This window comes from Camellia sinensis, unplaced genomic scaffold (genome assembly GCF_055761805.1).
Source record: "Camellia sinensis isolate YWXY unplaced genomic scaffold, ASM5576180v1 Unanchor1, whole genome shotgun sequence".
Lineage (NCBI taxonomy): Eukaryota > Viridiplantae > Streptophyta > Magnoliopsida > Ericales > Theaceae > Camellia > Camellia sinensis.
In genome coordinates, this window is record NW_028128987.1 from 233,551 (window position 1) to 810,266 (window position 576,716).

At 41.3% G+C, this 576,716-nt stretch overlaps 5 protein-coding genes across 9 annotated transcripts in view; all 5 read right to left on the bottom strand.

Annotated features, from left to right (window-relative positions):
• Nucleotides 1-40,993: 40,993 nt before the first annotated feature.
• On the bottom strand, nt 40,994-44,002 carry LOC114265093 (phosphatidylinositol 3,4,5-trisphosphate 3-phosphatase and protein-tyrosine-phosphatase PTEN1). Of its 2 annotated transcripts, none has more exons than XM_082910776.1 (4): nt 43,191-44,002; nt 42,093-42,281; nt 41,337-41,573; nt 40,994-41,190 (listed from the first exon to the last, which is right to left on the bottom strand). In XM_082910776.1, the coding sequence occupies exons 1-3, from the start codon at nt 43,203-43,205 to the stop codon at nt 41,517-41,519; spliced, it is 261 nt and encodes an 86-aa protein (XP_082766902.1). In that variant the 5' UTR covers nt 43,206-44,002; the 3' UTR covers nt 40,994-41,190; nt 41,337-41,516. The 2 variants fall into 2 exon arrangements, with proteins under 2 accessions (XP_082766902.1, XP_082766901.1); XM_082910775.1 differs by lacking the exon at nt 43,191-44,002 and adding an exon at nt 42,610-42,825.
• Nucleotides 44,003-354,087: 310,085 nt separating this feature from the next.
• LOC145814311 (uncharacterized) lies at nt 354,088-354,549 on the bottom strand. The gene has a single exon (XM_082910978.1). It carries the CDS (start codon nt 354,547-354,549, stop codon nt 354,088-354,090), a length of 462 nt encoding a protein of 153 aa, XP_082767104.1.
• Nucleotides 354,550-489,180: 134,631 nt separating this feature from the next.
• On the bottom strand, nt 489,181-489,642 carry LOC145814312 (uncharacterized). Its single transcript, XM_082910979.1, has one exon. The coding sequence runs from the start codon at nt 489,640-489,642 to the stop codon at nt 489,181-489,183; it is 462 nt and encodes a 153-aa protein (XP_082767105.1).
• An 83,022-nt stretch (nt 489,643-572,664) lies between these two features.
• Nucleotides 572,665-573,637, bottom strand: LOC145814211 (protein NLP7-like). Its single transcript, XM_082910760.1, has 2 exons — nt 573,341-573,637; nt 572,665-573,223 (listed from the first exon to the last, which is right to left on the bottom strand). The coding sequence occupies exons 1-2, from the start codon at nt 573,372-573,374 to the stop codon at nt 572,757-572,759; spliced, it is 501 nt and encodes a 166-aa protein (XP_082766886.1). The 5' UTR covers nt 573,375-573,637; the 3' UTR covers nt 572,665-572,756.
• A 1,156-nt stretch (nt 573,638-574,793) lies between these two features.
• Nucleotides 574,794-576,716, bottom strand: part of LOC114322505 (protein NLP7-like) — a 3,310-nt gene continuing 1,387 nt past the window's right edge. For 3 of the 4 annotated variants that reach the window (XR_014357550.1, XR_014357551.1, XR_014357549.1), the window contains 2 exons: nt 575,695-576,643; nt 574,794-575,504 (listed from right to left, as the gene is read on the bottom strand). Coding sequence is in view for 1 of the 4 variants with exons in the window: in XM_028269826.2 (XP_028125627.1) it covers nt 576,548-576,643 (96 nt within the window). In the remaining 3 variants the exon portion in view is untranslated. Of the gene's footprint in view, nt 575,505-575,610; nt 576,644-576,716 lie in introns of those variants that run through there. The other variant, XM_028269826.2, reaches the window with a different exon arrangement.

Consider the following 576,716-nt stretch of genomic DNA (forward strand, 5'->3'; position numbering starts at 1 on the left):
ATCTACAGCACTGGTCGGTGTCATGACCATGCTATTGGTGAAATGCGCAGTATTTAGTTGGGTTGTGGGAGGAGGGATGTTTTTCTGGCAATGGCCGCGGCTCTAGGGGCTTCAAGTGCCCTTTCCTGATCAAAACCCCCAAAGCCTTAGACAAAGACATGTATAGTGGGGTAAAGGTTCTTTGGCCTCTGGATGGAAACTTTGTTGTTTGTGAGCTACTTCTGGACGCACTAGTGAATGGTGTAGCTGAAAAGGTTCTTAGGTGGTGGTGGTGGTGACTATACTCACATCTGAAGCTCTGGCAACTGTAGCACTGCTTGTGCTTGCATTCGTACTGCGGTTGAATGCCCTCTTGGGCTGTTCTCTCTCATAATCAATGAGGCCTTGCTTCATAGCGTCCTCGATCTGCACCCCCATCTCATGTAAATCTGCAAAGGTGGGGAGGGGGATAACGATCATCTTCTGCATAAGCTTGGGCTGGAGGTTGCGCACAACCATCCAAATCTGATCTTTGTCGACAGGCCTGATGGTCATCATCGAGGCCTTGGCCCTCCATCGGGTCACGAAATTGGAGAAGCTCTCCTTTGGCTCTTGCCTAGTTGTCTCGTGATCACGAGTTGTGACCTCGGTCTGAGTATTATAGGAGTATTCAGCCACAAAGGCCTCAGCCATCTCATCCCAGTTCCCCTTAACAGAGTCTTCCAGTTTTGCATACCAAATAACAGCTACACCTAATAGGGTCTGGCCAAACAGAGAAAGTTTCTACAATCTAGAGAGGCCCATTTTCCTTAGTATGTCCGAGAACATTCACAAATGCAACATAGGATCTCCAGACCCGTTGAAACGGTCTATGTGCGGCATTTTAAACCGGTCCGGCAGCGTCACGGCCGAGTCGATGTATCCGTCCTCAATATCTGGAATGGACTTCACACCCTGAGATTTCTTGAATAGCTTTTCAAGCTTGCTCACTTTCAATGCTGTGGGGCCCACCTCAAACTCAAAGGGAGAATCCGGTAGGTTGGTAGGTGTTTTGGATAGTTGGGGTAGGATTGGGGGCGGAGTCGGCCCTGTCGGAACGTCCGTATCTTCCTGGACATTTGGTGTCTCCCCGGGTGTTGGAACTCTTGGTGGGGGAGGAACTTGGTGTGAAGCAGATGCTCCGGTTTGCTGCTGTAACCTGGCGATTAACTCTGCTTGTTGGGCCATGACCGTGGCCTGTTGTTTGGCAAATTCTGCTCGACGGGCAGCGTCCTGCTACATAGTTCTCATACTTTCCTGGAGCTGACGCATCATCTCCTCTATACCTGCCATATCGCACTGATCTATCTGCACAACTGGTATATCTGTCCCTATAGTAGAAACTAAGACCTCAGCCTGACTGTCCACTGATGGGGTAGACCACTAATCTGACGACCGCTGTACTGATACACTGCGCCTTTTTGACATTCGCCTGGTAACCGGGGGTAAAGAAAGGAACACTGCTTGTCCGTCTATCTGATCCCTAGATCGATTAAGTCTACGACCTCTAACCCAGAGTGCTTGGGGGATATCTGCCTAGTCGGAATCAATGGTGCTAAACTACCTTGCAAAAAGATAAATAAAGCAATAATAAGGAAACAATGAACAGAAAAATAGACAGCACAACAGCTTAAATAAAGACAGCACACAGTCAGAAAACACAAGCTAAATGAACCATTCTCAACCACTGATCACTATTCCCAAAATCACTGGTCCCAAATCTGAATCTAATACCCGCAGATATAACTGATTTTCAAAGTGCTGATGCTGATGCCCGCAAGCCTGATACCCAAACTTGCAGACTGATACGTGCATACCCTGTAGAGGCCAACTTTAAAAGCACATAACAAGCAAATGAGAGCCAAAACAACCCTATGTTGGGGTAGGGTTTCCCTGTCCTGTTCTCAGGAGCTAGGGTTTCACTACGCACACAACGGTTTTTCAAACAACCTACAATCGGGTAAGCAACTTGTCCTAGTTTGGAATAGTCACTATGGATTCCGATATGCATTAGGTTGAATGGTCAAAGAGGGTGCCTCGGTGAAAATCGAGATTTGTGTTCCCGTCGTGGCAGAGCCCGCAACCGGTCAGCCTTATGGCACGCTTCTCGAAGCATGTCTCCGGCAAACCATTCAGGAATAACATACGGAAAACACGGTATCCTAAGCGCACCAAGGCACATGTAATGAAAAGAAACACATAAGTGTAGTCAAAACAAGATATCATGAGTTCGAGTCAAGTTCTCAAAATCCCTAGTAGAGTCGCTAGAAACTGTAGACGCTGAGGGCTTTATGCTGTGCAACAGTTCGGACTCAAAGTGTCACGGTTCCTAATCTGATATCACAATGTGCGATGTGAGATTGATAAATCACTAAAGAGTCCAAATCTGAAAAATCATTTTAGAAAACTGATTTTTAAGAAAGAAGTGCCAAACATGGACTGCTTTGACAGATACAGAGTCGCCACCTAAATATTTATTTTGGGGAAATTTAGGAAACCCTGACTCGTGCCTAAGGCCACGTGTCCATTATCACCAAAGTTGCCTCGGCTCGGGAGCTTGGGTACGATTGGGGAAGGTCATCTATGAGCACCCCTGTTCGCCCGATCAAAGATCGGCCTTTACTAACATGATATCTTATTTTTGAAAACACATGCGTTCTTATTCCGGTTATTAGCCTAGAATTACTATGTGATGCGCACAACACACAAGTATAGACTAGATCGCCTAAGTTGGAACAAATCATCTCATGTTTGTTTGTTTGAAAATGGTTTGAAGGTGCTACTCACAAGTAGGCTAAGACGTGAATTTTGCCACCCTCGAGTGGGCTTAGAAAACATGATTTTGCCACAATCAAGTGGGCTAAAAACTCGCATTTCAATGAATTGTTCCAATTCAAGTAATCTAACCTTCACCCACAGGCATTTAGGTAGTTGTATCATATAAGCAGTTAGCCTCATGGCAAGCATGCGGTCATGTTAACACTCACACTCATGTAAGATGCTAAAGCATAACAACTTACCAGTACTCCGAGCCAAAACAATAGCTAGTTAGTAATCAATGCATGATCCTAGCTATGCTAAGATGGCTAATGCAACACATGCAAAATGCAACTAGAAATAGGCTTGGCTATTCTAAAATGGCATATGAAATGCGATAACTCGATACACGTATTCAAGTTAGAATTGAAATACGATGCAGTTAGTATGATGCACCGAGCCCGGTGCATGCAATACGAATGAATGTATGCAAACATGCTATCATAAGTATGCTAATCGAAATATGACCTAGAACTAACCATCGAAAGTAGGTAAATAAAAGGGAGAAAGACGTGGGGTTGGAAGACATTCACACACTCACGCACACTTATTACAAAATTCGCCCTCTCGACGGAGGGTCCGAATAAATAATACAAATCAACTAATTAATTAACTACCCTAGCTAATTAATTATTACATAACTCTTAACTAATTAAGAAAATCAATTAAGTTACAAAATAGACTAAGTATGAAAGCTAAAGAGGCTGCCACAGCTCTGCCTTGGAATGATTGAATGATGCATGCTCGATCGCCTCGCTCGGAAACCCGTTGCCATGCCATTTGTTGCCTCTGTGTGCACTGTTTTGCACCTCTAAAAACTGCACAAGTCCCAAGGATGCTTCTGAACCACTCCCTGAGCACTGTGAGATGTCACTGGCCAAGGTATAGGAACACCGGCCATGTGAAATTGGTCACCGACCATTTGTGAGGATATCGGCCAACAATGTTTAGTTGATCGGCACTGAAGATGGCCGGCCGGCCATATATTCCTGCAGAATGCTGTTTTGCTGCAGCAGAGGACAAACAGAGCATGGCAATGCATTTTCAAGGCAATGTGTGCACAAGCACCCTCCATATCATATCATGAACTCAAGGGAGTGTAGTGCTCGACCCTCGGGCCATCAATCACGCATATCGATGCATGGTGGCCAAAGGAGCCAAGAGTGTGATTCAATATGGAATGAATGAACAAAAACACATGAATGCCTAGAACTCTATCATGTTGGATCAAGAGTGTCGGCGACCGAGGATTGAGGCACGTTTCATCACTTCAAGTACGAACGTCCCTTGGTCCTCGTGTTTGGTCTGACACCCCAAACCAAACATAATGCAATGTATGTAACAATGGAAAATGTATGTAATGCATCATAAGCATCCCAAATGCAATATGACTCAAACATGTACACAAGGCTAAAGTAACAAGCATGCCAAATGCAATGTGACCTAAACAAGCATGTGAGAAAATGCGAGCTAGCAACCATGCAAAATGCAACCATAATCCTACGAACATGTCTGGCATGCAAAGATGGACAAACATGCATGCATGATGTAGAGTAACAACTTTGAACAACATGCCAAATGGACTTAAACTAAAGACGGACAGACCTCAGCCATGCCCAAAATCAGTGGCCAAAATGCAAGAAATGATGGAAATAAAGCATGAAAAAGGCATGGCAAACATGCATGCCAATTGGCCCAAGGACTAAAGCATAAAGATGTAACTCTTAAGCACACCTAAAGAGTGACAAGCAAGGATGTATGACAATACTAGATGCTCTGAAATGATGTGAGGAGTGATGCCAAATCAACCAATCAAAGCAAGTATGACATGCAAGAAAGCTCAAAGCTTAAAGCTAACCAAGGAGCTTGTACTAAGGCCACATGAAACAAGCTCCAAAGAGCCAAGGACAACCAAAACAATCATAGATCATGCTAAATGGAGTCTAAAACATGCAAGGGCCAAAGCTAAAACAAGCCAAAATGAAGGGCCGAAGGCAAGAAGGCCAACAAAGGGGATTACACTACACCCATTATAACCAAACATGGCATGACTAAACCAATGAAAAGTAGAGATATGGCATGTCAAAATAAGCTCAAATACCCACTGAGATGGCATCCCAAAGGCTTAAGCATGGTGGCATGCATAAAGACCTATTCTTAAGGCATAAAACACAAACTATCCAAAGCATGGAATAGGTGATAAATGCAAGTGTGTGACCATGAAACATTGACTGAAATCACATTTCACATGATGCCAAATCATGAAAATACTTCAAGTAACACATGTTAATGAACTCAAGGCACAAAGCTTATAAGTTAGAATGAACCAAGGCTATGCAAAACAATGCATGCATGACCAAGACAACACCAAAAAGAGCTTAAACATGGTAAAACATGACTAAAAGCTCCTTTGAGTTGAGCCAAAATATGTAAGCATGATGGTCCAAATGCATGATGCATGTTAAGACAAATGAGAGGATTGCAAGGCAAGTGTATGATGCATGCAAGAGACCACTAAACCAACTTAAAATAGAGGTATTGCATGCCAAGATTACACTGAATACTTGCTGAAATGGGGCCAAAACATGCTATGCAAACATGCTACCAATGTGAACCAATAACACAAGGATATGAGACATAAGGAGAGAGGGGTGTCCCTCTCCTATTCAAGACTTCAAAACCACTTCTCCACCACTGAAAATCCTCTAGATTTCAGTGGTGAGAAGGCCAAGACAAGATGGTTCCAAAGCTCAAAAGTAAAAGCACAAAACAAGGCCAAACAAGGCCTAAGAGGGAGTGGACAACCCCCAACCAAAAAATGACCTTAAACAAACATCTTAAGCATACAAAATCAGAACTTTTTACAGTTTATAGCTAATCTTAAAACAATATGCAAGTAGGTCTAAAAGCTTAAGCAAGAAAGGGGGATCTAAAGTAAGAATGCTCACCCTTGAAGAACACCTTTAAGAACAAAGCTCCAGCACTTTTCTCTAATCAAAACCACCTCAAGAACTATAACATCAACTCCCTAGCACCTTAGCAACCAAGGATAGTGTAATGCTAGGTGTTTGTGTGCAATAGTAAGAACAAAACACCCTTTTTAGTTCAAACACACACCCAAATCTAGAGAGAGGGAGATATAGAGAGAGATATATATATAACTTGTATATCAGATTTCTGGAACCCCTGGAAAGGGAGAGAAGCCTCTCCTTTTATAGAAATCCAATTTCGTAAAGTTTCTTGGAGAAGCTAAGCAAGGCTCAAATCCCTCCATACACGTGTATGGAGGGGGGGGGGAATTGTGCATGCTAGCTTTTCCAGTTGGCACAAAATATCTGCATAAAGCAGATGAACAGGGTTCGACCACCAAATATGGCCGATTGACCAACATGAGGGGCCGACCGACCAAAATAAGTGTCGACCGGCCAACATTTTTGGCCGATGGCAAGAAAACAAGGCCGATGGCTTCAAGCCTTGGCCGGTGGGTTGAGGGGATAGAAAACAAGCCACCCTTTTCCCTCAGAAGCAAAACCACAAGTCGTTGGTCCACAACCAAGCAGAAAACAGACAAGTTGAGAGATCCTAAGGCAAGGCGTGCAACCGAGACCTTCGGGAACTCAAAATGAATACAAGCATGGATGATCATCGAGTGTTCAAAGAATGACGTCCAAGTCTTGAGGACGGTCAAAAATGGGGTGTCTACAGGTGGCTTCATTAATTCTTCAAGTAACTCTTTGATCTTCGAAAAATAATTGTGAGTGCAAAACCAACTTTCATTGATTTATGTTTAATTCGTTGTTTTTATTTATTTATTTTTATTTATTTGATGTTGATTTGATATTGTATTTGCATGAAGATAATGGATTGATTTTAATTTTTTTGATTAGTTGTGTATGTAAGGTTTATGGTGTTTATATGTATTTATTTTATGGTTGTAATCACACTCATGGATATGTGAAATTAAAATAAACTTGGAACTCATAGATAAATTCCAAATACTCCACCATGACTTCATAGATTGTTGTTTTATTTGAGTGCTGGTGAGAAAGAGTGTTTAAAAAAAAAAGAAAAAAAATAGAAGTGAGGATTATGAGATATATTTGAATGCCTTAGGTTCGGCATTGTAGTGTTTGTTCTCATGAGTAGATGAAGTGTTGTGTATATATATATTGTTGTCTCGTTCATTGGAGTAGACGAGTGCTTTGAGTTATGCGTGTACGTATATGCTAACCATTTGGGCTTTCGGAGAGGTGTTAGGTATACGGGAGGCACATGGGATATATGTGTAGACCGGAAGTGAAGGGCCAAAGTGGTGGAATTAAGGTACAAAGAATTAAATATGAATTTATTGGTATAGTTTGAATTGTATTGATTTGTACATCTTGAAAAATAGTAAGCTACCTTGATAAATCATGAAATTTGGGCAGAGGCATGTACACATAATTTTAAACAACTTTTTGTATTTTAACTTTTTAATAAAAAGATCGATTAGAACGTGTAATCGGATGATCTTGGTTACAATAGTTTTTATTCATTTTAGCAATGCAGGTTTTGGATGCTGTTTTAACCCACAAAACATGCTCATTTTTATTGATTTTGACGTAAACTGAAGTAAAACATTATTTTGAACACTTTTCATGTTTTGAACTTTTCTGAAAAAAATCATCTTATGACAGTTTCTTTTCATTTTCAGGTTCAAATTTTTCAGTCGAATTCCATATAGGTCCTTCTATCTAGTTTTTCTCTCAACCTGTTCAATTTCTGTTAAATTCGTTCCCATTGCCTTTTAAGAAATTTGATTCTGCATAACTTTTGTTCTTTGAGTTTTGGTCAATTCGAATGATTTAGGCATGAAATAGTGTTTTTTAATTTTTTTTATACTCCTTCAGTAATTTACAATTTACTAATGATTAAATTATACTAACTTTATTTTTTGCAGAATTGTAGGTCTTACTAACTTTTTATGCAGTACTGACTCCCCATATTTATTTTTATTTTCATTATTTTTTTTTATATACTCAATTTATATTTAGTTGTGTACGGGTAAGAAACTAAATGCCACCGTATCTCGGGAAACTACCCATTCGTCTCGGTGCGGGTGGAACTACTTGTCTTGTCCCGTAACAAGAATTAAATGTACTTTTGTTTGTGTCTGGTGGATGCGTGGGTGTCAAATCTTGTACTCATACCAGTATACTTGTATACTGACCCATTTTGTCTCTTGACATATTGGGTGCGTTCTGTTTGAGCGCAGCCGAGCTTTCTTTACAGATTTATTTGGGACTACGCTGGTGACGAGAAATAATTATAGTTGTTGGACATGTCTCTTGGACTTCTTTTGTTTTCATGAGCTTAAGGTTGATATTAGTTTATGTATTTATTATTTTTTTTATGACCTTAGTATTTTGATAATTTGGCATGGTGGGTTATTTTGTAATTTTACATTATTTAAGTTGTTTTGACTATTTGTTGCTACTTTAATGTTGGAGGTATTGGGTAGTTATGAAATTATGATAAATGGTTTGGTTGACGTTTTGTTAGTTTTTTTATTTTTTTTTATTTTTATCCCTTGTAATATTTTGATCATGGAAATTTACTTAAACTCTATGGAGACGAGAATATTTAGATTTTGTTTCACCATTAGGATTTGGATGATGGAATTTTGATTGGGGTTTAGTTCTAATTTAATATTTAATTTTCCAAATTTTGGGGCATGACAGTACATGTTTTACTCTATCTCACTGCAAATGCATAGAGAAACTAACCATCGTAGAGAAACTAACCATCCACCATGTTACTCCAGGGGGAGGTTTCTTTCTCTAGAATCTAGAGAGAGAGAAGCTCCTACTTTCTTTACCCCAAACAAACTCAACTTTCTCCCAAACATTGCAAAGAAACCCATCCATGTAGTGTTGGCCGAGGTAGTTGTCGTCGTCAAGCCAATTGGGTATGAGGATTCCGACCTCGACATGCAACACTTGGCATTCTAGGTCTGAATCATCCAAGGTGTAGACATAGGAAGTGCTGTTATTCCATTCAAGGTCCTAGGTGAGTTTGCATCTTTATTTTGAAATTTAGGGTCAAAATGTAATTTTTTTAACTTTTTCTATTTCAAATGTGACGGTAAGTAGGGTTGGGCATAGGGTTATCCGAACCGTCCGAACCGTCCAAACCGTCCTACTCGATTCGACCCGCATACGTATGGGCAGTTTCGCAAATACATTTGGGTTGGGTGCAGTTTGGATTTTGGTTGATTTTCGGGTTGCGGGCGGATTGCAGGTTTGAACCACACCAACACAACCCGCCTGCATGAATTTCTTTTTTTTTTTCTTTTTTTTTCCCTCCCTTTCAAATCTGGACCGTTCATCTTCACTTCATCTATAACAAACAAAACTAAAAAAACCCTAGTCTAATCTTTCAAACTCAACGCAGCTCTTTATTTCCTCTCATCTCATCTCATTAGTCTCTCACTCTCTCATTTTTCATCTACACCGATCGACCTTGCAAGATCGATAGATCGACTTCGCAAGATCGACTCTCTCTTATCGCAAGATCGACCGATCGACCTCACTTTCCCATCGTATCGATCGATCTCACAAGTAAGCCTCTGTTTCTGTTTATGTCTCTCTCTCTTTCCTCTTATCTCATCAGTCTCTCACTCTCTCGTTTTTCATCTGCACCGATCAACCTCGCAAGATCGACTCTCTCTCATTGCAAGATCGACCGTTCGACCTCACTCTCTCATCGCACCGATCGACCTCACAAGTAAGCCTCTGTCTCTATCTTTGTTTCTATCTCTGTCTCTCTTTTCGATCTTTGATTTTTGTTTTATGTAATCAGATCTGTCTATTTCTCTCTCTCTTCCCGATCTCTGAATTTGTTTTATGTATCAGATCTGTTATTTGTTTATGCAATCAGATCTGTTATTTGTTTATGCAAACAGATCTGTTATTTTTATGCAATCATATATGTTATTTGTTAGGCAATCAGATCTGTTTATGCAATTAGATCTGTTTTTTTTTTTGTAGCAACAGATCTCTGAGTTTGTTTGTTCATTTATATTTGTGTGACCAAGATTCTATTTCAATGGTGATTGGAATTAAATCTGTTCATTTCTAATTGGAGTTTATCCGTTCATTTTTGTTTGGAATTAAATTTGTTATTGAATATATGTTATTGGAATTAAATCTGTGATTGAATCTTTGTTAGAAATGGAAATTAAATCTGTTACTATAATTTTAAATTGAATCTGTGATTAAATCTGTTATTAAACTGAATCTGCATTGAATCTGTTATTAAATTGACTATGTTATTGAATCTGTGATTGAATCTGTTATTAAATTGAAAATGTTATTGAATCTGTTACTAAATCTGTTATTAAATCTATAATTATGTTATTGAAATTGAATCTGTAATCTGTTATGTTATTGAAATTGAATTTGCAATTTTTGTAATTTAGTTTAAATGGAGGATAGTGTTCAATCTCCCGCAATCAATATTTTACATCTAGAATCTTCTAATTCTCTAATGAATCCCCCCTTAGTCGAACTCGAGCCTAAGCCTCCTAGACCCCCCCCCCCCAAAGAGAAAAAGTGAGGGTGGAGGGGGGGAGCACTATCCATAGTTTGGGATCATTTTGATATGGTTATAGGGATCGATGGGAAGTGTAGAGCCGTATGCAAATATTGCAAGAAAGAGTAGTTGCCTGACTCTAGACTTTGTGGGACTAGCAATTTGAGGAGTCATACACCCAGTTGTAAAGAATATCCAAATAGGGATAGAGATGGTCAACAAACATTAAATCTTAAACCGAAACAAAATGAAGAGGGTGTTGAGGTTGTAGCAACAACTTTTAATTTTGATGTTTGTAAAAGGTCTCTTGGGAGATGGTTGTCATTGATGAGTTGTCATTTAGATTTGTGGAGGGAGTTGGGTTTAGAAGATTTTGTAATGTCATGCAACCGAAATTCACACTAATTCCCTCTTGTCATACCATATGTAGAGAAGTGCTTAACATATTCAAGAATGAAAGAGATAAGTTAAAGAAGGCCATGAAGGGTCATAGAATTTGCTTTACTATGGACACTTGGACATTTATTCAGAATTTGTGCTACATGTGTTTGACTGCTTATTTCATTGATGATAACTGGAAATTTCAAAAAAAAAAAAAAAAATCATAAATTTTCAACAAGTTGAAGATCACAAAGGAGAAACACTGGGTAGGAAAATTGAGTCGTGTTTGATTGAGTGGAACATTGATAGCATATTCACTTTAATAGTTGATAATGTTAGTTCTAATAATCTTACCATTCAATATTTGAAAACAATAACGAAAGATTGGAAAATTTTGCAACATGAATTTATTCACATGCGTTGTTGTGCACATATTCTTAATCTCGTTATGAGTGATGGGTTGAAAGAAATTGACGATTCTATAGCCAACATTAGACTTGCAACGAGATATGTGAGGTCTTCTCCTCATAGACATGATGCTTTTAAGAAGTGTGCAGCCACACTCAAACTTGATTCAAAAGCTCTAATATGCCTAGATGTACCAACTAGGTGGAACTCTACCTATTTGATGTTGGAGGCCGCCGAAAAGTACGAGAAGGCTTTTAACCGCTTGAAGTTTGTGGATTCCAATTTTGAACCTTATTTCAATGATGTTGATGGTGGCATAAGGAGAAGTCCTAATGAGTTGGATTGGAAAAAATGTAGATTATCTTTGAGGTTTCTAAAATTATTTTATCTTACAACTAAGAAGTTTTTGGGGTCTCTTTTTGTTACTTGCAATGCTTTTTACAGAGAAATGTTTGTTATTGAAAGCAAAATTAACCAATTAATTTTGGAGGATGATGATACTTTGAGCACAATGGCAAAGACTATGAAACAAAAGTTTAGCAAGTATTGGGGGGATGGAAGTAAGATCAATTTGTTATTGTATGTTGCGATTGTTCTTGATCCTACCAAAAAAATGGCATACTTAGAGTTTTGCTTTTCAAATTTATTTCTTGGAGATAATAAGAAGGTGGAAGATATGGCAGACAAGGTTAAAGGTTGTTTGAGTCATTTGTATAGCCATTATGTCACACTTTATCCTTCAAATGAGAAACTTCCAAGTGTGAGTGAAGTTGTGAATATGGTGGAAGATGATGATGATGATCCTTATTCTTTGGTTGACTCCCAATTTAATTCCTATTTGGAGGGGCGATGCACTAGTGGATCTAAGTCGAAATTAGAACAATATTTGTCCGAGATTGAACATTTTGCAAAGAATCAAACATTTGAGATTTTTGATTATTGGAAGGTGAATGCAACCAAATATAGAGTCCTATCGCAACTTGCAAGGGATGTGTTGGCCATGCCTATTTCTACTGCTGCGTCGAAGTCAGATTTTAGTACTGAGGGGATATTCTTGACCCGTTTCATAGTTCACGCTCGCTTTCTATGGTTGAATCTCTTGTATGTACTCTGTACGAGCACGAAATAATTCTTCTCGTATAATCCTATTGATCAAGTTTGCACTCCTCCAAACGTCATCGTTTTGTCACCTGAAAAGACAAATGTGAGCTAGCTGGCGGGTGTGTGCTGGAAACCCCTCCGATGCCTAAGTCAGCAACTAGACAATGGACAATAAGCTCTGTGTATTCTAGAGTGAGAATGGAGATACCTGTTCATAGGTCCTGCTATGAGCTTTTACAGTGGCACAATCCTAGTAGGACTTTTTTTATCCAATGTAGAGTCCTCCTAGGAATCACACACCGTATGCACTACTAACCAAGTGAGATGGTTTTGCACAATCCTGGTAGGACTCTACTCTACTAAGCAGAGCCCTCCTAGGAGTCTCAAGCTCAAACGTAGAATCTCTATTATAACTCTCTACTTTCCGCCAACCAACCAAGATGGTTACCCCCTCTATTTGGGCTGCCACGGCCTAACCGAGCTATATTACCTCGGTTTTACACAAAAGCAATAACGCGGATAGCATTCGGCCGAGCTATACCAAGCCCGGCATCCTCTCTCGTCAATACCTCGGCTAACCACTAAGCTCACTTATTTAGGTAGCTCGGTTTAAAGTACCTCTACCCAGCCTTCATACCACATGGGACCATGCTACGCGAAGCCCATACCTCGGTTCAGAATACATAAACTGAGCGAATTGCCACCACTTTGGACCAAGCTCACAGAAGCAAGGTCCAGTTGAGAAGCCCATTTCACTACGGCCCACAGATCGGTCTATTACAATGTCTGGGCCTAGCTCGGCCCTAGTTCACATTAAATCTCCCTCTCAATTGCCCCTTAATCCCATCTGCAACACATGATTTGGGATTACCTGCTACCAGCCGAGCTAAAGGTCTAAAACTGACAGAGCTAAGGCGAGTACTCCCACCGAGCTTATGTTTCACCGGCTACTGGTTTGCCCAGTTAAGAAAACATATTGTTAGTTGCTTGGCACGCCTTTCTGCTTCAAGTACATCTGAATCATTACTTATTCCCATGGACATGTGGCTGGCCTCTACTGGCTATGTACAACTGTCACAACCATCTCCGTACTTCGAGGTTTTTGAATAGTCCTGCCCATTTCCTTTGTTTTATACAAAAAACCTTTTTCTTGAATCAAACACACTACTGTTCATCTCTGTTCCTTGCCTTCTGAGTCTCCCTCACAGTTCTTACAAAGCTTTGCGTTTTTGTCGGTAACCTTACAGTCTCGACCTTCGTCCCTTTATTTCGAAGCTGTAAGTAACCCAATCTTTTCTCCTTCTTTTGTTTTTACTCTATGAATATGCATAGTATAAGAATACATACACATGTTTCTCGAAACAAACTCTTATAGTTTTCACACAAATCAGTAAGAACCACTTAAAACCCAAAAACCACACCATAGGTCTTTACTCACACTCTTAACTGGATTAACCAACTAACTGTAATGTGATGCTTTTGATCCAAAATAATGCTACGACCGTGATAGGAACTTGTTTGCCATAGGTGCATATTAGACCGAACTAGAAGCCTCACCCGAGGACCGAGCTAAAACTTGTAGCCATCCCTTGCGTCACGACCGAACTAAAAACCATCCTATCAATGACCGAGCCAAAAAACTTGGAGCCTCTTCTTGAGTCATAACCAAACTAGGAACGGGCTGCACCCCATTGAACCATACTAGGTTTTACTTTTATTTACGATTCTTTTTTCTTTTTTTTAGCCCGGCTCAATGATCTGGGCATAACACTTTTTATCTCCACTTTGCAGACTTTGACTAGGTTGGCCAGGCACACCTTTGCACGCTCAACCGAGATATTCAACATCATCTCACCATCGTGATAACTTATAAACACATTTAGTTAAATGGGTAAATACCGGTTCTTAGTAAACTTCCTTGGGGCCATCGCCGAATTTCACAAGGACTACAACATTCCTGACGACATCCATCTTTCACTCGCCGAACTAGATACCACGCCCTGGGGAAAACCGGGCTTTGTTCCCTTTACCGTAATATCCATTGTTGAAGCTGGTCTTCGATTTCCTGTTCAGCCACTCCTTTGCGAATTCCTTAGGCAGACAAGACTCTGCCCCACTCAACTCTCCACAAACTCATATAGAATAATAAATGGCATCGCCGAGCTAAACCGTCGGCTTGGCCTTAGCCTCGGTTTAGTCGAGCTATTTCATCAATACTCACTTGGCCTAAATAAAGATGACTAGGTATATTATTTAAGAATAAGAAGACGCCGAGAGAAAATAATTAAAAATACACCGGACAAAGATGTGAACGACGACGATTTTTTTTGGGTTTCTGGTAATTTTGAAGACCAGGAAGCCTAGATACCGAGATACGGTATTAACTGGAATAAACGAATAGCCAGTATGAATACCTCGGCTTAGTTTGTCCATTTTTTGCTCTTGCTGTTTATAAGTTTTACACTGTGCTAACCGTTGCCTTTTTCTTTATGCAGACTTGAACCAGTTAAAGTCACAGTACCAATACCACAACTTAGACGCTCTCTGCATCGCCCTTCGATACCGTGATCGAGGTTGGGTTGAGCTACTTAATTTCAAACCGACATATAGATATAGCGGTAGGAGGAAGACCAGGGTGACTGACTTCCTTCTCGAACCATCACCAAAACCAGATCCGACCCTTCCCCAAATCAACCTTATCCCTTCAACCGAAGAACAAGAGATGGCAAAGCGCCAAGCTATCCGAGCCTTGATCACCGAAACAACAACTTCAACCATCGGGGATCAAACTGAGACATCACAAGCCGGTCAAACACGCGAGGTTGTAGTGGCCCTTTCAACAGCCCGGGCCTCGTCATCCCGCCCAGGCAAGCACGCTCGTACTTCTTCGACGGAGCCACAATACCTTGTTGATGAAGATGATACCGTGCTCCCTTGAACTGCGCTACCAAGCCTGGAACCCGCGTGTTCTGACCGGGCTAGTCCTTCCGAGTGGGCACCAAAAATAACTTATAAGAATTGAGCCATATCGAACACTGACTCCGTGGTAGCAGACAAGGACCACACTCTTCCCTTTAACCTTACCAAGAGCGTGTGTCTGCCAGCCGACATGGAACACCATGATCATCTGACCGAGCTTAAGGCCATCCGTTCGGAAACTAAGTCGATGGTGCTGGTAAGTGCTCCCTTTGCTTTTTTTCAACTCACAACTGTTTGCTCGATTTTAATCATACTTATCATCTTTCCTTTTGCAGGCCATGTAGAAGAACCACGTTGTTTATAAGTGCGTGCTAAAACTGCGCAAAACAGCGCGGCTGGCCATGGTAGGTGCCAACGCCAAAACGACCGAGCTAAACGAAGTGAAGCAAAAAATGACCAAACTAGAATCTGACAATGCCCGACTTACCGAGCTAGTCAAAGCGGCGGAAGGGGATAGGCAAAAAGCTCTGGCCGCGCTAAAAGACCGCTATTTGCGCGAACTGGCCAAGCTTAAAAAGAAAAAAGATGTTGAGATCGCCAAACTGAAAAAGAGTGCGGACGATGTTGAAAACCGCGACTACAAAGAAGGGGAGGCCACCTACATCCTGCAATGTGAAGCTGCTAAGGACATATTTTTCAAATGTGGATGCAAGACAGCTTTGTCTAAGCTCGATTATAGCCAAGAAACCGAGGTCTTCTAGAATCCTTCTCCCCACTTCATTACGAGTTACATGGCGGACTATGCCAATGCCATTCAGCAAAAAATTTTTCAAGTAGGGGAGGAAGAGGAGGCATCCCCAGAGCCCAACAACGCCCCAGCTGCTACCAATGATCCTAGTCCCCAAACCGCTCAGTCAGCTCGCGTGGAGCCCCCGGTGCTCAGTATGGTTGAAGATGTGATCGACCTTCCTGCTGGAACCATGCTACTGAGTGGTGAAGCTCGAGTTGACTTGGATGCAAATCTGGATGATCTATTTGCCTAATCTTGTATTTTCTTCTTTTGATACCAATTTCTGAAGGCATTTGTAACCGGGCTGAAGCCCCACCTCTTGTAATACAGTTTTTAAACTTGAATGAAATCCATTGTTTTGCCCGTCTTTTTGTTTAGTTTACTCCATACTTGCATTTATTTTTCAACTTTTAATTGTATGAGAGCTCAACTCTTTGCTTGGTTTCTATGTTTTAACTTTTTCAAACTGTGATACCCATCTCAGTTCAATGAGCCCAGTAATCTCTTACTTCTTTAGCCCAGATCCTTATCTCGGCTGAAGAGGGCTAAGTGTTGGTTATTCCTGCCAACCTTTCTTCAGCCCAGATCCTTATCTCGACTGAAGAGGGCTAAGTGTTGGTTATTCCTGCCAACCTTTCTTCAGCCCAGATCCTTATCTCGGCTGAAGAGAGCTAAGTGTCGGTTATTCCTGCCAACCTTCTTCAGTCCAGATCCTTATCTCGGCTGAAGAGAGCTAAGTGTTGGTTATTCCTGCCAACCTTCTTCAGTCTAGATCTTGATCTCGGCTGAAGAGAGCTTAATGTTGGTTATTCCTGCCAACCTCTTCAGCCGAGATAGCCTAGATCCTGATCTCGGCTGAAGAGAGCTAAATGTTGGTTATTTCTGCCAACCTCTTCAGCCTAGATCCTGATATCGGCTGAAGAGAGCTAAATGTTGGTTATTCCAGCCAACGTCTTCAACCTAGATCTTGATCTTGGCTGAAGAGAACTACATGTTTGGTTTATCCTTGACAAACTTCCTAATTGCCCCTTACTGACAATGGCTGCGAACAATTTTTACAATAAAAAGAATTGTGCTAAAAACTACTTCTTTTATTTAAAAGAGGGAAGATTACAAGTATTCTAAGAAAAAGGCTAAAAATAAAATAACTTGAGATTGGCGGTATTCCATGGCCTAGGAATAGCCTTGCTGTCTCCATCTTCCAAGTGATATGCCCATTTTCCTGCTAAACCGACCACGCTGTGAGATCCTTCCCAGTTAGGCCCTAGCTTGCCGTCTCCTGGTACCAAAGTGTTGCCCATTACTTTGCGTAATACCCAATCCCCAATTTTAAATTGCCTGGGATGCACTGTTTTGTTATATTTTCTGGATAACTCCTGCTGGTATGAGGCAATGTGAACTAGAGCTCTTTCCCTTCTCTCTTTTACAAGGTCGAGTTCCAAGGCTATGGCCTCTTTATTCAAGTTTGGGTCAAAATTTTCACTTCTAATAGTGGGGAGGCCTACTTCCAGTGGGATTACAGCCTCCATGCCATAGGCCAAGAAAAATGGTGTTTCTCCAGTTGACCGTCGAGGTGTGGTGAGGTAAGCCCATAAAACATGAGAAAGTTCTTCAGCCCACTTTCCCTTTGCTTTCTTCAACATTTTCTTCAAAACCATCTAAGACAACTTTGTTTGATGTTTTCGCTTGGCCATTTGCTTGAGGGTATGCTGGTGTGGAGTTGTAGAATTCTATCTTGGATTCCTCGCAAAAGCCCCTAAAGATTTTGTCGTCGAACTAAGTACCATTGTCAAATATTATGGCTTTGGGTATGCCGAATCGATTAATGATATTCTACTAGAAGAATTTCTTAACATCTTTCTCCTTTATTGATGCAAGTGCTTCGACCTCTACCCACTTTGTGAAGTGGTCTATTGCTGCGAGAAAGAACTTTCTGTTGCCTGGTGTTGTTGGAAGTGGTCCCACTATATCTAGGCCCCACATTGCGAAGGGCCATAGTCTAGTTAATGGTAGAAGCTCTCTGGCTGGTTGGTGTATCTGGTGTGCGAACTTCTGACATTTCTCGCATCTCTTGACATACTTCTCAAAATCTACTTGCATGTATGGCCACCAATATCCTTGTGAGATTGCTCTGTAAACCAATGATCTTCTCCCTTGGTGGCTTCTGCATGCACCTTCGTGTATCTCGAACAAAAATGCCTCGACCTTGCTGGGATGGACACATTTCAAGTAAGGTCCTGTGAAGGATTTCTTGTATAACACTAAGGATGGAGAGAGCCAAAATCGCTGTGATTTTGCTTTAATTTTGTTGGCCTCTTTATTTTCTTCAAGCAGGATGCCATCTTTTAAGAACAGTATGATGGGGTTTATCTATGAAGGGCCTAGTTCGGCACAACATGCCTTAGCTACTTCGGGTTCTTCAATGCTTGGTCTAGGTAGGAAGTCGATCAATAATGGACGTGGGATAGATGTATCTGCCATTGAAGCAAAACCTGCCAACTCGTCTGCTCTACTGTTTTCTTCTCGATGGATTTGCTCTATCCGAACTACTTCAAACTTCATGATCTCTTTTCTGACCAACTCTTGGTACTTAGCCATCCTTTTATCTTTTTCCTCGTAGTCGCCTGAAATTTGGTTTACTACCAGCTGGGAGTCACTGCAAACCATTAGCTCGGTGGCCTTCATGAAAAGTGTTGATTTTAGGCCTGCTAACAGTGCTTTATACTCCACCTCATTGTTTGATGCTGGGAAACCAAGGTTGACTGCTTGTTCCACTATTAAGCCATCTGGTGAGATGAGGACTATGCCAAGTTCTGCACCGTGCCTATTGGATGCTCCATCCACGAAGAGCTTCCACATCTTTTCGACGAATAGTTTCCAGCAAGTAGAGGGGTCAGATGATGTCTTGGGGTCATGTGTGTTGCTGATATTTTCTTCCAAGTCCATGCTTGCTGTTGGGGTTTGCTCTTCACTATCTGACTACCCTAATTTTTTACTTGTTGATGTGTCCTTGCTAGGTGTAGCACGGTTTGCCCCTTCCTCTTTGTCTTTAATTCTGTATGGTTTGGAATGTAGATGGGCATCTTGTTTTGGGGGCTGCGCAGTTCCTACGGCACTTTCCATCTCGATTTCGGTTGTATCAGTCAAGTCAACTGGGCAGATTTGATGGCTTCCTGGTGTGAACTCAGCCACAAAGTCTGCCAAAGCCTGGGCTTTTATTGTTGTTCTGGGTTGAAACTTGATATCGAACTGTCCCAGCTCTACTGTCCATTTCAAGATTCGTCCAAAAAAGTCTGCCCTCTCGAACAAGGCCTTTAATAGGAAAGTTGTTAGGATGATTATGGTGTGGGCATGGAAATAATGCGCCAATTTCCTTGAGGCCATCATCAATGCTAAGGCCAGCTTTTCTAATGGTAGGTACCTTGTTTCAGTGTCCAGCAAGGTTTTACTAACATAAAAGATAGGCAAGTGTTGGATTTCTTCCGCTCTGACCAACACCGCATTGACTGCATGCTGTGAAACCGCCAAGTACAAGAAGAGCTCTTCTCCTGGTACTAGTGTGGCTAATAATGGACGAGAGGTCATGTACTCCTTCAGGCTCTCTAGGGTACGGTCGTATTCTTCATCCCACTCAAATTTGGCTTTCAAAGCTTGGAAGAATGGTCGACATCTGTCTGACGATCGACTTATGAACCGGTTCAGTGTAGCTGCTAGGCCAGTGAGATGCTGTACCTCTTTGATTGTGTTAGGCCTCTCACGTTCATGGATTGCTTTGATCTGAGAAGGGTCAGCTTCTATACCTCGGTTGGTTACCAGGAAGCCTAGGAATTTGCCTGATCTTACATCGAATGCATACTTGGATGCGTTTAGGCGTAACTTGTTATGTTTCAGGATTTGGAACATTTCATCTAGGTCCTTGAGGTGGTCCTTCTCATCCTTGCTTTTGACCACCATGTCATCTATGTAAGCCTCTATCATTCTGCCTAACAATGGTTTAAACATTTTGGTGATCATCCGTTGAAATGTTGCCCCTGCGTTCTTTAGGTCAAAAGGCATGACCTTGTAACAGTACAGTCCTCTAGGCGTCATAAAAGATGTGACCTCCTGGTCTGGCTCAAACATAGCGATCTGATGGTAACCTCTATACGCATCACGAAAGCTAAGTCGGCTATGTCCTGTCGTTAGGTCCACCAGTTGGTCTATCCGTGGTAGGGGAAACTGTCCCTTGGGTATGCCTTGTTGGCTGTTTTGTAGTCCATGTAAACACGCCATTTTTCATTTTTCTTTGGCACTACCACAGTATTAGAGATCCACCTAGGATACTGCACTTCTCTAATGGCTCCTGCCTCCAGCAGGTTTCCCACTTCCTCCGTCACTATCTCCACGTGGTGTAGTGCTGACCTGCGAGTGTGCTATATCATTGGCCTGGCATTTGGGTGGACATTAAATTGGTGGCAGATGAACTTAGGGTCAATGCCAGGCATGTCATATGGCGTCCAGGCGAACACTTCGATGTTTGAGATTAAGAATTCCATAATCTCAGTTCTCTCAGTGCTGGATAAAGATAAGCTGAGAAAAAAGACTTTTTCTGGGTCTCTTTCATCTATCCTTACCTCAACCAAGTCCTCCACTGCCTTCTGCTCTGCTGCTTTGCCGACATCTGCAAACAATTCGTTGTTTTCTGGCTCTTCCACCATCTAGACGAACCCTTTCGCGGCATGGCTGCAGTTTACTGTGACGAAACATTGCTTCGACATGATTTGGTCTCCTAAGACTTCTTCAATCACGCCGGTTTCGTTAGGGAATCGTACTATCTGATGGTAGGTTGACGCTACTGAGTGCATGGCACGCAACCATGCCCTTCCCAAGATTATGTTGTAGGTGTATGGGACCTTCAATACCCAGAATTTCACTTGTTTCGTCACGGTTCCTACCTTGACTGGAAGGATTATTTTGCCTGCTGGCCATTCTGGCATTGAGTTGAAATCGACGAGTGGAGATGTCGCAGGAGCCAAGTCTTTGTCCTCCAATTTCAGCTGTTTGAAGGTCTCGTAGTACATTATCTCGCACGAGCTTCCCTGGTCGATCAGGATCCGCTTGATATCGAAATTTTTGACGCGCAATGTCACCACCAGTGCGTTGTTGTGAGGTCAATGCAACCTTGCCAAGTCACTGTCTGAAAAGGATATGACATTCGTGGCTTCTGTTTTGCCCTTTTTCACGGTTGGTTGTGCACTTAGTACCTCCCTCAAGTGCTTAGCTTTTTTGATCATCCCTCTGAGCTCACATACCCACTCAGGTTCAACGACTCCATGAATGACGTTGATTACGCCTTGGGGTGGTCCGTCGACCGGCATCCCATTTGGTTTGTTGGGGTCCTGTGGGGCTGGCTATGTTCTCCCTTCTATATACTGGTCCACGTGTCCAGTGGCCACTAACTCTTCCAGATGTTGCCTTAGTGGTGTGCAATTCTCAATTGGTGCCCCTTTTCATCATGGAAGGTGCAGCGTGACCTCTCATCGTAGCCTCTTTGTGCTTCTCCCCACTTGGCTGGCCACCGGATGAAGGGTTCATTACGTATTTCGCTAAGAATCCGGTAGATAGGTTTATTGAACACAGTGTTGATGGCAGTGCGGACTCTTAACTTCCTTTTTTCTAGGTCCTCTCTGTTGGCTCGCCTACCTCGCCCATTTCTTCTTGGTTGCTCCACCGTGTTGACTTTCGCCGTAGTCTTTTTATCTGGTGATGTTGTTGTGCTAGATTTTGCTTTAGCACGGGCACTATCTTCCTCTACTCAGATGTGTTGATGCACCCTCTCCATTAGAGCCTCTATCGTATGGGGCGGCATCATAGTAATTGAGTCCCTCAGTTTGTTTCCGACTGGTAGACCCCTTTTGTATTGTGCGATGACGAGATTTGTAGGGCAATCCCCAATCTGGTTGAAGGTCTCCCAATAGCGACTGTTGTAAGACCTCAATGTCTCCTTTTCGCCGATGCCAATGGAGAGTAACTGATCCATCTCCACTGGTGTTTTGGTATTCGTTCTAAATCTTGTCACAAACGCTTCTGCCAACTGTGCCCATGAGGTTATACTACCCTTCGACAGCCTTTCGAACCAGGTCAGACCTAGGTCACCAAGGCAGGATGGGAACAGGATGCACATTAGAGCTTCGTTTCACCAGTATATTGCCATGACCTGGCGAAAGTGGCTTAAGTGCATGTAGGGGTCTGTCTTCCCTTCATAAATAGTAAATTTGGGCTGATGGATGCTTGAAGGTAATGGTGCGTCCTCTATTGCCGGAACGAACGACGAGCTTTGTAACCTTGCTAATACTTTATCTGCTGGTTCGTAAGCAAGGTGCGTCATTGGCGTCCCTACCTCGACACTCCCGTGTGTCCTAGGGGCCAATCGCTGTAGAGCTAAAACCCTGCGAAGGTCGCGAGCCCTAGTGTCTTCCTTCCAACGGGCTCTCTCCTCCAGCACTGTCCATAAGTCTGCTGACCTAGGTAACTCTGTGTGCCTAAAAGTCGTCTGGTGCGTGTGTGAGGGGTAATAGCTACTTCCCTCTGTATGCAACTTTTCAGTCCTCGTTCTCTCAAACTTGGAGTGACGAGTCCTGGAAGTCCTTGATTGGGTGTCGCCTGTTCTAAGGCTCCTACTTTCTGCTTGTGATGGTGTGGTATGCCTGTCACGATCTTTCGAGTGGCGAGGGGGCGTGTTGCCTTTGCGCCCTTCTCTTGTCGCCACCCCATTTTCTTTTATCTGGCGCTTCATTGTTTCTAGGTCTTGTGCCATCCTCCTTATTAACTCATCTTGCTCCCTCATGCAATCCTCCAGAACTTGAGGATCCAGCCTCCGCCGCTATCTTTTAGGACTTTGAGAGCAACGAGGACTAGTGCCCCATCTCTCCCTTGTGTCCCTTCGGGAGTTTCGTCGTTGGGGTTCTAAATCCGCCATGGGTGGGATAGATGGTAAACCTTCGCGCCTTCCACGCTGCTCCAGGGTTTGCCCATCAATAGCAGATTGCGGCAAATCTTGATTATGCGCCATTGCTTTTAATTAGAGGGGAAAACTCGATCAAAAGGTTTTGTTCTTTGTGAAATTCCCACAGACGACACCAATTGTATGAGCACGGAATAATTCTTCTCGTATAATCCTGTTGATCAAGTTTGCACTCCTCCAAACGTCATCGCTTTGTCACCTGAAAACACAAACGTGAGCTAGTCGGTGGGTGTGTGCCGGAAACCCCTCCAATGCCTAAGTCAGCAACAAGACAATAGAGAATAAGCTATGTGTATTCTAGAGTGAGAATGGGGATATCTGTTCATAGGACCTGCTATGAGCTTTTGTAGATTCCGCGTGGCACAATCCTAGTAGGACTCTTTTTCTCCAATGTAGAGTCCTCTTAGGAATCACACACTCAACGCACTACTAACCAAGTGAGATGGTTTTGCACAATCCTAGTAGGACTCTACTCTCCTAAGCAGAGCCCTCCTAGGAGTCTCAAGCTCAAACGTAGAATGTCTATTCTAACTCTCTACTTTCCGCCAACCAACGAAGATGGTTACCTCCTCTGTTTGGGTTACCACGGCCTAACCGAGCTATATTACCTCGATCTTACACACAAGCAATAATGCGGATAGCATTCGGCCGAGCTATACCAAGCCCGGCATCCTCTCTCATCAATACCTTAGCTAACCACTAATCCCACTTATTTAGGTAGCTCGGTTTAAAGTACCTCTGCCCAGCCTTCATACCACATGGGACCATGCTACGCGAAGCCCATACCTCAATTCAGAATACATAAACTGAGCGAATTGCCACCACTTTGGACGGAGCTCACAGAAGCAAGGTCCAGCTGAGAAGCCCTTTTCACTACGGCCCACAGATCGATCTATTACAATATGACTCGGGTAATAAAATTGGCTTCGAAGCAACCTTCAAATTTCTCTTTGAAATACTGTAGATGATGTGGAGGAATTTAAGCAATATGACTCGAGTAATATGAGAATTTATTTATCTTCATTTTTATTTGTATTATTCATTTTCTAATGTAAGTTTTATAGATCTTCTCTTGTTGACTCTTAATTAAGTACTTTGGAGTCAAGCTCATTTTCAAGTTCAACCTATAATATTGATGCTGATACTATAATTGAACTCTAATCCATTTGCTCATTGGTAATTTTTTCATATACTCAACACATTTTCTTACTATATTGAGATGCAATATATAGACATTTGTTTATCTTTTCATTACTTTATTCTTTTACACTTTTTTTGTCAAAGGAATTCTGAAGATTGAAGATTAAATTTTTTATTTTTTAGTTTGTTTTTGTGTAGGGTTCATCAATCAAATACATGGAATTGAAATTTTTGGAACTTGGATGTGATTCATGATGATGGAGTTTTGAGATATTGTGTTGCAAATGTTTTTATTTTATTTGACAACAAATTTTTTATTTTTATTTTTTTATTGCATTTTGGATGAATGTAATAGTTAATGAAGTTTGTTTGACAACAATTTTATTTTATTATTTTTATTTTATTATTACATTTTGGATGAATGTAATAGTTAATGAAAAATTACTTTTAGGTAAGCTCGGGATTTTGAATGATTTTATTTTAATTTTGTATTATTGGGTAGTTGTAGTAGATGAAGAATGTTGAGAAAGTAGTTGGAGAATGAGATTTATGATTTACCTTAGGATTGTGAATGATTTTACTTTAATTGTATTGTTGGGTAGTAGATTAATTTTGAATGATTTTAGGATTTTGAATGATTTTAGGATTCTAAATGATTTGTTTGAGTTAGAAATTGATTTTGTTATGTTTTTAATTTTATAAGTTTTAATTCATTAATTATTAATGTTGAAGCATTTTAGAAAATTAGAAGCAAATGACCCAAAATAAATATTTACAAAATGGGAAAAAAAACTCAAAAATTAATTTTTAAAGGGAAAATGCAAACTGCAAACCACCCGCAACCGCTCGCACATCTGCAAAACCTCTCCGCACAAACCGCAAATCATGCTGCGAGCGGTTACGGTTTGACTTTTCCCCAAATTGCATAGGTGCAGGTGGGTCAAAACTGGACTGCAAACCACACAAATCCGATTCGCAAGCATCCTTAACGATAAGGGAAAAATTGATACGATTTCAAAAATTTTAAAAGTAAAATTTAAATTATTCAAAGTCTAGGGATGTACTTGAAAATCGTGTAAAAGTATAGAAGTAAAAATAAAATTTGTTCTAAATTGAATAACCAACTTGGAAAATCCGAACCCCATTTTTTTCATTCCATATTAAAAAATAAAAAAAAAATAAAAAAGTATCTAAAAAAAAAGTGACTTACCCAACAGTAATTTTGGCTTTTTCCCTTATTTGAGACCCTTTAAATAATGACGAGGAGGTTGGGCAATGGGTGCCTCTATTTACACACCACATTACATCTCAAGGCACACTATTACTCAAGACATACCTTTAGTAATTTGATAAATAAGAAATTTGCTCAATATACACCACAATCTTTCATCTTTACCCTTACTCACACACCCCACCTACAATTTTCCATGTTTACTCTTACTCACTCACACACCCCACCCACGATCATCAATCTTCAATTTCCTTAAAATTTTTTTATTACATCTTTATTCTTCGACTGCTTAATCCCAGTCACTCAATTGCTTGAGTAAATAACTCATCCCACTCAACTCTATTTAAAGCTATACCCTCCTTGAGACCAAGGCAATCATATCATGTCTCATAGCATCAACAAACATTTTTTTTTGCCTTCCTCTTGAATCTATTTTAGTGCAGGATCCAGTCATCTCATTCACACCAACATAGTTGGATCATATTTCATAAAACCAAACCAACTAAAATCATATTCAGTCAATGCAACTTCTAATTTCCGAAAGACATTCACTTCTTATTCTATCTTTCATTATAACACCCGTGCTATGTGAGTTATATGTTAACATTCCACCACCAATCGAAGGTCCCCGGGGGGGAGGGGAAGGGGATGCTTAAAAATAAGTATTTATTTGCTATCTCAAATCAATATCAATACCTGTTATGCTTTCATTTGTTTTTTATACAATCACATGTAAAACTCACATAAATAAACCCACATATCCAATTACTTGGAATGGGCTTCACGAATCATTTTTTTCTTTATCATCTTTCTTTATGATCGTATTCTCTATCAAATTAATGGTAAGGTTTGCAACTAGGCTTAACACCCTCAATTAACAAGGACCAATTGCCAATGCGTAATGTCACTTGGAAAAATTGAAAATAGGTTGACGGCTGCAGGGTAAAGTTAGGGTTAGGGTTATGGTTAAAGAAGAAGAAGATATTTTGGGAATATTTAAAAATTAATAGTGTGCATTGAGTGAAAAATGAAAAAAATAAAATTGAGTGTGAGTGTGGTGTGCAATGAGTAATTGGTATGTATTACGTAAGATATGTATCATAACCCTTTATTCTTTATGATCATTTTATATTAGGTTAATATTATAATAAAAAATAAATTAATTAATGGTGTGCGTTGAAATGAAAGGTTGGGCAATACTTAATAATTTCCCCTTAAGAGGTCAGGCCGTCATCAGACATGCAAGATTTTCTGAATCATTAAAAACGAAGGCAAAAAAAAAAAAAAAAAAACCAAGAGGGGTGACGCTCCTGCGACTGTGATTCTCCGGTCTGGTAATAAGCGAGTGCTGCTACTGGTAATTTTTTGTTTTCACCCTCCGTTTGGTTGCGTAGAAAACCAAAAGAAAAGAAGCGAACTTTTCAATTATATTATATGATGTGTTTCTGAATAAGCACTGTCTAGAATCAGGGAAATGTGTTTCTGCATCTTCTTATACGTGTTGTGATTGATGCATGCATATATACACACACACACACACATTTATGTTGTGATTGTGCCTTAATTTAAAATACATAACCTCGACAATTAAAACAAATTTTTTTATTCTAATTTTTATTTCTTTGATTGAAATACCGTCACAAATACAATACCGACATGTTAATTTTCAAAAAATGCAGGACACGGCACGTGGGGACACACAAGAAATATATAATTTTATGTATTTATTATATGTTATATATATATGAATATGTCATTTAAAGATAATAAAAAATTGAATATGATACTAATTCCTATAAATTTATATGATTTTTGTTTTATTATTGTATCTTAAGTTGTTTTGTTTAAACTTATAATTAGTTTCACATGTGTCTAATCGATAGGCACATGGGCTTAAGCGATTGACACGTGTGTCCTCCAAGTGTCCAACGAGTGTCCGGGTCTTTAAAAAAATTTAAAAAATAGGACACGTTTTGAAGAGTGTCGAACACGTGTCTTAAGAGTGTCCAAAGAGTGTCAGTGTCTGACACGGACATGACACGGATACGTCACCTTCTTAGTGTACTTGTTATAATTTGATAACCAAGGACGATTACTTTTTGTAGACAAGATGTTATTTTTTTCACTGCAAAGGAAGAAAAGGGAGAGGGATGCAATCAAATGAGTTGTTTTGTTTTGATCTGCTTGATATACTGACAGAGTGAAGTGCACATTGCTTGTGATTTATTTTGACGCGAAACAGAAAAAAAAAAGAAATTATATAAAGAGAACTTTTTTTTGTTTGTTGATATGACTAAGACATTTTTGATGAGCTTTTATTTAATGGTAGGGGCACTTTCTGAGTATAACATAGAGAGCTAGAAAGAGAGTTTTATATAATGAGAGAGTTTTTATTTTTGTTGTAATGTAGAGAGAGAACCAAAGCTGAAGAGAGATTCAAAAAGTAATGTAGAGAGATTCAAAAAGTACAAAAATACCCCTACTACTGCTACTCGTATCCATACAACCAACCCCTTGGCCTCACGATTTTTTTAAACAAAAAAAGTTTAGAAAGGCTTAACTAGAAAATAAAATACATGAATCCCCACAAAATCAACCCACCAAATCACCCAAGCTGCACTTGCAACCCTCTTATCAACAAACTGAAATTTTCTTTTCCAACACCCAAGTTGCTGTACACCTCTAATCAACCCAATTATTTTATTTACCTTTTTTGCTGCCCTCCCAATGCCCACACCACCCAAACTAAAATCTTTTCAACAACCCACACTGCCAAGACCCACGCCTATGCTGCTACAACTCCCAATGCCCACACCACCCACGCCTATGCTGCGGCCCACACCACGCCTATGTTGCTGCAACTCCCAATGCCCACACCACCCACGCCTAAGCTACTGCCCACACCACGTCTATGCTGCTGCAACTCCCAATACCCACACCTATGCTACTAATCTGACCGAGAAAACTCCATAGCCAACACCAAAAAACTCCAACGCCTATGCTGCTGCAACTCCCTTGTTGAACTTGACATTGTAGCTCCAACATTAGCTGCAGTAGACAGATCATCTCTCTGATTAATTACCTCCTTGGAAGAGTAACTCCCACTGCCACCGCTATCTCTTCCGCTAATAGGCTCGCTGATTCCTTCTCTAGTGGTGGTGGCGGTGGATCCAGTACTCCTCTCCGACCATTTACATTGCCTCGGCTGAGTCTGATAGAATATCTTTGAACCACAAGTTCTTCTTCTTTCTCACACCCACTGCAGATCCAAACACTGACTAAACACCAACCCACCGCTGGGACACCTCCATACATTTGGAAGAAGTTCACCCCTCAAACTCTTACTCGAAGAGGAGCGCACGAATGAAAACCTGACAGATCTGGATCGACTTCGACACCCATGTTTCCGCCCAAACAAAGCATCGATACTTTTCCAAAAATTTGAACCAGAGTTCACCCCTTAAGCTCCTACTCGCAAAAGAGTGCTCGAATAAAGATCCTGGATGGCCCCTGATGAAAACAACACACCACTACCTCCAATGAATCAGCTATAACGGGCCCCGAATCACCAAAAAATAAAGTCTACCGTAGCACACAAAACACACCTAGGTGGGAAAATAATGTGGGAATCAAGTTTCTCAAAGGAAAAAACTAACAAACAAACACCGGAAAGAGCTAGGCCAGCTGACCGCCATAGCCAAAGGCGGCGGCCGGCCGGCCCAAATATAGGCCTGGGGAGGAGTTTTTTAGAGAGAGAGAGAGAGAAAATAAGAATGACAAAGATTGGATGTGTGTGTGATCTTAATCTTGTCACTATGCATTTTGTTTTTTTCCTTATCCTTTCAGCGATGAAAAAGAGAACCCTTCATATAATTCTTTGATCGTGTTGTTTAAAATTGCGGGCATTTATGTTAGTGGTTAAGGTGCTACATCATTCTAAATTTTTATTCTCCCTCATGGTACTTCATTTCTGGATATATGCAATGCAGAATTCCTAATATATTACGGTTTATGAGTTGTTAAGATATTTAAATTTATTGTTTTTCTAATTATATATGTTTCAAATAGGTATGTTATTTTAAGCATGAGTTTCATGGGAATATTGATGAAAGTTTATTTTTTCCTTTTTCTCAGTGATTAAATCAATTTTCAAGAATGTATAGGATTCTGAAACAAAAAGTTTCTCCTGGAGCTTTGGGAGTTTCTTCTTTTACGGTACTGCCATGTGGACTTAAACTAGTACATTCTACATAGTTGGTGAACATATTTCATTTTATTTGATCTCTCTCAACCTTTCATATGATTATTTCAGATTTTGGCCAAGTCGCTGAAATGGATTCGAGCTGTGGTACCTAACCTACGAGTTATATGACTAATGTAACCAATAGAAGAGGGGTATTGAATTAATTTGCTTTTATTCTGGCTGTATTTCTCTTTTGTTCTTTAAAGTGTGTACATATTTTTCGTCATTGTCATAATCATATCTTATTCAATGTGTTTTAGTGTTGAGTTGTTGTCCTATCACCTATGCAGATTTGTTGATTAATTTTGCTTCCATGTTTTTTGACTGCTTGGTCCTTGGACAATGGGTTTACATATGAGTAACTATGTCTTTCTATTTTGATGTATAGAAACATCGCAATAGGTGAAGCATTTTTTGGACATAACATGATGTGGATATGGTTGCCAATAAAAAAAGAAAAAGAAAGAATAAGCGCATAATACGGATGTGGTGTGGTGTGCGACATATCTATTGTAAATTAAGTATTTGCAAGGCTTGTTAGACAAAAGAAGAGAGAATCATATTCGTATATTACAAAGCTTTCTACTTTGGCACATGTACCCCTAATGCATGAATATTTTAATATGAGTGGAGAATTCACATTGGATACAATCTCTTTCACATTAAGAAATCTTAACAGGGTACCTAATCATGATAACAAATGAAATTCCATTGTGTTTGGGTGGTTTTAACAAGGGATAGTCAACCCCATGGTTTCTATGTGAAGCTCAATGACTGGAAAGTGGATCATTGTGAGATCTTGAGTAAGATCAACTATAATGCCTATCAAGTGCACTTGCCTCATATGAATACTTCCAATACCTTAAACATTCAACATTGAGTTCCCTATGTAATGGATTAGCTGGTGGTGTTGTTGCTTTTATTGATTGTTTCTAGTAGTTGCTTCTTTGTTTCGTCCCTTACTTGAGGACAAGTTCTTTTAAGAGTGGTGTTCTGATGTAAGTAAAATGTGCAAGGCATATGAGTGGGAGTTAATGTTAGTTGGTAGTAAGAACAGTAAATTTGAATAACAAAAACTACCCTAGATTGTTATACTATTATTACAATATTGATAAAAACTATATAACATAAAGTAGGATTTTAATTGACTGGAGCTACTTACTAGTTTAATTACACTATATACATAGATGCTTAGAAATTTGAGTACTTTGTCCTTTCTTTTTTTATGACGTATATGTTAGCTTCGTTTATCAGTTTGCGGTGGATTTAGTGTGATTAGCTGTGCGATGCGATTGAGCTTGCTTTTAACAATTGTAAATTGAGAATCAACTTTCGCTTCTCTCTTCTCTCTCTATTATTATTATTATCATATATAATATATGTCACCCTAATGTCTTTCTTTTTGAGATAATGGATGAAGAATTGTTGAAAACCAGCTTTCTATTCCCCCCACAAGAGAAGAGAGAGGGAAAGAACCTTGCCCTAATTAGCAAGAAAAGTAGTGTTATGAAGTTCTCTTCCCAAGATCATTTAGAAACATGTGTTTTATATGTCTTTGTTTTTTTGTTTTTTTCTTATATATTTTTTAGAGTCAACAAAGCCTTAGTTACTGAAGGAAATAAATTTAATTTTGATGCCCCAAATACATTCATTTCTCAACTTCTTGATGCCCCTCGTCCACATGCAATTCCTATGTTTTTCTTCTTTTTGTTTTTGATAATTACACATGCAATTCCTATGTTGTAAGTAGGTAATTGAATCATGGCTTGATTTTCAGTTATAACAGCCTTTGGACAAGATGTTGTCACTTGTTACCTTTATGGTTCCACACATAATTGTTAGACTCAAGCTATATGTTATTCTAATCAGTTGCTTTGTTTCTAAAAAAAATTGTTGAGAGATCAAGAATAAAAGGTAGTATACGTGTTGGAGGAGGATATTATAAGGGCTATTACGGGTTTTTATGAGCAGCATTATGTATAGTCTGGTAGTTGGAGACCAACATGTGATCTACAAACAACTAAAATAATGAAAATAATTATTAGGGTTTAGGGTTGTTACTATAAGAGTTTTAATATTCGTTTATATGTAAGGGTAATTTAGCGTTTGTTTCGTTATAGTTTCCTAATTAGGATTTAGCTTTTGTTAGATATACTAGTGTTTGTAATCTTATTAGATTAGTGCAAAATATTGTTTCTCTTCTTTCCGGTGTATCCCCCTAGAAAAATTATACGGTCAGGTTCCTAATTACTAATTGTTATACATCTTTCTTGGTGACTCCCTCATCTCTTGGTGTAGTAAGAAATAGTTTGTTGTGGCCCAGTCCACTACCAAGGCCAAATATCATGCTGTGGCGCATACAATTGTTGAGATAGTCTGGCTTCATTAACTTCGTTTTGATTTAGGTGTTCTCACTACTTCTTCTCTATGAAGCATGGGTGCTAGTACAAATATGGGTACAGGTACGATACAGGTACGCCGATATGTTAAAATCTAAAAAAAGTAAGGTACGGATACGGGTACGGGTACGGTACATCAAATTTATTTTTATTTTTTTTTTAAATTTAAAGCTAAACATCCCACCTACAAATCAAAGTTCAAAACAATAGTAATAAAGAGAAATTATAAAACCCAAAATAAATTAATATTCAACAATACAAATACAATACTACACAATAATAAGTGGAAGAGGGCAAAGTTACTCAATAACCAAATAAAGAGTTGGTGGTTCCAAATTACATAAATTTTTTGAAGATGATTAAGGAGAAATAAGGCTATAGACTTGCATCAAATTCCAACTTCTGGGAAAAAATAAAATAAACTGTTGTGGAGTACCCATAGAGTACCCACCCCACACCCATAGAGTACCTACCGCGTACCTATGGTGCACCCGGTTCGCATGTAGCCATATCGGTATGCGTACCCGCAAGCGGTAAGTATCCGATACTTGTACGACAACATTTTTGGAGTACCTGTGCTTCATAGCTTCTCCTACTCCCCTCTACTGTGACTACATGAGTGCCATTTAGATAGCATACAATTCAGTTTTCCTTGAGCACTGAGTGGACGAAGTATGTTGATTGTTACTTTGTTCGTGAACACTTTCGGTTGGGAATGATTGCTCTTCCTTTTGTTCCCTCTACCTTGCAGCTTGCTGACTTTTTCTCCAAAACTCACATTTCTGCTCGCTTTTGGTTCTTATTGGACAAACTCTCGAGGCTCTCGGGGCTCTCATCACGAGTTTGATTGAAGGTGTGTGTGTGAGAGAGTTGTAATATTAGTTTATATATGAGTGTAATTTAGCGTTTGTTTCGTTATAGTTTCCTAACTAGGATTTGGCTTTTTGTATATATACTAGTGCTTGTAATCTTATTAGATTAATGCAAAATATTATTCCTCTTTTCTAGTAGTTGCATCTACATACAAACAACTAAAACAATGAAAATAATTATTTTGGGACAAAAATAATAAAAAAATGTGACATCGTGGCATGACTGATATGTATCCCAACGTGTCCAAGGTGTCTCACACGTGTCGGATATGGCTACAAAAACTAAGTTGACATATCCGTACTTCATAGGTGATGAGTCATACTAGAATAATGTTCTCGTTCTTAGTCTTATTACACTTTTTTTACCACGATTTTTCTAGTAGTTTTAGTTACATCTACATACAAACAACTAAATAATGAAAATAATTGTTTTGGGACAAAAATAATAATAATAAAAAAATGTGACATCGTGGCATGATTGATACGTATCCCATTGTGTCCAAGGTATCTCACATGTGTCGGATATGGGTACAAAAACTAAGTTGACATGTCTGTACTTCATAGGTGATGAGTCATACTACAATGTTATCATTCTTAGTCTTATTACACCTTTTTTACCACGATTTTGCATAATAAGATCGTTTTTTTTACTTGTTGAATTGTGTTATTCTTGCAGGCTTAATTCTTGTGTCGATATCTTTTGAGCAGGCATTGGCTTTTCAAAGAGAACTCACACCCTTATGGGGCATCGGTGATAATTTTCTTTTAGGTAATATTGCATTGGTCTATGTCTTCTTTGCTACTTGTTAAGAGGGTGTGTACAGTATCTTTGTTTTGTGACCAATGCTGTCAAATTTTTACAGGTGCTCCAGCTAGATCGAATATGAGAAGGTCAATTATACATCTTTTGTACTTGTGACATTGCATTTGCTATGCTAATGCTAGTTTTTTTTCCCCTTTCTTCTTCTTCTTCTTCTTCTTCTTCTTCTTTTGATAAGTAATTCACTATGCAAGTTTCTGAAAAATGTTTTCTTTGCAGGGGAGAGGCTTTGAACTATAAATTTAGTAGACAATTTTCTTTGTCCCATGGTGTGTTACTTATTTATTATTATTATTATTATTTTTTGTTTGGCTATTTTTACTTTGGAGAAATACTAATTATTATTTTCTGAAATTTTAAACTTACCGGTGGAAGAAAATTTCCTACTTAAGAATGGCTTGGAAATTGGAAACAAGCATGATCTTCCTTCCCCACCCGCAGTAGAGCTTACTTCATCCGAAGGAGAGGTGAAATCCTTATTTTCTTGCATTTCTTAATGCATCGTTTTTAACTAATTCTTTCTAGTTTGGGTATAAAAATCAAATTATTCTAGTTGAATTTATGCAGGATTAGAATATCATTTTTGTTGTGTTCTTAGCTAGATTGGAAGGTTCCTGTTTTCTTATGTTTATTTGATTGGCAAGAGTCTAAATAAGTAGCGTAGTATCTATTTCTAGGCTCAAATTGGAATAAGATTGAGGTTGGTATTGGAACAAAAGATATCATTAGACTCTTTTCAGTAAGAAATTTATTTTAATGGCTTGTGGGTGGGTTTGTTACGATTTAGTTGTCAGTAGTTTTTATTGCTCATTTCTAATTTTTGTACAAAACATATTTGCTTTGATGTGATGAAGAAAGCTTTGGTTTTTCCCTAACTTACTTGATCTAAAGATGAAATCTTTGGGGATGGTTTTTTTCTTTGTATCGCTTATGTACGTGATGCAGTCCGTGAATGGCTTAATGAATCTAATTCAAAGGAGAAACTTCAGAAATTGGATTGATTTTAAGTTGGAACCATGTTTTGATCCCTTAGTGCTAGTTTGGCAATTGCTTTTTTCTTTTTTAAGATAAAGATGTTACTAAAAAAGTTGAGGCCTTTGACAAATGCTCAAAAAGTTGCCTTTTGGTATTGAGAAAGTTCAGGTAGGGTTTGAATTTTTTTTTCCCTTTGATAAACTTTTTTTTATTTTTTTTGGACTTGAAGGACTTGGAATATAAATTTTTTTACCACCTTATATTTTTTTACTACTGACAAAGTTTTTGAGAAGTAAGCAATGGTGGTCAGATCTGGTGCAGATGTTGAGTACATGGTTATGACTTCAGATGTTAATGAAAGACTTGGATTCATGAAGCTATATTATGATAATAAAGTGACCATTAATATAGCTTGCAACTTCAACCAAACAGAATCAAGAACATTGAGATTGACAAACAATTTATCAAGGAAAACTTGAATAAGGGTGTGATTTGTATGCCCTTTGTAACATCATACGATCAATTGGCTGTACAGTTTTCAATTCCATTGTTTTTACGTTGCGCATCAGAGATGTGTATTCACCAATTTAAGGGGGAGTGTTACTATTATGAGGGTACTTTTCTATTTTGCACATTATTGAATAAAAATACATGCTATAAGGGAGAGAACCCTAATTTTGGTCTTTTCCATTCAGCTATACAATAGATTTGTCTTCTCTTCTCTCATTTTTATTGTTCTTTCATTTCTTTTTCTACCTATTATATCTCTTGTATACTCCAAAGAGAAATGATTGCTTTTGTAGAATTACCTGAAGGTAAGAAGTTGGTTGGATGTAGGTGGGTTGTCATTGTGAAACATAAAGTAGATGGTTCTATTGAGGGATATAACTTATGAGGCTAGATTGGTGGCCAAAGGATTTATTGAGACCTATAGAATTGATTATCAAGAGACCTTACCACTAGCAAAGATGAATGCCATCGGAGTCGTTCTTTTCTTGGCCTCTTCAGTAGCTTGATGTAAAAAATGCTTTTCTTTACAGTGACTTGGAAGATGAAATATATATGGATATTTTACTTAAATTTCCTCTTCCCAATGGTAGTGGAAAGGTTTGTAGGATAAAGAAGTCATTATATGATTTGAAATAGATATTGAGAGCCTTGTTTGATAGATTTGCGAAAGCTACACAAAGATTTGAGTATCACCAATGTTGAGTTGATGACATTCTTTCTCAAACATTCCTCACATGAGAAGATAACTATGCAGATAGTGTATGTTGATGATATTGTATTGATTGGGAATTATGTAGAGGAGATGAACAATTTGAAAAATTCCTTGTCCAAGGAATACAAAAGAAAATATTTTGGGGATTTGAAGTACTCCTTGGGTATTGAAGTTGCTTGATCCAGATATGGTATTTTCATCTTGTAACACATGTGCTTGATCCTCTGAAGGAGACTAGGATGTTGGGATGTAAACTTGTGGACACTCCCATTGAACACAATCATAAACTAGCTAATAGTGAAAGTAACACTTAGGTTGACAGGGGTTGTTGTTGTTAAGTTACCAATTTTTTCAAAAGCTTAAGCGGTTATGAAATGGGCCAAGCAATGTATATTAACTTATCTAACACCCTTCCTCACGTGCAATCCCGTCTTGCATGTGGAGAGACAAACATAGAGCAAACAGATGAGAAGCAAACAACCAAATAGAGAGATGAAACCAAACGGGGACATGATATCAAATCCTAATGTTGAGACTTGAACCCAATACCATGTTAAGTTAAAATGCTTAAGCTGTTAGGACCTGGGTCCAACAATGTATATCAAGCTATCTAATAGTTATTAGTGACTTGTGGGTAGACTTAGTTGCCTTTCACCTGCCTTGATTTAGCATATGCAAGTAGAATGGTTAGCCAGTTTATGTGCTCATCTCATGGGGTTCATTTAGAGGTTGTGTACAGGACATTGTGGTATTTGAAGTCAACACGTGGTAGAGAAATATTGTTTCCCAAACATAATGACCTGCAGATAGAAGTCAGTGCTGATGCAAATGTGGTGTAATTTGTTACATACTTGAAATCTACTTTTCGACAGCACCTTGGGTAGGGGTAACTTGTGATATAGCGTAACAAGAAGCAATCTGTGGTTGTCAGGTTAGGTGTGGAAGCAGATTTTGGAGTTATGGCTCATTAAAAGTCGCTTTTGAAGGAACTAAGTTTGATTAGGAAAGTTCTCTGAAGCTGTTATCAATATTGCTTATCAACTTAACATAATCAAAATGTGGAAGTAAAAATAAAGGCTCTTCTAATTATATAAAGACAAGAACACAAATTTAGAAGCTAAGAAAATTTGGCAATTACTAATATTCTAGACCAACTATGACTATGACTGTCGATTCCTTTTCAATCATATTAGGAAACTTTGATGACTTCTAATTCTGCTCTCAATATCAAAATAGGAAACTTATCTTTTTTACCATTAAGATTATTGTAGACATAATAAAACTGGTATATATATTACCTATTTAATAAATAGACCCAAAATAAAACCCATGGGCAACCCTACAACCTATGTCCAATAATTAGTGAAATTATTATAATACTCTTAGTACTTAAACCATAATAAATACAAATAAAGTCTCAAAATTATTCCAAAACTTTCCATTACCATCATCAGGATACTTTAAGGTGGAAGGTCACTGGGTTTGTTGCTGGAAATGGTGAGAGGTGTGCTTTTGGAGTCATCTTTGCCATTCCACATACAGGGAAGGACATGATACTTTAAGGTGGAAGGTCATGTCGTGAAATCTTTTTATTAAGCTTTGGTGAGTCATAGAGGATTTCTTTCCATGGAAAGATATTTGAGCCTCCAAGGAGGCAACGAAGGTTGAAAAATTCTTAACATCGACAGTTTGATTAATAGGTCACAAATTCATGTTAATTGGTGTTCTTGTGTAAGCGAGATAGTGAATCATCCAACCACTTTCTTGTGTAACCAATTTGAAGGGAAGGAAGAGCATTTCTAATATTATTAGAATTTTGTCCTTTTTGTATGATTGGTTCTCAGGCAGTGTTGCACCATCCTTGAACAATTTTTTTTTGAACTTTGTAATGGCTTTTGAGTGTATAGAAATTTTAGGTTTTTTTTTTTGGAATTAAATATAGTGTAGAAGAGTGGCACTGTCACCCAGTTGATGCCTCTTCTTTTACATGTTCACTACAAGAATTAACACTTTTGGCAACAAAAAAATTGGTTGCTAAAAGTCAATTTTTGGTCAACAAAAGTTATCCACGACCAAATTTTTTGGTCGCTACTTTAGTCGCCAATTGAGGGTCGGCAAAAGTAATTCGCGACCAAAATTTTGGTTGGTCGGCAAAAGTTGGATTTGCCGACTAAATTTTTGGTTGCTAAATATTTAATTACCGCGACTAATTTATTTTGTCGCTAAAACACTTTGGTCGCGAAAAGTGATATTTTCCCGACCAAATTTCTTAGTCGCCAATTGTCACATTTCGCGACCAAAAAGTTTGCTCACCAATTATCACATTTCGCGACCAAAAAATTTGGTCGCCATTTGTTACTTTTCGTGACCAAAACTTTTGGTCGGCAAAAGTGAGATTCCACGACCAAGAGCTATAGCGATCCCGGTTTCCCCTTTCCTTTAACTGTTGTATCCGGACTTAGGTTCCGCGGAGTTGGTTGTCGTGTATATCTTGTTTACATCCTTTACTCCTTGCATTCGAGTCTTGGGTTGTGTTGGGCGAGTTTGTTACAGGTTGGTTGGACTTAGAAACCAAGGGTAGTTGCCCAGATTTTGGCCTTCACGCTCGAGCGGGGATTTTGACGCTCGAGCGGGCCCTTCATTGTCGTCTGTCCGCTCGAGCGGGGTTTTCGACGCTCGAGCGTAGTTTTCCATCTTCCAGTATCTCCTTTGCAGTGTTGTGCGCTCGAGCGGGAGTTTTGACGCTCGAGCGGGTTGTTGTTTGTGACGCTCGAGCGGAGACCTGGTTCTGTAAAATTTCTGGGAGTGTGTATCCATCGCTCGAGCGGGATTGTTGACGCTCGAGCGGGAGTCTGTGAGTGACGCTCGAGCGGGGGTTTGGACGCTCGAGCTGGGAGACTTTTATATAAAGCCGAGATCCGACCTTTTTGTTCACTTTTCAACATCCTTTCTCTCTCCTACTTTTCCAAAAAGCTATTTTGAGAGTTCCTCTCACTAAAACCCTAACTTCTCTCTTAGGATTGATCTAGTAGGAGTTGTTTTCTCACCTTGGGCCTTTACAAAAGTTGTGTTGATCGTCGAGGGTTATCTTCTAATCTGAAAATTTCGGGATTTGGAGCATTTCCGTTTCTTCACCTTCTTCGTTGGGTCCCATCAATCGAGGTAGGGATAACCTACTCCATCTTATGAGCTTTGTCTTTAAATTTTAGCATTTTGATATGTTGGGGGTTGTTGGGTAATTTTGGGAATGTTTGGGCCTTTGTGTAATTTTACAAAAGTTGGGGTTTTAAATATATAAACCTATATGCATGTTAGGCATAGAGAAATGAGATTAATGTTGGGACATTGATGGAAATGGAACCTTGGGGTCGTTTTGTGAATTATGGTAATTTGCCCTAATTGGTTTAATTAATTAATGCATATAATTAATTGAAGAAAACGAGGAATTGAATTGAGAATGTTGAAATTGGGAATGTATGAGATTAAGGAGTGTAGACGAATCTTTTATTGCTCATCTAGTTGAAATGTTGATATATTATCCATTTGTGCATTTATTTCCCTGCTTAGAAATAATTGCTTTGGGGCTACCGGTGGAGGGTAGTGTTGATTGTTGTAGACAATGCATGATGATTAGGCAAACTAAAACTAATCAATCGGATGTGTCATAGAGTATGACGGTTGATAGAATACATTAACGTTATGTATTGAGTGATTGTGTATATGACCAATGTGTTTATATGCATTATGTGTAGACGGTTGGTAGAATACATTAACTTTATGTATTGATCGATTGTGTATTTGATTCTGTGTTTATATGCATTGCTTTGTATAGAGGAGGAGATGGAGGATGTACTCCGCGGTTTAAGGGAAGATGGGGGATGTACCTCTAAACCGGATAGGATTGGGAGGAGATGGGGGATGAACTTCGTAGATACAGCTCATATGCTTGTCTAGAGAAGTGAAGATACAGCTCATATGCTTATCTTTGTGAAGTGTAGATATAGCTCATATGCTTGTCTAGTGAAGTGTGGATACAGCTTATATGCTTATCTGTTGATGTGTAACATGCTTATCTGTTGTGGTATTGATATAGCTCATATGCTTATCTGTTGTAGTAGTGATATAGTTCATATGCTTATCTATTGAAAAGTTTGTTTGACTGATATAGCACTAAAATGTATATCATCGTCGTTTGTGAAGTATGGAAGTAGTTTATGTGTTATTGATACAACACCAAAATGTGTATCCATCGTGAATTTTGAAAATGTTCTAATGATGAACTATAATCTCATCAAAATGTTTTGGCCAGAGTACTGAGCCCTGTTTCAAATCCAAAGTTGAACGAGAAATGAAAAGTGAATTGTAACGTAGACTTGGTTGCCATGGAATTGAAATAAGATGTAAATGGAAGTGTAAGTGTCGACCATCTATCAGTTGCTAATCTTTTAATCATTGTTCATAGTTGGTTTAGTATATCTCTGCTGGGCTGTGGCTCACCCTTTATGGGAACATCATTTTCAGGTACAGGTAGCATGCCACCTCTGAGGACATAGCTTGGGGGGGCTAAGGGCAAACATACTTTTGTTGCCTTATTTTCCTTTGATGTATTACATGTAAATTCAAGCCAAGGGCTTAATGTGTAACCGAGTCAATACTCTCTTTTGTAACCAAGTGTTAACTTGGAAAGCTGTAAGCCTGTAGGGCATTTACTTTGTTGTTAACGTGTAATACTTTTGTAATGAGGTACTCTAATAATTTGAGGAAATGTGGATCTTTTGTATATAAATGTATGTTTATATTGATGGGTTTAATCTTATTATTTTGAGGGCATGACAAGAGCTGTTTTGGTCGGCAATAGATGTATTGTTTGCGACCAAAACTCTTGGTCGGCAATTGTCATTTTTTGCGAAAAAAAATTATTTATTTGTCGTGACTAATAAATTGGTCGCCAAAGCAGGAAAACAATACACCTGTAATTCTAATAATTCATTCAATCCATAATAAACCTATAATTTTAAAGCATCATTCAAATTAACTGAATCATTAACATTCGACACAATACATAATTCATTAACATTCGACACAATATTACTATTCTAAGTTTTCATTCACAAGTCACATCCATCTCGCATAACAATTTGAAACAATACATAATTCAGATTTACAGCATTAGGAAAATTGCTTAATCCACTAAGTTGCCTTGATAGCCAATCAAAAAGATCCTTGCGGCCTTTCGTGCCAAGCTTCGCATCCATCAAAGCAGTAGTGATGTAAGGCACCTAATAAAGAAATAGAATTGGAAAATTTATCAGAGAAGCATGATAAATATATAAAATTAATTAAAAAATAACCAAAATAGAGAAATTGGAACCCAATAGTCGAGGCAATGCTCTTTACGTATGTGAATGTATTATAAATTTCTCACCTTTATTGGTTTTTCAAAACAATAGTCGAGGCAGGTTTTCTGGTACAGTACAGAACTCTCTGTGTCCATTTGGACTACCAGATGAGGTTCTACTAGTTTTGATCAATTCCCCTCTCCACCTTGATCAACAAAAAAGAGATAATACCGGGAGCTGTTTGGTCTCACACAACCTTTTTTAACTTATTTGCAGCAACTCTTAAAGACTTCCACGGGTGGACAATACCGCTGACCAGGAACCTGTTTAAAATGAATGTGAGGAAACTCCAATCAAATTACATAAACCAAAGCAGATAATCAAGCTTAAATTCAAAAATATTATGATTGACTCATGAACACTATTAAATGATCTCAGGTATCACACGTCAATTCAAGCTATCCCACTTGAAATTAACAAGAAAATGGCAAGAGCACAAAAGTTGTGCCACTTTCAGTATAATGCATTCTCCAAGTCAATTTTTACAATATAGAAAACCATCAATAAAGAGCTGAAAACCCAAGCCATGGTTAACTCTCAATAAAAAATTAGAAAATCTAGAGAATCAAGATTTTTTTTTATAAGCATTACCAGTAGCATTTTAACATATATACATACATATATAAACAACAAACCCAAGGAACATGGTGAAGTCTTTATGTTGACCATCTTCATTGAGTTATTTTTGGGATTTCCAGCATCCTATATTTTGGGATTTCTAGCTAGATGCACTTCTAATTTAGTATATCATTTACTATCTCAAAAGTGTGGAATGCACTTACCTCTTGTAACTCTAAGACCACAAAGAAGACAGAGCCAGTGTTAACCGTGTCATAAAGTCGAATTCGAACCAATTCTCTGCTACATGGTTCAGGCGAGTTCACAGATGAAGGGCCATGATCAACTCCCCTAGGAATAGAAAGTGTATTCTCCCAGTACCCTACATAACGCCGTTGGCTTGGTATTGAGACCTGTCCAATACATGCAGATCAATGAACTTCTAAATAAAATACTCATAACTACCGAAAGTCAAGACTGGCTAATGAATCCAATACCATCCTTTAACATGTTCAGTTTATTAACATATAGATAGTTCAATACTAAGTAGCCCTAACCAACCCAAGGTTTCTTGGTTTGATTCTGCTAGTTGCCCACCCAAACCAAACCGACCCATACACGTCCCTGTTCCTTTGTGAACCAATTTGGAAACTAAAAATGTGCAAACTGCTAAATTGCATTTCGTTGTCATTTACTTCACAAAGTCCTACATGATAGCCTTTTATACATAATATGACTTACTCCTTCATTATTGGTAGTCTGTTTATGTGCATACACTTGAAGAGCCTCCTCTGCTGACATGCCACTATAAATAAGGTAAGCAGATACCATCAAGCCTGTCCGACCTTTGCTAGCCTGCAAAATTTAAAATATGATACAAATGAATAAGAGGCATGTTAAAATCAATCTTCTATAAGGGCAAATCAATCCTCTACAAGGGCGAAACAGAACATGATTGAGCATAGTGAAATACGTTTTTACACAGTGGGAATATGTCCACTAAAAACACTCGTGGGCAATGATTATTGCCTATGAATGCCAAAGATACATGTTTTAAGGTTGTTCTACGGCAGCCAAAGTCTGATGCTGAGTGGCTATCAGCACCAGTGTTGCATAAGAAATCTTATACATGGAAAATTTATGTTCTAAATTTGTTATGCGAGAAACCCAACAACCATTAAATGTAACGACTAATTTAAGAAACCCTACCCTTACCCCTTAGAAAAAGAAATATCACAAAAACAGTAAGAAAAAAAGCATACCTGTGATGTGTAGGGAAATGGAAAAAATAAATAAAATAAACAATTTGAGCAGTAGAAAACCTTTAAGAGAACCATGATCGTTCAGCCTCTGTAATTGATGTTGGAGAATAGTAGAATCAAGACAGGAACGAACAGTTTTCTATATGTTCCATTAACAAGCAATAGGGGAACAGCTGCAGCTCTCCGTGCAACTGAAAATGCCATCGCCAAAGCAGGATCCTCTGAAAGTGTTAACCTACAAAGTTTACATCATTGATCTATAAAACAAGTTCCAAGGGAAACTTCCCTTCTAACTAATCAGCAAGGATCAACATTCCAACCCAGTGTCATGTCAGTATGCATGGAAACATTAATGTTTCAAAAAGACTATAGAAAGAAACGAAAAAAGGAACTTGGAAATAGATGGAAACATTCGGAAACCGTGACTAAAATCTATCCATACATATAAAAGCCCAATAATTGATTGATTGAAGATATTTAAGTCATGGGGATCAGCCTCTCTATTAAGAAAAAAATAGTAATAAAGTGGAGGGAAAAAAATAGTAAAAAATTTCAGATCGCTTTGGATCACTAAATTTACTGTTTTAGAGCATAAGTGTACCAAGTTTCGGAACGTGCATTCCGAAAAGGTAATTCGCTAGGGTTTTAGCATTTTCTAATAACACTAACTTGAGAAAAAAAGAAGAAGAAAAAGAAGAAGAAAGGTTAGGAATACCACCATCTTCACCACATGCTGCTCAAGCTTCTTTATCCGATCCTGCAAGGAGTATACAACAGTCTCAGACTCTGATTTAGCCTTGCAACTTTCAGATGCATCATTTGGTTGTGCTACATCTCTTGAAGGTTCTGGTGCAAGAATACAGTCTTCATTGGCCAAATTAGTTGCATCGCAAGTTGCCTTGCCTCGCTGATTTCTTTCTCTACAAAATTGTAGCAAACCATATGAAATATAAAAATATTCATACCTGGGTGCTTAAAATGAATGTAGTAGCTTCATCAAAAATAAAAAAAATAAAAAAAAAGAAAGTAGCAGGATAAGTTTACCTGCTTGGTGATTTTTGTTTTTTGTGGTTTGGAAGTGAATACCCTTTATAAGACCCATTCATTACCACTGATGGAACCGAGTCTGTGGAACATGTCGATGAACTATCATCCACTACAGACGAACTATTTGTTTGTCTAATTCCATTTTGTCCAGTTGAAAGCCCACTTACTACACTACTACTGGCCTCTGTGGGGGGATGAACTTCTAATGTGTCCGTATCTCTGTCTTCTGAATCAGACTGCATTTCAGGAAGACAATCTACTGAATCAGACACATCAGAATTTTCAAGCACGAGTTCTGCATCCTCGATCGTGAAATCTTTTCTTTCATCAGCAAGGCTTTCTTCTTGGAGTATGTCTTGGATTGCAACACCTGACTTGTCATCCCTTCCTTTATCCTTCACCTTGCGATTATTTCATTTTTGCTTGCCTTGAATTGTAGAATAAATCAAAGATGTAGTGCAGCTGAATTCAAATGAAAGAAAGATTTACAAAATCTCTCCCTCCAACAAAATAGAAGTTTCATGCGTAAGCAGCATACCAAGGATTAGTTAGTGTTAATTAAAGAGACAAGCCCAACCATACAACCAACAAAAAAATAAAGGCATAAAAAACCACAATGCAAGAAGACGATAATTTTAAATACCAATAACAAATTGGACTCCTAATGGCCTGCAACTTGACATTTATCAGGAATATCAGCAGCTCTTGAATGAGGTGATATGACTCCCAAAAAACTCCAAAAATATTTCGAAATGCATCATTTTTCAGGCCCCTTTTATCATAATTTTTTTTCTAATTTTAATAAACTGAATAATCAATAATACAGGATCCTGCCCATTTTCTAGGCTAATCAAGATAGGAAAGAAACTTGAGCATCCGAGCCCCGAAACATCAAGGTTGGGAGAACACGCAGGTACCACTTGGCCTATAAGGCCAATGGTGAGAATATTTTTTGTTGTAAATGTGAGGCAAAACCAACCATATATAAATTTCCCATTTCTCCTAATTCTGCTCTTATTTTTGTGATGTAATATTTGACATACATGCTTATTCAATGTTACAGAACAATTTTTATAAAAAGAAAAAGGACGACACTTACCACCTTATAAATATACCATATGATACCAAGCATACATGCACCAAAGACTAGAAAATTGTCAACCATCAACTACGTAACATCACAAGCCACGATAAACTAGAAATTGTCAACCATAGACCATATATTTTTTCTATTCTCTTTTTATTTCATATATTTTTACCATTTTGCCATTGGTCCATTAGCTTTCCATCATGGTAATTGTAGGTTTCTCAAACCTTAGGGGTTTTTTGCCCAATTGCCAAACCACAGACGAGGTAGGTGAAAGTCTCCTCTTTTTCTATCTGACTCACATAAAAATTCAACAAGTACTAGACAGAGAGATGAACTACACAGCCTCAGCCATTACTTATTAGGCATTACCCCAGGATTAAACAACACAAAAACTCTAAAAGACAATAAAAGATCAACAAATAAAAAACCCTACCACAAGGGGATCAAAAGAAAATTTGAGCTGTAACTATAAAACCTTCTAGCTCTACTGATTCTTCTATTCCATCTAATAAATCCATTTAATAAAAAACTACAATTAAAGCTAACCATGCAAATTACTCAACATTCTTTCTCACCCCAAAAAAATAAAATAAAAAATACATAAATAGACAATTTTATCCTTTCGTGGTTTGATTCACAACCTATAACAGTCTAATCCCAAATTCATATATCCTTTCATGCCATCTGTATATACTCAAATCAGTTAAAAACTCTAAAAAAACCAAACTCAACTGAAACTACTTAAATAGCTAAACAACTTACCACAAGTGCCTTCGCTGAAACACCTTCTGTCAAAATCAAGGTACATTTATCAGAGCTCTTCCCTCTGGCATCATTAGCATCGTCTAGTTTGGTATTCCCAGTTATCCTCTGTCTCTTTGTCCCATCAGTTTTCTTAAGATCCTTGCTCTACTTAAAATTTGCCCATGACAAGTGACTTTCCACTATTCCAGACTTGGACACTGCAGGAGAATTGACCACAGAAGCATCAAAATTACGCTCACAAAAGGAGTAAACAGCTTTTCTTTTTTAAAATTTATAATAATAATAATAATAAAGATTTCAAAATAATAGAACAAACCTTTCTTCAGGAACTCCTGTGAAATTTCACATTTTGACCCAAAACTGCTTTGGCGAATTGTCAAAGTCTCTTTGGTTTAAGAATCAAAAGCAGGGTTGTCAATAAGAGCATTGACAAAAACCCATAGATGGTTCTTCATTGCGTGGGCTTTGAGATTAGCAGTCATATTCTTTTTATTAACAATACTCATTACATAGTTTGTAATCTGGTTGGTAACATAATCAACACGAGTCCCACCCTTAATTATCTTTCTACTTATGACCAAATCAACATTTCTGCTTATGACCATAGCAAATATTTTGTATAAGCGGACAATCCATCATACATGTTACCACTGCATCACTCTGCAGAATGCAGAATGCATGAAAGACAAATCAACATGTTCTTAATTTAGTAACCATTTAACATGAGGCTAGCTTGAGTTAGGCTTTTGCAGATCATATTAGAAGAGTTCATGAGGAAGTGAGGAAATCAATCACTATTAGTATTGAATCCTATGCAACAACCAATCAACATCTGCCATCAGTAGGTCGAGGAAAGCTACGGGCACCCCAAGGTGAAGGCAACCAAGGCCAAAGCCAAAGGAAAGACAATGAGAAAAGGGTATCAATAGCTATTATTATGTTTTGAAGGATATTTTATGATATCCACACACAAAGGGTCAGAATCTGTCCAAGTTTAGTAAAAAGGGAATTTCTCCCTTGATGTTATGTTAGAAATGGCACACCTTATTTCAAAATAAAGATAACACATGAGATGATTTTGCTCATCTATTTTAAAGTTGATCTTGCTTCTAATGTCCATTATCAAACCAAAAACTATCTTAAATATTTTGTTAAGTAAACATATTTTCAAGAAAATTTTAATAAATGTTTTCTAGAATGGTGCATCAAAATTGGCTATCATGTCATTTATTTTCCACTGTTTCACACAATAAAAATAATTCCAAATTGTGTTACTTTATTTTTTATGCAATCCCAACCACCAAATAGATTTCATTGTCATCACCAAAGAAACATAAATTCTGATAGAGGGATGGAGTGTGAATTTGCAAAAATTTGACACAGAAGATTTATACTTTTGTTTAAAAAGAAACATGCATGAAAAATATTCATGTAGTTCAATCATATTCTCTCTTTTTTGCTGTAATAATGGTTACCTCATCCTCACATAAACACATGTGAAAATTAAAGGGAACCTTGGAAGCTTGAGGAGTTGTTAAACAGATGGAGAAACCATAAATATTCATAAGAGTTCAAATCCAATGAAGGAAAGACAAGGTAAAACCACCTAAAATTTCATTAAAAAAACAAATTGAATTATCTTCTATCTACTTATCTTCCTAACATGTTTTGAGGTTGGTTGGAATCCTCCTCTTTCTAGTTCTTTGCTAACTTGTTCTTTTCAAGGCCCAATACATACACATATACAACTATAATTATAGAACTGGTTCAGTTAGCAATTTAGATAAACTAAATACAAACAAATAATCTTCTTTATATGGACCAGTCAGCTGGAGTTGAGCTTGAACACAACTGGACAAACTTCAGAGTTCCAAAACAGGACCTAGAATAGGAATATCAATGTAAAATGTAAAGTTAACACACATTCATAGTGCAACGAACAATCACTAATTCATGTGGAAGGTTGAGAATCACTAATTCATGTAAAGTTAACACACATGAAAGGTTCGATCAATTCAATATGAAAACTAGTTTTTCATGAAAGGTTGACAATATGAAGACTAATTCATGTGAAAGGTTGACAATATTTCATGAAAGGTTGACAATATGAATTGATCCATAGTCTTCAATTGATCCATAGTTTTCTTTCAGACATCCAGTCTTCAACATTGAATTAGTCTTCAATTTTTTTCCCCTTTTTTAAGACATAGAGATATTGAAAATAGAAGAAGAAAGCATCTCTGATCTAATGTTTCCTCTCGAATTATAGTAATGGTTTAAAAATTAACAAGAAATACTAACCAACCAGCCCTCTTGGAGTGCCAGCTGCTTTGCAGTTTCTACAGCTTCGTCACTGGATATCTGAAAGAATTAGCATACCATGATAAATAACACACGGTAAACAGAAAAACATGGCAACCTATTGCAAGTATGACAAATATAGAAAAGAATTTGAACAAGATTGTGGGATATTCATACATAGACAAGCAAATTCATATTCTTGAAAAAACTCGTTCAATATCAATTCGTTAAAAACTCGTTCAATATTAGCTCTTCATATAAACAAGTCAAGCTAAGTTTAAACAAATTATTAATCGCCTCAATAAACTTATACCATAGTGTTAAATTGCTAGGTGTAGACACTTCATATTCAAATGGTAGCCATAGTGTTAAATTGATGCCAATTTGGCATGCTATAGCTTCATTGGACAAATCATGATTATATTACATGAAAAGTCATGTCGTAACCTTTAAAAAAAGTGGTGGCCAAGGCATCGTAATGATCAACTACTTTGCCACCAAGTTACGCTATGTAGACAACACCACCAAAAAAACACCTTCAGATTATAGGAAACATTGGCAATTCTACCCATGAGGTGGACACAAAAATGATTGATGTCTGTAATAACTGCGCAACAAAAAAGCTAGACACAAAAATCTTGACTAATAATTAGTAGGTAAACACTTCCATCATAATTCACTGCATTCACAGAACCTTGTTGTTTAATAAGTAAGAAATTAGCGCTCTTTATCATACATGTTCATACCTTATGTTGGGGACATCTCACATGATCAGTGATCATAGAGGTTTACATAAAATCACATGCAATATATCTAAAATTAGAATTAGTAAGCATCCCACTACTTCAAATCTTGCTTCTAGAAAAATTTGAGAAACATCTTCATTTGACAGAAAAATGATAGATATTGAACTACAACCAGTAATACATGTTGTACATATAATGAAACCACTCAAGTATATGAATATTTTAATTTAAATGTCAATGAATGGATCAAATATTGAAATATCCATTTAATGGTATCAAGTATCAACATTACATTTAATCTTCTGGAGCATGCAAAGGTTTCTCTACATTGAAAAAACTATTAACATACTATAATAAATTTCTAATGAATAGTGGGAAAGGAAGATAATGTCCAACTTTGCCTTCAATAATATATCATGATGACAATTGTTTGCTTTTACTCCAAACCAGCCTTGGAAAAAAATTCCAAGAGCACTTAAATTCATAACCTAGATGACATTTCATATAAAATACATTCCAAATTTCAACCATATAAACTCATCTCAGACATTAGTAAACCTATACATAGACCAAATGTAAAGCTTCTACTTCATACTATTCTCAGATGAAGATCAATACCATGGAGCTTCCCAGTGGGAAGAGCACAGCTCTCAACAGCTCCAAAATGGCTATCCTACCAATGCTAACCCTAATTCTTCTCACCACAATCCCTTTCTATCTATATAACAACTCACCCTTCATTACACGGTCAGTAGAGATTAAGATCAATAGCTCAGTCCCTCTCTTTTAGAAAAACAATTTGTCCTTGGCTTTGCATTCTCCCCAGAATACAACCAATGATTCAACAAATGTTAAGTTGGATCAGAAGTGTGACATATTTAATGGAAACTGGGTTCCATATCCCAAGGAACCTTACCACACAAATGAGACTAAATGTGTGATTGATGATCGACAAAACTGCATGAAGTTTGGAAGACCAGACACAGAATTTATGAAATGGAGGTGGCAACCAGATGAATGTGAGTTACCTCTCTTCAACAAAGTTTAGTTCTTGGAGCTTGTTAGAGGTAAGACTTTGGCCTTTGTCGGGGACTTAGTGCGAAGAAACCAAATGCAATCATTGGCATGCCTCTTGGCTAGTGTAAGTGCTCAGTAACTCATTATAGCATTATGTATAGATAGATATACCAAGGAATATTTCAACTTCAAGTCTAACAACCACCCTTTTCAGTTTTTGATATTATGTAGTTGCTATGTTACACAAGATCTAGCATAATCAATGGCTTTATTACAGTGTATATGTAAGCATAATATAATAAGATACATTTACACCACTGCCTTCCCGTCATGAAATCTTAATGCAAATGGTATACAAATAGAACCCATCAACTGATAAGAAGATTAAGGTACATCTTGTGAGCCCAACAAAATCCCCTGCTTTCATTTGAACATTTCTAGAGCTCACAAGTCCCATAATGAATAGCTGATAGTAGATTTAAAAATATAGTTAAGGTGTGTTGTATGGATCAGAAAGTATTCATATTAGTTGCTAATCTTTTCATCTGTACCTTTTTCAGGCAGCCTATCCAGTAGATGCTTCTGAAGTGCAAGATACAAAATTTAGACGTTGGCTCTACACTGACTACGACTTTACTATGAAAGCACTTTGGTCCCCACTCTTGGTTAGAACCCGTGATGCTGACCCCAATGGATATTCCCTCAATAGCCACATGAACCTATACTTAGATAAGACTGATGAAGCCTGGGCAACTCAAATAAAAGCCTACGACAATCAAAATCATCTGATTAAAAAAAATGAACACAAACCCTAGAAGACAAATTGACAATCAAACAAGAAACAAAGTGAGACCAACAATGTCAAAATTTTACACATAAAAAAAATGACACTGAATAATGGAGCACTATTGCTACAACACAAAACATAAAATATATATATATATACATAAACCCTAAAACCATCGTAAAACCCCAAATCAATGACACTAAACAACACAGTCATACAAAATCAACTCATATGTCGTCGATGTAGATGTGGCCTAGAAGATGAATCGAGTAGGGCCATTTGTCCTGGAATGTAATCCCCTGCGTTGAAACTTAGAGCGAGAGAGAGAGAGAGACAAAGAGAGACAGAGATAGAGAGTAAATTAGGGTTTGATAAGAAGAGAGATCAATAATAGAATAGAATGATGGGTAGTGTATGTGCCTGGAGGATGAGGTCGTTGCAGATATTGGTGATCTTGTCGTAGGATTTGGAAGCCATTGCGTCGTTGTGAATCACTCACGACGATTAGATCTCGGCCTAGGATTCAAATCTGATTTAGATTTCGACGATCTTCTCGGATCCGGCAGAGGCACTAGTGGAGGAGGAGGAGAAGGAGGAGGATCATCGACGGTGGTGGGTGTTTAGGGGGGAGAGAGAGAGAGAGAGAGGGAGAGAGAAAGAGAGACAGAGAGAGGCACCAGAGGAGGATGGAGGAGGATCATCGACGGCAGTGGGGATCTGCGGTGGTGGCCGCGGCGATCTGTGCCGGTGGTGGTGGTCTACAGTGAGGTGAGGCTTGGTGGTGAAAAAGAATCTGTGTGAGAGGTTTGAACAAATGGTTGTAAACAGAGAACAGGGGCGGTGATATATATCCCACGAAAAAAACATTTCACCTTTAGCAACTAAATTTGTTTTTTGTCGCAGAATCTTAACATATAACGACCAAAATTTGGTCGGCCATTGTCTACCAGTGCATTTAGATATCAAAACGACGTTGTTTTGATATCTGCGACTAAATTGTGTTGGTCGCTAAAAGATTTTACTGTTCCCGCCCAATTTTTCACCTCGTGACATCATTTTTAGCGACTAATATTTTAAATTGGTCGCAAAAAATCATCTGTTTGCAACAAAATTACTTTAGTCGGTAATAGTATCAAGGTTTAGCTACGAAATGTTTTTTGGTCAGTAAATGTCATTTTTTTGCGACCAAAATTTTTTTGGTCGACAAAAGTGGTCGGCAAATATGTAAATTCTTGTAGTGGTTATAGAATATTACTTAAAAAATATAAATATTCAACTACATTCTGTTGTCCTTAAGACAGTTTTTAGAAGAACATGACACTTAGTGGTTTAGAAACAAAGAAGAGAAAGGGAGAAGGGAGCATAAGGAGAAGGGAGAAAATTTGGAGAGGAAGAGAATAGAGGTAACCAAATTCTGTTTGTAATCAATAATGCGAAAAATAATGTAATAGTCAATGAATTCCATCCATATATACCTAAGTGCTGCGTAATTAGGAAATAAAAAGGAAAATAATAATAAATTTGTTGTAAAACTAAAATATTCCTAAATAAAGCTAAATTCTAAAGCTAATAATCTTGATCTCTATCACTTACACACAATCAGTGAAGAATTTCTTTTCTTTTTCCTTCTTCTTCTTGTTTTTTGTTTGTGTGTATGTGTGTGTGGCTAAGATCTATGTATCTTTAAATTTACGTTAATGTATGTGCATGAATGTATCATTCCCACAATTTCATTTTTGATCTGATTAAATTAGCATTATGTTCTCTTTTGTTAAATGCAGCAACTTTTGTTAGAAGCTTTTCGAGAGGGAAGTGCAAAAGGTTTTGTTCATGTGTTTGGCTCATATGCAGCATTGTTAGAGCCTGGATTGTATGGACTGGCCAACATCTCCACTGTCTTGAATGCCCTTCAACCTACGTCAGGAAAGAAATTCAATTCCGACCTTATTATGTTTATTGTGTTCTCATAGGATAGAAGTGTATGACTTGTGTAATGTTGTTTGCATCTCTATGTGGTTGTATGCACTTTTCAGATTAGCTGCAATGTACCATGTGAAATTTGTGTGTGGCACTTCTAATTATATGTACACATGTATTTTTCTATTTGTAGATGATTTTTGATTTTTTTCACTTTAACTTTGCTTGGATGGTTGTTAGCCCATCCCACAATCAATACCCATTTACATGTAACATTTTTTGTTGTTTATTAAAATTAAGAGATTGTATGAGGTTCTCTTCTTTGTTATTTGCATTTGAATGACACTACGGGAGGTTCAGAAATATGCATATGTAATGTAGTAACACCTTGGGTGTTACAGGTTTCTTCTTGCCTAATTGGTGTTGTATCTGCAAACAGGTGGAGGATTCAGTTGATCACTTATTCTGTGATGTAGCTAGAGGCTTATAGAGCTTACTGTTATGATATTTGGTGTGTGTTGATTGATGTCTAGGGTTGTTAAGAATATTATATGCCCTGCCAAAACCGACCAACCCATCCTGACCCATATACATGCGGCTGATTTTGAACATTCATTTGGTTGGAAGTGGGTGTGAGAATAGCAAAAATTCAGTGATCTATAACAACATTGCATTATTAAGTTTTTTGGAAAAAAGTCTCAATTTTTATGTTCTTTTTTTAAGTTAATAAGCTGTTGGGTGGGTTTTGTTTATTTTATGTTATATTATGTTATAGAAGTCAAATCTATATTGATAATTCTGAAATTGCTGGGTGTAAACTAAATTTTATGGCCAGTTGACGCAGTATAGGTCATGTTATTAGGTCATTTTAGTAGTCGATGTCTTTGTTAGAATAAGAATTGTTGTGGCATTATGCATTGTGATTCTTATAATTCATTAGAGAACAAGTTTTAGTGAATGATTTTGGAGATTTTTATGCCCTTTAGAAATTTTGTATCTAACTGTAAGCCCTAGATATGTTGCCTAAGAGACCCTGAGTGATTCGTTTTTGTTGTATTTTTTTTCCAATTTCTTTTCTTTGTTCTTCTACCCCTTAAGTTCTTTGCTGTGGATCCAGTTTAATCACTATCTTAATTCTCTGACCCAGAGGCATACCTTTGTAACCTAACCCAATTTGACGTTGTTTGGGAAGTGCTAAATAAGTGTATTTTTTGACATTTTACGAAAATATATGCAGAAAAATAGAGTGGTGATGTGATTTAAAAAAGATAAAAAGATAAAAATGTGCACTTTTTTAGTATATGCCAAAAGGATTAATACTGCCACTCCATATCCTAAAAAATGTTGCTGTTTCCATCACTGTTTTACCTGAATTTCATGTTGTTAAACAGGATTGGAACTGGTACTATCAACTGTTTACAGGGGTTGTTTACAGCACCCTGACCAGCTTCATATTTCTTTCTTGCTTCAATATAACCACACAACTTTTCTTATTGTTATTCTCTACAAACCTTAGTAGCAGGAAGCTGCCATATGTAAATTCTTGTGGGAGAGTGTTTCATCACACTTATCCTGCATCACTCCCATGTCTTGTTCTCCTTAGGACAATTGGATAAAGATTTTGTTTGGCCTAGCCACAGAATAAACAGACCATAATTTATGGACTCTTCCTCCCCATCCTAAATCAACTGCTTCCACTTTTGCTAGTGTGCTCCTCCCTCTTTTGGATACCACCTTATTCAGATTTCCACTTTGTGCTTGGCTGTGTTTGGTCTATTTTATCTCCTTGTTTGAGTTGTCAACTTGGAGTACTAAAAGCTGTACCTTTCCCTGTAGTAATAAGTGTCCTACCTCTCTGTTCTATTTTTTGCATTTTAGTATGAGGGGTTAGTGCTTGCCATGGTCTTAATTGATATCTATATATATTATTTTATTTTCATTGCCAGATTATTGCTGTTATACTACGATCTACTAATATGTTTAGCACTCAATCCTTCGACATTGTTGTCTTTTGGCCTGATTGTGGACGTTGAGTACATAAACCGCTCATATTTGAACAAATTTACCCATAACTTTTATGTGTAGATCCATCAGCTGGCTGTATGCTTTATGTAAACATTGCTATCCTTCACATGTTGCAATTGCTATTTACAAATCCAGACTCTTGTTATCGTTAATTGAATTTTTAGAAGATTAATCCCTTCTCTGATTTATCATGCATTATTCACTAGGTTTTAAGCTCGCATATCCCTTTGCCTATGTGACTGACTCTCTCTCTCTGTCTCTTTTGCTGGGTTTGGGTTGTGATGCAGGCAGTTGGAGATGTTTTGAATTTTTGTTGAATTCTTGTGACACTTTTGAAAAGGTCATAGCTGAAGGACTTGGATTCGGTAAACTTGCTTTTTTGGCTCATTGCAATGGAGCTAAAGTTAAAGGTTTTCAAACGAATCTATGCACTATTGATGACTTTCGCAATTATGTCTTGAAATGTGCAACTTCAACGGATTATTATATGGTCTCATACTTTGATAGATCCCATTTTAACCAGGTATGCATCTTTAATTTGTTAAAATCTATTTTTAATTTTGAATAGTTTTCTTTTCATTCATTTTTTTTTTCACTACCCAAATTGCTACTTACAATAAGATTTAAAAATCTACTTCAAATACTTTTGGGCTAAGTTTCTTCATGACCAACAATATTCAATGTACACAGGAGTTATCCCATAGTATGACACTAATTTACAATCATGTTTGTTTACCTGTTTCTTTTTCTTCTACTTTTGATAAGTGAAAAGTGTTTCAAGTGAAAATTATGTCTTATAATGGCAGATTGGTGGCAGTCATATTTCTCCATTTGGTGCATATCATGGTGGACGGGATTTGGTACTTGTTATGGATGTTTCTCGATTCGAGTATCCTCCTTTCTGGATTCCACTGACACTTCTTTGGCAAGCCATGACTTCAATTGACAAAGCAACTGGAAATCACATGGGGTATGGACAATGTTTACCAAACCCTATTGACATTAAACATTAATCTCATTGTTCCATTTATCTTCTATATTTGATTAAAAAAAAAGTGAAATATTGTTGTTAAGAGTATGGAGTATAGACAGAGTGAACCGACATAGCGATTACTTTCTGCATGATCCCCGTCATTCATAGCTTAAAGCACAAGCATTGATGTAGATCAATAACTTACCTGGGCAATGGCCACCAATTGTGAAATGTGTTAAAGATGACCTACAATGTATTGAAAATAAGGTACTGATGATCATATTGTTCAAATAATTTAAGGTATTGTTAAAACAGTGGTCAACTTCCAAATTTACATTTGATGAACTAATACAGTTAAAGAAACTATGACTAGTTTGCTTGGCAGAAACTATGCTAAGTTGAGGAGCAACTTCGATGGGAATTGTCGGTCTTATTTTTATTGCTTTTAATGAAAATAATGTGCCGTATGAAAGAAGGAGCTTTTGTGAGGATTATTTTTGGGGTTATTCCTGCTAATTATTAATTAACAGACATTGGTGTGAATACAAATGATAACAAACATGCGCCTAGAAGTTGGCATCTTAGGTTTGAATGGTGAAGTTTAGCTTACCTTTTAAGTATGAGTCACTTAAAGAGGAGGTGGAAGAATAACTATGGGCCAAATTTTGGTTTGTAATTTCTTTCTGGTTTGGATAGCCGGTTTTAGATATCTTAGTTATGTCTATTTGTTTGTTTCTTTTTTTTTTTTTTTTGGATAAATATCTTAGTTATGTCTATTCAAAAATATTTTGATGAGATAATTTTGGATGTAGCCCATAAGATCTGATTACATCAGTTTTGGGAATCTATCTACTTGTACCCACATCTGTCGAACGTCAGTCTGGAAGTAGAGTGAAATATTGTCTATCTTGAGGTGTTAAAGATCCTTGCTTATGGTGTTAAAACATCTATAACATCATATCCTTACTCAAAAGACTAATATTCCAAAACTTATTTCAAGGATGGATCACCTCTACCTGCATACCAACTATACAAAAGAGACAAAATTCTACCCTACAGTATAAAATTAGGTTCATCCACCCTATCTAAAGTCCTCTGATTGCACTCTCCCCAAATAATTCATATCAAAGCTAAATGCACCAAAAACCAATCTTTTTTTCCTTCTCTTCCCCAATCTAGCCCCCTTCCAAATTCGAAAAATCCAACACACTCCTAGGGAATTCCCACACTAAACCATAGCCAATAAATAAGGAGACAATTGAAAATTCCCCATCTTGCTTGCACATATAACATCACAACATGAATTGGCCACCTCCTAATCAAGTAATGAATGGCAGCTATTTTTATACACACTTCCATCCATACAAGACGGAGCTTTGGAAACCCAAACTCCTTTCTAAGGAAAGGACAAACCTCTATGAACTCAAAGCCTTTGGAGTTAAATCTTGTTCACCACAGAACATCCTTTCCCTCTTCTATATATGGAATAGCATACAAACTACCATGAAGATTCCCAAACTCCTTCACCTCCCAATCATTCAACTCTCAATGAAAAGCAATATCCTCAAAAACTAGAGTGCCTTCCTCTTAAAGATATTCTCTAACTACTCCCCTCTTTATGAAGCATGGACACGGGACGCGGCAGTTTCTAAAAAATGGGGACACGGACATGGCAGGGGACACGGCAAATTTTTTAATTTTTTTTATACATATTTATATTTTAATACACTTTAATTAATTAATTTATTTATTAATATGTATAAGTGTATATTATTTGTAGACACGCTTGCGAGGGGCCCCGCTGCTACAGTTCGGACTCGATTTGTGTCACGGTTCTTAATCTGAACCAAAGAGTCCAAATCCGGCAAATCGTTTTGAGAAACAGATTTTTTGAAAAGAAGTGCCAAACATGGATTGCTTTTCCAGATACAGAGTCGCCACCTAAATATTTTTTTATGAGGGAAACCCTGACTCAGTGCCAAAGGCCACATGTCCGTCATCACCAGAGTTGCCTCGGCTCGGGAGCTAGGGTACGATTAGGGAAGGTCAGCTATGAGCACCCCATTTCGCCCGATCCGAAGATCGGCCTCTACTAACCGTGATATCCGCTTTTGAAAAAGTTATGTGTTCTTATTCCATTCATTAGCCTAGAATTACTATGTTGTGCGCACAGCAAACAAGTATAGACTAGATTGCCTAATTTGGACATAAGCATTGCATATCCGTTTGTTTTGGAAAAATGTTTTGGAATTTGCTACCCGCAAGTAGGCTAAAACACGGATTTCAACGAGTATTTCCAACTCAGACAATCCAACCTTCACCCACAGGCATTCAAACAGTTTATCATATAAGCATCTAGCCACATGGTAAGCATGCTGTCATGATAGCATTCACACGCATGAGATATGCTAAAGCATAAATGCTTACCGAGTACTCCGAGCCAAAACAATAAACTAGTTAGCCAACATACATGGTCCTAGTTCATGTAAAATTGACTAATGCAACACATACAGGATGCAATTAGAATAGGCTCGGCTAACCTATAATGACATGTGAAATGCTACAACTAATCACGTATTCAATTTGGAATCGAAATACAAATGCAGTTAGAGTGATGTGCCGAGCCTGATGCATGCAATACGAATACATGAATGCACGCATGCATAGCATAAGGTATGCTAAATTAAACATGTCCTATTACTAACCATCAAAGCAGGTAAATAAAAGGGAAGAAAGACGTGGGATTGGGAGACATACACACACTCACGCACACTTATTACATAATTGCCCTCACTCGGAGGGTCCAAATAAATATTACAGTCCGCATAATAAACGCATAAATTATTACAGAATTTCTAATTTACTTAGCAGAATGAATGTAAAAGGAAGAAAGGTGGCCACAGCCCCCGCCTCGGGATGCGCGAGTGATACATGCCCGAACCCGTCTTGTCCGGAAAGCCCGTACCATACCATTACTGCCTCTGTTTTCACTGCCTTGCTTCTCTGAACAATGCCACAGTTCCAGGAAAGGTTCCTTGCATACTATAGAATACTATCGGCTGGAGGAAATTCCCACCGGCCATGTATAGTTTCCATCGGCTGCTGTTGGAGTTATCAGCCATTCACCAATGGCTGGTCGGTATTGAATTCTGTCGGTCGGCAGAAACTTCCTGCAGAAGACAGTTTTGACAGCAACAGAAGACAGACAGTATATGGCATGGGATTTCAGGCACATGTGAGCATGGTCATGTTTCCCATCATGTGTTGAACTCAGGGAAGCATGGCCCTCGATCCTCGAGCCCAATTGTGCATGAATAGCCTAAGAGATCAAGGTTGCCACTTGATGTAAAAATGCATGCAACACACAAATGAGGACCAAGACCCTATCATGTCAAAGTCAAGGGCTCCGGTGACCGAGAGTTAAGACGCGTTACACCACTTATAGTATGAACGCTCCTTAACCCTCACACTTGGTTTGACACCCCAAACCAAGTAATGCAATTCATGTTATGCAAACATGGCTCAAAATGCAACATGATACTAATTATGCAAGGCATGCCAAATGCCATGCAACTACTATGGCAAACATACAATGCTAGGCATGCAAGATGCAAATGTGATGCAAATATGGACCAATATGCCATAAGGCTAGCATGGGACAACACCTTAATGAACCAAATAAGTAACAAGCATATGATAAGCATGCAATGGTGGACTTAAACCATAAAGGGGCAGACCTCAATCCACCCCAAAACAGTGGCCAAAAGTGCCCAAAATGATGGACAAACACTCATGCCAACACACAAGCCAATGGACCTAAGGCTAAGGCACAAAAAGAGGCACTTTACTTCCACCAATATGACCATTCATGGCATGAATTAGACAAGTAAAAAAAGAATTTTAGCATGCAAAAATGGACTCCAAAACGTACTAATATGGCAGCTTAAGTGGCTCCAATGAGATGCATGCACCAAAACTCATTTCTAGGCATAAAAGGGCCCACCCTCAAAGCATGAAAGAGGTCACATATGCAGGCATACAAACATGATTTATGGACTGAAATACGACCCTAAATGATGCCAAATCATGAGGATGGTCTAAGCTACACATGTTAGAGGCCAATATACTCAAGGCTTACAAGCCAAAACACAAAAGGATGACACCAAACATGGCAAGCATGACTGAAACAGATGGCCAACAGGCCTTAAACATGGTAGAATAATGCCAATACCTTCATGAAATTAGGCTAACACATGCAAGAATCATGGCTTAAACACAAGACGCATTTCTAGGCCAAATAGAGAAATGTAAAGCAAGTATGTTAAGCATGCAAAAGGGCACAAATCCAACCAAAAACAGAGATGACATATGACCTAGAGACACCCAAAAACCCCTGAAATAGGGCCAAAATCAATCAAGTATGCATGTTACCCTTTAAGCCAAAAGACAAGGAAATAAGGCAATGAAGGGAGAGGGGTGTCCCTCCCCTATACAAGACTTCAAACCACCCTCCTCACCACTGAAAATCCACTGGTTTTTAGTGGTGAGAAGACCAAGATACTTAAGCAAACAAGGCCTCACAAAGGAGGCACCAAAAAGGCCAAATAAGGCCTAAGAGGGTGAGTTTGAACTCAAACCACAAAACAACCTTAATGAAAGTTCTTAAGAATGAAAATATAAGCCTTTTTTATGTTATGCACAAAGCTTAAATCAGCAAGCAAGACAGGTAAAAAACTAGTGCAAGTTTGGGGAAACTAAAGTAAAGTGATTACCTTTGAAGAACACTTCAAGAACAGCCAATGCAGCCCTCTTCTTTTGATCAAAATCAGTCCAAAAACTCAAGAATCAACCCTCCAAGCCTCTCAATCTCGGAGCAAGGTGTAATGGTGTGTGTTTTAGTGCAAAAGTAAGGCCAAAATGCACTTTTGGGCTACCAAACACACACTAAGGGAGGAGAGAGAGGGAAATATAGAGAGAGATGATATATCTAGCAAATATATGTATATAAGCTCTGGTTTTTTAGGTTTAAAACTCCAACCTTTAACAAAGGAGGAGGAGGGCTCTATATATAGCCTAAGCAAATGGTTCTTGGCTTCTCCATGAAGCCAAGTGAAAGGGGCAAAGGGTGCAAAGGAGTCTAGGCTTCTTGGAGAAGCTAAAACAGCTGGCCAAGCTTCTCCAAGAAGCTTAGCCAAGGGTTCATCCTTCTAGAAGGATCCAAAGGGGTTCAAAGGCTCATACCAGCCAGAAACTGCACGGGGAGAAGTGATGGTGCATTCCAACTGGCACAGCTGGCATGCACCATGCCTCAAGGGTGCAAAGGAGTCACACCGGCCAGCAAAAGATGTCACCGGCAAAGAAAAGTGCCGATCGGCAGTATATTATGCCGACCGGCCATTGATTTTAAGAAACCAAGGCCGGCAGCACCCCTGAACAGCCGATGATGTGTGGGGATGCCTCACAAGGCATTCCCTGCCCCTCCAAGGCAAAACACAAGTGTTTGGTATAAAACCAGACACTAAACAAGCGAGTTCGGAGATCCCGAGGCAAGGCGCGTAGCCGAGACCTCCGGGAACTCCAAACGAACACAAACATGGATGATCACTGGGTGTTCAAATGGCGACGTCCAAGTCTTGAGGACGGTCAAAAATGGGGTGTCCACATTATCTTATAAGTATATTTATGTTATATAATAACTATTATATAATATATAATAATAATTGTGACATATATTATATATGAATCAAGGATAAAGATGGGAGATAGAAGAGAGAGAGAGAGAGAGAGGGAGACAGAAGCGATCGCGAGGGAGAGAGAGAGAAGGCGAGAGAGAGAGAGAGAGCTCTGAGTCGAAGTGGATTGGATCATCGAAATGGACTGGATGGAGGTCAATTGGCTCGAGATCGAAGTCTGAGAAGTCGCCAACCCGGTGTGTACTCCTTTTCTCTTTCATTTACTCTTCTCGCCGTGTCCCATGGCATGTCTAGATTTGGACACGCGTGTCTCCGCCGTGTCCCTTGCAAAAAAATAAATTAAATTAAGGGGACACGCCAGATGCTGTGTCCCCGGCATGTCCCCGTATCCGACACCTCCACGGCTTCCATTTTTGGCATGTCCATGCTTCATAGTCTCCTATTAACCAAAATATGAGCAAGAATAGAGAAATGCTCTTCCAGCTTGTCCTTTTTCATGCCAAAGACGCAAACTCTTCACCATTCCCAACAACAAATATGACTTGGAAAATATTTTTGAAGTGCCTTTCCATATGACATAGCCAAAAAGTATGGACACAAACATGGACACGTGACCTGACACAAACACACCAACATGGAAATTTTAAAAAAATGTCAGAGATGATACATGAGCGACACATACAAAATATATAATTTTATGTATTACTTACATGTCATATATAGGGATAGATGATTATTATATGTCATATATGAATATTTAATTCAAAGATAATAAATATTGAAATTTGAAGGAGGAAAATAGGTATAAATTTAAATTATTTTTCTTTTCTCATTTGATACCAAGTTAGTTTATTCAAACTTGTAAATGTGTGAAGTGTTGGGAAGTGTCCAATGAGTGTCTTGTCAATGTGAGACACGGTGTTGGACCTGACACATTACCTTCTTAGAATGTCCATGGTTTTTTGGGACATAGAAATCTCCATTGAAGACCAATCCCCTTCACACTTCCATATTTTGATTTCATCACCAATTAAAACTGATACAGTAAAAGAGCAGAACAAGAGAATGAGAAGATAGAATGTATGGCTATTGAGAGAGACCCAAAAAGTAGGGTTGCCTCTCATTAACACTTGTATTTATATTAAAAGGATTAATTGCACGTACCTTGCTTGAGGTTTCTGGCAATTACAAGGTTGTCCCCTAAACCCAATTGTAGAGGTCAACCCACTAGTGAGGGAAAAATAGAGGGAGAGAAGGGCAGAGAGAGAAAGAGAAACATCCCCATTGGCTACCCACTGGAACACACTGCAACTCACTATTGCTACCACCCAATAACCAAACCACCATATTCCATCATCACTGCAATCTATCACCATAACCTCCACTACAAACCCCCATAACCACTAACTACGACCCGTAATGCCCAATCTTCCAAACATAAAAATAATTCGAAGCATAGTGAAAGCTATATGTATTCATACATACATACATACATACATACATACATTCAACTACAAAGATCCATTCCCAATCCAATAGGGAAAACAACTTTCAAGCAAGATGAATTGATGAAGAAAGAGCAAAATCTACTTGTAGAAATCAACCTAAGGACAAAAACCAGAGAAGATGGAGACTGGGGGGTGGAACCCATTGTTCAGACGAAGAAGAGCAAGAAGAGTGGGCATTCAAAGTAACCGATTGAAGGATATAGATGGATTGCTTACTATCTTTATAGATGAGTTACCCGACTCTATGGACCCAAAAAGGTTATTCACTTTATTCAGTAAGTTTAGAGTAGTTAAGGATGTTTTCATCCCAGCAAAAAGAAGACAAGTATCAGTTTCCCGGTTCGGTTCTGTAAGGTATGGCTGTGAGGTTGCAGCAGACATGGCGGTGCAAAAAGCCGATGGGATTTGGTGTGACAACAAAGCTCTGAAGGTGAAGAACGCAGAATATAAAAAAGGGGATCAGAAACAACCCACAAGAAGGTACTTAGGAGGCCAGAAGATGGGGCAGCATGATCAGGGAGTGCAAAACCACCACACAATCAGAAGCAGAGGAGGTGGGATGATGAGTCAGTATCAACACAGGAACTCGACACTGTATTAACTGAAGCCTGTAGATAGATCCTACGCTGAAGCTATTCAAAATGGAGGCCTTCAGGAGAAGATGGAAGCAGTTGTAAAGGCTTATGAGTCCGGAAATGGTTGGCTATACGAAAGTCTGATTGTGAAGCTGAAGAACTTTTTTTCCTTCAATGATTTTAAGTAAGAGTTTGAAAGAAGAGAAATGAAGGAGATAAGAGTGAGAGATGGAGATGGAAAGGTAGCACTGTTATCATTTAAATCAGTACAACATATGAAGAAAGCAAGACTATCTATTGAAGAATGGATTTTTGATTGGTGTGAATCCATAACGGATTGGGAAAAAAGGCTGTATGTTGCTCATGAAAGGTGTATGTGGATTACCTGTGTGGGTGTTCCATTTAACTTGTGGAATGTCCACACTTTCTCAGATATTGGTAAACTATGGGGAGAAGTTGTTCAGTTGGATGACAATATTCTTAATCACAACTCTTTCCAACATGGTAAGGTCTTAATTATTACGAACAAATTTGAGCTCATAAACACAGTGATCAAGGTTGAATGCAATGGTAAGTTTTTCCCAGTTCGTGTGTGTGAAGATTTATCAGTGTTTGTCAATCCTTGTGTTTGTCAATAACAAAGCTAAGGGAGTGAGGAGGTAGCTTCCAAATCTCAGGAACAGGTTGATCAAATGTCAAACCATGATAATGGAGATGAGGATGATAAGAACGCAAAGGCAAGGAAGGAGGAAATGTCAAAGAAAGATGATGTTGCAAGCAAAGAGCAGGGCATGGTAGTCATAGATGCAGAGGAAAAGGAAAGAAGTAATAAATGGGTGTCTGTATCAACCGTAAAAGAGACTGGGTGTGATATGGAAAATCCAAATGATGGAGGTGTCTATATGGAGGTAGGTCTGCAACATGTGGGTAGCTCAAGAAAAGAGGTGGCAAATGAAATTCAAAAAGTTACAAGTCAGATATGCTCCATGGGATTCATTAGGAGTTTTAGTGGGCCAGAAAATTTAAGGCCCAATATCAATTTAGAGGTTGTATTAAATAAGGCCTAGATTGGGGAATTGGCAGATGGGCCTATCATAGAGGCTTCTAACCTTAGTGATTCTACAGAACATACTCAGCCAAGCCCACTGGTTACTACATCCGCCCAGCTGGGTGTGAACAGTAGGGGCATTTCAGCAAGAAGGGGAAAGACCAGTGAAAAAACCATCAATCGTAGTTTGAGAAAAAACACTGAGATGAAGAATAGGGGAAAGTCAAACCGTAAGCAGCTGAAGAACAAAGGTGTGCTGCTCAGCAATGGTCTGCAAAAATGAGCTATATTTCGGGCAGCAGCTGCTGCAATCTCATTATCAGTCTCCTAGAGTTCAGAATCAAGGAGAAAGAGAAAGATGTTGACTGAAGCACAAGCCACAGTCCAAGTCGGGAAGATGTTAGGGCTGAATTGTGAAGGCAAGGAGGAGGAGGTGATAAACAAAATAGTTGAGTTAGAAGAAAAAGATCTTGAAAGAATGGAAGGCTTAGATGCAACCTCCTAAGTTAATTGGTTGTTACTAGGAGGTTGGTGCATGTTAGTAGTTTTATTACGAAGATATTATCTTGGAATGTTAGAGGGCTAAGAAGGCCTGAAAAGAGGAGCCATATAAAGAATTTGGTTTGGGAGAGAAAGATTGATGTCCTATTGTTACAAGAAACAAAGAGGTGCAGTGTTGATGCAAACTTTGTTAGGTCATTATGGTCTTGGGAGGAGATGGACTTCATGGAGGCTGGTGCAGAGGGTAGTGCTGGAGGTATGTTATGCTTGTGGAATCCAGATATATTTGTTCTATTGGAATGCTGCAGTAATAGAAACTTTGTTCTGTTGTCAGGTACTTCAAATCACTCTTTTGATTGTGTTATAGTAAATATTTATGCTCCAAATGAAATACTGAAAACGAGGCAGCTATGGGAAACTCTGCTGAGACTTAAATATACTTTTGTAAGGCCTTGGTGTATAGGAGGTGATTTCAATGAAGTTAGAGTTATGAGTGAAATGAAAAGATGTTTGAGGAGGGATAGAGGAATGAAGGATTTCAACGAGTTAATTGATAACTTGGAGTTGATTGATATCCCAATGATTGGAAGAATCTTTACATGGTGCAATGCTTTCGATGGGGATAGGTGGAGCAGGATTGATAGATTCCTAATTGACCACAAATGGTTGGAAAAGTTATCATTTAAGCAGTGGGGGCTACCTAGAAGTATTTCTGACCACTGCCCTATATTGTTAATGGAAGATGAGAGGGATTGGGGTCTAAGGCCTTTCAGGTTTATAAATGCTTGGAGATTACATCCTAATTTTAAATCTGAAGTGAGAAAATCTTGGGATAATAGTCAGGTTAGCAGTTGGGCTAGTTATAGGTTTATGAAAAAGCTAGGGAATCTCAGAGCACATCTCAAAAGATGGAATAGTGAAGTGTTTGGAAACATTGATGAGCAATTGAAACAAGCTGAGGCAAAACACCATGATTGGGATATTAAGGCTGAAGGTAGGAACTTGCTGGAACATGAGGTCAAAAGGAGAAGGGAGGTTAGGAAGCTAGTATGGGATCTGAACAAAAATAAGGAGTGCTTATGGCATCAAAAATCCAGACTGACATGGTCAGCCAATGGGGACAAAAATACAAGGTTTTTTCATATCTTGGCTAGTAATAGGCAGACGAAAAATTTGCTAGATTCTGTCAAAGAGAATGGTGTCATCTATGATCAGCTAGATGTTATGAAACAGGCAGTGGTGAGATATTTTAGCCAATTATTTTCTGAGGAGTGGAAGATTATTCCCAAACTGTCAGGAGTATTTGTCTCAATTGGTCTTGAAGCCTCAGAGTTGTTAGAGGCAGAGTTTTCAGAGGGGGAAATTTGGGAAGCAATCAATGATTGTGATGGTAACAAAGCCCCAAGGCCTGATGGATTTAATTTATCTTGCATCCAGATATGTTGGAAGATAATGAAAAGGGAGATAGTGCAACTTATGTCCGAATTCCATTCTAATGGTAAGTTGGCTCGAGGTTGTAGACACCATATTTTTGACCGTCCTCAAGACTTGGTAGTGCTTGCAGGTACATCCAGCCACAAGTTCGATCGCTCGTCGAGTGCTCGACTTTCGCGGCAGAACGTCACAGGTGTGAGTCAAACCCTGTATCCTTTCTGCCCCATTTTTGGACCAGGTGTTGGTCCTTTCTTCTTGATTTTCATGGGGCACTGCCGGCCACTGTTTGGCACTGCCGGCCATGCACTTTCCCCTGCCTGCTACTGATGATGGCTGCCGGCCATCAGTGAGCCACTGTCGGCCACAGCTGATGGCCGGCAGAACACTTGTCTCAGCAGGTTTCACGCCAGATCTTTTGAGCCAACTAGTTTTCACTCATCTCCCCTCCATACACGTGTATGGAGGGATGAAGCTCTTGCCAAACTTCTTGAACAAGATTTGCATTGCCTCTCTTTTATAAAAGGAGAGGCTCCTCCATTTCAAAGGTTCAGAAAATAGAGGTATGAGTGATAGATATAGTCTTGTATCTATATCTCTCTTTTGCTTTGATTTTGTGCCTTAAAAGTGTAGTTTTGTCTCACTTTTGTACACAAACACACACTCAAACACCTTGCTTGTGTTACTGAGGCTTCTTGAGGTTGTTTTTGGTGTTCTTGGGCTGGTTTGAGCGCAAACGAGTGGCTGGAGTTGCAGTGGTAAAGAAGGTCTTCAAGGGTGAGTCTTTAACCTTTAGATCTCCCATTTTTGCTTAAGCTTTTAGCCCTTCTTGCATACGTTTTTAAGCTTAACTCTTAACTGAAAAAATTTCTATTTTTGCATGCTTGAGAAGTTTGTTTAAGGTCACTTTTTCGTTTGGGTTGATCTCCCCCCCTCTTAGGCCTTGTTAGGCCTTCTTTCGAGCCATCCCTTTAGGCTCTTGTTGAAGCCTTTGCATGACCTTTCTACCACTGAAATCCAGAGGATTTTCAATAGGTAGTTTTGGAATCCTAAATAGGAGAGAGTCATCCTCTCTCCTTGTATTATGTTCACTAGCTTCATATGCCTTATGTTTGAGCACCTTTGTTAGGCTTGTGTTGGCCATATATTAGCTAGTATTTGTGGTTATTTTGCTGAGGCATGTCACTGTTTTTACTTCCCTTGGCCACTCCATGTATGGTTTATACACTTGTAGTGTAAATCTCACAAACTAGTCTTGTATGCTTCATGAAGTAGGATGTCATTCTACCTTGTTTTCTTTCAATTTCAGTAGGTTTTTGGTGTTGTTTCAGCATACCATGACTCTGTTTTGGGTGGGTTTGGTTGGCCCTTGCATGCTCCATGCACTTGTAGTGCATTTCCATGAATTAGCCTAACATGCATCATGGTTTAATATGTCATTCTAGCAGACTTTTGGCTTAACTTTAAGAAGCTTTTGTCCATGTTGTAAGATGATTTAGCTCTGATTTTGGTTGTTTTGGCCATGCATGACTTGGTTTGTATAGCCATAGTACAATCTAGCTTGTTAGCTTCATGTTCCAAGTCCACTAGCATGCATTACTTGGACTGTCTGAATGATTTGACATCATCTCATATGTGATTTCAGTTCATGTTTCATGCTCATGCACTTGCATTTATCACTCATTCAATGCGTTGGAGGGTTGGCCCCTTTATGCCTTAACATGAACCATTGTATATGCCTTCATGCCTTAGCTTGTGAGCCATCATTTCAGAGCTTATTTGGGGTTATTTTGCCATGATATGACTCTAATTTTTGTCGGTTAAGTCATCCCATGCTTGGTCTTAATAGGTGTAGTGTAATCCACCTTATTTGCCTTGTATGCACCATGCCTTATGCCCTCCATAATAGGTTGTTTTGGCTTCCTTTCATGCATGTTTTAGACTCATTTTAACATGTTTTAGGACTGTTTTGGGTTGGCTTTGCCATATACTTCATGCTTTGTATAGCTGTAGTGCAATTGGCCTTGCTAGCTTTGTGATTTGTTGACTCATGCATGCTATCTTTGAGCTATTTAGATGATTTGGCATCACTTTATACTCATTTTAGAGCATGTAGCATTTCCATATTCCCACTTCATTCACTCTTTAAGTGCATTTGAGTGTTGTGCATTGTTGCCTAGTTTATGGCCTAGCATGTATGCCATCTTGCCTAGGTATTTGAGCCTCCATCTTGGCATGTTATGGTCTTTGTCTTGACCTATTTCAGCTCTGTCCATGGTTGTTTCATGCATTTGTGCCATGTATTGCATGCCCCCTTTGTAGTCCTCTTTGTTAGCTTTAATGCTTAAGGACCTTTGCATGCCATGCTTGCTTTGTTTGAATGATTTGGCATCATTTCTTACCTCATGTCAGTGCATTTAGTGTTGTTACACTTCCACATTTGTCACTCTTTGAGCTCTCTTGAGAGTTGTGCTCTTAGGCCTCTTTGATGGGCCATTGCATGTGCATGTTCGTATATGCTTCATGTGCCTTTATTTTATCACCAATGGCCGCTAATTTAGACATGACTGAGGTCCATCCATTTTGGTTTAAGTCCATTAAACATTGTGCATGCCATGTAGTTCATAGCATTGAGTATGCCATGTTGTTTGCATGTTGATTCATTGCATTATGAATGCCATGTTGTTTGCATGCTTAGGTCACATTACATTGAGTATGCCACCATTTGCATTGTGTATGCTAGTTGTGTATACCATTAGCCTTGTTAGGTTATTCATGTTACATTGCATGTTTGCATGCTTAAGTCATATTGCATGTTTGCCATGCTTGTGTTGCATTGTTGTTTGGATTAAGTATTAATCCGAGCATGAGAAACAAGGGACGTTTCATACTTTAAGTGATGAAACGTGCCTCAATTCTTGGTCGCCAACGCTCTTGATGACGCATGATAGAGTTTTAGGCTTTATATGTTTATTCATTCATTTATTGAATTTGCACGTGTTGGATCTTTGGCCATCATGCATCGAGATGCATGATTGATGGTCTTGGATCCGATTATGCCTCTCCCTTTTTGTTTTAAGGTGATATGGGGTGGCATTGTGTGTACATATCCTTAGGAGACCCTCCATTTCCTCTGTTTTGTGCTCTGTTGCAGCTTGGTGTCATAGCACACCAGTGGCTGGCACCCCATTCATCCTTGGCTGGCACCCTCCTCATCCTTGGCCGGTTGGGTGGTCGGCAGCAGCCCCTCATGGCCGGCAGGCCACTGGTGCACTCCTCAGCACTGTTTTGGTAAGATCCAATAGGTAGTTCTCAAGGACACCCTGAAGACAGAGCCTCTAGAGGGCATTCGGAGAGCTTTTGGGATGGGAACCGAGCATGCATTTTCAACTTCTTCAAGGCAGAGCTGAGGCAGCCTAGTTTACATATTTAATGCTTACTTGTTAGTTAGTATTCGAATTTGTAATTAATTAATTAATTTCAATTAATTAAGTGTTGTAATAATGAGTTGTAGCTACTTATTCAATTTGGTTATGTAATAATTAGTTTAATTAGCGTAGCTAGTTAGCTCAATTCATTCGGACCCTCCGTCGAGAGGGCATATGTTGTAATAAGGGTGCGTGTGTGTGTGCATGTCTTCCAACCCCACGTCTTTCTCCTTTTACTTACCCATTTTCGATGGTTAGTTTAGGGTATTTTTCAATTAGCATACTTATGCTTCACATGTTTGCATCCATTCATTTGTCTTGCATGCACCGGGTTCGGCGCATCATACTAACTGCATTGTATTTCAATTCCAATTTGAATACATGTATCGAACTATTGCATTTCACATGCCATCTTAGAATAACCGAGCCTATTTTAGATGCATTTTCGCTTGCGTTGCATTAGCCATCTTAACATGAACTAGGGTCATGCATGATTTCTAACTAGTTCTCTGTTTTGGCTCGGAGTACACTGTGAGTGTGTACGTTTTAGCATACTGCATGTGTGTTATTGATTGCCATGAAAGCATGCTTGCCATGAGGCTAATTGCTTGTGTGATATAACTGTCTGAATGCCTGTGGGTGAAGGTTGGATTACTTGAATTGGAACAATTCATTGAAATCCTCGATTTAGCCTACTTGTGAGTAGCAAACTTCAAACTGTTTTCAAACAAACAAATATGCAATGCTTTGTTCCAAGTTAGGTGATCTAGTCTATACTTGTATGTTGTGCGCATCACGTAGTAAGATTAGGTAATTAACCGGAATAAGAGCACATGTGTTTTCAAAAATAAGATATCATGCTTATAGGCCGATCCTTTGATCGGGCGAGCGGGGGTTCTCATTGCATGACCTTCCCCTCTCGTACCAAAGTTCCCGAGCCGAGGCAACTTTGGTGATGACGGACACATGACCTTAGGCATGAGTCAAGGTTTCCTAAATTTCCCCCAAAACAAAATATTTAGATGGCGACTCTATATCTGGCAAAGTAGTCCATGTTTGGCACTTCTTTATAAAAATCAGTTTTCCAAAACGATTTGCTGGATTTGGACTCTTTGGTGATTTATTGGTCTTGCATTGCACTTTGCGAGATCAGATTCAGAACCATGACATTTGAGTCCGAACTGTAGTAGTAAGCCTAAATGAACAGAACGGGATTTTCCCGAGACGTTCGGGCGCGTCTACAGTTTCTGGCGACTCTGCTGGGGAGTTAGAGAACTTGACTCGAACTCATGATATATTGTTTTGATTACACTTATGTGTCTCTTTGCATTGCATTTGCATTGGTGCGCCTAGGACACCGTGTTTGCCGTATGCTATTCCTAAACGATTTGCCGGAGGCATGCTTTGAGAAGCGTGCCATAAGGCTGACCAGTTGCGGGCTCTACCACGACAGGATCACAAACCTCGATTTTTACCGAGGCACCCTGTTTGACCATTCGACCTAGTGCATATCGGAATCCATAGTTACCATTTCAAACTAGGACATGTTGCTTACCCGATTGTAGGTTGTTTGAAACCGCTGCGTGCGTAGTGAAACCCTAGCTCCTGACAAAATTGGACAGGGAAACCCTACCCCACCATAGGGGTGTTTTGGCTCTTACTTGCTTGATATGTGCTATTAGTGTGTGTCTCTACAGGATGGTCTGTATCAGTTTGTAAGTCTGGGTATCAGGCCTGAGGGCATCAGTATTTGGGAATCAGTTTTACCTAAGGGTATCAGTTTGCAGGCAGAATTTTGGGCAGAATTCAGTAATGAGTATAGTGATTCAGCTATGTTCATGTCTGTATTGGTGAAATTAGGTTGAGATGCTGCCGATTTTCTCTTTTGTAAGGTAGTCTTGGGAACCGTAGCTTCAGAAGGCTCCAATATCCCCCGAGGTTCATTAGATTTGTGCTGATAGACTTTGTCTGGTCAGAGATTCAGTTCAAGAGCAGCCGGTATTTTCCTTCGCTGAGGCAAGGCAGAGAAGGGCCAATCAAGGCTCACTGGTTCATCAGATCCGTTAGTCACCAGGCACATCACCTCTGTTCAGTTCAGCAGACTTGTGATGACGCAAAATTCAAAAGAAATTATGGTCATGGCAACAGCACGAAACCAGGGAATCGCCATACAGAGTGAGACCGATGTTGAAATGAAATGCCTGCCCAGGTCCCCTTCCGCACATCCAATCTGGGAACCTCAATTATTCCAAACCTGTGAGCCCACCACTTTTGAGCTAATGGGAATGATTGGCGATCTTCAGAGGTCTGTGGCTGATCTAGCCTTCGGAATATCGGCTCCGCCATCGATCATATCGCATACCGGGAACTTCATGCCGGGGGAGGCTCCACTATTGGGGCGAATTGTAATTGAACTCAGTCAAGCGGAAACCATCCCAAATTTGGGCAATGACATGTCGACAACAACAGGACTTCGCACTGATGTAGCAACCCAAACCATCGACTAAGCTGAGGCGAGTGGTAAGAACAAGGTGGAGGTGGACACTGATCCCTATGAACAACTTCTGTAGGCTGTTGAGGCTTTGAAAGCCGGGGGACTGAACAAACAGCAAGTGCTCGCAGTTACAACAAAAACTGTGGATGACACTTTCATTACTCAGAATGAGGGCAGTTTGAGCCAAGGAAAATATCGGGAGAAGGGCCGTCGTACTAGAACTCTTCTTCCCAACCCTAATTCTACACCCGGGAAAGATCAGCAGACCAAACCAGCGCCTGCTGACCCCTTTGCTAGTGCATCCAGCAAAAATTCACAAACCTCGAAGTATTTACCCCGAGGTCGCAGGGTCTTTCATGCCCTCTATATGCCTTTGTCCAAGGCTCTTCAAATCCTTGCTGAAAAGGGCCATCTCAAACCCCTTGAGCCTCGGCCTCTCCTTGGTCGTCTTTCACCTAGTCATGACGCTACCCAGTACCGTGCGTACCATAAACAAACTGGTCATAACACCTACAATTGCTTCTGTCTTCGCCACGAAGTATAGGATTTGTTTGACAACGGGGTTGTCCTCCCACCAAGCTCAGCAAAGTCTATCGTCGCTGGATCAGTGAACCTGGAGGATAATGCGATGTGATCAGGGGATGAACCACCTGCGGGCGGCGCTCAGTTTACTTTTTATGTGGCGTATGGCACACATTATTTTGAGCATTTGCGAATGCTAGTTTTTATACTTTCTGACTTGGGTATTCAGTCAGTTTTGTTGTCTTGTATATAGTCAGTCTTTTTGTACTAAGTCAGTCGGGACTGTCTTGATGTATCGAGTCAGTCCTGTTTTGTTAGAGTCAGGTGATTTCGGGGGTGTTACCTCAAACATCACTTGCTTGTTTTGTGTTTGTCTTTTCACTTTCTTTTAAGTCTGTTTCTGCCTTGGAGCCAACAGTTTTTGAATGAAACAGCAGTGATTTTCACACTCTTGTGTTTGCTTCTACCTTGCGCCAGTTGCGCCAGAAGTTTGAATGAAACGGCAATCCATTTCACCTGCTCTTCTGTGCCTTGAAATTATTGCATTGACCTAAGTTTTTCAAAACTTTTTTAGCATTGTGATGAAAACGAAGAGGAAGGAATTCCTCGGGTTTTACAAAATTTGATCAATTGAGAGAAAGAGAGGCATGCTAAGCCCATTAATGAATGAGATCATGTTTGTTAACGTAAGTACTAAGAAGGGTCCTGGCTTGATCCAGATTGGTTCTACATTGTCTTCAGCGCGAGCGGCTAGTCACTTTCTTAAAAGATTTCAAAAAATATTTTACGCGATCCTGTGAAGACCTGTGTGGTATCGCCCTTGAGATTATGCAGCCTAGGATCGCTCTTAGCCTCGAGACTCGACCCCCATTTGCCTTCAAACCTTGAACTGTAATTCAAAATATTCAACGGTCAACCACAATGTGAGGCTTGTGTAGCTAGATTCGAAGTAGCCCTCAAACTAGAGGCAAGAAGGTCAGATATGATCAAAAGGAAGCTTGCAAGGCTAGATTAGAAGCAGCCCTTGAACTAGGGGCACAACAAATGTCAGATGTGCTTGAAGAGTAAAAAATTGGGACATTTCTCAAGTTAACGAAGATTGGCAAGAATGCCATATCCCAGAAGGGAAGAACGAAGAAAGTATTGCTGACGGACAATTGAGTTCCTATCCACAACACTGGGGGCAATTCAGCCCCCTATTAGGTGGACTCCTGCATCATTAGCGAACAGCAACCACTCTCCCGGATTCAGATGGCTTCGAGATCTTAAAAATCATTTGACATGGACAAAGCTACACTTTTACCCTTGAGAGGCTCGCTGGGCCGAAAACCCGGAAGGGCGACCCAGGCAAAAGTTAGAGCAAAGAAAAGAACAAATGCAAAAGAACAAAAAAGGAAAAAATTTAAAGAATGAAAAGAAAAGATGAAAAAAGAATTAAAAGAAGAAAAGAAACGAAAAGAAAATATGAACAAAGCTCGTAAGGTTGAAAACCCGGAAAGGCGGCCTTGGCAAAAGTTAGAGCATAAAAGGAGAGGTTAAATACCCTAGTGTACCTTAAACCTGAACTACGTTAGGCTTGATTCCCATGTTTGGGATACATAGGCAACTTCATTTCGAAGTCAGCAGTAAACACTTCCAAATCGATTGTGTCTATGTAACGGTTCCGATCATCTTTGTCATTTCTGTATCTGAGCGTTCGGTTGTGATCATCGCTGTGAGAACTGGTTATAGTGTGCTGCGGTGCTATTCAAACAATGGGGCAACTTTACGTTGCCGTGCAGTGCCATTTAAGCAAGGGGCAGTTTTCCTTTGTTTTGGATCTGAGGTTATGTGTAATAACCCGACCCTCATATCTGTTTCTAGTATATTTTCGATCTGTTATTCTGTGTATTTACTTGCTTTCTGTGAAAAGTGATTTATATCTGTGGCATTTTTATTAGTGTATTTGGAACCTCCCTATTTTATTTTGGGGTATTGATTGTGGTGGTAATATGATGGTGAGGTAAGATTGGACCAAAAACTTTAATTCGACAAAATCGCCCACGATCAGCTGTTACTCTTTTGCCCTTTTCTTTTTCCACATTTAGAATTTGGATGTAAGGTTAGAACCATTGGAAAGCTTATTTTCGGGACTACAATTTGGACACAAGAATGACCTTAAACAGAGTCCGGATGAGAGAGTTACGCCTATTTGAAGTTTTCATATCTGTGCTGGAAGCAGGACCGCACATGCGGGAAATGCGGTGCACGTGCGGCGATGTGCGGGGCAGCAGCTCAAAAACGTGATTTTTGAGTCATTTCTTAGATTTTCTTTTCCTCTCTTCTTCTTCCCTCTTCCATGTCCGAAACCCTAGCTCCCAAAACCTTGATTTCCTCCACTTTTCTCAACAAATCAACCATGGATCTTGCATCAAGGATGGAGAGTAAGAGGAGATCACCACTTTCTACCGAATGGAATTTTGAAATTTTTGAGGTATGTTGGGATTCTATTATGGGGTTTAGAGTATGGTTTATGGGTTATGGACCTAGGGTGCCTAATAAATGGGTAGATTTGAAATAAAAAATAATGGGTTAAGAAGATTTAAAATTTTATTTGAAATTTGTGGATATCTTAGAAACCCTAGGTTGATTTTTGATGATAATCCATGATTTGGCCCAAATTGATAGTTGAATCATGAAAGTGGTAGGTTGAATTAGATGTGTTCAAATTTAATTGGAATTTGGTTATGTTTGAAAATTATGTTTAAACTTTGCGATTGAGCTTTGTTAAATGCATTGTGAATTATGTTTTAATAAAGGGGAAATTTGGGGGAAAAGATTTATTGATAATGTGGATGATATAAATTCGATTATGGAATGTTGAAATGGAATTTAAGAATTCCTTTTGAGATATGTTGAATTGTGATGATTATGTGGGATGGTATTGACTATGTTGATATTAATTTTTGTGGCCTAAAATGTGAAGTTTTCAAGAATGGGTTTAATCTCAAATCATTTTACCAAATATTTGTGGGTTTGCTTAATTATTAAATCAAGAGAATGATTTAATAGGATTTCTTATGGGGATGGGGAAATGTTTGGTTTTTAGTGGAAACACTAGAAATTTAAGGAGTTTTGGGGAACATGGAAATGTTCATAAAAATCCTTTCTTTCTTTGAATAGAAGAGGAATGGGTATAAATTCCATAATGTATTTTGTAAGACTAGTAATCTTTTATATATATATATATATATATATTGAGTTGGAGAAGTAGGTGTGAAACTTCATGCTGCAAAATATTGTTTGCTCTGTTTTACGTGCTTAACCCTCTAGTATTTCTGGAATTTGTGTTTGATGCCCTTAATGTATAAGTTGTTTACATGTGTAGGGCATAACCTAAGAAGGACAAGCACTCCGTTATAGCACTGTGAGTAGTAGTACCATTATCTGCTTTATATATATAGCTAATGATTGTCATTAACACCTTGTTTATACACGATATGTAATTACGTTATGTTTTGATGTGTGTATATAAAGAAAGGAGGAAAATGAAGTGTTTTCATTCTTTAAGATTATGGGCCTTTGGCCATACGATGGAAGTAACTACGTTATGAAACAAAGTGCTACACGGGACTAAGTGCTACATTGTGAGTCACCGCTAGAACCCGTGTGAGACACCTCTTGAGTTCATACAAGAATTTACAAGGGCATTCTTAATGCCAATTTACAAGGGCTTAACGCCAATTTACAAGGGCATTCTTAATGCCAATTTGCAAGGGCTTTATGCCAATGTTTAAGGGCTTTATGCCACCTTTCAAGGGCTTTAGGCCACCTTCCAAGGGCTTTATGCCAATGTTTAAGGGCTTTATGCCACCTTTCAAGGGCTTTATGCCACCTTCCAAGGGCTTTATGCCAATGTTTAAGGGCATTATGCCAATGTTCAAGGGCTTTATGCCACCTTCCGAGGGCTTTATGCCAATGTTTAAGGGCTTATGCCACACCATTCAAGGGCTTTAAGACAACCATTATGTTCAAGTTGATATGTTTCAAGAAAGGGCCTATAAAGTGAAACAGACTCAAACAAATCATGTGGACTTTGCATTGTATGCTTAAGTATATGTTTTAAAGTTTGATAAGCATATGTTTTAAAGATTGATAAGTATATGTTTTAAAGTTTGGTAAGCATATGTTTAAAGATTGATAGGTATATGTTCTGAAGCTTAGTAAGTATGTGTTTTGAAGCTTAGTAAGTATATGTTTTGAAGCTTGGTAAGTATCTAAGGGCCTTGCGCCACTATGTTAATGGGCTTCATGCCACCATGATTAAGGGTTTGTGCCACATTATACAAGGATATTAATCCAAACCATTGTATTCAAGCCAATATGTTTCATGATAAGATCTAAGTCTATAATGAATAAGAACAGATTCAGACTCGCATTGTGAATGTTGCATTAGTATACGAAAGTACATGTTTGAAGCTTTGAATACCAGGTTGGAACTTTACTTGGCATTGTAGAATTTTAGAAATTGCATGGTCCGCTCGAGCGTAGACCCATTTTCAGGAACATTTGAAAAGTTGCATTTAGTTCGTATGTCTATCCTCACTTATTTCCAAAGCATATTAGACACAATTTATGGTTCAATAAATATTGAGATGTTACGAATCCATGTGTGTTTCTATTATACAATGTTTCAAGTTAAGCAGTATTTTATTTATGTATTACTATTCACTGAGCTTGGCTCACCCTCCGTATGTCTGTTCCTGTAGGTAACCAACCAGGACGTTCGTCCCCTTTTGTCAATCTTTACGAGTCCAGGCACTAAGCGAGATCACTCAGTTTTGTGAAGCTTTGTTAAGACATTGTCTTGTTTTTTTTTTTGATTACTCATTTAAGGTTAAATGTACATGACTTCAATGTTTTTGCATATGCCCAATCTTAGGGCTGGGGCTGTATATGTATATCTATATGACTGATGCTCACAGTATAATTTTGGCCTGTGACTGGTTATTATAACGTATATGATGCATGTGATCCTGGCATATTAGAGGTAGCTCAATGGAGTTTGTTATTATGTTAAATTTTAGTGCTTCCGCCAAGGCCCCATATATTACGTATAGCAGGTTAAGTGTCCGTTTCTGTATGGGTCATGCCCGAACTTTTAGGGGCGAGTTTGGGGCATGACAGGTGGTATCAGAGCACGAGTTGCTATCTCACACACGGATCCATTGAGCTTTAGGATGTCTAGAAAAGACTTAGGCATCATGCATGACATCCTTAGTGCATATGAAAGGAATTGATAGCAACGATAATGGTATATGTAATGACGCTAACCGCAATGGTTATTCTTCATGTCTGTTATACATTTCTTGTATATATTGTGATTGATTGCTCTGCAGAACATGGTAAGACCTGCAGATGGGATTAAATCAAGCAAGTTGCACAGCGGAAGCGTGGTGAGGATTCGAGCTAGTTGGTAAGACAATGTATATGCAAATGATTAGATGAAATGTGAGTTATCATGGGAATAATGATAATATGAATGGGCTTTTAGCATTTGCTTAAGTGACTTGATTAAATTCTAAGTACCGAATATTCCTAAGATCAAAGGAAATGCTATATGTATGATACTCTTAGTTATGTTTTTCTTGCCATAACCATGTCGAGATTCGTGATTTTAAGAATTTATTGTGTTTGAATATTTTCATAAGATGTGTTTTGTGTAAGGATTGAAATTGTGTTAAGTACGACCGATTCTAAGAAAAAGTCAGGCATGTAGTGACCCCCTAAAGTTGTGGAAAGGATCAAGTAATTGTGACCTTGTTTCTTGCTAATGATTTAAATAAATAAGTCCTATTGACGAGTTAGTTAAGGATCTTGAAAGAGTATGTAAGTAATATGATTTCGTGAATTAAGGAAGGAGTAGTGTTTGTGTGTAACTGGAATTTGATTATGGGAATCTGTAACCATAATTCTGTCTGTACTCTGCCCTCTGTAATCTGTAATCTGAAACCTGAAATCTGAAATTTGTAATCTGTTTTGTTTACGTTACGTCTGTAATCTGTAATCAGGATTTCTTATAAGAAATGCCTGAAGAACATGAAGAGCCCCACCTATCTTATATGTTTGCATATATAACACCTATAAAGGGGTAGTTAAGGACTACCGTGAAACTAAATTCAATGAGTGGGATTTGATAATTTGCTGCAAGAACGAAAACCCTACCTATGGGTATTAATGATTGAGAAATCATCTCTGTAATATATTTCTGTGAAGATATGTAAAGGTTAGATATTGCAATTTGATCCTTTATTGCCTATTGGAAGACCATAATGTAAATTATTCTGTATGACACTGGGCATTTCGACAGAAACAAATAGTTATGGGGGGGATAATCCATAATGATGAAGGGCCAGCGATAAGTACGGGGTATCCACTTCCTCTTGCATGTTATACAAATTTGTACAATACGCACTACATGATTAAAGCACTTTACCGTTATACTGTTGAATTTCTAGATATTATGGAACCCTAATGGATGTGATTATGGTATATTTACTGGAATTATGACCCTATAAATGGACTTAACCAGACTTACGTATGTGGGATATTGAAATGATTAAAGGAGAGGCCAACTTAAGAAGAATGTTTCTAAGAGAAGACGTTACGCCTTAAAGTTATGACTGATTAACTGACCGTGATTTTGAATTTGATTCTGGTTTTATTTTCGGATGGCTCCCCACGCTTGAAAAGATAGTTACCTTATATGTTTTTATTGCTCATACCCAAACTTAGGATATTCTGATTAAGTGTCTCTCATGGCATACTTACAGGAAATTGTGCAAATGTATGATGCTAAGTTATGATATTATTGTTACTGTTGGATTTGGACTATGGTTCTCCTTGCGTTACGGTATTTCTTTCCATTATTCTGACTTTGCCCAAATTTGTATGTGTGGTTTTCAGTCCATATAACATTATGAATTTGATATGTTTACGGAAATAGAGAATACTAAGAACAAATGTGAAACTAGTGACTATATGCTTACGCAACTTATTATGCCTGTTGGAATGATGCATACCTTGTTAAATGGACTGAACCTTGTGGATGGCTTTGGTATTTAATTTCATGATGCATTATATGATATGAATCTAATTACATAATTGATTTTTGTGACGATGATAGACAGTTTGGGTTACCAGCTTATCCCTAAGTGACTTATAATATGGGACTTATCAAGTAATGGGATTTGCATATGAACATAGCAAAGAACATATGGTGATTGGAATTAATGCATACTGTGGAATGTATGAATTCTGTGCCTAGGAAAACAAAATCTATTATACTTTTGTATTTAAGAATTGTATGTTCTGTATTTGGGCATTAACACTGTGGAACTTATTGATGTGGAAATATTGTAATGATAGACCCTACCTGCTGAGGATTTTCTGTCTTACATATTCTGCAATGGACTCGTGTAATCTTATCTTCCTTATCGCAATAAGTGTAGGATTACCCTGTGAATTGTTCGAACCAAAGTATGTAAATATTTATGAAAGAATTGAACAATAATGTGAGACTGAGATTTCTACTTTATCATATGGTAAAACAAGTTTGGAGGACCAAACTTATTTAAGGGGGGGAGAGTGTAATAACCCGACCCTCATATCTGTTTCTAGTATATTTTCGATCTGTTATTCTGTGTATTTACTTGCTTTCTGTGAAAAGTGATTTATATCTATGGCATTTTTATTAGTGTATTTGGAACCTCCCTATTTTATTTTGGGGTATTGATTGTGGTGGTAATATGATGGTGAGGTAAGATTGGACCAAAAACTTTAATTCGACCAAATCGCCCACGATCAGCTGTTACTCTTTTGCCCTTTTCTTTACCCACATTTAGTATTTGGATGTGAGGTTAGAACCATTGGAAAGTTTATTTTCGGGACTACAATTTGGACACAAGAATGACCTTAAACGGAGTTCGGATGAGAGAGTTACGCCTGTTTGAAGTTTTCATATCTGTGCTGGAACCAGGACCGCACGTGCGGGAAATGCGGCGATGTGCGGGGCAGCAGCTCAAAAACGTGATTTTTGAGTCATTTCTTAGATTTTCTTTTCCTCTCTTCTTCTTCCCTCTTCCATGTCTGAAACCCTAGCTCCCAAAACCTTGATTTCCTCCACTTTTCTCAACAAATCAACCATGGATCTTGCATCAAGGATGGAGAGTAAGAGGAGATCACCACTTTCTACCGAATGGAATTTTGAAATTTTTGAGGTATGTTGGGATTCTATTATGGGGTTTAGAGTATGGTTTATGGGTTATGGACCTAGGGTGCCTAATAAATGGGTAGATTTGAAATAAAAAATAATGGGTTAAGAAGATTTAAAATTTTATTTGAAATTTGTGGATTTCTTAGAAACCCTAGGTTGATTTTTGATGATAATCCATGATTTGGCCCAAATTGATAGTTGAATCATGAAAGTGGTAGGTTGAATTAGATGTGTTCAAATTTAATTGGAATTTGGTTATGTTTGAAAATTATGTTTAAACTTTGCGATTGAGCTTTGTTAAATGCATTCTGAATTATGTTTTAATAAAGGGGAAATTTGGGGGAAAAGATTTATTGATAATGTGGATGATATAAATTTGATTATGGAATGTTGAAATGGAATTTAAGAATTCCTTTTGAGATATGTTGAATTGTGATGATTATGTGGGATGGTATTGACTATGTTTATATTAATTTTTGTGGCCTAAAATGTGAAGTTTTCAAGAATGGGTTTAATCTCAAATCATTTTACCAAATATTTGTGGGTTTGCTTAATTATTAAATCAAGAGAATGATTTAATAGGATTTCTTATGGGGATGGGGAAATGTTTGGTTTTTAGTGGAAACACTAGAAATTTAAGGAGTTTTGGGGAACATGGAAATGTTCATAAAAATCCTTTCTTTCTTTGAATAGAAGAGGAATGGGTATAAATTCCATAATGTATTTTGTAAGACTAGTAATTTATATATATATATATATATATATATATTGAATTGGAGAAGTAGGTGTGAAACTTCATGCTGTAAAATATTGTTTGCTCTGTTTTACGTGCTTAACCCTCTAGTATTTCTGGAATTTGTGTTTGATGCTCTTAATGTATAAGTTGTTTACATGTGTAGGGCATAACCTATGAAGGACAAGCACTCCGTTATAGCACTGTGAGTAGTAGTACCATTATCTGCTTTATATATATAGCTAATGATTGTCATTAACACCTTGTTTATACACGATATGTAATTACGTTATGTTTTGATGTGTGTATATAAAGAAAGGAGGAAAATGAAGTGTTTTCATTCTTTAAGATTATGGGCCTTTGGCCATACGATGGAAGTAACTACGTTATGAAACAAAGTGCTACACGGGACTAAGTGCTACATTGTGAGTCACCGCTAGAACCCGTGTGAGACACCTCTTGAGTTCATACAAGAATTTACAAGGGCATTCTTAATGCCAATTTACAAGGGCATTCTTAATGCCAATTTGCAAGGGCTTTATGCCACCTTTCAAGGGCTTTATGCCACCTTCCAAGGGCTTTATGCCAATGTTTAAGGGCTTTATGCCACCTTCCAAGGGCTTTATGCCAATGTTTAAGGGCTTTATGCCACCTTTCAAGGGCTTTATGCCACCTTCCAAGGGCTTTATGCCAATGTTTAAGGGCATTATACCAATGTTCAAGGGCTTTATGCCAATGTTTAAGGGCTTATGCCACACCATTCAAGGGCTTTAAAACAACCATTATGTTTAGGCTGATATGTTTCAAGAAAGGGCCTATAAAGTGAAACAGACTCAGACAAATCATGTGGACTTTGCATTGTATGCTTAAGTATATGTTTTAAAGTTTGATAAGCATATGTTTTAAAGATTGATAAGTATATGTTTTAAAGTTTGGTAAGCATATGTTTAAAGATTGATAGGTATATGTTCTGAAGCTTAGTAAGTATGTGTTTTGAAGCTTAGTAAGTATATGTTTTGAAGCTTGGTAAGTATCTAAGGGCCTTGCGCCACTATGTTAATGGGCTTCGTGCCACCATGATTAAGGGTTTGTGCCACATTATACAAGGATATTAATCCAAACCATTGTATTCAAGCCAATATGTTTCATGATAAGATCTAAGTCTATAATGAATAAGAACAGATTCAGACTCGCATTGTGAATGCTGCATTAGTATACGAAAGTACATGTTTGAAGCTTTGAATACCAGGTTGGAACTTGGCATTGTAGAATTTTAGAAATTGCATGGTCCGCTCGAGCGGAGACCCATTTTCAGGAACATTTGAAAAGTTGCATTTAGTTCGTATGTCTATCCTCACTTATTTCCAAAGCATATTAGACACAATTTATGGTTCAATAAATATTGAGATGTTACGAATTCATGTGTGTTTCTATTATACAATGTTTCAAGTTAAGCAGTATTTTATTTATGTATTACTATTCACTGAGCTTGGCTCACCCTCCGTATGTCTATTCCTGTAGGTAACCAACCAGGACGTTCGTCCCCTTTTGTCAACCTTTACGAGTCCAGGCACTAAGCGAGATCACTCAGTTTTGTGAAGCTTTGTTAAGACATTGTCTTGTTTTTTTTTGATTACTCATTTAAGGTTAAATGTACATGACTTCAATGTTTTTGCATATGCCCAATCTTAGGGCTGGGGCTATATATGTATATCTATATGACTGATGCTCATAGTATAATTTTGGCCTGTGACTGGTTATTATAACGTATATGATGCATGTGATCCTGGCATATTAGAGGTAGCTTAATGGAGTTTGTTATTATGTTAAATTTTAGTGCTTCCGCCAAGGCCGCATATATTACGTATAGCAGGTTAAGTGTCCGTTTCTGTATGGGTCATGCCCGAACTTTTAAGGGCGAGTTTGGGGCGTGACATTATGCATCTCGAAAGTAAATTCTGTGTTGGTCGAGCAGTGGTCATTTCCAAAAAAAAGTTTTTGAGAATTTTTAATGAAGTTGACTAATTTTCTTGAAAATTATTCCATTCTTCCAAAACTAGACCATCTCTTGGACCAAAAAAAGGAAAATTTTCAGTGCTCATAGCCTGATTTGCATGATTAGTATGTTAATCTAACTCTCATATTGGTCAAAATTGTTTTAGTTGAAAGCCAAAACAAAAAAATGGTCAAAATGATGAATTAGGGGCACAGTTGAGCCAAGTGTTCTGTCTTTTCCCCTATTGTCAACATACTTGCAAGAAAGGGCACTCTACCTGCCAGAAAAGGGCACAACTGAAGCTAACAGCAAAATGCCGAAAGCTATTTCATCCTTCGAGCAACGAGGTATCAAGCTAACTGTGAAGCACGAACTACAATGGATCTAGATATTCCACTCCCTCGTCTAGACACATCTTATCACGTCCAAACTCCCCTGCAGACGTCATCAACCAATGTCAGTTGCAGATTTGATACACACCCAGTTGTGGCACAACCCCTCTGTGGGAAAATTCACTGTTGTGAGCAGAAGAAGAAGACTCTAGAAGAATGTTAGGGGCAAGAGCCCTCAACTTCTCGTTCATCCATCAACCACCCAGAGGAGGGATGAAAAATAAGAGATTGAAGAATAGAGAGATGTGCGATAAGAGAAAAAGTGAGAAAAGGGTTTTTTTAGAAAAATAGAGATTGAGTGCCAGAGTGATGTGAGAATCACAAATGAGAAAGGGTGGGAAACAATACCCAGAGAAACAGGCCCCCTGTGCACGTCTGAGTGTCGTGTCTTTTGTTTTGTCTCGATTCTTGTTTTGAGTCGATCGAGTGTCAATAGATGTGTTTAGGTTGTTTATCTTGTCTTTCCCCTTGTTGAGTTGTGGTGCGCTGTGTTTAGTCGTGGGCTCAATACCCGGTTAAGAACTCATTTCTCAATTTCAAAAAATCGTTTTGTGCTCAGAGTGCCGTGTCGTTCTCCACATTTGTGCAAAACAGGATTTGTTCTTTCATAACATCGTAGGGTTCAACCCAGGTCATGTGAGAACAATAAAACCAGGACCTATCTGAAGCTATATAGGTTGTAGACTGCAAAGCAAAAGAAAAGAGGGAAAATCGAAGCATCTGAGTTTGTTTTAGTTTCTAAGATTGCATTCCGAATGTGCCTCTTTAAGCCTTGTCAATGCTCCGAAGTATGAGTGTCCCCCTACCTCAAGCTCAAGCTCAAGTCTACTTTAAGCCAGAATGGCAATCAGAAGTGCTCTCCCTGAGTACCAATCCCTGCTGGAGGCATCTTGGCTGTGTTTGCAATGAGTTCCTAGGAGATCAACTGCGACGGTGAAAACTAGAGTTCGAATGGCTGATGCCTAGAGCACAAAGGTTTGGAATTTCCAAGACTAAAGTCTAGTTTAAATACCCAGGGGTGTAAGCCCAGCTTGAAATCTGTATGGAAGCCCCACAGGTTGAGGTAGCGGCTATGCGACTCGGTTCTGGATACTGAACCAACCTAGTATGTCACCCCGTTAGAGAGTAGGGAAAGTTGTGACCATGATCAGGAAGAAAAGCGGCATCCGTGGCTTCCCAGCTGACGTTGCTCCTCGTCAGCATTTCAAAACCTTTGTACTGTGAGTTGAAGGTAAGAGTTCAGGGAACACAAGGGGAGATTCCCCATCCGAGTAGAGCGGTTCATTGCCACTCATCCCATGAGGTGCTTTCTAAAGCGCCGCTTTGTTTGTTTATTGCATTCTCTAGACATCATGCTCTACATTGCTTGTAACATGTATCATATCATCACACATATTGCATAAAGGCATCTTGTACTGTACTTATTCTTGTTGTCGCATAGAATATACACGTTACATTGGATGTACATTGTTGATCTTTTTGCATAGAGTATGTACATTGCATGGAGCACGTTTTAACCTTACTTGCATTGTTATGCACATTTTACTTGCGTTGTCACACACTTTACTTGCATTGCTATGCACACTTTACTTGCGTTGTCACGCACCTTCATTTGCATTGTTATGCATATTACACTTGCATTGTTATGCATGTTTCAGTTGCATTGTTATGCACGCTCCAGTTGAATTGTTATGCACGCTCCACCTGCATTGTTATGCACCGTTCTACCTGCATTGTTATGCACCCTCTTCATTTGCATTGTTATGCACACCTTACTTGCGTTGTTACGCACACTCGTTGCATTATCATGCACACTCCAGTTGCATTGTTATACACACTCTAGTTGCATTGTTATGCACCTTTTCAGTTGCATTGTTTTGCATATCTATCTTGCGCTGTCACGCACGTTACTTGCATTGTCATGCACATCTATCTTGCGCTGTCACGCACGCTTTACTTGCATTGTTTTCCATATCTATCTTGCGCTGTCACGCACATTACTTGCATTGTTTTGCCCATCTATCTTGTGCTGTCACGCACGTTACTTGCATTGTTTTGCACACTCTTTACTTACGTTGTCACGCACGTTTACTTGCATTGTTATGCATCGTTCCACCTGCATTGTTATGCACGTTTCACTTGCATTATTGTGCGCTCTCCACTTGCATTGTTATGCACACTTCACTTGCGCTGTCACGCACGTTATTTGCATTGTATTGCATTGTACCTATCAAGTTTGTTTCTCATACATGCACCATATTGTATGTACAGTTCATTCAAAGAAGTTCCATTTAAGAGCATTCACTTAGTGTGTCCTTTACACTTCATTTGCTTTAGTGTATCCATCACACTTCATTCACTTAGTGTATCAATCACACTTCATTTGCTTTAGTGTATCCATCACACTTCATTCACTTTAGTGTATCCATCACACTTCATTCACTTAGTGTATCAATCATACTTCATTTGCTTTAGTGTATCCATCACACTTCATTCACTTTAGTGTATCAATCACACTTCATTCACTTAGTGTATCAATCACACTTCATTCTCTTAGTGTATCCATCACACTTCATTCACTTAGTGTATCTATCACACTTCATTTACTTTAGTGTATCAATCACACTTCATTCACTTTAGTGTATCAATCACACTTCATTCACTTAGTGTATCAATCACACTTCATTCACTTAGTGTATCAATCACACTTCATTCACTTAGTGTATCAATCACACTTCATTCACTTAGTATATCCATCACACTTCATTTACTTTAGTGTATCCATCATACTTTGTTCACTTAGAGCATCTATCACACTTCGTGTTCACCTTTAGTGTATCTATCATACTTTGTTCACTTAGTGCATCTATCACACTTTGTGTTTACTTTTAGTGTATCTATTATACTTTGTTCACTTAGTGCATCTATCACACTTCGTGTTCACCTTTAGTGTATCTATCATACTTGTTCACTTAGTGCATCTATCACACTTCGTGTTCACCTTTAATGTATCTATCATACTTGTTCACTTAGTGCATCTATCAAACTTTGTGTTCACCTTTTATGTATCCATCACACTTTGTTCACTAAGTGCATCTATCACACTTTGTGTTCACCTTTAGTGTATCTATCATACTTTGTTCACTTAGTGCATCTATCACACTTTGTGTTCACCCTTTGTGTATCTATCACACACTCACTTTGTGTATCCATCGCACTCGCTTCGCTTTGTGTATCTATCACACGCTCGCTTTTTGTATCTATCACACTACGCTCACCTACTGTATCTATCACACTTTGCTTCATATAGTGTATCTATCACACGCTCGCTTTGTATCTATCGCACTATGCTCACTTTGTGTATCTATCACACGTTTACGTTGTGTATCTATCACGCTATGCCCACTTAGTGTATCTATCACACGCTCACTTTGTATCTATCACACTTCGTTCACTTTGTGTATCTATCGCACATGTTCGCTAAGATTGCATGATTCTCTTACATCCTTTCGGCATGAGATGTAATTTGGATCGTGCTTACTTGCTTGTGTACGAGTTTGCTGTAGTATTTCTTCGCACAACATTCACTTAAAATGTTGCATTTATTTTGTATAATTGCTTCATCACGGCTCTCTTTGCATGATCATAAGTCATGTTCGGCATTGTGCATATCATTTGCATCTTGTCCCTGCTTGTGGGCCCATCTCTTTATTATCTTGCCTGTTTGTCTAAGTCTTCGGTCTTGTCAAAAATGGGTCATCTCTAGGCTTTGACATTTACTCCCGTCACTTCTTGACCTTCGAGTTCTGTCAAAGAGGGGCAACTGTAGACACCCCATTTTTGACCGTCCTCAAGACTTGGTAATGCTTCCAGGTACATCCAGCCACAAGTTCGATCGCTCGTCGAGTGCTCGACTTTCGCAGCGGAACGTCACAGGTTTGAGCTTTCCAAACCCTGTATCCTTTTTGCCCCATTTTTGGACCAGGTGTTGGTCCTTTCTTCTTTATTTTCATGGGCACTGCCGGCCACTGTTTGGCACTGCCGGCCATGCACTTTCCCCTGCCTGCTACTGATGATGGCTGCCGGCCATCAGTGAGCCATTGTCGGCCACAATTGATGGCCGGCAGAACACTTGTCTCAGCAGGTTTCATGCCAGATCTTTTGGGCCAGTTGGTTTTCACTCATCTCCCCTCCATATACGTGTATGGAGGGATGAAGCTCTTGCCAAGCTTCTTGAACAAGTTTTGCATTGCCTCTCTTCTATAAAAGGAGAGGCTCCTCCTCTATTTCAGAGGTTCAAAAAATAGAGGTTTGAGTGATAGATATAGTCTTGTATCTATATCTCTCTTTTGCTTTGGTTTTGTGCCTTAAAAGTGCAGTTTTTTCTCACTTTGTACACAAACACATACTCAAACACCTTGCTTGTGTTGTTGAGGCTTCTTGAGGTTGTTTTTGGTGTTCTTGGGCTGGTTTGAGCTCAAACAAGTGGCTGGAGTTGTAGTGGTAAAGAAGGTCTTCAAGAGTGAGTGTAGACGTCCCCGAACGCCCCGGGAGGGTAAGTCCCCCGTTCTGTTCGTATTGGGTTCACTACAGTTCAGGACTCTCAAATCGTCACGGTTCTTAATCTAATCCAAAGAGTCCAAATCCAGCAAGTCATTTTAAGAAAAAAGAATTTTTTGAAAGAAGTGCCAAACATGGACTGCTTTGCCAGATACAGAGTCGCCACCTAAATATTTTATTTTGGAAAATTTAGGAAACCCTGACTCGTTGCCTAAGGCCACGTGTCCGTCGTCACCAAAGTTGCCTCGGCTCGGGAACTTGAGTACGATTGGGGAAGGTCACTTCGTGAGCACCCCCGTTCGCCCGATCAAAGATTGGCCTCTACTAACCATGATATCTAGTTTTGAAAACATTATGCGTCCTTATTTCGGTTATTAACCTAGACTTACTATGTGATGCGCACAACACAAAAATATAGACTAGATCGCCTAATTTGGAACAAAGCATTGCATATCCGCTTATTTGAATGACAATTTGAAATTTGCTACTCGCAAGTAGGCTAAAACACAGATTTCAACGAGTTGTTCCAACTCAAACAATCCAACCTTCACCCACAGGCATTCAGGCAGTTATATCAATTAAGCACATAGCCACATGGTAAGCATGCTATCATATTAACATTCACATTCATGCGAGATGCTAAAGCACAAATACTTACAGAGTACTCCGAGCCAAAACAAAGAACTTGTTAGTAATCAAATGTATGATCCAAGTCCATGTTAGAATGGCTTATTCATCGCAGGCAAAATGCAACTAGAATAGGCTCGGCTAATCTATGGACGGCATGTGAAATGCATCAGATAACATGTATTCAAATTGGAATTTAAATACTATGCAGTTAGTATGGTGCGCCGAGCTCGGTGCATGCAATACTGATGAATGATGCACGCATGCATAGCATGAGGTATGCTGAATTAAATATGCCCTAATACTAACCATCAAAGCAAGTAAGTAAAAGGGAGAAAGAAGTGGGGGTTGGAAGACATGCACACACGCACCCACACTTATTACAAATTTGCCCTCGCTCGGAGGGACTAAAAGAATAATACAATTAACTAACCTACAAGCTAATTCATTATTACAGACAAATTAAACTAGTTAAACTAGTTAAGCAAATTAACTAATCTAAGAAAGTAGTAAACAGCCTCGGGAAAAGGGCCCAATGCCATGCATGTTCGACTCCGCTCAGAAAGCCATTGCCATGCATAAGTTGCATCTGCTTTGACTGTTATCCTCCTCTGAAGACGGCACAAGTCCCAGAGTTGCTTCTCTGAGTGTTGTGGAACACCACCGGCTAAGAGGAATGGCCACCGGCCAAGGGGAATGGTCACCGGCCACTAATTAAGCTATCGGCTATTGATGGATGGCCGGTCGGCACTGGAGATGGCCGGCCGGCCAAGGCTTCCTGCAGAATTTGTTTTTGACAGCAGCAGAGGGAAAAACATAGCATGGCAATGCATTTCAAGCGATGTATGCACCAACCACACTCCTTATCATATTCATGACTCAAAGGAGGATGGGTCTCGATTCTCGGACCACCAATCGCGCATTTCAATGCGTGATGGCCCAAGGAACCAAGTTGTGCATTTTCAATGTGGAGTGAAATGCACATAAACAAACAATGGGGCTCAACCTCCATCATAATCAATTGAAGAGGTTAAGCATGCGTGCCCATGTGATGCAACCTAGGCATGTGAGCTAGCATGCAATCATGGAAATGCAAAGAAGCATACAAGGCATACAACAATCATGCAAGGCATGCAAGGCATGAAGCAATGCAACCAACAAGTATGCAAGATACAATGTGGGTGTTCAAGCATGCAAGCAAGCATGTGACTTCATTCAATCATGCAACTTCAATCATGCAACTTCAATCATGCAACAACACACAAATATGCAACAACATACAAGGTGAGCATGCAACGACCATGCAAAGGAGGGACTTACACTAGTTAGGCAGCTCTATACTAAGCCCAAAACAGTGGCCAACATGCTAAAAAATGAAGTCAAAATGACATACAAACATGCATGCACGCAAGGACCAACACTTAGGCATATAGAGACAACTCTCAAGCGCACTTAAGAGGATGCAAACGTGGATGGATGGCATGCATATAAAGCTCTGAAAATCATGTTGTAAAGGTACCAAACCAAGTAAACAAGATAAGCTAAACATGCAACAATGGTCCAAGATTCAAGGCAAGCCCAAAGAGGCTTAAACCATGGCTAAGTCAACCAAGCCTTACAAGGCTAAGAGGACTTAAAACAGGTCCAAGGCAGGCCTAAGCAAGGCTAAGGATACACCTAGATGGCATCTAAGTGACCTAAACATGCAAGCATGCACAAGGGCCTAAACAAAGGGCGTAAGACAACAACCTTTTAACACATTAGAGGGGCATCAAATGCAAGCATACAATCATGCTAAGTGGATTGAAATGGCATGGTAAGTGGTTCCAAACCATTGAAATAATGCAAGTAATGCATGCTCATGGTTCATGCACTTAAGGCTCACAAGCTAAGAATGCAAGAGGCTATGCAATGCATGTCATGGTTGACCAAAACAACTAAAACAGAACTTTAGCACCCTAAAACAAGCACAAAAGCTTCACAAAGCTTGGCCAAAAAACATGCTAGAACAAGGGTAAAAAACCTAAAGCATATTAAGGCTAAAACATGGCATTACAAGACATGTATGCAAAGCATGCAAGGTGTGTCTAAACCAACTTAACACAATGATATATCGTGGAAATTTAAGCACAAAAATCAGTTAATGCATGATCAACATGAACCTAAACTAGATGCTCCCTCAAGAGGCAAAAATAGCCCTTTTCAAGGACAACAAGGAGAGAGGATGGTCCTCTCCTTCTTAGGACCTCAAGGCACCATTCTCACCACTGAAATCCCTCAAAATTTTAGTGGTGAGGAGGCCCAAACACAATTGTCTCGGAGCTCACCAAAAATGCACAAAAATGGACCTAACAAGGTTTAAGAGGGGTCAAACAACCTCAAAGCTCAAAACACCCTTAAACAACTATCTAGAGTAGAAAAAAAAAAAGACTTTTATATGTTATATACCAAGTCTAAAAATAGTTGCTAGGCAGACTAAAGAGCTATGCAAAAATGGGGAATAAAAAGGATAAGTTCTTACCCTTGTTGACCCTCTTCAAGAATGATGGACCAACAGCTTCTTTGGCTCAAACCAGCTCCAAAACTTCAAGAACAGCCTCTTAGTACCTCAGTAGCTAAAGGAAGGTGTAATGGTGGGTGTTTGTGCACAAAAGTAAGACAAAACACACATAAAACACAAGAGAGAGGGAGATATAGATATAGGATAGATACACAACTCAAACCCTAAAACCAGAGCCCTCTGAAAAATGTTGTCTCCCTTAAAAGAGGGAGAAAAGGTCTCTTCTTATAGAAGATTCAACCTTGTAAAGCTTTCAAGGCAAGCTAACAAGGTTGAAATCCCTCCATACACGTGTATGGAGGGGAGCAAAGGTGGGTGCCAGCTATCATAGCTGGCACAAAAATATCTGCAAAAGCAGATGAATAGTGGTCGGCCAGCCAAAAATGCAATTTGGCCAAAATAGATGACCGATCGACCATCTATAGTGTCGACCGGCCAAACATTTGGCCGGTGGAAACAAAACACATCCGGTGGCCTCAAGCCACGGCCGGTGGAGTGCGGGGATGGCCAATATGCCATTCCCTGCCCTCCAAAGCAAAAACACAAGTGTTTGGTGCAAAACCAAATACAAAACAGTCGAGTCGAGAGGTCCTGAGGCAAGGCGCGTAGCCGAGACCTTCGGGAACTCAAGACGAACACAAACAAGGATGATCTCCGAGTGTTCAAACGGTGACGCCCAAGTCTTGAGGACGGTCAAAAATGGGGTGTCTACAGTTGCCCCTCTTTGACAGAACTCAAAAGTCATAAGAATGACGGGAGTGATTGTCAAAGCCCAGAGACGACCCATTTTTGGCAAGGCCGAAGACTTAGACAAAGCATGCAAGATAATAAAGATATGCGCCCGAGGGCAGGGGCAAAATGCAACTGCAAATGCAAGAAGCCGAGCATAACTTATGATCATGCAAAGAAAGCTGTAACGAAGCATAACATGCAACAGATTTAAGCTAGGAAACACAAATCCAACTACATTACAATGCAGAAAGGATGTAAGAGAATTATGCAATTCTCGATACGTCTCACTCGGAGAATACAATACCTGCGCGGTTCATCTGCTTGCACCAGCTTCAAATGAACCGTACATACAACATCGTGCCTGAAAGAGAAAGAAAACTCAATAGGTACAATATCGTTAGCAACATGCATAACATGCAAAATGAATGTTGCACAGTAACACGAATGTAGGATTTAAAGTCTCCTTAGACTAAGGGGTGCATAAACAGTGCGATGATATGCGATTGAATCTAATGTAATGCAAATGATATGCAAATTACAAAACAATGCAAATAATATGCAAAACATATAAAACTATGTATAAACAATGCAAACGATATGCAATACAATTTAATCATGACCTAATAATAAGCAGTCCAAAACCACACAAATGTCAAATAGATTGATGGAGATGCAAAGTCCGTCTACCATAGAAAAGGCAAAGTCCGTCTACAATGTATATGTGCAATGGATATGGCATGCCGCCAAACCAAATCTTGCCTAGGAAAGGCATGGACACATACAAATCACGTCTAACATAGAACGGTCATACAGAACTATGAGTGTATAGACGTGAAAAGTATGGGCACATACCAGACCAAGCTCAACAAGGAAAGGCGCAAACCCTAGACGGAAGTGATGCAATAAATGCATGGAAGCTACAATACAATATATACAATATGCAATGGAATGGACACAGTGGATTAAGGCCTACGGCCAAACCGTATCTTGCCTAGGAAAAGCATGGACACAAACAAACCACGTCTAACATAAAACGGTCATACAGAACTACGAGTGTATAGATGTGAAAAGTATGGGCACATACCAGACCAAGCTCAACAAGGAAAGGCGCAAACCCTAGATGAAAGTGATGCAATGAATGCATGCAAGCTACAATGCAACATCTACAATATGCAATGGAATGGACACAGTGAAATGCATGACATATGCAGTTTATACAATGGGATGCATGACATATGCAATACTTAAAATGATGCATGACATATGCACTATTTACAATGATGCGTAACATATGCACTATTTACAATGGATGTATGACAAATGCATGATAATGCATGCTATTTACAGTGCATGACATATGCATGTTTTTTTTTTTGTTTTTTGAAATGCAAATGATGCATGTTGTTTTTGGATTTTTCTTTCAAAATGCAAATGATGCATGTTTTTTTGTTTTGTTTTTTTTTTCGAAATGCAAATGATGCATGTTTTTTTTTTTTTGTTTGAAATGCATGTTGTCTGGAATGCGCGACAACGCAAGTTGCTTGAAATGCATGACAATGCAACCGAGCGGATTTAAGGTCTCGCCAGACCGCAGATGCATGACATATGCATGTGAACTAATGCAAATAAAAGATGCATATCAATGTAAATGAAACTACGTATAACCAACGCATGTTCACGACGAAGCATTGTGAAGCAACGCATGCGGGGTAACTTTCGAATCTTGAAAGAGACAAAAGGATACAAGAAGGATACACCTTGCACATATTCGAGTGCCGCACACAGAAGACACGGTCTGAGGTCAAAACAGGGGCCGGTTGAGCTTCGGAAATGCACTATCTTGCACTGTCTTGAGCAATGAAGGTCCCAAACCACATATCTGACCCAAACAAAGGCGTAGGAGGCTCACTGGCCATCAGAGGAGGTCATCGGCTGTTCACCGGCCATAGAAACATCACACCGGCCAAATATTTAGTCGACCGGCCAAATCTTGCTGAGTCGGGACAGTTTGGTCATTTCGGCATGGGCTTTATAAAATAGGGCCTCTAGCCCTATTCTTTTCACTTTCTCATGGCCGAAATTCCTTCCCCCCTCTCTCTAGAGTATTTTCCTCTCTCTCATTCGCCGCTTTCCTCGGTTTTAGGGCCCATTTCGTTGTTTAATTCGCGAAGCCTTTCGCGTTTCGAACATTTTCATCCGATCAAAACTTTGTTTCGGTGTTTCCTTTTCGATTTTCACCACTCGGGACTTGTTTCCCTCGGGTTTTTCTTGATTTTCGTGCCTTTTCCACACTTCGGCTTTTCCGGCCATCTTCTGCCCTCTCAGGGTTGACCTTCCGTTGACCCTTCACATTCTAGCCTGATTTTCTCTATTCCGGCCATCTTCACACCACTTTTGACATGGCGGATGATATTCCACGGGGCAGGACTCCCCCTGATCACGAGGTGGACCCAGAGGCCGAGCTTCTCCCCTTGAGCGTCCGCCCGTTCGACCTGGCGACCTACAGGCCAGCGGTTCATGTGCTTCCTCCCGATGGACTTCTTCAGTTCCGGAGTTTTGCGAGAGGTGTGCCACCAGAGCTTCTCCTGCGCGAGCCGGAGTCACACCTATCATACGGCGCTTCCGAGGCATATTCTTCCCTGTTTCATTTTTCGCAATGTAGAACACTTAACTGCCATAGTTGATATTGTTCTTTAACTACTTAACCCAGATACATCGATACACTGTATGTTTGTAGTTGACTGTGAACACACTTGCACTTGATGTCTGTTTGAATCTAAACACGGGCACACACATTGCATTGTCACTGAACCACCCAAACACACTGGCACATCGCATGTTGTAGTTCACTGTAAGCACACCGGCACCCGATGTTGGTTTGAACTTGAAAACGTGCACTCACGCTGTATCTGTATTGAACCACTTGGAAACACTGACACGTCATATGCCGTAATTCACTTCGAGTACACCGACACCCGATATCTGTTCGAATCTGAAAACGTGCACACACACTGTATTGTCACCAATCCTGAATGTTCTTCAAAACTGTACATTGAATATTGCTTCGCAACTGTTGTTTTTGAATACAGGGAGATTCCCATACTTGTCGGGGGTATGGGAATGCCGCCGCTCAAGACTGGTATCTGGAGCTGCCGGACGCAGTCCGTCACATTGTCGATCAGGCCGGCTTCGGTGCCTTCTGTAGAGGACTTTCTCGACTCACCGTGAGCAGGCCTCTTCTCGCCACTCTGGTGGAGAGGTGGTGGGACACCACCGACTCATTCCATTTCTCTGCCACGGGAGACATGACGATGACTCCCTATGATTTCTTGATGCTCACCGGCATCGGGGTAGGGGGTGATCCGATCCCCTTCGACACCGACATGGACGAGTGGGAGGCCGCTTAGATTTACCTGCTCAGTGAGGTGCCGCCTCTCACGCGTCCCGGCTTCATCAGATGTTCGTGGTTTGAGGTCCAGTTTAGGGTTCAGCCAGCCTTGACCGAGGAGGCTCCGATGACTCAGGAGGGGGTGGAGCAGTACGCGCGCGACTTTCTCATGTTTCTGTTGGGGACTACTATCTTCGCCGACCGGGCGAACACCGTGCCCCTCTGTTTGTTGAGCGCACTGGTGGACGTCACACGGATTCTGCGCTTCGATTGGGGTGGCGTTGCTCTAGCCACTCTATATGGATACATGAGCTCCGCCTCCTGTTGCAGCGGGCAGTTACTCAGGGGTTACTGGTGAGCTTGGGAGGTACACCTCTTTCTCTGTTTTACATTTCTTCCTTTATATTTTCTGTACTTTGTACACTCCACACACTTTGGTTTGCTTCACACCGACTATATACTGCACACACGGCACACATATACTCTACTTTACACCGACTGTACACTGCACACACTGTACACTCTGCTTTTATTCTGCATTCTGCTTTATCTGATAAGCATACTGGTATTTGCTCTGTAGTTATGGGTCTATGCCTATTTTCCGAGACTCGTCCCAGTGCCAGACGTGGAGACCCCTCTCGTCATTCCGTTCTCGTGCCGCTTTGACGCGAGGTGCATGCGGAGGCCCCGGGAGACGCTTATCTTCTTCCGCCGCTACTTCGACACCATCACCCCCGCAGAGGTATGTTTAGAACTTGTAGTTCATTTAAGCTTCGCTTTGCACTGTATTTTCAATATCAGTAGATAACAAACTGCATGTCATTTACAGATCACTTGGCAGCCTTGGGCTCCGTTGCCTGCGATGATTCGAGATCAATTTGCTGGTGCAGAGGAGACTGCACGTTTCAGGATTTTGCTGGAGGGCTCGGTCTGTCGGGCTTGGTATCTGGGTGAGCGCTTCTTGCGTCAAACCCTGGGTTTGCCGGAGCAGATAGTCCCGGTTCACCCTCCTGACCATATGAGGGAGACTGAGAGGTTCACTCCCGAGCTGATGGCCGACTATATGATCAGCTGTGATGCGACCCGCTTTAGAGGCATAGGCAACTATTCAGAGTATGTGAGGATGTATATGATGCGGCCTTTGAGCAGTGGTTGCCGAGCTGAGAGAGGGGGACCTGCAGCACCGGTAGCTGCAGCAGGAGCAGGAGCGCCGAGGGTGGCTCGGAGCCGTAGCAAGAGTGGAGCTCGGAGGGGACAGGGGGCTAGTTGGCTAGCACTGCCCGTGACGATGACCTGTCGAGGGCGGGGTGGGGCGACTTACCAGATCCCCATTGCTCCCCCTCCGGTGGACCACGAGCTAGTCGGGTCTTATGGCTTGCCTCCAGGATGTACTACTGCATTTTGCATTCTGCACAGTCATTTCATTTCATTTCGTTTGATGTTCCGCAGAATACTGATGCTTCTAACGCTTTTGCCGGCCTCTTCTGAGTACACTCGCCAGTCCCTAGAGCTGACCGCCTCCGTGATGGGGATGCTCCAGCAGAGCCTCGACCTTCTGGCAATTTACAGCTTACTTTCCATTTCTCATGCATTAGGGTTTTAACACTCGGACAGTTATTCGGACAATCTTCCACAATGGCAGATAGGTAATTATGGTGTTCACTTTCCATTTATCATGCATTAGGGTTCGATCACTCGGACACTTACTCGGACCTTTCGCATGATGGCAGATATGTAATTATGGGGTTTATTTGCCATTTCTCATGCATTAAGGTTTAAACACTCGGACACTTATTCGGACCCTCTTGCATGATGGCAGATATGTAATTATGGTGTTTACTTGCCATTTCTCATGCATTAGGATTCGAACACTCGGACACCTACTCGGACCCTCTTGCATGATGGCAGATATGTAATTATGGTGTTTACTTTCCATTTCTCATGCATTAGGGTTTAAATGCTCGGACGCTCACTCAGACCCTATTGTATGATAGCAGATTTGTAATTATGGTGTTTACTTGCCACTTCTCATGCATTTCGTTTTAAACATTTGGACACTTATTCGGACCCTCTTACATGATGGAAGATATGTAATTATGGTGTTTGCTTGCCATTTCTCATGCATTAGAGTTTAAACACTAGGACACTTGTTCGGACACTCTTGCATGATGGCATATATGTAATTATGGTGTTTACCTGCCATTTCTCATGCATTAGGGTTTAAACACTCGGACACTTGTTCGGACACTCTTACATGATGGCAGATATGTAATTATGGTGTTTACTTTCCATTTCTCATGCATTAGGGTTTAAATGCTCGGACGCATACTCAGACCCTATTGTATGATGGCAGATATGTAATTCTGGTGTTTACTTGCCACTTCTCATGCATTTCAGTTTAAACATTCGGAAACTTATTCGGACCCTCTTACATGATGGCAGATATGTAATTTTGGTGTTTACTTGCCATTTTCTCATGCATTAGGGTTTAATCACTCGGACACTTGTTCGGACCCTCTTGCATGATGGCAGATATGTAATTTTGGTGTTTACTTGCCATTTCTCATGCATTAGGGTTTAAATACTCGGACGCTTACTCAGACCCTCTTGCATGATGGCAGATATGTAATTATGGTATTTACTTGCCATTTCTCATTCATTTGGATTTAAACACTCGGACACTTATTCGGACCCTCTTGCATGATGGAAAATATGTAATTATGGTGTTTACTTTACATTTCTCATTCATTAGGATTCCGGTACTAGGACACTTACTCAGACCCTCTTGAATGATGGCAGATATGTAATTATGTTGTTTACTTGCCATTTCTCATGAATTAGGGTCCGAACACTGGGACACTTACTCGGGCCCTCTTGCATGATGGCAGATTTGTAATTATGGTGTTTATTTTCCATTTCTCATTCATCGAGGTTTAAACACTCGGACACTTATTCGTACACTCTTGTATGATGGCAGATATGTAATTACGGTGTTTACTTGCCATTTCTCATGCATTAGGATTCGAACACTTGGACACTTACACGGACCCTCTTGCATGATGGAAGATATGTAAGTATGATGTTTACTTGCCATTTCTCATGAATTAGGGTTCGAACACTCGGACACTTACTTGGAACCTTGCATGAAGGAAGATATGTAATTATGGTGTTTACTTTCAATTTCTCATGCATTACGGTTTTAACACTCGCACAGTTATTCGGACACTCTTCCATGATGGTAGATAGGTAATTATGGTGTTTACTTTCCATTTATCATGCATTAGGGTTCGATCACTCGGACACTTACTCGGACCCTCTCGCATGATGTCAGATATGTAATTATCGGGTTTATTTGCCATTTCTCATGCATTAAGGTTTAAACACTCGGACACTTAATCGGACCCTCTTGCATGATGGCAGATATGTAATTATGGTGTTTACTTGCCATTTCTCATGCATTAGGATTCGAACACTCGGACACCTACTCGGACCCTCTTGCACGATGGCAAATATGTAATTATGGTGTTTACTTTCCATTTCTTATGCATTAGGTTTTAAACGCTCGGACGCTTACTCAGACCCTATTGTATGATGGCAGATATGTAATTATGGTGTTTACTTGCCAGTTCTCATGCATTTCGTTTTAAACATTCGGACACTCATTCGGACCCTCTTAGATGACGGAAGATATGTAATTATGGTGTTTGCTTGCCATTTCTCATGCATTAGAGTTTAAACACTCGGACACTTGTTCGGACACTCTTGCATGATGGCATATATGTAATTATGGGGTTTACTTGCCATTTCTCATGCATTAGGGTTTAAACACTCGGACACTTGTTTGGACACTCTTGCATGATGGCATCTATGTAATTAAGGTGTTTACTTTCCATTTCTCATGCATTAGGGTTTAAATGCCCGGACACTTACTCAGACCCTATTGTATGATGGCAAATATGTAATTGTGGTGTTTACTTGCCACTTCTCATGCATTTCGGTTTAAACATTCGGACACTTATTCGGACCCTCTTACATGATGGCAGATATGTAATTATGGTGTTTACTTGCCATTTCTCATGCGTTAGGGTTTAAACACTCGGATACTTGTTCGGACCCTCTTGCATGATGGCAGATATGTAATTATGGTGTTTACTTTCCATTTCTCATGCATTAGGGTTTAAATACTCGGACGCTTACTCAGACCCTCTTGCATGATGGCAGATATGTAATTATGGTATTTACTTGCCATTTCTCATTCATTTGGATTTAAACACTCGGACACTTATTCAGACCCTCTTGCATGATGGCAGATATGTAATTATGGTGTTTGCTTGCCATTTCTCATTCATTAGGATTCCGGTACTAGGACACTTACTCGAACCCTCTTGAATGATGGCAGATATGTAATTATGTTGTTTACTTGCCATTTCTCGTGAATTAGGGTTTGAACACTCGGACACATACTCGGGCCCTTTTGGATGGTGGCAGATTTGTAATTATGGTGTTTATTTTCTATTTCTCATTCATCAGGGTTTAAACACTCAGACACTTATTCGTACACTCTTGTATGATGGCAGATATATAATTACGGTGTTTACTTGCCATTTCTCATGCATTAGGATTCGAACACTCGGACACTTAAACGGACCCTCTTGCATGATGACAGATATGTAGGTATGAGGTTTACTTGCCATTTCTCATGAATTAGGGTTCGAACACTCGGACACTTACTTGGAACCTTTCATGAAGGAAGATATGTAATTATCGTGTTTACTTTCCATTTCTCATGCATTAGGGTTATACCACTCGGACAGTTATTCGGACACTCTTCCATGATGGCAGATAAGTAATTATGGTGTTTACTTTCCATTTATCATGCATTAGGGTTCGATCACTCGGACACTTACTCGGACCCTCTCGCATGATGGCAGATATGTAATTATGGGATTTATTTGCCATTTCCCATGCATTAAGGTTTAAACACTCGGACACTTATTCAGACGCTCTTGCATGATGGCAGACATGTAATTATGGTGTTTACTTGCCATTTCTCATGCATTAGGATTCGAACACTCGGACACCTACTCGGACCCTCTTGCATGATGGCAGATATGTAATTGTAGTGTTTACTTTCCATTTCTCATGCATTAGGGTTTAAATGCTCGGACGCTTACTCAGACCCTATTGTATGATGGCAGATATGTAAATATGGTGTTTACTTGCCACTTCTCATGCATTTCATTTTAAACATTCGGACACTTATTCGGACCCTCTTACATGACGGAAGATATGTAATTATGGTGTTTCCTTGCCATTTCTCATGCATTAGAGTTTAAACACTCGGACACTTGTTCAGACACTCTTGCAGGATGACATATATGTAATTATGGTGTTTACTTGCCATTTCTCATGAATTAGGGTTCGAACACTCGGACACTTGCTTGGAACCTTGCATGAAGGAAGATATGTAATTATGGTGTTCACTTTCCTTTTCTCATGCATTGGGGTTTTAACACTCGGACAGTTATTCGGACACTCTTCCATGATGGCAGATAGGTAACTATGGTGTTTACTTTCCATTTATCATGCATTAGGGTTCGATCACTCGGACACTTACTCGGACCCTCTCGCATGATGACAGATATGTAATTATGGGGTTTATTTTCCATTTCTCATGCATTAAGGTTTAAACACTCGGACACTTATTCGGACCCTCTTGCATGATGGCAGATATGTAATTATGGTTTTTACTTGCCATTTCTTATGCATTAGGATTCGAACACTCGGATACCTACTCGGACCCACTTGCATGATGAAAGATATGTAATTATGGTTTTTACTTGCTGTAGACACCCCATTTTTGACCGACCTTGAGACTTAGACGTCACCAGTTGAGCACTTGGTGATATTGCGTAATGTGCTTGTTCAGAAGTTTCAGAGTCACGGCCGTGAGCCCTACCTCCGGACTTCCGAACCCTCTTCTGTGCCTTGTCTCGGTTTGCGAACCAGACTCGGTTTTCTCTGTTTCTTTTCCTAAGGGAAGGGAGAGGTCCCGTAGACCATCTCTCAATGTCCGTAGGCTACATTTGGTGGCCGTAGGCCATTTTTCCCATTTCGGAGTCCGGTTTCCGGTTTCGGGGCCGTCAGGCCGTGTGCCTCGGTTCGGGACCGCTTAACCATCTCCTATCGCTCTAATTTTTGGCATACATCTTATTTAATCCCTTTTGAGGGACACTGGGGTCTGAGAAAGCCACTTCGTGGCCGAATGCCACTTTCGGTGCTTAACAGCCCATTTTCGGGACCCCGAACTGCGTGTTTTGGTCCCCGAACGTTCGTTTTGCAACGGTTTTCGTTCATTTTTGGCAGGTACCTCTGTTTTATCACCAGAGAGGTCACTGAAGGGTGGGAGGCCAGCAATTGTTGCAGCAACCAGTTATGCATCCTCCGACGCCCTCCGGCGCCCGTTTTTCGAACTTCCGGGCTAATGTTGAACACCCTAGGGTTTGTGTTGCCAACTTTCAACCACATATTTGTGATGTACACACATGAGAGGACCCTAAAAGTTCATGGCCGGCCATTAATTCAAATTGACCCTTTTGAACCCCTCTTTCCGAGCTAATGTTGAACCCCTTGGACCCACTTTCTTGGACTTTTAACCACATGGTTGTGTTGTACACACATAGGAGTACCTCACCAGTTGGTGGCCGGCCAGAAAATATTATTGAACCTTTTGACCCCTAGCCGGCCGGCTAGGGGGTGTGGCCGGCCGGCCACCTGCAACAAAAGTACCAGGCCGGCCTGCTTCCTTACACTGTACACTTTACAACTGTGGAGCTATTTCCCCCAGACAAGATCTTTATCTGGGGGATATTTCGTGGGGGAATTTTGCTCTCCTTTTCCCCCACCTTTACACCCCTTCTTTGGCCTATATAGCAAGCAAGCCTTGTAGTATTTTGGGGTTAGAAAAATTCTCCTTCAAGCCTCCATACACAACTCCATCTCCATCCTTCTCAATTCTTTGAAAAACCTTAAGTCCTTAAGCACCATTCCTTCTACACCACCAAGCTCTACCACCACCACCTCATTTCCAGCAACAAGGAAGGTTTCTCAGAGGCAAAAGAAGCTGCAAATTGGTCCAAGAAGCAACAAAAGTCTTAGTCTTCAAGGGTGAGTAACCTTTTCCTCACTTTGACCCTTTTTCTTGATCCATTGGTAAGCCCCACTTGCTTTTTGTTTCAAGCTCCGGCCCTAACTGAAAAGGGCCCTCTTTTGAGCTCATCTTCACTTTTTATTAAGGGCTCAACCCTGTTTGAGCCCTCCATGACACACTTGCTTCATTGATCCTCTTGTATGTCATAGTTTTGCATGCTATTTTTGACCCATGAGAAATTTATTTTCGAGCATGTTGTAAACTGATATTAGGCTTATTTTGAGCCCCTATTCAACATTGAAGAAGGGCTCAACACCATTTGGGACTTCCATGTTGTACCTACCTTTATACTCTTCTTTTCTTCCCCATTCTTGCATGCAATGGCAGCCTACCATGCTTTTATTTTTGGCCATTTTACAGTTCTGAAAAAGTTCTTATTTTGGTCCATACTTCATGTTTCATTTAGGTCCTTTCATGGTTTGGGGCTTCCATAGGTCACTTCATGTTATATCCCTCTTTTATTCCCCATTCTTGCATGTTTAGTTAGCCTACCATGCTTTTGTTTTTGGCCATTTTACAGTTCTATAAAAGTGCTTATTTTGGTCCATTATACATGTTTTATTAAGGGTCTTTGGCTGTTTGGTGATTATTTTGTATACCTCATGTTATAGCCACTTTTGAGCCTTATTTTGCATCACATTTCTACCATGTTTGTATACTGATTTTGAGGCTTCCATATACTGTAAATATTCATATTTTTGGTCCCTCTTCAGTGTTGTAGAAGGAAATTTTTCAGTTTGGGTTTTGCTTATATCACTTGCTTCATTACCCCTCTCTTGGCCTCTATTCTTGCATGCCATTTTTGCCATACCTATGCTTGCTGTTTGGCCATGTTTATAACTGCGAAAGTGCCTTTCTTGGGACTGTCTAGCTTCTGTCTTTGCATTGCATGTCCATATTGTGCATGTTTGGCATAGCTATAGGCCATTCCGGGTGCCTAATGTTGCATTTCGGGACAATTCCATGCATTTGGTATCATTTCGCTTCATTTCGGGACTGTTTTCCCCCATATTTTGTTGCTGAAATTCTGTTAGAATGATTGCCATCCATTTCATGTCATTTCATCACATTTTATCATCGCCTCGGTTTGCGTGCCTGTGTGCACGCATTTCGAGGCACTTCATTTTTATCCGCCGGCATCCTATGTGAGTGTGGCTGAGGCTCACCCATGTTGGTATAAGCCCATATCATGTTTCCATGTCATTTGCATTGCGTATGCCATTGCCTCGGTTTGCGTGCCCGTGTGCACGCATTTCGAGGCACTTCATTTTCATCCGCAGGCATCCTATGTGAGTGTGGCTGAGGCTCACTCATGTTGGTATAAGCCCATTTGTCATTTCCATGTCATTGTATCACATTCTATCATCGCCTCAGTTTACGTGCCCGTGTGCACGCATTTCGAGGCAATTCATTTTCATCCACCGGCATCCTATGTGAGTATGGCTGAGGCTCACCCATGTTGGTATAAGCCCATATCATGTTTCCATGTCATTTGCATTGGGTATGCCATTGCCTCGGTTTGCGTGCCCGTGTGCACGCATTTCGAGGCACTTCATTTTCATCCGCCGGCATCCTATGTGAGTGTGGCTGAGACTCACTCATGTTGGTATAAGCCCATATCATGTTTCCATGTCATTTGCATTGCGTATGCCATTGCCTCGGTTTACGTGCCCGTGTGCACGCATTTCGAGGCACTTCATTTTCATCAAACGGCATCCTATGTGAGTGTGGCTGAGGCTCACTCATGTTGGTATAAGCCCATATCATGTTTTCATGTCATTACATCGCATTTTGCCATTGCCTCGGTTTGCGTGCCCGTGTGCACGCATTTCGAGGCACCTCATTTTCATAGCATTTTGTCATTGCCTCGGTTTGCGTGCCCGTGTGCATGCATTTCGAGGCACCTCATTTTCATAGCATTCCGTCATCGCCTCGGTTTGTGTGCCCGTGTGCACGCATTTCGAGGCACCTCATTTTCATAGCATTTTGCCATTGCCTCGGTTTGCATGCCCGTGTGCACGCATTTCGAGACACCTCATTTTCATAGCATTCTGCCATTGCCTTGATTTGCGTGCCCGTGTGCACGCATTTCAAGGCATCTCATTTTCATCGTATTCTGCCATTTTCTCGGTTTGCGTGCCCGTGTGCACGTATTTCGAGGCATATCATTTTCATAACATAGTGCATACTAGGTTGTATCTTAGATTGCATTCTGCCATTTTCTCGGTTTGCGTGCCTGCATGCACGTATTTCGAGGCATGTCATTCCATAGCATTGAGTATGTTAGGATTATATCTTAGTTGCATTTCATGCATACCATGCATATTGCATCATGTCCGGAATAGGAGTTAGCCCTGGCACGGAAAACGAGGTACATTTCGTACTCCGAGTGACGGAATGTGTCTCAATTCCCCAATCACCGACACTCCGGATTATCCATGATGTAGTTAGGTTTTAGCTGTAGTTTCATGTGCATTCATTCTATATTGAGTTGTGCATTTCGACTCCTCGGCCATCACGCCTCGGTATGCGTGATTGGTGGTACGAGGATCGAGACATGCATATATCTGTGCAAATACATTGCTATGCCCCTTTCCTGCTCTCTGTTGCAGCAAAACGCAGAATCAGCAACTTTTTGGGACTTGGCACGCATTTCAAGAACAAGTATAAACAGAGGCTAATTGGGGCATTCCGGTGGATTTCCGCGCAAGACAATCCGGTCATGCATCATCCATCAGAAGCAAGGCAGTCCCTGGCTTGCATGCCAGTTTTATTTGCTTTCTTAGTTAATTCTTTAATTAATTAGGATTTTGTAATATTTTGGACTGTAATATTCTTTTATTTGGGACTGTAATATTTGTACTGTATATTCGGACCCTCCGAGTGAGGGCACAACTGTAATAAGTGTGCGTGTGTGTGTTGTATGTCTTCCAACCCCACGTCTTTCTTCCCTTTTATTTATCCGCTTATGATGGTTAGATTAGGGCATGTTTTAAATTAGCATACAGTATGACAGCATGTTTGCATTCATTCATCTGTATTGCATGCACCGGGCTCGGCGCACCATACTAACTGCATTGTATTTTCAATTTCAAAGTTGAATACATGATAGTTGTAACATTTCATATGCCATGTTTAGAATAGCCGAGCCTGTTATAGTTGCATTTTGCATGTGTTGCATTAAGCATTCTTGTATACTTAGGATCATGCATGATTTCTAATATAGTTTCTATTTTGGCTTGGAGTACTCGGTAAGTTTTTATGCTTTAGCATCCTTGCATGCGTGTGAGTGTTGCCATGAATAGCATGCTTACCATGGGGCTATGTGCTTATGTGATATAACTGCCTGAATGCCTGTGGGTGAAGGTTGGGTTATCTGAATTGGAGTAAATCATCAAATGTTTCAAGCCTACCTGCGGGTAGCAAAACCTCTTTCAAAAAAAGGCAAACATGAAATGTTTTGTTCCAATTCGGGTGACCTGGTCTATACTTGTATGCTGTGCGCATCACATAGTAACCTAGGCTAATAACCGGAATAAGAATTCGCAATGTTTTCAAAAATTGATATCATGGTTAGTAGAGGCCGGTCTATGACCGGGCGAGCGGGGGTGCTCACGAAGTGACCTTCCCCAATCGTACCCAAGTTCCCGAGCCGAGGCAACTTTGGTGATGACGGACACGTGGCCTCTTGGCACCGAGTCAGGGTTTCCTAAATTTCCCAAAATAAAATATTTAGGTGGCGACTCTGTATCTGGCAAAGCAGTCCATGTTTGGCACTACTTTTTCAAAAAATCAGTTTCTCAAAACGATTTGCCGGATTTGGACTCTTTGGTTCAGATTAGGAACCGTGACATTTTAAGAGTCCGAACTGTAGTGACCCCAAATGAACAGAACGGGACTAACCCTCCCGGGGCGTTCGGGGGACGTCTACAGTTTCTGGCGACTCTGCTGGCGATTTAGAGAACTTGACTCGAACTCATGATATCTGTTTTTGACTACACTTGTGTGATTCTTTGCATTGCATTTGCATTGGTGCGCCTAGGACACCGTGTTTGCCATCTTCTATTCCTGAACGGTTTGCCAGAGGCTTGTCTTGTCAAGGCATGACCATAAGGCTGACCGGTTGTGGGCTCTGCCAGTATGGGAACACAAACCCCGGTTTTACCGGGGCACCCTCTTTGGGATTCCGGTACTAGGACATTTACTCGGACCCTCTTGAATGATGGCAGATATGTAATTATGTTGTTTACATGCCATTTCTCATGAATTTGGGTTCGAACACTAGGACACTTACTCGGGCCCTCTTGCATGATGGCAGATTTGTAATTATGGTGTTTTTTTTCCATTTCTCATTCATCAAGGTTTAAACACTCGGACACTTATTCGTACACTCTTGTATGATGGCAGATATGTAATTACGGTGTTTATTTGCCATTTCTCATGCATTAGGATTCTAAGACTCGGACACTTACACGGACCCTCTTGCATGATGGCAGATATGTAAGTATGATGTTTACTTGCCATTTCTCATGAATTAGGGTTCGAACACTCGGACACTTACTTGGAACCTTGCATTAAGGAAGATATGTAATTATGGTTTTTACTTTCCATTTCTCATGCATTAGGGTTATAACACTCGGACAGTTATTCGGACACTCTTCCATGATGGCAGATAGGTAATTATGGTGTTTACTTTCCATTTATCATGCATTAGGGTTCGATCACTCGGACACTTACTCGGACCCTCTCGCGTGATGGCAGATATGTAATTATGGGGTTTATTTGCCATTTCTCATGCATTAAGGTTTAAACACTCGGACACTTATTCGGACCCTCTTGCATGATGGCAGATATGTAATTATGGTGTTTACTTGCCATTTCTCATGCATTAGGATTCGAACACTCGGATACCTACTCGGACCCTCTTGCATGATGAAAGATATGTAATTATGGTATTTACTTGCCATTTCTCATTCATTTGGATTTAAACACTCGGACACTTATTCGGACCCTCTTGCATGATGGCATATATGTAATTATGGTGTTTACTTGCCATTTCTCATTCATTAGGATTTCGGTACTAGGACACTTACTCCCACCCTCTTGAATGATGGCAGATCTATAATTATGTTGTTTACTTGCCATTTCTAATGAATTAGGGTTCGAGGACTGGGACACTTACTCGGGCCCTCTTGCATGATGGCAGATTTGTATTTATGGTGTTTATTTTCCATTTCTCATTCATCAGGGTTTAAACACTCGGACACTTATTCGTACACTCTTGTATGATGGCAGATATGTAATTACAGTGTTTACTTGCCATTTCTCATGCATTAGGATTCGAACACTCGGACACTTACACGGACCCTCTTGCATGATGGCAGATGTGTAAGTATGATGTTTACTTGCCATTTCTCATGAATTAGGGTTCGAACACTCGGACACTTGCTTGGAACCTTGCATGAAGGAAGATATGTAATTACGGTGTTTACTTTCCATTTCTCATGCATTAGGGTTTTAACACTCGGACAGTTATTCGGACACTCTTCCATGATGGCAGATAGGTAATTATGGTGTTTACTTTCCATTTATCATGCATTAGGGTTCGATCACTCGGACACTTACTCGGACCCTTTGCATGACGGCAGATATGTAATTATGGGGTTTATTTGCCATTTCTCATGCATTAAGGTTTAAACACTCGGACACTTATTCGGACCCTCTTGCATGATGGCAGATATGTAATTATGGTGTTTACTTGCCATTTCTCATGCATTAGGATTCGAACACTCGGATACCTACTCGGACCCTCTTGCATGAGGAAAGATATGTAATTATGGTATTTACTTGCCATTTCTCATTCATTTGGATTTAAACACTCGGACACTTATTCGAACCCTCTTGCATGATGGCAGATATGTAATTATGGTGTTCACTTTCCATTTCTCATTCATTAGGATTTCGGTACTAGGACACTTACTCGGACCCTCTTGAATGATGGCAGATATGTAATTATGTTGTTTACTTGCCATTTCTAATGAATTAGGGTTCAAGGACTGGGACACTTACTCGGGCCCTCTTGCATGATGGCAGATTTGTATTTATGGTGTTTATTTTTCATTTCTCATTCATCAGGGTTTAAACACTCGGACACTTATTCGTACACTCTTGTATGATGGCAGATATGTAATTACAGTGTTTACTTGCCATTTCTCATGCATTAGGATTCGAACACTCGGACACTTACACGGACCCTCTTGCATGATGGCAGATGTGTAAGTATGATGTTTACTTGCAATTTCTCATGAATTAGGGTTTGAACACTCGGACACTTGCTTGGAACCTTGCATGAAGGAAGATATGTAATTACGGTGTTTACTTTCCATTTCTCATGCATTAGGGTTTTAACACTCGGACAGTTATTCGGACACTCTTCCATGATGGCAGATAGGTAATTATGGTGTTTACTTTCCATTTATCATGCATTAGGGTTCGATCACTCGGACACTTACTCGGACCCTTTGCATGACGGCAGATATGTAATTATGGGGTTTATTTGCCATTTCTCATGCATTAAGGTTTAAACACTCGGACACTTATTCGGACCCTCTTGCATGATGGCAGATGTGTAATTATAGTGTTTACTTGCCATTTCTCATGCATTAGGATTCGAACACTCGGACACCTACTCGGACCCTCTTGCATGATGGCAGATATGTAATTATGGTGTTTACTTTCCATTTCTCATGCATTAGGGTTTAAATGCTCGGACGCTTACTCAGACCCTATTGTATGATGGCAGATTTGTAATTATGGTGTTTACTTGCCACTTCTCATGCATTTCGTTTTAAACATTCGGAGACTTATTCGGACCCTCTTACATGATGGAAGATATGTAATTATGGTGTTTGCTTGCCATTTCTCATGCATTAGAATTTAAACACTCGGACAGTTGTTCGGACACTCTTGCATGATGACATATATGTAATTATGGTGTTTACTTGCCATTTCTCATGCATTAGGGTTTAAACATTCGGACACTTGTTCGGACACTCTTACATGATGGCAGATATGTAATTATGGTGTTTACTTTCCATTTCTCATGCATTAGGGTTTAAATGCTCGGACGCTTACTCAGACCATATTGTATGATGGCAGATATGTAATTCTGGTGTTTACTTGCCACTTCTCATGCATTTCGGTTTAAACATTCGGAAACTTATTCGGACCCTCTTACATGATGGCAGATATGTAATTTTGGTGTTTAGTTGCCATTTCTCATGCATTAGGGTTTAAACACTCGGACACTTGTTCGGACCCTCTTGCATGATGGCAGATATGTAATTATGGTGTTTACTTGCCGTTTCTCATACATTAGGGTTTAAATACTCGGACGGCTACTCAGACCCTCTTGCATGATGGCAGATATGTAATTATGGTATTTACTTGCCATTTCTCATTCATTTGGATTTAAACACTCGGACACTTATTCGGACCCTCTTGCATGATGGCAGATATGTAATTATGGTGTTTACTTGCCATTTCTCATTCATTAGGATTCCGGTGCTAGGACACTTACTCGGACCCTCTTGAATGATGGTAGATATGTAATTATGTTGTTTACTTGCCATGTCTCATGAATTGGGGTTCGAACACTGGGATACTTACTCAGACCCACTTGCATGATGGCAGATTTGTAATTGTGGTGTTTATTTTCCATTTCTCATTCATCAGGGTTTAAACACTCGGACACTTATTCGTACACTCTTGTATGATGGCAGATATGTAATTACGGTGTTTACTTGCCATTTCTCATGCATTAGGATTCGAACACTCGGACACTTACACGGACCCTCTTGCATGATGGCAGATATGTAAGTATGTTGTTTACTTGCCATTTGTCATGAATTAGGGTTCGAACACTCGGACACTTACTTGGAACCTTGCATGAAGGAAGATATGTAATTATGGTGTTTACTTTCGATTTCTCATGCATTGGGGTTTTGACACTCGGACAGTTATTCAGACACTCTTCCGTGATGGCAGATAGGCAATTATGGTGTTTACTTTCCATTTATCATGCATTAGGGTTCGATCACTCGGAAACTTACTCGGACCCTCTCGCATGATGGCAGATATGTAATTATGGGGTTTATTTGCCATTTCTCATGCATTAAGGTTTAAACACTCGGACAGTTATTCGGACCCTCTTGCATGATGGCAGATATGTAATTATGGTGTTTACCTGCCATTTCTCATGCATTAGGAATCGAACATTCGGACACCTACTCGGACTGTCTTGCATGATGAAAGATATGTAATTATGGTGTTTATGTGCCATTTCTCATGCATTAGGGTTTAAACACTAAGACACTTGTTCGGACACTCTTGCATGATGGTAGATATGTAATTACGGTGTTTACTTTCCATTTCTCATGCATTAGGGTTTAAATGCTCGGACGCTTACTCAGACCCTCTTGTATGATGGCAGATATGTAATTATGGTATTTACTTGCCATTTCCCATTCATTTGGGTTTAAACACTCGGACACTCATTCGGACCCTCTTGCATGATGGCAGGTATGTAATTCTGGTGTTTACTTGCCATTTCTCATTCATTAGGATTCCAGTACTAGGACACTTACTCGGACCCTCTTGAATGATCACAGATATGTAATTATGTTGTTTACTTGCCATTTCTCATGAATTAGGGTTCGAACACTGGGACACTTACTCGTACCCTCTTGCATGATGGCATATTTGTAATTATGGTATTTATTTTCCATTTCTCATTCATCAGGGTTTAAACACTCGGACACTTATTCGGACACTCTTGCGTGATTGCAGATAGGTAATTATCGTGTATACTTGTCATTTATCATGCATTAGGATTCGAACACTCGGATACTTACTCGGACCCTCTCGCCTGATGGCAGATATGTAATTATGGGGTTTATTTGCCATTTCTCATGCATTAAGGTTTAAACACTCGGACACTTATTCGGAACCTCTTGCATGATGGCAGATATGTAATTATGGTGTTTACTTTCCATTTCTCATGCATTAGGGTTTAAATGCTCGGACGCTTACTCAGACCCTATTGTAAGATGACAGATATGTAATTGTGGTGTTTACTCGCCACTTCTCACGCATTTCGGTTTAAACATTCGGAAACTTATTCGGACCCTCTTACATGATGGCAGATATGTAATTATGGTGTTTACTTGCCAATTCTCATGCATTAGGGTTTATACACTCGGACACTTGTTTGGACCCTCTTGCATTATGGCAGATATGTAATTATGGTGTTTACTTGCCAACCGACCGTCTTGCATGATGGCAGATATGTAATTATGGTATTTACTTGCCATTTCTCAATCATTTGGATTTAAACACTCGGACACGTATTCAGACCCTCTTGCATGATGGCAGATAAGTAATTATGGTGTTTACTTGCCATTTCTCATTCATTAGGATTCTGGTACTAGGACATTTACTCGGACACTCTTGAATGATGGCAGATATGTAATTATGTTGTTTACATGCCATTTCTCATGAATTTCGGTTCGAACACTGGGACACTTACTCGGGCCCTCTTGCATGATGGCAGATTTGTAATTATGGTGTTTGTTTTCCATTTCTCATTCATCAAGGTTTAAACAGTCGGACACTTATTCGTACACTCTTGTATGATGGCAGATTTGTAATTACGGTGTTTACTTGCCATTTCTCATGCATTAGGATTCTAACACTCGGACACTTACGCGGACCTTCTTGCATGATGGCAGATATGTAAGTATGATGTTTACTTGCTATTTCTCATGAATTTGGGTTCGAACACTCGGACACTTACTTGGAACCTTGCATTAAGGAAGATATGTAATTATGGTGTTTACTTTCCATTTCTCATGCATTAGGGTTATAACCCTCGGACAGTTATTCGGACACTCTTCCATGATGGCAGATAGGTAATTATGGTGTTTACTTTCCATTTATCATGCATTAGGGTTCGATCACTCGGACACTTACTCGGACCCTCTCGCGTGATGGCAGATATGTAATTATGGGGTTTATTTGCCATTTCTCATGCATTAAGGTTTAAACACTCGGACACGTATTCGGACCCTCTTGCATGATGGCACATATGTAATTATGGTGTTTACTTGCCATTTCTCATGCATTAGGATTCGAACACTCGGATACCTACTCGGACCCTCTTGCATGATAAAAGATATGTAATTATGGTATTTACTTGCCATTTCTCATTCATTTGGATTTAAACACTCGGACACTTATTCGGACCCTCTTGCATGATGGCATATATGTAATTATGGTGTTTACTTGCCATTTCTCATTCATTAGGATTTCGGTACTAGGACACTTACTCGGACCCTCTTGAATGATGGCAGATATGTAATTATGTTGTTTACTTGCCATTTCTAATGAATTAGGGTTCGATCACTCGGACACTTACTCGGACCCTCTCGCGTGATGGTAGATATGTAATTATGGGGTTTATTTGCCATTTCTCATGCATTAAGGTTTAAACACTCGGACACTTATTCGGACCCTCTTGCATGATGGCAGATATGTAATTATGGTGTTTACTTGCCATTTCTCATGCATTAGGATTCGAACACTCGGACACTTACACGGACCCTCTTGCATGATGGCAGATGTGTAAGTATGATGTTTACTTGCCATTTCTCATGAATTAGGGTTCGAACACTCGGACACTTGCTTGGAACCTTGCATGAAGGAAGATATGTAATTACGGTGTTTACTTTCCATTTCTCATGCATTAGGGTTTTAACACTCGGACAGTTATTCGGACACTCTTCCATGATGGCAGATAGGTAATTATGGTGTATACTTTCCATTTATCATGCATTAGGGTTCGATCACTCGGACACTTACTCGGACCCTTTGCATGACGGCAGATATGTAATTATGGGGTTTATTTGCCATTTCTCATGCATTAAGGTTTAAACACTCGGACACTTATTCGGACCCTCTTGCATGATGGCAGTTGTGTAATTATAGTGTTTACTTGCCATTTCTCATGCATTAGGATTCGAACACTCGGACACCTACTCGGACCCTCTTGCATGATGGCAGATATGTAATTTTGGTGTTTACTTTCCATTTCTCATGCATTAGGGTTTAAATGCTCGGACGCTTACTCAGACCCTATTGTATGATGGCAGATTTGTAATTATGGTGTTTACTTGGCACTTCTCATGCATTTCGTTTTAAACATTCGGACACTTATTCGGACCCTCTTACATGATGGAAGATATGTAATTATGGTCTTTGCTTGCCATTTCTCATGCATTAGAGTTTAAACACTCGGACAGTTGTTCGGACACTCTTGCAGGATGACATATATGTAATTATGGTGTTTACTTGCCATTTCTCATGCATTAGGGTTTAAACATTCGGACACTTGTTCGGACACTCTTACATGATGGCGGATATGTAATTATGGTGTTTACTTTCCATTTCTCATGCATTAGGGTTTAAATGCTCGGACGCTTACTCAGACCATATTGTATGATGGCAGATATGTAATTCTGGTGTTTACTTGCCACTTCTCATGCATTTCGGTTTAAACATTCGGAAACTTATTCGGACCCTCTTACATGATGGCAGATATGTAATTTTGGTGTTTAGTTGCCATTTCTCATGCATTAGGGTTTAAACACTCGGACACTTGTTCGGACCCTCTTGCATGATGGCAGATATGTAATTATGGTGTTTACTTGCCGTTTCTCATACATTAGGGTTTAAATACTCGGACGGCTACTCAGACCCTCTTGCATGATGGCAGATATGTAATTATGGTATTTACTTGCCATTTCTCATTCATTTGGATTTAAACACTCGGACACTTATTCGGACCCTCTTGCATGATGGCAGATATGTAATTATGGTGTTTACTTGCCATTTCTCATTCATTAGGATTCCGGTGCTAGGACACTTACTCGGACCCTCTTGAATGATGGTAGATATGTAATTATGTTGTTTACTTGCCATGTCTCATGAATTGGGGTTCGAACACTGGGACACTTACTCGGACCCACTTGCATGATGGCAGATTTGTAATTGTGGTGTTTATTTTCCATTTCTCATTCATCAGGGTTTAAACACTCGGACACTTATTCGTACACCCTTGTATGATGGCAGATATGTAATTACGGTGTTTACTTGCCATTTCTCATGCATTAGGATTCGAACACTCGGACACTTACACGGACCCTCTTGCATGATGGCAGATATGTAAGTATGTTGTTTACTTGCCATTTGTCATGAATTAGGGTTCGAACACTCGGACACTTACTTGGAACCTTGCATGAAGGAAGATATGTAATTATGGTGTTTACTTTCGATTTCTCATGCATTGGGGTTTTGACACTCGGACAGTTATTCAGACACTCTTTCGTGATGGCAGATAGGCAATTATGGTGTTTACTTTCCATTTATCATGCATTAGGGTTCGATCACTCGGAAACTTACTCGGACCCTCTCGCATGATGGCAGATATGTAATTATGGGGTTTATTTGCCATTTCTCATGCATTAAGGTTTAAACACTCGGACAGTTATTCGGACCCTCTTGCATGATGGCAGATATGTAATTATGGTGTTTACCTGCCATTTCTCATGCATTAGGAATCGAACACTCGGACACCTACTCGGACCGTCTTGCATGATGAAAGATATGTAATTATGGTGTTTATGTGCCATTTCTCATGCATTAGGGTTTAAACACTCAGACACTTGTTCGGACACTCTTTCATGATGGTAGATATGTAATTACGGTGTTTACTTTCCATTTCTCATGCATTAGGGTTTAAATGCTCAGACGCTTACTCAGACCCTCTTGTATGATGGCAGATATGTAATTATGGTATTTACTTGCCATTTCCCATTCATTTGGGTTTAAACACTCGGACACTCATTCGGACCCTCTTGCATGATGGCAGGTATGTAATTCTGGTGTTTACTTGCCATTTCTCATTCATTAGGATTCCAGTACTAGGACACTTACTCGGACCCTCTTGAATGATCGCAGATATGTAATTATGTTGTTTACTTGCCATTTCTCATGAATTAGGGTTCGAACACTGGGACACTCACTCGGACCCTCTTGCATGATGGCATATTTGTAATTATGGTATTTATTTTCCATTTCTCATTCATCAGGGTTTAAACACTCGTACACTTATTCGGACACTCTTGCATGATTGCAGATAGGTAATTATCGTGTATATTTGTCATTTATCATGCATTAGGATTTGAACACTCGGATACTTACTCGGACCCTCTCGCCTGATGGCAGATATGTAATTATGGGGTTTATTTGCCATTTCTCATGCATTAAGGTTTAAACACTCGGACACTTATTCGGAACCTCTTGCATGATGGCAGATATGTAATTATGGTGTTTACTTGCGATTTCTCATGCATCAGGATTCAAACACTCGGACACTTACTTGGACCCCCTTGCATGATGGAAGATATGTAATTATGGTGCTTACTTGCCATTTCTCATGCATTAGGGTTTAAACACTCGGACACTTGTTCAGACACTCTTGCATGATGGCATATATGTAATTATGGTGTTTACTTGCCATTTCTCACGCATTAGGGTTTAAACACTCGGACACTTGTTCGGACCCTCTTGCATGATGACAGATATGTAATTATGGTGTTTACTTTTCATTTCTCATGCATTAGGGTTTAAATGCTCGGACGCTTACTCAGACCCTATTGTATGATGGCAGATATGTAATTGTGGTGTTTACTTGCCACTTCTCACGCATTTCGGTTTAAACATTCGGACACTTATTCGGACACTCTTATATGATGGCAGATAGGACCAATCTGGATGAAGCCAAGATCCTTCTCAGTACTCATACTAACAAGCATGATCTCGATCATTAAGGGCTTAACACGCCTCTCTTTCTCTCAATTGATCAAGTTTTGCAAAACCCGAGGAATTCCTTCCTCTTTGTTTTTCTCACAATGTTTCGAAAAAAAGTTTTCAAAAACTTAGGTCATTACAATGACTTCAAGGGCACAGAAAAGGCAGGCGAAGAGCACCGTCATTTCATTGAAACTTCTGGCACAACTGGCATACGTCAGAAGCAAACACAAGAGTGTGAAAACCACTGCTGTTCCATTCAAATCTGTTGGCATAATTGGCTCCAAGGCAGAAACAGACTCAAAAGAAAGCAAAAAAGACAAACACCAAAACAAGCAAGTGGTGTCCGAGGTAACATCCCCGAAATCACTCGACTCTTAACAAAACAGGACTGACTCGATACAACGAGACAGACTCAACAGGACTGACTCGATATGAAAAGACTGACTCAAAACAAAGAGACAGACTCAAAACAACAGAACTGGCTCAATACCCAAGCCAGAACGTACAAAACCCAGCATTCACAAATGCTCAAAACAGTGCATGCCATACGCCACATCCGGAGTAGACTGAGCGCCGCCCGCAGGTAGTTCATCCCTCGATCACATCACATTATCCCCCACAAGTTCACTGATCAAGTGTCGAAAGACTTTGTAGGACCTAGTGCGGGGATGACCCCGTTGTCAATCAAATTTTGTATCTCGTGGCGGAGACGGACGCAACTGTCGGTGTCATGACCGGTTTGTTGATGAAAAGCACAGTACTTAGTCAGGTCATGCTTTGGAGGGAGAGGATCGGGTAGAGGCCGTTGTTCTAACGGTTTCAGATGTCGTTTCCTGAGTAGGACCCCCAGGGCTTTAGACAAAGGCATAAAAAGTGGGATGAAAACCCTCTTGCCTCGGGATAGATAGTCTGAAGTTCGGGGGTTTGAAGTGGATGCACCAACAAAGAGGGTGGCTGCTCTTGGTGTGGTGGTGGCGACCATGCCCACTTCGGAAGATCTTGCAGCTGCATCACTGCTAGTGGTCGCACTTGAATTGCGAGAAAACACCCTCCTAGGCTGTTCCTTTTCTTGGTCAATAAGGCCCTGCTTCATAGCGTCCTCGATCTGTACCCCCATCTCATGCAGATCTGAAAAGGTAGGGAAGGGGAGCACGATCATTTTCTGCATCAGTCTGGGTTGGAGGTTGCGCACAACCATCCTTATCTAGTCTTTGTCGGAAGGCCTTGTAGCCATCATCGAGGCCTTTGCTCTCCACCTCGCCACAAACTCTGAAAAACCCTCCTTTGGCTCTTGGCGGGTGACTTCAAGATCACGAGTTGTGACCTCAATCTGTGTGTTGTAGGAGTATTGATCACTGAAGGCCTCAGCCATCCCTTCCCAATTCTGTTTCACAGAGTTCTCCAATTTTGCATACCAGAATGCGGCTATCCCAGACAGGGTCCGGCCAAACAATGATAGCTTCTGTAATCTAGTGAGGCCCATCGGCCTTAGAATGTCTGAAAACAGCCGCAAGTGCACCATAGGATCCCCGGACCCATCGAAACGGTCAATATGTGGCATCTTGAATCTGTCTGGCAGCGTCACAGCTGCATTGGTATAACCATCCTCGATGTCCGGGACGGATTTCATGCCTTGAGCCTTCTTGAACAACATTTCAAGCTTGCTCATCTTTAGCGCCGTTGGATCCTTCTCTAACTCAAAAGGGGAGTCCGGTAGGTTGATGGGTGTCTTGGATAGCTGGCGTAGAACTGGGGGTGGAGCTGGCCCGACTGGAATGTCCGTATCATCCTGGACGTGGGTTGCCTCCCCGAGTATGGGAACTCTTGGTAGGGGAGGAGCCTGTTGCGAAGTAGATACTCCAGTTTGCTGCTCCAATCTGGCAATTGTCTCTGCCTGTTGGGCTATGACCACAACCTGTTGCTTGGCGAATTCTGCTTGACGGGCAGTGTCTTGCTGCATGGCTTTCATACTATCCTGGAGTTGGCACACCATCTCTTCTAGACTCGACATACTGTTCTAATCTAACTGAGCAACTGGTATATCTGTGTCGGTAATAGGCTCGGAAATGTCAACCCGACTACTCAAAGATCACTAATCTGGTAGCTGTTGTACTGGTGGTCTGTGCCTGACTAGCCTTCTCTGGCCCTGATTACCCTTGAACTGAGTATATTACCTGACAAAGTCTATCAGTACAAGTCCAATGAACCTCAGGGGATATTGGAGCCTTCTGAAGCTATGGTTCCAGGACTACCTAGCAAAAGGGAAAACAGAGAGCATCTCAACCTAATTTCACTGGAACGTATTTGAGCATACTAGGATGAATGTACTCAATACTGATCACTGTTTCCCAAATATCTGCCTGTAAACTGATACCCTCGGGTAAAACTGATTCCCCAAATACTGATGCTGATGCCCACAGGCCTGATGCCCAGACTTGCAAACTGGTATATGCATTCCTGTAGAGATACACTCTAAAAGCATATAGCAAGTAAGAGAGAGCCAAAACACCCCTACGTTGGGGTAGGGTTTCCCTGTCCTATTTTGTCAGGAACTAAGGTTTCACTACGCACACAGCGGTTTCAAACAACCTAACATCAGGTGAGCAACCTGTCCTAGTTTGGAATGGTCACTATGGATTTCAATATGCACTAGGTCGAATGGTCAAGAAGGGTGCCTCGGTAAAACCGGGGTTTGTGTTCCTATATTGTCAGAGCCCATAACCGGTCAGCCTTATGGTCATGCCTTGACAAGACAAGCCTCCGGCAAACCGTTCAGGAATGGCAGATGGCAAAAACGGTGTCCTAGGCGCACCAATGCACATGCAATGCAAAGAGACACATAAATGAAATCAAAACAGGATATCATGAGTTCGAGTCCAGCTCTCTAAAGTCCCCAGCAGAGTCGCCAGAAACTGTAGACGCGCCCGCGTGGGGCCCTCGCTACTACAGTTCGGACTCGATTTGTTGTCACGGTTCTTAATCTTGAACCAAAGAGTCCAAATCCGGCAAATCGTTTTGAGAAACAGATTTTTGAAAAGAAGTGCCAAACATGGACTGCTTTGCCAGATATAGAGTCGCCACCTAAATATTTTTTATGGTGGAATTTAGGAAACCCTGACTCGGTGCCGAAGGCGACATGTCCGTCATCACCGGAGTTGTCTCGGCTCGGGAGCTAGGGTACGATTGGGGAAGGTCAGCTATGAGCACCCCCTCTCGCCCGATCCGAAGATCGGCCTCTACTAATCGTGATATCTGTTTTTTAAAACTTTATGTGTTCTTATTCCAATTGTTAGCCTAGAATTACTATGTTATGCGCACAGCAAACAAATATAGGCTAAACCGCCTAATTTGGAAAGAAACATTGCATATCCGTTTGTTTTGGGAAAATGTTTTGGAATTTGCTACTCACAAGTAGGCTAAAATACGGATTTCAACGAGTTTTTCCAACTCAAACAATCCAACCTTCACCCACAGGCATTCAAACAGTTTATCACATAAGCATCTAGCCGCATGGCAAACATACTGTCATGGTAACACTCACACGCATGCGGTATGCTAAAGCATAAATACTTACATTGTACTCCGTGCCAAAACAACAAACTAGTTAGCAAACATGCGTGTCCTAGTCCATGTCAGGTTGGCTAATGCAACACATGCAAGATGCAATTAAAGTAGGCTCGGCTAAGCTAAATATGGCATGTGAAATGCAACCAATTGATTCACGTATTCAATTTGGAATTTGAAATACAAATGCAGTTAGCATGATGTACCGAGCCCGGTGCATGCAGGACAAATGTATGAATGCACGCATGCACTGCATAAGGTATGCTAACTTTAAATAATGCCCTAATCTACCATCATAAGCAGGTAAATAAAAGGGAAGAAAGACGTGGGATTGGAAGACATACACCCCACTCACACACACTTATTACAGATTTGCCCTCGCTCGGAGGGTACAAATGAATATTACAGTCCGAATAACAAATAAATTAATTATTACAGAATTTCTACTTAATTAATATAAAGAATGCGAAATGAAGGAGAGAGATGGCCACAGCCTCCACCTCGAGATACGCGAATGATGCATGCTCGAATCCGCCTTGCCCGGAAAGTCCGTACCATACCAAGGCTGTCTCTGTTTACACTGCCTTATCCCTCTGAAAAATTCCAAAGTGCTGGGACAAGCTTATTGCATACTGCAGAGGACCACCGGCTGAGGGAAAGCCTCACCGGCAGTGCATAATTTCCGCCGGCCGCTTCTGGACTTATCGGCCCTTCAACAATTGCTGGTCGGCACTGAATTGTGCCGGTCGGCAGAAAATTCCTGCAGGAGACAGTTTTGACAGCAACAGAGAACAGAAAGCATATGGCATGGGATTTCAGGCACATGTGAGCATGGTCATGTTTCCCATCATGTGTTGAACTCAGGGGAACATGGCCCTCGATTCTCAAGCCATCAATGGTGCATGATAGCCCAAGAAATCGAGCTTGCCATTTGATGAAAAGATGCATGCAACACACAAATGAGGGCCGAGGCCTTATCATGTTGAAGCCAAAGGCCCCGGTGACCGAGAGTTAAGGCACGTTGCATCACTTATGGTATGAACGCCCCTTGACCCTCACACTTGGTTTGACACCCCAAACCAAGTAATGCAATGCATGTTATGCTAACATGGCTCAAAATGCAACATGATATCAAGATGCAAGGCATGCGAAGTGTCATGTAACTAGTATGGCAAGCATGCAATGTTAAGCACACAAGATGCAAATGCAATGTAAATATGGACAATTTAAGCAATAGGGTCAACATAATACATCACTTAATGGAGCAATCATGCAACAAACATGAGGCAAGCATGCAATGGTTGCCTAAAATGGTAAAGGGGCAGACCTTAACCCTCCTCAAAACAGTGGCCAAAGTGTCTAAAAAGGTAGGCAAACATTCATGCCAACATGCAAACCAAAGGGCCTAAGGTTATGGGACAAAAAGAGGCACTTCACTCCCACCAATCATGACCACTCATGGCATGACTTGGACAAACCAAAACAGAATTTAATCATGCAAAAAAGGACTCCAAAACCTCCTAATATGACAGCTTAGGTGGCTCCCACGGAATGCATCCATCAAGACTCATTTCTAGGCATAAAAGGGCACACCCTCAAGGCATGGAAGAGGTCACAAATGCAAGCATACAAGCATGATTTATGGACTGAAATATGGTCCTAAATGATGCCAAATCATGAGGATGATCATAGTTATGCATGCTAGAGGTCAATATGCTCAAGGCTTACAAGCCAAAACACAAAGAGATGACACCAAACAAGGCAAGCATGACTGAAATGGACGGCCAACAGACCTTAAACATGGTAAAATAATGTCAACATCCTCATGGAACCAAGCCAACACATGCAAGAATCATGGCCTAAACACAAGATACAATTCTAGGCCAAATGGAGGAATGTAAAGCAAGTATATTAAGCATGCAAATGGGTATAAATCTGGCCAAAAACAGAGATCACACATGACCCAAAACACCCAAAAAACTTCTGAAATGAGGCCAAAAATGATCAAGCATACATGTTACCCTTTTAAGCCAAAATGCAAGGAAACAAGTCAATGAAGGGAGAGGGGTGTCCCTCCCCTATGCAAGGCTTCAAACCCCCTTCCTCAGCACTGGAAATCCACTGGTTTTCAGTGGTGAGAAGACCAAAACACTTAAGCAAACAAAGCCTTACCAAAGAGGCAACAAAAAGGCCAAATAAGGCCTAAGAGGGTGAGTTTGAACTCAAACCATGAAAGACTCTTAATGGAAGTTCTTAAGCATGAAAATACAAGCTTTTTTTATGTTATGCACAAAAACTAAATCAGCAAGTAAGATAGGTAAAAAGCTAGTGCAAGTTTGGGGAAACTAAAGTAAAATGCTCACCCTTGAAGCACACTTCAAAAACAGCCAAGGCAGCCTCCTTCTTTTGATCAAAAACAGCCCCAAAACTCAAGAATCAACCCTCAAAGTCCCTCAATCTCGGAGCAAGGTGTAATAGTGTGTGTAATGGTGCAAAAGTAAGGTAAAATCACACTTTTAGGCTAAGAAACACACACAAAGGAGGAGAGAGAGGGAGATATAGAGATAGGGTGTATCTACATATGGAAGCTCTGGTTTTGCCTTCAAAAATTCTAAGCTAGAGCAAAGAGAAGGCTTCCCCTCTTATAGAACTCCCTCTTGCAAAGCTTATACAACAAGCTTGCTTAGAGGGAGATCCCTCCATACACGTGTATGGAAGGAGGCAGAGTTGGTGCCAGCTATCACAGCTGGCACAAAATATCTACATAAAGTAGATGAACAGTGGTCGGCTGCCCAAAAATGTCATTTTGACAAAAAAGAGTGCCGACCGGCAACAAAAATTGCCGACCGGCAGAAAAGGTTGCCGATGGCATCAAAAACCAGCCGGTGGCCTCTAGACACTGTCGATGGTGTGTGGGGATGCCTCACAAGGCATTCCCTGCCCCTCCAAGGCAAAACACAAGTGTTTGGTGCGAAACCAGACACAAAACGGTCAAGTTCGGAGATCCTGAGGCAGGGCGCGTAGCCGAGACCCCCGGGAACTCCAAACGAACACAAACAAGGGGTAATCACCAAGTGTTCCAATGGTGACGTCAAAGTCTTGAGGACGGTCAAAAATGGGGTGTCTACAATCATCTTTCCAAGTACAGAGCTTTGAAGAAAATAAAAACCTGCCTGCGGCAGTACAAGGTACTCAAGCTACCAGCAAAAAGAAAAAGTAAAACAAAAAGAAGAAAAGCAACAAAAGTCTAGATCAACGTCAAGTGGTCGCAGGCCTGAGGGTCTGTCCTCATCCTCTTCCTGGACGAAGGTCCAGGAGCATCATTGTCAGCACCATCATCTGAGCCTGAGCCCGAGTCATCTCCGGTCTCCTCCTCGGATGGCTATGCCTTCGTCTCTACCACTGCCTCAAACTCATCATCGTCTGGGATCGGTGCCCGAGAACTGCTCCCAATATGAGTGCACCTCGCTTTGGTGCGGGGATATACTGTGCCTCCTCGCCCTCCTCCTCGAGCAGAAACAGAAGGCCCAGCTGGAGCACCTCCTGCAGTAGGAATCTGGAATGGACGCTGAAAAGCACAAATGGCAAACGCATTAGTATGTTACACAAAGCAGAGTATGAATACTGTGAGTAGTGTATCAGTACAAAATGCAGTGTATGAGTACAGTGTATGAATGTTATGAGCAGTATGTCTATACAGAATGCAGTGACTGTGTGCAGTGTATGAATGCCGTGAGTAATGCTGTGAACAGTCTATGGATTACAGTGTATCGAATGCCGTGAGGGCCGTATATCAAGTGTTGTGTTGATAGTGCGATGCATCAGATTATGTGAAACATTTTATGTAGAGTTTGAGACTGTGGTCAGAAAAGCTTACCAGGATACTGTAAATAGCCAGTAGGTGTAGGCTCCGCTGTAACATCCCCATTACCGAAGCAGTCAACTCTAGGGACTGGCGAGTGTACTCGGAGGATGCCTGCAAAAGTGTTAGAAGTATTAGTATTCTGCGGAATATCAAATGAATTGAAATGAAATGACTGTGCAGAGTGAAAAATGTAGAAAGTATATACCTGGGGCAAGCTATGGAATCCGACTAACTCATGATCAGCCGAAGGAGGAGCGATGGGGATCTGGTAAGTCTTGCCACCTTGCCCTCGGCATGTCATCATAGTAGGCAGCTCGGGCCACCTAACTCCCGGCCCTCTCCGGGACCCAGCTCCCTACTCTCACCGAGACCCCCGGGACCCACTCCCGCCTCGGGTCTGAGGTGCCTGTGACGCTCCTGCCATCGCAGCTGGTGCCGCTGGTCTCTTCCCCTCAACTCGGCCAACACCCGTCAGTGGCCGCATGATGTAAGTCTGGATGAACTCTGTGTGGTCGCCTTCTTCTATAAACCGCTCATAACCCCGACCAACCGTGTGGCGGGTCAGCTCCGCCAAGGTGTACCTCTCGGTGTACCTCGCGTAGGTAGGAGGAGGTGCTGGAACCCGTTGCTCGGGCACGCCCAAGGTCTGCTGCATGAAGCGCTCTCCAAAGTACCAAGCCCGGCAGACCGGACCCTCCAACAGAATCCTGGATCGAGCGATCTCCTGAGCGCCCTCATAGCGCTCCCGAACCGCGATAGGCAATGAGGCCCACGGCTGCCAGGTGATATGCAAATAAAGTACAGTTTGTTATCTATTGTTGCTGAAAATGGAATGCAAAGGGAACCTTGAATGAACTCTAAGTTAAGCATACCTCTGCGGCGGTGATGGTGTCGAAGTAGCGACGGAAGAACATGAAAGAATCCCGAGGCCTCCGCTCGCACCTCACGTCAAAGCAGTGGAAAAATGTGATCATAGGGGGCATCTCCTCCTCCGGTACTAGGGCAAGCCTAGGAAAGTAGGCATACACCCACAACTGTATAGTGTGACAGAACAGATATGAGTAGTGTATAGATAAAACAGTATGCAGATAAAGCAGAAAGCAGTGTATTATGCAGTGTGTGCAGTGTACAGCCAGTATAAAGCAGATTGCGCGTGCGCAGTGTATGTGGTGTACAGATAATGAAAAGTAGAAATGAAAAGAGAGAAAGAGAATGTGTACCCCCCAGGCTCACCAATAGCCTCCAAGTAACTGCCCGCTGCGGCGGGACGATGAACTCATATAGCCGTAGAGAGTGGCCAAGCAGGCGCCACCCCAGTCATAGCGGTAGATCTGTGTCACGTCCACCAGTGCACTCAACAAGTAGAGGGCGACGGTGTTCACCCAGTCGGCGAAGAGTGTAGTCCCTAGCAAGAACATAATGAAGCCACGTGCGTACTGCTCCTCTTTCTCCCGGTAGTAGGCTCTTGGATCCGTAAATGAGCCTCGAACCAAGAGTATCGCACAAACCCTGCTCGAGCGAGGGGTGGCTGAGTACCGAGAAAATAAAGCTGAGCGGCGTCCCACTCATCCATGTCAGTATCAAAGGGGATCGGATCACCCCTCACTCTGATGCCTGTAAGCATGGAGAAGTCGAAGGGAGTCATCGTCATCTCCCCGGTGGCAGAAAGGTGGAAAGAGTCAGTGGTGTCCCACCACCTCTCCACTAGAGCGGCAAGAAGGGGCCTGCTCGCAGTAAGGCGCAAGAGTCCCATGCAGAAGGTCCCGAAACCGGCCTGATCAACGATCTGACGAACTGCGTCAGGTAGCTCCATGTACCATCCCCAGGCCTCGACATTTCCATATCCTCGGAAGGCATAGGAATCTCCCTGTGATTAAAAGTAGGCAGTCGCGAAGCAATATCAGATATACAATGTTTTTGAAAGCATACAGAATGGATACAATACAGCGTGTGTGCACGTGTTCAAATTCAAACAAACATGGGGTGCTGGTGTGCTTGCAGAGAACTACAGCATATGATGTGTCAGTGTGCTTGAATGGTTCAGTGGAAAGACAGCTTATGTGCACGTCTTCAGATTTAAGCAGGTATCGTGTGCGGGTGTGCTCGCAGTGAACTACAGCATCTGATGTATCGGTGTGTTTAAGGGGTCAATTACAATACAGCGTGTGTGCACGTGTTCAGATTCAAGCAGGTATCATGTGCGGGTGTGCTCGGAGTGAACTACAACATCTGATGTATCGGTGTGTTTAAGTGGTTCAGTGAGAAGACGGCATGCACGTTTGTGTTCAAAGATCAAACAGATATCGAGTGTAGGTGTGTTCACAGTGGACCACAGCATACGATATGCCAGTGTATCTGAGTTAAGTAGTTAAAGAACAGTATCGACTAGCACAGTTATATGTTCTACATTACAAAAAATGAAACGGGAAAGAGCGTACCTCAGAAGTGCCGTATGACAGATGTGACTCTGGCTCGCGCAGTAGAAGCTCCAATGGCGCGCCTTGCGCGTAGCTCCGAAAATGGCAGAGGCTGTCAGGAGGGAGCACATGCACCGCCGGCCTGTAGGTCGCCGGATCAAACAGTCGGATGCAGAGAGGGAGGAGCTCAACCTCGGGGTCAACGTCCATCTCCAAGGAAGCCCCGCCTTGTGGAAGATCGTCTGCTATGTCGAGTAGGGTGCGAAAATGGCTGAAAAGGTGTAAACTGAGCGAGAATGTGAAAAGTCAACTAAAACGTCAATCCCGAGAGGGCAAAAAATGGGTGAAAAAGCCAGAGCGTGAAAAAGGCACGAGAATCAAGGTAAACTTGAGGGAAACAAACCCTGAGTGGTGGAAATCGAGAAAGAGACACCGAATTTGAGATTTGTTCGGCTCAAAATGTTCGAAACGCGAAGGAGTTTGCGAATCGAATGATGAAATGGGCCCGAAAACCAAGGAAAGACGGGGATCGGAAGGAGGAAAATAGCCTAGAGAGAGAGGGGAGGGATTTTTGACCAAGAGGCAAGTGAGAAATAAGGGCTTGAAGCCCTATATTTAAAGACCCGTGGCCAATTGACAAAACTGCCCCAACACAGGCATTTTTGGCCCGTCGGCCAAATTGTTGGCCGGTGACCTTGTTTAGTGGCCGGTGGATGGCCGGTGACCTCCCCCGGTGGCCAGTGAATCTCCTACACCCTTGTTTGGGTCAGATATGTGGTTTGGGATCTTATTTACTCAAGACAGTGCAAGGAACTGCATTTTTGAAGCTTAACTGGTCTCTGTGCCGTCTCTTCTGTGCATAGCACTCGAATACGTGCAAGGTGTATCATTTTCGTATCCTTTTTGTATCTTGCAAAGGTTTGGAAATCACTTCATCATCCCTTGCATTGTTATGCATGTCTACACGCGTTGTAACGCGTAGAACTTGCATTGATATGCACTGTTAATTTGCAATGTCATGCATTCCAAAAGATGTGCGTTGTCACGCATTCGAGTTAGTTTGCATTGTCATGCATCTCAACAGACGCGCATTGTCACGCATTCGAGTTCATTTGCATTGTCATGCATCTCAAAAGACGTGCGTTGTCACGCATTCGTTTCATTTGCATTATCATGCATTTCAAAAACAAAAAAAAACATGCATTATCATGCATTTTTCATTTGCATTTCAAAAAAACAAAAAACAAAAAAAAAAAAAATGCATTATCATGCACTTATCATGCATTTCAAAAAAAAAAAATAACAAACATGCATTATCATGCACTTTTCATTTGCATATCAAAAAACAAAAAAACAAAATAAATAAAAAAAAAAAACGTGCATTGTTATGCATGTTTCATTTGCATTGTCATGCATCTTTACATTCACTGTAAATATTGCACTTACATACATTCCATTGTAAATACTGCATTTACATGCATCCACTGTAAATATTGCATTTATATACATTCCACTGTAAATATTGCATTTACACGCATTCATTGTAAATATTGCATTTACATACATTCCACTGTAAATATTGCATTGTCATGCATCCATTGTATATATTGCATTGTCATGCATTCACTGTAAATATTGCATTTACACGCATTCATTGTAAATATTGCATTTACATACATTCCACTGTAAATATGCCATTTACATGCATCCATTGTATATATTGCATTGTCATGCATTCACTGTAAATATTGCATTTACAAGCATTCATTGTAAATATTGCATTTACATACATTCCACTGTAAATATGGCATTTACATGCATCCATTGTATATATTGCATTGTCATGCATTCATTGTATATATTGCATTGTCATGCATCCATTGTATATATTGCATTGTCATGCATTCATTGTATATATGGCATTTACATGCATTCATTGTATATATTGCATTGTCATACATTCATTGTATATATTGCATTGTCATGCATATTATATATATTGCATTGTATCTTGCAAGCATTTGCTGCATTATCCATCTATGGCTTGTGCCTTTCTATGTTGAGCTTGGTCTGGTATGTGCCCGTACTTTTCACGTTGAAGCGCGGTTATGATATTATGTGTACGCACCTAGTGTTGTGGGTGACGGCACCATTTCCGTGTTAAACATGGTTTGTATGTGTCCATGCCTTTCCTAGGCAAGATACGGTTTGGCTGCATGCCTTATCCGCTCAATTCCATTGCATTTGGCTATTACACTGCATTGTATATACATTAATTGCATTCATTGTATATAGTGCATTGTACATAGTTTACGTGCATTCATTGTAATTATTGCATTGTGAATATTGTACATTACATGCATATTGTATATATTGCATTGTAGTTTGCATGCATTCACTGCATCACCTCCATCTATCACTTGCGCCTTTCCATGTTGAGCTTGGTGTGGTATGTGCCCGTACTTTTCACGTTGAAGCACGGTTATACTATTATGTGTACGCACCTAGTGTTGTGGGTGACGGCACCGTTTCCGTGTTAAATGTGGTTTGTTTGTGTTCATGCCTTTCCTAGGCATGATATGTTTTGGCCACGCGCCTTATCCACTGCATCCATTGCATTTTAGCTAATATGCCTATCGCATTGTACATAGCATACATTACATGCATCCATTGCATTTTAGCTAATATGCCTATCACATTGTACATAGCATACATTTACATGCATCCATTGCATTTTAGGTAGTGTGAATATTGCATTGTACATAGTTTGTATTGCATGCATTCACTACATCACCTCCATCTGTCACTTGCGCTTTTCCATGTTCAGCTTGGTCTGGTATGTGCCCACATTTTTCACGTTGAAGCACGGTTGTGATATTATGTGTATGCACCTAGTGTTGTGGGTGACGACATTGTTTCCGTGTTAAACGTGATTTGTTTGTGTCCATGCCTTGCCTAGGCAAGATATGTTTTGGCCACGTGCCTTATCCACTGCATTCATTACATTGTAGTGTAGTGTATTGCATCCAACATTTAGAATCATGGTCTTTCCTGAGCAGAGCATGCCTCACTTATATCATCCCACCCAATTACTTGTATCTTGTGTTCCGTCTACGCACACATAGTTCTGCATGTGTACACGCCTATTCCACTATTCGGATTGTGGTTTGAGGGTGTCAGCACCTTTTCTATGGTAGACGGATTTTGAATCGCCATCATCTTTATGATATTTGTGTGGTTTTGTACTGCTCATGGTTTGATCATCTCAAATGCATTGCATATCATTTGCATTGTTTATGCATAGTTTTGTAAATATTGCATTATCATTTTGCATCCATCCCGCATTGTTATGCGTCTCGTATGGGTCGCATTGTCATGCACCCCTTCACTTGCGTTGTCACGCAGCTTTCAATTGCATTGTTATGCATGTTGCTAACAATATCGTACCTATTAAGTTTTCTTTCTCTTTCAGGAACGATATTGTATGTACGGTTCATTTGAAGCTGGCGCGACCAGACGAACCACGCAGGTATTGTATTCTCCGCGTGAAACGTGGCCAGAATTACATAATTCTCTTACATCCTTTCTACATTGTAATGTAGTTGGATTTGTGCTTGATTGCTTAAGCTGTTGGATTTATTGTATGTATATGCTTCTTTACAACTTTCTTTGCATGATCATAAGTTATGCTCGGTTTGATGCATTGTCTTACATTTTGCCCTTGCCCTCGGGTGCATATCTTTGTCTGTGGCTTGTATGCGTTGTCTAAGTCTTCAACCTTGTCAAAAATGGGCCATCTCTGGGCTTTGACACTCACTCCGTCATTGTTGTGACTTTCGAGTTCTGACAAAGAGGGGCAACTGTAGACACCCCATTTTTTACCGTCCTCAAGACTTGGACGTCATCGTTTGAACACTCGGTGATCATCCATGTTTGTGTTCGATTTGAGTTCCCAGAGGTCTCGGCTACGCGCCTTGCCTTAGGATCTCTCAACTTGACTGTTTTGTGCTTGGTCATGGACCAAACACTTGTTGGTTTTTGCTTCTAAGGGTAGGGAATAGCTTGTTGGCCATCCCCACACCTCACCGGCCATGGCTTGAGGCCACCGGCCCTGTTTTGTTGCCACTGGCCATTGGTGATGGCCGATCGGCACCTTTGGTGGTCGGCCAGCCACCTTTTTTTGTTCAAATGGCCATTTTGGCTGGTCGACCACTGTTCATCTGCTTTTGGCAGATATTTTGTTGCACCCCCTCCATACACGTGTATGGAGGGATTTCCTTCTTGCTTAGCTTGTTTTGTAAGCTTTGCAAGAGTTGGAATTCTATAAGAGGAGGGCTTCTCCTTCCTCTTCAAGGGTTCCAAGAAGTTCCAGAGGGGTCTGAGATTAGGGTTTAGAGGGTTGTACCTATCTATCTCTATATCTCCTTCTCCTTTCATATTGTGTGTGTATAAGTGTATTTTGTTCTTAGTTTTGCACTAAGGCACCTAGTGTTACGCCATACCTTGGTTGCTGAGGTGCCAAAAGGGTTGTTCTTGGGCTTTTTTGAGCTAGTTTTGATCTAAGGAAAGTGCTGGAGTGGTCTTCTTGAAGAAGGTCTACAAGGGTGAGAAACTTACCCCTTTATTCCCCATTTTTGCTTAGGCTTTTAGCCATCCTTGCATCATTTTTTAAGCTTAGTGTATAACTAGTAAAAGTTCTGATTTTACTTGCTTTTGATAGTTGTTTAAGGTCACTTTTGTATTTGGGGTTGTTTGACCCCTCTTAGGCCTTGTTTGGCCTCATTTTCCTGCTATTTTTGTAAGCTCCGGGACCACCTTGTATCGGCCTCCTTTTCATATTGTGTGGTGGGGATGATGTTTTGAGGTTCTAAGAAGGAGAGGGTCATCCCCTCTCCATGTTGTCTTCAAAACTTGTCATTTAGCCCCATGTGCGAGCACCTTGATTAAGTTCATGTTGGCCATGTCTTAGCTGGTATTTAGTGTTATTTTGCCATGATATTGCACTGTTTTAAGTTGGTTTAGACGCACCATGCATGCTTTGCATACTTGTCTTGTAATGCCATGAAATTGCCTTAACATGCTTTGTGCTTTGAGCCTTGTTTCTAGCATGATTTTGGCTTAGCTTTGTGAAGATTTCATGCATGTTTTGATATGCTTGAGGTCTGATTTTGGTTGTTTAGGTCATCCATGACTTGCTTTGTATAGCTACCATGCAACCTAGCTTGTAGGCTTTGAGTATTGGATCCTCTAGCATGCTCTACTTCTATCATTTCAGTAGTTTGGCACCATTAGTTATGTCATTTCAGTCCTTGTGGCATGCTTGTATGCTTGCATTTGATACTCCTTTAATGCTTTAAAAGGTTGATGTCTTATGCTCCTTGTTTGGACCATTGTGTATGCTTCCATGTGTAGGCCATTTAGATGCCATCTAAGTGTGTTTTGGGCTTTGTCTCGACCTACATTTCGACTGTTTTGAGTCCCCTCGACCCTTTGAGGCTTGGTTGGCATGGTCATGGTTTGATCCCTTAGGTTAGCCTTAGGCCTTAGGCTTGCTTGCATGCTTTGCTTGCTTGATTTCGCATCATCTTTTACATGTTTTTAGAGCTTAACATGTTGATTTAATGTCCGTGATTATCTTCTTTTAAGTGTGCTTAAAAGTTACCTCTTTTATGCCTAAGTGTTCGACCATGTTTGCATGCATGTTTGTATGTAAATTTGCCTTTATTTCCATAGCATTTTGGCTACTTATTTGGACATGGTTGAGGCTTGTCCATATTAGTCTAAGTCCATCTTTTGCATGTTGCTCAAATGTTGTTACATTGCTTCATGTTTGCATGCTTTGGTTGCATCATGTCTTGCATGCTCATTTGTTTGAATATTGTCACATGCTTGCATGTTTGCATGCGTGTTTGCATTTCATGTTGCATACTTAGCTCCCATGCTTAGGTTGCATTTGGCATGCATGCCTTGCCTCTTGAATTGATTATGATAGAGGTTGGGCCCATTGTGTGTTTATGTGCATTACATTTGACATCAAAATGCATACTTGACTTCTTGGACCATCACGCATTGAAATGCGCGATTGGTGGTCCGAGGGTCGAGTACCAAACTCCCTTGAGTCCACAACATGATGGGGAGATTGGTTGTGCAAACATTTGCTTAAAATGCATTGACATGCCTTGTTTGCCCTCTGCTGCTGTCAAAATAGGGTTCTGCAGGAAGAGATGGCCAATCGGCCATCTTCAGTGCCGGCCGGCCATACATTTGTGGTCGATATCTATATCCATGGTCGATGACCAATTCCACATGGCCGGTGGTTTTTCCTCCAGGCCGGCGGTCTCCCACAACCCTCAGGGAGTATTTCAGAAGCAACTTTGAGACTTGTGCAGTCTTCAGAGGAGAAAAACAATACAAACAGAGGCAACTTGTGCATGGTGGTGGATTTCCGAGCGAAGCCGAGTACGCATCCATTGGACCCTCTTCCCGCTGAGGCTGTTTTACCGCTTTATAAGCTTAGTTAATTCGCTTAACTAGTTAATTGGTCTGCAACTATTCAATTATCTTGTTAGTTAGTTAAATTTGTATTATTCTTTCGGTCCCTCCGATAGACGGCGAACTTGTAATAAGCGTGCGTCTGTGTGATGCATGTTTTCCAACCCCCAATTCTTTCTTCCTTTTACTTACCTGCTTTTGATGGTTAGTATTAGGGCATGTTTAATTTAGCATACCTTATGCTATGCATGCGTGCATCCATTCATCTGTATTGCATGCACCGGGCTCGGCGCACCATACAAACTGCATCGTACTTCAATTCCAATTTGAATACGTGTATTGAGTTGTCGCATTTCACATGCCATCCTTAGATTATCCAAGCCTATTCTAGCTGTATTTTGCCTGCGATGCATTAGCCATCTTAACATGGACTTGGATCATATATTTGATTACTAACATGTTCCTTGTTTTGGCTTGGAGTACTAGGTGAGTGTTTATGCTTTAGCGTCTCGCATGAGTGTGAATGTTAACATGAAAGCGTGCTTGCCATGAGGCTAACCGCTTAGTTGATTTATTGCCTGAATGCCTGTGGGTGAAGGTTGGATTGTTTGAATTGGGATAATTCATTGAAATCTGTGTTTTAACCTACTTGCAAGTAGCAAACCTCAAATCTTTTAAAAAACAACGGATATGCGCTGCTCTGTTCCAAATTAGGCGATCTAGTCTATACTTTTGTGTTGTGCGCATCACATAATAAGATTAGCTAATTAATCGGAAAAAGAACACATAACATTTTCAAAACTAGATATCATGGTTAGTAGAGGCCGATCTTTGATCGGGCGAGCGGGGGTGCTCATAGCTGACCTTTCCCAATCGTTCCCAAGTTCCCGAGCCGACACGACTTTGGTAATGACGGACACGTGGCCTTAGGCAAACGAGTCAGGGTTTCCTAAATTTCTCCAAAAATAAAACATTTACGTGGCGACTCTGTATATCTGGCAAAGCAGTCCATGTTTGGCACTTCTTTCCAAAAATCAATTTTTAAAAACGATTTGCCGGATTTTGACCCTTTGGTGATTTATCAATCTCACATTGCACAATGTGAGATCAGATTAAGAACCGTGACAATTTGAGTCCGAACTGTAGCAAGAGGCCCAAGGGCACATCTACACCTGCCATTTCTCGTGCATTAGGATTCGAACACTTGGACACTTATTCGGACCCTCTTGCATGATGGCAGATATGTAATTATGGTGTTTACTTGTCATTTGTCCTGAATTAGAGTTCGAACACTCGAACACTTACTGGGAGCCGTTTGCATGATGACAGATATGTAATTCTGGTGTTTACTTGCCATTTCTCATGCTTTAGGGTTTAACTACTCGGACACTTACTCAGACCCTCTTGCATGACGGCAGATATGTAATTATGGTGTTTACTTGCCATTTCGAATGCATTAGGGTTTAAACATTCGGACACTTATTCAAACCCTCTTGCATGATGGCAGATATGTAATTATGGTATTCACTTGTCATTTCTCATGCATTAGGATTTGAACACTCAGACACCTACTCGGACCCTCTTGAATGATGGCAAATATGTAATTATGGTGTTTACTTGCCATTTCTCATGAATTAGTGTTCGAACACTCGGACACTTACTCGGAACCTCTTGCATGATGGCAGATATGTAATTATGGTGTTTAGTTTCTATTTCTCATGCATTAGGGTTTAAACACTCGAACACTCATTCGGACACTCTTGCATGATGAAAGATATGTAATTATAGTGTTTACTTGCCATTTGTCAGGCATTAGGGTTCGAACACTCTGACACTTACTCGGACCCTCTTGCATGATGGCAGACATGTAATTATGGTGTATACTTGCCATTTCCCATGCATTAGGATTTAAACACTCGGACACTTATTCGGACCGTCTCCCATGATGACAGTTATGTAATTATGGTGCTTACTTGCCATTTCTCATGCATTAGGAATCGAACGCTGGGACACTTACTCGGACTCTCTTGCATGAAGACAGATATGTAATTATGGTGTTTGCTCGCCATTTCTCATGCATTAGGGTTTAAACACTCGGACATTTATTCGGACCCTCTTGCACGTTGGAAGATATGTAATTATAGTGTTTACTTGCCATTTCTCATGCATTAGGGTTTAAACACTGGGTTACTTATTCGGACCCTTTTGCATTATGGTAGATATGTAATTATGGTGTTTACTTGCCATTTCTCAAGCATTAGGGTTTAAACACTCGAACACTTATTTGGACCCTCTTGCATGATGGCAGATATGTAATTATGGTGTTTACTTGCCATTTCTCATGCATTGGGGTTTAAAAACTCGGGCACTTTATCGGACCAACTTGCGTGATGGCCGATATGTAATTATGGTGTTTATTGCCATTTCTCATGCATTAGGATTTAAACACTCAGACACTTATTCAGACCCTCTTGTGTGTTGGCAGATATGTAATTATGGTGTTTCTTTGCCATTTCTCATGAATTACGGTTCGAACAGTCGGACACTTACTCGGACCCTCTTGCTTGATGACAGATATGTAATTATGGTGTTAACCTGCCATTTCTCATGCATTAGGGGTTAAACACTCGGACACTTCTTCGGGCCCCCTTGCGTGATAGCAGATATGTAATTATGGTGTTTACTCTCCATTTATCATGCATTAGGGTTTAAACACTCGGACACTTATTCAGACCCTCTCGCATGATGGCAGATATGTGATTGTGGTGTTTGGTTGCCATTTCAGATGAATTAGGGTTCGAGCACTCGGACACTTGCTCGGAGCCTTTTGCATGATCGCAGATATGCAATTATGGTGTTTGCATGCCATTTCTCATGCATTAGGGTTTAAACACTCGGACACTTATTTCGACCCTCTTACATCATGGCAGATATGTAATTGCGGTATTTGCTTGCCATTTCTGATGAATTAGCGTTCGAACAGTCAGACACTTACTCAGAGCCTCTTGCATGATAACAGATATGTAATTGTGGTGTTTACTTGCGATTTCTCATGCATTAGGGTTTAAACGCACGGACACTTATTCGGACCCTCTTGCACGATGGCAGATATCTAATTATGGTGTTTACTTGCCATTTCTCATGCGTTAGGGTTTAAACACTCCGACACTTATTCGGACCCTCTTGCATGTGGCAGGTATGTAATTATGTTGTTTGGTTGCCATTTCTCATGAATTAGGGGTCGAACACTCGGACATTTACTCGGACCCTATGGCATGATGGTTGATATGTAATTATGGTGTTTGCTCGCCATTTCTCATGCGTTAGTTTTTAAACACTCGGACACTTATTTGGACCCTCTTGCACGTTGACAGATATTTAATTATAGTGTTTACTTGTCATTTCTCATGCATTAGGGTTTGAACACTCGGACACTTATTTGGACCCTGTTGCACGATGGCAGATATGTAATTATGGTCTTTACTTGTCATTTCCCTTGCATTAGGGTTTAAACACTCGAACACTTATTCGGACCCTCTTGCATGACGGCAGATATGTAATTATGGTATTTACTTGCCATTTCTCATGCATTAGGGTTTAAACACTTGGACACTTATTCGGACCCACTTGCATGATGGTAGATATGTAATTATGGTGTTTACATGACATTTCTCTGGAATTAGTGTTCGAACACTCGGAAACTTACTCAGTCCCTCATGCATGATGGTAGATATGTAATTATGGTGTTTAATTGCCATTTCAAATGCATTAGGATTTAAACACTCGGACATTTATTCGGACCCTCTTGCATGTTGGCAGATATGTAATGATGGTGATTGCTTGCGATTTCTCATGAATTACGGTTCGAACTGTCGGACTATTACTCGGACCTTCTTGCATGATGACAGATATGTAATTATGGTGTTTAGTTGCCATTTCTCATGCATTAGGTTTTAAACACGCGGACACTTCTTTGGACTCTCTTACATGATGGCCGATATGTAATTATGGCGTTTCCTTGCCATTTCTGGTGAATTAGGGTTCGACCACTCGGACACTTACTCGGACCCTTTTGCATGATTGCAGATATGTAATTATGGTGTTTGCATGCCATTTCTCTTGCATTAGGGTTTAAACACTCAGACAATTATTCGGACTCTCTTGCATGATGGCAGATATGTAATTATGGTGTTTACCTGACATTTCTCACGAATTAGGATTTAAACACTCTGATATTTATTCGGATCCTTTTGCAGTATGGCAGATATGTAATTATGGTGTTTACTTGGCATTTCTCATGCACTAGGGTTTAAACACTCGAACACTTATTCAGACCCTCTTGCACGATGGCAGATTAGAAATTATGGTGTTTACTTGCCATTTCACATGAATTAGCGTTCGAACACTCGGACACTTACTCGGACCGTCTTACATGACGGAAGATATGTAATTATGGTGTTTACTTCCCATTTCTGATGCATTAGGGTTTAAACACTCGAACACTTATTCGGACACTCTTGCATGATGGCAGATATGTAATTATGGTGTTTAGTTGCCGTTTCTCATGAATTAGGGTTCGAACATTCGGACACTTACTCGGACCGTCTTGCATCATGACAGATATGTAATTATGGTGTTTACTTTCCCTTTCTCATGCATTAGGATTTAAACAGTAGGACACTGATTCGGACCCTCTCACATGATGGTAGATATGTAATTATGGTGTTACTTTCCATTTATCATGCATTAGGGTTTAAACACTTGGACATTTATTGGGACCCTCTTGCGTGATGCCAGATATGTAATTATGGTGTTTACTTGCCATTTCTCGTGCATTAGAGATCGAACAGTCGAAAACTTACTCGGACCCTCTTGCATGATGGCAGATACGTAATTATGGTGTTTACTTGCCATTTATCATGCATAAGGTTTAAACACTCAGAAACTTATTCGGACCTTCAAGCGTGATGGTAGTTATGTATATATGGTGTTTACTTGCCATTTCTCGTGCATTAGGGATCGAACAGTCGAACACTTACTCGGACCCTCTTGCATGATGGCAGATATATAATTATGATGCTTACTTGCCATTTCTCGTGCGTTAGGATTCGAACACTCGGGCAGTTAGTCGGACTCTCTTATGTGATGGCAAATATGTAATTATGGTGTTTAGTTTCTATTTCTCATTCATTAGGGTTTAAACACTCGGACACTTATTCGGACCCTCTCCCATGATGGCTGTTATGTAATTATGGTGCTTACTTGCCATTTCTCATGCATTAGCATTAGAACACTGGAACACTTACTCGGACCCTCTTACAAGATGACAGATATGTAAATATGGTGTTTACTTGCCATTTCTCAAGAATTATGGTTCGAACACTCGGACACTTACTCGGACACTCTTGGATGATGGCAGATATGTAACTATGGCGTTTGCTCGCCATTTCTCATGCAGTTGGGTTTAAACACTCGGACACTTATTTGGACCCTCTTGCACGACGGAAGATATGTAATTACAGTGTTTACTTGCCATATCTCATGCATTAGGGTTTAAACACTGGGTTACTTATTCGGACCCTTTTGCATTAAGGTAGATATGTAATTATTGTGTTTACTTGCCATTTCCCATGACCAACTTGCGTGATGGCAGATAGGTAATTATGGTGTTTATTGCCATTTCTGATGCATTAGGATTTAAACACTCAGACACATATTCAGACCCTCTTGTGTGTTGGCAGATATGTAATTATGGGGTTTGTTTGCCATTTCTCATGAATTACGGTTCGAACAGTCGGACACTTACTCGGACCCTCTTGCTTGATGACAGATATGTAATTATGGTGTTAACCTGCCATTTCTCATGCATTAGGGGTTAAACACTCGGACACTTTTTCGGGCCCTCTTGCATGATGGCAGATATGTAATTATGGTGTTTACATGCCATTTATCATGTATTAGGGTTTAAACACTCGGACACTTATTCGGACCATCTTGCACGATGGCAGATATGTAATTGTGGTGTTTGCTTGCCATTTTCGATGAATTAGGGTTCGAGCACTCGGACACGTACTCAGAGCCTTTTGCATGATCGCAGATATGTAATTATGGTGTTTGCATGCCATTTCTCATGCATTAGGGTGTAAACACTCAAACACTTATTTGGACCCTCTTACATGATGGCAGGTATGTAATTGCGGTATTCGCTTGCCATTTCTGATGAATTAGGGTTCGAACAGTCGGACACTTACTCGGAGCCTCTTGCATGATGACAGATATGTAATTATGGTGTTTACTTGAGATTTCTCAAGCATTAGGATTTAAACACTCGGACACTTATTCGGACCTTCTTGCACGATGGCAGATTTGTAATTATGGTGTTTACTTGCCTTTTCTCATGCATTAGGGTTTAAACACTCTGACACTTATTCGGACCCTCTTGCATGATGGCAGGTATGTAATTATGTTGTTTGGTTGCCATTTCTCATGAATTAGGGGTTGAACACTCAGACACTTACTCGGACCTATTGCATGATGGCTGATATGTAATTATGGTGTTTGCTCACCATTTCTCATGTGCTAGGGTTTAAACACTCGGACACTTATTCGGACCCTCTTGCCCAATGGCAGATATGTAATTATAGTGTTTACTGGCCATTTCTCATGCATTAGGGTTTAAACAATCGGACACTTATTCGGACCCTGTTGCATGACGGCCGATATGTAATTATGGTGTTTACTTGTCATTTCTCTTGCATTTGGGTTTAAACACTCGAACACTTATTCGGACCCTCTTGCATGATGGCAGACATGTAATTATGGTGTTTACATGCCATTTCTCATGCATTAGGGTTTAAACACTCGGACACTTATTCGGACCCACTTGCATGATGGCAGATATGTAATTATGGTGTTTACTTGACATTTCTCAGGAATTAGGGTTCGAACACTCGGACACTTATTCGGACCCTCTCGCATGATGGCAGATATGTAATTATGGTGTTACTTTCCATTTATCATGCGTTAGGGTTTAAACACTTGGACATTTGTTGGGACCCTCTTGCGTGATGGCAGATATGTAATTATGGTGTTTACTTGCCATTTCTCGTGCATTAGGGATCGAACAGTCGAGCACTTACTCGAACCCTCTTGCATGATAGCAGATACGTAATTATGGTGTTTACTTGACATTTATCATGCATTAAGGTTTAAACACTCGGACACTTATTCGGACCCTCTAGTGTGATGGTAGATATGTAATTATGGTGTTTACTTGCCATTTCTCGTGCATTAGGGATCGAACAGTCGAACACTTACTCGGACCCTCTTGCATGAAGGCAGATATATAATTATGATGTTTACTTGCCATTTCTCGTGCATTAGGATTCGAACACTCGGGCAGTAATTCGGACTCTCTTACGTGATGGCAGATATGTAATTATGGCGTTTAGTTTCTATTTCTCATGCATTTGGGTTTAAACACTTGGACACTTATTCGGACACTCTTGCATGATGGAATATATGTAATTATGGTGTTTACTTGCCATTTATCATGCATTAGGGTTCGAACACTGGGACATACTCGGACCCTCTTGGATGGTGGCAGATATGTAATTATGGTGTATACTTGCCATTTCTCATGCATTAGGGTTTAAACACTCGGACACTTATTCGGGCCCTCTCCCATGATAGCAGTTATGTAATTATGGTGCTTACTTGCCATTTCTCATGCATTAGGATTCGAACGCTGGGACACTTACTCGGACCCTCTTGCATGATGGCAGATATGTAAATATGGTGTTTACTTGCCATTTCTCAGGAATTGTGGTTCGAACACTCGGATACTTACTCGGACACTCTTGCATGATGGCCGATATGTAATTATGGTGTTTGCTCGCCATTTCTCATGCATTAGTGTTTAAACACTCGGACACTTATTCAGACCCTCTTGCAAAATGGAAGATATGTAATTATAGTGTTTACTTGTCATTTCTTATGCATTAGGGTTTAAACACTGGGTTACTTATTCGGACCCTTTTGCATTATGGTAGATATGTAATTATGGTGTTTACTTGCCATTTCTCATGCATTAGGGTTTAAACTCTCGAACACTTATTCGGACCCTCTTGCATGATGGCAGATATGTAACTATGGTGTTTACTTGCCATTTCTCATGCATTGGGGTTTAATAACTCGGAAACTTTATCGGACCAACTTGCGTGATGGCAGATATGTAATTATGGCGTTTATTGCCATTTCTCATGCATTAGGATTTAAACACTCAGACACATATTCAAACCCTCTTGCGTGTTGGCAAATATGTAATTATGGTGTTTGCTTGCCATTTCTCACGAATTACGGTTCGAACAGTGGACACTTACTCGGACACTCTTGCTTGATGACAGATATGTAATTATGGTGTTAACCTTTCCATTTCTCATGCACTAGGGGTTAAACACTCAGACACTTCTTCGGGCCCTCTTGCATGTTGGCAGATATGTAATTATGGTGTTTACTTGCCATTTATCATGCAGTTGGGTTTAAACACTCGCACACTTATTCGGACCCTCTTGCACGATGGCAGATATGTAATTGTGGTGTTTACTTGCCATTTCTCAGGAATTGTGGTTCGAACACTCGGATACTTACTCGGACACTCTTGCATGATGGCCGATATGTAATTATGGTGTTTGCTCGCCATTTCTCATGCATTAGCGTTTAAACACTCGGACACTTATTCAGACCCTCTTGCAAGATGGAAGATATGTAATTATAGTGTTTACTTGTCATTTCTCATGCATTAGGGTTTAAACACTGGGTTACTTATTCGGACCCTTTTGCATTATGGTAGATATGTAATTATGGTGTTTACTTGCCATTTCTCATGCATTAGGGTTTAAACTCTCGAACACTTATTCGGACCCTCTTGCATGATGGCAGATATGTAACTATGGTGTTTACTTGCCATTCCTCATGCATTGGGGTTTAATAACTCGGACACTTTATCGGACCAACTTGCGTGATGGCAGATATGTAATTATGGCGTTTATTGCCATTTCTCATGCATTAGGATTTAAACATTCAGACACATATTCAGACCCTCTTGCGTGTTGGCAGATATGTAATTATGGTGTTTGCTTGCCATTTCTCACGAATTACGGTTCGAACAGTGGACACTTACTCGGACCCTCTTGCTTGATTACAGATATGTAATTATGGTGTTAACCTTTCCATTTCTCATGCATTAGGGGTTAAACACTCGGACACTTCTTCGGGCCCTCTTGCATGATGGCAGATATGTAATTATGGTGTTTACTTGCCATTTATCATGCAGTAGGGTTTAAACACTCGCACACTTATTCGGACCCTCTTGCACGATGGTAGATATGTAATTGTGGTGTTTGCTTGCCATTTCTGATGAATTAGGGTTCGAGCACTCGGACACTTACTCGGAGCCTTTTGCATGATCACAGATATGTAATTATGGTGTTTGCATGCCATTTCTCATGCATTAGGGTTTAAACACTCGAACACTTATTTGGACCCCTTACATGATGGCAGATATGTAATTGCGGTATTTGCTTGCCATTTCTGATGAATTAGGGTTCGAACAGTCGGACACTTACTCGGAGCCTCTTGCATGATGATAGATATGTAATTATGATGTTTACTTGCGATTTCTTATGCATTAGGGTTTAAATACTCGGACACTTATTCGATCCCTTTTGCACGATGGCAGATATGTAATTTTGGTGTTTACTTGCCATTTCTCATGCATTAGGGTTTAAACACTCCGACACTTATTCGGACCCTCTTACACGATGGCAGATATGTAATTATAGTGTTTAATTTTCATTTCTCATGCATTAGGGTTTAAACAATCGGACACTTATTCGGACCCTGTTGCATGATGGCAGATATGTAATTATGGTGCTTACATGTCATTTCTCTTGCATTAGGGTTTAAACACTCGAACAGTTATTCGGACCCTCTTGCATGACGGCAGACATGTAATTAAGGTGTTTACTTGCCATTTCTCATGCATTAGGGTTTAAACAGTTGGACACTTATTCGGACCCACTTGCATGATGGTAGATATGTAATTATGGTGTTTACTTGACATTTCTCAGGAATTAGTGTTTGAACATTCGGACACTTACTCAATCCCTCATGCATGATGGTAGATATGTAATTATGGTGTTACTTGCCATTTCTCATGCATTAGGATTTAAACACTCGGACATTTATTCGTACCCTCTTGCATGTTGGCAGATATGTAATTATGGAGTTTGCTTGCGATTTCTCATGAATTACGGTTCGAACTGTCGGACTATTACTCAGACCTTCTTGCGTGATGACAGATATGTAATTATGGTGTTTACTTGCCATTTCTCAGGCATTACGGTTTAAACACTCGGACACTTCTTCGGACTCTCTTGCATGATGGCAGATATGTAATTATGGTGTTTCCTTGCCATTTCTAGTGAATTAGGGTTCGAACACTCGCACACACTTACTTGAACCCTTTTGCATGATCACAGATATGTAATTATGGTGTTTGCATGCCCTTTCTCATGCATTAGGGTTTAAACACACAGAAAATTGTTCGGACCCTCTTGCATGATGGCAGATATGTAATTATGGTCTTGACCTGCCATTTCTCACGAATTAGGGTTTAAACACTCTGACATTTATTCAGATCCTTTTGCATGATGGCAAATATGTAATTATGGTGTTTACTTGGCATTTCTCATGCATTAGGGTTTAAACGCTCGAACACTTATTCAGACCCTCTTGCATGATGGAAGATAAGAAATTATGGTGTTTACTTGCCATTTCTCATGAATTAGCGTTCGAACACTCGGGCACTTACTCGGAGACTTACTCGGACCATCTTGCATGATGGTAGATATGTAATTATGGTGTTTACTTCCCATTTCTCTTCCATTAGTGTTTAAACACCCGAACACTTATTCGAACCCTCTTGCTTGATGGCAGATATGTAATTATGGTGTTTACTTGCCATTTCTCCTGAATTAGGGTTTGAACATTCGGACACTTACACGGACCGTCTTGCATGATGGCAGATATGTAATTATCTTGTTTACTTTCCATTTCTCATGCATTAGGATTTAAACACTAGGACACTTATTCGGACCCTCTCGCATGATGGTAGATATGTAATTGTGGTGTTACTTTCCATTTATCAGGCATTAGGGTTTAAACACTTGGACATTTGTTGGGACCCTCTTGCGCGATGGCAGATATGTAATTATGGTGTTTACTTGCCATTTCTCGGGCATTAGGGATCGAACAGTCGAACACTTACTCGGATCCTCTTGCATGATGGCAGATACGTAATTATGGTGTTTACTTGCCATTTATCATGCATTAAGGTTTAAACACTCGGACACTTATTCGCACCCTCCAGCGTGATGGTAGATATGTAATTATGGTGTTAAGTTGCCATTTCTCGTGCATTAGGGATTGTAGACGCGCCCGCGTGGGGACCTTGCTACTACAGTTCGGACTCGATTTTGTGTCACAGTTCTAAATCTGAACCAAAGAGTCCAAATCTGGCAAATCGTTTTGAGAAAATAGATTTTGAAAGAAGTGCCAAACATGGACTGCTTTGCCAGATACAGAGTCGCCACCTAAATATTTTATTAAGGGGGAATTTAGGAAACCCTGACTCGGTGCCAAAGGCCACGTGTCCGTCATCACCAAAGTTGCCTCGGCTCGGGAACTTGGGTACGATCGGGGAAGGTCAGCTATGAGCAGCCCCTCTCGCCCGGTCCGAAGACCGGCCTCTACTTGCCGTGATATTCTGTTTTGAAAACGTTTATGTGTTCTTATTCTGGTTATTAGCCTAGAATTACTATGTTATGCGCACAGCAAACAAGTATAGACCAAATCGCCTAAATTGGAACAAAACATTTCATGTTTGTTTTGAAAATGGTTTGCTACTCGCAAGTAGGCTAAAATGCAGGTTTTGCCACCCTCAAGTGGGCTTTTAGAAAAGACGGTTTTGCCACTATCTAGTGGGCTTTAAAATTCACAGTTTTAATGTGTTATCCCAATTTAAGCAATTCGACCTCCATCCTCAAGCATTCAAGCAATAATATCACGTAAGCAACTAGCCTCATGGTAATCATACTATCATGGCAACACTCACACGCATGCAAGGATGCTAAAGCATAAATACTTACATCGTACTCCGTGCCAAAACAAAGAACTCGTTAGCAATCAATGCGTGATCCAAGTCCATGTTTAAATGCCTAATGCAACGCACACAGAATGTCACTAGAGTAGGCTCGGCTAGTCTATGAATGACATGTGAAAATGCGCAGGTAGCATGTATTCAAGTTAGATTTGAAATGCTAATGCTGTTAGCATGATGCGCCAAGCCTGGTACATGTAAGACAAATGCATGGATGCACGCATGCTATCATACTGTTATGCTAATTTAAATATGCCCTAGTCTACCATCATAGGCAGGTAAATAAAAGGGAGAAAGAAGTGGGGGTTGGAAGACATACACACACGCACTCACACTTATTACAAATATGCCCTCACTCAGAGGGACCGAATAAATATTACAGTCTGAATAAATAACTAACTACTTAATTAATTATTACAGAATTCCTATTTAATCAATAAATTAAATGCAAAGGGAAGGTGGCCACGGCCCCCGCATCGGGATGCGCGAATGATGCATGCTTGACCCATATCGCCCGGAAACTCGCTGCCATAGCACTACTGCCTCTGTTTTCACTGCCTTTTCTTCTCTGAAAACTTGTCAAAGTCCCAGAGAACCTTCTATGAGCATTGCAGAACATCATCGGCTGGGAGGGATGGCCACCGGCCGTGTACAATATCCATCGGCTGGAGATAAAGCTATCGGCACTGAATAAATGGCCGGTTGGCACTGAGTGTTGCCGGTCGGCAGAAACTTCCTACAAAAGACAGTTTTGACAGCAACAAAGGACAGACAGTGTATGGCATGAAATTCCAAGCAAATGTGTGCACCAACACATCCCTTATCATGCTTTTGACTCAAAGGGGGATGTTCCTTGATTCTCGGACCACCAATTGCGCATTTCGATGCGTGATGGTCCAAGAAACCAAGTATGCACTTCAATTTCAAATGTCATGCAATCCAAACAAACACATAAAGCCCAACCTCTATCACATGATCAAGAGGCAAGGCATGCATGCCAATGCAATGCAACCTAGGTATGCAAACAAGAATACAAGCATGCTATGCAACTACATGGCATACACAATGCTAACAACATAACATGCGCAACGCTTTGAAACATGGCATACACAATGCAAGATGGGCTTACACCAATACAAGTGGACCTCAGCCACACTTACATAGGAGGCCATAAGAAGAAAATGAAGTGCCTCGAAATGCGTGCACACGGGCACGCAAACCGAGGCAATGGCATACGCAATGCAATGGCATGGAAAATGATATGAAAACATGCTAATGGAATTTCAGCACTGAAATGTGGGGGAAAACAGCCCCGAGATGAGGCGAAAGTGCACCCGATGCATGGAATCTCTCCCGAAATGCAAAATTAGGCACCCGAAATGGCCTATAGCTATACAAAGCATGCATAATTGGTACATGGAATGAAAAGACCGAAGCAAGAAAGCCCCAAAATAAGCATTTTACCAGTACAAATCATGGCCAAACAGCAAGCAAAGATAGGGCAACAATGGCATGCAAAAATGGCCCTAAACATGAGGTTATGAAGCAACTCACAGCTGCTAACTCCAAACAGGTTAGGGCCCTTCAACAACATTGAAGAAGGGACAAAAATATGCACATTTACAGAACTTTAAAAACCCCAAAAATAAACATAGATATGGCTAAGCTCTTATGCAAGAAAATGGGCCAAAAGGTAGCCAAAGAGGCAAGTGGTATATGCACAGCCCAAACTGAAAAATTCCCTTCTACAACATTGAAGAGGGACCAAAAATAAGCATATTTACAGAACTGTAAAAACCCCAAAACAGTATACAAACATGCTAGAAATGCAATGCAAAATGAGGCTCAAAAGAGGCTATAACATGAGGTATGCAAAGCATTCACCAAACGGGAAAAGACCCTTAATAAAACATGTTAAGAAGGTCAAAATAAGGCCATTTCTAGGCCTGTAAAAACACCAAAAACAGAAGCATGATAGGCTGCCAAAGCATGCAAAAATGGGGACCAAAGAGAGGATATAACATGAAGTGGCACATGGAGGTCCCAAACAGTGTTGATCCCTTCTTCAATGTTTAATAGGGGCTCAAAATAAGCCTATTTAAAGTTTACATCATGCTCCAAAACAGATCACACGCAAGCCAAAAATTCTATGCAAGATTATGGCATTCAAGGAGGATATTGAAGCAAGTGCAAGATGGGGGCTCAAACAGTGTTGAGCCCTTAAGAAAAAGTGAAAAAGAGTTTAAAATAAGGCCACTTTCAGTTAGGGCCGGAGCTCAAAACAGTAAGCATAAGGAGCTAAGATATAGGCCAAAAAAATGCACAAAAGAGGGAAAATGGGACTCACCCTTGTAGAACCAATCTTTTGCAACCTTTGGACTGAGTTTGGGAGCTTTTAACCTCTGGAGGACAGCCTCAAGCTGCTGGAATGGGCGTTGGAGGTATTGTGCTATGGCTTGGTGTGTAAATGGCCAAGGATGAGCCCCTTTTGGACCCTTTAACCCACCCAAATGTAGAGAGAGAGGGAGATATATAGAGAGAGTGATATATATCTCTCCTATATCAGATTTTTCTAACCTCCTAAAGGGGAGGAGAGGCTCTCTTTATATAGAGAAACCAAAGGGGCAAAGCTTCTCTTGGAAGCTTTGACCAAAAAGGCCAAGCTTCTCTTAGAAGCTTGGATCAAAAGGGCCAAGCTTCTTGGAGAAGCTAGGCAAAGGGGTCAAGAGGTTCAAGCTTCTTCAAGAAGCTTTAAAAAAAGGGTCAAGCTTCTTGGAGAAGCTAAAAAATGGTTCAAAAAGGTCAAGCTTCTTGGAGAAGCTAAAAAAAGGGTCAAAAGGTTCAAGCTTCTTGGAGAAGCTAAAAAAAGGTCAAGCTTCTTGGAGAAGCTAAAAAGGGTCAAGCTTCTTGGAGAAGCTAAAAAAAAAGGTTCAAAAGGGTCAACCCCCCCCCCCCAAAAAAAAGGTCTCGGTCAGGAAGAGTGGCCGATTGATCAAAACAGTGGCCGGCCGACCAAACATAACGCCGACCGGCTATAAATAGTGCCGACCGGCAATATATATTGCCGGTGGCAACAAAACACTAGCCGGTGGCTCCTGGCCATGGCCGGTGATGAGTGGGGATGCCTCACAAGGCATTCCCTGCCCCTCCAAGGCAAAACACAAGTGTTTGGTGCAAAACCAGACACTAAACAGTCGAGTTCGGAGATTCTGAGGCAAAGCGCGCAGCCGAGACCTCCGGGAACTCCAAACGAACACAAACATGGATGATCACCGGGTGTTCAAACGGTGACGTCCAAGTCTTGAGGACGGTCAAAAATGGGGTGTCTACAGTTGCCCCTCTTTGACAGAACTCGAAAGTCATAACAATGACGGGAGTGAATGTCAAAGCCCAGAGACGACCCATTTTTGACAAGGCCGAAGACTTAGACAAAACATACAAGCTACAAATAAAGGTATGCGCCCGAGGGCAGGGCAAGATGCAAGACAATGCACAAAGCCGAGCATAACATACGATCATGCAAGAAACATAGGGACGTATCCGGGTGTTTCAGAAATGTACAAGCATTGGAACGTATTCCAAATGCTCTTAACCAAAGGGGGAGAAACATAGGGACATATCCCGGTGTTTCGAAACGAATGAGAAACATAGGGACGTATCCCGGTGTTTCAGAAAAAGAAGGAGAAACATAGGGACGTATCCCAGTGTTTTGGAAAGAAGGGAGAAAAAAACATAGGGACGTATCCCAGTATTTCGGAAAAGAAGAGAGAAACGTAGGGACGTATCCCGGTGTTTCGGAAAAAGAGAAACATAGGGACGTATCCCGGTGTTTCGGAAAAGGGAAAGAAACATAGGGACGTATCCCGGAGTTTCGGAAGGAGAGAGAAACATAGGGACGTGTCCCGGTGTTTCGGAAAAAGAGAAACATAGGGATGTGTCCCGGTGTTTCGGAAAAAGAGAAACATCGGGACGTATCCCGGAGTTTCAGAAGGAGAGAGAAACATAGGGACGTATCCCGGTGTTTCGGAAAAAGAGAAACATAGGGACGTATCCCGGAGTTTCAGAAGGAGAGAGAAACATAGGGACGCATCCCGGCGTTTTGGAAAAAGAGAAACATAGGGACGTATCCCGGTGTTTTGAAAAGAAGAGAGAAACGTAGGGACGTATCCCGGTGTTTCGGAAAGGTATAGAAACATAGGGACGTATCCCGGTGTTTCGGAAGGAAGGAGAAACATAGGGACGTATCCCGGTATTTCGAAAAGAAAGAAACATAGGGACGTATCCCGGTATTTCGAAAAGAAAGAAACATAGGGACGTATCCCGGTGTTTCGAAATGGTGTGAGCATTGGAATGTATTCCGAACGCTTTTAACCGAAGAGGGAGAAACAAAGGGACGTATCCCAAAGGTTAGGGACGTATCCCAAAGGTTAGGGACGTATCCCAAGGATTAGGGACGTATCCCAGAGATTAGGGACGTATCCCAAGGATTAGGGACGTATCCCAAGGATTAGGGACGTATCCCAAGGATTAGGGACGTATCCCAAAGGTTAGGGACGTATCCCAAGAATTAGGGACGTATCCCAAGGGTTAGGGACGTATCCCAAAGATTAGGGACGTATCCCAAGGATTAGGGACGTATCCCAAAGGTTAGGGACGTATCCCAAGAATTAGGGACGTATCCCAAGGATTAGGGACGTATCCCAAGGATTAGGGACGTATCCCAAAGGTTAGGGACGTATCCCAAGAATTAGGGACGTATCTCAAAGGTTAGGGACGTATCCCAAGGATTAGGGACGTATCCCAAAGGTTAGGGACGTATCCCAAGAATTAGGGATGTATCCCAAGGATTAGGGACGTATCCCAAGAATTAGGGACGTATCCCATTGCTTCGGAATGAAAAGAAAAACACAAGGACGTATCCCGGCGCTTCGGAAAAGGGAGAGAAACATAAGGACGTATCCTAGTGTCTCGGAAAAGGAGAAGTGAAACGTAGGGACGTATCCCGGTGTTTCGAAAGGAGAGAAAAGCATAGGGATGTATCCCGGTGTTTCGAAAAGAGATAAAAACATAGGGACGTATCCCGGTGTTTCGAAAAGAGAGAGAAACATAGGGACGTATCCCGGTGTTTCGAAAAGAGAGAGAAACATAGGGACGTATCCCGGTGTTTCGAAAAGAGAAAGAAACATAGGGACGTATCCCGGTGTTTTAGAAAGAGAGAGAAACATAGGGATGTATCCCGGTGTTTCAGAATGAGAGAGAAACATAGGGACGTATCCCGGTGTTTCAAAAAGAGAGAGAAACATAGGGACGTATCCCGGTGTTTCGAAAAGAGAGAGAAACATAGGGACGTATCCCGGTGTTTCAGAATGAGAGAGAAACATAGGGACGTATCCCGGTGTTTCAAAAAAAGAGAGAAACATAGGGACGTATCCCGGTGTTTCGAAAAGAGAGAAACATAGGGACGTATCCCGGTGTTTCAGTGTCACGCCCCCAAACCGCCCCTAGTAGTTTGGTGCCGTGATGGCCAGTAATCCGAGATTACCGAAGGCCGACTTAAAAGAATCACACACAATCAGAGTATAAAATATGGGGCTTACAAGTGCGGAAGCAACATATATATATACAGAATCTAAATAGTCCATGAGAGTCGTGCTTAAGTCCAATGAAATGACATGCATTTTTACAAAGTCTTACAACTTAGATACAATAAGGGAATGAGATACAAAATACATCTTGACCAAAAGGCTTCTCAAGCCGACATATACAAGTACACATGAAATATAGGCTAAGAAGCATAATCTTCAAGATGGTACAAAATGCTAATCCAAAACACGTCGGCAATGCACCCAAAAACACATCGGCTACACGTCTAGGCCTCATTGCCTTCTTGCTCATCACCTACATATATATAGAGAGGGTGAGCTTGGGTACTCAGTGAATGATATTGGAAATAAAGGTTTTACATGATTGATATCCAAGATTTCTTTCAAAACAATACATAGCATACTTTACAATCAAGGGGAAAATCAAGTTCATTGCCGGCCTTTCAAGTTCTTTGGATGTTATTACATCTACTTAATACAAGGGGGTGATGACAATTTCAAGACAAGAGTGCAGTTGCATTATAGTCCCCTGCAGCTAAGGACTTTCAAGACAAGAGTGCAGTTGCATTATAGTCCCCTGCAGCTAAGGACTTTCAAGACAAGAGTGCAGTTGCATTATAGTCCCCTGCAACTAAGGACTTTCAAGACAAGAGTGCAGTTGCATTATAGTCCCCTGCAGCTAAGGACTTTCAAGACAAGAGTGCAGTTGCATTATAGTCCCCTGCAACTAAGGACTTTCAAGAAATGTCATCAAAACAAGATAGTGCTTAATATACAAGTAGGGATAGTCATTCATGCTAGATCAAGTACTTTTCAAAACAAGGCAAGACGAGATTTATGAAAGCAAGTGTAACATAGCTTTATTAAAAATACCACTCACATAGTTCTTCAAACGTCGGGGTCGAGACAAGCCCAAGTCCTACAAACACATGGCAAAGCCTATTGAATGCACCTTCAACAAGTTTCGTATGTACACAAATGATTTCGGAAAACATGCTGGGCACCAACCAGGTCTAGGCCGAGGTTCCACACCTCCTCGCCGAGGTGTGTTCCCGAGGGCCACATGCAAGGAAAAGAGGTCGGGAAACTCTGGGTTTCCCTCTGCTGATGAACATGAAGAACATGAGCGTGAAAACATGAAAAATATGAATGTTCAATCATAATCTGTCATCACAAATCTGGGATTTTCATGCTATGAGTTTGAAAACATGGACCTGGGTACCCGTACTTGGAATTCTTGCGGAAATAAACACAAAAACATGATTCTTTATGCAAGCTTTCGGATCAAAACAAGACTTTCTTGAAGAACACATGAATGTCATTTTCTCTTTCTAAAATCGAGCCTCAAAACAATTCATGGCTTTCAAATCATATCCGATCATGCAATGCAATAACATGAACATAAAGAACATCATGAGCAGATCAAGAATCTAACCTTAGAACACGGATCTAACGGTTCGATCTCTAGGAATCAAGCTTGAAGATCTACTTCCTCACTCTAAAACTCCTTCTTCCTCCTAGAGTTTCTCTCTCTACAAGGCAAGGTTATGATACTAAATGATAGTTTTCTTTACCCGGTTCTGGGGTTAACCCTCTACTGAGACACGTGGCGACGACTGGTTGGGTTTTCCCTGAAAAGGTGGCTGACAGACCAGACAAAGCATGGTGGAAGGGTGTTCAACAAGTAAAGCGGTATGGGCTCTCTGACGAGGCAATGACATCGGTTAATAACAAGGCGTATTTAACAAGCTACACGGAATGGCACTCCGGCAAGGGGTGACATCGGCTAACAAAAGGACTTCGGCAACTAAGGTGACAATGACCCCGGCTAGGAAGGACAACACTTGACTAAGCTGTGCCACACCTTGGCCTAGATGCGCCACACCTCGGTCTAGGTCATACCACTCCAGGACGAGATCACTTTGGTGCAAGGTAACATCTCGGCTAATGTGTCAAGGCGAGGACGGGGGTCAACAAGGGGTTCCAAGATACTTCTAGACTGAGGATGACCTCGGCTTGGAATGATCTAGGCGTAACGTAACCTAGGCTTGGAATAACATCGGCTAGCATAACTCAGGCAAGGCGTGACCTAAGTTTCACATCAAGGAAGGAACAAGACAAGCACACTACACTTAGACAAATCACAAGGCTTCAAAACAAGGCATGGATCACATTCGCTCAAGCGAAACAAGTCACAAACATACACATGCAAGCTTAACAAGTCATAATCATACAGATGCTCATGAACATGACGAAGACATAAAATGTGGGTTCCTACATTCAGAATGAGAGAGAAACATAGGGAAGTATCCCGGTGTTTCAGAATGGTGCGAGCATCGAAACGTCTTCCAAATGCTCGTAACTAGAGAAGGTCTAACCCGTCGCACGTGCGAGGAGAAAGAATGATAATTGCAAGTGAAAAGGTGCATAACAATGCAAGTAATGAGCATGACAATGCTACATAGATGTGCAAAATCAATGCAATGAATGAGCATAATAATGCTAGTGAAGTGGGTGCATAACAATGCAATTGGAACGTGCATCACAATGCAAGTGGAACGGGCGTGACAACGCATATTTGGAACAAAATGCCGGATAAAGGAATACAAGCCTTAACAAGACCAATTCAAACACAACCTCTGATTTACCTCTCAGAAGGGTCACAATATATATTTCAAAAGGATACACCTCGTGCATGCCGACTGATGATGAGCTACGCATCGAAGACATGAATTGAAAAATTCCGCAGAAACAATTTGAGCTGAAAGTGGGTTACTCTTGCTTATAGTTCCAAAACGCAGTTACTACCTTTCCTTCCTGGCAAGGACTGGTTTTCTGAGGGAGCACTCTGATTGCCATTCTGGCTTGAAGCAGACCTGATCTTGAGCTTGAGGTAGGGGCACACCCATACTTCGGAGTAGTGACAAGGCCTGAAGAGGTACATCCAGAGTATAATCACGGAATTTGCTGAAGGTGAAACACACTCAGATGCTTCGATTTTCCCTCTTTTCTTTTGCTTTACAGTCCGGAACCCATATAGCTTCAAATAGGTCCTGGTTCTACTGTTCTGACATGACTTAGGTTGAACCCTGCGGTTTTAAGAAAGAACAAATACTGTTTTGCACAAATGTGGAGAATGGCACAGCACTCTGAGCACAAGATGATTTTTTTGGAAATTTAGAAATGGTTCATAACCGGGTATTGAGCCGACGACTGGCCACAGCCAAAACGACTCGACAAGGAAAAAACAAAGGTAAACAACCTAAACACATCGAGACATGCTCGGAATAACTCAAGACAAGAATCGAGACAAAACAAAAGACACGACACACAGACGTGCACAGGGAGCCTGTTTCACCGGGTATTGTTTCCCACCCTCTCTCATTTGTGATCCTCACATCGCTCAGCCCTCAAGCTCTATTTTTCTGAAAAAGCCCTTTTCTCACTTTTTCTCTCATCGCACATCTCTCTATTCTTCAATCTCTCATTTTTCAATCCCTCCCCTGGGTGGTTGATGGATAAACTAGAAATTGTGGGCTCTTGCCGCTGGTATTCTACCAGATTCTCAATCTTGTTCACAACAGTGAGCTTCCCTCATAGAGGGGTTGCGCTACAACTGGGCGTGTAGCAAATTTGCGGCTGACATCGGTTGACGATGCTCTGTTGGGGAGTTTGGACGTGAACAGATTTGTCCAGATGAGGATGTGGAATATCATGATCCATTCCAACTCGTGCTTCGCACTTGGCTCGATACTTTGTTGCTTGGAGGATAAGAGAGCTTTCTGCCCTTTTGCGCTCAGCTTCAGTGGTGCTCATTTTCTGGCGAATACGGTGCCCTTTCGGCAAAGACAGAACACCTAACTCAACTGTGCCCCTAGTTCATCATTTTGACCATTTTTGTTTTTCGTTTTCTACTAAAACAATTTTGACCAACATGAGAGTTAGATTAACACACTTGTTCGATTTTTGATTTGAAATCATGCAAGTCAGGCTATGAGCATTGAAAATTTTCCTTTTTTGGGTCCAAGAAATGGTCCAGTTTTGGAAAAGATGGAATAATTTTTGAGGGATCAGTCAACCTCAGTAAAAATTCTCAAAAATTGTTTTTTTGCAAACGGCCACTGTTCAACGAGGACAGAACCTACTCTTGAGATGCACGACCTCGGATCGGAGGCAATGGAAAATTGCCCCTTGTCTGAAGGACACTGCATGGCAACGGAAAGTTGCCCCTTGTTTGAACGGCACCGCAGCGCATTGAATGGCAACGGAAAGTTGCCCCTTGTTTGGATGATGTCGCAGCGTGTTGTAGTCAGTCCTCAGAGTGACGAACACAGCCAAATTCTCGGATACAGAGAAAGCGAAGATGATCAAAACCATTACATGGGCACAATTGATTTGGAGTGTTTTACGGATGGACTTCAGAATGAAGTTGCCTACGTATCCCAAACATGGGAATCAAGCCATACGTAGTTCTCGCCCGATCGAAGATCGGCCGCTACTAAGCATGATATCGAGTTTTTGAAAACACATGTGCTCTTATTCCGGTTTATTAGCCTAGAATTTCTATGTGATGCACATAGCATGCAAGTATAGACTGGATTGCCTAAGTTGGAACAAAGCATCGCATATCGTTTGTTTTGAAAATGGATTGAAGTTTGCTACTCGCAAGTAGGCTAAAACACGGGTTTCGACGAATTATTCCAACTCAAGCAACCCAACCTTCATCCACAGGCATTCAGGCAGTTATATCACATAAGCACATAGTCTCATGGTAAGCATGCTATCATGGCAGTCACTCACACGCATGCAAGGATGCTAAAGCATAAACACTTACCGAGTACTCCGAGCCAAAGAAAGAAGCTAATTAGAAATCATGCATGAATCCTAACTATGCTAAGAATGCCTAATGCAACACATGCAAAAATGTAACTACAATAGGCTCGGCTATTCTAAGATGGCATATGAGGTGCAACAATCGATACATGTATTCAACTTGGAATTGAAATACAATGCAGTTAGCATGATGCGCCGAGCCCGGTGCATGCAATACAGATGAAGAATGCAAACATGTGAACATATAGATGCTAATTGAAACATGCCCTAAAACTAACCATCATAAGCTGGTAAATAAAAGGGAGAAAGACGTGGGGTTGGAAGACATGCATCACACACACGCACACTTATTACAAAGTTCGCCCTCTCGCGGAGGGTCCAAATAAATAATACAGAACCAACTAACTAATCTAAACTAATTAAACTAATTATTACACAACCGAAATGAATAACGAATTACAGCTAAATATTACACAACATTAATTAATTAACAAATTAAACTAAGGAAGCAATAAATTAGCATGCAAGCTACATGAAATGGACTGCCTCAGCTTTGTTCCGAATGATAAGGATGCATGCATGCTCGAGTCGCCTTGTCGGGAAATCCATCGCGATGTCACAACTCGCCTTTGTTTGCAATTGAACTTAGAAACTTGCACAATGCTCCAAGGAGATGAAACTCCACCCTGGGAATCTAGGGGAAGGCTACCGACCAGCTATAGGCATTGGAGACCACCTACCGAGCACCCTTGGTGGTGTAAACCAGAAAAGGTGGTCGGCCTGCCAGAAAACCTGGTCGGCCGGCCAGTTTCTTTTCCTGGTTTCTGTATTTTCTACAACAAAGGCAAGAGAGAGAGAGAGAAGACAAAGTATTTTCAAAATATGTGTGCCCGACCACTCTCCCATCATTGCAGGAGCTCCAGGGAGAGTAGTCCTCAATCCTCGTGCCATCAATCACGCATCCCGATGTATGTTGACCGAGGAGTCGAATTGCACGACTCAATGTGAAATGAATGCACATGTAAACACCTAAAGCCAAGAACTCTATCATGCATAGTCAAGAGTGTCAGTGACCAAGAATCGAGGCACGTTTCGTCACTTCGAGTACAAAACGCCTCTCATTTCCCGTGTTTGGACTAAACCCTACTGCAAACACAATGCAACAAACAATGTATGGACAAATGCAACTTTAGCATGCGATCTAAATGCAATGCAACTAAGTGATGCAAAGATGCACAGAATGACATGCAAGGATGCAAATGGCATACACAATGCTATGAACTAATCAATGGCATACTCAATGCACATGGATTATATGGCATGCATACACAATGCACTAACATACGCAATGTTATGAACGAGGCATACACAATGCAATGATCAAACATGCGATAACATGGACTATAGGGCACATACAATGCAAGATGGACTTAAACCAAGATGGATGGGCCTCGACCACACCCAAATCAGTGGCCAATATGATGAAAATGAGGCAACAAGGTACATGCAAACATGCACAAATGCAAGGGACCAAACCTAAGGAACAAAGTGCAATTGTACCAAAGCATGACAAGGATGAAATATGGCATACAATGACACATGTTCCAGCTCTAAAATGACATACAAGATGGTCCCAGATCAAGCAAACAACTCATCTGATGCACGTTGGATGGCACAATTACCAAAACTAGTGAAGTGGATTACACTAGAGGTATGCAAAGCGATGCCCAAATGACCAAACCAACCCCAAATAGTCCCTATGCAGACCCAAAATAATGGCAAAATGGACTAAAATGATGGCTTGCAATGCACAAAAATGAAGCTCATGCAATAGCCCAAAAATGAGGCATACAAGCGAACTCTCAAACGCATTTAAAGAGTGGAAAACATGGGAATATGGTACAAGTATAAGCTCTGAAATAACATGTTCAATGATGCCAAAACATGAAAACAACTCAAGTTAAGCATGCAAGAGGCTTCAAAACTCGAAGCTAGGCTAGGGTATTACACTACAAGCATGCATGGCAAGCATCATTCGACCATGGAACCTCAAAACAGAGATAAGGCAGCCCAAATCATGAATAAAATTAGTTTAGAACATGGCCAAAATATGCTAGAATCAAGGGCCAAAATAACATGCAATGTGAGCTAGTGAACGTGGATTACACTACAAGCATATGAAGCATTCCAGAGGCCACTAAACCAGAAAAATTCAGAGGCATGACATGCCAAATAAAGCCCAAAAACCCACTGAAACATGGTCAATGCGTGCAAGAATGTCATGCTCCTTTGATAGTCTATAAGAGGGGTTACTCTACACATGCAAGAGACACACCCAAGGTGACAAAACCAACTCTAGACAGAGCCTACGCAGGCCCTAAAAGTCACTGAAAAGGGCCTCAGACAAGGCTTGGAGGTACGCAAATGAAGGTCCCTTTGTAAGGCCAAAAATGCTAGTAAACAAGACAAGAAGAGAGAGGGCCACCCCTCTTTGATTTAGGACCTCAAAACCACATAATAACCACTGAAAATCCACCGGATTTCAGTGGTTAAAAGACCAAGTAAGAACTAGCTTGAAGGCTTTATGGCATGGCACAAAACAAGGCTAAAACAAGCATGCAAGAGTGTACATGACCTCCAACAGGAAAATGACCTTAAACAAACATGAAAAGAACCTGAAAACAAGAATTTTTTCATTTGACAACCAAGCTCAAATATGCATGCAAATAAGGCTAAGAGATGGATCAAAATAAAGCTTAAAAGAGGCAAAAATGAGTTACCCTTGTAGCTCAGCAAAACGGCAACATCTGGTGCCCAAAACCAACTCTTTGAGACCTCTCAAGACCCTCCAAGAACCTCGAAGCAATGGTGGAAGGGTTAGGCTATGAGGTGGTGTGCAAAGGTGCAAGAACCAAGCACTTTTGGAGCCAAAATAGAGATATAGAGTAAGATATATCTTTTGTGCTTTAGACTAATTTTTAGAACCTGGTATAAGGAGTGGAAGGCTCTCTCTTATAGACATACAAGGCCAAAGCTTCTTCAAGAAGCTAAAAATCAAGGCTCAAGATCCTCCATACACGTGTATTGAGGTTACAGTCTGTGCCTTCCAGTTGGCACAACTGGCACACACTCACAGAGACAAGACTGGGGGAGGCAGGCCGACCAGTTCAGGTGGTCGGCCAGCCACTTTAGGTGGCCAGCCGACCAATTCAAAAGGGTCAAATCAAAGAAAGGTGGTCGGCCAGCTCATTTGATGGTCTCCACATTGAATGCAAACTAGTGGTATGGTGGGAGACCAGTAAATGTGGCTCAAAGACCAAGGAGACCAGCTTCCTGACAAGAAAACTTGCTGGCGGGAGAAAAGTGGTCCCCAAGGAGAAAAGGTGGTCTCCCACCCTTGTACCACCTTCCAAATAATGAAAACAAGGTCCATGCCAAAAATGAACCAAGACAGATGCAAAACGAAGGTTCAGGTGTCAAAACGCACAACCAGGTGCCCCGAAAACAGGCTGTTAAGCATAGAAAGTGGTGTGTGACCACAAAGATAGTCTCCCGGCCCACAGTGTCCCTCTAGAGAGAGGAAACAGGATGTGTTCCAAAAAACCATGCCAAACGGAGAATGTTAAGCGGTCCCGAACCGAGGCGTGCGGCCGACGACTTCGAAAACTGAAAATTATCCTCCAAACAGGAACAATGGCCTACGACCACAAAACGTAGCCTACGACCACTGAGAGATGGTCTACAAGACCTCTCCCTCCCTCTAGGAAGAGAAAACAAGACCTGGTTCACAAATCGAGGCAAAGCACAAAAGGGTCCCGAGGTCCGGGGGTAAGGCTCTCAGTCGAAACTCCGAAACCTCAAAACGAGCACAACATGCACAATCACCGAGCACTCAATCGATGACGTCTGAGTCTTAAGGCCGGTCAAAAAATGGGGTGTCTACAGTAGGAAAAGATCGAAGATTTGAAAAGGGCTAGAAAGGCCAAAGCCCTTGCACGAATAGAACGTGTAGTGCGCACTGAATATGCTATGAGCACAGGAGCAGTTGCAACGAAACTGAACAAGTGTCTGTCTGTTGCCGATGGCATGTGGTATGAAGACGATGACTTATGTCTTGCCCACAAGGACGAAGATTGGGGACAGAACCAACCAGATGATACCTAGTATATCGGAGAGGTGGACCACATGACCAGGAGTGGGCGGTATTTTATGCCGCCACATTTGGATCAGCTAGAGGCGTCCGGAAAGGACAAGGAGGCAGAGAAGTAGAAAAAAAAACTACTCGAGGAGGAGGCTGTGCTGAAACAGCTTAAGAAAATCCAAGTGGACATCTCCATTTGGGGACTGCCCATGGCCTCAAGAGTTCATAGACAGGCTGCCGTTTCTACGATGGACAAGGCCAAGCTATCAATCGACACCACGCCTGAACAGTTGGTGGGGCTAGTCTTTCTGGGAGGAGCTTCCCCGACATTGACCTTCACTGACAAGGAACTATCGCCTGAGGGCTCAAACCATAACAAACCACCCTACATCTCTGTCGAGTGAAGAGAAAAATGGATACCGGTGGTCTTTGTTGAAACAGGATCTCCTATCAACGTGTGTCCGTCAAGAACAGCACATGCCATCGGGTTGAAGCTCACGGGTTTTGTGCCAACTGCCCAGGTGATACGGGCATACGATAATGCCGGTGGAGAGGTGATGGAGACTGTACAGATTCAGACTCAGGTTGGTCCAGAACAACAGGATAATGATATTCATGTCTTAGACGTTCCCACAACCTTCAATTTACTCCTGGGGCGGCCGTGGCTGCACCAAGTGAAGACGGTCTCTTCCATCCTGCACCAGATGTTGAAGTGCCTCCATGGGAAGGGGGTGGCTATAGTTTTTGGAAATTCATCAATTCATCTGCCGCCAGAGGTTTCTACGCTATTTCTAGATATTGAGCATGGCGCGGAAGATGTGTTTTTGTCAGGATTCACCCTAGTCGAGGCCCGAGTTGTACAGAACATTCTAGCTGCTAATGAGAGGCTATATGTAAGCACACAATCAGTCTACCTTATGAACAAGCTTCAGCACATCCCCGAGATGGGATTAGGGCGAAGTGGTCGGAAAGGCGTTGCAGTATCGGCCGAAGTGCCACATAACCCACATACCTTTGGTTTAGGTTATCTGCCTACCAAGGAGGACTGGGTGAGGAAAGGAAAAGAGATGGCTGAAAGGGCCAGAGCAAAGCAGGCTAGGAAACATTATGAGTTGATGCACCGACTTATCCAGGGCGCACTGAACGGACGCTTTGTCCGGGAGGGGAAGACTTCCCATTCTGCGACTTTCCAAAGCCATGGCTAAATGTAGAGAGGCGGCGCTTGCCGGGATTTGAGATTTTCTTTGACTTGCAATTGTCCGGGGATGATGTTGTCGAAGAGCAGGCAGACCCACCAGCTGAGGCTGAACAGTGCAAGGAAGAGGATTCTTAGAGCACAGAGATTGAAATGGGGGTAGCACTAGCTTGTCTACTCTCAAATCCTCAGATCGTATAAGAGTGCTTGGGGGATGACTTCTCAGTGTCCATGATTGGGAATGAAGCGGCTGTGAGCCCATCTTCAAACATTCGGGATGCATCCATCGCACCCTCCCTTGTCGGGCAATACGAGGAGGGGTTTTTATCGAGCAGCACCGGGTCAGGTAGTGAGTCAGAATCGGATTCCATCGAGTCTGTGGAGTCGGAATCAGGTTCCAGCTCATCTGAGTCTGAATCCAGTATTCTTGGGGGTGACAACCCAGATGCCACTGTCCTGTCTAGGTCGTCTTTTTCTTTTTCCTTTGAGTCTGTTGTAACAGAGGAATCAGGCGATTTGGAAGTAATTAATGAGAATGGAATGGCTATGGCTTCCGAGTACTTTTTTGTGCCCTTAATTTATTGCATTAATCAAGACTTTCAAAATTTCGATGAAAACGACGAGGAAGAAATTCCTCCGATTTTGCAATATTCGCTTGATCAAGAGCAGGAGAGGTTTTTTAAACCCTTGGTTGATGAAATCACCACAATTAATGTGGGTACTGAGAAGGACCCACGGCTGGTCCAGATCGGGTCCACGTTGTCTTCGGAGGAGTGCGAGTGCTTAATTGCTTTATTAAAAGATTTCAATGATGTTTTCGCGTGGGCCTATGAAGACATGCCTGGAATCGATCCTGAGATTGTATGGCACCGGATCCCTCTTGACCTAGAGGCCTGACCTGTTAAGTAGAAGCTCCAAAGGATCCGCCCGGACTGGGCTCTCAGGATCAAAGAAGAGGTCACCAGGAAAATTGACGCAGGGTTCCTGCTGGTATCTGAATACCCAACTTGGTTGGCCAATACAGTTCCACTGCCGAAGAAGGACGACAGAATTCGGATATGTGTGGATCTCAGGGATTTGAACAAAGCGAGTCCGAAGGACGACTTTCCTCTGCTGCATATCGATGAATTAGTGGACTTCACTGCTGGACATACACTGCTCTCGTTCATGGATGGGTTTTCAGGCTACAATCAGATTTTGATGGCACCCAAAGACCGGGAGAAGACTACTTTCACCACCCCGTGGGGAACCTATTGTTATAGGGTGATGCCGTTTGGGTTGAAGAATGCTGGAGCTAGAAATCAACGGGCTGCGATCACAATTTTGCATGATATGATCCATAAAGAGGTTGAGGTGTACGTGGACGACATGATTGTCAAGTCCAAGGAAAGAGAGGGCCACTACACTGCCTTGCAGAAATTCTTCCAACGGATCAGAGAGTATCGGTTGCAGTTGAATCCACAGAAATGTACATTTGGTGTTACAGCAGGGAAAATGCTAGGGTTCTAGATCACACAGAGAGGTATCGAGGTTGATCCTTCCAAAATCAAGGCCATCTTAAAAATGCCACCACCGAGGACTGAAAATGAGGGTGCGAGGTTTTCTGGGTAAAGTGCAATTCATAAGAGGATTTATTACAAAATTAACCTTGCTTGTGAACCACTCTTTGGTCTCCTAAAGAAAGGAAAGAAATTCCAATGGGACGACTGTAGGCACCCCATTTTTGACCGTCCTTAAGACTTGGACATCATCGTTTGAACACTCGATTATCATCTATGCTCATGTTCGTTTGGAGTTCCCGAAGGTCTCGGCTATGCGCCTTGCCTTAGGATCTCTTAACTTGACTGTTTTGTGCTTGGTTATGGACCAAGGACTTGTGGTTTTTGCACCTGAGGGTAGGAAGTAGCTTGTTGGCCATCCCCTTAACGCACCGGCCATGGCCTGAGGCCACCGGCCTTGTTTTCTTGCTCTCGACTAAGAATGTTGGCCGATCTGCACTCTATTTGGTCGACTGCCCATTGTTTTGGTCGATCGGACACTTTTTCTGGCCGAGGCCTTTTCTTTGCCTTTTTCAAGCATTGTTCATGCCAGCTGTGCCAGCTGGTGAGCACAGACTCTGGCCTCCATACACGTGTATGGAGGGATTTGAACCAACACGTAGCTTCTCTTGGAAGCTTTGTATTGGACTTCCTACAAGAGGGGAGCCTCCCCTCCCTTTCTAGGGGTTCAACCAACTGATATAGAAGATATATATCACTCTCTCCCTATATCTCCTCTCTCTCTATAGTTGTGTGTGTAATAGTGTTCTAAAGGGTGTTTTTGTTCATATTTTTGCACTCAAGCACCTAGTGGTACACTATCCCTTAGCTACTGAGGTGCTAAGGAGTTGATTTCAGAGTTTTTGAGTTGGTTTTGATCAGAAGGAGGTGCTGGAGTTGGTGTTCTTGAAGTGTTCTTCAAGGGTGAGAAACTACTCTTTTATTCCCTATTTTTGGTTAAGCTTTTAGAAATACTTGCATACTGTTTCAAGCTTAGTTTCCAACTAAAAAAAGTTCTATTTTTGTAGGCTAAATATGTTTGTTTAAGGTTACTTTTGGGTTGGGGGTTGTCTACCCCCTCTTCGGCTTTGTTTGGCCTTATTTTATGACCTTCTTTTTGAGGTTTGAAAGCTTTTTGTTTTGACGTTCTCACCACTAAAATCCAATGGATTTTCAGTGGTGGAGAAGTGTTTTTGAAGTTTTGAATAGGGGAGGGACACCTCCCTCCCTTTGTGTCTCATTTGCTTGCATTATTGGCTTACCATAATAGCATGTTTGCTTAGCATGTTTTGGCCCCATTTCAGCACGTATTTGGTGTTATCTTGGCATGATATACCTCTGTTTTAAGTTGGTTTGTTGGTCTCTTGCATGCACCATGTACTTGCCTTGTAATCCCTTCTATTGCCTTAACATGTATCTTGCATTTTGACCATCATGCTTGCATATTTCGGCTTAACTCCAAGGAACTTTTAGTCATGTTTCACCAAGTTTAAGCTCTGTTTGGTGTTGATTTGATCATATATTCATTGCTTTGTATAGCCTTAGTTCATCCAAGCTTGTTAAGCGCTGTGCACCAAATTGCTAGCGTGCATTATTTTGACAATTCTCATGATTTCGAATTATTTGAAATCACATTTCAGTCCATGTAGTTTAGCCACACACTTATGTTTTCCATCTTTTCAATGCTTTGAAGAATTGTTGTTTTGTGCCTTAAGATTGTGTCATTGTGTATGTTTCCATGATTAGATCTTTGAAATGTCATCTTATTGGGTTTTGGGGCTTATTTTGACATATTATAACACTGTTTTTCATTGCATAATTCATGCCGTGTTTGGTTGTGATAGGTGTAGTGTAATGCTCCCTTTGTTGCCTTGCATGCCCCTTGTTTGTGCCCACCTTTTTAGCATGTTTTGGCCTCATTGCATGCATGTTCTAGCCTTGTTTTGGCCTGCCCTAGGACTGTCTTAGGTCACTTTGGCCCTTTGGGGCTTGGTTGATATGGCCGTGGTGAGAGCCCCTTGACTAGCTTTGGGCATTGAGCCCATTAGCATGCTATGCTTCACTTTTCTATATGATCTGGCATCATTCTCCACAAGATTTCAGAGCTCATTGCATTGTCATGTTCTCATGTTTATCCCATTTTGCTCATGGTTGAGGATTGTGCATTGTTGCCTAGCTCACGGATCCATGTATGTGCATGCATGTTTCCCTTTTTGGTACCTTGATTTGGGTGTTTTGGCTATTGGTTTTGATATGGCTGAGGTCTATCCATCTTTAGTGCAAGTCCATGGATCATGCATTTGTGTATTGTTGTATGCTTATCGCATTACATGTTGTTGCATCCTTATGGTTGGTGTCATTGTTGCATGCCTATTACTTTGTGTATTTCCATATCTAGGTTGCATTGTGGTATTGCATACATGTTGCATTGCCATGCTATTTGCATGTTAGGTTGCATCACTTTGCACTTGGCATGTTCATGTTACATTGCCTTACATTCCCATGTTGCATTGTACTTGGTTGCATGCATTGCATTGTGTTTGGTTTGGGGTGTCAAACCAAACATGAGGGCCGAGGGACGTTTCGTACTTGAAGTGATGAAACGTGCCTCGACCCTTGGTTTCCAACGCTCTTGATCAAGCATGATAGAGTTCTAGGCATTCATATGTTTTGTTGCATTCATTCCACATTAATTCTCACACTTGGCACCTTTGGCCATCATGCATTGAAATGCGTGATTGATGGCCCGAGAGTCGAGAACCATACTCCCTGGAGTTTGTAACATGATAGGGAGCGTGGTTGTGCAAACATTGCCTTGAAAATGCATTGCCATGCTCTGTTTGTCCTCTGTTGCAGCAAAATAGCATTCTGCAGGAAGAGATAGCCGATCGGCCATCTTCAGTGCCGGCCGGTTATGCACTGTTGGCCGAGATCTTCATTCATGGTCGATGGCACCTTTCCATTAGTCGATGGCCTTACCACTTGGTCGATGACCTCTCAGCATGTCTATGAAGTGGTTCAGAAGAGTTCTGGAGACTTGTGTAGTTTTCAGAACTGTAAAACAGTGCAAACATAGGCAACATGTGACATGGCGATGGATTTCCGAGTGAAGCCAAGCATGCATGGATTTGACCCTCTTCCCGAGGTTGCTTTACTGTTTTCTTAGCTTAATTAATTGGTTTAATTAGTTAAGTATTGTGTAATAATTAATTAGATTGTTAAGTAGTTGATTTGTATTATTCTTGCGGTCCCTCTATCGAGAGGGCACAATTGTGTAATAAGTGTGCGTGTGTGTGATGCATGTCTTCCAACCTCCATTTTTTTCTCCCTTTTATTTAACCGCTTACGATGGTTAGATTTCGAGCATATTTCCATTAGCATACCTTATGCTATGCATGTTTGCATCATTCATTTGTATTGCATGCACCGCGCTCGGCGCATCATACTAACTGCATTGTATTTCAATTCCTATTTGAATACATGTATCGAATTGTCACATTTCATATGCCATCTTAGATTAGCCGAGCCTATTCTAGTTGCATTTTGCATGGGTTGCATTAGCCATTGCTAACATGAACTAGGGTCATGCATTGATTACTAACATGTTCTTTGTTTTGGCTTGGAGTATAGTGTGACTGTTTATGCTTTAGCATCTCGCATGTATGTGAATGTTAACATAACAATATGCTTGCCATGAGACTAATTGCTTATGTGATATAACTGCCTGAATGCCTGTGGGTGAAGGTTGGATTGCTGGAATTGAAACAATTCATTAAATCCGCATTTTAGCCTACTTACGAGTAGCAAACTTCAAACCAATTTCCAAACAAACGGACATGCAATGATTTGTTCCAAATTTGGGGATCAAGTCTATACTTATTTTGCTGTGCGCATCACATAATAATTCTAGCTAATTAACCGGAATAAGAACACATGTGTTTTCAAAAATAAGATATCATGTTTAGTACAGGCCGATCTTTGATCGGGCGAGTAGGGGTGCTCATAGATGACCTTTCCCAATCGTACCCAAGTTCTCGAGCCGAGGCAACTTTGGTGATGACGGACACGTGGCCTTAGGCAAAGAGTTAGGGTTTTCTAAATTCCCCCAAAACAAAATATTTAGGTGGCGACTCTGTATTTGGCAAAACAGTCCATGTTTGGCATTTCTTTCTTAAAAATTAGTTTTCCAAAACGATTTGCCGGATTTGGACTCTTTGGTGATTTTTCAATGTCGTATTGCACTTTGCAGGATAAGATTCAGAACCGTGACATTTGAGTCTGAATTGTAGCATGAAGCTCTCGGGCGCGTCTACTGTTTCTGGCGACTCGGTTGGGGAATTTGAGAAGTTGACTCGAACTCATGATATCTCGTTTTGATTACACTTATGTGTTTCTTTGCATTACATTTGCATTGGTGCGCCTAGGACACCGTGTTTGCCGTATGCTATTCCTGAACGGTTTGCCAGAGGCTCACTTCGAGAAGCGTGCAATAAGGCTGACCGGTTGCGGGCTCTACCACGACGGGAACACAAACCCCAGTTTTTACCGGGGCACCCTTTTTGACCATTTGTCGTAGTGCATATTCGGAATCCATAGTGACTATTCCAAACTAGGACAGGTTGCTACCCGATTATAGGTTGTTTGAAATCGCTGTGTGCATAATGAAACCCTAACTCCTGACAAAATAGGACAGCGAAACCCTGCCCCAACATAGGGGTGTTTTGGCTCTTGTTTGCTTGATTATGTGCTTTTAGAGTTGGCCTCTACAGGAATGCATGTATCAGTTTGCAAGTCTGGGTATCAAGCCTGAGGGCACCAATATTTGGGAATCAGTTTTACCTGAGGGTATCAGTTTACAGGCTGAATTTGGGGCTGAATTTAGTGGAGAGCACAGTCATTTAGCTTTGCTCATTTCTGTTCTGGTGAAATTGGGCTGAGATACTGCTTGTTTTCTCTTTTGCTAGGTAGTCTTAGGAACCATAGCTTCAGAAGGCTCCGATATCCCGTAGGTACATTGGACTAGTGCTGATAGACTTTGTCAGGTCAGAGATTCAGTTCAAGGGCAATCAGTGTTCCTTTGCCAGAGGCAGGGTAAAAAGGCCAGTCAGGCACAGATCACCAGTTCAATAGTCCCCAGCTCAGCGGTCATTATCCACCTCGTTTGTGCGCAGTTGGGTTGAGATATCTGCTTCCACCTTAGAAAGGGGATACACACTTGTTCAGCCAAATCCACACTTTATAGTAGAAATGGAGGAGATGATGCATCAGCTCCAGGAGACTATGCAAGGCATGCATCAGGATGCTGCCCGCCAGGCAGAAGTGGCTGCACGTCAAGCAAAAGTAGTGGCCCAATAGGCAGAGTTAATTGCTAAGCTACAACAGCAAATCGGAGCATCTGCTTCACATCCACCCCCACCCCCACCTAGAGTTCTACCACTCGGGGAGACTACAAATGTCCAAGAAGATACGGATGCCCCAACAGGACCAGTTCCGCCACCAGTTCTACCGTAGATTTCAAAGGCACCGGCCTTTTCAACAGATACACCATTTGAATATGAGATGGACCCAACCGCCCTAAAGGTCAGTAAGCTTGAGAAGCTATTCAAGAGGGCTCAAGGTGTGAATTCCATTCCAGAATAGAGGATGGTTATATCGACTCAGCGGTGACATTACCAAACCGGTTTAAAATGCCACATATCGACCCCTTCGATGGCTCTAGAGATCTAATGGTGCACCTCTACCTATTTTCTGATATCCTGAGGCCAATGGGCTCGACCACGGCCCAGAAGCTATCACTATTCGACCGAACCATGTCTGGGATGACCGCAATCTGGTGCAAAATTGGGGAACTCTATGAAACAGAATTGGGAAGAGATGACTGAGGCCTTCATAGCTCAACACTCCTATAACAATCAGATTGAGGTCACAACCCGTGATCTCGAGACAACCCGGCAAGAGCCAAAAGAGAGCTTCTCCGATTTTGTGGCCCGCTGGAGGGCTAAAGCCTCGATGATAACCATCAGGCCCGTTGACAAAGATCAGATTCTGATGGTTATGCGCAACCTCCAGCCCAAACTCATGCAGAAGATGATCGTCCCCCCCTCCCCACCTTCGCAGATTTACATGAGATCAGGGTGCAGATCGAGGATGCAATGAAACAAGGCCTGATTGACTAGGAGAAGGAACAGCCCATGAAGGCGTTTTCCCGCAGTTCGAATGCGACCACCAGTGGTGATGCAGCTGCAACATTTTCTGAAGTGGGCATGGTCACCACCACCTCATCAAAACCAGTCACTCCATTCACCGGTGTGTCTGGAAGTAGCTCTCAAACAACCAAATACCCACCCCAAGTCAAGAGGGTTTTTACCCCACTTTATATGCCTTTGTCAAAGGCTCTGGAGGTCTTACTCAAGAAGGGACACCTGAAACCATTGGAACAACGGCCTTTACCCGATCCTCTTCCTCCAAAGCATGACCAGACTAAGTACTGTGCCTACCATCAGCAAACCGGTCATGACACTGACAGTTGCTTTTGTTTGTGCCATGATATACAAGATCTGTTCGACAACAGGGTCATCGCTGCACCAGTCTTGCAAAGTCTATCGGTACTAGATCAATGAACTTGTAGGGGGATAATGCGATGAGATCGGGGGAATGAACCACCTACGGATGGCGCTCGATTTACTCTGGATGTGGCGTATGGAACACACTGTTTTCAGGACTTGCAAATGCTAGTTTTATACTTTCTAACTTAGGTATTGAGTCAGTCTTGTTGTTGTGTATTGAGTCAGTCTTTTTGTACTGAGTCGATTGAGTCTGTCTTGTTGTGTCGAGTCAGTCCTGTTTTGTTGAGAGTCAGGTGATTTCGGGGTGTTACCTCGGACATCACTTACTTGTTTTTGTGTTTGTCTTTTCTTTTTCTTTTGAGTCTGTTTCTGCCTTGGAGTCGGTTGTGCCAATAGATTTGAAAGAAACAACAGTGATTTTCACACTCTTGTGTTTGCTTCTGCCTTGCGCCGGTTGTGCCAGAAGTTTGAATGAAACGACAGGACATTTTCACTAACTTCTTCTGTGCCTTTAAGTCATTGCATTGACCTAAGTTTTTTCAAAACTTTGTGAACACTGTGGTGAAACACAAAGAGGAAGAAATTCCTTGGGTTTTGCAAAATTTGATCAACTGAGAGAAAGAGAGGCATGCTAAGCCCTTAATGAATGAAATCATGTTTGTTAATGTGAGTATTGAGAAGGATCCTGGCTTGATCCAGATTGGTTCTACTTTGTCTTCAGTGCGAGCGACTAGTCATTTTCTTAAAAGTTTTCAAAAAATGTTTTGCACGGTCCTGCGAAGACCTGTGTGGAATCCCTCTTGAGATTGTGCACTCTAGGATCACTCTCAGCCTCGAGACTCGACCCCTGGTTTTCAAACCTTGAACTTAGATTCAGAATGTTCAACGGTCAACCACAATGTGAGGCCCGTGTGGCTTGATTTGAAGCAAACCGCCGAACCAGAGGCAAGTAGATCAGATGTGATCAAAAGAAGCTTGCAATGCTAGATCAGGAACACCCCTCGAGCTAGGGGCAAAAGATGTCTGATTATGCTCAAAGAGCCAAAGATAGATCATTCCACAAATCATTGAAGACTGGCAAGACTGTCAAATCCCAGAAGGGAGGAAAGAAGAAAGTATTGCTGAAGGACAACTAAGTTCCTATCCACAACACTAGGGGCAAATTCAGCACCCATTGGATGGACTTCTACATCATCAGCGAACAACAGCCATTCTTTTGGATACAGATGGCCTCGAGATCCTAAAACCATTTGACATGGACAAAACTACACTTTTTACGCTTGAGAGGCTCGTTCGACCGAAAATCCAGAAGGGCGACCCAGGCAAAAGTTAGAGCAAGAAAAAGAACGAAAAGAATAAAAAAGAAAAAATGCAAAAAATGAAAAGAGGAAAAGAAAAAAAATAAAAAAGAAATGAAAAAAAAAGAGAAAAAAAAAAGAAAAGAAAAGAAAAATAGAGCTCGCAAGGTTGAAAACCCGGAAGGGCGGCCTTGGCAAAAGTTAGAGCGTAAAAGGAGAGGTTAATACCCGAGTGTACCTTACCCCGAACTACATCAGGCTTGATTCCCATGTTTGGGATACGTAGGCAACTTCATTTTGAATTCCAGCCATACACACTTCCAAATCGACTGTGTCCATGTAATGGTTCTGATCATCTTTGTCTTCTCTATATCTGAGAGTTTGGTTGTGATCGCACTATGAGAACTGGTTACAGTGTGCTGCGGTGGTATTCAAACAAGGGGCAACTTTCCGTTGCCATACAGTGCACCGTGGTGCCATTCAGACAAGGGGCAATTTTCCATTGTTCTGGATCTGAGGTTGTGCATCGCAAGAGTAAATTCCATGCTCGTTGAGCAAGGCCCATTTTGCAAAAACAATTTTTGAGAATTTTTAATGAGGTTGACTAATTCTCTCGAAAATTATTCCATCTTTTCCAAAACTGGACCATTTCTTGGACCCAAAAAAGGAAAATTTTCAGTGCTCACAACCTGATTTGCATGATTTTGAATCAAAAAGTTGAACAAGTATGTTAATCTAACTCTCATATTGCTCAAAATTGTTTTAGTAGAAAATCAAAACAAAAAAATGGTCACAATGATGAACTAGGGGCACAATTGAGTCAGGTGTTCTGCCTTTTCCCCATTGTCAACATACTTGCCGAGGAGGGCACCCTACATGCCAGAAAAGGGCACAACTGAAGCTAACAGCAAAATGCTGAAAGCTATCTCATCCTCCGAGCAATGATGTATCAAGCCAAGTGCGAAGCGCGAACTGGAATGGATCAAGATATTCCACTCCCTCATCTGGACACATCTGATCATGTCCTAACTCCGCAGTAGAGCATCGTCAACTGATGTCAGCTGCAGATTAGCTACACACCCAGTTGTAGCGCAACCCCTCTATGGAAAAGTTCACTGTTGTGAGCAGAAGAGGAAGAATCTAGTAGAATGCTAGGGGTAAGAGCCCGCAACTTCTTGTTTATCCACCAGCCACCCAAGGGAGGGATAAAAAATGAGAGATTGAAGAATAGAAAAGTGTGCGCTAAGAGAAAAAGTGAGGAAAGGGCTTTTTCAGAAAAACAGAGCCTGAGGGCTGAGTGATGTGAGAATCACAAATGAGAAAGGGTAGGAAACAATACCAGGAGAAATAGGCTCCCTGTGCAAATTTGAGTCTTGTGTTTTGTTTTGTCTGTCTTGATTCTTGTTTTGAGTCGCTTCGATTGTCAATAGACGTGCTTAGGTTGTTTTACCTTTGTTTTCCGTTGTTCAGTCGTTTTGTCTGTAGTCAGTTGTAGGCTCAATACCTGGTTAAAAACTCATCTCTTAATTTCAACATGAATTGTTTTGTGCTCAGAGTGCTGTGTCATTCTCCATATTTGTGCAAAAAAGGATTTGTTCTTTCATAAAACTGCAGGGTTCAACCCAGGTCGTATGAGAACAGTAGAACAAGGACCTATTTGAAGCTATATAGGTTCTAGACTGCAAAGAAAAAGAAAAGAGGGAAAATCAGAGCATCTGAGTTTGTTTCAAATTCTGGGATTGTACTCCGAATGTAGCCCTTCAGGCCTGGTTAATGCTCCGAAGTATGAGTTTGCCTCTACTCCAAGCTCAAGCCTGCCTCAAAGCCAAAATGGTGATCAGAAGTGCTCTCCTTGAGTACCATCCCCTGCCAAAGGTATCTTGGCTGTGTTCGCAATGAGTTTCTAGGAGACCAACCGCGACGGCAGAAACTAGAGATCGAATGGTTGTTGCCTAGAACACAAAGGTTTGGGAATTTTGAGACTAAAGTCTGGTTTAAATACCCAGTGGTGTATCCCCGACTTGATATCTGTATGGAAGCCCCATAGGTTGAGATAGCGTGTGCGCACCTCAATTCTGGATACTGAACTAACCTAGTCTGTCACCCCATTGGGGAATAGGGAAAGTTGTGAATATGATCAGGAAGAAAAACGGCATCTGTAGCTTCTACATGCAGATGTTGCTACTTGTCAGCATTTCAGGACCTTCGTACTGTGAGTTGAAGGTAAGTGTTCGAAGAACATAAGGGAAAATCCCCGTCAGAGTTGAGCGGTTCATCGCCACTCATCCCGTGAGGTGCTTTCTAAAGTGCCGCAGTGTTTGTTTATTGCGTTCTTTAAACATCATGCATTGTATTACATTATACCTATCAAGTTTCTTTCTCATTCATGCACGATATTGTATGTTCGGTTCATTCAAAGAAGTTCCATTTAAGATCACTTACGTTAGTGTATCCATCACACTTCATTTACTTTAGTGTATCCATCACACTTCATTTGCTTTGGTGTATCCACCACACTTCATTTGCTTTAGTGTATCCATCACACTTCATTTACTTTAGTGTATCCATCACACTTCATTTGCTTTAGTGTATCCCTCACACTTCATTTACTTTAATGTATCCATCACACTTCATTCGCTTTAGTGTATCCATCACACTTCATTTGCTTCAGTTTATCAATCACCCTTCTTTTACTTAGTGTATCAATCACATTTCATTCACTTAGTGTATCAATCACACTTCTTTTACTTTGGTGTATCCATCACTTTTCATTCACTTAGTGTAACAATCACACTTCTTTCACTTAGTGTATCAACCAAACTTCATTCACTTAGTGTATCAACCGCACTTCATTCACTTAGTGTATCAACCACACTTCATTCATTAAGTGTATCTATCATACTTTGTTCACTTAGTGCATCTATCACACTTTGTGTTCACCTTTAGTGCATCTATCATACTTTGTTCGCTTAGTGCATCTATCACACTTTGTGTTCACCTTTTATGTATCCATCATACTTTGTTCACTTAGTGCATCTATCACACTTCGTGTTCACCTTTAGTGTATCTATCATACTTTGTTCGCTTAGTGCATCTATCACACTTCGTGTTCACCTTTAGTGTATCTATCATACTTTGTTCCCTTAGTGCATCTGTCACACTTTGTGTTCACCTTTTGTGTATCCATCACACTTTGTTCACTTAGTGCATCTCTCACACTTTGTGTTCACCTTTTGTGTATCCATCACACCTTGTTCACTTAGTGCATCTATCACACTTTGTGTTCACCTTTTGTGTATCCATCACACCTTGTTCACTTAGTGCATCTATCACACTTTGTGTTTACCTTTTGTGTATCCATCACACTTTGTTCACTTAGTGCATCTATCACACTTTGTGTTCACCTTTTGTGCATCCATCACACTTTGTTCACTTAGTGCATCTATCGCACTTTGTGTTCACCTTTTGTGTATCCATCACACTTTGTTCACTTAGTGCATCTATCCCACTTTGTGTTCACCTTTTGTGTATCCATCATACTTTGTTCACTTAGTGCATCTATCACACTTTGTGTTCACCTTTTGTGTATCCATCACACTTTGTTCACTAAGTGCATCTATCACACTTTGTGTTCACCTTTTGTGTATCCATCACACTTTGTTCACTTAGGGCATCTATGACACTTTGTGTTCACCTTTTGTGTATCCAACATACTTTGTTCACTTAGTGCATCTATCATATTTTGTGTTCACTCTTTGTATATCTATCACGCTTTACTTCATTCACTTTAGTGTACCTATCACACTTTATTCACCTACCACATGTTTGCTTAGTGTATCTATCACACTTTGTTGGCTTAGTGCATCTATCTATCACACTCTCATTTTGTGTATCTATCACACACGTTCACTTTGTGTATCTATCACATGTTCACTTTGCGTAACTACCACACGCTCATTTTGTGTATCTATCACACATGTTCACTTTGTGTATCAGTCACACGTTCACTTTGTGTGTCTACCACATGCTCACTTTGTGTATCTATCACACGTTTGCTTTGTGTATCTACCACACACTCACTTTGTGTATCTATCACACGTTCGCTTTGTGTATCTATCACACGTTCACTTTGTGTATCTACCACACGCTCCCTTTGTGTATCTATCACACGTTCGCTTTGTGTATCTATCACACGCTCGCTTTGTGTATCTATCGCACATGCTCGCTAAGATTGAATAATTTTCTTACATCCTTTCTACATGAGATGTAGTTTGGCTCGTGTTTATTTGCTTGTGTTGCATTCGCTTAAAATGTTGCATTTATTTTGCATAATTGCTTCATCACAACTCTCTTGGCATGATCATAAGTTATGCTCGGCATTGTGCTTGTCATTTGCATTTTGCCCCTGCCTACGGGCGCATATCTTTGTTGTCCTGTACGCTTGTCTAAGTCTTAGGCCTCGTCAAAAATGGGTCGTCTCTGGGCTTTGACATTCACTCCCATCATTGTTATGACTTTCGAGTTCTGTCAAAGAGGGGCAACTGTAGAAACCCCATTTTTGACCGTCCTTAAGACTTGGATGTCATCGTTCAAACACTTGATGATCATCCATGCTCGTGTTCGTTTGGAGTTCCTGAAGGTCTCGGCTACGCGCCTTACCTTAGGATCTCTCAACTTGACTATTTTGTGCTTGGTTGTGGACCACGGACTTGTGGTTTTTTCACCTGAGGGTAGGAAGTGGCTTGTTGGCCATCCCCTTAACCCACCGGCAATTGCCTGCGGCCACCGGCCCTGTTTTCTTGCTATCGGCTAATAGTGTTTGCCGATCAGCACTGTATTTGGTCGGCCGACCATTGTTTTGGTCGATCGGACACTTTTTCTGGCCCAGGCCTTTTCTTTGCCTTTTTAAGGAATTGTGCATGCCAGCTGTGCCAGCTGGTGAGCACAAACTCTGCCCTCCATGCACATGAGTGGAGGGATTTGAACCAACACTTAGCTTCTCTTGGAAGCTTTGAATTGGACTTCCTATAAGAGGGGAGCCTCCCCTCCCTTTCCAGGGGTTCAGCCAACTGATATAGATGATATATATCACTCTCTCTCTATATCTCCTCTCTCTCTATAGTTGTGTGTGTAATAGTGTTCTAAAGGGTGTTTTTGTTCATATTTTTGCACTCAAGCACCTAGTGGTAGACTATCCCTCAGTTACTGAGGTGCTAAGGAGTTGATTTTCATGTTTTTGATTTGGTTTTTATCAGAAGTAGGTGCTGGAGTTGGTGTTCTTGAAGTGTTCTTCAAGGGTGAGAAACTACTCTTTTATTCCCCATTTTTGCTTAAGCTTTTAGCAATACTTGCATACTGTTTCAAGCTTAGTGTCCAACTAAAAAAAGTTCTATTTTTGTATGCTAAATATGTTTGTTTAAGGGTACTTTTGGGTTGGGGGTTGTCTACCCCCTCTTAGGCTTTGTTTGGCCTTATTTTATGACCTTCTTTTTGAGGTTTGAAACGTTTTTGTTTTGACCTTCTCACCACTGAAATACAGAGAATTTTCAGTGGTGGAGTAGTGTTTTTGAAGTCTTGAATAGAGGAGGGACACCCCGCTCCCTTTGTGTCTCATTTGCTTGCATTGTTGGCTCACCATAATAGAATGTTTGCTTAGCATGTTTTGGCCCCATTTCAACAATTATTTTCCGTTATCTTGGCATGATATACCTCCATTTTAAGTTGGTTTGTTGGTCTTTTGCATGCACCATGTACTTGCCTTGTAATCCCTTTTATTGCCTTGACATGTATCTTGCATTTGGACCATCACGCTTGCATATTTCGGCCCAACTCCAAGGAACTTTTAGCCATGTTTCACCATGTTTAAGCTTTGTTTGGTGTTGATTTGATCATATATGCATTGTTTTGTATAGCCTTAGTTCATCCTAGCTTGTTAAGCGTTGTACACCAAATTGCTAGCATGCATTATTTTGACTATTATCATGATTTGGCATTATTTGAAATCACATTTCCATCCATGTAGTGTAGCCACACACTTATGTTTGCCATCTTTTCAATGCTTTGAAGAATTGTTGTTTTGTGCCTTAAGATTGGGTCATTGTGTATGTTTCCATGATTAGGTCTTTGGGATGCCATCTCATTGGGTTTCGGTGCTTATTTTGACATATTATAACTCTGTTTTTCATTGCATAATTCATGCCGTGTTTGGTTGTGATAGGCGTAGTGTAATGCTCCCTTTGTAGCCTTGCATGCCCCTTGTTTGTGCCCACCTTTTTAGCATGTTTTGGTCTCATTCCGTGCATGTTCTACCCTTGTTTTGGCCTGCCCTAGGACTGTCTTAGGTCACTTTGGCCCTTTGGGGCTTGGTTGATATGGCTGTAGTGAGAGCCCCTTGACTAGCTTTGGGCATTGAGCCCGTTAGCATGCTATGCGTCACTTGTGTATATGATTTGGCATCATTCTCCACATGATTTCAGAGCTCATTGCATTGTCATGTTCTCATGTTTATTCCATTTTGTGCATCGTTTCCTAGCTCACGGATCCATGTATGTGCATGCATGTCTCCCTTTTTGGTACCTTGATTTGGGTGTTTTGGCTACTGTTTTTCGTATGGCTGAGGTCTATCCATCTTTAGTGTAAGTCCATGGATCATGCATTTGTGTATTGTTGTATGCTTATCGCATTACATGTTGTTGCATTCTTATGGTTGGTGTCATTGTTGCATGCCTATCACTTTGTGTATTTCCATATCTAGGTTGCATTGTGGTATTGCATACTTGTTGCATTGCCATGCTATTTGCATGTTAGGTTGCATCACTTTGTACTTGGCATGTTCATGTTACATTGCCATGCATTCCCAGGTTGCATTGTACTTGGTTGCATGCATTGCATTGTGTTTGGTTTGGGGTGTCAAACCATACATAAGTGCCAAGGGACATTTCATACTTGAAGTGACGAAACGTGCCTCAACCCTTGGTAGCCGACGCTCTTGATGAAGCATGATTGAGTTCTAGGCATTCATATGTTTTGTTGCATTCATTCCACATTGATTCGCACACATGGCACCTTTGGCCATCATGCACTGAAATGCGTGATTGATGGCCCGAGGGACGAGAACCATACTCCCTTGAGTTTGTAACATGATAGGGAGGGTGGTTGTGCAAACATTGCCTTGAAAATGCATTGCTATGCTCTGTTTGTCCTCTACTGCAGGAAAACAGCATTCTGCAGGAAGAGATAGCTGGTCGGCCATCTTCAGTGCCGACCGGCTATGCATTGTTGGCCGAGATCTTCATTCATGGTCGATGGCACCTTTCCATTGGCCGATGGCCTTACCCCTTGGTCAATGACCTCTCAGCATGTCTATGAAGTGGTTCAGAAGAGTTCTGGAGACTTGTGCAGTTTTCAGAAGTGTAAAACAGTGCAAACAGAGGCAACGTGTGATGTGGTGATGGATTTCCGAGTGAAGCCGAGCATGCATGGATTTGACCCTCTTCCCGAAGCTGCTTTACTGTTTTCTTAGCTTAATTAATTGGTTTAATTAGTTAAGTATTGTGTAATAATTAATTAGCTTGTTAGTTAGTTGATTTGTACTATTCTTCTAGTCTCTCCGTCGAGAGGGCACAATTGTGTAATAAGCGTGCGTGTGTGTGATGCATGTCTTCCAACCTCCATTTCTTTCTCCCTTTTATTTAACCGCTTACGATGGTTAGATTTAGGGCATATTTCCATTTTCATACCTTTTGCTATGTATGTTTGCATCATTCATCTGTATTGTATGCACCGAACTCGGCTTATCATGTTAACTGCATTGTATTTCAATTCCTATTTGAATACTTGTATCGAATTGTCGCATTTCATATCCCATCTTAGATTAGCCGAGCCTATTCTAGTTGCATTTTGCATGCGTTGCATTAGCCATTGCTAACATGAACTAGGGTCATGCATTGATTACTAACATGTTCTTTGTTTTGGCTTGGAGTACACTGTGAGTGTTTATGCTTTAGCATCTCGCATGTATGTGAATGTTAACATGACAGCATGCTTGCCATGAGACTAATTGCTTATGTGATATAACTGCCTGAATGGCTGTGGGTGAAGGTTGGATTGCTTGAACTGGAACAATTCATTAAATCCGCATTTTAGCCTACTTACGAGTAGTAAACTTCAAACCATTTTCCAAACAAACAGATATGCAATGCTTTGTTCCAAATTAGGCGATCTAGTCTATACTTGTTTTGCTGTCCGCATCACATAGTAATTCTAGCTAATTAACCAGAATAAGAATACATGTGTTTTCAAAAATAAGATTTCATGTTTAGTACAGGCCGATCTTTGATCGAGTGAGTGGGGGTGCTCAGAGATGACCTTCCCCAATCATACCCAAGTTCTTGAGCCGAGGCAACTTTGGTGATGACGGACACGTGGCCTTAGGCAAAGAGTCAGGGTTTCCTAAATTCCCCCAAAACAAAATATTTAGGTGGCGACTCTGTATCTGGCAAAGAAGTCCATGTTTGGCACTTCTTTCTTAAAAATCAGCTTTCCAAAACGATTTGCCAGATTTAGACTCTTTGGTGATTTATCAGTTTCGCATTGCATTTTGCGGGATTAGATTCAGAACCGTAACATTTGAGTCCGAACTGTAGCATGAAGCCCTCGGGCGTGTCTACAATGACCGATGCCAAATTGCTTTGATCAAGCAATATTTATAGAACCCACCTGTGTTGTCACCGCTTGAGCCGGGGAAACCGTTGATTCTGTATCTTTTAGTGACTGAAACTACAACGGGCTGCATGCTTGCACAGGAGTCTGAGGACAAAGTGGAGAAGGCTATCTACTACCTGAGCAAGAAAATGTTGGATTACAAGACCCGCTACACTCTGCTGGAGATGGCTTGTCTGGCCTTGGTATGGGCTACTAGGAAGCTACGGCACTACCTATTAGCTCACTCCGTCATACTGGTTTCTAGATTGGATCCCATCAAATATCTCTTCGAGAAACCAGAACTTACGGGTAGGCTAACCCGTTGGTTGCTTCTACTTTCCGAATTCGATCTGAAGTACATGACGCGCAAGTCAGTGAAAGGGAGAGCGGTAAGGGGATGAAGTAGTTGAGTATCTGTTCCCAGACGAGACGATTTTGCATGTCAAAGAAGAAACTTAGACGATATACTTTGACGGAGCGTCAAACCAATATGGGTATGGGATAGGGTGTTGCTGATAGCACTCGACAATTCTCGCATACCTTTAGCATTCAAACTCCGGTTCAGAGTGTCAAACAATGAGGTAGAGTATGAGGCATGTATTGCTGGACTAGAAGCCGCCCAAGAACTAAGGGCAAAACGGTTAGATGTCATCGGGGACTCGAACCTTGTTGTATCTCAAGCTAAAGGAGATTGGAAAGTTAAAGAAAAAAGATGAAAATCAATGACCAGGCCTTAGACGTTCGGATTCCTCGGTTTGAGAAACTGAATTTCGCCCATCTATTAAGGGAGAACAACAGGTTCGCTGATTCATTAGCAACACTATCTTCTATGATAGACATCCCTTTCGAAGTCCGAATGCGTCCGATCATCTTTGAACAGAAATTCGTGTCGGATAATGAGCTGATTGCTGCCATAGATGAGGTACAAGATAAGAGTCCCTAGTATTACGACATCTAGAACTTCTTGGAAAAGGAAGCATACCCACCAGGGGCAAATGCCAAAGATAAGAGGACAATTCGAAGAATGGCTACTCAGTTCATCGTCTGCGGGGGAAAACTGTACGAGAGGAGTCATCTTGGGATGCATAAACTGTGTGTTGATGCTGAAGAATCCAAGAGCCTGATGGAGGCCATCCATGGAGGAGAGTGCGGAGCGCACATGAACGGGGAGATGCTAGCCCGGAAGATCCTTAGACAGGGTTATTACTGGTCCACCATGGAGGAGGATTGTATTGGCTTTGTCCGGCAATGCAACAAATGTCAGATCCATGCAAACCGCATGAACATTCCGCCGTCGAAGCTATACAACATGACTTCGCCATGGTCGTTTTCAGTCTGGGGGATTGATGTGATTGAGGCTGTCACTCCGATGGTGTCCAACGGGCATGAGTACATTCTGGTAGCGATAGACTACTTTACGAAGTGGGTTGAGGCCCAATCTTACGCGGTGTTGAAGGCGTCGCACGTTGCTAAGTTCATCAGGAACAACATCATCTGTCGCTATGGGGTCCCGAATGAGATTATTTCGGATAATGGTTCCCACTTCAAGAAGGAGGTGATCGACTTGTTGGAGAAGTACAATGTGGCTTTTCATAAGTCGTCTACATATCGGCCGCAAACCAACGGAGCTGTTGAGGCCGCCAACAAGAACATTAAGCACATTTTGCAGAAGATGGTGGAAACCTATAGGGATTGGCCAGATAAGCTGCCATTTGCTCTTTGGGGCTACCGGACTTCAATTCGAACTTCTACTGGGGCGACTCCGTGTTCCTTAGTCTATGGGATGGAGACTGTTCTGCCTATCGAAGTTGAGGTTCTGTCATTATGGGTATTAGCTGAGTGTCAGATAGCTGAGGCAGATCGGCAATAAAGCAACTTATGCTCTTTGATGAAAGAATGCTGAAAGCACTGTATCATATCCAGGGTTATCAACGGAGAATTTCCAGGGCTTTCAACAAGAAGGTTAAGCTCAGGAATTTGAAGGAAGGGGATCCAGTGCTCAAAGACAACCGAGCTCCCATTCAGGACCCTAGGGGCAAGTTCAGACCCAATTGGACTGGCCCTTATATCATCAAGTCTATCTGGTCGAGCGGAGCTGTCGTTCTGATGGACCTAGATGGCCTAGAGTTCTCCAAGCCGATCAATATGGGCAAGTTGAAGAAATGCTATCCCTGAGTTGGTCAGTAGGCCGAAAATCCAAAAGGGCGACCTAGGCAAAAGTTAAAGCATGGAAAATTTGAAATTATAAAAACTGAGCTCGCAAGGTTGAAAACCCAGAAAGGTCGGCCTTGGCAAAAGTTAGAGCGCAAAAGGAGAGGGTTAATACACGAGTGAACCTGAACCGAACTACGTAAGGCTTGATTCCCATCTTTGGATTGATTCCCATCTTGTGCAACCTTTCTCCACTCTCGTGCCGTATTTGGATGTACCCGCACTGTTATGTGCATCGCGCTTTCTTGCGCAACCTTTCTCCATTCACGTGCCGCGTTTGGACGTACCCACATTAATATGTGCATCGCGCTTTCTTGCGCAACCTTTTTTCACTCGCGTGTCGCGTTTGGACGTACCCATACTGTTATGTGCATCGCACTTTCTTACGCAACCTTACTCCACACGCGTGCCGCGTTTGGACGTACCCGCACTGTTATGTGCATCGCGCTTTCTTGCGCAACCTTTCTCCACTAGCATGCCGCATTTGGACGTACTCGCACTGTCATGTGCATCGCACTTTCTTGCGCAATCTTTCTCCACTCGCGTGCCGCGTTTGGACGCACCCGCACTGTCATGTGCATTGCACTTTCTTGTTCAACCTTTCTCCACTCGCATGCCACGTTTGGACACACTCGCACTGTCATGTGCATCACGCTTTCTTGCGCAACCCTTCTCCATTCGTGTTGGACATGCGTCTGGACGTACCCTTATCCTCTTGCACTTGACACGTGTTTGGAGGCCTTTCTCCTTTTGCCTTTGATACGCTAGGAAATGTTGTGTTTGAGAATCCGGGTTTTCTCGGTAGTCGCTTTTATCCCTCTCAGTGTGAGACGCGGAGAGAATTGTATAATTTTCTTACATCATTTTTGCTGGAATGTGTGAGACTATTGTTTCTTATTCGCTTGCTTAAAATGTTTTATTTATTTTGCATGAATGCTTTATTACAGCTCACTTTGAATGATCATAAGTTATGTTCCGCATCGTGCATGTCATTTGCATTTTGCCCCTGCCTGCGGGTGCATCTTATCGTCCTCTTATATGTTTGTCTAAGTCTTCGGCCTTGTCAAAAAATGGGTCGTCTTTGGGCTTTGACATTCACTTCCGTCATCTTATGACTTTCGAGTTCTGTAAAAGAGGGGCAACTGTAGACACCCATTTTTGACAGTCCTCAAGACTTGGACGTCATCGTTTGAACACTCGATGATCAACCATGCTCATGTTTGTTTTGAGTTCCTGAAGGTCTCAGCTACGTTCCTTGCCTTAGAACCTCTCAACTTATCTGTGTTTGTGCTTGGTTGTGGACCAAAAGCTTGTGGTTTTGTTTCTAAGGGAAGGGAGTGGCTTGTTGGCCAGCCCTACAACCCATCGCCCAGCCCTCATGCCTACCGGCCTTGTCTTCTCTCCATCGACCATCAATGTTGGCCGGTCGGCACTCTTTTTGGTCGATCGGCCATATTTTTTGCCGAGACCCCTTTTTCTGCTTTTGCAGATATTTTCCTTCCAGCTGGTGCCAGTTGTTGGTCACTTGGTGTATCCTCCATAAACGTCTATGGATGGATTCAAACAAGCCCCTAGCTTGTTCAACAAGCTTGGGACTTGATTTTCTAGAAGAAGTGAGGCCCCTCACCCTTTCCAGAGGTTCTGAAATCTAAGATATAAGATATATATATCTCTCTATATATTTCTTCCTCTCTCTCTATATTGGTGTGAGTTTGTGCCTTAAAGTGTGTTTTGTCTTCACTTTTGCACCACAACACCTAGTAAAGCACCATTGCTTTGTTGCTGAGGTGCTAGAGGACCTTGTTTGGACTCTCAAAGTCTGTTTCTTTGGCTCATAAGTTGCTGTTCTAAAGAGGTTCTTCAAGGGTGAGTCGCTTTTCTCTTTAAGGCTTTGTTTTCAAAGCTTGTTTAGCTAATGTTGCATGTTTCCTTTGGCTTAGCTTTCAACTGAAAATAGTCTTGTTTTGAAGGGCTTAACATGTTTGTTCAAGGCCTCTTTGGGATTTGGGGGTGGTCTACCCCCTTTGTGCCTTATTTGGCCTTATTTTGAGCCATCTCATTTAGGCCGTTGGATCACCTTTGTTTGGCCTATTCACCACTGAATTCCAAAGGAATTTTAGTGGTGGGAATGTGGTTTTGAGGCCTCAAATAGGAGGGGGTTGTCCCCCCTCTCCTTCTCTTGTATGATTGTGTTGATGGCTCACCAAGTTGGCATGTTTTTATACCTCTTTGTGGCTCCATTTCAGCATGTCTTAGGCCTTGTTTTGCCATGATATAACACTGTTTTGGCTTGGTTTGATCACATCATCCATGCTCCTTGCACTTGTAGTGCAAATCCTCTCACTGGCCTAATAAGCATCATGCTTTTGACCATCATTCTAGCATGCTTTTTGCTCTACTCAAAGAAGCTTTTACTCATGTTTTATCATGCTTAAGCTCTGATTCATGTTGTCTTGGTCGTGCATGCATTGCTTTGTATAGCCGTAATGCATTCTTGCTTACTAGCTTTGTGTATTGAGTCCACTAGCATGCATTGCTTGGGCTATTTGCATGATTTTCCGTCATTTGTTATGTGATTTCAATATGTGTAGTGTGGCTACACTCTCTCATTTGTCACTCTTTCCATGCTTTGAAAGGTTGTTTCTTTATGCCTTAAACATGAGCCTATATGCATGCCTTTTTGCCTAAGCTTTCGAGCTGCCATATCAGTGCATTTTCGGTGTTATTTTGATATGCCATAACTCTGATTTTTGTTGGCAAAGTCATCTCATGCTTGGTATATATAGGTGTAGTGTAATCCACTTGCTTGGCCTAGTATGCTCCATGTTTTGTGCCTTCCATTCTAGCATGAGTTAGCCCCGTTCAAGCATGTTTCTAGCCTTGTTTTGGCCTTCCTTGGGACTATCTTGAGTCACCTTGGCCCTTTGGGGCTTGCTTGTTATGGCCATGGTGTGAGTCCCTTGGCTAGTTTTGAGCTTTGAGCCCACTAGCATGCTTTGTTTGTCACATGTGCATGATTTAGCATCCTTTGGAATGTAATTTCAGAGCTTACTTCATTGCTACATTCTCACATTTGTCACTTCTTTATCATGTTTGAGAGTTGTGCTATTATACTTAGTTCATGGGCCAATGCATGACCATGCATTTTTCTTGATTTTCATGCCATCATTTCAGCATTTTGGTCACTGTTTTGGACCCTCTTAGATATGTCCATATGCGGTTTAAGTCCAACAAGTGTTGCATTACATAGCCCTTGCCATTGCATTATTGTTTGCATGTTGTTGCATGCTCATGTTGCTAGTATATTGTTGCATGTTCATGTTGTTTGCATATTGCATGATTGCATTGTGTTTGCATCTTTGTTGCATTGCATTGTGTTCGGGTTAGACGTGAATCCAAACACGAGGAACGAGGGGCATTTCATACTTGAAGTGATGAAACGCACCTCATTCCTTGAGTCACCAACACCTTTGGTCATGTATGATAAGGTGGCGGTTCATCAAGTCTTATGTGGTATTTGCATGCATTCATTAACATTGAGCCTTGCTGGCCACCTGCCAGGTCTTTTCATGCATAGGTCTTTAAGTATAGGTATCTACAATTCATTTCCTCACAACCACATATCCGAAATTGCACTCCCTCTCTCTTTAGGTGCTTCTTCTCTCTAGATTTGTGCTTTCTACATGTTTTCCAACGCCCCACGCAAATTTTCTTTGCTAAACCCTCTTGATTCTCTTCACTTTGAACTAATTGGAATTTGATTTTGACAGTTTTTCCCTCATTTTCACCCTTCTAGGCTTGTTCCCCTTGAGTTTCTCTCGAGTTTGGCGCACTTTTCCTGGCTTTGACTTTTCTTTCATTTTCTCTCTCCTAGGGTTGACTTTTTCCAAGTTTACCCTCTTTTCTCCATTTTTCTTCATTTTTCACCCACTTTTCACCCATTTTCTAGATGGCGGATGATTCACCAGATGGCGGGGCTGGCAAAGTTTTTCCCTCATTTTCACCCACTTTCCCTCCAAAGGTTCCCCTCATATTTTCACCTGTCGTTGAGGCGAATGAGCTGATCGCTGCCGAGGCTGGCAAAATGACTAGAGGTATTGAGGCCGATCTCGAGGTAGAGTTTGAGCCTGAGTTTGAGCCAGAGCCACTACCGTTGAGGGTACGCCCTTTTGATCCAGCGAGGTACTATCCTCACATACCCATCTTGCCAGCCTGTGGCATTAGGCGCTTTAGCGACTTCGTTCTCAGTGTACCGGAGGACCTCCTGCTGAGGGAGCTGGCTTCTCACCTTTCATCCATCGTCGTGGAGGTACAAGCTCTGTTTTCACACATTCCTGCCTTTCTTTACTTGCATTTCTTTCACTACCGTTATCTAACTGTACTTTTATTACTGCCTTTCATTTGACTATACTTTCATTACTACCTTATCTGATTCATCTATTATTTGCCACAAGGCGAATCTCGTGCCATCGGAGGGTACGGAGCCACAACTGTGCAAGACTCGTATGATGAGCTCCCTACTAGAGTTCACGACATTGTGGACAAGAGTAGCTTCGGCCTCTTCTAATCTAGCCTGACGCGGGTCATCGCGAGTCGTCCCCTTCTGGAAGCACTTGTGGAGAGATGGTGGGACACCACCAACTCCTTCCATTTCTTCACTGCCAGGGAGATGACGATGACTCCCTACGACTTCACCATGATTAGGGGCTTAGGAGTAGGGGTGATCCGATCCCATTCAACACCAACATGGGGGAGTGGGAGGCCACCTGGATAAAGCTGCTAAGAGCATGCCCACCTTTGTATCAGACAACTATGGTCAGATATAGATGGTTCGCTGAGCAGTTCAGAGGGAGCGAGCCAGGGACACTTGAGGAGATGGAGCAGTACGCCAGAGGCTTTCTAATGTTCGTCCTCGCTACCACCTTATTTTCGAATAGGTGGAACACCGTGGGCTTATATCTGCTGAGTGCCCTGGTGATCCTTTCCCAAGTGCGTTTCTATTATTGGGGCAGAGCTGGTCTCGCCACTCTGTATGGCTACATGAGCTCTACCTCTCGCATGAGGGGAGAGCTGATCAGAGGGTACTAGCGAGCCTAGGAAGTATACATTTTAGTTCCCTCTCTGCACTTTACATTTTTTGCTCTGTATTTTCTGCTTCATATCTGTTCATTACTTGTGCTTTTTTCTTTGCACTTTCTGCATCTATTCATACACTGTGTTTTCTATTTTTCACTTTATGCGCCTGTTCATACATTGTACTCACACATTACTGCACTTTCCTCACATCTGTGGGTTTATGCCTATTTTCCAACTCTCGCCCCAGAGCCCATGGAGGAGCTCCCGCTAGCAATCCCTTATTCGAGGCGATATGATGGTAGGTGCCAGCGTCGGAGCCGTGAGTCATTCACAATCTTCCAGCACTATTTTGAAACAGTGGCTACCCACAGGGTAACCCAAAACACAGTCATTTTTGCTTTAACACTGTTCTGGTTCATACTTTCAGCAACTGACAGCAACTAACAATCTGTACACTCTCTGTTTACAGATCATGTGACATCCTTGGGCCACGATGCCCGCTGTGATACGGGACTAGTATGCTGGGGCCTGTGCCACTGCTTACTTCCGCATTCTACTTGAGGGCCCAGTTAGTCGGGCCTGGTTCCTAGGTGAATGGTTCGTCAGACAGACCATGGGCTTACCAGATCTGATCATTCTGATGGCGCCTCCAGAGTCCATGAGATCAACAGACAGCCTATCCATAGATGCTGTCACTCAGTTTATGGTGGGCTTGGATGCCGATTATTTCAGAGTAGAGGGCAACTACGCAACCTTCATTCAGACCCATCTCATGCCACATGTGACAGGTGCTCACAGAGGTGAAAGGGCGAGGCCTCCTGCAGAGAGAGAGGCACGTAGGGCGACCAGGATCCGTGCTAAAGGGGCTCCTCGTGAGGGGCAGAGGACCCGTTGGCTAGAGTTTCCTACCACACTTACATGCTAGCGGCATACCGAGGCTGCTTACCAGGTTTTGATTGAGCCTGCAGCGGCTGAGCATGAGCTTGTCGGGGTTTGAGGCCCAACTAAGGTATGGACCATACTTTACACTTTGCACCCCATATTTCATTTCAAATATATTTATTGCAGACACTGATCATCAAAATGCATTTGTAAGCATTGATAGAGTACACAGGAAGAGCTATCAAGTTGATAGCCTCATTGATGGGCATGGTACAGAGGAGGGAGACGCTGCTCAGTCTCCACGGCATCCTGGTAATTTCTTCAGTTTACACTTCATGCTATCATCTTTCTACTGGTATACTAGCATTTCAACTGTAGTCTTTCCCATACTGCACTGATACACTGCATAGGCACACTGCATTCACAAACTGTACTCACACACCGTACCTGACTTCTGCATACGATCATTCTGTATACTATGCTTGTATCTAATACACATACTGAAAATGATATGTGACAATTGTCCTTTTAGATCCTAGCTACACTGATTGCACCAGCGGCGACAGCAGCACCAGCACTGGCGGTACCTCCTCCAACAGCAGGGAGAAGAGGTAGAGCGAGGGGTATCTTTTATGATAACGATGCTGAGACCAACGACTCTGAGGGGGCAGCGTGTCATGACCCGAACCCACCCCCATGGGTTAAGGACATAACCGGCCAGTAATCACGAGATTACCTACGGCCTCAAACCAAATAAGACATAACTCATCAGAGTAAAGGGGCCAAACGGAAGCAAATTTAAAACTTTGTCCTTAGAATTGTGCTTATATGGCACGTCATAACAAACCATACATATACATGTTAATAACTCACATCAGAATATGTAATAACATAAAGCTCTGTATAGACAGGATCATTCAAGTCTAAGTCAACCAGTCAAAGCAATATACAACCGTAAACCAAAGTGCTCGCCAACATGACAAAATATAGCAACTAGCAAAAGGGCGAAAACAGGTCTTGTGCGTGAGACGGTTGGGCTGACTCTTCAAACCTTGACTGTTCCTCACAAACTTCACTAAGGTTGGGTTTGGACCTCCCTTGGCTCACCTACAGACACATGAATGAGCGTGAGCGAAAGCCCAATGAATAATATCAAATAAGGAAGATACACAAACAGTATTTAGAATGACATGCACCAAACGGCCTTGGGCCCAATTCATATTTCTATCTAGTACATATATGTATATATATTTAGGTCAAGTAAATGCGGTTCCAAACACATCAGACGGGCTCGGGCCCAATCCATTCATGTCAAATGGCCTTTGGCCCATTTATCTTTCCTTCATGTCAGACTGGCCTTTGGCCCACTCATTCTCTCATTTATGTCAAACTGGCCTCTGGCCCTTTCATTCCATCATTCATGTCAGACTGGCCTCTGGCCCATTCATTCTATCATTTAGGTCATACTGGCCTTTGGCCCATTCATTCTATCATTTATGTCAAACTGGCCTCTGGCTCATTCTTTCATTCATGTCAAACTGGCCTTTGGCCCCACCATTCTTTCATCCATGTCAGACTGGCCTCTGGCCCATTCATTTGGCGTAGCAAACATTTGTCCGCCATTCAAATTAACGAACTTATAAGACTTACATAGAAGTAAGCAATTTGACAAACAACATACTTCAGGTATCTTTATTAAGATATTACTCACAGTGATCGGCTGGATGATTTGCCTTAGAGCTTGACCCTATACATTACATAACACAATGGGTCACAAACAATTCAATCTATTCTTAATTCACATATTCCTCTTTAGGCTTCATTCTTATCCTTTTAACTCATTTACAATGCTTATTGCATGCCTAAGAGTACTTAGAAGTGAAAGAGAACGGAAAACAAAACACAGAATACATTTTCAAAATTTCAGAAACAGAGGTCCCCGCTTGAGCGTGGACTTGCCCGCTCGAGCGGACCCATTAAGTCTGCAAAAGTACCAGATGCCTCGATTCTATGCTCGAGCGTGAATTCGGACGCTCGAGCTGAAGGTCAGTCTACATAGCTCCCCACTCGAGCGGACATCAATGTTTGCAAAAAGTTCTGGGAGCTCGTATTTCCCGCTCGAGCGGACATCCCAAATTCTAGAAAATCCAGAATTGTTCTTGAGCTTCAAACTTGCCTTTAAATCAACATATCTTGCACATTATGACTCAAACTTCACATATACATATACTAACATGGTAAAAACACCAAATTACAACATTATGAAGCTCAATTCCATGAATTACTTACATGCATGTTCCAAATTACACCAAACTTGTTTTCATCATAACAATTCCATGTATTTCAACCCATTTTCTTATGGGTGGTACATGCATGTGGAACACAACTTTTATTCTCAACTTAGATGATGAAGAGATGGTCAAAAATATGAGCTTCAACTAAAATCTCACATGGATTATACATTTTGTGCTCAAACATGCAATTTCAAAGCAATTTCTCACATGGATGTGCATATTGACATCCAATTCAACAAAATCAACTCAATTCCATCACTTATAACACAATTCTTGTTCTTGATCATCAATCGACTTTGAATTCACAAAATTACAATATTAACTCATGAATTTACTTACCTAGAGGCTCAAATCTTTCAAATTATGGTTAACTCTTGAGTGTAGCTTCAAGATTACCAAGTTCCCTAGCCAAATCTCTTCCTTAAGCTTCCTCTCTCACTAAATTCAGCTCACCCTCTCTCTAGAGCATAATTTCAGATGTTGAGCTCAAATGAAACAAAATGAGCATGTATAGTGGCCCTTTAAAAGCCCCCTCTCAAATACATTTCTTTAATATTAAATAATTGGGCACCATTTCATTAATTTAATCTAATTAATTTGATCCGAATCAATTTTCAATTAAATTTCACCATAGGCTCTAAAAATTACGCCAATCACAATGCCGCAGTCAATTTCGGTTTCTGTGGCCAATAGGGCCTTTAATTTAATTCCAAAGCAGAAAGTCAAACAGATTTTCCTACGGTGAACAGATAGAGATTCAAAACCACACATATTCATATAAATGGCACACCAAATCATATCAAACACATAATCACAATCACAATTAAGACTAATTAGCATAGTACGGAACAAGGTTATCACACAACGAGTTAGCATTCTGAGTCATCCGAGAGTGGAGACGATGCCTGCTCTGGTTTTGAGAGCGGAGGTGATAATGCCGAGGCAAGTTCTGGGGTAGGGAGCGGAGACAATTCCGACTTAGGTTCTGGCTCAGAGACTAATTCAAACAACAGCGCTGATAGAGATAGTGCCCCAAAGTCCTCTCCTCCGAGGAAGAGGACGAAGAGGGTCTCTCGGGCCTGAGGCGACTGGCACTAATTTTTTTTGATTTTTTGCTTAGTTTCTTTTCTATTTGGTAGCACTAGCACATATATAGCTTCAGATAAGTTTATTTTGCTTTGAAAACTTGTACTCATTTTTTGTAAAAAACCATGATCGAAATAAAACTTTGCAGTTTTTTTATTTAGGGGCTCCGAATCTGGAGACTTATTCGGCCCTAAGGTGTCATGCACCAAAGGGGGCTCTGAATCCGGAGACTTAATTTGGCCAATCGTCATATCCACGAAGGGCGCTCCAAATCCAGAGGCTTATTCGGCCCTAAGGTGTCATGCACCAAAAGGGGCTCCGAATCCGGAGACTTATTCGGCCCTAAGGTGTCATGCACCAATGGGGGCTCCGAATCTGGAGACTTAATTTGGCCAATCGTGATATCTACGAAGGGCGCTCCGAATCCGGAGGCTTGTTCTGCCCTAAGGTGTCATGCACCAAAGGGGTTCGGCCTTAAGAGGCACAGATGAATTGAACGATGAAGAAAAATTATTTTCATTGCAGAAGTTGTTTATATACAAGCATCAAAGCCCACAGGTCGGGTCCGTGATGGGGTTCTCATAAAATCTCTGTTTGCGCCGATTGCGGGGAGCCACGGATCTCTTCAATGCCATGGGCTGTTGGGAAGCACACAAGCTGATGGTAGGTGCTTGGAACGGCCTTCATGACGTGTAACCAGGTGCGCCCCATGATGGCATTATATGGCGAAGGAAGCTTTACAACCAGGAATTCCACGTCCAACGTCCTAGAGCTCGCTCGAACAGGCAGCATGACCTTCCCCAACAGGTATTCAGGATTCGTATTAAAGCTGAACAATGGGTGAGGCGACGGAGACAGGTCTGACTCGTTGAGGCCGAGTTCGATGAAAGTTTTATAATACAAAACCTCTTAAGCACTCCCTGGGTCTATGAGAATGCGCTCAACGGTGAACCGATGTACTCGTAATTTGATGAGCAAAGGATCGATGTGGTAGGCTGTTGTTCTGCTGAGGTCGGAGTCATTGAACTTAATTGTCGGAGCTTCTCTGGGACTGTCGTTCGAAATATGATGTTTTTGGGGAATTGGGTGCGATTGAATTGTGTGCTCGGTTGGGGATGCCGGCAGGCTGTAGACCATGTGGATCACGCCAAGTGGAGGTGAGTCCTGCCTCAAGGCTAGCGCCTTGATTGGTTTTCCCTTGCTCACATACTGTTACAGTCGGCCGTCTTGTACCAGTTCTTCCAGGTGATCCTTTAGTGCGTAACAGCTCTCAGTTTCGTGGCCGTGATCCTTGTGGTACTTGCACCGCCAGTCCCTTCTCCGTGTGTCAGGTGGCCCCACCATCTTTGACGGCCATTTGAAGAATGGAAGGTGTTGGACTTTGGTCATTATTGCAGCGATTGGTTCTGTCAACTCTGTGTACTTCTTGTTGGCACGCCTCGAGCGCCTGCTATTGACTTGCAGTTGTTCATTAGTCCGGTGGGAGCATTGATCGCTTGATCGACGAGAGTCCTGTCTTTTGTCTCACTTAGCGCGTTGCCGTGGCTCAGGGCTTGGAGGTGGCATGGACCTTATTGGTTGAGCAATTTCAGGGAGGGCCGTTTTGTTGGACATTTTTCTGGCTTTTATCCTCAAGGCATCATCTTCTACTTTGCAATACTCTTCAACTTTCTTCATCAATGCCCAAACTATTTTGGGGGGTCTTCTGGTAAGGGAACCGTGAAGAGCACTGTTGGATGTAATCCCATTTTGAAGGCGGTGATGGCCATGGAGTCGTTGCAAGCGTTGTCAACGAGGTTGAAACACTCCCAATATCGCGCCGAATATGCTCTAGGCGTTTCTCCCGACTGGATCTGCATAGCCCAGAGAGAGTTGGCCTGTTTCGGTTGTACCTCGTTAGTGATGAACCTGGCCCTGAAGGATTTCTGTAATTGGTGGAAGCTTTTGATTGAGGCCGGCTCCAGCTTGTAATACCACCTGACTGCTAATGGCCCCAGTCTGCTGGGGAATATTCGACACATGAGGGCTTCGTTGTCTGCGTGAAGTGTCATGGCCTGCTTGTAATGACGAATATGATCAGTGGGGTCTGATTTTCCATCGTAAAGTGTGAATGACGGAGCTTTGAACTACTTGGGCAGGGCCACTCTTGCAATCCGTCGGACAAAAGGATCGTGCTAGTCCTCTTCGTCTGAACTGCTTCTCCTGCGTGTGTTCCTTGTATGTAGACTCTTTTCGGAGGAGCTGGAAGTTTCGGATCTTCCCTTCTTGTCGAGCGCCGTGGATAATGAGTTGGAGTCGCTATCGGTATCCTTTGGTTGGGCTCGAGGTCGTTGTCCACCTTCGCTCGGAGGTCGTTTGGGATCCTGGCGCACGGCTTCTCTACATTTTGCTACTTCCAGGGCCAAATCTTGACAAAGCTGTTCGTTTTCAGCGATCATGTTCTCGAGCCTTTGTTCAATCTGCTTTGCTTGTTCCATGATTGCTTGCCGCGATGGTTTCTTTTCTGAGCATATTTGCTGGAGTGAGGTCATCTCTATGTGTGATCTCGTCAGTGGCTATTGGAGGATCTTCAGTCACGCCTTCCATGGATGTGTTTGAGTATTCCCACAGACGGCGCTAATTGTGGAGAAGTGGTTTGGAAATACTCTTCGAATCTTGGGAGACACTAATGATCCTCAGCTAGCCACCTACAAAGACACAAACACTCCAGTCGGGGGTGCCGGAATTAGCACTCCGACGAACAAGTCAGTCCAGATCCTCGAGATAACTTATTTACTAAGTTTAGTGAAGTGATTCTTACATACCTTTCCAAGTCCACTGTTCCTGTATTTATACCTATTCCTTTTGGTCCTCGGGGCCAGGGCCTACTTTTCAATCATTACCCTTTCTTTTATTCGGCTCTAAGGATCTTTCCTTATTCGGCCTACGCATTGAATTCGGCCCCCCTACTCTTGCAGAATGCAGCCAGTTAATGTCTGCCTTCCAAAATATGCCCCTTCTGAATTTGTCATATATTCGGCTCCCACAACCTTTATGACAATTCTCAAAAAATTGAAAGGCATTACATGTATTATACTAACTTTTGGCTCAATACATGAAAACTTATACCCACATTGAGTTCGTAGGGCACATCAAAAGTGAATATTGTTTACATGGCTTACGCAAAAATAAGAAGGTTATTGCAAAAATCCTCAAGTCGGATGAAGTATTTCATAGGTCGAACAAACATCTCCATTCTCCAAAATAATTCATGAAAAATCTCAAAGGATGTATTAAAGAAAGCAAAGAGTATAAATCAAGTAAGAAAGTTTGGCCTATAATAAATTTCATTATCCAAATAAAAAAAATTGCAAGTTATCTCATGTTTCAAGAACCTATTTGGAGTCTTGGCCCTTCAGAAGTTTTGAAAAGACATAACATCACTCAAACCTAAAAATTACTTTAAACATTCTAGCCTAATGAATAGGCCTTATAATGGAATAGGGCTTTCATGTAGGAGTCTTGGCCTTTCAAAATGTTTGAAAAGGCCTAATGGTAGTTTCAAACGTGATCTACATTTCAGGCCTTCTAACACATTAAAAAGGCTTCCTTAATAGTATGCCAAGAGTTTTACATAGAAGAATTAGTTTTCCACTTCAACCTTCTATTGTAAATAATTCACCCAATTGTAAATAATTCACCCAAGACTGGATGAGAGAAAAAATGTCAAAGTTCATATGCTAGGTCATGAATACTTGAGCTTGTGCAATGAGGTCTAAGATCTTAGTGTATACTTGAGAGGCATTTAGGATTTAGAAGTTCTTAATGAAGCTATGTTAGGCCTACAAAAGATAGTTCAGAAAGTCTTAATGAAGGCCTATCAAGTTTGCAAGAACTAATTTAAAAGGTCTCGTATCAAGCCTAGAGTAAATGAAAAATGGTAATTTGTGAATCTATAGAAATATGATGAGTGTTAACAAGTGTATGGTTCAAACTTATTACACTACAACAAAAAATAGTTTTTACGGCGCGCAATGCACGCCGTAAAAACCCTTCTACTACGTGTAAACGCACGTCATATTATGACCAGTCATGGAAAGTCATTCACTTTCAACAACATGCTTCATACGCCGTTAAAAACTATTTAATGACAGATTTTGTGCATCGTTGTTACTTTTTCTATGACTACTTTTGCACGCCGTTAATTGGTAAGAGAAACAGTAACGCCGATTGTGCGCTGTAAAATATATAATACAATGACTTGCTCAGCCTGCCGTAGATAAGTAGAACATATCACGGTGTACGCGAAATGCTTTGGAATATTTCATATAATGACCTAATTTGCTTGCTGTAGAATGTGCATTTTTTTTTTTAAATTCAGCAAATTCAATATTTGACCTATTTTGTACAATCTAATTTTATAATCAAATTCAGTAGGTTTTATTTGAGCAATTTTGTACAATCTAACAAATATTACAAACAAGCATCACAAAATATCAATCAATCACTAAAATATTATTTGAAACATCAAAAAGAAACTATATTATTAAATTATAAACATTCAACAATTGTCTATACATTCCAAGCATTTAAAAACTATATCCTTAAGTTCTAAACTATACAAAAAGTTTAAACCATCCAAAACTATGCATATCTAACTTTCTAAACATATTGACAACTATTAAGAGATTATCAAAAACTACTGACAACAGTTCCTATAGCAGTTGCAGCTTCAGCTGTAGCTGTAGCAAATCCACTTGCTCCTATCACATAGATGAGAGTGCCCAATGTATGTGCTAAGACACATAAACCCACGACAATAGCTGAAGCAACTAACCCCGTTGCATTTCTTGTCTGTATGAAAATCCAACCAAATTAACTATGCACTCAGTTTAGTTTACAAGTAAAGTTTTTTGTGTCTAATAACAAGTTCACCCTTTCATGCATGAAATTGTTTTCTGCAGTTCATTAAGCATGTCAAATACTAACAAAATGTGATGAAGTGTTTACTTTCCATTGAGAAAGAGTGAGACTTACTTGTACAGACAAGCAACAATCCCAAGAATTACGCACAACAGTATAATATCAATAAAGAAATTTCGACTGGACCTTAGCTGGAACGAAAGGAAAACTCTCCATCAAATCTAGTAAAGGGATCTACAACAAAGCACAACTGAATATAGATAGAAATTTCCTACCCCCCACCCCATCCCTGGAACACAAATAGATTCAAATCTGTAGAAAATACTGGCTCAATCACCTGATTAACAGTGTCTTTAAGTCTCACATTGGTATTCTTAAGCACACTAGATGTTACCGCAACTCGTGCCCTTCTTCCTTGGATCAAAGCTTAAGCCTGACCAGAGTGCATATCATACTGAGTCTGTAGTTGCCTAAGTTGTCTCTGCAATTCCAAAGCCTCAGCTTTTTATGTTAAAGTAGCATCCCTAGAGTCAAAGTTAATCCATCAATAGCAGAAGCAAAGAATAGCAATGCATCATCATCACTTGCTTACCAATATAGAAATATCATAAACAAAATAGCAAAATTTTTTGAACTCTGCATATCAAGGAAATTTAGAGGCACTAGAGTGTTTGAGTGATAAAAAAAATCCTATGCTTAAGATATAATCTTAATCAAGATTTACATATTTAACAAATAATAGATTAAAACGCATATGATAAAGATCTCAATCCAAGCCAAATAAACTTTCAAGAATGTTAATTATTTTCTTATGTTGTCATTAAAGAAAAATGTAATAAGTTCCATCCATAAGTAAATAGGTAATTTTACCTGAAAGAATCCTATATATTACATTGAAGGTAAATTCATTGCTAACATCAAGTGGCTGCTAACAATCCTTTGACGGCTATCAGATATATAGATATCCTTTTGCATTCTTGAATATATGACTTTTGCAAAGACGACTCCATATATCACATACTCCACCAAAAAGAAAAAAATGAAAAAAACAAAATGAGAGCAAAATCTAATCTCATATCATTAAGAACTAATATCAATAGAAACAGCAAATTGGATTTTTATTTTTATTTTTATTTTTTATTTTTTAATTTTTTTATTTTGAGGGCGGGGAAAGAGAGAGAATCCTGGGAATGGAAATAAACACAGAAGGAATGAAGGCATAGAAAGATAGATAGGTCGTAGTATAACAACTTCCATTTACCTTGAATGGGCCCAATTTCTCCCAAGGCCAAGCAGACAAGGTTGCAACCATGATACCTATACTCTTACTGTCTCTGTTTGTGTCTCTTTCTCTCCTCTACTTCTAGCCTTTCTTTCTTTATAGATATATTCTTGCAACCAAGTGAACTTCAATAGAATTGCTGCACTTGATGTCAACTTCTATTTTTCATAGTTCAGCAACTCATTTGTTTTTTATTATTTCACCCATTTCTTAGCAACCAAGTGAAGGGTTTTAGCAAGTTAACTGCAATCACCCCAAAAAAAAAAAACTACAAATTTACTCATAAATCGTTTGGTACCCGAAAAAATGTAAGTCCTAAAATTTGGGAAAACAATTTGTATTTGAAAGCATTGACTTCTCGATTGCATTCTTTCTATTATCTACATAGCATTCATTCGAAATTAAGCTTCCTTAAGTTTTCCCTATTTTCTCAGCAGCCCAACAAGGGATGCATTTACAGGTTTTTCAGTTCCAAAATAAGCTAAGTACTTAAGTTTGATAGAACAGTTCCACTTATAATCAAGTTCGTGTTTTCATATTTCAGCCCATTTTCTCATAACCCAAACAAAGGTATATATATCTATTACTACTATAATAAGCATAATTCAAAAGAATTTGGCCAATTTTCTGAGCAACCAAACATGGGTAAACCCTTATCATATACTATGATATGTTTTTTATTTTCTTTTTTGAATTTCAACACCAAATGTAGCTTACTAAGATATTATGATTTTGATTTACATCACTGACACACAATTCAGCACTTGCCTCTTAATATAAATTTAAAAAAAAAAACAAAAAACAAAAAATAGAATAACATTAAGAAATTAGTTGACTTAGCTAGGTGTTGTTGTGATGGTGAATCAAGAAAATGTTGGTTCCATCAACAGCAAAATAGAAGTTTTCTAGGAAGAGAATAGAATCATATCAACTAGAAGAGTTGAGAGACAGCTTCCAACAACACCTCAAGAGGATAATCTGGAAAAACAAATGGCAGTGATATTGTTTTTCAACTAAAATTCAACACTCACTCTAATATAATATAGAGAAATAAAAGTAAGTTGTCTCCTCAAAAGAGTAGTATCACAGATTCAAAGCAAATATAAATTTACATGTTAGTTCGATTATCTATACAAGAACAAAACATGTGTGCATGAGCATAACCCTCCCTTATGAAATTCATTCAGTTCCTAGTATATGCTTGGCAATGGAAATTAAATTACATTACTAGCATTTTTTCATTTACTTATCGAAAAAAAAAAAACACAAAAGAAAGAAAGAGAAAAGAAACGATTACTAGTCTTACACGGCAATTCCGGAAGATAGCATATTGATAAAACAAATTATTTTAAAAAAAAGCCAAATAAATCTCGCAGTATATAAAACAAGAAGTATGAAATGGGAGTCATTGATGAAGGGAATAGAAGAAGAGCAACAGATGAAATGCTAGTGTGTTGACCCCATATCCAGTCAACAACATCACAACACAAAAGTATTTTTAAATAATGAGCTTGAGCTCCCCGCGTTCCTCTCAATGGTACATTCAAGAAAGCAGATTTTCTGGCCCAATATTATTTGCCGACTCCCAAGAAAGGTCAGCAAGTGGGCCGAGCAGAAAAAACATTAAGGCAACATGCAATCAAGACCCTACTACCAAACTAAATATTCAAAGTGCTTAAGGCCATCACCTTGCATTGTTCATTCATGGCCAACAATTGGGCCTCTTTTTTGTCAAGTAGAGCGGTCAACCTTACATTTAGGAGCCAATTCCTGGTCTCTGGTGCAACTACCAAGAGACATTGCCTGCATTCATTGTGTGTGCTAAGAGTCGAGTACTCCTCTAAGTTAAAGTTCACTAAAACCTTAAAGAGTAATTGCAAATTTACAATTGATGTAGAATGAGTGAGGCACACTGGCTGAATTTGATTGGCTTTTGTGGCTGAGAACACAAGGTTGTAGTGGCTGTTTGAGGGTTGTTATGGGCAATGTGATCAGTACCCATGAACAGTGACCTTGTGCCCATTTGTGCTACATGCACAGAACAGAATTTTTGCATAGAACAAAAGAGAGACAAAGTATAGGATCCACATGTGGGCCCACTCTTCATGTCTCTTCTATGAAAAATTTTTGTGCATTTATCCTTTTTCCCTTGTGCCTTTGTGATCTTTTGTAAGCTAGGGTACTGGGGTTGAGGAACTATGATGCTTAAAAGTTGAATCAAGGACAAAAAAAATATGGTTTTGGAGATGTATTGAACCACTATTGAGCAGTGATCAGCTTTTGTATTAATAGGTAGCCAGATTCTTGTGTCTAAGAAATTAAGAGTGATGCTGTTAACATTCCACATTTAGCCTCTCACACTCCCCTTGTGAAAGGCTAAAAGACTAAAATTGGAGTGTGAGAAGTTTAAAGTAGAGTGAATATCAATTCTCAAAAATTATCCTCAGGCCATATGGACAAATCTACATCCTCTCAAGCAATGCTAGACACATTGCACATATCCTATAAAGAATGAACTTACTACATCTAGTTGCTCTAGATTACGTGCCACATAGCTAAGTATGTAATGATGTCCGAAAAAATGTCTACAGACTTCACAGACAGCATGACAGACAGCAAAAAGCAAAAAAGGACATAACAGATTTTTTTTTTCATTGTAAAGCCTACAGGAAGAGGCAGATCAAGTTAAGTGTTACTGATCATAAGAAAAAGATCAAATTAAACACAACCCAACACAGCACTTCTCAACTATTTAGAATTTTCTATGGATAGTGAACTAAATAGAAAAATAGTTCTTAGGAAGAACATCCAGTGTTGTGAATGACCCATAAGTTTCTCCATAATCTACCCCACAAAATTTCACAATGAGATGACAAAAAAAAAAAAAAAAACAGGAATTTGGACGTCATACTGTAACAAGCCCGCGGGGAACCTCGCTACAGCTCGGACTCGATTTGTAGTCACGGTTCTAAATCTGAACCAAAGAGTCCAAATCCGGCAAATCATTTTGAGAAAACAGATTTTTGAAAGAAGTGCCAAACATGGACTGCTTTGCCAGATACAGAGTCGCCACCTAAATATTTTATTTTGAGAAATTTAGGAAACCCTGACTCGTTGCCAAAGGCCACGTGTCCGTCATCACCAAAGTTGCCTCGGCTCGGGAACTTGGGTACGATTGGGGAAGGTCACTTCGTGAGCACCCCCGCTCGCCCGATCAAAGATCGGCCTCTACTAACCATGATATCTATTTTTGAAAACATTGTATGTTCTTATTCCGGTTATTAGCCTAGGTTACTATGTGATGCGCACAGCATACAAGTATAGACTGGGTCACCTGAATTGGAACAAAACATTTCATGCTTATTTTTGAAAGGTGGTTTGCTACTCGCAAGTAGGCTTAAAATGCAGATTTTGCCACCCTCGGGTGGGCTTAGAAAAGATGGTTTTGCCACTATCTAGTGGGCTTAAAACAAACAGTTGATGATTTATTCCAATCCAGATAACCCAACCTTCACCCACAGGCATTCAGGCAGATATATCATGTAAGCACATAGCCTCATGGTAAGCATGCTATTCATGGCAATGACTCACACGCATGCAAGGATGCTAAAGCATAAAACTCACCGAGTACTCCAAGCCAAAACAAAAACTCATTAGAAATCATGCATGAATCCTAAGTATACAGAAATGCCTAATGCAACACATGCAAAAATGCAACTATGGCAGGCTCGGCTATTCTAAACATGGCATATGGAATGCGGCAACTAACATGTATTCAATTTAGAATTGAAAGTACAATGCAGTTAGTATGATGCGCCGAGCCCGATGCATGCAAAAACAGATGAATGATGCAAACATGCTATCATACTGTATGCTAATTGAAATATGCCCTAATCTAACCATCATAAGCGGATAAATAAAAGGGAGAAAGACGTGGGGTTGGAAGACATACATCACACTCACCCACACTTATTACAATTGTGCCCTCGCGTAGAGGGTCCGAATAAATAATACAGTCCCAGATAAAAGAATATTACAGTCCGAATATTACAGTCCAAATAATATACAAATTCCTCATTAATTAATGGATTAACTAAGAAAACAAGTAAAACTGGCGTGCAAGCCCGGGATTGCCTTGCTTCTGATGAATGATGTATGTTTGGGCTGCCTTGCGCGGAAATCCACCGGGATGCCCCAATTAGCCTCTGTTTAGCAGTTATTCTTGAAAAGCGTGCCAAGCTCCGAAAAGTTGTTGATTCTTCATTTTGCTGCAACAGAGAGCAGGAAAGGGGCATAGCAATGTATTTTCACAAATATATGCATGCCTCGATCCTCGTGCCACCAATCACGCATACCGAGGCATGATGGCCGAGGAGTCGAATTGCACAATTCAATGTAGGATGAATGCACATGAAAACACAACAAAACCTAACTCCATCATGGATGATCCGGAGTGTCGGTGACTGGGGAATTGAGACACATTCTGTCACACGGAGTACGAAATGCACCTCGTTTCCCGTGCCCGGGCTAACTCCTATCCCGAACACGATGCAATATGCATGACATGCATGAATGCAACTAAGATACAGCCTAGCATGCACAATGTTATGAAAATGAGATGCCTCGAAGTGCGTGCACACGGGCACGCAAACCGAGAAAATGACATACGCAATGCAAATGACATGGAAATGGCATATGGGCTTACACTAACATGAGAGAGCCTCAGCCACACTCACATAAGAGGCCGATGAATGAAATGGAAGTGCCTCGAAATGCGTGCACGCGGGCACGCAAACCGAGGCAATGACATACGCAATGTAAATGACATGAAAATATGATATGGGCTTATACCAACATGAGAGAGCCTCAGCCACACTCACATAGGATGCCGGTGGGTGAAAATGAAGTGCCTCGAAATGCGTGCGCACGGGCACGCAAACCGAGGCAATGGCATACGCAATGCAATATGACAAAAATGGCATATAGAATGCAACATGGACTTATACTAACATGAGAGAGCCTCAGCCACACTCACATAAGAGGCTGATGAATGAAATGGAAGTGCCTCGAAATGCGTGCGCACGGGCACGCAAACCGAGACAATGCAAAAATGCGAACTATGGCATGGGAAATGATATGCAAACATGGTAATAGAATTTAAGCACTGAAATGTGGGGGAAAAACAGCCCCGAAATGAGGCGAAAACACACCCGATGCGAGAAATGGTCTCGAAACATGAATTTTGGGACCCGAAATGGCCTATGGCTATACCAAACATGCACAATATGGATATGCAATGAATAGACAGTAGCAAGGTAGCCCCAAAATTAGCATTTTACCAGCACAAATCATGGCCAAACAGCAAGCAAAGATAGGGCAACAATGGCATGCAAAAATGGCCTTAAACATGAGGTTATGAAGCAACTCACAGCTGCTAATTCCAAACAGGTTAGGGCCCTTCAACAACATTGAATAGGGGCCAAAAATAAGCATATTTTCAGAACTGTAAAAACCCTAAAAACAATCATAGACAAGGCTAAGTTCTTATGCAAGAAAAAGGGCCAAAAGGTGGCCAAAGAGGCAAGTGGTATATGCAATGCCCAAACGGAAATATTCCCTTCTACAACATTGAAGAGGGACCCAAAATAAGCATATTTCCAGAACTGTGAAAACCCAAAAACAGTATACAAACATGCTAGAAATGCAATGCAAAATGAGGCTCAAAAGTGGCTACAACACAAAGTATGCAAAATATTCCACAAACAGCCAAATACCCTTAATGAAACATGTTAAGAAGGTCAAAAAAAGGCCATCTCTAGGCCTGTAAATCGTCCAAAAATGGAAGCATAATGGGCTTCCAAAGCATGCAAGAAAATGGCATTCAAGGAGGATATTGAAGCAAGTGCAATATGGAGGGCTCAAACAGGGTTGAGCCCTTAATGAAACAAGAAAATGAGCTTAAAATAAGGCCATTTTCAGTTTTGGTCGGAGCTCAAATCAATAAGCATGTATGGCTTAGAAACGTTACAAAAATAAGCTCAAAAAGAGGGAAAGTGGACTTACCTTTGAAGGCTTGACTTTGGTTGCCTCTTGGCTTGAGTTTGTGGCTCCTTAGGCCTTGGAGAACACCTTCACACTTCTGGAATGGAGGATGTAAGGGTGGGGGGTGGTGGTGTAGAAGAAATGGTGGTGTTGGACTTGGAGGTTTTCAAGGAAATGAGAGAGATAGAGGATGAACTTTGCATCAAGGCTTGAAGATGATTTTCTCCAACCCCTTAATAAAACATGGCCTGCTGGTTATATGGACCAAAAGGAGAGGGAGTATGGAAGGAAAGGGTGGGGGAAAAGGATCAAGACTTTCCCCCACAAAATATCCCCCGGATACAGATATTTTCTAGGGGAAAGGGCTACACAGCTGTAAAGTGGAAGGAGAGAGGAATATGGCCGGCCACCTATTGGGCTTGGAAGTGGCCGGCCGGCCACCCCCCCTAGCCGGCCGGCTAGGGGTCAAAAGGGTCAACTTGAAATAGTGGCCGGCCACCACATATTGGTGGCCTCCCAGGTCTCCTCTTCACAACCCTGTGGTTCGAATTTGGAAACTCTAAAACAGGAGAGAGAACAAGCCATTTTGAGGAGGGGTTCAAAAGGTTCAAATGGAATTAATGGCCGGCCATAAACTTTTAGGGTCCTCCCATTTGTGTACAACACAAATATGTGGTTCAAAGTTCAAGAAAGTGGCCCAAGGGTGTTCAACATTGGCTCGGAAGGAGGGGTTCAAAAGGGTCAAGAAACATTAGTGGCCGGCCATGAACATTTAGGGTCCTCCCATGTGTGTACATCACAAATATGTGGTTTGGGTTTGAAGAAAATGGCTCCAAGGTGTTCAACATTGGCCCGGAAGTGCGAAAAACGGGCGTCGGAGGGCGAAAATGGAATATAACTGGTTGCCAAGATAATTGCTGGCCTCCCATCCTCCTACGGCCTTCCCGGTGATAAAACAGAGGTACCTGCCAAAAATGAACGAAAACCGTTGCAAAACGAATGTTCGGGGGCCAAAACGCGCAGTTCGAGGTCCCGAAAATGGGCTGTTAAGCACCGAAAGTGGCATTCGGCCACAAAGTGGGTTTCTCAGACCCCAGTGTCCCTCAAAAGGGAGAAAATAAGATGTACGCCAAAAATCAGAGCAAACGGAGATGGTTAGGCGGTCTCGAATCGAGGCACATGGCCAACGATTCCGAAAACCGGAAACCGGGCTCCGAAATGGGCAAAATGGCCTACGGCCACCAAACGTAGCCCACGGCCACTGAGAGATGGTCTACGGGACCTCTCCCTCCCCTCAGGAAAAGAAACAGAGAAAACCGAGTCTGGTTCACAGACCGAGACAAGGCACAGAAGAGGGTTCGGAAATCCGGAGGCAGGGCTCACGGCCGCGACTCTGAAACTTCTGAACGAGCACAATATGCAAAATCACCGAGTGCTCAACTGCTGACGTCTGAGTCTTAAGGTCGGTCAAAAAAATGGGGTGTCTACACATACGTACCTACCTCAGAAGGAACCTTCTTTAAACACGGAAACAAATTCTTTCATAGGATGAGTGCTACTCCAACTACACAAGAAAAATTAAATAACACTAGACTGGTAAAAGACCAGCGCATTCCTCCAACATGTGAATAACAGCAGACTGTGTGATGATAATATCAATCTTCCTTTGTCCTAGATCGACCAGAGGAACACTCTTCATTCTATACTTAGTAGCAAAAGCATAGTCAAATAGGAGTTAGATTTCAAACTCCATTAATTTAAAAAGATTGTTATTCCTAATATATGAAACTAAACATAGACAGAAGCATCTTCCCTATTACACCCATGTCCATCATTTAAAAGAAGCAATTCATTTATTTATAGTGTATCTTTAATATCTATATGTTTAGATATATTTTTATGTATCAAAAATTAAAACAGAATCTTTACGGTTTGCAACCCAAATCGATTCACAATTCAACAAAAAGGAAATTTCAATTCATAATTTGACAACTATGATTCAAATCACTTTGTAACTCGGATGATAAAATAAATTAATTAAACAAAAGCAGGAACTAACATAAAGAACAGAGAGTACCTAATCACAAACTATTACTGTGTGTAGACCAAATCCATATTTTCTAAACTGATAACCTCTGCATAAAACAAGTTGAAAAACATCAACCTCTAGATAAACCAACAAATGAAGAACATTTAAAAAAAAAAAAAAAAAAAAAAGAAGAAGAAGAAGAAGAAAAAGAAGAAAAAGAAAAGAAAGAAAAAAAGATGATATTAGCTAAAGGTAAAGTTCTATATAAGCACAATGTCAGACTCAGAATGAACAACAATAAAAATCATGAAGAAAATCTAAGGATTGATAATTAATCTTGCATAGCATAACCAGTAGCTGCACAAAACACATGCAATGACCTCAGCATATTCTGGATTTTTGACAATTCGAATGAAGCGCTTGGTTATCTGTTCAATAAGATCAACTCCTAAAACTCTTCCAGCTGCTACAACATTAGCATTATGCTCCACAAACTTCTCCCTTTGGAACATGTTCTAGCAATATTTACAATACCATTTACCATGAGGAATGATCGACAGTGATGCACATTCTGCATAGGTCAGTAAGAATGTACATCAAAATCACTCACGTTGACCACCACCATGGAACCAATTCAGAAAGGCAACTAGTACGACACAGGAAAACAGTCTAAAAATCAAGTAAAAGAAGCAAACAGGAATGGCATTTTATTGCACAATTCTTAAATTCAGGTACAAAATGTTAGAAGTCAGGCATTTTCTACAGAGTACCTTCAGAGTGTTACTATTTACATGAATCCCACTACTCTGATTTGTGATTTTAGAAGATAGTTTATTTGCTTCTCTTAATTCTAACTTGAGGCTTCACAGATATCAATTAATGAACAAAATTTAAATTTAATAATTTTAAAAAAGGCTCAGTTTGCTCCACTAGTTATGTACTTCAGAAAACTCATATCATTCATTTCAACAAAGAATCCCAAAAATGAACATCAAAACATTAAGTAGAGAGTGCACCTTCACTTCACAAAAATAACAAAATATCTAATTAATCAACATTGGAATACAAACCTTCGAATTCAAAGAAAACATTGGGTAGAGAATGCAATATCGAGAGAGATTGAAACCCTTCTCCTGCGGTTTTGCTCATTCGAATCCTCTCTCTTCTCCATCTCTTCTCGGTTTTGTTCCCTTCATCTCTTCAGTCAAGAAAGTTATTAGAGATTGAATCTTTGAGATCCACAAAGGAAAAAGGAAAAAAAAAAGGAATGTAAGCAAAGCAAAGGTTTGATGATGAAGAAGAACAAGAAGAAGATGAAGAATTAGGGATGTATAGGAATCAAAAAATTAGAGATTAATTGAAAGGAATGATAAAGAATGAAGACGAGAAGGCCAGTAATGATGCGGCTGAGATTGGAAGAGCAACGCAGCTTGTCAAACTAGCTCATAATAAGAAAGTCGATTTGATTTCGATCTTATACTGAATCGGTGGTGTGCAATCTTCAACAATAACAATCAATCTACTCCAGAGAACAATCAATGACATTTACGTCGATTGCATAGATAGATCGAACCCCCTTCTCTTTATACTCTCTCCTCTTTCTTTCTCCTTTGTTTCACCCTTTTTCTCTCTAAAAAAAACTGAGAACCAAAGATCCATTGTATAATTTTTTTATTTTTTTTAATATTTTGGTGTTTGGCGCTCAAAATTTTTATTTTGGCGCTATATATATATTTTTAATGGTACCGTTCATGATAGCAATTGCGTGTCGTGGAAAGTATAATATTTTATACGGCTGCCTTTTTGTGCGTCATGAAAAGTGTAATTTTTAACGGCTGGTTTTTTGTGCATCGTGAAATGTTCAATATTTTTAACAGTTGGTGTCCGCTTGTCGTGTATAGTTAATGTATTAACGGCATGCCATATGCACGTCGTAGAAAGTTTTATTATCTACGGCTAACATTGCAAACCGTAAAAAAATCTTTGTTATTAGCATTCACAGCCTATGCAATAGACACGTCGTGGTTAGGAAATTATTCACGACAAGCAAAAAAAGTAAGTCGTAAAAGTTAGAAACCATGGCTTGTATTTACTGTATTTCGTTAATGTGGAGCTGTAAAAACTCAGTTTTGTTGTAGTGTTAAGAAAAAACTAGCACTATTTATTATGACTCGAAACATTGTTGGACTAGCATGATCAAACCTTTGATGTCACAATAATGCAAGAGTGGTGCTATTGAGTTGGGTTTAGTGATATTGTGCATGATTAGAAAAAATAAAGAAAAGGCAAAGGCTTTGTTTGTAGAAACCTCTATGAATAATTTGATTGATAAACTTTTCTTGAACTACAAAGCTAGTGGAATCAAATATAAGCCTACAATATTATCTAGTAAATTGTTGAACAACTTATAAATTATAAGAGATAAAGGTTTATTGGATCAAGAAAAGGTTAGGGGGACATACGTATATGTCCTACTAAGTGGACTTATTGTCTAATAGATCCTATGATAATTAATGACATTTTTCATCATACACTATTAAAAAGAGTCACTAATTTTTAATTTTTAGCGACAGTTTGAAAATTGTCACAAAAAAAGTCACTAATTGTAAGTTTTAGCAACAGTTTAAAAAAATGGACACAAAAAAAGTCACTAATTTTTAACTTTTAGCGATAGTTTAAAAAATTCGTCACAGAAAAACATCACTAATTGTAAGTTTTAGTGACAATTTATAATATTCGTGATAAAAAAAGTCACTAATTGTTAATTTTTAACGACGTGTAAAAAATCATCATAAAAAATTATTTTTAGTGACGATTATATTATAATTTATTTTTAATAGGACTTGATGGGAATTAAGTCTAACTATTAGGACCTATTGGTAGTTTACCCATAGGGGGGTTATGCTAGAAATCTGTTAAATACCTTTACCAAAGTGAGAAATGGGAAGAGAGTTCATGTTACCAGCCTAAACAGAATCTAAGCCATTGTATGGAAATATGATCCACACCATTTGTAAAATGGAAAATAGCCCTAGAATCAAATAACCAAGGTGCAAGATCAGTTGGCACATGAGAAGAGTTGGGAGGATTAGAAACAATGTAAGAAGATGAAGAGAAAACACTAGACACGAGTTATGCTACATATACTTAAAGTTATAATAGAGGACTCGGTAAATTAGAACCACCTCTAAATAATGAAAATGACTGAAGTACGTGAGGTTGATAATTCAAAATGAGACTATGACAACAATTGATGACTAAAATTATATATATATATAAAGGTCATGTGATGACAAACCTAAGGGCTATCAATAAAAGCATTAAATTCTAAAATATTTAAAATCTCGATACACTCTTCACATATTCCAAAATATTTTTATACATTTCAATATACTTTTTGCACAATTTTTTCAACAATAACAACGGCCCTAAGGGCTACTTTTAGCATTTTCCTATATATAAATACCAAAAATCTTAGCCTACATCATCTTTACAAAATCCATTGGATGAAATAAGCCTGCTGCGATCATTACTGTAATGCTACTAAATCTCATATAAGTGCCAAGCATTGAAATGAAGTACCCACCAGAGGAGGCCCCCAAAGCCACAAGTGGGAGTTTTTCAAGCTTGTATTTCTCAACCCACCACTCGATAATTCCTTTTACAATCATTCTTTCCCCCTCAACTAACCAGCGTGTTCTCGCACTTCAAATGGTAAGGACTGCAAACTTGCAAGCAAGAGTGTGAAGGACAATTAGCCTTTCTTCAGTCAAACCAACACAGTTTGGGCATTCAGAAGATTTGTCCCAAAAATCATTAGCTTGGCCACTATATCCATGAGCTAAAAATAGAACTGCCTTCGGTGAATCGGGTATTTTCCACATAACATCTGTTCCATTCCTGAACTCCACATTCGAGTTGAATTGAACCAATGATTCAAAACTATTCCACTTTTGCTTTACTAGCCCAACTGAAGAATTGGGTTTCTCTCCGCCATTTCGAAACAAAAGTATCAAAGCCATGAGAAATAGAATCAGAACTGTAAACAATACAGGCACCCAAAAACCCCCAGTACCGTTCATTAACCTTGATAATTTGTTTCCACGCATAAACATTGCTGAAAATTTGTAAAAAAAATATATATATTATATTTCTTCCCAAATCCCTTTCCATGAAGCTGATAAAAGTTACAAATTCCATTAAGAAAACCATGAACACGAAAGCATTTGATTAGAGTTGAATTTATCCACCATTTGATTACTCAATCCAGTTAAGTGATCAAAGAAAATCATCCCATTATCATCATTGTCTACATAAGGAAAAAAACATATATATGATAAGCTTCTAGAAATTAATCTCAAAATTAGAAAGGAAGCTCAGCTTCTGTTATTCAATTCTCATCAAACGAAAGGAAGAACTCTTCATGGAGTTTTACAATAAGAGAGAAAAAAAAAAAGAAGAATAACAAAAGAAGATATAACCTCCCCTATCTGTAACTCCCTCCCCCCTTATAATCCCTTTCCCCTAACAGATCCTGTAACAAAATAACTACCCCACACTCAAAACTGCCTAACAGAGTAACTACACACAACAGTCTAACAGAACAGTTCCTATCATTTCCCACCCCCTTAAAAGGAAACTTGATCTCAAGGCTGGAAATGAGAAAAATGTTGCTGGAAGGAGTACCAAGTCTCCCAGGTGGCATCCTCAGGAGTAGAATTGGACCAGTCGACCAAAACCATGGTAAGAGGCCGACCATGTTTCTTGATCAGTTTTCTATCCAAAATCGCAATGGGTTCCAATTGTAGCTGGCCATCAAGACTGGTAGGTGGAAGGGAAGGTTGCACAACAATACATTGACCCAGTTTAGGCTTCAATAAGGAGACATGGAAAACTGGATGCAACTTGGAGGAAGATGGCAAATCGAGTTTGTAGGTAACAGGTCCTAGCTTCTGCAGGATTTGGAAAGGACCAAAATACTTGGGAGCTAGTTTACCATTCCTCCGTAATGCCAGAGAAACTTGCTTGAAAGGCTGAAGTTTAAGGAAAACCCAATCGCCAGCTGAAAAAACTCGCTTAGACCTGTGCTTATTTGCTTGTTGTTTCATTCGATGCTGGGACTTTCAATAACTTCAAAATAGCAGCTCTATCCTGTAACAAAGTATCAGTAGCTGCCACAGCAGTATTCCCGGGAATATAATGGTTCAAGCTGTGAGGGGTTTGACCATAAAAGGCCTCATATGGTGTGACTCCCGAAGTGACATGGTAGGTAGTGTTATACCACCATTCAGCAAGAGATAGCCATTTGGTCCATACAATAGGTCTGCCTCCTGCTAAGCATCGCAAGTACCCCTCAAGGAATCTATTAACTACTTCAGTTTGGCCATCCGTTTGGGGGTGATAAGAAGAACCCATACACAAACTAGTACCCTGCAATCGAAATAATTCCTTCCAGAATTTACTAGTAAACACCGGGTCCCGGTCTAAAATAATAGAAAGAGGCATCCCATGAAGTTTAAACACATTATCTAAGAATGCTTGAGCTACTGCAGTAGCGGTGTATGGATCGGTTAAGGAAATGAAATGAGCATATTTACTAAGCCTATCCATAACCACATAGATCACAGTTTTATGGGAAGAGCTGGGTAACCCTTCAATGAAATCCATTGAAATATCACTCCAAAGCTTAGTACGAATGGGAAGGGGCTGTAACAACCCAGGCGCTACCACTGTTTCATACTTATTCCGCTAACATACATCACGTTCAGCCACAAACTGAAGTACATCAGATTTTAGGCCTTTCCAATAAAAACCTTGTTTGATTCTTCTATAAGTTCTCTCTCCTCCTGAATGCCCACCGGTGGGAGTAGCATGATGTTCCTTGATGAGTGTGGTCTTTAGTTGGGGTGAATTACCCACTACCAACCTGGTTTTGTAATAGAGCATTTCATGCTGCCAAAGAAAATGAGGATGACTGGTTGGATTCTGAGTCAAATCTGCGATAAGTTGTTGGATAGAAGGGTCTTGTTCCCAACTAGTTTAAAGATCCTTAACCAATGGCAGAGGACAACGGAGAGAGAGAACATACTGCTCATATCTTCCTCTCCTTTTTTGGACAAGGCATCTGCAGCGTAGTTAGATTTACCACTCCGGTATACAATTTTGTAATCAAAACCCATGAGTTTGGGAAGCCATTTTTGTTGCACGAGAGTGGTAATTCTCTGCTCCAGCAAAAATTTGAGGATTTGGTGATCTGTCCTAATGTGGAAATGTCTACCCAAGAGATAATGCCTTCATTTGGTAACAGCTAGAACTATAGCCAAGAATTCCTTCTCATATGTAGATAACCCAAAGCTGCGGCCAGACAATGACTTACTAAAATAGGCTATGGGCTGTCCCTCTTGCATCAATACAGCTCCCAACCCTTTAGAAGCATCACATTCCAGCACAAAGGTTTTATCATAATTGGGTAAAGCCAATACAGAAGCAGTAGTCATAGTTCTTTTCAATAGAACGAAAGCTTGTTCAGCATCCTCTGACCATTTAAAGGCATCCTTTTTAAGCAATATAGTAAAGGGTTGGCTGACCTTGCCATAGTCTTTTATGAACCTTCGGTAATAGCCAGTCAAACCCAAAAATCCTCGAAGAGCTTTCAAAGATTGAGGTCTAGGCCAAGTAGACATAGCGTCTATTTTAACGGGGTCTGCAGCCACACCAGAACCAGAAATAATATGCCCTAAATGCTCCACTTGCTGCTTCCCAAAAGCACACTTGGACATCTTAGCATATAGTTGATGAACTCTCAATTTTTCCAAGGTCAAAGTCACATGAAACATATATTCGGCCCAGTTCTTATTGTACACGAGGATATCATCAAAAAATACCAACACAAACTTCCTCAAAAATGGCCTAAACACATCATTCATCAGGCTTTGAAAGGTGGATGGAGGATTGGTCAAGCCAAATGGGATGACCAAAAATTCATAGTGGCCTTCATGCGTTTGAAAAGATGTTTTTTCAATGTCAGAAGCATGCATCTGAATTTGATGGTACCCAGATCTTAAATCCAACTTAGAGTAGAATTGAGCTCCATGCAACTCATCAAGTAATTCATCAATCATGGGAATAGGGTATTTGTCCTTAATAGTGTCCTTATTTAAAGCTTTGTAGTCAATACACATTTGCCAGGTATTGTCCTTCTTTTTGACCAAAAGGACTGGTGAAGAAAAAGGAGACACACTCTGCCTTATAACCTTTGAGTTCAACATCTCTTTTACTATTTTCTCAATCTCATTTTTCTGAATATAAGGATATCGATAAGGCCTGATATTTGGGGGATGACTACCATCCTTGAGAGGTATTTTGTGATCATGTGATCTACTTGGAGGTAAGTCACTGGGTTCCTGAAACACATCAGTATAATCATGTAAGATTCTATCAAGATCCGAATGAACCTCATGGTCAACTTCCACAGAATTGGAATGTAGGCTGCAAAGATGAGTTATGAGCCCTTGTGGTTTTTTCTGCATCAACTTCTCCATTGCCTTAACTTTAATTTGTTGTATCTCCACTGTTGCACCACCTCGCAGCGCATGTTCTTTGCCAAATGCAGTGAATTCCATCTTCAAATTCTGAAAATCCCATAGCACCGGTCCCCAAGTAGATTACCACTGGACTCCCAATACCATGTCACAACCCCCCAAAGGTAATAATCTCATGTCAGCTGTAAAAATTGTACCCTGCATAACCCACTGGAAATCCTTCACCATAGCATTGCTTTGTAACTTGGTACCATCAGCTACCACCACTGTTAAAGGATTGGTGAATTGGATTGATGCTCCAGTTCATTTTGCCATTACTGGGTCCAAAAAATTGTGGGTACTACCTGAATCAATTAATATAGTGACCATATTCTTCTTAACCTTTCCTTTAATTCTCATAGTCTTATAACAAAAAGAACCCGATAGGGCATGAACTGAGATTTGCAATTCTTCTTGCACATTTTCTTTGTCCATGTCTTGCACCACCTCCTCAAAGGCATCTTCCTCATCTTCAGCTTCAAGCATAAAGAGTTGCTTCTTCTTGCAAACATGGCCTCTAAAATAACTCTCGTCACATCCATAACATAATCCTTTCATTCTTCTCTCCTCCAATTCCTTATGTGCCAGTTTCTTTACAGCAGTTACTGACTCCACAGGTTTTGAAGCTGGCTCCATTGATTTGCTACTTGTAGGAAAACTAATATTGTAGCTTTTGGAATAAACTCTATTCTTCTTAGCTAAGGCCTCAATTTTGTCTTCTTGTAACCTTGCTAAACCCATGGCTTGTGACACATTTCTTGGCCTAAACATCTGTACTCCTGTCTTGATTTCATCCTTCAAGCCACTTATAAAACAACTAACAAAGAATTCTTTTGATAACCCATTTGGTTTATTTGCCAATTCTTCGAATTTTCCTTGGTAGATTTGGACTGTTGATATCTGTCTCAATTTCGATAGCTGTCCCATGGCATCATCAAATAGGCTATCTCCAAATCTATCAACCAGGGCCCCAACAAATTTCCTTCAAGATCTGAGAAGATAGGTCTTTTCATACCATCGAAACCAATGAATAGCCCTATCCTCCATGTGTATTGAAGCCAATCGCATTTTTTGTGTTTCATCGATCGGATTAAATTCAAAAAACTTCTCACATTTGTATACCCAAGCCTCAGGGTCTTCACCGAAAATTTTCGGGAAATCCAATTTGGCAAATCTAGTGTGCCACTGATTTGGATTATTAGTGCGTTCTTGTGTAGGAATGATCGGAGGAACCGAAGAAGAAGAACTCACCTTTTCTGCAATTTGCTCGTACTTCATGTTCAAAGCTAAAACTAGATCCTTGATTCCAGCCATGGCTTCGGCCTGTTTATCTGAACTTTCTTTTAGATGTCGAATAGCATCCTCGATTCGTTTGGTATCCTGAGATCGTGTACCGTCCACCATTACCGAAGTGATTTTCCCAAGTCCGAAGAACGGTGGCTCTAATACCACTAATAAGCTTCTAGCAATTAATCTCAAAATTAGAAAGGAAACTCAGCTTCTGTTATTCAATTATCACCAAACGAAAGGAAGAACTCTTCCATGGAGTTTTACAGTAAGAGAGAAAAAGAAAAAGAAAAAGAAGATACAACCTCCCCTATCTGTAACTCCCCCCCCCCCCTTATAATCCCTTTCCCGTAACAGATCCTGTAACAAAATAACTACCCCACACTCACAACTGCCTAACAGAGTAACTACCCACAACTGTCTAACAGAACAGTTCCTATCATTTATACATTTATATAGATGTCTGTGCATAAATATAGATTAATGATTGTATCTATGTGTGTACAAATTAGTTGAGAATCCAGAGAAAATACTTGAGAAAATTGATCAGAAAGAGATAGTTGCGAAAACCCTAGATTCAGATCAGGTAGTAGTTTGGGTGTTTTTGTTTGATTTTCCGAAGTTATTTCGCTTTACATACGCATACGATTACGTGGATTCCACGCGACTACATTAATCTCTTTATACATTTTGATATAAAATATATTATAATATAAAATATAAAAAAAATTCAATCATACGAGTAATGAATTAGGGATAAAAATGAATTCAGGTGTTATATACAAATTAAAATTGGGTACTTTTTCATAAATATCTTTTTATTTACTTATGTTCTATTTAGTTTATATTATTTTCTTATATTTCAATAAGTCCTATAAGTGACACAGTAATTAAAATACCCTAATAATATTTACATTTACAATGTGAATGTTCTGTAATGTGAATGTTACAGAGTTAATGTGAATGTTTACACCATCAATGAGAATGTTAGCATGTCAATGTGAATATTCACATTGTCAATATGAATGTTTACGCTGTCAATGTGAACATTCACACGTCAATGTGAATATTCACATTGTAAAATATAAATGTTCACATTACTAAATTGCTAACAGTTCAAAAAATATTTGTAAGTGTAGAAATATTCATAAAATACCTTAAATATGAGAATTAAGATTTGATAGATAAAATATTCAAATAACAGGATTTATTAGAATACAAGAATATCTTATGGACTAACTGGAGTATAAACACTTGAAAATGAATTTTCTAATAAATCTCTCATTAAAATTTTAAAGAAAATCATTATTTTCATATTTTTTTTAAACTTAAAAAAGGAAGTAAGTGTAATTTATTCATTTCTTTTATGGTATGGGAAACTCAATTTTGAATATTATTCTCTGGTTACAAAAAATAAAAATAACCCTCCATTTTTGGATGGGGTGATGATATAAAAGAGAAAAATTTTAATCTTTTATTTTAAAATAAAATATTTATAAATATAATTTATATTTATAAAAATATCATTGTCACAAAATTTTAAAGATATTTTTTGTATTAATTTTTACTGTGGATAGAAAATTCCTTTTGGGGGTTAAGTTTGTAGATTATTCTCAACCTTCTATCATCCCCTCGGTGCGTCATGCTACTGGAAATTATTGGGGAAATAACAACATACTGTAGTTTTAGAAAGAAAAAGAATATATAAATAAAATAGTGAGAAAATTTATAAATTTTAATAATTAAAATGTTATACTTTTCTATGACTCTGTATTTTTTTTATTGTTATCACTAAATTTTAATTTCCCGAAATTATTTTATAATCTTGGAACAAGTCCACGAGACACCCTAACTTGATTTTTATTAGTCAATATAATGGCATTTAGCCTCTGTTTGGCAAGTTAGTTTTCAGGCTTTTTTGGCTATTTAAGCCACAAAAAACAAAATAGGCTATTTTAGCCATAACAAACAAAACATCACATCCAACCTATAATCATTACATTCTTCTCTCACAAAAAAAGTCAAAAAAGCCAAAAAGCCAAAAAGCTCTTCCCAAACCAAGCTTTTTAGCCCAGGCTAAAATAGCCAAAAAAGCCAAAAAGCCAAAAAGCCAAAAAGCCAACCTACTTCTTAGTATTTTTTTTGTTTGATTTATGAGGGACAATAGGATAAATGTCATATGTTGATCGATGTAAAGAATTGTTTCAAAAATATCAAATAATCATTCTATTCTAAGAGGGAAAGCATTGCATGGTAGAGAATCCCCAAAATTTAGTTCCATAAAATTTAAGTGGCACCTAGAATTGCTTATATAATCCCCAAACAAGTATAGTATTAACTAGCGTACACATGTGATTAAATAACGATGGATAAATTAATTTTTTAATAAATTAAAAATAATTTTAATAAATAAATAAGTAAATTTTAACATTTTAATTAAGTGGTTATTTGAAATTAACATTTTAAATTGATTTTTGACTATTTTAAAAAATAAGAAAAATTATTGTGTTTGGAAATAAATTTTTTAATTGTACAAGAAAATGTGAAAAAATTCATAAAGAAAATTTTTGAGTTTAGCAAAGAATATGAAATTAACCTGATTCGATGACTTGAATCAATAAAATCTTAAAGTCAATTTAAAAAATCATGTTTGTTTTGAAATTAAATAATTCAAAAAATATTGGTGTATCTTGATTATATTTTCTTATCTCTATCTTATATGACCATGTATATAAAAAAAATAAATTTACAATATTTAGGTTGAGTATGTCAGTCGAATTGTGTCTATGATTTTGTGAGGTTACATGCCATTTGTGAGTCCACCATATTAGTTAGAGATTTGGAAAAATTATGAGAGTTTTTTTTCTTTTAAATGGAAAAAAATAACTTTATTGATGAAAACAAAGTACATACATATTGAATCAAACATTAATATACGTACATTTGTAAGTCCTTCATATTAGTAAAAAAAATTTAAAAAAATTATCATTCTAGTTAAAAATTTAAAACAATTATGAGCGAATTATATGAGCATCAAGTTTGTTTATGCCACAAAAAAATAAAAGTTAAATGAAAGTTAGGCAATCGAAATTTTCTTAATTATTTAAAATTTAAAAAAAAAATTAGTATGAGATATTAATCATAACGCTTCTTACTAAAAATTTCCTTTTGCTTATATAAATGGGAGCATAAGATTTACTTTATGTAAATGAAATGATTCTCTATTTCCTTCTTTCTCGATATAAGATTATAAAATAAAAGTTAAATGGAAGCTAACCAATAAGAATTTTCTTACTTGTTAAAAATTAAGAAAATTTAATAATTTATATAAATGGGAGCATAAGATTCACTTTATGTAAATTAAACAATTTACTTTTAATTCACTTTTTCCTTCCTTTTTCGAAGTGAAATTGTAAAATAAAAATTAAATGGAAACTAACCAATGAGATTTTTCTTAATTGTTTAAAATTAAGAAAACTCAATAATTTTAGAATAAGGGCTTGGAGCTCCCACAAAGCTTCTCTCCAAAAACCTCATTTTCCTTATATAATATAAGTGAAATAACTCACTTTTTCATTCTTTTTCCATTGTGGGATTGTGTAAAATAAAAGTTCACAATTGTTTGGGAGTTTATTTCGAATCAAGCAATCTCAACCGTTTCATTTTTAATTAGGTCAATCTTTAATTTATTTCAAATCAAACAAATTTAACTAATATATTTTGATAAAACTGCTAAAATCGAGGTTAAACTAGCGAATCAGTCAAACCGAAAACGATTCAGCCTAATCAGCTAAGTTAAAAGACCAACCAATTTACAATGGGAATATTAAATTTAAACCATCTTGAACTGAAATATATACAATACTACAATATTAAATGGGAATATAAGATTCACTTTATATAAGTGAAACAACTCATTTTTTCTTTCTTTTTCAATGTAGGATTGTAATTATTTTAAAGTTAAATATTATGAGAGTTTCAAAATCTCATACCAAATTATTTTTAAAATCAAAACCTCTATGTGGAATTGTAAAATAAAAGTTAAATGAAAGTTAGTCAATGTGGATTTTCTTAACTGTTTAAAATTAATAAATAAATAAAAATTGGTATGAGATATTGATCATAAAACTTCTCATTAAAAATCTCCTTTTACTTATATAAATTGGAGCATATGATTCACTTTATGTAAGTGAAGCAATTCACATTTTTCTTGTTTTTCCGATGTGCGATTGTAAAATAAAAGTTAAATGTAAGCTAGTTAATGAAGATTCTCTTAATTGCTTAAAATTAAGAAAATTTAATAATTTATATAAATGAGAGTATAAGATTCACTTTATATAAGTGAAATAATTTACTTTTTTCCTTTTCTTTTTTTATGTGGGATTGTAAAATAAAAGGAAAATAGAAGCTAGCCAATGAGAATTTTCTTAATTGTTTAAACTTAAGAAAATTCAATAGTTTTAGAATCAGGGTTTGAAACTTCTAAAAGGTTTCTTCTTCAAAACCCCATTTATAAGATTCACTTTATATAAGTGAAACAACTCACCTTTTTTTTTTTTTTTTTTTCCTTCTTTTCCTGATATGAGATTGTAAAATAAAAATTAACAGTTGTTTGGTGCAAGAAATTTATTTCTAATCAAGTAATCTCAGTATTTCAATCTTTATTTAGGTTACTCTTTAGTTTATTTCAAATCAAATAAATCTAACCAATATATTTTGATAAAACCGCTAAAATCAAGGTTAACCCAACAAATCATTCAAACAAAAAATAATTTAGCTTAATCAGTTAGGTTAAACAACTAACCAACTTACACAAAAATTAATTAATTAAAATTTTTAAATTTTATTTTATTAAAATTTAAAATGTCACTAAATATGGAAAGCAATTTATTAATTTAAAATTAAAATTGTGTAGACGTACCCGAACGTCCCGGGAGGAAATCCCCCGTTTTGTTCATTGGGCTCACTACAGTTCAGGACTCAATGTCACGGTCCTGTTTCTAATCTCGCAGTGTGCAATGCAAGACCAATGAATCATCAAAAAGTCCAAATCCGGCAAATCGTTTTTGAAAACAGATTTTTTGAAAGAAGTGCCAAACATGGACTGCTTTGCCAGATACAGAGTCGCCACCTAAATATTTTATTTTGGGAGAATTTAGGAAACCCTGACTCGTGCCTAAGGCCACGTGTCCGTCATCACCGAAGTTGCCTCGGCTCAGGAACTTGGGTACGATTGGGGAAGGTCACTTCGTGAGCACCCCCACTCGCCCGATCAAAAATCAGCCTCTACTAACCATGATATCGAGTTTTCAGAACATTATGCGTTCTTATTCCTGTTATTCGTCTAGATTTACTATGTGATGCGCACAGCATACAAGAATAGACTGGATCGCCTGAATTGGAACAAAACATTTCATGTTTGTTTTTTAAAGCGGTTTGCTACTCGCAAGTAGGCTTAAAATGCAGATTTTGCCACCCTCGGGTGGGCTTAGAAAACATGGTTTTGCCACTATCTAGTGGGCTTAAAACTCACAGTCGATGAATCGTTCCAATCCAAATAACCCAACCTTCACCCACAGGCATTCAGGCAGTTATATCATATAAGCACATAGCCTCATGTTAAGCATGCTATCATGGCAATCACTCACACGCATGCAAGGATGCTAACGCATAAACGCTTACCGAGTACTCCAAGCCAAAACAGAAACTAGTTAGTAATCATATGCATGGTCCTAGTTCATGTTAAGATGGCTAATGCAACACATGGAAGATGTAACTACAATAGGCTCGGCTATTCTAAGATGGCATATGATGATGCTATAGCTAACACGTATTCAACTTGGAATTGAAATACAATGCAGTTAGTATGATGCGCCAAGCTCGGTGCATGCAAGACAAATGTATGGATGCAAACAGGCGAGCATAAATATGCTAATTGAAACATGTCCTAATCTAACCATCATAAGCTGGTAAATAAAAGGGAGAAAGACGTGGGGTTGGAAGACATACATCACACGCACACACACTTATTACAACATTGCCCTCCTCGGAGGGTCCGAAAGAATAATACAAAACCGAATTAACTGCTTATTACACAACTCTAATTAATCAATGAATTAATTAAGTAAGCGAGTAATCTAGTATGCAAATGGACTGCCCTAGCTCTGTTTTGGATGATAAAGGATGCACGCATGCTCAAATCGCCTTGTCGGGAAATTCCATCGCGATGCCTCATCTCACCTTTGTTTGCAACTGATTTCAGAAACTTGCGCAAAGCTCCAAAAGGCTGAAACTCCACCTTGGGAAGGCTGCCGACCAGTTATTGGCTTGGGAAACACCTGCCGACCACCCTTTGTGGTGGAAACCAAAAAAGGTGGTCGGCCTGCCAGAAAACCTGGTCGACCGACCCCTTTCTGCCCCTGGATTTTGGTTTTTTTGCAACAAAGGCAAGAAGGAGAGAAAGCAAGGTGTTTTCAACATATGTGTGCATGACCACTCTCCCTGTCCTTGCACGAGCTCTAGGGAGTGTAGTCCTCGGCCCTGGGGCCACCAATCACGCATCTCGATGCATGATGGCCAAGGGACCGAATTGCACGACTTGATATGGAATGAATGCACAAATGAACATGTAAAGCCAACAACTCCATCATGTGTGGTCAAGAGTGTCGGCGACCGGGAATCGAGGCACGTTTCGTCACTTTGAGTACGAAACGTCCCTCGTTTCCCGTGTTTGGACTAACTCCTACTCCAAACACAATGTAACAAGTAGGATGGCATGCACCAATGCAAAACTATCATGCAACCCTAATGCGATGCGACTAAGGGATGCAAACGCGACTAGCATGCACAATGCAATGAACTACATGACATGCACAACGCTCATGAACTACGGCATACTCAATGCAACTAACAACCTAGCATACACAATGCAAGGAATGACATGGCATACACAATGCACATGACATAACATGGCATGCACAATGCACCTAACAACCTAGCATACGCAAATGCAAAGGCCAAACATGCAACAACATGAACTAAATGGCATGCTCAATGCAAGATGGACTTACACCAATATGAGTGGACCTCAGCCACACCCACATCAGTGGCCATATGATGGAAACAAGACAACTGAAATACATGCAAACATGCACGAATGCAACGGACCGAACCTAAGGCATCAAATGCCACTCTACCAAAGCATGGCAAGGGATGAAAGATGGCATACAAACATGCAATTTCCAGCTCTGAAACATGATGCACAATGGTCCCGAATCATGGAAATATGTCACCCAATGCATGCAATAGGCCCCGTAACTTAAAGCTAGGCAAGTGCATTGAACTATAACCATGCATAGCAAGCATTATTTGACCTTGAGGCATAAAAACATTGCTAATTCAGTCTAAAACATGCACAAAATCAGTTCAAAGCATAGCCAAAAGGTGCTAGAATCAAGGGTCAACAAAGCATGCAACACAAGCTAGTAAAGAGAGTTTGCACTACAAGCATGTGAGGAAATCAAGAGGTCACCAAACCAGCCAAATACAGAAACATGGTATGCCAAAATATGACCAAAAACCCATGGAAACAAAGTCCATGCATGCAAGAATGATGTGTTCCTTTGAAAGGCCAATAAGAGGGTTACTCTACACATGCAAGAAGGACACTCAATATGAAAAAACCAGCTTTGGAAATGACTTATAGAGGTCCTAAAAGTCACTGAAAAGGCCTGGAACAAAGCTCAAGAAGTGTGTAACTGTGGACTCCTTTGTAAGGCCAAAAGGGCCAACAAACAAGACAATGAGAGAGGGGGTCACCCCCCTCTGATTTTGGCTCTCAAAATAGTATTCTAGCCACTAAAAATCCACTGGATTTCAGTGGCAAGAAGGCCAAACAAAGCACAATACCAAGGCCTAGATGCAAGGCTCAAAACAAGATGCAAACAAGCATGCAAGGGGGTAGATGACCCCCAACAGAAAAATGACCTTAAACAATCTTCAAGAGGAGCTCAAAATAAGACTTTTTTCAGTTTATGTCAAAGCTCGAAAATGCTTTCAAGTAAGGCTAAGATATGAAGCAAAATAAGCCTTAAAAGAGAGATGGAGCATACAAGGGGGTAGATGACCTCTAACAGAAAAATTTCCTTAAACAAACTTCAAGATGGACTCAAAATAAGACTCTCAATTTGTGTCAAAGCTCGAAAATGCTTGCAAATGGAGCTAAGATATGAAGCAAAATAATGCTATAAAGAGGGAAATAGAGAGTTACCCATGTTGAGAAGAGAACCAGCAGCTTCTAGAGCAATGTAGCAAGCCTTCAACCTCTAAAAATCAGCTCCAAGGTGCTTAGAGTGGTAGCGGAGGTGTTGTGCTTGGAGGTGTAGTTAAAATGGCCAAGAACTATGGAGTTTTGAAGCTTGGATGTAGAGAGATAGAGAGAGGTGTATGCAATGCCTTAACCAAATTTTTCAACCTTGGCTAATGAGGGAGAGCTTCCCCTTTATAGAAGAGGAGGTCCATAGCTTCTCTAAGAACCTTGGAGCAAAGAGGCCAAGCTTCTAAAAGAAGCTAAACCAAAAGGGTCAAGCTTCTTGAGGAAGTTAGACCAAAGGGATCAAGCTTCCTCAAGAAGCTCAACAAAAGGTCAAGCTTCTCTTAGAAGCTAAGCAAAAAGGACCAAACTTCCTTAAGAAGCCAAAACAAAAGGTTCAAACCTCGGAGAATGGGGCAAATGCTTCCCAGTTGGTACAGTTGGATTGCACTCAAAAGGACAAAAAAGCAGAAGGCTGGCAGACCAGTGCAAGTGGTCGGCCGACCACTTGCCCTGGTCGACCGACCAGGGGTCAAAAGGTTCAAGATGAAAAGGTGGTCGGCCATGCCATATTGGTGGCCTCCCAAATGAATGCAACACAGTGGTGGTATGGGAGACCAGAAAATGTGGTTCAACAGTGAGGGAGACCAAGGGGTCAAAAAGGTCAAACACAAAAGTTGGTCGGTGTACCCATATTGGTGGCATCCCAGGTGAATGCAACTCAATGGTGGTATGGGAGACCAGAAATTGTGGCCCAAAAGTGAGGGAGACCAGCTCTCTAACAAGAAAATCGGGCGGCAAAAAGAAAGGTGGTCTCCAAGAATAAAAGGTGGTCTTCCACTATAGTACCACCTTCCTAACAATGAAATTAGGGTCCATGCCAAAAAAGAACCCACACAGATGCAAAACGAAGGTTCGAGGGCCAAAACGCGCAGCCGGGTGCCCCGAAAACAGGCTGTTAGGCATCGAAAGTGGCGTGCGACCATGAAGGTGGTCCCCCGGGCCATAGTGTCCCTCAAGAGAGAGGAAACAAGGTGTGTGCCAAAAATCGGAGCAAACGGAGGTAGTTAAGCAGTCCCGAACCGAGGCGCGCGGCTGACGGCTCCGAAAATCGGAAAATGGTCTCTAAACGGGAAGAGTGGTCTACGACCACGAAATGCAGCCTACGGCCATTGAGAGATGGTCTACGAGACCTCTCCCTCCCTTCAAGAAGAGAAAATGAAGAAAACAAGGCTTGGTTCGCAAACCGAGGCAAAGCACAAAAGAGTCCTGAAGCCTAGAGGCAAGGCTCTCAGCCAAGACTCCGCAACCTCAGAGCGAGCACGACATGCGTCATCACCGAGCGCTCAATCAATGACATCTAAGACTTAAGATCGGTCAAAAATGGGGTGTCTACAGTTGCCCCTCTTTGACAGAACTCGAAAGTCATAAGTGACGGGAGTGAATGTCAAAGCCCAGAGACGACCCATTTTTGACAAGGCCGAAGATTTAGACAAACAGGCGAGATAAACAAAGATGTGCCCACAAGCATGCCCGCAGGCAGGGGTAAAATGCAAAATGAAATGGACAAAGTCAAACGTAACACATGATCATGCAAAGCAGCAAGCTGTAATGAAGCAAATATTCACAATAGATGCAACAGTTTTAAGCAAGAATGCAAAGCAAAACTCCATTTGATGCAGTTTAAGAATGCGGAGAATTATTCAATTCTCCGCATTCTTAAGTGCGACTTTACAAGCATGTTTAAAACAAAACAATGGGTAAAGAAATGCAAGCTTCGACGAGGACAACTCAATCGCGTCCTCTGGTTTACCTCCCGGAGGGGTCGCAACGTACTCAGAAGGGATACATCTAGTTCTTGACGAGTAACGATGAAACACGCATCGAAGGTTGGAGTTGAAGTTCCTGCGGAGAGATTTCGAGCTGAAAACCACACTTTCCTTGTACTTTCTCGAGAGCCAGGGACTCTGATTACCACCAAAATTTGCAGGGAGCTCAAACAAGCATTGGAGAACAACCAAGAGGGTCACCGACCAGGTAAGGAGGCCACCGACCAGGTTTGTTGAAAGGGGGTGGTCGGCCTACCAGAAAAGGTGGTCGGCCGACCACCTAGCCAAAAACCGGGGCAGTTTTGTCCTTTTGCCCTTGTTTCTTTAAATACACATGGCCAAACACTTTTTGCTCATAACTCCAAGTCTGAAATCAGTGCTCCTCTCTTCCTAGACCATTTTCTTTCTCAGATCTGTGCTCTATACGCGTTTTCCAACGCCCTACGCAAAGTTGTTTTGCAAAATCTTTCAGTTTTCTTCACTTTGGACCGATTAAATTTTGATTTTAGAGCTTCTTTCACCATTTTCACCACTTGAGCTAAGTTTGTCTCAACATTTGGAACATTTTCTCGGGAGTTGACTTTTGTTGACATTTTCAATTCCCGAGAGTTGACTTTTGTTGACTTTTTCCAATTTTGGCTCATTTCGCTCATTTTTGCTCATTTTTGCAGATTTCTCGAAATGGCAGGTGATTTCCCTCATGGCGGAGGTCCTCCAGGTGCCAGAGGCGAGCCAGACATTATGTCTTTGCCTCCGAGGATTCGGCCATTTGTTCCCAAGAAGTATGACCCTTCGGCACACATCCTCCCTCGGGCCGTTTTCTACCACTTCACCAACTTCGACGAGCGAGCACCTGTAGATCTATTACTGCGGGAGCCAGTGCTCTACCTCTCCCATCAGGCACGAGAGGTATGTACTTCACTTTTACATTTTCTGCAATGTACTCTGCATTTTTCGTGCATTTGCTGCTTTCGCTATGCATGCTTATCTGCTCGTTCTGAACACACTTGCACACCATACTTTTGCTCATTCCAGCACACAGCTTGTTTTGAATACTTATTCTATAACATAGCATTATGTTTGCATGTTGAACACACAGCTCAATTACTTTAAATTTCTGAACCCGCAGCCCATATTTGACTGTGAACACGCAACATAAACTTATTGAGAGTTGAACACACTGCCCAAACTTTGAATTTCTGAACACGCCAGCCCATATTTGATTGTGAACACGCAGCACACACTTGTTGAGAGTTGAACATGCAGCCCAAACTTTGAATTTCTAAACACGCTACCCATATTTTGAATCTGAACACGCAACACACACTATTTTTGAAATCTGAACACACAGCCCAAACTTGTTGATTATGAACACGCAGCCCACTGTTTTTGAAAGTTGAACACGCAGCCCGAACTTTGAGATGAACACACAGCCCGAACTTCAAGATGAACACACAGCCCACTCTTTTTGAAGTCTGAACACACAACTTAAACACTTGATGCTGAACACACAACTCGCACTTTGAAAGTTGAACACGTAGCCTACTGTTTTTGAAGTCTGAACACACAGCTCAAACACTTGATGTTGAACACACAGCTCGAATTTTGAGGTTGAACACACAGCTCTTACTTTGAAATCTGAACACGCAGCCCAAACACTTCCATCCTGAACACACAACTCATATACTTCATGTTGAACACGCAGCTCACACACTTCGATTCTGAACACACAGCTCATACATTTCATGTTGAACACGCAGCTCACACATTTCAATTCTGAACACACAGCTCATATACTTCATGTTGAACACACAGCTCACACATTGCATTTGTACGCAGCTCATACTGAACACGCAGTCCACAGCATTGTATCTGATTTGATTTGCACACAGCTCATACACTTCATTTTGAAATTGAATACATGTGTTCATTCTGAATGCAGGTATCTTCCCGTATTACCCGAGGCTATGGATCGATCATCGCCAAGGAGTGGTATACAGAGCTCCCTGACGCCGTTCTCGATCTGGTTGACCAGGCAGGGTTCGGACTCTTCTGCATGGGGATATCACGTTATCCAGGGAGCAGGACCCTGATGGGCACCCTTGTAGAGAGATGGTGGGTCACCATCAACTCCTTCCATTTCTCAACTATCGGGGACATGACTATAACCCCGTTTGATTTTGCCGTGCTGACAGGCCTTGACATGGGAGGTTGGTCGATCCCCTACGATGAGGACATGGGCAAGTGGGAGGCTGCTTGGATCTATCTGTTGGGAGCTCGCCCACCGGTTGACAGATCTTCAGACAGAGTCCGGTATACTTGGTTTTCTACACAATTCAGAGAGATGGTGCCTGAGACTCCCGAGGAGATAGCGCAGTACACTCGAGGTTTTTTGATGTTCCTTCTCAGGACCACTCTGTTCTCTGATAGGGGGAACACCGTTGGACTTTATCTGCTGAGTGCTCCGGTGGATCTATCACAGGTCAGCCAGTATGACTAGGGTGGCGCCGGCTTCGCTACCCTCTACTGCTACATGAGCGCGACCTCCCGCGGACGGGGGAACATAGTCGGCGGCTATTGGAGAGCCTGGGAGGTACTTTTTGCCCTTTTGATTTACATTTTTGCTTTTCATTATCGGTACACTGCACACACGGCACACTTTACATTCTGTACTTTGCATTCTGCTCTCAGCATTCTGCATTCTCCATATATTCTGTATTCACATTCTGCACTCAGCATTCTGTATTCTAATGGCTATTGCCCTATTTTCCACAGCTATAGATTTTTGCGTACTTTTCGACACTAGCCCCGGAGCTTGAGGTGGAGGCGCCTCTTATGATTCCTTACTCGCTCGTATTTGAGGGCCAGTACCGGCCGAGGGCTCGAGATACTCTGCCCTACCTGCGACAATTTTTTGACACAGTGCGGACGACCGAGGTGATTCAGAACTCTCAGTTCTCCATGTTTTCATCTTTGATTCATCTTGCACATTTATGATTTCTAATCGGCCTATGCATTGGTTATCCGCAGATCACAAGGCAGCCCTGGGCGCCCTTGGGTGGAGACATTCAATTTCAGTTTGCTGGGGGTTGGGGCGCTTCTCGGTACAGGATCATGTTTGAAGGGCTCGTTGGTAAGGCCTGGTTTCTGGGGGACCGCTTCATGCGCCAGACGATGGGCTACCCCGAGCAGAGTGTCCCCTCAGCGCCTCCAGACAATATGCGGTCCACTGGGAGGCTCACTCCCCAGGAGGTCGATAGCGCGATGTTGTGTACCGAAGTACTTCTACATTTGGAGGACGGAGAGTGCGCGACCTACCGCCATACATACTTGATGCCTCCATTGACAGGTGTCCGTACTTCCACGAGGAGATCTCCTGGCATGCCATCATCGAGTCGAGCCTGGGCTACAGAAGTCCCTTCTACCAGTAGGGCCGGTACATCGAGAGGTGGGGCTGGACTGGTCCCCCCGATCCCCCGACTTATCATCACACCAGATGGCCAGATATCCCGACCGAGTTGACGGGATGGCCACACGGGACTTCCTACCCGATTCTGATAGAGCCTCATGTGCCTGATCACCCATATGTCAGAGACCCCGACTCGCCACCGGTATACTTTACAGCTTTAATTTATCACTCAGATACTTGGACATTCATTCATTTACTGATAACTTGCACTTGCCTCTACAGCCTCCCAGCGAGTATACTGTGGGATTGCTCGGGTTGGTGGCCTCACTCGAGGGCATGGTCCTGCGGAGAGAGATGCAACTGTCCATCATCGGTTTCTTGGTACTCTTTAGTTTTCTTGCATTTATCATACTTCTGATGACATGCTGAACTTGAACATTTCACTGCATTGATTGGCTGTATGTGTAGAGCACATCTGACACACACCACATTCATGTACTATATCTGCATACATCCTTTCCTTGTAGCTTTCTTCCATCTGTATCTGCTATACATATTGGCTAATGTATTCAAATTGCGCTCTTTCTTTTCAGATACCTCCACTACAGACTAAGCCACAGGCCAGGCCATCTAGGCCTTCTTGTGAGCTAGGAGAGGAGGTTCGACTCATGGCCGAGGCGGACGCAGATCGCCTGTCATAGAGGAGGAGTCCAGCGAGGAGGAGGACACTGCGCATCCCCAGTCAGAGACATCCGCTGACAGAGAGGGTGGCTCTGGTTCCGGTTCCGGTAGTGGATATGAGGCCGAGGAGGGTTCCGAGGATGGCAGCCCCGATTCAGATGATGATGGTGGTGCAGAGGCTGTTCCGCAGAAGAGGACGAAGAGGGCCTCTTATTCCTGTTGTTGATAGCACTTTGCCTTTTTTACTAGTAGTTGTAGCACATTGTACATTATTAGGCAGTTTTATTTTCTGTAAAACTTGTACCCTTGTTGTAAAATGTTGTAACAAAGGAAGCATGATGGAATGAAACAGCATTTGAAAAAGTGTTGTATTTTATGTTCTTAGCATCGCATCGTATCATTTTGCACAAAAATGGGATTGAATGGAATTGTGCATTGAAAATTTGCCAAGTCAGGTAGTGAACCGACACAACAAACTAAACAACTGACTTACTAAGAAACAACAAAACCTTAGCAAATTTACAACTCGATAAGAAAATCTTAGAAATGTTGATAAATAGAGAACAATCAATTTCGATGGACAAAACTCGACAACTCGATAAAACTTAACAACTCGATAAACTTAACAACTCGACTTGATTAGCAAAACTCAACAACAACCACGATTAAACAAAACTCAACAACAACTCAATAATCAAAACTCAACAACAACTCGATAAGCAAGACTTAACAACAACTCGATAAATAGACGTATCTCGGACGATTGGAGTGACGGAACGCATCCGAAACAGAGGAAAACTCGCACCTTGAACACTCCCAATGCATGAAAATGCTAGGAACTTTCTTCTAGAGGCTAGGACGAGACCAAACCCCCACTTTTCTTCATGGCCGAGCATCAGAGGGAGCTGGCCGACTAGCTTTTTCTATTGGAGACTAGAGGGGTGGTCGGCCTACCAGAAAAGGTAGTTGGCCAACCACCTAGCTTAGCAACCATCAGATTGTTGACACGTGTCCCCCGAACAGTGTCTTATCCTCTATAAAAGTCCCAGCTTCGTGGTTCATTCATTTCATCTCAGTTTTGCATCAAAATGAAGGCGTTCCTCATCCAAAATCTCACAGCTTGGATTACTTCTCTTGATGGCTCGGAAAAGTTGAAGTTCCGGGGCTTCGGCTTGAATGTACTATTCACGCTGGGCCGTATTCCACTGCATCTTCCTTTCCTCCATGCCGTGGCAAGGTTTTGGGATCCGGTAACACACGTCTTTAGCTTTAGCGGGCAAGAGATGTGTCCCACTTTTGAAGATTTCCAAGCTTTGATGGAATTCGAGCGCAATAAGGAAATCTTGCCTCAACTCCGATTCGGTCACGTCCAAGCCTTAGGACGAATGTGCGGCCTCACTTTGCACGACACTCGATCATTGATTCATGACAGGGAGCTAGACATCCCAAGCTTGGTTTGCTGGTTTTCTGATGCTGGTGACTGCGGCAACCATCATTGGTAGGGCTATCGGCGACACGCGCTTTGCCTATCCTTGCTATCTCATTTCTTGCTTGCCTCAGGTTCTGGAGGATTCAGTGTCCGGTTGGTCGAGGTTGCCCAAGGTTTGAAGGAGGGCAAGAGCTGCGTTGCCATGCCACTGGCTGAGACGTTGATGGGCCTGGATGCTTTCCATCGCCTGGAAACGACCAGATTCGCGGGGAGTCCACTACTGCTGCCGGTAATGCTTCCCACCCAATTTCACATATGTATTGCTCACATCACTCGGCCCTCAGGCTCGGTTTTTCTCACAAAACCCCTTTCTCACTTTTCTCTCAACGTACACCTCTCTATTCTTTAATCTCTCATTTTTCATCCCTCCCTAGGCGTGGTTGATGGATAAATTGCAGATTGTGGACTCGTGCCCAACATACTCAGCTCACGGCTATTTCTTCCGACAACGTCTAGTCGATTCCCTTGATGAGGGATGGTGGTACAACTGGATGTGCAATTTGTCTACAAACCACATCGCTTGATGCTGCCCTTGGCTCAATCTGCCGGCAATGAGTTACAACATGACCCGTCAACCTGGGATTCAATTGATTGGCATGACACACTGTGTCTTCTATTTTCCATTTCGGTTCCGGCGCCAGTTCGGCCATGATCAAATTTGCCCGCCAGAGGGGATAGAGTACCCTGCTGCATTTCCGATCTGAGGCGCACAGCTTGCCTGGTATGCCACAGCATGGAGGACTAGAGAGCTCCTGGCCCCCACTCCCACTTTCAGTTGCACCTTGTCTGATAAGTACATAGATTGGCTCAATGAAGAGGCACAGATTGGGCCCAACTTGGCATTAGAGGCTTCGACTAGCTCTGGGAGGGGGTGTAGGAACACCTGACTTATCTATGCCCTAGATTTATTGCTTTATCAGTACTTTCAAGTTTTCTTTATAATGTAATAAAAAGCAACTTCAATTTGTATGCAAGAGCAGGAGAACTCTATATTGAAAACAATGAAATTGAAGGTTGTGGGTACTGAAAATTTTCTGCTTTGGTCCAAAAATGGTCTAAGTTGTAAAAAGATTAATTTGAGCAAAATCAACCTTTGTTAAAACTTTTCAAAACCATTTTCGATATGGATCAGAACTGGACACGCCTGAGATCTGTCACTGAGATGCACAACCCCGGATCCTAGCAACAGGAAAGTTGCCCCTAGTCTGAATAGTACCGCGGCACTGCATGGCAATGGAAAGTTGCCCCTAGTCTGAACAACACTGCATCGGAGATTACAACCCATCTCTTAAACGCGGGATAGACAAAGATGACTGAGATGATCAAATAGACAAAGTTGATCGGGGAAAAGTTTATGGCTGAACTTCAGGATGAAGTTGCCTACGTATCCCAAAGATGGGAATCAAGCTTTACGTAGTTCAGTCTCAGGTTCACTCGAGTATTTTCACTTTCCTTTTACACTCTAACTTTTGCCAAGGCCGCCCTTTGCGGGTTTTCAACCTTGCGAGCTCAGTTTTTATAATTTCAATTTTTTTGTGCTCTAACTTTTGCCTAGGTCGTCCTTTCGGGTTTTCGGTCTAGCGAGCCTTTCAGGGGTAATATTTCTTCAACTTGTCCATGTTGATCGGTTGGGAGAACTCTAGGCCATCTAGATCCATTAGAACCGCAGCTCCACCCAACCAGATAGCTTTGATGATGTAAGGGCCAGTCCAATTGGGTCTGAACTTGCCCCTAGGGTCATGAATGGGAGCTCGGTTGTCCTTGAGCACCAAATCTCCTTCTTTCAAATTCCTGGACTTAACTTTCTTATTGAAAGCCCGGGCAATTCTGCGCTGATAACCTTGAACATGGCACAGTGCTTTCAGTCTTCTCTCGTCAAAGAGCATGAGTTCTTCAAACCTGTTCTGCTACCAATCCGCTTCGGCTATTTGACACTCAGCCAACACTCACAATGACGGAACCTCAATTTCAATAGGTAGAACGGCCTCTATCCCATAAACCAATGAATACGGAGTCACCCCAGTAGAAGTTCTAATTGAAGTCCGGTTGCCCCACAGAGCGAATGGCAGCTTATCTGGCAGTCCCGGTAGGTTTCCACCATCTTTTGTAAAATGTGTTTGATGTTCTTGTTGGCAGCCTCAACTGCTCCATTGGTCTGCGACCGATATGTGGACGACTTATGAAAAGCCACATTATATTTTTCCAACAAGTCAATCACTTCCGTCTTGAAGTGGGAACCGTTATCTGAAACAATCTCGTTTAGGACCCCATAGCAACAGATGATGTTGTTTCTGATGAACTTTGCAATGTGCGAAGCCTTCAACACCGCATATGATTGGGCCACAACCCACTTTCTAAAATAATCTATCGCGACCAGGATGAATTCATGCCCATTCGACCCCTTCGGAGTGACTGCCCTGATCACGTCAATTCCCCAAACTGAAAATGGCCATGGCGAATTCATGTTGTATAGCTTCGACGGCGGGATATTCATGCGGTTTGCATGGATCTGACATTTGTGGCATCGCCGAACAAAGCCGATACAATCCTCCTCCATGGTGGACCAATAGTAACCCTATCTAAGGATCTTCTGAGCTAACATTACCCCGTTCATGTGCGCTCCACATTCTCCTCCATGGATGGCCTCCATTAGGAGCTTTGATTCTTCAGCATCAACACACAACTTATGCATTCCCAGATGACCTCTCTTATACAGCTTACCCCCGCAGATGATGAACTGAACGACCGTTCTTCTGATTGCCCTTTTATCCTTGGAATTTACCCCTGGTGGATATGCTTCCTTGTCCAAGAAATTCCAAATATCGTGATACCAAGGATTCTCGTCTTGAACCTCTTCTATAGTGACAATCGACTCGTAAGCCGGCACAAACTTCTGGTCAATAATGATCGGACGCATCCAGATTCCGAAAGGGATGTCTATCATGGAAGATAGAGTTGCTACTGAATCTACGAACCTGTTGTTCTCTCTTAGTAGATGAGCAAAGTTCAGCTTCTCAAACCGAGAAATCGGTAAGTCCAAGGTTTGATGGTACATTATCATCTTTTCTTCTTTGACTTTCCAGTCTCCTTTTGCTTGAGACACAACAAGGTTCGATTCCCCAATGACGTCCAACCGTTTTGCCCCTAGTTCCAAGGCTGCTTCTAGACCGGCAATGCACGCCTCATATTCTACTTCGTTGTTCGAGGCTTTGAACCAGAGTTTGAATGCTAGAGGGATACGGGAATTGTCGGGTGCTATCAGCAACACCCATATCCTATACCCGTATCAGCTTGACGCTCCGTCAAAGTACATCGTCCAAGTTTCGTCTTCGATATGCAAAATGGCCTCATCTGGGAATAAGTACTCAACTGTTTCACCCCCTTCCACTGGATGATCGGTTAAGAATTCTGCTACTGCTCTTCCCTTGACTGACTTGCGCGTCACATATTTCAGATCAAATTCAGAAAGCAGCAGCAACCAACGAGCCAGCCTACCCGTAAGTGCCGATTTCTCGAAGAGATATTTGATGGGATCTAATCTTGAAACCAACATTACAGAGTGAGCTAACAGGTAGTGCCACAGCTTCCTGGTAGCCCATACCAAGGCTAAGCAAGCCTTTTTCCAATGGTGTATAGCGAGTCTCATATTCTAGCATCTTCTTGCTCAAATAATAGATGGCTCTCTCCATATTGTCTTCAGATTCTTGCGCGAGCAAGCAGCCCATTGTAGTTTCAGTCACTGAAAGGTACTGTAGACACCCCATTTTTGACCGTCCTCAAGACTAGGACGTCACCAATTGAACACTCGGTGATCATCCTTGTTCGTGTTCGTCCTGAGTTCTCAGAGGTCTCGGCCATGCGCTTTGCCTCAAGATCTCTCGACTTGCTTGTTTTGTGTTTGGTTTTGCACCAAACACTTGTGTTTTGCTTTTGAGGGACAGAGAATGGCTTGTTGGCCATCCCCACACCTCACCGGCCATGGCTTGAGGCCACCAGCCATTGTTTTGTTGCCATCGGCCAAATGTTTGGCCGGCCGGCACTTTTTGTGGTAGGCCGACCATTGTTTTGGCCAATTTGTCATTTTTGGCTGGCCGATCACTGTGCATCTGCTTTTGGCAAATATTTTGTGCTAGTTGTGATAGCTGGCACCCACTTTGCATCCCCTCCATATACGTGTATGGAGGGATTTCACTCTTGCTTAGCTTGTTTTGTAAGCTTTGCAAGAGTGAATCTCTATAAAGGGAGGCCTTTTCCTCCCTCCTCAGGGGTTACAAAAAAAGTCCAGAGCTCTGAGATTAAGGTTAGAGGGTGTATATCTATTCTATCTCTATATCTCTCTCTCTCTTTGTGTGTTTGTGTGTGTTTAAGGTGTTTTGTTCATAGTTTTGCATACAAACACCTAGTGTTACACTTTCCTTTGGTTACTGAGGTACTAAGGAGTGATTTTTAGAGTTCTTGAGTTGATCTAAGCCTGGAAAGGCAGCTAGAGCATTGTTCTTGAAGAGGGTCTTCAATGGTAAGAACTTTACCCCTTTATTTCCCATTTTTGCATAGTCTTTTGACCTATCTTGCATCTATTTTTAGACTTTGTGCATAACTAATAAAAGTATTGTTTTTAAGTGCTTAAAATAGTTGTTTAAGGTTGCTTTGGTGTTTGGGGTTGTTTGACCCCTCTTAGGCCTTGTTTGGCCCCCATTTTGTGTTATTTTTGGTGAGCTCCGAGACCACCTTGTCGTGGCCTCCTCACCACTGAAATCCGGATTTCAGTGGTGGGGATGGTGTTTTAAGGTCCTAACAAGGAGAGGGTCATCCCCTCTCCTTGTTGCCTTCAAACTTGTCATATTTAGCCTCATGTGTGAGCACCTTCCTTGAGTTCATATTGGCCATGTCTTAAGTAGTATTTGTACATATTTTTCCATGATATAGCACTACTTTTAATTGGTTTAGACACACCATGCTTGCTTTGCATACTTGTCTTGTAATGCCATCATTTGCCTTAACATGTACTTAGCATTGAGACTACTATGCTTACTTGTTTTGGCTAAGATTTGTGAAGCTTTTATGCATGTTTTGATGTGCTTGAGGTCTGATTTTGGTTATTTGGGTCACCCATGACTTGCTTTGTATAGCTACCATGTAATCTCCCTTGTAGGCTTTGAATATTGGACCCTCTAGCATGCTTCACTTGCACTATTTCAGTGGTTTGGAACCACTTACCATGTCATTTCAGTCCTTGTGGCATGCTCACATGCTTGCATTTGATTTTCCTTTAAGGCCTTAAAGAGTTTGTGTTTCATGCTCCATGAATGTGTCATCGCGTATGCCATCTTGTTTAGGCCTCTAGGATGCCATGTCAATGTGTCTTTGGCTTTGTTTTAACATGCCTAAACTCTAATTTTGGTTGTTCAAATCATGTCATGTTTGGTTTTGCTAAGTGTAGTTCTATACCTCTTTGGTGAGCCTTAGGCCTTGGACCATAGTTGCATGCCTTGTTTGTCTTGTTTAGTTTGTTTGGCACCATCCTTAACATGATTTTCAGAGCTTAGTATGCTTGCCATATGACCATGTTTGTCCCTTTTAAGTGTGCTTAAAAGTTACTTCTTTATGCTTAAGTTTTGGACCATGTTTGCATGCATGTTTGTATGTAAATTTGCCTTCATTTCCATAGCATTTGGCCACTGTTTTGGGCTTGTTTGAGAGCTGCCTAAATTAGTTTAAGAGCATCCTCGCATGTTGTTGCATACACGTCTTGCATGTTGTCGCATGCTTGCTTCATTTCGCCTATTGTTGTGTGCCATGTGTGGTTGCATTGTTTAGGTTGCAAGTCTATTGAAATGTTGCTGCATGTTCACCCGTCTTTCATATTTGTTAGGCCATATGTTGCATGTGTGTTATGGGTGTTGATTGCTTCATGCCTTGCATGCTTGTTTGCTTAGGTTGTGTGCCTAGTGTACATTACTTGCTTGCATGCTCATATTGCATATTTAGCTCATATGCTTAGGTTGTATTTGGCATGCATGCCTTGCCTCTTGAAATCACCATGATAGAGGTTGGGCCATATATGTTTATTTGGTTTGCAATTCATTTGACATCAAAATGCACAACTTGACTCATTTGGCCATCACGTATTGAAATGCGCGACTGGTGGCCCGAGGGTCGAGGACCATCCTCCTTTGAGTCGTGAACATGATAAGGAGGGTGTTGGTGCACACATTTGCTTGAAATGCATTGCCATGCCATGTTTGCCCTCTGCTGCTGTCAAAACAGGATTCTGCAGGCATAGATGGCCGACCGACCACATTGAGTGTCGGCCGGCCATGCATTGGTGGCCGAGAGCTCAATAGATGGTCGATGATCACTTCTCCATGGCCGGTGACCCTCCACAGTGTTCAGAGAGCGTTCCTTGGGACTTGTGCAGTCTTCAGAGGAGGAAAACAGTGCAAACAAAGGCAGCTTGTGCATGGCGGTGGATTTCCGAGCGAAGCCAATCCGAGCATGCGTGCATCCCTCTTCCTGAGGCCTTTTACTGCTTTCAGTAGCTTAATTGATTCATTAATTAGTTAAGTGTTGTATAAATTAATTAATTAGCTTGTAGGTTAATTAATTTGTATTATTCATTCGGTCTCTCCGAGAGAGAGCATAACTGTGTAATAAGTGTGGGTGCGTGTGTGCATGTCTTCCAACCCCCACTTCTTTCTCCCTTTTACTTACTTTCTTTTGATGGTTAGTATTGGGGCATATTTAATTTAGCATACCTTATGCTATGCATGCGTGCATCCATTCATTTGTATTGCATGCACCAAGCTTGGCACATCATACTAACCGCATCGTATTTCAAATCTAACTTGAATACGTGTTATCTGTGTATTTCACATGCCATCCATAGATTAGCCGAGCCTATTCTAGTGACATTTTGCATGCGTTGCATTAGCAATTTTTAACATGAACTAGGATCATGCATGATTACTAGCTAGTTTCTTGTTTTGGCTCAAAGTACACTGTGAGTGTTTTATGCTTTAGCATCTTGCATGTATGTGAGCGTTAACATGACAGCATGCTCGCCATGAGGCTAAATGATTAGTTGATTTACTACCTGAATGCTTGTGGGTGAAGGTTGGATTGTTTGAGTTGGAACAACTCATTGAAATCCGTGTTTTAGCCTACTCGCGAGTAGCAAATTTTAAACCATTTTCCAAACGAGCGGATATGCGATGCTTTGTTCCAAATTAGGAGATCTAGTCTATACTTTTGTGTTATGCGGATCACATAGTAAGATTAGCTAATTAATCAGAATAAGAACACAACATTTTCAAAACTAGATATCATGGTTAGTAGAGGCTGATCTTCGGATCGGGTGAGAGGGGGTGCTCATAGCTGACATTCCCCAATCGTACCCAAGTTCTCGAGCCGAGGCAACTTTGGTGATGGCGGACACATGGCTTTAGGCAAACGAGTCAAGGTTTCCTAAATCCCCCCATAAAAAAAATATTTAGGTGGCGACTATGTATCTGGCAAAGCAGTCCATGTTTGGCACTTCTTTCTAAAAATCAATTTTTCAAAACGATTTGCCGGATTTGGACTCTTTGGTGATTTATCAATCTCACATTGCACATTGTGAGGTCAGATTAAGAACCGACACAAATCGAGTCCAAACTGTGGAAGAGCACAGAGCCCGAGGGGCACATCCACAGGTACAATATCAACGGTCTCCCCGGCTCTGGCAATGACAACACGGGCGGATTCTGTAAATATTCCTTGATCTATTCAAAAGCAGCTTGGCATCAGCCGTCTGACTGGAATTTCTTTCCATTCTTCAGGAGGCCAAAAAGTGATTCACAAGTCAAGGTTAATTTTGAGATAAACCGTCTTATGAATTTCACTTTACCCAGAAAGCCTCGCACCTCCTTTTCAGTCCTTGGTGGTGGCATTTCTAAGATGGCCTTGATTTTGGAAGGGTCGACTTCGATGCCTCTCTGTGTAATCAGAAACCCCAGCATTTTTCCCGCTGTAACACCGAATGTACACTTCTGAGGATTCAGCCGCAACTGGAATTCTCTGATCCTTTGGAAAAACTTTTGCAAGGCGGTGTAGTGGCCCTCTCTTTCTTTGGACTTGACAATTACGTCATCCACGTACACCTCAACGTCTTTGTGGATCATGTCATGTAATATCATGGTCGCGGCCCGTTGATATGTAGCTCCAGCATTCTTTAACCCAAACGGCATCACTTTGTAGCAGTATGTCCCCCATGGGGTGGTGAAAGCAGTCTTTTCCTGGTCTTCAGGTGCCATCACAATCTGATTATAGCCCGAAAAGCCATCCATGAACGAAAGCAAAGCATGCCCTACTGTGAAGTCCACTAACTCATCAATATGCGACAAGGGAAAGTCGTCCTTCAGACTGGCTCTGTTCAAATCCCTGAAGTTCACGCATACTCAGATCCTGCCATCCTTATTTGGCACCGGAACGATGTTGGCCAACCAAGTCGGGTATTCGGATACTAGTAGGAACCCTGCATCGATTTGCTTAGTGACCTTTTCCTTAATCTTGAGAGCCCAGTCCGGGCGGATCCTTCTAAGTTTCTGTTTAACGGGTCGGGCCTCGGGGTTGAGAGGGATCCGGTGCTGTACAATCTCAGGATCGATTCCAGGCATGTCTTCGTAGGACCACGTGAAAACATCTTTCAAATTTTTTAATAAAGCGACTAAGCGCTCGCGTTCCTTCGAAGACAACGTGGACCCGATCTGGACCAGCCGCGGGTCCTCCTCAGTACCCACATTCACAGTAGTGATTTCATCAACTAAAGGTTTAACAAATCTTTCCTGCTATTGATCAATTAATCGTTGCAGAACCAGAGGAATTTCTTCCTCGTCATTTTTATCAAAATTTTAAAAGTCCTGATTCAAGCAACAAATCAAAGGCACAGAAAAGTACTCAGAAACCACGGCCACGTCATTCTCATTAAGCACATCCAAATCGTCCGATTCTTCGGTTACAACAGACTCAAAAGAGAAAGAAAAAGACGGCCTGGATAGGATTGTGGCATTCGGGTTATCACCCCCAGGATTACCAGACTCAAACTCAATTGAGCTGGAACCTAATTCCGACTCCACAGACTCGGTGGAATCAGATTCCGGCTCACTACCTGACCCAGTGCTGCTTGACAAAAATCCATCTTCATACTGCCAAATGAGAGAGGGTACGATAGATGCATCCAAAATGTTTGCTGGTAGGCCCGCAACCGTTTCATTCCTGATCATGCATACTGAGAAGTTATCCCCCAAGCACTTCTGTTCAATCGGAGGATCTGAAAGTAGACACGCCAGCGCTACCCCCATTTTACTTTCGGCATCCTCAGACTCCACTTTCTTGCCTTGCTCGGCCTCAGCCAATGGGTCTGTCTACTCTTCGGCAACGTCATTCCCGGATAACTGTAGGTCAAAGAAGATCTCAAACCCTGGCACGCGCTTCCTCTCGGCATTCAGCCATGGCTCTGGGAAGCCACAAAACGAAAAGTCCTCCCCCTCCTGGACGAAGCATCCGTTTAGGGTACCCTGGATGGGTCGGTGCATTAGCTTAAAAGGCTTCCCCGCCTGCTTCGCTCTAGCTCTCCCAGCCATCTCCTTACCTCTCCTTACTCAATCCTCTTTGGTGGGCAGATAACCCAAGCCAAAGGTATGTGGGTTGTGTGGCACTTCGGCTAACGCTGCGACGCCCTTCCGGCCGCTCTTTCCCAATCCCATCTCGGGGATGTGTTGAAGCTTGTTCATGAGGTATACTGATTGCACACTAACATACACCCCCTCATTAATAGCTAAGATGTTCTGCACGACCCGAGCCTTAGCCAGGGTATAACCAGATAATAACACATCTTTCATACCGTGCTCAATTTCCAAAACTGGCATAGATACTTCCGGTGGTGGATGGATCGACGAATTTCCAAAAATAATGGCTACTCTCTTTCCATGGGGGTATTTCACCATCTGATGCAAGGTGGACAAAACTACCTTCACCTGGTGCAGCCACGGCCACCCAAGAATAGATTGAAAGTTGCAGGAACTTCTAAGACGTGGAAGTCTATCTCATGCTGTCCCGGCCCAACCTTGGTCTGAATTTTCACTGTCCCCATGACTTCTCTGCTCGTGTTGTCATATGCCCGAATCACCTGGGTTGTCGGCACAAAGTCCGTGGTCTTTAAACCGATTGCATATGTAGTTCTTGCCGGGCACACATTGATGGCGGACCCTGTGTCGACAAGTACCACAGGTATCCATTTGTTTCTACACTCCACAGAGATGTAGAGTGGCTTGTTATGGTTCGTACCCTCAGGTGGTAATTCCTTGTCGGAGAAAGTCAACATTGGAAGAGCTCCTCCCGGAAAAACTAGTCCCACCAGCTGTTCAGGCATGGTGTCAATTGAGAGCTTGGCCTTGTCCATGGCCGATAAGACAGCTTGTCGATGCACTCGCGATGCCATAAGCAGTCCCCAGATGGAGATGTCTGCCTGTATCTTTTTCAACTGCTTCAGTACAGCCTCTTCTTCGATTTGCTTCTCCACCTCCTTATCTTTCCTAGACGCCTCTGGCTAATCTAGATGTCGAGGCTTGAAATACCATCCACTCCTAGTCATATGGTCGACTTCACCAATGTACCAGGTATCGTCTGGTTGATTGCTCTCCCAATCCTAATTCGTGTGGGCAAGACATAAATCATCATCTTCCCACCACATCCCGTCGGTAGCCGACAGACACCTGTCTGGCTCTGGTACAATTGTACTTGCAGTACTTTCTGCCCACATGCTCGCAGCATTCGCTGCCCTCGTGCACACAGCACCTTCAGTCCCTACGGGGGCCTTAGCTTTCCTAATTCTCTCAGAATCCCCAAACCTTTCCTGTTCCAACTGTGTCAATATCGCTGGCTGTTCAATAATTCCTACATTCACGATGCCCAGGTCCTGAGCAAAATTCGTAGCACCGGTGCTCTCCGGTGGTGTATTCTGGTCTTCGGCCCTTCCGGCCACAACTGATGTTCTTGCCCCTGCTGGGCCCCATTCCAACTGAGATTCTTCGACAACATCTGGTAGGTCATCAAGCCACCCGGTGGTCTCTGTTGACTCCTCAAAATCAGACCAGTTGACTGCCATATCCCCTGGATCTTGTTCGTTGAAAAATTGGAAGTTATCAAAGTCCTCTTTCACAACCGCTAAGTCATCTATGCTCTAACCAAATTCATCCCCCTTTATCACACAAAGCTCTGCCCCTGCCGGCAATTCCACATTTGACCCAACTTGGCCTACTGACAGAATGTAGTCACTCGAACTGTATACCTTCTCAGCAAAACTCCCAAATTCCTCAGATCCTGACTCAACAATCCCATTCTCCTCTGAAATCTCCCCTGTTCTGTCTTCGATAGTCACCATTATTGGTTTGGGTTGGGTTCTGGAGATATCCAACATGCACAAGTCAGTGCAGTCAGGAAGGAGCACCTCCGGTATTGGTTGGTGGGATGGGGTGATATATATGCTAGGATCGTAAGACACGACCCCAGTTTGGATAAAGTTGATTCGTTTGGGAGGTGGAGCTTGGTTATGCGGTGGGAGAGGGTTTGTTGTGACATTGGGTTTTTGGGGAGGCACAATCACTTGCTTGTCAACGAGATCTTGAATCTCATGATGCAATCTAAAACATTGGTCAGTATCGTGACCATGTTGTTGGTGATATGCGCAGTATTTTGCCGGGTTATAAGAGGGTGGGAGTCGATTTGGCAATGGCCTTGGCTGTAGGGGCCTCAGGTGCCCTTTCCGAATTAAAACCCCTAGAGCCTTGGACAAGGGCATATATAATGGAGCGAAGGTTCTCTGGCCTCGAGGTTGGTATTTGGTTGTTTGTGTGTTGCTTCCAGACGTGCCGGAGAAAGGTGTAGCTGCCATGGGTCTTGAAGGGGGAATGGTGGTGACCATGCTTACTTCTGAAGCTCTTGTAGTTCCGCCGCTCGGGCCTGCATTGGCATTGCGGTTAAAGGTTTTTCTGGGTTGCTCTCTGTCATTATCAATTAAGCCCTGCTTCAAGGCATCCTCGATCTGTACTCCCATCTCATGTAGGTTTGAAAAGGTAGGGAAGGGGAGTACGACCATTTTCTGCATCAACTTAAGCTAGAGATTGCACACAATCATCCGGATTTGATCTTTATCAGTAGGCCTTAGAGTCATCATTGAGGCCTTCGCCCTCCATCGGGCTACGAATTCAAAGAAGCTTTCCTTAGGCTCCTACCTTGTCGTCTCGAGATCATGGGTTGTAATCTCGATTTGAGTGTTATAGGAGTACTCTGCAATGAATGCCTCGGCCATCTCATCCCGGTTCCGTTTGACATCGTCTTCTAATTTCGCATACCAGATAGTGGCCACACCCGACAGGGTCCGGCTGAATAATGAAAGCTTCTGTCGTCTGGTGAGACCCATCGGCCGTACTATATCTGAGAACAACTGGAGATGCACCATGGGATCCCCAGATCCGTCAAAGCGGTCAATTTGTGGCATTTTGAACCTATTTGGCAGCATCACAGCCACGTCGGTATACCCGTCCTCAATGTCGGGGATGGACTTTACCCCTTGGGATTTCTTGAACAACTTCTCAAGCTTGCTCAACTTCAACGCTGTAGGGTCGACCTTGAACTCGAAGGGAGAGTCCGGTAAATTGACAGGAGTGCGTGTCTTGGACAGTTGAGGTAAAATCAGGGGTAGAGCTGGCCCCGTTGGGATGTCTGTACCCTCCTCGGTATTCTGAACATTCGCCGTCTCCCCGGGTGTTGGAACTCCTGGTGGGAGAGGAGCTGGGTGTGAAGCTGATGCTCCAGCTTGCTGCTGTAGTCGGGTAATTAGCTATGCCTGTTGGGCCATGATTGCAGCCTGTTGCTTGGCAAATTCCGCTTGACGGACAGAGTCCTGTTGCACGGTTTTCATGGTCTCATGCATCTGACCCATCATTGCCTCCATCCCTGATGTATTCTGCTGATCCATTTGACTGACTGGTATATCTGTCTCTATGGCAACAATTAAGACCTCAGCCCGATTGTCCACTGATGGGGTAGACCACTGCTCTGGCAACCTCTGCTCGAATATACTGCGCCTTCTCGACCTCCGTCTGATAACTTGGGGTAGAGAATGGAACACTGGCTGTCCGTCGACCAGATCCTCAGATCGATTGAGTCGGCGATCTCTAGTCCAGAGTGCTCGGGGAATATCTTCTTAGTCTGAAGCAATTGTGCTAAACTACCTAGCAAAAAGATAAATAAAGCAATAATAAGGAAATAAGAAACTATACAAACGGACAGCATAACGGCTTAAATAAACACACAACACATAGTTGGGCATCACAACACACAGTTGGTAAGCTGAAAATACTGTTCTCAAACACTGATCATTATTCCCAAATCACTGTCCCCGAAGCTGAATCTGATACCCGCAGATAACTGATTCCCAACATACTGAACTGGTGCCCGCAGTCCTGATGCCCAAACTTGCAAACTTATACATGCATTCCCGGTAGAGACGCACTCTAAAGCACATAGCACACAAGTGAGAGCCAAAACACCCCTATGTTGGGGTAGGATTTCCCTGTCCTATTTTGTCAGGAACTAGGGTTTCACTACGCACGCAGCGGTTTCAAACAACCTATGATCGGGTAAGCAACCTGTCCTAGCTTGGAACGGTCACTATGCATTCCGAATATGCACTAGGTCGAATGGTCAAAAAGGGTGCCCCGGTAAAACCGGGGTTTGTGTTCCCGTCGTGGCAGAGCCCGCAACTGGTCAGCCTTATGGCGCGCTTCTCAAAGAAAGCCTCTGGCAAACCGTTCAGGAATAACATACGACAAACGCGGTGTCCTAGGCGCACCAATGCAAATATAATGCAAAGAAACATATAAGTGTAGTCAAAACAAGATATCATGAGTTCAAGTCAAGTTCTCTAAATCCCCAATAGAGTCGCCAGAAAATGTAGACATCCCCGAATGTCCAGGGAGGAAATCCCCCGTTTTGTTCATTGGGCTCACTACAGTTTAGGACTCAATGTCACAGTCCTGTATCTAATCTCGCAGAGTGCAATGCAAGACCGATGAATCATCAATGAGTCCAAATCCGGCAAATTGTTTTTGAAAATAGATTTTTTTGAAAGAAGTGCCAAACATGGACTGCTTTGCCAGATACAAAGTCGCCACCTAAATATTTTATTTTTGGGGAATTTAGAAAAGCCTGACTCATGCCTAAGGCCACGTGTCCGTCATCACCAAAGTTACCTCAGCTCGGGAACTTGGGTACGATTGGGGAAGGTCACTTCGTGAGCACCCCCGCTCGCCCGATCAAAGATCGGCCACTACTAACCATGATATCAAGTTTTGAGAACATTATGTGTTCTTATTCCGGTTATTAGCCTGGATTTACTATGTGATGCGCACAGCATACAAGTATAGACCTGATCGCCTGAATTGGAACAAAACATTTCATGTTTGTTTTTTAAAGCGGTTTGATACTCGCAAGTAGTCTTAAAATGCAAATTTTGCCACCCTCAGGTGGGCTTAGAAAACATGGTTTTGCCACTATCTAGTGGGCTTAAAACTCACAGTCGATGAATCATTCCAATCCAAATAACCCAACCTTCATCCACAGGCATTCAAGCAGTTATATCATATAAGCACATAGCCTCATGTTAAGCATGCTATCATGGCAATCACTCACACGCATGCAAGGATGCTAATGCATAAACGCTTACCGAGTACTCCAAGCCAAAACAAAAACTAGTTAGTAATCATATGCATGATCCTAGTTCATGTTAAGATGGCTAATGCAACACATGCAAGATGCAACTACAATAAGCTCGTCTATTCTAAGATGCCATATGATGATGCTACAGCTAACACGTATTCAACTTGGAATTGAAATACAATGCAGTTAGTATGATGCGCTGAGCCCGGTGTATGCAAGACAAATGTATGGATGCAAACATGCGAGCATAAGTATGCTAATTGAAACATGCCCTAATCTAACCATCATAAGCTGGTAAATAAAAGGGAGAAAGACATGGGGTTGGAAGACATACATCACACACACACACACTTATTACAACATTGCCCTCCTCGGAGGGTCCGAAAGAATAATACAAAACCGAATTAACTCTTATTATACAACTCTAATTAATCAATGAATTAATTAAGTAAGCGAGTAAACTAGTATGCAAATGGACTACCCCAGCTCTGTTTTGGATGATGAGGGATGCACGCATGCTCAAATCGCCTTGTCGGGAAATTCCATCGCGATGCCTCGTCTCGCCTTTGTTTGCAACTGATTTCAGAAACTTGCACAAAGCTCCAAGAGGCTGAAACTCCACCTTGGGAAGGCTGCCGACCAGTTATTGGCTTGGGAAACACCTGCAGACCACCCTTTGTGGTGGAGACCAAAAAAGGTGGTCAACCTGCCAGAAAACCTGGTCGGCCGACCCCTTTCTGCCCCTGGATTTTGGTTTTTCTTCAACAAAGGCAAGAAGGAGAGAAAGCAAGGTATTTTCAACATATGTGTTCATGACCACTCTCCCCATCCTTGCACGAGCTCTAAGGAGTGTAGTCCTCAGTCCTCGGGCCACCAATCACGCATCTCGATGTATGATGGCCAAGGGACCGAATTGCACGACTTGATATGGAATGAATGCACAAATGAACACGTAAAGCCAACAACTCCATCATGTGTGGTCAAGAGTGTCGGCGACTGGGAATCGAGGCACGTTTCGTCACTTTGAGTACGAAACATCCCTCGTTTCCCGTGTTTGGACTAACTCCTACTCCAAGCACAATGCAACAAGTAGGATGGCATGCACCAATGCAAAACTATCATGCAACCCTAATGCGATGCGACTAAGTGATGCAAACGCGACGAGCATGCACAGTGCTATGAACTACATGACATGCACAACGCTCAAGAACTATGGCATACTCAATGAAACTAACAACCTAGCATACACAATGCGAGGAATGACATGGAATACACAATGCACGTGACATAACATTGCATGCGCAATGCACCTAACAACCTAGCATACGCAATGCAAAGGCCAAACATGCAACAACATGAACTAAATGGCATGCTCAACGCAAGATGGACTTACACCAATATGAGTGGACCTCAGCCACACCCACATCAGTGGCCATATGATGGAAACAAGACAACTGAAATACATGCAAACATGCACGAATGCAAAGGACCGAACCTAAGGCATCAAATGCCACTCTACCAAAGCATGGCAAGGGATGAAAGATGGCATACAAACATGCAATTTCCAGCTCTGAAACATGATGAACAATGGTCCCGAATCACGGAAATATGTCACCCAATGCATGCAATAGGCCCCGAAACTTAAAGCTAGGCAAGTGCATTGAACTATAACCATGCATAGCAAGAATTATTTGACCATGAGACATAAAAACAGAGCTAAGGCAGTCTAAAACATGCACAAAATCAGTTCAAAGCATAGCCAAAAGGTGCTACAATAAAGGGTCAACAAAGCATGCAACACAAGCTAGTAAAGAGAGTTTGCACTACAAGCATGTGTGGCAATCAAGAGGTCACCAAACCAGCCAAATACAGAAACATGGTATGCCAAAATATGACCAAAAACCCATGGAAACAGAGTCCATGCATGCAAGAATGATGTGTTCCTTTGAAAGGCCAGTAAGAGGGTTACTCTACACATGCAAGAAGGACACTCAATATGAAAAAACCATCTTTGGAAATGACTTATAGAGGTCCTAAAAGTCACTGAAAAGGACTGGAACAAAGCTCAAGAAGTGTGCAACTGTGGACTCCTTTGTAAGGCCAAAAGGGCCAACAAATAAGACAAGGAGAGAGGGGGTCACCCCCCTCTTATTTTGGCTCTCAAAGTAGTATGCTAGCCACTGAAAATCCACTAGATTTCAGTGGCCAAAAGGCCAAACAAAGCACAATACCATGGCCTAGATGCACGGCTCAAAACAAGATGCAAACAAGCATGCAAGGGGGTAGATGACCCCCAACAGAAAAATGACCTTAAACAATATTCAAGAGGAGCTCAAAATAATACGTTTTTCAGTTTATGTCAAAGCTCGAAAATGCTTGCAAGTAAGGCTAAGATATGAAGCAAAATAAGCCTTAAAAGAGAGATGGAGCATACAAGGGGGTAGATGACCTCTAACAGAAAAATATCCTTAAACAAACTTCAAGAGGGACTGAAAATAAGACTCTTTTCCGTTTGTGTCAATGCCCAAAAATGCTTGAAAATGGAGCTAAGATATGAAGCAAAATAATGCTATAAAGTGGGAAATAGAGAGTTACCCTTTTACAGAAGAGAACCAGCAGCTTCTGGAGCAATGTAGCAAGCCTTCAACCTCTGAAAAATCAACTCCAAGGTGCTTAGAGTGGTAGTGGAGGTGTTCTGCTTGGAGGTGTAGTTCAAATGGCCAAGAACTATGGAGTTTTGAAGCTTAGTGTAGAGAGATAGAGAGAGGTGTATGCAATGCCTTAGCCAAATTTTTCAACCTTGGCTAATGAGGGAGAGCTTCCCTCTTGTAAAAGAGGAGGTCCATAGCTTCTCTAAGAAGCTTGGAGCGAAGAGGCCAAGCTTCTAAAAGAAGCTAAACCAAAAGGGTCAAGCTTCTTGAGGAAGCTAGACCAAAGAGGTCAAGCTTCCTCAAGAAGCTCAACAAAAGGTCAAGCTTCTCTTAGAAGCTAAGAAAAAAGGACCAAACTTCCTTAAGAAGACAAAACAAAAGGCTCAAACCTCGGAGAATGGGGCAAATGCCTCCCAGCTGGCACAGCTTGATTGCACTCAAAAGGACAAAAAAGAAGAAGGCTGGCCGACCAGTTCAAGTGGTTGGCCGACCACTTGCCCTGGTCGGCCGACCAGGGGTCAAAAGGTTCAAGCTGAAAAGGTGGTCGGCCATGCCATATTGGTGGCCTCCCAGACGAATGCAACATAGTGGTGGTATCGGAGACCAGAAAATGTGGTTCAAAAGTGAGGGAGACCAAGGGGTCAAAAGGGTCAAACACAAAAGGTGGTCGGCCTACCCATATTGGTGGCCTCCTAGGTGAATGCAACTCAATGGTGGTATGGGAGACCAGAAATTGTGGCCCAAAAGTGAGAGAGACCAGTTCTCTAACAAGAAAATTGGGCAGCGAAAAGAAAGGTGGTCTCCAAGAAGAAAAGGTGATCTCCCACTATAGTACCACCTTCCTAACAATGAAATTAGGGTCCATGCCAAAAATGAACCCACACCGATGCAAAACGAAGGTTCGAGGGCCAAAACGCGCAGCCGGGTGCCCCGAAAATAGGCTGTTAGGCATCGAAAGTGGCGTTCGACCATGAAGGTGGTCTCCCGGGCCACAATGTCCCTCAAGAGAGAGGAAACAAGGTGTATGCCAAAAACTGGAGCAAACGGAGGTAGTTAAGCGGTCCCGAACCGAGGCGCACGGCTGACGACTTCGAAAACCAAAAACTGGTCTCCAAATGGGAAAAGTGGCCTACGACCACGAAACGTAGCCTACGGCCACTGAGAGATGATCTACGAGACCTCTCCCTCCCTTCAGGAAGAGAAAACGGAGAAAACAGGGCCTAGTTCGTAAACCGAGACAAAGCACAAAAGAGTCCCGAAGCCTGGAGGCAAGGCTCTCAGCCGAGACTCCGCAACCTCAGAGCGAGCACGACATGCGTCATCACCGAGCGCTCAATCGATGACATCTGAGTCTTAAGGTCGGTCAAAAATGGGGTGTCTACAAATTGACACATTATAAATTTAAAATTATAATAATATATCTCATGATTTATAAGTTTTAAATACAAATTTAAAATTATCAATTATCTTGTAATTTTTATATTAAGGAGCAATAAGAGTGATGTTGAGATTATCACTATATCTATATATTTTACAGAAGAATACTTTTAAGGAGAGATATTATGAGAGTTTCAAAACCTCATATAAAATTATTTTTAAAATAAAAACCTCTATGTGAGATTATAAAATAAAAGTTAAATGGAAGATAATCAATTAGGATTTTCTTAATTGTTTGAAATTAAGAAAATCAAAAAAATTAGTATGAGGTATTGATCATAAGGCTTTTTACTACAAACCTCCTTTTGCTTATATAAATGGTAGTGTAAGATTCACCTTATGCAAGTGAAACAATTCCGTTTTTCTTTATTTTTTTGATGTGGGATTGTAAAATAAAAGATAAATGGAAACTAACCAATGAATTTTTTTTTAATTGTTTAAAATTAAGAAAATTCAACAAGTTCAGAATGAGGGTTTGAAACTCGTAGGAGGTTTCTTCTTAAAAATTCTCTTTTTCTTATATAATTTATAGATAGATAGATGCCACATTTATAAAAGCCGTTCAATAAATTAGGGTTTTTAAATTAAGGTTTAGAGAGTGTTTTGAGCGAGCGAGAGAAGCGTTCTATTGGTAAAACGGTGCCATTTTAGTTTAAAAAAACAATGCCACATTTATAAAAGCCGTTCAGTATAGAATAAATTACAAATACACCCCCTGAGATTTGATTAAAATACGAATCGCTCCCTATAATTTTGAAAATTACATTCTACCCCCTGAGGTTTCTAATTTTATAATAAATTGTCTCTTTTACTAATAAATCATCAAGTAAATTAACAGTTTTTAATAATGTTAAAAATATATTTCAATTAATAATTTGGGTAATTTTATTATTGTATAAGAGAGTAATTATGAATTTTATTTTTTTAGTTATTTCTGTTAAATAAAAAATTATAATAAGGGGGTATTTTTAATTTTTCAAATTATAGGAGGCAATCTGTATTTTAAACAAATCTGAGAGGGTGTATTTGCAATTTGTCCTTAAATTAGGGTTTTATAGAGTTCGGTGGTCCGAGTTCACGACTGAGTCCAAATCGTCCAATTTTCAGGCCGTTCACGCGAAAGAGAAGGGGATCAGTCGAAATCGTCCAAGAATAGGATCAAATGATTCCGAATCCATCGCCAAATATTTTCATTAGCAAACTGCTATCAATCTTTCCGTATCAGAAACAAGAGCTGAAAATCGATCCTTTTTTAGTACAATATTGGAAGAGAGCTTTCAAATCCCTCAAAGCGGTCTATCAGCCTGCGATGACGCCTGTGACTTTCGCAGGCTGATAGACCGCTTTGAGGGATTTGAAAGCTCTCTTCCAATATTGTACTCGAAAAGGATCAATTTTCGGCTCTTGTTTCTGATATGGAAAGATTGATAGCAGTTTGCTAATGAAAACGTTTGGCGATGGATTCAGAATCATTTGATCCTATTCTTGGACGATTTCGACTCATCCCCTTCTCTTTCGCGTGAACAGCCTGAAAATTGGACGATTTGGACTCAGTCGTGAACTCGGACCACCGAACTCTATAAAACCCTAATTTAAGGACAAATTACAAATACACCCTCTCAGATTTGTTTAAAATACAGATTGCCCCCTATAATTTATATAATTTGTTTATTTAGTCAATTTTATTTAATTCAATTTATGGGCATGGTTTCATCTCTCTGATCAAGTCTTTGCTATGTTTCAGTGCCTGAATGTGAGGGACATATACCCTGTAAGTTATTGTGCTGACTTCATCCTCGGGTTAAGTTATAGTGCTGGCCGTTCCGTTGTGCTTTTTATTTTTCCCTTTTCCCTTTTTCTGTCTTTTTGTAATGTGCTAAAAAAAGAAACTATCTTGTTAATTTATTGAGAATTTTGATTTCAATGTGCTTGTAGGGATTTCTTTTTTCAAAAGGAATGGTAAAGGGAGTGACAAATTTTATGTATAAGAAATATATGAATTATAGCAATTGTTTGCTGATCTCCTCAAAACATTTTTATCACACTGAAATACAGAATGTTCCATTCTAGTTATAATGGATACTTGAATTCAATTGATCTTTATCTTAGGTTGTCTTTAGTAATTGTAGTATTACCCTGCTCAATTGCAAAGGTAGTTTTCTCATGTATATATATAGTAAGCATTTGAGAATTGAGAATTACTACTCACAATTTTCAACCCACAATGATAGTGTGGCAAGGAAGTTGGGCCCTATATACCACTGTCCTCAATACTCTTTTATATTTTATTTTGTAGGCCCCATTCTAAGCCCACAACTATGATTTGAACCATTTATCTCGTAAACCTCGCAGTGAAGACTATCTATGCTAAAAATTAGTTTTATAAGATATCGATGAATAGATGAACAAATTGTATTTTATTTTATAAAATAAATGGTTGAAGTTTAAACTCACATTCACTATCTTTTTTAATAAAGAAAAGAAAATGTAATTTGATCACAAGTCTATTGATGTTTGATGAAATTTTTTGCATAGATAGCCTTCACTGAGATGAACAGTTCAGATAATCATTGTGGACTTAGAATAGGATCTATAAAATATAGCATGGAGAAGTATGGAGGATAGTAGTATGGAGGGCAGTTATTCCCTACTATATTATTGTTATTGGAGAGTTTGGTTTAGTTAGGAATTTATAATAATGATAATAAAATTTTATATATTTTGAACTTTTTGTTTTTGGTACTCTTAAATGGTTCATGTTGGTGAAAATACCAAAAAAAAATTATATTTTATTGATAAATGATGCAAATAAAATGAGATACAAATGCATCAAGCTAAGGCACAGATACCTCGTTTTTTTTAAGGAGATCAAGCCCACTGCAGTAGGAAGAACCCCAATACCGATGCAGCAGTCACAAAACTATGACTTGTCCCCTCCAGGATACAACAGCCCGACCACTTGTCGTATGGTTCAGGCCAACTCTGCACAAGATGGTGAACCCAAAGCTCCACCAATAAAAACACCCTTCTTTGGTAGTAATCTCTCTTGTATAGAAAATAGTTGATGATATATAGATAGAAAAGAGTAGCCTATTTATAGGTCATTAGGACCTTACAGTTACACCAAAATAATGACCATTAACCAAGATGAGAGGTTACCAAAAATGATGACCATTAACCAAGTTCATGAATTATATTTGACCTGCATTCATGACCAAGAGGTTACCAAAGTAATGAAACCCCATTTATGACCAAGATATATAAATAAAAATATAAATAAATAAATAAATAAAAGATATTAAAATGGTCCAACAATCCCTCACTCATTTTAATATCAACAAGGACAAAAGAGATTACCAAACAAAGATAGATTAGTATGCATCATGAAGGTGTGCTCTGCATTGAACCTTCATTAGTGAAACAACAACCTCTACTCCAGAGTCAGTAGTGGTCTCAGACTTGAACTATGACTACTTAGGGGAAATAAAGAATTACTGCTCACACATAATAATCCAGGTGTTGACATGAGCTTTAATAGCTAGCACATTACGGCCTTGTGCTTATCCCGATTTTCATGAGCATATTTGAGAATAAGCCTTGTTCTCATAGAAAGCAACCCCACTTTCATGCTCACATAGGTGAAATCTGTCAAGGATGTTCCTGTAATTTACACACCCCACTCAACAAGAGCGACAGAATTTCATTAAGAGTATAAAAACTCAACCCTCCAACATTACAGGACAAATGCACTTACATCATAGGAATGGATAACAAAATATTAAAGAGTGCATTTTTTACAACCACCATATGATTCGTTCTTCTCATTGAACCTAGTTACAGGATCTCTAGTCCCTAGGTTGGGTATCCTATACATGGTTTATGATTTTATAGGCTTTAACCCATCCCCCTCGATGTATTCCAGACCCTATCTCTCGCCAAGGCCTTGGTTAACGGATCCGCAAGATTATCACATGATCATACATAATTCACAGTTATGATGCCATTACTCAAATAGGATCTCACATTACTATGTTTCCTTCAAATAGGTCTGGATTTACCATTATAAAAATGATTGTTCACTCTACCAATAGCAGCAGTGCTATCACAACGAATTAACACAGGAGGAATTGGTTTTTCCCAAAAAGAAATTTCATGTAACAAATCTTTCAACCAATTCGCTTCCTCACATGCTGAAGCTAACGCTATAAGCTCAGCTTCCATTGTAGAATTAGCAATTATCGTCTATTTTTTAGACTTCCAACATATAGCACCACCACCCAAGGTAAAAATAAAACCCGAGGTAGAGAGAGAATCCCCTGACAAAGTGTTCCAATCGGCATCACTATATCCCTCAAGTACCGCAGGATACTTGTTATAAAACAAACCATAATTTTTGGTTCCAGATAAATATCTCATAATTCTTCCCAAGGCTAGCCAATGATCTCGACTTGGTTTGCTAGTAAACCTGCTAAGTACTCCAACAACATATGCAATGTCAGGTCTAGTACAGTCAGTAGCATATCTCAAACTACCAATCATGCTTGCATATTCCTTTTGATTAATTACTTCTTTTTCATTTGTTACAACAGACAAATGTATGCTTGCATCAAAAGGAGTAGCAACATGTTTACAGTTTAGAAAATTATATTTCTTTAACATTTTCTCAATATAATGCGACTGATCGAGAAAAATACCATAATTAGTCTTGGTAATTTTAATTCCCAAAATAAAATTTGCTTCACCAAGATCATTCATATCAAAATGGCTATTAAGCATATTTTTAGTCTCATTTATAATATGCAAATTAGAGCCAAAGATAAGTAGATCATCCACATATAGGCTAATAATCACATGTGCATTTTCACAAGTTTTATAATATATGCACTTATCTCATTCATTCGTCTTATAGCCATTCTCAAGCATGCAGGAATCAAATATCTCATGCCACTATTTAGGAGCTTGTTTTAAACCACAAAAGGATTTAGTTAGCTTACACACCTTGCTTTCTTGGCCAGGCTCCACAAAGCCTTAGGGTTGGTCCATGTAAATCTCCTCATCTAGATCTCCATTTGAAAATGCTGTTTTTACATTCATTTGATGAATTTTTAAACCATGAATTGCAGCCACTGCAATCAACAGTCTAATGGATGTAACTCTAGTAACCGGAGAAAAAGTATCAAAGAAATCAAGATCAACTTGTTGCTTAAAACCTTTAGCGACAAGCCGCGCTTTATATTTATCTATAGTTCCATCCGGTTTAAGTTTTTTACGAAGGACCCATTTACACCCAACAGTTTTACAACTTGGAGGTAAATCCACTAGCATCCATGTTTTATTTGAAAGTAGTGAGTCTATCTCATCATTTACAGCCTCTCTCCAGAAAATAGCATCAGGTGATGATAAAGCTTCTTGCACCGTAAGAGGAATTTCTTCCACATTGTAAAGATAATAGTCAGGGCCAAAATCTTTTTCAACTCTAGCTCGTTTACTTCTTCTTGGTTGGATTTGAAAATTTTCTTTTTCTTGAAAAACTTGAGAAGGAGTAGAAGAGCTAGGCATAGACAAAATATTTTCAGAAATTATTTGACCCCTACTATTTCTAGATTTGAAAGGAAATTTATTTTCATGAAAAATAGCATCACCTGATTCAAAAATAATATTATTTTTCATATCAAAAAATCTATAAGTTGTACTATGCAACGCATACCCAAGAAAAGCACAGGTGATAGCTCATTCACCCAATTTAGGTCGTTTAGGATCTGGAAGCCTCACAAAAGCTAAACAACCCCAAACCCTCAAATAACCTAGATTTGGTTTATGCCCCCGCCACAACTCATAAGGTACAATTTTAGTCTTTTTGTCTGGCACTCTATTTATCACATGGCAAGCTGCCAAAATAGCCTCGCCCCAGAGATTTGAGGGAGCACCTGAATCAATAAGCATAGCATTCGTCAAGTCAATTAACGTTCTATTTTTTCTTTCAGCTATGGCATTAGATGAAGGTGAATATGGTGGAGTAGTCTCATGAATAATTCGCAAAGACTGAACAAAAGAGTTGAATCCAAAAGATTCATACTCTCGACCTCAATCACTTCTAATTCTTTTAATCTTTTTACCGAATTAATTTTCCACTTCGAGAAGGAATTCTTTAAATTTCTCAAAAGCATCACTTTTATTTTTTAATAAATATACGTTAGTGTATTTTGAAAAATCATCAATAAAAGTGATAAAATATCGGTTACCACCCCGAGTTAAAATTCCTTCAAACTCACACAAATCAGTATGAAATAATTCTAGCAATTCGGTATTTTTTTCAACACTTTTATGAGGCCTCTTGGTAATTTTTGCTTTACTGCAAACTTCACATTTTTCAAAATTTTTTGTCACTTTAGAAATTAATCCTAACCTACTTATGATTCCCACATATTTACAGTTAATATAACACAAGCGAGCATGCCAAAAATTAATAGAAGACAACATGTAAGTGGTGTCATAGTAATAATCATAAAATTAATCAGCAAATAAATTTAAGAGATAAAAGTGACGTTTATACTCATCTATATTATAGGAAGCCACTTTTGCTTCAAGTGCCTCATAGTCTTCATCATTCATCTCCTCGGTTGGGATTTTGTTTGGATTCTTCTCGGTAAGAACATATGCAACTTTCAATATAGCGATCCCGGTTGTCCCTTTACTGCTCTGTTGTATTCCGGACTCGGTTTCGTGGAGTTGGTAGTTGTATCTATCTTGTTGTCGTCCTTTAATTTCATTTGTTTGAGTTTTAGGATGTGTTGGGCATGTTTTGAACAGGTGGGTTGAACCTTGGTCTAAAATCTTGTTGCCAGGTTTTTGGTCATTCTGCTCAAGCGGGCCTTGTTGCGTTCGAGCGGAGATTGCACACTTCCAGTTTTTCGTGTCCCTGCAAAACTTCTGCAGGTGTGATTTTTACGCTCGAGCGGTAGCGCTCGAGCGGGTGCTGTGGCGCTCGAGCGGGTAGTACTTTTTGGTGTAAGTTCTGGGAAGGGAAAATCTACACTCGAGCGGACTGGTTTTCGTGCTCGAGCGGGTGTACTTTATTCTTGTGTCTTGGCGCTCTAGCGGGCCTTCTTGCACTCGAGCGTACCTAGTTTTTTGTTCTTGACGCTCGAGCGTTGTGTTCTCTGCTCGAGCGGGAATGTCGTATATCAGTTGGCAGCTGGGCATTTTAAAATCACTTTTTACATTCTCTCTCTCTCTCTCTTCCTTTCTAAAAAGACATTTTGAGAGCTCCTCTCTTTAGAAACTCCCTTCTCTCTAGGGTTTGATCTAGTTAGAGTGTCTCACTATCCTCTGGCCTTTGTAAACAGTGTGTGGATCGTCGAGGGCTCCATTTTGATCCGTGGATCTTTGAGTTTGGAGCATTTTGGTTTTCTTCTCCTTCTCCATTTGAGCTCTAACTTCGAGGTAGGGATATCCTACTCCTTCTCATAAGTTTTTCCTTTGAATTTTAGCATTTTGATGAGTTGGGGGTTGTTGGGTAATTTTGAGAAAGTTTGGGCCTTTGTGTAATTTTACAAAAGTTGGGGTTTTGTTTATATAAACTTATATGCATGCTTGGCATAGAGAAATGATGTAAATGATGAACTATGGATGAAAGTGGAACCTTAGGGTTGTAATGTTAATTATGAGAAATGCTCTAATTACATTGATAAATTAATTGGTATAATTAATTTGAAGAAAAGAAGAATTAAGTTGAGAGTGTTGGAATTGGATGTGTATGGGATTAAAGGGTGTAGTAGATTCATTCATCGCTTACCTAGTTGAAATGTTGATTATATATCCATTTAGTGCATTTATTTTCAGTATAGAAATAACTGCTTTGGGCTATCGGTGGAGGATAGTCTTGATTGTTGTAGACACAGCATGATGATTAGGCAAACTAAAACTAATCGATTGAGTATGCTATTGAATATAGCGACTGGAATAATATACATGTGTTGTGTGGGAGGAGATAGGGGATGTACTTCACGGTTTAGGGGAAGCTGGGGATGGACCTCTAAACCGGATTTTGTGTGACATTGATACAGCACTACAATGTGTATCAAGTGTTGATTATGGAAGTGTTTGAATTGATTTGATATAGTACTAAAATGTATATCGTTATCAATTGTAAAGTATAGAAGTGATTCTATGTTATGTTGATACGGCACCAAAATGTGTATCTTTCTAAAAGTGTGAGAATGGTTTATGTGTTACTGATACAACATTAAAATTTGTATCCCTCAGAAGTTTTGAAAGTGTTTTAAAGATGAGTCTAAATCTCATTAAATTATTTGGCTAGATGTTGAGCCTTGTTTTCAAACTCAAAGTTGGAAAAGATAAGGGAAATGAAATGTAACATGGGCTTAATGTCATGAAATCGGAATGTGATATATGTGGATGTATCTGTGTTGACCATCTATCAACTGCTAATCTTTTAGTCATTGTTCATGGCTGGTTTAGTGTATTTCTACTGGGTTGTGGCTCACCCTTTATGGGATATCATTTTCAGGTACAGGTAGCATGCCACCTCCAAGGACATAGCTTGGGAGGCTAGAGGCAGACTGACTGCTTGTTATTTGCTGCCTTCTTTTGATGTATTACATGTAAATTCAAGCCAAGGGCTTAATATGTATTGAGTTAGCACTCTTCTTTTTGTAACCAAGTGTTAACTTGGAAAGCTGTAAGCCCGTAGGGCATTTGCTTTTGTCGTTAACATGTAATACTTTTGTAAGAACTATTCTGATTTAATGGAAAAGTGGTTGGTTTCTTTGTATCAATGCATGCCTAATGAGATGGGTTTTATTTATTATTTTGAGGGCGTTACATTCAAAAGGCTAAGGTAAAAAAGAACTTTTCCTTTCCACCTCTTAAAATGAATTCTTTTGAACTTGAAAGGCTTGTTGAGATCTCCAATTCCATCATTGATTTTTTCTGGTACTTGTTCCATGATTGATCTCCTTAAAATTGTTGGTGAAAATACCAGAAAAAATTATATTTTATTGATAAATGATGCAAAGAAAATGAGATATAAATAGATCAGGCTGAGGCACGGATATCTCGTTTTCTTTAAGGAGATCAAGCCCACTGCGGTAGGAAGAACCCCAATACCGATGTAGCAGTCACAAAACTATGACTTGTCCCCTCCAGGATACAACAGCCCGACCACTTGTCGTATCGTTCAGGCCAACTCTGCATAAGATGGTGAACCCAAAGCTCCACCAATAAAAACACCCTTCTTCGGTAGTAATCTCTCTTGTATAGAAAATAGTTGATGATATATAGATAGAAAAGAGTAGACTATTTATAGGCCATTAGGACCTTACAGTTACACCAAAATAATGACCATTAACCAAGTTCACGAATTCAATTTAACCTCCATTCATGACCAAGAGGTTACCAAAGTAATGAAACCCCATTTATGACCAAGATATATAAATAAAAATATAAATAAATAAATAAAAGATATTAAAATGGTCCAACAGTTCACATTCCAACGAGGGGGTGTGAAGATGAAATTCCTACTTAATTTGTGAAAGTGATTTCAGCTTGAGTGGCTGACCAATAATCATTTTTTTCATTCTATTGAAGTATTCGTGATCTTATTTTTGGTGCCAAAGCTAGAAGAATTGAATTTCTTCCTCCTCTATGCACCCCTCAATATTCTACACTGCACAATTATTATGTTAAAATAAGTCCAATGGAGGGCCAGTACCCTTCTCACAAATATTCTAATTTGCTAATTGGCGTATACTTAAGAGTTACTCTTTGTCCTATCAGCAGTTTGGCATAATCTAATCATATTATAAAATAATTTAAATATCCAATTAGATTATGAAAAATTTGACATGATGTAATTTGAATCCAGACCTGTATTCGGGTTCTTAGTGTCGGTCAGTGTGTGCTTTGCAATTAATGTATATATGAGTTGTGTGACCATTTCAATGCATCCTTGGTGTTCACCATGCTTTAAACTACTATATATTTCACCCTTTATTTTTGGATCCATCACATGCATAAATAATTACATTGAAGTTCCCTCTATGTAACTCTTTTTATAAAAAAAATTATTTATTTATTTTTTATGGCCATTGTTTCTTGATAAATTCACTGCCCTTTCAATTTCATCTTCCCTTCGACTTCCAAATTTTATGCCCCCACTGTTTTTTGCGACCTTTTCTGCTCCTAGAGAAAAATGTACAGAATATCAAGCACTAGTCGATTCTCTGATGAATTTTTGGTCAACTGGTCACCGACCGTGAAATCTCCAGCTACTGATGACGATGACCTGCTGCAACCTGTGTCTGATCATCGGATTTCGGATGGCAACAAGAAGGAAGTCCCTTCTCATTCTCAGCAGCAGCAGCACAAGAAGTCTAGAGGGGAGAATGCTATTCACCTCATTCCACTTTTTCTGCTTCTTTATGCTTTGATTCTTTGGTGGTTCTATGTTCCTCTTAATAAAATGTAATCACCTCTCAAACAACCTAACCTAACCAAGCAACTTCTTTTGTTTTTCCCTCTGTTATTGTCCTGGTGTTGGAATGAATTTATCTTTTTCTTTTTATTGTATCATGGGATGATGTATCACTGTTTCATTGTTTGGGCTGTTGTTTCCGAATGATTAAAGTCAGAAGATACATGAAGTTGAAACGTATTTTTTAGTAGACCATTTTATTTTTTTTTTATGAATCTTTAATTTTTAATTTTATTTTTGTGTGCAGAAAACATTTTCCTGTGATTATATCCTGAAAACTAACGGTGATATTGTTGGACAATCTTCACTGTATTTAAATAAATTAATTCTGTTTGTGTACTAAATGATAAACAGAATACAAAAGAAAAATAGGAAAGGACAGATAGTTTGATTACAAAAATCAAACCAATAAATAAAAATAAATAAATAAAAACAAATTTTTATTTTGTTACAAAAACAAAATCAAAATCTGATTTAAATATATATAAAAAAATAGAAAATAAATTAATAACTTACTTGATTAATTCTTGAATAATATTATGATCAAGTCTAGTGTTCAACACTGTGTCCTTAAGATAGATTTTTCCTATCCACGGCACTTTCAGAATATGGACGTCTATCTCCTTGGATAAAATGATCAATCAACAAATAAATACAGTACTACAATTTATTCGCACAACGAACACACAAAGTGTTTATACTCTTTCTCACAAGAAAATAATGCAGCAATATTTAGAGAATAGTTGCAGAATTATTTGGACGAAAAAATAGAATGAAAATATCAAATGAGAGCTAGTCTATTTATAGATAGATTGGTGGCTTTTCATTTTGAATTAAACACGTGCAAAACCTGTTTGAACAAGTATGATACCAGTTTGAATAAACAGATACAAATCTGTTGGGTTCAAATTTTGAACAGATAAAAATCGTAGGGACTTTGTTTGGATGTACGGAAAAAACCAGAACAGATTATTTTTGGAATTAATTTGAATTCTAGACAGATATTTTATTTTACCAAAAAATAAAATTAAATTCAAATGTTTTTGGCTCAAAAAGATTAGTATTGGACCGGACAAGCCCAACCCAAGCCGCTCGGACGGTGCGCGTGTGGTTATTTTTGGGTCCAATGGGTCTAGCCCAATTTGTCCATAATCTCTTCCTTCTACAAACTTGGGGTGCCCTTTGGGACCCTCCCCAAGTTATAATTCCAAGTTATATAAACCCACAAAATTCTTCCCACTAAACCAATGTGGGACAAGCCATTTTCCAAACCTTAAGAAATTTCTACCAAAAACTCCATTTTCATGGAGCTCACTTTGGCTTCAAATTTCCATTCACCCGATAAAGGTTTTGAGCAACCAAATATACTACGTGAATCACAACGTGGCATAGAACGCGTTACCACTTTGACCTGCCAACTTTGGTGCACGGGTCCCACCTAGATAATAGACCAAAGTTTGAAAAAAATTCTGTTTTTACCTAGATTTTTTCAAAACATTTCTAGCAGATATTAAACACATCAATTAGTATACTAATTAGTATATTAACATAGTTATAACATTAATATTTAAAATTATGACCCCACTCATTACAAAAGACAAAACTTCTTAAATTATGACACATCATCAGATTATAGCATTATTCGAAAACTAATGTGCTACTAGTGGTTATATTAATGGTGGTGGGGTGGTAATAGCTGTGGTATGGTGATGGTGTTGGTAGTGGTGTGGTGGTATGGGATGGAGGTGGCGGTGATGATGGTGATGGTGGCATTAGTAAAATTTTAATTAAAAAATTACTTTTCATCTTTTAAAAGTTAAAATCTTTTTCCTCAATTAAATTTATTTTTTATTAATCATTTTGTTTTCCATTTTCGAAAAATATTTTAATGAAGTAGAGTACTCAGTTTTATGTGTTCTGCTTCTAGCTACTTTTCATTTTGGGGTGTTGGAAATGCACAAGAAACTGGCTTACTCAGCTCTAGAAAGAGAGAAAAACACTTTGCTTGCAATCGTTTTTCAACTATGCTATAATCACACACACTTGGGTATGTAAGTGGTTTGTTGTTATGATTTTGCAATGATATTTTTATAATTATGAACAATATTAATGAGTTTTTTGACTTTTAATAAATAAATATAAAAAAAAATTACATCTCACCATTAAAGTATCACTTAGTATTGCTTAATCAGATCAATTAAAAATTGTTACATTGTCACTTTTAAATATCAATTCGTATCAATATATGTGACCTTTTTCTAAGAATTCGTTATATAAATAGATGAAAATTATGTGAAATCTTTAAAATGACCTTATTTTTCTTTTCTCCTTCAGTCTTTCTCTCTTTCATTTTTCATACCCAAGTCAGCAACCATGCCAACGTATACTATGCTTGGCATGATTCTTGTCGTGGGTAGAAGAAAAGAAAAAAAAAAAAAGAGGGGGAGGTGTCATTTTAAGCATTTTGCAACATCTGAAATATCTTGTGCAAGTCACATATCAATTTTTTTTTTTCATTCATTTATGTAAAAGGATCCTTAGCAAAATGTTCACATTGATATAGGTTAACAATTCAAGGTGACAAAGTGCATGTATTTTAATTGATGGGGTAAAATAATAATAAATGATAATTTAAAATTGTAAACAATTAATAGATATATACACAATCAATGAAAGGAGAATTGGGAGAGGAAAGGAAACAATGAAATAAATCTCCTAACCCCTTTCTTGTGTTTGTTATCCTTTTTTTGGTTGACCATTTGTTTGTAACTTTGTACACTAGAAGGATCATCCTTACTTTAGAGTTGGGCCATGTACCTTAATGACGAGGGCTACTATATGTATATAAAAAATGCTATGTAAATTGAACAAGGGTATTTGAAAATTGTTTTGAAATAAATTATGTAGTGCATATTTAAAGTTAATGAAACTTGAAATAATTGTGATCAATAGATATATTTTTTTAAAGTAATTTTTATGAATATATAATATTGTTGTTGATAATGGTTCTTAAAAGGATCATTCTATCTATGTCCGATTATGTACCAATCCACAATTGGGTAGGAAATAATTGTGGTGATTCACATAGTTCTTCAAGACCACCAAAGGTCGTTTTGCTATGAATTGGACCAAAGGTCATTATATTCGGTTATGTTACATGCTATTGGGAATTACCCCATCATCTGATAATCTATAGCGATCCCGGTTGTCCCTCTACTGTTCTGTTGAATTCCGGACTCGGTTCTGTGAAGTTGGTAGTGGTAACTATCTTGTTGTCATCCTTTAATTCCGCATGATTGAGTTTTAGGATGTTTTGAGCAGGGTTGTTACAGGTTGGTTAGGCCTTGGTTTCAATTCCTTGTTGCCCAGTTTTTAGGCGGTCCGCTCGAGCGGGTCTTCTTGCGCTCGAGCGGGGATTGCACAACCTCAGTATTTTCATGTCCCTGCAAAACTTCTGCAGGTGTGATTTTTACGCTCGAGCGGGTTTGTCTACGCTCGAGCGGGTTTGTCTACGCTCGAGCGATGGCGCTCGAGCGGGTAGTACCTTTGGGTGTAAGTTCTGGGAGCAGGAAATCTACGCTCGAGCGGACTGGTTTTCGCGCTCGAGTGGGTTTACTTTATTCTTGTGTCTTGGCACTCGAGCGGGTATTTTTGCGCTCGAGCAGACCTAGTTTTTGTTCTTGACGCTCGAGCATTGTGTTTTTCGCTCGAGCGGGAATGTCGTATATCAGTTGGCTGTGAGACAGTTTTAAATCACTTTTTCTCATCCTTTCCCTCTCTTACTTTTAAAAAAAAACGCCACTGTTGAGCTTCTCACTCTAGAGCTCTACCTTCTCTCTAGGTATTGATCTAGTAAGAGTGATTCCCTCACCTTTGGCCTTTACAAAAAAGTTATGGATCGTCGAGGGCTATCTTTTGATCCGAAAAGTTCGTGGTTTGGAGCATTTTCATTTCCATCATCTTCTTGGTTGGTTGTCATTCTTTGAGGTAGGGATAACCTACTCCTCACTATGGATTTTGTCTTTAAATTTTAGCATTTTGAGATGTTGTGGTTGGGTTGGTAATGTTGTGAAAGTTTGGGCCTTTTGTGTAAATTTACAAAAGTTGGGGTTCTAGCTATATAAAACCTAGATGCATGTTTGGCATGGAAAAGTAAAATTAATGTTAAAACATTAATGAAAATGGAACCTAAGGATTGTAATGTTAATTATGGAAAATGCCCTAATTACATTGGTTAATTAATTCGCATAATTAATTATGAGGAATGAGAAATTGATTTGGAAATATATGGAATTAAAGGGTGTAGTTGGATTTTTTTATCACTCACCTGGTTGAAATGTTGATTATATATCCATTGTTGCATTTATTTTCTGTATAGAAATAACTGCTTTGGGCTATCGGTGGAGGATAGTCTTGATTGTTGTAGACAATGCATGATGATTAGGCAAACTGAAACTAATCACTGGAATGTGTCATTGAGTATGACGGTTGAAAGAATACATTAAATTTTTGTGTTGTGTGATGATATGTGTAATTATTGTTTATATGCATTGTGTCGTGTTGGAGGAGATAGGAGATGTACTCCACGGTTTAGAGGATGATAGGGGATGGACCTCTAAACCGGATGTTGTTGGGAGAAGATAGGGGATGGACTCCATAGATAGAGCTCATATGCTTATCTAGTAATGTGTTGACATAGCTCATATGCTTGTCTTTGGAAGTGTGATAGTGCTCTTATGCATATCTATGGAAGTGATGATATAGCTTGTATGCTTATCTGTTGATGTGTTGATATAGCTAGTACGCTTATTTAATATGAAATGGGAAGAAGTTTAATATGAGTTACTGTCTCATATAAGTTATTTGGCCAGGTTCTAAGCCATGGTTATAAATTGAGAATTGAAAAGAAATGGAAAATGGATTGTAACATGGACTTGTATGTCATGAAACCGTTAAGTGTGATAAGGGAAAGTATCAGTGTTGACCATCTATCAACTGCTAATCTTTTAGTCATTGTTCATATTTGGTTTAGTGTATTTCTACTGGGCTGTGGCTCACCCTATATGGGAACATCATTTTCAGGTACAGGTAGCATGCCACCTCCAAGGACGTAGCTTGGGAGGCTAGAGGTAGGCAGACTTTTGTTGTTTAGTTTCTTTGATGTATTACATGTATATTCAAGCCAAGGGCTTAATGTGTAAATGAGTTAGCACTCTTTTGTTGTAACCAAGTGTTAACTTGGAAAGCTGCAAGCCTTTAGGGCATTTGCTTTTGTCGTTAACATGTAATACCTTTTGGTAATGGAACTCTGATGAATAGAAGAATGTGGAGCTTTTATATATCAATGCATGTCTATATTGATGGGTTTAATGTTATTATTTTGATGGCGTTGTAACTTGGTATCAGAGCGTACCGGGTTCGAACACTTTGGGTACGTGGGAAATGATTAGTATCACAATGGGTTTGTCTCGCTTGATAGAGACTTAGGTGTAGTGTCATATGCTATGTGTTTAAATTGATAACATGCTTACGTGTTTATATGGGTATGAGATTTAATTTCTACGATGTTGATTGGATCCTTGCGTTTCTGGGAGTCTTGTTGGAAAGGCACTTGATCGACGTCGTTTCTAACCGAAACTCTAGTAACGCCCCGGGACTATCATTATCCGGAAATGAAATTCGTAAGTGCTTATGTGTTTATGTGCTTACGTGGAGTGAATTACAATTGTCCATGCATTAGGACGTGAGTGTTTAGTTTTGGCGCATTTGTGAATGTGCTAACGTTCTGTATTACCTTTATTAGGATGTCAGGACGAGGAATAGGTGCTAGGCGTTGTAGGCCTGCGAGGCAGGAAGTACCTTTACCGGATGATATTCCGACAGTACAGGAGGGAGTTGGCCAGGCCAATGTGGCCGAGACAGCAGGTCAGCAGGCTATGAGTGCCTTGGCCCGAGAGATAGCAGGAGCTTTGGGTATTCTCAGAGCAGGGAATCAGGCAGCTGAGGCAGGGCCTTCTTTCTTGAAGAGGGAGTTCTTCCGGTCTAATCCGGACGAGTTTGTTGGAGATCCGAAGGAACCACTGAAGGCTGACGAATGGTTAGAACAAATGAGTAAGACGTTCGAGATGCTTGGCATCGTGGACGGAGCACTGAAAGTGAACTTGGCATCCTTCCAGCTGAAGGGAGATGTGGGTCAATGGTGGAAGTACGAGAAGGCTCATGTTGGTGGTACATGGGAGGCGTTTGTGAATGCTTTCCAGGAGAGGTTCTTATCTGCAGTGACTAGGGAGAAGTTGAGAGATCAGTTCAGCCGGCTTAAGCAGCAGGGTATGTCTGTGGCAGAGTTTGAGGCCACTTTTACTAGCTTGTCCAGGTTTGCACCTGAGTTGGTGGCATCCGAAGAACGCCGTTGCTATGAGTTTGAGCGGAAGTTGAGGCGGAGCCTCAAGTTGAGGGTTGGTGGGTCTTACATCCGAGAGTATAGACATTTGGTGGATGCTGCAGCTCATATGGAGCTTATCATGCAGGAGGAGGAGGAGGAGAAGCATGCAGGCTCCAAGAGGGGCCAAGATGGTCAGGGTGATGGCAGGAGATAGAGGGGTTACAACCCTCAGCAGTCTCAGGATGGAGTTGCTAGATCGACCTTTCCGGTGTTGAGTGCAGGCTCGGGGAGAGGTAATCAAGGAGGTTTGACTTGTTACACTTGTAGTCAGCGGGGTCACAAGTCTTCGGTTTGCCTGCAGAAAGGCGGAGGTCAGAGAGCTGCTTCTTCTTCAGCTAGACCTCAGAGTCAGAGTTTGGGCAGGGGGCAGCCCTTATCTTGCTATCAGTGTAGGCAGCCTGGGCACCTGAAGAGGTTTTGCCCACAGTTGAGTGCCACTTCAGGAGCGTCTAGTTCTAGATAGACGCAGGGATTTCAGCCAGCTCAGTCTGTGCAGGCCTCGAGGGCCAATCCGGGGGCTTCGTCATCCTAGTCTGTGCAGCAGTCTTTTGCTCTGAGGGGTGAGCAAGTAGATTAGGGGCCTACGGGGCGCGTGTATGCTGTTACCGCGCAGGATCTAGTATCGGCTCCATCAGTAGTGAGAGGTACCTTTTTGTTTTGCAACTCGGTTGCTAATGTGTTGATTGATACGGGTGCATCTCATTCTTTTGTATCTGCTGCATTTGCATCTGTTTTGGAGTTGGAGTTAGCACAATTAGCATCTCCTATATGTGTAGTGTCACCTCTTGGGGGTGAACTGATCTTGAAACAGGGTTGTAGAGGTTGCGATATAAAGGTCGCCGACCATAGGCTTCCTTTCCCTTTTGTTGTCATGCCTATGAAGGGTTTCGATGTTATTTTGGGTATGGACTGGCTATCGTCATACCGGGCTGTTATCGATTGCTACCGCCAGAGGGTCACGTTATGTACCTTGAGCGGGGAGTGGTTCCATTTCTTGGGAGACCGGGTTGGTAGTGTTTTGCCACCGGGGTATGATTCGCGAGGGCGGAGTGAGCTTAGTGGTCTACTTGCTAGCTTCATGAGTGGTGAGTGTGATGAGACCCAGATTGTTTTGCCGAGGGTGGTTTGTGAGTATTCGAATGTTTTTCCTGAAGATCTCGTTAGCTTGCCACCTCATCGAGAGATAGAATTCTCTATTGATTTAGTGCCCGGCACAGCGCCGATTTCGATGGCACCTTATCGTTTTTCCCCAGGCGAGTTGAGTGAGTTGAAGATTCAGCTCCAGGAATTGCAAGATAAGGGTTTTGTTCGCCCTAGTGTTTCACCGTGGGGAGCACCGGCCCTCTTTGCTAAAAAGAAAGATGGTGCCTTGAGATTGTGTATCGACTACCGGAAATTGAATCGGGCTATGGTTAAGAATAAGTACCCTATGCCCCGTATAGATGATTTGTTTGACCAGTTGAAGGGTTCCCGTTGTTTCTCTAAGATAGACTTGAGATCGGGTTACCACCAGTTAAGGGTCAGGGAGGAGGATATTTCGAAGACGGCATTCCGTACACGGTATGGCCATTATGAGTTTCTAGTGATGCCATTCGGGCTTACCAATGCACCGGCAGTCTTTATGGATTTGATGAACCGGATCTTCCAGGAATTCTTAGACCGTTTTATAGTCGTTTTCGTGGACGACATTCTTATCTATTCGCCTTCAGAGGAGGAGCACAAGGAATACTTGAGAGTGGTGCTTGAGTTACTTAGAGCCCATAGGCTGTACGCCAAGTTTGGGAAGTGTGAGTTCTGGCTAGGAGAGGTGAAATTCTTAGGCCATGCGGTATCCGGGGAAGGGGTGTCTGTTGATACATCCAAGGTAGAGGCAGTGCAGGATTGGGCACAGCCTAAGAGTGTGTTTGAGATCCGCAGTTTTCTGGGATTAGCTGGGTATTACCGTCGGTTTGTGAAAGATTTCTCCAGGCTAGCTTCGCCGTTGACTAGATTGACGCGGAAATGGGTCAAGTTTGTGTGGAGTGAGACTTGCGAAAAGTCATTACAAGAGCTGAAAGCTAGATTGACCACCGCTCCAGTATTGATTATTCCGGAGAGAGGGCTGGGTTATGCAGTCTATTGTGATGCCTCACGAGAGGGTTTGGGTTGTGTGTTGATGTAAGAAGGGAAAGTGGTAGCTTATGGCTCACGTCAGTTGAAAACACACGAGAAGAATTACTCTACGCATGACCTAGAGTTAGCGGCTGTGATCTTTGCCTTGAAAATCTGGAGGCACTACCTTTATGGTGAGAGATTCGAGGTGTTCTTGGATCATAAGAGTCTGAAATATCTGTTTACACAGAAAGACTTGAACTTGAGGCAGAAAAGGTGGATGGAGTTCATTGAGGATTACGACTTTGAGTTGCATTATCATCCGGGGAAGGCCAATGTTGTGGCCGATGCTCTGAGCAGGAAATCCATAGGTGATGTAGCTTGTATAGCCATCCGGGAATGGAAAATGTTGGGTGCGCTTGGCAAGTTTGATTTGCTTCTGGGCGAATCCGTTGAGGCTGCGGCCTTGTTTTCTGTTGTTGCGCAGCCTACGCTTGTGACCCGAGTGTTAGAGGCACAGAGAGGTGACCTTGAGGTAGAATCCCTCCGAGAGAAGATCTCCAGTGGGAAGGTTGAGAAGGGTTTGACGGTGTATCCCGACCTGAGTGTGAGATACCGAGACTGTTTGTTTGTGCCGGAGTCTTGCCGAGAGGAAGTACTCCGAGAGTTCCATCATTCATGCCTTGCGGTGCATCCGGGAGGCACTAAGATGTATCAGGACTTGGGTCGCCAGTTTTGGTGGCGGGGTATGAAGAGAGATGTGGCAGCTTTCGTGTCTAAATGCCTTACTTGTCAGCAAGTGAAGGCCGAGCATCAGAGGCCAGCGGGTTTGTTGCAACCCTTGCCTATTGCCGAGTGGAAGTGGGAGCATGTCACTATGGACTTCGTTGTAGGTCTTCCGAGGACTCAGTGGGGTAGTGATGCTATCTGGGTGTTTGTAGACCGGTTGACTAAGTCGGCACACTTCATTCCTATGCGCGTGAGAGATTCGGTAGATCATCTAGCCGATTTGTATATTCGGGACATAGTGAGGTTGCACGGGGTTCCAGTGACGCTCGTCTCAGATAGAGATCCTCGTTTTACTGCTAGGTTGTGGCAGAGTTTGCAGAGTGCCTTGGGTACTAAGTTGACCTTTAGTACGGCTTATCATCCTCAGACTGACGGGCAGTACGAGCGTACTATTCAGATCCTTGAGGATATGCTTCGGGGTTGTGTCATTGACTCTAGTGGGACGTGGGAGAGGCACTTACCATTGGTGGAGTTTGCCTACAACAACAGCTTTCAGTCTAGCATCGGTATGGCACCGTTTGAGGCCTTGTATGGCCGACCTTGTAGGTCTTCGGTTTGTTGGGCCGAGGTGGGTGACGCACCTTTGTTGGGTCCGGAGCTGGTTAGGGAGACGACGGAGAAAGTTGAACTTATCTGTAGGAGGCTTGTTACAGCCCAGAGTCGTCAGAAATCTTATGATGACCGTAGGAGGAGGCCTTTAGCGTTTGAGGTAGGTGATCATGTCTTTCTGAAGATATCACCTAGGCGGGGATTGATGAGGTTTGGGAAGAGTGGGAAGTTATCCCCTCGATTTATTGGGCCTTTTGAGATCCTTGAGAGGATTGGCGAGGTTGCTTATCGTTTAGCGTTGCCGCCACAGTTGTCCGGAGTTCATGACGTGTTTCATGTGAGTATGCTTCGGAAGTATGAGCCGGATCCATCACATGTGTTAGATTGGACCGACTTAGGGGTAGATGAGGATGCCTCGTATGAGGAGAGACCGGTTCGGGTCTTGGATAGGCGGGATCAAGTCCTGCGTGGCAAGACCATCCCTTTGGTAAAGATTTTGCGGAAACATCACGGAGTGGAGGAAGCCACTTGGGAACGTGAGTTGGAGGTCCGCGAAAAATATCCGGACTTGTTTATTGATGAGTAATCTTGTATTTAGATTTTGTAATGTTGTTGGACTTAAGAGTTTTATATATGTCTTAAGTTGTAAAACATTGGTAATGTTTTGGTTTAATGGAAGTATGTTGTAGAACTTACCCTGATATGGGAGTTGATTATGATATTGCATATGTTGGCTATATTGTAGAATTGGAGTTGTATCATGTATATTGATTATGATATGAACTGTGAACCATGTATGTTGGAAATGGTTGGAAATAGAAGAAAATTGCATGTTGATAATACACTTGTAATATATGTTGTGAAATGCCTCTTGAAAAGAGATGGGATTGACCGGTAATAGGTCGGGTTGTTTAACATGTGTTGTAATATTGTTGAGAATGGGGAAAACCTGTTTTTGAAAAACTTGTGTTTAATTTCGGGGACAAAATTCTTTAAAGGGGGGAGGTTATAGCGATCCCGGTTGTCCTTCTACGGTTCTGTTGTAGTCCGGACTCGGTTCCGTGAAGTTGGTAGTGGTATCTATCTTGTTGTCATCCTTTAATTCCACATGATTGAGTTTTAGGATGTTTTGAGCAGGGTTGTTACAGGTTGGTTAGGCGTTGGTTTCAATTCCTTGTTGCCCAGTTTTTAGGCAGTCCGCTCGAGCGAGTCTTCTTGCGCTCGAGCGGGGATTGCACAACCTCAGTATTTTCGTGTCCCTACAAAACTTCTGCAGGTGTGATTTTTACGCTCGAGAGGGTTTGTCTACGCTCGAGCGATGGCACTCGAGCGGGTACTTTGGCGCTCGAGTGGGTAGTACCTTTGGGTGTAAGTTCTCGGAGCAGGAAATCTACGCTCGAGCGGACTGGTTTTCGCGCTCGAGCGGGTTTACTTTATTCTTGTGTCTTGGCGCTCGAGCGGGTATTTTTGTGCTCGAGCGGACCTAGTTTTTGTTCTTGACGCTCGAGCGTTGTGTTTTTTGCTCGAGCGAGAATGTCGTATATCAGTTGGCTGTGAGACAGTTTTAAATCACTTTTTCTCATCCTTTCTCTCTCTTACTTTTCAAAAAAAAATGCCATTGTTGAGCTTCTCACTCTAGAGCTCTACCTTCTCTCTAGGTATTGATCTAGTAGGAGTGATTCCCTCACCTTTGGCCTTTACAAAAATGTTGTGGATCGTCGAGGGCTATCTTTTGATCCGAAAAGTTCGTCGTTTGGAGCATTTTCGTTTCCATCATCTTATTGGTTGGGTGTCATTCTTTGAGGTAGGGATAACCTACTCCTCACTATGGATTTTATCTTTAAATTTTAGCATTTTGAGATGTTGGGGTTGGGTTGGTAATGTTGTGAAAGTTTGGGGCTTTTGTGTAAATTTACAAAAGATAGGGTTTTAGCTATATAAAACCTAGATGCATGTTTGGCATGGAAAAGTGAAATTAATGTTAAAACATTAATGAAAATGGAACCTAAGGATTGTAATGTTAATTATGGAAAATGCCCTAATTACATTGGTTAATTAATTCGCATAATTAATTATGAGGAATGAGAAATTGATTTGGAAATGTATGGAATTAAAGGGTGTAGTTGGATTTTTTTATCACTCACCTGGTTGAAATGTTGATTATATATCCATTGTTGCATTTATTTTCTGTATAGAAATAACTGCTTTGGGCTATCGGTGGAGGATAGTCTTGATTGTTATAGACAATGCATGATGATTAGGCAAACTGAAACTAATCACTGGAATGTGTCATTGAGTATGACGGTTGAAAGAATACATTAAATTTATGTGCTGTGTGATGATGTGTATAATTGTTGTTTATATGCATTGTGTCGTGTTGGAGGAGATAGGGGACGTACTCCACGGTTTAGAGGATGATAGGGGATGGACCTCTAAACCGGATGTTGTTGGGAGAAGATAGGGGATGGACTCCATAGATAGAGCTCATATGATTATCTAGTAATGTGTTGACATAGCTCATATGCTTGTCTTTGGAAGTGTGATAGTGCTCTTATGCATATCTATGGAAGTGATGATATAGCTTGTATGCTTATCTGTTGATGTGTTAATATAGATAGTACGCTTATCTAATATGAAATGGGAAGAAGTTTAATATGAGTTACTGTCTCATATAAGTTGTTTGGCCAGGTTCTGAGCCATGTTTATAAATTGAGAATTGAAAAGAATTGGAAAATGGATTGTAACATGGACTTGTATGTCATGAAACCGTAAAGTGTGATAAGGGAAAGTATCAGTGTTGACCATCTATCAACTACTAATCTTTTAGTCATTGTTCATATTTGGTTTAGTGTATTTCTACTGGGTTGTGGCTCACCCTATATGGGAACATCATTTTTAGGTACAGGTAGCATGCCACCTCCAAGGACGTAGCTTGGGAGGCTAGAGGCAGGCAGACTTTTGTTGTTTAGTTTCTTTGATGTATTACATGTATATTAAGTCAAGGGCTTAATGTGTAAATGAGTTAGCACTCTTTTGTTGTAACCAAGTGTTAACTTGGAAAGCTGTAAGCCTTTAGGGCATTTGCTTTTGTCGTTAACATGTAATACCTTTTGGTAATGGAACTCTGATGAATAGAAGAATGTGGAGCTTTTATATATCAATGCATATCTATATTGATGGGTTTAATGTTATTATTTTGAGGGCGTTGCATAATCTCTGAAAGGTTTGATTCGTTTCCAAACAATATTCCTTTGAATAATGTAACGTGTTTAATTATGAAGGGTTTGATGAACTTTATGTAATACAGACTTTTGAACAATGTTTTGATCATGATAAGAATGTTTTTATAAATCTAGAGCTCATTCATTAACCTTCTACATTGATGTTACTCATTGGACTTCTACCTCACCCCCTTTCCCTATATATATAGGTGAGCATCAAGAAGATCATTAATAGAGTTTGCTTAAAGTCTGCCTATTTGGTCAAGCCATCTGAAGATATGCCTCCGTATTGAGGCTTTACCTTTTGTTTTTAGTCAAGCTGTGTTAAGCTTTGGTTTGTCGAAGTTTTGCTAAGTCATATGTATGATCTTGGGATGTAAAAGATAAATGTTGGTATATATTGTGTGTGTTATGAAATGTTTTAAATATTTCGGTTCATATCATGTTTGCACAACTCAATAGACAATGTTATTTTTGTTTTGCTTCCGCTTTAGACCCCAATATTAAATAAATATTTTCTGATTTGGTTAAAAGGCTGTAGGTAATTTATGATTATTGGCAATCACCACTCTAACCCTTGGGAGCGGGTTGGGATTGTGATAATACTGCAAGAAATTTTCTTGAAAAGCATGTATAGGAAAGTTAGGGTTTTGGAATAAAGAAGTTAAACTTATGGTTTGTAGTAGAATATGGAAGTTTTGAGCCATTGGAACATGTTTATGTACTTTACGGTAAAAGGTCCTAAATCTTATCCAAACCCTAATCTTGAACTTCACTCTAAAGAAGAAGTTTGTCTCAATTGGGACTTAAATCATGAAATTGGGTTGATATTTAAAAGAATTGAGTGCAAATGTTGGTTGCTAATGGTTGCGGGAATAATTATGGTGAAAATTAGATCACATCTTGGAAATTGGTAATTACTCGTTTGGAAATATACTATTTTAGTAACTTTTTACCTTTTTACAAAAAGATGTGCAGAAAAGCAGAGAGAGTGATGTAACAATTTATAGTGACTTTTGACTTTTTAGCTAAAATATGTAGTTGCCAAACGAGGATGTAACTTAAAAAAAAAAAGACAGTTGATATCGCAATATGGAAATTTTGTGAATAATCATATTCGTTTATCGAGGTAAATTTATATTATTATTATTATTATTAAATATGTAGAGGTTTTGTCCTTTGCCATCAATAGAGGATGGTATTGGTTTCTAGTGACCCAATTTTTTTTTAAATAGTCAGTGCATAATTTAATCGAGCAAATTTTTGAATTTGAATGCTATGTAAATTTTGTGCGAAAACAGTTCGATTTTGTAATTTTTTTTTGTTCCCGATCTTAGAAAATTATGAAATTTTTATATGTTATTCTCATATGAGTCCTTGGATAAAATATATTATGGTCAAATGGGATATTTTTTTGGTGGGCGGTGGGAAAGATTTGTTTGAGAGAAAGAGGATTAAAAAAAAGAAAAAATGTAGGGGGGGTGAGCTCGGCGGAGAGCATGTGCAGGTAGAGGAACATGATTAATCAAAAAAAATGTAGATGAGGGAGAATATATGATGATGGGAATGGAATCAGGCAAAAGAAAAAGATAACGATAATAAATAAAATAAATAAATAAAAAATAAAAAGAAGAGAAGGGTGATGATGTTTTGGGTAAAATAAAGAAAAGATGGTAAAAAAAGAGTGGGCTTGTGGGGCTATAATCTATGATTACAAAGTGCTGTTTTAGGAAGTTGGTAAAAAGTCAGCTTTCAGCTTTTTATTAATTTTGAGTCACATCATCTCTCACATAATTTATCCATAAAAAGACAAAATAAGTTTAAAAAGTTAAAAAATCGGTTTTTTACCAACATCTCAAAACACCCCAAAAGAAGAAAATATCATCTCAATCTTGGTGCTCAAATCGGTGGAGTGGGTTTCAAAAGTGGTGGAGAAAAAAAAAAAACAAAATTTGAAATTTAGTTTTGGGTATTCTGATCAGGATTTGAGATAAATTTGTTGGGTCTATTTTGGTATATAATTGGACCATGTTTGACTTATGGGTAAGGCCCACGATTTAGATTTAATTTAATTTGAATTTGTTTATGACTCGTATTTAATTGTTTGATCTTTCTTGATTAGGTGATTGGTAGTAACCACATTGGGAGTTGTTATTATTTATTATATAGGATTATAATAAATATTTGATAGTTGATTTTATGGTGTATATCATATGGTGAAAAATTATATACTTTTATAGTGAATAAAATGAGTGTATATTTCGCGGTGAGTAAAATATTATATTTTGTGGTATACAAAATACTATATTTTGTAGTGTGAAAAAAATTATATCATTTTATAATTTATGTTACAAAAATTTTGAAACATTATTACAATATATATTGTACTAGTTAATGGGTTGAATAATACAAAAATAAATAAAATTTTGGAAAATGTGTGTTGGGATGTGTATTGTGGCAGTGCCCATGTGGGCTATCTCTTCCTTTTCCCTCTTTTCCTCATCTCCTTTACTTCCATCTTTTCATTCTTATTTTTATTTTCGTTGAGCAGAGGCTCTGCTCCTCTCTTTCCCTTTCTTGTATTCCATGAAATCTCAATCTTTGAGCTTGAAATAGGAGTCTTTAGAGTGAGATTTTGTCAAAATGTTGTACATGAAAGTCGGAGAGCTCGTCGTGATCTTCGCAATAGTGATCTCAGATCCATAATCGGGTGATGTTTGCATTTTTGGATTAACTTTTCGTCATATTTGAGGTAGGAACTTTCTTCATATTTTTACATTAATGCTATGTTAGGGTCATTTTGAAAAAATATATCATTATAAGAGGTATTGCATATATATATATATATATATATTTAGATTTTTGTTTGGTAATTTTTGGAAGAAAAATTATGTCGAAATGTTAAGAGTGTTGGCATTTTAAGATTGATTTGAGAAAATCATTTTGTGTTGATAATTTTCCAAAGAAATTCGAAAATAAAATTTAATAGTTGTATGGATTGTCTCTACATCATATTATGATTAGATGATTTATTTTCAGAAATATAAAGTTGAATTTTTTTTTTTTTTTGTCTTTGATTTGGAATTTGTTTTTGAGAAAAATAAATTAATGTTGAGGAATATGAAGTAAATGCTTAAGTAGCAATTATCGAGTTGCTTTGGGATTAAAAACTCTAAAAGTGTTATATTCATGATATTTTATAAAAAATGATATGTTGATGATTAAGTTGTGTTCATTTTTATGAAAATAAAAATATGAAATGTGGACTTTCAAACTCATAACCTTGAAAATATTACTATTGGCCATATTTCATAATTTTTTTATGTAAATATCATGTTGGTTAAGAAATTTTAGAAAAAGTTATGAAATTGTTATTGGTAGAGAATTTGATAAAAATATTATCTCTTTAAATAGCTTGGCATAAAAATGGTTATATTGAAATATAGTTATATATATGTTTTTGCAAGATCTAGATGATTTTCTAAATCATCCTTTGATTTGTTTTGAAAATTGATTGTTGGTTCAAGAAGATGAGAGATTTTTTTTAAAGTGAGTTTACTTTCTTGTTCCTTTTAAAATAGAAATTGAGGATTTTGAACTATGAGAATTGAAGAGAGATGTTTTTGGTGACTTTTTTTCAATAAATGAAGATGAGTGATTTTGGTAAGAAAATCTAGAAATTGTGAGGTTTTTTTTACAGATGTTGGCAATCTTCGAAGATGTTGTTATATTTATTTTGTGTGCCAAAATAAATGATGTTTGAAAAATTGTTTATTTGTTTACATATAAATGATGGTTTTCATGGAGTATGAGAATTGTTGAAGTTTTAGAAATTATTATTTAAAATATTGATATAGTCTTGAAGTGACTAAATGGTTGAGATTACTCAAAGTGTGGAAATTTTGTTGTCTCATGGATGAATTGGAATAAAAGTATTTATATTCATCTTGAGAAATTGTATTGAAATGAGAAACGAGAATTTTGATCACAATGGGAATATTGTGTGGAAGTATTGAAATTGGAAGAAATATTGCATTGTATTATTAATCATTACATTGGCATATCAATTCATTTGATAATGATGAGTTTCGAAATATGATTTGAAACTTTGCATTGAGAAAGGAATGTTAGGAAACAAGTTTTCATGAAATGATTTTGGAGTAAATACGGTGGTAAGTCTTGAAAGATGGTGTGGATGATAAGTGTCGAGTCTTTCAATTAATACTAGTAAAAATGACAAATTGATAGTATTTGTATAGTTTACTTGCAGAGACCAGCCTAGGGATTGAAAGGTGGTGTAGATGATAGGTGTCGAGCCATCTAGTTAATACTGGTAAAAATGACAAATTGGAAGTACTTGTATAATCTACTTGCAGACACCAGCCTAGGGATTACTAGAGTCATATTTACCATCTTGGAATTTTATTGAAATTGTTGGATTAATGTGTTTTTTTTTTTAATGTCATTATGCGTAAGATTTTCAAAAGATGAGAAAAATATTTTGTGCATGACATGGCATATGCATTCATCTCATAAGACCGTATAAAATGGATTTGATGAATTGTTTAATTATTTGATTCAATTGATAATGAGATAATTGAATGAATTGAAAAGGATATCCTGTTGCTATTAAAACATATTTATTTATTTAAGTTAACTAGTTGTGGTTAATTAAATAAATTAGATTGAGGAGATTATGTAATAAAATCGTATGGTTTTAACGTGATATGACTTCTCGTATATGTATGAATATTTTGGTACCCGCATATCTTCTAATGTTTTAATATGAGATTGCTTGGTGAGCTAGTGATTGCTCACCCCCTGCCTGTACATGTGTACAGGGAATGCTTTTCGGATTTGAAGAATAAATAATGGGTTTTAACATTTCATAAGTATAATGTAGTGATGGATTGTACTACTGCATTTGTTGTTTGGCTGAGTGTTATTTTTTTTGTAAAAAGTAGCGTCCTCTCTTTTATTGTAAGCCTTAAGGCATTTCTTTTATTTTGTATGTAAATATCATTGTTGTATAACGAGTGGGAATACGTATATTTAATTATTCATCATTTCATCCAAGGATAAAATGTTATTTGTAAATGGACTTAATTAATGAATATTAGTGTGGGGATATATTTTCTGAGATAGCAACACGTGGGAAGGTGACGCCGACGTGTCAACCGAGGTTCCACGTGTCCTGGTCGTTGTGCCGAGGTGATCTCGGAGATGCCGAGGTTATCCACGAAGATGTCGGAATCCGAGATAAACAGATAAGGGACAAGAGTCCTAGAATAAAGAAAGACTTCAATATGGATAAGGATAGTATTCTTGGAGAATCTATCCTTATCTCTTGTAGAGTCCAAAGTAAGCAATGAATGGGAGTCCATAGAAGTCAGGCTTCTAATGGGACTGCGATTGAGTTAACTATAAAAGAGAGGCACCCCCGTGAGTCTAAGGTATGCAATTTATGCTTTGAGCAGTGAGTTTAGCACTTGATTATCTTTGAGAGATATACTGACTTGATCGTCGGAGTGCCCCCGGGTGGAAGAACCACCGCCGGAGTCTTCTCTTTCTGTGCAAGACATCAAGGTGCCATCTATTCTGCCAGTGTTCTGCAGCTGAATTACTAAACGGACAGTGTGATCGGAAAATCACTCACACAATTTGGCACCGTCTGTGCGAAAGAAAGACGAATAGATGGCCAGTAACGGACAGAAAAAAATGATTGGGGACGACGCTGCCACTGGGAGTGACAGACCTATCAACCTTGACGTCGAAGGAGACAACCACAATGCAGAAACTCATAACCAGGGCCACGGAGGGAAAGACGTCGGCCAGGAGGGCGACACTTCAAAGAAGACAGACCAAAGCAGGTACTATAACGAAGATAACCACCAAGTATGGAGGGATAGGTGCTTACGGAGGGACGAAGAAGTAAAAGAACTGGCAAACAAGTTGGCAGACCTGCAGTCGGTCGTCAACTTCATGATGCAAAATAATGTCATGCAGCCGCCATACCCACTGCAGGACACGCCGATTCCAACAACTAATACCCAGAAGGGAGGAAGGAAAACAATTCCTGAAGCACCTCAGCACACCAGGAGCGGAAGGCACTCTCACCTACCTTCCAGGGAAGTCGGACGAGAGGAGTCGAGACGAGAGGAGTCCCAAAGGACGTATCACACGAAGGACCCAGAGCCAAAAGAACATCGGCATGTTCAAGGGCAGGCACTCTGCTTTGACACAACCCATGGAGAAAGATCAAAATGGGCCCACCACGAGGCCGAAAGTAGTGTGTCGAAAAGACTGGGGTCCAAAGATAGCCGAGCTCCAGGGATGAGCAAAGAAGACCTGAGAGATTACCTCAAGAGGAAGGAACATAATGCTGAAGCAGAGGTCACCTCACCCGACAAGCCGAGGACACCATTCTCGGTAGAACTGGACAGATTCCAGGCACCGAAGAGATTCAGTATGCCGAGGTTTCAAATATACGATGGTAAGTCAGATCCTAACTTCCATGTTGGATTATACTTGAACTCAATGGCATTATACAGTGGGAACGAGCCGTTGCTCTGCAATGTGTTCCCCTCGTCCTTCGGGGAGATTGCATCAGATTGGTTCCACAAACTGCCGAAGGGAAGCGTGAAGACACGGGAAGGCCTGGCCGAGATGTTTGTGGCTAGGTTCATGACAAACAAGCTGCAGCCATTAAGGGTGGACGCAATGATGGCTCTGAAAATCAGCAAGGATGAAGGCCTTAGGGCCTATGCGAAAAGGTACTATGAGGTGTTCAATCGAATACCCGAATGCAACCAAGAGGTGGCGGTCGTGTCTTTCAAGAACGGCCTGAAAGATGATTGTCCACTACGGAAATCTTTGGCAAAGACATTGCCAAAGAGCATGGAGGAGCTCATGGCGAGAATCGAGAAGTATGCCAGAGCCGAGGAGGATACATCGGGGAATAAGGAGATAAAGCAAGAAAAAGGAAACGGCTCGCCGAAGCAAGGCCGAGGTAACAACAGATCTAACAAACCAGAGACAGAATTGAGGGCTAAACAAGCAGTGACGACTATGTTCTGAATCCCGGTCCACAAAGTCCTGGATCAAATCCGAAATCAACCATATTTCAGAGCACCAGCAAGGGCGGCAGGGGAATTCCTAGGAAGAAACGTCGGTAGGCGTTGTGCCTACCACAATGAAGAAGGGCACCCAACTCAGGGTTGCAGAGCCCTAAAAGCACACTTAGAAGACTTGGTGAGACAAGGCCATCTGAGGGATCTTGTCGATGAGGGCAGGACAAGAGAAGAACAGGAAAGATTGCCTCAAGCACCAACAGCTTCGCCTCCCCCAGCACAACAACCACAGGCAGGGGGACCTAGGGTGGTTAATGTAATTCACTCAAAGGTGAACGAAAACGGCATACGGGGGGAGACCCAAAAGGTAAAACACCTGCAGTACGTGAACCAGGTCGGACAGAAAAGACCTCAGTCTGAGGAGTGCCAGGGACCAATGATAGCCTTCACCGAAGCCGACCTAGAGATGGTCCAGCATCCACATAATGATGCCTTGGTAGTATCCCTCCAGGTTAGGGAGTGCCAAGTGAAACGCATCCTGATAGATCAAGGCAGCTCTTGTGACATCATGTATGTTAGATGTTACAAGGAGCTAGGCCTTCATCCAGATGACATGGAGCAATCGAATGGCCCGATGGTCGACTTCAATGGAACGCCGATGTGGCCACTAGGCGCAGCAAGCTTGGAAGTACAAGCCGACACTAAGAAGATCAGGACAGAATTCATCGTGATTGATACGCCCTCACCATACAACATCATTTTGGGAAGGCCATGGTTGCATGCAATGGGGGGAGTTCCCTCAACGTTGCATCAACTATTGCGGTTCCCAACAGAGCATGGGATTGAAGAAGTCAGAGGAGATCAACTGCAGGCAAAATTGCTCCATGGCAGCAATGAAAACTACCTGCAACATTCGAGAACCAGAGAAGGCAGAGGTTGAAGACGAAGACATGGAGGTCCTAGATGATGTCGGCAAGGAGCCAACCGAGAAAAGTGAAGAAACACTAAAGAAAATCCTCGTCTAGGAGGGCGACGAAGAACACTTCTTTCTTCTCAGCTCAGGCTTAGCCGAAGAAGAGGAAAGAGAATTGGAAGCCCTTTTTGAGAACAAACATAGAGGTGTTCGCTTGGACACCTTATGAAATGCCTGGCATTGACCCCGAGGTCACGTGTCACAGACTGAACGTCGACAGGTTGGCCAAACTTGTAATACAACGAGCCAGAAGAACGACGTTGATGCACGTCGAAGCAGTGGAGAAGGAAGTAGACAGACTTCTGGAGGCCAGGCCATCAGAGAAGTCAATTATCCAACATGGCTATCAAACACTGTGGTAGTAAAGAAGAAGAATGGTAAATGGAGGGTCTGTGTAAATTTTACGAGCCTGAACAAAGCCTGTCCCAAAGACAGCTTTCCTCTGCCCAAAATTGACCAGTTGGTGGATGCCACATCTAGACATGGAAGAATGAGCTTTCTGGACGCTTATAGGGGGTACCACCAGATAGCCATGCACCCCCCAGATGAAGAGAAGACATCGTTTATCACCCCAAAAGGCCTGTACTGTTACAGAGCAATACCTTTTGGGTTGAAAAATGCAGGAGCAACTTACCAAAGGTTGGTAACCAAGATGTTCAAACACCTGATTGGCCAAATAGTAGAAGTCTACATAGATGTCATGGTCGTGAAGACCAAGGAACCTAAGGGTTATCTTGCCGACCTAAAAGAGGTCTTTGAGATCCTCAAAACATATCGGCTTCGACTCAACGCATCGAAGTGTGCATTTGGAGTTGGATCTGGCAAGTTTTTGGGGTACCTGGTAACAAGAAGGGGCATTGAGGCCAGCCCAGATCAGATCAAGGCCATCCTAGATCTACAGAGCCCGACATCGACAAAACAGGTACAAATGTTTACTGGAAGGGCCGCAGCCCTAAACAGGTTCATAAGCCGAAGTTCAGACAAATGTAAACCTTTCTTCAACCTGGTGAAAAAGGCCACGGACTTCCTATGGACTGAGGAATGCGAGGCCGCTTTGGCCGACCTAAAGAAATATCAGACTATGGCTCTAGTCCTCTCAACACCTGAACCTGGGGAAGAGCTGTTTCTATACTTAGCAGTGTCAGAACACGCAGTAAGTGCAGTACTAATCTGAGAAGAAATAGGGGAGCAGAAGGCTATTTACTATGTAAGCAAAACTTTGGCCGATGCAGAAACAATGTATTTACCACTAGAAAAATTAATGCTGGCCTTAGTAATGGCTTCAAAGAAGCTGAACCATTACTTCTAGGCGCACAAGATTGTGGTGCTAACCGAGCACCCACTGAAGTCCTTGTTGCAACAAGGAGACTTAACTGGAAGGATAGCAAGATGGGCAGTGGCCTTGGGCTAATATAACTTGGAGTTCAGGCCGAGAACAGCAATCAAGGGCCAAGTTTTAGCCGACTTCGTGGCCGAGTTCACGCCAGAATCCATCGAACATCGAGCTCCGTTGAGCCAAGATGAACGATGTCCAAGCAAGCAAGGAGAAGCCTAGCCTAAAGCAAAAGAACAAAGGAAGGAAAAACTCAGACCCTGCAGCATTTACATCGGCGACTCCTTTCGACTGTTCGTTGATGGGAGCTCAAACCGACAGGGAGTAGGGGCAAGAGTAGTATTAATATCTCCAGATGGAGAGGTATTGGAACAGTCCATTCGATTGGGGTTCAAGGCCTCAAACAATGAGGCAGAATATGAAGCTTTGATTGCAGGACTGAAGCTGGCAGTAGCAGCAGAGGCAGATAAGGTAATAGTTTTTTGTGACTCATAACTTATAGTGAATCAAACAACAGGAGAGTTTGCAGCAAGAGATGAAAGAATGTCGGCATATGCAAAGGAAGTCATCAGGTTAGCAGCCTTATTTCATAACTGCCGACTTCTTCAGGTTAGCCGAGATGATAACAGCCACGCCGACGCGTTGGCCAATTTGGCAAGTTCAATACAAACTAGAAAAACAAGGACAATAATGATTGACTTTTTGTCGGGCTCGAGTATAGAACAGCCGATCACAGAGCAAGAAGCAATTTGTGTGGACATGGGGCCAAGATGGATGGATGCAATTGTTGCATTCCTGAAAGAAGGAAAAATGCCAGAAGACCATAAAGAGGCAGACAAAGTCAGATTGAAGTCGGCCAGGTTCAGTCTGACAGTGGACGGACATCTATACAGGAGGTCTTTCACCGGACCCCTTTTAAGATGCGTACACCCATTGCAGCTTGAAGATTTTCTATATGAAATTCGTGAAGGAATTTGTGGAAGCCACGCTGGGGGCAGATCACTAGCTCACAGGGCCATTACCCAGGGGTATTGGTGGCCCTACATGCAAAAAGATGCTGAAGCCTACGTGAAGAACTGTGAACAATGCCAAAGGTTTACACCTTTGATACATCAGCCAGCTGTTGACCAGAAACCTGTATCCAGTCCATGGCCATTTGCCCAATGGGGCATGGATCTCATTGGGCAGTTGCCCCAAGCAACTGGGCAAAGGAAGTACTTGCCGGTGGCAACAGATTACTTTACGAAGTGGATAGAAGTAGAACCTCTGGCCAAAATCCGAGATGTGGATGTCAAGAACTTCATATGGAAAAACATCATCACCAGATTTGGCATTCCAAGAGCAATAGTTGCCAACAACGGAACGCAGTTTGACAGCAAACTCATCAAGAACTTCTGTGCAAAATTCAAGATAAAGAATTACTTTTCAACACCATGTTTTCCCCAAAGCAATGGGCAAGCAGAAGCATCCAACAAAGTAATTCTGGATGGGATAAAGAAGAGGCTGCAGGCAGTAAAACGAAAGTGGGTAGACGAGTTGCCTAATGTACTCTACAAACCACTGCTTAACCTGAACACACGATTCATACTCTGCTGAGGATTAATCTGCTTGCAGCCCATAACCTAACACTTGGTTTATTCTGCACACGGCAAACTTTAAATAAAACAGCCCAATCTGACAAGACGGCCTTCAAAGGTGAAACCGGCTAGGGTTAAAACATGCTCGGATGCCCCAAATTTTCCCTTCTTTCTTTTGGTTCGCCCAAATGTAGAGAATGGCACAGCACTCTAAGCATAAACGATTAACTTTTGGAAAAGGGGTTTTCTTAACCAGGGTATCGAGCCTACAACTGGATACAGCGGAAAAGGACTCAACAAAGGTACACGACCTAGACACAACGAGACACGCTCGGGAAAGATTAAAAACAAAAGACGAGACCGACAAATCAAAAAGACACAACACACGGACGTGCTTATAAACTGAGAGACCTCAAATCTCGAGGAGCCGGCTCCTTCGGGTAAATTTGCCACCCTTTCTCATTTGTGATTCTCACATCACTCGACCCTCAGGCTCGGTTTTTCTCTCAAAACCCTTTTCCTCACTTTTCTCTCAATTCACACCTCTCTATTCTTTATTCTCTCATTTTCCATCCCTCCCCAAGGTGATTAATGAATGAATAGGAAGTTGCGGGTTCATGCCCGATGCCGTTAGCTCACAGCTATTTCTTCTGGTGGATAGAGTGCCCTCCTGGCAAGTATGTTGACGACGGGGGGGAGACAGAACGCCTGGCTCAACTGTGCCCCTAGTTCATCATTTTAACCATTCTTTGTTTTTGTTTTCTACTAAAACAGTTTTGATCAAGATGAGAGTCGGATTAACGTACTTGTTCCACTTTTGATTCGAAAGCCATACAAGTTAGGCTGTAAGCACTGAAAATTTTCCTTTTGGGCCCAAGAAAATGGTCCAGTTTTGAAAAATAAAATAGTTTTTGAGAAAGTAGTCAACCTTAGTAAAAATTTTCAAAAACTATTTTACAAACAGTTAATGCTCAACGAGCATGGAACTTACTCTTTGAGATGCGCCACCTCAGATCGGAGGCAATGGAAAATTGCCCCGGGCTTAAAGGGGGGGAATGGTAACGGAAAGTTGCCCCTGGTTTGAATGGCGACTCGCGACAACTCGTGGCAACGGAAAGTTGCCCCTTGTTTGGATGGTGCCGTAGCAGTCCGCAAACAATCTTCATTGGTGGTGGTTGAACTCTTGGACACAGAGATGACGAAGACGGTCACAACAAATATATGGACACAGTCGCCTTGGAAATGTTGGCGACTGGACTTTGGGATGAAATCAAAACCATTGGATGGACTGAGACGCTATGAAAGCGTTGGGGGCTGGGCTTCGTGATGAAGTTGCCTACGTATCCCAAACATGGGAATCAAGCCTTACGTAGTTCCGGTTAAGGTACACTCGGGTATTTTAACCTTCACTTTTCTCAGGCTCTAACTTTTGCCAAGGTGCCCGATGCGGGTTTTCGACCTTGCGAGCTTCTTTTTATTTTCCCTTTTTTTTTGTTCATTTTCTTTTTTTTCTTTTCTTTTCTTTTCATTTTTGTATTTTTTGCTTTTTTTGTATTTTTCTCTTGCTCTAACTTTTGCCTGGGTCGCCCTTCCGGGTTTTCGGCCCAGTGAGCCTCTCAAAGGGTAAAAGTGTAACAAGTCCATGCCAAATGGTTTTTTGAAGTTGAAGCCTCTCTGTATCTAGGAGAACAGCTGTTGCAATGATTTGCAGAAGAATCCATCATGGTTGCTCCACGAGCTTCTTTTGGTGAGATCTAATCTTTTTTGATTGGCCTCCGGTGCCTCTTGCTCGAGGGCTGCTCCAAAACTGGCCACACGGGCCTACTCCGGCAGTTGACCAATGAACGTTCCGGATGAGTTCGAGGTTTGAAAATGAACGGGTCGAATCTTGGGGCTGGGAGCGATCCTAGGCTGCGCGATCTCAAGAGCGATTCCACACAGGTCTTCACAGGGCCGTGTAAACATTTGTTTTTGAAAGTTTTTAAGAAAGCGACAAATCGCTCGTGCCAAAGATAATGTGGAACCAATCTGGATCAAGCCAGGGTCCTTCCCAGTACCCACGCCGACAAGCATGGTTTTATTCATCAGGGGCTTAGCATGCCTCTCTTTCTCTTAAAATGATCGAAATTTTGCAAAACCCAAGGAATTCCTTCCTCTTCGTTTTTATCACCGCCGTGTTCAAAAGGGTTTTTGAAAAACTTAGGTTAATGCAATGAATTTGGCGCGCAGGAGAGCAGGCGAGATGTACTGTCAGCCCATTCAAATCCTCTGGCACAACTAACTTACACTGAAAGCAAGCATGAAAGTGAGATAGCAACAGCTGTTTCATTCAGATTTGTTGGCATAACCTTGGCAGGAACAGACTCAAAAACAAAATGGGTAATTACAAGACAAAACAGTGTTCGAGGCAACAATCCCGGAATCACCTGGTATTCTATACAAAGGGGACTGACTCGTTACAACGAGACAGACCCTTAAGCAAAAAGACTGACTCAAGACAAAGAGACAGACTCAAAACAAAAGACTGACTCGATACCTGAACCAGAATTTACAAAGCTAGCATTCACAAATGCTCAAAACTGCGTGCCAGACGCCACATTCAAAATATACCAGATGCCGCCCACAGGTGGTTCACTTTCTGATCACATACTTGCAGTATCTGTGTCCTCAAAGTCCAATAACTGGGTGGTAACAGACTTGGCTGAGGTGGGCGGGAGGATAACCTCGTTGTCAATCAAATCTTGCACCTCGTGACGGAGACGGAAACAATTGTCGATAGCATGGCCTGTCTGCTGGTGGTACGCGCAGTACTGAGCAGCATCATGCGTAGCAGGGAGATTCTTCGGGAGAGGCCGAGGCTCCAAGGGTTTAAGGTGTACCCTCTCAGCAAGGATCTGATGTGCCTTGGATAGAGGCATGTAGAGAGCATGAAAGGTCCTGTGCCCCCGGGGCAGGTACTTTGGAGTCTGAGCGTTCTTACTAGCCGCACAAGCAAAAGGGTCAGCAGGCGCTGCCTTGGCTTTCTGATCTTTCCCAGGTGCAGGAGCGGGAATATGAGAAACTGTTCTGGCATGACGGGGCCTATCCTGATTTTCTGACTGGCTTGAACTACCCACAGGTGGAGTGGGGAAAGCATCCTCCACAGTGTTTGCCGCAACTGCGGATATCTGTTGCTTGTTCATCCCCCTGGCTTTCAAAGCCTCGACTGCCCGCAGCAGTTGTTCAATGGGATCGACATCTGCCATGATTTTGTCTTTTCCTCTGGCCTCAGCCTGATCGAGGATTTGGGTTGATGTTGATATGTCATTACCATAGCTGGAGGCCATCTCCGGTTGGCTAAGTTCAATCACAATTCGCCCCAACAGCGAGGGCTCCTGGGGTACAAAACTCTTGGCATATGGTGCGGCTGGTGGTGAAGCCGACATCCCGTAGGCGAGATCTGCCACAGACCTCTGGAGATCACCTATCATCCCCATTAGTTCAAATGTAGTAGGCTCACGAGCCTGGTATAGCTGGGGGGCCCAGACCGGGTGCGCAACAGGCGACCTGGGTGGATGTGGCATATCAATATTGGTCTCACCTTGCAGAGTGATCCCTTGCTCTAATGCAGCCGTCATAACCACGATCTCTTCCGAATTCTGCGTCATCATAAGTCCTGCCTCAGCAAAAGGGGAGCACTAGCTATTCTGTACCAGCTGTTCGAATTGAAAGAGACGACAAACAGCATTTCAGCCCAAACAGATCAAGCACGGGTGTAGCCGAACAACTGCACTCTTCTACTGATCACTGTCCCCCAGAATCACTATTCCCAAAACTGAACCTGATACCCGCAGATAACTGGTTTCTCAACAACACTGACACTGGTGCCCTTGGGCCTGATACTCAAACTTGCAAGCTGATATGTACATTCCCTGTAGAGATACACTCTAAAAGCACATAGCAAGTAAAGAGAGCCAAAACACCCCTATGTTGGGGTAGGGTTTCCCTGTCCTATTTTGTCAGGAGCTAGGGTTCCACTATGCACGCAGCAGTTTTCAAACAACCTATAATCGGGTAAGTAACCTGTCCTAATTTGGAATGGTCACTATGGATCCGAATATGCACTAGGTCGAATGGTCGAAAAGGGTGCCCCGGTAAAACCGGGGTTTGTGTTCCCATACTGTCAGAGCCCATAACCGGTCAGCCTTATGGTCATGCCTTGACAAGACAAGCCTCCGGTAAACCGTTTAGGAATGGCAGATGGCAAACACGGTGTCCCTAGACGCACCAATGCACATGCAATGCAAAGAAACACATAAGTGAAATCAACACAGGATATCACGAGTTCGAGTCAAGCTCTCTAATTCCCCAATAGAGTCGCCAGAAACTGTAGACGTGCCCGCGTGGGGAGGGAGGGCCTCGCTGCTACAGTTCGGACTCGATTTGTGTCACGGTTCTTAATCTTGAACCAAAGAGTCCAAATCCGCCAAATCGTTTTGAGAAACAGATTTTTTGAAAAGAAGTGCCAAACATGGATTGCTTTGCCAGATACAGAGTCGCCACCTAAATATTTTTTATGGGGAAATTTAGGAAACCCTGACTCGGTGCCGAAGGCCACATGTCCGTTATCACCAGAGTTGCCTCGGCTCGGGAGCTAGGGTACGATCGAGGAAGGTCAGCTATGAGCACCCCCTCTCGTCCGATCAGAAGATCGGCCTCTACTAACCGTGATATCCGTTTTTGAAAACATTATATGTTCTTATTCCATTTATTAGCCTAGAATTACTATGTTATGCGCGCAGCAAACAAGTATAGACTAGATTGCCTAATTTGGGAAAAAGCATTGCATATCCGTTTGTTTTGGAAAATGTTTTGGAATTTGCTACTCGCAAGTAGGCTAAAACACGGATTTCAATGAGCTATTCCAACTCAAGCAATCCAACCTTCACCCACAGGCATTCAAACAGTTTATCACATAAGCATCTAGCCACATGGTAAGCATGCTATCATGTTAACATTCACACGCATGCGAGATGCTAAAGCATAAATACTTACATAGTACTCCAAGCTAAAACAGGGAACTCGTTAGCAATCAATACATGATCCAAGTCCATGTTCAAATGCCTAATGCAACGCATGCAGGATGTCACTAGAGTAGGCTCGGCTAACCTAAACATGGCATGTGAAATGCAATGAATTGATGCACGTATTCAATTTGGAATTGAAGTACAAATGCAGTTAGCATGATGCGCCGAGCCTGGTGCATGCAAGACAAATGTATGGATGCACGCATGCATAGCATAAGGTATGCTAAATTAAACATGACCTATTACTAACCATCAAAGCAGGTAAGTAAAAGGGAAGAAAGAAGTGGGGATTGGAAGACATGCACAGACACGCACCCACACTTATTACAGATTCGTCCTCGCTCGGAGGGACCAAAAGAATAATACAGATAATTAACCTACAAGCTAATTAAATATTACAAATTACCTAATTAGTTAACAAACTAACTAAGTTAGGAAAAACAGTAAACTGCCTCGGGAAGAGAGTTCGATGCACGCGTGCTCGGGTGTTGCTCGGAAGTGCACTGCCATGCATAGGTTGCCTCTGTTTTCCCTGCTATACTCCTCTGAAGACTGCCAAAGTCTCAGATTGCTTCCCTGGACATCGGAAGACATCGTCGGCTGAATAGAATGGCCACCGGCAGTGGCATGTGATCACCAGCCGTGAATTCATCCATCGGCCATCAATTGGTTGCCGGTCGGCACTTAATACTGCCGGTCGGCAGAAAGTTCCTGCAGAATCTGTAATTGACAGCAACAGAGGGCAAGGCAGAGCATGGCAATGCAATTCAAGCCATATATGCACCAATAATGTCCCTTATCCTGTTATTGACTCAAAGGGACATGCTCCTTGGTTCTCGGACCATCAATCGCGTATTTCCATGCGTGATGGCCCAAGGGACCAAGTGTGCACATTTTAATGTCAAATGCAATGCAAACCAACAAACCAAAGTCCAATTCCTATCACTAGATCAAGGAACAAGACATGCATGCTAGATGCAATGCGACCTAAGCATGCAAGCTAAGGATGCAACATGGAAATGCAAGATATACATGCAAGCATGCAAACAACATGGCAAGGTAAGCATGCAAGTAAGCAAAGGATGGACTTAAACATGATTTGGGCAGCTCTAATTAGGCCCAAAACAGTGGCCAAAGTGCCCAAAATGAAGGACTAATGGCATGCAAGCATGCAAGTATACAAGGACCAACACTTAGGCATAAAGGGACAAATCTCAAGCACACTTAAAAGAGGCTAAGCATGGACTAATGACATGCAAATGTAAGCATTGAAAATCATGCAAGAACATGGTTTCAAACCAAGCAAACAAGATAGGCTAAACATTAGCATGCAAATGGCCCAAGTACTTGAAGCAAGTCAAGGGGACTTAAACCATGACTAAGTCAACCAAGCCTCACAAGGCTAAGAGGACTTAAAATAGGTTCAAGGCAGACCTAGACCATGCAAAGGGGCCCCCTAGATGGCATCTAAGTGGCTCAAATTCAAAGGCATGTACAATGGCCAAAACATGGAGCATATAACACAAGCTCATAAGGCATCAAAGAGACATCCAAGGCAAGCATACAAGCATGCAAAGGGGACTGAAATAACATGGCAAATGGCCCCAACCCACTAAATTAAGGCAAGGATGCATGCTATACATTCACACACATAAGGCCAACAAGCCAAAAATGCAAAGGGGCTATACAATGCATGCCATGGCCGACCCAAACAACTATGGACAGACCTCAAACATGGCAAAATAAGCACAGAAGATTCACAAGGCTAAGCCTAAAACATGCTAGAACAAGGGTTTACGACCAAAGGCATGTTAAGGCCTAAACATTACATTACAAGGTAGGTATGCTAAGCATGCATGGTGTACCAAAACCAACAAAAAATAGAGGCATATTATGACATAATAAGCACAAAAAACAGCCAAGGCATGGTCAACAAGAAGCTTAGCTAGGTGCTCCCTCAAGAAGCCAAAAATGGTCCATTTCAAGGACAACAAGGAGAGGGGGTGGCCCTCTCCTTCTTGGGACCTCAAGGCACCATCCACACCTCTGAAATCCCTCAAGATTTCAGTGGTGAGGAGGCCCAAACACCAAGGTCTCGGAGCTCACTCAAAATAGCACAAAATGGGGCCTCTCAAGGCCTAAGAGGGGTCAAACACCTCCAAACCACAAAACACTCTAAACAAACTATTTAGATGACCTAAAAACAGAAATTTTTTTATATTATATGCAAAGCCAAAAAATAGTTGCTAGATAGGTAAAAATACAATGCAAAAATAGGGAATAAAGGGACTAGTTTCTTACCCTTGTTGACTTTCTTCAAAGATGAAGCTCCAGCAGCTTCTTTGAGCTCAAAACAGCCCAAGAACCTCAGGAACAACCTCTGGTCCTTCAAGAAACCAAGGAAAGGTGTAACACTATGTGTTTGTGTGCAATAGTAAGACACAAACACACTTAAACACACACAAAGGCCAAATGAGAGAGAGGTATAGAGATAGAATATGTATCAAACCCTAAACCTAGAACCAGAGCTCTCACATAAATTTTCCCTCCAAAATGTCTAACCTAGAGCCAAGAGAGGAGGGCTCCTCTTATAGAGGAGCCAATCATGTAAAGCTTACAAGGTAAGCTAACAAGGAAGCCATCCCTCCATACACGTGTATGGAGGGGAACAAAATGACATACAGCTGTATTAAAATATCTGCAAAAGTAGATGAACAGTAGTCAGCTGCTCAAAAATGCCATTTTGACAAAATTGAGTGCCGACCAGCAGAAAAGAATGCCGACTGGCAATATAGATTGCCGATGGCAGCAAAACACCAGCCGGTGGCCTCTGGCCATGGCCGGTGATGTGTGGGGATGCCTCACAAGGCATTCCTTGCCCCTCCAAGGCAAAACACAAGTGTTTGGTGCAAAACTAGACACTAAACAGTCGAGTTCGGAGATCCTGAGGCAAGGCGCATAGCCGAAACCTCCGGGAACTCCAAACGAACACAAACATGGATGATCACCGGGTGTTCAAACGGTGACGTCCAAGTCTTGAGGACGGTCAAAAATGGGGTGTCTGCAGTAGCATCGAGCTCCAGGGCAAATCCACAAGTCGATCACTGTGAGTAATACCGATATTTGAGAGCTTATCATTGTCCAATTGTTTATTCCCTTATGAGCTCTAAGAGTTGCTAATTGGGATTGTGGACATAAGTCTGACATGATAGAAATGAATGGACCGAAGGTTGTTTTGATAGAAATGAATGGACCGAAGGTCATTTTGATATAAATAAATGGACCAAAGGTCGTTTTGACGTAAATGAACAGACTGAAGGTCGTTTTGACATATATGAATGGACCTAAAGTCGTTTTGACATGAATGAGTGGGCCGAAGGCCATTTTGACACGAATGTATGGGGCCGAAGGCCGTTTTGACATGAATGTATGGGCCGAAGGCCGTTTGACGTAAATGAATGGGCCGAAGGCCATTTTGACAGAAATGAATGGGCCGAAGGCCATTTTGACCTTAATGAATGGGCCGAAGGCCGTTTTGACAAGAATGGAAATCTGAATGGGCCAAAGGCCAGTATGTTTGGAACTACAGTCACTTGATCTAAATTTTGTATAAGTGTATATATGTTAAGTAGAACTATGAATTGGGCCCAAGGCCCTTCGGAACATGTTGTTCTACATATTCTTATGTAACTTATGAATTTGATATTATTCACTGGGCTATCGTTCACGCTCATTCGTGTGTTTGTAGGTGAGCCGAGAGAAGTCCAAACCCAGCCCCAGTGAAGTACGTGAGGAACAACAAAGGTTTTTGGAGAGTCAGCCCTTGCGTCTCACGCACGAGACCAGTCTTCGCCCCTTTTGTTATGTATTTATATTTTGTCATGTTGGCGAGGACTTTGTGTATATCTGTACATAGTTCATTATGGGTTAACTTAGTTTAGATGATCCTGTCTGTAAAGAATTTTATGGTACTATACTTTTGATGTGGGTTATTAACGTATCTGTGCATGGTTTGTTTTAAAGTGCATATAAGAACGGCTCTATGGACAAAGTTTTTAAATTCTGCTTCCGTTTGGCCCCTTTACTCTGATGAGTACGTCTGTTTTGGTTTGAGGTTGTAGGCAATCTCAGGATTACTGGCCGGTTATGGCCTTAACCCATAGGGACGGGTTCGGGTCTTGACAATGTGTGCCTACGAATACTCAAAAATGGAAGTGAACATAAATTGGAACATAAAACAGCTTTTCAAAATTTTTTGAAACAGGGCACTGCGCTCAAGCGCAGTTTTGGTCGCTTGAGTGGTTAGTAAAACTTTTAAAAAGTACTGGTTGCATGAATTTTATGCTCGAGCGAGACATTCTTCGCTCAAGCGATGAGTCTTGCAAAACATGGTCCGCTCGAGCGTAAAGTTTGTCGTTCGAGCTACCATGCAATTCTCTATAAAACTTTTGGGAGCTAAATTTTAACGCTCGAGTGAGACTTTCTTCACTCGAGCGGGAAGGTCGAATTTTGGAATTTCCAGAACTGTGTTTGAACTTCTAAACATGATTCCGACTTGTTTTTCTTGCATGATAAGTCCTATATCTTGGCCAAATAACTTCTAACATGAAAATAAAATTAATTTTACAAGAATTGAAGTTCAATTCTTCAAGAATTCTTCACACAAGCTCAAATCATTTCAATTTCATGTTCGTAACTTAATGACTTAAGCATTCAAGTTCTATATCTACATGAATTGAGCATACATGTGGAATATAGATTCGTTCCTCACTTCAAATGATACTAGCAACGCTGAAACTCATGAGATTTCTCAAAATTATGCATTTGGTGCCATATTCTTCATGAATTTGTCAAAATGATATTCAAAACTCTCATACGTGTATGATCTTACATGAATTCTTGTTCTATCATCTTCAAAACATGTAATTAAGCCTCATAACCTCATTATTCATGGATTCATGCCTTAAATGACTTCCAATTCAACTTGTTTAGCATGCTTTATACTCAAATATGAAGATTCATAGCAATTTGTCATATGCATGCACATATTGATCTCATTTTCATCATTTTCAACTCAAATCTTGTTCTTAACTTCATGTCATCTTTGAATTCACTAAGTTTTGAATTTAAGCCCATGAATTTGAGTTCAATTACTCACCTAGAAGCTTCAATCTTTCAAATTCTAGCTAGTTCTTGAGTTAATTCTCCCAATTCTTGAATTCTCTTGCAAAATCTTCAAGGATGCTCTCTTCCTCTCTCTAGAATTGGCTCACTCTCTTTGGAGTGTATATTTTCAGATTTTTGAGCTCATGAAAATGAGCTTAAGCACATTTATCTTCTATATATATGCTTCCGTAATCAAACTTAATTAGAATTAATTAATTGTGCTTAATTTAATCAATTTAATCGAATTAATTCGATCAGAATAAATTTTTAATTAAATTTCACCAAAGGCTCTAAAAATTATGCTAATCGCAATGGTACAATCAATTTTGGTTTCTGACACCTCTACGGCCCTCAATTTCATTTTATAACAGGAAATAACACAGATGTTTTTCTACGGTGAACAAATATAACTTCAAATTCACATGTCATCATATACTTAACATTCAAAATCATATCAAGCACATAATTATAAGCATAATTAAGATTAATTAGCATTACACAGAGTAGGGTTGTTATAGGAAGTATGCCAAAAACTGCATTGGTCACACTTGGGAGGCATTCGTACACACCTTCCAGGAGAAGTTTCTCTCTCCCACTGCTAAGGAATGGTTGAGGAGGTAGTTTGAAGATCTATTGCAGCTTGACATACCGATGGCTCAGTTTGAAGCCACTTTTACCAGTCTATCTTGCTTTGCACCCTAGCTTGTGGCGCCCGAAGAGCGCGGATGCATGAAATTCGAGAAGAGGTTAAGACTGAAAATTTTGATAAAGGTAGTGGGCAACATGATTAGATATTACGATCGGCTTGTGGAGGCCGTAACTCATGTAAATATTATGGTTGAGGCAGAGAAAGCAAGGTAGAAGTTAAAAAGGTCAAGGTATTCAGACTCTCAGGGTGATTCGAGGTCTTCTAAGAAGTCTAAGGGTTCATCATCTTTTTAGTCACCACTAGAGCTGGCTAAGTCTTCAGGCTCAATGATGAGTGGAAGTTCTAGGAACACGGGTCAAAACCGTGGTGCTAATTATCGATGTGGCCAGCTACGTCACAAAGCTTCAGAGTGTAATCAAAGGGTTAGACCACAGACATAGTCGGTTCTTCCTTAGAGACAATTTCAAAATAGGGGTCAAGTGCCATCTTGTTATAACTGTGGTTATCCAGGGCTTTTGAAGAAGTTTTTTCCACAAAGAGTAAGGTCAACTAGTGTATTGGGATCTCGCCAATCGAGAGGTTTCCAAACAGGGTCAAGATCAGAGACAGTTTGACCAGCTGATTCAGTTGGGCCAGGCATCTAGAGTAGTGCACGAAGCCCATCTGCACAATTCGTGTAATAGGCCTACATTCCAAGAAGTGACCTAGGAGAACAGAGATCGCAGGGAAGGGTGTATGTTGTCACCACATCCGAACAATCATCGGGACCATCTATTGTGAGAGATACTTATATTGTCTTCAATAGTTGGGCTAGTGTGTTGGTAGACACTGGGGCATCACATTCGTTCATATCTTCTGCATTTGCATCAGTTTTGGGGTTAGAGGTCAATTAGTTAGCTTTCCCGCTTATGGTAGAGTCACCAGTTGGGGGTAGTGTTGTATTGAGAAAAGTATGTCGTGGTTGTGAAATAGAAGTTGTAGGGCATTGACTTTTGTTTGATTTTGTGGTATTAGACATGTTAGGTTTTGACGTTATCTTAGGTATGGATTGGTTGTCATCCTATCATGCCACAATAGACTGTCATCATAGGAGAGTTACTGTTCGTACACTAGTGGGGGATTGCTTCTACTTTTTTGGGTGAATGTTGGAATATGTCTATACCACCATTATATGACCTTTGGGGTCAAGGTGAGCTTAATTTCTTTTTTTCCTTAGCCTTTTCCAAGGAGAGTAATATGGCTCGAGACAAATTTCTTAGGGTGGTTTGCGAATACCCGAATGTCTTTCCAAATGATGTTACCGATGTCTTTCCAAACTGCCTCACTAGGAGGTCGCGTTTTCCATACACTTGGTGCTAGCATGGCACCTATCTCCATGTCACTGTATAGGTTCGCACTAGCTAAGTTGGTTGTTCTAAAGGAACAATTGTAAGAGTTGCTAGATAAGGGCTTTATATGCCCTCGCACTTCATCTTGGAGAGCTTTGGCTCTTTTTGTCAAAAAAAAAAAGACAGCTCGTTGAGGTTATGCCTTGACTACTGCAAACAAAATACAGTTACGATTAAGAAGAAGTATCCGTTGCATAGAATAATTTATCTTTTCGACCAACTAAAGGATTCGCATTGTTTTTCAAAAAATGATTTCAGATCGGGTTATCACCAATTGTGAGTCAGGGATGTGGATATCCCCAAGACAGCCTTTCGTACTAGATATGGTCGTTACGAATTTATAGTCATGTCGTTTGGTTTGACCAATGCACCTGCCATATTCATGGACTTGTTAAATCAAGTCTTCCAAGGGTTTCTTGACAAGTTTGTAGTCGTCTTTGTGGACGACATTGTCCTCTACTCAGCCTCCAAGGAGGAGCACGAGAGGCACCTCCATATTGCCCTACAACTCCTTAGGGAACACCGTTTGTGTGCAAAATTTGAAAAGTGCAAATTCTGGCTCTTAGAAGTGAAGTTCTTGGGTCATGTAGTTTCCAAAGACGGGGTCACAGTAGACTCTTCCAAAATTGAGGCAGCACACAAATGGGATCAACCTAAGAATGCCTTTGAAATATGTAGTTTCCTGGGTCTAATCGGTTACTATCGTCGCTTTGTGAGGAATTTCTCCTCTATAGCATCACCTTTGACTATATTGGGGGTGTTTGGGAAGAAACGTTTTTGGCTAAAATAGCACTAAAAGACAAAATAGACTAAAATAGCTAATAAAACAAAATGTCACATCAAACCCATAATCATTTCACTTTTTCTCTCACAAACATCACATCCAACAACAACAACAAAAAAATCCAACTATCTTCTCAAACATAAAAATTTTAGCCTCCTAAAATAGCCAAAAACTAAAATAGCCTACTAAAATAACAACTTTCCAAACACCCACATTGGCTCATAAGGGCGTGAAATTTGTTTGGAGTGAGGCTTGCTAGAAATCCTTTCAAGAGTTGAAACTTAGATTGACTACTGCTCTTATTCTCATCATACCGGAGTGCAGGTTGGGTTATACAGTGTATTGCGATGCTTCTACGGAAGATTTGCAGTGTGTTTTGATGCAAGGAAGGGTAGTGGCTACGGTTCCCACCAATTGAAAACTCATGAGAGAAATTATCTAACCCACGACCTAGAATTGGCCACAGTAATTTTCGCCTTCAAACTTTGGAGCCATTACTTATACGATGAGAACTTTGAAGTGTTCTCTGATCATAAGTGTATCAGGTACTTATTTTCTTAGAATGATTTGAATTTACATCAACGGAAGTGGATGGAGTTCATGGAAGATTACGATTTTTAGTTACACTACCATCTTGAGAAGGCCATTGTAGTGGTCGATGCCTTGAGTAAAAAATTCATAAGTACCTTGGCTAGTCTTGCCATGAAGGAATGAAAGATGATTGTCGACATTAGTGAATTCGACTTGCAATTTCGTGAGTCTACACTGCAATTGCACAATCTACACTTGTCACTCGAGTAGTGGAGGCACAAAAGGGTGATCTGGAAGTGGAGACTATCCGAGAGAGAATCTCCAATGGAAAGGAAGACAAAGGTTTAAACATTCATACCGATTCGAGCATTCATTATCTTGAAGATTTGTTTGTACTTAAGCCTATTAGAGATGAAGTGCTTCGAGAATTCCATTACTCTCGCCTTGCGATACATCCAAGAGGCACAAAAATGTGCCATGATCTTAGTCGTCAATTTTGGTGAAGGGATGTGAAGAGGGATATAGCCTCATTTGTGTCTAAGTGTTTAACTTACCAACAAGTCAAGGCCGAACATCAGAAACCCATGGGATTATTACAACCTTTATCGATTACCGAGTGAAAATGGGAGCAAGTCATCACGGACTTCATTGCGGGCCCTCCTAGAACTCAAAGGGGTAATGACATGATTTGGGTGATTGTGGACCGGCTCACTAAGTCAGCACACTTTCTTGCCATAAGTGTAGGAGATTCTATTGAATACTTAGCCGAATTTTATATTCGTGAGATTATCTGACTGCATAGAGTTTTAGTGAGTATAGTTTTGGATAGAGATCATCGTTTCACCAACTAGTTATGGCAAAGTCTTCAGAGTGCCATGGGTACTCAATTGAACTTTAGCACCACGTATCACCCATAGACTGATGGGCAGTCATAACATACCATTCATATTCTTGAAGATATGTTAAGGGCTTGTGTGTTAGACTTCAAGGGTTCTTGGGAGAAACATTTACCATTAGCCGAATTTTCTTATAATAATAACTATCATACTAGCATAGAGATGGCACCTTTTGAAGCCCTATATGGGCATCCTTGAAGGTCACCAATTTGTTAGGCCGAGGTAGGGGATTCACCTATGCTTGGACTTGAGTTGGTTAGCAAGACCACCGAGAAAGTGGATCTCATTCGGAAGAGATTAGTCAAGGCTTAAAGTCATTAGAAGAGTTATGCTAACTGGAGGCAGGGGCTGTTGTCCTTTGAGGTAGAAGATCAACTGTTTTTGAAAATCTCAACTAGGGGGGGGGGGGTTAATGAGGTTTGGTCGAAGTGAAAAATTATTTATCGGTCCGTTTGTGTGACGACCCTAAAATCTATATCTGAAATTCCTTTTATGTCCTCGTTGGTTAAGACATTTTAATTTAATGATATCTGTGCGAATTAAGGAATTATCTGTTGAGTCGCAGCTTTAAAAATTGAAATTACCGACCTTTATGGGTTCAGAAATCGAAATTGAGTGCTTGGTTATGCTAATGGAAATTTTTAGAACTATTTGGGAAAATTAATTGAAAATCTAATTCGTCTGATTCGTTAATGCACGTTTGGGTGGTTAATTTTGTACTGCAAATTGAAAGCCTTAGAGGCTTCAGAAACCATAATAGAGGGCATATTCATGATCAGTGTAATTTTTAGAGTCATTTGAAAAGTTTAATTGAAATTTAATTTCGTACAATACGTAAGGCCATGTTTGGCTCTCCCTTGTGTTAATCTTGTGTGTGTGTGTATATTTATATACATGGATGCCTTAGGAGTTGTTGAACTCATCTATTTGAACCAAAAATATCTAGAGAAAGGGGAAGCCACGTGAGAGAGAGAGTTCTTGAGAGAACTCAAAGAGAAAGGAAGGAAAGCTTGGAGATTGAAGAGCTTTAAAGGGGAAATTCAAGGATTTGGGTTAAGGTATGTGGTTTTAACTATTATCTTTGTAAATGATTCAATTACTACATGAAATCAAGGATTAAATTGGAAGTTTAAAATGTAAATGAGCTAGTGTTTTGGGATTTTGGATGAAATGGGTTAAATTCAAGGAATTGAACTTTGCTTTCCTTAAATTTGTTTGATTTGGGGCCAATCTTAACAATGATTTGTGGAATGACAAGTTTTGGTGTGAAATCCAACCATATGTAAGATGTATTTTTATGATTTTGGTGTTTCTATTTTGGAAGTTTGATTATATAGAAAGATGGGACTTGAATTTTTATTTTGAGGCAAAGATTGATTTATTTAAGATGGGGTTATACTTTAGTGTTGATAGTTTATCACCTTGTCGGTCAATTCTATATGTTTTGGAGTGATTTATGTTTAGAACCAAGCTTGTAATGAAAGAACCAAGTATTGGAGCAAAGGAGCTATTTTCGGACTGGTTTTTTTTGCCCAGACCGCACGAGCGGCCATGGGCACCACACAAGCGGAGCATGGAGGAAAAAAGAAGGTTTTCATTCTGTTTTTGGGCACTTGAGCGGCCGAGTTTCTCCGCTCGAGCGGAATTGGGCCGCACGAGCGGCCAAAGTGGGCGCACAAGCAGCCAACCCTGTTTCAGCTTATACCTTGTAACTTTGAACAAGCATATCGTTTGCATCCAAACTCCATTTTGAGTGACTCTTGAGCCCAAAATCAAGCCCCGGAAGTCTAGTTTCCAATGGAGGTGGTCTCACCCCCAAATTATAAGTACATAAATAGTTATGCCCAAATTAGTGACGACTATTCACTTTCTGTTTACTGAGTTTGTACCGTTTCTTCGTCTGAACCTTTCTCCTATCAATTCCTCGTATCTTTTGAGGCATGGGTTATAACCTATGGAGGACTAATGATTCTAGGACCACCGTAGCTATTGAGTAAGGAATAACAAGAAATTGGTTTTAATCTCATATTATGTGTTGTGCACTGTGTTTGTAGGTCGAGACGAGGACATCGTACCATTACTACCAGGAACCGATCACTGTGAGTAATAGTACTATAATCGCACATTTGGTTACCGTTAATAATTCTTTTTATTAACGCTCTGTGCTTCAGACGTAGTTATGTTAATATTATGTTGATTGGGAAACAGTGTGGACATTGAAAGATTTTTGTGAACATTGATATGACTCTGAACCTACGCTGTATTCTGGCTATGGCTAATGATTATCGTGAATGTACCATCCTATGAATTACTCATGATTCTGTATACGAATTGCATACAAACTATTAACACTGTGAAGTTGGTTAATAGAAAGGAATTGAGTCTCGATAACATTGTTACGTGGTTCATGTTATGATATGAACTGTTCTGACCTATTGAGGTAATGGTACCTTTACCTTCGGACTATTGTTAATATTAATGTTCTGCTAATTACGAGACAAGCATGTTGACCTACAAAGAACCATGAGGAAATCTAAGTGCATCGTTGGATCGTACGTTTTGTTTACTGTTGATAGTTAATGTTGACATTCCATTATCTGTAAGTTAGTGGTATTGGTACAAGACAAGCAAATGGGATGTATGTGCATTATGAAACTATGGTATCTACATATCTCTAGAATGTGGTTCCCTTTTGCTAACAATTATCAGCAACGCTCTGTTAAACTTATATTACTGATGGTAATTCATGTGAATAATGGGAATAATGTATGTACTTTCTGTACGATTCTGAAGTTAATCTGTTCTGATGATTTCTGGTATGGAACAAAGTGTTGTACGGAACTAAGTGCTACACTTTGGTAGGAGCCACCTCTAGAATCCGTACGAGCCACCTCTTGAGTCCATACATATTTATTTCTGGGCCGTTAGGCCGTTCTGTTATTTCTGGGCCGATAGGCCGTTCTGTTATCTCTGGACCGATAGGCCGTTCTGTTATTTCTGGGCCGTTAGGCCGTTCTGTTATTTTTGGGCCGATAGGCCGTTCTGTTATTTCTGGGCCGATAGGCCGTTCTGTTATTTCTTGGTCGATAGGCCATTCTATTATCTCTAGGCCGCTAGGTCGTTCTGTTATTTCTAGGCCGATAGGTGTAGACGCGCCCGCGTGGGGCCCTCGCTACAGTTCGAACTCGATTTTTGTCACGGTTCTTAATCTTGAACCAAAGAGTCCAAATCTGGCAAATCGTTTTGAGAAAAAAGATTTTAGGAAAGAAGTGCCAAACATTGACTGCTTTGCCAGATACAGAGTCGCCACCTAAGTATTTTTTTAATTGGGGAATGTAGGAAACCTTGACTCGGTGCCGAAGGCCACATGTCCGTCATCACCAGAGTTGCCTCGGCTCGGGAGCTAGGGTACGATTGGGGAAGGTCAGCTATGAGCACCCCCTCTCGCCCGATCCGAAGATCGGCCTCTACTAACCGTGATATCCGTTTTTGAAAACGTTATATGTTCTTATTCCATTTGTTAGCCTATAATTACTATGTTATGCGCACAGCAAACAAGTATAGACTAGATTGCCTAATTTGGAAACAAGCATTGCATATCCGTTTGTTTCGAAAAGCGCTTTGGAATTTGCTACTCGCAAGTAGGCTAAAACACGAATTTCAATGAGTTTTTCCAACTCAAACAATCCAACCTTCACCCACGGGCATTCAAACAGTTTATCTCATACAAGCACTTAGCCACATGGTAAGCATACTATCATGGCAACATTCATACGCATGCAATATGCTAAAGCGAAAATACTTACATCGTACTCCGTGCCAAAACAACAAACTCGTTAGCAAACATGCATGTCCTAGTTCATGTCAAGTTGACTAATGTAACACATGCAAGATGCAATTAGAGTAGGCTCGGCTAACCTAAACATGGCATGTGAAATGCAACCAATTGATGCACGTATTCAATTTGGAATTTGAAATACAGATGCAGTTAGCATGATGTACCGAGCCCGGTGCATGCAAAGCAAATGTATGAATGCACGCATGCATTGCATGAGGTATGCTAATTTAAACGTGCCCTAATACTAACCATCAAAGCAGGTAAATAAAAGGGAAGAAAGAAGTGGGGATTGGAAGACATACACACACTCACCCACACTTATTACAGATTTGACCTCGCTCGGAGGGACCGAATAAATAATACAAATTAATTAACTACGCAAGCTAATTAATTATTACAAATTTCCTAATCAGCTAACAAACTAATTAAGCTAGGAAAAGCAGTAAACCGGCTCGGGAGGAGAGCCAGATGCAGCGCGTGCTCGGGTCTTGCTCGGAAGTGCACCGCCATGCATAGTCTGCCTTTGTTTTCCCTGCTCTGCCCCTCTGAAGACTACCAAAGTCTCAAGGATGCTTCTCTGGATACTAGGAATCACCACCGGCTGAATAGAATTACCACCGGCAGTGAATTGTGGTCATCGGCACAATATGAATCCATCGGCTGGTGATTTACTGCCGGTCGGCAATATATACTGCCGGTCGGCAAAGAATGCCTGCAGAACCTGCAACTCACAGGAGCAGAGGACAGAACTTGCATGGCAACACAATTCAAACAATGTATGCACCAATCATGCCTCCTATCATGTTTGTAACTCAAAAGGGCATGTGTCTCGATTCTCAGGCCGCTAATCATGCATTTTCATGCATGACGGCCCAAAGAATCAAGTGTGCAACTTTCATGTCAAATGAAATGCAAACCAAACAAATGAACCAAGGCCCAATTCCTATCACTAAGTCAAGGAACAAGGCATGCATGCAAGATGCAATGCAACCTAGGCATGCAAGCTAAGGATGCAACATGGCATGGCAAGACACTTATGCAAGCATACAAGCAAACATGAAGCAATGCAAACTAATGAAAAGGTGGACTTATACATGATTTAGGCAACTCTAAATAGGCCTAAAACAGTGGCCAAAAAACCAAGGAATTGGGATCAAACACATACACACATGCACATGTTAAAGGGGCCAACACTTGGGCACAAATGGGACAACTCTCAAACACATTTGAAAGAGGCATAACATGGGCTAATGGCATGCAAGGTAAGCATTGACAATCATGTTAATATGATGCCAAACCAAGCAAACGAAATAGACTGAACGTGCAATAAATGGCCCAAGTGCTCGAAGCAAGTCAAAGGGGCTTGAACCATGACCAAACCAACTAAGCCTCACAAGGCTAAGAGGACTTAAAATAGGTCTAGTGCAGACCTAAACGACACCCAAAGGACATCTAGATGGCATCTAAATGGCTCAAATTCAAAGGCATGTACAATGGCCAAAACATGGGACATGCTACACAAGCTTTCAAAGCATTAAAGGGGTGTCCAAGGCAAGCATACAAGCATGCTATACGGTCTGAAATTATGGTATAAATGATGCTAAATCATTAGAATAAAGCAAGTAGTGCATGCTACATACTCACACACTTGAGGCCAACAAGCCAAAATGCAAAGGGGGCATACTAAGCATGTCAAATCTGACCCAAACAACCTGGGACAGACCTTAAACATGGCAAGATGAGCACAAAACCTTCACAAGGCTAAGCCTAAAACACGCTAGAACAAAGGCTAACAACCTAAGGCATATTAAGGCAATAACATGGCATTACATGGTAGGTATGCTAAGCATGCATGGTGTACCAAAACCAACACACAACAAGGTCATATCATGGCATAATAAGCATGGAAAACAGCCAAGACATGCTCAATACACACTCTAACATGATGCTCTCTCAAGAGGCCAAAAAGGGTCCATTTTAAGGACAACAAGGAGAGGGGGTGGCCCTCCCCTTTTGGAGACTTCAAGGCACCATCCCCACCACTGAAATCCCTCACGATTTCAGTGGTGAAGAGGCCCAAACACCAAAGTCTCGAAACTCACTCAAAATAGCACAAAAAGGGGGCCTTTCATGGCCTAAGAGGGGTCAAACACCTCCAAACCACAAAACACTCTAAACAAACAATTTAGAGGGCCTAAAAACAGAACTTTTTTGTATTATACACTAAGCTCAAAAACGATTTTAAGATAGGTAGAAAAGCAATGCAAAAATGGGGAATATAAAGGCAAGTTTCTCACCCTTGAAGCCCCCTTCAACAATGATGCTCCAACAGCTCCTTTTAGGTTGAAAACAGCTCCAAAACATCAAAACCAACCTCTTAGAACCTCAGTAGCTAAGTGAAGGTGAAACACTATGTGTTTGTCTGCAATAGTAAGACACAAACACACTTAAACACACACAAGAGGGAGATATAGAGATAGAAAGTGTATGGATTCTAACCCTAGAACTCAAAACCCTAAAAATGGCTGTCTAAAAATATCTAAAGTGTCTCAAGTGTCTAACCAAGGCAAGAGAGAAGACTCTCTCTTATAGAGCCTTTTGTCTTGTAAAGCTTACAAGACAAGCTTCTAAAGAGAGAAATCCCTCCATACACGTGTATGGAGGTGAGCCAACTGCAAGACAGCTGTGCTAAAATATCTGAAAAAGCAGATGCACAGTAGTCGGCCGGCCAAAAATGCCATTTTGGCAAAAAGGAGTGCCGACCGGCAATAAAAAGTGCCGACCGGCAGAAAATATTGCCGATGGTAGCAAGAACCAGCCGGTGGCCTCTGACCATGGCCGATGGTGTGTGGGGATGCCTCACAAGGCATTCCCTGCCCCTCCAAGGAAAAATACAAGTGTTTGGTGCAAAACCAGACACTAAACGGTCAAGTTCGAAGATCCTGAGGCAAGGCGCGTAGCCGAGACCTCCGGGAACTCCAAACGAACACAAACATGGATAATCACCGAGTGTTCAAACAGTGACGTCCAAGTCTTGAGGACGGTCAAAAATGGGGTGTCTACAGTTGCCCTTCTTTGACAGAACTCGAAAGTCATAACAATGACGGGAGTGAATGTCAAAGCCCAGAGATGACCCATTTTTGACAAGGCCGAAGACTCAGACAAACAAACAAGACAAACAAAGTATGCGCCCGAAGGCGGGGGAAAAATGCAAGACAATGCACAGAGCCAGACACAACTTATGATCATGCAATATATACAAAACAAAGTATAAATAATGCAAATGAAAATGAAAATGTAATTGAAACAATGCAAACTATATGCAAAGCAATTGAATCATGATCCAATCGCGAGTGGTTCAAAACCCTACCTATGTCAAAAGGAATGATGGAGGTAACAAGTCCGTCTACCATAGAACGGTCAACTGAACTATGAGTAACGTAGATAGACGCAAGAACAAGTATTGGGGGGAATTGACATAAGTGGGGAAACGGCCCGCTAGAGAAAGGACAATGATCTTAATGCTGGATGCAAAAATTACACTACAATGTAATATATGCATGTATGCTGGGGAGATGGCAATGGATATGGCACGCGGGCCAAACCAAATCTTGCCTAGGCAAGGCATGTACACATACAAGCCACGTCTAACATAGAACGGTCCACTGAACTATGCTTTGACACGAGAAGTATGGGCACATACCAGACCAAGCTCAACATGTAAAGGCGCAAGCCACAGGTAGAAGTGATGCGATGAATGCATGTGATCTACAATACAATGGATATAGATACAATGGATATGGCACGCGGGCCAAACCAAATCTTGCCTAGGAAAGGCATGTACACGTACAAGCCATGTCTAACATAGAACGGCCCACTGAACTATGCTTCGACACGAGAAGTATGGACACATACCAGACCAAGCTCAACATGGAAAGGCGCAAGCCATAAATGGAAGGGAAATGATGCGATGATGCATGCGATCTAAAATGCAATGGAAATGGATATTTACAATGGATATGGCCTGCGGGCCAAACCAAATCTTGCCTAGGAAAGGCATGTACACAAACAAGCCGCGTCTAACATAGAACGGTCCACTGAACTATGCTTCGACGTGAAAAGTATGGGCACATACCAGACCAAGCTCAACATGGAAAGGCGCAAGCCATAGACGGAGGTAATGCGGTGGAGGCATGCAAGCTACAATGCAATATGCACTATGTTCTAATGATGCATGACAATGCAACTATTTACGATGATGCATGACAATGCATTTTTTGTGTTTTTGAGATGCAAATGATGTATAAAATGCATGTTGCATCGAATGCGCGACAACACGCGGTTTGAGACATGTATGGCAATGCAAACGAGTGCACATCAATACGCCAAAGGTTTTGCACCTTCCAAGGATTTAAGGTCTCCTAGACCGTACAATACCTGTGCGGTTCGTCTGGTCGTTCCAGCCTCAAATGAACCGTACATACAATATCGTGCCTGAAAAGAAAACAAACTTAACAGGTACAATGTCGTTAGCAACATGCATGACAATGCAAATGAAAGCAAGACAACGTAGGTGGCAAGGAATGTAAGACAATGCAAATGAGGCACGCATGCTAATGCAAATAAGACACGCATGCCGATGAAGATGGGGCACACATGCCAATGGAAAGTGAGGCACACATGCCGATGAAAATGAGGCACACATGCCAATGGAAATGAGACACGCATGCCAATGCAAATGAGGCACACGTGCCGATGCAAATGAGGCATGATGCAAGATGATACAAATGAGACACACATGCCTCATAAGATGCAAAATGATGCAAGTGTGACACGCATGCCACACGGAATGTAAAATGATACAAATGAGACACGCATGCCTCATAAGATGCAAAGGAGACACGAATGAGACACGCATGCCTCATAAGATGCAAAATGATACAAATGAGACACGCATGCCTCATAGGATGCAAAAATGATACAAATGAGACACGCATGCCTCATAAGATGCAAAAATGATGCAAATGAGACACACATGCCTCATAATATACAAAAATGATGCAAGTGTGACACGCATGCCACACGGAATGCGAAAATGATGCAAGTGTGACACGCATGCCACACGGAATGTAAAATGATGCAAAAGGACTTAATTGCGTAACAACGCATATGTTTCGGAATGCATGACAATGCATGGTAAGGGAAGGCACGACAACGCGAACGGTGCGCGAGGCGACGTATGTCTTGAAATACATGACAGTGCTTGTAATAAAAATGCAATGACAATGTATGAGAGATGTGCATGACAATGCAAGGGGTGCGTGTTACAACGCATGTAGTATGTGCATAACAATGCAACTGTGAGGCGCATGACAGCGCGATGTATTGCACCGAAATAGTGCGATGAATGCGTGCAACGCACACGGGGTAACTTTTGGATCTTGTAAAAGGCACAAAGGATACCAAAAGGATTCAACATTGTATGAGTTGGAGTGCTACGCACAGAAGACGCGGTCCGAGGTCAAAACGGAGGCCGGTTGAGCGTCGGAGATACACTTTCTTGCACTTTCTTGAGCTATGAAGACCAAAAACTACTCATATGGCCTAAACAAGGCTGTGGGAACACCACCGGCCGGGAGGGGAAGCCACCGGCTGTCCACCGGCTACAAAACAATTTCATCGGCACAATATTCTGCCGGCTGGCACAAAATGTTGCCGACCGGCAAAAAGTTCCTAAGTCGGGGCAGATTCGACATTTCACCATGGGTGTTTTAAAATAGGGTTTCTAAACCCTATTTTTCACTTCCTTCTTCGCCGAAATTCCACACTCTCTCTCTCTAGAGTGTTTTCCTCTCCTTTTTTCTCCGTTTCTTCGCGTTCTACGCCCGTTTCGTCGTCGGATTCGCGATTTTCTTCGCGTTTCGGACATTTTCAACCGAACAAATCTTTGTTTCGGTGCCTCTTTTGCCATTCCTACCTTTTTGGGGTTTGTTCCCCTCACTTTCCTCTTGATTTTCGTACCCTTTTCTCATCCTGCCTTTTTCGGCCATTTTCGACCTTCTCGGGAGTTGACTTTTCGGTTGACTTTCTATATTCTAGCCCGGTTTCCCTTCCTCCGACTATTTTCTCATCATTCTTGACATGGCGGATGGCATTGCACGCGGCGGGACTCCCCCGGATCACGAGATGGATCCCGGGGTCGAGCTCCTACCTTTGAGCGAGCGCCCGTTCGACCCGGCGACCTACCGGCCGGCGATTCATGTTCTGCCCCCCGACGGACTTCGCCAGTTCAGGAGCTTCGAGAGGCACGTGCCACCCGAGCTATTACTGCATGAGCCTACCTCCCACCTGTCCTTCGATGCTTCCAAGGTAACTCTCTTTCTCTGCTTTACTTTCTGTAATGTAGAACTTCTTAACTGTCAACTGCCATAACCGATTACAGTCTTTAACTGCTTAGTTCCAATACACCAATACTCTGTATATTGTAGTTGATTGCAAATGCACTTGCAACTGATTATCTGTTTAAGGCTCACACGTGCACACACACTGCACTAGCCTTGAACCACTCAACACACGGTACACACCGTATTCCACTGCAAACACCGGCACCCGATATCTGCTTGAGTCTAAACGTATGCACACATGCTATACTGTACTAAACCATCCGAACACGCTGACACATCACACATTGTAGTTCAATGTAAGCACACCGGCACCCGATATTTGCTTGAATCTGTTAAACTTGCACGCATGCTACATCTATATGCTTCTTAGAACTGCATTTTGAATGTTGCCTTGCGATTGTTGTTTTCTGTCTATAGGGAGATTCCCATACCATTCGTGGGTATGGGAACACCGGCGCTCGGGACTGGTACCACGAGTTGCCAGGTGCGGTTCGCGACATCGTCGACGAGGCCGGCTTTGGCATTCTCTGCGGGGGACTCTCCAGGCTCACTACATGCAGACCTTTCCTCGCTGCTCTGGTGGAGAGGTGGTGGGACACCACCGATTCGTTCCATTTCTCCGCGGCAGGGGACATGACGATGACCCCTTACGACTTCTCGATGCTCACAAGCATCGGGGTAGGGGGTGATCCGATCCCCTTTGATACTGACATGGACGAGTGGATTGCCGCGCAGATCTACTTGCTCGGTGAGGTGCGACTCCTCGCTCATCCAGGCTATGTCCGATATTCCTGGTTCAAGGTGCAGTTCAGGGTCCAGCCCACCCTTATTGATGCAGCCCCGATGACTCCGAAGGCCGTGGAGAGGTACACGCGCGGCTTCCTCATGTTCTTGTTTGGGACAACCATCTTCGCCGACCGGACGAACACAGTGCCTCTGTGCCTGCTCAGCGCACTGGTGGATGTCAGGGACATCTTGCATTACGACTGGGGTGGCGCCGCTCTGGCCACTCTCTATGGATATATGAGCTCAGCTTCCCGTGGCAGCGGACAGTTGCTCGGAGGCTACTGGCGGGCTTGGGAGGTACCTTTCTTCTCCGCTTTTCATTTATGCTTTTCTATCTTTTCTGTACTCTGTACACTGCACACACTGTAATCTGCTTTATACTTGATGTATACTGTACACACGGCACAGACATACTCTGCTTTACACTGACTGTACACTACTCACACTGTACACTGTACACAATACACTGCACAACACACGGCTCTGCCATTTCTGCTTTTACTCTGTATTTTGCCTTATCTGATAGTCATACTGATATCTGTTCTGCAGTTACGGGTGTATGCCTACTTTCCCCGGCTTGCACTCGTACCGGAGACGGAGACTCCTCTGGTCGTCCCTTTTTCGCGTCGCTTTGACGGGAGATGCACCCGGAGGCCGCGAGACACATTCAGCTTCTTCCGCCGATACTTCGACACCATTACCGCTGCGGAGGTATGTTCAACTCTTATAGTTTATTTTTTGCTTTGCTTCGCACCGCATGTTTTCAATAACGGTAGATAATAAACTGCATTTTATTTTTCAGATCACCTGGCAGCCCTGGGCTCCGTTGCCGGCCGTGGTGAGGGAGGACTATGAGGGCGTAGAGGAGACTGCCCGCTGTCGGATTTTGTTGGAGGGCTCGGTCTGTCGGGCTTGGTACCTGGGTGAGCGCTTCTTGCGTCAGACCCTAGGCTTACCGGAGTAGATAGTGTCGGGTCCACCTCCTGGCCACATGAGGGATACAGAGAGGTTCACCACCCGAGAGATGAGGGAGTACACCGTTGGCTGGGGTGAGGAGCATCACAGAGGCGAGGGCGACTACACAAAGTACGTCCGGACCTTCATTATGCGACCCTTGAGCGACGGTCGCCGAGTTGAGGGAGAGAGGCCAGCGGCGCCAGCAGCTGGAGCTGGAGCTGGGACTGGAGCGGGGACATCGAGGAGGGCTCGAGCGCACGGCATGAGTGGAGCTCAGGGGGGGACGGGGGACTGGCTGGCCTGCCCTGCCCACTGTATTGTCATATAGAGGGCAGGATGGGGCGACTTACCAGATCCCCTTTGCTCCTCCCCCGGCTGGTCATGAGTTAGCCGGCATCCCCGACTTGCCTCCGGTATGTTTTACTCCATTTTGCATCTTGCATTGTTTCATTTCAGTTTATTTGATATTCCGCGGAATACTGATGTATCTTATACTCTTGCAGGCGTCCTCCGAGTATACCCGGCAGTCCGTGGAGCTGAATGCCTCCATGATGGGGATGCTGCAGCGGACCTTTGACCTCCTGGCCCTCTACAGTATTCCGGTATGCCCTTCTGATGACGGTCTCAAACCACCCATACACTGCTTCACATTATCTGATGCACGACACAACACCTAACACACTGATCTCACAGCATCCGATGCACTGCATTCACTACATTCATATACTGATAAACCGCTCACGGCGTTCTCACACTGTACACTGCATTCTGCATTGATAAACTGCTCACGGCATGCTTACACTGTATAGATACACTGCATTCTGCACTGATAAACTGCTCACGGCATGCTTACACTGTATACATACACTGCATTCTGCACTGATAAACTGCTCACGATATACTCCCTTTGTGTGCTTTTCAGCCTCCCTTCCAGATTCCTCCGGTGGGTGGTGCTCCGGCTGGGCCTTCTTTTCCTGCTCGAGGAGGGCGTGGAGACACTGCACGTCCCCGTACTAGGGGAGGGCGTACTCATGGCGGGAGTAGTTCTCGGGCGCCGACCCCTGATGACGATGATGATGACGATGATGAGTCCGAGGCGGAGGCAGAGGCCGGGTCATCTGAGGAGGCTCGAGACGACTCAGACTCAGGCTCAGATGGCGACGCTGATGATGATGCCCCTGGACCTTCGTCCAGGAAGAGGGCGAGAGCAGATCCCCGGGCTCGAGACTACTGAGGATGACCTAGATTGCTACTTTTCCTTTTCTCTTTTTGTACTTTTTCTTTTGTTGGTAGTTAGATACTTTGTACTGCCGCAGGCAGATTTTTGTTTTCAAAGCTATGTACTTGAAAAAAGATTATGAAATGAACAAACTTTTTTCTTAAAAAGTGTTACATTTACATATCTCATGTATTGCATCGCATCGCATCACATCATGTTACACTTCAATGTAAATGGAATTGATCTGTGGTCTGAAAATTGAACACTTGCACTGTGGTAATCAAAGAACTAAACAGCCAATAGCAAAATAACCCAAGCAACCCACTGCCTGATTTTGGACACACACAGTCCTTACTCTACTGGGGATTAATCTTCATACAGCCCAAAACACAGCATTCGGTTCATTGTGCACACAGCAAACTTTAAACAAAACAGTCCAATCTGACAAGACGGCTTTCAAAGGTGAAACCGGCTAGGGTTGAAACATGATCGGATGCCCCAAATTTTCCCTTCCTTCTTTTTGTTCGCCCAAATGTAGAGGATGACACAGCACTCCGAGCATAAACGATTTTTGAACTTAAATAAGGGTTTTCAACCCGGAGTATCGAGCCTACAATTGGATATAGCGGAAAAGGACTCGAACAAAAGGGTACACGACCTAAACACAACGAGACACGCTCGGAAGAGACCTAAAACAAAGGTTGAGATAAACAGAACAAAAGACACGACATACAGACGTGTTAACGAGGACGGGGGGACCCCAGATCACGAGGAGCCAGTTTCTCTGGGTGTTGTTTCCCGCCCTTTCTGATTTGTGATTCTCACATCACTCTGGCACTCAGGCTCGGTTTGTCTCTCAAAACCCTTCGGCTCGCTTTTCTCTCAACTTACACCTCTCTATTCTTTATTCTCTCATTTTTCGTCCCTCCCCATGGTGATTAATAAATGAATAGGAAGTTGCGGGTTCATGCCCGATGCCGTTAGCTCACAGCTATTTCTTCTGGTGTGGGTAGAGTGCCCTCCTGGCAAGTATGTTGACAATGAGGGAGAGACAGAACGCCTGACTCAACTATGCCCCTAGTTCATCATTTTAACCGTTCTTTGTTTTTGCTTTCTACTAAAACAGTTTTGATCAAAATGAGAGTTAGATTAACACACTTGTTCGATTTTTGATTTGAAAGCCATGCAAGTCAGGCTGCAAGCACTGAAAATTTTCCTTTTTGGGTCCAAGAAAATGGTCCAGTTTTGGAAAATGGAATAGTTTTCGAGAAAATAGTCAACCTCAGTAAAAATTTTCAAAAACTATTTTGCAAACAGTCAATGCTCAACGAGCATGGAACTTACTCTTTGAGATGCGCAACCTCGGATCGGAGGCAATGGAAAATTGCCCCTGGCTTAAAGGGGGTGGATGGCAACGGAAAGTTGCCCCTGGTTTGAATGGCGTCTCGCGACGACTCGTGGCAACGGAAAGTTGCCCCTTGTTTGGATGGTGCCGCAGCAGTCTGCAAACAGTCTTCATTAGTGGTGGTCGAGCTCTTGGACACAGAGATGACGAAGACGGTCACAACAAATATATGGACACAGTCGCCTTGGAAGGCGTTCGCGACTGGACTTTGGGATGAAATCGAAACCATTGTATGGACTGAGACGCTATGACAGCGTTGGGGGCTGGACTTCATGATGAAGTTGCCTACGTATCCCAAACATGGGAATCAAGCCTTACGTAGTTCCGGTTAAGGTAGGCTCGGGTATTTTAACCTTCACTTTTTAGGCTCTAACTTGTGCCACGGCGCCCAATGCGGGTTTTCGACCTTGCGAGCTTTTCTTTCTTCTTTTTTCTTTCTTTTTCTTTTTTTTTTTTTGCATTTCTTTTTCTTTTCTTTTTTTTTTCATTTTTGTATTTTTCTCTTGCTCTAACTTTTGCCTGGGTCGCCCTTCCGGGTTTTCGGCCCAGCGAGCCTCTCAAAGGGTAAAAGTGTAACAAGTCCATGCCAAATGGTTTTTGAAGTTGAAGCCTCTCTGTGTCTAGGAGAATGGCTGTTGCACTGATTTGCGGAAGAATCTATCATGGTTGCTCCACGAGCTTCTTTTAGTGAGATCTAATCCTTTGATTCAATTTCGACACCTCTTGGTCGAGGGCCACTTCAAAACTGGCCACACGGGCCTTCTCTGGCAGTTGACTATTGAACGTTTCGAATGAGTTCGAGGTTCAAGGTAACAGGTCGAATCTTGAGGCTGAGAGCGATCCAAGGCTGCGTGATCTCAAGAGCGATTCCACACAAGTCTTCACAGGGCTGCGTAAAACATTTGTTTTTGAAAGTTTTTAAGAAAGCAATAAATTGCTCGCGCCGAAGATAGTGTGGGACCAATCTGGATCAAGCCGGGATCCTTCTCAGTACTCACGCCAACAAGCATGATTTCGTTCATAAAAAGGCTTAGCATGCCCCTCCTTTTCTCAAAATGATCAAAATTTGCAAAACCCGAGGAATTCCTTCCTCTTCGTTTTTATCACCGCAGTGCTCGAAAGAGGTTTTTGAAAAACTTAGGTCAATGCAATGAGTTTGGCGCGTAAGAGAGCAGGCGAGATGTACTATCGGCCCAATCGAATTTTCTGGCACAACTAACTTACACTGAAAGCAAGCATGAAAATGAGATAACCACAGTTGTTTCATTCAGATTTGTTGGTGTAACTGGCCCCTCGACAGAAATAGACTCAAAACAAAAACAGGTAATTACAAGACAAAACAGTGTTCGAGGCAACAATCCCAGAATCACTTGGTATTCTATACAAAGGGGACTGACTCACTACAACAAGACAGACCTTTAAGCAAAAAGACTGACTCAAGACAAAGAGACAGACTCGAAACAAAAGACTGACTCGATACCCAAGCCAGGATTTACAAAGCTAGCGTTCACAGTCACTCAAAAATGCGTGCCAGACGCCACATTCGAAATACGTCCAGATGCCGCCCGCAGGTGGTTCACCTTCTAATTACATACTTGCAGTATCTGTGTCCTCAAAATCTAATAACTGGGTAGTAACGGACTTGGCTGAGGTGGGTGGGAGGATAACCTCGTTGTCAATCAAATCTTGCACCTCATGACGGAGGCGGAAACAATTGTCGGTTGCATGGCCTGTCTGCTGGTGGTACGCGCAGTACTGAGCAGCATCATGCGTAGCGGGGAGATTCTTCGGGAGAGGCCGAGGCTCCAAGGGTTTAAGGTGCCCCCTCTCGGCAAGGATCTGAAGTGCCTTGGACAGAGGCATGTAGAGAGCATGAAAGGTCCTGCGCCCCCGGGGCAGGTACTTTGGAGTCTGAGCGCTCTTACTAGCCGCACAAGCGAAAGGGTCGGCAGGCGCCACCTTAGCTTTTTGATCTTTCCCGAGTGCAGGGGCGGGAACAGGAGGAACTGTTCTGGCATGACGGGGCCTATCCTGATTTTCTGACTGGCTTGAACTACCCTCAGGTGGAGTGGGGAAAGCATCCTCCACAGTTTTTGCCACAACTGCGGATATCTGTTACTTGTTCATCCCCTCGGCTTTCAAAGCCTCGACTGCCCATAGCAGTTGTTCAATGGGATCGGCATCTGCCTTCATTTTGTCTTTTCCTCTGGCCTCAGCCTGATCGAGGGTTTGAGTTGTTGTTGATATGTCATTGCCATAGCTGGAGGCCATCTCCGGTTGGCTAAGTTCGATCACAATTCGCCCCAACGGCGGAGGCTCCTGGGGTACAAAACTCCCGGCATATGGTGCGGCTGGGGGTGAAGCTGACATTCCGTAGGCGATATCCGCCACAGACCTCTAGAGATCACCTATCATCCCCATCAGTTCAAACGTAGTAGGCTCGCGACCCTGGTATAGTTGGGGGGCCCAAACCGGGTGCGCAACAGGCGACCTGGGTGGATGTGACACATCAATGCTGGCCTCACTTTGCAGAGTGATCCCTTGCTCTAATGCAGCTGTCATAACCACGATCTCTTCTGAATTCTGCGTCATCACAAGTCCTGCCTCGGCAAAGGGGAGCACTTGCTATTCTGTACCAGCTGTCGAACTGAAAGAGGCAACAAACAGCATTTCAGCCCAAACAGATCAAACACGGGTGTAGCTGAACAACTGTACTCTACCGCTGATCACTGTTCCCCAGAAATCACTGTCCCCAAAAAAAACTGAGCCTGATACCCGCAGATAACTGATTCTTATAACTGACACTGATGTCCTCAGGTCCGATACTCAAACTTGCAAACTGATATGTACTTTCCCTGTAGAGCAACACTCTAAAATCACATAGCAAGTAAAGAGAGCCAAAACACCCCTATGTTGGGGTAGGGTTTCCCTGTCCTATTTTGTCAGGAGCTAGGGTTTCACTATGCACGCAACGGTTTTCAAACAACCTAACATCGGGTAAGCAACCTGTCCTAACTTGGAATGGTCACTATGGATTCGAGTATGCACTAGGTCGAACGGTCGAAAAGGGTGCCCCAGTAAAACCGGGGTTTTTGTTCCCATATTATCAGAGCCCATAACCGGTCAGCCTTATGGTCATGCCTTGACAAGACAAGCCTCCGGCAAACCGTTCAGGAATGGCAGATGGCAAACACTGTGTTCCTAGGCGCACCAATGCAAATGCAATGCAAAGAGACACATAAATGAAATCAAAATAAGATATCACGAGTTCGAGTCAAGCTCTATAATTCCCCGCAGAGTCGCCAGAAACTGTAGACGCGCCCGCGTGGGGCCCTCGCTACAGTTCGGACTCGATTTTTGTCACGGTTCTTAATCTTGAACCAAAGAGTCCAAATATGGCAAATCGTTTTGAGAAAACAGATTTTAGGAAAGAAGTGCCAAACATGGACTGCTTTGCCAGATACAGAGTCGCCACCTAAATATTTTTTTAATGGGGGAATTTTGGAAACCCTGACTCGGTGCCGAAGTCCATATGTCCGTCATCACCAGAGTTGCCTCGGCTCAGGAGCTAGGGTACGATTGGGGAAGGTCAGCTATGAGCACCCCCTCTCGCCCGATCCGAAGATCGGCCTCTACTAACCGTGATATCCGTTTTTGAAAACGTTATATGTTCTTATTCCATTTGTTAGCCTATAATTACTATGTTATGTGCACAGCAAACAAGTCTAGACTAGATTGCCTAATTTGGAAACAAGCATTGCATATCCGTTTGTTTCGAAAAGCGCTTTAGAATTTGCTACTCGTAAGTAGGATAAAACACGGATTTCAACGAGTTTTTCCAACTCAAACAATCCAACCTTCACCCACGGGCATTCAAACAGTTTATCTCATGGGAACACATGGTAAGCATACTCGCAAGTAGGCTAAGCACTTAGCCACATGGTAAGCATACTATCATGGGAACATTCACACGCATGCAATATGCTAAAGCGAAAATACTTACATCGTACTCCGTGCCAAAACAACATACTTGTTAGCAAACATGCATGTCCTAGTTCATGTCAAGTTGACTAATGTAACACATGCAAGATGCAATTAGAGTAGGCTCGGCTAACCTAAACATGGCATGTGAAATGCAACCAATTGATGCACGTATTCAATTTGGAATTTGAAATACAGATGCAGTTAGCATGATGTACCGAGCCCGGTGCATGCAAAGCAAATGTATGAATGCACGCATGCATTGCATGAGGTATGCTAATTAAAACGTGCCCTAATACTAACGATCAAAGCAGGTAAATAAAAGGGAAGAAAGAAGTGGGGATTGGAAGACATACACACACTCACCCACACTTATTACAGATTTGCCCCCGCTCGGAGGGACCGAATAAATAATACAAATTAATTAACTACGCAAGCTAATTAAATATTACAAATTTCCTAATCAGCTAACAAACTAATTAAGCTAGAAAAAGCAATAAACCGGCTCGGGAGGAGAGCCAGATGCAGCGCGTGCTCGGGTCTTGCTCGGAAGTGCACCGCCATGCATAGTCTGCCTCTGTTTTCCCTGCTCTGCCCCTCTGAAGACTACCAAAGTCTCAAGGATGCTTCTCTGGATACTAGGAATCACCACCGGCTGAATAGAATTACCACCGGCAGTGAATTGTGGTCATCGGCACAATATGAATCCATCGGCAGGTGATTTACTGCCGGTCGGCAATATATACTGCCGGTCGGCAAAGAATGCCTGCAGAACCTGCAACTCACAGCAGCAGAGGACAGAACTTGCATGGCAACACAATTCAAACAATGTATGCACCAGTCATGCCCCTTATCATGTTTGTAACTCAAAAGGGCATGTGTCTCGATTCTCGGGCTGCCAATCATGCATTTTCATGCATGACGGCCCAAAGAATCAAGTGTGCAACTTTCATGTCAAATGAAATGCAAACCAAACAAATGAACCAAGGCCCAATTCCTATCACTAAGTCAAGGAACAAGGCATGCATGCAAGATGCAATGCAACCAAGGCATGCAAGCTAAGGATGCAACATGGCATGGCAAGACACTTATGCAAGCATACAAGCAAACATGAAGCAATGCAAACTAATGAAAAGGTGGACTTATACATGATTTAGGCAACTCTAAATAGGCCTAAAACAGTGGCCAAAAAACCAAGGAATTGGGATCAAACACATACACACATGCACATGTTAAAGGGGCCAACACTTGGGCACAAATGGGACAACTCTCAAACACATTTGAAAGAGGCATAACATGGGCTAATGGCATGCAAGGTAAGCATTGAAAATCATGTTAATATGATGCCAAACCAAGCAAACGAAATAGACTGAACGTGCAATAAATGGCCCAAGTGCTCGAAGCAAGTCAAAGGGGCTTGAACCATGACCAAACCAACTAAGCCTCACAAGGCTAAGAGGACTTAAAATAGGTCTAGTGCAGACCTAAACGACACCCAAAGGACATCTAGATGGCATCTAAATGGCTCAAATTCAAAGGCATGTACAATGGCCAAAACATGGGACATGCTACACAAGCTTTCAAAGCATTAAAGGGGTGTCCAAGGCAAGCATACGAGCATGCTATACGGTCTGAAATTATGGTATAAATGATGCCAAATCATTAGAATAAAGCAAGTAGTGCATGCTACATACTCACACACTTGAGGCCAACAAGCCAAAATGCAAAGGGGGCATACTAAGCATGTCAAATCCGACCCAAACAACCTAGGACAGACCTTAAACATGGCAAGATGAGCACAAAACCTTGACAAGGCTATGCCTAAAACATGCTAGAACAAAGGCTAACAACCTAAGGCATATTAAGGCAATAACATGGCATTACATGGTAGGTATGCTAAGCATGCATGGTGTACCAAAACCAACATACAACTAGGTTATACCATGGCATAATAAGCATGGAAAATAGCCAAGACATGATCAATACACACTCTAACATTATGCTCTCTCAAGAGGCCAAAAAGGGTCCATTTCAAGGACAACAAGGAGAGGGGGTGGCCCTCCCCTTTTGGAGACTTCAAGGCACCATCCCCACCATTGAAATCCCTCAAGATTTCAGTGGTGAAGAGGCCCAAACACCAAAGTCTCGAAACTCACTCAAAATAGCACAAAAAGGGGGCCTTTCAAGGCCTAAGAGGGGTCAAACACCTCCAAACCACAAAACACTCTAAACAAAAAATTTAGAGGGCCTAAAACCAGAACTTTTTTGTATTATACACTAAGCTCAAAAACAATTTTAAGACAGGTAGAAAACCAATGCAAAAATGGGGAATATAAAGTCAAGTTTCTCACCCTTGAAGCCCCCTTCAACAATGATGCTCCAACAGCTCCTTTTAGGTTGAAAACAGCTCCAAAACATCAAAACCAACCTCTTAGAACCTCAGTAGCTAAGTGAAGGTGAAACACTATGTGTTTGTCTGCAATAGTAAGACACAAACACACTTAAACACACACAAGAGGGAGATATAGAGATAGAAAGTGTATGGATTCTAACCCTAGAACTCAAAACCCTAAAAATGGCTTTCTAAAAATATCTAAAGTGTCTCAAGTGTCTAACCAAGGCAAGAGAGAAGACTCTTTCTTATAGAGCCTTTTGTCTTGTAAAGCTTACAAGACAAGCTTCTAAAGAGAGAAATCTCTCCATACACGTGTATGGAGGGGAGCCAACTGCAAGACAGCTGTGCTAAAATATCTGAAAAAGCAGATGCACAGTAGTCGGCCGGCCAAAAATGCCATTTTGGCAAAAAGGAGTGCCGACCGGCAATAAAAAGTGCCGACCGGCAGAAAATATTGCCGATGGCAGCAAAAACCAGCCGGTGGCCTCTGGCCATGGCCGGTGGTTTGTGGGGTTGCCTCACAAGGCATTCCCTGCCCCTCCAAGGCAAAACACAAGTGTTTGGTGCAAAACCGGACACTAAACGGTCAAGTTCGGAGATCCTGAGGCAAGGCGCGTAGCCGAGACCTCCGGGAACTCCAAACGAACACAAACATGGATAATCACCGAGTGTTCAAACAGTGATGTCCAAGTCTTGAGGACGGTTAAAAATGGGGTGTCTACAATAGGCCGTTCTGTTATTTCTGGGCCGATGGTCGTTCTGTGTATTACTGGGCTTAAAGCCACTCTGTTAAGGAAATTGGGCCTATGGCCATTCTAGAAATGACTACAGAATGTAATTAATCACATGCCTCCACAGTTATATGCTTTGCTATTTAAGTTAGCCATTACATTATTTATGTGCTATTATTCACTGAGTTTTACTCACTCTGTATTTTGTCTGTTTCTGTAGGTAACCAACTGGAAAGCCAGTCATAACCCTTGAGACTTGTCTATCTCTTGTCAACCTCAGTGTGTCTAGGCACTTAAGATGGAACCCGTGCATTTTGTAAAGCTTTAACTAGGTTTTCGGTTTATGCTTTGACTGTCTGCCTATGGTTGAATGTAAATAACCCCTTTCTTCTTTAGTACTTTTGTATGAATGTGAACGACTGTAACTAAAGCTCGAGTGTATGCTTCCTGTGTATTATCTACCTAATGTAATGATTGCGGTCCTGGCATAGTAGTGGTAGCTCAATGGATGATGTATTATGTTATTTAATTTTATTAATGCTTCCGTCCAGGCCCCATATATTACGTATATGAGGTTAAGTGTCCGTTTTTGAATAAGTCATGCCCAAAACTTTTAGGGGTAGGTTTGGGGCGTGACAAGTGGTATCAGAACACGAGTTGCCATCTCACACACGAATCCATTGAGCTCTAGGATGTCTAGAAAAGACTTAAGCATTATGCATAACATCCTTTGTGCATATGAAAGGAATTGATGGCAATGATAATGGTATATGTAATATCGCTAACCGCAATGGTTACTATTGATGTCTGTTGTACATGCTTTGTATATATTGTGAGTGATTGCTATGCAGAACATGGTAAAACATGCAGGTGGGATTAAATCAATAAAGTTGTGCAGTGGAAGCGTAGTGAGGATTGGAGCTGGTCGATAAGACAATTTATATGCAAATGATTAGATGAAATGGGTGTTATCGGTTGATAGTTATCTGCGGAAATAATGATAATATGATTGGGCTGTTAGCATCTGCTTAAGTGAATTAATTAAACTCTAAGTACGGAATATTTTTGAGATCAAAGGAAATGGTATATGCGATACTTAACTTTTCTGATATAGTTATATCCTTCTTGCCATAACAATCTTTAGATCGGTGATCCTGAGAAGCTACTGTATTGGAATATTTTGATAAGATGCGCTTTGTGTAATAATTGAGGTTGTGTTACGTATGACCGGCCGTAAGAAGAAATCCTGCATATAGTGACCCCTTTTAAAATTATGAATTTGCTTCTTGCTGACAGTTTAAATAGATAGGCTATGATGGGGAATTGGTTATTGACCTTGAAACAGTATGTAAGTAATATGATTTCGTGAACTAAGGAAATTACCGACGCCTTCTAATAGGGAATTATTAATGGTGTCTAATGAGTATTTTTTATGTGTAATTGGGATGTGATTGCAAGAATCTGTATTCTGTACTCTGTACTCTAAGCTCTGTAATCTGTAATCTGCAATCTGAAATCCATAATTTGTAATCTGTTCTGTTTATGTGTAACCTGTAATCTGTAATTGGGACTTGTTATAAGGAACAGTCGAATGACATGCGGAACCCCGCTTATGATACGTGTCTGTCCATATGACACTCGCAAAACAATAGAGAATCATTAACTAATTTGATATCACATCTAAATGATTGATATTTTGATAAGTTACTGCAAGAATTAGAATCCTGCTTCTGTGTAGTAATAATTTACGATTGAGGAATCATTTATGCGATATAATTCTGTGTAGATATTATAAATTGCCAAACTAGTCCCTATTTCGTATTTAAAGGCTATAATGTAAACTGTTCTGCATGACACTGTGAAATATTTGCATGAAAATTAATTCAATGCTTGTTCCTTTAATGTGATCTGCAAACGAGTGATTATCGGAATGGAACTTCTATGATCCGTGTTATTTATAGATGTCATACCATCAATTAAATTCGGTACTTCCGACCTAAATGAATAATGTGTGATCTTGCGGGAGTTGACCATAGACCTAAATGAGTAATGTCTTGTAAAGATACTTCTATATAAATGATTTTGAAAATGGTTATGCTATACGATGTTTAATGAAATGTATGCTTTGGTTAGGAAATGTTCTATATGATAAGTATTTTTTGAAATGATAAAATATGCTATTGAAGTCATTCGGTCTTATCTGTTATAAGTTGGACCAGAGGTTGTTCTATCCAAATTTAATACGTATAATGCTATTGGGAATTATCCCATCATCTGATAATTTTTGAAAGGTCTGATAAGTTTCTGAATAATGTCTCTAAACAATGTACTGTGTCTACTTATGAAAGGTTTGATGAATTTTATGTATTACATATTTTTGGAAAATATTTTTGTCCATGGTAAGAATGTTTTACTAAATATGGATTTTAATTGATTACTACCTTACTGTAGTTTGGGAATTGTGACAATTAAGGTTTGATCCGTATGTGATTTTACTAACAACTTATTTTGGAATTTAGGTTATTATCTGAAGTCTGTGATTCGAATTGATAAGTTTAATCCTGATTACTGGGACCCTCATTGAAGTGGAGGATCTGAATCTACATCTGGTTATTTAACACTTTAGGCCACATTTATCTCATCCGTTAAGGAAACAAATAGCTTGGAAATATTTCGATTTCAACTTACCAGGACTATTGTTATAAAGACTTAACTTATTAGTGAGCAGGAATTATAAAGTTGTCAGTTAGAAATCATCTATTTATTCTTGGTTTAATTATTGTAGGATGGGTATGCTATTTGAAATATGGTGAAGTAGTGAATTTTCCTTAATCTCTGACGACTTACGATATTCGGGACTGTTGTAAAACTAAAGAATTTGAATTATGGTTGATAGCTTATGAGTCCCATGCAATCGAATACTATTTGAAAGACATGACTTGTGAAGCAATAGATTGAAATGTGCAAGGGTCATGAATCATGAGATGATGTTTTGATGATATTGAGTGTCATTATTAAGTGGATTACCAATTAGTCAGTAAAGACGAATTACTTTTGATTCTGGGAGCAATTCCATTCAAATTGACTGCATAGAATTGTGATTTGTTAAGTAATTGAGGAGTGTTGTATACCCAACGCGAAACTTGACTTGTGACAAGGTGAATCAAGTTTGGAGGACCAAACTTCTTAAGGTGGGGAGAATGTGACGACCCCAAAATCTATATCTGAAATTCCTTTTATGTCCTCGTGGGTTAATACATTTTAATTTAATGATATCTGTTCGAATTAAGGAATTATCTGTTGAGTCGCAGCTTTAAAAATTGAAATTACCGACCTTTATGGGTTCAGAAATCGAAATTGAGTGCTTGGTTATGCGAATGGGAATTTTCAGAACTAATCGGGAAAATTAATTGAAAATCTAATTCCTCTGATTCGTTCATGCACGTTTGGGTGGTTAATTTTGTACTGCAAATTGAAAGCCTTAGAGGCTTCAGAAACCAGAATAGAGGGCATATTCATGATCAGTGTAATTTTTAGAGTCATCTGAAAAGTTTAATTGAAATTTAATTTCGTACGATTCGTAAGGCCATGTTTGGCTCTCCCTTGTGTTAAACTTGTGTGTGTGTGTGTATATTTATATACATGGATGCCTTAGGAGTAGTTGAACTCATCTATTTGAACCAAAAACATCTAGACAAAGGGAAGCCACGTGAGAGAGAGAGTTCTTGAGAGAACTCAAAGAGAAAGGAAGGAAAGCTTGGAGATTGAAGAGCTTTAAAGGGGAAATTCAAGGATTTGGGTTAAGGTATGTGGTTTTAACTATTATCTTTGTAAATGATTCAATTACTACATGAAATTAAGGATTAACTTGGAAGTTTAAAATGTAAATGAGCTAGTGTTTTGGGATTTTGGATGAAATGGGTTGAATTCAAGGAATTGAACTTTTCTTTCCTTAAATTTGTTTGATTTGGGGCCAATCTTAACAATGATTTGTGGAATAACAAGTTTTGGTGTGACATCCAACCATATGTAAGATGTATTTTTATGATTTTGGTGTTTCTATTTTGGAAGTTTGTTTATATAGAAAGATGGGACTTGAATTTTTATTTTGAGGCAAAGATTGATTTATTTAAGATGGGGTTATACTTGAGTGTTGATAGTTTATAACCTTGTGGGTCAATTCTATATGTTTTGGAGTGATTTATGCTTAGAACCAAGCTTATAATGGAAAGAACCAAGTGTTGGAGCAAAGGAGCTATTTTCGGACTGGTTTTTTTTGCCCAGACCGCACGAGCGGCCACGAGCACTGCATGAGCGGAGCATGGAGGAAAAACGAAGGTTTTCATTCTATTTTTGGGCGCTCGAGCAGCCGAGTTTCTCCGCTCGAGCGGAATTGGGCCGCACGAGCGGCCAAAGTGGGCGCACGAGCGGCCAACCTTGTTTCAGCTTATACCTTGTAACTTTGAACAAGCATATCGTTTGGATCCGAACTCCGTTTCGAATGATTCTTGAGCCTAAAATCGAGCCCCGGAAGTCTACTTTACAATGGAGATGGTCTCACCCCCAAATTATAAGTACATAAATAGTTATGCCCAAATTAGTGACGACTGTTCACTTTCTGTTTACTGAGTTTGTACCGTTTCTTCGTCTGAACCTTTCTCCTATCGATTCCTCCTATCTTTTGAGGCATGGGGTATAACCTATGCAGGACTAATGAGTCTAGCACCACCATAGCTATTGAGTAAGGAATAACAAGAGATTGGTTTTAATCTCATATTATGTGTTGTGCACTGTGTTTATCGGTCGAGACGAGGACAGCGTACCATTACTACCAGGAACCGATCACTGTGAGTAATAGTACTGTAATCGCACATATGATTACTGTTAATAATTCTTTTTATTAACGCTCTGCGCTTCAGACGTAGGTATGTTAATATTATGTTGATTGGGAAACAGTGTGGACATTGAAAGATTTTTGTGAACATTGGTATGACTCTGAACCTAAGCTGTATTCTAGTATGGCTAATGATTGTCGTGAATGTACCATCCTATGAATTACTCATGATTCTGTATAAGAATTGCATACAAACTATTAACACTGTGAAGCTGGTTAATAGAAAGGAATTGAGTCTCGATAACATTGTTACGTGATTCATGTTATGATATGAATTGTTCTGACCTATTGAGGTAATGGTACGTTTACCTTCGGACTATTGTTAATATTAATGTTCTGCTAATTACGAGACAAGTATGTCGACCTACAAAGAACCATGAGGAAATCTAAGTGCATCGTTGGATCATACGTTTTGTTTACTGTTGATAGTTAATGTTGACATTCCATTATTTGCAAGTTAGTGGTATTGGTACAAGACAAGCAAATGGGATGTATGTGCATTATGAAACTATGGTATCTACATATCTCTGGAATGTGGTTCCCTTTTGCTAACAATTATCAGCAATGTTCTGTTAAACTTATATTACCGATGGTAATTCATGTGAATAATGGGAATAATGTATGTGCTTTCGGTATGATTCTGAAGTTAATATGTTCTGATGATTTCTGGTATGGAACAAAGTGTTGTAAGGAACTAAGTGCTACACTTTGGTGGGAGCCACCTCTAGAATCCGTACGAGCCACCTCTTGAGTCCATACATATTTATTTCTGGGCCGTTAGGCCGTTCTGTTATTTCTGGGCCGATAGGCCGTTCTGTTATTTCTGGGCCGTTAGGCCGGTCTGTTATTTCTTGGCCGATAGGCCGTTCTGTTATCTCTGGCCCACTAGGCCATTCTGTTATTTCTAGGCCGATAGGCCGTTCTATTATTTCTGGGTCGATGGTCGTTCTGTGTATTACTAGGCTTAAAGCCACTCTACTAAGGAAATTGGGCCCATGGCCATTCTAGAAATGACTACAGATTGTAATTAATCATATGCCTCCACAGTTATATGCTTTGTTATTTAAGTTAGCCATTACGTTATTTATGTGCTATTATTCACTGAGTTTTACTCACTCTGTATTTTGTCTGTTTCTGTAGGTAACCAACTGGAAAGCCAGTCCTAACCCTTGAGACTTGTCTATCTCTTGTCAACCTCAGTGTGTCTAGGCACTTAAGATGGAACCCGTGCATTTTGTAAAGCTTTAACTAGGTTTTCGGTTTATACTTTGATTGTCTGCCTATGGTTGAATGTAAATAACCGCTTTCTTCTTTAGTACTTTTATATGAATGTGAATGACTATAACTAAAGCTCAAGTGTATGCTTCTTGTGTATTATCTACCTAATGTAATGTTTGCGGTCCTAGCATAGTAGTGGTAGCTCAATGGATGATGTTTTATGTTATTTAATTTTATTAATGCTTCCGTGCAGGCCCCATATATTACGTATATCAGGTTAAGTGTCCGTTTTTGAATAAGTCATGCCCGAAACTTTTAGGGGCGGGTTTGGGGCGTGACAGTTTGACATTATAGAACGAGTACGGGAGGTTGCATATCGTCTTGCCTTACCACCACAACTCTCCGAAGTACAAGATTTGTTCCATGTGTCAATGCTTCGTAAATACCAGCCTAACCCTTCCCATGTGTTAGATTGGATGAATATTGAGGTTGAGGAGGATGCATCTTATGAAGAGAGACCAATCAAAATTTTAGAAACCCGAGAACAAGTATTGAGGGGTAAGACCATTTCATTAGTTAAAGTGCTATGGCATCATCACGGAATTGAGGAAGCAACTTGGGAGTACGAGGTCGAAGTCTGCAAGAAATACCCGGATTTATTTGATAATATGTAATCTTTCCTTTTGTTTCGTTTTCTCCTTTAACGTATAGTAAACCAGAAGTAATATGCTTTTTCTAATATATCTTCCATGTATCCCTCATTAAAAGTTATCCATTTGCTATTTGGGATTGTTGGTGACTTGTAATTAGTGTGTCATTAGTACGTTGTTGTTGCGCCGTTGTGAATTGATGTTATTTCGGGGGCAAAATTCCTTAAGGGATGGAGATTGTGACAATTCATTCCACGTGACCGCTCAAGTAGTGAAAAGACTGCTCAACCACTCGAACAAAGAAGGGGTTCCTAGAATCTCATTTTGTATGCTAAAATACAGAGAGTTTAAGTTCACAGCTCGAGAGGTATGTGCGATTTCAGCAACTTAAAAGCTGTTTTTTAGATCATTTCTGTCAGCTTTTTCTTTTCTTCTTTCTAGTCTCTCTCTTTAGCTTCAAAAACCCTAGTTCTCTCACTCTAGAAATCTCCCATTCTACTAAAATCTACACCTCCATTCTTTACAAAAATCGAAGTCTACGTGAAGATTGTGCCTTTCCACTGATTGGATTTGGATTTTTCGAAGGAATCTTCTTGATATAGCTTCTCTACTTTCTTCTTTGAGGGAGGATTACTTTAATAATGTGTCTCTTCATTTTGAGGATGTTTATGTGGTGCTATTATGACATTGATGCTATAAGTAAATGTTTGATTTTACAAAATTGGACTTTTGTTTTCAAAAATGGAATTTTCTTTACACTTTCTTAAGATTCTAATAATGGCTATGCATTATGGAGATCTTGGTTAAGAAATAGTATTTAACATGATGGAGGGGAAAAAACTCCAAATTTTATGAAAACCCTAACTGTTGAAATTGGGAAAGGACGTGATTAAATGGAATAGACTTTCAATTCTTTAAATTGATGAATGAATTATGAGATTTTGATGAGGTACATTGATTTGAGACTTATGAAATCGGTAACTCTTGAGATTTACTTTTGAATTATGAAGATTGTTTCTCCATATTCGTTTCAAGTACATGAATGGTGAAATTTACTCTTTATCTCATGAATGGACAAATTCTTGGAAGTTTGGAAAGGTTGTGTAAGGGAGTGGTAAATAGCATGTGAGTTTGGGTAAGGAGTCAGTTTTGGAAACTGTTCTGTTATTAGTACTTGAGCGGGGGAAAGTCTAGGTACCCAATTGCCATGTCTTAAGCTTATCGTTGGATAAATGTGGAAAAAATGTTTTTGGGTGTCTACTGGTTCTACCGTATTGTAATCGATAAAAGTGGAAAAACTGATGGTTTTGGGGGCCCATTCCTTGCCGTATTAATAGCCGAAAAAAGTGTAGATATTTTTGGATATAAATCTATACGTATATGTATTGAGACTCCTTTTAGGAGCTTCACGACATATTTACCCCGGGTATTAGATGTGGCTTTGGTGGCACAATTCTATCTGTGTATCTTTTCTTAAATATTTAACATGAATGCAATAAAATGTGATTTGGGTTGTGATAATGCCATATAGATTCTTCGGATAATTAGATACTCGGTTAAAAGTATTTCTACTGGGCATCTAGCTCCTTCCTATCTAACATTTTTAGCACTCGATGATGTGCAACCATCCCGATGAAAAAGAGGTGGATTTTTGTTTTGATTAGAGCACGAAGGCTCGTGGATATATTATATGGAAGCTCCGAGCTTTTTTGTTTCGGGACTGCACCTCCATTTTGCTGTAACAAGGCTTCGCCTTGATTTTTGTAAGCCATTAGGACATTTTTGTGTCATCTAGCTTCTTGAACTATAGTATTGATGATGTAACTAAGACATGAACATGCAAGGTTGTAAATTTTTTATGTATAGTTCAATGAGAAAGTGGATTTTTTCGCCAATATTATTCAATGATATCGCAAGATTTTGTGTTAATCATGTATTGAGTATTATTTTTAATTTAAATAATTTGGGGCATTACACCACAGTAGCCTTGGTCGCAAGTGTGCGGCCTTTAACCGCACTTGTGGTTTCGCGTAGTCCCAAACCTCAGAAGTGCATCTCCACCACACATGTACCACCTTCAGCTACACTTGCAAGACCCACACTGCCCGTGCCAGAATTTCCCCTCCTATACTGCACCAATCCACACATGCTAGAAATTCTCGCCACACATTTGTCCTCACCTGCATAAGTTCAATTATTTCTGAGTTGTTTCTACACTCTTATTTTTCATTCATACTCCTGAAACTCATGTTAAATGTGTCAGGTGTGTAGAGACCCTAATTTTTAAAAATTATAGATTCTTATTAATTTCATTTTAGCTCTTGATTTCACCAAATTTTGCAATTTAGCCCAACAGGACCCGAATATTTTTTATTTTTTATTTTTGTACAAATAATATATGTTTACCATTTTATAATTTAAAAATAGAAATTTTGCACTTCTTCATTTCTCTCTATTTCAACTTTATCTCCATGACTAAGTCGGAGTTGAACCTCAAGTCAACTATGAAATCAAGTCAAGAGTCAAGCTCAAGGTAAAATGAAATATATACCAAAATATCCAACAAAGTTTTCTTTTAAAAGATGTACGACAGAGCAATATACAGTTGAAAAAATGGATGATATTTCGGCAAGGTGTCGTAATTTTGATCCTTATTTCATAGAAGGTCGTGAGCAATCTTCTCATCTTCCATTAGATGAAGACCTTTCTGGAGAAGTGGTTTGGAAATACTCTTCGAATCTTGGGAGACGCTAATGATCCTCAGCTAGCCACCTGCAAAGACACAAACACTCCGGTCGGGGGTGCTACAATTAGCACTCCAACGAACAAGTCAGTCTAGACCCTCAAGATAACTTATTTACTAAGTTTAGTGAAGTGATTCTTACATACATTTCCAAGTCCATTGTTCCTATATTTATACCTGTTCCTTTTGGTCCTCGGGGCCAGGGCCTACTTTTCAATCATTACCCTTTCTTTTATTCGGCTCTAAGGATCTTTCCATATTCGGCCTACGCATTGAATTCGGCCCCCTACTCTTGCAGAATGTAGCCGGTTAATGTCAGCCTTCCAAAACATGCCCCTTCCGAATTTCTCATATATTCGGCTCCCACAATTGTCCCCCGAACTCCCTATTGACAGTAGTCACTCGGCGTGTTTGGTTTAGAATTCGAGAAGTTTAAAATAGGTCAGGCGGCTTCCCGTACCCCAATATGGATGTCAGGGGCGCACGCCTTTTCTCTCATCATTACACTTTCCTGCTTCATTCAAGCGTATCTCAGCATTTATTGTGATTTGAAACTTCAGTCCTTTCGGATACACATTTCGTCGATTATTTGAGACTTTTGGACCGCCAACGCGTATCCTTCTCTGACTCGCACTTTCTGTAACTTTTGTCCATCTACCTTTGTCTCATCTGCTCCTCGTAAGTCTTCTTCTCCCTTCTTTGTAATCCTACTTTCTATTTGCTATTTTAATTTTGGCGAAAACTTGGATCCCTGAAAAAATGGCTAAGCACTTGAAAGACCTCCTTTCTGAGGGTCGTATCTCCGGATTTCGACGACACTTTTCCTTTCCTGACAATGTCCATTTATCTTTTGTAACGGACAGTACTCTCGATATGGAGAGGGAAGACCAAAATACGATTGTATTCCCTCTTTTGTCCATTGCGGAAGGCGTAGTCCGTTTTCCCCTACACCCATTGCTTAGGGCCGTCCTTCGCTATTGGAATTTGATTCCTTCTCAACCCAATGTAAATTTCTTTCGGATCATCATGGGGGTTATAGAGTTGAATCGACGCCTTAGGATCAATCTTGGAATTCTGGCCATTCGGCATTACTATGCCCTAGCCAAATCCTCTGGTCGACTGGGGCGATATTTTCTCAAGGCCAAGGATACTGACCATCACTTGGTGACTATGCTTGCCAGTTCTGGTAAGAGGGTTGACGACGTAATGATCAACGTCCGAGGTAATTTGGAGTTCGCTGAAGGAGAGGATCGCCTGGACCCTATTCCCAGACATAAGGGTGATCCAGGTTGCCACGTAATATCTTATGTTTGTTGATCTGTCTTTTATTCTGTTTTCTTCCCTTAATCACTCCTTATCTTTTGCAGGTAATAGATTGAAGAAGATTCTGACTTCAGTTGACGACGTAGTCCTTGGGGAAATCAAGACTGCACTTGAATACTTCGGCCGCCCAAACGTGCAAAAGCAAGGGAGCTGGTGGTAGAGGTAGTTGTCGAGCCAGCCATAGAGTTCGCGGAGGAGGTCGAAGAGGTCAACGAGGCTATACGTTCGGCATTTGAAGCTGCCAAACTTAACCAAGCTTCCTCACCGTCTGCTTCGGGTCGGGCAGAGTTCGCTTCTTGAGATATTTTCGCGAATTTGGGAGATTTACGCGGCGATTTTTTCGAAGGTATGGCAAAGAAAAACCTTACGCAGACGGCACGTAAGAAAAATGCCAAGTGAATGGCTGCTCGAAAAAAGGCCGAGGCCACTGATTCTGAACCCAGCTTGACTAAATCCTCTGTACCCATTATTGAACAGACGGTTCAAGTTGCTACGGCCGAAACGGAAAAGGAGAGTGAACAACAGGCCGGTGAAGGAGGGCTGATTCCGGAAGAACAGGGCCAAAAGCGTAGCGCCGAGGGAGAAGCCAGTTCAGAAATTGGTCCTGCTGACAAACGGCCTCGCCTCGAAGAATCGGACGTGGTTGCTCCTTTTATCATTCTGCCAAAGATCAGAGATACGCCGATTTCTTCCGACGCTTCAGCCATTGAGGATCCAGCCGTGGCGTTGAGCCTAGCGGCTTCAATTTCTTTGCCGGTTGACAATGCAGCCTTTTGCGCCATGCTAGATATTATGGCCGTAGCCCTACCTGCGCAGTCGGCACTCCTGGTAAGTGACCTCAAATTCTCTTGGATTCATTTTTATAAAGGTATCTAATGATCCCGACTTGTTTTGCAGACGGTCGGCAGGATCGCCGACATAGGTCGCCGCCTGCATGATGCCCTTGGAAGGATTGACCGTTTGCAAGCAGAAGTGCATGGTCAGAAGAGTAGGGCTGAGTTTGAAATAATGGGAGCCGCGATGGAGAGTGCACAAGCCGAAGCAGAGAAGGAGAGGGCTTGGACCGCTGAACAGCTTCGTTCTGACGCTGAGGCTAGGGCGAATGCAAGTGAAGAATCACTCAAGTTATCCAAGGACACACTTGCCGAGGCGGAGGTTCAATTGGTGGAGCTCAAGGCTGCCATGGAAAAAGTCGAATCTGAGGCTTTTGAGACAAGAAAAAGCACAGCGTACACGGAATATGTAGATGAAGTCCCCAAATTTGAGAATCGGGGGTTCAAACATGGGTGGCTCAAAGCCCTTGTTGCCGCTACAGTTACATTGGCTTTGTCAATTCCTTACGAGCAAGTGGATGTTGAGCCACTTGAATCCGACCCCGAGGATTGATCTGGGAGACGTTTTAACTTTGTTAAGTTTTTGTGTAAGTTTTTGTTAGGTCAGGATGGTTTTCATGTATAAATTGGCTACTGACTGCACTCAATTTATTAATGAAAATTTCCTTGTTATTTCGCTACTACTTGTACATAGTTTGCGTAGTTATGTTAACGAAGCGTTTATGCCTTTCACTGCTTTGGGTAAAATTGTTGATGTGTTTGAGCTTTCAGAGATTGAATATCCTGTGGCAATATTGATTCATCTTTCACAAGCCTACTAGATTAGAACAGATTGATGAATTTGAATCTGCCCTTGCACTTGAGCCGGCTAATGTGAACTTAGGGTTTGTGAAAAATCAATTCATGAGCCGGCTGGGGCACTTGAGCCGAATAGATCGATGAATCTTCCCTTGCCCCAGGCGGTTCACGTTGCTTCGGGCGCCGGATGATATGAACTTAGGGTTTGTGAAGAATCGATTCGTGAGCCGGCTGGGACATATGAGCCAAATATATCAATGAATCTAACCTTGCCCCAAGCGGTGCATGATACTTCGGGCGCCGTGAAGAATCGATTCGTGAGCCGACAGGGACACATGAGCCGAATAGATCGATGAATCTGCCCCAGGCGGTTCATGATGCTTCAGGCGCCAGATGGTATGAACTTAGGGTTTGTGAAGAATCGATTCGTGAGCCGGCTGGGACACTTGAGCCGAATAGATCGATAAATCTGCCCTTGCCCCAGGCAGTTCATGATGCTTCGGGCGCCGGACGATATGAACTTAGGGTTTGTGAAGAATCGATTCGTGAGCCGGCTAGGACACTTGAGCCAAATAGATCGATGAATCTGCCCTTGCCCTAGGCGGTTCATGATGCTTCGGGCACCGGATGATATGAACTTAGGGTTTGTGAAGAATCGATTCGTGAGCCGGCTGGGACACATGAGCCGAATATATCAATGAATCTGCCCTTGCCCCAGGCGGTTCATGATGCTTCGAGCGCCGTGAAGAATCGATTCGTGAGCCGACTGGGACACATGAGCCGAATAGATCGATGAATCTGCCCCAGGCGGTTCATGATGCTTCGGGCGCGAAATGATACGAACTTAGGGTTTGTGAAGAATCGATTCATGAGCTGGCTGGGACACTTGAGCCGAATAGATCAATAAATCTGCCCTTGCCCCAGGCAGTTCATGATGCTTCGGGCGCCGGATGATATGAACTTTGGGTTTGTGAACAATCGATTCGTGGGCCGGCTGGGACACTTGAGCCGAATAGATCGATGAATCTGCCCTTGGCCGAGGCGGTTCATGATGCTTCAGGCGCCAGATGATATGAAATTAGGGTTTGTGAAGAATCGATTTGTGAGTTGGCTAGGACACATGAGCCGAATATATCGATGAATCTGCCCTTGCCCCAGGCGGTTCATGATGCTTCAGGCGCTGTGAAGAATTGATTTGTGAGCTGGCATTGACACATGAGCCGAATAGATCGATGAATCTGCCCTTGCCCCATGCGGTTCATGATGCTTCGTGTGCCAGATGATATGAACATAGGGTTTGTGAAGAATCGATTCGTGTGCCGGCTGGGACACTTGAGCCGAATAGATCCATAAATATGCCCTTGCCCCAGGCAGTTCATGATGCTTCGGGCGCCGGATGATATGAACTTACGGTTTGTGAAGAATCAATTCGTGAGCCGGCTAGGACACTTGAGCCGAATAGATCGATAAATCTGCCCTTGCCCCAGGTGGTTCATGATGCTTCGGGCGCCGGATGATATGAACTTAGGGTTTGTGAAGAATCGATTCGTGAGCCGGCTGGGACACATGAGCCGAATAGATTGATGAATCTGCCCTTGCCCCAGGCGGTTCATGATGATTCGGGCGCCGGATGATATGAACTTAGGGTTTGTGAAGAATCGATTCGGGAGCCGGTTGGGGCACTTGAGCCGAATAGATCGATGAATCTGCCCTTGCCCCATGCAGTTCATGATGCTTCGAGCGCCGGATGATATGAACTTTGGGTTTGTGAAGAATCGATTCGTGAGCCAGTTGGGACACTTGAGTCGAATAGATCGATGAATCTGCCCTTGCCCTAGGCGGTTCATGATGCTTCAGGCACCGGATGATATGAAATTAGGGTTTGTGAAGAATCGATTCGTGAGCCGGCTGGGACACATGTGCCGAATATATCGATGAATCTGCCCTTGCCCCAGGCAGTTCATGACGCTTCGGGCGCCGTCAAGAATCGATTCGTGAGCAGGCTAGGACACATGAGCCGAATAGATCGATGAATCTGCCCTTGCCCCAGGTGGTTCATGATGCTTCGGGTGCCGGATGATATGAACTTAGGATTTGTGAAGAATCGATTCGTGTGCCGGCTGGGACAATTGAGCCGAATAGGTCGATAAATATTCCCTTGCCTAAGGCGGTTCATGATGCATCGGGCGCCGGATGATATGAACTTAGGGTTTGTGAAGAATCGATTCATGAGCCGGCTGGGACACTGGAGCCGAATAGATCGATAAATCTGCCCTTGCCCCAGGCGGTTCATTATGCTTCGGGCGCCGAATGATATGAACTTAGGGTTTGTGAAGAATCGATTCGTGAGCCGGCTAGGACACTTTAGCCGAATAGATGATGAATCTGCCCCTGCCCCTGGAGGTTCATGAAGATTCGGGCGCCGGATGATATGAACTTAGGGTTTGTGAAGAATCGATTTGGGAGCCGGTTGGGGCACTTGAGCCGAATAGATCGATGAATCCACCCTTGCCCCAGGCGGTTCATGATGCTTCGAGCGCCGGATGATATGAACTTAGGGTTTGTGATGAATCGATTCATGAGCCGGCTGGGACACAGGAGCCGAATAGATCGATGAATCTGCCTCAGGCGGTTCATGATGCTACGGGCGCCAGATGATACGAACTTAGGGTTTGTGAAGAATCAATTCATGAGCCGGCTGGGACACTTGAGCCAAATAGATCGATGAGTCTGCCCTTGCCCCAGGCAGTTCATGATGCTTCGGGCGCCGGATGATATGAACTTTGGGTTTGTGAAGAATCGATTCGTGAGCCAGTTGGGACACTTAATGTCGAATAGAACAATGAATCTGCCCCTGCCCTAGGCGGTTCATGATGCTTCAGGCGCCGGATGATATGAAATTAGGCTTTGTGAAGAATCGATTCGTGAGCCGGCTGGGACACATGTGCCGAATATATCGATGAATCTGCCCTTGCCCCAGGCAGTTCATGATGCTTCGGGCGCCGTCAAGAATCAATTCATGAGTAGGCTAGGACACATGAGCCAAATAGATCGATGAATCTGCCCTTGCCCCAGGTGGTTCATGATGCTTCGGGTGCCGGATGATATGAACTTAGGGTTTGTGAAGAATCGATTCGTGTGCCGGCTGGGACAATTGAGCCGAATAGATCGACAAATATGCCCTTGCCTAAGGCAGTTCATGAAGCTTCGGGCGCCGGATGATATGAACTTAGGGTTTCTGAAAAATCGATTCATGAGCCGGCTGGGACACTTGAGCCGAATAGATCGATAAATCTGCCCTTGCCCCAGGCGGTTCATTATGCTTCGGACGCCGGATGATATGAACTTAGGGTTTGTGAAGAATCGATTCGTGAGCCGGCTGGGACACTTTAGCCGAATAGATGATGAATCTGCCCTTGCCCCTGGCGGTTCATGATGATTCGGCCGCCGGATGATATGAACTTAGGGTTTGTGAAGAATCGATTCGGGAGCCGGTTGGGGCACTTGAGCCGAATAGATCGATGAATCTGCCCTTGCCCCAGGTGGTTCATGATGCTTCGAGTGCCGGATGATATGAACTTAGGGTTTGTGATGAATCGATTCGTGAGCCGGATGGGACACATGAGCCGAATAGATCGACGAATCTGCCCCAGGCGGTTCATGATGCTACGGGCGCCAGATGATACGAACTTTGGGTTTGTGAAGAATCGATTCATGAGCCGGCTGGGACACTTGAGCCAAATAGATCGATAAATCTGCCCTTGCCCAGGGAGTTCATGATGCTTCGGGCGCCGGATGATATGAACTTTGGGTTTGTGAAGAATCGATTCGTGAGCCAGTTGGGACACTTGAGTCGAATAGATCAATGAACCTGCCCTTGCCCTAGGCGGTTTATGATGCTTCAGGCGCCGGATGATATGAAATTAGGGTTTGTGAAGAATCGATTCGTGAGCCGGCTGGGACACATGTGTCGAATATATCGATGAATCTGCCCTTGCCCCAGGCAGTTGATGATGCTTCGGGCGCCGTCAAGAATCGATTCGTGAGCAGACTGGGACACATGAGCCGAATAGATCGATGAATCTGCCCTTGCCCCAGGCGGTTCATGATGCTTCGGGTGCGGGATGATATGAACTTAGGGTTTGTGAAGAATCGATTCGTGTGCCGGCTAGGATAATTGAGTCGAATAGATCGATAAATATGCCCTTGCCTAAGGTGGTTCATGATGCTTCGGGCGCCGGATGATATGAACTTAGGGTTTGTGAAGAATCGATTCATGAGCTGGCTGGGACACTTGAGCCGAATAGATCGATAAATCTGCCCTTGCCCCAGGCGGTTCATTATGCTTCGGGCGCCGAATGATATGAACTTAGGGTTTGTGAAGAATCGATTCGTGAGCTGGCTGGGACACTTTAGCTGAATAGATGATGAATCTGCCCTTGCCCCTGGCGGTTCGTGATGATTTGGGCGCCGGATGATATGAACTTAGGGTTTGTGAAGAATCGATTCGGGAGCCGGTTGGGGCACTTGAGCGAAATTGATCGATGAATCTGCCCTTGCCCCAGGCGGTTCATGATGCTTCGAGTGCCGGATGATATGAACTTAGGGTTAGTGATGAATCGATTCGTGAGCCGGCTGGGACACATGAGCCGAATAGATCGATGAATCTTCCCTTGCCCCAGGCGGTTCATGATACTTCGGGCGCCGGATGTTATGAACTTAGGGTTTGTGAAGAATCGATTCGTGAGCAGACTGGGACACATGAACCGAATAGATCGATGAATCTGCCCTTGTCCCAGGCGGTTCATGATGCTTCGGGCGCTGGATGATATGAACTTAGGTTTTGTGAAGAATCGATTAGTGTGCCAGCTGGGGCACTTGAGCCGAATAGATCGATGAATCTGCCCTTGCCCCAGGCGGTTCATGATGCTTCGGGCGCCGTGAAGAAACGCTTCGTGAACCGACTGGGACACATGAGCTGAATAGATCGATGAATCTGCCCTTGCCCCAAGCAGTTCATGATGCTTCGGGCGCCGGATGATATGAACTTAGGGTTTGTGAAGAATCGATTCACGAGCTGGCTGGGACACTTGAGCCAAATAGATCGATAAATCTGACCTTGCCCCATGCGGTTCATGATGCTTCGGGCGCCGGATGATATGAACTTAGGGTTTGTGGGTTCAGAACCGCCGACCGAGTGGTTGGAATCGAAAAGACCAAGGAGAAGCTTACCGAAGAAGTTTGTCGATGTGAAAATCGTGGGTTTAGGCACGGTTGGATCAAGGCATCTCATGCCGGGGAGACTCTTCGAGCATCGGGCATAGATTCGGCATCACCACTCTACCACAGTAAACACTTTCCGTTTTCTGCTTTTGAAGTCGAGAAGAGTGAGGATGAGGGTGACGCCGTATGAATTTCATCATTGTAAGGTTCAAACGCAGGGCGCGTTCGAAACTATGTTATTTATGGTTTTATTGAATAAAAAACGTTTTATTAAAATATTTCATTGTTGTTCGTATTCGGCATATACGTGTTTTGAATGGATGCATAAACATTGATCGGCCGTAGTATCTATTAAATGTCCAACGGTGCGTCGGTTTATAGGCAGGGTCGGCCCAGTTTATAGCCGTTTGTTTCCGAATGAGGCCATTGTACTTTGAGAAAGCCGAGTAGTTTGGCTAGTCTGCCCGAGCTTCAAGCGGCATGGGCCGGCTGGGGCAGTTAAACTGAATATATTGGCTAATGGAGCCTAGATGCTTGGCCAGCGCATATGCTTTAAAAAGTGATTGTCAACCGACGTTCGCCTCATGGGGTTTTGTGTTAATGAAATTGCCTCGGGGTCGCTGCCCGTCTTTAGAGATAAATGGAATAGGCTCTTCGAGTTGGTGGCCTCATTGATATTAACACCATTCATCGCGTGGGATTATATAACATTGTGGATGTAAAACAGAATTTCTTTAATCAGGCAAACTCGAATCTTGGCCGAGCTTGGTGCTGCAATGGATGGCGACGGAGAATTCTCCTGTGTGGGAGGTAAAACAGGAAGCATGTTAGCCTCCAAGTCGTCGAAGCAGATCGCCCCGAAAGGAGACATAACGACCGCTACCCCTAACCTTCCTTGTCTTGGATCTTGGCCTTGACATTGTCGATGGTGTCAAAGGAAGGTCCAGCGATACGCTGATTCGGGCACGGTTGGATCAAGGCATTTTCAGCCGCGAAGGCTTTTCGAATGACAAGCATTGATTCACCTTAGAAGTTAGAGATTGATATTGTAATGTTCGAACGCGGATTGCGTCTATGTAATGACTATTTGATCAAATAAAAAGTTTCATTTCAAACATTTGCGTCTTCCTCTGAAAATCTTTTTTGTTTAGCTAAGCACCTTATTTTGAATGTTGGCATGTTTTGTTCGAATATTGTTACAGTGATAGTTTTTGTTTAACAATTTGCGTATATAAAATTTCTTGAGTTGTGCTCAGCTTGCTATTGAAAAGATTGTTGATTAGTGATATTGTTTGCAGTTATGGTTGGATCGGCTGTGTAGCATAGGTATTTGGCCTACATTAATGAATCGGCCTCTGGCTTAGCCGGGGCGCGAGCTTAGGAACCCGAATGGGTCTAACTCATGGATGGGTTGAGGCACATCTTGATTGGCGTTTGTGCCTAAAACACGGGCGACCAGATTAATGAATTCGGAGTAAGGTGTTGCACCAAAGGGGCTCCGAATCCAGAGGCTTATTCAGCCCTATGGTGTCATGCACCAAAGGGGGCTCCGAATCCGGAGACTTAATTTAGCCAATCGTGACATCCACGAAGGGCGCTCCGAATCCGGAGGCTTATTAAGCCCTAAGAGGCTTAGTCGGCCCTAAGGTGTCATGTACCAAAGGGGGCTCCGAATCCGGGGACTTAATGTAGCCAATCGTGACATCCACGAAGGCCGCTTCGAATCTGGAGGCTTATTCGGCCCTAAGGTCTCATGCACCAGAGGGGGCTCCGAATCCGGAGACTTAATTTGGCTGATCGTGACATCCACGAAGGGTGCTCCGAATCCGTAGGCTTCTTCGGCCCTAAGGTGTCATGCACCAAAGGGGACTACGAATCCGGAGACTTAATGTAGCCAATCGTGACATCCACGAAGGACGCTCCGAATCTGGAAAGTTATTCGGCCGTAAGAGGCTCAGTCAGCCCTAAGGTGTTATTCGGCCCTAAGGTGTCATGCCCCAATGGGGGCCCCAAATCCTGAGATTTATGTAGCCAATCATCACATCCACGAAGGGCGCTTTGAATCCGGAGGCTTATTCGGCCCTAAGGCGTCATGCACCAAAGGGGGCTCCGAATCCGGAGACTTAATTTGGCCAATCGTGACATCTACGAAGGGCGCTCCGTATCCGGAGGCTTATTCGGCCCTAAGGTGTCATGCACCAAAGGGGGCTCCGAATCCGGAGACTTATTCGGCCCTAAGGTGTCATGCACCAAAGGGGGCTCTGAATCTGGAGACTTAATGTAGCCAATCGTGACATCCACGAAGGGCGCTCTGAACCTGGAGGCTTATTCAGCCCTAAGGTGTCATGCACCAAAGGGGGCCCCGAATCCGGAGACTTAATTTGGCCAATCGTGACATCCACGATGGGCGCTTCGTATCCGGAGTCCTATTCGGCCCTAAGGTGTCATGCACCAAAGGGGGCTCCGAATCTAGAGACTTATTCGGCCCTAAGGTGTCATGCACCAAAGGGGGCTCCGAATCCAGAGACTTAATTTGGCTAATCGTCATATCAACGAAGGGCGCTCCGAATTCGGAGGCTTATTCGGCCCTAAGGTGTCATGCACCAAAGGGGGCTCCGAATCCGGAGACTTATTCGGCCCTAAGGTGTCATGCACCAAAGGGGGCTCCGAATCCGGAGACTTAATTTGGCCAATCGTGATATCTACGAAGGGTGCTCCGAATCCGGAGGCTTATTCTGCCCTAAGGTGTCATGCATCAAAGGGGTTCGGCCTTAAGAGGCTCAGATGAATTGAACGATGAAGAAAAATTATTTTTATTGCAGAAGTTGTTTATATATAAGCATCAAAGCCCACAGGTCGGGTCCGTGATGGGGTTCTCATAAAATCTCTATTTGCGCCGATTGCGGGGAGCCACGGATCTCTTCAATGCCATGGGCTCTTGGGAAGCACACAAGCTGATGGTAGGTGCTTGGAACGGCCTTCATGACGTGTAACCAGGTGTGCCCCGTGATGGCATTATACGGCGAAGGAAGCTTTACAACCAAGAATTCCACGTTTATCGTCCTGCAGCCCGCTCGAATAGGCAACATGACCTTCCCCAACGGGTATTCAGGATTCGTATTAAAGCTGAACAATGGGTGAGGCGACGAAGACAGGTCTGACTCGTTGAGGCCGAGTTCGATGAAAGTTTTATAATACAAAACCTCTGAAGTACTCCCTGGGTCTATGAGAATGCGCTCAACGGTGAACCGATGTACTCGTAATTTGATGACCAAAGGATCGATGTGGTAGGCTGTTGTTTTGCTGAGGTTTGAGTCATTGAACTTAATTGTCGGAGCTTCTCTGGGCCTGTCGTTCGAAATATGATGTGTTTGGGGAATTAGGTGCGATTGAATTGTGTGCTCGGTTGGGGATGCCGGTAGGCTGTAGATCATGTGGATCACGCCAAGCGGAGGTGAGTCCTACCTCAAGGCTAGCGCCTTGATTGGCTTTCCCTTGCTCACGTACTGTTGTAGTCGGCCATCTTGTACCAGTTCTTACAGGTGATCCTTTAGTGCGTAACAGCTCTCAGTTTCGTGGTCGTGATCCTTTTGGTACTCACACCGCCTGTCCCTTCTCCGTGTGTCGGGTGGCCCCACCATCTTTGACGGCCATTTGAAGAATGGAAAGTGTTGGACTTTCGTCATTATTGTAGCGATTGGTTCTGTCAACTCTGTGTACTTCTTGTCGGCACGCCTCGAGCGCCTGCTGTCGACTTACAGTTGTTCATTAGTCCGGTGGAAGCATTGATCGCTTGATCGGCGAGAGTCCTGCCTTTTATCTCACTTAGCGCGTTGTCGTGGCTCAGGGCTCGGAGGTGGCATGGAACTTATTGGTTGAGCAATTTCAGGGAGGGCAATTTTGTTGGACATTTGTCTGGCTTTTATCCTCAAGGCATCATCTTGTACTTTGCAATACTCTTCAACTTTCTTCATCAACACCCAGACTATTTTGGGGGGTCTTCTGGTCAAGGAACTGCGAAGAGCACTGTCAGGATGTAATCCCATTTTGAAGGCGGTGATGGCCATGGAGTCGTTGCAAGCGTCGTCAACGAGGTTGAAGCACTCCCAATATCGCGCCGAATATGCTCTGAGCGTTTCTCCCAACTGGATCTGCATAGCCCAGAGAGAGTCGGCCTGTTTCGGTTGTACCTCGTTGATGATGAACCTGGCTCTGAAGGATTTCTGTAATTGGTGGAAGCTTTTGATTGAGGCCGGCACCAGCTTGTAATACCACCTGACAGCTAATGGCCTTAGGCTGCTGGGGAATATTCGGCACATAAGGGCTTCATTGTCTACGTAAAGTGTCATGGCCTGCTTGTAATGATGGATATGATCAGTGGGGTCTGATTTTCCGTTGTAAAGAGTGAATGACGGAGCTTTGAACTTCTTGGGCAGGGCCGCTCTTGCAATCCGTCGGACAAAAGGATCGTGCTGGTCCTCTTCATCTGAACTGCTTCTCCTGCGCGTGTTCCTTGTATGTAGACTCTTTTCAGAGGAGCTGGATATTTTGGATCTTCCCTTCTTGTCGAGCTCCGTGGATAATGAATTGGAGTTGCTATCGATATCCTTTGTTCGGGCTCGAGGTCGTTGTCCACCTTCCCTCGGAGGTCGTTTGGGATCCTAGCGCACGGCTTCTCTAGATTTTGCTACTTCCGGGACCAAATCTTGACAGAGGCGTTCATTTTCAGTGATCATGTTCTCGAGCCTTTGTTCATTCTGCTTTGCTTGTTCCATGATCGCTTTCATTGTCTCTTGCGCTGAAGTTGTTGGCGAGTTGAAGTTCAAGGCGCATCTTGCCGCGATGGTTTCTTTTTTGAGCATATTTGCTGGAGTGAGGTCAGCTCTGTGTGTGATCTCGTCAGTGGCTATCGGAGGATCTTCAGTCACGCCTTCCATGGATGTGTTTGAGTATTCCCACAGACGGCGCTAATTACAGGGAAGTGGTTTGGAAATACTCTTCGAATCTTGGGAGACGCTAATGATCCTCAGCTAGCCACCTACAAAGACACAAACACTCCGGTCGGGGGTGCCGGAATTAGCACTCCGACGAACAAGTCAGTCCAGACCCTCGAGATAACATATTTACTAAGTTTAGTGAAGTGATTCTTACATACCTTTCCAAGTCCATTGTTCCTGTATTTATACCTATTCCTTTTGGTCCTCGGGGCCAGGGCCTACTTTTCAATCATTACCCTTTCTTTTATTCGGCTCTAAGGACATTTCCTTATTCGGCCTACGCATTGAATTCGGCCCCCCTACTCTTGCAGAATGCAGCTGGTTAATGTCTGCCTTCCAAAATATGCCCCTTCTGAGTTTGTCATATATTCGGCTCCCACAACCTTTATGACAATTCTCAAAAAATTGAAAGGCATTACAAGTATTATACTAACTTTTGGCTCAATACATGAAAACTTATACCCACATTGAGTTTGTAGGGCACATCAAAAGTGAATATTGTTTACATGGCTTACGCAAAAACAAGAAGGTGATTGCAAAAAGCCTTAAGTCACATGAAGTATTTCATAGGTCGAACAAACATCTCCATTCTCCAAAATGATTCATGTAAAATCTCAAAGGATGTATTAAAGGAAGCAAAGAGTATAAATCAAGTAGGAAAGTTTGGCCTATAATAAATTTCATTATTCAAATAAAAAAAATTGCAAGTTATCTCATGTTTCAAGAGCCTATTTGGAGTCTTGGCCCTTCAGAAGTTTTGAAAAGACATAGCATCACTCAAACCTAAAAAGTACTTTAAACATTCTAGCCCAATGAATAGGCCTTATAATGGAATAGGGCTTTCATGTAGGAGTCTTGGCCTTTCAAAATGTTTGAAAAGGCCTAATGGTAGTTTCAAACGTGATCTACATTTCAGGCCATCAAACACATTAAAAAGGCTTCCTTAATAGTATGCCAAGAGTTTTACATAGAAGAATTAGTTTTCCACTTCAACCTTCTGTTGTAAATAATTCACCCAATTGTAAATAATTCACCCAAGACTGGATGAGAGAAAAAATGTCGAAGTTCATATGCTAGGTCATGAATACTTGAGCTTGTGCAATGAGGTCTAAGATCTTAGTGTATACTTGAGAGGCATTTAGGATTTAGAAGTTCTTAATGAAGCTATGTTAGACCTACAAAAGATAGTTCAGAAAGTCTTGATGAAGGCCTATCAAGTTTGCAAGAACTAATTCAAAAGGTCTCGTATCAAGCCTAGAGTAAATGAAAAATGGTAATTTGTGAATCTATAGAAATATGATGAGTGTTAACAGGTGTATGGTTCAAACTTATTACACTACAACAAAAAAGAGTTTTTACGGCGCACAATACACGCCGTAAAAACCTTGCTACGACGTGCAAGCGCACGTCATATTATGACCAGTCATGGAAAGTCATTCACTTTCAACGACAGGCTTCATACGCCGTTAAAAACTATTTAATGGCAGATTTTGTGCATCGTTGTTACTTTTTCTACGACTACTTTTGCACGCCGTTAATTGGTATGAGAAACAATAACGCCGATTGTGCGCTGTAAAATATATAATACAGTGACTTGCTCAGCCAGTCGTAGATAAGTAGAACATACCACGGTGTACGTGAAATGCTTTGGAATATTTCATATAATGACCTAATTTGCTTGTCGTAGAATGTGCATTTTTTTTTTTTTAAATTCAGCAAATTATAGATTTGACCTGTTTTGTACAATCTAATTTTATAATCAAATTCAGTAGGTTTTATTTGACTAATTTTGTACAATCTAACAAATATTACAAACAAGCATCACAAAATATCAATCAATCACTAAAATATTATTTGAAACATCAAAAAGAAACTATATTATTAAATTATAAACATTCAACAATTGTCTATACATTCCAAACATTTAAAAACTATATCCTTAAGTTCTAAACTACACAAAAAGTTTTAACCATCCAAAACTATGCATATCTAACTTTCTAAACATATTGACAACTATTAAGAGATTATCAAAAACTACTGACAACAGTTCCTATAATAGTTGCAGCTTCAGCTGTAGCTGAAGCAAATCCACTTGTTCCTATCACATGGATGAGAGTGCCCAATGTATGTGCTAAGACACATAAACCCACGACAATAGCGGAAGCAACTAACCCTGTTGCATTTCTTGTCTGTATGAAAATCCAATCAAATTAACTATGCACTCAGTTTAGTTTACAAGTAAAGTTTTTTGTGTCTAATAACAAGTTCACCCTTTCATGCATGAAATTGTTTTCTGCTGTTCATTAAGCATGTCAAATACTAACAAAATGTGAAGTGTTTACTTTCCATTGAGAAAGAGTGAGACTTACTTGTACAGACAAGCAACAATCCCAAGAATTACGCACAACAGTATAATATCAATAAAGAAATTTCGACTGGACCTTAGCTGGAACAAAAGGAAAACTCTCCATCAAATCTAGTAAAGGGATCTACAACAAAGCACAACTGAATATAGATAGAAATTTCCTACCCCCACCCTATTCCTGGAACACAAATAGATTCAAATCTGTAGAAAATACTGGCTCAATCACCTGATTAACAGTGTTTTTAAGTCTCACATTGGTATTCTTAAGCACACTAGATGTTGCCGCAACTCGTGCCCTTCTTCCTTGGATCAAAGCTTAAGCCTGACCAGAGTGCATATCATACTGAGTCTGCAGTTGCCTAAGTTGTCTCTGCAATTCCAAAGCCTCAGCTTTGTATGTTAAAGTAGCATCCCTAGAGTCAAAGTTAATCCATCAATAGTAGAAGCAAAGAATAGCAATGCATCATCATCACTTGCTTACCAATATAGAAATATCATAAACAAAATAGCAAAATTTTTTGAACTCTGCATATCAAGGAAATTTAGAGGCACTAGAGTGTTTGAGTGATAAAAAAAATCCCATGCTTAAGATATAATCTTAATTAAGATTTACATATTTAACAAATAATAGATTAAAACGCATATGATAAAGATATCAATCCAGGCCAAATAAACTTTCAAGAATGTTAATTATTTTCTTATGTTGTCATTAAAGAAAATGTAATAAGTTTCCATCCATAAGTAAATAGGTAATTTTACCTGAAAGAATCCTATATATTACATTGAAGGTAAATTCATTGCTAACATCAAGTGGCTGCTAACAATCCTTTAACGGCTATCAGATATATAGATATCCTTTTGCATTCTTGAATATATGACTTTTGCAAAGACGACTCCATATATCACACACTGCACCAAAAAGAAAAAAAAACGAAAAAAACAAAATGAGAGCAAAATCTAATCTCATATCATTAAGAACTAATATCAATAGAAACAGCAAATTGAATTTTTATTTTTATTTTTTATTTTTTATTTTTTTATTTTTTTATTTTGAGGGGGGGGGGAAGAGAGAGAATCCTGGGAATGAAAATAAACACAGAAGGAATGAAGGCATAGAAAGATACATAGGTCGTAGTATAACAACTTCCATTTACCTTGAATGGGCCCAATTTCTCCCAAGGCCAAGCAGACAAGGTTGCAACCATGATACCTACACTCTTACTGTCTCTGTTTGTGTCTCTTTCTCTCCTCTACTTCTAGCCTTTCTTTCTTTATAGATATATTCTTCCAAACAAGTGAACTTCAATAGAATTGCTGCACTTGATGTCAACTTCTGTTTTTCATAGTTCAGCAACTCATTTGTTTTTTATTATTTCACCCATTTCTTAGCAACCAAGTAAAGGGTTTTAGCAAATTAATTGCAATCACCCCAAAAAAAAAAAAACTACAAATTTACTCATAAATCGTTTGGTACCCGAAAAAATGTAAGTCCTAAAATTTGGGAAAACAATTTGTATTTGAAAGCATTGACTTCTCGATTGAATTCTTTCTATTATCTACATAGCATTCATTCAAAATTAAGCTTCCTTAAGTTTTCCCTGTTTTCTCAGCAGCCCAACAAGGGACGCATTTACAGTTTTTTCAGTTCCAAAATCAGCTAAGTACTTAAGTTTGATAGAACAGTTCCACTTATAATCAAGTTCGTGTTTTCATATTTCAGCCCATTTTCTCATAACCCAAACAAGGTATATATATCTATTACTACTATAATAAGCATAATTCAAAAGAATTTGGCCAATTTTCTGAGCAACCAAACATGGGTAAACCCTTATCATATACTATGATATGTTTTTTATTTTCTTTTTTGAATTTCAACACCAAATGTAGCTTACTAAGATATTATGATTTTGATTTACATCACTGACACACAATTCAGCACTTGTCTCTTAATATAAATTTTAAAAAAAAAAACAAAAACAAAAAACAAAAAATAGAATAACATTAACAAATTAGTTGACTTAGCTAGGTGCTGCTGTGATGGTGAATCAAGAAAACGTTGGTTCCATCAACAGCAAAATAGAAGTTTTCTAGGAAGAGAATAAAATCATATCAACTCGAAGAGTTGAGAGACAGCTTCCAACAACACCTCAAGAGGATAATCTAGAAAAACAAATGGCAGTGATATTGTTTTTCAACTAAAATTCAACACTCACTCTAAGATAATATAGAGAAATAAAAGTAAGTTGTCTCCTCAAAAGAGTAGTATCACAGATTCAGAGCAAATATAAATTTACATGTTAGTTCGATTACCTATACAAGAACAAAACATGTGTGCAAGAGCATAACCCTCCCTTATGAAATTCATTCAGTTCCTAGTATATGCTTGGCAATGGAAATTAAATTACATTACTAGCATTTTTTCATTTACTTATCAAAAAAAAAAAAAAACACAAAAGAAAGAAAGAGAAAAGAAACGATTACTAGTCTTACACGGCAATTCCGGAAGATAGCATATTGATAAAACAAATTATTTTTTAAAAAAAAGCCAAATAAATCTCGCAGTACATAAAACAAGAAGTATGAAATGGGAGTCATTGATGAAGGGAATAGAAGAAGAGCAACAGATGAAATGCTAGTGTGTTGACCCCATATCCAGTTAACAACATCACAACACAAAAGTATTTTTAAATAATGAGCTTGAGCTCCCCACGTTCCTCTCAATGGTACATTCAAGAAAGCAGATTTTCTGGCCCAATATTATTTGCCGACTCCCAAGAAAGGTCAGCAAGTGGGCCGAGCAGAAAAAACGTTAAGGCAACATGCAATCAAGACCCTACTACCAAACTAAATATTCAAAGCGCTCAAGGCCATCACCTTGCATTGTTCATTCATGGCCAACAGTTGGGCCTCTTTTTTGTCAAGTAGAGCGGTCAACCTTACATTTAGGAGCCAATTCCTGGTCTCTGGTACAACTACCAAGAGACATTACCAGCATTCATTGTGTGTGCTAAGAGTCGAGTACTCCTCTAAGTTAAAGTTCACTAAAACCTTAAAGAGTAATTGCAAATTTACAATTGATGTAGAATGAGTGAGGTACACTGGCTGAATTTGATTGGCTTTTGTGGCTGAGAACACAAGGTTGTAGTGGCTGTTTGAGGGTTATTATGGGCAATGTGATCAGTACCCATGAACAGTGACCTTGTGCCCATTTGTGCTACATGCACAGAACAGAATTTTTGCATAGAACAGAAGAGAGACAAAGTGTAGGATCCACGTCTGGGCCCACTCTTCATGTCTCTTCTATGAAAATATTTTGTGCATTTCTCCTTTTTCCCTTGTGCCTTTGTGATCTTTTGTAAGCTAGGGTACTGGGGTTGAGGAACTATGATGCTTAAAAGTCGAATCAAGGGCAAAAAAAATATGGTTTTGGAAATGTATTGAACAACTATTGAGCAGTGATCATCTTTTGTATTAATAGGTAGCCAGATTCTTGTGTCTAAGAAATTAAGAGTGATGCTGTTAACATTCCACATTTAGCCTCTCACACTCCCCTTGTGAAAGGCTAAAAGACAAAAATTGGAGTGTGAGAAGTTTAAAGTAGAGTGAATATCAATTCTCAAAAATTATCCTCAGGCCATATGGACAAATCTACATCCTCTCAAGCAATCCTAGACACGTTGCACATATCCTATAAAGAATGGACTTACTACATCTAGTTGCTCTAGACTACGTGCCACATAGCTAAGTATGTGATGATGTCCAAAAAAATGTCTACAGACTTCACAGACAGCATGACAGACAGCCAAAAGCAAAAGAGGACATAACAGATTTTTTTTTTTCATTGTGAAGCCTACAGGAAGAGGCAGATCAAGTTAAGTGTTACTGATCATAAGAAAAAGACCAAATTAAACACAACCCAACACAGCACTTCTCAACTATTTAGAATTTTCTATGGATAGTGAACTAAATAGAAAAATAGTTCTTAGCAAGAACATCCAGTGTTGTGAATAACCCATAAGTTTCTCCATAATCTACACCACAAAATTTCACAATGAGATGAAAAAAAAAAGAATAGGAATTTGGACGTCATAGGTACCTACCTCAGAAGGAACCTTCTTTAAACACGGAAACAAATTCTTTCATAGGATGAGTGCTAATCCAACTACACAAGAAAAATTAAATAACACTAGACTGGTAAAACAACGGTGCATTCCTCCAACATGTGAATAACAGCAGACTGTGTGATGATGATATCAATCTTCCTTTCTCCTAGATCGACCAGAGGAACACTCTTCATTCTATACTTAGTAGCAAAAGCATGGTCAAATAGGAGTTAGATTTCAAATGCATTAATTTAAAAAGATTGTTATTCATAATATATGAAACTAAACATAGACAGAAGCATCTTCCCTATTACACCCATGTCCATCATTTAAAAGAATCAATTCATTTATTTATAGTGTATCTTTAATATCTATATGTTTTGATATATTTTTATGTATCAAAAATTAAAACAGAATCTTTACGGTTTGCAACCCAAATCGATTCACAATTCAACAAAAAGGAAATTTCAATTCATAATTTGACAACTGTGATTCAAATCACTTTGTAACTCGGATGAAAAAATAAATTAATTAAACAAAAGTAGGAACTAACATAAAGAACAGAGAGTACCTAATCACAAACTATTACTGTGTGTGGACCAAATCCATATTTTCTAAACTGATAACGTCTGCATAAAGCAAGTTGAAAAACATCAACCTCTAGATAAACCAACAAATGAAGAACATTAAAAAAAAAAAAAAAAAAAAAAGAGAGAAGACGAAGAAGAAAAGAAAGAAAGAAAGATGATATTAGCTAAAGGTAAAGTTCTATATAAGCACAATGTCAGACTCAGAATGAACAACAATAAAAATCATGAAGAAAATCTAAGGATTGATAATTAATCTTGCATAGCATAACCAGTACCTGCACAAAACACATGCAATGACCTCAGCATATTCTGGATTTATGACAATTCGAATGAAGCGCTTGGTTATCTGTTCAATAAGATCAACTCCTAAAACTCTTCCAGCTGCTACAACATTGGCATTATGCTCCACAAACTTCTCCCTTTGGAACATGTTCTGGCAATATTTACAATACCATTTACCACGAGGAATGCTCGACAGTAATGCACATTCTGCATAGGTCAGTAAGAATGTACATCAAAATCACTCACGTTGACCACCACCATGGAACCAATTCAGAAAGGCAACTAGTACAACACAGGAAAGCAGTCTAAAAATCAAGTAAAAGAAGCAAACAGGAATGGCATTTTATTGCACAATTCTTAAATTCAGGTACAAAATGTCAGAAGTCAGGCATTTTCTACAGAGTACCTTCAGAGTGTTACTATTTACATGAATCCCACTACTCTGATTTGTGATTTTAGAAGATAGTTTATTTGCTCCTCTTAATTCTAACTTGAGGCTTCACAGATATCAATTAATGAACAAAATTTAAATTTAATAATTTAAAAAAAGGCTCAGTTTGCTCCACTAGTTATGTACTTCAGAAAACTCATATCATTCATTTCAACAAAGAATCCCAAAAATGAACATCAAAACATTAAGCAGAGACTGCACCTTCACTTCACAGAAATAACAAAATATCTAATTAATCAACGTTGGAATACAAACCTTCGAATTCAAAGAAAACATTGGGTAGAGAATGCAATATCGAGAGAGATTGAAACCCTTCTCCTGCGGTTTTGCTCATTCGAATCCTTTCTCTTCTCCATCTCTTCTCGGTTTTGCTCCCTTCATCTCTTCAGTCAAAAAAGTTATTAGAGATTGAATCTTTGAGATCCACAAAGGAAAAAGGAAAAAAAGGAATGTAAGCAAAGCAAAGGTTTGATGATGAAGAAGAACAAGAAGAAGATGAAGAATTAGGGATGTATAGGAATAAAAAAATTAGAGATTAATTGAAAGGAATGATAAAGAATGAAGACGAGAAGGTCAGCAATGAAGCGGCTGAGATTGGAAGAGCAACGCAGCTTGTCAAACTAGCTCATAATAAGAAAGTCGATTTGATTTCGATCTTATGCTGAATTGGTGGTGTGCAATCTTCAACAATAACAATCAATCTACTCCAGAGAACAATCAATGACATTCGCGTCGATTGCATAGATAGATCGAACCCCCTCCTCTTTATATTCTCTCCTCTTTCTTTCTCCTTTGTTTCGCCCTTTTTCTCTCTAAAAAAACTGAGAACCAAAGATCCGTTGTATAATTTTTTATTTTTTTTAATATTTTGGTGTTTGGCGCTCAAAATTTTTATTTTGGCGCTATACATATTTTTTTAATGGTACCTTTCATGATAGCAATTGCGTGTCGTGGAAAGTATAATATTTTATACAGCTGACTTTTTGTGCGTCATGAAAAGTGTAATTTTTAACGGCTGGTTTTTTGTGCATCGTGAAATGTTCAATATTTTTAACAGTTGGTGTCCACTTGTCGTGTATAGTTAATGTATTAACGGCATGCCATATGCACGTCGTAGAAAGTTTTATTATGTACGGCTAACATTACAAACCGTAAAAAAATCTTTGTTATTAGCATTTACAGCCTATGCAATAGACACGTCGTGGTTAGGAAATTATTCAGGACAAGCAAAAAAAGTAAGTCGTAAAAGTTAGATACCATGGCTTGTATTTACTGTATTTCGTTAATGTGGAGCTGTAAAAACTCAGTTTTGTTGTAGTGTTAAGAAAAACTAGCACTATTTATTATGACTCGAAACATTGTTGGACTAGCATGATCAAACCTTTGATGTCACAATAATGCAAGAGTGGTGCTATTGAGTTGGGTTCAGTGATATTGTGCATGATTAGAAAAAATAAAGAAAAGGCAAAGGCTTTGTTTGTAGAAACCTCTATGAATAAGTTGATTGATAAACTTTTCTTGAACTACAAAGCTAGTGGAATCAAATATAAGCCTACAATATTATCTAGTAAATTGTTGAACAACTTATAAATTATAAGAGATAAAGGTTTATTGGATCAAGAAAAGGTTAGGGGGACATACGTATATGTCCTACTAAGTGCACTTATTGTCTAATAGATCCTATGATAATTGATGACATTTTTCATCATACACTATTAAAAAGTGTCACTAATTTTTAATTTTAGCGACAGTTTGAAAATTTTGTCACAAAAAAAATGTCACTAATTGTAAGTTTTAGCAACAGTTTGAAAAAATGGTCACAAAAAAAAGTCACTAATTTTTAACTTTTAGCGATAGTTTAAAAAATTCGTCACAGAAAAACATCACTAATTGTAAGTTTTAGTGACAATTTATAAAATTCGTGATAAAAAAAAGTCACTAATTGTTAATTTTTAGCAACGTGTAAAAAATCATCATAAAAAATTATTTTTAGCGACGATTATATTATAATTTATTTTTAATATGACTTGATGGGAATTAAGTCTAACTATTAGGACCTATTGGTAGTTTACCCATAGGGGGGTTATGCTAGAAATCTGTTAAATACCTTTACAAAAGTGAGAAATAGGAAGAGAGTTCATGTTACCAACCTAAACAGAATCTAAGCCATTGTATGGTAATATGATCCACACCATTTGTAAAATGGAAAATAGCCCTAGAATCAAATAACCAAGGTACAAGATCAATTGGCACATGAGAAGAGTTGGGAGGATTAGAAACAATGTAAGAAGATGAAGAGAAAACACTAGACACGAGTTGTGCTACATATACTTAAAGTTATAATAGAGGACTCGGTAAATTAGAACCATCTCTAAATAGTGAAAATGACTGAAGTACATGAGGTTGATAATTCAAAATGAGACTATGACAATAATTGATGACTAAAATTATATATATAAAGGTCATGTGATGACAAACGTAAGGGCTATCAATAAAAGCATTAAATTCTAAAATATTTAAAATCTCGATACACTCTTCACATATTCCAAAATATTTTTATACATTTCAATATACTTTTTGCACATTTTTTTCAACAATAACAACGGCCCTAAGGGCTACTTTTAGCATTTTCCTATATATAAATACCAAAAATCTTAGCCTACATCATCTTTACAAAATCCATTGGATGAAATAAGCCTGCTGCGATCATTACTGTAATGCTACTAAATCTCATATAAGTGGCAAGCATTGAAATGAAGTACCCACCAGAGGAGGCCCCCAAAGCCACAAGTGGGAGTTTTTCAAGCTTGTATTTCTCAACCCACCACTCGATAATTCCTTTTACAATCATTCTTTCCCCCTCAACTAACCAGCATGTTCTCGCACTCAAAATGGTAAGGACTGCAAACTTGCGAGCAAGAGTGTGAAGGACAATTAGCCTTTCTTCGGGCAAACCAATACAGTTTGGGCATTCAGAAGATTTGTCCCAAAAATCATTAGCTTGGCCACTATATCCATGAGCTAAAAATAGATCTGCCTTCGGTGAATTGGGTATTTTACATATAACATCTGTTCCATTCCTGAACTCCACATTCGGGTTGAATGGAACCAATGATTCAAAACTATTCCACTTTTGCTTTACTAGCCCAACTGAAGAATTGGGTTTCTCTCCACCATTTCGAAACAAAAGTATCAAAGCCACGAGAAATAGAATCAGAACTGTAAACAATACAGGCACCAAAAAACCCCCAGTACCGTTCATTGACCTTGATAATTTGTTTCCACGCATAAACATTGCTGAAAATTTGTAAAAAATATATATATATATATATTATATTTCTTCCCAAATCCCTTTCCATGAAGCTGATAAAAGTCACAAATTCCATTAAGAAAACCATGAACACGAAAGCATTTGATTAAAGTTGAATTTATCCACCATTTGATTACTCCGTCTAGTTAAGTGATCAAAGAAAATCATCCCATTATCATCATTGTCTACACAAGGAAAAAAACATTTATATGATAAGCTTCTAGCAATTAATCTCAAAATTATAAAGGAAACTCAGCTTCTGTTATTCAATTCTCATCAAACGAAAGGAAGAACTCTTCCATGGAGTTTTACAATAAGAGAAAAAAAGAAAAGAAGAAGAACAAAAGAAGATACAACCTCCCCTATCTGTAACTCCCTCCCCCCTTATAATCCCTTTCCCCTAATAGATCCTGTAACAAAATAACTACCCCACACTCATAACTGCCTAACAGAGTAACTACCCACAACAGTCTAACAGAACAGTTCCTATCATTTCCCACCCCCTTAAAAGGAAGCTTGACCTCAAGGCTGGAAATGACGAAAACGCTGTTGCAAGGAGTACCAAGTCTCCCAGGTGGCATCCTCAGGAGTAGAATTAGGCCAGTCGACCAAAGCCATGGTAAGAGGCCGACCATGTTTCTTGATCAGTTTTCTATCCAAAATCGCAATGGGTTCCAATTGTAGCTGGCCATCAAGACTGGTAGGTGGAAGGGAAGGTTGCACAACAATACATTGACCCAATTTAGGCTTCAATAAGGAGACATGGAAAACTGGATGTAACTTGGAGGAAGATGGCAAATCGGGTTTGTAGGTAACAGGTCCTAGCTTCTGCAGGATTTGGAAAGGACCAAAATACTTAGGAGCTAGTTTACCATTCCTCCGTAATGCCATAGAAACTTTCTTGAAAGGCTGAAGTTTAAGGAAAACCCAATCGCCAGCTGAAAATACTCCCTCAGACCTGTGCTTATCTGCTTGTTGTTTCATTCGATGCTGGAACTTTCAACAACTTCAAAATAGCAGCTCTATCCTGCAACAAAGTATCAGTAGCTGCCACAACAGTATTCCCGGGAATATAATGGTTCAAGCTGGGAGGGGTTTGAGCATATAAGGCCTCATATGGTGTGACTCCCGAAGTGACATGGTAGGTAGTGTTATACCACCATTCAGCAAGAGATAGCCATTTGGTCCATACAATAGGTCTGCCTCCTGCTAAGCACCGCAAGTTCCCCTCAAGGCATCTATTAACTACTTCAGTTTGGCCATCCGTTTAGGGGTGATAAGAAGAACCCATACACAAACTAGTACCCTGCAATCGAAATAATTCCTTCCAGAATTTACTAGTAAAGACCGGCTCCCGGTCTAAAATAATAGAAAGAGGCATCCCATGAAGTTTAAACACATTATCTAAAAATGCTTGAGCTACTGTAGTAGTGGTGTATGGATCGGTTAAGGAAATGAAATGAGCATATTTACTAAGCCTATCCATAACCACGTAGATCACAGTTTTATGGGAAGAGCTGGGTAACCCTTCAATGAAATCCATTGAAATATCACTCCAAAGCTTAGTAGGAATGGGAAGGGGCTGTAACAACCCAAGCGCTGCCACTGTTTCATACTTATTCTGCTGACATACATCACGTTTAGCCACAAACTGAAGTACATCAGATTTTAGGCCTTTCCAATAAAAACCTTGTTTGATTCTTCTATAAGTTCTCTCTCCTCCTGAATGGCCACCGGTGGGAGTAGCATGATGTTCCTTGATGAGTGTGGTCTTTAGTTGAGGTGAATTACCCACTACCAACCTGGTTTTGTAATAGAGCATTTCATGCTGCCAAAGAAAATGAGGATGACTGGTTGGATTCTGAGTCAAATCTGCGATAAGTTGTTGGATAGAAGGGTCTTGTTCCCAATTAGTTTGAAGATCCTTAACCAATGGCAGAGGACAACGAAGAGAGAGAACATACTACTCATATCTTCCTCTCCTTTTTTGGACAAGGCATCTGCAGCGTAGTTAGATTTACCACTCCGGTATACAATTTCGTAATCAAAACCCATGAGTTTGGGAAGCCATTTTTGTTGCACGAGAGTGGTAATTCTCTGCTCCAGCAAAAATTTGAGGCTTTGGTGATCTGTCATAATGTGGAAATTTCTACCCAAGAGATAATGCCTCCATTTGGTAACAGCTAGAACTATAGCCAAGAATTCCTTCTCATATGTAGATAACCCAAAGCTGCGGCCAGACAATGACTTACTAAAATAGGCTATGGGCTGTCCCTCTTGCATCAATACAGCTCCCAACCCCTTAGAAGCATCACATTCCAGCACAAAGGTTTCATCATAATTGGGTAAAGCCAATACAGAAGCAGTAGTCATAGTTCTTTTCAATAGAACGAAAGCTTGTTCAGCATCCTCTAACCATTTAAAGGCATCCTTTTTAAGCAATATAGTAAGGGGTTGGCTGATCTTGCCATAGTCTTTTATGAACCTTCGGTAATAGCCAGTCAAACCCAAAAATCCTCGAAGAGCTTTCAAAGATTGAGGTCTAGGCCAAGTAGACATAGCGTCTATTTTAACGGGGTCTGCAGCCACACCAGAACCAGAAATAATATGCCCTAAATGCTTCACTTGCAGCTTCCCAAAAGCACACTTGGACATCTTAGCATATAGTTGATGAACTCTCAATTTTTCCAAGGTCAAAGTCACATGAACATATATTCGGCCCAGCTCTTACTGTACACGAGGATATCATCAAAAAATACCAACACAAACTTCCTCAAAAATGGCCTAAACACATCATTCATCAGGCTTTGAAAGGTGGATGGAGGATTGGTCAAGCCAAATAGGATGACCAAAAATTCATAGTGGCCTTCATGCGTTCGAAAAGATGTTTTTTCAATGTCAGAAGCATGCATCCGAATTTGATGGTACCCAGATCTTAATTCCAACTTAGAGTAGAATTGAGCTCCATGCAACTCATCAAGTAATTCATCAATCATGGGAATAGGGTATTTGTCCTTAATAGTGTCCTTATTTAAAGCTTTGTAGTCAATACACATTCGCCAGGTATTGTCCTTCTTTTTGACCAAAAGGACTGGTGAAGAAAAAGGAGACACACTCTGCCTTATAACCTCTGAGTTCAACATCTCTTTTACTATTTTCTCAATCTCATTTTTTTGAATATAAGGATATTGATAAGGCCTGATATTTGGGGGATGACTACCATCCTTGAGAGGTATTTTGTGATCATGTGATCTACTTGGAGGTAAGTCACTGGGTTCTTGAAACACATCAGTATAATCATGTAAGATTCTATCAAGATCCGAATGAACCTCATGGTCAACTTCCACAGAATTGGAATGTAGGCTGCAAAGATGAGCTATGAGTCCTTGTGGTTTTTTCTGCATTAACTTCTCCATTGCCTTAACTTCAATTTGCTGTATCTCCAGTGTTGCACCACCTCGCAGCGCATGTTTTTTGCCAAATGCAGTGAATTCCATCTTCAAATTCTGAAAATCCCATAACACCGGTCCCAAAGTAGATTACCACTGGACTCCCAATACCATGTCACAACCCCCCAAAGGTAATAATCTCATGTCAGCTGTAAAAATTGTACCCTGCATAACCCACTGGAAATCCTTCACCATAGCATTGCTTTGTAACTTGGTACCATCAGCTACCACCACTGTTAAAGGATTGGTGAATTGGATTGATGCTCCAGTTCATTTCGCCATTACTGGGTCCAAAAAATTGTGGGTACTACCTGAATCAATTAATATAGTGAGCATATTCTTCTTAACATTTCCTTTAATTCTCATAGTCTTATAACAAAAAGAACCCAATAGGGCATGAACTGAGATTTGTAATTCTTCTTGCACATTTTCTTTGTCCATGCCTTGCACCACCTCCTCAAAGGCATCTTCCTCATCTTCACCTTCGAGCATAAAGAGTTGCTTCTTCTTGCAAACATGGCCCCTAAAATAACTCTCGTCACATCCATAACATAATCCTTTCATTCTTCTCTACTCCAATTCCTTCTGTGTCAGTTTCTTTACAGCAGTTACTGACTCCACAGGTTTTGAAGCTGGCTCCATTGATTTGCTACTTGTAGGAAAACTAATATTGTAGCTTTTGGAATAAACTCTATTCTTCTTAGCAAAGGCCTCAATTTTGTCTTCTTGCAACCTTGCTAAACCCATGGCTTGTGACACATTTCTTGGCCTAAACATCTGTACTCCTGTCTGGATTTCATCCTTCAAGCCACTTATAAAACAACTAACAAAGAATTCTTTTGATAACCCATTTGTTTTATTTGCCAATTCTTCGAATTTTCCTTGGTAGATTTGGACTGTTGATATCTGTGTCAATTTCGATAGCTGTCCCATGGCATCATCAAATAGGCTATCTCCAAATCTATCAACCAGGGCCCCAACAAATTTCCTTCAAGATCTGAGAACATGGGTCTTTTCATACCATCGAAACCAATGAATAGCCCTATCCTCCATGTGTATTGAAGCCAATCGCATTTTTTGTGTTTCATCGATTGGATTAAATTCAAAAAACTTCTCACATTTGTATACCCAAGCCTCAGGGTCTTCACCGAAAATTTTCAGGAAATCCAATTTGGCAAATCTAGTGTGCCACTGATTTAGATTATTGGTGGGTTCTTGTGTAGGAATGATCGGAGGAACCGAAGAAGAAGAACTCACCTTTTCTGCAATTTGCTCGTACTTCATGTTCAAAGCTAAAACTAGATCCTTGATTCCAGGCATGGCTTCGGCCTGTTTATCTGAACTTTCTTTTAGATGTCGAATAGCATCCTCGATTCGTTTGGTATCCTGAGATCGTGTACCATCCGCCATTACCGAAGTGATTTGCCCAAGTCCGAAGAACGGTGGCTCTAATACCACTAATAAGCTTCTAGCAATTAATCTCAAAATTAGAAAGGAAACTCAGCTTCTGTTATTCAATTCTCACCAAACGAAAGGAAGAACTCTTCCATGGAGTTTTACAGTAAGAGAGAAAAAGAAAAAGAAAAAGAAGATACAACCTCCCCTATCTGTAACTCCCTCCCCCCTTATAATCCCTTTCCCATAACAAATCCTGTAACAAAATAACTACCCCACACTCACAACTGCCTAACAAAGTAACTACCCACAACTGTCTAACAGAACAGTTCCTATCATTTATACATTTATATAGATGTGTGTGCATAAATATAGATTAATGATTGTATCTATGTGTGTACAAATTAGTTAAGAATCCAGAGAAAATACCTGAGAAAATTGATCAGAAAGAGATAGTTGCGAAAACCCTAGATTCAGATCAAGTAGTAGTGTGGGTGTTTTTGTTTGATTTTCCGAAGTTATTTCGCTTTACATACGCATACGATTACGTGGATTCCATGCGACTACATTAATCTCCTTATACATTTTGATATAAACTATAATATAATATAAAATATAAAAAAAAAAATTCAATCATACGAGTAATGAATTAGGGATAAAAATGAATTCAGGTGTTATATACAAATTAAAATTGGGTACTTTTTCATAAATATATTTTTATCTACTTATGTTCTATTTAGTTTATATTATTTTCTTATATTTCAATAAGTCCTATAAGTGACACAGTAACTAAAATACCCTAATAATATTTACATTTACAATGTGAATGTTCTGTAATGTGAATGTTTACAGAGTTAATGTGAATGTTTACACCATCAATGAGAATGTTAGCATGTCAATGTGAATATTCACATTGTCAATATGAATGTTTACGCTGTCAATGTGAACATTCACACGTCAATGTGAATATTCACATTGTAAAATATAAATGTTCACATCACTAAATTGCTAACAGTTCAAAAAATATTTGTAAGTGTAGAAATATTCATAAAATACCTTAAATATGAGAATTATGATTTGATAGATCAAATATTCAAATAATAGGATTTATTAGAATACAAGAATATCTTATGGATTAACTGGAATATAAACACTTGAAAATGAATTTTCTAATAAATCTCTCATTAAAATTTTAAAGAAAATCATTATTTTCATATTTTTTTTAAACTTAAAAAAGGAAGTAAGTGTAATTTATTTATTTCTTTTATGGTATGGGAGACTCAATTTTGAATATTATTCTCTGGTTACAAAAAATAAAAATAACCCTCCATTTTTGGATGGGGTGATGATATAAAAGAGAAAAATTTTAATCTTTTATTTTAAAATAAAATATTTATAAATATAATTTATATTTATAAAAATATCATTGTAACAAAATTTTTAAGATATTTTTTGTATTAATTTTTACTGTGGATAGAAAATTCCTTTTGGGGGTTAAGTTTGTAGATTATTCTCGACCTTCTATCATCCCCTCGGTGCGTCATGCTACTGGAAATTATTGGGGAAATAACAACATACTGTAGTTTTAGAAAGAAATATATATATATATATATATATATATAAATTAGTGAGAAATTTATAAATTTTAATAATTAAAATGTTATACTTTTCTATGACTCTGTATTTTTTTTATTGTTATCACTAAATTTTAATTTCCCGAAATTATTTTATAATCTTGGAACAAGTCCACGAGACACCCTAACTTGATTTTTATTAGTCAATATAATGGGATTTAGTATTTTTTTGTTTGATTTATGAGGGACAATAGGATAAATGTCATATGTTGATCGATGTAATGAATTGTTTCAAAAATATCAAATAATCATTCTATTCTAAGAGGGAAAGCATTGCATGGTAGAGAATCCCAAAATTTAGTTCTATAAAATTTAAGTGGCACCTAGAATTGCTTATATAATCCGCAAACAAGTATAGTATTAACTAGCGTACACATGTGATTAAATAATGATGGATAAATTAATTTTTTAATAAATTAAAAATAATTTTAAAAAATAAATAAGTAAATTTTAACATTTTAATTAAGTGGTTATTTGAAATTAACATTTTAAATTGATTTTTGACTATTTTAAAAAATAAGAAAAATTATTGTGTTTGGAAATAAATTTTTTAATTGTACAAGAAAATGTGAAAAAATTCATAAAGAAAATTTTTGAGTTTAGCAAAGAATATGAAATTAACCTGATTCCATGACTTGAATCAATAAAATCTTAAAGTCAATTTAAAAAATCATGTTTTTTTTAAATTAAATAATTCAAAAAATATTGGTGTATCTTGATTATATTTTCTTATCTCTATCTTATAAGACCATGTATATAAAAAAAATAAATTTACAATATTTAGGTTGAGTACGTCAGTCGAATTGTGTCTATGATTTTGTGAGGTTACATGCCATTTGTGAGTCCTCCGTATTAGTTAGAGATTTGGAAAAATTATGAGAGTTTTTTTTCTTTTAAATGGAAAAAAATAACTTTATTGATGAAAACAAAGTACATCCATATTGAATCAAACATTAATATACGTACATTTGTAAGTCCTTCATATTAGTAAAAAATTTTAAAAAAAAATTATCATTCTAGTTAAAAATTTTAAAAAATTATGAGCGAATTATATGAGCATCAAGTTTGTTTATGCCACAAAAAAATAAAAGTTAAATGAAAGTTAGGCAATCGAAATTTTCTTAATTATTTAAAATTAAAAAAAAAATTAGTATGAGATATTGATCATAAGGCTTCTTACTAAAAATTTCCTTTTGCTTATATAAATGGGAGCATAAGATTTACTTTATGTAAATGAAATGATTCTCTATTTCCTTCTTTCTCGATATAAGATTATAAAATAAAAGTTAAATGGAAGCTAACCAATAAGAATTTTTTTAATTGTTCAAAATTTAGAAAATTTAATAATTTATATAAATGGGAGCATAAGATTCACTTTATGTAAATTAAACAATTTACTTTTAATTCACTTTTTCCTTCTTTTTTCGAAGTGAAATTGTAAAATAAAAATTAAATGGAAACTAACCAATGAGATTTTTCTTAATTGTTTAAAATTAAGAAAACTCAATAATTTTAGAATAAGGGTTTGGAGCTCCCACAAAGCTTCTCTCCAAAAACCTCATTTTTCTTATATAATATAAGTGAAATAACTCACTTTTTCATTCTTTTTCTATTGTGGGATTGTGTAAAATAAAAGTTCACAATTGTTTGGGAGTTTATTTCGAATCAAGCAATCTCAACCGTTTCATTTTTAATTAGGTCAATCTTTAATTTATTTCAAATCAAACAAATTTAACTAATATATTTTGATAAACCGCTAAAATCGAGGTTAAACTAGCGAATCAGTCAAACCGAAAACGATTCAGCCTAATCAGCTAAGTTAAAAGACCAACCAATTTACAATGGGAATATTAAATTTAAACCATCTTGAACTGAAATATATATAATACTACAATATTAAATGGGAATATAAGATTCGCTTTATATGAGTGAAACAACTTATTTTTTCTTTCTTTTTCGATGTAGGATTATAATTATTTTAAAGTTAAATATTATGAGAGTTTCAAAATCTCATACCAAATTATTTTCAAAATCAAAACCTCTATGTGGAATTGTAAAATAAAAGTTAAATGAAAGTTAGTCAATGTGGATTTTCTTAATTGTTTAAAATTAATAAATAAATAAAAATTGGTATGAGATATTGATCATAAAATTTCTCATTAAAAATCTTCTTTTACTTATATAAATGGGAGCATATGATTCACTTTATGTAAGTGAAACAATTCACATTTTTCTTCTTTTTCCGATGTGCGATTGTAAAATAAAAGTTAAATGTAAGCTAGTTAATGAAGATTTTCTTAATTGCTTAAAATTAAGAAAATTTAATAATTTATATAAATGAGAGTATAAGATTCACTTTATATAAGTGAAATAATTTACTTTTTCCCTTTTTTTTTATGTGGGATTGTAATATAAAAGGAAAATAGAAGCTAGCCAATGGGAATTTTCTTAATTGTTTAAACTTAAGAAAATTCAATAGTTTTAGAATGAGGGTTTGAAACTTCTAAAAGGTTTCTTCTTCAAAACCCTATTTATAAGATTCACTTTATATAAGTGAAACAACTCACCTTTATTTTTTTTCCTTCTTTTCCTGATATGAGATTGTAAAATAAAAATTAACAGTTGTTTGGAGCAAGAAATTTATTTCTAATCAAGTAATCTCAGCATTTCAATCTTTATTTAGGTTAATCTTTAGTTTATTTCAAATCAAATAAATCTAACCAATATATTTTGATAAAACCGCTAAAATTATGGTTAACCCAACAAATCATTCAAACAAAAAAAATTTAGCTTAATCAGTTAGGTTAAACAACTAACCAACTTACACAAAAATTAATGAATTAAAATTTTTAAATTTTATTTTATTAAAATTTAAAATGTCACTAAATATGGAAAGCAATTTATTAATTTAAAATTAAAATTGTGTAGACGTCCCCGAACGTCCCGGGAGGAAATCCTCCGTTTTGTTCATTGGGCTCACTACAGTTCAGGACTCAATGTCACGGTCCTGTATCTAATCTCGCAGAGTGCAATGCAAGACCGATGAATCATCAAAAAGTCCAAATCCGGCAAATCGTTTTTGAAAACAAATTTTTTTGAAAGAAGTGCCAAACATGGACTGCTTTGCCAGATACAGAGTCACCACCTAAATATTTTATTTTGGGGAATTTAAGAAACCCTGACTCGTGCCTAAGGCCATGTGTCCGTCATCACCAAAGTTGCCTCGGCTCAGGAACTTGGGTACGATTGGGGAAGGTCACTTCGTGAGCACCCCCGCTCGCCCGATCAAAAATCAGCCTCTACTAACCATGATATCGAGTTTTGAGAACATTATGCGTTCTTATTCCGGTTATTCGTCTAGATTTACTATGTGATGCGCACAACATACAAGTATAGACTGGATCGCCTGAATTGGAACAAAACATTTCATGTTTGTTTTTTAAAGCGGTTTGCTACTCGCAAGTAGGCTTAAAATGCAGATTTTGCCACCCTCGGGTGGGCTTAGAAAACATGGTTTTGCCACTATCTAGTGGGCTTAAAACTCACTGTCGATGAATCGTTCCAATCCAAATAACCCAACCTTCACCCACAGGCATTCAAGCAGTTATATCATATAAGCACATAGCCTCATGTTAAGCATGCTATCATGGCAATCACTCACACGCATGCAAGGATGCTAACGCATAAACGCCTACCGAGTACTTCAAGCCAAAACAGAAACTAGTTAGTAATCATATGCATGATCCAAGTTCATGTTAAGATGGCTAATGCAACACATGCAAGATGTAACTACAATAGGCTCGGCTATTCTAAGATGGCATATGATGATGCTACAGCTAACACGTATTCAACTTGGAATTGAAATACAATGCAGTTAGTATGATGCGCCGAGCCCGGTGCGTGCAAGACAAATGTATGGATGCAAACAGGCGAGCAGAAGTATGCTAATTGAAACATGCCCTAATCTAACCATCATAAGCTAGTAAATAAAAGGGAGAAAGACGTGGGGCTGGAAGACATACATCACACGCACACACACTTATTACAACATTGCCCTCCTCGGAGGGTCCAAAAGAATAATACAAAACCGAATTAACTGCTTATTACACAACTCTAATTAATCAATGAATTAATTAAGTAAGCGAGTAAACTAGTATGCAAATGGACTGCCCCAGCTCTATTTTGGATGATAAAGGATGCACGCATGCTCAAATCGCCTTGTCGGGAAATTCCATCGCGATGCCTCATCTCGTCTTTGTTTGCAACTGATTTCAAAAACTTGCGCAAAGCTCCAAGAGGTTGAAACTCCACCTTGGGAAGGCTGCTGACCAGTTATTGGCTTGGGAAACACCTGCCGACCACCCTTTGTGGTGGAAACCAAAAAAGGTGGTCGGCCTACCAGAAAACCTGGTCGGCCGACCCCTTTCTGCCCCTGGATTTTGGTTTTTTTGCAACGAAGGCAAGAAGGAGAGAAAGTAAGGTATTTTCAACATATGTGTGCATGACCACTCTCCCCATCCTTGTACGAGCTCTAGAGAGTGTAGTCCTTGGTCCTCGGACCCCCAATCACACATCTCGATGCATGATGGCCAAGGGACCGAATTGCACGACTTGATATGGAATGAATGCACAAATGAACATGTAAAGCCAACAAGTCCATCATGTGTGGTCAAGAGTGTCAGCGACCGGGAATCGAGGCACGTTTCGTCACTTTGAGTACGAAACGTCCCTCGTTTCCCATGTTTGGACTAACTCCAACTCCAAACACAATGCAACAAGTAGGATGGCATGCACAAATGCAAAACTATCATGCAACCCTAATGCGATGCGACTAAGTGATGCAAACGCGACTAGCATACACAATGCAATGAACTACATGACATGCACAACGCTCATGAACTACGACATACTCAATGCAACTAACAACCTAGCATACACAATGCGAGGAATGACATGGCATACACAATGCACGTGACATAACATGGCATGCACAATGCACCTAACAACCTAGCATACGCAATGCAAAGGCCAAACATGCAACAACATGAACTAAATGGCATGCTCAATGCAAGATGGACTTACACCAATATGAGTGGACCTCAGCCACACCCACATCAGTGGCCATATGATGGAAACAAGACAACTGAAATACATGCAAACATGCACAAATGCAAAGGACCGAACCTAAGGCATCAAATACCACTCTACCAAAGCATGGCAAGGGATGAAAGATGGCATACAAACATGCAGTTTCTAGCTCTGAAACCTGATGCACAATGGTCCCGAATCATGAAAATATGTCACCCAATGCATGCAATAGGCCCCGTAACTTAAAGCTAGGCAAGTGCATTGAATTATAACCATGCATAGCAAGCATTATTTGACCTTGAGGCATAAAAACATAGCTAAGTCAGTCTAAAACATGCACAAAATCAGTTCAAAGCATAGCCAAAAGGTGCTAGAATCAAGGGTCAACAAGGCATGCAACACAAGCTAGTAAAGAGAGTTTGCACTACAAGCATGTGAGGCCATCAAGAGGTCACCAAACCAGCCAAATACAGAAACATGGTATGCCAAAATATGACCAAAAACCCATGGAAACAAAGTCCATGCATGTAAGAATGATGTGTTCCTTTGAAAGGCCAATAAGAGGGTTACTCTACACATGCAAGAAGGACACTTCATATGAAAAACCAAGCTTTGGAAATGACTTATAGAGGTCCTAAAAGTCACTGAAAAGGCTTGGAACAAAGCTCAAGAAGTGTGTAACGGTGGACTCCTTTGTAAGGCCAAAAGGGCCAACAAACAAGACAATGAGAGAGGGGGTCACCCCCCTCTGATTTTGGCTCTCAAAATAGTATTCTAGCCACTGAAAATCCACTGGATTTTAGTGGCTAGAAGGCCAAACAAAGCACAATACCAAGGCCTAGATGCAAGGCTCAAAACAAGATGCAAACAAGCATGCAAGGGGGTAGATGACCCCCAACAGAAAAATGACCTTAAACAATCTTCAAGAGGAGCTCAAAATAAGACTTTTTCAGTTTATGTCAAAGCTCGAAAATGCTTTCAAGTAAGGCTAAGATATGAAGCAAAATAAGCCTTAAAAAGAGAGATGGAGCATACAAGGGGGTAGATGACCTCTAACAGAAAAATTTCCTTAAACAAAACTTCAAGATGGACTCAAAATAAGACTCTTTTCAGTTTGTGTCAAAGCTCAAAAATGCTTGCAAATGGAGCTAAGATATGAAGCAAAATAATGCTATAAAGAGGGAAATTCAGAGTTACCCTTTTACAGAAGAGAACCAGCAGCTTCTGGAGCAATGTAGCAAGCCTGCAACCTCTAAAAATTAGCTCCAAGGTGCTTAGAGTGGTAGTGGAGGTGTTGTGCTTGGAGGTTTAGTTCAAATGGCCAAGAACTATGGAGTTTTGAAGCTTGGATGTAGAGAGATAGAGAGAGGTGTATGCAATGCCTTAGCCAAATTTTTCAACCTTGGCTAATGAGGGAGAGCTTCCCTCTTATAGAAGAGGAGGTCCATAGCTTCTCTAAGAAGCTTGGGGCAAAGAGGCCAAGCTTCTAAAAGAAGCTAAACCAAAAGGGTCAAGCTTCTTGAGGAAGTTAGACCAAAGGGGTCAAGCTTCCTCAAGGAGCTCAACAAAAGGTCAAGCTTCTCTTAGAAGCTAAGCAAAAAGGACCAAACTTCCTTAAGAAGCCAAAACAAAAGGCTCAAACCTCGGAGAATGGGGCAAATGCTTCCTAGTTGGCACAGCTAGATTGCACTCAAAAGGACAAAAAAGCAGAAGGCTGGCCGACCAGTGCAAGTGTTCGGCCGACCACTTGCCCTGGTCGACCGACCAGGGGTCAAAAGGTTCAAGCTGAAAAGGTGGTCGGCCATGCCATATTGGTGGCCTCCCAAATGAATGCAACACAGTGGTGGTATGGGAGACCAGAAAATGTGGTTCAAAAGTGAGGGAGACCAAGGGGTCAAAAGGGTCAAACACAAAAGGTGGTCGACCTACCCATATTGGTGGCCTTCCAGGTGAATGCAACTCAATGGTGGTGTGGGAGACCAGAAATTGTGGCCCAAAAGTGAGAGAGACCAGCTCTCTAACAAGAAAATCGGGCGGCAAAAAGAAAGGTGGTCTCCAAGAATAAAAGGTGGTCTTCCACTATAGTACCACCTTCCTAACAATGAAATTAGGGTCCATACCAAAAATGAACCCACACTGATGCAAAACGAAGGTTCGGGGGCCAAAATGCGCAACCGGGTGCCCCGAAAACAGGCTGTTAGGCATCGAAAGTGCCGTGCGACAACGAAGGTGGTCCCCCGGGCCACAGTGTCCCTCAAGAGAGAGAAAACAAGGTGTGTGCCAAAAACCGAAGCAAACGAAGGTAGTTAAGCAGTCCTGAACCGAGGTGCGCGGCTGACGGCTTCGAAAATCGGAAACTGGTCTCCAAACGGGAAGAGTGGTCTACGACCACAAAACGTAACCTACGGCCATTGAGAGATGGTCTACGAGACCTCTCCCTCTCTTCAAGAAGAGAAAATGAAGAAAATAGGGCCTGGTTCACAAACCGAGGCAAAGCACAAAAGAGTCCTGAAGCCAAGAGGCAAGGCTCTCAGCCGAGACTTCGCAACCTCAGAGCGAGCACGACATGCGTCATCACCGAGCGCTCAATCAATGACATCTGAGTCTTAAGATCGGTCAAAAATGGGGTGTCTATAGTTGCCCCTCTTTGACAGAACTCGAAAGTCATAAGTGACGGGAGTGAATGTCAAAGTCCAGAGACGACACATTTTTGACAAGGCCGAAGACTTAGACAAACAGGCGAGATAAACAAAGATGTGCCCACATGCATGCCCGCAGGCAGGGGTAAAATGCAAAACGAAATGCACAAAGTCAAACGTAACACATGATCATGCAAAGCAGCAAGCTATAATGAAGCAAATATTCACAATAGATGCAACAGTTTTAAGCAAGAATGAGAAGCAAAACTCCATTTCATGCAGTTTAAGAATGCGGAGAATTGAATAATTCTCCGCATTCTAAGTGCGACTTTACAAGCATGTTTAAAACAAAACAATGAGTAAACAAATGCAAGCTCTGATGAGGACAACTCAATCGCGTCCTCCGGTTTACCTCCCGGAGGGGTCGCAACGTACTCAGAAGGGATACATCCATCTCTTGACGAGTAACGATGAAACACGCATCGAAAGTTGGAATTGAAGTTCCCGCGGAGAGATTTCGCGCTGAAAAACACACTTTCCTTGTACTTTCTCAAGAGCCAGGGCTCTGATTACCACCAAAATTTGCAGGGAGCTCAAACAGGCATTGGAGAACAACCAGGAGGGTCACCGACCAGGTAAGGAGGCCACCGACCAGGTTTGTTGAAAGGGGGTGGTCGGCCTACCAGAAAAGGTGGTCGGCCGACCACCTAGCCAAGAACCGGGGCAGTTTTGTCGTTTTGCCCTTGTTTCTTTAAATACACATGGCCAAACACTTTTTGCTCTAACTCCAAGTCTGAAATCAATGCTCCTCTCTTCCAAGACCATTTTCTTTCTTAGATCTGCGCTCTATACGCGTTTTCCAACACCCTACGCAAAGCTGTTTCGCGAAATCTTTCAGTTTTCTTCACTTTGGACAGATTAAATTTTGATTTCAGAGCTTCTTTCGCCATTTTCACCACTTGAGGTAAGTTTGTCTCAACATTTGGAACATTTTCTCAGGAGTTGACTTTTGTTGACTTTTTCAATTCCCGAGAGTTGACTTTTGTTGACTTTTTCCAATTTTGGCTCATTTCGCTCATTTTTGCTCCTTTTTGCAGATTTCTCGAAATGGCCGGTGATTTCCCTCATGGAGGAGGTCCTCCTGGTGCCGGAGGTGAGCCAGACATTATGTCTTTGCCTTCGAGGATTCGGCCATTTGTTCCCGAGAGGTATGACCCTCCGGCGCACATCCTCTCTTGAGCCGTTTTCTACCACTTCATCGACTTCGACGAGCGAGCACCTGTAGATCTATTATTGCGAGAGCCTGAGTTCCACCTCTCCCATCAAGCACGAGAGGTATGTACTTCACTTTTACGTTTTCTGCAATGTACTCTGCATTTTTCGTGCATTTCCCGCTTTCGCTATGCATGCTTATTTGCTCGTTCTGAACACACTTGCACACCGTACTTTTGCTCATTCTAGCACACAGCTTATTCTGAATACTTATTCTATAACACAGTATTATGTTTGCATGTTGAACACACAGCTCAATTACTTTGAATTTCTGAACCCGCAGCCAATACTTGACTGTGAACACACAACATAAACTTATTGAGAGTTGAACACATAGCCCAAACTTTGAATTTCTGAACACATAGCCCAAACTTTGAACCATATTTCAGATTAAATTCGAAAAGCAGCAGCAACCAATGAGCCAGCCTACCCGCAAGTGCCGATTTCTCGAAGAGATATTTGATGGGATCTAATCTTGAAACCAACATTGCAGAGTGAGCTAACAGGTAGTGCCACAGCTTCCTGGTAGCCCATACCAAGGCTAAGCAAGCCTTTTTCCAATGGTGTATAGCGAGTCTCATATTCTAGCATCTTCTTGCTCAGATAATAGATGGCTCTCTCCATATTGTCTTCAGATTCTTGCGCGAGCATGCAGCCCATTGTAGTTTCAGTCACTGAATGGTACTGTAGACACCCCATTTTTGACCGTCCTCAAGACTAGGACGTCACCATTTGAGCACTCGGTGATCATCCTTGTTCGTGTTCGTCTTGAGTTCTCAGAGGTCTCGGCCACGCTCTTTGCCTCAAGACCTCTCGACTTGCCTATTTTGTGTTTGGTTTTGCACCAAACACTTGTGTTTTGCTTTTGAGGGGCAGAGAATGGCTTGTTGGCCATCCCCACACCTCACCGGCCATGGCTTGAGGCCACCGGCCATTGTTTTGTTGCCATCGGCCAAATGTTTGGCCGGCCGGCACTTTTTGTGGTCGGCCGACCATTGTTCTGGCCAATTTGTCATTTTTGGCTGGCCGATCACTGTGCATCTGCTTTTGGCAGATATTTTGTGCCAGTTGTGATAGCTGGCACCCACTTTGCACCCCCTCCATATACGTGTATGGAGGGATTTCACTCTTGCTTAGCTTGTTTTGTAAGCTTTGCAAGAGTGAATCTCTATAAAGGGAGGCCTTTTCCTCCCTCCTCAGGGGTTACAAAAAAAGTCCAGAGCTCTGAGATTAAGGTTAGAGGGTGTATATCTATACTATCTCTATATCTCTCTCTCTTTGTGTGTTTGTGTGTGTTTATGGTGTTTTGTTCATAGTTTTGCATACAAACACCTAGTGTTACACTTTCCTTTGGCTACTGAGGTACTAAGGAGTGATTTTCAGAGTTCTTGAGTTGATCTAAGCTTGGAAAGACAGTTAGAGCATTGTTCTTGAAGAGGGTCTTCAAGGGTAAGAACTTTACCCCTTTATTCCCCATTTTTGCATAGTCTTTTGACCTATCTTGCATCTATTTTTAGACTTTGTGCATAACTAATAAAAGTATTATTTTTAAGTGCTTAAAATAGTTGTTTAAGGTTGCTTTGGTGTTTGGGGTTGTTTAAGCCCTCTTAGGCCTTGTTTGGCCCCCATTTTGTGCTATTTTTGGTGAGCTCCGAGACCACCTTGTCGTGGCCTCCTCACCACTGAAATCCAGAGGGATTTCAGTAACGGTGAGGATGGTGCTTTAAGGTCCTAAGAAGGAGAGGGTCATCCCCTCTCTTTGTTGCGTTCAAACTTCTCATATTTAGCCTCATGTGTGAGCACCTTCCTTGAGTTCATATTGGCCATGTCTTAAGTAGTATTTGTGCATATTTTTCCATGATATAGCACTATTTTTAATTGGTTTAGGCACATCATGCTTGCTTTGCATACTTGTCTTGTAATGCCATCATTTGCCTTAACGTGTACTTAGCATTTAGACTACTATGCTTACTTGTTTTGGCCAAGATTTGTGAAGCTTTTATGTATGTTTTGATGTGCTTGAGGTCTGATTTTGGTTATTTGGGTCGCCCATGACTTGCTTTGTATAGCTACCATTTAATCTCCCTTGTAGGCTTTGAGTATTGGACCCTCTAGCATGCTTCACTTGCACTATTTCAGCGGTTTGGAACCACTTACCATGTCATTTCAGTCCTTGTGGCATGCTCACATGCTTGCATTTGATTTTCCTTTAAGGACTTAAAGAGTTTGTGTTTCATGCTCCATGAATGTGTCATCGCGTATGCCATCATGTTTAGGCCTCTAGGATGCCATGTCAATGTGTCTTTGGCTTTGTTTTAACATGCCTAAACTCTGATTTTGGTGGTTAAAATCATGTCATGTTTGGTTTTGCTAAGTGTAGTTCAATACCTCTTTGGTGAGCCTTAGGCCTTGGACCATAGTTGCATGCCTTGTTTGTCTTGTTTAGTTGCTTTGGCACCATCCTTAACATGATTTTCAGAGCTTAGTATGCTTTCCATATGCCCATGTTTGTCCCTTTTAAGTGTGCTTAAAAGTTGCTTCTTTATGCTTAAGTTTTGGACCATGTTTGCATGCATGTTTGTATGTAAATTTGCCTTCATTTCCATAGCCTAAATTAGTTTAAGAGCATCCTCACATGTCGTTGCATACACGTCTTGCATGTTGTCGCATGCTTGCTTTATTTCGCCTATTGTTGTGTGCCATGTGTGGTTGCATTGTTTAGATTGCAAGTCTATTGACATGTTGCTGCATGTTCACCCGTCTTGCATATTTGTTAGGCCACATGTTGCATGTGTGTTATGGGTGTTGATTGCTTCATGCCTTGCATGCTTGTTTGCTTAGGTTGTGTGCCTAGTGTACATTACTTGCTTGCATGCTCATATTGCATATTTAGCTCGCATGCTTAGGTTGCATTTGGCATGCATGCCTTGCCTCTTGAAATCACCATGATAGAGGTTGGGCCATATATGTTTATTTGGTTTGCAATTCATTTGATATCAAATTGCACAACTTGACTCATTTGGCCATCATGCATTGAAATGCGCGACTGGTGGCCCGAGGGTCGAGCACCATCCTCCTTTGAGTCATGAACATGATAAGGAGGGTGTTGGTGCACACATTTGCTTGAAATGCATTGCCATGCCATGTTTGCCCTCTGCTGTTGTCAAAACAGGATTCTGCAGGCATAGATGGCTGACCGACCACATTGAGTGTCGGCCGGCCATGTATTGGTGGCCGAGAGCTCAATAGATGGTTGATGATCACTTCTCCATGGCCGGTGACCATTTCTCAAGGCCAGTGACCCTCCACAGTGTTCAGAGAGCGTTCCTTGGGACTTGTGCAGTCTTCAGAGAAGGAAAACAATGCAAACAGAGGCAGCTTGTGCATGGCGGTAGATTTCCGAGCGAAGCCAATCCGAGCATGCGTGCATCCCTCTTCCTAAGGCCTTTTACTGCTTTCAGTAGCTTAATTGATTCATTAATTAGTTAAGTGTTGTATAAATTAATTAATTAGCTTGTAGGTTAATTAATTTGTATTATTCATTCGGTCTCTCCGAGAGAGAGCGTAACTGTGTAATAAGTGTGGGTGCGTGTGTGCATGTCTTCCAACCCCCACTTCTTTCTCCCTTTTACTTACCTGCTTTTGATGGTTAGTATTGGGGCATATTTAATTTAGCATACCTTATGCTATGCATGCGTGCATCCATTCATTTGTATTGCATGCACTGGGTTCGGCGCATCATACTAACCGCATCGTATTTCAAATCTAACTTGAATACGTGTTATCTGTGTATTTCACATACCATCCATAGATTAGCCGAGCCTATTCTAGTGACATTTTGCATGCGTTGCATTAGCAATTTTTAACATGAACTAGGATCATGCATGATTACTAACTAGTTTCTTGTTTTGGCTCAGAGTACACTGGGAGTGTTTTATGCTTTAGCATCTTGCATGTATGTGAGCGTTAACATGACAGCATGCTCGCCATGAGGCTAAATGATTAGTTGATTTACTGCCTGAATGCTTGTGGGTGAAGGTTGGATTGTTTGAGTTGGAACAACTCATTGAAATCCGTGTTTTAGCCTACTCGCGAGTAGCAAATTTTAAACCATTTTCCAAACGAATGGATATGCGATGCTTTGTTCCAAATTAGGCGATCTAGTCTATACTTTTGAGTTATGCGCATCACATAGTAAGATTAGCTAATTAATCGGAATAAGAACACATAACATTTTCAAAACTAGATATCATGGCTAGTAGAGGCCGATCTTCGGATCGAGCGAGAGGGGGTGCTCATAGCTGACCTTCCCTAATCGTACCCAAGTCCCTGAGCCGAGGCAACTTTGGTGATGACGGACACGTGGCCTTAGGCAAACGGGTCAGGGTTTCCTAAATCCCCCCATAAAAAAATATTTAGGTGGCGACTCTGTATCTGGAAAAGCAGTCCATGTTTGGCACTTCTTTCTAAAAATCAATTTTCCAAAACGATTTGTCGGATTTGGACTCTTTGGTGATTTATCAATCTTACATTGCACATTGTGAGGTCAGATTAAGAACCGACACAAATCGAGTCCGAACTATGGAAGAGCACAGAGCCCGAGGGGCACATCCACAGGTACAATATCAATGGTCTCCCCGGCTCTGGCGGTGACAACACGAGCGGGTTCTGTAAATATTCCTTGATCTATTCAAAAGCAGCTTGGCATCGGCCGTCCGACTGGAATTTCTTTCCTTTCTTCAGGAGGCCAAAAAGTGGTTCACAAGTCAAGGTTAATTTTGAGATAAACCGTCTTATGAATTGCACTTTACCCAGAAAGCCTCGCACCTCCTTTTCAGTCCTTGGTGGTGGCATTTCTAAGATGGCCTTGATTTTGGAAGGGACGACTTCGATGCCTCTCTGTGTAATCAGAAACCCCAGCATTTTTCCCGCTGTAACACCGAACGTACACTTCTGAGGATTCAGCCGCAACCGAAATTCTCTGATCCTTGGGAAAAACTTTTGCAAGGCGGTGTAGTGGCCCTATCTTTCTTTGGACTTGACAATCATGTCGTCCATGTACACCTCAACGTGTTTGTGGATCATGTCATGTAATATCGTGGTCGCGACCCGTTGACATGTAGCTCCAGCATTCTTCAACCCAAACGTCATCACACTGTAGCAGTATGTCCCCCATGGGGTGGTGAAAGCAGTACTTTCCCGGTCTTCAGGTGCCATCACAATCTGATTATAGCCCGAAAAGCCATCCATGAACGAAAGCAAAGCATGCCCCGCTGTGAAGTCCACTAACTCATCAATATGCGACAAGGAAAAGTCGTCCTTCGGACTGGCTCTGTTCAAATCCTTGATGTCCACGCGTACTCAGATCCTGCCATCCTTCTTCGGCACCGGAACGATGTTGGCCAACCAAGTCAGGTATTCGGATACCAATAGGAACCCTGCATCGATTTGCTTGGTGACCTTTTCCTTAATCTTGAGAGCCCAGTCCAGGCGGATCCTTCTGAGTTTCTGTTTAACGGGTCGGGCCCCGGGGTTCAGAGGGATCCGGTGCTGTACAATCTCAGGATCGATTCCAGGCATGTCTTCGTAGGACCACGTGAAAACATCTTTCAAATCTTTTAATAAAGCGACTAAGCGCTCACGTTCCACCGAAGACAACGTGGACCCGATCTGGACCAGCCGCGGGTCCTCCTCAGTACCCACATTCACAGTAGTGATTTCATCAACTAAAGGTTTGACAAATCTTTCCTGTTATTGATCAATTAATCGTTGCAAAACCAGAGGAATATCTTCCTCGTCGTTTTTATCAAAATTTTAAAAGTCCTTATTCAAGCAATAAATCAAAGGCACAGAAAAGTACTCAGAAACCACAGCCACGTCATTCTCATTAAGCACATCCAAATCGTCTGATTCTTCGGTTACAACAAACTCAAAAGAGAAAGAAAAAGACGACCTGGACAGGATTGTGGCATCCGGGTTATCACCCCCAGGATTGCCAAACTCAGACTCAGTTGAGCTGGAACCTGATTCCAACTCCACAGACTCGGTGGAATCAGATTCTGGCTCACTACCTGACCCAGTGCTGCTTGACAAAAATCTATCTTCATACTGCCAAATGAGAGAGGGTGCGATAGATGCATCCAAAATGTTTGCTGGTAGGCCCGCAACCGTTTCATTCCCGATCATGCATACCGAGAAGTTATCCCCCAAGCACTTCTGTTCGATCGGAGGATCTGAAAGTAAACACGCCAGCGCTACCCCCATTTCACTTTCGGCGTCCTCAGACTCCACTTTCTTGCCTTGCTCGACCTCAGCCAATGGGTCTGTCTGCTCTTTGGCAATGTCATCCCCGGATAACTGTAGGTCAAAGAAGATCTCAAACCCTGGCACGCACTTCCTCTCGGCATTCAGCCATGGCTCTGGGAAGCCACAAAACGGAAAGTCCTCCCCTTCCCAGACGAAGCATTCGTTTACGGTACCTTGGATGGGTCGGTGCATTAGCTTAAAAGGCTTCCATGCTTGCTTCACTCTAGCTCTCCCAGCCATCTCCTTACCCCTCCTTACTCAAATCCTCTTTGGTGGGCAGATAACCCAAGCCAAAGGTATGTGGGTTATGTGGCACTTCGGCCAACGCTGCGACGCCCTTCCGGCCGCTCTTTCCCAATCCCATCTCGGGGATGTGTTGAAGCTTGTTCATGAGGTATACTGATTGCACACTAACATACACCCCCTCATTAACAGCTAAGATGTTCTGCACAACCCGAGCCTCAGCCAGGGTAAAACCAGATAAGAACACATCCTTCATACCGTGCTCAATTTCCAAAACTGGCGTAGATACTTCTGGTGGTGGATGGATCGATGAATTTCCAAAAATAATGGCTACTCCTTTCCCATGGGGGTATTTCACCATCTGATGCAAGGTGGACAAAACTACCTTCACCTGGTGCAGCCACGGCCACCCCAAGAACAGATTGAAAGTTGCAGGAACTTCTAAGACGTAGAAGTCTATCTCATGCTGTCCCGACCCAACCTTGGTCTGAATTTTCACTGTCCCCATGACTTCTCTGCTCGTGTTGTCATATGCCCGAATCACCTGGGTTGTCGGCACAAAGTCCGCGGTCTTTAAACCGATTTCATATGCAGTTCTTGCCGGGCACACATTGATGGCGGACCCTGTGTCGACATGTACCATGGGTATCTATTTGTTTCTACACTCCACAGAGATGTAGAGTGGCTTGTTATGGTTCGTACCCTCAGGTGGTAATTCCTTGTCGGAGAAAGTCAACATCGGGGTAGCTCCCCCCAGAAAAACTAGTCCCACCAGCTATTCAGGCGTGGTGTCAATTGAGAGCTTGGCCTTGTCCATGGCCGATAAGACAGCTTGTCGATGCCCTCGCGATGCCATAAGCAGTCCCCAGATGGAGATGTCTGCCTGTATCTTTTTCAACTGCTTCAGTACAGTCTCTTCTTCGATTTGCTTCTCTTTTTGCTTCTCCACTGTAGACACCCCATTTTTGACCGTCCTCAAGACTTGGACGTCACCGTTTGAACACTCGGTGATTATCCATGTTTGTGTTCGTTTGGAGTTCCCGGAGGTCTCGGCTCGCGCGCCCCGCCTCAGGATCCCCGAACTCGACCGTTTAGTGTCTGGTTTTGCACCAAACACTTGCATCTTGCCTTTGAGAGGCAGGGTGGGGCTTGTAGACCATCCCCACCCATCACCGACAGTGGCTAGATGCCACCGGCTGGTTTTTGCTGCCACCGGCAATTTAGTTTGCCGGTCGGCACTATTTGTTGCCGGTCAGCACTTTTTTGTGCCGGTCGGCACTTTGTTTGGCCAAGATGGCATTTTTTGCCGGCCGATTGCTGTTCATCTGCTTTTGCAGATATTTTTGGACAGCTGTATAACTTTTGCTCCCCTCCATACACGTGTATGGAGGGATCTCCCTCTTGCAAAGCTTGTCTTGTAAGCTTTACAAGAGGCATATAGAGAGGAACTCTCTCTAAGGCAAGGGGAGAGGCTTTAGACATTTTTGAGAGAGGAAAATACAGAGGAGAGCTCTGGTTTTCTAGGGTTAGGGTTAGATACACTCACCTATCTCTCTTTCCCTCTCATTTTGCTCACTAGGTGTTTTGTGTCTCACTATTGCACACAAACACCTAGTGTTTCACCTTCCTCTAGGAGCTGAGGTTCTAAAGAGTGTGTTTTGAAGTTTTGGTCTTGGATTCAAGCTCAAGGAGGCCATTGGAGCATCTTTGTTGAAGAAGGCATCAAGGGTGAGAAACTAGTCTTTTTTTTCCCCTTTTTTGCATTGATTTTCTACTAGTCTTAGAGCTGTTTTTGTGATTATTGTATAACATAAAAAAGTTCTATTTTTAAGCCCTCTTTATTGTTTATTAAGAGTGTTTTGTTGTTTGAGGGTTGTTGACCACCCTTAGGCCTCAAAAGGCCTCATTTTGAGCCATTTTGTGCTAGCTCCGGGATTTTGGTGTTGAGATCTCTTCACCACTGAAATCTTGAGGGATTTCAGTGGTGAAGATGATGCTTTGAAGTCCAAAGAAGGAGAGGGCCACCCCCTCTCCTTGTTGTCCTTGAAAAGGGCATATTTTGGCCTCTTAAGGAAGCCTATGCTTGAGTGTGTGTTGAGCATGTTTGGTTTGTTTTTCATGCTTATATATCCATGGTATAACATGATTTCAAGTTGGTTTTGGAACTCCATGCATGTTTAGCATAGTTGCCATGTAATGCCTTGTTTATGCCTTAATGTGCCTTAGGTTGTTAGCCTTTGTTGGAGCATGTTTTAGGCTTGCATTTGTGAAGTTTGTGTGCTTATTTTGCCATGTTTTAGCTCTGTCCATAGTCGTTTGGGTTGATCTTTGCATGCATTATATAGCTCCTTTGTGTTTGGGCTTGTTGGCCTTGAGTATGTGCATGTGTAGCATGCCATCTTTGCATTGTTTTGGTGATTTGGGATCATTCCATATGTCATTTCAGTCCCATTTCCATGCTTGTTTGATTGCCTTGCATGCCTCTTTAATGCTTTGGAAGCATGTGTTGCAATGCTCCACGTTTTGGCCATGGTGTATGCCTTTGTATTTGGGACACTTAGATGCCATCTAAGGAGTCTTTTGGCTTTGTTTTAACATGCTAAAAATCTGTTTTTAGTTGTTTAATGCATGCCATGTTTGGTCATGATAAGTGTAGTTCAATGCATTATTGATTTGCCTTGAACACTTGGACTACTCTTTGCATGTTTTGGCTTGATTTATAACTTGATTTGGCATCATTTTATAACATAATTTTAGGGCTCATGTTGCATGCTAATTAGTCCATGATTCCTCCTTTCAAGTGTGCTTGAATGTTGCTTGTTTTGTGCTTAAGTGTTGGTCCTTATGTGCATGTGTGTGTGCATGCCATTTAGCTCTCACTCTTTAGCACTTATGGCTACTGTTTTAGGCCTTTTTTAGAGTTGCCTAATTCATGTTTAAGTCCATCTTCGCACTCATTTGTATTGCCATATGCATGCTTGTATGCTTGCATGAGTTAATTGCCATGCCATGTTGCATTCCTAGCTTGTATGCCTAGGTTGCATTGCATTTTGCATGCATGCCTTGTTCCTTGAATTGGTGATAGGAATAGGGCCTAATTTGTTTGATTGGTTTGCATGCATTTGAAATCAAAGTTGCATGCTTGGTTCTTTGGGCCATCATGCATGGAAATGCGTGATTGGTGGTCCGAGAACCGAGGCACATGTCCCTTTGAGTCATTACAATGATAAGAGACATGGTTGGTGCATACATGCCTTGAAATATGCTGCCATGCCTTGTTTTGCCCTTTGTTGCTGTGAGTTGCAGGTTCTGCAGGAATACTCTGCCGACCGGCAGTGTAATGTGCCGACCGGCACAATTTTCTCTGCCGACAGACCCTATTTTGTGCCGATGGCCATACTACACTGCCGGTGGAAGTTTCATTCAGCCGGTGATGATCCCCTCTGTCCAAGGATGCAGTCCTGAGGCTTTGACAGCCTCCAGAGGAGGAAAGGAAGGAAAACAGAGGCAGCTTGCGCATGGTGGCACACTTCCCGAGGCGTTTTCCTGCTTTAATTAATTAGTTAATTTGTTAATTAATTAATTTGTAATATTTAATTAGCTTGCATAGTTAATTAATTTGTAATATTTATTTGGTCCCTCCGAGCGAGGGCAAATCTGTAATAAGTGTGTGTGGGTGGTGTGAATGTCTTCCAATCCCCACTTCTTTCTTCCCTTTTACTTACCCGCTTTAATGGTTAGTATTAGGGCACGTCTAATTTAGCATACCTTATGCTATGCATGTGTGCATCCATGCATTTGTATTGCATGCATTAGGCTCGGTACATCACGCTAATTGCATCAATACTTCAAATTCCAAACTGAATATGTGATAACTGTGCATTTTCACATGACATGTTTAGGATAGCCGAGCCTATTCTAGCAACATTTTGTATGCGATGCATTAGGCACTTCACATGGACTTGGATCATGCATGTGTGCTAACAAGTTCTTTGTTTTGGCACGGAGTACTATGTAAGTATTTCCGCTTTAGCATATCGCATGAGTGTGAATGTTGCCATAACAGCATGCTTAACATGTGGCTAGATGCTTATGTGTTAAACTGTTTTGAATGCCTGTGGGTGAAGGTTGGATTGTTTGAGTTGGAAAAACTCGTTGAAATCCGTATTTTAGCCTACTTGCGAGTAGCAAATTCCAAAGCATTTTCGAAATGAACGGATATGCAATGTTTCTTTCCAAATTAGGCAATCTAGTCTATACTTGTTTGCTGCGTGCATAACATAGTAATTCTAGGCTAATAAATGGAATAAGAACACATAAAGTTTTCAAAAACGGATATCACGGTTAGTAGAGGCCGGTCTTCGGACCGGGCGAAAGGGGGTGCTCATAGCTGACCTTCCCCGATCGTACCCAAGCTCCCGAGCCGAGACAACTCCGGTGATGACGGACATGTGGCCTTCGGCACCGAGTCAGGGTTTCCTAAATTTCCCCATTTTAAAAATATTTAGGTGGCGACTCTGTATCTGGCAAAGCAGTCCATGTTTGGCACTACTTTTTTCAAAAATCTGTTTCTCAAAACGATTTGCCAGATTTGGACTCTTTGGTTCAGATTAAGAACCGTGACACAAATCGAGAGTCCGAACTGCAGCGAGGTCCCACGCGGGCGCCGTTACAGTTTCTTTCTCCACCTCCTTATCTTTCCCAGACGCCTCTGGCTAATCTAGATGTGGAGGCTAGAAATACCGTCCACTCCTAGTCATATGGTCGACTTCACCAATGTACCAGGTATCGTCTGGTTGATTGCTCCCCCAATCCTCATCCATGTGGGCAAGACATAAATCATCGTCTTCCCACCACATTCCGTCGGCAGCCGACAAACACCTGTCTGGCTCCGGTACAATTATACTTTGCAGTACTTTCTGCCCACATGCTCGCAGTATTCACTGCCCTCGTGCACACAGCACCTTCAGTCCCCACGGGGGCCTTAGCTTTCCTGATTCTCTCAGAATCCCCAAACCTTTCCTGTTCCAACTGTGTCAGTATAGCTGGCTGTTCAATAATTTCTACATTCACGATGCCTAGATCCTGAGCAAAATTCTTAGCACCGGTGCTCTCCGGCGGTGTATTCTGGTCTTCGGCCCTTCCGGCCACAAATGATGTTCTTGCCCCTACCGGGCCCCATTCCAATTGAGATTCTTTGACAACATCTGGTAGGTCATCAAGCCACCCGATGGCCTCTGTTGACTCCTCAAAATCAGACCAGTTGACTGCCATATCCCCTGGATCTTGTTCGTTGAAAAATTGGAAGTTAGCAAAGTCCCCTTCCACGGCCGCTAAGTCATCTATCCTCTGGCCAAATTCATCCCCCTGTATCAGACAAAGCTATGCCCTTACCAGCAATTCCATATTTTACCCAACTTGGCCTACTGACAGAATGTAGTCACTCGAACTGTATACCTTCTCAGCAAAACTCCCAGATTCCTCAGATCCTGACTCAACAATCCCATTCTCCTCTGAAATCTCCCCTGTTCTGTCTTCGATAGTCACCACCATTGGTTCAGGTTGGGTTCTGGAGATATCCAACATGCACAAGTCAGTGCAGTCGGGAAGGAGCACCTTCGGCTTGGGTAGGTGGGATGGGATGATATATATGCTAGGATCGTAAGACATGACCCCAGTTTGGATAAAGTTGATTCGTTTGGGAGGTGGAGCTTGGTTATGCGGTGGGAGAGGGTTTGTTGTGACATTGGGTTTTTCGGGAGGCACAATCACCTGCTTGTCAACGAGATCTTGAATCTCATGATGCAATCTAAAACATTGGTCAGTATCGTGACCATGTTGTTGGTGATATGCGCAGTATTTTGCCGGGTTATGAGAGGATGGGAGTGGATTTGGCAATGGCCTCGGCTGTAGGGGCCTCAGGTGCCCTTTCCGAATTAAAACCCCTAGAGCCTTGGACAGGGGCATATATAATGGAGCGAAGGTTCTCTAGCCTCGAGGTTGGTATTTGGTTGTTTGTGTGTTGCTTTCAGACGTGCCGGAGAAAGGTGTAGCTGCCATGGGTCTTGAAGGGGGAATGGTGGTGACCATGCTTACTTCTGAAGCTCTTGCAGTTCCGCCGCTCGGGCCTGCATTGGTGTTGCGGTTAAAGGTTTTTCTGGGTTGCTCTCTGTCATTATCAATTGAGCCCTGCTTCAAGGCATCCTCGATCTGTACTCCCATCTCATGTAGGTTTGAAAAGGTAGGGAAGGGGAGTAAGATCATTTTCTACATCAGCTTAGGCTAGAGATTGCACACAATCATCCGGATTTGATCTTCATCAGTAGGCCTTAGAGTCATCATTGAGGCCTTCGCCCTCTATCGGGCTACGAATTCAAAGAAGCTCTTCTTAGGCTCCTGCCTTGTCGTCTCGAGATCACGGGTTGTAATCTCGATTTGAGTGTTATAGGAGTACTGTGCAATGAATGCCTCGGCCATCTCATCCCAGTTCCATTGGACATCGTCTTCTAATTTCGCATACCAGATAGTGGCCACACCCGACAGGGTCCGGCCGAATAATGAAAGCTTCTGCGGTGTGGTGAGACCCATCGGCCGTACTATATCTGAGAACAACCGGAGATGCACCATGGGATCCCCAGATCCGTCAAAGCGGCCGATTTGTGGCATTTTGAACCTATTTTTCAGCGTCACAGCCACGTCGGTATACCCGTCCTCAATGTCGGGGATGGACTTTACCCCCTGGGATTTCTTGAACAACTTCTCAAGCTGTCTCAACTTCAACGCTGTAGGGTCGACCTCGAACTCGAAGGGAGAGTCCGGTAAATTGACAGGAGTGGGTGCCTTGGACAATTGAGGTAAAATCAGGGGCGGAGCCGGCCTCGTTGGGATGTCTGTACCCTCCTGGGTATTCTGAACATTCGCCGTCTCCCCGGGTATTGGAACTCCTGGTGGGGGAGGAGCTGGGTGTGAAGCTGATGCTCTAGCTTGCTGCTGTAGTCGGGTAATTAGCTCTGCCTGTTGGGCCCTGATTGTAGCCTGTTGCGTGGCAAATTCTATTTGACGGACAGAGTCCTACTACATGGTTTTCATGGTCTCCTACATCTGACGCATCATTGCCTCCATCACTGATGTATTCTGCTGATCCATTTGACTGACTGGTATATCTATCTCTATGGCAACAATTGAGACCTCAGCCCGACTGTCCACTGATGGGGTAGACCACTGCTCTGGCAACCTCTGCTCGGATATACTGCGCCTTCTCGACCTCTGTCTGATAACCGGGGGTAGAGAATGGAACACTGGCTGTCCGTTGACTAGATCCTCAGATCGATTGAGTCGGCGATCTCTAGTCTAGAGTGCTCGGGGAATATCTACTTAGCCTGAAGCAATTGTGCTAAACTACCTAGCAAAAAGATAAATAAAGCAATAATAAGGAAATAAGCAACTTGATAAACGGACAGCATAACGGCTTAAATAAACACACAACACATAGTTGGGCATCACAACACACAGTTGGTAAGCTGAAAATACTGTTCTCAAACACTGATCATTATTCCCAAATCACTGTGCCCGAAGCTGAATCTGATACCCGTAGATAACTGATTCCCAAAATACTGAACTGGTGCCCGTAGGCCTGATGCCCAAACTTGCAAACTGATACATGCATTCCCTGTAGAGACGCACTCTAAAGCACATAGCACACAAGTGAGAGCCAAAACACCCCTATGTTGGGGTAGGGTTTCCCTGTCCTATTTTGTCAGGAACTAGGGTTTCACTACGCACGCAGCGGTTTCAAACAACCTATGATCGGATAAGCAACCTGTCCTAGCTTGGAACGGTCACTATGGATTCTGAATATGCACTAGGTCGAATGGTCAAAAAGGGTGTCCCAGTAAAATCGGGGTTTGTGTTCCCATCGTGGCAGAGCCCGCAACCGGTCAGCCTTATGGCGCGCTTCTCAAAGCAAGCCTCCGGCAAACCGTTCAGGAATAACATACGGCAAACACGGTGTCCTAGGCGCACCAATGCAAATGCAATGCAAAGAAACATATAAATGTAGTCAAAACAAGATATCATGAGTTCGAGTCAAGTTCTCTAAATCCCCAGCAGAGTCGCCAGAAACTGTAGACATCCCTGAATGTCCCAAGAAGAAATCCCCCGTTTTGTTCATTGGGCTCACTACAGTTCAGGCCTCAATGTCACATTCCTGTATCTAATCTCACAGAGTCCAAATCCGGCAAATCGTTTTTGAAAATAGATTTTTTTGAAAGAAGTGCCAAACATGGACTGCTTTTCCAGATACAGAGTCGCCACCTAAATATTTTATTTTTGGGGAATTTAGGAAACCCTGACTCATGCCTAAGGCCACGTGTCCGTTATCACCAAAGTTGCCTCGGCTCGGGAACTTGGATACGATTGGGGAAGGTCACTTCGTGAGCACCCCTGCTCACCCGATCAAAGATCGGCCACTACTAACCATGATATCGAGTTTTGAGAACATTATGCGTTCTTATTCCGATTATTAGCCTAGATTTACTATGTGATGCGCACAGCATACAAGTATATACTGGATCACCTGAATTGGAACAAAACATTTCATGTTTGTTTTTTAAAGTGGTTTGCTACTCGCAAGTAGTCTTAAAATGCAGATTTTGCCACCCTCTGGTGGGCTTAGAAAACATGGTTTTGCCACTATCTAGTGGGCTTAAAACTCACAGTCGATGAATCGTTCCAATCCAAATAACCCAACCTTCATCCACAGGCATTCAGGCAGTTATATCATATAAGCACATAGCCTCATGTTAAGTATGCTATCATGGCAATCACTCACACGCATGCAAGGATGCTAATGCATAAACGCTTACCGAGTACTCCAGCCAAAACAGCAACTAGTTAGTAATCATATGCATGATCCTAGTTCATGTTAAGATGGCTAATGCAACACATGCAAGATGCAACTACAATAGGCTCGTCTATTCTAAGATGCCATATGATGATGCTACAGCTAACACGTATTCAACTTGGAATTGAAATACAATGCAGTTAGTATGATGCGTTGAGCCCGTTGCATGCAAGACAAATGTATGGATGCAAACATGCGAGCATAAGTATGCTAATTGAAACATGCCCTAATCTAACCATCATAAGCTAGTAAATAAAAGGGAGAAAGACATGGGGTTGGAAGACATACATCACACGCACACACACTTATTACAACATCGCCCTCCTCGGAGGGTCCGAAAGAATAATACAAAACCGAATTAACTGTTTCTTACACAACTCTAATTAATCAATGAATTAATGAAGTAAGCGAGTAAACTAGTATGCAAATGGATTGCCCCAGCTCTATTTTGGATGATAAAGGATGCACGCATGCTCAAATCGCCTTGTCGGGAAATTCCATCGCGATGCCTCGTCTCGCCTTTGTTTGCAACTGATTTCAGAAACTTGCGCAAAGCTCCAAGAGGCTGAAACTCCACCTTGGGAAGGCTGCCGACCAGTTATTGGCTTGGGAAACACCTGCCGACCACCCTTTGTGGTGGAAATCAAAAAAGGTGGTCAGCCTGCCAGAAAACCTGGTCGGCCGACCCCTTTTTGCCCCTGGATTTTGGTTTTTCTTCAACAAAGGCAAGAAGGAGAGAAAGCAAGGTATTTTCAACATATGTGTGCATGACCACTCTCCCCGTCCTTGCACGAGCTCTAGGGAGTGTAGTCCTCGGTCCTCGAGCCACCAATCACGCATCTCGATGTATGATGGCCAAGGGACCGAATTGCACGACTTGATATGGAATGAATGCACAAATGAACACGTAAAGCCAACAACTCCATCATGTGTGGTCAAGAGTGTTAGCAACCGGGAATCGAGGCACGTTTCGTCACTTTGAGTACGAAACGTCCCTCATTTCCTGTGTTTGGACTAACTCCTACTCCAAACACAATGCAACAAGTAGGATGGCATGCACCAATGCAAAACTATCATGCAACCCTAATGTGATGCGACTAAGTAATGCAAACGCGACTAGCATGCACAAAGCTATGAACTACATGACATGCACAATGCTCATGAACTATGGCATACTCAATGCAACTAACAACCTAGCATACACAATGCGAGAAATGACATGGCATACACAATGCACGTGACATAACATTGCATGCACAATGCACCTAACAACCTAGCATACGCAATGCAAAGGCCAAACATGCAACAACATGAACTAAATGGCATGCTCAATGCAAGATGGACTTACACCAATATGAGTTGAACTCAGCCACACCCACATCAGTGGCCATATGATGGAAACAAGACAACTGAAATACATGCAAACATGCACGAATGCAAAGGACCGAACCTAAGGCATCAAATGCCACTCTACCAAAGAATGGCAAGGGATGAAAGATGGCATACAAACATGCAATTTCCAGCTCTGAAATATGATGCACAATGGTCCCGAATCATGGAAATATGTCACCCAATGCATGCAATAGGCCCCGAAACTTAAAGCTAGGCAAGTGCATTGAACTATAACCATGCATAGCAAGAAATATTTGACCATGAGGCATAAAAACAGAGCTAAGGCAGTCTAAAACATGCACAAAATCAGTTCAAAGCATAGCCAAAAGGTGCTACAATCAAGGGTCAACAAAGCATGCAACACAAGCTAGTAAAGAGAGTTTGCACTACAAGCATGTGAGGCAATCAAGAGGTCACCAAACCAGCCAAATACAGAAACATGGTATGCCAAAATATGACCAAAAACCCATGGAAACAGAGTCCATGCATGCAAGAATGATGTGTTCCTTTGAAAGGCCAATATGAGGGTTACTCTACACATGCAAGAAGGACACTCAATATGAAAAAACCAGCATTGGAAATGACTTATAGAGGTCCTAAAAGTCACTGAAAAGGCCTGGAACAAAGCTCAAGAAGTGTGCAACTGTGGACTACTTTGTAAGGCCAAAAGGGCCAACAAACAAGACAAGGAGAGAGGGGGTCACCCCCCTCTGATTTTGGCTCTCAAAATAGTATTCTAGTCACTGAAAACCCACTGGATTTTAGTGGCTAGAAGGCCAAACAAAGCACAATACCAAGGCCTAGATGCAAGGCTCAAAACAAGATGCAAACAAGCATGCAAGGGGGTAGATGACCCCCAACAGAAAAATTACCTTAAACAATATTTAAGAGGAGCTCAAAATAAGACTTTTTTCAGTTTATGTCAAAGCTCGAAAATGCTTGCAAGTAAGGCTAAGATATGAAGCAAAATAAGCCTTAAAAGAGAGATGGAGCATACAAGTAGATAGATGACCTCTAATAGAAAAATATCCTCAAACAAACTTCAAGAGGGACTCAAAATAAGACACTTTTCAGTTTGTGTCAAAGCTCAAAAATGCTTGCAAATGGAGCTAAGATATGAAGCAAAATAATGCTATAAAGAGGGAAATAGAGAGTTACCCTTTTACAGAAGAGAACCAGCAGCTTCTGGAGCAATGTAGCAAGCCTTCAACCTCTGAAAATCAGCTCCAAGGTGCTTAGAGTGGTAGTGGAGGTGTTGAGCTTGGAGGTGTAGTTCAAATGGCCAAGAACTATGGAGTTTTGAAGCTTGGTTGCAGAGAGATATAGAGAGGAGTATGCAATGCCTTAGCCAAAATTTTCAACCTTGGCTAATGAGGGAGAGCTTCCCTCTTGTAGAAGAGGAGGTCCATAGCTTCTCTAAGAAGCTTGGAGCAAAGAGGCCAAGCTTCTAAAAGAAGCTAAAACAAAAGGGTCAAGCTTCTTGAGGAAGCTAGATCAAAGGGGTCAAGCTTCTCTTAGAAGCTAAGAAAAAAGGACCAAACTTCCTTAAGAAGCCAAAACAAAAGGCTCAAACCTCGGAGAATGGGGCAAATGCCTCCCAGCTGGCACAGTTGGATTGCACTCAAAAAGACAAAAAAGCAGAAGGCTGGCCAACCAGTTCAAGTGGTCGGCCGACCACTTGCCCTGGTCGGCCGACCAGGGGTCAAAAGGTTCAAGCTGAAAAGGTGGTCGGCCATGCCATATTGGTGCCCTCCCAGACGAATGCAACACAGTGGTGGTATGGGAGACCAGAAAATGTGGTTCAAAAGTGAGGAAGACCAAGGGGTCAAAAGGGTCAAACACAAAAGGTGGTCAGCCTACCCATATTGGTGGCCTTCCAGGTGAATGCAACTCAATGGTGGTGTGGGAGACCAGAAATTGTGGCGCAAAAGTGAGGTGGTCTCCAAGAAGAAAAGGTGGTCTCCCACTATAGTACCACCTTCCTAACAATGAAATTAGGGTCCATGCCAAAAATGAACCCACACCGATGCAAAAGGAAGGTTCGGAGGCCAAAACGCGCAGCCTGGTGCCCCGAAAACAGGCTGTTAGGCATCGAAAGTGGCGTGCGACCACGAAGGTGGTCTCCCGGGCCACAGTGTCCCTCAAGAGAGAGGAAACAAGGTGTGTGCTAAAAATCGGAGCAAACGGTGGTAGTTAAGTGGTCCCGAACCGAGGCGCACGGCTGACGGCTTCGAAAACCAGAAACTAGTCTCCAAATGGGAAAAGTGGTCTACGACCACGAAACGTAGCCTACGGCCACTGAGAGATGGTCTACGAGACCTCTCCCTCCCTTCGGGAAAAGAAAATGGATAAAATAGGGCCTGGTTCGTAAACCTAGGCAAAGCACAAAAGAGTCCCGGAGCTTGGAGGCAAGGCTCTCAGCCGAGACTCCGCAACCTCAGAGCGAGCACGACATGCGTCATCACCGAGCGCTCAATTGATGACATCTGAGTCTTAAGGTCAGTCAAAAATAGGGTGTCTACAAATTGACACAATATAAATTTAAGATTATAATAATATATCTCGTGATTTATAAGTTTTAAATACAAATTTAAAATTATCAATTATCTCGTAATTTTTATATTAAGGAGCAATAAGAGTAATGTTGAGATTATCACTATATCTATATATTTTACAGAAGAATACTTTTAAAGAGAGATATTATGAGAGTTCCAAAACCTCATATAAAATTATTTTTAAAATAAAAACCTCTATGTGAGATTGTAAAATAAAAGTTAAATGGAAGATAGTCAATTAAGATTTTCTTAATTGTTTGAAATTAAGAAAATCAAAAAAATTAGTATGAGGTATTGATCATAAGGCTTTTTACTACAAACCTCCTTTTGCTTATATAAATGGTAGTATAAGATTCACCTTATGCAAGTGAAACAATTCCGTTTTTCTTTATTTTTCTGATGTGAGATTGTAAAATAAAAGATAAATGGAAACTAACCAATGAATTTTTTTTAATTGTTTAAAATTAAGAAAATTCAATAAGTTTAGAATGAGGGTTTGAAACTCGTAGGTGGTTTCTTCTTAAAAATTCTCTTTTTCTTATATAATTTATAGATAGATAGATGCCACATTTATAAAAGTCGTTCAATAAATTAGGGTTTTTAAATTAAGGTTTAGAGAGTGTTTAGAGCGAGCGAGAGAAGGGTTCTATTGGTAAAACGGTGCCATTTTAGTTTAAAAAAACAATGCCACATTTATAAAAGTCGTTCAGTATAGAATAAATTACAAATACACCCCCTGAGATTTGATTAAAATACGAATCGCTCCCTATAATTTTGAAATTTACATTTTACCCCCTGAGGTTTCTAATTTTCTAATAAATTGTCTCTTTTATTAATAAATCATCAAGTAAATTAATAGTTTTTAATAATGTTAAAAATATATTTCAATTAATAATTTGGGTAATTTTAGTATTGTATAAGAGAGTAATTATGAATTTTATTTTTTTAGTTATTTCTGTTAAATAAAAAATTATAATAAGGGGGTATTTTTAATTTTTCAAATTATAGGAGGCAATCTGTATTTTAAACAAATCTGAGAGGGTGTATGTGTAATTTGTCCTTAAATTAGGGTTTTCTAGAGTTCGGTGGTCCGAGTTCGCGACTGAGTCCAAATTGTCCAATTTTCAGGCCGCTCATGCGAAAGAGAAGGGGATCAGTCGAAATCGTCCAAGAATAGGATCAAATGATTCCGAATCCATCGCCAAATATTTTCATTAGCAAACTGCTATCAATCTTTCCATATCAGAAACAAGAGCCGAAAATCGATCCTTTTCGAGTACAATATTGGAAGAGAGCTTTCAAATCCGTCAAAGCGGTCTATCAGCCTGCGATGACGCCTGTGACCTTCGCAGGCTGATAGATCGCTTTGAGGGATTTGAAAGCTCTCTTCCAATATTGTACTCGAAAAGGATCGATTTTCAGCTCTTGTTTCTGATATGGAAAGATTGATAGCAGTTTGCTAATGAAAATATTTGGCGATGGATTCAGAATCATTTGATCCTATTCTTGGACGATTTCGACTCATCCCCTTCTCTTTCGCGTGAACGGCCTGAAAATTGGACGATTTGGACTCAGTCGTGAACTCGGACCACCGAACTCTGTAAAATCCTAATTTAAGGACAAATTACAAATACACCCTCTCAGATTTGTTTAAAATACAGATTGCCCCTATAATTTATATAATTTGTTTATTTAGTCAATTTTATTTAATTCAATTTCTGGGCATGGTTTCATCTCTCTGATCAAGTCTTTGCTATGTTTCAGTGCCTGAATGTGAGGGACATATATCCTGTAAGTTATTGTGCTGACTTCATCCTCGGGTTAAGTTATAGTGCTGGCCGTTCCACTGTGCTTTTTATTTTTCCCTTTTCCCTTTTTCTGTCTTTTTGTAATGTGCTAAAACAAGAAACTATCTTGTTAATTTATGGAGAATTTTGATTTCAGTGTGCTTGTAGAGATTTCTTTTTTCAAAAGGAATGGTAAAGGGAGTGACAAATTTTATGTATAAGAAATATATGAATTATAGCAATTGTTTGCTGATCTCCTCAAAACATTTTTATCACACTGAAATACAGAATGCTCCATTCTAGTTATAATGGATACTTGAATTCAATTGATCTTTATCTTAGGTTGTCTTTAGTAATTGTAGTATTACCCTGCTCAATTGCAAAGCTAGTTTGCTCATGTATATATATAGTAAGCATTTGAGAATTGCGAATTGCGAATTGCAAAGCTAGTTTGCTCATGTATATATATAGTAAGCATTTGAGAATTGAGAATTGCTACTCACAATTTTCAACCCACAATGATAGTGTGGCAAGAAAGTTGGGCCCTATATACCACTGTCCTCAATACTCCTTCATATTTTATTTTGTAGGCTCCATTCTAAGCCCACAACTATGATTTGAACCATTTATCTCGTAAACCTCGCAGTGAAGACTATCTATGCAAAAAATCAGCTTTATAAGATATCGATGAATAGATGAACAAATTGTATTTTATTTTATAAAATAAATGGTTGAAGTTTAAACTCACATTTACTGTCTCTTTTAATAAAGAAAAGAAAATGTAATTTGATCACAAGTCTATTGATGTTTGATGAAATTTTTTGCATAGATAGCCTTCACTGAGATGAACAGTTCCGATAATTGTTGTGGACTTAGAATAGGATCTATAAAATATAGCATGGAGAAGTATGGAGGATAGTAGTATGGAGGGCAGTTATTCCCTACTATATTATTGTTATTGGAGAGTTTGGTTTAGTTAGGAATTTATAATAATGATAATAAAATTTTATATGTTTTGAACTTTTTGTTTTTGGTACTCTTAAATGGTTCATGACGGTGAAAATACCAAAAAAAAAATTATATATTATTGATAAATGATGCAAAGAAAATGAGATACAAATGCATCAAGCTAAGGCACAGATACCTCGTTTTCTTTAAGGAGATCAAGCCCACTGCGGTAGGAAGAACCCAATACCAATGCAGCAGTCACAAAACTATGACTTGTCCCCTCCAAGATACAACAGCCCAACCACTTGTCGTATGGTTCAGGCCAACTCTGCACAAGATGGTGAACCCAAAGCTCCACCAATAAAAACACCCTTCTTTGGTAGTAATCTCTCTTGTATAGAAAATAGTTGATGATATATAGATAGAAAATAGTAGCCTATTTATAGGCCATTAGGACCTTACAGTTACACCAAAATAATGACCATTAACAAGATGAGAGGTTACCAAAAATGAGGACCATTAACCAAGTTCATGAATTCTATTTGACCTCCATTCATGACCAAGAGGTTACCAAAGTAATGAAACCCCATTTATGACCAAGATATATAAATAAAAATGTAAATAAATAAATAAAAGATATTAAAATGGTCCAAAAATCCCTCACTCATTTTAATATCAACAAGGACAAAAGAGATTACCAAACAAAGATAGATTAGTATGCATCATGAAGGTCTGCTCTGCATTGAACCTTCATTAGTAAAACAGCAACCTCTACTCCAGAGTCAGTAGTGGTCTCAGACTTGAACTTTGACTACTTAGGGGAAATAAAGAATAACTACTCACACATAATAATCCAGGTGTTGACATGAGCTTTAATAGCTAGCACATTACGGCCTTGTGCTTATCCCAGTTTTCATGAGCATATTTGAGAATAAGCCTTGTTCTCATAGAAAGCAGCCCCACTTTCATGCTCACATAGGTGAAATCTGTCAAGGATGTTCCTATAATTTACACACCCCACTTAACAAGAGCGACATAATTTCATTAAGAGTATAAAAACTCAACCCTCCAACATTACAGGACAAATGCACTTACATCATAGGGATGGATAACAAAATATTAAAGAGTGCATTTTTTACAACCACCATATCATTCGTTCTTCCCATTGAACCTAGTTACAGGATCTCTGGTCCCTAGGTTGGGTATCCTCATACATGGTTTATGATTTTATAGGCTTTAAACCCATCCCCCTCGATGTATTCCAGACCCTATCTCTCGCCAAGGCCTTGGTTAACGGATCCGCAAGATTATCACAAGATCTTACATAATTCACAGTTATGATGCCATTACTCAAATAGGATCTCACATTACTGCGTTTCCTTCGAATAGGTCTGGATTTACCTTTACAAAAATGATTGTTCACTCTACCAATAGCAGCAGTGCTATCACAACGAATTAACACAGGAGGAATTGGTTTTTCCCAAAAAGGAATTTCACGTAACAAATCTTTCAACCAATTCGCTTCCTTACATGCTGAAGCTAACGCTATAAGCTCAGCTTCCATTGTAGAATTAGCAATTATCGTCGATTTTTTAGACTTCCAACATATAACACCACCATCCAAGGTAAAAATAAAACCTGAGGTAGAGAGAGAATCACCTGACAAAGTGTTTCAATCGGCATCACTATATCCCTCAAGTACCGCAGGATACTTGTTATAAAACAAACCATAATTTTTGGTTCCAGATAAATGTCTCATAATTCTTCCCAAGGCTAGCCAATGATCTCGACTTGGTTTGCTAGTAAACCCGCTAAGTACTCCAGCAGCATATGCAATGTCAGGTCTAGTACAGTCAGTAGCATATCTCAAACTACCAATCATGCTAGTATATTCCTTTTGATTAATTACTTCTTTTTCATTTGTTACAACAGACAAATGTATGCTTGCATCAAAAGGAGTAGCAACATGTTTACAGTTTAGAAAATTATATTTCTTTAACATTTTCTCAATATAATGCGACTGATTGAGAAAAATACCATCATTAGTCTTGGTAATTTTAATTCCTAAAATAAAATTTGCTTCACCAAGATCTTTCATATCAAAATGGCTATTAAGCATATTTTTAGTCTCATTTATAATATGCAAATTAGAGCCAAAGATAAGTAGATCATCCACATACAGGGTAATAATCACATGTGCATTTTCACAAGTTTTATAATATATGCACTTATCACATTCATTCGTCTTATAGCCATTCTCAAGCATGCAGGAATCAAATTTCTCATGCCACTATTTAGGAGCTTATTTTAAACCATAAAGGGATTTAGTTAGCTTACACACCTTGCTTTCTTGGCCAGGCTCCACAAAGCCTTAGGGTTGGCCCATGTAAATCTCCTCATCTAGATCTCCATTTAAAAATGCTGTTTTTACATTCATTTGATGAATTTTTAAACCATGAATTGTAGCCACTGCAATCAACAGTCTAATGGATGTAACTCTAGTGACCGGAGAAAAAGTATCAAAGAAATCAAGATCAACTTGTTACTTAAAACCTTTAGCGACAAGCCGCGCTTTATATTTATCTATAGTTCCATCCGGTTTAAGTTTTTTACGAAGGACCCATTTACACCCAATAGTTTTACAACTTGGAGGTAAATCCACTAGCATCCATGTTTTATTTGAAAGTAGTGAGTCTATCTCATCATTTATAGCCTCCCTTCAGAAAATAGCATCAGGTGATGATAAAGCTTCTTGCACCGTAAGAGGAATTTCTTCCACATTGTAAAGATAATAGTCAGGGCCAAAATCTTTTTCAACTCTAGCTCGTTTACTTCTTCTTGGTTGGATTTGAAAATTTTCTTTTTCTTGAAAAACTTGAGAAGGAGTAGAACAGCTAGGCATAGACAAAATATTTTCAGAAATTATTTGACCCCTACTATTTCTGGATTTGAAAGAAAATTTATTTTCATGAAAAATAGCATCACCTGATTCAAAAATAATATTATTTTTCATATTAAAAAATTTATAAGATGTACTATGCAACGCATACCCAAGAAAAGCACTGGTGGTAGCTCATTCACCCAATTTAGGCCGTTTAGGATCTGCAAGCCTCACAAAAGCTAAACAACCTCAAACCCTCAAATAACCTAGATTTGGTTTATGCCCCCGCCACAACTCATAAGGTACAATTTTAGTCTTTTTGTGTGGCACTCTATTTATCACATGGCAAGCTGTCAAAATAGCCTCGCCCCAAAGATTTGAGGGAGCAGCTGAATTAATAAGCATAGCATTCGTCAAGTCAATTAACGTTCTATTTTTTCTTTTAGCTATGCCATTAGATGAAGGTGAATATGGTGGAGTAGTCTCATGAATAATTCGCAAAGACTGAACAAAAGAGTTGAATCCAAAAGATTCATACTCTCGACCTCTATCTCTTCTAATTCTTTTAATCTTTTTACCGAATTGATTTTCCACTTCAAGAAGGAATTCTTTAAATTTCTCAAAAGCATCACTTTTATTTTTTAATAAATATACGTTAGTGTATTTTGAAAAATCATCAATAAAAGTGATAAAATATTGGTTACCACCCCGAGTTAAAATTCCTTCAAACTCACACAAATCAGTATGAAATAATTCTAGCAATTCGGTATTTTTTTCAACACTTTTATGAGGCCTCTTGGTAATTTTTGCTTTACTACAAGCTTCACATTTCTCAAAATTTTTTGTCACTTTAGGAATTAATCCTAAACTAGTTATGATTCCCACATACTTACTGTTAATATGACACAAGCGAGCATGCCAAAAATTAATAGAAGACAACATGTAAGTGGTGTCATAGTAATAATCATAAAATTAATCAGCAAATAAATTTAAGAGATAAAAGCGACGTTTATACTCATCTGTATTATAGGAAGCCACTTTTGCTTCATGTGCCTCGTAGTCTTCATCATTCATCTCCTCGGTTGGGATTTTGTTTGGATTCTTCTCGGTAAGAACATATGCAACTTTCAATATAGCGATCCCGTTGTCCCTTTACTGTTCTGTTGTATTCCGGACTCGGTTCCGTGGAGTTAGTAGTTTTATCTGTCTTGTTGTCGTCCTTTAATTCCATTAGTTTGAGTTTTAGGATGTGTTGGGCATGTTTTGAACAGGTGGGTTGAACCTTGGTCTAAAATCTTGTTGCCAGGTTTTTGGTCGTTCCGCTCGAGCGGGCCTTGTTGCGTTCGAGCGGAGATTGCACAATTCCAGTTTTTCATGTCCCTGCAAAACTTCTGCAGGTGTGATTTTTATGCTCGAGCGGGTTTCTTTACACTCGAGTGGTAGCGCTCGAGCGGGTAGTACTTTTTGGTGTAAGTTCTGGGAGGGGAAAATCTACACTCGAGCGGACTGGTTTTCGCGCTCAAGCGGGTGTACTTTATTCTTGTGTCTTGGCGCTCCAGTGGGCCTTCTTGCGCTCGAGCGTACCTAATTTTTTGCTCTTGGCGCTCGAGCGTTGTGTTCTCCGCTCGAGCGGGAATGTCGTATATCAGTTGGCAGCTGGGCATTTTAAAATCACTTTTTACATTCTCTCTCTCTCTCTCTCTCTCTCTCTCTCTCTCTTACTTTCTAAAAAGACATTTTGAGAGCTCCTCTCTCTAGAAACTCACTTCTCTCTAGGGTTTGATCTAGTTAGAGTGTCTCACTATCCTCCGACCTTTGTAAAAAGTGTGTGGATCGTCGAGGTCTACGCAAGTAATGAATTTGAACAAATATGCGGTCTACGCAAGCAAAACATGCGGTCTACGCAAGTAATGAAATTGAACAAATATGCGGTCTACGCAAGCAAAACATGCGGTCTACGCAAGTAATGAAATTGAACAATCATGCGGTCTACGCAGATAATGAATTTGAACAAATATACGGTCTACGCAAGCAAAACATGCGGTCTACGCAGATAATGAATTTGAACAAATATGCGGTCTACGCAAGCAAAACATGCGGTCTACGCAAGTAATGAAATTGAACAAATATGCGGTCTACGCAAGCAAAACATGCGGTCTACGCAGGTAATGAAATTTGAACAAATATGCGGTCTACGCAAGCAAAACATGCGGTCTACGCAGGTAATGAAATTTGAACAAATATGCGGTTTACACAAGCAAAACATGCGGTCTACGCAAGTAATGAAATTTGAACAAACATGCGGTCTACGCAGGTAATGAAATTTGAACAAATATGCGGAATGCAATGAGGTGCGCAAAACCGCGCGATGCGTTAGACAACGCGAGTGCACAAGACAGTGCGATTGATTTGAAATGCACATGACAGTGCGATTGATTTGAAATGCACAAGATAGTGCGATTGATTTGAAATGCACAAGACAGTGCGATTGATATGCGATGCGCATGGGGCAACTTTTGAGTTTCGTAAAAGCCAAAAGGATACGGAAAGGATAAACCTTGTACGAATTCGAGTGCCACGCATAGAAGACACGACCCGATGTCAAAACAGAGGCCGGTTAAGCGTCGGAAGTGCACTGTTTTGCACTGTTTTGAGCACTAAAGGCCCTGGACCCCACACATAACTGAAACAAGGGTGTAGGAGGCTCCAAAATCACTGTGGGAGGCCACCGGATGTCCACCGGCCATCAAAATGTATCACTGGCCGTCCACCGGCCATCATTCAATTACATTGGCACAATATTTTGCCGACCGACAAAGAATGTGGCCGACCGGCAAAGAGTTCCTGTATCGGGGCAGTTTTGTCATTTCACTTCGGGTCTTTTAAAATAGGGTTTCTAACCCTATTTTCTTCACTTCTCTTTGGTCGAAAATGTCCTCTCTCTCTCTCTCTAGAGCATTTTCCTCCCTCGATTCTCTCCTTTTCTTGCGTTCTAGCTCCCATTTCGTCGTTCGATTCGCGATCTCCTTCGCGTTTCGGACATTTTCAACCGAACGAAACTTCGTTTCGGTGTTTCTTTCTTGATTTTCGCCACTCGGGACTTGTTTCCCTTGAGGTTTTCTCGATATCCGTACCTTTTCCGTACTCTGGCTTTTCCGGCCTTTTCCGACCCTCTCGGGGTTTGACTTTTTGTTGACTTTTCACCTTCTCGCCCGATTTTTCGCCTTCCGGCCATTTTCACACACTCTTCGAGATGGCGGATGATCTTCCACAGGGTGGGCCTCCTCCAGAGCTTGAGATGGATCCCGAGGCTGAGCCCTTGCCACTCCGTATCCGGCCGTTCGATCCGGAGACCTACAGGCCCGCGGTTCACATGATGCTTCCTGACGGACTACGCCAGTTCAGGAGCTTTGATAGGCACGTGCCACCCGAGCTACTACTGCGTGAGCCTACCTCCCACCTGTCCTTTACTTTCTGCAATGTAGAATACAAAACTGCCGTAGCTGGTTGTGCTCTTTAACTGCTTTAGCTCAGATACCCTGTATACTGTAGTTGATTGTAAACATACGTGCAACTGATATCTGTTTGAGACTGACACATGCACACACACTGCACTGGCTTTGAATCACCCAAACACACGGCGCACACTGTATTTCACTGCCTACACACTGGTGCCCGGTATTGGCTTGAGTCTGCAAACACGCACGCATGCTACATCTGCCCTGAACCACCCAAACACGCTGACACATCACACGCTGTAGTTCACTGGCGAGCACACCGGCACCCGGTATTTGCTTGAGTCTGCCAACACGCACACATGCTACATCTGCCCTGAACCACCCAAACACGCTGACACATCACACACTGTAGTTCACTGGCGAGCACACCGGCACCCGGTATTTGTTTGAATCCGAAAACATGCACACATGCTGTATACCTATATGCTTCTTAGAACTGCATTTTGAATATTGCCTTACAATTGTTGTTTTTTGTTTATAGGCGGATTCCCATACCATCCGTGGGTATGGGAACACCGTTGCTCGAGATTGGCACCACGAGCTTCCAGGTGCGGTTCGTGACATCGTCGACGAGGCCGGCTTTGGCATTTTCTGCAGGGGGCTCTCTCGACTGACTACCTACAGGCCCTTGCTTGCTGCTCTTGCGGAGAGGTGGTGGGATACCACCGACTCCTTCTACTTCTTCGTCGCAGGGGATATGACGATGACCCCTTACGACTTCTCGATGCTTACTGGCATTGGGGTAGGGGGTGATCCAATCCCCTTTGACACGGATATAGATGAGTGGGACGCTGCCCAGCTGTATCTGCTTGGCACCCAGCCTCCCCTTGCTCGAGCGGGATTCGTCAGGTATTCCTGGTCCGAGAGCCGCTTTCGGGTCCGGCCGGCCTTGGCAGAGGAGGCGCAGTTGTCCCCGGAGGAGGTGTAGATATCCCCGGAGGAGGAGGACCAGTACGCGCGGGGTTTCATCATGTTCCTCTTCGGGACGACTCTCTTCGCCGATCGGGCGAACACCGTGCCCTTGTGCTTGTTGAGTGCGCTGGTGGACGTTAGGCAGATCCGCCATTACGACTGGGGTGGCGCCGCTCTGGCTGCTTTATACGGTTATATGAGCTCTTCTTCCCGCCTCAGCGGACAGCTCCTTGGTGGCTACTGGCGAGCTTGGGAGGTACGTCCTCTTTTTACATTTCTGCTTCCTGCTTTCTGTATTCTGCACACTGCACATATACTGTACACTGCCCCACATTGACTGTACACTGCACACCCGGCACACATATACTTTGCTTTACACTGACTGCACACTGCACACACTGCACACTCTACACAATACACTGCACAACACACGGTTCTGCTATTTCTGCTTTATTCTGTATTCTGCCTTATCTGATAGTCATATTGATATCTGTTCTGCAGTTATGGGTGTATGCCTACTTTCCTAGGCTTGCCCTAGTACCCGATGAGGAGATCCCACTTGGCGTCCCTTCTCTCATCGCTTCGATGTGCGATGCGTGCAGAGACCGCGGGAGTATCTTACATTCTTCCGCCGATACTTCGACACCATCACCGCCGCGGAGGTATGTTCAACTTTTAGAGTTTATTTTTTTGGCTTTGCTTCGCACCGTATGTTTTCAATAACGGTAGATAATAAACTGCATTTCATTTTCAGATCACCTGGCAGCCCTGGGCTCCGTTGCCGGCTGTGGTGGGGGATCACTATGAGGGCTCAGGGGAGACTGCCCATTGTCGGATCTTGTTGGAGGGCCCGGTCTGTCGGGCTTGGTACCTGGGCGAGCGTTTCTTGCGTCAGACCCTAGGCTTACCGGAGCTGATAGTGCCGGGTCCCCCCCTGGCCACATGAGAGATACAGAGAGGCTCACCGCCCGGGAGATGAGGGAGTACACCACCAGCTGGGGTGAGGAGCATCACAGAGGCGAGGGCGACTACGCAGAGTACGTCCGGACCTTCATTATGCGACCCTTGAGCGGTGGTCGCCAAGCTGAGGGGGAGAGGCCAGCGGCGCCGGCAGCTGGAGCGGGAGCTGGGGCTGGAGCAGGCACATCGAGGAGGGCTCGAGGGCATGGCAGGAGCGGAGCTCGAGGGGGACGGGGGACTGCCTGGCCTGCCCTGCCCACCGTACTGTCATATAGAGGGCAGGATGGGGTGACTTACCAGATCCCCTTTGCTCCTCCCCCGGCTGGTCATGAGTTAGCCGGCATCCCCGACTTGCCTCCGGTATGTTTTACATCATTTTTCATCTTGCATTGGCATTTCATTTCAGTTTATTTGACGTTTCGCGGAATACTGATGTATCTTATACTCTTGCAGGCGTCTTCGGGGTACACCCAGCAGTCCGTGGAGTTGAATGCCTCCATGATGGGGATGCTACAGCGGACCTTTGACCTCCTGGCCCTCTACAGCATTCCGGTATGCTCTTCTGACAATGGCCTCAAACCATTCATAAGCTGATTCACGTAATCTGATGCATGACACAACACCTGACACACTGATCTTACAGCGTCTGATATACTGCATTCACTGCATTTATACACTGTACTCTGCAATGATAAACTTCCCACGGCATTCACACACTATACACTGCATTCTGCATTGATAAACTGCTCACGGCATTCTCACATTGTACACTGCATTCTGTACTGATAAACTGCATACACTGTATTCTAACACTGTACACTGCATTCTTCACTGATAAACTGCTCACAGTATTCTGACACTATACACTTCATTCTGCACTGATACACTGCTCACAATATTCTGATGTATTTGCCTTTTGTGCTTTTCAGCCTCCCTTTCAGATCCCTCCGGTGGGTGGTGCTCCGACTGGGCCTTCTATTCCTGCTCGAGGAGGGCGTGGAGACACTGCACGTCCCTGTACCAGGAGAGGGTATACTCATGTCGGGAGTAGTTCTCGGGCGCCGACCCCCGATGATGATGATGATGATGATGACGAGTCCGAGGCAGAGGCAGAGGCCGGGCCAGCTGAGGAGGTTCGAGACGACTCAGCCTCAGGCTCGGATGACGATACTGATGACGATGCCCCTGGACCTTCGTCCAGGAAGAGGGCGAGGGCAGATCTCTGGGCCCGAGACTACTGATGATGACCCAGATTGCTGCTTTTCTTTTTCTTGTACTTTTTTTTTTCTTTTCTTTCCTTTCTCTTTGTTGGTAGTCAGATACTTTGTACTGCCGCAGGCAGATTTTTGTTTTCCTCAAAACTTTGTACTAAAAAAAAGATTATGAAATGAACAAACTTTTTGCTTAAAAAGTGTTACATTTACATATCTCATGTATTGCATCGCATCACATCATGTTACACCTCAATGTAAATGGAATTGATCTGTGGTCTGAATGTTGAACACTTGCATTGTAATAACAAGATAACCAAACCAAGTAACAGCGAAGCAACCCATACAAACCACTGCTTAACCTGAACACACGATTCATACTCTGCTGAGGATTAATCTGCTTACAGCCCATAACCCAACACTTGGTTTATTCTGCACACGGCAAACTTTAAACAAAACAGCCCAATCTGACAAGACGACCTTCAAAGGTGAAACCGGCTAGGGTTAAAACATGCTCGGATGCCCCAAATTTTCCCTTCTTTCTTTTGGTTCGCCCAAATGTAGAGAATGGCACAGCACTCTGAGCATAAACGATTAACTTTGGAAAAGGGGTTTTCTTAACCAGGGTATCGAGCCTACAACTGGATACAGCGGAAAAGGACTCAACAAAGGTACACGACCTAGACACAACGAGACACGCTCGGGCAAGACTAAAAACAAAAGACGAGACCGACAAATCAAAAAGACACAACACACGGACGTGCTTATAAACTGAGAGACCTCAAATCTCGAGGAGCCGGCTCCTTCGGGTAAATTTGCCACCCTTTCTCATTTGTGATTCTCACATCACTCGACCCTCAGGCTCGATTTTTCTCTCAAAACCCTTTTCCTCACTTTTCTCTCAATTCACACCTCTCTATTCTTTATTCTCTCATTTTCCATCCCTCCCCAAGGTGATTAATGAATGAATAGGAAGTTGCGGGTTCATGCCCGATGCCGTTAGCTCACAACTATTTCTTCTGGTGGATAGAGTGCCCTCCTGGCAAGTATGTTGACGACGGGGGGGAGACAGAACGCCTGGCTCAACTGTGCCCCTAGTTCATCATTTTAACCATTCTTTGTTTTTGTTTTCTACTAAAACAGTTTTGATCAAGATGAGAGTCGGATTAACGTACTTGTTCCACTTTTGATTCGAAAGCCATACAAGTCAGGCTGTAAGCACTGAAAATTTTCCTTTTGGGTCCAAGAAAATGGTCCAGTTTTGAAAAATAAAACAGTTTTTGAAAAAGTAGTCAACCTTAGTAAAAATTTTCAAAAACTATTTTACAAACAGTTAATGCTCAATGAGCATGGAACTTACTCTTTGAGATGCGCCACCTCGGATCGGAGGCAATGGAAAATTGCCCCAGGCTTAAAGAGGGGGAATGGTAACGGAAAGTTTCCCCTGGTTTGAATGGCGACTCGCGACAACTCGTGGCAACGGAAAGTTGCCCCTTGGTTGGATGGTGCCGTAGCAGTCCGCAAACAATCTTCATTGGTGGTGGTCGAACTCTTGAACACAGAGATGACGAAGACGGTCACAACAAATATATGGACACAGTCGCCTTGGAAACGTTGGCGACTGGACTTTGGGATGAAATCGAAACCATTGCATGGACTGAGACGCTATGAAAGCGTTGGGGGCTGGACTTCGTGATGAAGTTGCCTACGTATCCCAAACATGGGAATCAAGCGTTACGTAGTTCCGGTTAAGGTACACTCGGGTATTTTAACCTTCACTTTTCTCAGGCTCTAACTTTTGCCAAGGTGCCCGATGCGGGTTTTCGACCTTGCGAGCTTCTTTTTATTTTCCCTTTTTTTTGGTTCATTTTCTTTTTTTTCTTTTCTTTTTCGCATTTTTTTTCTTTTCTTTTCTTTTCATTTTTGTATTTTTTGCTTTTTTTGTATTTTTCTCTTGCTCTAACTTTTGCCTGGGTCGCCCTTCCGGGTTTTCGGCCCAGTGAGCCTCTCAAAGGGTAAAAGTGTAACAAGTCCATGCCAAATGGTTTTTTGAAGTTGAAGCCTCTCTGTATCTAGGAGAACGGCTGTTGCAATGATTTGCAGAAGAATCCATCATGGTTGCTCCACGAGCTTCTTTTGGTGAGATCTAATCTTTTTTGATTGGCCTCCGGTGCCTCTTGCTCGAGGGCTGCTCCAAAACTGGCCACACGGGCCTACTCCGGCAGTTGACCATTGAACGTTCCGGATGAGTTCGAGGTTTGAAAACAAACGGGTCGAATCTTGGGGCTGGGAGCGATCCTAGGCTGCGCGGTCTCAAGAGCGATTCCACACTGGTCTTCACAGGGCCGTGTAAACATTTGTTTTTGAAAGTTTTTAAGAAAGCGACAAATCGCTCGTGCTGAAGATAATGTGGAACCAATCTAGATCAAGCCAGGGTCCTTCCCAGTACCCACGCCGACAAGCATGGTTTTATTCATCAAGGGCTTAGCATGCCTCTCTTTCTCTTAAAATGATCGAAATTTTGCAAAACCCGAGGAATTCCTTCCTCTTCGTTTTTATCACCGCAGTGTTCAAAAGGGTTTTTGAAAAACTTAGGTTAATGCAATGAATTTGGCGTGCAGGAGAGCAGGCGAGATGTACTGTCAGCCCACTCAAATCCTCTGGCACAACTAACTTACACTGAAAGTAAGCATGAAAGTGAGATAGCAACAGCTGTTTCATTCAGATTTGTTGGCATAACTGGCCCCTTGGCAGGAACAGACTCAAAAACAAAACGGGTAATTACAAGACAAAACAGTGTTCGAGGCAACAATCCCGGAATCACCTGGTATTCTATACAAAGGGGACTGACTCGCTACAACAAGACAGACCCTTAAGCAAAAAGACTGACTCACGACAAAGAGACAGACTCAAAACAAAAGACTGACTCGATACCCGAACCAGAATTTACAAAGCTAGCATTCACAAATGCTCAAAAATGCGTGCCAGATGCCACATTCAAAATATACCAGATGCCGCCCACAGGTGGTTCACTTTCTGATCACATACTTGCAGTATCTGTGTCCTCAAAGTCCAATAACTGGGTGGTAACAGACTTGGCTGAGGTGGGCGGGAGGATAACCTCGTTGTCAATCAAATCTTGCACCTCGTGACGGAGACGAAAACAATTGTTGATAGCATGGCCTGTCTGCTGGTGGTACGCGCACTACTGAGCAGCATCATGCGTAGCAGGGAGATTCTTCGGGAGAGGCCGAGGCTCCAAGGGTTTAAGGTGTACCCTCTCAGCAAGGATCTGAAGTGCCTTGGACAGAGGCATGTAGAGAGCATGAAAGGTCCTGCGCCCCCGGGGCAGGTACTTTGGAGTCTGAGCGTTCTTACTAGCCGCACAAGCAAAAGGGTCGGCAGGCGCTGCCTTGGCTTTCTGATCTTTCCCAGGTGCAGGAGCGGGAACAGGAGAAACTGTTCTGGCATGACGGGGCCTATCCCGATTTTCTGACTGGCTTGAACTACCCTCAGGTGGAGTGGGGGAAGCATCCTCCACAGTGTTTGCCGCAACTGCGGATATCTGTTGCTTGTTCAACCCCCTGGCTTTCAAAGCCTCGACTGCCCGCAGCAGTTGTTCAATGGGATCGGCATCTGCCATGATTTTGTCTTTTCCTCTGGCCTCAGCGTGATCGAGGATTTGGGTTGATGTTGATATGTCATTACCATAGCTGGAGGCCATCTCCGGTTGGCTAAGTTCAATCACAATTCGCCCCAACAGCGAGGGCTCCTGGGGTACAAAACTCTCGGCATATGGTGCGGCTGGTGGTGAAGCCGACATCCCGTAGGCGAGATCTGCCACAGACCTCTGGAGATCACCTATCATCCCCATTAGTTCAAATGTAGTAGGCTCACGAGCCTGGTATAGCTGGGGGGCCCAGACCGGGTGCGCAACAGGCGACCTAGGTGGATGTGGCATATCAATATTGGTCTCACCTTGCAGAGTGATCCCTTGCTCTAATGCAGCCGTCATAACCACGATCTCTTCCGAATTTTGCGTCATCATAAGTCCTACCTCAGCAAAGGGGGAGCACTAGCTATTCTGTACCAGCTGTCCGAATTGAAAGAGACAACAAACAGCATTTCAGCCCAAACAGATCAAACACGGGTGTAGCCGAACAACTGCACTCTTCTACTGATCACTGTCCCCCAGAATCACTGTTCCCAAAACTGAACCTGATACCCGCAGATAACTGGTTTCTCAACAACACTGACACTGGTGCCCTTGGGCCTGATACTCAAACTTGCAAACTGATATGTACGTTCCCTGTAGAGATACACTCTAAAAGCACATAGCAAGTAAAGAGAGCCAAAACACCCCTATGTTGGGGTAGGGTTTCCCTGTCCTATTTTGTCAGGAGCTAGGGTTCCACTATGCACGCAGCAGTTTTCAAACAACCTATAATCGGGTAAGTAACCTGTCCTAATTTGGAATGGTCACTATGGATCCGAATATGCACTAGGTCGAATGGTCGAAAAGGGTGCCCCAGTAAAACCGGGGTTTGTGTTCCCATACTGTCAGAGCCCATAACCGGTCAGCCTTATGGCCATGCCTTGACAAGACAAGCCTCCGGCAAACCGTTTAGGAATGGCAGATGGCAAACACGGTGTCCCTCGGCGCACCAATGAACATGCAATGCAAAGAAACACATAAGTGAAATCAACACAGGATATCATGAGTTCGAGTCAAGCTCTCTAATTCCCCAGTAGAGTCGCCAGAAACTGTAGACGTGCCCGCGTGGGGGGGGCCTCGCTGCTACAGTTCGAACTCGATTTGTGTCACGGTTCTTAATCTTGAACCAAAGAGTCCAAATCCGGCAAATCGTTTTGAGAAACAGATTTTTTTGAAAAGAAGTGCCAAACATGGACTGCTTTGCCAGATACAGAGTCGCCACCTAAATATTTTTTATAGGGGAATTTAGGAAACCCTAACTTGGTGCCGAAGGCCACATGTCCGTTATCACCAGAGTTGCCTCGGCTCGGGAGCTAGGGTACGATCGGGGAAGGTCAGCTATGAGCACCCCCTCTCGCCCGATCCGAAGATCGACCTCTACTAACCGTGATATCTGTTTTTGAAAACATTATATGTTCTTATTCCATTTATTAGCCTAGAATTACTATGTTATGCGCGCAGTAAACAAGTATAGACTAGATTGCCTAATTTGGGAAAAAGCATTGCATATCCGTTTGTTTTGGAAAATGTTTTGGAATTTGCTACTCGCAAGTAGGCTAAAACACGGATTTCAATGAGCTATTCCCCCTCAAGCAATCCAACCTTCACCCACAGGCATTCAAACAGTTTATCACATAAGCATCTAGCCACATGGTAAGCATGCTATCATGTTAACATTCATACGCATGCGAGATGCTAAAGCATAAATACTTACATAGTACTCCAAGCTAAAACAGGGAACTCGTTAGCAATCAATACATGATCCAAGTCCATGTTCAAATGCCTAATGCAACGCATGCAGGATGTCACTAGAGTAGGCTCGGCTAACCTAAACATGGCATGTGAAATGCAATCAATTGATGCACGTATTCAATTTGGAATTGAAGTACAAATGCAGTTAGCATGATGCGCTGAGCCTGGTGCATGCAAGACAAATGTATGGATGCATGCATGCATAGCATAAGGTATGCTAAATTAAACATGACCTATTTCTAACCATCAAAGCAGGTAAGTAAAAGGGAAGAAAGAAGTGGGGATTGGAAGACATGCACAGATACGCACCCACACTTATTACAGATTCGTCCTCGCTCGGAGGGACCAAAAGAATAATACAGATAATTAACCTACAAGCTAATTAAATATTACAAATTACCTAATTAGTTAACAAACTAACTAAGTTAGGAAAAATAGTAAACTGCCTCGGGAAGAGAGTTCGATGCACGCGTGCTCGGGTCTTGCTCGGAAGTGCACTGCCATGCATAGGTTGCCTCTGTTTTCCCTGCTATACTCCTCTGAAGACTGCCAAAGTCTCAGGATTGCTTCCCTGGACATCGGAAGACACCGCCGGCTGAATAGAATGGCCACCGGCAGTGGCATGTGATCACCAGCCGTGAATTCATCCATCGGCCATCAATTGGTTGCTGGTCGGCACTTAATACTGCCGGTCGGCAGAAAGTTCCTGCAGAAAGTTCCTGCAGAATCTGCAATTGACAGCAACAGAGGGCAAGGCAGAGCATGGCAATGCAATTCAAGCCATATATGCACCAATAATGTCCCTTATCCTGTTATTGACTCAAAGGGACATGCTCCTTGGTTCTCGGACCATCAATCGCGCATTTCCATGCGTGATGGCCCAAGGGACCAAGTGTGCACATTTTAATGTCAAATGCAATGCAAACCAACAAACCAAAGTCCAATTCTAATCACTAGATCAAGGAACAAGAAATGCATGCTAGATGCAATGCGACCTAAGCATGCAAGCTAAGGATGCAACATGGAAATGCAAGATATACATGCAAGCATGCAAACAACATGGCAAGGTAAGCATGCAAGTAAGCAAAGGATGGACTTAAACATGATTTGGGCAGCTCTAATTAGGCCCAAAACAGTGGCCAAAGTGCCTAAAATGAAGGACCAATGGCATGCAAGCATGCATGTATACAAGGACCAACACTTAGGCATAAAGGGACAAATCTCAAGCACACTTAAAAGAGGCTAAGCATGGACTAATGACATGCAAACGTAAGCATTGAAAATCATGCAAGAACATGGTTTCAAACCAAGCAAACAAGATAGGCTAAACATTAGCATGCAAATGGCCCAAGTACTTGAAGCAAGTCAAGGGGACTTAAACCATGACTAAGTCAACCAAGCCTCACAAGGCTAAGAGGACTTAAAATAAGTTCAAGGCAGACCTAGACCATGCAAAGGGGCCCCCTAGATGGCATCTAAGTGGCTCAAATTCAAAGGCATGTACAATGGCCAAAACATGGAGCATATAACACAAGCTCATAAGGCATCAAAGAGACATCCAAGGCAAGCATACAAGCATGCAAAGGGGACTGAAATAACATGGCAAATGGCCCCAACCCACTAAATTAAGGCAAGGATGCATGCTATACATTCACACACTTAAGGCCAACAAGCCAAAAATGCAAAGGGGCTATACAATGCATGCCATGGCCGACCCAAACAACTATGGACAGACCTCAAACATGGCAAAATAAGCACAAAAGATTCACAAGGCTAAGCCTAAAACATGCTAGAACAAGGGTTTACGACCTAAGGCATGTTAAGGCCTAAACATTGCATTACAAGGTAGGTATGCTAAGCATGCATGGTGTACCAAAACCAACAAAAAACAGAGGCATATTATGACATAATAAGCACAAAAAACAGCCAAGGCATGGTCAACAAGAAGCTTAGCTAGGTGCTCCCTCAAGAAGCCAAAAATGGTCCATTTCAAGGACAACAAGGAGAGGGGGTGGCCCTCTCCTTCTTGGGACCTCAAGGCACCATCCTCACCTTTGAAATCCCTCAAGATTTCAGTGGTGAGGAGGCCCAAACACCAAGGTCTCGGAGCTCACTCAAAATAGCACAAAATGGGGCCTCTCAAGGCCTAAGAGGGGTCAAACACCTCCAAACCACAAAACACTCTAAACAAACTATTTAGAGGACCTAAAAACAGAACTTTTTTTATATTATATGCAAAGCCAAAAAATAGTTGCAAGATAGGTAAAAATACAATGCAAAAATAGGGAATAAAGGGACTAGTTTCTTACCCTTGTTGACTTTCTTCAAAGATGAAGCTCCAGCAGCTTCTTTGAGCTCAAAACAGCCCAAGAACCTCAAGAACAACCTCTGGTCCTTCAAGAAACCAAGGAAAGGTGTAACACTATGTGTTTGTGTGCAATAGTAAGACACAAACACACTTAAACACACACAAAGGCCAAATGAGAGAGAGGTATAAAGATAGAATATGTATCAAACCCTAAACCTAGAACCAGAGCTCTCACATAAATTTTCCCTCCAAAATGTCTAACCTAGAGCCAAGAGAGGAGGGCTCCTCTTATAGAGGAGCCAATCATGTAAAGCTTAATCATGTAAAGCTTACAAGATAAGCTAACAAGGAAGCCATCCCTCCATACACGTGTATGGAGGGGAACAAAATGACATACAGCTGTATTAAAATATCTGCAAAAGCAGATGAACAGTAGTCGGCTGCTCAAAAATGCCATTTTGACAAAATTGAGTGCCGACCGGCAGAAAAGAATGCCGACCGGCAATATAGATTGCCGATGGCAGCAAAACACCAGCCGGTGGCCTCTGGCCATGGCCGGTGATGTGTGGGGATGCCTCACAAGGCATTCCTTGCCCCTCCAAGGCAAAACACAAGTGTTTGGTGCAAAACCAGACACTAAACAGTCGAGTTCGGAGATCCTGAGGCAAGGCGCATAGCCGAAACCTCCGGGAACTCCAAACGAACACAAACATGGATGATCACCGGGTGTTCAAACGGTGACGTCCAAGTCTTGAGGACGGTCAAAAATGGGGTGTCTGCAGTAGGGTCGAGCTCCAGGGCAAATCCACAAGTCGATCATTGTGAGTAATACCGATATTTGAGAGCTTATCATTGTCCAATTATTTATTCCCTTATGAGCTCTAAGAGTTGCTAATTGGGATTGTGGACAAAAGTCTGACATGATAGAAATGAATGGACCGAAGGTTGTTTTGATAGAAATGAATGGACCGAAGGTCATTTTGATATAAATAAATGGACGAAAGGTCGTTTTGACGTAAATAAACAGACCGAAGGTCGTTTTGACATATATGAATGGACCTAAGGTCGTTTTGACATGAATGAGTGGGCCGAAGGCCGTTTTGACACGAATGTATGGGGCCGAAGGCCGTTTTGACACGAATGTATGGGGCCGAAGGCCGTTTTGACACGAATGTATGGGCCGAAGGCCGTTTGACGTAAATGAATGGGCCGAAGGCCATTTTGACAGAAATGAATGGGCCGAAGGCCATTTTGACCTTAATGAATAGGCCGAAGGCCGTTTTGACAAGAATGGAAATCTGAATGGGCCAAAGGCCAGTATGTTTGGAACTACAGTCACTTGATCTAAATTTTGTATAAGCGTATATATGCTAAGTAGAACTATGAATTGGGCCCAAGGCCCTTCGGAGCATGTTGTTCTACATATTCTTATGTAACTTCTGAATTTGATATTATTCACTAGGCTATCATTCACGCTCATTCGTGTGTTTGTAGGTGAGCCGAGAGAAGTCCAAACCCAGCCCCAGTGAAGTACGTGAGGAACAACAAAGGTTTTTGGAGAGTCAGCCCTTGTGTTTCACGCACGAGACCAGTCTTCGCCACTTTTGTTATGTATTTATATTTTGTCATGTTGGCGAGGACTTTGTGTATTTCTGTACATAGTTCATTATAGGTTGACTTAGTTTAGATGATCCTGTCTGTAAAGAATTTTATGGTACTATACTTTTGATGTGGGTTATTAACGTATATGTGCATGGTTTGTTTTAAAGTGCATATAAGAACGGCTCTGTGGACAAAGTTTTTAAATTCTACTTCCGTTTGGCCCCTTTACTCTGATGAGTACGTCTGTTTTGGTTTGAGGTTGTAGGCAATCTCAGGATTACTGGCCGGTTATGGCCTTAACCCATAGGGACGGGTTCGGGTCATGACAATGTGAGCCTACGAATACTCAGAAATGGAAGTGAACATAAATTGGAACATAAAACAGCTTTTCAAAATTTTCTGAAACAGGGCACTGCGCTCAAGCGCAGTTTTGGTCGCTTGAGTGGTTAGTAAAACTTTTAAAAAGTACTGGTTGCATGAATTTTACGCTCGAGCGAGACATTCTTCGCTCAAGCGATGAGCCTTGCAAAACATGGTCCGCTCGAGCGTAAAGTTTGTCGTTCGAGCTACCATGCAATTCTCTATAAAACTTCTGGGAGCTAAATTTTTACGCTCGAGTGAGACTTTCTTCACTCGAGCGGGAAGGTCGAATTTTGGAATTTCCAGAACTGTGTTTGAACTTCTAAACATGATTCCGACTTGTTTTTCTTGCATGATAAGTCCTATATCTTGGCCAAATAACTTCTAACATGAAAATAAAATTAATTTTACAAGAATTGAAGTTCAATTCTTCAAGAATTCTTCACACAAGCTCAAATCATTTCAATTTCATGTTCGTAACTTAATGACTTAAGCATTCAAGTTCTATATCTACATGAATTGAGCATACATGTGGAATATAGATTCGTTCCTCACTTCAAATGATACTAGCAACGCTGAAACTCATGAGATTTCTCAAAATTATGCATTTGGTGCCATATTCTTCATGAATTTGTCAAAATGATATTCAAAACTCTCATACGTGTATGATCTTACATGAATTCTTGTTCTATCATCTTCAAAACATGTAATTAAGCCTCATAACCTCATTATTCATGGATGCATGCCTTAAATGACTTCCAATTCAACTTGTTTATCATGCTTTATACTCAAATATGAAGATTCATAGCAATTTGTCATATGCATGCACATATTGGTCTCATTTTCATCATTTTCAAACCAAATCTTGTTCTTAACTTCATGTCATCTTTGAATTCACTTAGTTTTGAATTTAAGCCCATGAATTTGAGTTCAATTACTCACCTAGAAGCTTCAATCTTCCAAATTCTAGCTAGTTCTTGAGTTAATTCTCCCAATTCTTGAATTCTCTTGCAAAATCTTCAAGGATGCTCTCTTCCTCTCTCTAGAATTGGCTCACTCTCTTTGGAGTGTATATTTTCAGATTTTTGAGCTCATGAAAATGAGCTTAAGCACATTTATCTTCTATATATATGCTTCCGTAATCAAACTTAATTAGAATTAATTAATTGTGCTTAATTTAATCAATTTAATCTAATTAATTCGATCTGAATAAATTTTTAATTAAATTTCACCAAAGGCTCTAAAAATTATGCTAATCGCAATGGTACAATCAATTTTGGTTTCTGACACCTCTACGACCCTCAATTTCATTTTATAACAGGAAATAACACAGATGTTTTTCTACGGTGAACAAATATAACTTCAAATTCACATGTCATCATATACTTAACATTCAAAATCATATCAAGCACATAATTATAAGCATAATTAAGATTAATTAGCATTACACAGAGTAGGGTTGTTATAGGAAGTATGCCAAAAACTGCATTGGTCACACTTGGGAGGCATTCATACACACCTTCCATGAGAAGTTTCTCTCTCCCACTGCTAAGGAATGGTTGAGGAGGTAGTTTGAAGATCTATTGCAGCTTGACATACCGATGGCTAAGTTTGAAGCCACTTTTACCAGTCTATCTTGCTTTGCACCCTAGCTTGTGGCGCCCGAAGAGTGCAGATGCATGAAATTCGAGAAGAGGTTAAGACTGAAAATTTTGATAAAGGTAGTGGGCAACATGATTAGAGATTACGATCGGCTTGTGGAGGCCGTAACTCATGTAAATATTATGGTTGAGGCAGAGAAAGCAAGGTAGAAGTTAAAAAGGTCAATGTATTCAGACTCTCAGGGTGATTCGAGGTCTTCTAAGAAGTCTAAGGGTTCATCATCTTTTTAGTCATCACTAGAGCTGGCTAAGTCTTCAGGCTCAATGATGAGTGGAAGTTCTAGGAACACAGGTCAAAACCGTGGTGCTAATTATCGATGTGGCCAGCTAGGTCACAAAGCTTCAGAGTGTAATCAAAGGGTTAGACCACAGACATAGTCGGTTCTTCCTTAGAGACAATTTCAAAATAGGGGTCAAGTGCCATCTTGTTATAACTATGGTTATCCAGGGCTTTTGAAGAAGTTTTTTCCACAAAGAGTAAGGTCAACTAGTGTATTGGGATCTCGCCAATCGAGAGGTTTCCAAACAGGGTCAAGATCAGAGACAGTTTGACCAGCTGATTCAGTTGGGCCAGGTATCTAGAGTAGTGCACGAAGCCCATCTGCACAATTCGTGTAATAGGCCTACATTCCAAGAAGTGACCTAGGAGAATAGAGATCGCAGGGAAGGGTGTATGTTGTCACCACATCCGAACAGTCATCGGGACCATCTATTGTGAGAGATACTTATATTGTCTTCAATAGTTGGGCTAGTGTGTTGGTAGACACTGGGGCATCACATTCGTTCATATCTTCTGCATTTGCATCAGTTTTGCGGTTAGAGGTCAATTAGTTAGCTTTCCCGCTTATGGTAGAGTCACCAGTTGGGGGTAGTGTTGTATTGAGAAAAGTATGTCGTGGTTGTGAAATAGAAGTTGTAGGGCATTGACTTTTGTTTGATTTTGTGGTATTAGACATGTTAGGTTTTGACGTTATCTTAGGTATGGATTGGTTGTCTTCCTATCATGCCACAATAGACTGTCATCATAGGAGAGTTACTGTTCGTACACTAGTGGGGGATTGTTCTACTTTTTTGGGTGAACGTTGGAATATGTCTATACCACCATTATATGACCTTTGGGGTCAAGGTGAGCTTAATTTCTTTTTTTCCTTAGCCTTTTCCAAGGAGAGTAATATGGCTCGAGACACATTTCTTAGGGTGGTTTGCGAATACCCGAATGTCTTTCCAAACGATGTTACCGATGTCTTTCCAAACTGCCTCACTGGGAGGTCGCGTTTTCCATACACTTGGTGCTAGCATGGCACCTATCTCCATGTCACCGTATAGGTTCGCACTAGCTAAGTTGGTTGTTCTAAAGGAACAATTGTAAGAGTTGCTAGATAAGGGCTTTATATGCCCTCGCACTTCATCTTGGAGAGCTTTGGCTCTTTTTGTCAAAAAAAAAAAAAGACAGCTCGTTGAGGTTATGCCTTGACTACTGTAAACAAAATACAGTTACGATTAAGAAGAAGTATCCGTTGCATAGAATAATTTATCTTTTCGACCAACTAAAGGATTCGCATTGTTTTTCAAAAAATGATTTCAGATCGGGTTATCACCAATTGTGAGTCAGGGATGTGGATATCCCCAAGACAGCCTTTCGTACTAGATATGGTCGTTACGAATTTATAGTCATGTCGTTTGGTTTGACCAATGCACCTGCCATATTCATGGACTTGTTGAATCGAGTCTTCCAAGGGTTTCTTGACAAGTTTGTAGTCGTCTTTGTGGACGACATTGTCCTCTACTCAGCCTCCAAGGAGGAGCATGAGAGGCACCTCCGTATTGTCCTACAACTCCTTAGGGAACACCGTTTGTGTGCAAAATTTGAAAAGTGCAAATTCTGGCTCTTAGAAGTGAAGTTCTTGGGTCATGTAGTTTCCAAAGACGGGGTCACAGTAGACTCTTCCAAAATTGAGGCAGCAGACAAATGGGATCAACCTAAGAATGCCTTTGAAATATGTAGTTTCCTGGGTCTAATCGGTTACTATCGTCGCTTTGTGAGGAATTTCTCCTCTATAGCATCACCTTTGACTATATTGGGGGTGTTTGGGAAGAAACTTTTTTGGCTAAAATAGCACTAAAAGACAAAATAGACTAAAATAGCTAATAAAACAAAATGTCACACCAAACCCATAATCATTTCACTTTTTCTCTCACAAACATCACATCCAACAACAACAACAAAAAAATCCAACTATCTTCTCAAACATAAAAATTTTAGCCTCCTAAAATAGCCAAAAACTAAAATAGCCTACTAAAATAACAACTTTCCAAACACCCACATTGGCTCATAAGGGCGTGAAATTTGTTTGGAGTGAGGCTTGCTAGAAATCCTTTCAAGAGTTGAAACTTAGATTGACTACTACACTTATTCTCATCATACCGGAGTGCAGGTTGGGTTATACAGTGTATTGCGATGCTTCTACGGAAGGTTTGCAGTGTGTTTTGATGCAAGGAAGGGTAGTGGCTACGGTTCCCACCAATTGAAAACTCATGAGAGAAATTATCTAACCCACGACCTAGAATTGGCCACAGTAATTTTCGCCTTCAAACTTTGGAGCCATTACTTATACGATGAGAAGTTTGAAGTGTTCTCTGATCATAAGTGTATCAAGTACTTATTTTCTTAGAATGATTTGAATTTACATCAACGGAAGTGGATGGAGTTCATGGAAGATTACGATTTTTAGTTACACTACCATCTCGAGAAGGCCATTGTAGTGGTCGATGCCTTGAGTAAAAAATTCATAAGTACCTTGGCTAGTCTTGCCATGAAGGAATGAAAGATGATTGTCGACATTAGTGAATTTGACTTGCAATTTCGTGAGTCTACACTGCAATTGCACAATCTACACTTGTCACTCGAGTAGTGGAGGCACAAAAGGGTGATCTGGAAGTGGAGACTATCCGAGAGAGAATCTCCAATGGAAAGGAAGACAAAGGTTTAAACATTCATACCGATTCGAGCATTCATTATCTTGAAGATTTGTTTGTACTTAAGCCTATTAGAGATGAAGTGCTTCGAGAATTCCATTACTCTCGCCTTGCGATACATCCAAGAGGCACAAAAATGTGCCATGATCTTAGTCGTCAATTTTGGTGAAGGGATGTGAAGAGGGATATAGCCTCATTTGTGTCTAAGTGTTTAACTTACCAACAAGTCTAGGCCGAACATCAGAAACCCATGGGATTATTACAACCTTTATTGATTATCGAGTGAAAATGGGAGCAAGTCATCACGGACTTCATTGCGGGCCCTCCTAGAACTCAAAGGGGTAATGACATGATTTGGGTGATTGTGGACCGGCTCACTAAGTCAGCACACTTTCTTGCCATAAGTGTAGGAGATTCTATTGAATACTTAGCCGAATTTTATATTCGTGAGATTATTTGACTGTATAGAGTTTTAGTGAGTATAGTTTTGGATAGAGATCATCGTTTCACCAACTGGTTATGGCAAAGTCTTCAGAGTGCCATGGGTACTCAATTGAACTTTAGCACCACGTATCACCCATAGACTGATGGGCAGTCATAACATACCTTCATATTCTTGAAGATATGTTAAGGGCTTGTGTGTTAGACTTCAAGGGTTCTTGGGAGAAACATTTACCATTAGCCGAATTTTCTTATAATAATAGCTATCATACTAGCATAGAGATGGCACCTTTTGAAGCCCTATATGGGCGTCCTTGAAGGTCACCAATTTGTTAGGCCGAGGTAGGGGATTCACCTATGCTTGGACTTGAGTTGGTTAGCGAGACCACCAAGAAAGTGGATCTCATTCGGAAGAGATTAGTCAAGGCTTAAAGTCATTAGAAGAGTTATGCTAACCGGAGGCAGGGGCTGTTGTCCTTTGAGGTAGAAGATCAACTGTTTTTGAAAATCTCAACTAGGAGGGGGTTAATGAGGTTTGGTCGAAGTGAAAAATTATTTATCGGTCCGTTTGTGTGACGACCCTAAAATCTATATCTGAAATTCCTTTTATGTCCTCGTTGGTTAATACATTTTAATTTAATGATATCTGTGCGAATTAAGGAATTATCTGTTGAGTCGCAGCTTTAAAAATTGAAATTACCGACCTTTATGGGTTCAGAAATCGAAATTGAGTGCTTGGTTATGCTAATGGAAATTTTTAGAACTAATTGGGAAAATTAATTGAAAATCTAATTCGTCTGATTCGTTAATGCACGTTTGGGTGGTTAATTTTGTACTGCAAATTGAAAGCCTTAGAGGCTTCAGAAACCATAATAGAGGGCATATTCATGATCAGTGTAATTTTTAGAGTCATTTGAAAAGTTTAATTGAAATTTAATTTCGTACGATACGTAAGGCCATGTTTGGCTCTCCCTTGTGTTAATCTTGTGTGTGTGTGTATATTTATATACATGGATGCCTTAGGAGTTGTTGAACTCATCTATTTGAACCAAAAATATCTAGAGAAAGGGGAAGCCACGTGAGAGAGAGAGTTCTTGAGAGAACTCAAAGAGAAAGGAAGGAAAGCTTGGAGATTGAAGAGCTTTAAAGGGGAAATTCAAGGATTTGGGTTAAGGTATGTGGTTTTAACTATTATCTTTGTAAATGATTCAATTACTACATGAAATCAAGGATTAACTTGGAAGTTTAAAATGTAAATGAGCTAGTTTTTTGGGATTTTGGATGAAATGGGTTAAATTCAAGGAATTGAACTTTGCTTTCCTTAAATTTGTTTGATTTGGGGCCAATCTTAACAATGATTTGTGGAATAACAAGTTTTGGTGTGAAATCCAACCATATGTAAGATGTATTTTTATGATTTTGGTGTTTCTATTTTGGAAGTTTGATTATATAGAAAGATGGGACTTGAATTTTTATTTTGAGGCAAAGATTGATTTATTTAAGATGGGGTTATACTTGAGTGTTGATAGTTTATCACCTCGTCGGTCAATTCTATATGTTTTGGAGTGATTTATGTTTAGAACCAAGCTTGTAATGAAAGAACCAAGTGTTGGAGCAAAGGAGCTATTTTCGGACTGGTTTTTTTTGCCCAGACCGCACGAGCGGCCATGGGCACCACACAAGCGGAGCATGGAGGAAAAAACAAGGTTTTCATTCTGTTTTTGGGCACTCGAGCGGCCGAGTTTCTCTGCTCGAGCGGAATTGGGCCGCATGAGCGGCCAAAGTGGGCGCACAAGCAGCCAACCCTGTTTCAGCTTATACCTTGTAACTTTGAACAAGCATATCGTTTGCATCCAAACTCCATTTTGAGTGACTCTTGAGCCCAAAATCAAGCCCCGGAAGTCTAGTTTCCAATGGAGGTGGTCTCACCCCCAAATTATAAGTACATAAATAGTTATGCCCAAATTAGTGACGACTATTCACTTTCTGTTTACTGAGTTTGTACCGTTTCTTCGTCTGAACCTTTCTCCTATCAATTCCTCGTATCTTTTGAGGCATGGATTATAACCTATGGAGGACTAATGATTCTAGCACCACCATAGCTATTGAGTAAGGAATAACAAGAGATTGGTTTTAATCTCATATTATGTGTTGTGCACTGTGTTTGTAGGTCGAGACGAGGACATCGTACCATTACTACCAGGAACCGATCACTGTGAGTAATAGTACTGTAATCGCACATTTGATTACCGTTAATAATTCTTTTTATTAACGCTCTGTGCTTCAGACGTAGTTATGTTAATATTATGTTGATTGGGAAACAGTGTGGACACTGAAAGATTTTTGTGAACATTGATATGACTCTGAACCTACGCTGTATTCTGGCTATGGCTAATGATTATCGTGAATGTACCATCCTATGAATTACTCATGATTCTGTATACGAATTGCATACAAACTATTAACACTGTGAAGTTGGTTAATAGAAAGGAATTGAGTCTCGATAACATTGTTACGTGGTTCATGTTATGATATGAACTGTTCTGACCTATTGAGGTAATGGTACCTTTACCTTCGGACTATTGTTAATATTAATGTTCTGCTAATTACGAGACAAGTATGTCGACCTACAAAGAACCATGAGGAAATCTAAGTGCATCGTTGGATCGTACGTTTTGTTTACTGTTGATAGTTAATGTTGACATTCCATTATCTGTAAGTTAGTGGTATTGGTACATGACAAGCAAATGGGATGTATGTGCATTATGAAACTATGGTATCTACATATCTCTAGAATGTGGTTCCCTTTTGCTAACAATTATCAGCAACGTTCTGTTAAACTTATATTACTGATGGTAATTCATGTGAATAATGGGAATAATGTATGTACTTTCTGTACGATTCTGAAGTTAATATGTTCTGATGATTTCTAGTATGGAACAAAGTGTTGTACGGAACTAAGTGCTACACTTTGGTAGGAGCCACCTCTAGAATCCGTACGAGCCACCTCTTGAGTCCATACATATTTATTTCTGGGCCGTTAGGCCGTTCTGTTATTTCTGGGCCGATAGGTTCTGTTATCTCTGGGCCGATAGGCCGTTCTGTTATTTCTGGGCCGTTAGGCCGTTCTGTTATTTTTGGGCCGATAGGCCGTTCTGTTATTTCTGGGCCGATAGGCCGTTCTGTTATTTCTTGGTCGATAGGCCGTTCTGTTATCTCTAGGCCGCTAGGTCGTTCTGTTATTTCTAGGCCGATAGGTGTAGACGCGCCCGCGTGGGGCCCTCGCTACAGTTCGGACTCGATTTTTGTCACGGTTCTTAATCTTGAACCAAAGAGTCCAAATCTGGCAAATCGTTTTGAGAAAACAGATTTTAGGAAAGAAGTGCCAAACATGGACTGCTTTGCCAGATACAGAGTCGCCACCTAAATATTTTTTTAATGGGGGAATTTAGAAAACCCTGACTCGGTGCCGAAGGCCACATGTCCATCATCACCAGAGTTGTCTCGGCTCGGGAGCTAGGGTACGATTGGGGAAGGTCAGCTATGAGCACCCCCTCTCGCCCAATCCGAAGATCGGCCTCTACTAACCGTGATATCCGTTTTTGAAAACGTTATATGTTCTTATTCCATTTGTTAGCCTATAATTACTATGTTATGCGCACAGCAAACAAGTATAGACTAGATTGCCTAATTTGGAAATAAGCATTGCATATCCGTTTGTTTCGAAAAGCGCTTTGGAATTTGCTACTCGCAAGTAGGCTAAAACACGGATTTCAACGAGTTTTTCCAACTCAAACAATCCAACCTTCACCCACGGGCATTCAAACAGTTTATCTCATATAAGCACTTAGCCACATGGTAAGCATACTATCATGGCAACATTCATACGCATGCAATATGCTAAAGCGAAAATACTTACATCGTACTCCGTGCCAAAATAACAAACTAGTTAGCAAACATGCATGTCCTAGTTCATCTCAAGTTGACTAATGTAACACATGCAAGATGCAATTAGAGTAGGCTCGGCTAACCTAAACATGGCATGTGAAATGCAACCAATTGATGTACGTATTCAATTTGGAATTTGAAATACAGATGCAGTTAGCATGATGTACCGAGCCCGGTGCATGCAAAGCAAATGTATGAATGCACGCATGCATTGCATGAGGTATGCTAATTTAAACGTGCCCTAATACTAACCATCAAAGCAGGTAAATAAAAGGGAAGAAAGAAGTGGGGATTGGAAGACATACACACACTCACCCACACTTATTACAGATTTGCCCTCGCTCGGAGGGACCGAATAAATAATACAAATTAATTAACTACGCAAGCTAATTAAATATTAAAAATTTCCTAATCAGCTAACAAACTAATTAAGCTAGGAAAAGCAGTAAATCGCCTCGGGAGGAGAGCCAGATGCAGCGCGTGCTCGGGTCTTGCTCGGAAGTGCACCGCCATGCATAGTCTGCCTCTGTTTTCCCTGCTCTGCCCCTCTGAAGACTACCAAAGTCTCAAGGATGCTTCTCTGGATACTGGGAATCACCACCGGCTGAATAGAATTACCACCGGCAGTGAATTGTGGTCATCGGCACAATATGAATCCATCGGCTGGTGATTTACTGCCGGTCGGCAACATATACTGCCGGTCGGCAAAGAATGCCTGCAGAACCTGCAACTCACAGCAGCAGAGGACAGAACTTGCATGGCAACACAATTCAAACAATGTATGCACCAATCATGCCCCCTATCATGTTTGTAACTCAAAAGGGCATGTGTCTCGATTCTCGGGCCGCCAATCATGCATTTTCATGCATGACGGCCCAAAGAATCAAGTGTGCAACTTTCATGTCAAATGAAATCCAAACCAAACAAATGAACCAAGGCCCAATTCCTATCACCAAGTCAAGGAACAAGGCATGCATGCAAGATGCAATGCAACCTAGGCATGCAAGCTAAGGATGCAACATGGCATGGCAAGACACTTATGCAAGCATACAAGCAAACATGAAGCAATGCAAACTAATGAAAAGGTGGACTTATACATGATTTAGGCAACTCTAAATAGGCCTAAAACAGTGGCCAAAAAACCAAGGAATTGGGATCAAACACATACACACATGCACATGTTAAAGGGGCCAACACTTGGGCACAAATGGGACAACTCTCAAACACATTTGAAAGAGGCATAACATGGGCTAATGGCATGCAAGGTAAGCATTGAAAATAATGTTAATATGATGCCAAACCAAGCAAACGAAATAGACTGAACGTGCAATAAATGGCCCAAGTGCTCGAAGCAAGTCAAAGGGGCTTGAACCATGACCAAACCAACTAAGCCTCACAAGGCTAAGAGGACTTAAAATAGGTCTAGTGCAGACCTAAACGACACCCAAAGGACATCCAAATGGCATCTAAATGGCTCAAATTCAAAGGCATGTACAATGGCCAAAACATGGGACATGCTACACAAGCTTTCAAAGCATTAAAGGGGTGCCCAAGGCAAGCATACGAGCATGCTATACGGTCTGAAATTATGGTATAAATGATGCCAAATCATTAGAATAAAGCAAGTAGTGCATGCTACTTACTCACACACTTGAGGCCAACAAGCAAAAATGCAAAGGGGGCATACTAAGCATGTCAAATCCGACCCAAACAACCTAGGACAGACCTTAAACATGGCAAGATGAGCACAAAACCTTCACAAGGCTAAGCCTAAAACATGCTAGAACAAAGGCTAACAACCTATGGCATATTAAGGCAATAACATGGCATTACATGGTAGGTATGCTAAGCATGCATGGTGTACTAAAACCAACACACAACAAGGTTATATCATGGCATAATAAGCATGGAAAACAGCCAAGACATGATCAATACACACTCTAACATGATGCTCTCTCAAGAGGCCAAAAAGGGTCCATTTCAAGGACAACAAGGAGAGGGGGTGGCCCTCCCCTTTTGGAGACTTCAAGGCACCATCCCCACCACTGAAATCCCTCAAGATTTAAGTGGTGAAGAGGCCCAAACACCAAAGTCTCGAAACTCACTCAAAATAGCACAAAAAGGGGGCCTTTCAAGGCCTAAGAGGGGTCAAACACCTCCAAACCACAAAACACTCTAAACAAACAATTTAGAGGGCCTAAAAACAGAACGTTTTTGTATTATACACTAAGCTCAAAAACGATTTTAAGATAGGTAGAAAAGCAATGCAAAAATGAGAAATATAAAGGCAAGTTTCTCACCCTTGAAGCCCCCTTCAACAATGAGGCTCCAACAGCTCCTTTTAGGTTGAAAATAGCTCCAAAACTTCAAAACCAACCTCTTAGAACCTCAGTAGCTAAGTGAAGGTGAAACACTATGTGTTTGTGTGCAATAGTAAGACACAAACACACTTAAACACACACAAGAGGGAGATATAGAGATAGAAAGTGTATGGATTCTAACCCTAGAACTCAAAACCCTAAAAATGGCTGTCTAAAAATATCTAAAGTGTCTCAAGTGTCTAACCAAGGCAAGAGAGAAGACTCTCTCTTATAGAGCCTTTTGTCTTGTAAAGCTTACAAGACAAGCTTCTAAAGAGAGAAATCCCTCCATACACGTGTATGGAGGGGAGCCAACTACAAGACAGCTGTGCTAAAATATCTGAAAAAGCAGATGCACAGTAGTCGACCGGCCAAAAATGCCATTTTGGCAAAAAGGAGTGCCGACCGGCAATAAAAAGTGCCGACTGGCAGAAAATATTGCCGATGGCAGCAAGAACTAGCCGGTGGCCTCTGGCCATGGCCGGTGGTGTGTGGGGATGCCTCACAAGGCATTCCCTGCCCCTCCAAGGCAAAATACAAGTGTTTGGTGCAAAACCAGACACTAAACAGTCAAGTTCGGAGATCCTGAGGCAAGGCGCGTAGCCGAGACCTCCGGGAACTCCAAACGAACACAAACATGGATAATCACCGAGTGTTCAAACAGTGACGTCCAAGTCTTGAGGACGGTCCAAAATGGGGTGTCTACAGTTGCCCCTCTTTGACAGAACTCGAAAGTCATAACAATGACGGGAGTGAATGTCAAAGCCCAGAGACGACCCATTTTTGACAAGGCCGAAGACTCAGACAAACAAACAAGACAAACAAAGTATGCGCCCGAAGGCGGGGGAAAAATGCAAGATAATGCACAGAGCCAGACACAACTTATGATCATGCAATATATACAAAACAAAGTATAAATAATGCAAATGAAAATGAAAATGCAATTGAAACAATGCAAACTATATGCAAAGCAATTGAATCATGATCCAATCGCGAGCGGATCAAAACCCTACCTATGTCAAAAGGATTGATGGAGGTAACAAGTCCGTCTACCATAGAACGGTCAACTGAACTATGAGTAACGTAGACAGACGCAAGAACAAGTATTGGGGGGAATTGACATAAGTAGGGAAATGGCCCGCTAGAGAAAGGACAATAATCCTAATGCTGGATGCAAAAATTACACTACAATGTAATATATGTATGTATGCTGGGGAGATGGCAATGGATATGGCACGCGGGCCAAACCAAATCTTGCCTAGGCAAGGCATGTACACATACAAGCCACGTCTAACATAGAACGGTCCACTGAACTATGCTTTGACACGAGAAGTATGGGCACATACCCGACCAAGCTCAACATGGAAAGGCACAAGCCACAGGTAGAAGTGATGCGATGAATGCATGCGATCTACAATACAATGGATATGGATACAATGGATATGGCACGCGGGCCAAACCAAATCTTGCCTAGGAAAGGCATGTACACGTACAAGCCATGTCTAACATAGAACGGTCCACTAAACTATGCTTCGACACGAGAAGTATGGGCACATACCAGACCAAGCTCAACATGGAAAGGCGCAAGCGATAAATGATAAGGAAATGATGCGATGATGCATGCGATCTAAAATGCAATGGAAATGGATATTTACAATGGATATGGCCTGCGGGCCAAACCAAATCTTGCCTAGGAAAGGCATGTACACAAACAAGCCGCGTCTAACATAGAACGGTCCACTGAACTATGCTTCGACGTGAAAAGTATGGGCACATACCAGACCAAGCTCAACATGGAAAGGCGCAAGCCATAGACGGAGGTAATGCGGTGGAGGCATGCAAGCTACAATGCAATATGCACTATGTTCTAATGATGCATGACAATGCAACTATTTACGATGATGCATGACAATGCATTTTTTGTGTTTTTGAGATGCAAATGATGTATAAAATGCATGTTGCATCGAATGCGCGACAACACGCGGTTTGAGACATGTATGGCAATGCAAACAAACTGTGCACATCAATACGCCAAAGGTTTTGCACCTTCCAAGGATTTAAGGTCTCCTAGACCGTACAATACCTGTGCGGTTCGTCTGGTCATTCCAGCCTCAAATGAACCGTACATACAATATCGTGCTTGAAAAGAAAACAAACTTAACAGGTACAATGTCGTTAGCAACATGCATGACAATGCAAATGAAAGCAAGACAACGCAGGTGGCAAGGAATGTAAGACAATGCAAATGAGGCACGCATGCTAATGCAAATGAGACACGCATGCCGATGAAGATGGGGCACACATGCCAATGGAAAGTGAGGCACACATGCCGATGAAAAAGAGGCACACATGCCAATGGAAATGAGACACGCATGCCAATGCAAATGAGGCACACGTGCCGATGCAAATGAGGCACACGTGCCGATGCAAATGAGGCATGATGCAAGATGATACAAATGAGACACGCATGCCTCATAAGATGCAAAATGATGCAAGTGTGACACCCATGCCACACGGAATGTAAAATGATAGAAATGAGACACACATGCCTCATAAGATGCAAGATAATACAAATGAGACACGCATGCCTCATAAGATGCAAAAATGATACAAATGAGACACGCATGCCTCATAGGATGCAAAATGATACAAATGAGACAAGCATGCCTCATAAGATGCAAAAATGATAAAAATGAGACACGCATGCCTCATAAGATGCAAAAATGATACAAATGAGACACGCATGCCTCATAGGATGCAAAAATGATACGAATGAGACACGCATGCCTCATAGGATGCAAAAATGATACGAATGAGACACACATGCCTGATAAGATGCAAAATGATACAAATGAGACACGCATGTCTCATAAGATGCAAATGAGACACGAATGAGACACGCAAGCCTCATAAGATGCAAAATGATACAAATGAGACACGCATGCCTCATAGGATGCAAAAATGATACAAATGAGACACGCATGCCTCATAAGATGCAAAAATGATGCAAATGAGACACGCATGCCTCATAAGATACAAAAATGATGCAAGTGTGACACGCATGCCACACGGAATGCGAAAATGATACAAGTGTGACACGCATGCCACACGGAATGTAAAATGATGCAAAAGGACTTAAATGCATAACAACGCATATGTTTCGGAATGCATGACAATGCATGGTAAGGGAAGGCACGACAACGCGAACGGTGCGCGAGGCGACGTATGTATTGAAATACATGACAATGCTTGTAATAAAAATGCAATGACAATGCATGAGAGATGTGCATGACAATGCAAGGGGTGCGTGTTACAACGCATGTAGTATGTGCATAACAATGCAACTGTGAGGCGCATGACAGCGCGATGTATTGCACCGAAATAGTGCGATGAATGCGTGCAACGCACACGGGGTAACTTTTGGATCTTGTAAAAGGCACAAAGGATACAACATTGTATGAGTTGGAGTGCTACGCATAGAAGACGCGGTCCGAGGTCAAAACGGAGGCCGGTTGAGCGTCGGAGATACACTTTCTTGCACTTTCTTGAGCTATGAAGACCAAAAACTACTCATATGGCCTAAACAAGGCTGTGGGAACACCACCGGCCGGGAGGGGAAGCCACCGGCTGTCCACCGGCTGCAAAACAATTTCATCGGCACAATATTCTGCCGGCCGGCACCAAATGTTGCCGACCGGCAAAAAGTTCCAGAGTCGGGGCAGATTCGACATTTCACCATGGGTGTTTTAAAATAGGGTTTCTAAACCCTATTTTTCACTTCCTTCACCGAAATTCCACACTCTCTCTCTCTAGAGTGTTTTCCTCTCCTTTTTTCTCCGTTTCTTCGCATTCTACGCCCGTTTCGTCGTCGGATTCGCGATTTTCTTCGCGTTTCGGACATTTTCAACCGAACAAATCTTTATTTCGGTGCCTCTTTTGCCATTCCTACCTTTTTGGGGTTTGTTCCCCTCACTTTCCTCTTGATTTTCGTACCCTTTTCTCATCCCGCCCTTTTCGGCCATTTTCGACCTTCTCGGGAGTTGACTTTTCGGTTGACTTTCCATATTCTAGCCCGGTTTCCCTTCCTCCGGCTATTTTCTCATCATTCTTGACATGGCGGATGACATTCCACCCGGCGGGACTCCCCCGGATCACGAGATGGATCCCGGGGTCGAGCTCCTACCTTTGAGCGAGCGCCCGTTCGACCCGGCGACCTACCGGCCGGCGATTCATGTTCTGCCCCCCGACGGACTTCGCCAGTTCAGGAGCTTCGAGAGGCACGTGCCACCCGAGCTATTACTACGTGAGCCTACCTCCCACCTGTCCTTCGATGCTTCCGAGGTAACTCTCTTTCTCTGCTTTACTTTCTGTAATGTAGAACTTCTTAACTGTCAACTGCCATAACCGATTACAGTCTTTAACTGCTTAGTTCCAATACACCAATACTCTGTATGTTGTAGTTGATTGCAAATGCACTTGCAACTGATTATCTGTTTAAGGCTCACACGTGCACACACACTGCACTAGCCTTGAACCACTCAACACACGGCACACACCGTATTCCACTGCAAACACCGGCACCCGATATCTGCTTGAGTCTGAACGTATGCACACATGCTATACTGTACTAAACCATCCGAACACGCTGACGCATCACACATTGTAGTTCACTGTAAGCACACCGGCACCCGGTATTTGCTTGAATCTGTTAAACTTGCACGCATGCTACATCTATATGCTTCTTAGAACTGCATTTTGAATGTTGCCTTGCGATTGTTGTTTTCTATCTATAGGGAGATTCCCATACCATTTGTGGGTATGGGAACACCGGCGCTCGGGACTGGTACCACGAGTTGCCAGGTGCGGTTTGCGACATCGTCGACGAGGCCGGCTTTGGCATTTTCTGCGGGGGACTCTCCAGGCTCACTACATGGAGACCTCTCCTCGCTGCTCTGGTGGAGAGGTGGTGGGACACCACCGATTCGTTCCATTTCTCCACGGCAGGGGACATGACGATGACCCCTTACGACTTCTCGATGCTCACAGGCATCGGGGTAGGGGGTGATCCGATCCCCTTTGATACTGACATGGACGAGTGGATTGCCGCGCAGATCTACTTGCTCGGTGAGGTGCCACTCCTCGCTCGTCCAGGCTACGTCTGATATTCTTGGTTCGAGGTGCAGTTCAGGGTCCAGCCCACCCTTGTTGATGCAGCCCCGATGACTCCGGAGGCAGTGGAGAGGTACGCGCGCGGCTTTCTCATGTTCTTGTTTGGGACGACCATCTTCGCCGACCGGACGAACACAGTGCCTCTCTGCCTGCTCAGCGCACTGGTGGACGTCAGGGACATCTTGCATTACGACTGGGGTGGCGCCGCTCTGGCCACTCTCTATGGATATATGAGCTCAGCTTCCCGCGGCAGCGGACAGTTGCTCGGAGGCTACTGGCGGGCTTGGGAGGTACCTTTCTTCTCCGCTTTTCATTTCTGCTTTTCTATCTTTTCGTACTCTGTACACTGCACACACTGTAATCTGCTTTATACTTGCTGTATACTATACACACGGCACACACATACTCTGCTTTACACTGACTGTACACTACTCACACTGTACACTGTACACAATACACTGAACAACACACGGCTCTGTCATTTCTGCTTTTACTCTGTATTTTGCCTTATCTGATAGTCATACTGATATCTGTTCTGCAGTTGTGGGTGTATGCCTACTTTCCCCGGCTTGCACCCGTACCGGAGACGGAGACTCCTCTGGTCGTCCCTTTTTCGCGTCGCTTTGATGGGAGATGCACCCGGAGGCCGCGAGAGACATTCAGCTTCTTCCGCCGATACTTCGACACCATTACCGCTGCGGAGGTATGTTCAACTCTTATAGTTTATTTTTTGCTTTGCTTCGCACCGCATGTTTTCAATAATGGTAGATGATAAACTGCATTTTATTTTTCAGATCAACTGGCAGCCCTGGGCTCCGTTGCCGGCCGTGGTGAGGGAGGACTATGAGGGCACAGAGGAGACTGCCCGCTGTCAGATTTTGTTGGAGGGCCCAGTCTGTCGGGCTTGGTACCTGGGCGAGCGCTTCTTGTGTCAGACCCTAGGCTTACCGGAGCAGATAGTGCCGGGTCCACCTCCTGGCCACATGAGGGATACAGAGAGGTTCACCACTCGAGAGATGAGCGAGTACACCGTTGGCTGGGGTGAGGAGCATCACAGAGGCAAGGGCGACTACACAGAGTACGTCCGGACCTTCATTATGCGACCCTTGAGCGGCGGTCGCCGAGTTGAGGGAGAGAGGCCAGCGGCGCCGGCAGCTGGAGCTGGAGCTGGGACTGGAGCGGGGACTATCTGCTCAGGTAACCCGCGGGTGCCTCGGAAGCCGGTGCCTCGGAAGCCGGTGCCTCGGAAGCCGGCCTCCTCCCAGCCGATGGAGTAATCATCCAGCTGCTCAGGGGTCAGCCCCTCGGTCTCCCTCATCTCTACAGGAGGGTGAGCCGGGACTATCTGCTCAGGTAACCCGCGGGTCTGGCGTAGAAAACGCTCCCCCAGGTACCAAGCCCGACAGACCGGGCCCTCTAGCAAGATCCGGAAACGCGAGGTCTCCTCAGCACCAGGGAACCGACCCCGCATCGCCGACGGCAGCGAAGCCCATGGCCGCCATGTGATCTGAAAGTGACGGACAGTTTGTTATCTACTGTTATTGAAACATGCAGTGGGAAAGCGAAGCTAAATGAACTGAAAGTAAAGCATACCTCGGCCGGGGTGATGGTGTCAAAATATCGGCGGAAGAAGCCGAATGTCTCCCGTGGTCGCCGGGTGCATCTCCCATCGAAGCGACTCGAGAACGGGACAGCCGGAGGAGGCTCCGCGACTGGCACGAGGGCAAGCCTAGGAAAGTAGGCGTAAACCCGCAACTGCAAAACAGATGTCAGTATGACCATCAGATAAAGCAGGATATACAGAATAAAGCAGAAAGGGCAGAGCCGTGTGTTGTGCAGTGTATTGTGTGCAGTGTACAGTGTGAACAGTGTACAGTCAGTGTAAAGCAGAATGTATGTGTGTGCCGTGTGTACAGTATACAACAAGTATAGAGCAGACCACAGTGTGTGCAGTGTACTGAGTACAGAAAGTACGAGACAGGAATGAAAAAGTGGAGAAGAAATGTACCTCCCAAGCCCGCCAGTAACCTCCAAGCAGCTGGCCGCTGCCACGAGAAGCCGAGCTCATATATCCATACAGGGTGGCCAGAGCAGCGCCGCCCCAATCGTAGTGCAAGATGTCCCGGACGTCCACCAGTGCGCTGAGAAGGCAGAGAGGCACGGTGTTCGCCCGGTCGGCGAAGATAGTAGTCCCGAACAGGAACATGAGGAAGCCGCGAGCATACCTCTCCTCGTCCTCTGGGGTCATCTGCACCTCCTCCAATGCGGGCTGGACCCGAAACTGTGTCTCGAACCAGGAGTATCGGACGAAGCCTGGACGAGCTAGCGATGGGGCCTCCCCCAGTAGATGGACCTGAGCGGCGGTCCACTCATCCATGTCTGTGTCGAAAGGGATCGGATCCCCCCTACCCCGATGCCTGTGAGCATCGAGAAGTCATAAGGGGTCATCGTCATACACCCGCAGCAGAAAAGTGGAAAGAATCGGTGGTGTCCCACCACCTCTCCGCCAAAGCAGCAAGGAGAGGTCTGCATGTGGAGAGCCTAGAGCGCCCTCGGCAGAAGGTGCCGAAGCCCGCTCGGTCCACGATGCGCTGGACCGCATCAGGGATCTCATCATACCACTCCCGTGCACCAGTATTCCCATACCCGCGAATGGTATGGGAACCCTCCTGCAAACAGAAAACAACAATTGCGAGACAACATTCAAAATGCAGTTTTGAAAAGACAGATATGGCATGTATGCAAGTTTGTCAGATTCAGGCAAATACCGGGTGCCGGTGTGCTTACAGTGAAATACGCGTGCTGTGTCAGCGTGTTTGGGTGTTTCAGAACAGATGTGGCATGTATGCAAGTTTGTCAGATTCAGGCAAATACCGGGTGTCGGTGTGCTTACAGTAAAATACGTGTGCTGTGTCAGCGTGTTTGGGTGTTTCAGGACAGATGTAGCGTGTGTGCAAATCTAACAGATTCAGACAAATACTGGGTGCCAGTGTGTATGCAGTGAAATACAGTGGGTGCCGTGTGTTTGGGTGATTCAGGGCTAGTGCAGTGTGTGTGCATGTGTCAGTCTCAAGCAGATATCAGTTGTATGTATGTTTACAGTCAACTACGGTCTACGGCATATCAGATTTCAGCAACTAGAGAATACAGCTAACTATGGCAGTTTTGTATCCTACATTGCAGAAAGTAAAGCAGAAGATGAAGAGTTACCTCGGAAGTGCCGAATGAAAGGTGGGAGGTAGGCTCGCGTAGTAGTAGCTCAGGCGCCGCGTACCTCTCAAAGCTCCGGAACTGACGCAGACCGTCTGGGGGCAGAACGTGGCTCGCCGGCCGGTAGGTCGCCGGGTCGAACGGGCGCTCGCTCAGTGGTAAGAGCTCGACCCCGGGATCCATCTCGTGGTCCGGGGGAGTCCCGCCACGTGGAATGTCGTCCGCCATGAAGAGAGTGGTGTGAAAATGGCCGGAAAAGGGAAAACCGAGCCGGAATGCGAAGAGTCAACTGAAAAGTCAACTCCCGAGAGGGTCGGAAATGGCCGGGAAGGCCGGAATGTGAAGAGGCACGGAAATGAAGAGGAAAGTGAGGGGAACGAACCCCGAAAAGGCTAGAACGCCAAACGAGGCACCGAAACGAAAATGTGATCGGTGGAAAACGTCCGAAACGCGAAAAGAAACGCGAATCCGACGACGAAACGGGCGTAGAACGCGAAGAAATGGACGAAAAAGGAGAGGGAAAAGCTCTAGAGAGAGAGTATGGGGGTTTTCGGCGTGAGAGAAATGAGAAAATAGGGTTTGAAGCCCTATTTTATAACACCCAAGGCGAAAAGACAAAACTGCCCCGCACCAGCAACTGTTTGCCGGTCGGCAATGTTTTGTGCCGGCCGGCACTTTTTTGTGCCGATGGAATTGTTTTTGTGCCGATGGCTAGCCGGTGGCCTCCCCTTTCGGCCGGTGGGGTTCCCACAGCCTTGGTTAGGCCATATGAGAAGTTTGTGGTCTTCATAGCTCAAGAAAGTGCAAGAAAGTGCATCTCCGACATTCAACCGGCCTCCGTTTTGACCGCGGGCGTCTCCAGTGCGTGGCACTCGAATTCATGCAAGGTGTATCCTTTTTGTATCCTTTTAAATTCAAAAGTTGCCCCATGTGTGTTGCGCGAGTTCATCACACTACTTCTGTGCATTGCATCGCGCTGTCGCGCGCCACACATTTGCATTGTTATGCACGTGTTACATGTGTTACAACACGCACCCCTTTGCATTGTCGTGCACATTTCTCATGCATCATCATTGCATTTCCATTCCATGCATTGTCATGCATTCTGGAATACGTGCGTTGTTGCGCATTTAAGCCCGTTTACATTCCGTGTGGCGTGCGTGTCACACTAGTCATCGCACTGTTTTGTGCATTTCAAATCGTCGCACTGTTTTGTGCATTTCAATTGCTCGCGCTGTTCTGCGCATCGCACTATTTTGTGCATTTCAAACCTCGCGCTGTTCTGCGCATCGCACTGTTTTGTGCATTTCAAACCGCGCGCTGTTCTGCGCATCGCACTGTTTTGTGCATTTCAAACCTCGCGCTGTTCTGCGCATCGCACTGTTTTGTGCATTTCAAATCGTCGCACTGTTTTGTGCATTTCAAATCGTCGCACTGTTTTTTGCATTGCATTTCGTCGCGCTGTTTTGCGCATCCCATTGCATTTTGCATTGTCATGCATGTTAATTACATTACCTGCGTAGACCGCATGTTTGTAATCATTCTTTACTTGCGTAGACCGCATCTTAATTCTTTACTTGCGTAGACCGCATGTTATTTCTCTCCTTGCGTAGACCGCATATCAATTCTTTACTTGCGTAGACCGCATGTCAATTCTTTACTTGCGTAGACCGCATGTCAATTCTTTACTTGCGTAGACCGCATATCAATTCTTTACTTGCGTAGACCGCATGATAATTTCTTTACTTGCGTAGACCGCATCTCAATTCTTTACTTGCGTAGACCGCATATCAATTCTCTCTTTGCGTACACCGCATGTTAATTTCATTACTTGCGTAGACCGCATGATAATTTCTCCTTGCGTAGACCGCATGTTCAATTTCATTACTTGCGTAGACCGCATGTTAATTACCTTACCTGCGTAGACCGCATGTATTACTTGCGTAGACCGCATGTTCATTACATTACCTGCGTAGACCGCATGTTTGTAATCATGTCTTACCTGCGTAGACCGCATGTTCAATTTCATTACTTGCGTAGACCGCAAGTCTTATTTGCGTAGACCACATGCTTAATTTCATTACCTGCGTAGACCGCATGTTTTGCTTGCGTAGACCGCATGATTTATCGATTTCATTACTTGCGTAGACCACATGATAATTTCTCCTTGCGTAGACCGCATGTTCAATTTCATTACTTGCGTAGACCGCATGTTAATTACCTTACCTGCGTAGACCGCATGTATTACTTGCGTAGACCGCATGTTCATTACATTACCTGCGTAGACCGCATGTTTGTAATCATGTCTTACCTGCGTAGACCGCATGTTCAATTTCATTACTTGCGTAGACCGCATGTCTTATTTGCGTAGACCGCATGCTTAATTTCATTACCTGCGTAGACCGCATGTTTTGCTTGCGTAGACCGCATGATTTATCGATTTCATTACTTGCGTAGACCGCATGTTTTGATTGCGTAGACCGCATGTTTAATTCCATTACCTGCGTAGACTGCATGTTTTGCTTGCGTAGACCGCATGATTTATCGATTTCATTACTTGCGTAGACCGCATGTTTAATTCCATTACCTGCGTAGACCGCATGTTTTGCTTGCGTAGACCTCATGATTTATCGATTTCATTACCTGCGTAGACCGCCTATTTTGATTGCGTAGACCGCATGCTCAATTCCATTATCTGCGTAGACCGCCTATTTTGATTGCGTAGACCGCATGGTTAATTCCATTACCTGCGTAGACCGCATGTTTTACTTGCGTAGACCGCATGTTTAATTCCATTACCTGCGTAGACCGCATGTTTTACTTGCGTAGACCGCATGTTTAATTTCAATACCTGCGTAGACCGCATGTCTTGATTGCGTAGACCGCATGTTAAATTTCATTACTTGCGTAGACCGCATGTTTTGATTGCGTAGACCGCATGTTTAATTCCATTACCTGCGTAGACCGCATGTTTTGCTTGCGTAGACCGCATGATTTATCGATTTCATTACCTGCGTAGACCGCATGTCTTGATTGCGTAGACCGCATGTTAAATTTCATTACCTGCGTAGACCGCATGTTTTGATCGCGTAGACCGCGTGCTTAATTCCATTACTTGCGTAGACCGCATGTCTTGATTGTGTAGACCGCATGTTTTGATTGCATAGACCGCATGTTTAATTTCATTACTTGCGTAGACCGCATGTTTTGATTGCGTAGACCGCATGCTTAATTCTAATACCCGCGTAGACCGCATGTTTTACTTGCGTAGACTGCATGTTTGTTAAACTTCATTACCTGCATAGACCGCATGTTCATGATCAATTTTGTTGACTGCGTAGACCGCATGCTCCACTTACATGTTTGTATTTCCACAGCATTGTCATGCTCCCCACTTGCTTTGCACTGTCACGCATTTCGAGTACACCACATTTGCATTGTCATGCATGTTGCTAACCATATTGTACCTGTTAAGTTTGTTTTCTTTGTAGGCACGATATTGTATGTACGGTTCATTTGAAGCTGGTGCAACCAGACGAGCCGCACAGGTATTGTATCTCCCGAGTGAGACGTATTGAGAATTCCATAATTCTCTTACATCCTTTCTGCATTGTAGTGTAGTTTGGTATGCTAGCTTAAAATTGTCGCATGTTTGCTTCATTACAGCTTTCTTTGCATGATCATAAAGTTATGCTCGGCTCCGTGCATTGTCTTGCATTTTGCCCCTGCCTTCGGGCGCATACCTTGTTTGTCTTGCATGTTTGTCTAAGTCTTCGGCCTTGTCAAAAATGGGTCGTCTTTGGGCTTTGACAATCACTCCCGTCATTGTTATGACTTTCGAGTTCTGTCAAAGAGGGGCAACTGTAGACACCCCATTTTTGACCGTCCTCAAGACTTGGACGTCACCGTTTGAACACTCGGTGATTATCCATGTTTGTGTTCGTTTGGAGTTCCCGGAGGTCTCGGCTCACGCGCCTTGCCTCAGGATCCCCGAACTCGACCGTTTAGTGTCTGGTTTTGCACCAAACACTTGCATCCTGCCTTGGAGAGGCAGAATGGGGCTTGTAGACCATCCCCACCCATCACCGGCAGTGGCTAGATGCCACCGGCTGGTTTTTGCTGCCACCGGCAATATAGTTTGCCGGCCGGCACTATTTGTTGCCGGTCAGCACTTTTTTGTGCCGGTCGGCACTCTTTTTGGCCAAGATGACATTTTTGGCCGGCCGATTGCTGTTCATCTGCTTTTGCAGATATTTTTAGACAGCTGTATTGCTTTTGCTCCCCTCCATACACGTGTATGGAGGGATCTCCCTCTTGCAAAGCTTGTCTTGTAAGCTTTACAAGAGGCATATAGAGAGGAACTCTCTCTAAGGCAAAGAGGAGGGTTTTAGACATTTTAGGGAGAGGAAAAATACAGAGGAGAGCTCTGGTTTTCTAGGGTTAGGGTTAGACACACACAACCTATCTCTCTTTCCCTCTCATTTTGCACACTAGGTGTTTTGTGTCTCACTATTGCACACAAACACCTAGTGTTTCACCTTCCTCTTGGAGCTGAGGTTCTAAAGAGTGTGTTTTGAGATTTTGGTGTTGGATTCAAGCCAAAGGAGGCCATTGGAGCACCATTGTTGAAGAGGACTACAAGGGTAAGAAACTAGTCCCTTTTTCTCCCATTTTTGCATTGATTTTCTACTAGTCTTAGAGCTGTTTTTGTGATTATTGTATAACATAAAAAAGTTCTGTTTTTAAGCCCTCTTTATTGTTTATTAAGAGTGTTTTGTTGTTTGAGGGGTGTTGACCACCCTTAGGCCTCAAAAGGCCTCATTTTGAGCCATTTTGTGCTAGCTCCGGGATTTTGGTGTTGAGGTCTCTTCACCACTAAAATCTTGAGGGATTTCAGTGGTGAAGATGATGCTTTGAAGTCCCAAGAAGGAGAGGGCCACCCCCTCTCCTTGTTGTCCTTAAAAAGGACCTATTTTGGCCTCTTAAGGAAGCCTATGCTTGAGTGTGTGTTGAGCATATTTGGTTTGTTTTTCATGCTTATATATCCATGATATAACATGATTTCAAGTTGGTTTTGGAACTTCATGCATGTTTAGCATAGTTGCCATGTAACGCCTTATTTGTGCCTTAACATGTTCTAGGTTGTTAGCCTTTGTTGGAGCATGTTTTAGGCTTGCATTTGTGAAGTTTATGTGCTTATTTTGCCATGTTTTAGCTCTGTCCATAATCGTTTGGGTTGATCTTTGCATGCATTATATAGCTCCTTTGTATTTGGGCTTGTTGGCCTTGAGTATGTGCATGTGTAGCATGCCATCTTTGCATTGTTTTGATGATTTGGAATCATCCTACATGCTATTTCAGTCCCATTTCCATGCTTGTTGGATTGCCTTGCATGTCTCTTTAATGCTTTGAAAGCATGTGTTGCAATGCTCCATGTTTCGGCCATGGTGTATGCCTTTGTATTTGGGCCACTTAGATGCCATCTAAGGAGTCCTTTGGCCTTGTTTTAACATGCTAAAAATCTGTTTTTAGTTGTTTAATGCATGCCATGTTTGGTCATGTTAAGTGTAGTTCAATGCCTTATTGATTTGCTTTGAACACTTGGACTATTCGTTGCATGTTTTGGCTTGATTTTGTTGCTTGGTTTGGCACCATCCTAACATGATTTCAATACTTATGTTGCATGCTAATTAGTCCATGATTCCTCCTTTCAAGTGTGCTTGAATATTGCTCGTTTTGTGCTTAAGTGTTGGCCCTTATGTGCATGTGTGTGTGTATGCCATTTAGCCCTCACTCTTTAGCACTTATGGCTACTGTTTTAGGCCTTTTTAGAGTTGCCTAATTCATGTATAAGTCCATCTTGCCATCCATTTGCATTGCCATATGTATGCTTGCATGATTGCATAAGTGCCTTGCCATGTCATGTTGCATTCCTAGCTTGTATGCCTAGGTTGCATTGCATTTTGCATGCATGCCTTGTTCCTTGAATTGGTGATAGGAATTGGGCCTAATTTGTTTGATTGATTTGCATGCATTTGAAACCAAAGTTGCATGCTTGGTTCCTTGGGCCATCATGCATGGAAATGCGTGATTGGTGGTCCGAGAACCGAGGCACATGTCTCTTTGAGTCATTACAATGATAAGAGACATGGTTGGTGCATACATGCTTTGAATTGTGCTGCCATGCCTTGTTTTGCCCTCTATTGCTGTGAGTTGCAGGTTCTGCAGGAATACTCTGCCGACCGGCAGTGTAATGTGCCGACCGGCACAATTTTCTCTGCCGACAGACCCTATTTTGTGCCGATGGCCATACTACACTGCCGGTGGAAATTTCAATCAGCCGGTGATGATCCCCTCTGTCCAAGGATGCAGTCCTGAGGCTTTGACAGCCTCCAGAGGAGGAAAGGAAGGAAAACAGAGGCAGCTTGCGCATGGTGGCGCGCTTCCCGAGGCGTTTTCCCGCTTTATTTAATTTATTCAATTTGTTAATTAAATTAGTTAATTTGTAATATTAATTAGCTGGTGTAGTTAATTAATTTGTATTATTATTTTGGTCCCTCCGAGCGAGGGCAAATCTGTAATAAGTGTGCGTGAGTGTGTGTATGTCTTCCAACCTCACGTCTTTCTTCCCTTTTATTTACCTGCTTACGATGGTAGATTAGGGCACGTTTAATTTAGCATACCTTATGCTATGCATGTGTGCATCCATGCATTTGTATTACATGCATTAGGCTCGGTACATCATGCTAACCGCATATGTTTTTCAAATCAAAAACTGAATATGTGATAATTGTGCATTTTCACATGACATGTCTAGGATTAGCCGAGCCTATTCTAGTAACATTTTGTATGCAATGCATTAGGCACTTCACATGGACTTGGATCATGCATGTTTGCTAACAAGTTCTTTGTTTTGACACGGAGTACTATGTAAGTATTTCCGCTTTAGCATATCACATGAGTGTGAATATTGCCATGACAGCATGCTTAACATGTGGCTAGATGCTTATGTGTTAAACTGTTTTGAATGCCTGTGGGTGAAGGCTGGATTGTTTGAGTTGGAAAAACTCGTTGAAATCCGCATTTTAGCCTACTTGCGAGTAGCAAATCCAAAGCATTTTTAAAACAAACGGATATGCAATGTTTATTCCCAAAATTAGGCAATCTAGTCTATACATGTTTGCTGTGTGCATAACATAGTAATTCTAGGCTAATAATCGGAATAAGAACACGTAAAGTTTTCAAAAACGGATATCACGGTTAGTAGAGGCCGGTCTTCGGACCGGGCGAAAGGGGGTGCTCATAGCTGACCTTCCCCGATCGTACCCAAGCTCCCGAGCCGAGACAACTCCGGTGATGACGGACATGTGGCCTTCGGCACCGAGTCAGGGTTTCCTAAATTCTCCCATTTTAAAATATTTAGGTGGCGACTCTGTATCTGGCAAAGCAGTCCATGTTTGGCACTACTTTTTTTCAAAAATCTGTTTCTCAAAACGATTTGCCAGATTTGGACTCTTTGGTTCAGATTAAGAACCGTGACACAAATCGAGTCCGAACTGTAGCATGAGGCCCACGCGGGCGCTGTTACAATTTCTGGCGACTCTGCTGGGGATTTTAGAGAGCTTGACTCGAACTCGTGATATCCCATTTTGACTTCATTTATGTGTTTCTTTGCATTGCATGTGCATTGGTGCGCCTAGGAACACAGTGTTTGCCATCTGCCATTCCTGAACGGTTTGCCGGAGGCTTGTCTTGTCAAGGCATGTCCATAAGGCTGACCGGCTATGGGCTCTGACAGTATGGGAACACAAACCCCGGTTTACCGGGGCACCCTTTTTGACCATTCGACCTAGTGCATATTCGGAATCCGTAGTGACCATTCCAAACTAGGACAGGTTGCTTACCCGATAGGTTGTTTGAAACCGCTGTGTGCGTAGTGAAACCCTAGTTCCTGACAAAATAGGACAGGAAAACCTTACCCCAACATAGGGGTGTTTTGTTCTCTTTACTTGCTATATGCTTTTAGAGTGTATCTCTACAGGAACGCATATACCAGTTTGCGAGTTTGAGTATCGGGCCCGAGGGCATCAGAATCAGTGTTGTTGAGAATCAGTTATCAGGAATCAGTTATCCGCGGGTATCAGATTCAGTATTTTGGGAACAGAAATCTGGGAACAGTGATCAGCAGTAGGGTACAGTTGTTTGGCTACACCCGTGTTTGATCAGTTTGGGCTGAAATGCTGTCTGTTTTTCTTTCAGTTCAGAGAGTTGCAGAGTTGATACAGAACAGCCAGTGTCCCCCCTTTGCTAAGGCAGGATTCATGGCGGCACAAAGTTCAGAAGAAATTGTGGTTATGACGGCTGCATTGGAGCAGGGAACCGCTCCGCAAAGTGAGGCCAGCATCAGTATGTCATACCCGCCCAGGTCGCCCGTTGTGCACCCAGTTTGGGCTCCCCAGTTATACCAGGCTCGTGAGCCCACCACCTTTGAATTGATGGGAATGATAGGTGACCTCCAAAGGTCTGTGGCAGACCTCGCCTATGGAATATCGGCTTCACCGCCAGCGGCGCCGTATGCCGGGAATTTCGTACCACAAGAGCCCCCGCTACTGGGGCGGATTGTGATAGAGCTCAGCCAGCCGGAGGTGGCTTCCGGCTATAGCCACGACATGCCAGCACCAACCCAGACCCTCAATCAGGCTGAGGCCAAAGGAAAGGACAAGGCAAAGATAGACGCCGACCCCATTGAGCAACTGCTGTGGGCAGTCGAGGCTCTGAAGGCCAGAGGGATGAACAAGCAACAAACATCTGCAATAGTGACCAAAGCTGTAGATGATGCTTTCCCCGCTCCGATCAAAGGCAGTTCAAGCCAGGCAGAAAACCGAGATGGGCCCCGTCATGCCCAGACAATTCCTGTAGTTCCCAACCCTGCATCGGGGAAGGTTCCAAAAGCCAAGGCAGCGCCAGCTGATCCTTTCGCCAGCGCATCTGGCAAGAATCCTCAAACTGCAAAGTACCTGCCCTGAGGGCGCAGGGTCTTTCACGACCTCCACATGCCTTTGTCTAGGGCATTGCTGATATTGGCGAAGAATGGGCATCTTAAGCCTTTGGAGTCCCGGCCACTCCCGAAGAATCTCCCCGCCACTCATGATGCTACCTTGTACTGCTCGTACCATCAACAGTCCGGTCACAGTACCGATGGGTGTTCCCGTCTTCGTCATGAAGTGCAGGATTTGATTGATAACAAGGTTATCCTACCACCTACCTCAGGCAAGCCCGTTACCACTCAGTTGCTGGATTTCGAGGGCTCAGATACTGCGAGTATGTAAAGCGAACCGCCTGCGGGCAACATTTGGTACATTTTTGATGAAGCGTCTGGCACGCATTTTTGAGCATCGGTGAAACCGAGTTTTATAAATTCTGGCTTGGATATCGAGTCAGTCTTTTGTTTTGAGTCTGTCTCTTTGTCTCGAGTCAGTCTCTTTTGCTTAAGGGTCTGTCGGGTTGTATCGAGTCAGTCCCCGTTGTATATAATACCTGGTGATTCTGGGGTTGTTGCCTCGAACACCATTTTGTTTTGTAATTATTATCTGTTTTTGTTTTGAGTCTGTTTCTGCCGAGGGGCCAGTTGCACCAACAAAGCCGATCAAAACAGTTGTTGCTATCTCAACTTCATGCTTGCTTTCAGCATAAGGACCAGAGAATTTGAATGGGCTGACAGTACATCTCGCCTGCTCTCCTGCGCGCCAAACTCATTGCATTAACCTAAGTTTTTCAAAAAAACAAACTTTTGAACACTGCGGTGATAAAAACGAAGAGGAAGGAATTCCTCGGGTTTTGTAAAATTTTGATCATTTTGAGAGAAAGAGAGGCGTGCTAAGCCTTTTTATGAATAAAGGCATGCTTGTCGGCGTGAGTACTGAGAAGGATCCTGGCCTGATCCAGATTGGTTCCGCACTATCTTCGGCGCGAGCGATTCGTCGCCTTCTTAAAAACTTTCAAAAGCAAATGTTTTACGCGGCCCTGTGAAGACCTGTGTGGAATCGCTCTTGAGATTGTGCAGCCTAGGATCGCTCTCAGCCTCAAGATTCAGCCTATTTGTTTTCCGAGTTTGAACCCGTTCAGAACATTCAGAAAGTTCAACGGACAAACGCCATGAAAGGCCCGTGTGGCCAGTTTTGAGGTAGCCTTCGATCAAGAAGCATCAAAGCCAAATCAGAAGGAGTAGATCTCGCCGGAAGAAGCTCGTGGAGCAACCTTGATGGATTCTCCACAAATCAGTGCAACAGCCGTTCTCCTAGACACAGAGAGGCTTCCATTTTAAAAAAAAAAAAACCATTTGGCATGGACTTGCTACACTTTTACCCTTTGAGAGGCTCGCTGGGCCGAAAACCCGGAAGGGCGGCCCAGGCAAAAGTTAGAGCAAGAGAAAAAGAAAGAAGAAAAGAAAAGAAAAAAAAAAGAAAAAAAAGCAAGAAAAGAAAAAAAAAAGAAGAAAAAAGAAATAGAAAATGAAAAGAAGCTCGCAAGGTCGAAAACCCGCATTGGGCGCCTTGGCAAAAGTGAGAGCCAAACAAAGTGAAGGTTAAAATACCCGAGTGGACCTTAACCGGAACTACGTAAGGCTTGATTCCCATGTTTGGGATACGTAGGCAACTTCATCATGAAGTCCAGCCCCCAACGCTTTCATAAGCGTCTCAGTCCATGCAATGGTTTCGATTTCATCCCCAAAGTCCAGTGGCCAACGCCCTTCAAGGTGATTGTGTCCATATATTTGTTGTGCTCGTCTTCGTCATCGCTGTGTCCAAGAACTCGACCACCGCCAATGAAGACTGTCTGCAGATTGCTGCGGCACCATCCCAAACAAGGGGCAACTTTCCGTTGCCACAAGCCGTCGTGAGACGCCATTCAAACTAGGGGCAACTTTCCGTTGCCTCCCACCCCCTTTAAACCAGGGGCAATTTTCCATTGCCTCCGATCCGAGGTTGCGCATCTCAAAGGGTAAGTTCCATGCTCGTTGAGCATTGATTGTTTGAAAAATAGTTTTTGAAAATTTTTACTGAAGTTGACTATTTTCTCGAAAACTATTCTATTTTCCAAAACTGGACCATTGTCTTGGACCCAAAAAGGAAAACTTTCAGTGCTTACAGCCTGACTTGCATGCCTTTCAAATCAAAAATCGAACAAGTACGTTAATCCGACTCTCGTTTTGATCAAAACCGTTTTAGTAGAAAACAAAAACGAAAGAATGGTTAAAATGATGAACTAGGGGCACAGTTGAGCCAGGCGTTCTGTCTTTCCCCCGTCATCGACGTACTTGCCAGAAGGGCGCTCTGCCCGCCGGAAGAAATAGCTGTGAGCTAACGGCATCAGGCATGAACCCACACCTTTCTATTTATCCATCAATCACCCCGGGGAGGGATGAAAAATGAGAGAATGAAGAATAGAGAGGTGTAAGTTGAGAGAAAAGTGAGGAAAAGGGTTTTGAGAGAAAATCCGAGCTTGAGAGTCGAGTGATGTGAGGATCACAAATGAGAAAGGGTGGGAAACAATACCCAGATTGAACTGGCTCCTCGTGGTCCGAGGTCTCCCATCTTCGTTTACGCGTCTGTGTGTCGTGTCTCTTTCATTTGACAGTCTCGTCTTTTGTTTTGAGTCTCTCCCGAGCGTGTCTCGTTGTGTTTAGGTCGTGTACCTCTTTGTTTGAGTCCTCCCCGCGGTGTTCAGTTGTAGGCTCGATATCCCGGTCTGAAAAACCCTCATTCGATTTCAAAAATCATTTATGCTCAAGAATGCTGTGCCATTCTCTACATTTGAATGTGTTTCGACTCCAACCGGTTCCATCTTTGAGGTCCGTCCTGTCAGATTGGGCCGTTTGTTTAGAATTTGCCGTGTGCAGAATGAATCGAATGCTGTGTTATGGGCTGTGTGCAGATTAGTCCCCAGTAGAGCAAGGGCTGTGTGTCCAGAATCAGGTAGTGGGTTGCTTGGATTATTTTGCTGTTGGTTGTTTAGTTATCTGATTATTGCAGTGCAAGCGTTTAATTTTCAGATAACCAATCAATTTCATTTACATTGAGGTGTAACATGATGAGATGCGATGCAATGCATGAAATGTGTAAATGTAAACACTTTTTCAGATAAAAAGTCTGTTTCATTTACTTAGCTTTTCAAACGTACAAGTTTTGGAAACAAAAATCTGCCTGCGGCAGTACAAGGTAATCTATCTACCAATAAAAAGAAAAGTACAAAGAAAGAAAGAAAGAAAGAAAAGATAGCAAAAATCTGCATCTATGTCCAGCGACTCCAAGGGCTGTCAGTCCGTCCTGGTCCTCTTCCTGGACGAAGGTCTAGGAGCATCGTCTGCGTCGTCGTCAGAGCCCGAGCTAGAACCGTCTCCGGTCTCCTCCTCCGATGACCCTGCCTCCGCCTCTGACTCCTCGTCGTCGTCGTCGTCCGGGACTGGAGCTCGCGAGCTACTCCCGACGTGAGTACGCCCTCCCCTGGTACGGGGAAATATCCTGCCCTCCTCATCTCTCCCCCGAGCAGGGACAAAAGGTCTAGCTGGAGCACCTCCTGCCATGGGAATCTGGAAAGGAGGCTGAAAAAGTACACAAAAAGGGAAATGCATCAGCATGCCGTGAGCAGTTTATCAGTGCAGAATGCAGTGTGTGAATACAGTGTATGAATGCCGTGAGCAGTTTATCAGTGCAGAATGCAGTGTGTGAATACAGTGTATGAATGCCGTGAGCAGTTTAACAGTGCAGAGTGCAGAATATGAGTACAGGGTAAGAATGCCGTGAGCAGTTTATCAGTACAGAGTACAGTGCAGAATGCAGTGCATGCAGTGTGTCAGATACTGTGAGACCAGTGTATCAGGTGTTGTGCCGTGCATCAGATTATGTAAAGCAGTGTATGAATGGTTTGAGGCCAGTGTCAGAAGGACATACCGGTATGCTGTAGACGGCTAGAAGGTCAAATGTCCGCTGGAGCATCCCCATCATCGAGGCATTCATCGCCAACGACTGACGGGTGTACTCAGAAAAAGCCTGCAAAAGTGTCAGATGCATCAGTATTCTGTGGAATATCAAGTAAACTGAATTGAATAACTGTACGAAGTGCAGTGATACATACCGGTGGCAAGTCGGGGACGTCAACGAACTCGTGCCCAGCCGGTGGAGGGGCGAAGGGGATCTGATAGGTCGACCCACCCTGCCCCTGGAAAGTCAGTACAGCAGGCAGGGCGGGCCAGCCAGCTCCTCGTCCTCCCCGCACTCCGCCCCTACCACGGACCCGGGCCCTCCTCAAAGATCCAGCCCCTGCTCCCGCTCCGGCCCCAGCCGCCGATGCTACAGGCCTGGCCCCCTCTGCTCGACGGCCGCTCAAGGGACGCATCAGGTACGTCCGCACGTACTCCTGATAGTCGGCGGTGCCTCGGAAGCCGGCCTCCTCCCAGCCGATGGAGTAATCATCCAGCTGCTCAGGGGTCAGCCCCTCTGTCTCCCTCATCTCTGCAGGAGGGTGAGCCGGGACTATCTGCTCAGGTAACCCGCGGGTCTGGCGTAGAAAACGCTCCCCCAGGTACCAAGCCCGACAGACCGGGCCCTCTAGCAAGATCCGGAAACGCGAGGTCTCCTCAGCACCAGGGAACCGACCCCGCATCGCCGACGGCAGCGAAGCCCATGGCCGCCATGTGATCTGAACGTGACGGACAGTTTGTTATCTACTGTTATTGAAACATGCAGTGGGAAAGCGAAGCTAAATGAACTGAAAGTAAAGCATACCTCGGCCGGGGTGATGTTGTCAAAATATCGGCGGAAGAAGCCGAATGTCTCCCGTGGTCGCCGGGTGCATCTCCCGTCGAAGCGACTCGAGAACGGGACAGCCGGAGGAGGCTCCGCGACTGGCACGGGGGCAAGCCTAGGAAAGTAGGCGTAAACCCACAACTGCAAAACAGATGTCAGTATGACCATCAGATAAAGCAGGATATACAGAATAAAGCAGAAAGGGCAGAGCCGTGTGTTGTGCAGTGTATTGTGTGCAATGTACAGTGTGAACAATGTACAGTCAGTGTAAAGCAGAATGTATGTGTGTGCCGTGTGTACAGTATACAGCAAGTATAGAGCAGACCACAGTGTGTGCAGTGTACTGAGTACAGAAAGTACGAGACAGGAATGAAAAAGTGGAGAAGAAATGTACCTCCCAAGCCCGCCAGTAACCTCCAAGCAGCTGGCCGCTGCCACGAGAAGCCGAGCTCATATATCCGTACAGGGTGGCCAGAGCAGCGCCGCCCCAATCGTAGTGCAAGATGTCCCGGACGTCCACCAGTGCGCTGAGAAGGCAGAGAGGCACGGTGTTCGCCCGGTCGGCGAAGATAGTAGTCCCGAACAGGAACATGAGGAAGCCGCGAGCATACCTCTCCTCGTCCTCTGGGGTCATCTGCACCTCCTCCAATGTGGGCTGGACCCGAAACTGTGTCTCGAACCAGGAGTATCGGACGAAGCCTGGACGAGCTAGCGGTGGGGCCTCCCCCAGTAGATGGACCTGAGCGGCGGTCCACTCATCCATGTCTGTGTCGAAAGGGATCGGATCCCCCCCTACCCCGATGCCTGTGAGCATCGAGAAGTCATAAGGGGTCATCGTCATATCCCCCGCAGCAGAAAAGTGGAAAGAATCGGTGGTGTCCCACCACCTCTCCGCCAAAGCAGCAAGGAGAGGTCTGCATGTGGAGAGCCTAGAGAGCCCTCGGCAGAAGGTGCCGAAGCCCGCTCGGTCCACGATGCGCTGGACCGCATCAGGGAGCTCATCATACCACTCCCGTGCACCAGTATTCCCATACCCGCGAATGGTATGGGAACCCTCCTGCAAACAGAAAACAACAATTGCGAGACAACATTCAAAATGCAGTTTTGAAAAGACAGATATGGCATGTATGCAAGTTTGTCAGATTCAGGCAAATACCGGGTGCCGGTGTGCTTACAGTGAAATACGCGTGCTGTGTCAGCGTGTTTGGGTGTTTCAGAACAGATGTGGCATGTATGCAAGTTTGTCAGATTCAGGCAAATACCGGGTGCCGGTGTGCTTACAGTAAAATACGTGTGCTGTGTCAGCGTGTTTGGGTGTTTCAGGACAGATGTAGCGTGTGTGCAAATCTAACAGATTCAGACAAATACTGGGTGCCAGTGTGTATGCAGTGAAATACAGTGGGTGCCGTGTGTTTGGGTGATTCAGGGCTAGTGCAGTGTGTGTGCATGTGTCAGTCTCAAGCAGATATCAGTTGTATGTATGTTTACAGTCAACTACGGTCTACGGCATATCAGATTTCAGCAATTAGAGAATACAGCTAACTATGGCAGTTTTGTATCCTACATTGCAGAAAGTAAAGCAGAAGATGAAGAGTTACCTCGGAAGTGCCGAATGAAAGGTGGGAGGTAGGCTCGCGTAGTAGTAGCTCAGGCGCCGCGTACCTCTCAAAGCTCCGGAACTGACGCAGACCGTCTGGGGGCAGAACGTGGATCGCCGACCGGTAGGTCGCCGGGTCGAACGGGCGCTCGCTCAGTGGTAAGAGCTCGACCCCGGGATCCATCTCGTGGTCCGGGGGAGTCCCGCCACGTGGAATGTCGTCCGCCATGAAGAGAGTGGTGTGAAAATGGCCGGAAAAGGGAAAACCGAGCCGGAATGCGAAGAGTCAACTGAAAAGTCAACTCCCGAGAGGGTCGGAAATGGCCGGGAAGGCCGGAATGTGAAGAGGCACGGAAATGAAGAGGAAAGTGAGGGGAACGAACCCCGAAAAGGCTAGAACGCCAAACGAGGCATCGAAACGAAAATGTGATCGGTGGAAAACGTCCGAAACGCGAAAAGAAACGCGAATCCGACGACGAAACGGGCGTAGAACGCGAAGAAATGGACGAAAAAGGAGAGGGAAAAGCTCTAGAGAGAGAGTATGGGGGTTTTCGGCGTGAGAGAAATGAGAAAATAGGGTTTGAAGCCCTATTTTATAACACCCAAGGCGAAAAGACAAAACTGCCCCGCACCAGCAACTGTTTGCCGGTCGGCAATGTTTTGTGCCGGCCGGCACTTTTTTGTGCCGATGGAATTGTTTTTGTGCCGATGGCCAGCCGGTGGCCTCCCCTTTCGGCCGGTGGGGTTCCCACAGCCTTGGTTAGGCCATATGAGAAGTTTGTGGTCTTCATAGCTCAAGAAAGTGCAAGAAAGTGCATCTCCGACATTCAACCGGCCTCCGTTTTGACCGCGGGCGTCTCCAGTGCGTGGCACTCGAATTCATGCAAGGTGTATCCTTTTTGTATCCTTTTAAATTCAAAAGTTTCCCCATGTGTGTTGCGCGAGTTCATCACACTACTTCTGTGCATTGCATCGCGCTGTCGCGCGCCACACATTTGCATTGTTATGCACGTGTTACATGCGTTACAACACGCACCCCTTTGCATTGTCGTGCACATTTCTCATGCATCATCATTGCATTTCCATTCCATGCATTGTCATGCATTCTGGAATACGTGCGTTGTTGCGCATTCCAGCCCAATCTGACAAGACGACCTTCAAAGGTGAAACCGGCTAGGGTTGAAACATGATCGGATGCCCCAAATTTTCCCTTCCTTCTTTTGGTTCGCCCAAATGTAGAGGATGGCACAGCACTCCGAGCATAAACGATTTTTGAACTTAAATAAGGGTTTTCAACCCGGAGTATCGAGCCTACAATTGGATATAGCGGAAAAGGACTCGAACAAAAGGTTACACGACCTAAACACAATGAGACACGCTCGGAAGAGACCTAAAACAAAGGTTGAGATAAACAGAACAAAAGACACGACATACAGATGTGTTAACGAGGACGGGGGGACCTCAGATCACGAGGAGCCAGTTTCTCTGGGTGTTGTTTCCCACCCTTTCTGATTTGTGATTCTCACATCACTCTGGCACTCAGGCTCGGTTTGTCTCTCAAAACCCTTCGGCTCGCTTTTCTCTCAACTTACACCTCTCTATTCTTTATTCTCTCATTTTTCGTCCCTCCCCATGGTGATTAATGAATGAATAGGAAGTTGCGGGTTCATGCCCGATGCCGTTAGCTCACAGCTATTTCTTCTGGTGTGGGTAGAGTGCCTTCCTGGCAAGTATGTTGACGACGGGGGAGAGACAGAACGCCTGACTCAACTGTGCCCCTAGTTCATCATTTTAACCGTTCTTTGTTTTTGCTTTCTACTAAAATAGTTTTGATCAAAATGAGAGTTAGATTAACACACTTGTTCGATTTTTGATTTGAAAGCCATGCAAGTCAGGCTGCAAGCACTGAAAATTTTCCTTTTTGGGTCCAAGAAAATGGTCCAGTTTTGGAAAATGGAATAGTTTTCAAGAAAATAGTCAACCTCAGTAAAAATTTTCAAAAACTATTTTGCAAACAGTCAATGCTCAACGAGCATGGAACTTACTCTTTGAGATGCGCAACCTCGGATCGGAGGCAATGGAAAATTGCCCCTGGCTTAAAGGGGGTGGATGGCAACGGAAAGTTGCCCCTGGTTTGAATGGCGTCTCGCGACGACTCGTGGCAACGGAAAGTTGCCCCTTGTTTGGATGGTGCCGCAGCAGTCTGCAAACAGTCTTCATTAGTGGTGGTCGAGCTCTTGGACACAAAGATGACGAAGACGGTCACAACAAATATATGGACACAGTCGCCTTGGAAGGCGTTGGCGACTGGACTTTGGGATGAAATCGAAACCATTGTATGGACTGAGACGCTATGACAGCGTTGGGGGCTGGACTTCATGATGAAGTTGCCTACGTATCCCAAACATGGGAACCATGCCTTACGTAGTTCCGGTTAAGGTACGCTCGGGTATTTTAACCTTCACTTTTTAGGCTCTAACTTGTGCCAAGGCGCCCAATGCGGGTTTTCGACCTTGCTAGCTTTTCTTTCTTCTTTTTTCTTTCTTTTTCTTTTTTTTTTTTTGCATTTCTTTTTCTTTTCTTTTTTTTTTCGTTTTTGTATTTTTCTCTTGCTCTAACTTTTGCCTGGGTCGCCCTTCCGGGTTTTCGGCCCAGCGAGCCTCTCAAAGGGTAAAAGTGTAACAAGTCCATGCCAAATGGTTTTTGAAGTTGAAGCCTCTCTGTGTCTAGGAGAACGGTTGTTGCACTGATTTGCGGAAGAATCTATCATGGTTGCTCCACGAGCTTCTTTTAGTGAGATCTAATCCTTTGATTCAATTTCGACACCTCTTGGTCGAGGGCTGCTTCAAAACTGGCCACACGGGCTTTCTCTGGCAGTTGACTATTGAACGTTCCGAATGAGTTCGAGGTTCAAGGTAGCAGGTTGAATCTTGAGGCTGAGAGCGATCCTAGGCTGCGCGATCTCAAGAGCGATTCCACAGAGGTCTTCACAGGGCTGCGTAAAACATTTGTTTTTGAAAGTTTTTAAGAAAGCAATAAATTGCTCGCGCCGAAGATAGTGTGAGACCAATCTGGATCAAGCCGGGATCCTTCTCAGTACTCACGCCAACAAGCATGATTTCGTTCATAAAAAGGCTTAGCATGCCTCCCCTTTTCTCAAAATGATCAAAATTTGCAAAACCCGAGGAATTCCTTCCTCTTCGTTTTTATCACCGCAGTACTCGAAAGAGGTTTTTGAAAAACTTAGGTCAATGCAATGAGTTTGGCGCGTAGGAGAGTGGACGAGATGTACTGTCGGCCCAATTGAATTCTCTGGCACAACTAACTTACACTGAAAGCAAGCATGAAAATGAGATAACCACAGCTGTTTCATTCAGATTTGTTGGTGTAACTGGCCCCTCGGCAGAAACAGACTCAAAAACAAAAACAAGTAATTACAAGACAAAACGGTGTTCGAGGCAACAATCCCAGAATCACCTGGTATTCTATACAAAGGGGACTGACTCGCTACAACAAGACAGACCTTTAAGCAAAAAGACTGACTCAAGACAAAGAGACAGACTTGAAACAAAAGACTGACTCGATACCCAAGCCAGGATTTACAAAGCTAGCGTTCACAGCCACTCAAAAATGCGTGCCAGACGCCACATTCGAAATACGTCCAGATGCTACCCGCAGGTGGTTCACCTTCTGATTACATACTTGCAGTATCTGTGTCCTCAAAATCCAATAACTGGGTAGTAACGGACTTGGCTAAGGTGGGCTGGAGGATAACCTTGTTGTCAATCAAATCTTGCACCTCATTACGGAGGCGGAAACAATTGTCGGTTGCATGGCCTGTCTGCTGGTGGTACGCGCAGTACTGAGAAGCATCATGCGTAGCGGGGAGATTCTTCGGGAGAGGCCGAGGCTCCAAGGGTTTAAGGTGCCCCCTCTCGGCAAGGATCTGAAGTGCCTTGGACAGAGGCATGTAGAGAGCATGAAAGGTCCTGCGCCCCCGGGGCAGGTACTTTGGAGTCTGAGCGCTCTTACTAGCCGCACAAGCGAAAGGGTCGGCAGGCGCCACCTTAGCTTTTTGATCTTTCCCGAGTGCAGGGGTGGGAACAGGAGGAACTGTTCTGGCATGACGGGGCCTATCCTGATTTTCTGACTGGCTTGAACTACCCTCAGGTGGAGTGGGGAAAGCATCCTCCATAGTTTTTGCCACAACTGCGGATATCTGTTGCTTGTTCATCCCCTCGGCTTTCAAAGCCTCGACTGCCCACAGCAGTTGTTCAATGGGATCGGCATCTGCCTTCATTTTGTCTTTTCCTCTGACCTCAGCCTGATCGAGGGTTTGAGTTGATGTTGATATGTCATTGCCATAGCTGGAGGCCATCTCCGGTTGGCTAAGTTCGATCACAATTCACCTCAACGGCGGAGGCTCCTAGGGTACAAAACTCCCGGCATATGGTGCGGCTGGGGGTGAAGCTGACATTCCGTAGGTGAGATCCGCCACAGACCTCTGGAGATCACCTATCATCCCCATCAGTTCAAACGTAGTAAGCTCGCGAGCCTGGTATAGTTGGGGGGCCCAAACCGGGTGCGCAACAGGCGACCTGGGTGGATGTGACACATCAATGCTGGCCTCACTTTGCAGAGTGATCCCTTGCTCTAATGCAGCTGTCATAACCACGATCTCTTCTGAATTCTGCGTCATCACAAGTCCTGCCTCGGCAAAGGGGAGCACTAGCTATTCTGTACCAGCTGTCTGAACTGAAAGAGACAACAAACAGCATTTCATTCCAAACAGATCAAACACGGGTGTAGCTGAACAACTGTACTCTACTGCTGATCACTGTTCCCCAGAAATCACTGTCCCCAAAAAAAACTGAGCCTGATAGCCGCAGATAACTGATTCTTATAACTGACACTGATGTCCTCAGGTCCGATACTCAAACTTGCAAACTGATATGTACTTTCCCTGTAGAGCAACACTCTAAAAGCACATAGCAAGTAAAGAGAGCCAAAACACCCCTATGTTGGGGTAGGGTTTCCTTGTCCTATTTTGTCAGGAGCTAGGGTTTCACTATGCACGCAACGGTTTTCAAACAACCTAACATCGGGTAAGCAACCTGTCCTAACTTGGAATGGTCACTATGGATCCGAGTATGCACTAGGTCGAACGGTCGAAAAGGGTGCCCCATTAAAACCGGGGTTTGTGTTCCCATACTGTCAGAGCCCATAACCGGTCAGCCTTATGGTCATGCCTTGACAAGACAAGCCTCCGGCAAACCGTTCAGGAATGGCAGATGGCAAACACTATGTTCCTAGGCACACCAATGCAAATGCAATGCAAAGAGACACATAAATGAAATCAAAATAAGATATCACGAGTTCGAGTCAAGCTCTCTAATTCCCCAACAGAGTCGCCAGAAACTATAGACGCGCCCGCGTGGGGCCCTCGCTACAGTTCGAACTCGATTTTTGTCACGGTTCTTAATCTTGAACCAAAGAGTCCAAATCTGGCAAATCGTTTTGAGAAAACAGATTTTAGGAAAGAAGTGCCAAACATGGACTGCTTTGCCAGATACAGAGTCGCCACCTAAATATTTTTTTAATGGGGGAATTTAGGAAACCCTGACTCGGTGCCGAAGGCCACATGTCTGTCATCACCAGAGTTGCCTCGGCTCGGGAGCTAGGGTACAATTGGGGAAGGTCAGCTATGAGCACCCCCTCTCGCCCGATCCGAAGATCGGCCTCTACTAACCGTGATATCCGTTTTTGAAAACGTTATATGTTCTTATTCCATTTGTTAGCCTATAATTACTATGTTATGCGCACAACAAACAAGTATAGACTAGATTGACTAATTTGGAAACAAGCATTGCATATCCGTTTGTTTCGAAAAGCGCTTTGGAATTTGCTACTCGCAAGTAGGCTAAAACACGGATTTCAACGAGTTTTTCCAACTCAAACAATCCAACCTTCACCCACTGGCATTCAAACAGTTTATCTCATATAAGCACTTAGCCACATGGTAAGCATACTATCGTGGCAACATTCACACGCATGCAATATGCTAAAGCGAAAATACTTACATCGTACTCCGTGCCAAAACAACAAACTAGTTAGCAAACATGCATGTCCTAGTTCATGTCAAGTTGACTAATGTAACACATGCAAGATGCAATTAGAGTAGGCTCGGCTAACCTAAACATGGCATGTTAAATGCAACCAATTGATGCACGTATTCAATTTGGAATTTGAAATACAGATGCAGTTAGCATGATGTACCGAGCCCGGTGCATGCAAAGCAAATGTATGAATGCATGCATGCATTGCATGAGGTATGCTAATTTAAACGTGCCCTAATACTAACGATCAAAGCAGGTAAATAAGATGGAAGACATACACACACTCACCCACACTTATTATAGATTTGCCCTCGCTCGGAGGGACCGAATAAATAATACAAAGTAATTAACTACGCAAGCTAATTAAATATTACAAATTTCCTAATCAGCTAACAAGCTAATTCAGCTAGGAAAAGCAGTAAACCGCCTCGGGAGGAGAGCCAGATGCAGCGCGTGCTTGGGTCTTGCTCGGAAGTGCACCGCCATGCATAGTCTGCCTCTGTTTTCCCTGCTCTGCCCCTCTGAAGACTACCAAAGTCTCAAGGATGCTTCTCTGGATACTGGGAATCACCACCGGCTGAATAGAATTACCACCGGCAGTGAATTGTGGTCATCGGCACAATATGAATCCATCGGCAGGTGATTTACTGCCGGTCGGCAAAGAATGCCTACAGAACCTGCAACTCACAGCAGCAGAGGGCAGAACTTGCATGGCAACACAATTCAAACAATGTATGCACCAATCATGCCCCCTATCATGTTTGTAACTCAAAAGGGCATGTGTCTCGATTCTCGGGCCGCCAATCATGCATTTTCATGCATGACGACCCAAAGAATCAAGTGTGCAACTTTCATGTCAAATGAAATGCAAACCAAACAAATGAACCAAGGCCCAATTCCTATCACCAAGTCAAGGAACAAGGCATGCATGCACGATGCAATGCAACCTAGGCATGCAAGCTAAGGATGCAACATGGCATGGCAAGACACTTATGCAAGCATACAAGCAAACATGAAGCAATGCAAACTAATGAAAAGGTGGACTTATACATGATTTAGGCAACTCTAAATAGGCCTAAAACAGTGGCCAAAAAACCAAGGAATTGGGATCAAACACATACACACATGCACATGTTAAAGGGTCCAACACTTGGGCACAAATGGGACAACTCTCAAACACATTTGAAAGAGGCATAACATGGGCTAATGGCATGCAAGGTAAGCATTGAAAATCATGTTAATATGATGCCAAACCAAGCAAACGAAATAGACTGAACGTGTAATAAATGGCCCAAGTGCTCGAAGCAAGTCAAAGGGGCTTGAACCATGACCAAACCAACTAAGCCTCACAAGGCTAAGAGGACTTAAAATAGGTCTAGTGCAGACCTAAACGACACCCAAAGGACATCTAGATGGCATCTAAATGGCTCAAATTCAAAGGCATGTACAATGGCCAAAACATGGGACATGCTACACAAGCTTTCAAAGCATTAAAGGGGTGTCCAAGGCAAGCATACGAGCATGCTATACGGTCTGAAATTATGGTATAAATGATGCCAAATCATTAGAATAAAGCAAGTAGTGCATGCTACATACTCACACACTTGAGGCCAACAAGCCAAAATGCAAAGGGGGCATACTAAGCATGTCAAATCCGACCCAAACAACCTAGGACAGACCTTAAACATGGCAAGATGAGCACACAACCTTCACAAGGCTAAGCCTAAAACATGCTAGAACAAAGGCTAACAACCTAAGGCATATTATGGCAATAACATGGCATTACATGGTAGGTATGCTAAGCATGCATGGTGTACCAAAACCAACACACAACAAGGTTATATCATGGCATAATAAGCATAGAAAACAGCCAAGACATGATCAATACACACTCTAACATGATGCTCTCTCAAGAGGCCAAAAAGGGTCCATTTCAAGGACAACAAGGAGAGGGGGTGGTCCTCCCCTTTTGGAGACTTCAAGGCACCATCCCCACCACTGAAATCCCTCAAGATTTCAGTGGTGAAAAGGCCCAAACACCAAAGTCTCAAAACTCACTCAAAATAGCACAAAAAGGGGGCCTTTCAAGGCCTAAGAGGGGTCAAACACCTCCAAACCACAAAACACTCTAAACAAACAATTTAGAGGGCCTAAAAACAGAATGTTTTTGTATTATACACTAAGCTCAAAAACGATTTTAAGATAGGTAGAAAAGCAATGCAAAAATGGGAAATATAAAGGCAAGTTTCTCACCCTTGAAGCCCCCTTCAACAATGATGCTCCAACGGCTCCTTTTAGGTTGAAAACAGCTCCAAAACTTCAAAACCAACCTCTTAGAACCTCGGTAGCTAAGTGAAGGTGAAACACTATGTGTTTGTCTGCAATAGTAAGACACAAACACACTTAAACACACACAAGAGGGAGATATAGAGATAGAAAGTGTATGGATTCTAACCCTAGAACTCAAAACCCTAAACATGGCTGTCTAAAAATATCTAAAGTGTCTCAAGTGTCTAACCAAGGCAAGAGAGAAGACTCTCTCTTATAGAGGATTTTGTCTTGTAAAGCTTACAAGACAAGCTTCTAAAGAGAGAAATCCCTCCATACACGTGTATGGAGAGGAGCCAACTGCAAGACAGCTGTGCTAAAATATCTGAAAAAGCAGATGCACAGTAGTCGGCCGGCCAAAAATGCCATTTTGGCAAAAAAGAGTGCTGGCCGGCAATAAAAAGTGCCGACCGGCAGAAAATATTGCCGATGGCAGCAAAAACCAGCCGGTGGCCTCTGGCCATGGCCGGTGGTGTATGGGGTTGCCTTACAAGGCATTCCCTGCCCCTCCAAGGCAAAATACAAGTGTTTGGTGCAAAACCAGACACTAAACGGTCAAGTTCGGAGATCCTGAGGCATGGCGCGTAGCCGAGACCTCCGGGAACTCCAAACGAACACAAACATGGATAATCACGGAGTGTTCAAACAGTGACGTCCAAGTCTTGAGGACGGTCAAAAATGGGGTGTCTACAATAGGCCGTTCTGTTATTTCTGGGCCGATGGTCGTTCTGTGTATTACTGGGCTTAAAGCCACTCTATTAAGGAAATTGGGCCTATGGCCATTCTAGAAATGACTACAGAATGTAATTAATCATATGCCTCCACAGTTATATGCTTTGTTATTTAAGTTAGCCATTACATTATTTATGTGCTATTATTCACTGAGTTTTACTCACTCTGTATTTTGTCTGTTTCTGTAGGTAACCAACTAGAAAGCCAGTCATAACCCTTGAGACTTGTCTATCTCTTGTCAACCTCAGTGTGTCCAGGCACTTAAGATGGAACCCGTGCATTTTGTAAAGCTTTAACTAGGTTTACGGTTTATGCTTTGACTGTCTGCCTATGGTTGAATGTAAATAACCCCTTTCTTCTTTAGTACTTTTGTATGAATGTGAACGACTGTAACTAAAGCTCGAGTGTATGCTTCCTGTGTATTATCTACCTAATGTAATGATTGCGGTCCTGGCATAGTAGTGGTAGCTCAATGGATGATGTTTTATGTTATTTAATTTTATTAATGCTTCCGTCCAGGCCCCATATATTACGTATATGAGGTTCAGTGTCCGCTTTTGAATAAGTCATGCCCAAAACTTTTAGGGGCAGGTTTGGGGCGTGACAAGTGGTATCAGAACACGAGTTGCCATCTCACACACGAATCCATTGAGCTCTAGGATGTCTAGAAAAGACTTAAGCATCATGCATAACATCCTTTGTGCATATGAATGGAATTGATGGCAATGATAATGGTATATGTAATATCGCTAACCGCAATGGTTACTATTGATGTCTGTTGTACATGCTTTGTATATATTGTGAGTGATTGCTATGCAGAACATGGTAAGACATGCAGGTGGGATTAAATCAATAAAGTTGTGCAGTGGAAGTGTAGTGAGGATTGGAGCCGGTCGATAAGACAATTTATATGCAAATGATTAGATGAAATGGGTGTTATCGGTTGATAGTTATCTGTGGAAATAATGATAATATGATTGGGCTGTTAGCATCTGCTTAAGTGAATTAATTAAACTCTAAGTACGGAATATTTTTTAGATCAAAGGAAATGGTATATGCAATACTTAACTTTTCTGATATAGTTATATCCTTCTTGCCATAACAATCTTTAGATCGGTGATCCTGAGAAGCTACTGTATTTGAATATTTTGATAAGATGTGCTTTGTGTAATAATCAAGGTTGTGTTACGTATGACCGGCCGTAAGAAGAAATCCTGCATATAGTGACCCCTTTTAAAATTATGAATTTGCTTCTTGCTGACAGTTTAAATAGATAGGCTATGCTGGGGAATTGGTTATTGACCTTGAAACAGTATGTAAGTAATATGATTTCGTGAACTAAGGAAATTACCGACGCCTTCTAATAGGGAATTATTAATGGTGTCTAATGAGTATTTTTTATGTGTAATTGGGATGTGATTGTGAGAATCTGTATTCTGTACTCTGTACTCTAACCTCTGTAATCTGTAATCTGCAATCTGAAATCCGTAATTTGTAATCTGTTCTGTTTATGTGTAACCTGTAATCTGTAATTGGGACTTGTTATAAGGAACAGTCGAATGACATGCGGAACCCCGCTTATGATACGTGTCTGTCCATATGACACTCGCAAAACAATAGAGAATCATTAACTAATTTGATATCACATCTAAATGATTGATATTTTGATAAGTTACTGCAAGAATTAGAATCCTGCTTCTGTGTAGTAATAATTTACGATTGAGGAATCATTTCTGCGATATAATTCTGTGTAGATATTACAAATTGTCAAACTAATCCCTATTTCGTATTTAAAGGCTATAATGTAAACTATTCTGCATGACACTGTGAAATATTTGTATGAAAATTAATTCAATGCTTGTTCCTTTAATGTGATCTGCAAACGAGTGATTATCGGAATGAAACTTCTATGATCCGTGTTATTTATAGATGTCATACCATCAATTAAATTCGGTACTTCCGACCTAAATGAATAATGTGTGATCTTGCGGGAGTTGACCATAGACCTAAATGAGTAATGTCTTGTAAAGATACTTCTATATAAATGATTTTGAAAATGGTTATGCTATACGATGTTTAATGAAATCTATGTTTTGGTTAGGAAATGTTCTATATGATAAGTATTTTCTGAAATGATAAAATATGCTATTGAAGTCATTCGGTCTTATCTGTTATAAGTTGGACCAGAGGTTGTTCTATCCAAATTTAATACGTATAATGCTATTGGGAATTATCCCATCATCTGATAATTTTTGAAAGGTCTGATAAGTTTCTGAATAATGTCTCTAAACAATGTACTGTGTCTACTTATGAAAGGTTTGATGAATTTTATGTATTACATATTTTTGGAAAATATTTTTGTCCATGGTAAGAATGTTTTACTAAATATGGATTTTAATTGATTACTACCTTACTGTAGTTTGGGAATTGTGACAATTAAGGTTTGATCCGTATGTGATTTTACTAACAACTTATTTTGGAATTTAGGTTATTATCTGAAGTCTGTGATTCGAACTGATAAGTTTAATCCTGATTACTGGGGCCCTCATTGAAGTGGAGGATCTAAATCTACATCTGGTTATTTAACACTTTAGGCCTCATTTATCTCATCCGTTAAGGGAACAAATAGCTTGGAAATATTTCGATTTCAACTTACCAGGACTATTGTTATAAAGACTTAACTTATTAGTGAGCAGGAATTATAAAGTTGTCAGTTAGAAATCATCTATTTATTCTTGGTTTAATTATTGTAGGATGGGTATGCTATTTGAAATATGGTGAAGTAGTGAATTTTCCTTAATCTCTGACGACTTACGATATTCGGGACTGTTGTAAAACTAAAGAATTTGAATTATGGTTGATAGCTTATGAGTCACATGCAATCGAATACTATTTGAAAGACATGACTTGTGAAGCAATAAATTGAAATGTGCAAGGGTCATGAATCATGAGATGATGTTTTGATGATATTGAGTGTCATTATTAAGTGGATTACCAATTAGTCAGTAAAGACGAATTACTTTTGATTCTAGGAGCAATTCCATTCAAATTGACTGCATAGAATTGTGATTTGTTAAGTAATTGAGGAGTGTTGTATACCCAACGCGAAACTTGACTTGTGACAAGGTGAATCAAGTTTGGAGGACCAAACTTCTTAAGGTGGGGAGAATGTGACGACCCCAAAATCTATATCTGAAATTCCTTTTATGTCCTCGTGGGTTAATATATTTTAATTTAATGATATCTGTTCGAATTAAGGAATTATCTGTTGAGTCGCAGCTTTAAAAATTGAAATTACCGACCTTTATGGGTTCAGAAATCGAAATTGAGTGCTTGGTTATGCTAATGGGAATTTTCAGAACTAATCGGGAAAATTAATTGAAAATCTAATTCCTCTGATTCGTTCATGCACGTTTGGGTGGTTAATTTTGTACTGCAAATTGAAAGCCTTAGAGGCTTCAGAAACCAGAATAGAGGGCATATTCATGATCAGTGTAATTTTTAGAGTCATCTGAAAAGTTTAATTGAAATTTAATTTCGTACGATTCGTAAGGCCATGTTTGGCTCTCCCTTGTGTTAATCTTGTGTGTGTGTGTATATTTATATACATGGATGCCTTAGGAGTAGTTGAACTCATCTATTTGAACCAAAAATATCTAGACAAAGGGAAGCCACGTGAGAGAGAGAGTTCTTGAGAGAACTCAAAGAGAAAGGAAGGAAAGCTTGGAGATTGAAGAGCTTTAAAGGGGAAATTCAAGGCTTTGGGTTAAGGTATGTGGTTTTAACTATTATCTTTGTAAATGATTCAATTACTACATGAAATTAAGGATTAACTTGGAAGTTTAAAATGTAAATGAGCTAGTGTTTTGGGATTTTGGATGAAATGGGTTGAATTCAAGGAATTGAACTTTGCTTTCCTTAAATTTGTTTGATTTGGGGCCAATCTTAACAATGATTTGTGGAATAACAAGTTTTGGTGTGAAATCCAACCATATGTAAGATGTATTTTTATGATTTTGGTGTTTCTATTTTGGAAGTTTGATTATATAGAAAGATGGGACTTGAATTTTTATTTTGAGGCAAAGATTGATTTATTTAAGATGGGGTTATACTTGAGTGTTGATAGTTTATAACCTTGTGCGTCAATTCTATATGTTTTGGAGTGATTTATGCTTAGAACCAAGCTTATAATGGAAAGAACCAAGTGTTGGAGCAAAGAAGCTATTTTCGGACTGGTTTTTTTTGCCCAGACCGCACGAGCGGCCACGGGCACCGCATGATTGGAGCATGGAGGAAAAAAGAAGGTTTTCATTCTATTTTTGGGCGTTCGAGCAGCCAAGTTTCTCCGCTCGAGCGGAATTGGGCCGCACGAGCGGCCAAAGTGGGCGCACGAGCGGCCAACCTTGTTTCAGCTTATACCTTGTAACTTTGAACAAGCATATCGTTTGGATCCGAACTCCGTTTCGAATGATTCTTGAGCCTAAAATCGAGCCCCGGAAGTCTAGTTTCCAATGGAGATGGTCTCACCCCCAAATTATAAGTACATAAATAGTTATGCCCAAATTAGTGACGATTGTTCACTTTCTGTTTACTGAGTTTGTACCGTTTCTTCGTCTGAACCTTTCTCCTATCGATTCCTCCTATCTTTTGAGGCATGGGGTATAACCTATGGAGGACTAATGAGTATAGCACCACCATAGCTATTGAGTAAGGAATAACAAGAGATTGGCTTTAATCTCATATTATGTGTTGTGCACTGTGTTTATCGGTCGAGACGAGGACATCGTACCATTACTACCAGGAACCGATCACTGTGAGTAATAGTACTGTAATCGCACATATGATTAGCGTTAATAATTCTTTTTATTAACGCTCTGCACTTCAGACGTAGGTATGTTAATATTATGTTGATTGGGAAACAGTGTGGACATTGAAAGATTTTTGTGAACATTGGTATGACTCTGAACCTAAGCTGTATTCTGGGTATGGCTAATGATTGTCGTGAATGTACCATCCTATGAATTACTCATGATTCTGTATAAGAATTGCATACAAACTATTAACACTGTGAAGCTGGTTAATAGAAAGGAATTGAGTCTCGATAACATTGTTACGTGATTCATGTTATGATATGAATTGTTCTGACCTATTGAGGTCATGGTACGTTTACCTTCGGACTATTGTTAATATTAATGTTCTGCTAATTACGAGACAAGTATGTCGACCTACAAAGAACCATGAGGAAATCTAAGTGCATCGTTGGATCATACGTTTTGTTTACTGTTGATAGTTAATGTTGACATTCCATTATTTGCAAGTTAGTGGTATTGGTACAAGGCAAGCAAATGGGATGTATGTGCATTATGAAACTATGGTATCTACATATCTCTGGAATGTGGTTCCCTTTTGCTAACAATTATCAGCAACGTTCTGTTAAACTTATATTACCGATGGTAATTCATGTGAATAATGGGAATAATGTATGTGCTTTCGGTATGATTCTGAAGTTAATATGTTCTGATGATTTCTGGTATGGAACAAAGTGTTGTAAGGAACTAAGTGCTACACTTTGGTGGGAGCCACCTCTAGAATCCGTACGAGCCACCTCTTGAGTCCATACATATTTATTTCTGGGCCGTTAGGCCGTTCTGTTATTTCTGGGCCGATAGGCCGTTCTGTTATTTCTGGGCCGTTAGGCCGGTCTGTTATTTCTTGGCCGATAGGCCGTTCTGTTATCTCTGGGCCGCTAGGCCATTCTGTTATTTCTGGGCCGATAGGCCATTCTATTATTTCTGGGTCGATGGTCGTTCTGTGTATTACTGGGCTTAAATCCACTTTACTAAGGAAATTGGGCCCATGGCCATTCTAGAAATGACTACAGAATGTAATTAATCATATGCCTCCACAGTTATATGCTTTGTTATTTAAGTTAGCCATTACGTTATTTATGTGCTATTATTCACTGAGTTTTACTCACTCTGTATTTTGTCCGTTTCTGTAGGTAACCAACTGGAAAGCCAGTCCTAACCCTTGAGACTTGTCTATCTCTTGTCAACCTCAGTGTGTCTAGGCACTTAAGATGGAACCCGTGCATTTTGTAAAGCTTGAACTTGGTTTTCGGTTTATACTTTGATTGTCTGCCTATGGTTGAATGTAAATAACCGCTTTCTTCTTTAGTACTTTTATATGAATGTGAATGACTATAACTAAAGCTCAAGTGTATGCTTCTTGTGTATTATCTACCTAATGTAATGTTTGCGGTCCTGGCATAGTAGTGGTAGCTCAATGGATGATGTTTTATGTTATTTAATTTTATTAATGCTTCCGTGCAGGCCTCATATATTACGTATATCAGGTTAAGTGTCCGTTTTTGAATAAGTCATGCCCGAAACTTTTAGGGGCGGGTTTGGGGCGTGACAGTTTGACATTATAGAACGAGTACGGGAGGTTGCATATCGTCTTGCCTTACCACCACAACTCTCCGAAGTACAAGATTTGTTCCATGTGTCAATGCTTCGTAAATACCGGCCTAACCCTTCCCATGTGTTAGATTGGACGAATATTGAGGTTGAGGAGGATGCATGTTATGAAGAGAGACCAATCAAATTTTTAGAAACCCGAGAACAAGAATTGAGGGGTAAGACCATTTCGTTAGTTAAAGTGCTATGGCATCATCACGGAATTGAGGAAGCAACTTGGGAGTACGAGGTCGAAGTCTGCAAGAAATACCCGGATTTATTTGATAATATGTAATCTTTCCTTTTGTTTCGTTTTCTCCTTTAACGTATAGTAAACCAGAAGTAATATGCTTTTTCTAATATATCTTCCATGTATCCCTCATTAAAAGTTATCCATTTTCTATTTGGGATTGTTGGTGACTTGTAATTAGTGTGTCATTAGTACGTTGTTGTTGCACCGTTGTGAATTGATGTTATTTCGGGGGCAAAATTCCTTAAGGGATGGAGATTGTGACAATTCATTCCAAGTGACCGCTCAAGTAGTGAAAAGACTGCACAAGCGAAGATATGAGACTTCCAGTAGTTGGTTTTACAGGTCAGGTGGAAAAGAGGATTGCTCGAGCTGTCAAGTTACCACTCGAACAAAGAAGGGGTTCCTAGAATCTCGTTTTGTATGCTAAAATACAGAGAGTTTAAGTTCACAGCTCGAGAGGTATGTGCGATTTCAGCAACTTAAAAGTTGTTTTTTAGATCATTTTTGTTAACTTTTTCTTTTCTTCTTTCTAGTCTCTCTCTTTAGCTTCAAAAACTCTAGTTCTCTCACTCTAGAAATCTCTCATTCTACTAAAATCTACACCCCTATTCTTTATAAAAATCGAAGTCTACGTGAAGATTGTGCCTTTCCACTGATTGGATTTGGATTTTTCGAAGGAATCTTCTTGATATAGCTTCTCTACTTTCTTCTTTGAGGGAGGATTACTTTAATAATGTATCTCTTCATTTTGAGGATGTTTATGTGGTGCTATTATGACATTGATGCTATAAGTAAATGTTTGATTTTACAAAATTGGACTTTTGTTTTCAAAAATGGAATTTTCTTTACACTTTCTTAAGATTCTAATAATGGCTATGCATTATGGAGATCTTGGTTAAGAAATAGTATTTAACATGATGGAGGGGGAAAAACTCCAAATTTTATGAAAACCCTAACTGTTGAAATTGGGAAAGGACGTGATTAAATGGAATAGACTTTCAATTCTTTAAATTGATGAATGAATTATGAGATTTTGATGAGGTACATTGATTTGAGACTTATGAAATCGGTAACTCTTGAGATTTGCTTTTGAATTATGAAGATTGTTTCTCCATATTCATTTCAAGTACATGAATGGTGAAATTTACTCTTTATCTCATGAATGGACAAATTCTTGGAAGTTTGGAAAGGTTGCGTAAGGGAGTGGTAAATAGCATGTGAGTTCGGGTAAGGAGTCAGTTTTGGAAACTGTTCTGTTATTAGTACTCGAGCGGGGGAAAGTCTAGGTACCCAATTGCCATGTCTTAAGCTTATCGTTGGATAAATGTGGAAAAAATGTTTTTGGGTGTCTACTGGTTCTACCGTATTGTAATCGGTAAAAGTGGAAAAACTGATGGTTTTGGGGGCCCATTCCCTGCCGTATTAATAGCCGAAAAAAGTGTAGATATTTTTGGATATAAATCTATATGTATATGTATTGAGACTCCTTTTAGGAGCTTCACGGCATATTTACCCCGGGTATTAGATGTGGCTTTGGTGGCACAATTCTATCTGTGTATCTTTTCTTAAATATTTAACATGAATGCAATAAAATGTGATTTGGGTTGTGATAATGCCATATAGATTCTTCGGATAATTAGATAATCGGTTAAAAGTATTTCTACTGGGCATCTAGCTCCTTCCTATCTAACATTTTTAGCACTCGATGATGTGCAACCATCCCAATGAAAAAGAGGTGGATTTTTGTTTTGATTAGAGCACGAAGGCTCGTGGATATATTATATGGAAGCTCCGAGCTTTTTTGTTTCGGGACTGCAACTCCATTTTGCTGTAACAAGGCTTTGCCTTGATTTTTGTAAGCCATTAGGACATTTTTGTGTCATCTAGCTTCTTGAACTATAGTATTGATGATGTAACTAAGACATGAACATGCAAGGTTGTAAATGTTTTATGTATAGTTCAATGAGAAAGTGGATTTTTTCGCCAATATTATTCAATGATATCGCAAGATTTTGTGTTAATCATGTATTGAGTATTATTTTTAATTTAAATAATTTGGGGCATTACACCACACTAGCCTTGGTCGCAAGTGTGCGGCCTTTAACCGCACCTGTGGTTTCGCGTAGTCCCAAACCTCAGAAGTGCATCTCCACCACACATGCACCACCTTCAGCTACACTTGCAAGACCCACACTGCCCGTGCCGGAATTTCCCCTCCTATACTACACCAATCCACACATGCTAGAAATTCTCGCCACACATTTGTCCTCACCTGCATAAGTTCAATTCTTTCTGAGGTGTTTCTACACTCTTATTTTTCATTCATACTCCTGAAACTCATGTTAAATGTGTCAGGTGTGTAGAGACCCTAATTTTTAAAAATTATAGATTCTTATTAATTTCATTTTAGCTCTTGATTTCACCAAATTTTGCAATTTAGCCCAACAGGAACCGAATATTTTTTATTTTTTATTTTTGTACAAATAATATATGTTTACCATTTTATAATTTAAAAATAGAAATTTTGCACTTCTTCCTTTTTCTCTATTTCAACTTTATCTCCATGACTAAGTCGGAGTTAAACCTCAAGTCAACTATGAAATCAAGTCAAGAGTCAAGCTCAAGGTAAAATGAAATATATACCAAAATATCCAACAAAGTTTTCTTTTAAAAGATGTACGACAGAGCAATATACAGTTGGAAAAATGGATGATATTTCGGCAAGGTGTCGTAATTTTGATCCTTATTTCATAGAAGGTCGTGAGCAATCTTCTCATCTTCCATTAGATGAAGACCTTTCTGGAGAAGTGGTTTGGAAATACTCTTCGAATCTTGGGAGACGCTAATCATCCTCAGCTAGCCACCTGCAAAGACACAAACACTCCGGTCGGGGGTGCTGCAATTAGCACTCCGACGAACAAGTCAGTCTAGACCCTCAAGATAACTTATTTACTAAGTTTAGTGAAGTGATTCTTACATACCTTTCCAAGTCCATTGTTCCTGTATTTATACCTGTTCCTTTTGGTCCTCGGGGCCAGGGCCTACTTTTCAATCATTACCCTTTCTTTTATTCGGCTCTAAGGATCTTTGCATATCCGGCCTATGCATTGAATTCAGCCCCCTACTCTTGCCGAATGCAGCCGGTTAATGTCAGCCTTCCAAAACATGCCCCTTCCGAATTTCTCATATATTCGGCTCCCACAATTGTCCCCCGAACTCCCTATTGACAGTAGTCACTCGGCGTGTTTGGTTTAGAATTCGAGAAGTTTAAAATAGGTCAGGCGACTTCCCGTACCCCAATATGGATGTCAGGGGCACACGCCTTTTCTCTCATCATTACACTTTCCTGCTTCATTCATGCGTATCTCAGCATTTATTGTGATTTGAAACTTCAGTCCTTTCGGATACACATTTCGTCGATTATTTGAGACTTTTGGACCGCCAATGCGTATCCTTCTCTGACTCGCACTTTCTGTAACTTTTGTCCATCTACCTTTGTCTCATCTGCTCCTGGTAAGTCTTCTTCTCCCTTCTTTGTAATCCTACTTTCTGTTTGCTATTTTAATTTCGGCGAAAACTTGGATCCCTGCAAAAATGGCTAAGCACTTGAAAGACCTCCTTTCTGAGGGTCGTATCTCCGGATTCCGACGACACTTTTCCTTTCCTGACAACGTCCATTTATCTCTTGTAACGGACAGTACTCTCGATATGGAGAGGGAAGACCAAAATACGATTGTATTCCCTCTTTTGTCCATTGCGGAAGGCGTAGTCCGTTTTCCCCTACACCCATTGCTTAGGGCCGTCCTTCGCTATTGGAATTTGATTCCTTCTCAACCCAATGTAAATTTCTTTCGGATCATCATAGGGGTTATAGAGTTGAATCGACGCCTTAGGATCAATCTTGGAATTCCGGCCATTCGGCATTACAATGCCCTAGCCAAATCCTCTGGTCGACTGGGGCGATATTTTCTCAAGGCCAAGGATACTGACCATCACTTGGTGACTATGCTTGCCAGTTATGGTAAGAGGGTTGACGACGTAATGATCAACGTCCGAGGTAATTAGGAGTTCGATGAAGGAGAGGATCGCCTGGACCCTATTCCCAGACATAAGGGTGATCCAGGTTGCCACGTAATATCTTATGTTTGTTGATCTGTCTTTTATTCGGCTTTCTTCCCTTAATCACTCCTTATCTTTTGCAGGTAATAGATTGAAGAAGTTTCTGACTTCAGTTGACGACGTAGTCCTTGGGGAAATCAAGACTGCACTCGAATACTTCGGCCGCCCAAACGTGCAAAAGCAAGGGAGAGCCGCTCACATTCTCCTTTGGTACGAACCTACTTATACTACATTCTCGGTCGCGGACAACATTCCCATTCCATCCGGCAATCAACACCTCTCGGCTCTTATCTTTCCCAGCTTCAAAAACCTTAGGCAAATTGGTCTCGAAGCTTCTGATTCAGAGCTGGTGGTAGAGGTAGTTGTCGAGCCAGCCATAGAGTTCGCGAAGGAGGTCGAAGAGGTCGACGAGGCTGTACGTTCGGCGTTTGAAGCTGCCGAACTTAACCAGGCTTCCTCACCGTCTGCTTCAGGTCGGGCAGAGTTCGCTTCTTGAGATATTTTCGCGAATTTGGGAGATTTACGTGGCGATTTTTTCGAAGGTATGGCAAAGAAAAACATTACGCAGACGGCACGTAAGAAAAATGCCAAGTGAATGGCTGCTCGAAAAAAGGCCGAGGCCACTGATTCTGAACCCAGCTTGACTAAATCCTCCGTACCCATTATTGAACAGACGGTTCAAGTTGCTACGGCCGAAACGGAAAAGGAGAGTGAACAACAGGCCGGTGAAGGAGGGCTGACTCCTAAAGAACGGGGCCAAAAGCGTAGCGTCGAGGGAGAAGCCAATTCAGAAATTGGTCCTGCTGACAAACGGCCTCGCCTCGAAGAATCGGACGTGGTTGCTCCTTTTATCATTCAGCCAATGATCAGAGATATGCCGATTTCTTCCGACGCTTCAACCATTGAGGATCCAGCCGTGGCGTTGAGCCTGGCGGCTTCAATTTCTTTGCCGGTTGACAATGCAGCCTTTTGCGCCATGCTAGATATTATGGTCGTAGCCCTATCTGCGCAGTCGACACTCCTGGTAAGTGACCTCAAATTCTCTTGCATTCATTTTTATAAAGGTATCTAACGATCCCGACTTGTTTTGCAGACGGTCGACAAGATCGCCGACATAGGCCGCCGCCTGCATGATGCCCTTGGAAGGATTGACCGTTTGCAAGCAGAAGTGCATGGTCAGAAGAGTAGGGCTGAGTTTGAAATAATGGGAGCCGCGATGGAGAGTGCACAAGCCGAAGCAGAGAAGGAGAGGGCTTGGACCGCTGAACAGCTTCGTTCTGACGCTGAGGCTAGGGCGAATGCGAGTGAAGAATCACTCAAGTTATCCAAGGACACACTTGCCGAGGCGGAGGTTCAATTGGTGGAGCTCAAGGCTTCCATGGAAAAAGTCGAATCTGAGGCTTTTGAGACAAGAAAAAGCGCCGCCTACACGGAATATGTAGATGAAGTCCCCAAATTTGAGAATCGGGGGTTCAAACATGGATGGCTCAAAGCCCTTGCTGCCGCTAGAGTAACATTGGCTTTGTCAATTCCTTACGAGCAAGTGGATGTTGAGCCACTTGAATCCGACCCCGAGGATTGATCTGGGAGACGTTTTAACTTTGTTAAGTTTTTGTGTAAGTTTTTGTTAGGTCAGGATGGTTTTCATGTATAAATTGGCTACTGACTGCACTCAATTTATTAATGAAAATTTCCTTGTTATTTCGCTACTACTTGTACATAGTTTGCGTAGTTATGTTAACGAAGCGTTTATGCCTTTCACTGCTTTGGGTAAAATTGTTGATGTGTTTGAGCTTTCAGAGATTGAATATCCTGTGGCAATATTGATTCATCTTTCACAAGCCTACTAGATTAGAACAGATTGATGAATTTGAATCTGCCCTTGCACTTGAGCCGGCTAATGTGAACTTAGGGTTTGTGAAAAATCGATTCGTGAGCCGGCTGGGGCACTTGAGCCGAATAGATCGATGAATCTTCCCTTGCCCCAGGCGGTTCACGATGCTTTGGGCGCCGGATGATATGAACTTAGGGTTTGTGAAGAATAGATTCGTGAGCCGGCTGGGACATATGAGCCAAATATATCAATGAATCTGACCTTGCCCCAAGCGGTTCATGATGCTTCGGGCGCCGTGAAGAATCGATTCGTGAGCCGGCTGGGACACATGAGCCGAATAGATCGATGAATCTGCCCCAGGCGGTTCATGATGCTTCAGGCGCCAGATGGTATGAACTGAGGGTTTGTGAAGAATCGATTCGTGAGCCGGCTGGGACACTAGAGCCGAATAGATCGATAAATCTGCCCTTGCCCCAGGCAGTTCATGATGCTTCGGGCGCTGGACGATATGAACTTAGGGTTTGTGAAGAATCGATTCGTGAGCCGGCTGGGACACTTGAGCCGAATAGATCGATGAATCTGCCCTTGCCCTAGGCGGTTCATGATGCTTCGGGCACCGGATGATATGAACTTAGGGTTTGTGAAGAATCGATTCGTGAGCCGGCTGGGACACATGAGCCGAATATATCAATGAATCTGCCCTTACCCCAGGCGGTTCATGATGCCTCGAGCGCCGTGAAGAATCGATTCGTGAGCCGGCTGGGACACATGAGCCGACTAGATCGATGAATCTGCCCCAGGCGGTTCATGATGCTTCGGGCGCCAAATGATACGAACTTAGGGTGTGTGAAGAATCGATTCATGAGCTGGTTGGGACACTTGAGCCGAATAGATCGATAAATCTGCCCTTGCCCCAGGCAGTTCATGATGCTTCAGGCACCGGATGATATGAACTTTGGGTTTGTGAAGAATCGATTCGTGGGCTGGCTGGGACACTTGAGCCTAATAGATCGATGAATCTGCCTTTGCCCGAGGCGGTTCATGATGCTTCAGGCGCCGGATGATATGAAATTAGGGTTTGTGAAGAATCGATTCGTGAGCCGGCTAGGTCACATGAGCCGAATATATCGATGAATCTGCCCTTGCCCCAGGCGGTTTATGATGCTTCAGGCGCCGTGAAGAATTGATTTGTGAGCTGGCTGGGACACATGAGCCGAATAGATCGATGAATCTGCCCTTGCCCCATGCAGTTCATGATGCTTCGTGTGCCAGATGATATGAACATAGGGTTTGTGAAGAATCGATTCGTGTGCCGGCTGGGACACTTGAGCCGAATAGATCCATAAATATGCCCTTGCCCCAGGCGGTTCATGATGCTTCGGGCGACGGATGATATGAACTTACGGTTTGTGAAGAATCGATTCGTGAGCCGGCTGGGACACTTGAGCCGAATAGGTCGATAAATCTGCCCTTGCCCTAGGCGGTTCATGATGCTTCGTGTGCCAGATGATATGAACATAGGGTTTGTGAAGAATCGATTCGTGTGCCGGCTGGGACACTTGAGCCGAATAGATCCATAAATATGCCCTTGCCCCAGGCGGTTCATGATGCTTCGGGCGACGGATGATATGAACTTACGGTATGTGAAGAATCGATTCGTGAGCCGGCTGGGACACTTGAGCCGAATAGGTCGATAAATCTGCCCTTGCCCTAGGCGGTTCATGATGCTTCGGGCACCGGATGATATGAAATTAGGGTTTGTGAAGAATCGATTCGTGAGCCGGCTAGGACACTTGAGCCGAATAGATCGATGAATCTGCCCTTGCCCCAGGCGGTTCATGATGATTCGGGCGCCGTCAAGAATCGATTCGTGAGCAGGCTAGGACACATGAGCCGAATAGATCGATGAATCTGCCCTTGCCCCAGGCGGTTCATGATGCTTCGGGTGCCGGATGATATGAACTTAGGGTTTGTGAAGAATCGATTCGTGTGCCGGCTGGGACAATTGAGCCGAATAGATCGATAAATATGCCCTTGCCTAAGGCGGTTCATGATGCTTCGGGCGCCGGATGATATGAACTTAGTGTTTGTGAAGAATCGATTCATGAGCTGTCTGGGACACTTGAGCCGAATAGATCGATAAAGCAGCCCTTGCCCCAGGCGGTTCATTATGCTTCAAGCGCCGGATGATATGAACTTAGGGTTTGTGAAGAATCGATTCGTGAGCCGGCTAGGACACTTTAGCCGAATAGATGATGAATCTGCCCTTGCCCCTGGCGGTTCATGATGATTCGGGCGCCGGATGATATGAACTTAGGGTTTGTGAAGAATCGATTCGGGAGCCGGTTGGGGCACTTGAGCCAAATAGATCGATGAATCTGGCCTTGCCCCAGGTGGTTCATGATGCTTCGAGCGCCGGATGATATGAACTTAGGGTTTGTGATGAATCGATTCGTGAGCCAGCTGGGACACATGAGCCGAATAGATCGATGAATCTGCCCCAGGCGGTTCATGATGCTACGGGTGCGAGATGATACGAACCTAGGGTTTGTGAAGAATCGATTCATGAGCCGGCTGGGACACTTGAGCCAAATAGATCGATAAATCTGCCCTTGCCCCAGGCAGTTCATGATGCATCGGGCGCCGGATGATATGAACTTTGGGTTTGTGAAGAATCGATTCGTGAGCCAGTTGGGACACTTGAGTCGAATAGATCGATGAATCTGCCCTTGCCCTAGGCGGTTCATGATGCTTCAGGCGCCGGATGATATGAAATTAGGGTTTGTGAAGAATCGATTCGTGAGCCGGCTGGGACACATGTGCCGAATATATCGATGAATCTGCCCTTGCCCCAGGCAGTTCATGATGCTTTGGGCGCCGTCAAGAATCGATTCGTGAGCTGTCTAGGACACATGAGCTGAATAGATCGATGAATCTGCCCTTGCCCCAGGCGGTTCATGATGCTTCGGGTGCCGGATGATATGAACTTAGGGTTTGTGAAGAATTGATTCGTGTGCCGGCTGGGACAATTGATCCGAATAGATCGATAAATATGCCCTTGCCTAAGGCAGTTCATGATACTTCGGGCGCCGGATGATATGAACTTAGGGTTTGTGAAGAATCGATTCATGAGCCGACTGGGACACTTGAGCCGAATAGATCGATAAATCTGCCCTTGCCCCAGGCGGTTCATTATGCTTCGGGCGCCGGATGATATGAACTTAGGGTTTGTGAAGAATCGATTCGTGAGCCGACTGGGACACTTTAGCCGAATAGATGATGAATCTGCCCTTGCCCCTGGCGGTTCATGATGATTCGGGTGCCGGATGATATGAACTTAGGGTTTGTGAAGAATCGATTCGGGAGCCGGTTGGGGCACTTGAGCCGAATAGATCGATGAATCTGCCCTTGCCCCAGGTGGTTCATGATGCTTCGAGTGCCGGATGATATGTACTTAGGGTTTGTGATGAATCGATTCGTGAGCCGGCTGGGACACATGAGCCGAATAGATCGATGAATCTGCCCCAGGCGGTTCATGATGCTACGGGCGCCAGATGATACGAACTTAGGGTTTGTGAAGAATCGATTCATGAGCCGGCTGGGACACTTGAGCCAAATAGATCGATAAATCTGCCCTTGCCCCAGGCAGTTCATGATGCTTCGGGCGCCGGATGATATGAACTTTAGGTTTGTGAAGAATCGATTCGTGAGCCAGTTAGGACACTTGAGTCGAATAGATCAATGAATCTGCCCTTGCCCTAGGCGGTTCATGATGCTTCAGGCGCCGGATGATATGAAATTAGGATTTGTGAAGAATCGATTCGTGAGCTGGCTGGGACACATGTGCCGAATATATCGATGAATCTGCCCTTGCCCCAGGCAGTTCATGATGCTTCGGGCGCCGTCAAGAATCGATTCGTGAGCAGGCTGGGACACATGAGCCGAATAGATCGATGAATCTGCCCTTGCCCCAGGCGGTTCATGATGCTTCGGGTGCCGGATGATATGAACTTAGGGTTTGTGAAGAATCGATTCGTGTGCCGGCTAGGATAATTGAGTCAAATAGATCGATAAATATTCCCTTGCCTAAGGTGGTTCATGATGCTTCGGGCGCCGGATGATATGAACTTAGGGTTTGTGAAGAATCGATTCATGAGCTGGCTGGGACACTTGAGCCGAATAGATCGATAAATCTGCCCTTGCCCCAGGCAGTTCATTATGCTTCGGGCGCCGGATGATATGAACTTAGGGTTTGTGAAGAATCGATTCGTGAGCCGGCTGGGACACTTTAGCCGAACAGATGATGAATCTGCCCTTGCCCCTCGCGGTTCATGATGATTTGGGCGCCGGATGATATGAACTTAGGGTTTGTGAAGAATCGATTCGGGAGCCGGTTGGGGCACTTGAGCCAAATAGATCGATGAATCTGGCCTTGCCCCAGGCGGTTCATGATGCTTCGAGTGCCGGATGATATGAACTTAGGGTTTGTGATGAATCGATGTGAGCCGGCTGGGACACATGAGCCGAATAGATCGATGAATCTTCCCTTGCCCCAGGCGGTTCATGATACTTCGGGCGTCGGATGATATGAACTTAGGGTTTGTGAAGAATCGATTCGTGAGCAGACTGGGACACATGAACCGAATAGATCGATGAATCTGCCCTTGCCCCAGGCGGTTCATGATGCTTCGGGCGCCGGATGATATGAACTTAGGTTTTGTGAAGAATCGATTCGTGAGCCAACTGGGGCACTTGAGCCGAATAGATCGATGAATCTGCCCTTGCCCCAGGCGGTTCATGATGCTTCGGGCGCCGTGAAGAAACGCTTCGTGAACCGACTGGGACACATGAGCTGAATAGATCGATGAATCTGCCCTTGCCCCAAGCAGTTCATGATGCTTCGGGCGCCGGATGTTATGAACTTAGGGTTTGTGAAGAATCGATTCACGAGCCGGCTGGGACACTTGAGCCGAATAGATCGATAAATCTACCCTTGCCCCATGCGGTTCATGATGCTTCGGGCGCCGGATGATATGAACTTAGGGTTTGTGGGTTCAGAACCGCCGACCGAGTGGTTGGAATCGAAAAGACCAAGGAGAAGCTTGCCGAAGAAGTTTGTCGATGTGAAAATCGTGGGTTTGGGCACAGTTGGATCAAGGCATCTCATGCCGTGGAGACTCTTCGAGCATCGGGCATAGATTCGGCATCACCACTCTACCACAGTAAACACTTTCCGTTTTCTGCTTTTGAAGTCGAGAAGAGTGAGGATGAGGGTGACGCCGTATGAATTTCATCATTGTAAGGTTCAAACGCAGGGCGCGTTCGAAACTATGTAATTTATGGTTTTATTGAATAAAAAACGTTTTATTAAAAATATTTCATTGTTGTTCATATTCGGCATATACGTGTTTTGAATGGATGCATAAACATTGATCGGCCGTAGTATCTATTAAATGTCCAACGGTGCGTCGGTTTATAGGCAGGGTCGGCCCAGTTTATAGCCGTTTGTTTCCGAATGAGGCCATTGTAACTTGAGAAAGCCGAGTAGTTTGGCTAGTCTGCCCGAGCTTCAAGCGGCATGGGCCGGCTGCTGCAGTTAAATGGAATATATTGGCTAATGGAGCCTAGATGCTTGGCCAGCGCATATGCTTTAAAAAGTGAATGTCAACCGACGTTCGCCTCATGGGGTTTTGTGTTAATGAAATTGCCTCGGGGTTGCTGCCTGCCTTTAGAGATAAATGGAATGGGCTCTTCGAGTTGGTGGCCTCATTGATATTAACACCATTCATCGCATGGGATTATATAACATTGTGGATGTAAAACAGAATTTCTTTAATCAGGCAAACTCGAATCTTGGCCGAGCTTGGTGCTGCAATGGATGGCGACGGAGAATTCTCCGGTGTGGGAGGTAAAACAGGAAGCATGTTAGCCTCCAAGTCGTCAAAGCAGATCGCCCCGAAAGGAGACATAACGACCGCTACCCCTAACCTTCCTTGTCTTGGATCTTGGCCTTGACATTGTCGATGGTGTCAAAGGAAGGTCCAGCGATACGCTGATTCGGGCACGGTTGGATCAAGGCATTTTCAGCCGCGAAGGCTTTTCGAATGACAAGCATTGATTCACCTTAGAAGTTAGAGATTGATATTGTAATGTTCGAACGCGGATTGCGTCTATGTAATGACTATTTGATCAAATAAAAAGTTTCATTTCAAACATTTGCGTCTTACTCTGAAAATCTTTTTTGTTTAGCTAAGCACCTTATTTTGAATGTTGGCATGTTTTGTTCGAATATTGTTACAGTGATAGTTTTTGTTTAACAATTTGCGTATATAAAATTTCTTGAGTTGTGCTCAGCTTGCTACTGAAAAGATTGTTGATAAGTGATATTGTTTGCAGTTATGGTTGGATCGGCTGTGTAGCATAGGTATTTGGCCTACATTAATGAATCGGCCTTTGGCTTAGCCGGGGCGCGAGCTTAGGAACCCGAATGGGTCTAACTCATGGATGGGTTGAGGCATATCTTGATCGGCGTTTGTGCCTAAAACACAGGCGACCAGATTAATGAATCCGGAGTAAGGTGTTGCACCAAAGGGGCTCCGAATCCAGAGACTTAATGTAGCCAATCGTGACATCCACGAAAGGCGTTCTGAATCCAGAGGCTTATTCAGCCCTATGGTGTCATGCACCAAAGGGGGCTCCGAATCCGGAGACTTAATTTGGCCAATCGTGACATCCACGAAGGGCGCTCCGAATCCGGAGGCTTATTCGGCCATAAGAGGCTCAGTCGGCCCTAAGGTGTCATGTACCAAAGGGGGCTCCGAATCCATAGACGTAATGTATCCAATCGTGACATCCACGAAGGGCGCTTCGAATCTGGAGGCTTATTCGGCCCTAAGGTCTCATGCACCAGAGGGGGCTCCGAATCCGGAGACTTAATTTGGCCGATCGTGACATCCACGAAGGGTGCTCCGAATCCGTAGGCTTCTTCGGCCCTAAGGTGTCATCCACCAAAGGGGACTACGAATCCGGAGACTTAATGTAGCCAATCGTGACATCCACGAAGGGCGCTCTGAATCCGGAAAGTTATTCGGCTGTAAGAGGCTCAGTCAGCCCTAAGGTGTTATTTGGCCCTAAGGTGTCATGCCCCAATGGGGGCCCCAAATCCTGAGATTTATGTAGCCAATCATCACATCCACGAAGGGCGCTCTGAATCCGGAGGCTTATTCGGCCCTAAGGCATCATGCACCAAAGGGGGCTCCGAATCCGGAGACTTAATTTGGCCAATCGTGACATCTACGAAGGGCGCTCCGTATCCGGAGGCTTATTCGGCCCTAAGGTGTCATGCACCAAAGGGGGCTCCGAATCCGGAGACTTATTCGGCCCTAAGGTGTCATGCACCAAAGGGGGCTCTGAATCTAGAGACTTAATGTAGCCAATCGTGACATCTACGAAGGGCGCTCCGAATCCGAAGGCTTATTCAGCCCTAAGGTGTCATGCACCAAAGGGGACCCCGAATCCGGAGACTTAATTTGGCCAATCGTGACATCCACGAAGGGCGCTTCGTATCCGGAGTCCTATTCAGCCCTAAGGTGTCATGCACCAAAGGGGGCTCCGAATCTAGAGACTTATTCGGCCCTAAGGTGTCATGCACCAAAGGGGGCTCCGAATCCAGAGACTTAATTTGGCCAATCGTCATATCCACGAAGGGCGCTCCGAATTCAGAGGCTTATTCGGCCCTAAGGTGTCATGCACCAAAGGGAGCTCTGAATCCGGAGACTTATTCGGCCCTAAGGTGTCATGCACCAAAGGGGTCTCCGAATCCGGAGACTTAATTTGGCCAATCATGATATCTACGAAGGGTGCTCCGAATCCGGAGGCTTATTCTGCCCTAAGGTGTCATGCATCAAAGGGGTTCGGCCTTAAGAGGCTCAGATGAATTGAACGATGAAGAAAAATTATTTTCATTGCAGAAGTTGTTTATATGTAAGCATCAAAGCCCACAGGTCGGGTCCGTGATGGGGTTCTCATAAAATCTCTATTTGCGCCGATTGCGGGGAGCCACGGATCTCTTCAATGCCATGGGCTCTTGGGAAGCACACAAGCTGATGGTAGGTGCTTGGAACGGCCTTCATGACGTGTAACCAGGTGCGCCCCATGATGGCATTATATGGCGAAGGAAGCTTTACAACCAAGAATTCCACGTTGATCGTCCTGCAGCCCGCTCGAATAGGCAACATGACCTTCCCCAACGGGTATTCAGGATTCGTATTAAAGCTAAACAATGGGTGAGGCGACGAAGACAGGTCTGACTCGTTGAGGCCGAGTTCGATGAAAGTTTTATAATACAAAACCTCTGAAGTACTCCCTGGGTCTATGAGAATGCGCTCAACGGTGAACCGATGTACTCGTAATTTGATGACCAAAGGATCGATGTGGTAGGCTGTTGTTTCGCTGAGGTTGGAGTCATTGAACTTAATTGTCGGAGCTTCTCTGGGCCTGTCGTTCGAAATATGATGTGTTTGGGGAATTGGGTGCAATTGAATTGTGTGCTCGGTTGGGGATGCCGGTAGGCTGTAGATCATGTGGATCACGCCAAGTGGAGGTGAGTCCTGCCTCAAGGCTAGCGCCTTGATTGGCTTTCCCTTGCTCACGTACTGTTGTAGTCGGCCATCTTGTACCAGTTCTTACAGGTGATCCTTTAGTGCGTAACAGCTCTCAGTTTCGTGGCCGTGATCCTTTTGGTACTCACACCGCCTGTCCCTTCTCTGTGTGTCGGGTGGCCCCACCATCTTTGACGGCCATTTGAAGAATGGAAAGTGTTGGACTTTCGTCATTATTGCAGCGATTGGTTCTGTCAACTCTGTGTACTTCTTGTCGGCACGCCTCGAGCGCCTGCTGTCGACTTGCAGTTGTTCATTAGTCCGGTGGAAGCATTGATCGCTTGATCGGCGAGAGTCCTGTCTTTTGTCTCACTTAGCGCGTTGTCGTGGCTCAAGGCTCGGAGGTGGCATGGAACTTATTGGTTGAGCAATTTCAGGGAGGGCCATTTTGTTGGACATTTGTCTGGCTTTTATCCTCAAGGCATCATCTTCTACTTTGCAATACTTTTCAACTTTCTTCATCAATGCCCAGACTATTTTGGGGGGTCTTCTGGTTAGGGAACTGCGAAGAGCACTGTCAGGATGTAATCCCATTTTGAAGGCGGTGATGGCCATGGAGTCATTGCAAGCGTCGTCAACGAGGTTGAAGCACTCCCAATATCGCGCCGAATATGCTCTGAGCGTTTCTCCCAACTGGATCGGCATAGCCCAGAGAGAGTTGGCCTGTTTCGGTTGTACCTCGTTGATGATGAACCTGGCTCTGAAGGATTTCTGTAATTGGTGGAAGCTTTTGATTGAGGCCGGCACCAGCTTGTAATACCACCTGACAGCTAATGGCCTTAGGCTGCTGGGGAATATTCAGCACATAAGGGCTTCGTTGTCTACGTGAAGTGTCATGGCCTGCTTGTAATGATGGATATGATCAGTGGGGTCTGATTTTCCGTTGTAAAGAGTGAATGACGGAGCTTTGAACTTCTTGGGCAGGGCCGCTCTTGCAATCCGTCGGACAAAAGGATCGTGCTGGTCCTCTTCGTCTGAACTGCTTCTCCTGCGCGTGTTCCTTGTATGTATACTCTTTTCAGAGGAGCTGGATATTTTGGATCTTCCCTTCTTGTCGAGCTCCATGGATAATGAATTGGAGTTGCTATCGATATCCTTTGTTCGGGCTCGAGGTCGTTGTCCACCTTCCCTCGGAGGTCGTTTGGGATCCTAGCGCACGGCTTCTCTAGATTTTGCTACTTCCGGGGCCAAATCTTGACAGAGGCGTTCATTTTCAGTGATCATGTTCTCGAGCCTTTGTTCATTCTGCTTTGCTTGTTCCATGATCGCTTTCATTGTCTCTTGCGCTGAAGTTGTTGGCGAGTTGAAGTTCAAGGCGCGTCTTGCCGCGATGGTTTCTTTTCTGAGCATATTTGCTGGAGTGAGGTCATCTCTGTGTGTGATCTCGTCAGTGGCTATCGGAGGATCTTCAGTCACGCCTTCCATGGATGTGTTTGAGTATTCCCACAGACAGCGCTAATTACGGAGAAGTGGTTTGGAAATACTCTTCGAATATTGGGAGACGCTAATGATCCTCAGCTAGCCACCTACAAAGACACAAACACTCCGGTCGGGGGTGTCGGAATTAGCACTCCGACGAACAAGTCAGTCCAGACCCTCAAGATAACTTATTTACTAAGTTTAGTGAAGTGATTCTTACATACCTTTCCAAGTCCATTGTTCCTGTATTTATACCTGTTCCTTTTAGTCCTCGGGGCCAGGGCCTACTTTTCAATCATTACCCTTTCTTTTATTCGGCTCTAAGGACCTTTCCTTATTCGGCCTACGCATTGAATTCGGCCCCCCTACTCTTGCAGAATGCAGCTGGTTAATGTCTGCCTTCCAAAATATGCCCCTTCTGAATTTGACATATATTCGGCTCCCACAACCTTTATGACAATTCTCAAAAAATTGAAAGGCATTACAAGTATTATACTAACTTTTGACTCAATACATGAAAACTTATACCCACATTGAGTTTGTAGGGCACATCAAAAGTGAATATTGTTTACATGGCTTACGCAAAAACAAGAAGGTGATTGCAAAAAGCCTTAAGTCACATGAAGTATTTCATAGGTCGAACAAACATCTCCATTCTCCAAAATGATTCATGTAAAATCTCAAAGGATGTATTAAAGGAAGCAAACAGTATAAATCAAGTAGGAAAGTTTGGCCTATAATAAATTTCATTTTTCAAATAAAAAAAATTGCAAGTTATCTCATGTTTCAAGAGCCTATTTGGAGTCTTGGCCCTTCAGAAGTTTTGAAAAGACATAACATCACTCAAACCTAAAAAGTACTTTAAACATTCTACCCCAATGAATAGGCCTTATAATGGAATAGGGCTTTCATGTAGGAGTCTTGGCCTTTCAAAATGTTTGAAAAGGCCTAATGGTAGTTTCAAACGTGATCTACATTTCAGGCCTTCTAACACATTAAAAAGGCTTCCTTAATAGTATCCCAAGAGTTTTACATAGAAGAATTAGTTTTCCACTTCAACCTTCTATTGTAAATAATTCACCCAATTGTAAATAATTCACCCAAGACTGGATGAGAGAAAAAATGTCGAAGTTCATATGCTAGGTCATGAATACTTGAGCTTGTGCAATGAGGTCTAAGATCTTAGTGTATACTTGAGAGGCATTTAGGATTTAGAAGTTCTTAATGAAGCTATGTTAGACCTACAAAAGATAGTTCAGAAAGTCTTGATGAAGGCCTATCAAGTTTGCAAGAACTAATTCAAAAGGTCTCGTATCAAGCCTAGAGTAAATGAAAAATGGTAATTTGTGAATCTATAGAAATGTGATAGTGTTAACAAGTGTATGGTTCAAACTTATTACACTACAACAAAAAAGCGTTTTTACGGCGCACAATACACGCCGTAAAAACCTTTCTACGACGTGCAAGCGCACGTCATATTATGACCAGTCATGGAAAGTCATTCACTTTCAACGACAGGCTTCATACGCCGTTAAAAACTATTTAATGGCAGATTTTGTGCATCGTTGTTACTTTTTCTACGACTACTTTTGCACGCCGTTAATTGGTATGAGAAACGATAACGCCGATTGTGCGCTGTAAAATATATAATACAATGACTTGCTCAGCCAGTCGTAGATAAGTAGAACATACCACGGTGTACGTGAAATGCTTTGGAATATTTCATATAATGACCTAATTTGCTTGTCGTAGAATGTGCATTTTTTTTTTTTAAATTCAGCAAATTATATATTTGACCTGTTTTGTACAATCTAATTTTATAATCAAATTCAGTAGGTTTTATTTGACCAATTTTGTACAATCTAACAAATATTACAAACAAGCATCACAAAATATCAATCAATCACTAAAATATTATTTGAAACATCAAAAAGAAACTATATTATTAAATTATAAACATTCAACAATTGTCTATACATTCCAAACATTTAAAAACTATATCCTTAAGTTCTAAACTACACAAAAAGTTTTAACCATCCAAAACTATGCATATCTAACTTTCTAAACATATTGACAACTATTAAGAGATTATCAAAAACTACTGACAACAGTTCCTATAATAGTTGCAGCTTCAGCTGTAGCTGAAGCAAATCCACTTGTTCCTATCACATGGATGAGAGTGCCCAATGTATGTGCTAAGACACATAAACCCACGACAATAGCGGAAGCAACTAACCCTGTTGCATTTCTTGTCTGTATGAAAATCCAACCAAATTAACTATGCACTCAGTTTAGTTTACAAGTAAAGTTTTTTGTGTCTAATAACAAGTTCACCCTTTCATGCATGAAATTGTTTTCTGCTGTTCATTAAGCATGTCAAATACTAACAAAATGTGATGAAGTTTTTACTTTCCATTAAGAAAGAGTGAGACTTACTTGTACAGACAAGCAACAATCCCAAGAATTACGCACAACAGTATAATATCAATAAAGAAATTTCGACTGGACCTTAGCTGGAACAAAAGGAAAACTCTCCATCAAATCTAGTAAAGGGATCTACAACAAAGCACAACTAAATATAGATAGAAATTTCCTACCCCCCACCCTATTCCTGGAACACAAATAGATTCAAATCTGTAGAAAATACTGGCTCAATCACCTTATTAACAGTGTTTTTAAGTCTCACATTGGTATTCTTAAGCACACTAGATGTTGCCGCAACTCGTGCCCTTCTTCCTTGGATCAAAGCTTAAGCCTGACCAGAGTGCATATCATACTGAGTCTGCAGTTGCCTAAGTTGTCTCTGCAATTCCAAAGCCTCAGCTTTGTATGTTAAAGTAGCATCCCTAGAGTCAAAGTTAATCCATCAATAGCAGAAGCAAAGAATAGCAATGCATCATCATCACTTGCTTACCAATATAGAAATATCATAAACAAAATAGCAAAATTTTTTGAACTCTGAATATCAAGGAAATTTAGAGGCACTAGAGTGTTTGAGTGATAAAAAAAATCCTGTGCTTAAGATATAATCTTAATTAAGATTTACATATTTAACAAATAATAGATTAAAACGCATATGATAAAGATCTCAATCCAGGCCAAATAAACTTTCAAGAATGTTAATTATTTTCTTATGTTGTCATTAAAGAAAATGTAATAAGTTTCCATCCATAAGTAAATAGGTAATTTTACCTGAAAGAATCCTATATATTACATTGATGGTAAATTCATTGCTAACATCAAGTGGTTGCTAACAATCCTTTGACGGCTATTAGATATATAGATATCCTTTTGCATTCTTGAATATATGACTTTTGCAAAGACGACTCCATATATCACATACTGCACCAAAAAGAAAAAAAAAACGAAAAAAACAAAATGAGAGCAAAATCTAATCTCATATCATTAAGAACTAATATCAATAGAAACAGCAAATTGAATTTTTATTTTTACTTTTTATTTTTTATTTTTTTATTTTTTTATTTTGAGGGGGGGGAAGAGAGAGAATCCTGGGAATGAAAATAAACACAGAAGGAATGAAGGCATAGAAAGATAGATAGGTCGTAGTATAACAACTTCCATTTACCTTGAATGGGCCCAATTTCTCCCAAGGCCAAGTAGACAAGGTTGCAACCATGATACCTACACTCTTACTGTCTCTGTTTGTGTCTCTTTCTCTCCTCTACTTCTAGCCTTTCTTTCTTTATAGATATATTCTTGCAAACAAGTGAACTTCAATAGAATTGCTGCACTTGATGTCAACTTTTGTTTTTCATAGTTCAGCAACTCATTTGTTTTTTATTATTTCACCCATTTCTTAGCAACCAAGTGAAGGGTTTTAGCAAATTAATTGCAATCACCCCAAAAAAAAAAAAAACTACAAATTTACTCATAAATCGTTTGGTACCTGAAAAAATGTAAGTCCTAAAATTTGGGAAAACAATTTGTATTTGAAAGCATTGACTTCTCGATTGAATTCTTTCTATTATCTACATAGCATTCATTCAAAATTAAGCTTCCTTAAGTTTTCCCTGTTTTCTCAGCAGCCCAACAAGGGATGCATTTACAGTTTTTTCAGTTCCAAAATCAGCTAAGTACTTAAGTTTGATAGAACAGTTCCACTTATAATCAAGTTCGTGTTTTCATATTTCAGCCCATTTTCTCATAACCCAAACAAGGTATATATATCTATTACTACTATAATAAGCATAATTCAAAAGAATTTGGCCAATTTTCTGAGCAACCAAACATGGGTAAACCCTTATCATATACTATGATATGTTTTTTATTTTCTTTTTTGAATTTCAACACCAAATGTAGCTTACTAAGATATTATGATTTTGATTTACATCACTGACACACAATTCAGCACTTGTCTCTTAATATAAATTTAAAAAAAAAAACAAAAAACAAAAAATAGAATAACATTAACAAATTAGTTGACTTAGCTAGGTGCTGCTGTGATGGTGAATCAAGAAAACGTTGGTTCCATCAACAGCAAAATAGAAGTTTTCTAGGAAGAGAATAAAATCATATCAACTCGAAGAGTTGAGAGACAGCTTCCAACAACACCTCAAGAGGATACTAGAAAAACAAATGGCAGTGATATTGTTTTTCAACTAAAATTCAACACTCACTCTAAGATAATATAGAGAAATAAAAGTAAGCTATCTCCTCAAAAGAGTAGTATCACAGATTCAGAGCAAATATAAATTTACATGTTAGTTCGATTACCTATACAAGAACAAAACATGTGTGCAAGAGCATAACCCTCCCTTATGAAATTCATTCAGTTCCTAGTATATGCTTGGCAATGGAAATTAAATTACATTACTAGCATTTTTTCGTTTACTTATCAAAAAAAAAAAAAAAAAACACAAAAGAAAGAAAGAGAAAAGAAACGATTACTAGTCTTACACGGCAATTCCGAAAGATAGCATATTGATAAAACAAATTATTTTAAAAAAAAAAAAGCCAAATAAATCTCGCAGTACATAAAACAAGAAGTATGAAATGGGAGTCATTGATGAAGGGAATAGAAGAAGAGCAACAGATGAAATGCTAGTGTGTTGACCCCATATCCAGTCAACAACATCACAACACAAAAGTATTTTTAAATATTGAGCTTGAGCTCCCCACGTTCCTCTCAATGGTACATTCAAGAAAGCAGATTTTCTGGCCCAATATTATTTGCCGACTCCCAAGAAAGGTCAGCAAGTGGGCCGAGCAGAAAAAACGTTAAGGCAACATGCAATCAAGACCCTACTACCAAACTAAATATTCAAAGCGCTCAAGGCCATCACCTTGCATTGTTCATTCATGGCCAACAGTTGGGCCTCTTTTTTGTCAAGTAGAGCGGTCAACCTTACATTTAGGAGCCAATTCCTGGTCTCTGGTACATCTACCAAGAGACATTACCAGCATTCATTGTGTGTGCTAAGAGTCGAGTACTCCTCTAAGTTAAAGTTCACTAAAACCTTAAAGAGTAATTGCAAATTTACAATTGATGTAGAATGAGTGAGGTACACTGGCTGAATTCGATTGGCTTTTGTGGCTGAGAACACAAGGTTGTAGTGGCTGTTTGAGGGTTGTTATGGGCAATGTGATCAGTACCCATGAACAGTGACCTTGTGCCCATTTGTGCTACATGCACAGAACAGAATTTTTGCATAGAACAGAAGAGAGACAAAGTGTAGGATCCACGTGTGGGCCCACTCTTCATGTCTCTTCTGTGAAAATATTTTGTGCATTTCTCCTTTTTCCCTTGTGCCTTTGTGATCTTTTGTAAGCTAGGGTACTGGGGTTGAGGAACTATGATGCTTAAAAGTTGAATCAAGGGCAAAAAAAATATGGTTTTGGAGATGTATTGAACAACTATTGAGCAGTGATCAGCTTTTGTATTAATTGGTAGCCAGATTCTTGTGTCTAAGAAATTAAGAGTGATGCTGTTAACATTCCACATTTAGCCTCTCACACTCCCCTTGTGAAAGGCTAAAAGACAAAAATTGGAGTGTGAGAAGTTTAAAGTAGAGTGAATATCAATTCTCAAAAATTATCCTCAGGCCATATGGACAAATCTACATCCTCTCAAGCAATCCTAGATACGTTGCACATATCCTATAAAGAATGGACTTACTACATCTACTTGCTCTAGATTACGTGCCACATAGCTAAGTATGTGATGATGTCCAAAAAAATGTCTACAGACTTCACAGACAGCATGACAGACAGCCAAAAGCAAAAGAGGACATAACATATTTTTTTTTTCATTGTGAAGCCTACAGGAAGAGGCAGATCAAGTTAAGTGTTACTGATCATAAGAAAAAGATCAAATTAAACACAACCCAACACAGCACTTCTCAACTATTTAGAATTTTCTATGGATAGTGAACTAAATAGAAAAATAGTTCTTAGCAAGAACATCCAGTGTTGTGAATGACCCATAAGTTTCTCCATAATCTACACCACAAAATTTCACAATGAGATGAAAAAAAAAAAAGAATAGGAATTTGGACGTCATAGGTACCTACCTCAGAAGGAACCTTCTTTAAACACGGAAACAAATTCTTTCATAGGATGACTGCTAATCCAACTACACAAGAAAAATTAAATAACACTAGACTGGTAAAACACCGGCGCATTCCTCCAACATGTGAATAACAACAGATTGTGTGATGATGATATCAATCTTCCTTTCTCCTAGATCGACCAGAGGAACACTCTTCATTCTATACTTAGTAGCAAAAGCATGGTCAAATAGGAGTTAGATTTCAAACGCCATTAATTTAAAAAGATTGTTATTCATAATATATGAAACTAAACATAGATTGAAGCATCTTCCCTATTACACCCATGTCCATCATTTAAAAGAAGCAATTCATTTATTTATAGTGTATCTTTAATATCTATATGTTTTGATATATTTTTATGTATCAAAAATTAAAACAGAATCTTTACGGTTTGCAACCCAAATCGATTCACAATTCAACAAAAAGGAAATTTCAATTCATAATTTGACAACTGTGATTCAAATCACTTTGTAACTCGGATGAAAAAATAAATTAATTAAACAAAAGTAGGAACTAACATAAAGAACAGAGAGTACCTAATCACAAACTATTACTGTGTGTGGACCAAATCCATATTTTCTAAACTGATAACGTCTGCATAAAGCAAGTTGAAAAACATCAACCTCTAGATAAACCAACAAATGAAGAACATTAAAAAAAAAAAAAAAAACAAAAAAAAACAAAAGAGAAGAAGAAGAAGAAGAAAAGAAAGAAAGAAAGATGATATTAGCTAAAGGTAAAGTTCTATATAAGCACAATGTCAGACTCAGAATGAACAACAATAGAAATCATGAAGAAAATCTAAGGATTGATAATTAATCTTGCATAGCATAACCAGTACCTGCACAAAACACATGCAATGACCTCAGCATATTCTGGATTTATGACAATTCGAATGAAGCGCTTGGTTATCTGTTCAATAAGATCAACTCCTAAAACTCTTCTAGCTGCTACAGCATTAGCATTATGCTCCACAAACTTCTCCCTTTGGAACATGTTCTGGCAATATTTACAATACCATTTACCACGAGGAATGCTCGACAGTAATGCACATTCTGCATAGGTCAGTAAGAATGTACATCAAAATCACTCACGTTGACCACCACCATGGAACCAATTCAGAAAGGCAACTAGTACAACACAGGAAAGCAGTCTAAAAATCAAGTAAAAGAAGCAAACAAGAATGGCATTTTATTGCACAATTCTTAAATTCAGGTACAAAATGTCAGAAGTCAGGCATTTTCTACAGAGTACCTTCAGAGTGTTACTATTTACATGAATCCCACTACTCTGATTTGTGATTTTAGAAGATAGTTTATTTGCTCCTCTTAATTCTAACTTGAGGCTTCACATATATCAATTAATGAACAAAATTTGAATTTAATAATTTAAAAAAAGGCTCAGTTTGCTCCACTAGTTATGTACTTCAGAAAACTCATATCATTCATTTCAACAAAGAATCCCAAAAATGAACATCAAAACATTAAGCAGAGACTGCACCTTCACTTCACAGAAATAACAAAATATCTAATTAATCAACGTTGGAATACAAACCTTCGAATTCAAAGAAAACATTGGGTAGAGAATGCAATATCGAGAGAGATTGAAACCCTTCTCCTGCGGTTTTGCTCATTCGAATCCTTTCTCTTCTCCATCTCTTCTCGGTTTTGCTCCCTTCATCTCTTCAGTCAAGAAAGTTATTAGAGATTGAATCTTTGAGATCCACAAAGGAAAAAGGAAAAAAAAGGAATGTAAGCAAAGCAAAGGTTTGATGATGAAGAAGAACAAGAAGAAGATGAAGAATTAGGGATGTATAGGAATAAAAAAATTAGAGATTAATTGAAAGGAATGATAAAGAATGAAGACGAGAAGGTCAGCAATGAAGCGGCTGAGATTGGAAGAGCAACGCAGCTTGTGAAACTAGCTCATAATAAGAAAGTCGATTTGATTTCAATCTTATGCTGAATTGGTGGTGTGCAATCTTCAACAATAACAATCAATCTACTCCAGAGAACAATCAATGACATTCGCGTCGATTGCATAGATAGATCGAACCCCCTCCTCTTTATATTCTCTCCTCTTTTCTTTCTCCTTTGTTTCGCCCTTTTTCTCTCTAAAAAAAACTGAGAACCAAAGATCCGTTGTATAATTTTTTATTTTTTTTTAATATTTTGGTGTTTGGCGCTCAAAATTTTTATTTTGGCGCCATATATATTTTTTTAATGGTACCTTTCATGATAGCAATTGCGTGTCGTGGAAAGTATAATATTTTATACGGCTGACTTTTTGTGCATCATGAAAAGTGTAATTTTTAACGACTGGTTTTTTGTGCATCGTGAAATGTTCAATATTTTTAACAGTTGGTGTCCGCTTGTCGTGTATAGTTAATGTATTAACGGCATGCCATATGCACGTCGTAGAAAGTTTTATTATGTACGGCTAACATTACAAACCGTAAAAAAATCTTTGTTATTAGCATTTACAACCTATGCAATACACACGTCGTGGTTAGGAAATTATTCAGGACAAGCAAAAAAAGTAAGTCGTAAAAGTTAGATACCATGGCTTGTATTTACTGTATTTCGTTAATGTGGAGCTGTAAAAACTCAGTTTTGTTGTAGTGTTAAGAAAAACTAGCACTATTTATTATGACTCGAAACATTGTTGGACTAGCATGATCAAACCTTTAATGTCACAATAATGCAAGAGTGGTGCTATTGAGTTGGGTTCAGTGATATTGTGCATGATTAGAAAAAATAAAGAAAAGGCAAAGGCTTTGTTTGTAGAAACCTCTATGAATAAGTTGATTGATAATCTTTTCTTGAACTACAAAGCTAGTGGAATCAAATATAAGCCTACAATATTATCTAGTAAATTGTTGAACAACTTATAAATTATAAGAGATAAAGGTTTATTGGATCAAGAAAAGGTTAGGGGGACATACGTATATGTCCTACTAAGTGCACTTATTGTCTAATAGATCCTATGATAATTAATGACATTTTTCATCATACACTATTAAAAAGTGTCACTAATTTTTAATTTTTAGCGACAGTTTGAAAATTTTGTCACAAAAAAATGTCACTAATTGTAAGTTTTAGCAACAGTTTAAAAAAATGGTCACAAAAAAAGGCACTAATTTTTAACTTTTAGCGATAGTTTAAAAAATTCGTCACAGAAAAACATCACTAATTGTAAGTTTTAGTGACAATTTATAAAATTCGTGATAAAAAAAGTCACTAATTGTTAATTTTTAGCAACGTGTAAAAAATCATCATAAAAAATTATTTTTAGCGACGATTATATTATAATTTATTTTTAATAGGACTTGATGGGAATTAAGTCTAACTATTAGGACCTATTGGTAATTTACCCATAGGGGGTTATGCTAGAAATCTGTTAAATACCTTTACCAAAGTGAGAAATGGGAAGAGAGTTCATGTTACCAACCTAAACAGAATCTAAGCCATTGTATGGTAATATGATCCATACCATTTGTAAAATGAAAAATAGCCCTAGAATCAAATAACCAAGGTACAAGATCAATTGGCACATGAGAAGAGTTGGGAGGATTAGAAACAATGTAAGAAGATAAAGAGAAAACACTAGACACGAGTTGTGCTACATATACTTAAAGTTATAATAGAGGACTCGGTAAATTAGAACCATCTCTAAATAGTGAAAATGACTGAAGTACATGAGGTTGATAATTCAAAATGAGACTATGACAACAATTGATGACTAAAATTATATTTATAAAGGTCATGTGATGACAAACGTAAGGGCTATCAATAAAAGCATTAAATTCTAAAATATTTAAAATCTCGATACACTCTTCACATATTCCAAAATATTTTTATACATTTCAATATACTTTTTGCACAATTTTTTCAACAATAACAACGGCCCTAAGGGCTACTTTTAGCATTTTCCTATATATAAATACCAAAAATCTTAGCCTACATCATCTTTACAAAATCCATTGGATGAAATAAGCCTGCTGCGATCATTACTGTAATGCTACTAAATCTCATATAAGTGGCAAGCATTGAAATGAAGCACCCACCAGAGGAGGCCCCCAAAGCCACAAGTGGGAGTTTTTCAAGCTTGTATTTCTCAACCCACCACTCGATAATTCCTTTTACAATCATTATTTCCCCCTCAACTAACCAGCATGTTCTCGCACTCGAAATGGTAAGGACTGCAAACTTGCGAGCAAGAGTGTGAAGGACAATTAGCCTTTCTTCGGGCAAACCAATACAGTTTGGGCATTCAGAAGATTTGTCCCAAAAATCATTAGGTTGGCCACTATATCCATGAGCTAAAAATAGATCTGCCTTCGGTGAATCGGGTATTTTCCATATAACATCTGTTCCATTCCTGAACTCCACATTCGGGTTGAATTGAACCAATGATTCAAAACTATTCCACTTTTGCTTTACCAGCCCAACTGAAGAATTGGGTTTCTCTCCACCATTTCGAAACAAAAGTATCAAAGCCACGAGAAATAGAATCAGAACTGTAAACAATAAAGGCGCCGAAAAACCCCCAGTACCGTTCATTGACCTTGATAATTTGTTTCCACGCATAAACATTGCTGAAAATTTGTAAAAAAATATATATATATATATTATATTTCTTCCCAAATCCCTTTCCATGAAGCTGATAAAAGTCACAAATTCCATTAAGAAAACCATGAACACGAAAGCATTTTATTAGAGTTGAATTTATCCACCATTTGATTACTCCGTCTAGTTAAGTGATCAAAGAAAATCATCCCATTATCATCATTGTCTACACAAGGAAAAAAACATTTATATGATAAGCTTCTAGCAATTAATCTCAAAATTAGAAAGGAAACTCAGCTTCTGTTATTCAATTCTCATCAAACGAAAGGAAGAACTCTTCCATGGAGTTTTACAATAAGAGAGAAAAAGAAAAGAAGAAGAACAAAAGAAGATACAACCTCCCCTATCTGTAACTCCCTCCCCCCTTATAATCCCTTTCCCCTAACAGATCCTGTAACAAAATAACTACCCCACACTCATAACTGCCTAACAGAGTAACTACCCACAACAGTCTAACAGAACAGTTCCTATCATTTCCCACCCCCTTAAAAGGAAGCTTGACCTCAAGGCTGGAAATGACGAAAACGCTGTTGCAAGGAGTACCAAGTCTCCCAGGTGGCATCCTCAGGAGTAGAATTAGGCCAGTCGACCAAAGCCATGGTAAGAGGCCGACCATGTTTCTTGATCAGTTTTCTATCCAAAATCGCAATGGGTTCCAATTGTAGCTGGCCATCAAGACTGGTAGGTGGAAGGGAAGGTTGCACAACAATACATTGACCCAGTTTAGGCTTCAATAAGGAGACATGGAAAACTGGATGCAACTTGGAGGAAGATGGCAAATCGGGTTTGTAGGTAACAGGTCCTAGCTTCTGCAGGATTTGGAAAGGACCAAAATACTTAGGAGCTAGTTTACCATTCCTCCGTAATGCCAGAGAAACTTTGTTGAAAGGCTGAAGTTTAAGGAAAACCCAATCGCCAGCTGAAAAAACTCGCTCAGACCTGTGCTTATCTGCTTGTTGTTTCATTCGATGCTGGGACTTTCAACAACTTCAAAATAGCAGCTCTATCCTGCAACAAAGTATCAGTAGCTGCCACAGCAGTATTCCCAGGAATATAATGGTTCAAGCTGGGAGGGGTTTGACCATATAAGGCCTCATATGGTGTGACTCCCGAAGTGACATGGTAGGTAGTGTTATACCACCATTTAGCAAGAGATAGCCATTTGGTCCATACAATAGGTCTGCCTCCTGCTAAGCACCGCAAGTTCCCCTCAAGGCATCTATTAACTACTTCAGTTTGGCCATCCGTTTAGGGGTGATAAGAAGAACCCATACACAAACTAGTACCCTGCAATCGAAATAATTCCTTCCAGAATTTACTAGTAAACACCGGGTCCCGGTCTAAAATAATAGAAAGAGGCATCCCATGAAGTTTAAACACATTATCTAAGAATGCTTGAGCTACTGCAGTAGTGGTGTATGGATCGGTTAAGGAAATGAAATGAGCATATTTACTAAGCCTATCCATAACCACATAGATCACAGTTTTATGGGAAGAGCTGGGTAACCCTTCAATGAATTCCATTGAAATATCACTCCAAAGCTTAGTAGGAATGGGAAGGGGCTGTAACAACCCAAGCGCTGCCACTGTTTCATACTTATTCTGCTGACATACATCACGTTCAGCCACAAACTGAAGTACATCAGATTTTAGGCCTTTCCAATAAAAACCTTGTTTGATTCTTCTATAAGTTCTCTCTCCTCCTGAATGCCCACCGGTGGGAGTAGCATGATGTTCCTTGATGAGTGTGGTTTTTAGTTGAGGTGAATTACTCACTACCAACCTGGTTTTGTAATAGAGCATTTCATGCTGCCAAAGAAAATGAGGATGACTGGTTGGATTTTGAGTCAAATCTGCGATAAGTTGTTGGATAGAAGGGTCTTGTTCCCAACTAGTTTGAAGATCCTTAACCAATGGCAGAGGACAACGGAAAGAGAGAACATACTGCTCATATCTTCCTCTCCTTTTTTGGACAAGGCATCTGCAACGTAGTTAGATTTACCACTCCGGTATACAATTTCGTAATCAAAACCCATGAGTTTAGGAAGCCATTTTTGTTGCACGAGAGTGGTAATTCTCTGCTCCAGCAAAAATTTGAGGCTTTGGTGATCTGTCATAATGTGGAAATGTCTACCCAAGAGATAATGCCTCCATTTGGTAACAGCTAGAACTATAGCCAAGAATTCCTTCTCATATGTAGATAACCCAAAGCTGCGGCCAGACAATGACTTACTAAAATAGGCTATGGGCTGTCCCTCTTGCATCAATACAGCTCCCAACCCCTTAGAAGCATCACATTCCAGCACAAAGGTTTTATCATAATTGGGTAAAGCCAATACAGAAGCAGTAGTCATAGTTCTTTTCAATAGAACGAAAGCTTGTTCAGCATCCTCTAACCATTTAAAGGCATCCTTTTTAAGCAATATAGTAAGGGGTTGGCTGATCTTGCCATAGTCTTCTATGAACCTTCGGTAATAGCCAGTCAAACCCAAAAATCCTCGAAGAGCTTTCAAAGATTGAGGTCTAGGCCAAGTAGACATAGCGTCTATTTTAACGGGGTCTACAGCCACACCAGAACCAGAAATAATATGCCCTAAATGCTTCACTTGCTGCTTCCCAAAAGCACACTTGGACATCTTAGCATATAGTTGATGAACTCTCAATTTTTCCAAGGTCAAAGTCACATGAAACATATATTCGGCCCAGCTCTTACTGTCCACGAGGATATCATCAAAAAATACCAACACAAACTTCCCCAAAAATGGCCTAAACACATCATTCATCAGGCTTTGAAAGGTGGATGGAGGATTGGTCAAGCCAAATAGGATGACCAAAAATTCATAGTGGCCTTCATGCATTCAAAAAGATGTTTTTTCAATGTCAGAAGCATGCATCCGAATTTGATGGTACCCAGATCTTAAATCCAACTTAGAGTAGAATTGAGCTCCATGCAACTCATCAAGTAATTCATCAATCATGGGAATAGGGTATTTGTCCTTAATAGTGTCCTTATTTAAAGCTTTGTAGTCAATACACATTCGCCAGGTATTGTCCTTCTTTTTGACCAAAAGGACTGGTGAAGAAAAAGGAGACACACTCTGCCTTATAACCTCTGAGTTCAACATCTCTTTTACTATTTTCTCAATCTCATTTTTTTGAATATAAGGATATTGATAAGGCCTGATATTTGGGGGATGACTACCATCCTTGAGAGGTATTTTGTGATCATGTGATCTACTTGGAGGTAAGTCACTGGGTTCTTGAAACACATCAGTATAATCATGTAAGATTCTATCAAGATCCGAATGAACCTCATGGTCAACTTCCACAGAATTGGAATGTAGGCTGCAAAGATGAGCTATGAGTCCTTGTGGTTTTTTCTGCATTAACTTCTCCATTGCCTTAACTTCAATTTGCTGTATCTCCACTGTTGCACCACCTCGCAGCGCATGTTTTTTGCCAAATGCAGTGAATTCCATCTTCAAATTCTGAAAATCCCATAACACCGGTCCTAAAGTAGATTACCACTGGACTCCCAATACCATGTCACAACCCCCCAAAGGTAATAATCTCATGTCAGCTGTAAAAATTGTACCCTGCATAACCCACTGGAAATCCTTCACCATAGCATTGCTTTGTAACTTGGTACCATCAGCTACCACCACTGTTAAAGGATTGGTGAATTGGATTGATGCTCCAGTTCATTTTGCCATTACTGGGTCCAAAAAATTGTGGGTACTACCTGAATCAATTAATATAGTGACCATATTCTTCTTAACATTTCCTTTAATTCTCATAGTCTTATAACAAAAAGAACCCGATAGGGCATGAACTGAGATTTGTAATTCTTCTTGCACATTTTCTTTGTCCATACCTTGCACCACCTCCTCAAAGGCATCTTCCTCATCTTCAGCTTCGAGCATAAAGAGTTGCTTCTTCTTGCAAACATGGCCCCTAAAATAACTCTCGTCACATCCATAACATAATCCTTTCATTCTTCTCTACTCCAATTCCTTCTGTGTCAGTTTCCTTACAGCAGTTACTGACTCCACAGGTTTTGAAGCTGGCTCCATTGATTTGCTACTTGTAGGAAAACTAATATTGTGGCTTTTGGAATAAACTCTATTCTTCTTAGCAAAGGCCTCAATTTTGTCTTCTTGCAACCTTGCTAAACCCATGGCTTGTGACACATTTCTTGGCCTAAACATCTGTACTCTTGTCTTGATTTCATCCTTCAAGCCACTTATAAAACAACTAACAAAGAATTCTTTTCATAACCCATTTTTTTTATTTGCCAATTCTTCGAATTTTCCTTGGTAGATTTGGACTGTTGATATCTGTCTCAATTTCGATAGCTGTCCCATGGCATCATCAAATAGGCTATCTCCAAATCTATCAACCAGGGCCCCAACAAATTTCCTTCAAGATCTGAGAACATGGGTCTTTTCATACCATCGAAACCAATGAATAGCCCTATCCTCCATGTGTATTGAAGCCAATCGCATTTTTTGTGTTTCATCGATCGGATTAAATTCAAAAAACTTCTCACATTTGTATACCCAAGCCTCAGGGTCTTCACCGAAAATTTTCGGGAAATCCAATTTGGCAAATCTAGTGTGCCACTGATTTAGATTATTGGTGGGTTCTTGTGTAGGAATGATCGGAGGAACCGAAGAAGAAGAACTCACCTTTTCTGCAATTTGCTCGTACTTCATGTTCAAAGCTAAAACTAGATCCTTGATTCCAGGCATGGCTTCGGCCTGTTTATCTGAACTTTCTTTTAGATGTCGAATAGCATCCTCGATTCGTTTGGTATCCTGAGATCGTGTACCATCCGCCATTACCGAAGTGATTTGCCCAAGTCCGAAGAATGGTGGCTCTAATACCACTAATAAGCTTCTAGCAATTAATCTCAAAATTAGAAAGGAAACTCAGCTTCTGTTATTCAATTCTCACCAAACGAAAGGAAGAACTCTTCCATGGAGTTTTACAGTAAGAGAGAAAAAGAAAAAGAAAAAGAAGATACAACCTCCCCTATCTGTAACTCCCTCCCCCCTTATAATCCCTTTCCCGTAACAAATCCTGTAACAAAATAACTACCCCACACTCACAACTGCCTAACAAAGTAACTACCCACAACTGTCTAACTGAACAGTTCCTATCATTTATACATTTATATAGATGTGTGTCCATAAATATAGATTAATGATTGTATCTATGTGTGTACAAATTAGTTAAGAATCCAGAGAAAATACATGAGAAAATTGATCAGAAAGAGATAGTTGCGAAAACCCTAGATTCAGATCAAGTAGTAGTTTGGGTGTTTTTGTTTGATTTTCCGAAGTTATTTCGCTTTACATACGCATACGATTACGTGGATTCCATGCGACTACATTAATCTCCTTATACATTTTGATATAAACTATATTATAATATAAAATATAAAAAAAAATTCAATCATACGAGTAATGAATTAGGGATAAAAATGAATTCAGGTGTTATATACAAATTAAAATTGGGTACTTTTTCATAAATATCTTTTTATCTACTTATGTTCTATTTAGTTTATATTATTTTCTTATATTTCAATAAGTCCTATAAGTGACACAGTAACTAAAATACCCTAATAATATTTACATTTACAATGTGAATGTTAGCATGTCAATGTGAATATTCACATTGTCAATATGAATGTTTACGCTGTCAATGTGAACATTCACACGTCAATGTGAATATTCACATTGTAAAATATAAATGTTCACATCACTAAATTGCTAACAGTTCAAAAAATATTTGTAAGTGTAGAAATATTCATAAAATACCTTAAATATGAGAATTATGATTTGATAGATCAAATATTCAAATAATAGGATTTATTAGAATACAAGAATATCTTATGGACTAACTGGAATATAAACACTTGAAAATGAATTTTCTAATAAATCTCTCATTAAAATTTTAAAGAAAATCATTATTTTCATATTTTTTTTAAACTTAAAAAAGGAAGTAAGTGTAATTTATTTATTTCTTTTATGGTATGGGAGACTCAATTTTGAATATTATTCTCTGGTTACAAAAAATAAAAATAACCCTCCATTTTTGGATGGGGTGATGATATAAAAGAGAAAAATTTTAATCTTTTATTTTAAAATAAAATATTTATAAATATAATTTATATTTATAAAAATATCATTGTAACAAAATTTTTAAGATATTTTTTGTATTAATTTTTACTGTGGATAGAAAATTCCTTTTGGGGGTTAAGTTTGTAGATTATTCTCAACCTTCTATCATCCCCTCGGTGCGTTATGCTACTGGAAATTATTGGGGAAATAACAACATACTGTAGTTTTAGAAAGAAAAAAAAAATATATATATATATATATATATATAAATTAGTGAGAAAATTTATAAATTTTAATAATTAAAATGTTATACTTTTCTATGACTCTGTATTTTTTTTATTGTTATCACTAAATTTTAATTTCCTGAAATTATTTTATAATCTTGGAACAAGTCCACGAGACACCCTAACTTGATTTTTATTAGTCAATATAATGGGATTTAGTATTTTTTTGTTTGATTTATGAGGGACAATAGGATAAATGTCATATGTTGATCGATGTAATGAATTGTTTCAAAAATATCAAATAATCATTCTATTCTAAGAGGGAAAGCATTGCATGGTAGAGAATCCCAAAATTTAGTTCCATAAAATTTAAGTGGCACCTAGAATTGCTTATATAATCCGCAAACAAGTATAGTATTAACTAGCGTACACATGTGATTAAATAATGATGGATAAATTAATTTTTTAATAAATTAAAAATAATTTTAAAAAGTAAATAAGTAAATTTTAACATTTTAGTTAAGTGGTTATTTGAAATTAACATTTTAAATTGATTTTTGACTATTTTAAAAAATAAGAAAAATTATTGTGTTTGGAAATAAATTTTTTAATTGTACAAGAAAATGTGAAAAAATTCATAAAGAAAATTTTTGAGTTTAGCAAAGAATATGAAATTAACCAGATTCCATGACTTGAATCAATAAAATCTTAAAGTCAATTTAAAAAATCATGTTTTTTTTTAAATTAAATAATTCAAAAAATATTGGTGTATCTTGATTATATTTTCTTATCCCTATCTTATAAGACCATGTATATAAAAAAAATAAATTTACAATATTTAGGTTGAGTACGTCAGTCGAATTGTGTCTATGATTTTGTGAGGTTACATGCCATTTGTGAGTCCTCCGTATTAGTTAGAGATTTGGAAAAATTATGAGAGTTTTTTTTCTTTTAAATGGAAAAAAATAACTTTATTGATGAAAACAAAGTACATACATATTGAATCAAACATTAATATACGTACATTTGTAAGTCCTTCATATTAGTAAAAAATTTTAAAAAAATTATCATTCTAGTTAAAAATTTTAAAAATTATGAGCGAATTATATGAGCATCAAGTTTGTTTATGCCACAAAAAAATAAAAGTTAAATGAAAGTTAGGCAATCGAAATTTTCTTAATTATTTAAAATTAAAAAAAAAATTAGTATGAGGTATTGATCATAAGGCTTCTTACTAAAAATTTCCTTTTGCTTATATAAATGGGAGCATAAGATTTACTTTATGTAAATGAAATGATTCTCTATTTCCTTCTTTCTCGATATAAGATTATAAAATAAAAGTTAAATGGAAGCTAACCAATAAGAATTTTCTTAATTGTTCAAAATTTAGAAAATTTAATAATTTATATAAATGGGAGCATAAGATTCACTTTATGTAAATTAAACAATTTACTTTTAATTCACTTTTTCCTTCTTTTTTCGAAGTGAAATTGTAAAATAAAAATTAAATTGAAACTAACCAATGAGATTTTTTTTAATTGTTTAAAATTAAGAAAACTCAATAATTTTAGAATAAGGGTTTGGAGCTCCCACAAAGCTTCTCTCCAAAAACCTCATTTTTCTTATATAATATAAGTGAAATAACTCACTTTTTCATTCTTTTTCTATTGTGGGATTGTGTAAAATAAAAGTTCACAATTGTTTGGGAGTTTATTTCGAATCAAGCAATCTCAACCGTTTCATTTTTAATTAGGTCAATCTTTAATTTATTTCAAATCAAACAAATTTTACTAATATATTTTGATAAAACCGCTAAAATCGAGGTTAAACTAGCGAATCAGTCAAACCGAAAACGATTCAGCCTAATCAGCTAAATTAAAAGACCAACCAATTTACAATGGGAATATTAAATTTAAACCATCTTGAACTGAAATATATATAATACTACAATATTAAATGGGAATATAAGATTCGCTTTATATGAGTGAAACAACTCATTTTTTCTTTCTTTTTCGATGTAGGATTATAATTATTTTAAAGTTAAATATTATGAGAGTTTCAAAATCTCATACCAAATTATTTTCAAAATCAAAACCTCTATGTGGAATTGTAAAATAAAAGTTAAATGAAAGTTAGTCAATGTGGATTTTCTTAATTGTTTAAAATTAATAAATAAATAAAAATTGGTATGAGATATTGATCATAAAACTTCTCATTAAAAATCTTCTTTTACTTATATAAATGGGAGCATATGATTCACTTTATGTAAGTGAAACAATTCACATTTTTCTTCTTTTTTCGATGTGCGATTGTAAAATAAAAGTTAAATGTAAGCTAGTTAATGAAGATTTTCTTAATTGCTTAAAATTAAGAAAATTTAATAATTTATATAAGTGAGAGTATAAGATTCACTTTATATAAGTGAAATAATTTACTTTTTTCCTTTTTTTTTATGTGGGATTGTAAAATAAAAGGAAAATAGAAGCTAGCCAATGGGAATTTTCTTAATTGTTTAAACTTAAGAAAATTCAATAGTTTTAGAATGAGGGTTTGAAACTTCTAAACGGTTTCTTCTTCAAAACCCTATTTATAAGATTCACTTTATATAAGTGAAACAACTCACCTTTTTTTTTTTTTCCTTCTTTTCCTGATATGAGATTGTAAAATAAAAATTAACAGTTGTTTGGCGCAAGAAATTTATTTCTAATCAAGTAATCTCAGCATTTCAATCTTTATTTAGGTTAATCTTTAGTTTATTTCAAATCAAATAAATCTAACCAATATATTTTGATAAAACCGCTAAAATCATGGTTAACCCAACAAATCATTCAAACAAAAAAAATTTAGCTTAATCAGTTAGGTTAAACAACTAACCAACTTACACAAAAATTAATGAATTAAAATTTTTAAATTTTATTTTATTAAAATTTAAAATGTCATTAAATATGGAAAGTAATTTATTAATTTAAAATTAAAATTGTGTAGACGTCCCCAAACGTCCCGGGAGGAAATCCTCCGTTTTGTTCATTGGGCTCACTACAGTTCAGGACTCAATGTCACGGTCCTGTATCTAATCTCGCAGAGTGCAATGCAAGACCGATGAATCATCAAAAAGTCCAAATTCGGCAAATCGTTTTTGAAAACAGATTTTTTTGAAAGAAGTGTCAAACATGGACTGCTTTGCCAGATACAGAGTCGCCACCTAAATATTTTTTTTTGGGGGAATTTAGGAAACCCTGACTCGTGCCTAAGGCCACGTGTCCGTCATCACCAAAGTTGCCTCGGCTCAGGAACTTGGGTACGATTGGGGAAGGTCACTTCGTGAGCACCCCCGCTCGCCCGATCAAAAATCAGCCTCTACTAACCATGATATCGAGTTTTGAGAACATTATGCGTTCTTATTCCGGTTATTCGTCTAGATTTACTATGTGATGCGCACAACATACAAGTATAGACTGGATCGCCTGAATTGGAACAAAACATTTCATGTTTGTTTTTTAAAGCGGTTTGCTACTCGCAAGTAGGCTTAAAATGCAGATTTTGCCACCCTCGGGAGGGCTTAGAAAACATGGTTTTGCCACTATCTAGTGGGCTTAAAACTCACAGTCGATGAATCGTTCCAATCCAAATAACCCAACCTTCACCCACAGGCATTCAAGCAGTTATATCATATAAGCACATAGCCTCATGTTAAGCATGCTATCATGGCAATCACTCACACGCATGCAAGGATGCTAACGCATAAACGCCTACCGAGTACTTCAAGCCAAAACAGAAACTAGTTAGTAATCATATGCATGATCCTAGTTCATGTTAAGATGGCTAATGCAACACATGCAAGATGTAACTACAATAGGCTCGGCTATTCTAAGATGGCATATGATGATGCTACAGCTAACACATATTCAACTTGGAATTGAAATACAATGCAGTTAGTATGATGCACCGAGCCCGGTGCGTGCAAGACAAATGTATGGATGCAAACAGGCGAGCAGAAGTATGCTAATTGAAACATGCCCTAATCTAACCATCATAAGCTAGTAAATAAAAGGGAGAAAGACGTGGGGTTGGAAGACATACATCACACGCACACACACTTTTTACAACATTGCCCTCCTCGGAGGGTCCGAAAGAATAATACAAAACCGAATTAACTACTTATTACACAACTCTAATTAATCAATGAATTAATTAAGTAAGCGAGTAAACTAGTATGCAAATGGACTGCCCCAGCTCTATTTTAGATGATAAAGGATGCACACATGCTCAAATCGCCTTGTCGGGAAATTCCATCGCGATGCCTCGTCTCGTCTTTGTTTGCAACTGATTTCAGAAACTTGCGCAAAGCTCCAATAGGTTGAAACTCCACCTTGGGAAGGCTGTTGACCAGTTATTGGCTTGGGAAACACCTGCCGACCACCCTTTGTGGTGGAAACCAAAAAAGGTGGTCGGCCTGCCAGAAAACCTGGTCGGCCGACCCCTTTCTGCCCCTGGATTTTGGTTTTTTTGCAACAAAGGCAAGAATGAGAGAAAGTAAGGTATTTTCAACATATGTGTGCATGACCACTCTCCCCGTCCTTGTACGAGCTCTAGAGAGTGTAGTCCTCGGTCCTCGGACCCCCAATCACACATCTCGATGCATGATGGCCAAGGGACCGAATTGCACGACTTGATATGGAATGAATGCACAAATGAACATGTAAAGCCAACAACTCCATCATGTGTGGTCAAGAGTGTCGGCGACTGGGAATCGAGGCACGTTTCGTCACTTTGAGTACGAAACGTCCCTCGTTTCCCATGTTTGGACTAACTCCAACTCCAAACACAATGCAACAAGTAGGATGGCATGCACCAATGCAAAACTATCATGCAACCCTAATGCGATGCGACTAAGTGATGCAAACGCGACTAGCATGCACAATGCAATGAACTACATGACATGCACAACGCTCATGAACTACGGCATACTCAATGCAACTAACAACCTAGCATACACAATGCGAGGAATGACATGGCATGCACAATGCACGTGACATAACATGGCATGCACAATGCACCTAACAACCTAGCATACGCAATGCAAAGGCCAAACATGCAACAACATGAACTAAATGGCATGCTCAATGCAAGATGGACTTACACCAATATGAGTGGACCTCAGCCACACCCACATCAGTGGCCATATGATGGAAACAAGACAACTGAAATACATGCAAACATGCACGAATGCAAAGGACCGAACCTAAGGCATCAAATACCACTCTACCAAAGCATGGCAAGGGATGAAAGATGGCATACAAACATGCAATTTCTAGCTCTGAAACCTGATGCACAATGGTCCCGAATCATGGAAATATGTCACCCAATGCATGCAATAGGCCCCGTAACTTAAAGCTAGGCAAGTGCATTGAATTATAACCATGCATAGCAAGCATTATTTGACCTTGAGGCATAAAAACATAGCTAAATCAGTCTAAAACATGCACAAAATCAGTTCAAAGCATAGCCAAAAGGTGCTAGAATCAAGGGTCAACAAAGCATGCAACACAAGCTAGTAAAGGGAGTTTGCACTACAAGCATGTGAGGCCATCAAGAGGTCACCACACCAGCCAAATACAGAAACATGGTATGCCAAAATATGACCAAAAACCCATGGAAACAAAGTCCATGCATGTAAGAATGATGTGTTCCTTTAAAAGGCCAATAAGAGGGTTACTCTACACATGCAAGAAGGACACTTAATATGAAAAACCAAGCTTTGGAAATGACTTATAGAGGTCCTAAAAGTCACTGAAAAGGCCTGGAACAAAGCTCAAGAAGTGTGTAACGGTGGACTCCTTTGTAAGGCCAAAAGGGCCAACAAACAAGACAATGAGAGAGGGGGTCACCCCCCTCTGATTTTGGCTCTCAAAATAGTATTCTAGCCACTGAAAATCCACTGGATTTTAGTGGCTAGAAGGCCAAACAAAGCACAATACCAAGGCCTAGATGCAAGGCTCAAAACAAGATGCAAACAAGCATGCAAGGGGGTAGATGACCCCCAACAGAAAAATGACCTTAAACAATCTTCAAGAGGAGCTCAAAATAAGACTTTTTCAGTTTATGTCAAAGCTCGAAAATGCTTTCAAGTAAGGCTAAGATATGAAGCAAAATAAGCCTTAAAAGAGAGATGGAGCATACAAGGGGGTAGATGACCTCTAACAGAAAAATTTCCTTAAACAAAACTTCAAGATGGACTCAAAATAAGACTCTTTTTAGTTTGTGTCAAAGCTCGAAAATGCTTGCAAATGGAGCTAAGATATGAAGCAAAATAATGCTATAAAGAGGGAAATAGAGAGTTACCCTTTTACAGAAGAGAACCAGCAGCTTCTGGAGCAATGTAGCAAGCCTTCAACCTCTAAAAATTAGCTCCAAGGTGCTTAGAGTGGTAGTGGAGGTGTTGTGCTTGGAGGTGTAGTTCAAATGGCCAAGAACTATGGAGTTTTGAAGCTTGGATGTAGAGAGATAGAGAGAGGTGTATGCAATGCCTTAGCCAAAATTTTCAACCTTGGCTAATGAGGGAGAGCTTACCTCTTATAGAAGAGGAGGTCCATAGCTTCTCTAAGAAGCTTGGGGCAAAGAGGCCAAGCTTCTAAAAGAAGCTAAACCAAAAGGGTCAAGCTTCTTGAGGAAGTTAGACCAAAGGGGTCAAGCTTCCTCAAGAAGCTCAACAAAAGGTCTAGCTTCTCTTAGAAGCTAAGCAAAAAGGACCAAACTTCCTTAAGAAGCCAAAACAAAAGGCTCAAACCTCAGAGAATGGGGCAAATGCTTTCCAGTTGGCACAGCTAGATTGCACTCAAAAGGACAAAAAAGCAGAAGGCTGGCCGACCAGTGCAAGTGGTCGGCCGACCACTTGCCCTGGTCGACCGACCAGGGGTCAAAAGGTTCAAGCTGAAAAGGTGGTCGGCCATGCCATATTTGTGGCCTCCCAAATGAAAGCAACACAGTGGTGGTATGGGAGACCAGAAAATGTGGTTCAAAAGTGAGGGAGACCAAGGGGTCAAAAGGGTCAAACACAAAAGGTGGTCGACCTACCCATATTGGTGGCCTTCCAGGTGAATGCAACTCAATGGTGGTGTGGGAGACCAGAAATTGTGGCCCAAAAGTGAGAGAGACCAGCTCTCTAACAAGAAAATCAGGCGCCAAAAAGAAAGGTGGTCTCCAAGAATAAAAGGTGGTCTTCCACTATAGTACCACCTTCCTAACAATGAAATTAGGGTCCATGCCAAAAATGAACCCACACTGATGCAAAACGAAGGTTCGGGGGCCAAAACGTGCAGCCGGGTGCCCCGAAAACAGGCTGTTAGGCATCGAAAGTGGCGTGCGACCACGAAGGTGGTCCCCCGGGCCACAGTGTCCCTCAAGAGAGAGAAAACAAGGTGTGTGCCAAAAACCGAAGCAAACGAAGGTAGTTAAGCAGTCCTAAACCGAGGCGCGCGGCTGACGGCTTCGAAAATCGGAAACTGGTCTCCAAACGGGAAGAGTGGTCTACGACCACAAAACGTAACCTACGGCCATTGAGAGATGGTCTACGAGACCTCTCCCTCTCTTCAAGAAGAGAAAATGAAGAAAATAGGGCCTGGTTCGCAAACCGAGGCAAAGCACAAAAGAGTCCTGAAGCCTAGAGGCAAGGCTCTCAGCCGAGACTCCGCAACCTCAGAGCGAGCACGACATGCGTCATCACTGAGCGCTCAATCAATGACATCTGAGTCTTAAGATCGGTCAAAAATGGGGTGTCTATAGTTGCCCCTCTTTGACAGAACTCGAAAGTCATAAGTGACGGGAGTGAATGTCAAAGTCCAGAGACAACCCATTTTTGACAAGGCCGAAGACTTAGACAAACAGGCGAGATAAACAAAGATGTGCCCACATGCATGCCCGCAGGCAGGGGTAAAATGCAAAACGAAATGCATAAAGTCAAACGTAACACATGATCATGCAAAGCAGCAAGCTGTAATGAAGCAAATATTCACAATAGATGCAACAGTTTTAAGCAAGAATGCGAAGCAAAACTCCATTTCATGCAGTTTAAGAATGCGGAGAATTATTCAATTCTCCGCATTCTAAGTGCGACTTTACAAGCATGTTTAAAACAAAACAATGAGTAAAGAAATGCAAGCTTCGACGAGGACAACTCAATCGCGTCCTCCGGTTTACCTCCCGGAGGGGTCGCAACGTACTCGGAAGGGATACATCCATCTCTTGACGAGTAACGATGAAACACGCATCAAAAGTTGGAATTGAAGTTCCCGCGGAGAGATTTCGCGCTGAAAAACACACTTTCCTTGTACTTTCTTGAGAGCCAGGGACTCCGATTACCACCAAAATTTGCAGGGAGCTCAAACAGGCATTGGAGAACAACCAGGGGGGTCACCGACCAGGTAAGGAGGCCACCGACCAGGTAAGGAGGCCACCGACCAGGTTTGTTGAAAGGGGGTGGTCGGCCTACCAGAAAAGGTGGTCGGCCGACCACCTAGCCAAGAACCGGGGCAGTTTTGTCCTTTTGCCCTTGTTTCTTTAAATACACATGGCCAAACACTTTTTGCTCATAACTCCAAGTCTGAAATCAGTGCTCCTCTCTTCCTAGACCATTTTCTTTCTTAGATCTGCGCTCTATACGCGTTTTCCAACGCCCTACGCAAAGCTGTTTCGCGAAATCTTTCAGTTTTCTTCACTTTGGACAGATTAAATTTTGATTTCAGAGCTTCTTTCGCCATTTTCACCACTTGAGGTAAGTTTGTCTCAAAATTTGGAACATTTTCTCAGGAGTTGACTTTTGTTGACTTTTTCAATTCCCGAGAGTTGACTTTTGTTGACTTTTTCCAATTTTGGCTCATTTCGCTCATTTTTGCTCCTTTTTGCAGATTTCTCAAAATGGCCGGTGATTTCCCTCATGAAGGAGGTCCTCCAGGTGCCGGAGGTGAGCCAGACATTATGTCTTTGCCTCCGAGGATTCGGCCATTTGTTCCCGAGAGGTATGACCCTTTGGCGCACATCCTCTCTTGAGCCGTTTTCTACCACTTCACCGACTTCGACGAGCGAGCACCTGTAGATCTATTACTGCGAGAGCCAGAGTTCCACATCTCCCATCAAGCACGAGAGGTATGTACTTCACTTTTACATTTTCTGCAATGTACTCTGCATTTTTCGTGCATTTCCCGCTTTCGCTATGCATGCTTATTTGCTCGTTCTGAACACACTTGCACACCGTACTTCTGCTCATTCTAGCACACAGCTTGTTCTGAATACTTATTCTATAACACAGTATTATGTTTGCATGTTGAACACACAGCTCAATTACTTTGAATTTCTGAACCCGCAGCCCATACTTGACTGTGAACACACAACATAAACTTATTGAGAGTTGAACACATAGCCCAAACTTTGAATTTCTGAACACGCCAGCCCATATTTGATTGTGAACACGCAGCACACACTTGTTGAGAGTTGAACACGCAGCCCAAACTTTGAATTTCTAAACACGCAGCCCATATTTTGAATGTGAACACGCAGCACACACTACTTTTGAAATCTGAACACACAGCCCAAACTTGTTGATTATGAACACGCAGCCCACTGTTTTTGAAAGTTGAACACGCAGCCCGAACTTTGAGATGAACACACAGCTCGAACTTCAAGATGAACACACAGCCCACTCTTTTTGAAGTCTAAACACACAACGCAAACACTTGATGTTGAACACACAACTCGCACTTTGAAAGTTGAACACGCAGCCCACTGTTTTTTGAAGTCTGAACACACAGCTCAAACACTTGATGTTGAACACATGGCTCGAATTTTGAGGTTGAACACACAGCTCGCACTTTGAAATCTGAACACGCAGCCCAAACGCTTCCATCCTGAACACACAGCTCATATACTTCATGTTGAACACGCAGCTCACACACTTCGATTCTGAACACATAGCTCATATATTTCATGTTGAACACGCAGCTCACACATTTCAATTTTGAACACATAGCTCATAGACTTCATGTTGAATACGCAGCTCACACATTGCATTTGCACGCAGCTCATACTGAACACGCAATCCACAACATTGTATCTGATTTGATTTGGACACAGCTCATACGCTTCATTTTGAAATTGAATACATGTGTTCATTCTGAATGCAGGTATCTTCCCGTATTACCCGAGGCTATGGATCGATCATTGCCAGGGAGTGGTACACAGAGCTCCCTGAGGCCGTTCTTGATCTGGTTGACCAGGCAGGGTTCGGACTCTTCTGCATAGGAATATCACGTTATCTAGTGAGCAAGACCCTGATGGGCGCCCTTGTAGAGAGATGGTGGGACACCATCAACTCCTTCAATTTCTTAGCTACCAGGGACATGACTATGACCCCGTTCGATTTTGCCGTGCTGACAGGCCTTGACATGGGAGGTTGGCCGATCCCCTACGACGAGGACATGGACAAGTGGGAGGCTGCTTGGATCTATCTGTTGGGAGCTCGCCCACCGGTTGACAGATCTTCGGGCAGAGTCCGGTATACTTGGTTTTCCATACAGTTCAGAGAGATGGTGCCCAAGACTCCCGAGGAGATAGCGCAGTACACTCGAGGATTTTTGATGTTCCTTCTCAGGACCAATCTGTTCTCCGATAGGGGGAACACCGTTGGACTTTATCTGCTGAGTGCTCCGGTGGATCTATCACAGGTCAGCCAGTATGACTGGGGTGGCGCCGGCTTGGCTACCCTCTACTGCTACATGAGCGCGACCTCCCACGGATGGGGGAACATAGTCGGCGGCTGTTGGAGAGCCTGGGAGGTACTTTCTGCCCTCTTGATTTACATTTTTGCTTTTCATTATCTGTACACTGCACACACGGCACACTTTACATTTTGTACTTTGCATTCTGCTCTCAGCATTCTGCATTCTCCACATTTTCTGTATTCACATTCTGCACTCAGCATTCTGTATTCTAATGGCTATTGCCCTATTTTCCACAGCTATGGGTTTTTGCGTACTTTCCGACACTAGCCCCGGAGCTTGAGGTGGAGGTGCCTCTTATGATTCCTTACTCGCTCGTATTTGACGGCCAGTACCGGCCGAGGGCTCGGGAGACTCTGCCCTACCTGCGACAGTTTTTTGACACAGTGCAGACGACCGAGGTGATTCAGAACTCTCAGTTCTCCATGTTTTCATCTTTGATGCATCTTGCACATATATAATTTCTAATCGGCTTATGCATTGGTTATCCGCAGATCACATGGCAGCCCTGGGCATCCTTGGGTGGAGACATTCAATTTCAGTTTGTTGGGGGATGGGGCGCTATAGACGCGCCCGCGTGGGGACTCGATTTGTGTCACGGTTCTTAATCTTGAACCAAAGAGTCCAAATCCGGCAAATCGTTTTGAGAAACAGATTTTTTTGAAAAGAAGTGCCAAACATGGACTGCTTTGCCAGATACAGAGTCGCCACCTAAATATTTTTTTTTTAAAATGGGGAAATTTAGTGAACCCTGACTCGGTGCCGAAGGCCACATGTCCGTCATCACCGGAGTTGTCTCGGCTCGGGAGCTTGGGTACGATCGGGGAAGGTCAGCTATGAGCACCCCCTTTCGCCCGGTTCGAAGACTGGCCTCTACTAACCGTGATATCCGATTTTGAAAACTTTATGTGTTCATATTCCGGTTATTAACCTAGAATTACTATGTTATGCGCACAGCAAACAAGTATAGACTAGATTGCCCAATTTGGAAGGAAACATTGCATATCCGTTTGTTTTGAAAATGCTTTGGAATTTGCTACTCGCAAGTAGGCTAAAACACGGATTTTCAATGAGTTTTTCCAACTCAAACAATACAACCTTCACCCACAGGCATTTCAAACAGTTTATTATATAAGCATTTAGCCGCATGGCAAGCATACTGTCATGGCAACACTCACACGCATGCGGGATGCTAAATCATAAATACTTACATCGTACTCCGTGCCAAAACAGTAAACTAGTTAGCAAACATGCATGTCCTAGTTCATGTTTAAAAATGGCTAACGCATCACATGCAAAAATGCAATCTAGGCAGGCTCGGCTAACCCTAAACATGGCATGTGAAATGCGATCAACTATCACATAGTCAATTTTTGAATTGAAGTACAAATGCAGTTAGCGTGATGTACCGAGCCTAATGCATGCAATACAAATGGATGCACACATGCATAGCATAAGGTATGCTAAATTAAACGTGCCCCAATCTACCATCGTAAGCAGGTAAATAAAAGGGAAGAAAGACGTGAGGTTGGAAGACATACACACACTCACGCACGCTTATTACAGATTTGCCCTCACTCGAAAGGACCAAATAAATATTACAAATTAATTAACTACGCAAGCTAATTAAATATTACAAATTAATTAATTTAATTAACAAATTAAATTAAGCTAAGAAAACAGATAAACTGCCTCGGGAAACGCGCCGCCATGCATAGGCTGCCTCTGTTTTCCTTCCTTCACTCCTCTGGAGGCTGTCAAAACCTCAGGACTGCGTCCCTGGACATTGGGGAGTGCCACCGGCTGAGTGGAATTACCACCGGCAGTGGTGTGTGGCCATCGGCACAAAATGAAGCTGTCGGCAGGGTAATTGTTGCCGGTCGGCACCTTACACTGCCGGTCGGCAGAGTGTTCCTGCAGAATCTGCAAATGACAGCAACAGAGGGCAAGGCAAAGCATGGCAGCACAATTCAAGGCATATATGCACCGATCATGTCCCTTATCATGGTAATGACTCAAAGGGGCATGTGTCTCGATTCTCGGACCACCAATCACGCATTTCCATGCATGATGGCCCAAAGAACCAAGTATGCAACTTTGATTTCAAATGCATGCAAACCAAATCAAACCAAAGTCCTAATCCCTATCACCAAATCAAGGGGCAAGGAATGCATGCAAAATGCAATGCAACCTAAGCATACAAGCTAAGGATGCAACATGGCATGGTAACAAGCTTATGCAAGCATACAAGCATACATATGGCAATGCAAATGGATGCAAATATGGACTTATGCATGAATTGGGCGGCTCTAAATAGGCCTAAAACAATAGCCAAAAAGCTATAATGAGGGACCAAACACATGCACACATGCACCTAATTGAAGGACCAACACTTAAGCACAAATTGAACAACCCTCAAACACATTTGAAAGGGGGATAGCATGGGCAATTAATATGCAACATGAGCTCTAAAAATGCATGTTAGGATGGTGCCAAACCAATCAACAAAATCAAGCCAAACATGCAACAAATAGTCCAAGTGTTCAAAGCAAACCAATAGGGCATTGAACTACACTTAGCAAGACCAATCATGGCATGGACTAAATGACTAAAAACAGAGTTTTGGGACATTAATACAAGGCCTAAGGACCATTTAGATGGCATCTAAATGACTCAAAAACAAAGGCATGCACAAACACCAAAACATGGAGCATTGCTACACAAGCTTCCAAACCATTAAAGAGGCATGCAAGGCAATCAAACAAGCATGGAAATGGGACTGAAATAACATGTGGGGGGACCCCAAATCACCAAATCGATGCAAAGATGTCATGCTACACATGCACATACTCAAGGCCAACAAGCCCAAATACAAAGGAGCTATATCAAGCATGCCAAAATCAACCCAAACAACCTAGAACAGACCTAAAACATGGCAAAACATGCACAAAATCTTCACAAGACTAAGCCTAAAACATGCTCCAACAAAGGCTAACAACCTAAGACATGTTAAGGCATAACAAGGCATTACAAGGCAACTATGCTAAGCATGCATGGGGTACCAAAACCAATTTAAAATCATGTTATATTATGGATATATAAGCATGAAAAACAGCTTAAACATGCTCAACACATACTCAAGCATAATGCTCTCTCAAGAGACCAAAACATGCCCTTTTCAAGGACAACAAGGAGAGGGGGTGGCCCTCTCCTTCTTGGGACTTCAAGGCATCACCTTCACCACTGAAATCCCTCAAGATTTCAGTGGTGAAGAGACCCCAACACCAAAATCCCGGAGCTAGCACAAAATGGCTCAAAATGAGGCCTTTCAAGGCCTAAGGGGGGTCAACCACCCTCAAACAACAAAACACTCTTAATAAACAATAAAGAGGGCTTAAAAACAGAAATTTTTTGTATTATACAATAAGCACAAAAACAGCTCTAAGATAGGTAGAAAATCAATGCAAAAATGGGGAAAAAGGAGACAAGGTTCTCACCCTTGAAGACCCCTTCACAAATGGTGCTCCAATGGCCTCCTTTAGCTTGAATCCAACACCAAAACTTCAAAATCAGTCCCTTAGAACCTCAGTTCCAAGAGGAAGGTGAAACACTATGTGTTTGTGTGCAATAGTATGGACTAAACACACTAAAACACACACAAGAGGGAAAAAGAGAGAGATAAGGTGTAACAAACCCTAACCCTAGATCTCAAACCCTAACAATGGCTGTCTAAGCTCTCAAAATATCTAAAAATGTCTCTCCTCTCAAGCCAAGAGACCTCTCTCTCTCTATATGGCACTTCTTGTCTTGTAAAGCTTACAAGACAAGCTTCATAAGAGGGAGATCCCTCCATACACGTGTATGGAGGGGAGCAAAAGCAAGACAGCTGTCTTAAAATATCTGCAAAAGCAGATGCACAGTAATCGGCCGGCCAAAAATGCCATCTTGGCCAAAAAGAATGCCGGCCGGCACTAAATAGTGCTGACCGGCAACAAATAGTGCCGGCCGGCAATATACATTGCCGGTGGCAGCAAAAACCAGTCGGTGGCCTCTAGCCACTGCCGGTGATGGGTGGGGATGGTCCACAAGCCCTACCCTGCCCTTCCAAGGCAAAACACAAGTGTTTGGTGCAAAACCAGACACTAAACGGTCGAGTTCGGAGATCCTGAGGCAAGGCACGCGAGCCGAGGCCTCCGGGAACTCCAAACAAACACAAACATGGATAATCACCGAGTGTTCAAACGGTGACGTCCAAGTCTTGAGGACGGTCAAAAATGGGGTGTCTACAGGCGCTTCTCAGTACAGGATCATGTTTGAAGGGCCCGTTGGTAGGGCCTGGTTTCTGGGGGACTGCTTCATGCGCCAGACGATGGGCTACCCCGAGCAGAGTGTCCCCTCAGCGCCTCCAGACGATATGCGGTCCACTAGGAGGCTCACTCCCCAAGAGGTCGATTGCGTGATGTTGTGTACCGAAGTACTTCTACATTTGGAGGACGGAGAGTACGCGACCTACCGTCATACATACTTGATGCCTCCATTGACAGGTGTCCGTACTCCCATGAGGAGATCCGCTGGCATGCCATCATCGAGTCGAGCCTGGGCTACAGATGTCCCTTCTACCAGTAGGGTCGGCACATCGAGAGGTGGGGCTGGACTGGTCCCCCCGATTCCCCCGACTTATCATCACACCAAATGGCCATATATCCTGACCGAGTTGACGGGATGGTGATACGGGACTTCCTACCCGATTCTGATAGAGCCTCCTATGCCTGATCACCCATATGTCAGAGACCCTGACTCGCCACTGGTATACTTTACAGCTTTAATTTATCACTCAGATACTTGGACATTCATTCATTTACTGATAACTTGCACTTGCCTCTGCAGCCTCCCAGCGAGTATACTAAGGGATTGCTCGTGTTGGTGGCCTCACTCGAGGGCATGGTCCTGCGGAGAGAGACGCAGTTGTCCATCATCGGTTTCTCGGTACTCTTTAGTTTTCTTGCATTTATCATACTTCTGATGACATGCTGAACTTGAACATTTCACTGCATTGATTGACTGTATGTGTAGAGCACATCTAACACACACCACATTCGTGTACTATATCTGCATACATCCTTCCCATGTAGCTTTCTTCCATCTGCATCTGATATATATTGGGTAATGTATTCAAATTGCGCTCTTTCTTTTCAGATGCCTCCACTACAGACTGAGCCACAGGCCGGGCCATCTAGGCCTTCTCGTGAGCTAGGAGAGGAGGTTCGACTCGCGGCCGAGGTGGACGCAGAGCGCCTGTCATAGAGGAGTCCAGCGAGGAGAAGGACCCTACGCATCCCCAATCAGAGACATCCACTGACAGAGAGGGTGGCTCTGGTTCCGGTTTCGGTAGTGGAGATGAGGCCGAGGAGGGTTCCGAAGATGGCAGCCCCGATTCAGATGATGATGATGGTGCAGAGGTTGTTTCGCAGAAGAGGACGAAGAGGGCCTCTTATTCCTGTAGTTGATAGCACTTTGCCTTTTTTACTAGTAGTTGTAGCACATTGTACATTATTAGGCAGTTTTATTTTCTGTAAAACTTGTACCCTTGTTGTAAAATGTTGTAACAAAGGAAGTATGATGGAATGAAACAGCTTTTGAAAAAGTGTTGTATTTTATGTTCTTAGCATCGCATCGCATCATTTTGCACAAAAACGGGATTGAATGGAATTGTGCATTGAAAATTTGCCAAGTCAGGTAGTGAACCGACACAACAAACTAAACAACTGACTTACTAAGAAACAACAAAACCTTAGCAAGTTTACAACTCGATAAGCAAATCTTAGAAATGTTGATAAACAGAGAACAATCAATTTCGACGGACAAAACTCGACAACTCGATAAAACTTAACAACTCAATAAACTTAACAACTCGACTTGATAAGCAAAACTCAACAATAACCACGATTAACAAAACTCAACAACAACTCGATAATCAAAACTCAACAACAACTTGATAAGCAAGACTTAACAACAACTCAATAAATAGACGTATCTCGGACGATCGGAGTGACGGAACGCATCTGAAACAGAGGAAAACTCGTACCTTCAACACTCCCAAATGCATGGAAATGCTAGGAACTTTCTTCTAGAGGCTAGGACAAGAGCAAACCCCCACTTCTCTTCATGGCCGACCATCAGAGGGAGCTGGCCGGCCAGCTTTTTTTATTGGAGACCAGAGGGGTGGTCGGCCTACCAGAAAAGGTGGTCGGCCGACCACCTAGCTTAGCAACCATCAGATTGTTGACACGTGTCCCCCGAATAGTGTCTTATCCTCTATAAAAGTCCCAGCTTCATGGTTCATTCATTTCATCTCAGTTTTATATCAAAATAAAGGCGTTCCTCATCCAAAATCTCACAGCTTGGATTGCTTCTCTTGATGGCTCGAAAAAGTTAAACTTTCGGGGCTTCGGCTTGAATGCACTATTCACGTTGGGCCGTACTCTGCTGCATCTTCCTTTACTTCATGCCGTGGCAAGGTTTTGGGATCCGGTAACACACGTCTTTAGCTTTAGCAGGCAAGAGATATGTTCCACTTTTGAAGATTTCCAAGCTTTGATAGAATTCGAGCGCAATAAGGAAATCTTGCTTCAACTCCAATTCGGTCACGTCCAAGCCTTAGGACGAATGTGCGGCCTCACTTTGCATGACGCTCGATCATTGATTCATGACAGGGAGCTAGACATCCCAAGCTTGGTTTGCCTGTTTTCTGATGCTGGTGACCGCGACAACCATCATTGGTAGGGTTATCGGCGACACGCGCTTTGCCTATCCTTGCTATCTCATTTCTTGCTTGCCTCAGGTTCCGGAGGATTCAGTGTTCGGTTTGTCGAGGTTGCCCAAGGTTTGAAGGAGGGCAAGAGCTGCGTTGCCATGTCACTGGCTAAGACGTTGATGGGCCTAGACGCTTTCCATCGCCGGGAAACGACCAGATTCGCGGGGAGTCCACTATTGTTGCAGGTAATGCTTCCTACCCAATTTCACATATGTATTGCTCACATCACTCGGCCCTCAAGCTCGGTTTTTCTCACAAAACCCCTTTCTCACTTTTCTCTCAACGTACACCTCTCTATTCTTTAATCTCTCATTTTTCATCCCTCCCTAGGTGTGGTTGATGGATAAATTGCAGATTGTGGACTCGTGCCCAACATATTCAACTCGCGGCTATTTCTTCCGACAATGTCTAGCCGATTCCCTTGATGAGGGATGGTGGTACAACTGGATGTACAATTTGTCTGCAAACCGCAACGCTTGGTGCTGCCCTTGGCTCAATCTGCCGGCAATGAGTTACAACATGATCCGTCAACCTGGGATTCAATTGATTGGCATGACACACTGTGTCTTCTATTTTCCATTTCGGTTCCGGCGCCAGTTCGGCCATGATCAAATTTGCCCGGCAGAGGGGATAGAGTACCCTGCTGCATTTCTGGTCCGAGGCGCACAGCTTGCCTGGTATGCCACAGCATGGAGGACTAGAGAGCTCCTGGCCCCCGCTCCCACTTTCAGTTGCACCTTGTCTGATGAGTGCATAGATTGGTTCAATGAAGAGGCACAGATTGGGCCCAACTTGGCATTAGAGGCTTCGACTAGCTCTGGGAGGGGGTGCAAGAACACCTGACTTATCTATGCCCCGGATTTATTACTTTATCAGTACTTTCAAGTCTTCTTTATAATGTAATAAAAAGCAACTTCAATTTGTATGCAAGAGCAGGAGAACTCTATATTGAAATCAATGAAATTGAAGGTTGTGGGTATTGAAAATTTTCCGCTTTGGTCCAAAAATGGTCTAAGTTGTAAAAAGATTAATTTGAGCAAAATCAACCTTTGTTATAACTTTTCAAAACCATTTTCGATATGGATCAGAACTGGACACGCCTGAGATCTGTCACTGAGATGCACAACCCCGGATCCTAGCAACTGGAAAGTTGCCCTTAGTCTAAATAGTATCGTGGCACTACATGGCAACGGAAAGTTGCCCCTAGTCTGAACAGCACTGCACTGGAGATTACAACCCAGCTCTTAAATGCAGAATAGACAAAGATGACCGAGATGATCAAATAGACAAAGTTGATCGAGGAAAAGTTTATGGCTGAACTTCAGGATGAAGTTGCCTACGTATCCTAAAGATGGGAATCAAGCCTTACGTAGTTCAGGCTCAGGTTCACTCGAGTATTTTCACTCTCCTTTTACACTCTAACTTTTGCCGAGGCCGCCCTTTGCGGGTTTTCAACCTTGCAAGCTCAGTTTTTATAATTTCAAATTTTTTGTGCTCTAACTTTTGCCTAGGTCGCCCTTTCCGGTTTTCGGCCTAGCGAGCCTCTCAGGGAGAATATTTCTTCAACTTGTCCATTTTGATCGGTTGTGAGAACTCTAGGCCATCTAGATCCATTAGAACCACAGCTCCACCCGACCAGATAGCTTTGATGATGTAAGGGCCAGTCCAATTGGGTCTGAACTTGCCCCTAGGGTCATGAATGGGAGCTCGGTTGTCCTTGAGCACCAAATCTCCTTCTTTCAAATTCCTGGACTTAACTTTCTTATTGAAAGCCCAGGCAATTCTGCGCTAATAACCTTGAACATGGCACAGTGCTTTCAGTCTTCTCTCGTCAAAGAGCATGAGTTCTTCAAACCTGTTCTGCTGCCAATCGGCTTCGACTATTTGACACTCAGCCAACACTCGCAACGACGGAACCTCAATTTCAATAGGTAGAACGGCCTCCATCCCATAAACCAATGAATACGGAGTCGCCCCAGTAGAAGTTCTAATTGAAGTCCGGTAGCCCCACAGAGCGAATGGCAGCTTATCTGGCCAGTCCCGGTAGGTTTCCACCATCTTCTGTAAAATGTGTTTGATGTTCTTGTTGGCGGCCTCAACTGCTCCATTGGTCTACGGCCGATATGTGGACGACTTATGAAAAGCCACATTATATTTTTCCAACAAGTCAATCACTTCCGTCTTGAAGTGGGAACCGTTATCTGAAATAATCTCGTTTGGGACCCCATAGCGACAGATGATGTTGTTTCTGATGAACTTTGCAATGTGCGAAGCCTTCAACACCGCATATGATTGGGCCACAACCCACTTTGTAAAATAATCTATCGCGACCAGGATGAATTCATGCCCATTCGACCCCTTCGGAGTGACTGCCCCGATCACGTCAATTCCCCAAACTGAAAATGGCCATGGCGAAGTCATGTTGTACAGCTTCGACGGTGGGATATTCATGCGGTTTTCATGGATCTGACATTTGTGGCATCGCCGAACAAAGCCGATACAATCCTCCTCCATGGTGGACCAGTAGTAACCCTGTCTAAGGATCTTTCGAGCTAACATTACCCCGTTCATGTGCGCTCCACATTCTCCTCCATGGATGGCCTCCATTAGGAGCTTTGATTCCTCAGCATCAACACACAACTTATGCATTCCCAGATGACCTCTCTTATACAGCTTACCCCCGCAGATGATGAACTGAACGCCCATTCTTCTGATTGCCCTTTTATCCTTGGCATTTACCCCTGGTGGATATGCTTCCTTCTCCAAGAAATTCCAAATATCGTGATACTAGGGATTCTCGTCTTGAACCTCTTCTATAGCGGCAATCGACTCGTAAGCCGGCACAAACTTCTGGTCAATAATGATCGGACGCATCCAGATTCTGAAAGGGATGTCTATCATGAAAGATGGAGTTACTAGTGAATCTACGAACCTGTCGTTCTCTCTTAGTAGATGAGCGAAGTTCAGTTTCTCAAACCGAGAAATCAGTAAGTCCAAGGTTTGATGGTACATTATCATCTTTTCTTCTTTGACTTTCCAGTCTCCTTTTGCTTGAGACACAACAAGGTTCGATTCCCCAATGACGTCCAACCATTTTGCCCCTAGTTCTAAGGCTGCTTCTAGACCGGCAATGCACGCCTCATATTCTACTTCGTTGTTCGAGGCTTTGAACCGGAGTTTGAATGCTAGAGGGATACGGGAATTGTCGGGTGCTATCAGTAACACCCCTATCCCATACCCGTATCGGTTTGACGCTCCGTCAAAGTACATCGTCCAAGTTTCGTCTTCGATATGCAAAATGGCCTCATCTGGGAATAAGTACTCTACTGTTTCCCCCCTTCCACTGGATGATCGGCTAAGAATTCTGCTACTGCTCTTTCCTTGACTGACTTGCGCGTCACATATTTCAGATCAAATTCGAAAAGCAGCAACAACCAACGAGCCAGCCTACCCGCAAGTGCCGATTTCTCGAAGAGATATTTGATGGGATCTAATCTTGAAACCAACATTGCAGAGTGAGCTAACAGGTAGTGCCACAGCTTCCTGGTAGCCCATACCAAGGCTAAGCAAGCCTTTTTCCAATGGTGTATAGCGAGTCTCATATTCTAGCATCTTCTTGCTCAGATAATAGATGGCTCTCTCCATATTGTCTTCAGATTCTTGCGCGAGCATGTAGCCCATTGTAGTTTCAGTCACTGAAAGGTACTGTAGACACCCCATTTCTGACCGTCCTCAAGACTAGGATGTCACCATTTGAGCACTCGGTGATCATCCTTGTTCATGTTCGTCCTGAGTTCTCAGAGGTCTCGGCCACGCGCTTTGCCTCAAGACCTCTCGACTTGCCTATTTTGTGTTTGGTTTTACACCAAACACTTGTGTTTTGCTTTTGAGGGGCAGAGAATGGCTTGTTGGCCATCCCCACACCTCACCGGCCATGGCTTGAGGCCACCGGCCATTGTTTTGTTGCCATCGGCCAAATGTTTGGCCGGCCGGCACTTTTTGTGGTCGGCCGACCATTGTTTTGGCCAATTTGTCATTTTTGGCTGGCCGATCACTGTGCATCTGCTTTTGGCAGATATTTTATGCCAGTTGTGATAGCTGGCACCCACTTTGCACCCCTTCCATATACGTGTATGGAGGGATTTCACTCTTGCTTAGCTTGTTTTGTAAGCTTTGCAAGAGTGAATCTCTATAAAGGGAGGCCTTTTCCTCCCTCCTCAGGGGTTACAAAAAAAATCCAGAGCTCTGAGATTAAGGTTAGAGGGTGTATATCTATCCTATCTCTATATCTCTTTCTCTTTGTGTGTTTGTGTGTGTTTAAGGTGTTTTGTTCAAAGTTTTGCATACAAACACCTAGTGTTACACTTTCCTTTGGCTACTGAGGTACTAAGGAGTGATTTTCAGAGTTCTTGAGTTGATCTAAGCTTGGAAAGACAGTTAGAGCATTGTTCTTGAAGAGGGTCTTCAAGGGTAAGAACTTTACCCCTTTATTCCCTATTTTTGCATAGTCTTTTGACCTATCTTGCATCTATTTTTAGACTTTGTGCATAACTAATAAAAGTATTGTTTTTAAGTGCTTAAAATAGTTGTTTGAGGTTGCTTTGGTGTTTGGGGTTGTTTAACCCCTCTTAGGCCTTGTTTGGCCCCCATTTTGTGCTATTTTTGGTGAGCTCCGAGACCACCTTGTCGTGGCCTCCTCACCACTGAAATCCAGAGGGATTTCAGTAACGGTGAGGATGGTGCTTTAAGGTCCTAAGAAGGATAGGGTCATCCCCTCTCTTTGTTGCGTTCAAACTTCTCATATTTAGCCTCATGTGTGAGCACCTTCCTTGAGTTCATGTTGGCCATGTCTTAAGTAGTATTTGTGCATATTTTTCCATGATATAGCACTATTTTTAATTGGTTTAGGCACATCATGTTTGCTTTGCATACTTGTCTTGTAATGCCATCATTTGCCTTAACATGTACTTAGCATTTAGACTACTATGCTTACTTGTTTTGGCCAAGATTTGTGAAGCTTTTATGTATGTTTTGATGTGCTTGAGGTCTGATTTTGGTTATTTGGGTCGCCCATGACTTGCTTTGTATAGCTACCATGTAATCTCCCTTGTAGGCTTTGAGTATTGGACCCTCTAGCATGCTTCACTTGCACTATTTCAGTGGTTTGGAACCACTTACCATGTCATTTTAGTCCTTGTGGCATGCTCACATGCTTGCATTTGATTTTCCTTTAAGGCCTTAAAGAGTTTGTGTTTCATGCTCCATGAATGTGTCATCGCGTATGCCATCATGTTTAGGCCTCTAGGATGCCATGTCAATGTGTCTTTGGCTTTGTTTTAACATGCCTAAACTCTGATTTTGGTTGTTAAAATCATGTCATGTTTGGTTTTGCTAAGTGTAGTTCAATACCTCTTTGGTGAGCCTTAGGCCTTGGACCATAGTTGCATGCCTTGTTTGTCTTGTTTAGTTGGTTTGGCACCATCCTTAACATGATTTTCAGAGCTTAGTATGCTTTCCATATGCCCATGTTTGTCCCTTTTAAGTGTGCTTAAAAGTTGCTTCTTTATGCTTAAGTTTTGGACCATGTTTGCATGCATGTTTGTATGTAAATTTGCCTTCATTTCCATAGCATTTGCCCACTGTTTTGGGCTTGTTTGAGAGCTACCTAAATTAGTTTAAGAGCATCCTCACATGTTGTTGCATACACGTCTTGCATGTTGTCGCATGCTTGCTTCATTTCGCCTATTGTTGTGTGCCATGTGTGGTTGCATTGTTTAGGTTGCAAGTCTATTGACATGTTGCTGCATGTTCACCTGTCTTGCATATTTGTTAGGCCACATGTTGCATGTGTGTTATGGGTGTTGATTGCTTCATGCCTTGCATGCTTGTTTGCTTAGGTTGTGTGCCTAGTGTACATTACTTGCTTGCATGCTCATATTGCATATTTAGCTCGCATGCTTAGGTTGCATTTGGCATGCATGCCTTGCCTCTTGAAATCACCATGATAGAGGTTGGGCCATATATGTTTATTTGGTTTGCAATTCATTTGACATCAAAATGCACAACTTGACTCATTTGGCCATCATGCATTGAAATGCGCGACTGGTGGCCCGAGGGTCGAGCACCATCCTCCTTTGAGTCATGAACATGATAAGGAGGGTGTTGGTGCACACATTTGCTTGAAATGCATTGCCATGCCATGTTTGCCCTCTGCTGCTGTCAAAACAGGATTCTGCAGGCATAGATGGCCGACCGACCACATTGAGTGTCGGCCGGCCATGTATTGGTGGCCGAGAGCTCAATAGATGGTTGATGATCACTTCTCCATGGCCGGTGACCATTCCTCAAGGCCGGTGACCCTCCACAGTGTTCAGAGAGCGTTCCTTGGGACTTGTGCAGTCTTTAGAGGAGGAAAACAATGCAAACAGAGGCAGCTTGTGCATGGCGGTAGATTTCCGAGCGAAGCCAATCCGAGCATGCGTGCATCCCTCTTCCTAAGGCCTTTTACTGATTTCAGTAGCTTAATTGATTCATTAATTAGTTAAGTGTTGTATAAATTAATTAATTAGCTTGTAGGTTAATTAATTTGTATTATTCATTCGGTCTCTCCGAGAGAGAGCGTAACTGTGTAATAAGTGTGGGTGCGTGTGTGCATGTCTTCCAACCCCCACTTCTTTCTCCCTTTTACTTACCTACTTTTGATGGTTAGTATTGGGGCATATTTAATTTAGCATACCTTATGCTATGCATGCGTGCATCCATTCATTTGTATTGCATGCACTGGGTTCGGCGCATAATACTAACCGCATCGTATTTCAAATCTAACTTGAATACGTGTTATCTGTGTATTTCACATGCCATCCATAGATTAGCCGAGCCTATTCTAGTGACATTTTGCATGCGTTGCATTAGCAATTTTTAACATGAACTAGGATCATGCATGATTACTAACTAGTTTCTTGTTTTGGCTCAGAGTACACTGGGAGTGTTTTATGCTTTAGCATCTTGCATGTATGTGAGCGTTAACATGACAGCATGCTCGCCATGAGGCTAAATGATTAGTTGATTTACTGCCTGAATGCTTGTGGGTGAAGGTTGGATTGTTTGAGTTGGAACAACTCATTAAAATCCGTGTTTTAGCCTGCTCGCGAGTAGCAAATTTTAAACCATTTTCCAAACGAATGGATATGCGATGCTTTGTTCCAAATTAGGCGATCTAGTCTATACTTTTGTGTTATGCGCATCACATAGTAAGATTAGCTAATTAATCGGAATAAGAACACATAACATTTTCAAAAGTAGATATCATGGTTAGTAGAGGCCGATCTTCGGATCGGGCGAGAGGGGGTGCTCATAGCTGACCTTCCCTAATCGTACCCAAGTTCCTGAGCCGAGGCAACTTTGGTGATGACGGACACGTGGCCTTAGGCAAACGAGTCAGGATTTCCTAAATCCCCCTATAAAAAAATATTTAGGTGGCGACTCTGTATCTGGCAAAGCAGTCCATGTTTGGCACTTCTTTCTAAAAATCAATTTTCCAAAACGATTTGTCGGATTTGGACTCTTTGGTGATTTATCAATCTCACATTGCACATTGTGAGGTCAGATTAAGAACCGACACAAATCGAGTCCGAACTATGGAAGAGCACCGAGCCCGAGGGGCACATCCACAGGTACAATATCAATGGTATCCCCGGCTCTGGCGGTGACAACACGAGCGGGTTCTGTAAATATTCCTTGATCTATTCAAAAGCAGCTTGGCATCGGCCGTCCGACTGGAATTTCTTTCCTTTCTTCAGGAGGCCAAAAAGTGGTTCACAAGTCAAGGTTAATTTTGAGATAAACCGTCTTATGAATTGCACTTTACCCAGAAAGCCTCGCACCTCCTTTTCAGTCCTTGGTGGTGGCATTTCTAAGATGGCCTTGATTTTGGAAGGGACGACTTCGATGCCTCTCTGTGTAATCAGAAACCCCAGCATTTTTCCCGCTGTAACACCGAACGTACACTTCTGAGGATTCAGCCGCAACTGAAATTCTCTAATCCTTGGGAAAAACTTTTGCAAGGCGGTGTAGTGGCCCTCTCTTTCTTTGGACTTGACAATCATGTCGTCCACGTACACCTCAACGTCTTTGTGGATCATGTCATGTAATATCGTGGTCGCGACCCGTTGACATGTAGCTCCAGCATTCTTCAACCCAAACGGCATCACACTGTAGCAGTATGTCCCCCATGGGGTGGTGAAAGCAGTACTTTCCCGGTCTTCAGGTGCCATCACAATCTGATTATAGCCCGAAAAGCCATCCATGAACGAAAGCAAAGCATGCCCTGCTGTGAAGTCCACTAACTCATCAATATGCGACAAGGGAAAGTCGTCCTTCGGACTGGCTCTGTTCAAATCCTTGAAGTCCACGCATACTCAGATCCTGCCATCCTTTTTCGGCACCGGAACGATGTTGGCCAACCAAGTCAAGTATTCGGATACCAATAAGAACCCTGCATCGATTTGCTTGGTGACCTTTTCCTTAATCTTGAGAGCCCAGTCCAGGCGGATCCTTCTGAGTTTCTGTTTAACGGGTCGGGCCCCGGGGTTGAGAGGGATCCGGTGCTGTACAATCTTAGGATCGATTCCAGGCATGTCTTCGTAGGACCACGCGAAAACATCTTTCAAATCTTTTAATAAAGCGACTAAGCGCTCACGTTCCTTCGAAGACAACGTGGACCCGATCTGGACCAGCCGCGGGTCCTCCTCAGTACCCACATTCACAGTAGTGATTTCATCAACTAAAGGTTTGACAAATCTTTCCTGCTATTGATCAATTAATCGTTGCAAAACCAGAGGAATTTCTTCCTCGTCGTTTTTATCAAATTTTAAAAGTCCTTATTCAAGCAATAAATCAAAGGCACAGAAAAGTACTCAGAAACCACAGCCACGTCATTCTCATTAAGCACATCCAAATCGTCTGATTCTTCGGTTACAACAGACTCAAAAGGGAAAGAAAAAGACGACCTGGACAGGATTGTGGCATCCGGGTTATCACCCCCAGGATTACCAAACTCAGACTCAGTTGAGCTGGAACCTGATTCCGACTCCACAGACTCGGTGGAATCAGATTCTGGCTCACTACCTGACCCAGTGCTGCTTGACAAAAATCTATCTTCATACTGCCAAATGAGAGAAGGTGCGATAGATGCATCCAAAATGTTTGCTGGTAGGCCCGCAACCGTTTCATTCCCGATCATGCATACCGAGAAGTTATCCCCCAAGAACTTCTGTTCGATCGGAGGATCTGAAAGTAAACACGCCAGCGCTACCCCCATTTCACTTTCGGCGTCCTCAGACTCCACTTTCTTGCCTTGCTCGGCCTCAGCCAATGCGTCTGTCTGCTCTTTGGCAATGTCATCCCTGGATAACTGTAGGTCAAAGAAGATCTCAAACCCTGGCACGCACTTCCTCTCGGCATTCAGCCATGGCTCTGGGAAGCCACAAAACGGAAAGTCCTCCCCTTCCCGGACGAAGCATTCGTTTACGGTACCTTGGATGGGTCGGTGCATTAGCTTAAAAGGCTTCCCTGCCTGCTTCACTCTAGCTCTCCCAGCCATCTCCTTACCCCTCCTTACTCAAATCCTCTTTGGCGGGCAGATAACCCAAGCCAAAGGTATGTGGGTTGTGTGGCACTTCGGCCAACGCTGTGACGCCCTTCTGGCCGCTCTTTCCCAATCCCATCTCGGGGATGTGTTGAAGCTTGTTCATGAGGTATACTGATTGCACACTAACATACACCCCCTCATTAACAGCTAAGATGTTCTGCACAACCCGAGCCTCAGCCAGGGTAAAACCAGATAAGAACACATCCTTCATACCGTGCTCAATTTCCAAAACTGGCGTTGATACTTCTGGTGGTGGATGGATCGACGAATTTCCAAAAATAATGGCTACTCCCTTCCCATGGGGGTATTTCACCATCTGATGCAAGGTGGACAAAACTACCTTCACCTGGTGCAGCCACGGCCACCCCAAGAACAGATTGAAAGTTGCAGGAACTTCTAAGACGTGGAAGTCTATCTCATGCTGTCCCGACCCAACCTTGGTCTGAATTTTCACTGTCCCCATGACTTCTCTGCTCGTGTTGTCATATGCCCGAATCACCTGGGTTGTCGGCACAAAGTCCGCGGTCTTTAAACCGATTTCATATGCAGTTCTTGCCGGGCACACATTGATGGCGGACCCTGTGTCGACAAGTACCACGGGTATCCATTTGTTTCTACACTCCACAGAGATGTAGAGTGGCTTGTTATGGTTCGTACCCTCAGGTGGTAATTCCTTGTCGGAGAAAGTCAACATCGGGGTAGCTCCCCCCAGAAAAACTAGTCCCACCAGCTATTCAGGCGTGGTGTCAATTGAGAGCTTGGCCTTGTCCATGGCCGATAAGACAGCTTGTCGATGCCCTCGCGATGCCATAAGCAGTCCCCAGATGGAGATGTCTGCCTGTATCTTTTTCAACTGCTTCAGTACAGTCTCTTCTTCGATTTGCTTCTCTTTTTGCTTCTCCACCTCCTTATCTTTCCCAGACGCCTCTGGCTAATCTAGATGTGGAGGCTAGAAATACCGTCCACTCCTAGTCATATGGACGACTTCACCAATGTACCAGGTATCGTCTGGTTGATTGCTCCCCCAATCCTCATCCATGTGGGCAAGACATAAATCATCGTCTTCCCACCACATTCCGTCGGCAGCCGACAGACACCTGTCTGGCTCCGGTACAATTATACTTGCAGTACTTTCTGCCCTCGTGCACACAGCACCTTCAGTCCCCACGGGGGCCTTAGCTTTCCCGATTCTCTCAGAATCCCCAAACCTTTCTTGTTCCAACTGTGTCAGTATAGCTGGCTGTTCAATAATTTCTACATTCACGATGCCCAGATCCTGAGCAAAATTCTAAGCACCGGTGCTCTCCAGCGGTGTATTCTGGTCTTCGGCCCTTCCGGCCACAACTGATGTTCTTGCCCCTGCCGGGCCCCATTCCAATTGAGATTCTTTGACAACATCTGGTAGGTCATCAAGCCACCTGATGGTCTCTGTTGACTCCTCAAAATCAGACTAGTTGACTGCCATATCCCCTGGATCTTGTTCGTTGAAAAATTGGAAGTTAGCAAAGTCCCCTTCCACGGCCGCTAAGTCATCTATCCTCTGGCCAAATTCATCCCCCTGTATCACACAAAGCTCTGCCCTTACCAGCAATTCCACATTTGACCCAACTTGGCCTACTGACAGAATGTAGTCACTCGAACTGTATACCTTCTCAGCAAAACTCCCAGATTCCTCAGATCCTGACTCAACAATCCCATTCTCCTCTGAAATCTCCCCTGTTCTGTCTTCGATAGTCACCCCCATTGGTTCAGGTTGGGTTCTGCAGATATCCAACATGCACAAGTTAGTGCAGTCGGGAAGGAGCACCTTCGGCTTGGGTAGGTGGGATGGGATGATATATATGCTAGGATCGTAAGACACGACCCCAGTTTGGATAAAGTTGATTCGTTTGGGAGGTGGAGCTTGGTTATGCGGTGGGAGAGGGTTTGTTGTGACATTGGGTTTTTCAGGAGGCACAATCACCTGCTTGTCAACGAGATCTTGAATTTCATGATGCAATCTAAAACATTGGTCAGTATCGTGACCATGTTCTTGGTGATATGCGCAGTATTTTGCCAGGTTATGAGAGGATGGGAGTGGATTTGGCAATGGCCTCGGCTGTAGGGGCCTCAGGTGCCATTTCCGAATTAAAACCCCTAGAGCCTTGGACAAGGGCATATATAATGGAGCGAAGGTTCTCTAGCCTCGAGGTTAGTATTTGGTTGTTTGTGTGTTGCTTTCAGACGTGCCGGAGAAAGGTGTAGCTGCCATGGGTCTTGAAGGGGGAATGGTGGTGACCATGCTTACTTCTGAAGCTCTTGCAGTTCCGCCACTCGGGCCTGCATTGGTGTTGCGGTTAAAGGTTTTTCTAGGTTGCTCTCTGTCATTATCAATTGAGCCCTGCTTCAAGGCATCCTCGATCTGTACTCCCATCTCATGTAGGTCTGAAAAGGTAGGGAATGGGAGTACGATCATTTTCTGCATCAGCTTAGGCTAGAGATTGCACACAATCATCCGGATTTGATCTTTATCAGTAGGCCTTAGAGTCATCATTGAGGCCTTCGCCCTCTATCGGGCTACGAATTCAAAGAAGCTCTTCTTAGGCTCCTGCCTTGTCGTCTGGAGATCACGGGTTGTAATCTCGATTTGAGTGTTATAGGAGTACTGTGCAATGAATGCCTCAGTCATCTCATCCCAGTTCCATTTGACATCGTCTTCTAATTTCGCATACCAGATAGTGGCCACACCCGACAGGGTCCGGCCGAATAATGAAAGCTTCTACGGTCTGGTGAGACCCATCGGCTGTACTATATCTGAGAACAACCGGAGATGCACCATGGGATCCCCAGATCCGTCAAAGCGGCCGATTTGTGGCATTTTGAACCTATTTGTCAGCGTCACAGCCATGTCGGTATACCCGTCCTCAATGTCGGGGATGGACTTTACCCCCTGGGATTTCTTGAACAACTTCTCAAGCTGTCTCAACTTCAACGCTGTAGGGTCGACCTCGAACTCGAAGGGAGAGTCCGGTAAATTGACAGGAGTGGGTGCCTTGGACAATTGAGGTAAAATCAAGGGCGGAGCCGGCCCCGTTGGGATGTCTGTACCCTCTTGGGTATTCTGAACATTCGCCGTCTCCCCGGGTATTGGAACTCCTGGTGGGGGAGGAGCTGGGTGTGAAGCTGCTGCTCTAGCTTGCTGCTGTAGTCGGGTAATTAGCTCTACCTGTTGGGCCATGATTGTAGCCTGTTGCTTGGCAAATTCTGCTTGACGGACAGAGTCCTACTGCATGGTTTTCATGGTCTCCTACATCTGACGCATCATTGCCTCCATCACTGATGTATTCTGCTGATCCATCTGACTGACTGGTATATCTATCTCTATGGCAACAATTGAGACCTCAGCCCGACTGTCCACTGATGGGGTAGACCACTGCTCTGGCAACCTCTGCTCGGATATACTGCGCCTTCTCGACCTCTGTCTAATAACCGGGGGTAGAGAATGGAACACTGGCTGTCTGTTGACTAGATCCTCAGATCGATTGAGTCGGCGATCTCTAGTCTAGAGTGCTCGGGGAATATCTGCTTAGTCTGAAGCAATTGTGCTAAACTACCTAGCAAAAAGATAAATAAAGCAATAATAAGGAAATAAGCAACTAGATAAACAGACAGCATAACGTCTTAAATAAACACACAACACATAGTTGGGCATCACAACACACAGTTGGTAAGCTGAAAATACTATTCTCAAACACTGATCATTATTCCCAAATCACTGTGCCCGAAGCTGAATCTGATACCCGCAGATAACTGATTCCCAAAATACTGAACTGGTGCCCGCAGGCCTGATGCCCAAACTTGCAAACTGATACATGCATTCCCTGTAGAGACGCACTCTAAAGCACATAGCACACAAGTGAGAGCCAAAACACCCCTATGTTGGGGTAGGGTTTCCCTGTCCTATTTTGTCAGGAACTAGGGTTTCACTACGCACGCAGCGGTTTCAAACAACCTATGATCAGATAAGCAACCTGTCCTAGCTTGGAACGGTCACTATGGATTTCGAATATGCACTAGGTCGAATGGTTAAAAAGGGTGTCCCGGTAAAATCAGGGTTTGTGTTCCCATCGTGGCAGAGCCCGCAACCGGTCAGCCTTATGGCGCACTTCTCAAAGCAAGCCTCCGGCAAACCGTTCAGGAATAACATACGGCAAACAAAGTGTCCTAGGCGCACCAATGCAAATGCAATGTAAAGAAACATATAAATGTAGTCAAAACAAGATATCATGAGTTCGAGTCAAGTTCTCTAAATCCCCAGCAGAGTCGCCAGAAACTGTAGACATCCCTGAATGTCCCAGGAAGAAATCCCCCGTTTTGTTCATTGGGCTCACTACAGTTCAGGCCTCAATGTCAGATTCCTGTATCTAATCTCGCAGAGTCCAATGCAAGGCCGATGAATCATCAAAGAGTCCAAATCCGGCAAATCGTTTTTGAAAATAGATTTTTTTGAAAGAAGTGCCAAACATGGACTGCTTTGCCAGATACAGAGTCGCCACCTACATATTTATTTTTGGGAAATTTAGGAAACCCTGACTCATGCCTAAGGCCGCGTGTCCGTTATCACCAAAGTTGCCTCGGCTCGGGAACTTGGATACGATTGGGGAAGGTCACTTCGTGAGCACCCCTGCTCGCCCGATCGAAGATCGGCCACTACTAACCATGATATCGAGTTTTGAGAACATTATGCGTTCTTATTCCGATTATTAGCCTAGATTTACTATGTGATGCGCACAGCATACAAGTATATACTGGATCACCTGAATTGGAACAAAACATTTCATGTTTGTTTTTTAAAGCGGTTTGCTACTCGCAAGTAGTCTTAAAATGCAGATTTTGCCATCCTCTGGTGGGCTTAGAAAACATGGTTTTGCCACTATCTAGTGGGCTTAAAACTCACAGTCGATGAATCGTTCCAATCCAAATAACCCAACCTTCATCCACAGGCATTCAGGCAGTTATATCATATAAGCACATAGCCTCATGTTAAGTATGCTATCATGGCAATCACTCACACGCATGCAAGGATGCTAATGCATAAACGCTTACCGAGTACTCCAAGCCAAAACAGCAACTAGTTAGTAATCATATGCATGATCCTAGTTCATGTTAAGATGGCTAATGCAACACATGCAAGATGCAACTACAATAGGCTCGTCTATTCTAAGATGACATATGATGATGCTACAGCTAACACGTATTCAACTTGGAATTGAAATACAATGCAGTTAGTATGATGCGTTGAGCCCGTTGCATGCAAGACAAATGTATGGATGCAAACATGCGAGCATAAGTATGCTAATTGAAACATGCCCTAATCTAACCATCATAAGCTAGTAAATAAAAGGGAGAAAGACATGGGGTTGGAAGACATACATCACACGCACACACACTTATTACAACATCGCCCTCCTCGGAGGGTCCGAAAGAATAATACAAAACCGAATTAACTGCTTATTACACAACTCTAATTAATCAATGAATTAATTAAGTAAGCGAGTAAACTAGTATGCAAATGGACTGCCCCAGCTCTATTTTGGATGATAAAGGATGCACGCATGCTCAAATCGCCTTGTCGGGAAATTCCATCGCGATGCCTCGTCTCGCCTTTGTTTGCAACTGATTTCAGAAACTTGCGCAAAGCTCCAAGAGGCTGAAACTCCACCTTGGGAAGGCTGTCGACCAGTTATTGGCTTGGGAAACACCTGCCGACCACCCTTTGTGGTGGAAACCAAAAAAGGTGGTCAGCCTGCCAGAAAACCTGGTCGGCCGACCCCTTTTTGCCCCTGGATTTTGGTTTTTCTTCAACAAAGGCAAGAAAGAGAGAAAGCAAGGTATTTTCAACATATGTGTGCATGACCACTCTCCCCGTCCTTGCACGAGCTCTAGGGAGTGTAGTCCTCGGTCCTCGAGCCACCAATCACGCATCTCGATGTATGATGGCCAAGGGACCAAATTGCACGACTTGATATGGAATGAATGCACAAATGAACACCTAAAGCCAACAACTCCATCATGTGTGGTCAAGAGTGTCAGCGACCGGGAATCGAGGCACGTTTCGTCACTTTGAGTATGAAACGTCCCTCGTTTCCTGTGTTTGGACTAACTCCTACTCCTAACACAATGCAACAAGTAGGATGGCATGCACCAATGCAAAACTATCATGCAACCCTAATGTGATGCGACTAAGTAATGCAAACGCGACTAGCATGCACAATGCTATGAACTACATGACATGCACAACGCTCATGAACTATGGCATACTCAATGCAACTAACAACCTAGCATACACAATGCGAGAAATGACATGGCATACACAATGCACGTGACATAACATTGCATGCACAATGCACCTAACAACCTAGCATACGCAATGCAAAGGCCAAACATGCAACAACATGAACTAAATGGCATGCTCAATGCAAGATGGACTTACACCAATATGAGTGGAACTCAGCCACACCCACATCAGTGGCCATATGATGGAAACAAGACAACTGAAATACATGCAAACATGCACGAATGCAAAGGACCGAACCTAAGGCATCAAATGCCACTCTACCAAAGCATGGCAAGGGATGAAAGATGGCATACAAACATGCAATTTCCAGCTCTGAAATATGATGCACAATGGTCCCGAATCATGGAAATATGTCACCCAATGCATGCAATAGGCCCCGAAACTTAAAGCTAGGCAAGTGCATTGAACTATAACCATGCATAGCAAGAAATATTTGACCATGAGGCATAAAAACAGAGCTAAGGCAGTCTAAAACATGCACAAAATCAGTTCAAATCATAGCCAAAAGGTGGTACAATCAAGGGTCAACAAAGCATGCAACACAAGCTAGTAAAGAGAGTTTTCACTACAAGCATGTGAGGCAATCATGAGGTCACCAAACCAGCCAAATACAGAAACATGGTATGCCAAAATATGACCAAAAACCCATGGAAACAGAGTCCATGCATGCAAGAATGATGTGTTCCTTTGAAAGGCCAATAAGAGGGTTACTCTACACATGCAAGAAGGACACTCAATATGAAAAAACCAGCTTTGGAAATGACTTATAGAGGTCCTAAAAGTCACTGAAAAGGCCTGGAACAAAGCTCAAGAAGTGTGCAACTGTGGACTCCTTTGTAAGGCCAAAAGGGCCAACAAACAAGACAAGGAGAGAGGGGGTCACCCCCCTCTAATTTTGGCTCTCAAAATAGTATGCTTGTCACTGAAAATCCACTAGATTTCAGTGGCTAGAAGGCCAAACAAAGCACAATACCAAGGCCTAGATGCAAGGCTCAAAACAAGATGCAAACAAGCATGCAAGGGGGTAGATGACCCCCAACAGAAAAATGACCTTAAACAATATTTAAGAGGAGCTCAAAATAAGACTTTTTTCAGTTTATGTCAAAGCTCGAAAATGCTTGCAAGTAAGGCTAAGATATGAAGCAAAATAAGCCTTAAAAGAGAGATGGAGCATACAAGTGGATAGATGACCTCTAATAGAAAAATATCCTCAAACAAACTTCAAGAGGGACTCAAAATAAGACACTTTTCAGTTTGTGTCAAAGCTCAAAAATGCTTGCAAATGGAGCTAAGATATGAAGCAAAATAATGCTATAAAGAGGGAAATAGAGAGTTACCCTTTTACAGAAGAGAACCAGCAGCTTCTGGAGCAATGTAGCAAGCCTTCAACCTCTGAAAATCAGCTCCAAGGTGCTTAGAGTGGTAGTGGAGGTGTTGAGCTTGGAGGTGTAGTTCAAATGGCCAAGAACTATGGAGTTTTGAAGCTTGGTTGTAGAGAGATATAGAGAGGTGTATGCAATGCCTTAGCCAAAATTTTCAACCTTGGCTAATGAGGGAGAGCTTCCCTCTTGTAGAAGAGGAGGTCCATAGCTTCTCTAAGAAGCTTGGAGCAAAGAGGCCAAGCTTCTAAAAGAAACTAAAACAAGAGGGTCAAGCTTCTTGAGGAAGCTAGACCAAAGGGGTCAAGCTTCCTCAAGAAGCTCAACAAAAGGTCAAGCTTCTCTTAAAAGCTAAGAAAAAAGGACCAAACTTCCTTAAGAAGCCAAAACAAAAGGCTCAAACCTCGGAGAATGGGGCAAATGCCTCCCAGCTGGCACAGTTGGATTGCACTAAAAAAGACAAAAAAGCAGAAGGCTGGCCGACCAGTTCAAGTGGTCAGCCGACCACTTGCCCTGGTCGGCCGACCAGGGGTCAAAAGGTTCAAGCTGAAAAGGTGGTCGGCCATGCCATATTGGTGGCCTCCCAGACGAATGCAACACAGTGGTGGTATGGGAGACCAGAAAATGTGGTTCAAAAGTTAGGGAGACCAAGGGGTCAAAAGGGTCAAACACAAAAGGTGGTCAGCCTACCCATATTGGTGGCCTTCCAGGTGAATGCAACTCAATGGTGGTGTGGGAGACCAGAAATTGTGACGCAAAAGTGAGAGAGACCAGCTCTCTAACAAGAAAATCGGGCGGCAAAAAGAAAGGTGGTCTCCAAGAAGAAAAGGTGGTCTCCCACTATAGTACCACCTTCCTAACAATGAAATTAGGGTCCATGCCAAAAATGAACCCACACCGATGCAAAAGGAAGGTTCGGAGGCCAAAACGCGCAGCCCGGTGCCCCGAAAACAGGCTGTTAGGCATCGAAAGTGGCGTGCGACCACGAAGGTGGTCTCCCGGGCCACAGTGTCCCTCAAGAGAGAGGAAACAAGGTGTGTACCAAAAATCGGAGCAAACGGTAGTAGTTAAGTGGTCCCGAACCGAGGCGCACGGCTGACGGCTTCAAAAACCAGAAACTAGTCTCCAAATGGGAAAAGTGGTCTACGACCACGAAACGTAGCCTACGGCCACTGAGAGATGGTCTATGAGACCTCTCCCTCCCTTCGGGAAAAGAAAATGGATAAAACAGGGCCTGGTTCGTAAACCGAGGCAAAGCACAAAAGAGTCCCGGAGCCTGGAGGCAAGGCTCTCAGCCGAGACTCCGCAACCTTAGAGCGAGCACGACATGCGTCATCACCGAGCGCTCAATTGATGACATCTGAGTCTTAAGGTCAGTCAAAAACAGGGTGTCTACAAATTGACACAATATAAATTTAAAATTATAATAATATATCTCATGATTTATAAGTTTTAAATACAAATTTAAAATTATCAATTATCTCATAATTTTTATATTAAGGAGCAATAAGAGTAATGTTGAGATTATCACTATATCTATATATTTTACAGAAGAATACTTTTAAGGAGAGATATTATGAGAGTTCCAAAACCTCATATAAAATTATTTTTAAAATAAAAACCTCTATGTGAGATTGTAAAATAAAAGTTAAATGGAAGATAGTCAATTAAGATTTTCTTAATTGTTTGAAATTAAGAAAATCAAAAAATTAGTATGAGGTATTGATCATAAGGCTTTTTACTACAAACCTCCTTTTGCTTATATAAATGGTAGTATAAGATTCACCTTATGCAAGTGAAACAATTCCGTTTTTCTTTATTTTTCTGATTTGGGATTGTAAAATAAAAGATAAATGGAAACTAACCAATGAATTTTTTTTTAATTGTTTAAAATTAAGAAAATTCAATAAGTTTAGAATGAGGGTTTGAAACTCGTAGGTGGTTTCTTCTTAAAAATTCTCTTTTTCTTATATAATTTATAGATAGATAGATGCCACATTTATAAAAGCCGTTCAATAAATTAGGGTTTTTAAATTAAGGTTTAGAGAGTGTTTAGAGCGAGCGAGAGAAGGGTTCTATTGGTAAAACGGTGCCATTTTAGTTTAAAAAAACAATGCCACATTTATAAAAGTCGTTCAGTATAGAATAAATTACAAATACACCCCCTGAGATTTGATTAAAATACGAATCGCTCCCTATAATTTTGAAATTTACATTCTACCCCCTGAGGTTTCTAATTTTATAATAAATTGTCTCTTTTATTAATAAATCATCAAGTAAATTAACAGTTTTTAATAATGTTAAAAATATATTTCAATTAATAATTTGGGTAATTTTAGTATTGTATAAGAGAGTAATTATGAATTTTATTTTTTTAGTTATTTCTGTTAAATAAAAAATTATAATAAGGGGGTATTTTTAATTTTTCAAATTATAGGAGGCAATCTGTATTTTAAACAAATCTGAGAGGGTGTATGTGTAATTTGTCCTTAAATTAGGGTTTTATAGAGTTCGGTGGTCCGAGTTCGCGACTGAGTCCAAATTGTCCAATTTTCAGGCCGCTCACGCGAAAGAGAAGGGGATCAGTCGAAATCGTCCAAGAATAGGATCAAATGATTCCGAATCCATCGCCAAATATTTTCATTAGCAAACTGCTATCAATCTTTCCATATCAGAAACAAGAGCCGAAAATCGATCCTTTTCGAGTACAATATCGGAAGAGAGCTTTCAAATCCCTCAAAGCGGTCTATCAGCCTGCGATGACGCCTGTGACTTTCACAGGCTGATAGACCGCTTTAAGGGATTTGAAAGCTCTCTTTCAATATTGTACTCGAAAAGGATCGATTTTTGGCTCTTGTTTCTGATATGGAAAGATTGATAGCAGTTTGCTAATGAAAATATTTGGCGATGGATTCAGAATCATTTGATCCTATTCTTGGACAATTTCGACTCATCCCCTTCTCTTTCGCGTGAACGGCCTGAAAATTGGACGATTTGGACTCAGTCGTGAACTCGGACCACCGAACTCTATAAAATCCTAATTTAAGGACAAATTACAAATACACCCTCTCAGATTTGTTTAAAATACAGATTGCCCCTATAATTTATATAATTTGTTTATTTAGTCAATTTTATTTAATTCAATTTCTGGGCATGGTTTCATCTCTCTGATCAAGTCTTTGCTTTGTTTTAGTGCCTGAATGTGAGGGACATATATCCTGTAAGTTATTGTGCTGACATCATCCTCGGGTTAAGTTATAGTGCTGGCCGTTCCACTGTGCTTTTTATTTTTCCCTTTTCCCTTTTTCTATCTTTTTGTAATGTGCTAAAACAAGAAACTATCTTGTTAATTTATGGAGAATTTTGATTTCAGTGTGCTTGTAGAGATTTCTTTTTTCAAAAGGAATGGTAAAGGGAGTGAAAAATTTTATGTATAAGAAATATATGAATTATAGCAATTGTTTGCTGATCTCCTCAAAACATTTTTATCACACTGAAATACAGAATGTTCCATTCTAGTTATAATGGATACTTGAATTCAATTGATCTTTATCTTAGGTTGTCTTTAGTAATTGTAGTATTACCCTACTCAATTGCAAAGCTAGTTTGCTCATGTATATATATAGTAAGCATTTGAGAATTGAGAATTGTGAATTGCAAAGCTAGTTTGCTCATGTATATATATAGTAAGCATTTGAGAATTGAGAATTGCTACTCACAATTTTCAACCCACAATGATAGTGTGGCAAGAAAGTTGGGCCCTATATACCACTGTCCTCAATACTCTTTTATATTTTATTTTGTAGGCTCCATTCTAAGCCCACAACTATGATTTGAACCATTTATCTCGTAAACCTCGCAGTGAAGACTATCTATGCAAAAAATCAGCTTTATAAGATATCGATGAATAGATGAACAAATTGTATTTTATTTTATAAAATAAATGGTTGAAGTTTAAACTCACATTTACTGTCTCTTTTAATAAAGAAAAGAAAATGTAATTTGATCACAAGTCTATTGATGTTTGATGAAATTTTTTGCATAGATAGCCTTCACTGAGATGAACAGTTCAGATAATTGTTGTGGACTTAGAATAGGATCTATAAAATATAGCATGGAGAAGTATGGAGGATAGTAGTATGGAGGGCAGTTATTCCCTACTATATTATTGTTATTGGAGAGTTTGGTTTAGTTAGGAATTTATAATAATGATAATAAAATTTTATATGTTTTGAACTTTTTGTTTTTGGTACTCTTAAATGGTTCATGTCGGTGAAAATACCAAAAAAAAATTATATATTATTGATAAATGATGCAAAGAAAATGAGATACAAATGCATCAAGCTAAGGCACAGATACCTCGTTTTCTTTAAGGAGATCAAGCCCACTGCGGTAGGAAGAACCCCAATATCGATGCAGCAGTCACAAAACTATGACTTGTCCCCTCCAAGATACAACAGCCCAACCACTTGTCGTATGGTTCAGGCCAACTCTGCACAAGATGGTGAACCCAAAGCTCCACCAATAAAAACACCCTTCTTTGGTAGTAATCTCTCTTGTATAGAAAATAGTTGATGATATATAGATAGAAAATAGTAGCCTATTTATAGGCCATTAGGACCTTACAGTTACACCAAAATAATGACCATTAACCAAGATGAGAGGTTACCAAAAATGATGACCATTAACCAAGTTCATGAATTCTATTTGACCTCCATTCATGACCAAGAGGTTACCAAAGTAATGAAACCCCATTTATGACCAAGATATATAAATAAAAATGTAAATAAATAAATAAAAGATATTAAAATGGTCCAAAAATCCCTCACTCATTTTAATATCAACAAGGACAAAAGAGATTACCAAACAAAGATAGATTAGTATGCATCATGAAGGTCTGCTCTGCATTGAACCTTGATTAGTGAAACAGCAACCTCTACTCCAGAGTCAGTAGTGGTCTCAGACTTGAACTTTGACTACTTAGGGGAAATAAAGAATAACTGCTCACACATAATAATCCAGGTGTTGACATGAGCTTTAATAGCTAGCACATTACGGCCTTGTGCTTATCCCAGTTTTCATGAGCATATTTGAGAATAAGCCTTGTTCTCATAGAAAGCAGCCCCACTTTCATGCTCACATAGGTGAAATCTGTCAAGGATGTTCCTATAATTTACACACCCCACTCAACAAGAGCGATAGAATTTCATTAAGAGTATAAAAACTCAACCCTCCAACATTACAGGACAAATGCACTTACATCATAGGGATGGATAACAAAATATTAAAGAGTGCATTTTTTACAACCACCATATGATTCGTTCTTCCTATTGAACCTAGTTACAGGATCTCTGGTCCCTAGGTTGGGTATCCTCATACATGGTTTATGATTTTATAGGCTTTAAACCCATCCCCCTCGATGTATTCCAGACCCTATCTCTCGCCAAGGCCTTGGTTAACGGATCTGCAAGATTATCACAAGATCTTACATAATTCACAGTTATGATGTCATTACTCAAATAGGATCTCACATTACTGTGTTTCCTTCGAATAGGTCTGGATTTACCGTTACAAAAATGATTGTTCACTCTACCAATAGCAGCAGTGCTATCACAACGAATTAACACAGGAGGAATTGGTTTTTCCCAAAAAGGAATTTCACGTAACAAATCTTTCAACCAATTCGCTTCCTCACATGCTGAAGCTAACGCTATAAGCTCAGCTTCCATTGTAGAATTAGCAATTATCGTCTATTTTTTAGACTTCCAACATATAGCACCACCATCCAAGGTAAAAATAAAACCTGAGGTAGAGAGAGAATCACCTGACAAAGTGTTCCAATCGGCATCACTATATTCCTCAAGTACCGCAGGATACTTGTTATAAAACAAACCATAATTTTTGGTTCCAGATAAATGTCTCATAATTCTTCCCAAGGCTAGCCAATGATCTCGACTTGGTTTGCTAGTAAACCCGCTAAGTACTCCAATAGCATATGCAATGTCAGGTCTAGTACAATCAGTAGCATATCTCAAACTACCAATCATGCTAGCATATTCCTTTTGATTAATTACTTCTTTTTCATTTGTTACAACAGACAAATGTATGCTTGCATCAAAAGGAGTAGCAACATGTTTACAGTTTAGAAAATTTTATTTCTTTAACATTTTCTCAATGTAATGCGACTGATCGAGAAAAATACCATCATTAGTCTTGTTAATTTTAATTCCTAAAATAAAATTTGCTTCACCAAGATCTTTCATATCAAAATGGCTATTAAGCATATTTTTAGTCTCATTTATAATATGCAAATTAGAGCCAAAGATAAGTAGATCATCCACATATAGGCTAATAATCACATGTGCATTTTCACAAGTTTTATAATATATGCACTTATCACATTCATTCGTCTTATAGCCATTCTCAAGCATGCAGGAATCAAATTTCTCATGCCACTATTTAGGAGCTTATTTTAAACCATAAAGGGATTTAGTTAGCTTACACACCTTGCTTTCTTGGCCAGGCTCCACAAAGCCTTAGGGTTGGTCCATGTAAATCTCCTCATCTAGATCTCCATTTAAAAATGCTGTTTTTACATTCATTTGATGAATTTTTAAACCATGAATTGTAGCCACTGCAATCAACAGTCTAATGGATGTAACTCTAGTGACCGGAGAAAAAGTATCAAAGAAATCAAGATCAACTTGTTACTTAAAACCTTTAGCGACAAGCCGCGCTTTATATTTATCTATAGTTCCATCCAGTTTAAGTTTTTTACGAAGGACCCATTTACACCCAATAGTTTTACAACTTGGAGGTAAATCCACTAGCATCCATGTTTTATTTGAAAGTAGTGAGTCTATCTCATTATTTACAGCCTCTCTCCAGAAAATAGCATCAGGTGATGATAAAGCTTCTTGCACCGTAAGAGGAATTTCTTCCACATTGTAAAGATAATAGTCAGGGCCAAAATCTTTTTCAACTCTAGCTCGTTTACTTCTTCTTGGTTGGATTTGAAAATTTTCTTTTTCTTGAAAAACTTGAGAAGGAGTAGAAGAGCTAGGCATAGACAAAATATTTTCAGAAATTATTTGACCCCTACTATTTCTAGATTTGAAAGGAAATTTATTTTCATGAAAAATAGCATCACCTGATTCAAAAATAATATTATTTTTCATATCAAAAAATCTATAAGATGTACTATGCAACGCATACCCAAGAAAAGCACTGGTGGTAGCTCATTCACCCAATTTAGGTCGTTTAGGATCTGCAAGCCTCACAAAAGCTAAACAACCTCAAACCCTCAAATAACCTAGATTTGGTTTATGCCCCCGCCACAACTCATAAGGTAAAATTTTAGTCTTTTTGTGTGGCACTCTATTTATCACATGGCAAGCTGTCAAAATAGCCTCGCCCCAAAGATTTGAGGGAGCACCTGAATCAATAAGCATAGCATTCGTCAAGTCAATTAACATTCTATTTTTTCTTTCAGCTATGCCATTAGATGAAGGTGAATATGGTGGAGTAGTCTCATGAATAATTCGCAAAGACTGAACAAAAGAGTTGAATCCAAAAGATTCATACTCTCGACCTCTATCACTTCTAATTCTTTTAATCGTTTTACCGAATTGATTTTCCACTTCAAGAAGGAATTCTTTAAATTTCTCAAAAGCATCACTTTTATTTTTTAATAAATATACGTTAGTGTATTTTGAAAAATCATCAATAAAAGTGATAAAATATCGGTTACCACCCCGAGTTAAAATTCCTTCAAACTCACACAAATCAGTATGAAATAATTCTAGCAATTCGGTATTTTTTTCAACACTTTTATGAGGCCTCTTGGTAATTTTTACTTTACTGCAAACTTCACATTTCTCAAAATTTTTTGTCACTTTAGGAATTAATCCTAAACTACTTATGATTCCCACATATTTACTGTTAATATGACACAAGCGAGCATGCCAAAAATTAATAGAAGACAACATGTAAGTGGTGTCATAGTAATAATCATAAAATTAATCAGCAAATAAATTTAAGAGATAAAAGCGACGTTTATACTCATCTGTATTATAGGAAGCCACTTTTGCTTCATGTGCCTCGTAGTCTTCATCATTCATCTCCTCGGTTGGGATTTTGTTTGAATTCTTCTCGGTAAGAACATATGCAACTTTCAATATAGCGATCCCGTTGTCCCTTTACTGTTCTGTTGTATTCCGGACTCGGTTCCGTGGAGTTAGTAGTTTTATCTATCTTGTTGTCGTCCTTTAATTCCATTTGTTTGAGTTTTAAGATGTGTTGGGCATATTTTGAACAGGTGGGTTGAACCTTGGTCTAAAATCTTGTTGCCAGGTTTTTGGTCGTTCCGCTCGAGCGGGCCTTGTTGCGTTCGAGCGGAGATTGCACAATTCCAGTTTTTCATGTCCCTGCAAAACTTCTGCAGGTGTGATTTTTACGCTCGAGCGGGTTTCTTTACACTCGAGTGGTAGCGCTCGAGCAGGTAGTACTTTTTGGTGTAAGTTCTGGGAGGGGAAAATCTACGCTAGAGCAGACTGGTTTTCGCGCTCAAGCGGGTGTACTTTATTCTTGTGTCTTGGCGCTCCAGTGGGCCTTCTTGCGTTCGTGCGTACCTAATTTTTTGTTCTTGGCGCTCGAGCGTTGTGTTCTCCGCTCGAGCGGGAATGTCGTATATCAGTTGGCAGCTGGGCATTTTAAAATCACTTTTTACATTCTCTCTCTCTCTCTCTCTTACTTTCTAAAAAGACATTTTGAGAGCTCCTCTCTCTAGAAACTCACTTCTCTCTAGGGTTTGATCTAGTTAGAGTGTCTCACTATCCTCCGACCTTTGTAAAAAGTGTGTGGATCGTCGAGGGCTCCATTTTGATCCATGAATCTTTGAGTTTGGAGCATTTTGGTTTTCTTCTCCTTCTCCGTTTGAGCTCTAACTTCGAGGTAGGGATATCCTACTCCTTCTCATGAGTTTTGCCTTTGAATTTTAGCGTTTTGATGAGTTGGGGGTTGTTGGGTAATTTTGAGAAAGTTTGGGCCTTTGTGTAATTTTACAAAAGTTGGGGTTTTGTTTATATAAACTTATATGCATGCTTGGCATAGAGAAATGACGTAAATGATGAACTATGGATGAAAGTGGAACCTTAGGATTGTAATGTTAATTATGAGAAATGCTCTAATTACATTGATAAATTAATTGGTATAATTAATTTGAAGAAAAGAAGAATTAAGTTGAGAGTGTTGGAATTGGATGTGTATGGGATTAAAGGGTGTAGTAGATTCGTTCATCGCTCACCTAGTTGAAATGTTGATTATATATCCATTTAGTGCATTTATTTCAGTATAGAAATAACTGCTTTGGGCTATCGGTGGAGGATAGTCTTGATTGTTGTAGACACTGCATGATGATTAGGCAAACTAAAACTAATCGATTGAGTATGCTATTGAATATAGCGACTGGAATAATACATTATTTCTATGTATTGATTGATTGTATATGATCTATGTTTATATACATGTGTTGTGTGGGAGGAGATAGAGGATGTACTCCACGGTTTAGGGGAAGATAGGGGATGGACCTCTAAACCGGATTTTGTGTGACATTGATACAGCACTACAATGTGTATCAAGTGTTGATTATGGAAGTATTTGAATTGATTTGATATAGCACTAAAATGTATATCGTTATCAATTGTAAAGTGTAGAAGTGATTCTATGTTATGTTGATACAGCACCGAAATGTGTATCTTTCTAAAAGTGTGGGAATGGTTTATGTGTTACTGATACAACATTAAAATGTGTATCCCTTAGAAGTTTTGAAAGTGTTTTAAAGATGAGTCTAAATCTCATTAAATTATTTGGCTAGATGTTGAGCCTTGTTTTCAAACTCAAAGTTGGAAAAGATAAGGGAAATGAAATGTAACATGGACTTAATGTCATGAAATCGGAATGTGATATATGTGGATGTATCTGTGTTGACCATCTATCAACTGCTAATCTTTTAGTCATTGTTCATGGCTGGCTTAGTGTATTTCTACTGGGCTGTGGCTCACCCTTTATGGGACATCATTTCCAGGTACAGGTAGCATGCCACCTCCAAGGACATAGCATAGGAGGCTAGAGGCAGACTGACTGCTTGTTATTTGCTGCCTTCTTTTGATGTATTACATGTAAATTCAAGCCAATGGCTTAATATGTATTGAGTTAGCACTCTTCTTTTTGTAACCAAGTGTTAACTTGGAAAGCTGTAAGCCCGTAGGGCATTTGCTTTTGTCGTTAACATGTAATACTTTTGTAAGAACTATTCTAATTTAATGGAAAGGTGGTTGGTTTCTTTGTATCAATGCATGTCTAATGAGATGGGTTTTATTTATTATTTTGAGGGCGTTACATTCAAAAGGCTAAGGTAAAAAAGAACTTTTCCTTTCCACCTCTTAAAATGAATTCCTTTGAACTTAAAAGGCTTGTTGAGATCTCCAATTCCATCATTGATTTTTTCTGGTACTTGTTCCATGATTGATCTCCTTAAAATTGTTGGTGAAAATACCAGAAAAATTATATTTTATTGATAAATGATGCAAAGAAAATGAGATACAAATAGATCAGGCTGAGGCATGGATATCTCGTTTTCTTTAAGGAGATCAAGCCCACTGCGGTAGGAAGAACCCTAATACCGATGCAGCAGTCACAAAACTATGACTTGTCCCCTCCAGGATACAACAGCCCGACCACTTGGCGTATCGTCCAGGCCAACTCTGCATAAGATGGTGAACCCAAAGCTCCACCAATAAAAACACCTTTCTTTGGTAGTAATCTCTCTTGTATAGAAAATAGTTGATGATATATAGATAGAAAAGAGTAGACTATTTATAGGCCATTAGGACCTTACAGTTACACCAAAATAATGACCATTAACCAAGATGAGAGGTTACCAAAAATAATGACCACTAACCAAGTTCATGAATTCTATTTAACCTCCACTCATGACCAAGAGGTTACCAAAGTAATGAAACCACATTTATGACCAAGATATATAAATAAAAATATAAATAAATAAAAGATATTAAAATGGTCCAACAGTTCACATTCCAACGAGGGGGTGTGAAGATGAAATTCCTACTTAATTTGTGAAAGTGATTTCAGCTTGAGTGGCTGACCAATAATCATTTTTTTCATTCTATTGAAGTATTCGTGATCTTATTTTTGGTGCCAAAGCTAGAAGAATTGAATTTCTTCCTCCTCTATGCACCCCTTAATATTCTACACTGCACAATTATTATGTTAAAATAAGTCCAATGGAGGGCCAGTACACTTCTCACAAATATTCTAATTTGCTAATTGGCGTATACTTAAGAGTTACTCTTAGTCCTATCAGTGGTTTGGCATAATCTAATCATATTATAAAATAATATAAATATCCAATTAGATTATGAAAAATTTGACATGATGTAATTTGAATCCAGACCTGTATTCGGGTTCTTAGTGTCGGTCAGTGTGTGCTTTGCAATTAATGTATATATGAGTTGTGTGGCCATTTCAATGCATCCTTGGTGTTCACATTGCTTTAAACTACTATATATTTCACCCTTTATTTTTGGATCCATCACATGTATAAGTAATTACATTGAAGCTCCCTCTATGTAACTCTTTTTATAAAAAAAAATATTTATTTATTTTTTATGGCCATTGTTTCTTGATAAATTCACTGCCCTTTCTATTTCATCTTCCCTTCGACTTCCAAATTTTATGCCCCCATTGTTTTTTCCGACCTTTTCTGCTCCTAGAGAAGAATGTACAGAATATCAAGCACTAGTCGATTCTCTGATGAATTTTTGGTCAACTTGTCACCGACCGTGAAATCTCCAGCTACTGATGACGATGACCTGCTGCAACCTGTGTCTGATCATCGGATTTCGGATGGCAACAAGAAGGAAGTCCCTTCTCCTTCTCAGCAGCAGCAGCACAAGAAGTCTAGAGAGGAGAATGTTATTCACCTCATTCCACTTTTTCTGCTTCTTTGTGCTTTGATTCTTTGGTGGTTCTCTGTTCCTCTTAATAAAATGTAATCACCTCTCAAACAACCTAACCTAACCAGGCAAATTCTTTTGTTTTTCCCTCTGTTATTGCCCTAGTGTTGGAATGAATTTATCTTTTTCTTTTTATTGTATCATGAGATGATGTATCACTGTTTCATTGTTTGGGCTGTTGTTGAAACGTATTTTTTAGTAGACCATTTTATTTTTTTTTATGAATCTTTAATTTTTAATTTTATTTTTGTGTTCAGAAAACATTTTCCTATGATTATATCCTGAAAACTAACGGTGATATTGTTGGACAATCTTCACTGTATTTTAATAAATTAATTCTGTTTGTGTACTAAATGACAACAGAATACAAAAGAAAAATAGGAAAGGAGAGATAGTTTGATTACAAAAATCAAACCAATAAATAAAAATAAATAAATAAAAACAAATTTTTATTTTGTTACAAAAACAAAATCAAAATCTGATTTAAATATATATAAACAAACAGAAAATAAATTAATAACTTACTTGATTAATTCTTGAATAATATTATGATCAAGTCTAGTGTTCAACACTGTGTCCTTAAGACAGATTCGTCCTATCCACGGTACTTTCAGAATATGGACGTCTATCTCCTAGGATAAAATGATCAATCAACGAATAAATACAGTAGTACAATTTATTCGCACAACGAACACACTAAGTGTTTACACTCTTTCTCACAAGAAAATAATGCAGTAATATTTAGAGATTAGTTGCAGAATTATTTGGACGAAAAAATTGAATGAAAATATCAAATGAGGGCTAGTCTATTTATAGATGGATTGGTGGCTTTTCATTTTGAATTAAACATGTGCAAAACCTATTTGAATAAGTACGATACCAGTTTGAATAAACTGATACAAATCTGTTGGGTTCAAATTTTGAACAGATAAAAATCGTAGGGACTTGTTTGGATGTAGGGAAAAAACCAGAACAGATTATTTTTGGAATTAATTTGAATTCTAGACAGATATTTTATTTTACCAAAAAATAAAATTAAATTCAAATGTTTTTGGCTCAAAAAGATTAGTATTGGACCGGACAAGCCCAACCCAAGCCGCCCGGACGGTGCGCGTGTGGTTATTTTTGGGTTCAATGGGTCTAGCCCTACATCTTCAAAGAGACGTTTTTGGTGACTTTTTTTCAATAAATGAAGATGAGTGATTTTGGTAAGAAAATCTAGAAATTGTGAGGTTTGTTTTTTTAAAGATGTTGACAATCTTTGAAGATGTTGTTATATTTATTTTGTGTGCCAAAATAAATGATGTTTGAAAAATTGTTTATTTGTTTACATATAAATGATGGTTTTCATGGAGTATGAGAATTGTTGAAGTTTTGGAAATTGTTATTTAAAATATTGATATAGTCTTGAAGTGACTAAATGGTTGAGATTACTCAAAGTGTGGAAATTTTGTTGTCTCATGGATGAATTGGAATAAAAGTATTTATATTCATCTTGAGAAATTATATTGAAATGAGAAATGGGAATTTTGATCACAATGGGAATATTGTGTGGAAGTATTGAAATTGGAAGAAATATTGCATTGTATTATTAATCATTACATTGGCATATCAATTCATTTGATAATGATGAGTTTTGAAATATGATTTGAAAACTTTGCATTGAGAAACGAATGTTAGGAAACAAGTTTTCATGAAATGATTTTGGAGTAAATACGGTGGTAAGTCTTGAAAGATGGTGTAGATGATAGGTGTCGAGTCTTCCAGCTAATACCAGTAAAAATGACAAATTGGTAGTACTTGTATAGTCTACTTGCAGACACCAGCCTAGGGATTGAAAGGTGGTGTAGATGATAGGTGTTGAGCCTTCTAGTTAATACTGGTAAAAATGACAAATTGGTAGTACTTGTATAGTCTACTTGCAGACACCAGCCTAGGGATTACTTGAGTCATATTTACCATCTTGGAATTTTATTAAAATTGTTGGATTAATGTGTTTTTTTTTTAATGGCATTATGCGTAAGATTTTCAAAAGATGAGAAAAATATTTTGAGCATGACATGTCATATGCATTCATCTCATAAGACCGTATAAAATGGATTTGATGAATTATTTAATTATTTGATTCAATTGATAATGAGATAATTGAATGAATTGAAAAGGATATCCTACTGCTATTAAAACATGTTTATTTATTTAAGTTAACTAGTTGTGGTTAATTAAATAAATTAGATTTAGGAGATTATTGTAGACGTCCCCCGAACGCCCCGGGAGGGTTAGCTCCCGTTCTGTTCATTTGGGGTTACTACAGCTCGGACTCTTAAGATGTCACGGTTCCTAATCTGAACCAAAGAGTCCAAATCCGGCAAATCATTTTGAGAAACTGATTTTTGAAAAAGTAGTGCCAAACATGGACTTCTTTGCCAGATACAGAGTCGCCACCTAAATATTTTATTTTGGGAAATTTAGGAAACCCTGACTCGGTGCCAAAAGGCCACGTGTCCGTCATCACCAAAGTTGCCTCGGCTCGGGAACTTGGGTACGATTGGGGAAGGTCACTTCGTGAGCACCCCCGCTCGCCCGGTCATAGACCGGCCTCTACTAACCATGATATCAATTTTTGAAAACATTGTGAGTTCTTATTCCGGTTTATTAGCCTAGGTTACTATGTGATGCGCACAGCATACAAGTATAGACTGGATCGCCTGAATTGGAACAAAACATTTTGTGTTTTTGAAAGAGGTTTTTGCTACCCACAGGTAGGCTTGAAACATTTGATGATTTACTCCAATTCAGATAACCCAACCTTCACCCACAGGCATTCAAGCAGTTATATCATATAAGCACATAGCCTCATGGTAAGCATGCTATTCATGGCAACACTCACACGCATGCAAGGATGCTAAAGCATAAAACTTACCGGGTACTCCAAGCCAAAACAAAAACTGTATTAGAAATCATGCATGATCCTAAGTATACAGAAATGCCTAATGCAACACATGCAAAATGCAACTATAGCAGGCTCGGCTATTCTAAGATGGTATATGAAATGCTACAACTACCATGTATTCAATTTGGAATTGAAAGTACGATGCAGTTAGTATGGTGCGCCGAGCCCGGTGCATGCAATACAGATGAATGATGCAAACATGCTGTCATACTGTATGCTAGTTTAAACATGCCCTAATCTAACCATCATAAGCGGATAAATAAAAGGGAGAAAGACGTGGGGTTGGAAGACATACATCACACTCACCCACACTTATTACAGTTATGCCCTCACTCGGAGGGTCCGAATAAATAATACAGTCCGAATATTACAGTCCCAAATAAAAGAATATTACAGTCCAAAAATATTACAAAATTCTAATTAATTAAAGAATTAACTAAGAAAACAAGTAAAACTGGCATGCAAGCCAGGGACTGCCTTGCTTCTAGTGGATGATGCATGTCCGGATTGTCTTGCGCGGAAATCCACCGGAATGCCCCAATTAGCCTCTGTTTACACCTGTTCTTGAAATGCGTGCCAAGCCCCGAGAGGTTGCTGATTCTTCGTTTTGCTGCAACAGAGAGCAGGAAAGGGGCATAGCAATGTATCTGCACAGATGTATGCATGTCTCGATCCTCGTGCCACTAATCACGCATACCGAGGCATGATGGCCGAGGAGTCAAAATGCACAACTCAATATAGGATGAATGCACATGAAACTACAGCTAAAACCTAACTCCATCATGGATAATCCGGAGTGTCGGTGACTAGGGAATTAAGACACATTCCGTCACTCGGAGTACGAAATGCACCTCGTTTCCCGTGCCCGGACTAACTCCTATTCCGGACACGATGCAATATGCATGATATGCATGAAATGCAACTAAGATACAATCCTAACATACTCAAAGCTATGAAAATGAGATGCCTCGAAATGCGTGCACACGGGCACGCAAACCGAGAAAATGTACGAATGTAATGAAAATGATATGCCTCGAAATGCGTGCACACAGGCACGCAAACCGAGAAAATGGCAGAATGATATGAAAATGAAATGCCTCGAAGTGCGTGCACACGGGTACGTAAACCGAGAAAATGATAGAATGCTATGAAAATGATATGCCTCGAAATACGTGCACACAGGCACGCAAATCGAGAAAATGGCAGGATGATATGAAAATGAGGTGCCTCGAAATACGTGCACACGGACACGCAAACCGAGGTGATGATATGTGTCTCGAAATGCGTGCACGCGGGCACGCAAATCGAGGCGATGATATGTGTCTCGAAATGCGTGCACGCAGGCACGCAAATCGAGGCGATGGTATGTGTCTCGAAATGCGTGCACGCGGGCACGCAAACCGAGGCGATGATAGAATGTGATGAAATGATACGGAAACATGATATGGACTTATACCAACATGAGTGAGCCTCAGCCATACTCACATAGGATGCCGATGACAGAAAATGAAGTGCCTCGAAATGCGTGCACACTGGCACGCAAACCGAGGTGATGCAAAAGCGATGCGAATGACATGGAAAATGCAACATGGATTTATACTAACATGAGAGAGCCTCAGCCACACTCACATAAGATGCCGATGGCGGAAAATAAAGTGCCTCGAAATGCGTGCACACTGGCACGCAAACCGAGGCGATGCAAAAGCGATGCGAATGACATGGAAAATGCAACATGGACTTATACTAACATGAGAGAGCCTCAGCCACACTCACATAAGATGTCGATGGCGGAAAATGAAGTGCCTCGAAATGCGTGCACATTGGCACGCAAACCGAGGCGATGCAAAAGCGATGCGAATGACATGGAAAATGCAACATGGACTTATACTAACATGAGAGAGCCTCAGCCACACTCACATAAGATGCCGATGGCGGAAAATGAAGTGCCTCGAAATGCGTGCACACTGGCACGCAAACCGAGGCGATGCAAAAGCGATGCGAATGACATGGAAAATGCAACATGGACTTATACTAACATGAGAGAGCCTCAGCCACACTCACATAAGATGCCGATAGCAGAAAATGAGGTGCCTCGAAATGCGTGCACACGGGCACGCAAACCGAGGCAATGATGAAATGCAATGAAATATGGTAAAAATGATATGCAAGCATGCTAATGGAATTTCAGCAACAAAATACGGGGGAAAACAGTCCCGAAATGAAGCGAAATGACATGAAATGCAAGGAAATGCCCCGAAATGCAACATACGGCACCCGAAATGGCCCATAGCTATGCCAAACATGCACAATATGGACATGCAATGCAAATACAGAAGCTATACAGTCCCAAAAGATGCACTTTCACAGTTATGAACATGGCCAAACAGCAAGTATAGGTATGGCAAAAATAGCATGCAAGAATAGGGGCCAAAAGAGGGGTAATGAAGCAAGTGGTATAAGCAAAACCCAAACTGAAAAATTTCCTTCTACAACACTGAAGATGGACCAAAAATATGAACATTTAAAGTATATGTCAGCCTCAAAATCAGTATACAAACATGATAGAAATGTGATGCAAAATAAGGCTCAACAATGGCTATAACATGAAGTACACAAAATATTCACCAAACAGAAAAAAAGTGTGAATGAAACATGAAGTATAGGCCAAAATAAGACCACTTTCAGTTCGGACCAAGGTCCAAAAACAGAAGCAAAGAGGGTTTCCAATTTATGCAAAAATGGGGCCAAATAAGGGATATAACTACAAGTGACACATGGAGACACCAAACAATGTTGAGCCCTTCTCCAATGTTGAAGAGGGGCTCAAAATAAGCCTCATATCAGTTTATAACATGCTCAAAAACAGATTGATCATGGGCCAAAAATAGCATGCAAAATCATGACACGTAAGAGGATCAATGAAGCAAGTGTATTATGGAGGACTCAAACAGGGTTGAGCCCTTCATGAAAAGTGAAGATGAGCTCAAAAGAGGGCCCTTTTCAGTTAGGGCCGGAGCTTGAAACAAAAAGCAAATGGGGCTTAGAAATAGATCAAGAAAAAGGGTCAAAAGGGTAAAAGTGTTACTTACCCTTGAAGATTCAAACTTTTGTTACTTCTTGGATGGATTTGCAGCTTCTTTAGCCTTCAAGAATCCTTCCTTGTTGCTGGAAATGAGATGGTGGTGGTAGAGCTTGGTGGTGTAGAAGGAATGATGGTTAGGGGCTTAGGGTTTTTTGAAGAATTGAGAAGGAAGAAGATGGAGTTGGCTATGGAAGCTTGAAGGAGAGTTTTTCTAACCCCTCTAATGCATGTTGGCAGCTGGTTATATGGACCAAAAGGAGGGTGTAAAGGTGGGGCATAAAGGAGAGCAAAATTCCCCCAAAAGGGTCCCCCCGGATGTAGATATTTTTGGGAGAAAACCAAGGCACAGCTGGAATGCACTCAACCTGAAGAAGCAGGTCGGCCTATCACTTTTGTTGCAGGTGGCCGGCCGGCCACTTAACATAGCCAGCCGGCTAGGTCAAAGAAAAAAATGGCCGGCCGGCCAGAAAAAATGGCCGGTCACCCTCTAGGATGAAGCCCCAGAAGTTAGCTTTCCAATGGCGCAAACCTTGCATTAAAATTCCTCCTGTAGAAAAAGTTATGCCCCTTTCCGTGAAGTCGCGCAGATTCAGTCCAAGCGGACTTCAACCAACCACATCTCTCCCCCCCGGACTTGGACTTGGGAGATTCTTGAGTGCAAAATGAAGCCCCGGAAGTAAGCTTTCCAATGGTGGTGGCCTCATATCTCAATTCCTCTTGTGCAAAGAGTTACGCCCGTTTCGGTGAAGCCGCGCAGCTTTTTCTCCTTCCCGGATTCATGCTGAACCACTTTTGACCAAAAAGAAGTTGGCTTTTCGGCAAAATTACTAGCCTCCCACCAACTTTTGGTGTCCTCTCATGTGTGTAGATCACATATATGTGGTTTGGGGTTGGCAACAGTGACTCCAGGGTGTTCAACATTGCATTTGAAGAGGAGGGGCAAAAATGGAAAGAAAAATTAATGGCCGGCCATAAACTTTTAGGGTCCTCCCAAGTGTGTACATCACAGATATGTGGTTCAAAGTTCAAGAAAGTGGGCCCAAGGTTTTCAACATTGGCCCGGAAGAGGAGGGGCAAAAATGGAAATAACAATTAATGGCCGGCCATGACTTTTTTGGGTCCTCCAAGGTGTGTAGATCACAGTTATGTAGTTGAAAGTTGGCAACACTACCCCTAGGGTGTTCAACATTAGCCCGGAAGTTGGAAAAACGGGCGCCGGGAGGCTCCGGAGGAGAGATAACAGGTTGCTGCAACAATTACTAGCCTCCCACCCTTCAGTGACCTTCCTGGTGATAAAACAGAGGTACCTGCCAAAAATGAACGAAAACCGATGCAAAACGAATGTTCGGGGGCCAAAACACGCAGTTCGGGGCCCCGGAAACTGCCCGTTAAACACCGAAAGTGGCGTTCGGCCACGAAGTGGGTTTCTCAGACCCCAGTGTCCCTCAAAAGGGAGAAAATAAGATGTATGCCAAAAATCAGAGCAAACGGAGATGGTTAGGCGGTCCCGAACCGAGGCACACGGCCTGACGGCTCCGAAAACCGGAAACCGGGCTCCGAAATGGGAAAAATGGCCTACGGCCACCAAATGTAGCCCACGGGCACTGAGAGATAGTCTACGGGACCTCTCCCTTCCCTCAGGAAAAGAAACAGAGAAAACCGAGTCAGGTTCGCAAACCGAGACAAGGCACAGAAGAGGGTTCGGAAATCCGGAGGCGGGCTCGCAGCCAAGACTCTGAAACTTCTGAACGAGCACATTATGCAATATCACCAAGTGCTTAACTGGTGACGTCTGAGTCTCAAGGTCGGTCAAAAATGGGGTGTCTACAATTATGTAATAAAATCGTATGGTTTTGACATGATATGACTTCTTGTATATGTATGAATATTTTGGTACCCGCATATCTTCTAATGTTTTAATATGAGATTGCCTGGTGAGCTAGTGATTGCTCACCCCCCGCCTGTACATGTGTACAAGGAATGCTTTTCGGATTTGAAGAATAAATAATGGGTTTTACAATTTCATAAGTATAATGTAGTGATGGATTGTACTACTGCATTTGTTGTTTGGCTGAGTGTTATTTTTTTTGTAAAGAGTAGCGTCCTCTCTTTTATTGTAAACCTCGAGGCATTTCTTTTATTTTGTATGTAAATGTCATTGTTGTATAACGAGTGGGAATACGTATATTTAATTATTCATCATTTCATCCAAGGATAAAATGTTATTTGTAAATAGACTTAATTAATGAATATTGGTGTGGGGATATATTTTCTGAGATACCAACACGTGGGAAGGTGACGCCGACGTGTCAGCCGAGGTTCCACGTGTCCTGGTCGTTATGCTGAGGTGATCTCGGAGATGCCGAGGTTATCCACGAAGATGTCGGAATCCGAGATAAACAGATAAGGGACAAGAGTCCTAGAATAAAGAAAGACTTCAATATGGATAAGGATATTATTCTTGGAGAATCTATCCTTATCTCTTGTAGAGTCCAAAGTAAGCAATGAATGGGAGTCCATAGAAGTCAGGCTTCTAGTGGGACTGCGATTGAGTTAATTATAAAAGAGAGGCACCCCCGTGGGTCTAAGGTATGCAATTTATGCTTTGAGCAGTGAGTTTAGCACTTGATTATCTTTGAGAGATATACTGACTTGATCGTCGGAGTGCCCCCGGGTGGAAGAACCACCGTCGGAGTCTTCTCTTTCTGTGCAGGACAGCAAGGTGCCATCTATTTTGCTAGTGTTTTGCAGCTGAATTACTCAACGGACAGTGTGATCGGAAAATCGCTCACACAATTTGGCGCCGTCTGTGGGAAAGAAAGATGAATAGATGGCCAGTAACGGACAAAAAAAAAAGATTGGGGACGATGCTCCCACTAGGAGTGACAGACCTATCAACCTTGACGTCGAAGGAGACAACCACAATGCAGAAACCCGTGACCAGGGCCACGGAGGGAAAGACGTCGGCCAGGAGGGCGACACTTCAAAGAAGCTAGACCAAAGCAGGTACCATAACGAAGATAACCTCTAAGTATGGAGGGATAGGTGCCTACGGAGGGACGAAGAAGTAAAAGAACTAGCAAACAAGTTGGCAGACCTGCAGTCGGTCGTCAACTTCATGATGCAAAACAATGTCAGGCAGCCACCATACCCACTGCAGGACACGCCGATTCCAGCAACTAATACCCAGAAGGGAGGAAGGAAAACAATTCCTGAAGCACCTCAGCACACCAGGAGCGGAAGGCACTCTCACCCACCTTCCAGGGAAGTTGGACGAGAGGAGTCGAGACGAGAGGAGTCCCAAAGGACGTATCACACGAAGGACCCAGAGCCCAAAGAACATCGGCATGTTCAAGGGCAGGCGCTCTGCTTTGACACAACCCATGGAGAAAGATCAAAACGGGCCCACCACGAGGTCGAAAGTAGTGTGCCGAAAAGACTGGGGTCCAAAGATAGCCGAGCTCCAGGGAGGAGCAAAGAAGACCTGAGAGATTACCTCAAGAGGAAGGAACATAATGCTGAAGCAGAGGTCACCTCACCCGATAAGCCGAGGACACCATTCTCGATAAAACTGGACAGATTTCAGGCACCGAAGAGATTCAGTATGCCGAGGTTTCAAACATACGATGGTAAGTCAGACCCTAACTTCCATGTTGGATTATACTTGAACTCAATGGCATTATATAGTGGGAACGAGCCGTTGCTCAGCAAAGTGTTCCCCTCGTCCTTCGAGGAGATTGCATCAGATTGTTTCCACAAACTGCCGAAGGGAAGCGTGAAGACACGGGAAAGCCTGGCCGAGATGTTTGTGGCTAGGTTCATGACAAACAAGCTACAACCATTAAGGGTGGACGCATTGATGGCTCTGAAAATCAGCAAGGATGAAGGCCTTAGGGCCTATGCGAAAAGGTACTATGAGGTGTTCAATCGAATACCCGAATGCAACCAAGAGGTGGCGGTCGTGTCTTTCAAGAACGGCCTGAAAGATGATTGTCCACTACGAAAATCTTTGGCAAAGATATTGCCAAAGAGCATGGAGGAGCTCATGGCGAGAATCGAGAAGTATGCCAGAGCCGAGGAGGATACATCGGGGAATAAGGAGATAAAGCAAGAAAAAGGAAACGGCTTGCTGAAGCAAGGCCGAGGTAACAATGGATCTAACAAACCAGAGATAGAATTGAGGGCTAAACAAGCAGTGATGACTGTGTTCTGAATCCTGGTCCACAAAGTCCTGGATCAAATCCGAAATCAACCATATTTCAGAGCACCAGCAAGGGCGCCAGGGGAATTCCTGGGAAGAAACATTAGTAGGCGTTGTGCCTACCACAATGAAGAAGGGCACCCAACTCAGGGTTGCAGAGCCCTAAAAGCACACTTAGAAGACTTGGTGAGACAAGGCCATCTGAGGGATCTTGTCGATGAGGCCAGGACAAGAGAAGAACAGGAAAGATTGCCTCAAGCACCAACAGCTCCGCCTCCCCCAGCACAGCAACCACAGGCAGGGGGACCTAGGGTGGTTAATGTAATTCACTCAAAGGTGAACGAAAACGACATACGGGGGGAGACCCAAAAGGTAAAACACCTGCAGCACATGAACCAGGTCGGACATAAAAGACCTCGGTCTGAGGAGTGCCAGAGACCAATGATAGCCTTCACCGAAGCCGACCTAGTGATGGTCCAGCATCCACATAATGATGCCTTGGTAGCATCCCTCCATGTTAGGGAGTGCCAAGTGAAACGCATCCTGATAGATCAAGGCAGCTCTTGTGACATCATGTATGTTAGATGTTACAAGGGCCTTCATCCAGAAGACATGGAGCAATCGAATGGCCTGATGGTCGGCTTCAATGGAACGCCGACGTGGCCACTAGGTGCAGCAAGCTTGGAAGTACAAGCCGGCACTAAGAAAATCAGGACAGTATTCATCGTGATTGATACGCCCTCACCATACAACATCATCTTGGGAAGGCCATGGTTGCATGCAATGGGGGCAGTTCCCTCAACGTTGCATCAACTATTGCGGTTCCCAACAGAGCATGGGATTGAAGAAGTCAGAGGAGATCAACTGGAGGCAAAATTGCTCCATGGCAGCAATGAAAACTACCTGCAACATTCGAGAACCAGAGAAGGCAGAGGTTGAAGACGAAGACATGGAGGTCCTAGATGATGTCGGCAAGGAGCCAACTGAGAAAAGTGAAGAAACACTAAAGAAAATCCTCGTCCAGGAGGGCGACGAAGAACACTTCTTTCTTCTCGGCTCAAGCTTAGCCAAAGAAGAGGAAAAAGAATTGGAAGCCTTTTTTGAGAACAAACATAGAGGTGTTCGCTTGGATACCTTATGAAATGCCTGGCATTGACCCCGAGGTCACGTGTCACAGACTGAACGTCGACAGGTCGGCCAAACTTGTAATACAACAAGCCAGAAGACCGACGTTGATGCACATCGATGCAGTGAAGGAGGAAGTAGACAGACTTCTAGAGGCCAGGCCATCAAAGAAGTCAATTATCCAACATGGCTATCAAACACTGTGGTAGTAAAGAAGAAGAACGGTAAATGGAGGGTCTGCGTAGATTTTACGAGCCTGAACAAAGCCTATCCCAAAGACAGCTTTCCTCTGCCCAAAATTGACCAGTTGGTGGACGCCACATCTGGACATGGAAGAATGAGCTTTCTGGACGCTTATAGGGGGTACCACCAGATAGCCATGTACCCTCCAGATGAAGAGAAGACAGCGTTTATCACCCAAAAAAGCTTGTACTGTTACAGAGTAATGGCTTTTGGATTGAAAAACGTAGGAGCAACTTACCAAAGGTTGGTAACCAAGATGTTCAAACACCTGATTGGCCAAACAGTAGAAGTCTACATCGATGGCATGGTCGTGAAGATCAAGGAACCTAAGGGTCATCTTGCCGACCTAAAAGAGGTCTTTGAGATCCTCAAAACATATCGGCTCCGACTCAACGCATCGAAGTGCGTATTAGGAGTTGGATCTGGTAAGTTTTTGGGGTACCTGGTAACAAAAAGGGGCATTGAGGCCAGCCCAGATCAGATCAAGGCCATCCTAGATCTACAGAGCCCGACATCGGCAAAACAGGTACAAATGTTTACTGGAAGGGCCGCAGCCCTAAACAGGTTCATAAGCCGAAGTTCAGACAAATGTAAACCTTTCTTCAACCTGGTGAAAAAGGCCACAGACTTCCTATGGACTGAGGAATGCGAGGCCGCTTTGGCCGACCTAAAGAAATATTTGACTACGGCTCCAGTCCTCTCAACACCTGAACCTGGGGAAGAACTATTTCTATACTTAGCAGTGTCAGAACACGCAGTAAGTGCAGTACTAATCCGAGAAGAAACAGGGGAGCAGAAGGCTATTTACTATGTAAGCAAAACCTTGGCTGATGCAGAAACAAGGTATCTACCACTAGAAAAATTAATGCTGGCCTTAGTAATGGCTTCAAAGAAGCTGAACCATTACTTCCAGGCGCACAAGATTATGGTGCTAACGGAGCACCCACTGAAGTCCTTGTTGCAACAAGGAGACTTAACTGGAAGAATAGCAAGATGGGCAGTGGCCTTGGGCCAATATAACTTGGAGTTCAGGCCGAGAACAGCAATCAAGGGCCAAGTTTTAGCCGACTTCGTAGCCGAGTTCACGCCAGAATCCATCGAACATCGAGCTCCGTTGAGCCAAGATGAACGATGTCCAAGCAAGCAAGGAGAAGCCCAGCCTAAAGCAAAAGAACAAAGAAAAGAAAAACTCAGACCCTGCAGCATTTACATCGGCGACTCCTTTCGACTGTTCGTTGATGGGAGCTCAAATCGACAGGGAGCAGGGGTAGGAGTAGTATTAATATCTCCAGATGGAGAGGTATTGGAATAGTCCATTCGATTGGGGTTCAAGGCCTCAAACAATGAGACAGAATATGAAGCTTTGATTGCAGGACTGAAGCTGGTAGTAGCAGTAGAGGCAGATAAGGTAATAGTTTTTTGGGACTCACAACTTATAGTGAATCAAACAACAGGAGAGTTTGTAGCAAGAGATGAAAGAATGTCGGCATACACAAAGGAAGTCATCAGGCTAGCAGCCTTATTTCATAACTGCCGACTTCTTCAGGTTAGCCGAGATGATAACAGCCACGCCGACGTGTTGGCCAATTTGGCAAGTTCAATACAAACTGGAAAAACAAGGACACTAATGATTGACTTTTTGTCGGGCCCGAGCATAGAACAGCCGATCATAGAGCAAGAAGCAATGTGTGTCGACATGGGGCCAAGCTGGATGGATGCAATTGTTGCATTCCTGAAAGAAGGAAAAATGCCAGAAGACCATAAAAAGGCACACAAAGTCAGATTGAAGTCGGCCAGGTTCAGTCTGACAGCGGACGGACATCTATACAGAAGGTCCTTCACGGGACCCCTTTTAAGGTGCGTACACCCGTTGCAGGTTGAAGATTTTCTATATGAAATTCATAACGGAATTTGTGGAAGCCACGCTGGGGGCAGATCACTAGCTCACAGGGCCATTACCTAGAGGTATTTGTGGCCCTACATGCAAAAAGATGCTGAAGCCTACGTGAAAAAGTGTGAACAATGCCAAAGGTTTGCACCTTTGATACATCAGCCAGCTGTTGACCTGAAACCTATATCCAGTCCATGGCCATTTGCCCAATGGGGCATGGATCTCATTGGGCAGTTTCCCCAAGCAACTGGGCAAAGGAAGTACTTGCTGGTAGCAACAGATTACTTTACGAAGTGGATAGAAGTAGAACCTCTGGCCAAAATCCGAGATGTGGATGTCAAGAACTTCATATGGAAAAACATCATCGCCAGATTTGGCATTCCAAGAGCAATAGTTGCCAACAATGGAACGCAGTTTCACAGCAAACTCATCAAGAACTTCTGTGCAAAATTCAAGATAAAGAATTACTTTTCAACACCCAGTTTTCCCCAAAGCAATGGGCAAGCAGAAGCATCCAACAAAGTAATTCTGGATGGGATAAAGAAGAAGCTGCAGGCAGTAAAAGGAAAGTGGGTAGACGAGTTACCTAATGTACTCTGGGCGTATCGGACTACGCCGAGAAGATCAACAGGGGAAACCCCCTTTGCCATGGCTTACGGTACGGAAGAAGTCATCCCATTGGAGGTCGGCATCCCAAGGATCAGAACCCAGGGAGTAGAGAATGGGATTAATGATATACTTCTAGCCCGAGATCTGGATCTCTTAGAAGAAAGACGGGAGAAAGCTGCAATTCAGCTCGCAGCATACCAACAGCAGCTTACTAAAGCTTACAATAAGAAGGTCAATCCAAGGGATTTTCAAGTCGGCGACTTAGTCTTACGAAAAGTTGTCGGCAACAAGAAGGATCCTAGAGAAGGCAAGCTTGGCCCAAACTGGGAAGGACTCTACAGAATTACTTCAGTATTGGGCAATGGAGCATACCGGCTTGAAGATAATGAAGGCAAAGCATTGCTAAGACCCTGGAACACTTGTAATTTGAAATTTTTCTATCATTAGATGTTCCTTGTTATTTTTTGCCGACGACATCAATAAAATCTTAGCAGAATTCTTCAACACTTGTGAACTGATAAAAGATACATAATGTTATTTCTGAATAATGAGAACCCAAGTGGAACTCAGGTTCACATTGGGGGCAGAGAAAAGGCAAAGACGTTTATCACCACTTGTTGAAATTTGTAGCAATTTACAAGTTGGTTAAACTGAGACATTTGTTTATCTTCACTTGTTGAAATTTGTAGCAATTTACAAGTTGGTTAAATTGAGACATTTGTTTATCTTCACTTGTTGAAATTTGTAGCAATTTACAAGTTGAAGTTAAGCCGAGATCATTGTTTACCACTTGTTGAAATTTGTAGCAATTTACAAGTTGGTTAAACTGAGATATTTGTTTATCTTCACTTGTTGAAATTTGTAGCAATTTACAAGTTGAAGTTAAGCCGAGATCATTGTTTACCACTTGTTGAAATTTGTAGCAATTTACAAGTTGGTTAAATTGAGATATTTGTTTATCTTCACTTGTTGAAATTTGTGGCAATTTACAAGTTGAAGTTAAGCCGAGATCACTGTTTACCACTTGTTGAAATTTGTAGCAATTTACAAGTTGGTTAAACTAAGATTACTATTTATCTTCACTTGTTAAAATTTGTAGCAATTTACAAGTTGAAGTTAAGCCGAGATATTTGTTTATCTTCACTTGTTAAAATTTGTAGCAATTTACAAGTTAAAGTTAAGCCGAGATATCTATTTATCACCACTTCTTGAAATTTGTAGCAATTTACAAGTTGGTTAAACTGAGATTACTGTTTATCTTCACTTGTTAAAATTTGTAGCAATTTACAAGTTGAAGTTAAACCAAGAAGCAGTTCAAACACTTGTTGAAACTCGAGACAAGTTTACCAGTTGAAGACTAAGGTTAAAAACTTGTTGAAATTTGAGAAAAAATTTACAAGGTCAAGCAGAATCAATTTTACTTGCCGAAGTAAAACATCGGTTTGCATAACCGAGGTGTGTCACCCTGAGAAGATTGCACAGAGAAGAAGGAGTGCGTAAGACATGCAAAACATTCTAAGTATAGAATCATGCAACAGTAATCAAGAAAAGACAAAGGTACAAACATTCAAAGAAGAAAAGTTGTATTACAGCATTCAGTTGCAACAAGGGCACATCGACCATATGAAGAAGCTGGCATTGTTTCTAAAAAACAAAAATGTACAGAGTGCAAAAGAAACAAAAGGAAAGACCATCAAAGCTAAGACTCCTCAACCGTAGCAGTTCGTTGAGTCTGAAGTTCAGATGATTGTTGGGTAGATGTCTTAGCAGCCTTTTCTGCCTCGATCTCGACGTCAATTTGAGCAAGGGTTTCATCAATACTTTTGTCAGCCACAGGAACGTCAGAGGATGGCTACTCAGGAGTAGTTTCCTTGGCAACCTCATCACCCCCTTCATCTTGAGTCAAGTCCAGGACTTGCTCAGTTGAAGGAAGGGACTTGGACCCAGTAGCTTCCTTTGTTTTTCTCACCAGGGCATCATCATCTTCATCATCTTCAGATTCTGAATCTTCTTCGGATTGAGCTGATGGAGGAGGTGGAGGGAATGGAAGAGGAATAGCATCGGCGTTCCTCAGAGGTGAATCATCAGGCATATTAAGTTTTTTGAGAAGAGACATCCAGCCAAGGGTGAAACCTCTGTTGCATGCCTGCTTCACTTGCATTTCATAGGCATCCGTGACATCGGCCATGCCTTGATCATATGCCTTCGCATCGGCTTCTTTGATTTCGACTTCTTTGGTGGCCAAGGCCTCCTGAAGCTCCTTCTCGGCCTGGGCCATTTTTTCCTCGGCTTCCTTCTTTTGAGATTCTGCAGCCTTTCTGATGACCTCGGCAGATTCAGCCTTTTCTTCGGCATTCTGTTGGGCTTTAATGGCAGCCTCAGCCTGATCCTCCAGCTTCTTCATCTTTGATTGAAGGCTTTTGTTGGCCTTTTGAAAGGCAGAGTACTCCCTCTTCATGTCAACCAACTTCTCTCGATTTTCAAAAGCTTGAATGGAGAGAGAATGGGCATGCTGAACTGCCTGAAACAGCACAAGACTAAAGTTATTGCAAAATATTACAAAATATAGAAAAGAGAAAGAAAGACAAGTTACCAAGTGAAGACACGTACTTGAACAGAACGTTGAAGCATCAAGGCGTAGTTCTCATACTCGCTCATCTTGGCGTTGTGATCAAGATCACCAGGAAGGAGCAGAGCAGTACTGAGGGCTATGCCGATGTTTATATCATCGGCACTATCGTTAGCCACGACAGGCCTATCTTCCAAGGTGATTTCTGGTGCCCAGGGGACAGCATGTTTTTTAGACCCCGAGGTCGTCGCAGACAATGACCTCGGCTTCTTTGACTTTGGAGATTCTAATGGCTGGGCTTCAGAGCATCTCTTCCCAGCAGAGGGTTGAGATTTGTCACTCTCAGCCAGCTTAGAGATAGGTAAAGTATCCTCAGACTCAACCTGAGTTACTTTAGCCTTTGGGTGAGCCTTTTTCACTCTTTTCGGCTTCGGTGGGGGCATGGTTTCTGTTGGCTGAGAGTCAACATCAGTAGGGAGTTTGGCCAGCAGATCCCTAGCAACTGGTTTTGAGCGAGACATCTCGGCTGTAAGCACATGTCGGCGACGACGCTTTCGTTGGGATGGCGGGATCAAGTATGTAGCCGAGGTTGATGGCTGATCCGCTGGATCAGATGTTGATCCTTGATCTATTCGTGATGTGGATGCAGTCAATGGAGTTGTGGTAGAGGGTGGAGAAAGGCTTTTCTTCTTCCTTTTGGGAACGTTGGGCAAAGTTGACTTGTATGTTGGAATAAAATTGAGAAGTACAGGCGCCTTCCTTTTATGGACTGGCAAGTCCAGAAGTTTCTTCAAATCCTTACGGGGAGCAAAGGATTGGCGAAAACTTTTCGGTGGCTTACAAACAGCTGCAAGAAGAATAGACGTCAGAAACAGATAAAGTATTTAAAGACTTTGAAAGAAAAACAGGTGAAGCTGAATGCAAGCTCTTACCCTTGCCCTCTAAAACTGATCGAGGAAGAGGGTAGAGATGGATGTCCTCGTCTGGAGCAAACTCCCAATTTCCCGAGGTAATGAAATAGTTGTCTCCAGCCCCCTTGTTGGAGTCTAGAAGGTCGGCTACGATTTTGAATTCTGTAGACCTCGGCTTAAGGTAATAAATGTAGCCTTTTTCTTTCAAATTAAGGGCACACATGGTATAACAGTACTGGATATCAGCTAGGGTGATCCTAGCGTTTTCCTGTTTAGCTAAGGCTATGATACCTGTAGACGCGCCCGTGGGCCTCATGCTACAGTTCGGACTCAATTTGTGTCACGGTTCTTAATCTGAACCAAAGAGTCCAAATCTGGCAAATCGTTTTGAGAAACAGATTTTTGAAAAAGTAGTGCCAAACATGGACTGCTTTGCCAGATACAGAGTCGCCACCTAAATATTTTTTATGGGAGAATTTAGGAAACCCTGACTCGGTGCCGAAGGCCACATGTCCGTCATCACCGGAGTTGTCTCGGCTCGGGAGCTAGGGTACGATTGGGGAAGGTCAGCTATGAGCACCCCCTTTCGCCCGATCCGAAGACCGGCCTCTACTAACCGTGATATTCGTTTTTGAAAACTTTATGCGTTCTTATTCCGGTTATTAGCCTAGAATTGCTATGTTATGCGCGCAGCAAACGAGTATAGACTAGATTGCCTAATTTGGAAATAAGCATTGCATATCCGTTTGTTTTGGGAAAATGTTTTGGAATTTGCTACTCGCAAGTAGGCTAAAATACGGATTTCAACGAGTTTTTCCAACTCAAACAATCCAACCTTCACCCACAGGCATTCAAACAATTTATAACACATAAGCATCTAGCCACATGTTAAGCATACTGTCATGGCAACACTCACACGCATGCAGTATGCTAAAGCATAAACACTTACATCGTACTCCGTGCCAAAATAATAAACTAGTTAGCAAACATGCATGTCCTAGTTCATATTAGATTGACTAATGCAACACATACGGGATGCAATTGAAGTAGGCTCGGCTAACCTAAGCATGGCATGTGAGATGCAATCAATTGATGCACGTATTTAATTTTGAAATTAAAGTACAAATGCAGTTAGCATGATGTGCCGAGCCTGATGCATGTCAACAAATGCATGAATGCACGCATGCATAGCATAAGGTATGCTAAAATAAATGTGCCCTAATCTACCATCATAAGCAGGTAAATAAAAGGAAAGAAAGAAGTGGGGTTGGAAGACATACATCACACGCACGCACACTTATTACAAATATGCCCTCGCTCGGAGGGACCAAATAAATATTACAAATTAATTAACTACGCAAGATAATTAAATATTACAAATTAATTAATTAACAAATTAACTAATCTAGGAAAACAGGTAAACCGCCTCGGGAAATGCGCCGCCATGCATAGGCTGCCTCTGTTTTCTTTCCTCTGCTCCTCTGAAGGCTACCAAAACCTCAGGACTGCTTCCTTGGACACTGAGGAGTGCCACCGGCTGAGTAGAATTGCCACCGGCAGTGTGGTGTAGTCACCGGCACAAGATGAATCCATCGGCTGCTTGTTTACTGCCGGTCGGCAATATATACTGCCGGTTGGCAAGGAATGTCTGCAGAACCTGCAATTGACAGCAACAGAGTGCAAAGCAAAGCATGGCAGCACAATTCAAGGCATATATGCACCATTCATGTCCCTTATCATGGTAATGACTCAAAGGGGCATGTGCCTCGATTCTCGGACCACCAATCACGCATTTCCATGCATGATGGCCCAAAGAATCAAGTGTGCAACTTCAATTTCAAAATGCATGCAAACCAAATAAACACACAGGGAGGCCTAACCTCTATCATACTCATCTCAAGAGGCAAGGTGATGCATGCAAGATGCAATGCAACTTAGGCATACGAGCTAAGGATGCAACATGCTGATACAAGCAAACGTGCAAGATGATGCATGCAAATAAGCCAAGGATGGTCTTAAACATGAATTAGGCAGCTCTAGTTAGGCCCAAAACAGTGGCCAAAATGCTAAGTGCATGGAGGCAAATGACATGCAAACATGCATAGATACATGGTCCAAGACTTAAGCATAACGAAGCGACTTTTCGACGCATTTGAAAGGCACAAACATGGACAATTCGCATGCAAATTTCAGAGGCGATAGGTGATGCAAAACAGCCCCGAAACATAATGAAACAACATTCACCGCATGGAATGAATCCCGAAATGCGAAATTAGGCACATGAAATGGCTTACAGCTATACAAAGCATGCATAATATGGACATGGAGCATGAAGACAGAAGCAAGGAAGCCTTGAGATAAGCATTTTTACAGTTTATGGAATGGCCAAACAGCAAGCAAAGATGGGGCTAAAATGGCATACAAAAAACGGGGCTACCACATGGATTTCAAAGCAAGTAGCACATAGAGTATCCAAACAGTGTTGAGCCCTTCTTCAATGTTGAAGAAGGGCTCAAAATAAGCAACTTCACAGTTTATAACATGCCTCAAAACAGATCACACACAAGCCAAAAATATTATGCAAAATTATGGCATAAAAAGGGCTAATGAAGGAAGTGCTAGCTACTGTCCTCAAACAGCAAGAGGTCCTCAATCAAACATGAAGGGGACCTCAAAATATGATGATTTGAATTTTGGGTCGGAGCCCAAAGATGTAACCACAAGGGGCTAAGATATAGGCCAAGAAAATGCACAAAAGAGGGAAAGTGGGACTCACCCTTGTAGAACCAATCTTTAGCAACCTTTGGACCGGGTTTGGGAGCTTTTAACCTCTGGAGGACAGCCTCAAGCTGCTGGAATAGGCGTTGGATGCCTTGTGCTATGAGTTGATGAAGAAATGGCCCAAGAACAAGGGTGTTTGATGGTTGAATAGGAGAGATATAGTGAGAGATGAAGGGATGTATGTATGTATATCAGATATACATGGTATATCTCTGGTTTTTTGCTTAAAACCATCCAACCTAGACAAAGGGAGAGGAATGGTGCTTATATAAGGCAAGGGAAGCCTTTAACTTACAAGCTAAGTAAAGGGAAAGGGTCAAAGGGGTTCAAGGGGGTGCAAGGCTTCTAGAGGAAGCTAAAACAGCTGGGGCCAAGCTTCTCCAAGAAGCTTGGCCAAAGGGTTCAAGCTTTTAGAAGGTTAAGGGGTTCAAAGGCTCACAAGGTGCAAAACAAACACACATGTGCGTGGGGGATCGATTCTGTGCATTCCAGCTGGCACAGCTGGAATCCACTCAATCTGCAGAATGCTCCGGAAGGTCGTCGACTAGCAAAAATTGCCGGTCAGCAAAATAAAGTGCCGGTCGGCACAATAAATTGCCGGCCGGATAAATATAGTGCCGGTGGATGGCCGGTAAGGTAAAAAAACAGCCGGTTGGTGTCCAAATTGAAGCCCCGGAAGTTAGCTTTCCAATGGCACAAACCTTGCATTAAAATTCCTCCTGTGCAAAAAGTTATGCCCTTTTTCGTGAAGCCGCGCAGATTCGATCCAACCGGGATGATACCCAACTTCAACCAATCATATCTCCCCCACCCGGACTTGGCTTTAAGAGATTCTTGAGTGCAAAATGAAGCCCCGGAAGTAAGCTTTCCGACGGTGGTGGCCTCATAGATTAACTCCAAGTGTACAGACAGATGAGCCCGATTCAGCGAGGGCTGCTCAACTCGCTTCTACCCGGATTCATGCCGAACTTTTCCCAAACTAGTTTTCTCCTCTCCTTTCCTCTCTTCTTCAACTCCAAACCCCTAAACAAAGTGTTTTTAAGGATTTGCCTCTCTCCTTGCCGAAGAAACTGATTCTTTGCCCTGCACATCTCTCAACACCGAGCAAACCATCAGTAGTGCCCAAGTCTTAAGGGCGGTCAAAAATGGGGTGTCTACAATACCATGAATCACTCGGTAAGAGTTAATGGCCAGTTGCATGGGATTCAACTTATAGTAGTGAAGAACCTTGAAAAAAAGGATGTTGAGTAGAAGTCGGAGTCCGCACTCAGTAAAAGCTACAATGGGAAAGGGCATCGTATCGTCTGTGGGCATGATGGAATCGTCATCTCCAGCCAGCCTCAGATGAACATCGGCAGGAATGGAGAACTCTTGCCTAAAGTATTCGAGTTTGGTCGGGGTGTCAACCCTATGTCTCCACATACCCATAACGTCGGCCTAATTTAAGAGGGCTGGGTCTCAGAAGAAAGATATTTCAAGAGGGTTGCTGGAACCTCGGCAAAAAATCTTGGTAAAGACTGGTAAGGGTTGTTTCAGTTTTTCCTGAGAATTGATAGGTTCTACAGACAAAACCCAAACCTAAATCTATGAAAGCAAAGATCGAAGGCACAGATCTGGAAAAAAACACAGAAAACAAGAAACAAGAACGAGTTTCAGAATCAAGAACGAAGGTGGGCTATCAAGAGCATAAAGAATACAAGAAGTATAGGGCCAAGAACAGTGGCGAAAGTACAAGAAGAAGTGAAAAAGTACGTATGTTCAAGACGTGGGCAAGGGCAAAGTCATGAAATAAATGCATCTAAATGTATGATTCACTGGTTAAATGTTTGAATAGAACAGTAATGGCAACCGGAAATGAAGAATATCGAAATAATTGAAAACGGAAGGAACAGTGACTTACCAAGAAAAATGAAACCAGAGTTAAAATTGCCGAAGTCAGGTGACTGTTGAAGATAAAACGGAATGGCAAAAGTTCCACCGGAAAGGAGGAATGAGGGCGGTTGCAGAGCTTGGAGCTTGGGCAATGGCGGATTCGAGAGAAAGAGTTTAGAGAGAGAAAAAGCAAGAACTCAAAATGCAAAAGTGAAGAAGTGGAGAGAGAGGGAAAAGTTTTGTCAAAAAAAAAAAAAAAAAAGTTGAAACGGTGGCAGAGGAGGATAATGAATGCGCCTGGAGCAGCGCATACGTCAGACGGCGCACGCAGAAAAAACGTGGTTTTTAGGCGCGTTGCAAACACGATCCAATGAGAATAAAACGCGTGAGTTAAACAGTTGAAAAGTGATGAATGATAGCTCATGCACGCGAAGGAGTTCACTGCAGTTTATGCTCTTGAAAGAAGACATGTCGGCCTGAAATGAATGATCTCGACTGAAGAATTCTTAAACCGACGTATGGAAAGAAAGTATCGATATAGGTTCCATCACCTCAGAATGCTGAGGTAATAGAACCTAGGGGGCAGTTGTGAGGATATATTTTCTGAGATACCAACACGTGGGGAGGTGACGCCGACGTATCAGCTGAGGTTCCACGTGTCCTGGTCGTTGTGCCAAGGTAATCTCGGAGATGCTGAGGTTATCCACAAAGATGTCAGAATCTGAGATAAACAGATAAGGGACAAGAGTCCTAGAATAAAGAAAGACTTCAAGATGGATAAGGATAGTATTCTTGGAGAATCTATCCTTATCTCTTGTAGAGTCCAAAGTAAGCAATGAATCGGAGTCCATAGAAGTCAGGCTTCTAGTTGGACGGGATTGAGTTAACTGTAAAAAAGAGGCACCCCCGTGGGTCTAAGGTACGCGATTTATGCTTTGAGCAGTGAGTTTAGCACTTGATTATCTTTGAGAGATATACTGACTTGATCGTCAGAGTGCCCCCGGGTGGAAGAACCACCGCCGGGGCCTTCTCTTGCTGTGCAGGACAGCAGGGTGCCATCTATTCTGCCAGTGTTCTGCAGCTGAATTACTAAACGGACAGTGTGATCGGAAAATCACTCACACAATTGGTAAGGTTATCCGAGTAATAAAATACGGGACGTTTCATGGTTGATTGTAGAACGAGTTATATGTGTAGTGTATTGTTGGTATAATTTTATAAAATTGAAATGATGAATGATATGAGGAATTGATGGGTTAAAATGTTGGAAAGAGAGTCTGTTTCCTTCTAACTTGTGACCGGTAAAGCGTGGTGCTTCACAGAGATTCTGCCTTCCTTTCGAAGTAACGCATGATAAAGCATGTGGACTATTGTGCCTTATAGGCTAGCCACTAGTAAAGTGTGGCGCTCTGAGAGAGGTTCCAGTTTTCCTTCTGATTAGTACCTGGTAAATTGCGGTGTTGTTTGGCTACATTTGTGTGGAAGGTTTAAAGTGTGTGATTGGGATAATTCTATAAAGAATTAGATGATATTGTTTGGTTATATGATAGGTGTTGGGATGTATAATTGGTGTTATATGAATTACTATAAGTTGGCAAGTGATAGTGCAATTATCATTTTTTGATTAAAGATTAGAATGAGCGTAAGACTGATAGGTTTAAAACCTTTTTCTAAACTAAAGGAGATTTGAAGAACTTCTTTTGAATCATAAGTGATAAGTTGAAAAGGTAATAAAGAATTTTATTTTTTATTTTTTGTGAAAGGCCAAAAGGGATTTTGAGAAATAAGTGTATATTTATGTATGTTTATTTTAGATATAAAAGAACATATTATTTATCTACTTATCACTTGTTAGCATTCACGATCACATATATCTATTAATCTTATTGTCGAAAATCATTGTAAATCCCCACTGGACATATTTATTCATTCCATGTTGTTTAACCATTTTCAGGAATGGGGTCGGTTACACCACTGAATTGAAATGAAAACAAACGAACACAACTGAATTGAAAAACAAAAGGGCTAATTACAAATAGACATGAATTTTGCTTAAAATAGGAATTATCTTGAAAATTATAAAGAGGGATAGCAGAAGAAGAAGAAGTCACCGTCGAGGATTGAAGTCGTCGTCCTCGTTGGAGGTAGTTCAAGTTCGCCTTCTCGCCATCGTTATCATTAAAAAATAAAAATAAAAAAAATTATTGAGTTGAGTTGAGGTATAAAAAATAAAAATATAAAAGGTAAAATAAATTGAGGATGAAACAACGAGGGATAGAAGAAGAAGAAGAGGAAGAAGAAAGTCACCGTCGAGGAACGGAGTCGGAGCAAGCTAACGTCATGATCGCAAGATAGCTCCCAATACCGACTAAGTGCATCATCTGGTGTCACAAGAAAAGAATGTGAAGTTTGAGTTTTAAGGAAAAACAGGCCGTCCATTTTTATGAGTGTCCAAAATTGAAGTAGCAAAGGCCCATATTGTCCTCTGCATAAATTTCGAAGCACATGTTCCATCTTCTGCTTGAGATCCGAGTTGCCTAGCAACAAATCTCAATTGAAAATCAAAGAGTGGATAAAGAAACCCCTAAACAAACAAACACAACTGAATCGAAAAACAAAAATAAACGTAAAATAAATGGAGGACGAAACAAAGAGGGATAGTAGAAGAAGAAGAAGAAGAAGAAGAAGAAGAAGAAGAAGAAGAAGAAAGTCACCGTCGAGGATCGGAGTCGGAGGTTGTTCAAGTTCGAGTTCGCCGTCGAGGATCGGAGTCGGTTGTTCCCGGAGTGGAGCCCTCCTCGTCTGTGGTGGTTTGGGTTCGTCGCCCTTTCGGCTATCGTTATCACCATCATCATCACCACCATTAATATTTAGAAATTCGTTATCACCATCTATATATGCTGAGGTCATTTTTGGGGGCAATTCTGGCCTGTTTCGTCTCTATGGAATAAACCGATCAACGACCACAGAACTCAAGACGCGCTGAGACAAAAACAATTCTGGCTGGTTTCGTCTCTATGGAGAGAGAGAGAAACTGCAGACATGCAGAGACCAAAACAACCACAATAGAGGGGGTCTAGAACCTTTTTTTTGTTTTTTTTTTGTTTTTGTTTGGTAAACAAGAGCTTTAAACGTTCACGTTACGGCATTGAGTTAATATTATTATTTTTTATTTGTACAACTTGAGTTAATATTTTTTATTTTTATTAGTTAATATATTTTCTCTTGGTAAGGGTTGGTTTGGAATGTTCTAAAAAAGTGCACTTTTTAACTTATTGGCTTATATGGGTTGGGTTTGGGTTGGGTTTGATGTGATGTGTTAGAGAGGTGATGTGATTTAAATAAGATGATGTGACTTAAATAGGATAGTGACTTTTTGACTTTTTGTATTATTTAGGACATGCCAAACCAAGCCTAAATAAAAGTAATAATTTTCTATTCAAAAATTAATTCTAAATAATTATTATTTATATTAATTCAAGTCATACAAATCATTTTAATTATGTAAATTTTTTTTATACATATTTTGTATTATTAATTTAATTTTTTTTATTAAATATGTTAAATATTAGTCTATTTTAAAGATTTTTTTGAAAAATATTAATATCATAAAAATTAAATTTATATATTAAAAATTATATTATGTATTTTATTAAAATAAAGTAGAATCAAATTTGTTTTGTTTTCTAATTGAAAAAGTGAGGTGTGTATATTGTGTAGAGAGAGAGAGAGAGAGAGAGAGAGAGAGAGAGAGAGAGAGAGAGAGAGAGAGGGGGGGGTTGAACAGGACAATTATGAAGAAAAGTGTGCGTGTGTGTATTGGGGGTGGTTTAATTTAGTCATAAAGAGATAAAATATGTTAGAAATTAATAAGATAAAATATTATATTTAAATTATAATTATTTTATTTTTTCTCTTATAAAAATTAAAAAAATTATAAAATCAACCTATTTTCCAAACGAAGCCAACAAAGTCCTATGATGTCCTGATGAAAGATTTTTTCAGTCTTTATATGATGTGATATTTTATATAACACTAATTATATCATTGATGGACTTCATATGGTTGGCTATATGTAGTTGGCGTTATGTAATGTGTTACATCAGTCACTATAATATTATTAAATTTTTCTTTAAAAATTTTCAATATATAATTAAAATTTCATTTTAAACATTTTATTTAATGTGATCTTGTAAACGGTTTAATCCTTTCTTTTTTCTTATGAACCCAAAGGTCCTATTAAAGTAGAAATTACATAAAAGGATAGTCACTTATATGTTTTGGTTTAATTTTTTAGGGATAAAAGTGATTTTCTCAAAATGTAAAATTACACATTTGGGCAATTTGAACTATAGAAGTTTTGGATTTTTCCTCATTTTAGAACAAATCTCACATTACGAACAAAAACCTAACACTCTAATGTAACACTTCAATGTAACACACAAAAACTCATTGGTGTACTTTTTCTAAACATAACAACGTAACACTAAAAAAAAAAAGTAGTGTATTTTTTCCAAAAACACTAAAAAAACTCCTTAGTGTACTTTTTTTTCCCCAAACGTAACACTCACAATTTGAAATTATACATTTGTTCAAAACTTACTAAGGTATATTTGTACTCCTTTTGGAATGGTTTGAAGAATCTCACATTATTATTATTATTATTTTAGTGTTACATTAAAGTGTTATGTTTAGAAAAAGTACACTAAGATTTTTTTTTTTTTTTATTTATTTATTTATTTTTTTTAACATTAGAGCGTGTCATTTGGGAAAAGTACACCAAAGAATTTTTTGGGGTGTTACATTAAAGTGTTACACTAAAATTTTTTTTGAAGTGTTATATTGAAGTATTACGTTTAGAAAAAGTACAGTAAAAAGTTTTTTTTGTGTGTTATATTAGAATGATACATTAAGAAGTTTTTATGTGTTACATTAGAGTGTTACACTAATGATTTTTATAGAGTATTATATTAAAGTGTTATATTTGGAAAAAGTACATCAATAAGTTTTTTTGTATGTTACATTAGAATGTTACACTAAGGAGTTTTTGTGTATTACATTAGAGTGTTATAATAAGAAGTTTTGTTGTGTGTTATATTAGAGTATTACGTTTGGAAAAAATATACTAAGGAGTTTTTTTGTGTGTTACATTAGAGTGTTACAATAAGAAATTTTTTTGTGTTATTTTAGAGTGTTACACTGAGTTTTTTTGGAGTGTTACGTTTGGAAAAAGTATAGTAATTAGTTTTACGTTTGGATGTTAATTAATGTCAATGTTACAATAGGGACGAACACCACACCAATAACACCACAAACGGGGTAACATCATCCACCTACAAATCACTCCACTAAATCCCCCCCCCCCAAAAAAAAAAAAAATAGAAATATAAAAACCTACCTTACCCAGGCACACCCAGCATTAGGAAAAAATTCAAACAAAATCATACACAATGGCAAACAAGTAAACTTTAAACCCCAAATCAGGGAAATACAACATACCCAAAATAAAAAAGGACTAATTGGTTTGAAAAAAAATTTCTAGGACTAAATGGAATAACTTTTCTTCAAATAGGATTTATGAGTAATTTTTTCTTAAAAATTTTCAAATTCAAATGTGATTTATCTTAAATATGATTAAGATTTTATTTTGAACTTTTTATTTAAAAGTTTTTTAAATTTTAAATTAGATAGCGTTAAATAGACCAATTGTATTATAACATGTATATTTTCTAATTTTGAAAATTAAATTTTTTGAGAAATTTAAATTTTTAGTTTTAATCTCCTAGAGTCTGTTAGATAAAATAAAATATAAAAAATTTGTAAGCTAAATTTAATAATAATAATTTAGATTTCTTTTAATGGAAGATATCTTACATGATAATTATCACAGATCATGCTAAATTTTGTCTAAGACCTAAATATTAGGTATTTGGCCAACTATTTTTTTTAAAAAAAATAATATCTGAAGATATTTTTGCGGGCCAAATTCAATAGAAGTAGATACAAATTTTAAAATTAAATTTATCTTTGAAAAGATAATTAGCTAAGGAGTTTTTGAAACTATTATCATACCGATGAATGACTCAAATAATAACTTTATTTTTACTGTTCGTATTTTAAGAAGTTGAATATTTAACTTAACTGCCGTATATAAAATGTTTTTAAAAAGTTAAGATGAAAATTATATTACCATATTGATTAAATGCCCCATAATTTTATGGCATGTAATTTTTTATTTTTAAAATTCGAAAAATACTTTAAAACTCAAACATCTAACAACATTTTTATTTATATAATAGTATAAATCAGAGAGGGATCTGTTTGGTAGAACTTTTGAAGTTTAATTATACCCATTAGTTTGAGTGTGTTGTTTGGTTACAATTTTAGAAAATTAATTCCGCACTCACTTTTCAAAACACTTTTCAAAACACCCACTTTTCAATATTATATGTCACATCATTCAATTTAAATTCTTTTTAAAACTCATAACCAAACACATTTTTCACTCAAATCATAATTCCAAAACTCACAAACTTAAAATACAACTCTATTTTTAAATCATAATTCTAAAACTCTACCAAACACAATTCTCTTCTTTTCTCGTAAGTTAAATTTTAGTTTTTCCTTAGCTTCCCAGACGGAGTGTCAGTTTGACCAAGAAAATGAGGAAATTTTATTTTGCCACTCAAATTTTCACATATTTTTTAATTTGACTCCTAAACTTTGTATAATATCAATTTGTCTTTCAAATTTTAAAATTTTGATCAATTTGACTTATGCAATCATATTTTGTTTACAATCAAATGAAATTTGCTGACATGGTACCAAATTTCATTTGACCTTCATTTTAGCCCTCAAATTATACTTTAAAAATCAATTAGCCACCCCAAAAACTAATAAAATTAAATTTAAATATTTAATAAATAATTTTTTTATCGCAATAATGAAAAAAAAAGAAGAAATTTTAAGTAATATATACTTCGAAAAAAAACAATAAAAAAGTATAAAAATCCTCCTTTAGAATTATTTTGAAATTATGAAACATGTATACTTCGACAAATATATTATACTCGTATTGAGTATTTACCGACGTATAAAATTTCTATATACATACTAGGTACACAAAACAAACGCTCAATTTTTTTTTTCTTAATTTTTAACGAACCCAGGCATAACTAATATATACCCAAGTCGTGTCGTACCTCAGTCGAAACAATATTTTCTTCTACTATAGAAATATAATTCATTTTACTAGACTTCTTTTTCATTTTTAGTTTTATACTTAGCATTATTTTAAAATTAAGTTATGATTTATAAATTATTTAATATAATGACATTTAATTTTGATTTATCTTATACATGTACTTTTAGCATTAATATATCAATTGTATGTTGAATCTTAATAAATTAAACTATTTAATTAATTTTTGTATTACTCTAAATTAAAAATAAATATTTTTTTACAAACGTATCAAGCCGTACTTGTACCCTACTGTTTTTAAATATTACTGTATCGACATACCTATATCGTACCAGTACTAGTACTCATACCCGTAAGTCACAAATTATCTTGAGTCGATCTTAAAAAAACTTATTGAACTGAAAATTTCTTAACTACTCTATATGTGTCCGTACACACAATTATAAGTAATTTATTCCTCAAATTAATTTCAATAGAATTGAGTAACTAAAAGTAATTTCAAAATTGAGTGGAAAAAAAAATTCAAAATTCAATTACTACCTAAAGAATATTCAACAGAACTGATACTAAATTTTTTTTATTCAAAATTTAAATTTTTCATTTTTGGAATAAAAATTTATTAATTAAATATTAATTTTTTTTTAAAAATATTTGAGAAACTAATTGATTTTTAAAATATAATTTAAAGGTAAAATGAAATTTTATATCACGTCAACAAATTCCGTTTGATTGTAAACAAAATGGGGTGACAAGGTCAAATTGATCAAAATTTCAAAAGCTTAAAAGACATTGATATTACACAAAATCGATATTTACACAAAATCTGAGATCAAATTAAAAAACGCATAAAACTTTAAAGAGCAAAATGATATCCTCTTAGGGAAAAAATCTACATAATTAAACAATTGTGACCATACATTTGTATGTGATATACATACATGATGGTGGGGATGGGTGGGTACGAATTTTGCCCACATTCATATTTCAATAAACACGGTCTAATTTTGCTCAAAACAAGGTTTTTTTTTTCATTTTTTTCAGAGGAATAAATGGACACCTCCGACTAGAAGGGGTCAAATCCCATTTCTTTTGGATTGTGATCATTTCCATTCTATATTTGTAATGAAGAGATTTATTTCATCAACCAATGGTAGTTATAATGATTTCTTTTAATTTAAATTAATTATAAATTTATATTCTTATTTCATAGCTATTAAATATGTAATGAAAATCTTCCATTATATATATAAAATGGAGAGAATCAAAGTCCATTTCGTTAACATTAAAAATGTAAAAATTACCAAATGATTAATTAGTAAGATTGTGTAATTGGCTCAAGCAACAGCCAGATCGTAGTGTTGCCCGACGTTCTAGAAATGGTTATAAGCTCCAGTAAGTCGGCATCACAAGCTATTACAATCAAGTCATCTTCTTCATCTTTATACTTGATGCGATAAGTTCTGGGATCCGATTTCAGCCTCTGAGCCACTTGCTGCTGCAACTCTACCAAACCCGATGATAAAGACAACCGAAACTTTATTACCACATCATTTCCATATTTAGCCTTTATAGTCACGATTTCTGCATCTTTCGTCGCTGCATTGTGTGGCTTTGTGAGAGTAACCATATCCCACGCTTGATTAGAAGACATATCATAATCCAATTTTTGGATTTGTTTCTCATCAAAGGGCTGAGACCAACTAAGTTTTGTTCTCTTGGAAGGTGGCCACTTCTCAATACCATAACCCCTACAGACACGCTTCAAGGTAGATTTGCTAACTGCAAAAGGAGAATCCAACTAAATTTATTTGTCTACTACTAGTGTTGGTCTAGTTGAAGATAGCTAGCAAGATCTCAAGCAACATTATATTTAAATTTTTGAGACTGTAAGCGTACCATGGAGGCTATTTGCAGCATTGTCGAGGCTCATTTCTGAAGCTTGTAGGACATCCTCAAGAGGAATTTCAATTCTAATTCCAGTTTTTTAAGTTCTCTTTCTGACCTCTTTATTGCTTATTTTTCCTGTGAACAAGTGACAACAATGCTGCTTTGTTCTGCACTGACAACATTCGTAATGTTTATGGCATCCATTGATTGTTGATCCGATGACTTCAGTTGCATCATGTCACCCTCCTTTTGTAAGGGTTCAAGCCTGGGCAGAGATCCAGTAGTTGGGGATATTTGAACATAATTCCCACCGTTCTTGTTTAGTTGGTTTATATGGTTGAGGTGATCCGGGGGTGCTGCTGCGAGGGGCTCACAGCAGTTACTGCTGTGAGCCGAAACGACGTCGTTTCATGCATATTCAACCCAAAAAAAAAAAAAAAAAAAAAAAAAAAAGAAAGAAGGGAAGTTTGGTTTTTTGGAAGCTTGAACCCGGACAAGTTGAAAAAGCAACAGAGACCTCAACAAATATACTATTTAGGCACCGTTTGGGAAGCCAAAGTTGGGCTGTTGAAAAAAAAAATTAAAAACATTTTTTTGGTTTTTGTTAAAATATTTTATAAAAATAAATTCAAACTCTATTTATAAAAATATTTTTAAAAATTTTAATATTTTTGTTATGTATTTAGTTATGATTTGAGTGTAGAGTTTTAAAAGTAGTATGGAGTTTCAAGTTATGTATTTGGTTATGAATTGTAAAAATAATTTACTAATAAAATTTTATTTTATGTATTTGGTTGCGATTTGAGTGTAGAGTTGTTTTTAAATTAAAAATATTAACATTTTAAATTATTTAAAATTTTTGAATATTTAAATTATTCAAATCTTTTTGTTAAAATAATTTTTTGAATATTTAAATTTTTTGCAAAATAAATTTGTTAGATTATTTACATTATTTAAATATTTAAAATAACATTAAAATTAAAATTCAAATTAAATTAAATTAAATTAAATTAAATATTTAAAAGTAAATTAAAATTAAATTATTTAAAATACACATCCTAATAAAATAAAACCTCACTTTTTATCATTTCACCGAAAATTAAAATAAAAATAAAAAACACATGAAAAAATATTTGCAAAAAAAAAAAAAGAACTTAAAATACATAAATTATTAACAATAATTTATTAATTGAGTTTTATTTTACGTGCTTGTTTACGATTTGAGTGTAAAGTTGTTTTTAAATTTAAAATATTAACATTTTAAATTATTTTTATTTTTTGAATATTTAAATTATTTAAATTTGTTTGTTAAAATAATTTTTTGAATATTTAAATTAAACAAAATAAATCTTTTCCACTGTTATTATGTTTTATTTTATTTGTGTTTGATACATAATAGAGCATCAAATTATACAAATTGGATATCAATTCAAGATTTATTTAAGGAGAAATCACTGTTATTATGTTTCATTGTATTTGTGTTTTATTTTATAAGCTTTATTATGGCTGCAGAATGTAATTTATTTTTTTTTTTGCAAGAATACAGATTGTAATAATAGCAAATTGTAAATATTTTTTTAATACTGAAACACAGATTGGAGTAATAGCAGATTGTAAATTTTTTTTTTTTATGCTGGAATAGAGATGGTAGTAAGAGCAGGTTGTCAATTTTTTTTTATGCTGGAATAAAGATTGTAATAAATATAATATATATCCACAATGTCAAAGAGGAGAGTCAGTCGCACAGTGGTTGAGGTCTCTTTTGCTTTCCAACTTGTCTGGGTTCAAGCCTCTTAAAACCCGAACTTTCCTTCTTTTTTTTTTTTTTTTTTTTTTGGGTTGAATATGCATGAAACGACGTCGTTTCGGCTCACAGCAGTTACTGCTGTGAGCCCCTCGCAGCAGCACCCCCGGATCCGTGACAACAATGCTGCTTTGTTCTGCACTGACAACATTCGTAATGTTTATGGCATCCATTGATTGTTGATCCGATGACTTCAGTTGCATCATGTCACCCTCCTTTTGTAAGGGTTCAAGCCTGGGCAGAGATCCAGTAGTTGGGGATATTTGAACATAATTCCCACCGTTCTTGTTTAGTTGGTTTATATGGTGAGGTGATCACCTTGGGATACCAAACTTCCTACAAACGCGCGCTTCAATGTAGATATGCTAACTGCAAAAAAAAAAAAAAAAAAAAGAAAAAAAAAAAGAATAGAATAATCCATACAAAAGAAATGGCTTTCTCTTTGCTACTGCAAAAAGCTCAAATATTTGTCCACAAGAAATGTCTGTCGGGTGTCTAGTTGAAAATAGCAAGCAAGATCACAAACATTATATTTAAATTACTGTGAGTGTAAGCTGACCATGGAGGCTCTTCGCAGCATCCTCAATTCTCATTTGTGAAGTTTGTAATATATCCTCCAAAAAAATTTCAATTTTACCACCAGTTGGATTCTGCTTTCTTTTTAGTTTCTTTCTTGTTCCTTTTTCCTGTGAACAAGTACTGTTGCTTCGTTCCGCACTGATGACATTGCTTTCATTGTTTACGGCATCCATTGATTGTTGATCTGATGACTCCAGCTCCATCAAATCTGCTCCATTTTGTAATGGTTCAGGCCTAGTTTGGGATATTTGAACAGAATTAAGTTTTTCACCATTGTGAAAATCAGTTACTTTAGAAAATTCTTCCCCCAGCTCTTCTCCAGAAGAAAGCTTCAAAGTTTGAATTTTTTTCTCACCATACTAAAAATCAATAACTTCAACAATTAATTCTTCCCCCAGTTCTTCTCCAGAAGCAAGCTTAAAACATTGGATTTTTTTCTTCATTGTTCCCAATATCTCCTTCATTAATGAGGTCATTACATTTCCACCGACTTTGTTGTTCACCGGCAAAAGGAACTCTAACACATAAATGTCATCTCCAGGGTTACTACTCCACAAGCATACTGAGAAACAACCACAACCACTTAATCCAAACTCTCGAGCATAGTGTGTCACGGGGTATTCTGTTATGCTGAATTGGGTTACATCGGCTCAGAATACCAAATTAAGGGACTTAAGTGCCGTCCCAACAACCCCCATACCCTTTCTAAAGTGATGATGCCCACATGCCCTAAAAAAATATCACCATTTTCCTCCATCAGAGAGGATAGTCCTCTCTGGCGGCTCAAACCAAAGACCCCATTCTTGAGAAGATCTGCAAACCCTGCATGTTCGTCATATCTGAGCCAAAGGTAATTCGTGAACTTCCAACACTAGTTTCAGCACATCCAAGATTTCATCTGTAAGAGCTGCTTCATTCTTGTCCTGAATCTGGTTTGTAAGTATTCGTCTGTGAGAACATATTCCTCATCATATTTACAAAAGAAGCAAAAATACTAGATAT

What these genes read in the sequence shown, in the direction of transcription:
- LOC114265093 (XM_082910775.1), bottom strand. Translation starts at nt 42,699, where the DNA reads ATGGTATCTGCTTACCTTATTTATAGTGGCATGTCAGCAGAGGAGGCT. An exon ending in AGACTACCAATAATGAAGGA is followed by an intron (nt 42,282 to 42,609) that starts GTAAGTCATATT and finishes TGTATTGGACAG; the next exon opens with GTCTCAATACCAAGCCAACG. An exon ending in TGGTCTTAGAGTTACAAGAG is followed by an intron (nt 41,574 to 42,092) that starts GTAAGTGCATTC and finishes CATTTTAAACAG; the next exon opens with GTTCCTGGTCAGCGGTATTG.
- LOC145814311 (XM_082910978.1), bottom strand. Translation starts at nt 354,549, where the DNA reads ATGAAACAACAAGCAGATAAGCACAGGTCTGAGGGAGTATTTTCAGCT.
- LOC145814312 (XM_082910979.1), bottom strand. Translation starts at nt 489,642, where the DNA reads ATGAAACAACAAGCAGATAAGCACAGGTCTGAGCGAGTTTTTTCAGCT.
- LOC145814211 (XM_082910760.1), bottom strand. Translation starts at nt 573,374, where the DNA reads ATGAGCCTCGACAATGCTGCAAATAGCCTCCATG. An exon ending in TGCTGCAAATAGCCTCCATG is followed by an intron (nt 573,224 to 573,340) that starts GTACGCTTACAG and finishes CTCCTTTTGCAG; the next exon opens with TTAGCAAATCTACCTTGAAG.